We start from the raw sequence: 576,716 nt of genomic DNA, 5'->3' as shown, positions 1-576,716 counted from the left end.
TTTCTCAGTCAGTCAGTTCAGCCACTCAGTCGTGTCCGACTCCCTGGACTGCAGCACGCCAGGCTTCCCTGTCCATCACCAATTCCTGGAGCCTACTCAAAATCATGTCCATCACGTTGGTGATGCCATCCAATAATCTTATCCTCCGCCAACCCCTTCTCCTCCTGCCTTCAATCTTTCCCAGCACCAGGGTCTTTTCCAATGAGTCAGTTTTTTGCATCAGGTGGACAAAGTATTGGAGCTTCAGCTTCAGCATCAATCTTTCCAATAAATATTCAGGACTGATTTCCTTTAAGATTCACTGGTTGGATCTCCTCACAGTCCAAGGGACTGTCAAGAGTCCTCTTCAACACCACAGTTCAAAAGCATCAAATCTTCAGTGCTCAGCTTTCTTTATAGTTCAGCTCTCACATCCATATATGACTACAGGAAAAACAAGAGCTTTGACTAGACAGACCTTTGTTGGTAAAGTAATGTCTCTGCTCTTTAATACGCTGTCTAGGTTGGTCATAGCTTTTCTTCCAAGGAATAAACATCTTTTAATTTCATGGTTGCAGTCACCATCTGCAGTGATTTTGGAATCCAAAAAAATAAAGTCTCTCACTGTTTCCATTGTTTCCCCATCTATTAAACTAACTGAAATTATGATTTATTCCTATGTCGAGAATACAAAACTCCCTCTACATTAAAATATTTATGGCAGCTGACAGAATTTTGGGCAAAACAAACTGTCTGAAAGAATTATAAATTATAAAGAAATGTTCAGTTGGCTGTGCATGGAAAGGCAGAATAAACCAATTATTGATAAAAATAAAACAAAGATTATGTGAAGTACCAGTATTAGGTATTTGAAATGAACTCATTACTCCTGTTGGAAAACGAGCTTGACTATATATTGTTACTGCTGTTCAGTCACCAAGCCGTCTCTGACTCTGCAACCGCACGGGCTGCAGCACGCCAGGCCTCCTTGTCCCTCACCATCTCCTGGTATTTGCCCAAGTTCATGTCCATTGTGTCAGTGATGCCATCCAACCATTTCATCCTCTGTCACCCTCTTCTCCTTCTGCCTTCAGTCTTTCCCAGCATCATGGTCTTTTCTAATGAGTTGGTTGTTCCATAAGGTGGCCAAAGTATTGGAACTTCAGCTTCAGCATCAGTCCTTTCAATGAGTAGTAAGGGCTTATTTCCTTTAAGATTGACCAGTTTGACCTCCTTGTGGTCCAAGGGATTCTCAAGAGTCTTCTGTAGCACCATAGTTCAAAAGCATTAATTCTTCAGTGCCCAGCCTTCTTTATGGTCCAGCTCTCACAACAGTACATAATTACTGGATAGACCATTGCCTTGACTATATGAACCTAGACTATATATTACCTCATAATTAAGAGGGAGAAAACCATGCTAAGCTACATAATATTCATTTTTGTTTCAGACAAAAGAAGGCAGGTAAGTTTTTTTGATAGAAATTTTTGATGTTACTGAATCCTTTTTAAAAGTTCATGGGATATAGTGAAGAATAATGTTGTAGGAGGCACAGACTCCTGCAAGAATCATTTAACCAACCTTCCTGCCTTCAATCTTTCCCAGCATCAGGGTCTTTTCCAGTGAGAAGTCAGACATCTCCAAAAGTTTCCCAGTTTGTAAATGGTAGAGCTCAGATTTAGAAATGGTCGAACTGATTCCATAGCTTGGATTTTTAACTACTACTCTAAAATTAGTCTTCTTGCAAATAATCATTCCATATTTTTATTAGACTTAAACATCGGGATCAGAATGCATAGAGAAAAGCTTATGTGCTCCCAACTTCCTAGATCAAAATAACAAGTGTAAGAAAAAGGACAAAACTTTAGATACTACACTAAATAAGCTCTACTATTTATCAAGATAGAAAAAAGAAACAAGGAACTCTTGACAGTGGTATAGCTGAGACCAGAGTCCCTCTTCAGGTCCCAAATAATGAGAAATAGCTGTGACTTATGGGCAACTGATATTTCAGTACCAAGGACAGAGGCAGATATTCCTTCCAGTAGAGGGCAGAGTAATCATTACTTTTAGAGAGTGTTTAGAGCCAAACATGATTCTTCAAGAGGCAGAAAGCTAGCTCAATTTTCATAGTTTCACAGTGATTAGAGAGCGCGCCAAAAACCCTTAATTGCTCCAGATAATAAATGTAGATTTTTATTTATTTTAAGGATTAAAATTTAAGGATATTTTATTTATTTTAAGGATTTTTCTGCAGTGGACACCTCAGGGTTTATACTTGGTAGCCACAGTATCAAAGAGCAAAAAAACAAGTGCAAAATATCAAACAGCATAAGATAGTTTTGGACAATGTGGATCTGAAACTCCCTTCATAGCCCTTGTATTAATATTGACTGACTTCATATTTACCTATTGAACGACAGCAATAAATGTCCTTTTTAGGGTATGTTTGGAACTAGGATTATGTAGTCTATTAAAATATTAAGAAGGGGGGTTCTGGGAGGGACATATGAAAATAGTAAAAACATGGGCTTTAGATCTGGATTTAGACTTGACTCCATCACTTACCCTCTATGTAACTCTGGGTAAATGATAACATCTCTGCACCTTAATTTTATCAATTATGAAACAGGAAAAACGATAATACACATCTTAGAGAATGGTTATGATGACTGAGTCTGTAGGGCTGTGACTTAACATCTGGCACATAGTGCTCCAGAGATCGTGACCACTACAACGATGATGACGATTCTACACTGGGAAGGGACAGAGAGAAATGATGACCTCAATGCATGTCAACTTACGTTACTCAAAGTAGTTTATACATATCAAACAAATGTATACACAAGAAATGTATATAACCATTTGCCTGCTTATTTATTCATTCATCAAGCATTTATTAAACATCTACTCTCTGCCAGGCAAAGTGAATACAAATGCAGTCATTAAGACGTTTTACAAACACTCTGGCAGATGGTCACAAAAGATTTAGCCGATGAAATGAGAGCAGTGATGTGCAGCATTGCTACATCAAAGGTTCAGAAGCTACTGTGAGCTTTGCCATGCTTTTCTTCTCCCTGCCAAACCCCTCCCCAACCAGCACACAATGCTTCAGATCGTGTTTGCCCTGCCAGCCTGGCGCCCTGAATGAGAACAATGACAGTGTTGAGGAGAGACTCTAGCTAACCCATGATGGACAGAAAATGTACCCAAGAAATCAACTTTTTAAAAAAGTTATTAGATTTAGGATCATTTATTACCTCAGTATAATCCAGGTCTATCTTGAATGGTATACGTCGGTTGCTTTTAAAAGCACTTACATTATGGAATTCAGGACTGGGGGGAGAGAGATGCATATAGGTAAACCACCATATAAACTCTAGTGTAAAGCCTATAAGACATTTAAGAGCAAAGTGTGAAGCAGAAGTCAAAGCAATAAGTTTGTGATGTGATGTAGGGGAGAATTTGGCCAAAGAAGTGACATTTTATCAAACTTGCAAAAGTGACATCTTATTGAACTACACTATTCTAGCAACTATTTCTGTAAATTGGCATAAATTTATATCCCACACTTGGGTGCAAAAAACAAAAAACAAAACCCCCAAACCCACATTCCAATTCATTAAATCTGACTATGAACTCTAATCATTATATAGGTGTTTCTTGCACTGTATCAGGAGGCTGATGCAACCTACAGAACTTGGAAAAAGACCTCTGGCCTTGGTGTGCCGTGATGGTCACCAAATACTCCTGTCCAAACCTTTATAGTGATTTAAAGGTGAGTAACTCTGCTCCCTCAAGCATGCAAGCATGGAGACATCAGCAGCTGTTCACAAATATGTGGAACTTTGTGACCCTACCACTTCCTGGACACTCCAGAAACCCATTATTCCTTTTTCCTGCAGAAGCCATGTTCCAAGCTGGGACACTCAACCCTGTTCATCCTTGAATTTCTAGTGTGTGGCCATTTCCTCCAACTTTGAAGTAATCTAGTCTACTCTTCTTCAGGGACTAAAACACAAAAGCTATTTCCTTCACATCTGAGTTTGTGTTAAGTATGTTGTGTGTGTGTGCGTGCGTGTGTGTCTGTGTGTGTGTGAGAGAGAGAGAGGGAGGGAGACAAAGAGAGAGACAGACAGATAGAGACAGGAGAAAGACAGAGGGATGACTTAATTTTCTTGAAAACCCAACAATGCACTCTCATATCAGAGACAAGAAATTAAATGTCTTATTCCTTCCTGATAGTCTACAGTCTCCCCAAAGAAAAGACAGTAATTAGCGTTGAGGTCTCTGTGGCTGTTACTGTGGTTGTTATAATAACTCATCATGTTACCTTGTAAAAGTTAGAAGAACTTCATGCACCTAGGAGCTGGCAGGAACAGAGAAAAAGGAAATGGGAAAGAGGCATTAGCTCCTTTTAGAATATAATAGGAGCCTTCTAGTATGACTTTTTCATAAGAGGAGCTTAAATCTTCAAGAATTTAAATGCACTCCCACAGGCATTCAAATTGTGAGTAGGTTCTCTTTGCAATAATCTTGGGAGTGATAACCACTGATACAGTGACAGTCTTTAGAGGTAAAATGGGACAGGTGCTTTTGATGACTACACCACTCTCTGACAACACGTTGGGTTTTTTTTTTTGTTTGTTTTTTTTTTTGGTAGATATGACTAGGATTTCAGACCTTAAGCTGAGTAATGTATATGGCCATTTTAATAAACACAATGGACACTGCTTCCCTTTACATGACTGAAAAGAAGCCTTTTTAGGGGAAGAGATTTCTAGTATAGGGACTTGATTTTCCTCCTTTCATTTTCAACTAGTCAATCTCTTTTCTCTAAGCTCTGTAACACACAGATTGAATATGGACCCAAACAGTTAAATGTCTGAAAAGGGGGAACATGTATATGCCTGAATAAGGACAGTCAGTTCTTTTCATGAGACCAGGCTACTAATGAGCACAGCACAAAATTGATCTCTACCAGTTTTATCAATTTCCAGTTGCTTTATTACCTCTTTATCTTCCATCAATCTCCTGCTGACCACCTCCCTAAAAGCTTTCCAAGAGGTGACTTTATATTTCTGATTATCAATTAATATATTATCACTATCACCAAAAGAAAAAAAAAATCAAAACAAGACACTTAAACAGCAAATTCAGCTAAGGGTGGCATGGAACAGGGAGTAACTAAAACATTTTTTTTTGGGGGGGGAATAAGGTTATAATTAATTTACTCACTGGTACTGCAATTCATGCGATTCTGCAGAGTTACTTATGAACATAATGTGATTCCAGTTGTTATGGCAACATAGACCAAAAAAAAAGTGGAAAGAGTTCATGATGAAATTTTTTTGAAGTAATCCAAAATATTAACTGAAAGTATGAGGATTCTGTAGAAAATGTTATTTAAACTCTTTCTCAGAGCTGTGGCTGAGTTGCAAGGCATGTCTGCCTGCAGCTATTCAGGTGGTATAATCCCCTCTGAGATGAGGGCAAAACAGGATGAACATTTGAAGAAAAAAGAAGTCTTGCTTTGCCCTCAGGATATCTCTTTCTGACTCCCCCCTCTATTAATATGCAAGGTGTGAAACCTTAAATGTCACATCCATGTCATACTCTAACGCCTATGAACTGTGGAATCAAAGTGTAGAATTTTTTTGCCAACATGATTTGGGCTAAAAAAAATATCCCATTAACCAGAAGAAAAGGTCAAAAACATAATTCTTAGTTTTCCTTCAAATTTGCTACCAAAATGAGGACAAATTGGAGAAAAAAAATTTCCCAGGCTTTTGAGATATCATTTTCTTAGTTTTCCAGTGGAAAATAGGACTCTGAATGAAAAGGTCACAAAAACCCATCAAACTCCCTTTTATCATACTTGAATAAAAACCTATAGCTTCATCCAGGAAAGGAAACTCATAAAACCTTTTAGGGAGAGAGGCCACTGTTCTATCATCCTTTAAAATATTTTGTATTATTATTGTTTTTCAGAGGAGAGACCTGATATTTTTCTTGCCACTATGCACTTAACAATGGTGCTAAGAAAGAAAGTAAATCATCGATCATTATTTCCATTCCCAGCAGAACAGAACTCATTGTATCAATGATGGACCATCAGCTTCTCATTCTGCAACTCTCTCTCACAAGACTCCTGAATCTCTCTTGATGAGAATTCAATTCGGTTTAGTGACTGAGAGTTTGCATGAGAATTTGAACCAGGCTGATTTTACCAGTGACTTGCCAAAAGCTGTCTGCAACTGTCCACATTGCTCTGTACAGCAGCTAGGTGGGAGTAGTAGAGACTTCGTTACACTTCTCAGTAGACACAAGTTATCATGGTCACCCAAGAAACATTTCTATTCCAACAAGATTACTACGCAGGCTTTGGTATAAGTACTTAACTGATGCCAGAGTTGTAGGTGATGCTCTGGGCTAGCAGGAGATGTGAACACCCATATTTTACTTTGTTACAAAAGACACACCTTTCTGATTAGTGTTCCTCTAGTTTGCTACTCTGTAATTCATCCATTTGTCTCCTCTTCCCTTCTAATGTGAAAAGAATGCACTCTTCAAATTCCACACTAGTGATTTGTATCTCTTTGTGTATGCAACTGGATTTCATATACAAACATTTGAGCTACCCTCCTGATGTCAAAAATACAGTAAGGCACTGTTTTGTGGCTTCAGTAAATTTATCTGCAATGTTGGGTTTTTCTCATGGTCACCCTCAGAGCATATCTTTTAAGTCAAACTGTTTATTGCATTGTGTGACTGAGGAACTGGACTCTAGGAATGCAGTGGGGGCTGGGGGGGGGGAGGAGACAAAGGACTTGTCCTCATGGGCTTTATGCTCTGGTGACAGAGACAGACATTGAGCAGATAATCACACAAGCTGTTTAGCTACATGGTAATCAGTTTAATGTGGAGACTGAGAAAATCAAAGACAAAAAAGTTTAAACACTATTACGGATAAATATTTTCTCTCTTCTTTCTTTTTCTTTTTCAAAGAGCTGTGGGGATAGTGATCAGTATAGGCTGTTCACATTACCAGTCAGCAACCATTAAATGCCTGAACATCACCAGGTGTCAATTCCAGAATGCACAGCGGCTGTTATGAGAAACAGTGCATGCAAGAGCAGGCCTGGACTTTTAAACGTGTGGTGAACATCTCGGAGGATGTCGGGGAATTTTAGGACAAGGTGAGCAACGGGTGTTCCATCAGCCAGTGCCCTCTGGTAATTTCTTGTGGTTTCAAAATGCTCCCAGAGATGTTGCTTCTTCTCACAGCGTTTATCAATGCAGTGTATTCAGCAAAACCAGCATGGTGCCCTCATGACCACTGCATGCTGCTGATTTTCTTGGTAACAGAAAAACTGGAAGTTATACCTGAAGTCTCTGACACCATGAAAAGATCTGTGAACTTGAGGGAGAGGAAAAAACACATACACACACACACACACACACACACACAACTTTCAAGAGCCAGGCAAAAAGCACTGAACCAAGAATCAGGAGATGTGGTTCTCTTCCTGGCTCCATTACTATAAATTTGCTCTGAAAGGCTGGGAAGACTGTTTCACATCTCAGCTCTGACTCATAAGAAGATAAGTTGGACAGAGCAATTCTAAGAAAGAGAGTTTAACCATATGATTGATAGAATAGAGGAGAGCCAGGTGTGGATTTGCGTTGTTATTACTAGTAACTCACAAGGGTTACTTAGTCCTGCTAAACCTCAGTTTCTTCTTCTGTAAAATGGAGATGATCATAGGACCTACCTCATAGGGCTGTTGAAGAATAAAATTACATAAAAGAAATTAAATATTGATCACAGTGTCTAGCTAAGTGCTAGTTATTATTCACTATAGATTTAGGAAATGTATATACTTGATTTGTAATTAAGGCAATGAGTATTCATATAACTTTTCATTAAAGGCTAACCATAATAATTACACTATTTATATAATGAAATGTGAAACAATGAGCTATTTCAAACCCTAAAAGATGATGCTGTGAAACTGCTGCACTCAATATGCCAGCAAATTTGGAAAACTCAGCAGTGGCCACAGGATTGGAAAAGGTCAGTTTTCATTCCAATCCCAAAGAAAGGCAATGCCAAAGAATGTTCAAACTACTGCACAATTGGATTCATCTCACATGCTAGCAAAGTAATGCTCAAAATTCTCCAAGCTAGGCTTCAACAGTACATGGACCAGGAACTTCCAGATGTTCAAGCTGGATTTAGAAAAGGCAGAGGAGCCAGAGATCAAATTACCAACATCCATTGGATCATAGGAAAAGCAAGAGAATTCATAAAAACATTTATGAATCATCTGCTTCATTTACTATGCTAAAGCCTCTGACTGTGTGGATCACAGCAAACTGTGGAAAATTCTTTAAGAGGTGGCAATACCAGACCACCTGACCTGCCTCCTGAGAAATCTGTATGCAGGTCAAGAAGCAACAGTTAGAACTGGACATGGAACAACAGACTGGTTCTAAATCGGGAAAGGAGTATGTCAAGGTTGTATATTGTCACAACTTATATGCAGAGTACATCATGAGAAATGCTGGGTTGGATGAAGCACAAGTTGGAATCAAGATTGCCGGGAGAAATATCAATAACCTCAGCTATGCAGATGATACCACCCTTATGGCAGAAAGTGAAGAGGAACTAAAGAACCTTTTGATGAAAGTGAAAGAGGAGAGTGAAAAAGGTGGCTTAAAACTCAGCATTCAGAAAAGAGAAGATCATGGTATCCAGTCCCATCACTTCATGGCAAATAGATTGGGAAACAGTAAGAGATGTTATTTTCTTGGGCTCCAAAATCACTGCAGATGGTGAGTGCAACCATGAAATTAAAACATATTTGCTCCTTGGAAGAAAAGCTATGACAAACCTAGACAGCATATCAAAAAGCAGAGACATTACTTTGCCGACAAAGGTCCATTTAGTCAAAGCTATGGTTTTTCCAATAGTCATGTATGGACGTGAGAGTTCTTTGTAAGAAAGCTTGTGTGCTGAAGAACTGATGCTTTTGAACTGTGGACAAGACTCTTGAGAGTCCCTTGGACTGCAAGGAGATCCAACTAGTCCATCCTAGAAGAAATCAGTCCTGAATATTCATCGGAAGGACTGATGCTGAAGCTGAAGTTCCAATGCTTTGGCCAGCTGATGCGAAGAACTGACTCATTAGAAAAGACCGTGATGCTGGGAAAGACAGAAGGCAGGAGGAGAAGGGGACAAGAAAGGATGAGATGGTTGGATGGCATCAGCAACTCAATGGACACGAGTTCGAGCAAACTCCACCAGGTGAAGCAAACTCCAGCAGGTGAGCAAACTTCCAGCAGGTGAAGGACAGGGAAGCCTGGCATGCTGCAGTCTGTGGGGTTGCAAAGAGTTGGATACAACTGAGCAACTGAACTGAACTGAATAATGACTGAAAAATTCTATTGACTGTTTCTTTTTACCTGTTCAAGGTGTGCATGTGTGTGTTTGTATGTGTAAATATATGTATGGTTGGATAAAGACATTTATTTAATAAGTGTTTACACAGTTCTTAATATGAAAATAACACTCTACAAGTTTTGTTACTGTGGAGATACAATATAACTTTCACTGCTTAAAGTATACCTGGAGAGTGTAGAAGATAAACTGTCACAAAATAACTAAAAGTCTAAGGAAAAACAATCAGCCACAAAATCAGAGGAAAAAAGGCAAGTACTATAGTATATATAAAAAATACACTTCCCTATTATTTTCCTGGTTTTAGAATAAATTTGGACCAAAAATTTGGACTTTGTCTAAAAGGGTTAGACAGTTTGACTTGTCCATTAGACCTCTGATCATAATTTAAGGAACTCTCCTGACTGAGAGTAATGTTAAAGCCTTTTTTCAAAAAGTGTGCTATGTCATAAAAGGACAGAAAATGAACTACTAAATTTTGTTTCAAATTAGGTACATGGATTCATAACATCTATAGTTTGGGGGAGGGGCTTTTTTCAAATAAGACTGATCTGTTTCTGGTTTCATCAGTTGATTAATAAAACAAGTGCTTCTGAGAAGTGTGTTGGCCTATCTATGATGCAGAGATATTTATTACTGTTTGGAAATAGTCAGATGGTATTATTTCCTCCTAGTCTTGGTAAAGAAAATTGATTGATTCTATGTCCTTCTCTATTTGCTTTATAATTTTAATGATAAAAAGTTAGCATCTGGATTTGATTCCACCATAAACTGCAGTTTGGTTTATATCCACATATTATGGTGACTGATGTCATTCTCCCCCCAGTATGTTTCTCACAGACAAACACATTCAGGGCTGTCAGTCAATCAGGCCAGGACATACTGAAAAGGCCAGTGCCATCCTGTACAAAACTTCATGCTGTAAACCTAATGGACATCTTGATTCTACCACATCTTTCCACAAAATCCCAATAGGAAATCTCCAGGAATACTGCCTCAGGGAACCTTCATTCGTGGTAGGCCTGACTTTTCCAAAAGGTGTAGTTGTCATGTTTGTTTCATATGCCAACTTGTTGCAAGATTTTCTTTGTCATCCTACAGAGATGTGATTATATCAGTTGATAACTTTACCTCCCTCCTCTTCAAAAAATAACAGAAATAAAAGTCTTTCCCCGTTTTACTTTATTCGTGTGTTCTTTTAATTTTGCCCTCTTCAGGATAAGTGCCCAACTGATTCCCATATGTAGATGAACAGACAGGAGCTGAACTCAGGAAGAGACTATTCACCAAAGCTTAAGCACTTGTCAGCAATTCAGTAACTTCTGTGAGTATTTGTGGACACTTAGCATGTTTCAGGCACTGGGCTATGCCCTTTGCAAGGATTATTTTATTGAACTCCCACAAGGATCCAGGAGGTGGGCACTCTCATGACCCTGTTATTCTGATGGGGAATGAAGCTCAAAGAGATGAAGGACACTTGTCATGGGTACACAGCTAGGAAAGGGGGGAGGTGGGATAGAAATCCTGGGCACTGAAGTCCATGCTGTTGGTCACTCTGCTACAGGTTTTCTAATTCACAGTTACCCAAGCAGACCAGCACTGTATGATCACCCTGCATTGAAAAAATTTCCCAACTACTACATAGCTTATGGAGTAGTTGAACAGTGATTAAAAGAACTTCGGAGTCAGAGGTCCAGCTTCTAATTCTTACCCTACCACGTCCTATCTGTATGGCCTTGGGCAAGCTACCCAGCCTCTCTGACCTCAGTTTCTTTTGGTTCCAAAATGGGACAAATAAAGAGAATCTTCTGCCAAGGATGTTTGTGAGGATCAAACATGATAACACAGACCATGGACTGAGTACACTGTCATGTGCCAAGTGCTCAGTACCACTGATTATCTATTCTTATTTATTAAGAAAACAATTCAATAGTCAGTTGTCTAGTAATTACGCACGTGTTGGGTGAAGGCTGTAGAGAGGAAAGCAGGAGAGAGGGCAGTTTGTTGGAAAGAAAAAGGCAAAGTATTTGGAAGCAGGTGCTTGAAGCAGCAGTCTGGGCTGAACACATCACACAGCTTCCAGCCCTATGAAATTATTATGTTTTCCCTTTCCCATTAAGGATTCACATCTGGATATAAAGTTCAAGTGCAGGCTTTGTCACAACCAGGGTACATAGGAGCTGCGACACCTTGGCTGCTGTTACTGGTGTCTGGGTTTTATGTTTCTTGTTCTCCCCTGAATTATTTATCCAAAGCATCTGTGTTACATTATCTTTATGTAATGTCACAACAGAAATGGGAGAACGATGTTCCCTTCTCGCTCCCCCACGGACAGCGAGTCTGCATGCAGCGTCCAGGTGTCTTTCCTGCCTCTCCTCACTCACTTATCCAGTCACCTTCCTGTCGAGTGGGACACATGCCTTTCTCCTTGGGGGCTGAGGGAAGCCAGTCTCCAGCCAGCTCAGGGATGACAGACAGTCCCAGCTCCACTCAAACATAAGGCCAATCAATCTTTTCCAAGAGCTCCGTAGCAACCCTGAATGCGTAAGAAACCTGTACTGCAGACTGAATTTTGCTTTGCAGCCACCAAAATACAAATGTCCTCTGTACATTGGCTGGAATCCCATTGCCCAGGCTGAATCACAACTTCCTAGACATTATGACTATTTGGTAGGCATTTCAGAATCTAGAAACAGTGAAAAAAATAAAAAACAAAACAAAACCAAAAAAACAAAACTCAACAACTGCTAATGTTTTCAGAACCTAGAAACAGTAAAAACAACTCACAACTGCTAACATTTTTAGGTACTTAATATACACTAGGAACTAAGTTATATGTTTTACATTAACTCATTTAAACTTTGCCACAACCCTCTGAGATAGGTATCTTATCCTCATTATAAACAAATGGAAGAAAATTAGGTTCAGAGAAGCCAAGTGACTCACCCAAGTTCACCACCAAGAAGGCACAAGAGCTAAGATTCAAGGCCAAATCTTGGTCCATGCTCTTCCCTGCTACTTTTAGGTCAGTGTTTCCATGGTCATCTTTTGAAATTTAATTTGTCTGTGTTTTTTTATTTAAAGTGATTTTCTTTCAAGCAGCAAGAAGTTGAGTCGCATAAATTATCCAATTTAACAATCTCTGAGTTTTAATTACACTGTTTAGAGTATTTACATTTAATGTGATTATCAACATGTTTGGATTTAAATCTAGTTTTACTATTTATTTTCTATGTGGCTTTTCTGTTCTTTCTTTCTTTGTTTTACTATTTCCCTGCCTTCCTTTGAATTGACTATCATTTCCTATATCATTTTATCTCCACTATTAGCTTAGTTGACTCTTCCTCTTTATATTTTCAATTTTCTCTAGAATTCATAATAAATACTTATCACAGTCTACCTTCAAACAATATTATATCACTTCACATAATACATTAGAAGCATAAATACTTCCCTCTTATCATTTGTACTGATATTATTTATTTTATTTCTTCATACTCTATAAATGCCATGTTATTATTTTTTCTTTAAATAGTCAAATATCTTTTAAAGATCAGAAAAAATACTATATTTACCCACAGACTTACTATTGTGCTGTTTATTTCTTTGTACAGTTACACTTCTACCTGTTACTGATTGCCTTCTGCCTGATAAAAGAACTTAAGCGTTACTAGTAAAATACCTGGGTTTCCAGGGTCTGTTTGCAGTTGTTCCTATAAAGAAACTGAGTCCCAGTGTCATCACTAGGGGTCACTGACTTGTGGCTGGTGGACCATGTTGCAGCAGGTAGCTGAGCTACTTCTGCAGAGATGCACACCCACACAGTTACGCTGGAAACCTTGATCAGAATCAGGGATGGGGTCTTGGAGGAGAGCTATCCATCAGTAAGCTCAGTTAAGCATCTTCTGGGTCTTCCTGCTATTGCATATTCCTTGACTGAGATTGAACTCAGATTGCAATAACATTTCAGGAGTCCCTTCCTACCCTACCTACACCTTAAAGCCTTTCATGAGTAGATGATTGAAAAATGTGGACTTCACCAGCTAGCTGTGTCTTTAAATCAACCTGGGGTCCACAGAATGAGGAGGCATCTTCTGTAAAGGAGCTGCCTATCAGTCCTCCAAGGACCAGGAAGCAGCTCAGCCTTAGGAAATCTGTTCAGTGGTGATCACACTACACGGAGAACTGGGCTGGAACCAGGCACTGTCATGGCCTACCTCTAAGAGCTAGTGATGATTATGATGAATGATAATAGTTCTAAATCACACCAACTAATGATTTGATAAGGACCAAGTGCTAATCTGGGGCTTCCCTGGTGGCTCAGAGGTTAAAGTGTCTGCCCGCAATGCAGGAGACTTGGGTTCGATCCCTGGGTTGGGAAGATCCCCTGGAGAAGGAAATGGCAAACCACTCCAGTATTCTTGCCTGGAGAATCCCATGGACGGAGGAGCCTGGTGGGCTACACTCCACGGGGTTGCAAAGAGTCAGACATGACTGAGTGACTTAACTAACTTTCAAGCGCTAATCTAAGAGCTTTACAAACATGGATTCATTTAATCCTGGTAATAACACTGAGAAGTCGATCCTATTATTTGTGATTCTTCCTACTTCTAGGACATAGACAACTTAAATACCCTAACAGGTTAAATGGTTAATAAGGAGCAGACATGGAATTTTAACCATGGAAGTTTGGGTTTATGGTTCATATTTCTACACACCACTTTAGAATGCTTCTAGGCAACATGGAGTTTCCCACTTTGCCCAAAGCCAATTTTCTTCCTTTTTCCCAAACCCCAATATCTGGTATTTTTCTCCTTACTGATTTACAACGAACAATGACTCACTTAGTTCCACCTGGTCTGAAAGGATCTCATTCAATCAGAGAAACAGGAAGCCCGCTGAGGCTCAACGCTTCTGCATCTCAGTTCTGGCTTCTCCATGTAGGCCAAAACTTTTCAGACTTTCTCTGGAGACATACAGGGAAATGGGAAAGAATGCATATGGAGCCATGTTTCTTATGGTTTCCCCAGTAGCTAGACCAGGGTCTTCAGGCTGGAGGTTCTGGTCCAGCAAGGCCTCTAGCGTCCAGCAGCTGGGCCCTCTGGAGGATGCAGCCCGCAAAATAAGTGATCCTTGCATAGTAAGGTACACCAAAATAGGTGCAACTTGTAGAGCTGAGTTTCTGCAGAAAGCAGAAGTCACAAAAAGACACGGCCCTTATGGATCTGGGGGCTAGGTTAAAAAGGCCATAATTTTCAGTGGCATGACATTCTTAGAAGAGAGGCCTGAAGTATCATTCTTAGAAAGGAGGTATTTCCCTCATAGCAGCTTTGAACCATGAGATACAGAAAATGAAGTGTTAGGATGCTGATTACTTTCCAGCTAAAAGGGCAGAAATCCTATTCCTTGGAGAAATGAAGCTTGTAACTGTGACTCTACCAGGAGCTGGTCTTGGGAAAGTCTTAGAGTCTGAACCAGGGAAACTAGTACCAGCACTTGCTTCTGGACAGGCATGGGATGCCCTACATGAAAAGAAGAGAGGGGAAGATGGCGGAGGAATAGGACAGGGAGACCAGTTTCTCCCCTACAAATTCATCAAAAGAACATTTGAATGCTGAGCAAACTCCGCACAACTTCTGATCGCTAGCAGAGGACATCAGGCGCCCAGAAAAGCAGTCCAATGTCTTCGAAAAGAGTAATTAGCCTCCAACTAATAAAAATAATTGGAAAAATAAATAAATAAAAATAAAAAATTAAAAATAAATAAATAAAATTTAGAAAAGAAAAGAAGAGAGAGATGCTGGGATCCTATTTCCCACTGGTTGCTCAATCTTCTCTCTTCTTGGGGACTGCCTACAACTTAACTCAGTGATATCCCCAAATAAATCTCACCAGCCACGACACTCTGCCTGTAATGTCAGATGACAAGGTGATCCTTAAGGTAGCTGGGCTGCCATAAGGGATTCATGGGAAAGGAGAAGAGGTAAGGCATTTGGTAAGCTGTTAAAACGGATAATTTTGCTGCTCAACAGCCAGTGTCTTTATTGCAGAAACTCTGTCCCAGGTACTCAATTAGGATTCTGTCAAATTTTCCAGCAAACAGAGGAGACAGCATCTACAAATAAGCAGCTCTCTGATTATGGGTATGAGTTTCAGCAGGTGTTATCAACCAACCATCTCACTATCTGTGATTCATAAACCCTTCTGAAACAGTGGGTAAGGAGAAGGAGACATTGTTCAGTCATTAAGTTGTGTCCGACTCTTTGCGACCCCATGGACTGCAGCACACCAAGCTTCCCTGTCCATCACTATCTCCTGGAGTTTGCTCAGACTCGTGTCTACTGAGTCGATGATGCTATCTAACCATCTCAACCTCTGCCGAAGGAGACATACATGTGATTATATTTATTCTGCCATTTTCAGGCCCTCAAGACTATCTGTACCTTCCAAAGCAATTTTTCTGGTTGGAGTGTTGTGACACTAATATAATCTTTCCTGTATCACAACAACAACATTTTTAAAATGAATGATACATGATGCAGGATTTGAGTAATCATGATTGGTGATCAAGATCAATAAGAGACACCAGTATGGCCCCTGGACTTGGACAAGAAGGGCTCCAGCCCTGGAACCCTCATGTTAGAGGCCTTTTTTCTCAAAATGTATTTATTAAGAGAAATGTATTTATTAAAAAACATGGTGGGGGTGGGCTTCTGTCACTCAGGATCCAGCCCTCTGTATCACTACAGCATGATCCATAACCTTAATCATTCACTATCGTTACTGACCCTGTTCATGTCTAGGAAAAGACTTCTTTACACTCCCTATGTATTCAAAACAAATGTGTGGGTAGTTGCTATGGAATGTGGGGAGGTTTTGAGTGGTAGAAAAGCTTAGGTAAAAGATAACACAAATTAACTCCTACAAATCCTTCTCTCAGATTGTGAGAATGCAACAGATTTTTTGCACTGTGTACCACCATTTAAAAGGTACAAGAAAAGATGCCCACTAATCACCAGGGAAGAGGGTGTTTGCTGTGGCCAGTGTGTTCTCTTGGCAAAAATCTATTAGCCTTTGCCCTGCTTCATTCTGTAGTCCAAGGCCAAATTTGCCTGTTACTCCAGGTGTTTCTTGACTTCCTACTTTTGCATTCCAGTCCCCTATAATGAAAAGGACATCTTTTTTGGGTGTTAGTTCTAAAAGGTCTTGTAGGTCTTCATAAAACCTTTCAACTTCAGGTCCTTCAGCATTACTGGTTGGGGCATAGACTTGGATTACCATGATATTGAATGGTTTGCCATGGAAATGAACAGAGATCATTCTGTCATTTTTGAGATTGCATCCAAGTACTGCATTTCAGACTCTTTTGTTGACTATGAGGTCTACTCCATTTCTTCTAAGGGATTCCTGCGCACAGTAGATAAAATGGTCATCTGAGTTAAATTCACCCATTCCAATCCATTTTAGTTCTCTGATTCCTAGAATGTCGATGTTCACTCTTGCTGTCTCCTGTCTGACCACTTCCAATTTGCCTTGATTCATGGACCTAACATTCCAGGTTTCTATGCAATATTGCTCTTTACAGCATCGTACCTTGCTTCTATAGCCAGTCACATCCACAACTGGGTGTTGTTTTTGCTTTGGCTTCGTCGCTTCATTCTTTCTGTAGCTATTTCTCCACTAATCTCTAGTAGCATATTGGGCACCTACTGACCTAAGGAGTTCATCTTTCAGTGTCCTATCTTTTTGCCTTTCATATTGTTCATGGGGTTCTCAAGGCAAGAATACTGAAGTGGTTTGCCATTCCCTTCTCCAGTGGACCACATTTTGTCAGGATTCTCCACCATGACACATCTGTCTTTTATGAGATAAAAAACAGAGATATTACTTTGCCAACAAAGATCCATCCAGTCAAGGCTGTGGTTTTTCCAGTAGTCATGTATGGATATGAGAGTTGGACTATAAAGAAAGCTGAGTGCTGAAGAACCGATGCTTTTGAAACTGTGGTGTTAGAGAAGACTCTTGAGAGTCCCTTGGACTGCAAGGAGATCCAACCAGTCAATCCTAAAGGAGATCAGTCCTGAGTGTTCATTGGAAGGACTGATGCTGAAGCTGACACTCCAATACTTTGGCCACCTGATGCAAAGAGCTGACTCATTAGAAAAGACCCTGATGCTTGAAAGATTGAAGGCAGGAGGAGAAGGGTATGACAAAGGATGAGAGGGTCGGATGGCATCACCGACTCAATGGATATGAGTTTGGGTAAGCTCCGGGAGTTGGTGATGGACAGGGAGGCCTGGTGTGCTATAGTCCATGGGGTCGCAAAGAGTCGGACATGACGGAGTGACTGAACTGAGTTGAAATGAACTGAATCATCAGGGAAATGCAAACCAAAGCTACAATGAGAAACTACCTTACATCTGTTCAAAGCACTATTATCAAAAAGACAAGAAATAACTTATGTTGGTAAGGATCTGAAAAGAAGGGATCCTTCATGCACTGCTGGTAGGTTTGTAAACTGGTATAGCCACTATGGAAAACGGTATGCAGATTCCTAAAAAAATTAAAAATAGAACTACTGTATGATTCTGCAACTGCTATTCTGGGTATTTATCTGAAGGAAACAAAAATAGCAACTGGAAAAGGCATATGCAGCTTTATGTTCATTGCAGCATTATTTACAATGGCCAAAACATGAAAACAATGTAAGTGTCCATCAATGACTGAATGGAGAAAGAAAAATGTGGTGTGTATGTATGTATATACAATGGAACATAATTTGACCATAAAAAGGAAGGAAACCTTTCCATCTGCAAAACATGGATGAAGCTTAAAGCATGAAGTGAAGTAAGTCAGACAGAAAAAGACAAATACTATACAATCTCAGTTATATATGGAATCTAAAACAAACAAACAAACAAAAAATAAACTAAGAACTGATTTCAAAGTTACACAGAACAGTTTGGTGGTTGCCAGAGGCTAGGGGTGAAGGTTGACAAAATGGGTGAAGGTGATCAAAAGGTACAAACTTTTAGTTATAAATAAATAAGTAAAGTCTGCAGATATAATATACAACATAGTATCTACAGTTAACACTGCACTGTAGATTTGAAAGTTGCTAAGACAGTAGATCTTACAAGTTCTCATCACAGGAAAAAATTGTAACTATGTGTCATTGGATGTTAACTATTCTTATTGTGCTGATAATTTCACATTATACCCAAATATCAAGTCATTAAATTATACATCTGAAACTATCTGAAACTATTGTGCTATATGTCAATTATATCACAATTAAAAAATGAAAGGGAGAACTATAATTCTAACAAAAATTATCACCTTCCATTAGGGTTAAATGTCTGGATACCCTTGGTTTTCTAGTTTACAGTTCTGGAGACATATGCAAGTTAGCATGGTAGTCACAGAAATTGCATGTGAGCAACATTTTACAATGTTAAACATCCATTTTATTTCTAAATGTGCTTGTATGTTGATCTACTCTAGATGTATCATGCATGAACTGTGTCACTGATGCTTTATGTATGTAAGTAGTATGCAGATATGAAGTCTAGTACTGCAAGTACTAATATTTTCATAAATGTAACTTAAGTTATTAAGGATAACTTAATTGAAATAAAACATTATATGACTTTAGCTTAAAAATAATTTAGTTATAATTCATAATTATGATTAATATTTTGACTCAATTTTTATACATACTGCTAGATAATTAAGAAAACTAACTTTTTGAATGCATTTTAAAATGATTATAAGTTCAACTTTTTCATTTAATTTGTATTTCTGATGCAATATATTTAAAATTAAGCAAACTGTCACCTTTCATTTTTTTAATTCTTTAGCTTATTACTGTCACCAAAATGCAAAATAAGTGAAAATTAAATTATAACATTTTTTTGAAATGAAACCAGAAAAATAATTTTTGCAATAGATACATAATCCTTTAAGAATCTTGCCTATTACTCCACCAAATATCACTGTCTTAACAGAACAACCCAGAACAGTACTCAACAATAATTAAATCCAGCTGCTTCTGATATTCCACAAACTGTTCAACAAATGAAGAAGTTTCCTTTTCATGTATTTTTGATTTTGCATAATGAAGATTTATTTGCCCAGGTAGCAGGACCAATTGTTCTATTTAATATCTAGTCAGACTGATTTACAACTTTTAAACATTGAGAGCTATTGTATGTAGACTTCCATTTATTCTCTTGCTCCAGCCAGACTTCGCAAATGTTAGGCACTTAAATGAGGAAAACAACAATTTTTTCCCACAATTTGTGACATGTGTCTCTTGAGAAGTGACCATGACCACTCTCTGAAGGGACTATTTGCAGTGTTGATCTTGGACTCATCATCAGCCAAAAACTTCTACTTAACATAAACAGCTCCATTTTTACAGCTAAAAAGTTGTGAACCTTGATTCACTCTTCAATTAACCTTGGCAAACTTAAAGGATTTTAGGATTTCAAGAACTTAGGAAACTTTTTGTTCCTGTAAAATTTGACAGTGACTCTAGCTTATACCTCTTTCACTGAGCTTGCCAAGCCTCAGGGATCTGCTCCATTTCTGTCTTCCCCAGACCAGCCAGGGTCTCTACCCCTTTTCAGAGCCCTCTCTTCTCCCTTAATTCTCTACTCTGGGCCTTTCTCTTCTCTGACCTCCTCTCAGCACCAACACTAGCCTGCTCTGTTTGCATTCTTACTGGGCTTGCTCTGTGCTTGGCCTTAAGGCTTCCCTGGGCCTTGAGAGATCTCATTAAGTCTCTTGCTACAGCGAGGAGCAAGGTAGGAAAAGTAGACAGGGCTTGTCACGCTTCTTGGAGCTGAAAGATGCTAGGGACTCCAGACTCAAGAAAGGAAGTGCCCCAAGGCAAGAGGAGAGCTGTATAGGTATCAGCTTCTTTCACTGCAAAGATAAAGGTTGAAGGCAGACGTGCGGGGGATCCCAACTACGCGTACTTCCTTCAGCTAAGCTACTAGGCCACTATAACAGAGTAGTTTACAATTACAGAAGTGGCAGGATGATTTATTTATATATTAATTTGTATTTATTTTTGCTGCAGTTTTCCTTCTACCTATTCCAACCAAGTAGCCAGACTTTATGCATTCCTTGTGCGACGGAATTTTGCAGGGCCACATAGGTAATGGCAGGAAAGTGAAGCTTTTTGAGAAAGTTTGAGTTCAGGGAAAACAGGATGCTAGTTATTTCCAGGAAGTGGAAAGGAGAGGTAGTCGCCTTTGAGGACAGGGAGAAAAGAGAGCTTCTTTTTTTTTTTTTCCACCCAATTTTAGAATGGGAAGTGGAAGGAAATCAGGAGGCCCAGGTGTGGTTTCTTACAGATGGACTCAAAGCCTTAAGGGCATGACTTTCATGTACACTTAAGAAAAACAACCCTAGCTCTGGGATTTCCATTCTTGTCTGTTCTCCCCAAACAACAGAGTTGCTAGTTTTATGAGACCTTGTGGGTGTAGACAAAGATGACTTTAATACTAACTTCAGTAGGCAGAAAATCTGATGCCTTGTGGGTATAGGGAGCTCCAACAATGACAGGGACTGAATTTCCAGCCAGGCCAGTAGAATGAAGGCTAGAGTTGAGTTTTAATTTTGAAATACATTTTCATTTACAGAAAAACTGCCAAGAGAACAGAATTTCCATATATACCTCACCAATTGCCCTACCATCTTACCTTACCAAGGAACATTTGTCAAAACTAAGAAATGGACATTGGTACATCACTATTATCTAAGTTTTTATTTGGATTTCACTCATTTTTCCACTAATGTTCCAGGATCAGTCCAGGTATCATGTTGTGTTTAGTTGTCATGTCTCCCCACTCTTCGCTATTCTACGAATTTCTCATTTTCCCTTTATTTTTCATGATCTTGACAGTCTTGAGCAGTACTGGTCAGGTAGTTTGTAGAAAATCCCTCAGTGGAATTTTTCTGATGTCTTTCTCATAATTAAGATTGGGATTATGGGTTTTTGGAACAAATGCCAGGAAGTGAAGTTCCCTTCTCATCATATCAGAGGAGTAAAGTATTTTTTCATTTTTTTCTTGATAAAGAAAACTAATGATTCTTACACATCAGAATCTATAGATAAGATTCATTGCCTTTTATTAATATATATTCATATACAAAAAGGAGTTTAGACCACCACCTAAAAGAACACTGCTCTAATCATTACAACTGAACAATTCAACAGCTCTTGAAGTTTTAGTTTGGTAAATGCTTTTATCAAAACTCCTAACAGACCTTCATGGGGCTTCCTAAGTGGCTCAGTGGTAAATAATTCACTTGCAATACAGGAGATAAGGATTCAGTCCCTGGATCAGGAAGATCCCCTGGAGAAGGAAATGGTAACCCACTCCAGTATTCTTGCCTGTGAAACTCCATGGACAGAGAAGCTTGGCGGGCTATAGTCCATGGGATCAGAAAAGAGCTGGACATGACAGTGACTAAACAACAATGAACAGACCTTCTTAAGTGTTCAACATCCATTCAAAAATATTTAGATAAATATATCTTAAAAACCCTGTTGAAAGCTCATCAAAATTAGGAAGGAAGTAAAACCTTCCTTACTTTGTATACTATTAAGAGCTGTTTTGGCCAAATAAAATCAGCTTTCTTTGAGTCTTCAGAAAAAAGAAAATAAAGCACATAAACCCCTAACACTCTACATCTCAGGGGCTCAAAACAGCACTGTCTCATGGTTTTCAGGATACAGGAGCTCATTAATAATAACTTTTTTAGACTGGATTTTAATATTGTGGAATAAGTTTAGAATTCATGGTAAGAGCCACAAAAAGGATAATGATCAAAGTTATAAAAAATCAACTACTCCTTATCCCATTTTCACCACAATTTTTAGCTCTTGGCATCATCCAGGTCACCATGTAGGCATTAATCAAAATGTTTCCTCCAGCCATGCTGGAAATTCTGACCTATGGATAATGACTGATGGTTCCTTCCCAGGGACTGGAAAGCTGTCTCCCAGAGAAGCTGAACATCTGACCGGGGCAGAGAGCATGCACAGGGCTGAGCAACTGGTCAGCAACAGGATTGCATCTGTGCTGTCAAGTCGACACCCCTCCGTGCTTTGCCAGACTTCCTTAGTTTTAAAAAAAGAGTTCCTGCATGTTGATATACATCTTCACTGGGAATATAGAAATCTAGAGATTTGACAGAAAAGGGTTTGGCTAAATTATTATTATTATTTTAAATACAGAAGTATTCTCCTTGCCAGGGAATGCTAAGATGAATAGCCTTTAAACTGACAAGTTTTGGAGTATAATAATGGAGTCATTAGAGTAAGAGATAAAGTTCAAGAGGCTGCAGATACTCATAGTTCAGTGATGTCCCAGAAAGCAGTGACTCAGTTTACTATTGGTCTACTTGGGAGCAAGGGTACCATATTTTATTTTTCTCTTATACACCCTCCTGTCCTCTGTTCCATTAGGGGCTGGGAGTCTCTGCCATTAATATCTTTTCCAATGCTTGGCTTTTCACTTACAAAGAATAGTTGGATAATATTTTAAAGGAGAAAAAAATAAGGGATGTGTGCAGTGGTTAAAATATTAATGCGTGGATGTCAAAATGCAAATTTCACTGCAATGGGTGGGGTGTCAGTTCAATGTGAGTCAGGCAAGACCTAAACAGAGACACAAAGAGAACTTGTCTTAAGAATACAGAGGAGATAACTATATCAGTAAACCATGAATGCAGATCTAATGCTAAATGAAGCTGGCTCCCAATAATGGGCCTGCTAGGTGCAATTTAAGATGAATTACTAATACAAAAATAAGATGAAAATGCAGGCTTCATTTTGTTCTCCAAAGTAGCAGAAGGAACTGTCTGGTTCCTGTTCATGCACAAGTAATACCTGTCCATGATAGTATTTTGATTAACATGGCTCAGTGTAACTGAAATGTAAAATCTACAAAGCATCAGCAGTGTAGGCCAAAAACCTCCTGGAAGACAGGATCACTGTTTTCCTCCTCGCAAACTTTGCCCCGTGGAGGTTTTTGGGACTACTCCTTGCAAGCGAAGGAGACAGGAATGGTATCAAGACCACAGCCAGTTCTCTAAAGTTCTTCTCTTTTGTTAAAAACTTCTAATGTTTAAGAGCAAAATGACAAGCTGATCAGAGAAATATTTTTAGGGGAATTGATTGTTGGGGTAAATGTCTATTTTTAATCAAAAGCATGTAATACTTGCAGGTAACTTTACAAAATACTTACTATGACCAGTTTCTACTCTATTGGGCTGTACATGCATCATTTTTTAATCCTTTCAGCAAAGAATAAGAGGCATACTATGTAATACCCATTTTACAGACAATGAAACCAAGGTGTGGAGAGGTAGAATCACTTGCCCAAAGTCTCACAGTAAGTGGTGAAATCAGAAGTCAAATCCTGGCAGTGTGATTGACATTCATGGGCTTACTGTGCATCCTCTTCCCTTTTCTCTTCTGTCCTGAAGAAGACTGCTAAGCTAAAATGTTTGGGATTAAAACTAGATGGATATCACTGGTAGAAAAAAAAAAAAGAATCAATCCTTTCTAAGGTGATTTTAGGAAACTGGGCCATAAAGCCAGCACTGAGTAGTAACAGAATTCTTTTAGTCTACTTGACTTTACTTGTGAGTTGAAATAAATCATACTTGCAGATTTGCTCCCCATCTTCCTGCAATAATGTTACTTTCAGAGCAACTCTGCTAGGCTCTTAGGCCCAACTGTGGTTGATAGAAATACTAGGCCAATAACTTCAGATGCTATTGAAATTACAGCTAAGGCCGACAAGAAGAGAAATGACTTTAGCTCTTAGGCTGGCTTTTATCTGTATGGGCAGAATGAAAGAATGAATGGTGAGATGTGTACTGGTCTTTCTTTCACTTATCTCTCTCAGAATTTATTAATTCTCACCTATTCTCAAGAATCATGATTTCTCTGCATATTTTCTGGCTGGTACAGCCACATCACTTTCACCTTCTGCTTGGAGGTCAAAAGACTATTATGAAATGCCTCAGTTTCTATCCATTCATCCTTCCAATATTAAGTGACAGCAATCTCATTCAATCTCGTTATGTCATGGAGTGTTCAATCAGAAAATCTTCAACCCATACACAGAGTTTTATTCTTTTCCAAGTTCAGTTCGGTCTCTCAGTTGTGTCTGATGCTTTGTGACCCCATGGACTGCAGCATGCCAGGTCTCCCTGTCGATCACCAACTCCTGAAGTTTACTCAAACTCATCCATTGAGTTGGTGATGCCAACCAACCCTTTCATCCTCTGTCATCCCCTTCTCCTCCTGCCTTCAATTTTTCCCAGCATTAGGGTCTTTTCCAATGAGTCAGTTCTTCACATGAGGGGGCCAAAGTATTGGAGTGTCAGCTTCAGCATCAGTCCTTCCAATGAATGTTCAGGACTGATTTCCTTTAGGATTGATTGGCTGGATCCCCTTGCAGTTCAAGGGACTCTCAAGAGTCTTCTCCAACACCACAGTTCAAAAGCATTAGTTCTTTACAACTCAGCTTTCTTTAGAGTCCAACTCTCACATCCATACATGACTACTGGAAAAACCATAGCTTTGACTAGACGGACCTTTGTTGGCAAAGTAATGTCTCTGCTTTTTAATATGCTGTATAGGTTGGTCATAACTTTTTTTCCAAGGAGCAAGTGTCTTTTAATTTCATGGCTGCAGTCACCATCTGCAGTGATTTGGGAGCCCCCAAAATTAAAGTCTGTCACTGTTTCCACTGTTTCCCCACCTATCTGCCATGAAGTGATGGGGCCAGATGCCATGATCTTAGTTTTCTGAATGTTGAGTTTTAAGTCAACTTTTTCACTCTCCTCTTTCACTTTCATCAAGAGGCTCTTTAGTTCTGCTTCGCTTTCTGCCATAAGGGTGGTGTCATCTGTATATCTGAGGTTACTGAAATTTTTCTTGGCAATCTTGATTGCAGCTTGTGCTTCATCCAGCCCAGTGTTTCTCATGATATACTCTGCAAGTAAGTTAAATAAGTAGAGTGACAATATACAGCCTTGATGTACTCCTTTCCCGATTTGGAACCAGTCTGTTGTTCCATGTCCAGTTCTAACTGTTGCTTCTTGACCTGCATACAGATTTTCAGGAGGCAGGTCAGGTGGTCTGGTATTGCCATCTCTTGAAGAATTTTCCAGTTTGTTGTGATCCACACAATCAAAGGTTTTGGCATAGTCAATAAAGCAGAAGTAGATTTTTTCTGGCACTCTGTTGCTTTTTCAGTGATTCAAGGATGTTGGTAATTTGATCTTTGGTTCCTCTGCCTTTTCTAAATCTAGCTTAAGCATCTGGAATTTCACAGTTCATATACTGTTGAAGTCTGGTTTGGAGAATTTTGAGCATTACTTTGCTAGCGTGTGAGATGAGTACAGTTGTGCGGTAGTTTGATCATTCTTTGGCATTACCTTTCTTTGGGATTGGAATGAAAACTGACTTTTTCCAATCCTGTGCCCACTGCTGAGTTTTCCAAATTTGGTGGCATATAGCATACAGCACTTTCACAACATCATCTTTTAGGACTTGAAATAGCTCAACTAGGATTCCATCATCTCCACTAGCTTTGTTCTTAGTGATGCTTCTACAGCCCACTTGACTTCACATTCCAGGATGTCTGGCTCTAGGTGAGTGATCATATCAACGTGATTATTTGGGTCATGAAGATCTTTTTGTATAGTTCTTCTCTGTATTCTTGTCACCTCTTCTTAATATCTTCTGTTTCTGTCAGGTCCATACCATTTGTGTCCTTTATTGTGTCCATCTTGGTATGAAGTGTTCCCTTGGTATCTCTAATTTTCTTGAAGAGAAAATTTTCAAGTTAAGTGAGAGTAAATAGAAAAGTTTACTTGTCATATTTCCAGGGCCAATTTGTTGACAGAGTAAAGTACACTTTGAACACTGTGATGGCCATGGAGTGTACCACTTTGATCTCCTTTCTCTTGAAGAAGAGCTGAGATGCAGTTGGCTGAGAGCTTCTAACTGCTATCCTCACAGATGTATCATGACCTTCATGCATGTGTCCTGTGCTCCCAGAGCCACTCAGACAGTGTTTAGGGCACAGCAGGGGTTCTAGAGCTGGGCCATTCTCACCTGATGTGACTCTCTTACAATGGAAGGCCCACGCTTGCGGACTCCCACCAGTCTGGCTAAGACTTTTGCAGAACAGTGCTGCAGATGAAGGCTCTTCCCACCCCAAACCCCTTCCTTTCCTTTCTCATTTCTTAGGAATCAGACCTACACTGCGGAACTACACTGCAGTTTCCCTCTACCTCCTCCTGTTTCCTTCCCCACATATCCTTCCTGGGCCTCTCCCCCAATGAATCTCTTGTATGCTGAAATTTAATCTTGGCACCTGCCTCTCAGAGGATTTGCACAGAAACAAACACTGACTCCTCCATTCACACATATCACAACTATGTTTGTGTATGTGTGTTGGGCATGTTTCAAGCTGTACCCTACGATGATTTTGCAGGTGGTTCATTTACATATGTGACTCACAAATTTAAAATCTCATGTTTCAAGTTCCCTCTGAAATCTAAATGCCTATCCAACTGTTTAACTGACATCTTTGCTTGTCTCAGGTTCAACAACTATTTCCCTTGTTTACTTCAGATATATCAGTTTTCCTGCTGTTTCATAAAATGCCAGAAATATTTTTAACTTTTTTTTTAACATGTGTTGCTTTCACTGCTTGGAGCTGCCTTCCCTCACATATTCTTTTCATTCAGATTTCTGCCACCTCCTCCAAGAAGACTTCCCTAACCATCTTAGCTACAAGAGCACCCCTGATTTCTCAATTCCCTCTTTCCAATCTTGCTTGGTTTACTTCACAGTCTTATCACTGGTATTTTATTTAAAAAGGCATACGAGAGGACATATGTACACTTATGGCTGATTCATGTTGATGTTTGACAGAAAGCAACAAAATTCTGTAAAGTATTTATCCTTCAATTAAAAAATAAATAAACTTTAAAAAAGTAGTAGGAGGAAAAGGTATACAGAAGTCAAAGAAAGAAAAAGGAAGGAAAAGAAAAATAAAGGAAAAACTAAACTGTGTTCTTAACCTGATCATACCTATGTCGGCAGATTCAGTCAATTTAGATTCTTCCATGGATTGTTTGAATAAGTGATCTATTCACATCAACTAAAATTAAATATCTGGAAGATTTAGCAGATATTACCTGTCCATGTGTCTTCACAAAAGGGGTGAGAATAGTAATATTACCAGACTGAATATCTTAAGTATACCTGGCACTTTCAAAAATTATATGGATGTGATTTCCATGTAATTCCTAAGTAAACTGGTAAATTCCAAATTCAAGGTGAAAAATCAAAACAAATTCTTTTTTAAAAACTCTCTAATATAAATACAACTTGAGTCTATTTCCCGTAGTTCCTAACTAACTACATCAGTAAGGCCCTGGGGAAAGAAATGGACTTTTTCTTGCCCCTGACATTGTATCCACAGTCCATACAATAGATTGACAGTATAATGCCTATGGATGTGTGTAAGTTCTGGTCTAGTAATTCTATTTACTGGTCTCTGTCTCACAGAAATTGGCTCAAGCAGGTAAAGACATATGTACATGATATTCACTACCGTGCTGTTTGTAACAATAAAAAACTTGAAGCAACTTAAAATGTAAACTAATAGAGAACTTGGCTCAAAATATTATGGTATATCTACAAAACAAATTCTTTCCAGCAGTTAAAATTATATATTTCTCCTGTTCCCATTAGGGAGAAATATTTGTGATTTATTCCATGAAAAAAATGGATGTTAAAAATTTGCATATATACACATGAGTGTGTATATTTACATATATCTAATTATTTATTTATAAACACAGAAAAAAGGTTTGAAAATACATTACAGTCAATATTAAATCTGTGAATATGCACATTATGGGCTTTCAAAATCTTTTTTCATTTTTCCTAATTTTCAGCTATTTAAAATATAAGGATGCCTCAATTAAAAAAAACAGTTAAAAAAATTAAAGCAAACACAGAGTCGACATTACAGAATTACAGGTTAAGGCTATATTTGCTGACTTGGAGTTCAGAATTCATTAAAGAGTATCTAGTTCAAGAAACTCTTCCATTTTACAGAAGAAGAAACTAAGACCCAGAAGGAAAATTATCTGGTACTCAGATTTACGACGCACTTCCTCCTCCCATCGTGTTTACACCCTGGCAGCTGCTCAGCTCACTACGAGGTTGATGTAATTGGTTGTATTGATGTGGGGGAACCCGAGGGTGATCTCATTCCACTGTTGAACTGTGGTGGAAAATTTCACAGTGAGAACAGAAGGGGTTCAATTTTGCCCTCTGAACCAATTATGTAAGACTCTGATTTACATTGATCAGGACATCTTTTTGGATAGCAAAAGAGTTGATAGAAATTGCTAATGTAAGATTTCCTCTGACTGGGAATGTATTTAATGACTCCTACCCTCAGCAACCATTTGCAATGTTCACTGAGAGAAACGCTTGCCCTAAAAACATATTTTATTTAGACCTTGTTAATTATTTTATATGAATTCCATCTTGATGGAAGGACTAGAGCTAAAGTTGATTATAAAAATACCACACAGAACTGTCTTTTTTCTCCATACTTTTGTAGTGTAAAATAACGTGCGTCAGAAAGAAAGTATGCTAATAACAAAGAGTTTGAAAAATTGTTTTTTAAAAGGGCAAAAAATGCTCACAGCAAAAGCTCAGATTCCAGTTGTAAGTTCAGCACTGGGTTTGTGAAGCTAATCTTCGTTATCTTTTGATGATAGTGTCACCAAAAAGGAGGGGAATGTAGCCTTTCAAAAGAGTTTCAGGATTGTCAAAAGAATATTAAATTTTCAGTCTGAAATGGAGCATAACTCTTGCCTTTTTGCCCAATTTCCCTGTTCAGTGGTTCACCAAGAGATGATCATAACTCATGGCAATCATCACTAACCTCTTCTGTTATCTTGTGCTGGCCAAGAACCAAAAGTCACATGATCCTGTGCATCTTTATCAAAGAGTTAATGCAGAAACAAAAAAATATTACTTTTGTCTCAAAGTTCAATGGCACTGGACATTAATAGAGTGGTTTGCACATAATGAGGAAAAAAAATAATGATTGTGGGGGAGAAATAACTCTCTACTATCATCTTTCTTGACAACAGCTCACTGCCGGCAAAACTATTATTTGAGAAAGTTTTGTATTTATTAGGTAAATCAGAGCCAACCTAGGATGTGTTTGACAGGAGACATTCAATTTCCTCCTCAGTAGGACCTCTTATTCAATAGACAGTGGCTGAACCAATCTTTTATCCACTGCCCTCTGTGGAAAAGTGGTGTGAACTGTAAATTGATTGCATTAAGTCACCAGAGCACTGAACTCTGTTGTCCTGGGTTTGTTTTTCTTTCACTCCTTTCTTTTTTTAACCTTCTACAGAATGATTTATTTCCTCAGCAGTGTGACTCACATGTTCTGCCCTTTATCTTCACATTATTATCTACTTTGCACAAAATATTCCAGTATGAATACTGCTGGACTCAAAATATGGTTCAAACGTCATTGCTCTGTACATCTCATTCTCTTGAAATTATATGACTCTGGAATATATAAGTACACTGGCACTAATGACAGAAAGAACTGAATGAAAATTGTAATTTAAGAAGTTTTCTCTATATATTTTATTATATGCCAATAAATCTTTTCAATCAATGTAATTATGGGCTTCCCTGGTGGCTCAGATGGTAAAGAGTCCACTTGCAATACAGAAGACCCAGATTCAATCCCTGGGTCAGGAAGATTCACTGGAGAAGGTAAAGGATACCCACTCCAGTATTCTTCCGTGGAGAATTCCATGGACAAAGGAGCCTGGTGGGCTACAGTCCTTGGGGTTGCAAAGAGTCAGACAGGGCTGAGCAACTAACACTTTTTTTCAATTATGCAATATAGGATAAAGAACCTTGGAATGGAAGACAAAAGACCTGGGTTCTAGTTTCATCTGTGATTCAAAATAGCTGTGCACCTTTGAACAAGAGATTGAATATAGTTTTCTATGGTTCCTGTAACAAATTACCACAAGTTGAGTGGCCTAAAACAATACAAACTTGTTGTTTCATGATGTAGGTCTGAAGTCCAGTCAGCTTGACTGGTTTCTCTGCTCTGGGTTCCACAAGGCAGAAATCAAGGTGTTGGCCAGCCAGGACTCTTCCCTGGACACTCTGGGAAATACATGCTTCCAAGCTCATTTGTTCTTTATAGGTCATTTGCAGAATTTTGCTCCATTGTTGTAGTTATGAGGTTTCCTGCTAACTGTCAGCCTATGGGTATTCTCAGCTTCTGGAGGTCACCTACATTTCCTAACTCTGGGTTTCCTTTATTTTCAAAGCCAGAAACATGAGTTCTTCTCAGGTTTCAAATCTCTCCTGCCTCTTCTGTTCATCCAAGTCTTTGACTCTAGCCAGGGAAGGGTTTCTGCTTTTAAGCATTCTGATTAGATACAGCTCACCTAGGGAATTCAGGATAATCTCTCCATTGTTGTTCAGTCACTCAGTCATGCCTGACTCTTTGCAACCCCATGGACTGCAGAACACCAGGCTTCCCTGTCCTTCACCATCTCCTGGAGTTTGCTCAAACTCATATCCATTGAGTTGCTGATGCCATCCAACCATCTCATCCTTGCTCGTCCTCTTCTCCTCCTGCCTTCAATCTTTCCCAGCTTCAGGATCTTTCCCAATGAGTTGGCTCTTTGCATCAAGTGGCCTAAGTATTGGAGCTTCAGCTTCACCATCAGTCCTTCCAGTGAATATTCAGGGCTGATTTCCTTTAAGACTGACTGGCTTAATATTCTTACAGTCTAAGGGCCTCTCAAGAGTCTTCTCCAGAACCACAGTTTGAAAGCATCAGTTCTTCAATGCTCAGTCTTTTTAAGGTACATAAATCAAGGTAAACTGGAAGTGGTCAAACAGGAGATGACAAGAGTGAACAGTGACATGTTAGCAATCAGTAAACTAAAATGGATAGGAATGGGCGAATTTAATTCAGATGACCATTCTATCTACTACTGTGGGAAAGAATCCCTTAGAAGAAATGGAGTAACCATCATAGTCAACAAAAGAGTCCGAAATGCAGTACTTGGATGCAATCTCAAAAACGACAGAATGATCTCTGTTCATTTCCAAGGCAAACCATTCAGTATGACAGTAATCCAAGTCTATGCCCCAACCACTAAAGCCAAAGAAGGTGAAGTTGACTGGTTCTATGAAGATCTACAAGACCTTCTAGAACTAATATCAAAAAACAATGTCCATTTTATTATAGGGGACTGGAATGCAAAAGTAAGAAGTCAAGAGATACCTGGAGTGACAGGCAACTTTGACCTTCGAATACAAAATGACGCAGGACAAAGGCTAACAGAATCTCCCCATCTCAACATCCAAATTGAAATACACTTGCAAAGACTGTTCTACTGTATAAGGTAGCTAATTCACAGGTTCTAAGGATCAGAGTGTAGACATCTTTGGAGGGGTCAGCCATTATTCTGCCTACCTCTCATTTACCTCTCCTATAAAAGCTTCTTTACCTCTAAAAGAAGCAGGCTCAATTAAATCACTGTCTCTTCAGAGTGTGTGGAAGCCATCTTCTGGAAGACCACAATGTAAATGGGAATCAGTATCTGAATATAACATTAAGTCACAATGAATCAGTCTCTTTCAAGTCTTCATAGAAACAGGGAAAGAGTCTGTTTGGTGCTAATATTTCTTTTAGACTGCTCTAATATTTGCTTATCTCCTTCCTCATTAGGGTGGAGCTTAGAAATAAAGAGAATAGTGAATGGGACTCAATCTATCTAGTTAAATTTGATAACATGATTTTGCTTTCATTGTATTCATTTAACTGTTATCTTCTGTTTATGGCAAGTTTATATTGGCTTTCCATTGATAGTACTCATAGAAATTTAACTCTAAAATCAATATATAATATGTAAAGATAAAATGTGTCAATTTACAGAAAAATATCAAATAAATAACAGCAGGCATATAGATAAGTCATACTTTGAACATGGCGCAAGAACGAGAGAAGATGCAGACACACTACACTAGACAGATGAACGCTTATGTTCCTTCAAGTTCCTCAAAGAGTCCATTTTACCAAAGAAAATGGGCCAAACCTTGAATAAGTACTTTTAAAGAAGAGGCTATCCACATGGCCTATGAACATATGAAAAGGGGCTTAGCTGTATTAATAATCAGGAAAATGTAAACTAGAACCACAGTGAGACACCATTACATACCCATCAAACCGACCAAATTAGAAGGTCTGACACTACCAAGTGTGGTAAGTAGGTTATAGGCACTATTATCTATAAAATAGATAACTAACAAGAACCTGCCATATAGAGCACTGGGAATTGGACTCAAGACTCTGTAAGGGTCTGTAAGGGAAAAGATTCCAAAGAAAAAAGAGTGGATATATATATATATATATCCATATATATATATACATAAACACACACACACATATAGTTAACTGATTCAGTTTGTTGTACACCTGGAACTAACAACATTGTGAATCAATTATACTTCAAAAATATTTTTAAGAAAAGAATGTATGGGAACAGGAATTCACATGTACTGCTAAGGAGTGCAAAGTGATACTATAGGGAGAAATTGTGAAAGACCTTGATAAGGATCGTAAGATTACTAACTTTCCTATTTAGTGCCCCTGTCCAAGTTATTGCTGTCTTTCATTGTCTTTGAGGTATTTTATACTTCTGTAAACTGCATAAAACTGATGCAATATAAATTACTATTTTTCATAGAAATGCAAATTGTGTCCAGTTGGATGGCATTAATAGTTACTCAATGTATACTAACCTATTTTGCATCTATTTGTCAAATCTTTTCAGCATCTTTGATGACAATATATTTGCATGCTTTTTGGATTCTTCTTTGAACTGACTGTGACACTAACAGTTTCCTTCATCAATTAATAAATTAAATAAACTCTTTGACATGTATTAATTTTATATTTGTATGAAAATCAAATGGTTTTATATTTAAAAATACCCTTTAACAGTAAAAGCTAGAAAATAGCTGAATATTAACAGGTAAAGATAAGCATCACCCAGAAACTCCACTGTCCTGTATATCCTAGGAAAACTCTTCACTCATATAACAGAGGGCACATATAATACTATTGACGAAATATTATTTGGGGACTTCCTTTACAGTCCAGTGGTTAATACTCTGCACTCCTGATGCAGGGAACAAGGGTTTGATCCTTGGTCAGGGAACTAAGGAACTAAGCAGGGAACACCTGCTTGCTACATGGTGTGGCCAAAAAATAAAAGAAATACTATTTGTAAAAGCCTAAAAAATATAGAAAAGCCCAAATTTTTCTCCACAGAAGCAATTAATAAATTGATAAATTCATATGATTGAATAACATGTAATAAAAATGAATAAAGTACAAATATCTATAACATGAATGAATAAAGAACATGATATTTAGTAAGAGAATTCAGATACAAAAGAATACATATTTATAATCCACTTATGTAAGCTTCAAGAAGGAGTCTAGGGATGCACGCTTAGGTGGAAAAACTAAGCTGTCCTATTTAGTAGCCCCTTCTCCAAGTTACTGCTGTCTTTCACTGTCTTTGAGCTATTTTATAGCTCTGTAAACCTCATAAAACTGATAGCAGTACAAATTGTTTTTTTTCATAGATGCAAATTGTGTCCAGTTGGACATATGTATCCCTACAAGTGTCTAGGGATGCATGCTTAGTGGCAAAACTATAGAGAAAAGCAAGGTAGTGAGTATCACAGAGGTTAGAACAGTGGATGCCTCTTGGATGGGTTAATGTGGGGTTCTGGTAATGTTACATCTTGTAAGGCAGGTTGTGGGTACTTAAGAATTTGCTTCACTATTACTTTTTTAAATGTACATGTGTATTTTATACTTCCCTAAATATATCATGTATGGATGTAGGAGCTGGACCATAAAGAAAGCTGAACACAGAAGAACTGATGCTTTTGAACTGTGGTGTTCGAGAAGATCGAGAGTCCCTTGAACTACAAGGAGATCAAGTCAGTCAATCCTAAAGGAAAAAAAAAAAAAATCCTAAAGGAGATCAATCCTGAATATTCATTGAAAGGACTGATGTTGAAGCTGAAGCTACAATATTTGGCCACCTGATGCAAAGAACTAACTCATTAGAAAACATCCCGATGCTGACAAAAATTGAAGGCAGGAGAAGGGGATGACAAAAGATGAGAGGGTTGGATGGCATCACCAACTCAATGAACATGAGTTTGAGCAAACTCCAGGAGTTCATGCTGCAGGACAGGGAAATGCTATGGGGTTGCAGTCTATGGGGTTGCAAAGAGTTGGACACAACTGAACGACTGAACTGAATTGAACTGAACTGAACTGAAATATATGGCACATTCTTTACTAAAAAAGCCAAACTCGGTGTATCTATTAATCCAAGTATTTTGGATAAGTCAACAGATAATTGAAATATTAGGACAAATGACCTCAGAGACCATCCTGTGAACCCGGAATCTGGTATTTAAAAATCACTCCTTCCTGGCAATAATGTACATCATGAGGCCAACCATAAGCTTGGGATCAAAATAACCTGCAATGCAGAAGGTCTCATAAACACTATGATCCCTACTCTTCCATAGTAAAGTGTGGGATGAAGGACAGAGTTAACAGGAAGTGTGTTAGGAACAAGTAGTGGCTGCAGCTGTGCCAATTCTTGAGGGGGATGAAAGCATCTCAGCAAGTTCTTAATCAAGAAAGAATAGGGTCAGGCAGGTTGATTCCTCCAGTTCCATTCTTCTTTCTCAAGATTACTTTGGCTATTTGAGGTTTTTTTGTATTTCCATACAAATTGTGAAATTATTTGTTCTAGTTCTGTGAAAAATACCGTTGGTAGCTTGATAGGGATTGCATTGAATCTATAGATTGCTTTGGGTAGAATAGCCATTTTGACAATATTGATTCTTCCAATCCATGAACACGGTATGTTTCTCCATCTGTTTGTGTCCTCTTTGATTTCTTTCATCAGTGTTTTATAGTTTTCTATGTATAGGTCTTTTGTTTCTTTAGGTAGATATATTCCTAAGTATTTTATTCTTTTTGCTGCAATGGTGAATGGTATTGTTTCCTTAATTTCTCTTTCTGTTTTTTCATTGTTAGTGTATAGGAATGCAAGGGATTTCTGTGCGTTAATTTTATATCCTGCAACTTTACTATATTCATTAATTAGCTCTAATTTTCTGGAAGAGTCTTTAGGGTTTTCTATGTAGAGGATCATGTCATCTGCGAACAGCGAGAGTTTCACTTCTTCTTTTCCTATCTGGATTCCTTTTATGTCTTTTTCTGCTCTGATTGCTGTGGCCAAAACTTCCAACACTATGTTGAATAGTAGTGGTGAGAGTGGGCATCCTTGTCTTGTTCCTGATTTCAGAGGAAATGCTTTCAATTTTTCACCATTGAGGGTGATGCTTGCTGTGGGTTTGTCATATATAGCTTTTATTATGTTGAGGTATGTTCCTTCTATTCCTGCTTTCTGGAGAGTTTTCATCATAAATGAGTGTTGAATTTTGTCAAAGGCTTTCTCTGCATCTATTGAGATAATCATATGGTTTTTATCTTTCAATTTGTTAATGTGGTGTATTACGTTGATTGATTTGCGGATATTAAAGAATCCTTGCATTCCTGGGATAAAGCCCACTTGGTCATGGTGTATGATTTTTTTAATATGTTGTTGGATTCTGTTTGCTAGAATTTTGTTAAGGATTTTTGCATCTATGTTCATCAGTGATATTGGCCTGTAGTTTTCTTTTTTTGTGGCATCTTTGTCTGGTTTTGGAATTAGGGTGATGGTGGCCTCATAGAATGAGTTTGGAAGTTTACCTTCTTCTACAATTTTCTGGAAGAGTTTGAGTAAGATAGGTGTTAGCTCTTCTCTAAATTTTTGGTAGAATTCAGCTGTGAAGCCATCTGGTCCTGGGCTTTTGTTTGCTGGAAGATTTTTGATTACAGTTTCGATTTCCTTGCTTGTGATGGCTCTGTTAAGATCTTCTATTTCTTCCTGGTTCAGTTTTGGAAAGTTATGCTTTTCTAAGAATTTGTCCATTTCATCCAAGTTGTCCATTTTATTGGCATAGAGCTGCTGGTAGTAGTCTCTTATGATCCTTTGTATTTCAGTGTTGTCTGTTGTGATCTCACCCTTTTCATTTCTTATTTTGTTAATTTGGTTCTTCTCTCTTTGTTTCTTAATGAGTCTTGCTAATGGTTTGTCAATTTTGTTTATTTTTACAAAGCCACAGTCATCAAGACAGTATGGTACTGGCACAAAGACAGAAATATAGATCAATGGAACAGAATAGAAAGCCCAGAGATAAATCCACGAACCTATGGACACCTCATCTTTGACAAAGGAGGCAAGGATATACAATGGAAAAAAGACAATCTCTTTAACAAGTGGTGCTGGGAAAACTGGTCAACCACTTGTAAAAGAATGAAACTAGAACACTTCCTAACACCATACACAAAAATAAACTCAAAATGGATTAAAGATCTAAATGTAAGACCAGAAACTATAAAACTCCTAGAGGAGAACATAGGCAAAACACTCTCCGACATAAATCACAGCAAGATCTTCTACGACCCACCTCCCAGAATATTGGAAATAAAAGCAAAAATAAACAAATGGGACCTAATGAAAATTAAAAGCTTTTGCACAACAAAGGAAACTATAAGTAAGGTGAAAAGACAGCTCTCAGATTGGGAGAAAATAATAACAAATGAGGAAACAGACAAAGGATTAATCTCAAAAATATACAAGCAACTCCTGAAGCTCAATTCCAGAAAAATAAATGACCCAATTAAAAAATGGGCCAAAGAACTAAACAGACATTTCTCCAAAGAAGACATACAGATGGCTAACAAACACATGAAAAGATGCTCAACATCACTCATCATCAGAGAAATGCAAATCAAAACCACAATGAGGTACCATTACACGCCAGTCAGGATGGCTGCTATCCAAAAGTCTACAAGCAATAAATGCTGGAGAGGGTGTGGAGAAAAGGGAACCCTCTTCACTGTTGGTGGGAATGCAAACTAGTACAGCCACTATGGAAAACAGTGTGGAGATTTCTTAAAAAACTGGAAATAGAACTGCCATATGACCCAGCAATACCACTTCTGGGCATACACACTGAGGAATCCAGATCTGAAAGAGACACGTGCACCCCAATGTTCATCACAGCACTGTTTATAATAGCCAGGACATGGAAGCAACCCAGATGCCCATCAGCAGATGAATGGATAAGGAAGCTGTGGTACATATACACCATGGAATATTACTCAGCCATTAAAAAGAATTCATTTGAATCAGTTCTAATGAGATGGATGAAACTGGAGCCCATTATACAGAGTGAAGTAAGCCAGAAAGATAAAGAACATTACAGTATACTAACACATATATACGGAATTTAGATAGATGGTAGCGATAACCCTATATGCAAAACAGAAAAAGAGACACAGAAGTACAGAACAGACTTTTGAACTCTGGGGGAGAACGTGAGGGTGGGATGTTTTGAAAGAACAGCATGTATATTATCTATGGTGAAACAGACCACCAGCCCAGGTGGGATGCATGAGTCAAGTGCTCGGGCCTGGTGCCCTGGGAGGACCCTGAGGAGTCAGGTGGAGAGGGAGGTGGGAGGGGGGATCGGGATGGGGAATACGTGTAACTATATGGCTGATTCATGTCAATGTATGACAAAATCCACTGAAATGTTGTGAAGTGATTGGCCTCCAACTAATAAAATAATATTAAAAAAAAAAAAAAAAAAAGAAAGAAAGAAAGAATAGGGTAAATGGGGGAAGTGATAGAGGAAAAGGGAAGAGACACCTTGCCTTCCAGTTTGTTTTGGGGACCCAGATTTGGAACATATTCTACTGATTGAGATAATTAACTCGGTCTACAACAGTAAAGCATAAACTGGACTGTTCCATTTACTCTGCCTATTTCCTTTTCAATTCCAATTAGTTTTGGATATTATTTGCTGAAATATTAATAGATTTTTATCTTAGCGATGAATGCATTTTATAACCTGTATAATACAAATGGTGCAACACAGTACCGTGAATGTACTCGTTCAAATTGGCCAGCCCTCATTTGGGTAGCTATATGAAAGAAACGGTGCTTACTAATGAAGTTTGGGCAAACTTAGATTTTAAAAAAGCATCACAATTACCACCACACCTATATATTTATCATTGTTGTTGCTATTTATTCGCTAAGTCATGCCCAATTCTTTTGTGACCCCATGGACTACAGCCATGGGGCTATACAGGCTCCTCTGTTCATGGAATTTCTCAGGCAAGAATACTGAGTGGGTTGCTATTTCCTTCTCTAGGGGATCTTCCTGTCCCAGGCGTCAAACCCACATCTCTTGCATTGGCAGATAGGTTCTTTACCACTGAGCCACCAGTGAAGCCCTATATATTTATGGTGGTGATGGTTTAGTTGCTAAATATCCCTAAATGTGCACCTAGGTAGAAAATAATAAAGGATCTTTTAAACTTTAACATCTAAAGGCTAATCAAAATTGCTCTGAATGTTAATAACAAATCACACAGAGCAGAACTCTAGCTCTGTTTCAGCCCAACACTTCGGCTGAATTTGCAGAAGCTACAAATTTCCTACAATCTAGAATTTCTATTCTTTAGTTTTGACTATACTAGAAAAATTAATAATTAAGCAATCTGCAGGATAAATGAACAGCTCTACTTGAAAATCACAAAGTAGAATGTCACTATAATGAGATTATAGCTAGAACAAAAAATTATTTCTATAAATGACCATTTATCACTGCATAGAAATAACCTCCTACAAGAATAATCATCAAATTCTAAAACCACTTAATTATTCAGAACAACTTCTTAATTAGGGTGCCTAGAAACCTTTCTTTAGCTGTGTCATCTGCTACCATAATGAATATTAATACTATTGATCCCGTGACTAGATGGTTACTACTAGTAATTTGCAACAGCTTTCATTTGTCAAGTACTAACTGCATTTTAAGCTTAGATGTGAGGGTTTGATCAAAATAGATAAGCCACTTAAAGCAAACATCACCTCCTGGGCAGAGTTAGTTGCTGATGGTTGCATAAAATTTTTAAAAATTGTGGATGACTAAAATTACCCTTGAAATTCCTTTAAATCACCCATTTAACGTAGGTAATATTTTTGTCTACTAAACCATCTTAAAAAGTCAACAAAGGCAGTTTTCCCTACAGCATTGTAACTAATCACTCTCCTGTTAAATGAGATACTAGAATAATTTGGAGGGCCATGTGTCCAGGTGAAATGTGAACAGGGTGGGTTCTTTTTAACGTCCTATAGTGATAAATCTACCCTTTCTCTCTCTTCAGGCTGGATTCTCTCTGTATAATATTTGGAATCAATCAATTTACATTTCAGGGAATTTGTAAACTTAAATGTATGTGTTTGAAATGAAAGAGTATTTACATCTTTTGAGGAACCACTGGGTTTCTTTCGCAAGGTCTAATAACTTATTCATGACTCAAGTCAAGATCTCTGGCATTAATTTGGATGGCTGGAGACCCTGGGATTTAAACCAGTGATTAATGAGTCTTTAAACGACTGGTTGCCTATGTGTAACTCCCCAGCTCAGTACTGTCTTATTTATTTATTTTTAAACACACCTCAACAATACAATAAATCTTGCAGAGAAGGCTTTTGAAACAGAGAAATCACCATTTAGAATATTGATTGCCATTCCCATTGCCATGTTCTCATAATAATTATTTAGTGATTTTGAAAAGGTAAAAGATTAGGTATGCTTTGTAGACCATGACTTTGCATATGTTTCAGTCCAGGAAGAATCTCCAAGTTCTGTCTTACTCAAAACTAACAGGGGAGGAAAGCCTTGAGCTCTGGACATCAAAAAACAAACAAACAAAAAACCCTAAAAGTTTCCGCTCTAAGTTATTGGCTTTGCTTGCATGTCTTACCCTTAGTCTCAGTTTTGATCAGAGACTCCCTCCAAACTACCACCCTTTGAAGCACTCTCCTGTTGAGTGATATAACTTTTTCAAATGATTCTGCAGCAGCATCCATCTTACCCTCCCAACAGCCAAATAGGACTCTCCTTATTTTACCAAAGCAGAATATATTTAGATGAAGAGATCAAGTGCCATATTCACAGTATTAGATATTATATATCTGACAGGAATCAGAACCCAAATCTAGCTTCTAGTTCTGTGGTCCTTCAGTCAAGCTGAGCCCTAGAACAAACTGGTTGCCAAGTTCTTCTCTGAGTTTTTGAAGTTATCAAGAAAAATCTCCTGAGCGGTTTTGCTCTGTTCTAGATGCATATATCCAACAGCATACCTGAACTCTACTTGGTGAATAAACATCTCACTGTTGTTGCTCATTGTTCTTTACACTAAAGGGGAAGAAAAGCTTTTCCTCTGCCCTGTTAGGCTCAGTGCTGTCAGAATTGTGAATTTTAAAATGACAGATTAACAGGAGAAAAGGCATACACACTTATTAAATTTTGTTATGCACAGAGGCACCAGAGGAAGAAATGAGTACCCAAAGAATGGTGAGATTCAAGAGCTTTTATAGTCTCTTCACAGTTTTTTTGGTGGCTCAGATGATTAAGAATCTGCCTGTAACGCAGGAGACCCAGGTTTGATCCCTGGGTCAGGAAGATTCCCTGGAGAAGAGAACAGCAACCCACTCCAGTATTCTTGCCTGGAGAATTCCATGGACAGAGGAGCCTGGTGGGCTACAGTCCATGGGGTCACAAAGAGTTGGACATGATTGAGCAATTAATACTATATATACTCTCTTAATGGGTTTGTCAGGTAGCACTAGTGGTAAAGAACCTGCCTGCCAATGCAGGAGACATAAGAGACGTCGGTTCGATTCTTGAGTCAGGAAGATCCCCTGGAGGAGGGCATGGCAACCCATTCCAGCATTCTTGTCTGGGAAATCCCATGCTCAGAGGAGCCTGGCGGGCTACAGTACATGGGGTCACAAAGAGTCAGACATGACTGAAGCACTTAGCACTCATTCATGCAAACTCTCTTAATAGGGGAAAGCGAGGAACAGAAGGGCACTTCTGGTGGAACAAGTACTTTCTTAGAAGCGAAGGGAGAAAGGGGCCTTATGGAGACACAAATGACTTTTCTGTAAAGATAACGGGACCATCAGGAGAACAGATGGGATACAGGAGAGTGACAGTTCGTGACAATGTCTCTCTGGGTGTGATAATAACTTCTCTCCCAGACAGAAGATTAGAGTTGAGGAGGGCATTTATGACAACTGAGTTCTTTGGGGAGGCTCTGCTTTTAGGCAGATAAGGGATTTCAGAAGCTCAGATGCCTTTAGTACAAAATAATTCTTATGCCAAAGTGGCAAATTTTGGCCTGGCATATAATGATTCCCTTCACAGCTTTTTAAAATACAGGTTTATTGAGGCTGAACTGGTTCACTGCACATATTAAAAGCATGTAAGGTGTTGAATTTTAGCTTGTGTGTACATGTGTGAAACCAACACCACAAATGAGATAAGAAAACGAACTTATCTGTAACCCTCCAAAGGTTCCTTGTAACCTGTTATAATCCATTTCCTTTAGAATCAAGCAACAAAATGAATTGGTCAAAAACAAATCCAGTTAAGTCACTCGCTGAAACCCACTTGAAACCCTCCAATACCTTTTCACTGTCTTTGGAATAAAATACTTATTTGTCTGAAAGCCTTAGAAGGTTGGTGGTCATCAATGGCAACCAACCTGTCTGATGTCATCCCTTTCCCTCCACTGTTTTCTCCTGCCTCCATCTCCCTACTACCTCGCCCCCCGCCCCCCCCAACTCCACTCTAGTATCTCCAGTTTTCTCTCAGTTTCTAGAATAAGGAAAACATATTCCTGCCTCTGTGCCTTTCTACCTATTCCTGCCTCTGGCTGCAACACTCATTCTTCGATTTTATATGACTGGCTCTTCTTGTCAATCACATCTCAGCTCAAATGTTATCAAAGAACCATCTTAGACTTCAACATCCCTATTCCTCATCTCCAAGCCATCACTCATTCTATTTCTTTATAGCACCTCTGGGTTTGGAAGTCCTTATTTATATTTTTATAGGTTTATCGTCTGGCTCTTCCACTGGAATGCAAACACCTTAAGGGATATTGTTCACTCTACTCTTCTCCACTAGAACATTCTAAGTTTTCCATTCATTATCTCATTCCAAATCCATGACACCCCAATGAGAGAGGACCATTATCGTCATTGTATGAAATCAAAGAAACTGAGGCTCAGAGAGTTTAAGTAATTTTCTCATAATTGTACAGTTAAGAATTAGTAAACCCAAGTAGCCTGGGCTACAGAACCTTCACTTCAACCTCTCTGCCCATTGCCCAAACTAATTAATTTCTCGGCTCAGTCTTACATGTATTAGACAGTATTCATAACACCCTAATTGGGTAGTGCTGGACCACTTGTAGACTTAACTTGGTAATTTAATTTGGCTTTCTCATTTTAAAAATAGGAATCATGCAGAATGTAATTCAGAGGAAAATCATGAGGTTAAACACGGACAGGCTAACACAGGTTAAATACTAGTAGGTCTGTGTTTTTTCAAGTGCAATCTCTGGACCAACAAAACCAGTACCACCTAGGAGTCATAAAAAAATGCATTTTTGAGTCTCATCACAAACCTAATGAATCAGAAAGTTTAGGAGTGCGGCCCAGCAATCTGTGATGTAATCTTTCTTCAGGAGACTGTATGCACAGTAAGTGTGGAGAGTTATGGGTAGGGTGAGTTTTTTTTAGTTAGTGTCTGGCACAAAATAAGTGAAAATAATGGGGGCTGCTGTTAATACAGCCAGATAAATAGTCCAGTGGTGTTTCTCTAGGTACATTACTGATGTTTTAGCAGGATAGTTTCTTGTTACACGGGACTGTTCCTCACATGTCAATTTTCAGCATTCTTGGATCTTCGGTGCTAAACATCAGCTAAAAATACTCCAAATTTTGTGACAAACAAAATATGCCTTCCCTGCATGTCCCAAAACCACATTTTGCAGGTGAGGGACTCAGTTATCTCACCAGTTAAGGACCATAACTCAGTAATCAGAATGGTCCCCTGATATGCTTCCTTGTTCACATTATAAATGGACTTTCTGTGAAAGGGAGACGTTGGTACGCAATATAGGAAATTTGAGTGGCAAAGCAGCACTGACATTTTGGATCCTCTGAATTGCCTATTTATCAGACTCTGCAGGGAATATAAAGATGAATTAGAAATGATTTCTGACCTCAAGGAGTTTCAGCATAATTGGAGGAGTTAAATTGCAAAAATAATTATATCACATGGAATAGTGGAAGTCTCTAAGAAATGCCAACTGATATTGGAGTTCTGAAAGAGTAACCACTAACAGCACAGGGAGCTAGGATATATTGCTTGATGAAGTTAGTATTTGAAACAATAAATAAATGCCTTTGACTAAAAGGATTTAGATTTCCTCAGTTTAACGGGAAGTAAATAATGACACTATGTCAATCTTTATGGATAAGAAGAAACTTATATATGTGAATAAAAGAGTGAGAGATACAAAGACATGAGGTGATTATGAGTTAAAAAAATCCTTTCAGAACTAATAATCCACTGTTTCCCAAAACAAATCAACTAAGAAAGTTCTCAAAAATGCTAGCATCATCCTAGCACCTAGCATCTACCAACTCGCCACAAATTCTTATCAATAGAGATCTCCATTTCTGCTTCCCAATCAATGAGAGGTTCCAAAGCCTTTAATCAAATACTACCTCCTTCATCAGAGATGGAAGGAGATACTCCCAAAGAATTCTACAAGTTTACAGGGGAGCACAAATGTTTTCAGCTTTCAAAATTCTCATGCTGTTCCTAGTCTTGGTGTTACTAGAGAATTCCCAGGGAAGGTGCGGTGGGAGGAGGGGAATGAAGACAACCTGTGATGCTCATCTGGGACACAGGGGGTCTCCTTAAGGCTTGTATGGCAAAAATCATGAGCACCATGCTAATCAATTATTTTTTTTTTTGACAAAATGTTAATATTTATTCATTCTTTTTTATTTATTTATTTATTTATTTTTTCAGTGGATTTTGTCATACATTGATATGAATCAGCCACAGAGTTACACGTAATTTTTTTTTTTATTTTATTAATGGCGGCCTCGAAAGGACTGTGAGGCCACAGTTAGCAAGAAAGAATGCCATAAACAATTAACAATGTCTACCATGAAAAAGTGTTAACTTGTGATTAGAAACAAAGTTTGTCCCATATAATTTCTATGCAGTGGTAAAAAAAAAATGCCTTAAGCTATTTTGGATGGAATATTATTTACTCAACAGGATAAATGAATCTGCGTTAAATTGGGGGTACTTGATATTGGAATTCTGTTGAAGTATTTGATTTCTATTTAGACACACAGATCTCTGAAACATTGTCTTCCATCCTATAGCATGTCCTTTTCTCCATTTTGAATCAGACTAGCAGTAATAAGCTGTACTTTGTTAGTTCATTCATTCATTCAGACTGTCATTCACCTCTTGGTTACCTACTGCTGTGTAATAGATCTCTCCCAAACTTGGTCCGAATCAGCAATAATCATGTTATTACCTCTCCTAGTTTCTAAGGCTCAGGAATTTTGGAAAGGCTCTGATGGGTGGTTTTGGCTCAGGGTTTTCCTTTGGTTTCAAGTCAGATGGTGGCTGGAGGGAGGAGAGGATGGGGCTGGGGCAGCTGGGGGATGGATGGGTACCTCATTCTCTTCATACGGTTTCAGGGCCTCTTCAAGTGGGTTAATTGGGACTGCAAAGGCAAGATGTATCACCATGTATGACTTCGTCCCTGAAGTTACACAGCATCACTTCCACAGTATCCTATTGGATATAAGCTAAAAAAAAGTGCCCTCCACGCCTCCAAGATTGAAGATGTGGAGACTAATTCTCTACCTCTTGATGAAGATGTGACTAGGTTTTATTTAAAGAAAAACATGGAGGCTGGGAGATACTACTGTCATAATCTTTGGAAAATATGATCAGCTATAGTCACAAATATTTGCTGAGAACCTACGATGTGCCAGGCTACAAACATATTGAGAATATATGAAGAGGACAGACAAGGTCCTTCCTCCTGTGAGGTTTATGTCCTACTGAAGGTGAATGAAGAGATGAAAAAAAGTACACACACCAGGAAGCTCATTTGGGACAGTGATACGTGACATAAAGAATATTTAAAAATTAGAGTAATTGGGCTTAAGGAAGCTTTTTAGAGGAAGGTGGTTAGCATAGTGCTCTCTTAATCAGAGAACTTAATGATGAGAAGAAACCAGTTACATAAACATCTTGGGGGAAAGCAGATTCTAGATAGGTGGAAGAGCAAATGCAGAGCATGTGAAGTAGGAAGGAGTTTGGCATGCTTGAGAAACAGCAAAATGCAGAATTCGAGCAACAAGGAAGGTGACACAGAATGAGGTCTAAGAAGCAGACTGGGGACAGCTCAAGGAGAGCTTCAAGGGTAAGAGAAGAATGCATTTTTTTCAGTCCTCATGTAAGCTCTATGAGGGGAGGTACTTACTCTACTTATTCACTTGTTGGCACCACATGACCCAGAACTCTGACACAGCTGACACTCATCAGAGATCTGTTGGACTGAGAATGAATCAAGGGCATCAAAACTCACTGAGGGAATAGTTAGTGTCACACTCCCAACACAAGGCAAGCTCCATGTGGCAGGCACATTTTCCAAGGTGGCAGAGTGGTTGAGATATCATGTCAAATCTTTAACTTAAGACTGGCTAGGCTACTCAACTGCATCTATTACCACCTAAATGAAGATGCATAAGTGGGAATTAATTACAATGTGTCTTGCCCTGCTCCTGAATAATTAAATATTTTATTGTGATGTTACAATCTGAATTTATTATCCTTTGCTGGGGAACAAAATTAAACATAATGAGGGCTGTTAGTCTCCTCACAGTTCTGCTTGTATCCTGTATCTTATATCATTTTTACCACTTTGATTAATGAGTTTAATTTACTCTGACTGGAATATGTGGCACTCAGTGGGGTGGGGGGAGGTGAGACTATTAAAATCCTTTTAATTATACTAATAATGCCAAATCTGCATGTGTTAACAAGGGTGCACCATTAATTAGCTTTTGGAGGTGGTTTCTGGAAAGGTAGCAGAGTAGCTTTAAAATCGCCTCCGTGATACCAGGAGATCTATTAAGCTGACAAACAGAGTGTGACATTACATATTCCCTCACGATGAAGAGCCTTTGGTATCTCAAGGTGTAGAGAATCGCAAATGATAGATGGACACATCCTTAACTTGCTGTGTGGGATGACTTCTGCTTACCCCTCCAGGTCCACTGTTCCCCCTGCTCCCTCTGCTCTCTGTCCCAGGGCTGCCCTGCATGCAACAGATCAGTGGGACTTGCAGGCACTCTGCCTGTTGGTTGGATGTGGCTAATGGAAGCTCAGCAGGAGATGGGGGTATTTATTCCTTGGCTTTCCCTGGACCTACCCACTTAAGCTCAAGACAACTCTCCTTACTCATCTTTCTCCTTCTGGTTCTGCTAACATCTTTCTATTTTGGTCCCCTTTCAATCTAGAAGAGGCAATAGCATTCCCTCCACTCCTGGTCCAGGTCCTTACACCCCTCTATGACTCTCCCAGACCCTATCCCCATCTTTGTAAATAGTGCCTTTGAAAATGGACCCTCCCTGAAATAGCCTGCTTTGAGTGTACTGTTTCCTGTTGGAACTCTTAATTGCTGCCCTCTTGTTAATTCCAGTGTTTGATATATTATAATTCTGTAAAAGTTTCATTAAAATTGACTGCATCATTCAAACAGGTTTCCATATTCTGTTTTTAAGATGAGATAGGATTATATTTAAAGGATTATGCTTTTTCATATGGCCTTCCCAGGTGGCTCAGTGGTAAAGAATCCCCCTGCCAATGAGGAGATACAAGTTTGATCCCTGGGTTGGGAAGATCACCTGGAGGATTAAATGGTAACCTCATTTCTCTGTCAATATTTGTTTTGAGAAAAACCTAGAGTATTTTGGATGGCGGGTAGGTGGGAAACAATCTTTAACAGCTGAAACAAGTGCTTCTAAAAATAAACCATTTTTTAAAATTACATATTTCCAACATATATGAAATAAATATAATGTGGTCAACAAATTTTCTGCTGGGTCACTATTTTAAAACCAAACATCGGTTATTCTCTAAGAGATGAATTCACAGGCTTCAATGTTTATGTGAAGAAGTAAATATTAGAAATCTATATTCATACAAAAATCCATGTACAGTATACACCTGCACTTATTTAAAAAAATGTTCTTCTAGAATTCCAATTACTTGAGGAGAAATAGGTGATGAAGCTTCTTAGCACCAAATTCTAAAACTTAGTCACAAATTTCTTTTTATGCTTGCTAGAGAGAAGTTGACACGGCAATGTCTGCGAGGAGAGTCCTTAGGCCCTGGTCTCCTTTGCCTGACCTTCCACTCTCATGCTCACAACTTTCTTCTCCTCCAGGTAAGAGGTTTCAGTGCGTTCCTTGTGTCTCAGCTGCAGGGGTGGCGAAGCCTGCTAGTCCACCCAGCACTCTTTCTCCCCTTAACACTTGCTAACCGATTTTACTTGGATTGGAAATGAATCTGGCCCCATAATGAGTATTGGCCACTGAGATGTAAGCAGAAGTTATTGAGTAGGGTTTATGGAAAATATACTTTAAATGTATGTACCCTTGTCTTTCTACTTCCCACCTGGAAATTAAGTTTAATGGCTGGAACTACAAGAACCATTTTTAAAATGTTACCCTGCAAATAGATGCCATAGATAAAGTAGAAGGGGCAGGAAACATGCTAGCAACTCTCCTGTGGAACACACTGTTACTGTACCTTAATGAAACACCCAAATAACACCCAGAGGAAACCACCCTGGGTACCATTTGCGCCATCCTCAAGAGGAGACTGGCTTCTTTTATGATTAAGACAAACTTCTGAAATATAGGTTTAGACAAGCTTTCGCTCCTGAAGTGGGGTTAGAGTATAGACATAACCTTATTTTTGTACTAATCAGAACAGAAAATTTATCGGTTCTCAGAATCCCCCTGTAAATTTCTGTGTTTAGATCTTTCTCCAGGTTCTTGATATACTTTTTCACTCTAAGGTTTATTTCATGTGATTTGTAATTTTTCAATAGTCTTGCTAAGACGACATACTACGTTGGATTCTTTATAGACTAGTATGTATGATTCTACTTCTTTTTGAAGTAGAGGCTCACAACCTCCCCTGCTATACTGTGAATCCACGAGAGCATGGGCCATGTGTGTTCTTTTCCCCAAGTACCTGGTATCGCCACCTCAATAGACAAATGTTGAGACAGGGAATGAATAAAAGAAGAGGTCAATGAAAAAAAGAAAAGAAAAGAAGTTAGAATAGAGAGGCTTTTTAAAGGTTGAAGCAATGAGGGGAACTATAAAAGAAAACTTAATTTTGTCCAAGTGGGGGCTAGTAGGGAAGGAGCTACTAACTGAATCCCGTGTGTTGTGGAGTGAAGAAGTTAGGAGTTTGGGGACCGGGAGACAATGTCTATGAACTCTATTTTGTCTTGTTCCAGAAGCCAAACTGGAAAAGAAGCCAAGTGTTTAATAGTTTAAGTACTTTGGGGTGACAAAGACCTCAAGCGGGAGGAATGACCTCAAGAATCCCAAACAATCTCTAAATTCCGGTCAAGGGTATTTAAGCTCATCACAATCAGAACAACAAAACCATTTTTGGTCACTCTTGAGTTAACAAATAACTCCAATCAGTAGGCAGGAAGCGTGGGGAAACGTGCAGGGCAGGAACTCATTTCACAACTGTGCCCATGGCCTCAGCCCCTCTGGCCCCTCTGCTAAGGTGTGCAAATTCCCATCAACACGGTGCTCCCAAACCTAGCACCCGGGCACCCCTGGAGAGCGGCTCCTGGGTTTGACAGTTGTGCCTTTAAGCATTCTTGCCCTTCTGGTTCCTTGTTCCGCTGGCTCACTTATAACAAGTATTATGTAATCATTTGACCCTGAGTCAAGGATACAGGCCAGCGGAGGCCCCAGTTGATGTGGGAGCAAAGCTTTTAGCTTTGTGAGGCTGAGGGTGCTGGGCTAAGCAGTATCCTAGGGCTTACAGATGTTACTCCTGGGCAGTTATTCTGTTACATTCTTTTCCTAAGAGGTGGACAAGTCTTTGCAGATAAAGCAGTTACTTGTACTCCCCAGTTTCACATGGGCTTGTTTATAACATACCACCAAAATGTGTTTCCCATGGAATCCTGAGATTCACGGGGGGCTTACATGGTGATGGATGTGTTCCTCTTGTCTAGAGCTCTGAGCCACTCTGTGATTTGTATGAATTTGCTTTGCTCTCTGGTAATAAAATCAAATCTACAACTGGTCAGATTTTCTTTTCTTACAGGAGGAATGCTTATATTTATTATTCTGTGCCTGGTGCCAGGTAATGAGTAGACTGGCTCTAGCAGGTTGGCAGGAAGACAGACGGTGCAGTGTAAAGGACACTGAAATAAAAGCAAGGATACCTGCATTCTGGCACTTCCTCTACCATCACCAGGTTCTTGATGCTGAGATCATGCTCAAACAACTTCTCTTTGGAGAAAATCTCCCTGGCTTCACCGCATCCTCCCCTATCTCCAGGGGTTTCATCCTTCTCCTCTCTGCTCCTGTATTTCCTTGAGTTTTACCTGATGAAGCTTTGCTTCAGATAATAAAGCAAACAAAACAACAAAGGTCTGACCCTGAAACAATTTTAAAGTGCCTACACACTGGAAGGTGGAATGAGGATATAAACATTCCCCACCCCCCGCCCAAAAGGAGTATTTTCTCATCAGCTCCCGGTTAGAATATCACGTCTTCCATCAATACCACCCTATTTGGATAACTCTCTTTTTGTTGTTTAAGCCCACTTGTTTCTGCATTCCCCTATTCCTTGCCTTCCCTGGTTTGTGAAGGTCAGTCGTGATTAAGCTGCCATCTTAATACTGGGGGAAAGATGTTGAATATAATTCTGGCTATTGTCCATCCTCATTCTTTACTGGCCTCCATGGAGACGCCCCCTGTTCTGCTGGTCCCCGGCGACCCTAGACAGGTGTCTGCTGAGGTGCACCTGGCCCTGCCTGTTCTCTGAAGCTGGAGTCCACGACACCCTTCTGCAGCCCTCACGTGATGTTACTAGACTCAGAGCAGTAGATCAGAAGTGCATGTGATACCTATGACCATGGCAATGAATTTGGATACTCTTTCCTTCTAATATAAATATGTTCTTCCTATTCAAAAGATGGCTTCCTATATGTTTGGCCTCTTCAACGTCCATTAACAACTCTTACCAACAGATTCTGCTTATCTGCATAGCAACAAACTCAATTTGCTTATACCTGTGAATCATGAATCTGCTTATGAACAAGTATGTTTTGTTCACTTAAAATCTGACCCTTTATATCCACTAAGCCCTATATATGGAAGGAACAAGACTGGTAACTGTTCTTTAATAAAATGTTTAAATACTTAAACATGCTAATATTTTATTAGTAAACTTTAGAGTATATTCTACTCTAGGTGCAGATAATTATTATATCTATTATTGTTGTTTTTAAATAGACTAACTAGGACTTCAAAAGAAAACCTCAAGATACTTTAAGTCCTGTTTTTCAACTTGTTTTACAAAGAAAAATAGATTTCATTCGCATAATTTAGTAGTCATATTTAATTATACATATCTACATTTCAAAGAACATATTTGCCTTGAGCCAGGGAAAACAGAATCTCAACACAGTTCATATTGAATGTGTGCATCCTAGAACACCACATAGAAGCTGACATGTGCATTGGAATTATTCATACCACTTGTATACTTTAGGGGATGAACACCTTGAAGATAAACTCAGAATTTTATGAATAGTAAGTCAAATCTTGATTTTCTTTTTGCAATAACTGAAAGCAGAGGGGTAAATAATTCAAAACAGCAAATAATCTAAAAATAACTTAAACTTAATTATGAAATATGTTACACATCTAACCCATTCCAGATGCAGCTAATGATGTTTTACCCAAATTCATAGTGAAACTGATTTAGATACTTATTAGTGTGGGGCAAGCTACGGAATCAGGTTAAGAATGTCTGGAATAAGATACAAAGACAAAGTAGATTCAAAATTCAGATACAATTCCATTGCTTTTTAACTTCCCAGCAACCCTATTATTTTAAAGAATCATACTTTTCACATCATTTTCAGAGGACAGGTCTGTTTTGTTTGTCTCAGATGTAAGCAACTCAAATGCTAAAAGTCACAAAATGCAGTCAAACACTTGCATTTATTTTATCAGTCCATGTTCACAATTGGGCTTTCCCAAGTGGCTCAGTGGTAAAGAACCACTTGCCAATTCAGGAGACACAGGTTCAGTCCCTGGGTTGGGAAGATATCCTGGAGGAGGGCATGGCAACCTACTCACACTTCTCGCTTGGAGAATCCCATGGACAGACAGAGAAGCCTGGCAGGCTGCAGTCCACAGGGTCACAAAGTGTTGGACACGATGAAAGTGACATAGCACGCAGGCATGAATGCATGGATACACAATTAGCCCACCAGTATATCTCAACCAAATTTGACAATTTGGACTTGACCGAAATGACCTATAGTTTCCCAACTTTGTGTTACATGACTTTCTTTGCCAGACACACTTCCTCTGCTCTTGTCACAGAATTCAAATCAGGAGGGTATGACAGAAATGGTTTTTGAGGTTTGAAGTCTGACAGAAATTACAAAAAAAAGAAACAAACAACCCAGCAATAGCAACCAATAATAATTGAGCATGCCTTTCTCACTCCTCGGACATCTTGGAGGCTGCTCTTGGTTGGGGGTGTCCCTCACCTAAGGCAGGATGATGGTGGCCATAAAGAAAATGAAAAAGTCACTGGAGTCAATCAACCCTAGGCTCCAACTGCTTATGAAAAGTGGAAAGTATGTGCTGGGGTACAAGCAGACTGAGAATGAGCAGACAAGGCAAAGCGAAACTGGTTATACTCGCCGACAACTGCCCAGCCTTGAGGAAATCTGATATAGAGTATTACGCCATGTTGGCCAAAGCTGGTGTCCGTCACTACAGTAGCAATAATGTTGAACTGGGCACAGCATGTGGAAAATATTACAGAGTATGCACACTGGCTATCATTGATCCAGGTGATTCTGATATCATTAGGAGCATGCCAGAACAGACTGGTGAAAAGTAAATCATGTATAATTTTCCTTAATAAAACTGACTGGAGATTGTTTTTCAAAAAAATAATAATAATTGAGCCCTTCCTCTATGACAATAATCACAGCAAGGGTCCGACATGTGTCCTCCCGTGACACTTTGAATTGTGTTAAGGTTTGGAAACTGTCAGAAATATTTAAGGCCCTGCAGAGCAAAGACAAACTGAGCTTCTCTCAAAACACCAAAAAGTACACTACCCTCTTATGCTCTGGGAAATCAAAGACTCAGAGCAAGGCAGAAAGAGAAATAATGATGTTAACAAAAAGAGCTAAAGTAAATAAATAAGGTGCAATTTATAAGCTATCACTGTCTTCCACATTTGCCTTGTTTTGTGATATCATGCCAGTACTAAAGCCTGTTTTACAAACCTTACAGTCAACATAAGCATTGAAATTAAGAACAACACACTTCAGATGGATTAAGCTCAGTCTTGAGGCACAACAATTGACAATAAAGTCTTTGTTTCTTTATACTGGACATTGAAAAATACAACAAAAGGATCTGTAACTGATAAGCAAAGACAGAACACAGTCACTAAATTTTACTAGAGACCACTGCCACTTGTTCTACCTTTATTGTCATAGTGTTTTGCTTATTCTTTCTCCATGAATGTCTTTCTACATTGTAGGTATACTGTGCATGTTTGTCTTAATCTCTCTACTAAACTCTAACCAATTTAAACTAAGAGATGGATTTATTTCTCCCTGAGAAAAAATAATGCCAAAGAAGTTAGCCCAGTGCTCCCCACACTGTAGAATCTCAGTAACTACCTCTTGAAATGCACTTTGCCTGAAGATCAGAGCGACATGAAACATGTATCAGTTGTTTAAGAAATGGGATAGCCTAATGGTCCAGCAAACTGACTAGGTTCAAATCCTGGCTCTGACACTTAAAGCTGTTTAATCTTGTACAAATATCCCTTTGCCTCATTTTCTTCATAAGTAAAATTGCAATGATGCTACTGAATATTAAAAATGTCGATATATATATAATACTTCAAACATGCCTGGCATATATGTAATTATTACTATTATATTGTTCTTAATTTAGTTGTCCATGAAAATTATATTGGATTGAAGTTCCAAAGGAAGAGGAGACAATAAAAATGTTTCACGCATCATGAAGGCTATTGTTTGCAAGAGATTATAAACTTATAAATCTTCCTCTTTCTTCTGTTTAAGGTAAAATATGGGCAACCCACTATGGAAATGTCATCTCCTACTCTCTACACAGAGAGCTCCTAATTCATTCCCCTCTAAAATACTCATTAATTAAGCACATTAAACAGATAGAACTTGTGGAAAAAGGACAAAGTGTGTTTTGGTTCTCAAGATGACTGTTTTTGTTGGGCGTTTCTTTTGATTTCACTTCAGTTTGGGCTCCAAGAGCCAGGAAAGTTTTGTGGTTGGTGTCTGATAAATGACAGAAAATAAATACAGTGGATAATCTATCTCACCAGACAGCAGAGAACCAAGACAATTTAATAAGGCCTCAGCCTGGCTGATTAACAGTCTATAAATCACTATTTTGCTTCTTGTGCTGATGAGGAATAAGATGCTAGCGTCACTTTGGGAAGCCAGAGAATAGCAGGTGTTCCACAAATAGGTCAATGTGACTTTCTTCATCAAGACTTTCTTCCCTCGTCTATCCTTGTCTCTCCTAAGCTCCCATTTTACTGCACTTCTTAACATCTTTGAGGATCACTGAGGTATCCAAAGGACCAAGTTCATCCTTCTTCTCTAACTCCTCCTTGACTAAAGGCCTTGCTCAGCTTAAACAGTTAATTTACTGTAAATATTCCTTAGTGGAGCTCTTAACATACTGTGCTAAATCTTTAGCAGATCAAGAAGACCAAAAAAAAAAAAATAAGGATACAGAAGAAAAGAGAAACAATAAATAATTTTGGTTTTATAGCTATGCATTAAAATTTAGTCCCTAGAGAGACTACACATTTTTACAAGGCCACAAAGAAGAACATCTCAACAAAATCCTCAAATAAATTGTTCAAGTTTTTCAGATTAGCAGAGAGGAAAGTAGGTAACAGAGGCCAGGGTGATTAAATTTTGAAAGGGCCTGCCTATGTCAGGGTAGAGCAAAGTCCCCCAAAACAGTGCTTGGAAAGTGAGAATGAATGTACGATATAATCAGTAGTTCATGGAGGAGGACAACGGCAAGATGGCAACATCATTTGATTATCTTCCCTATGAGTCTTGGGGACAAAGATTAATGTTTCAGCTGCAAAGTTCCTGTTATTTTCTCTAGCATCTATTCATCTTAGTTTTAATAAACATTGTATCAATATATTACTTTAAAAACTGGCAAAATGTGCCACTTTAGGCAAGTTTACTCTAGTGGAACTCTTGGTCCACCAGCCCTTCCACTTCCAGCCATGAATCTGGGTCACTTCTAAAAATTCTGACAGAAGAGGAAGAAGGCAAAACACATCTAAGAGCTGGGCTGGCAGACTCATGGAAATGAAATATTGCTGAGTAGAGCTATTTGGTAATTACAGGCCATTCAAATACTTCCTCTCAGCCCTGGAAAAGTGACAATGATTAAGTCGGGGTTTGCCATCAGTGTGGTAGAAAAGAAAAGAGAAAGCAAAAACAAAAACAAAAAAACAAGGAAATACAATCTAATCCAGAAATAGTTATAGAAATAGTACAGGACCAGGAAGGGAATGCCAGTTAGTGGGGGAATAAGAGGCAGGGAAAGGGGTTATGAGGGATACAGAAAAGAGGCAACGTTTTAGCTGGTCCAGGGAGAGAAGGATAATAAGACGGTCCTGAGTGAGGGTGTTAAGTTATGCAAACAAGAAAGAGCACAGTCTATGGACAGCTTGGGGAACTCTAAGGACGTCCAAAGTGAGTAACTCAGCAATCAGTGATAGTATAGCATATTTTTTATTAAAAGAATATATATATACACATATATACAATGTTTATCCTAATGCTTCTATAATACCCAGAGGAAACAACCTAAACCCTTTGTCTTAACACATCTCAGCAAAAGCAATCTGCTTCTAAGATTGTTTTTTTTTTTTTCCCCAAACTCAGTGGTAGAAACATCACATACTTACCAAAACTCTTCAAGTTTATTTAGGAGAGGGAGCATTTGTTTTCCTCTCCTGTTTATCATAACATTCCTAGTTGTGTCCTTTTATCTCATGAAAGGAAACGTCTTGTGCTGGTAACAGTAATACATGTGCTGTGCTGTGCTCGGTTGCTTGGTCCTGCCCGACTCTCTGCGACCACATGGACTGCAGCCCACCAGCCTCCTCTGTCCATGGGATTCTCCAGGCAAGAATACTAGAGTGGGTTGCTATGTCCTCCTCCAGAGGATCTTCCCAACCCAGGGATCAATTCCAGGTCTCCCACATTGCAGGCAGATTCTTTACCATCTGTGCCACTAGGGAAGTGCAAAATAATTCGTAGTTTCTAGGAAAATATAGCAAAGAATAGAAAAAAAACAACAAAAAAACCTAGAGTCAGTCATGTCTTTATCACCCAAAGATAATCACTCTTAATATCATGGTATATATCATCAAATGCTATTTTCTGTATAAACTTAATGTATTTATTTTTAAAACTTAAAAATCATAAACATTAAACATACATATGTAAGAACCTTCTATGTCCTATCATCACTGCACTGTCTTCCACAATATTATTAATTTTGCATAGGGTTTTACAGCACAGGGCTCCCCTTGTGGCTCAGCTGGTAAAAAATCTGCCTGCAATGCAGGAGACCTGGGTTCGATTCCTGGTTTGAGAAGATCCCCTAGAGCAGGGAAAGGCTACCCACTCCAGTATTCTGTTTTCAGTATTCCATTAACCTGTTCATGACCATCTCAGAATGCTTCCGCCTTTCACTGCCTTTGACCACTTTTTGACAAATGAGAACTTCTGAGGCCTTCCTCTTCTTGGATGTAAAACCTCTCAGGGTTGACGAATGTAAGGCAGTCTGGGCCTCCTCTGTAGGGGACCTAAGAAATTAGTCTACTTAACTGACCCTGCGGAACGTGAATGTGGAGCATGGCACCTTTCGCTGCATGACAAGCAGTGTCTGTGAGCAAAGAGGCTGTAACTGGCATATGTGATCTACCAACAAGTGTCTTAAGGTGGGGAAAACCCCTCCCTATCAACCGATTCTTTCTTTCTTTACATACAAAAAAATATAGGCTCTCTGGCTGGGCATGGTGCTCCTTTGATCTGATTTTTATTACATGGCAGCTGCTGGCTTTTCTGAACTATAAATGCCTGTGACTCTTTCCCCAGCAGTGAGATAACCATTGTCCTCTGGGAAACTTTAAAAATAAATTCATATTATATGAAGAGCAGTGTGAAGCAATACTTGGCTATAAGAATCCTCTTACTAGCTAAAGCATTTCGGAAAATGCTAAGCTGAGTTAAAATAACCTGAGCAGAGTTAAATAAATAATGATAGCTATGAGAGAGACAGGCTAGAGGCATGTCATCTCAGCTCATTCAGAAAAGAGAGGAAATGTTGCTCATAGGAAAAAGACTCCTATATTAAGAAAATTTAAATTAAAGAAGAGAAAAATGTATGAAGTTGGAAGAGTCTGCTTGGAAAAGAGGATACATAATTTTAAACAATGTTACACAATGGGGTCTGATGAATGGGAGCAGATGCAATTGTGTAAGCAGCTCTGGGTTAGACCAGGGATCTGCAAACTCTTCCTTCTAAGAGCTAGATAGTAAGTATTTTAGGTTTGACAGGTCAGACAATCTCTCTCCCTGGACTACTCAACTCGTTGTTATAAGAAAAAATAGCTGTCTCCATGTTCCAATAAAGCTCTATTTATAAAATTTGATGGCAAGGTAGAGACTGCCCATGGGCCATAATTTTTAGACCTTTGGTTTAAATGATCAAAATGGTTGCAGCTCTCAACCTTCCTTTCCTTTCTCTTTGAAATGGAAATCATATTTTCTCAGTTTTGGTTGTTATAAGAGTTAATTGGGGCTTCCCAGGTGGTGCAGTGGTAAAGAATCCGCCTGCCAGTGCAGGAGACACAAGAGATGTGGGTTCAATCCCTGGGTTAGGAAGATCTCCTGGAGAAGGAAATGGCAACCTATTCTGGTGTTCTTGCCTGGAAAATTCCAAGGATAGAGGAGCCTGGTGGGCTGCAGTCTAGGAGCTCACAAAAAGCTGGATACAATTGAGTACACGCACGCACGCACACACATACACACACACATGGATGAATTGACAATCATGAGAGATCACAATCTAGCACCTGGCCCCAAATTTACACTCAAATGTTAACCAGCAGCCTCCCCACCCCCACACAGACCTTTTCCAAGTTAGTGATCATTATCCACAAGGGAGCACTGTCTCAGATAATTACGCATACAAATTAAAGATAGAAAAGCAAGGAGAACAGAGTGACATGATAAATAGAAGGCAGTTATTGATTTTGGTTGTGGTTTTTCTATACATACAACTCCAGACAAATCACTGAAAAGCACTGTCTTGCAAATTGAAGAAACAGAGCAAAGTGCAACTGCAAAAACAAGTTGAATCTAGTTGATATATAATTTCCATAAAAATAAGTCTGTTTCCTCCTTGTCTTTTTGAGCTTTTCTTTTATATATATATATATATATATATATATATATAATTAGAGAATAATCACAACAGTGTGGTGGTTTTGCCGTACATCACCATGAACTGGCATTAGGTATACGCCTGTCCCCTCCCTCTTGAACTTCCCTGCCACTGCCTTCTCTATCTTACCCCTCCAGGTTGTCACAGAGCACTAGCTTTGGGTTTCTTGTGTCCTACATCAAACTCCCACTGGCTAGCTATCTATTTTACATATGGTAATATATACATTTCAATGCAATTCTCTCATATTATCCCACCCTCTCTTTCCCGGACTGTGTCTAAAATGTCTCTGCCTCCTTTGCTGCCCTGCAGGTAGGATCATCAGTACCATCTTTCTAGACTCCATATATACATGCTAATATATGCTATTTGTCTTTCTCTTTCTGACTTACTTCACTCTGTACACAAACCTTTAAAAATACGCTCAAGAAATGGAATTTCTTGGTATGGAGGAAAAGTGTAAAATATTTTATTTAAGATTATTAATTTTAGTCAGAATAACACCTTTAATTTCAATCGGAAGTGGAGTCACAGTAGTTTTACTTTAGGAAGTTCCCGACTGCCTCTCTAGAGAGCACCACTACAGAGTTTTTGAAATGCTTTTAAATGAGATCATTTTATTTTACACGAGGTTCCTTGTAAAAATTATTGTCTTTCTGTACATCTAATTAAAATAAAGATGTAATAAAGAATTTACCATTTTAATTAAGGCATATTTTTTAAAGCAATTACTGTGTCATTAATAATTCTTTAACCGACTTTCTTGCACAAAATGAATAACATTTTTACACCATGAAGAATCAATACATATTACTCACTTACATTAACAAAGTTACACAACCCAAATGAGTCTTCACTAAATCATTTCTCCCGTAAACTAGAGGAGTTTGGAGAATCAAGAGCTATTAATAACCTAGTGGAACTTCATTTAAAAGGGAGAAATTTTATCCAGGACTATATGCTTGTATCAGATCATTTAAATGCAGAACTAAGTAATATCACATGGAAACAGATTAATAAATTCCATAAGAAGAACTGAGGAAAGACAGCTACCATCAAGGTTTTACAGTATAAATGATTCACTACTCTATTTGAAATGTTACCATCTTACATTTTTGTCATGAATTTGTGATTAAGGTTTTCCCACCACCACTCTGTTCCCTGTCCTGCTCCCTTCCCCAACACACACGTCTGGGTTGCCTTTCAGACAAATGGGCGTCCAGGGGACATGGAGACCAGTGACTTTACAATGCAATCATTAGGGCAATCTTAAGGGGTGTGTTTTCAGAGGTTAGTATTTTCTATAATTTCTTCTAATATTATTATTGTAGGAAAATCTAGAAAGGACAAAACTAAAAATACTCAAGAAAATTTTTTGGTATTTCTTTTTGTATTGTTTAGTTTTTTTAGTAAAAAGAAGAAGGTTATGCTGTAAAAAAAAAAATCATTAAGAGGGAAAAAATATATGGCACTTTTAATTTTATCCACTTTACCCCCAGTTGATAATGTAGAGGCTGATGTGGACCCCTCTATGTAATATCGAAAGGCCCAAGGTCACACAATATCCAGTCCCCCTGGGGAGGAACTGTGTAAGGGACTGAACGAGCAAATGCATAAGTGCAATAGTGACTTTGGGCCCTTTTTCTGTCTGAGTTGTTTTCTGAGCCCATCAAGGTAACAGATGTTAGAAAGGACATTAACCCAAGTTCTTATTGGGTCATTTGGTAAAGCCCTCAGTGAGCATGGTTAGTTTTGATGAATGGTAAGTTATGATGATGAAATTAAGACCAGTAGTAAAGCCAACAAATCATCAAGCCAGACTGTGAACTTATGGATAAGTGAGCTGGTCCTGGGGCCTTGTGACCAACTTGCTCCAGCAGTATTATAAGAATTTAGATAGTATTTGTGAATTGTGCACCAGATTTTCAAGAAAAATTATTAGCTGTCAGATCTGTGGTAAATTATCTCAATTCTCACAGCTAGGCCAGAAAGAAGCCTACTGGGGTGGAGGGGAGTGGACAGGTCCACAGCCACCTGGCCTTTTAAAGATTTACTGAAAATATAAATTATCCATAATTTTTCTCAGAACTATTTGGTTTTCTTTTTTAATATTTAAAATTTTTATCCATCTGAAATAAGTAGTATTGAGTTCTTGATAAAGCAGAGTACATGTATAATTTATAATAAAATTAACTTCAATGACCCTCAAGGAAACGTTTTTCAGTACCCCTCCCACCATGGCTACTACAATCAATTCTTTTGTTCTCAGAAGGCCATGAATTTATATTTCACAGAAGAAACACAAATAATTGACACAGTTATGGAAATATTTAGGTATTTATTATCAATGCAAAAAAAATTGCTTTGTTCATTAGTTAAAATAAAAAAACAACAGCAATGCTGATTTGGGTATGTTGAGACGGGTACTCTTATCCTGAATAGTGGGAATGTGAATTGTTTTCTGAAAAGCAATCTGGCAATATATTGCCAAAGCTTAGAAAAGCTAATAGTTTCTGATCTAGTAATTTCATTTTAGGAAATCTACCCTATGAACGGAGTGGTTTGGTATTAATATTTTGACAAAGAAGTTTGTGGATATTTATCTCAGTATTATTCTCGGTAGTAAAATATTACCAAAAATATCTCTCAACAGAAATTTGATTAAACTATCACATATTTACCCCTGGGATGTTACACAGCTACTCTGATGGTGTTTTTGAAGAATTTTTAATAACATGGGACAACTGTTTTAATATGATGATGAATAAAAAATAGCACATATACTTTCATTTTCAGTAGGCACAGAAAAATGACTTGAAGGAAATATACTATATTATCAATTATTTCTTGAGAGGTAAAATTATGGTTAATATTTATTTTCTGCTTTATATTTTTCTGCATTCATTTTTACCACAATGACAATGGACTTTTATTTTAATTATATGTATGCTGGTGTGCAGGTGTGTCCGACTCTTTACAACCCCATGGACTGTAGCCTTTCAGTCTCCTCTGTTCAAGGAATTTTCTTGGCAAGAATATTGGAGCAGGTTGCCATTTCCTACTCCAGAGGGTCTTTCCAACCCAGGGACCAAACTCCTGTCTTTTAAGTCTCCTGAATTGTCAGGCAGATTCTTTACCATTGTACCACCTGGGAAGCCCCATTTTAATTATAAGGAAGAACTACAATATAAAATATTCTGGGTCTCAAACTGAACAAAAAAAAGCAACGTTACTTACCAAAAAATCAGCTTAACCACAACTTTTCCTCTTTTGGTCTATTACATGTAACATTATTACTGTTTTGCTGCCAAACCCAGCATTATTTCTCTCATTAAAAACTTGATGAATATGAAATGAGTTATAAACTAATTATGTAAAACTCATTACTGCTTAACAGACATAAAAATAACATTAACTCAGAAAAGCATCTATTTTGCACTGACAACCCCGATGATCAAACTGCCTAGAAAAATGAAGGTCCCATCATTTAAATTTGCCAAATCTCACCAGAAACTTAGTCACTTCATCATCTAGCAATATGGTGTCTTGGTTGGTTAAGATCATTAAACTTATTGAGAAAAGATTGGTTTTACCTAAAGGGGTCTAGAAGTTCAAGCACACAAATATATTTATATTCTGATCATTCGGAATTGGACTGATGACCTCAGTAAAGAACGACAAACTCTGGAAAGCATAATCTATTTATATGGCTGAGTACAGAATAAAATAATGGTTTATTCTGATTAGTTCTAGATTTTAATTTGCTATGAAATCTTAGCAAATTTATTTGAAGTGACCCTTAAGTATGCCAGAGACTTACTGTAAAAAGTATTCCTTCTAGCAATATTTATACTGATGAAAATAGGAGAACATTTATCTAATAACTGATCTTTTAAAATATACATTATGATTTTATATAATGAAAACTTATGCAATCATTAAAAAAAGATGCTGAGTGAGTGAAATGCAAAAATGGAAGTAACATACACTAAGTAAAGATTGAAATCTTTATGCATATAATATACATATATGTATGCATAATTTTCCCATTCTTTTTTCTATCTATATAAATCCATATATATAGACAGATAAAGCAAAATTTTGCCCCAAATATCATCTCTAGATAATAGTATCATAGTTTTTCTTCCTTTTTATTTTCTCTTGTTTCCAATTTACTTGTGACAAAAAAAAATGACCCCCAAAACTTTGCAGTCTTCTCATCCATGAACCCATTAAATAAATTATATTAATAATAAAAACAGAAATTTAATATGAATCAAACAATTGTAAATGAGGCTAATTCTTGGTAATTTTGAAGTATTTATTTATACAACTGGTGACAAAAAGCTATTTTAAAACTCTTGGCAGTTTTTCTGTTAGTGTTAGAATATTGCTCTTCCATATAGAGGAAGGGGAGTATCAGCCCTTCAAAGAGACTTTTGATTAAGCAAAAGTGAAACCTTAATGGAGTGGCCAGGACCTAAAATGAGATCAGGAGGAATTAAAGTACTCTGCATGACCCTGCAAAAGTGTGTGCTCCTTCTGTGTCTTTTTGTACCTCTGAGATTCTGTTTTCCTGAGAGGTAAGCACAGAATGCACAGAAAGCGGTAGTGAGGGTGGAAAGTTTCTCTTTGCTAGTGGGATGGACAAGGCCATAGTGTGGTTATCGCAGAGGCTTCAGGATACCGAGGTTCCAAATACGCAGAACACAATCCGTGGGAGAGATGATCAGAAAATTTCCTATAAAGTCTTGGCTTTCCACTTTCCACAACTTGTAATCTATGCTGAAATGTAAGACATGTAATAACTCCTTGTCAAGGAATATTAATGAGCTAAATTTGCAGAGGCCTGATGTTATAGAAATAACCTGAAGGATTAAAAAATCACTTATATTTAGAGGGCAAGGCAGAAAAATATGCCTCTTTTATTCTTCATCATCTGATATTATCTCCTAAATAAGGTATTATAGAAACATGTTTAGCCACAAGTAATAGAAAACCCAATTAAGAGTGGCTTAGGCAGGACAGACACACAGTATTCCATGGAACGATAGGGCAGCTACTGACACTGGTCTCCGTATTCAATGAGGTGACAAGAAACTCTGTCTCTTCCTCTCTTTCCATTCTGTCATCCACAGCATGCTAGGGTTTTGGCCTTGAATTTGCTGCCTCATAATTATATTACAAGGTGGCTGCCAGATCCTGACATTATACTTGCATTCAAAGACAGAATAAAAGGGAAAGATACAAGAGCAAAAATTTCCCCAGAACTTCCATCCTTACCACCAGCGACTTTCTATCAGATCTGTCACACAGACACCCTTGGCTGAAAGAATGGCTGAGAAACTATTTCATTTTTTCCAATCCCTCAGGCAGGTGTGTCAAGGACAGTAGGCTTCAAAGTGACTCTTTATAGTCAAGCAAAGTCTCTCTCACTTCCTGTGGCTTTCACATTTACACAACAATTTTTCTGTCATTTCTTTGGTTGCTCCCCACAACTGTTATAGAACATCTCTATTTTTCCATTTTGTCTGAGAAGTCCAGGTATAACAACACATAAACTTCAGTTAACTTGGAATCTTTAAACACAATGACAAACTTACTGACGATTTTGTAAATCAGAAAGTGCAAAAGGGCAGACAAAGCCCCTGGATAAGATAACATCAAAAGCTTTCTTTCTGCCATGGCAATGGGAAGATTAGAGGATGGAGCACTGCCTAATTGCAACATCGGGCCAATATTATGTTTTATCGGTAACTCTTGTTCTATTTACCTAAGAGGACATCTGCTAGAGAAATGATTCCTGGTTTTGGAAACAACAAATACTCAAGGGTTAGTCTATAACCAGTGTTTTTAACTTCTTTTTCCTTATTGTCCTTCTGAGAACCTTTTTACATATCTATATTTTCTTAATTGCCTCCCCCATTAATTAATAGGCAAATGTACTGATTATCTGTTTATGTACTCTGTATATCTGTATGTTATACACAAAGAGAGTAAGATTTTTTTTTTAGCCCCCTCCAACTATGAACCAATTTTTGCTCCCCCGAGGATAATACTGTTCCCACAGAGAATGCATGTTTATATCATAAAGAATTCTATTTAGGAGATGTGAAAGGAGAGAATTAATAGAATCATCTGAACTGATTCTTGGAGGATGGAAAGAACTTGGTCCAAGTTTATGGTCCAACAGATGGGACAGTTGGATTATAAAGAAGGCTGAGTGCCAAAAAATTGATGCTTTTGATTTCTGGTGTTAGAGAAGACTCTCAAGAGTCTCCCAAGAGACTCTCAAGTCTCTTGGACAGCAAGGAGATCAAACCAGTCAATCCTAAAGAAAATCAACCCTGAATATACATGGGAAGGAGTGAAGCTGAAGTTCCAGTACTTTGGTCACCTGATGGGAAGAGTCAACTCATTGGAAAAGACCCTGATGCTGGGAAAGACAGAAGGCAAAAGGAGAAGGGGGCGGCAGAGGATGAGATGGTTGGATAGAATCACTGACTCACTGGACATGTACATGAGTTTGAGCAAACTTCAGAAGATAGTGAAGGACAAAGACTCCTGGAGTGCTGCAATCCATGGGGCCACCAAGAGTCAGGAGAGACTCAGCAACTGAACAGCAACAATCCTCAAAGATATGGAAACTCTCAGGTTGTATCCTCGGGAATCTCAATGTCAGGCTTCAGAGTATAAACTGTGACAAGTGACAAATTCACTAAAGGGAAGGGAAATCATCAAGTAGTGGTGATTTGGTTGATGATTTCCGGTTTGACTGGCCACCTTTAATTTTTTTCTTCTCAAAACACTCGCTTCCAAGTTAGAATAAAATTCTACCTTAATGATCCTTTCTAGTGCAGATAAGTATCACTCTTAGTCCCTACTAGACAAGAAGAATTTAACCTGTATGGATAAACAATGACTGGGTACCTACTGAAGCAGCACTTGAAGACCTAAGAGTGCTATAAAAAATGTCTGAGTTAGGAGAAGTCTATATGAATTATCAAATGGTAACCTCTCCCCTGAGCTTCTTACCTCAAAGAAAACACCTAGAAGCTTAGTCGTGAATAAAAGTTGCTTTGTATTGTACTTTTCTTTCTGGTCATAATTAATTTTGTTGACACAAATACACAAGAGGTTAAAAAGGAGGAAGGGCACCATACTGGTGAGAAGACCAATACATTTTTGCCTAATATACCAGAGAAATACACCCAAGCCATTTGGCCATGTGAAAGCAAATTTTCTAAACCTCCAAGGTCAGGAAGACTTCTGTTAAAAACAAACTAAAAAGCTATTTCATGAATGCAAATACAGCCGGATCACATTATACATTTAATTTAACTAAGCTTTCAGACAAAATTATGTAATAAAAATGAACGTGAAACTCATAAAGACCACTTTCGTTTGCTTTCTCTGGTATTATTTTATCCCCCTTAGAATAATTCCCACTTTGAGAAACACTCACAGAACAGGATAACTTCATGAGGTGTGCTTTAAAACTAAAAGTGCAATCTGTCTTGGGAGGGGTCAATTAACACATTACAGATAGATACATTTTTTTTGGTCTTTGGGGTGATAGATCAATAAACTTAAAAAGAGGAAATCTAGGCTGGTTTTCTTTTTCTCGTCCATTAAATATATGACTCTGGCTGTTTCAAATAAATTTAGAATTATCCTATTGTATTGATTGATCCTTTTTCCTCTTCTGAGGGAAACAAATCTGTGTAATGACTGTGCCATTCAAAACTCTGAAGCACCCAGCTCCTTCTTTCCAAACAAAAAGAGGAAACCATTAAATGAGATGCAATATCTTTTTACCAGAATTCAACATTTGCAAATAGGGATACAAGTTAAAATTTCTTAAGTCAAAAGGAGGATTTTCCTAAGTTCACTTTGATAACTTGGAGTGGATCCCAGGTGAAAGATATTAGCAGAAAAAGTGGTGAAATCCTAATTAAGCCTGTAGTTTAGCTAATATAAATGTAGCAAAGTTAACTTTAGATGGGTCAGATGTTACCATTTTAGAGGAACTGAATTAAAGCTATGTAGGAACCAGTGTATTATCCTCATGACTTTTCTGTAAAGCTTTTGAAAAATTATGCCCAAATAAAAAGTTTATCTAAAAAAGACTTTCCTCCAGTTTCCCAAACCAAGAGACTCTCCTTAATATTCCCTGGGGAGCACCATCTTTTCTGGTCACCTGAATACATCAGGAATTATTTTGCTCTTTTATCTTTTAGTACACAGAATCATTTAATAAATGCTTACTGCATTCGATTCTACAAATGGAACAGAAAAGTTGCTCTAGACTTAGAGGTGGGAATTCTGGATTTGGATTCCTCATGAGCTGTGAGATCCTGTGCATCTCTTGTAACCCCAGAGTGGCTCTTCCTGTCCACTTGAAATCTTCTCAGGGCAGGAACCCACCTATACTCGTATCTGGACCTTTAGTAACCCATCCCAGAGGGAAAAGGGTCAAGAGGGAGTTCTAGAGTCAAACTTAGTTTACATTTCCAGCTCATGCACTAACCAGGTGTGTGATTTTGGGGCGAAATGTTTAACATTTCTGAGTTTCCTTTTCCTCACTTGTGAAATGAACTGTTGAGATAATCGAATACGGTGATAACTGCAGAGCAAAGGTTAGCCTGCCTCTTCTGCAACACAGAACAATTTACAAGGATGTTGTTATTCTCAACTTTGAAATACTCTTCTCGCATGTATCATGTGTGAAATTCCCTTAAATGTATTTCAAATATTACTTATTTTATCAACCTGACAATTTTATGGGTTAAGTACTACTATTATTGTTATTATTAGTTATCATCATCCTATTCTACAGATGAGGAAAGAGAGGTGCAGAGACGTTAACCTACTTGCCAAGCTCATAAATAAACGAAGTGGAAGGACTGAGACTTGTACCCACATGGCTGGCTCCAGGGTGTCTAGTTCTCAAACACTAAGCTATCATAGAACAGTCTGAATGGAGACCCTTGGGATCAGGTACTGTCTGCCTTCACTGGGGCATCCTGAGACTGCCCAGGAGGTGCTCGAACACACAGTGACAGGCTGGGGGAAGCACAGCAGCCCCTCGAGAGACAGTCACCCATCTGTCTCTCAGCATCCTGACACTCACCAAGACCCTCCCACATCTTGGCCCACTGTGTTTCAAATGTTTGATTCTCATTCAAGTCTCAAAACCATCCTGTAAGTTGAACCAAAACACTTTCTTCTTCTGCCTGGAGAAATCAGAAGACACACAGAGAGAGTGCTTAACTTCTCAAAGTCACATAGCTAATCAGAAGTGCGGCCAGGATCAGAACCCCGGGACTCCCGCTTTCAAAAATCAGGATTTTTCCAGTATGCTTGCAGGTTCCCAAATGAGATCATTGTTGGGTCTGCATTTTGTCACAGAGTGGCTCCTTCTTTCACTTGTTAGATACCACTGTTAGATAATTTCACAGTGACTTTCCCTGACCTCCCCACATAAACTGTACCCCACTCACTTGTCATGCTGTTACTCTGCTTTATTCTTCACGTGTTAGTATTTGACATCATATTGCACTGGTTTTTTTACCTTCTGTCTTCCAACTGAACTGGTAGGTTCTAAGAGGCAAGGGTCACAGTGTACCCTAGGGCCTAGAATCATACCTGATGCAGAGAACAGACTCAGAAAAAAATATTGCTGAATAAATGAATAGACATGTAGGAGATTCCAGTGATAGTTTGTTATTAACCTTATTTTGACTAGTAATATCTCCTTTTATCAGCTAGGTAACTCAGTTAAGACAAAGGTTTATCTCCTAAGATAAAACTGACAGGAAATTGAGTGAACAATGTTGGTTTCAAACAGATCAAAGCACAATTCCAAGCAACACCATTAATAACCAGGAGACTACACACTTGGGACAAGGATGTCCTCCCAGCACAAAACAGCCAGCATCACTGAGTCACTAAACACAGCCCTGGTTTTCACAGTTTCTAAATCCTCCTAAGCTCACAAACAGCCCTCTGCTGCTCATCGTAAACGTGTAAATGCTCTTAATTCACCTCCCCTTTTTCCACCAGGAAACAACTGGCCTTGGTTTATTTTTTATCACTTTATTTACATATTCACTGAAAGACCGAAGCATTGATTTTCCTGAGATGATGACAATAGGATCGATAAACCACAACGAGAAGTATCAAAGTGCAGCTTCCTCACCCCTATAGCCTGAGGCAGCTGGTGCTGCAGGCGAACAGCCTTTGCGGATACCCACCTGGCCCCGGCTATTCTGAAGGTGGTAGGAGGCAACTTTGCTTATAAACTTGGAGTAAGCTCAGGCACTTTGATGACTCAGATAACATGCCGAACACAGACTAACTGAGAACTCTGTGGGGAGTCTGGAAGCCTAAAATAGTAAAGTCAGATTTGAGAGCTATCTCTAAATGAAGTCCACGCTAGGCACAGAATATGTGGGAGAGACAGCAAGGGGCAGGGGGCATGCAAAGGGTTAGCTCCTTTGCTGGAAACCTGTTCTGAGTGATGGGGGTGAAGTGGAACAAGCCATTTCCCAGGTGGGTCTTACCTTTTACCTGCTTTCAGAAGCTTCCAGTTCTATTGTGTCCAACGCATGCAGCGAAAGGGAGCCAGACAGCTCACTGCTGAATGGCAGCGCTCCTCAGGCCTTGCAGACGGGTTATTTGAACAACAGGAATGTGGTCTCATTTCCTGCTGTCTCCAGAGTCCAGTGCCACCCAGGTGAGCAGGCTTCCGCCCTGCAAACACACAGGCCACACGGTTCCTCACTTCAAACTACTATGGCATGTGTCCTAGTTACTACAATACGACGTGCTCAGTCTGACTGGAAAAATCAAGCAGGGACTCTCCTAAAAACACACACCTGGGAGCAATGGGCAGCCCTGCCCACCTGAGCTCCTAATCTCTCCACTCACCTGAGGTCCCAGCTCTAGACCTTCAGGTGATGGCCAAGGAGCTCTTGGAAACGAGATTGCCCCGTCTCACTTTACCTACTGGTGAAGAAACGGGGCCTGGAGAGCATTAGTTAGGGTTGGAGAATCCATACCTTTATACGCTCTCAATGGATTTTAAAAGGCCGCTCAGCTACTGCATATCTGAAAACCACTTTTTTCAAAATTCCAATGGTTCCCAAACATGGCTGCCCATCATCTGAGTTATCTGAGAAGTTTTAAATGGTATTGATGCCTGTCTCTTGCTCTAGGTTACGGTTTCTGTATGTGGGAGCCACCCTGGACTCCCCCTGGTGATATCCAAGCATTTTCCCCTCTCAAGGAAAAACGTCTCCAGACATTGCCAAGTGTCCTCTGAGAGACAAAACACATGCCTTCCCTCCCCTAAGTGGCAGTGACGAGTCATCTTCTGTTTTCCAGCTCATTTTCATGTGGAGTATTTTGTGACTTCATTTTCCTTACATCCATCCATGCCCTTTTACTCCCTGGTCACTCTGGTTGATACGTGTATCTTCAATATACACAGCACATGTGTTTTAGGAGAATACTGAGTCCAAACCCTGAGCTCTAGGCCAGCTGGCCTGTATATCTTATGTTACATGTTCATGGCCAAGACTTGTATTTGCATTGACTTAAAAAAACACTTCACAAAAGGGGATGGACAACTGATAATACATTACAAATGAGGTGAGATATTTTGAAAAAAAATCAAATTAAAAGGACCAGATGTGGCAAAATGAACTCACTCATTTAGTATCTCTGAGTGTCTACAATGTGCCAGGGAGGGAGGGACACAAAGATGGATGCCACGGTGCAGTTTATCTCCTGGAAAGGGAGAGACAAGCAACGTGCACAATTACACACCAAGTGAGATAATTTCACACAGCCCTGAGTGCCGTGAAGGAAGCAAGAGGGTGACATGGGCGGAGAATCTTGAACAGCAGGAGGTTACTGTAGGATGTCAGAGAAGGACACAGTGGCCCTGACATTTGAGCATAACACTGGTGCTGCCACGCTCTGCTGGTGACATGAAAATTGGTGTAGTCTTATAGGAAGGTGATTTGTCAGTATATGTCAGGGGTCATAACACTGTTGATTTCATTCAATCACTTAACAAATATGACATCTCTGAAGATATGCCCTGTCAACATCACCACGGGGACAGTATGCCAAGAAAATCTCCCAACACAGAAAATAACCCAATAATTCAAAAACTTCATAATATTTTATAAAACTAGAAGATACTTATTTGTCAACTAAAGGGGATGGTAGGATGAATTCTGATAGGTTTACTAAAACATGGAGAATGCTTATGACATAATGTAAAAAAAGTTATATAATATGTAGAGTAGTTAACATTAACAGTTAATAGTTAACATTTAATAGTTAACATTAAAATAACAAGTTATTTTGTTAATGGTTTAACAAAATAAACCAAGGTTAAATGTGTCTATACACATTAATTGTATATAAAACTAGATAGGTAAGAAAGATAAAAGAAAATTCAACAAAATAACAACAATGATTATGTAGGAAGTAGCATTTGTTAGGGACTTTTTTCCTGATTTTCCAAGTTTTTTGATACATTTTTCAAACAAATTTCTTAAATACTGCTTCCAACTTTTGATCCTGACTGTTCCTCCAATTTTTAACCTATATGACCCAAATCTGATTTCTCTTTTGAGAGTCACCTCAAATGCTACATACAAGTAGCCTTATGTGACTATCTTGACCCAGACATAATACACTGTTTTCTGTTCACTGCTCCAAAAAACCATTTTGCCTTCCTGTTATGGGTGAAATTTTGTTCCCTCCAAATTCCTGTGTTGAAGCCCCTAACCCCCAGTACCAGAATGTGACAGTGTTTGGAGACAGAGCCTTTGGAGAGGGCATTAAGTAAAAACAGTATTGTGAGGGCCAGCCCAAAGCCCGTCTGACTGCTGTCCTAGTAAGAGAAGGAAATTTGGACACACAGACAGACACCAGGGATGTGAGCACAGAGGAAAGACCACACGAGGACACTGAGAAGCGGCCTCTGTAAGCCCGAGAAAGAGGCCTCAGGGACAACCAAACCTGCCGACACCTTAGTCTTGGCCTTCAGCCCCCAGAGTTGTAAGAGAATAACTTTCTGTTGGCTTTAAACATCCAGTCTGTGCAATTTTGCCGCAGAAGCTCTAGCTGACCACTACTATTTTAGTGTAGTTCTAACAGAATTACCAGTGGCCGTGTGCTTATCTTTCTCTTCCACTTTCTAATTTGCTGATTCAGCATTGGACTCCTTGGGTAACTTTAGTGTCTTTTACAGTTCCTGGCCCATCCATGGCAGTCATTCAATAAATGTTGGCCAAAATGAATTAGCTGAACTTTTCTTCCTTAACTAATTTGGGGACATAATGTCTACAGAATTTTAATAAGCAGTCTGAAAGAACATGAACTTTCAGTTATACGGCGATTAAGTTCTGGGGATCTAATATACAACATGGTGATTATTGTTAATAACACTTTATTATAAACTTCAAAGTGTCTAAGAGGGTAGATCTTAAATGTTCTCACCACAACAAACAAAACAGCAATTATGTAAATTATGTAATGGAGGTTGTTGGCTCACATTGCAGCAGTGATCATTCTACAATATAGAAGTGTATCAAATAAACATGCTGCATACCTTAAATTAACACAATGTTATATGTCACCTGTACTTCAGTAAAGCTGATGGAGAAGCAATTTAAATAAGCAAAGCAAAAAAAAAAAAAAAACCCTAAGTAAGAAACAACTCAGCTCAAAAGAAAAATTGATATTTGTAATAACAATAACAAATAACCCATTGGTAGGCATTCTCTATAAAACATGTTCATGATCAGGAATTATTTCCACTCCAAAATAAGCACTTGTTATGCTTCAAAAGAGACTTCCCTGGTGGCTCAGATGGTAAAGCAGTAAAACCTACAATGTGGGAGACCTGGGTTCAATCCCTGGGTTGGGAAGATCTCCTGAAACAGGAAACGGCAACCCACTCCAGTATTCTTGCCTGGAAAATCCCATGGAGGAATAGCCTGGTAGGCTACAGTCCATGGGGTCGCAAAGAGTCAGACATGACTGAGTGACTTTCCACCATTCACCATGCTTCAAAAACTAAGCAGCTGTGAGGTCATTAAAAATTTTGTAGTGAGTTTCAGGAACATCAAATTCTCTTTCTAATGTCTATATTAGCACCACAAATGCTAAAGGGATAATTTGGCAAATAATCTACTCTTTAATACACTGAAATCTCACTTTTGAGTATGTTCTAAATTTTGTCATAAACTTTTGAATATTATGTGTACATGATACACTTATAAACATGTTCCTTTACATTTTTCAAGCATGAAGCTGAATTCAAAGAATCGTCTTTCATCTCAGTATTTTAAAATATTTTAGATCCTTGCATTTCGAATGTAAGTTCTATGAACCAACAGCCTTATCAGCAGGGCATTTGTTAGAATGCAGAATTTCAAACTCCTGATTTTAAGGAGTTCTCCAGATAACTGGTATGCTCATTAAATTTTGAGAAGCACTGCTCTAGAAGATGGGCTCTCAAGATTAAATGACATGTTCAACCTATCTTTTCTATTTACCTGATAGATTAAAGAAGTAGTATTTTCCATAGTTACAACCAAAGCTATTGTAAAATTCTTTACATTCTTTATTTCATATTTAGGCAAAGGTAAGGACAATCAGAGTCATTTTAAATTTAGGAAGTGTATCTAGCTTAGTCTTTCCAGATTTATCTGTAACTTGGAGACAGTGTCCTAGATAAGTGAATGGATGGTATAAAGAAATCCAATGTCCCTTAAATAAGTCACAAAGTCAATAAAGAAATAGGTGAAGTACAAATAAAAAACTCTTCAGAATCTTCCTGGAAAGACAAAGAGCCAACCTAAATAAGACAGTCCAATTTAAAAATAACAGGGAAGTCCTCAGATTCAAGGGTAACAGTGAAGGTGACTGCCAGAAGTCACTTTTCTTGAGTCTGAGATTAATAAAATGCATATTAAAGAGAGTGTTGTGCTCTAATAGTAATTGTAAATAAATGTTCAAATGGCTATGAACAAACATCACTATGATACAGAGACACAAAATATTCATTACTCCTTTTTCCCTACCTCCAGGCCCTGATTTCACAGAAGAATTCAACTGTATTTATGGCTCATGAACAAACATAATGGTAAAAATGTTTTGTGGGTATAAATACATTTTTCCCAGGGTTTCAAACTGCATTCTAGACATTATCTCATTAATTGCTCTGTTAAATCTTTCTCATTGATTTTTATATTTTTTGAACAGCAAGCTCACTATTGTGTGCATATGAAAGAAAGAGTTCACTTCAGTTAGAAACTGAGATCTTAAGCATTTTTGTAACTGTGATGTTATATCTCAACTGACAAGGAGTTATTGGAGTGGCTTTAAAAAAAAAGTGACCTAACACTATAATTTATTTATTTATGTATGAATTAGCCAAAAGTTCTGAGAATGTCTTGGGAAGATTGTATCAGGAATGTAAATATTTGACTAAGGTACCTTGGCTGTGTCAACCAGGAAAAATAGGTCTGAAGATTAGACATATGCAAATGTCTCATTTTGGAAAGGAAAAACAAAATGCTAGTATGCATTATTAAATAAGCTGTCTCACAAAATAATTCAGTGATCACTAGAGGCCAGTAAGGATTTGCTAAGCACAAGGTCATTCCAAACCAGCCATATCCCTGATTGTGACAAAATTACCAGTTTGGGTTTTTTTGTTTTTAAAAAAGTGCATAGATGCCAAAAAATTCAAGTAATAATATCTTTTCTTCACTGAGCACATCCCATGTGCCACAAACTGTGGGCAGCACTTTATAAACATCATATTTAATCTTTTGAAATCCACGAGAAAGTATTATAACTGACAATTTATGTATACGGAGGACTACTCCATAGTCATGAGGCTGTTCCCAAAGATAACCTTCCTATGGTACTACTTTCAGTAAATATGATTTGCTTCTGAAATCATAGGGTCAGTGGTCCTGCGTCTGAGTGATCTAACACTTTGTCCACAATTTCTGTTACTACAGTATTCCAGTTCAAGAAAAGATATTCCAAGTAAGATGATAAGACTAAGGTGTCACCACAGTGAGATACTGCCACACACCCAATAGGATGGCTATTATTAAACAAACAAACAAACAAACTGGAAGCAACAGGTGTTGGCAAGAATGTAAAGAAAATGATGAAAGGTTGTGTGAGACTCATTCGAGGAAAACAAGGCTGATGGAGAAGCTGAATCAGATCAGCTTTCTCTTCTCTCTGGGGAGGAAGGCTGCATGCTGCCTAGCCCTTGTCCTCATAGAGTGCTTCCCTCTTTAAAAGTGAAGGATTGCCCTTCTCCTCATATTGCTGTCTCTCTCTATAAGGAATAGCACTAGCAGGCTAGATTTTCTCCTTATAGATTTCTTTCTTTGATCCAGTTTCTTCAAAAAGTCACCAAAATGGAAAAATACCTTTAAAAGAGAGAGTGTTCTTAAATCACATAAATTTACAGGATCCTCTATGACCCACCTCCCAGAATATTGGAAATAAAAGCAAAAATAAACAAATGGGACCTAATGAAACTTAAAAGCTTTTGCACAACAAAGGAAACTATAAGCAAGGTGAAAAGACAGCCCTCAGATTGGGAGAAAATAATAGCAAACAAAGCAACAGACAAAGGATTAATCTCAAAAATATATAAGCAACTCCTGCAACTCAATTTCAGAAAAATAAATGGCCCAATCAAAAAATGGGCCAAAGAACTAAACAGACATTTCTTCAAAGAAGACATACAGATGGCCAACAAACACATGAAAAGATGCTCAACATCACTCATTATCAGAGAAATGCAAATCAAAACCGCAATGAGGTATCATTACACACCAATCAGGATGGCTGCTATCCAAAAGTCTACAAGCAGTAAATGCTGGAGAGGGTGTGGAGAAAAGGGAACCCTCTTCACTGTTGGTGGGAATGCAGACTGATACAGCTGCTATGGAGAACAGTGTGGAGATTTCTTAAAAAACTGGAAATAGAACTGCCATATGACCCAGCAATACCACTTCTGGGCATACACACCGAAGAAACCAGATCTGAAAGAGGCACATGCACCCCAATGTTCATCACAGCACTGTTTATAATAGCCAGGACATGGAAGCAACCTAGATGCCCATCAGCAGATGAATGGATAAGGACGCTGTGGTACATATACACCATGGAATATTACTCAGCCATTAAAAAGAATTCATTTGAACCAGTTCTAATGAGATGGATGAAACTGGAGCCCATTATACAGAGTGAAGTAAGCCAGAAAGATAAAGACCATTACAGTATACTAACACATACATATGGAATTTAGAAAGATGGTAATGATAACCCTATATGCAAAACAGAAAAAGAGACACAGATGTACAGAACAGACTTCTGGACTCTGTGGGAGAAGGCGAGGGTGGGATGTTTCGAGAGAACAGCATGTATATTATCTATAGTGAAACAGATCACCAGCCCAGGTTGGATGCATGAGACAAGTGCTTGGGGCTGGTACACTGGGAAGACCCAGAGGGATTGGGTAGAGAGGGAGGTGGGAGGGGGGATAGGGATGGGGAATACATGTAAATCCATGGCTGATTCATGTCAATGTATGACAAAAACCACTACAATATTGTAAAGTAATTAGCCTCCAACTAATAAAAATAAATGAAAAAAAGAAAAAGAATGTACAGTACCAAAGGTCAACCCTAATGTAAACTGTGGACTTTGAGCAATAATGATGTATCAATATGAGTCATCAATTAACAAATGTACTCCTATGAGGCAGCATGTTGATAATGCAGAAGGCACTGTGCATGTGTGAGGACAGGGTGTTTAGGGGAACCCTCTGTACTTTCTGTTCAGTTTTGCTGTGAACCTAAAATTGCTCTAAAAAATAAAATTTATTAGTTTAAAAAATACATGAAGCAAATATAATAATATTTGTTGATTCTGGAAAAAAAAAAGAGAGAGAGTGCTCAACAGTTAGAGAATAAGAAATGTAACAACACAAGGAAATCTGCTCACCTTGACTCTTGATTCAAATAAGACAGCAGTTAATATTTCCTAAAATGGGCTTCCCAGGTGGCTCAGTGGTAAAGAAGCCACCTGCATCCCCTGGAAGAGGAAATGGCAACACATTTCAGTATAGTTGCCTGGGAAATCCCACGGAAGGAGGAACCTGACGGGCTTGAGAACATGGGTCACAAAAAGACACGACTTAGCGACTAAAACAAAACAAACAGTATTTCTTAAACAAGTGGAAAAATTCAATGTTGACTAGTCCAAATGCTCCTAATGTTTGAACTCTAGGTACTTTGACAGGCTAATAGAGAAGATATCTTCAGGTGGAGTACGATCGGAACAATTATAGGTTCCCCAAATCTAGGATCTCTTTTCCTATTAAAATTTGAAGTTCTGTGGTCTTCAGAAGAACCACATTTTGAAACCAACCCCAGTGCCCTGACTAGACTGGAAGCTTCAAAAAGCACTGCCTCTCTTTCCTGGAAAGATTGACTTGTGTGGGCTTGCCAATATAAGAGACGCAGGAAACACAGGTTCGATCTCTCAGTCAGGAAGATTCCCTTGAAGAGGAAATGGAAACCCACTCCAGTATTCTTGCCTGGATAACCCCATGGACAGAAGAGCCTGGTGGGCTACCATACATGAGGTCATGAAAATAATCAGACATGACCATGACTCTGAGCAACTAAGCATGTACACACATTTCATGAAAGCAAACTTGGCCACCAAGAGGCCAGGCTGGAAATGTTTTCTTTATCTAATTGTTGATTCTGGAAAAGGTCTGCGCCTCACATATTGCTGTATTTTAAAAAATCAGTTAAGGACCAAAGAGTTGAACTGGAAAAATACCAATTTTCAACCTTCAAGTGAAATAACTGATTTGGATAACAATCATCCTTGGACAAAACTACTAGATGAAAGGCAGTGGATGAGACTACTAGGTGACTATTACTAAAGGTAGTAGATAAGACTACTCCTAAGGGTCAGGTTGCAGAAACTGTGAAGGGAAGGTGAACTGAGACCTGGAAAGAAGAGGAATACAGGGTGGGCTCAAGGCACTTGTTCATAGTTGTATGTGATGTATAGGGCAGTCAGTGTGGCTGTGTGTTACAGAATCTGTGCCTTATTTACAGAAATAGTAAGTGGGATGGAGCTTGCCACTTAGGGAAGACACCAAGAATTTGTTTTTGTCATGATACTCAAGGGATCTGAGTACTGTCTACGTTTCCAGAGAGAGGTAAAGATCCCTTTATCAAGTCAATTTTATTTACTGTGCAACAAAGGCACAGTATTCTGTTCTGCCATCTCCTTCGAGAGATGAAAATGGGAGGACCCCAAATAGTGATAGGGACACAAGAATGCATTCACTAATTTAGACCTAATAAAACCAAATTAAGACTGTTTTTCCGATTAAAATTAGGAATTTTTATTAATCATGCTGGTAATTTGGTGGAAGACAGCTCTCTCTAAGTATGTTTACTTTTAACATCATTACTTACCATTTGTGAAGGGAAAAATACATAAAAATTGTTGTGTCAATTAATTAAATGAAATAAGCTCCCAGAGGGGAAAAAATTACAGAATTTTGGAGAACAGCCTTTGTCTGTGTTGACATATATCAGTATCTTAAGTGTTGCATTAAAAATGAGCCATTTAGCCAAATTAGTAAAAATTTCTGAATCACTTTTTTAGTCTCAACATGTTTAAGATTTTAACTTTATAAAACCTTAAGTGTAATCTCACAGTTTGTAAACACTTCATCTTCAAGTTGAAATTCCCTTGGTCACTACCCTGGCTCTTGCTTAGATAATACTTAATTTAAGTGTTCCTGTGATAAAGCCAGTTGATGTGCTTGGTGGAAATTCCAGATTTTTGTTGAGACAAATGAAACTACTGTTTCATGGCACCAATGTGGACAGCTTAAACATACCTTACAGGAGAAGTTGAGCTATTTCATTCATATGAATAAAATCACTCATGTAATTTAATTTTAAGGAGTTCAACATTCATTTGGCTACAGTGGAAAGCTACCTATTCTACTGTTCAGGGCCTTCTACAACCAGGTTATGGGTTTTCAATACTTTTATCCACCTTCCTGCAGCAAACCCCATGAGGCCGCCCACTCTGTCTCCACACACGCCATGCTGGCTGAACTCTCTGCCCTCCTTCCTCTCCTCTATTTGTCATACTCAGGGCATCCTTCAATTCCAACTCAAATTCTTCCCCCAGAAATCTTCACGGATGACCCAAGTCCAAAGTGAGTATTGCCTCATAAGAATTCCTAAAGCATACACTCTTGCCATGGGCCGTTTGTCATCTAATGGCTATCACCTTTAAAGTTTTATTTTGTTTTCATTAAAAACTGTACATTTTAAATAATGCATACAATTTGGTGAGTTTGGACATATGCATGGTATTTGGGAATTAGGCAATGATGGTATCCATGTGGTGATACTATCACTACAGTCAAGATAATGTGTGTACCCATCACCTCTAACATTTCCCTGTGTCTTTGTGTGGGTGTGTGCATGTGTGTGTGGTTATACATATGTGCGCATGTGTGTAAGAACACTTAACAGGTTTATTTGCTTAAATTGTCAAGTTCACAGTACTGTGCTGTTAACTGTAGGCACAACGTCAAACATGCATGCTTAGTAGCTCAGTTGTCTCCCAACTCTTTGTGACCCCAAACTCTTCTGAGAGTGGTTTATTTCTCTTTAGCATAATGCTCTCCAGGTCCATCCATCTTGTTGCAAAGGGTAGGATTTCCTTCTTTCTAAGGCTGAATAATATTCCATTGTATGTGCAGGCACATCCAGTCACGTCTGACTATTTGCAACCCTGTTTACTATAGCCCGCCAGGCTCCTCTGTCCATGGAATTTTCCCAGCAACAATGTTGGAGTGGGTTGCCACTTCCTTCTCCAGGGGATCTTTCCTGCCCAGAGACTGAATCTAAGTTTCCTGAGTCTCCTTCACTGCAGGTGGACCCTTTACAGTTGAGCCGCTGGTGAAGCCCTGCACTGTATGTATATACACCACATTTTCATAATCTATTCTTCTGTTGATGGACATTTGGATTGTTTCCATATCTTGGCTATTATGAATAATACTGCAGTGAACCAGCGAGTGACTTTTGGCTTTTAAAGACATTGTTTCATCTCTAAGCTCCCAGAGGCAAGGGAAATCACTTTTAAAGTTGTATCCTCAGGATCTAGCATAATACTTACATCTTACAATCATTTTCTCAATAATTATTTGTTGTCAAGACAGTCAGGTGAATGAATAGGTCATCAAACCCAACAAGGCTGCAAGGGCCAAAAGTGATAATAAATACATAGTGATTGTGATGGTTAATTTTATACGAACTTGACTGGGTTAAGGGATGCTGGTGAAACATTATTTTGAGGAGTGTCTGTGATGGTGTTTCTGCAAGAGATTAACATTTGATTCAGTAGACTGAGTAAAGAGCGGTGCTCTCCCCAGTGTAAGCAGCCATCATCCAAACTTTTGAGTGCCTGGACAAAGCAGAAAGGCAAAGAAAGGACAAATTCCTTCCCTGTCTTCCTCAGTTGGGCATGAATCTTCTCCTGCTCGTAGACATCAGAGCTCCTTGTTCTTGGGCATTCGGATTCTGGGACTTACACCAGCAGTCCTCAGGCCTTTGACCTAGGATTGGGAATTATATCACTGTCACTGACTCACCTAGTTCTCAGGCCTGTGAACTTGGACTGAATTGCCCAATAGCTTTCCAAGTTCTCCAAGTTGCATATGGCATGCTGTGGGATTACTTGGCCTTTATAACTGTGTGAGCCAATGTTTATAATAAACCTCTTTTATACATCTTTTTGTGGCTTCCCTGGTGAATCAGATGGTAAAGAATCTGCCTGCAATGCAGGAGATGCAGGTTCAAACCCCGGGTCTGGAAGATTCCCCCAGAGAAGGGAATTGCAACCCACTCCAGTATTCTTGCCTAGAGAATCCCATGGACAGAGGAGCCTGTGGGGCTACAGTACATGGGGTTGCAAGGAGTCAGATACAACTGAGTGACTAACATTTATATACATCTTTATACACCTTATTGGTTTTGTTTCTCTGGAGAACCCTGGCTAACAGTGATTTAGATTAGTCTTGCACTTATTAAATGCTAGTGCCATTCATGATTTTAAAATTTTAAAAAATGAGTTAAAGATATGTACACTGGATGTCAGTGAAATGGGAATTTGAAACCAAAAGTCCAAGATTTAGATAATCTATACTGAAAAAAGATAATATAGAATAAGTGCTTTAAAAAGTGGTAATTAATCCAATATTTTGTTTACAGAGCATTTCAACTGAAAAATCATTAAAGAAACTATACTTCTCACAGCCAGCATGGTGTGAGAAGAATAATTTCATTTAAAAAAAATTCAAATCTACACCTGGGTGTTTCAGTGAAGTCGAGGTTTTGCTGTCATCATGACCAGAAGCTGAACAATCATTGCCTGTGTCAATCGAGCCATCAAGATAGTCTAGAAGGTCTCAAATGCTAGTTCAGCACTGCAGGAGTATAATTAGAGTGACTGTGGGTTATCGGCATTCAGGGACAGGTGTGGGATGCTCCAGTTACTGGGTTTTAAACCAGAGCCCAGCCAGAGTTTGGAGAGAACTAACTTAAAGGTAATACTAACAGAAGTTACGCTTTCCTGAATGTTGACCATGGCTAAGGCAGTGTGCTTAACATCTTAAAGACATTATCTCACTTAAGACCCCCTAAGACCTCTATGAGGTCAAGACCATTATTTTCCCCATTTACAAATGGGGCAACTGAGGCTCAGAGAAGTTAAATAATTTGCCCAAGGTCACACAGCTAGGAAGGGGCAAAATCAAAGCTTGGCTTCATGCCCAGATATCTGTCCCTGAAGCCTATCCTCCTTAACCACAAATATAGACTGGACTTAGCAAATAGTAATGATGTGCTTCATTTTGGCAGCACTTGCCTGCTCACTTTGGGTTCCTGTCTTTTTTCCATGGAAATCAGCAATAACCTTGTGAACTGGGTAAGGCATGGCTTGTGGTCACCTTTTGATATATTAAAGAACTAGTGCTAGAAAATATGGCATAGCCTGGTAGAGGGCTAGCAAGAGACTGGTTTGAGCTCAAATCACGGTGGTGTTACTTCTTGGTTATATGACCCTAAAAAATGTTGCTCAGGCTCTTTGAGTCTGAGTTTCCTTATAGTTAAGAGGATGAAATGTGACGGTGCATGCACAAACCCAGAACACTAACACCAACTGCTTAATAAATGTTAGATATTCATAGTATTTCCCCCAATTATCTGATAGCAAGTGTAGAGTCAAATAAATAGTTTTAACTCAATTTCATCCAATCCTATTGATTTCAGCTATTGATTATTGGACATCTGGCAGGGGATAGTATTCCAGGTCCATGTATTGTGATTTCTAGTTCTGTGTAAATTAATTACACTTCACTTATCCACCACTGAAACCCAATCTTGAGTTGAGATGAGCAGCCCATGACATTAACACCTCATGGGTGTTAATACCTCTGGGAGCCATTTACTATTGCCATTTGCAGTATACTTCTTCCTTTTTTTTTTTCCTCTCTACCACTGACCTCTTCTTAGATAATGTGGAACTTCCCACACTCTCTCCTTCCCTTTCCTTTGGATTCTATGACTTAGGGTACCACTAACACTCAGAAGTCCACAGTCCATTGCTCTGCCCTGTTCACAGCCCCTAAAACAAGAGACCAGTGACCCTAATAATTTCCATTTCATGGAGTGCAGCTTTTTGAAAGCTCCACGATAAAAGAGGTGGTAAGATGGCTATCCATGTGAGAATGGGAGCAGACTGCAACTAAGAAATGAGTCAGAGTCAGCACACAGTCTCCCACCTGACGTGAGCCATGAAACACAGCATTTGAAAACCATTGCTGGGCTCTTGAGTGGCCTCCTTCAGGCTAACAGGCTTTCACTTGAGTACTCTGGTTCATGCAAGTTTGTTTAAGATGAATAATTCATAAAGGGTCCCTAGCACCACCCCTGAATAACTTTTCACTCCCCACCTGCTCTCAAGCATTTGATGGACTGATTGAATGTCATAGGAAGATCACTCATGAAATCTGTCATTATCACACATTATGGCCAAGGATGGGCCACTAGCCACTCATCTGTTCATTCTCTCTACTCCTTGGCCGTCCCCTTCAGATGTCTGTAGAAGTATGTTTTCTTGGCAAATTCTTACCACCTGTGTGGAGTTTCAAACAGAGTCAAAGACAAGGAGAGCGTCTCTGCCTCAGCCACATTTCCATTCACCATCATCACGTCAGGAAGCAGGAACTAAGTTCCCCTGACTCCTTGTTTATTGCATTAGAAGAGGGAGAGGAGATTAGAAAGGTGAAGCATAAGTTCGGAACTGTTTCTAAGTCCTTTTTAGTTGATGTGAGCAAGAAAACAATCTCCTTGGAATCTAGGAGGTTGCCTCAGATTATTTGTCACTCCCGATGCCCAAGGATGACATAATGGTCAATTTAGAGGTGATTTATGGTGCTCCTGGTAAGACTGATAAGCAGTAGCTGCACAGGAGGGGTTATTTGGGGGAGGCATTTTTAGTGTTCTGACCTGCCCCAAATATCCTTTTCTTAGCACACTTTGATGATTTTTTTTTCCAGTATGACAATATGAGACCCTTTAAAACAATCTGTCAAAGTAGGCTGGAAGATAAACATAACTCATAACTTCATGCCCTGAAAAACTTTATGTTATGGGTCAGCCAACAGTCATTACTACTAATGGTTCCCTGACTGCAGTAGTTTTGCAGTTGGTCATTATATTTCAACCTAAATACAAGCCAGGTGTGTAAAGAGTAGGTGGTAGCAATAAAATGGTTATGTTAGCTATTGCTTACAATCAATGTTCATTTAGGAGGCTCAACAGACTGTGCATCTATACTGTTCCTTCCAATAACTCCAAATGGTCAATTCTCTTATTATTTCCATTTCACTCCAGTATCCTCATCTATAAGAAAATCTAAAATATAGTAGCAGTAGCAGAAATAGCATATCAATTAAAACAATAACAGTAATCACCTTTTACCAAGGATTTATGAGGGGCTGTACACTGAGACAGATCTCTCATTTCTCAACTCATTATTTCTTTAACCTTGCCAACCCTGAAGTAAGTGTTATCATTATCTTTATTTTTCAGACAAGAAGGTGAGGCGTTGGGGAGGTCAGGCACCGTGCTGAAGAGTTAAGCTAGTTAAATTGAAGAAAGGACCGCAATGCTGGTCTGAACAACCCTGTTGATTAAACCAGACACTTTGCTCTCAAGAAAAACTCATCAAAGAGCTGATGGCAGAAACAGCAAAGAAGATGCCACATCAAATGCAGATTTTAGTTACTAAAAAAAGACGACTGCTGATTAAATCCACTAAAATCCAAGGAGTTGTCAAGGTGAGTAGCTTAGCAGTTTGGCTACCCCATGGTCAGCACCCAAGTTAAGGGCAGTTTGACCTTTGCAGAAATGTGGGGGTTGGCAGCTGGGAAGGGCCTCAGCCTTAAAGGGTCACACACTGGGTGCTGATTTTGCCCTTTAAGGGAATTTTGTTGGCCCAAGTAGAATGAACTATGCCTTTTCTGTGTTGGACAAAAGACATTTTATTCTGGCTGGTTTGACTGCTTTCCTTCATGGAAAGCAGCCACTTCTTTTTTTATCTTTTATATTTTTTCCTACCTCCTTTCAAAGACAATGGGCTGCTTTTCTGGGTGCCTGATGTCCTCTGCTACCGATCAGAAGTTGTTTTGTGGAGTTTGCTCAGCGTTCAAATGATCTTTCGATGAATTTGTGGGGGAGAAAGTGGTCTCCCTGTCCTACTCCTCCGCCATCCTAGCTCCTCTTCCTACCCAAGCTGCCACTTCTTAACTACTTGCTAATTACCAATCACTGTACCTAGAAACCTATGTATATATGACCTCCATTGAGGCCCAAGACAGCTCGATGAGACAGATTTTATTACTCCCACATTTACCTATCTTTCAGGCCCCTCACCTGTTTTTCTACAGATTTTCAAACACTATAGAGGAAACTTTAAAAATTCTATTGCTTGCATGAGCTGAACACAGACTCTTTATTGCTCTCAGCCTCCCAGATGAGGTGGAGCTCTTGGAAAGGGTTCATTGAGCTCAGGCTGGTAACAGGAATAACTAGATAGGTAGCAGAGCTCCACTAGACTCTTCTTTTGACTAGTAATGAAGCTAAGAGTTGCTTTCACTGAATGAAATCACTTAGAGAACACTTGAAAAGTGAATTTGGTCAATCCCATTTGGGGGTATGGCTCCTATGTCAACCCTTCCTGATACAGTTTGATCTTTTTTCAGAATGCAGTGAGGACTTTGGGGTTGTGAGCCCTGATTTAAATGTCAGGTCAGCCCATGAAACCCTCTTACCCGCCTCATCCTCTTATCTTCAATTCCCTCATCTATGAAATGAGACTTACAGTCATGACAACAGACCTTTTTTTTGAGTGCTTATTAGGTACTAGATACTAGCCTAAATGCTTTACATTTATTATCTCATTTAAATGTCACAATCATCTAATGAAGGAAGAACTATTACTGCCCTGTATCATAAATGAAGAGACAGCAGTATGGTAATGAAATCACTAAGTTGACACAGCTAAAGAGATGTAGAATTGGGATTCCAAACCCAATGGACTGAATCCAAAGTTGAACTCATGCCCACTACCCCTGGGGTCCCAAACCCAATGGACTGAATCCAAAGTTGAACTCATGCCCACTACCCCTGGGGTCCTCCAACCTGAATGTGCATCACAGCATCTGGAGAACAGAGGTCCAGGTAACTGTACAGTGACCAGGCCAGGGTTCTGCATGCAGGGTCAGTGTTATAGGTGTGATGATGGCAATGGAGTTGAGAGTTTGTAATGAAGCACAGCAGTGTATCAGTCACAGAAATAAATGTGAATTCAGTTCAGAAAAGCAGACAGGTTAGTATTTAAAGTGGTGGCTTGCCCAATGCACGGAAATAGACCTGAATGCATTTCTCTTACTTACCAGTAAACTTGGGCTGAAATATATATATATTCATGAATCTGTTGGTCTAGAATATTTTATACTGAAAAAGCAAATCTTGTCTATGCCCAGTGGCCTCATATACAGAGCAGGCTTATTTTTGCCTTGAGGCAGAAATATGATTTTGGACACTAAGTTTCAACACTAATAACTGGGATATTAATTTAATTCTATTGGGATATTCTTTCAATGGAAATAGGGCCAGTGACAGATCATGTGTGAATTATAAGCATCTATGTACATTTCTATAAAGACCCCCCTCTCACTTCATCTTACTTGCAGACTAAAAAGCATATTTCCAACAAGAACACTTCCTACAGCTATGACCTGTATTAATATTATTCTAGCTTTCATGTACTGAGTACTTACTATGCACCAGGCACTATCTTAAGCACTTACATCTCATCTAATCCTAAGTATAACCCTAAGAAGTAGTTACTGTGATGATAAACCCTCAGTTTATGGGTCAGAAAATTGAGGCAGAGAGAAGTTAACACACATAGGTAATAAACGTCAGAACTTGAATGTGACTGAGGCTGAAAGTCTCTGGAACTCATTGTTTCTACCATTTCACTGACTCCCCAAAGTTTTCATTGCCCTCTTGATGAGAAATGCTATATTTTAATGAGAAAGGTTACATGAAAAGTGAATTAGTAACTGACAACAATGATAGATAACATTTATTGTACTCCTATACCCCTCCTGATGTGCCAGGCAGTTTATCAATTAATACTTAATCAAATTAATAATCCTATCTTACAGAGGAGAAATAAAAGGTTTCCAGTGATTAAATAGCTAAAAATTGGCAGAGCTGGCACTCAAATCCAGGTCTGCTTGAAGCAGAAAATAATTAATACAGAAAGCTTAGCTCCTAAGGTCACCCACTGGGGGGCCAGCATTCCTGTCCTATCTACACAGTACTACACATTGGAAATGGAATTGTTGGGGATGCAATGACAAGCAATGTATAGACTTCACATTTTCACTCCTTTTCCCGAGTGAAGGCACTTTAGAAAAAATTTTTTCAGTTTGCTGACCATAAGAACATTTTTCAGTTGAATGACTTTTGGTGTGGTATTAATGAATAGGGGCATATTTGCACTGCATACTTTATGCACAAACTTGCCCTCTTGGAACCAGACAGTATTTTTTCAAATGTCCAAATAGGTGATGACCAAATACAGAAAATCATAGTTTGCTAATTAAAAATTCTTTTTTCTTATCCTTCTCTGCTTCCAAGCTTGTGTAACACTCCTTTGGGGCTATGTCCAGGCCTCAGCCCTCTTCTTTGAGTGCCCCCAGAGGCATACGATCCAGCAGGTATGTGTTATCATCCCCTCCCCCAACCCAGTCTACTCACTACCTCTGATGACATATGACTCAAGGTGAACTAATCAGGGCTTTCTCCCTGGAATTCTGAATTGACTTTATGATAGAACAGGTAATAGGAAAATGCAAAAGTTTTGTCCATTGATACAGTGGGGTAGGACAAGCTAGTCTACAGAAAGAGAAGAAGCAGCTGTAAATGAATTAAAAATAAGAGAACCTGCAGCCCCAAGGGAAGAGCAAGACAGTCATTCACTTCCTAGTTCCAGTCTGTCCCTTTGCCTCAGGTGCATTTCTGGTCTTGAGAGACACAACATGGTCTTTAGAATAAAGCCCCTCACCCATCCTTTCAGAAATGTAATCTACCTTAAGTGGTTTTTGTATTCCTTAGAATGAAAAGGGTCCTGACTTGGACACAATATAAATAAATTTATGGGCAATTAGTTCCAAATTAAAGCAAGTAGAATTCCCTAACATTTGCTTGAGGGGCAAACAGTGTCTGCTCTTTTTCCTATGAAAGAGGATCTTCTTTAAGTTACAGTGCCTGGTTTTTGTAACATAAAAAGCTGAACAAAGATTCCTGGTTTGGGATTCCCCAGATCTAGACCCTGAGACATGGATTTGAGTGCAAATTATTTCCCTGAGAGGTGATTCTAGGAACCACTCTAGAGGGGGTGGAAGTGAGACAGGGAAGGGACAGAAGGCAATAAAGGGTATGTTGTCACACTGTTATCAGCCTGGGGAAGTGAAGCTAACCCTCTGGGAAAACTCTGGGGGTCAGTGTAGACTCTATGTCTCAGGGTCATCCCACCTGAGGATGCAGTGTTAGGGTATCCATACATTAACTCCCATCAGAAACTCATTGAGGACTTCTGGGAGGGAGAATGCATTCCCAGCCTGCTGTGTGGTGGGCAGAGAATTCCCACAGGGGAAGAAAATCAGGTGCAAGGAGTGGGAAGACCTGGAGGTAAGCATGCAAGTTGTACAAGCAAGTGAATATGGGTGGGACACCCAAGGCATCTACTGCTGGCTCCTGTGGAAAAATTACACGGCTAGGAAAGATTTTAAAATACATGCTCAGTTAGAAATTTGTTCTCATTGACTTACTGGAGGGGAATGATGAAGTATGACTACAATTTGGTATGGTTTTCAGCATTTTGTTCCCTGCCAGCTGTTTGCAAAGAATGATTTTTCCATTAACAAGTGGGACTGGGCAAGAGATATGGGCTGTGAGGTCCCATTTATATGGGTTCTGATGAAAACATTTCGGACTCACACTAGGGCTGGAGCAAATCTTTCCAAGTGTCTGCCTGCTTCACCGCTTCCTTCTGGCACCTCCCAGCTGATGGAAGGATGATCAATTGAGGAATTAATCCCCACAAATGGTAAAAATGTTTATTCAAAGAGATCACAGATAATGCTGCACATCTTGCTCTGTATATAGACTGAGTTGTTGTTTAGTCGTTAAGTCTAAACAACAACATATTCAACTAAGTCATGTTCAGCTAAGTCATATTCAACTCTTTTGTGACCCTATGGACTGTAGCCCACCAGGGTCCTCTTGTCCATGGAATTCTCCAGGAAAGAATACTGGAGTGGGGAGCCATTCCCTTCACCAGAGGGTCTTTCTGACCCAGAGACTGAACCCAAGTCTCCTACATCTCCTTCACTGGCAGGCAAATTCTTTGCCAGTAAGTCACAAGGAAGCCCACATATGATGAGTAGTAGAGGGTTTAGGAGGCTAGTGGTTGAAGGCAATGGTTGAAAGCCCAGGAATGGCACTTATTGTTTCCTAAATTTCCCCTTAAGGAAACATTGCAAAAAGTTCCTTACTTGGTACTTAAGGGGCTAAATAAGAAGGGGAAAGAGAGCATGCAGGGCTCAGTAATCATTGGGGAGAAAGGAAGGGGCATCTAATATAGACTGGATTTATCTTCTGAGCTGAGCTGAGTCATCAGTGGGTGTCAGGCCGCCTGAAAGAGTTGATACTCCTTGCTTTTCTCTGTTGCTCTGCGTCCTTAGCTCCTTTTAAATTCCATCAGAGTCCCATCTCTTCAGATCCCCTAGCCTCCCTGCCCCGAATTCTGGTCTCTGGTGGTTCTTATTCTGTGTGTGCTCACATAGCACCTGAGCTGAATGTTGTTCTCCATGTGGATTTTACTATGTGTATGCCTAGTCCCTCTGTTTGTGAACAGTTTGAGCAGGGGTGGAAGTTGGCACGGGTTGAAGTATAGAGGAGAGAAGGAAACAATGCATTATTGTTTTACTCACATTTCTCACTGTCTGTGGCTCAGTATTCTGCAGCAACAGTATTGTGTGGATCTGAAGTCAGACTGCCTAGACTTGCATGTCAGTTCTGCCCATGATGCATATAGCTGTTTGTTGTATAACCTATCTGGGCCTCACTGCCTCGTGAAGCTTGTGGTCAGTAAGTATTTACTGAATGGATAGAAGAATGAGTGACAGAATGAATGAAATGGAATATGATGTCCCCTAAGTGCTCAAGAGAATTCAAGGAGTATATATACATATAACATATATACATATAACATATATACATATAACATCTGTGAGGCCTAGAACAGGAGAACAATTGAAGGCATGACTCTATTCCACACTTTAATGGGACCTTTCATAAAGGAATTCAGAAACTCCAGGCCATATGTCCAAGCTTTGCTCACATCTTCAGTAAACAGCAATCCCTATACTACCAGCTAGGTCTAGAGGCATGTGGTCCTGGAAACAGACCTGGAAAAGAGGACCAAGAGGGGCCTGAAATGAGAGTGGACCAGAGGCGCATCCAGAGGGGGGTCAGAGCAGCGCCCTGTAAACAGGTGCCTTCACTTTGCAAACACTAGTCAGAATACACTCTTAGAATTAGTGCATTTTTTCCTCTACATCTTCTACTAAGACAAAATTTTAATGAAAGGTAAACAGGCATATAGACAGTAAAAGCAAATTGAAAATGTTAATGAGAGTGCAGTCTAAGTCTTTAATGTAGGCACCATCTTGTCTTTCAATTTCTCTATGTGCCTGGATTTTTTAACAATAAAAAACTGGAAAACTTGTCAGCAGTGCTATGAGACCTCATAACGGGGGATGGACTGAGGTAAGAGGTCAGGACACAGCCATGCCATCTGGAAATGTAATGTGCATCAGGAAAAGGCTCTGTCTCCAGCATATTTGCCCTGTGGACTTGCCATGTCACGAGTAAACTTGTAAGAATTGGGAAAAGGCAAGCCTTCTACCAGGGAGACCAGCTCATACCAGGAACCAGGATTGGGAAGGAGACACCCTAACAAATTCTATCATTGTAAACAGTGTCATCTGGGAAAGAACTTGATGAGAAATTAATTAGGTGAGGAGGAGGAAAAAGAACTTCCCAAGCAAGGGGACCAGCATGGAGAGAGGTCCTGAGGTGGGAGTGATCACCATCAGGGACTCTCTGCTCTCAAGAAAACTTGCAGGAGCTTGATGTGGAAAGACAGACAGGGAAGAGAAGAAGAGCTGTGAAGTGGAAGCAATGCAACTATCCAGTGCCAGGGAGATGGGTGAAATCCCTAACCCTAACGGGATCTGCGGTTGGCTAACTTTGATCTGGAGTTTAACCTGTTTAAGCCTCAGCTTCCTCATCTGTAAAATGAAAGCCATCTTACTTTATAGGATTAAATGAGATTTGGCAAGTACAGTATTTAGTAAGTGCTCATGTCATGTCTTCTTCACCTTTATCTCTTCTAGCATTTCCCATCATTATCATCATTATCACCACCATCACGTCACGGCAGCTCCAGATGAGGCATCAGGTAGTCATGTAAGCACTTCCTATGTACTAACTCATTCAGTCCTCACAACTGCCTTTATGATATAGGTTCTATTACTGTCCCCATTTTACAGATGAGGAAATTGAGGTGTGTGAAGTAATTTGACCAAGATCACAAAAAAAGTAGCTGTGTCAGGACTTTACTAGGCAGCCAGCCTTTAAAATCTGCATGTGTAAACCCTTGGCAGCATTGCTTCCTTCACAAATAAACAAGAGGGAATAATGCAGGTGTTTCAAAGGCCTGATACCCCCAAACTGTCCACTCTACATCTCACTAGCTCTAAGATACAGTCTTGGGGCACAAAATACTACCACACTTCTAGCTAAGTTTGCTATGAACACTTTTCTATTTATCCAAATCCCAGGGGTGAAGATGCTGCTTTGGATCTTTTTCTATTCATCCCAACAATTACCTCAACCTTGAAGCAAACCAGAGCTGGGAGAAAAATGAAATCTGCTCTTTGGAGTGACAGTATCAATTTTTAGCCACCTTTGTCGCGGAGAGGTAGAGTTGCAAAGCCTGGGACATGTGGATTAGTCATGGGCTCCTCATATGACATAGGGTTATGAAATTAGTTCAGGGTTTCAAAAAGTGAACCAAACTTTTTTTTTCTTTTTTCCTTCCAATTTGAAAGAGCCACTCAATGCATCTCACTGCTGGAGGCCAAATGAAACTGAAAGATGTTCTTAATTCTGGGCTCTCTCAAATAAGGGACCAGTTGAAGACAGAAAAATATCACTACCTAATTGAAAAGAAAAATTTTAATATAAAAACTTATAAACTAGGAGATATGACAAACAGATGGGGAAACAATGGAACAGTGACAGACTTTATCTTCTTGGTTTCCAAAATCACTGTGGATGGTGACTGCAGCCATGAAACTAAAAGAGCTTGCTCCTTGGAAGAAAAGCAATGACAAACCTAGGTAGCATATTAAAAAGCAGAGACATTACTTTGACTATAGAGATCTGTATAGTCAAAGCTGTGATTTTTCCAGTAGTCATGTATGGATGTGAAAGCTGGACAATAAAAAAGGCTGAGCACCAAAGAATTGGTATCTTTGAACTGTGGTGCTGGAGAAGACTCTTGGAAATCCCTTGCACAGTGAGGAGATCAAACCAGTCAGTCTTAAAGGAAGTCAACTCTGAATATTCACTGGAAGGACTGATGCTAAAGCTGAGGCTCCAATATTTTGGCCACCTGATGTGGAGAGCCAACTTTCCCAACTGATGCTGGGAAAGATTGAAGGTAGGAGGAGAAGGGGACGACAGAGGATGAGATGGTTGGATGTCATCACTGACTCAATGGACATGAGCCTGAGCAAACTCCAGGAGATGGTGAAGGACAGAGAAGCCTGGCGTGATACAATCCATGAGGTCACAAAGAGTCGAACATGACTCAGTGACTGAACAACAACCACCTCATCTGATAATGGTTGAAGGGTGCTTCTGGAACTAGTGATGCTCAAGCATTTCAAATTTGCCAAGGGTATTCACTTAGCCAAGCAGGGAAAAGAGATTTGTAGCTGTTTAAAGTAAGCAGCTTTCCACAGGTAAGGTGCATACTGAGAAGTTCAGCGAATACTGGGGAGAGGAGGAATGACAAAATTCTTTACCCTGTGAATGGACCCATTCAAGTTAGTGGCTCAGTGAGGCTAGCCTTGGAGGATGGAGGTATTTGGATTCAGAAAGGCTGATGAATCACAAAAAAACAACTTGGCCTCAGAGAGGGCCAGCCAGTAGCTGGCAGCATGGAGAAAAAGCAAATCGAGCTTTAAGTGAAAATGACATCTCATTTACCAAGTCATCCACTCTGATGGCCACCTACAGGTCCTTTGCAGAATCATTCAGGGACCACTGGCCTTGACCTTTGTTCTTACGTTGCTGCTACTTGCTTGTGAATGTTGCTCCAGACCTCATCTGGAATGTGTGCCTTTGTATGTGCACTGTTTGGGGGAGAGAGAGGTAAAATGGGCACTTTGGGGCCCCACAGGGCATTCAAGACACAGCCCACCAATAGACGGTAACTAAGTAGAGCTGAAAGATCAAAGTCGGCCAAGCTGTCCCCTCATTTCAACGTGGCAGTCTTCCCAGCTCAGGTCTTTGGTGGCAAATCAAATATTCTATTACATTATTTTCCAATTTCAGGCATTTCCCCAGCTGGACTCTCAAGTGGTATATTTTCCAAAAGTTCAGAAACAATGTCCTGCTTGCCATCTGCCTTGATGGTCTGACATATTGGACACTGACTCTGGGACCAAAACATGTGTGGTCCAAGGACACCATCCTGCCGCTGGCTTATGGCACCTGAGCGATAGTGGAAACACAAGCCTTCTGACAGCGTGACTGCAGGCGAACACGCTATCCAGCCTTGCTGGTATTTATCTAGCACGTGTTAGGTGAATATAGATTAGATCCACCCTCAAAAGTTCAATCTCCCTTTCTCCAATGAATAATAATGACAGTTTGACCTTTCCCGATATGGTTATACAGCATCTTTAAGATACCTAAGGCACTTATGTGCAATGTTGTAGCACCAATTTGACCTGACTAGGTGTGCTGTCAACAACTGGACCTTGAATCCTAAGCAGGTGATTTGCTCTTCACTCTTGCTGTGTCTCCAGCTCTCCTGTGAATCACTGCCTACATTTTAGGCTACCACATCTAAGGATAATTCATGTTCTTTAAAGGAAGCAAAGAGGAAGGGGCACAGCTGGAGCTGGAACTCTGCAGCTGTCTTAAGAGCTGGCCAGGAATAGCTGAAAGGAACTCGAGCCAAAAATTCTACACCCGTTAGCCAGTGTGATGAAAAGTGATTAGCATTTAGTACAACCATGGCAACCTCTAAATCCAAACAAGTCCCTGCTCCCAGCTCCCTGTAAACTCACTCAGCTCCAGCTCTTCATGATGTTGATGTCACTAACTGGTGACAACACTCATCTCCCTGAGTTCCCCACCTCTACTTCCTCCAGCCCCTGAAACTGACCCTGGAGGGATGGATCCATGCGTGCAGCTGGATGAAAACCAATGCAGATGAGAAAGGAGAGGGGAATGGGATGGTTAAATCCACTAAAATCCAAGGAGTTGTCAAGGTGAGTAGCTTAGCAGTTTGGCTACCCCATGGTCAGCACCCAAGTTAAGGGCAGTTTGACCTTTGCAGAAAGGTGGGGGTTGGCAACTGGGAAGGGCCTCTGTCTTGAAGGGTCACACACTGGGTGCTGATTTTGCTCTTTAAGGGATAGGTGTGCTGTTAGGTGAATATAGATTAGATCCATCCTCAAAAGTTTTAGCTAATCACCTTGAATCTTGAGGACATCTGGGGCACTCTGGACCTCTACTGGCCTGGGAATTGTGTGACAGAGTGCTCCTTTTGACAGATCAGTTGTCTTCAAAGGAAGTGCTTGTGTGTTAGCTGACACCACACCAGTGCTGTTTTTACCCTGATGAACAAGGCATGGGTATTCATCACTGAACCTAGGCATCCTGGAGTAAAAGTTTGGTCTGTTCTCCTCCTTAACACAGGAACCGCTGTTACCCAGCCAGGAGGCGGCGAGCCACCACTGCTGCTTTAGCAAGGGCAGCAGACTCAGCTGCCTGCAGGGGCAAGGAAGGTAAGATCAGTGAGTGGAAAGGAACTGACTCTAGAGTAACAGGGAGAAGTGGGGTCTAAGGAAAACTGAAAAGCATGCGTGCCATTGAATAGGAGGAGAAATATCACCTCCTAATATTATCGAAATGCAGAATGGTGGGTACTCTGTGTGTGTGTGTGTGTGTGTGTGTGTGTGAGAGAGAGAGAGAAGAGAGAGAGAGAGAGAGAGAAAGAGAGAAGGAGAGACAGGCAGAGAGACAGACAGAGGGAAAAAAACAGCACGATCATCTCAAAAAATTTTTAGAAACACGACTTAAAGAAAACACTAAATGGGCAAGTCATATTCATCCATATATAAGTGATGGTCCACAAGCCAATTGGTTTACAGCCCTGGCTTAAGTAGATAACAGAGATCTCATTTCACAAAGCAACCCATTGCATGTAACCCACTGCATTTTTTCAAGTATTTGTCTCTTTATAAATAGCTTGTACTCAACCTTTTTAACTCATTGAAAAAATCTGTATTAAGCACTTCCTATACTCTAGGGAGTGACAGCTGGACCATAAAGAAGGCAGAACACTGAAGAATTGATGGTTTCAAACTGTGGTGCTGGAGAAGACTCTCCAGAATCCCTTGGACAGCAAGGAGATCAAACCTGTCAATCCTAAAGGAAATCACCCCTGAATACTCACTAGAAGGACTGATGTTGAAGGTGAAGCTCCAATACTTTGGCCACCTGATGCAAAGAGCTGATTCACTGGAAAAGACCTGATACTGCGAAAAATAGAAGGCAGAAGGAGAAGAGGGCAACAGAGCAAGAGATGGTTGGATGGCATCATTGATTCAACGGACAAGAACTTGGACAAACTCAGAGAGATGGTAAGGGACAGGGAAGCCTGGCGTGCTGAAGTCCACAGGGTCTCGAAGAGTCTGACATGACTGAGCAACTGAACAAGAATACTCCAGGGACAGTCTTCTCAGCCAAGGGTTACAAGGAATCCCTGAGAGAACACCAGGGGCTAAGACAGGCTTTCTCATGGAGAGTTCATTGTATCTACCGGAGGATAACTTCCCCGTCCCGAAAGTTTTCTCTGTCTAGACCCAATAGCCCTTTTTCTCTTGTCCTTCCTAAAGTATTAGGGTTTTCTTTGCTTTTCAAGTACATTAATATCCTTCTACATGGCAAATTAGTGTAAAGTACTAGTTATGGAGCCCCATTCTGAATGTGTTACAATTCACAAATTTTCTTAAACACTTTGCTGAACATATGTGAATATACCGCTGTCCAGCATACCTCTCACCTGCTAGGGTTTATCCGAATTTTGCAGTGGGCACGCATCTTCATTTGTAGGGATCCTGAGACATAAAGTGCTCCATGGACATCTCTGCATGCAGAAACTATGTTCTGTGTTCATATTCTTCATAACTTAATGGAGCATAGGACACACACAGCCCAGCTTGTTTGCTTTCTTGTGTTTGTATTTCCAAAGGTCACAGATGTCATGCCAGAGTACCACATGAAGTAAGTATTTCCAGGAGCACTTGAAGAAAATAACATTAACTGCCTGAGACTTTAATTGGCTTTATGACATTGGCCAGGTCAGTGACTGGGAAAAGATACCCCAGAACAGCTGTCAAATACACAACCTGGCAGAAAGGCATCAAATGCCAAGAGCCCTTTGTGCATGAAACTGACATTCGAGAAGCCTGCACAGACCCAACAATCAGGAAAATCTTCCTCCATGTGATGGTTTCCAAATCTGCTTAATTTAAAATGGTTTCCAAGGAAAACTGCAAACATGCCACATTTCAGCTCCGTCTGGCAGTTAGCTACACTTGGAGGAGCGAAACCCCAAACCTACCAATCATTAGCTATGTGGTTAGGAATGTACACAGTGATTAGGCCACAGTTACATTATTTCTTTGGACTTTGCTAGGCACAGATTTTTGTAATTAGAGATGATTTGGGTAGGACCAAATGTAAATCAATGATCTCGATCTGCCAAGAATAAGATGCTTTAGCAATCATACAGACATCCTCAAACAACTGTCCTCTTTCTCTCCTATCTGCATATTCATCAGAGACGGGACACGAGCTCTGTGTCTTAACATAGTCTTCTACCTCTTGATTAGATATGAGATGAAAAAGAACAGGCCTGGAAGAACTTCGGGCTTCCCTGGTGGCTCAGCTGGCAAGGAATCCACCTGCTATGCGGGAGACCTGGGTTAGATCCCTGGGTTGGGAAGATCCCCTGGAGAAGGGAACGGCTACCCACTCCAGTATTCTGGCCTGGAGAATTCCAGGACTATACAGTCCATGGAAGAACTGTGAATATTGGGGGTTAGTCACTCCCCTTCAGGGTTTGTGTTGCTGGAGGAAAAGTGGATTGAAAACTGAGAGGGCAGGATATGAATCTTGACTTCTACGGCTTAATACCAACCAAATAGTTGAACCACCAAAATGATTTTCAGGGAGATTCAAATGTGCATATAGAAGTGAACTGAAAAATATGAAGCACTACACAAAAGTATTGAGCTGAATACTTTTTTGCACTTCTTGTTCCCAGAAACCTCAATTCTAAAACTGTAACAAATAGTGACAACAATATCCACCATGCTCTTTAAAAAAAGAAAAAAACACCAAACAGAATTACAAAGAAGAAATGCAATGCCAAGAATGTTCAAACTACCACACAACTATCCTCATTTCACATGCTAGCAAGGAAATGCTCAAAATCCTTCAAACAAGGCTTCAATGTTATGTGAACTGAAAAGTTCCATATGTACAAGCTGGGTTTAGAAAAAGCAGAGGAGCCAGAGATCAAATTGCCAACATCGGCTGGATCATAAAGAAAGCAAAGAAATTCCAGGAAAACATCTACATTGACTACACTAAAGCCTTTGACTGTGTGGACCAAAACAAACTGTGGAAAATTCTTAAAAAGAGATGGGAATATCAGACCACCTTACCTGTCTGCTGAAAAACTTGCATGTGGGTCAAGAAGCAACAGTTGGAACTGGACATGGAACAATGGACTGGTTCAAAATTGGGAAAGGAGTGTGACAAGGCTGTATATTGTCATCTCACTTAGTTAACTTACATGCAGAGTACATCATGTGAAATGCCAGGGTGGATAAAACACAAGCTGAAATTAAGATTGTTGGGAGAAATATCAACAACATCAGAAAGGCAGATGATACCACTCTAATGGCAGAAAGTGAGGAGGAAAAAACTAAAGAGCCTCTTAATGAGGGTGAAAGAGGAGAGTAAAAAAGATGGCTTAAAACTTAACATTCAAAAAACTAAGATCATGGCATCTGGTCCCATCACTTCATGGCAAACAGATGGGTAAAAAGTGGAAGCAGTGACAGATTTTCTTTTCTTGGGCTCCAGAATCACTGTGAGCAGTGACTGCTGCCATGAAATTAAAACACACTTGCTCTTTGGAAGGAAAACTGTGACAAACCTAGACAGGATATGAGAAAGCAGAGATATCACTTTGCCGAAAAAGGTCCATATAGTCAAGGCTATGGTTTTTCCAGTAGTCATGTATGGATGTGAGAGTTGGACCATAAAGAAGGCTGAGCACTGAAGAACTGATGCTTTCAAATTGTGGTGCTGGAGAAGACTCTTGAGAGTCCCTCAGATTGCAAGGAGATCAAACCACTCAGTCCTAAACGAAATCAACTTTGAATATACATCGAAGAGACTGATGCTGAAGCTGAATCACCAACACTTGGGCCACCTGATGTGACAAGCCGACTCACTGGAAAATACCCTGATGATGGGGAAGATTGAGGGCAAGAGGAGAAGCAGCCAACAGAGGATGAAACGGTTAGATAGCATCGCTGGCTCAATGGACATAAGTTTGAGCAAACTCCGGGAGATAGTGAAGGACGGGGAGCCTGTCAGTCTGCAGTCCATGTGGTTGCAAAGAGTCAGACACAACTTAGTGACTGAACAACAACAATTACAAAAAGATCAGTTATCTAAGTTCAACTTCATTCTCTTTCACAGGTTATAAACTATGGATACAAGGGCTAGATTTAGCCCACAGAGAAATTTAGACTTGCGGTGTTGTGTTTATTTTGCTTTTTAAATTGTCTTGCTTGTCAGCATTTTATATGTGGGATTTTTCAGATTTATATTTTCACTGGATTTTTTCATACGCAAGTTCAGATTTCCTAGTTCTACTGAAAACTGGGAAGATTTGGCAATACTGGCTTTGATTCCCTACAGCTATAATTGCTGGCGCTAAGCAGTGGCTGCCCAGAGGGCGTGTGCTCTCCACAGCCCTGTGTCTCCACCTGACCTGCTTGCCTCACTAGTCTTTTTGCTAAATCTCATAGACATTTGGATGTCAACTCCTAGTTTTCCCTTTATTTTCAGAGAAAAATAACTCTCTAAAGTATTAAAAGGGATTGAAACAAGAATGCAAAGAAGCACTGAGACTGAGCAACCAATATACTGGATATTAAAAAATATTAATAAACAAGAGCAGAGGTCACAGATAGCTGCTGTGAGAAGCAGGAGAGCAATGTGGTTAAAAGTTTGAATAAACTGCTGAAGCAATGTCAAATTGTGGCTTCTGCCCTAATTAGCTTAGGAGAGTTATTTAAACTCAGCTTGCTCATCTGTAATATGAGAATAATAACTATTATGTTTAAAATTCATTTAAATACCAAGGATTTACTAAGTACCTACTATGTTTCAGAGACTCATGCAGGTACTGATGATGCAACAATAATCCAAACAAACTTTGTACTCATGTGGTTTACATTTAATGAGTGAATCCATGTTAAGCATATAGAATAATGTCTGGCACAATAGTAACAAATTCTCAGTGCATGTTATCTATTATCCTCGTTATTATTCACTATGCTCTCTACTGTAAGTCATTACTTAAATTAGGAATGGCAAATCTGTTTAAGTTTGTGCTTTATTTCCTGATAGTAGTTACCAGAAATACAGTGTTAAGAGTGAGTCTGAGGCCTTGTCTAAGCTCAGCAGAAAGGGGTGGACTGACAATGTCTAAGCTCAGCAGAAAGGGGTGGACTGATTGACCCAATGTCTGACATGGGCTGGAGTAATGTGTGTGGAAGTTTGCCTGGAGGTTTTGTCACCCTGGTTGAAAGAAACTCTAGTTTCTATAAACTAAATTTCTGTAAAGAAGGCTATAAATTTCCGCCTCTCTTGACAGTTTTTCTGAGCCCTCTTGTTCAGAGAGAGACAAAAATCCAAGAAAACTTTTCCAAGTTTCCTCTTTCAGCAGGCAGCTCAGAAGGGCAAGGCCTGTTCTGCTCCTACAGATGCGCTGAGACCACGCAAAGCTCAAACGGCTGCCAGCCTGTGATTAGGGAGGGTTTGAAGATGTCTGTTCCAATAATCAACACTAAATGCAAACCCAACGCATGGGAACTGAAATACCGGCTTGGGTAGGATACCTTTCTCTTCAATAAAATATTTAAAAGGAAATAATGAAGGAAAAGAAGAACATTCCAACTGATCAAAGCACAAAACCCAAAAGTTAGCCCCTGGCTGGCCTAGAGGCTGAGTCCCTTTAAGGCAGCACCTCCGCCCTCACTGAAGGCCCAGGTGTGATTCCCCCACATATCTACTATCGTGAAATTCTGGACCAAACGGGTGAAAAGTCACTGCAGGTTTCCTCCGTCCCTTACAAACCCAAATATTCACTCTTTGCAAACTCCCCAGAGGCAAAAAAGAAATAAACTCTTTCCCAACAATATTAAATGTGAATCTACTGTACTCCCTGGAAGGTTGCACCTGCTGCTCTAGCCTAGGGCTCCTCTCCACCTTCAGTCAGAATCACACGTGGCAGCCAGGTTCACAAGGACAAAGAATTCAGTCATGAGAGAAGAGGCAGGAGAGGTCACTGCGTAGTGAAAGAGAGGGATTTCTGGGCCTCCAGGTTAAAGGTGAACAGACAAGGCACCTTCCGGTTATTAAGCAGACATGGGCAATGATGCTGGGAGGCAGCTTTGCATAGCGACTCAGCTGTGGTCTTCTGGATTAGCTCCCCTGGCATCGGGGATGTGGAATGTTTGACAACGATTCTTGAAAGGCTGCTCACACACACATCCAGTGTAATTTCAGAGGATCCATACTGTCCCTGTCAGGGTAACACAAAACCAGCATTATGCCAAGGTGGGGACACTGACTTTGTTCCAATACAACTTTATAGATGGTGGGCTGTATTTGGCCTGTAGGCCATAGTTTGTGTCCCCTGATATAGCACACAAATATTAGCAAAACTGCACTAAGTATAAAATAAGTACACTCATTTCCTTGTTACATCCCAATGAATACTAAAAACAACGGCAATGTACAGTGATTAGGAATCGGAACAGTGGGGAGGGAGCCGGGTACTAGAAGAGGGCCCATGCTCCACGGCTTGGGGGTGTTCCATTTCTTTGTCTGGATGCTGTTACACATTGAACGACTTCATGAAATTTCACTGGCCCATGCACTTTTACATGAGTATTTTCTGCATGCATGTTATACCCAGAAAAAAAAGTTTACAAGAAGTAAATATATAAGTAAAATAAATAAGGGCTAAAGAGAGAAAGTGAAGTGTCCCTGTCTGCTAGCTTTGACCTCCTGTAATGACAGCTGATAAAAAAAAATAATGCAACCCACTCCAGTACTCTTGCCTGGAAAATGCCATGGATGGAGGAGCCGAGTAGGCTACAGCCCATGGGGTCACAAAGAGTTGGACACGACTGAGTGACTTCACTTTCACCAATTCCGAGTATATACCTAGACAATCAGCCATTTCACTGGCAAACAGAAGCTAAAGTGTTGCTGTTTGGTCTGTTTGTCCTATAGATAAAGTGAGTGTCCTGATAATGAAATGACCTTTCAAACCAAACACCTCTAATTTCTCACCTCTAAAACAATCTTGTCTATCCCATAGCTCTGCTTTGAGGGTTAAACTCGATAATGGATATGAAATGCCTGGTATAGTTAATGCCCATGGTTAGTACTCAATGAATGGCAACTGAAATGAAAAAAGACCAAAGTGGAAAGAAGGTATTCTGGGTGTCTCTCATTTCCCCCTTCGTACCTTCTCCAGCCATCTCTGTACCCATCCTGAGGTCACCCAACTTGGACCATGCCAGTGGGTCCCCTTGCCTTTTCTGAGTTCCAGTGTGAGAGTGGAGGCATGAGAGAGAGGCAGGTCAGGCACTTGTTTCCCCCAGTTCCTCCCAGCATCATCCCTCAACTAAATGGGTATAAAGCACCCCTTTCTGCACAGCTGCTTCATCTTGAAATCTCCAGAAATGCTCCTCTCCTAGCTTCCTCAGGCCCCTGGGAAGGAACTGCTCCCTGCTGATGATAACTCTAGGATACTGGAGTATTCCTGTGGTTTCCCCTACACTGTTCCCATAATAGGAAAGTAGGAAAGTGAATTCAAATACAAGTGAGGCAGGAACATTTCTGAAAACAGTAAATTGTGCTTTCTTTTGGCGCACCTATGGGACTTGGAAAAACGAGGGCTATTTTTCTTTAGGCCCAGTGCACAGAGGTTATAAGGCTTTGCTAGCCAAATTTGGGTTTTCTTGCTGGAGGAGTTCATTAAGTCTGAGTTTGTTTTTCAGAAATGAAAACAGCATTCACTCCTAACAACAAGACTTCTGGGAAGCAGCTGTGGATGCCAAAATCCTGAGATTTCAGGCCCTGGGTTTTTGGAACCTTGTCAAAGAGCTCCCATGCCAGTCCTCTGGGGAAGAACCTGAGCTGCCGTCTTTAAGTGCACATGTGGGCCTGGACAACGAGTCCTATAGTAGTGACCATGATGCGCTGACAATTAGAGGCTACTCGGGTGAGAACTGTTGGGTCCGTGTAAGTCCCTTAGGATTTTTCTATAATCTCAAGGGAGAGGAAAGTGACTTCTAAACCACACCTGGATATACACAGGCTCTACTGGTGTTTCTGATTTTGTATGACTTGAACTGGGCCCCTACACTGCATCTCTAGCACATATTCAGGAATGCCTGTGTGAGCAGTCCACTGGGCACTGGGCGCTACTACATGCATCCCTGTTTTACAAAGGAGAAAATAGAGCTTTCACCAGCTCAAGATGTCTGGAGTCTAGGCTAATACTGGTTAAGCAAAAAGACTGATACAAATTGTGGTTTCTTATTCGTGTGAAGCACATTTATATTCACTTCATATTCACTTTAGAAGCTCAATGCTTATTTTATTCTGGGGAATTTTGCTCAAATACAGGTGTTTGCAAAATTTCAAGAACTGAGCAAAGTTCTACTTCTTCCCTCACACTCAAGCTAGTATAAACCTTTCCCCAAGTGCTTATTAGGTAAGATTGGTCTGGGGCAGTTAATCTATGAAGATGCTGAGCAAAACCAAGAAATGTTTTCCATATTGCTATTAAGCACCAAGCTTAGAAAATCAAGTAAAACAATCAACATGGCCACTCACAAAGTCAGCAAAAATGTTTACATAATTAATCTTCAGCATGGCAGTGCAGTCACAGTATTAGTGTCAATGTACCCAGAGAATAAATGTAAATTACAGGTACAAATCAGTTTATGTGTTCAGCACCAATTCCATTTACCACCACATACAAACCCCAGTTGCTTGAGGCTTATGAATAAATAGTTACTGGTGTTCAGAAAGATGCAAGTCTGCAAACTGAGATCCAAGAGAAAACAAAAATAAAACAGCACTGTCGCCACACCACAGGCATTGAGAAAGGCCCAGAGAAGCGAATGTTTCAGTCCTCTCTGGGGAAGAGAAGTACTAGCCTAGATGCTCACTTATTCTCTTGGCCTCTTTCTGTTGCTAACAGTCCCCTTGCCATTAAACTCTGGAGTCGCTGGAAGGGAGGAAGTTGGAGGGACCCCAGATAAAGAATGAAGCCAGACTCACTTTCAGTTCAAAGAAGTGAAGTTAAGTGAAAGTCGCTCAGTCGTGTCCAACTCTTTGCGACCCCATGGACTATACAGTCCACGGAACTCTTCAGGCCAGAATACTGGAGTGGGTAGCCTTTCCCTTCTCTAGGGGATCTTCCCAACCCAGAAATCGAACCCAGGTCTGCTGCATTGCAGGCGGATGCACAGTGGAAATGGATTCTCTTTCTGTCGCGAAATGTTACATATCCTAGGCATTTCCTTTTTGATGCCCTGAAGAAAATAGAAACATATTAAAAAGACCTGGAAATGCAAAGATCTTAGAGTCTCAGTCTTAGATCTTAAATGTCCAGAAAATTGTAACTAAGAAGAGTGTCCTCCACATAAGCCTGTATAATACAGGTACCTTTCCCCTCTTCCACAACCCCTAACTTTATTTTTCAATTCTCTTTGTGTATTTGGCTGCTCAAAGACAGAGGGGAGTAACTGGCTTTTTCTACTTTGAGCAGTGCTTACCTTAATTTTGACAACAGTTTCTTTTGAACCGTTAATAAAAGTCACAGGGACTTCTCTGGTGACCCAGTAGTTAAGAATCCGTCTTGCAATGCAGGGGATGTGGGTTCAATTCCTTGTTGAAGAACTAAGATCCCACATGCTGAAGAGCAACTAAGCCTGGGTGCTGCAACTACTGAGCCTGCGTGCTGTGGAGCCCCTGCAACCACAACCAGCGATTGTGTGTACCACAACAAGACAGCTGGCATGATGCAATGAAGATCCTGTGTGCTGCAACTAAGACCCAATGCAGCCAAATAAATAAAATAAAACATTTTTTAAAAATCACAGGCATTGATTAGGTTTAGTCTTTCCAACCTCCCTTTTCCATCACTCCTTTTGTCCCCCATATGAATGTATATTTTCAGTTTTCTCATGATGCTTATCTTTAAGTATCACTATGAGCTCAGTGGTAAAGAATCTCCCTCCTGACGCAAGAGACACAGGTTCAATCTCTGGGCCGGGAAGATCCCCTGGAGTAGGAAATGGCAACCCACTCCACTATTTTTGCCTGGAAAATTCTATGGACAGAGAAACCTGGTGGACTCCAGTCCGTGGGGTCACAAAACAGTCAGACGCGACTCAGCGTGTGCACGGACACACACATATGCACACACATGGACACATACACACAGTACTAACAGTCTCATTTAAATAAAATGGCTAAGGGTGTGAGGGGGAATTCTGGTTAATTGAGCACAAATAAAGAAAAATCTTTACTTTTTCAGTGCTCTTGGTTGAAAATCTTTCTCTTAAATGTTTTTCTCCCATCCATCTTTCATTTTACTCTAATTTCACAGATAAAAAAGAACATAACTATCAGCACACAAATATCTAAATTTATACATTAATAAATTAATATAAACAGTCACAGTTACAAAGGGGTGAGACTGCATCAGGTTTCAGATTCCTGAAACGATGACCAAATTCTGGATGAAGTTTAGCTATGAGTTCCCTGGTAGGCATAGCAAAATAAGAAATAGATCCCACTTCCTAATTAAAAGAAGCAAAGCACTTTATAGATCCCATTTTCTAATTAAAAGAAGCAAAGCAGGAAAGATAAACTCTTGACAGAACACGGGCACTAAAATCTAATAATAATGACCTACATGAAAGCTTTATCCCAACAATGATTTTCACAGGAGGAAATATTTTCCTCTATATTCCCACCTATCCCTTGCACATAGCATTTTACTTGATTTTGTTGACTCTTCTGACTAGAAATTGAACCTATGATGAGACTGTCTTGGTTTAAAAAGGTGGTCAATAGCAAGTCAGTGAGATCATGGTCCTACCTCTACCTTCTGTTAATTGCTATGCTTTATGAAAATAAACACCTTGGCTAGTTTGATAGCAATGTTTATATAACCCTCTTAAAAACGCTTCAAAGATCACTTGATTATTCCAATATTAGTCAGAGAGCCAAAGATGAGAGTCAAGAAGGAGAGTGCCATACTGGTCTGAGGAACTACAGCACTAACACAGCAAACTGCATTTTCTAGAAAACTTTAAGTGCCACAAACTGATTTTTCTGATTTTCAGATTATGTGTGCTGAAGGAGATCATAAATTATGTGATAGTAAGGACAAATGAATTCTTTTGAACTCAAATCCAAATCTCAAGTATTCAGTTTCATTTTCCCCATAACTATCAAACTGCCATAGAAATTCAGTATTTCAATTATCTAAACATTTTTCTTGCATGTACAAAAGCATAATAAACTTGGTCAGATTATACACACTGATTTTTAGTTTATAACTTGATGAATGTGTTCATATTCCATTAAGTATCCTTCATTTTTCTATGATACTAGCCCAGGAACTTTATATCTCAAATGTTCCTGTCTTAGTTTCTTTGCTTAAATTTCATCTACTGTATTTCCTTTAATTTCTGATTTCTGTCTTTAATACTTGGGGTTTCTAAATTCTATCTTTCAATCTTTAATCTTTGGTTTTCAAAATCTGTCTTTTGAGAGGCAGAATTTCTCATTTACTGTAAGTGAACAGTTTTCACATTTTAATTTGGAATCACTGGAAAACCAATTATATCCAATGAAAAAGGCACACTTTTTAAATTCCTGGTTCTCTCCTTTACAGCCCACTCATGAAATATACTCAAATTTCTTAGTATTTCTTTCTAAACCTATAAAATGGGTATAATAATAATGCTTCACCATCAAGATGGATATGAAGATTAAATATGCATATTTGAGAAAGTTTGTCAACCATAATTTATATTCACTTTTTATCCATTGTTACTATTAGGTCAGTGTTTTCTGAAGATAAACACAGAAACTCACAATGATAACAGGAAACATTACGGAATACTTACTGTGTATCATTCATTTTACCAACACTTTAAATATGTCAACTCATTTGAACCTCACAGTAACCCAAACGCACTATTATTAATATTATTTCCAGTTTTCAGATGAGGAACCTGAACTTCAAACTGAATAATAAACTTGTACAAGGTCACACAGTCAACAAATGACAGCTGGGTTTTAACCTAAGCATTAGTCTATGGGCTTTATGCTGAGGTTAAACAGAGGTTTTACAGCATGTCCTCAGCACACAGCTGTGGTTAAGTACTCTATATTGGGGATATTAATAAATGTTATATATGTAGAAAAAGGATTCCATCATCAAGAAAGTTTAGCAAACACTCCGTTAAAGAAAGAGGTTCCTTGACTGCATGATTCCTTAGATCTTTTAACATGCACTGAAAATCTCTAAGAAGGAACCATAGGGGGCAGCCCTTCGCTTCTTAAGACCAAAGTGAATCAAAGCTGTTCTTCATAAGCATCTCAAAGAACCAGTATTCCACAGAACCCATTTTGACAAATGCTGATTATAAGGTGTGATAAATAAGTAGAAATAACATACCACTCAAGTCTAGCAGATAATCCTTTAAAGTATACCACCTGACACATTAATTGAGTTATCCAAAGTAAAAAAGGAAAGAGTTGCAATCTTCTTCTAAAAATGCATGTGTAGAGGATGTTTTTGACTTACAAGAGTTACAAGGCATATATATATTTCCTCCTGAGGATGGTTCTCTGAGGCTGACATTTAAAAAAGAAAGAAGCACAAGAACAAGCTGAGCTTTCACACATCTTCTTGGCAGGAGACACTATAGATCACGCCAGGGCAGGACTGAGGGAGCTCCAGAAACCAGTTGTCTACAAGTGACTAATGACAGCAAGATGACCCATTCACCCTTCCTAGGCTCTTCTCTGCCAGGGCATCTGGAATTATCTTCAGGACATACAGAGAGGGAATGACACTGGTTCCAAATCACTTAGAATCTGTGATGCCTTCACAACAACCCTCCCCTCCCCACAATCCCTACTTCCCCAAAATGAATCTTTGCTTACTGAATTCTTCACTTTCTGTTACTACTGTCAACTTACCATCACTCTCAACTTCCTTTCCATCCCAACACACATACATGTTCTACTTCCCAATCAGGGAGGAATAACAGTTTAGCTGTTACCAGTTTAACACAGAAATGAAAATAAAATAGCTTAAAAATGCATGGATCCGGTCAGCTTCATTGAGTTCTGAACCAAAGGAAAAAGTGATGGTGAACAATAATATGACCCACTTTTTAAAACCCATGGGCTCTAATGAGCCACACTGGATGTGGCCCATCAGGCCATCAGCACCAACCATACACCATCACTCAATCCCATCCCATAATATGTGCCTACCCTGAATATTCACAGTAAGTCTAAGTTATTTTAGGACATACACTGAGGTGAGACTAATATTTCTAAAGTCTGGAAGTCCACATGCAGTGGATGCTGAGATCATACCTGTCTGCATTGTGGACACATGACGCCACTCCTCTGAATGACTCAGATAATTAAAGGTCAGATTTTACTGGTATTATCCTCATTTCTTCCTCCAGTATTCTCAGTCATCCAGGTATCTCTTGCCTGGAGTTGACTGCGCTTTATTCTTTGAAACCCTCCTTGTCCAAGCATGGTTTATGGACCCTCCCTCCTCTCACATTTTTAAGACCAGTAAAGGTACAACTAGAGATCAAACTCTCAAATGCTTTCCATTTAGCATTAAAATGGCTCAAAAATCTACTTCTCCCTACATGGATGCAGACTGGCACCTCTGGATGGAATCGATGAATCACTTCCTTGCAGTAGTTCAACAGCATCTATAACATAACATTTGTGCCCTGAGGCTATTGAGTTTACTCAGGCAAAATGCCTTGAGACTGAATAAGAGTTGTAAGAGTGCTATGAACCAATGGTTTCCTGAACCTACTGATGAAGCTACTGGACACATTACTTCACAGATTGAAATAAAAACTGACTCCAATGCTGAAATAAAATCTTTAATCCTTCTAGAAGGATTACAGAAGCAACATGGAGAGAAAGTAAAATAATTAGATTGGAATGGACACTTGTGGTTAACTCTGGAATCAGTTGGGTCCTTTGGAAAATAGATGATAAGAGTGAACTAGGAGAGCAGAAGGTTGATTGGAAAGTAACATTTGTGAAACTAAAAGGGAGGAAGCAGAATCAGCCAGGGTGGGTCCTGAGGCTGTATATAGATCTGGCAGCCCTACAAGACTGCAGACCATAGGCTGCTCTTTAGAGGCCACCACTGTGCAGAAAGGTCAAGCCCTGGTACCACTGTGCTACTCAGTCATTGGCTGGGACTACTCTGGAAAGAGCTTGATCTTGTTTCAAAGGTTAGGGTCAAATGATCGAGGTAATAGAAGCTATCAGCTAACCATACATCTTGCACTTAAGTCAGGAGTTCTTTCTGGATTTGGGATCTGAATGAGACCCCCTTCCAAAGCAGAAAATCTGCTCTGACTCAATGTGCATTCCATCTCTTCCTCATTGTGGAGCAGAGAAATGTTTTGAGAGACTACAGAAGAGCCTTTAATTATAGACTCTCAACATTGGAACTCTCTGATGCAGGCTGTTATAAATATGAGCAAAGACACACAACTGAACAAAAGCTCATTAAATATGACCACAAAAGGCATTAGTGATCTCTCTGACTTATGAATAGAATCTTTAAGAACTGAGCCTACTAGTAAGTAGGGGGGCTTTCTAGATACAGCCTACGGATTCCAACAACCTGTTAATTCATTATCAATCAATAATGATTCAGGGGAAACTAACAGAGATAACTGTCACCTTGGAGAGCCAAGATCTGGAAATGAGATACATAATGGAGGTACTGTATTGATGAGAAAAGAGGTTTTAGGCAGAAATTGACAAATACAGTCATAATTAAAAATTTCATCTCTTCTGTTTTAGTTACTAGTATATCAAGCAGACAAAATGATAAAAAAATATATAAAAGATCTGAGCATAATCTATACTGATATCTCTTACTAGACCCTAGCCTTACAAGAAGAGCTTTAAGAGCAAAGACCAGAGAAAAAGAGATGCAGAAATCTCTGAATTTTTCACCCTTCTCCTCCCTTTATGGTTTCCATCTGTCCTGTCCTCACGGGCTGGCTGCGGCCATAGCACACAGGTGCCTTATGGTCCACATGCCTTATGGTCCTCTCATCGTCTCCACACCGCACACATGTACACACATGTACTACACCAGTGCTCCTGTTCTTGAGCAGCTGTGACTGTGCCCATGTCACAGCCCTTGTGAGTGCTCCAGAGTCTTTGGAATGCAGATAAGTGTGAGTTTTCTGAAACCTGCAATTCTGAGGATCTGACTTAGGTGCACTGAGCTTGTAAGTGAACTGAACACATGGCCCAGGATGAATCTGTCCACTGGTCTTCTTTTCTCATTATCAGAGCTTAAAAGGTTTCTTTCTTTAGGAACCTGTGGGTGGGGTGTTGACTGATGTTTTTCAATCACATGTTACTACATTTTACAGAATAAAAATTATGTTCTAAGAATACTTCAAATTTGGGAATTTTCAAAAATTTCTCTTGGAAATGCCAGTGACTAGTTTTTTCTAAGTTTAATATGATGTTTTGTGTAGAACTTTGCCTCTTATATAAAGGATATGACTACTTTCTAAACATTTATGGACTAATTATAAAAATGGATCACATTCTAGCTTACAAATCACAAAAATGAGAATAAAGACAACTACAAAGAATATTACAATTATTATATCACAGACTACATGCTCTTAACGATGAAAATAGGTATCAATGATAAAATTTAAGTTAAAAAGTTACCCCCAAACATTAGTAAGAATATCAGTAAGCATCCCAACAGGAAACAGATGGTTCATTCAAATTAGGATAACCCAAGTGGGGCCTAATGAAGGAGATATTTAAAAGATGTGAGCAGATGTAGGGCAACCACAAGGAATAGTGCAGTGTCCTGGGTTTAATAAGAGTGGAATGATTACATATCCCGAGTCTGAGGAGGCAAGATGCAGGTAAGGCAGTCAGAGCTTAGAGGAGAAGAGTCCTCTGAAAGGGCCACCTTCAGAAAAGCAGTGCCCTTAGCTAGAGGATACAGCCATCCTGATGCACTACAGAGGTGGGAATATTGACTCTAACACCTAGAACATTTGCAGCCACTTCAACTGAGCTGCAACACACCATACATAGTGCTGGCCATTCAGTGGGCTGGAAGCCAGCGTGCCTCTTCACTGCTTTCTCAGAAGGTCCAACAAGACAACATAGAGGTGAACTTAAGCAGTTTGTCTCTTTTCAGGAGGAAGCAAAGCCCCTTCCATAGCAGCCATCTGGTGTGTCAGATAAGGACAGTCCAAGAAAACAGTGCCTGTATTAAGATGGTCACAAGTCTGTTGGCCAGCTGCCTTTGTAGTACCAGGTTTAGGGTAAATGCTTTGTTTTGGATTCTTTTCCACTGAGATTGGACAGGCCAAACTGTGATCTGAAAACTTTCTATTTTCATCCTAGGAAAATCTCTTCTAGGCCTTTCCTAGGGCATCATTAAACTCAAGCTATACCATCAAACTACCGGCTCCATTTTCAAACCTTTGGATACATCCAGGTTTGATTGAACCCTGACTTTTAGTTCTTTATATAGGCCATTCTGATGCCTACCACTGCCTTTCACCAGGAATACAGAACTTGCTTTAAAGTCATAATAAACTTTTGCAAAAAGTCATCAGCAAACATCCTTACAACACCACTGCTTCTACACCATGCAGTCATCAATTACATCCAGCAGCCACAGAGGCAGCCTCCCATAATTCCTGGAGTGTGGCAGCTTGGAACTTTCTGTACTAATTCATTTTGCATTAGTGCTTAGCAGCAAGAAATCCTGACTCCTGGCACAGAGAAGTAAATTATTTCTTAGAGTACTATACTTAGATGCTTTGAGTTTAATTACCTTGTAATTTCCCAGTCATGTTATTACCATGAAGTTACATGATTTTGCAAATTTATTTACAGCTTATAAAAAGAAAATTAGTTTCGAAATGAATGTTGCTAAGTTGGTCCCTTATAAGTAGCTCTTTTGTTGCTGTTTAAAAAAATAAAAAGCTTTCCTACCTGAAAATACAGGCTGCTCAAATGTCTACTCTCTTAAAAGTTCAAAATTCAAATCTTCAGTTCAAGATGTGAGGTAACTTAAAGAGGAGTAAGGGATCTTTAAATGAGATCATTAAATTAAAGGGGTCAGATACCAGAAGAATAACCATATCACGGCCAGGAGCTTGGTCAAAGTCTGACACATTGGTGATATTTAGGATCCCAAGTTTTGTTCAATGGAAATTTGCAAAGGTCTGGTATGACCTGAATATTGTCCACAGTATATTTATATAGCATAAGGGAATTAAGTGAGGCACTATTTGTCTCTAGGGAGAGGGGAGTCAAGATTGTTTTTTTTTTTTTTTTTTCCTTTCTTTCTTTCTTACACCACCCTGATTCCTACCTCCTTGGGATCAGTGGGAAGAAACTTGGCCTCCAAAAAAGGAAAAGAGTTGCTGAAACTTTAGCATACTGACGCTGACTTTCAGTGGCGATACACTTTCATGTCATATACACGGCCACACTTCTCTTTCTTCCTTGAACCCCGAGGAGATGGTAAGGGTCTGGGGCTATCGAACCTGGGATCTCCCTCTCTCCTCTGTTGTTGTGTGCAGTTGCTCAGCCATGTGCGACTCTTTGCAACCTCATGGACTGTAGCCTGCCAGGCTCCTCTGTCCATGGAATTCTCCAGGCAAGAATGCTGGAGTGGATAGCTGTTCCTTTCTACAGGGGATCTCCCCAACACAAGGATCGAACCCAGGTCTCCTGCATTGCAGGTGGATTCGTTACCATCTGAGCTACCAGGGAAGCCCAAGAACACTGCAGTGGGTAGCCTATCCCTTCTCCAGGGGATCTTCCCAACCCAGGAATCAAGCTGGGGTCTCCTGCACTGCAGGTGGATTCTTTACCAGCTGAGCTACCGGGTGTTCTCTTTCCTCCTGTTAGACAGCTTTGGAGGGAACATAAAGCTGCTTGGTCCTGCTCCATACCTGACTGTCAGTAGATATCAGACAAGTCGCAGCTCACGGTGATTGAACCAGAATCCTGGGTTCGATCATTTGGGATGTGTACGAGAATAAGAGCCATGCTTACAACCTGCTTTATCGGAGGCTGATTGGTCTTAACTGATTTTGGAAAAAAGAAACTTCAGTTTGTTAAAGTATCTAACTAGAACTATGCCTTGGTATTTAAGTTCAGTCATGATGGTACTAGGCACTCTGTCACTAAAAACTGTTCCAGGGCACCCATTTCTCATGAGGATCTGATGGGGAAAGTGAGCAGCTGACCCAAGGCAGAATTTATATGTTCCTGGGGCCCTTGGCTGTGGAGAGGCCATGTAGCAAACTAAATGTATCCCATAGTCCAACAGGCACTCATTGGTAGATAATGAATTGATTTGAAATATGAAGAAAAAATATGAAAAATATGCCCCCTTTTCTCAATTTCTATGGAACTTTTCCATCTTCCTTTGCCTCAAACACTGGCCTTTTCCTTGACTCTACTTATGCCCCTACTTCGTACACTACTTTTCTCTCAACCTACTGGTTAGTCCACCTTATTTCTCCTTTGTCACCCTTAACTTCCAGCCTCTACACAGCTGCTAATCATCCTGGAAGTTTCTTCCCAAGCAATATCAAGGACCACTCAAATTGAACATTTTACTGCCCATGTGTGAGCAAAGAAAAATGATGTGCTAATCTGTCAATGGTATGAGTCCACCATCAACCAACAATTGATTATGCTGACTGATGTTGACCATTCTCTGATTGAAATGTCTAAAAGGGGCATTTTCAAATTTTCAGGGACCTTTTAAGATTGCAAATCCTACTTTTAAATTACATTACACGCTTTAAAAAGTTCCTTAATGTTTTAAAAATGACATTCCAGGATTCAAATGTTGCCAAATAATAACTTAAAATAAATTAGTATTTTATACATGTTGTTCTATTTATTATTTGCTGGCTTCCAGAAACTGTAAGCAATCAGTAGACATATCAAATTCTGGAATGAAAAAGGGATGGTCTGTTTAGCTTCTTGATGTTTTATTAAAGTTAAACCAGTTGGTGGTGGTTGGTTAACTGAGGCTGTATCTCAGCTCACTAAAAAGTTTGTAGTATTGCGCTGCACTTGAGGCAAAATAGTCATCACGTGCATTTAGGCTACAGGCAGCGGTTAACTAATTCCTTTTGCTCTCCAGACTAGAATTTTATTTGAGGGACTAAGTTTTATACATGACTGACTATATAGATTTTTTAATTTCTGCATTTCTGAAAACTGATTCCAGTAAGAGTATATTCTGCTAAAAAATCACTGAATCTCTATTTTGCAGTAATTGTTGTTGCTAAGGACCCCAGATATGGATGCCAAAGACAAATCTAAATATGAAATGATAGAAAATATGATGAGATGGTGTCCATTAAGGACTAGAAGGCAACATCCAGACAGCCAGGAAAGCTACCATGATAGTGAACAAAGGATGGTCTCTGGCCCCTTCCCATGGGTATCTACATGTAAGCATTACACTATGTTACTTTGGTGTGCTTTGGTATAAAGTACTATGCGACAGGGGAGAAGCAACTAACATTGCCTACTCAGTTGAATGGCAGGCATGAGATGAAGTTAAAATGATTCATGAAAGGCCTCAGAGAGGAGCTGACATTTAGGCTAAGCCTTGAGATATGGACTGAGGAATGCCAGGTGAAAAGCAGGGAAAAGAAACATGTAACAGGTGTACCAAACAAGAGGACTAGACAAGGTCGTTCAAAATGTTGGAGTAGTCTATTATAAAAATCTATAAACATTCCCTGTTCATGGTCCCTTCTGGGAAGGCAGTCCTACACTCAGCCACTGCAAGGAAAGACCTTATTTACCAAGTGGTAGCAAACACTCAGTGAATACCAACTGGATCAAAGACAGACACCTTACCCAATACGTGGTTGTTAAGTAACCAATTAGATTGTCTTTAGAGAATGGGAACTAATAGACCAGAGATATTTCAGTTGGAAAGCTGAGACATGGGCAGTCATATTGTACCTTTAATAGACAGGGCAAAAAAACAGAGGTAGCAGATTTACACAGAAACAAGAATAAACAGACTCACAGAAAAAGGCAATAATGAAATAATTACATGTATTTTGTTTCCTGTTTTTTGATGTTGTATTAGTCAAAATATACCAGGTTATACTATATTAGGGAGGGGTAAACAATAGCCCTTGAAATAGTGCAACCTAGGGTCTGCTTTTGAACAACTTGAACTAAAAGCTTTTTTTTTTCCTTATAATTTTAAGGATCATAAAGGAAGAGGGAGATCAACTTCCTATGTGGTCCGCAAAGCTTTTATAGAAAATATTTGCTAATCTCTGTACCAAATCTTTGAAGCTTTTAACCAGAAAGTTTCATTCCTCACTCGTGCTAACACCTTGGAGCTTTGCCCAGAGTCCCTTTCCTTGGGATAGGAGGCTGAGAGAGCAGGCATCATGCTTAGTATGTCATCATGAACATGACATCATGCTGTCAAATGTTGCGGCAGTGGGAAAACACTTCAGAAAGTCTTCCAACAGCAATTAAATGCTTCAGTATGGACCCACATCACAAACTACGCAAAACACACTGGCCAGAACTAATCACAGAGACCCATACAACATACAGGGAAGTACAAGCCCACTGTGCATCACAAAGGAAGAGAACCAGCCTTGCTAAAGACTAAAACAGATGCCTGAAAACCGTTGTATCTGTGTCGGGACCACTTTTGAGTAAGGTTCCATTCCTTACAATGACAAGAAAACTTGAATAGAGGGAAGCTGCTAGAGAGGAGCTATACAAAGTTAGGCAAGAGTCAGATGAGGAAGGGTCTTGTACATCATGCTAAAGAGCTCATACTTTTTCCTGTTCAATGGGAAGTCTTGATAGACTTTAGTTAAAAGGAAGAAGGACCAATGTAGGTTCTAAAAAAGGAGTTACAAGATCAGACCAGGATTTTAGAAATATCACTATCTACCACATGGTAATATAGGTTGGAAGATGTACTGAATGGAGGCCAGCTAGGCAGCTGCTGTCACGGACGAGGTATGAGGAGGTGTGGATGTGATATAAAGCCATGTTCAGGAGTATGAGCAGACAGCAAGGCTGAAAAACAAAAGCATAACAAGTAGGATCTACAGTGAGGAAGCAGAAGTTCCTGCCTTGGACAACAAAATAAGAACTAAAACTAATAATTTATACAAAAAGTGGAGGAAAAAATAGTTTCCAGGCCCTGCCCATTATCTGTAGTCCCTGAAGACTCTGAGACCAACTTTTGATATTAGCAAATGACTACATTCCCCTCTCCTTAAACTTTTCTTTCTGGATAAGTGATGAATAAGCTTAAAATCTTCAATTCTGTTCAAACTTCAGATCCTCTGGAACTGCTTCTGGTTCTAGATTCTTCAAGTGCCAGACGGATAGTATTTCTAGATTTCTACATCACATATACCATTTTGAGATGAATCATGGCACATTACAGAGTTTATACACAACTTACTTCTTCAACTCATGCTGACCACTGTGCCCTCAGTTGCTTGTCATGAAACTGGGTGTGAGACCATGGAAAAGTTTGCTGAGCTTAGCTCAGATTTTCTCTCTGGAATAAACTGGAGATGGCATTTAATGCTCAACAGTAGGTAATTAAGGCAGATGGAAACATAGATGGTTGTTTTAAAAATAGACTGAACAAAATTCATCTGGAACATGCTGAAAATTCAGGCTTACGCTGCTGCTGCTGCTAAGTCGCTTCAGTCCTGTCCGACTCTGTGCAACCCCATAGACTGCAGCCCACCAGGCTCCCCCGTCCCTGGATTCTCCAGGCAAGAACACTGGAGTGGGTTGCCATTTCCTTCTCCAATGCATGAAAGGGAAAAGTGAAAGTGAAGTCGCTCAGTCATGTCTGACTCTTCGCGACCCCATGGACTGCAGCCTACCAGGCTCCTCTGTCCACGTGATTTTCCAGGCAAGAGTACTGGAGTGGGTTGCCACTGCCTTCTCCGCAGGCTTATGCAATGAAAATCAAATCAAGGGAGACAACGGATCTCAGATTCCTAGGTAAGGACTGACAGAAATGCATTCATATACCGTTACTGAGGCAATTTTCATACTTCATTGAACTGTGAGCTACTAACGAGGGTGAAAACTTTGAACATATTTCTTGTCATTGAACACAGGAACTTTAAGGCGATATCAGTGTGCTATACATATTCTTTTGTTTCCAGACTTTTTGGCCCCTCTGTTTGTAAGTTGTAGCAATCTTGATGCCACTCAGATATCATTTCCCTTTAGTGTCTGTACTGATTATTTGTCTAGTTGTTCTCAGATCCATTCCTATACTTTCTCTAGTCTGCTCTGCATCACAGAAAGTGGAACTCTGAAAACTACAATTCCCAGTTCCTTTGCTAAGTGGTGTCTAGCTTCATCCAATGGGAGGTGATGTTGAAAGACTGCAGGGCAGAAGGAAAGGAGCAGCCAGGATATTTCTCTCCCCTTCTCTGCTTTAGGTGGCATCTCATTTGAGGCTGTGCCTCCTCGGTTTTTACTACCTGTTCTCTCTGTGCTCCTTGTTCCCTCTGGGAAACCCCTGCTTTAGCCCAATTTCCCACTGATTTCTCCAGAGTTCTAGCTTTCACCTGACAGTTCCAGCCACCAAGTCCCCAGGTCCATCTCCTCCTCCAGGTTTCCAGCTCCCTCCAGCGTCCCTGACTCCTGGACTCTGACAACAGCATCTGCTGCCCTAAGTCCCTCCAGTTCTAGCTGAACTAGCGCCTTCTTATAGTTGTTAAACTGGGTTGGCTCACCTTTCCCTGTTTACTCTTGGCTCTTCCAAACTTCTGCAGCTAGATCTCTATACATTTTTCTCAGCTTTATTATTAAGCTATAGCTGACAGATAAAACTGTTCTGTATTTACAACCTGATGATGTGACGTATTGTGGAGGATCCCCACAATACAGTTTACTAACACTAGATCTCTATACTAACCTTCTTGTATTTTGTACCCAGCAAGTGTTCTCTACATAGTCCATGAAGATGGGCCAGAGCATGAAAGACAGCTTCCAGGAGATACACCCAGAGTTAGGAAGCTAAGTCAGAGACATTAAAAATCAGGAATCTGAGGCCAAACTGTGATGGGAAGGAAAGCCTACATTTCAGAGGGTCTTTGTGGATATTTCTGAAGAAAGATAAAAAAGGCCTGGGGTGGGCTCATATTCCTCTTCATGCCCAAGCCCCTCCCCATTCTCAAGGTGCAAAGTCTCAAGCAATAATGGAAAAAACCATTAACACACTATTCTTGATATCCTCACACTAAAGCACATGCAGAAAGAAAACTTGGCTGCTTTCTCTGAGAATAAAATAGAGAAAAGAGAGGCACTAATAGATTAATAAACTATTGAGAGTTAAATCAGCCTATAAACAGCATCCTTTAAAAGCAATCTTTTGATGACTTTTGTAAGACTGAAAAAGGAGCTTACCTAACTTCAGTTAAGTTGCCTTACTCTAGATATGTTTGATTTTTTTTTTTTATATATAAGAGAGAGCAACACATTTTGCTAGAATCAAAGTGTTTAACAAATTCAGGCATCATGAAAGCAGAACATGGGCAGAGGCAGCAGGGTCCAAAGCCAGCCTTATAGGCTCATGAATTCAACAGTTCTGGGTTTGAATCCTAGCTCTTCTGCCTACTGGCTGTGCCTCAGTTTTCTTAATTGCAAAATGGGAATAATAGCACCTCCCTCTTTGTACAGTTGTGAAGATTAAATGAGATAAATTTTGTGAAGTATTTTCAAAGTATGGCAACACATCCCATTTGGCTACAAACAATAAGGAACAACCCCAGTGACTACTTTTAATAGCAACAGTCAAACTTCTCATTTATTTTCAAGATCACCATATGGTCCCACATGATAAATGCTCTGGTGATAATGGAGTGAGTACTATGGTGAAGGTGCACACATGTTTGGAAATTCAATATCAGTTTAAGTGGATACAAATACTAGAAAGCATTTGCTTTATTTAAAGGTTTGATATGTTGTTTTGTTTGCTTCAACTGGCAACATTTGTTAAAACTGTAGAACTTGGGCATTTCAAACTCTAGATATTTTGGAAAGACTCTCTTATAAAGCAAGAAGGCTTACAAGAATAAAAAGAAAAGTCACAGATGGAGAAAATATTAGCAAAACACATATGTGATAAAGGACTTGTAGATGCAGTATACAAAGAACTCATAAAACTCAACAATAAGAAAACAAATGACTTGATTTAAAGATGGACAAAAGGGATGAACATATATGTCACCAAAAATATGTGAACAGCAAATAATTATGTGAAAAAATGTTTATTATCATACATCATCAGGGGATTGCAGATTAAAACAATATTTAAATACCTTTGTGTACCTACAGAATGGCTAAAAAACAAACAAAAAAAAACACCAAAACTAAAAACACCAATTCCAGCAAGGTTGTGGAACAACAGGAATTCTCACCCACTGCCAGTAGAAATTGAAACAATATAATTATTCTGGAAAATAGTTTGGCAGTTTCTTATAAAACTACACAGAGCTTTATCATATGATCTAGCAATCACACTCTAAGGTATTCACCCAAATGAGCTGAAAACATGTCCATATAAAAAAATCTTGAATGTTTTCAAACATATGAATGTTTGAAGCAGCTTTATTCATTATTGTCAAAACCCAGAAGAAACAAGTATGTCTTTCAGCAGATGAATGTATACAAAGACTATGGTATATCCATACAGAGGAATATTATTCAAGAGTGAAAAAAATGACTATCAAGTCACAAAAAGACAAGGAACATCCTTAAACACATATTCTAAGTGAAAGAAACTAGTCTAAAAAGGCTACATGCTGCTTGATTCCAATTATATGACATTTGGAAAAGACAAAAAACTATATAAAGACAAAAAACTATCAGCAGTTGGCAGCGACTCAGGAGTTGGTGGGAGGAGCAAGAATAAATAGGTAGAGTAGGAAGATTTTTACCTCAGTGAAATTATCTTGTATGATACTGTAATAGTGAATACATGACAATGTACTTGACAAAATGTACAGAATGGTACAACATGGAACTCTGGTGCAAACTGATTTCTCATTAATAACGGGTTAATATTAGTTTATCGATTACAACAAATGAAGCATAGGAATGCGAAATGTTAACAGTAGACAAACTGGGCAGGGGCGTGCTAGTGATTAAATTGAAAAAGTAAATGAAATATTTGCATGTTTTGAGGGAAATCATACTTTTGGAATTAGGAATCCTATTTCTACAACTTTGCAGGCTGTAAGATCTTAGACAGGATAATTAATCATGCTGGGTTTATATTTTTATATCTCTAAGTTGGAGCTAATAATATGAGACTCAAGAGAGTTGTCATAAAAATTAGATCATGTATGAAAATTTCTAAGCCTTAACGACTGTCTTAAAACATGGCTGAGATGATGATGGTCATTTACCTAAAGAGAAGAAGGAAAAAAGAGTAGAGAGGAAAGAAATAAGTAATTTGAGGATTTAAGAGGGCTTCAGATTATTGAAGGCTTTTCATATTCAATTAGTATCATTATGACCATTATCACGTGAGTCTAGGTTCAAGCATAGCAAAAAATGAAGGGAAAAAGCAGACTCTTTAAAAATAATTTCAAATTGTGTATGAATCACATTGAAATTCCTTTTTATAGCAAAGGGGAAAAATTCCATTTAACTTCCAGTAACATTTAAGCCTTAAAAAAAAGGGGAGGGGGGAAATGAATATTTTTCCAAACTAAACTATTAAGTGTGGGGTTTCCCCCCACACTTTGCCTCAGTTTCCACTTTGATACTTTGCCTCAGTTCCCACCTTTCCTTTCACTTTACATATCTTTGAAAAATAGTTAAAACCTAATCAGTACCTATAAAGAGAGTTTGGGTTTTGTTTGGTTTGGTTTAAGAATTCTACTTGATTCTTTAACAATTTATTTTTTGTCCCTATGTGATGACATGTCAAGTAGAAGCCAAGGAGTCAGGCGGAATGTCCCAGTTTCCACAGAAGGCTGAAAATCTTTAATTGCCTTGGATGAGGAGTCCTGTGCCCTGGATTTTCTGGAGAACCTCTATTTTAAGCTACTTCTCTTATTATTCTGTTTCAGGGACTCTATTTTTCAAAGCCCTGATTTTGCCTGGATGCCAAACTATAAGAAGTCATATGATTTGGGGCTGTATCAGGTCTAATATTTTAAAATGCTAGAGGAGACTTAGTATTTTAATAGAGAAGACTTAGAAATGCATAACCTCATTTGACTGGGGATAAAACTGAGGTCCAGTGAAGGTGGATAATTTGTCCCAAGCCCCATAGCTAGTACTCCATAAGCCAAATTATACACTTAGATCTGTGTGACTTTGGAGCTGGTATTTTTTGTTTATTTTTAATTGGAGGATAATTGCTTTACAATGTTGTGTTGACTTCTACAACAACATGAATCAGTCATAATGGTGTGTATACATATATGTATATATACACACACTTTCCGCCTTCCTCTTGAACCTCTCTCCCACTCCCACCCCTCCAATCCTACCTCTCTAGGTCATTGCTGGGCCGAGCTCCCTGTGCTACACAGCACCTTGCCCCTAGCTAGCTATTTTACACATGGGAATGTATATATTTCAATGCTACTCTTTTAATCCCACATTAAATTTCTTGGTTCTTGAACCCTGACACCCACGTGGTTCAGTCTTTAGGAGGAAAGTGTTAGTTGCTCAGTCGTGTCCAACTCTTTGCGATCCCATGGACTGTAGCCTGCCAGGCTCCTCTGTCCATGGAATTTTCTAGGCAAGAATACTGGAGTGGGTTGCCATTTCCTTCTCCAGGGGATCTTCCCAGTCCAGGGATTTGAACCTGGGTCTCCTGCATTGCAGGCAGATTCTTTACTGTCTGAGCCACCAAATCCCACTCTAAAAGCACAATTCATTGGGCAAAACTAATTTTAAAAGAATTCCATTTGTTGCTCAGATCCATCAAGAATAATAATGGAAAGCAAGCACTCAGTCCAAACACGTGAAATTCTCATTCCTCTTCCACCTCACAGCCAACAACTGTCCTGTAGTAATCTACAAAGTACACTCCCAACTGCTTCTTTACCCTAGGCCAAAAAGTGTCCTTTTCTTCTCACTCCCTTTGGTCCGTAGAGTCTCCGGTTGCTGGTCCAGTTGTATTGCAAGAGACAATCCTACTTTCTAACATCATACATTCAGGCCTTTGTGGTAAGGCGTTGTACACTCAGAAATTTACCAAACTCTTATTTCCAACTGTTACCCTTAGGAAGCTTATTAAATTTTTATCAGGCATTAAGGCAGATTATATTCTCCCAAAATGGCTGCATTGATACATAGCTCATCCCATACACAATTCTTACAAAGTGACACTCCCCCATTAGGAGTTAGGGTTGGTGTTCTCTCTCCTAGAACCTGGAGAGATTTTTGTAAGTGCCTCAACCTACAGAGGGCTTCCCTGGTGGCTCAGAGGTTAAAGCGTCTGCCTTCAATGAGGGAGACCCGGGTTCGATCCCTGGGTCGGGAAGATCCCCTGGAGAAGGAAATGATAACCCACTGCAGTATTCTTGCCTGGAGAATCCCATGGATGGAGGAGCCTGGTGGGCTACAGTCCAAGAGGTCGCAAAGAGTCGGACACGACTGGGCGACTTCACTTTCACTTTCATTTTCAACCTACAGAATACCGTGGAACTGGCGTGGCTTCCAAGGCTGGTACAGAGAAGGCATTATCGTTTCCACCTTCCTCTTGGATCGCTCACAGTGGGGAAGCGAGCTGCCATGCACCGAGGATACTGAAGGCATTCTGTGGAGAGGAACTGAAGCCCCAAACCCACAGCCAGCACTAAACTGCCAGGCATGTGAATGAGTCATCCCGGAAGCAAACATTTCAGCCCCAGTCAGGACTTCAGATGACTGTAGTCCCAGCTAGCACAGAACTGAAAATTACCAGCATTTAACTGAAAACACATCAGAACCTCTAATGAGAACCACCCACCTGATAGATATTCCAACATCTGGTGAATAGAAGCTGGCAGAGATAATGTATCATTATTACCTTTGAAGTCATTAAATTTAGGGTTGATTTTATGTAGCAAAAAATAAACGAAGCAACCATTAATGCCTAATATTAAATTTGTCCCAGCACTGAGTAAGTCAGTCCAGGATAATTTTAATGTAGCTTTAAGAAAAGGAAAGAGTTCCAAAAGAGATAAGGCTGGGGAGGGTGGTAGATTCTCTTTTAGCTCCAAGGAAACAAGGGGGACTTGGAAAAGAAAAGGATGCCTTAAGAAGATGAATGAGCTCAGAAAATAGACTACTTCTCAGCCTTAGTTAAGAGACTGTCTGAGTTGATAATAGTCATTGTGGCCAAACCCTAATTCTCTGGATGAGGAAGAGCATTTGATTATCAAAGTAAGAACTGAAGTCTTTCTCATAAGAGCCTTGAATTGAATCTTAATGGGGATCATAACATCCACACTGTGACTTCTTTTTTGTAAAACAAACAAACAAACAAAAAAACCCATCCATTATGTACAGGCAAATAGGAGTTTCTGGAAGACTACGTTAAAGAATACTGGGAGCACTGCTATAACCTGATGATGACTTCAAGGAGGCACTGCTGCTATTTTGGGAGACACAGGCTGGGCCAGCAACTATCAGGAGACATAAGTCTCACCATGGCAGGCGGGATGTGGCTTGCTGTCCATAAGATTCCAACAGGTTATGAGGAAATGCAAGATTTTCCAAATAAGCCATTTGCTCAGCAGGAAGAAAAGAAAAAAAAAAATACCCTTTGTTTGTGGAAATATAATTTTTACTTTCCCTATTTTCCTCCTTTCTCCTGAGAGCCCACCTGTCCTTTCTGTCCTTGGCTTAGGTTCACACTCTGTATTGCCCAGAATGTCTCACAGGAGAGGAAGCCTGCCAGATCCCATTAGAAAGAAAGCATTGGGACTGGTAATTCGTTTTCTGAGGTACTAACTTCAGTGTGAAACTGGGTAATTCCCCCTTTGACTTGAAACAACAGACAACTGATTGAGGGAGACTCATTTTGAAATGTCTTTCTGAGTCAGTTTGGCCCCTCTTAGCTTCAAGGAGTAAAGGATCACTCAGCTTTCCTCAAGCCATGGGTGATATTATAAAAAATAAGGATGGAAACAAGCAAGATAGATGAGTAGACATGACTTTGCCTCTTAACACACAGACATATCACATCCCTTACTCTTTCCAAATTGAATCAAATCTAGTATCACTTTTGCCCCTTACCCATGAACACATTGGTAAAAAAAACCTTAATCTTTTTGGAGAAATGTGTAAATGCCCTGGAATCTATGGAAGTCTTGTAAGTTTGAGAAAAAAGTCTCTGATGTTCATATGCACTATGAGTAGCAGCTAGGATGTTTCTTGATTAAACTCCTACAATTCATTCAGAGATGTGCATGCCTTGTGCTCCCTTTAGGATTTTAACTCCCCGGGCCACAGCATATAGTGCTCACTCAATAGACACACACGTGCCAACTTTATTAATAAGTCTGCCTCTCCTAGGTGCTCTGTGGGAGAAGATGGTCCTTTCCTTATCATCCCAAGGAAGTGGAGCTCATCTCTTGCTCATCAACTTCACCCTCAATCCCTGGAAGCCCCTCCTTTTGACAATGGCATACCAAAGGTGGCCAGAGCTAGTACCGTCACAACACAGGTAATAAGAGGGTGTCCTGTCCATAAAAACTGTGAAAGCAATCATAAAATCCACATTTTTTTCTTTTTTATGGTCACCCTGCAGGCAACTTAAGAATACTCATCTCTGCCCAGGGGCAGACCTCTCCTACTTCTTATTCTTGGATGTCTCTGCCCTTTTGAACAATCAAGCGTTATGTTCCCTTAGGCATAGGTTTGGAAAACAAGCTCTCTTAACTCTCCTGCTACAATAGAGATTTCAACATTTGAACACGAAAAGCCCTATAAGCTAATGTCATGGGAAGAACAGGAACTACAGTACATCTGGCCTCAGGGGATGAGAATTGCAACAGTCCACTTAATCCTCATTATTCTTGTTGCATGGTACTTTCAACTGGGCTGTCTTTGAGTCAGGTACTTGAAGCAGAATTATAAGAAACCCCAATGTTGATGCCTCAAATGAGGAAAGTTAAGGAAACTAAATGAGGCATGGTAGCTATTGTGAGATATAGCCTATACAGAAAAATTTCAATTTGCTGTGGCCTTTCAAGGTGGAAGTGGCATGCAGGTCAGGGAAAGTGAGGAGGGCATGCTAGAATGGTGTAACCAGGAGCTTACTGAATTGCCTTCATGTGAGGTTCAGAGAGCTGAACAAGACATGTGAGGCCAGTATCCAGATCCAAATACCTGCTACTGCCTTGTGGAGAAATCCCTTTCTGTCTCTTAATTTCCCTACCTGGAAAGGAGAGATAACACCATCAAGAGAAGACCCAAAGGCTATCTGAAGAGATAATTAAAAAGGAATAAGTGAATATAAGAATAGAAGATACTTATCTATTTCACAGCTTAAGATACATTGTTTATTTCATAGCTGTTACTAGCTTAGTGTTCCATTTTGTAAGGAGGAAAGAATGAATTTAAATCAGTGTGACTTAAAGTGTGGTCCATGAGCCAGCACTGTCAGCATCAAACGGGGATTTGTTAGAAACGACCTTCGTTGTTTTAACTAAATGAGAACTAGGAGCTATTTATTACTGAAACATATCTAGACCAATCTGACCCACATAACCACAAATCAAGACTTGTGAAATGGACCAAAACTACTACTTCAAGAAAATGTGTAGCTCTAGATGCTTACGTAATAAAAGAAGAAGCTGAAAATTAGTGAACTAAGCAATTAAAGGTCCTAGAGAAACAACAGCCACATAGATTTATGGGAAAGAGGAGGAAAACTTTAAATGAAATAAAAACAGAACATTTAAATAGAAATGATCTGTTAAGTCAAAGTCAGTTCTTTGAGAAAATAATAAAGTCAACAAACCTCTAGTGATCAAGAGATACTGGCACAAATCTGAAAAAAAAAAAAAAAAAGTTGTCCTGAATGGAAAGAAGCTTACTGATGAGGATATTTAAAACCGGCTGCCAAAAAACTTAATCTAAAAACATTCTTGTCACAGTCCACTGCAGGTCAACTTGTTCACTTCCCAATGGTGATAAAGATTACAGAACTGTCCCCACTGACACCAAAAAGGAACCGGCAACCATCACCAGGAGCAGTCAGGACCAGAGTGGATTTGAACCATGCAGCTGGACTTCCAGAATCCTAGCCCATGAGCTTTTCAGGTTTTTGTTAATTCCATTAATCTGGAAGAAATACGATACTTCATTTTGTGTAGCTGAATTTTTTGACAGCATGTATTGGTTATGATGGAGTTGTGTTGTATGAGTGAAAAAATTAAGTCACAGAACTACTTACAATGTGCTATCATTTATAGTACTTGAAAATAACAAAAATGAAATATTAATGATATATTGCCTAGAAATACATACAGAGGTACTACTTGGTAAAAAGCAGAGGAATAATAAACACAAAATTTAGGATAGTAGTTAGCTCTGGGGATATCCAGAGGTAAATTCGATGGTTTAATACTGTTCTAACACTTTTGTTATTGTATTTTATGTCTTGCTGGGTCACATGTATTCTTTGGTATGTATTAAATATGCCCTCTAAATTACTCTCAATTTTTACCTGAATTTTTAGATGTTACATTTTCAGTTCTTCAGCTTTTCTATCTATGAAACGGGCTGGTTTCTACTTCCCTCATTGAACGTATGAAAGTGAAGTCGCTCAGTCGTGTCTGACTCTTTGCAACCCCAAGGACTGTAGCCCACCAGGCTCCTCCATCCATGGGATTCTCCAGGTAAGAATACTGGAGTGGGTTGCCATTTCCTTCTCCAGGGGATCTTCCCGGCCCAGGGATCAAACCCGGGTATCCCGCATTGTGGGCAGACGCTTTAACCTTTGAGCCATTAGGTGAATATAAATGAATAGATCTTCCTGCGAAAGTTTCTATCCATTCTAATTTCCTTGACTTCTCCAAGAAAGCAGACTTAGGACAGTGGAGAGAGGGCAAAGGAAACTTCAGGGATGACTGGATGTGGCTCCTTAGTTAAGGAACTTAGAACTCTCATGAAGAACAGGCCTTCTATTCTCTGGTTACCTTTTGTGGAGGTGGGACACCCTGCACCTGGTCACATGTGAAAATTCACTAAATAAGTTTCTTGTATTCACATGACAACGGACGTGTGGGACAAGATAAAAAGGAAAGAAGCAGGGCGGAGACAGAAGGGAGGTCTCGGCCCAGGATGAAAACAAGAGGGAGACCAAGTGAATTCAACAGCTACCTTTCTCCTAGGAGTAACAAGGGGCTTGTGAAAAGCTGAAGCACACTCACTTTCTAACTTGACTTGCCCACTCAAGAACTAGTGATTCCTTTAAGTGACAAATGGGTTCTCTGTAGCAATGAACTGAGGTCATGGACTTCTGTCCAAAGATCTGTCTCTTCACCCCCAAGAATAAACTTTAGGGATCCCAGAGAAAAAAATTATTTTTTTTTAATATTAATACACAAAACAGGAAACAAACCTAGTGTGTATTTTCTGGCTAATTCTAGCACAGAGAGTTAAAGAGCAATAATAGTTATAGTAAGCTAGAGCAGTTGGAGCAATATTTATTCATCTGAAGCAGCCTAAGAAATGTAAATGATAAAGCAAAAGGCAGTGCAGAATGGGGAAAATAAACTAGCAGCCAGTGAGGCTGAGTGCAGATTTTCAAAGAAGCCACGAAGTGCACCCTAATGCATAGGAGGAAAATGAAAGATCAAAAGGAAATTATCATATTCAAGCAGTTCTGTCAAACACAGACTCACCTTTCCCGGACTTGGAGGGGAAAGCAGTCAGTGGTAATAATTAAGAAAGCCTGCACTTGTTTTTTTAAATAAATATTTCATGATATGTCATCTGCTTCCAAGAGAAGCCATAACACACCACAGCCACTGCATACTTAGCAGTTGTGGAATGACAAAAATTGAGCTAATTATGCTAAGATCATACGAATTTAGAATTGAAGGCAGTGAAAGCTGACAGGCCATGTCAAGGGCTATGAATTTGGAACTCCAGGAGTTAGCATTGTCAGCCTGCTATGCGCCAGGCATCCCAGCGGGTCTTATTCACAGGAGCATCTTTGTTCACAGTCCTAAAAAAACACTTCTTTGGCAAGAAGAGCACTTCAGGGGCTTTCAGAAATGAGTGAACCAGAGTCAGTGGGGGCCTGAATTCTGCCTGCCTTTCCCCATCTCTGAGAGAACTGAACTCTCTGAGTGCCTGTTTAGACCTTTTTGAGTGTGGACAATTTCTTAATCTTCCTGAGATTAAAATTTAGTTTCCCTATTCACTGATTCCAAATATATGTACTGGACACCTAAGTGTCATGGCCAGTTCTGGACACTGGGGGACCCGTATACTCTTGTGGAGTTTTCATCCTAGAGGGAAAGATCTACTATAAACAAAGTACATAATATTTTAGGCAATGATGGGTGTTAGGGAAAATATCGGTCAGGGAAGGGGGTTGGAATGGGGAGGGGTGTTTTAGAGTTGGTGTTCTAGAAAGGGGGATCAGGACAGACTTTGCTGAGAAGGCATGAGACGAGCCTGAAGAAAGTGAGTAAAGGAGCCACGCAGGTATCTGGGAGCAGGGAATTCAGGCAGGGGGAGCCATGAGCACAAAGGCTCTGAGGAAAAAATGTGCCTGGTGTGTTGGAGAAACATCAAGGTCATAAGAAGACTGGTGAAGGACCCAGGAGGGGAAAGCTGGTGGAGGATGGAGCCCTGGGCCAAGTGGAGGTAGCAGTCATGTTGGGCCTCACATCACATGAGGACTCAGAGCTTACTCTGATGAGATGGGCAGCCATCAGCGGGTGCAGAGCCCAGGGAACACATCTTCTAACCACCTTACAGCAGCATCTCCCTGGCTGCTGTGTTGAGAACAGACCATCATGACTCAAGGTTGGAAGCAGGGAGACCAGTCAGGAGGCTCCTGAAATAAATCCAGGTAAGAGATGATGGTGGCTGGGACAGAAGTTGAAGAAGAAGCCCAGACGAGAGGGGTCTAGAGGTAGAGTTGACGAGATTTTTTTGAAAGGCTGAATGTGGCAGGCCAGATTAAGGATTTGTGGATGACTCCAAGGTTTTTGAGTTGAGCAGTTGAAAGAACAGAGTTACTCATTGAGAAGGTATAATTGGAAAAAAGTACATTTAGGAGGAATACCAGGGGCTCACCCTAGGTCAAATTCAGATACCTATTAGATATTGAGGGGGCAGCTGGGTATGTGGGTCCCAAGTTCAGGGGAGTGGTTTGGGCTTGATATATTAAGTTGGAAGTCCTTAGCATCCCGGTGATATTTAAAGCCACAAGGGCAGATGAGGATACCCAGGGAGAAAATTTACATAGAAAAAGGCTGAGAACAACCAGTAACTGAGCCTGGAGCTGTTTCTGCAAGATGGTCAATGACTGTATTTGCCCAATGGAATAATACTGCACCTCACTGAGTCTTCATGAGTAAATACATATAAGGTATGAAGTATACACTTTTCATCATACAATGTAAATATTAAGTAAACTTGAAAAGAAAAAAAAAAAGCCTGAATTATCTCATTAGAGGCTACAATATTCAGTAACAGAAAATAAGGCTCAGGGGTTTAAGACCTTTCTGCTTTATAGACTATGCGAAAGCCTTTGACTGTGTGGATCACAACAAACTGTGGAAAATTCTTCGAGATGGGAATACCAGACCACCTGACCTGCCTCCTGAGAGATCTGGATGCAGGTTAAGAAGCAACAGCTAGAAGTGGACATGGAACAACAGACTGATTCCAAATAGGAAAAGTATGTCAAGGTTATATATTGTCACCCTGCTTATTTAACTTATATGCAGAGTACATCATAAGAAACGCTGGGCTGGAAGAAGCACAAGCTGGAATCAAGACTGCCGGGACAAATATCAATAACCTCAGATATGCAGATGACACCACCCTTATGGCAGAAAGTGAAGAAGAACCAAAGAGCCTCTTGATGAAAGTGAAAGAGGAGAGTGAAAAAGTTGGCTTAAAGCTCAACATTCAGAAAACTAAGATCATGGCATCTGGCCCCATCACTTCATGGCAAATAGATGGGGAAACAGTGGCTGACTTTATTTTTTTGGGCTCCCAAATCACTGCAGATGGTGATTGCAGCCATGAAATTAAAAGACACTTACTCTTTGGAAGGCAAGTTATAACCAACCTAGACAGCATATTAAAAAGCAGAGACATCACTTTGTCTACAAAGGTCCGTCTAGTCAAGGCTATGGTTTTTTCAGTAGTCATGTATGGATGTGAGAGTTGGTCTATAAAGAAAGCTGAGTGCCGAAGAATTGATGTTTTGAACTGTGGTGTTGGAGAAGACTCTTGAGAGTTCCTTGGACTGCAAGGAGATCCAATCAGTCCATCCTAAAGGAGATCAGTCCTGGATGGACTGATGTTGAAGCTGAAACTCCTAATGTTTGGCCACCTGATGCAAAGAGCTGAATTTTTTGAAAAAAGACCCTGATGCTGGGGAAGATTGAGGGCAGGAGGAGAAGGGGACGACAGAGGATGAGATGGTTGGATGGCATCATCGACTCAATGGACAGGAGTTTGAGTAAACTCAGGGAGTTGTTGATGGACAGGGAGGCCTGGCATGCTGCAGTCCATGGGGTCGAAAAGAGTCAGACATAACTGAGCAACTGAACTGAACTGACTGCCTAAAGTGATACAGATAATAAATTTGGAGAACCTCACTGCTTGGAGGTGAGATTTGCACTTGATTTTTCCAATTCCAAATCACGGATTTTATCCTCAATTGCCACGTGTTTTCTTCCTAATGACCAAGTCACATGCCTCTCTTCAAGGAACTCATAACTTTAGTAGTGGAAGATATAAAACTAAAGTGTGTAAATTAGAAAGATTTAAGTGACCATAGGAAATGGGGGAAGGTGTTCTTAGAACCCATGTCCTGGGCGCTCTGGTTGTAGGACGCTTTGGCCTCTTTTTCATGTCAGGGCTGTGGGGCTGGCCTAGTCAAAGTTGCTTTCTTGGTAAGGACGTCATGGTTATTCATGGAGAGAGTGTTATGGGGAAGAATTCCTTTCCCTAGCCCTTAGGCCAAATGGAACACTGGCCAAGGCCTGATTCACTGCACTATGTCACAAGCCAAGACCTACTGCTGTGACCACAAACAACCTCTCCTCCTGCAACAGAGTGTCCGACCCCATCAAGCCTTCATCTGCAAACCCTTTAACATTTCTGAACACTTCCTTGCCACTCTGGTGGGGTGTTGGTTGGCAAACTGGCCCCCTATGCAGAGGACATAGGGACCAAAGAAAGAGGCAGATTACTCCAGATTAGTAGGTGGCAGCTTTCAACAAGCAAGGGAACTTACTTCTGAGGCTTGTCTTGAGTGACCACAAGACAAGGAGATCTCTGTAACCACCTGCCAAATCTTTAAAATTTATATGAGACCTTAAAGCTGGATTCAGTTACATATTCAGTCCAGATGGTTTCAACAATACCTTAGTCTCCTGAGGATATTTCCCACTGTGGGGAAAATAGGGATTCCAAGGGTCTAGGCAGGTGTGTGGAGCCTCTGTCTGTCCAGGTTCAGTTCACAGGTCAACTGGTGGTCACGTCTTCTGCAAGATTTCCTCCAACAGAGCTCACTGCCTACAGACAAAACTCTTCCTTTTGCCCTAGGGACAGCATTAGCCTGGCTTTGTGTGAGTAACAATAATACCAGAAAACAACTCACTATTAGATAATACATTTCTAAGTTCTTAAATCTCTCTTGATCAAAACTAGAACCACAGAGCAACACCAATTTGGGGTCTCTACCAGCATTTAATACTGTAATTACATTTTCTCCATCAGGCTTTTATATCTTTCTTGTTTCATTCTTATGACAACACGGTAGAGATTGTAAGGCTTGTATTCATTATCAGTATCCTCATTTTATGGGGTTTCCCTGGTGGCTCAGGGGTAAAGAATCCACCCGCAAAGCAGCAGATGCAAGAGATACAGGTTCAATCCCTGGGTTGGGACGATCCCCTGAAGGAGGACATGGCAACCCACTCCAGTATTCTTACTTGGAGAATCCCATGGGCTGAGGAGCCTGGTGGGCTATAGTCCATGGGGTCACAAAGAGTCAGACCCAACTGAAGCCAGCTGAGGACAGCACAACACACAGCACAACCACCTCATGTTACAGAAGATGAGACTGAAGTTCAGAAAAGTTCTCTGATTTGCTTGCAGTCACAAAGCTAAAAAGTGAGGGAGCAAGGATTTGAACCCCAAATTTCTGTTCCTACATTACTATCACTTACTATCACTGACATGTAATTGCTTATGATTTTGCATTTTTTCTGTGGTTGCATAGCAACATAGTAATGAATCTAAACCATCATACCTCTTTCTGTCTACGTGACTTAGTCATCCAGTCTCTCGAGAGTTAACATAATTTTTAAGAAAAGCCTTAAATTATTTCTCTAACTAACCTTCCTGGGGTGGAATTTAAGATGGACTCACAGGATTCTGAAATTTTTCCTACAGCAAAAAAACAAAACAAAAAGAAAAACAAAAAAACACCATAAATTTGAAGTTCTAACATTTAAAAAAGGTTGGTTTTCAGTGACCATATATATTACTTAACACCTCAAAATACTTCTTTATACGATCTATGATCTTTCTCAAAAGGACTGATCAACTTATGGATTTTTTTCCACTATATTGAATTGGTTATTGACTTGGCATTACTAAGTGCCAATTAAAATGCCAACATGTATAATTTTTCATCTGTAATCCACCCCAGATAAAAGTTCTCAAATGTCAGTAGTCACCCACATGCTACTCAAAACCCCAAAATCCACACTGGTCCCACATTTTCGTGACTGCCTCCCTCACTCCCTATGAAAACACTCATTGTTTTCTAAATGTCCTTGTTATGACAGCCAAAAATAAGTCTCCACTCACAGCAACCCACTCAAGCAAAGTTTCCCTTCAATTTTCTTCCAAATGTCCAAAAGGAGAAGAAACTGTGGTTAACAAAAAAAATATAAGCATTGTGCTAACTATGAAAACCCAGGCAACCTAACCCAGGCCAAGATTAGTATATCCCAGTATATCTCAAGTACAATTTGTTCTGTGAAGAAAGAGTATGCCTAGGCACTGTGGAATTTGATTTTGGGGGAGGAAGTATAGAAACTGATGGAGGATTTGCATCATGGGGTCAACTGCCACATAATACTGATTACTTTCTGTATACTTTTAATATACAATGAGTACAGGCAGGGAAACCAGGATTCTCTCAACTAGTTCTTTCCTAGACACAGTCTATCATTTAAAAAACGGGCCAGGAAGTGGCTCTGGACTGAAAAGGCTGGAGCTCTAAAAGACCTAACTGCATTGTCCAATACCGCCAACTAATTTATAAGCCTTGGCATATCCATCTAATGAGACAGAGAAAAAACATGGCACTGAAGAAGCTGTTCAACTTGCTGGTAAATAGCCTTCCTCCTCATTTGCAGTAGAAAATGAGAACCACTGAAATGATCTCTCTAGAGCCTTTTGTCCGCAGAAAAGTGGATTTAGAGGCTCAAGAAGAACTAGTTTTCCCGTTGCCTGCCAAACTCCCACCACATCAGCGAATCAAGCACTCCTGACATCAGTGCTACAGCCATTGTTACCACCTAAGACTACTTCCACTCTTCCTTACCCTTTATCTTGCCTTTCTTCTTCCTTCCCTGTATTTTTGAGCAAATTTAGCAATTAACATCATCCACCTATTAAAGTTCTCACTTTATGCTTTAAGATTATTTATGGAATGGGGGAAAATTTTTAACTGACCATTTGTGAAAACAGGTTTCAAAATGCTAGGCGTGCATGATTCCAGTTTTATAATGGAAAAATAAAAAAATATATATCTAAAAGAATACCAAATCACTCACAGTGATGATATTAGATACCATCTAATCAAAATTGATTTCAATATACTTCTTTTTTGATTCAAGTAAATCCTTCTCAACTCTGTTAAAGAAAACTGTTACTTAGAGAAGGATATCACTTTGCATGGCACGCCATGTCTCCTTAGCCTCCTCTTGGTTATGACAGTTTCTCTGACTTCCCTTGTTTTTTATGACCTTGACAGTTTCAAGGAGTTAGGTAGTTTATAGACTGTCACTCAAATGGGATTTGTCTGATTTTTCCTCGTGATGAGTCTGAAGTTATGGCTTTTTTTTTAGGAGGAAGATGACAGAGGTAAAGTACCATTTGCACCATATTGTGTCAATGGTACATCACTCAGCAAGACTTACCGTCATTGATGTTAAACTTGATTAGCTTGCTGGCTGAGGAACTATTTGTCAGACTTCTTTCCTGTTAAATGATTCTCTTCCTCCCTGTGCATACTGTAAATACTTCTGGAAAGAAGTCACTGTGCACAGGCCACACTTAAAGAATGAGGAGTTAGGTTCTCCCTCCTTGAGAGGCAAGTATAACTGCAGATTGTTTGGAATTCTTCTGCATGGGAGAGTTCTCTCATTTCTTTCTTCTACCCATTTATCTCTTTATTGAGTTGTTTATGTATGCCAGTATGAACTCATTCATGGATATTTATACTCTGAGTTATAATCCAGTACTACTTAACTTTCTTGCACTAATTGTCTTAGTCTTGGCCCCTGGAAGCTTTTTCAGTACCACTTTGACATACCCTCATCATTGTGGGATTTTGGGGTGTTCCAATTTTCGTGTATTTCCAGACTTTTTGACAGTACAAGATGATCCAGGCTCATCTTGTATATTTCCTGCCCCAATTATAACATCGGCCATTTCTTTAAGGATTACTGGTTCCTTTTACTGCAAAATGGAATTAGACACCAAGATCTGGGTCTAGATGTACTCTTTGCTACTAGGGTTTCATTGCTTCTATAAATATTTCCTCTCAGCTGGCAGAGCAAGGAGATATATGTGAATATATATACATCTATCTATCTACGTGTAACTATCTGTGAATGCTAAGTCATTTCAGTTGTGTCCAACTCTGCAACCCTACAGATTATAGCCCACCAGGCTCATCTGTCCATGGGATTCTCCAGGAAAGAATTCTGGAGTGGGTTGCCATTCCCTCCTCCAGGGGATATTTCCGACCCAGGGATCAAGACTGTGTCTCTTAGATCTTCTGCACTGGCAGGCTGGTTCTTTACCACTAGAGCCACGAGAGAAGGCCCATAACTATCTGTATCTGTAGTAAACCAAACATGAATTCGTACCTATGTATCTGAGTCTGACTGATTACCACATGGATCATTCTAGTTTACTTCTCTATCTTATTTGTACAACTCCAATAGTAAAGAACCAATAAAATCAGACTTTCTGCACATAGGTCTAAAGGCATTGACATAATTTAATGCTCCCCACTTCCTCTCTCTGTCCTCCACTCTTCCAGTGATTCTAACATGCTGCTGGGGTTGAGAACCACTGCGCTGGTCAGATTATTCTAGTTATCAACTCCTGAATCCCTAGTACTTAATGTCCAGTTCACAAAAACATACTTGCTGTTTACATGAAACTGGAGGCTTCCAAGATGGTGCTAGTTGTAAAGAACCTCCCTGCCAATTCAGGAGATGCAACAGACTCGGGTTCAATTTCTAGGTCAGGAAGATCCCCTGGAGGAGGACATGACAACCCATTCTAGTATTCCTGCCTGGAGAATCTCACGGACAGAGTAGCCTGGAAGGCTACACTCCATAGTGTCGCAAAGAGTTGGACAACACTGAAGTGACTTAGCACACATACATGAAGCTGAGACTCAGGTTTGAAGGGATATGGACATGCTGTGGGTGTGGGAAGGAAGGAAGGGGTGAATCTGAGGATTAAGGCAGGAGATACTGCCTGAAAGATAAGGGACAATTGGAAAAGTTGGAGGACAGAACATAGTGGAAGCAACTGTTCTCACATACATGAGTGAAATACATGTCAAGGCCTGTGTTCTGTGTTCTTGTCTAAACAGAGGCAACAGGAGAGAAAGCAGCCCAAATTTCCAGCAAAGATGCTTAGCTGTAAGGAAGAATGTCTTCACTGTAAAAATGTAAAAATAGAGAACAGACTGTGAAACACTAGCCCCTGTGAATCTATTAAAAACTCCTGGAGACAGTGCTACTGAATTAGGTCAGCTGAGAAAAGCAGCTTGAAAAAGGAGTTAGAACTCTTCAGAAAAAGTCTTTCAGCCTTTCTCCTGTCAGGAAACAATTTCTTACTGATCAAGCACTCCCACCCCAGGCCATCACTGAGGTCACTCACGATGGGTTGCATTTGTAGGCAAAGATGCGCAAATTTTACCAAATCCCCTGTCAAGTTTCTCCACTCTCCCTCCCACTCATCTGACACATGCCTGTGAGCCCTACAGTCTCATCCTGTGAGAACACAGAATATTGCCCGACACGGGGACCGGCCCACTCTAACACCTGGATGCTGCCCATCTCGACGGCAGCTCCTTGATTCACCCCCTGCACCCCGTGTCTGCCCCTAATTCACACTGATTTTCTTCCCTCTTCAAATATCTCATGCTCCTGCACACCATGAGGCCCTGCCACAGCTCTTTCTTGCTTCACCTTCACCCAGTTAGCTCCTTTCAATCTCAGCTCAAGCATCACTTCAGGGAAACCCTCTCTGGCTGTACAGCCTAAGTCAGAACTCCTAGTTTGACAGTCTCACAGATGTTTTTATCCTGCAGAGCAATGATCTCATCATATAGATATAGGTTGCCAGCTTGAGGCTTTGACTAGTCTCTGTTAACCTCTTTCAGACTGTAAGGGCATTGCCCCAGCTATCTACTGCTGTAGAACAAGCTAGCCCAAAATGTAGGAACTCAAAACAACAGTGATAATTTGGGTAGGAGCTCAAAGGAACAGTTCAGCCCTGTTCTATGTAGTGTCAGTTCTATTGGTACTGAAGGATATACTTCTGAGATGGCATCCTCACATGGCTGGCAGGTAACTGTGGCTATGATTTCATCTGCACAGGGCCTCTCCATGGTGGGAAGGTGACTAGGTTTCAAGAGCAAGCATGGAGGTAGGGAATGGAGGTTGCAAATTCCTTAACATCTGGGACTAGAAACTGACACAGCATCATTTCTGCCATAGGTTATTTGTCAACATTCAATAGAGCCCAGATTCAAGGAGAGGAGACATAAATTCCTCCTCCCTCTCAATGGATGGCATGTCAAAGAATTCAGGAATCATACAGTAAAAATTCTACAAGCATGATTTTTGTCTGTCTCCTTTCCTTTGTTTCCTGAGCAACTAGCACAAAGTCTGGCACAGAAAATGCATTCAGATGAAATAAGGAAATTCATTTTTTGTATACTTTGTCTGTGGACCAGGGAGCCTGTGCTTGGCCACAGCATCTCTGAGCTGATTCCTAGCTCTATGATTGTCTGAACTTTGCCTACAAGCCAGCGTGTGGCGCCAAATTGATACCTCAGTTTCTCACACAGGAGGAAGTCAATTCATTCAAGCCCATTCCTTGATTCTCAACTCACATTCTTAAGAGTTGTGAGAGAAGATGGCAAACAAGTCATTCTCACAATTAGCAAAAATGGCAATTACCGACATTTGCCTGAAAACAGAGTGTGCCTGAAATTAGTTACAGATGACTAAGGCAAGTAATACCCACCTACAGTTGACATTCAACACCACCCACGGCAGAGCTCACAGATGCTGATCTGAAACCACTGGGGAATTCAGCCTGTGCAAAGAGATTGCTTGGGAAATCTACCCAGTTATAAATCTTGCATGTATCTACATTCACTCATTCATTCATTCACTCATTCCAATCCAGTTTGCTCTTCCATTCACAGGTCTGATTAGAAACAGAGAACCCTTACAGGACACATACTAAGTAGCAGGCACTTTTTCTGTATTAATCCCCACAACATGTTTAATTAATCCCCACAATTCGTTTAATCCCCACAACAACCCACAAAACCACTGCTATTGCCAGCATCCCTCTTGTGGAGGACAGGCAGTAAGATGGCAGCCATATTTATACATTTCTGTGATTCCCTTCCCCTCAACGGTGGGCAGGACCTTTGACTGGGCTTCCAACCAGTGTTACACGGCAAAGGGGATGGGACATGTTGATCACACTGCAGTGTAATCTTACTGAAGTCTGTTTCTTTCTCTGTATTGTTGACTTTGAGGAAGAAGTGAACTGCCACAAGTCCCACAGCCATGGGAAATGAGTTCTGCCACCAGCCTCTATGAGAGTGAACTCGCACAGAGCTAAGCCAGTACTCAGTGAAGAAATCTCATGGAACAAAAGCTGAGAAGACTGTGATTATACGGCCTCTGTCATCCTGAATGTCATCAGGAAGGGGCTTCAAAGCCTGAGTAAAGCAAGAACTTGGAGACAGCATCTTCATCAGGGATACATGTGTGCACACGCGTGTTTGCTAGACCTGAGACAGAGGGTGAATTAGACCTCCTGTAAGTTCAACTGCCTCTCCTCCCTGTAGGCTCAGCCTTATGCATCTAAGTCTAGAGCAATTCTGCAGGTAAACTACAAAGTTCTGATAAATTTGTCTCCCAGTCAGGAGCACCTTGTCAGCCATGCATGTATGAAATAGACAGTGTAACACTGAAGCAAAGCACAGTACACTCAGACTTGCAAGGATGGTTTTAGGCCAGCTCTAAGGTGGAACATGCCATCATCCTATTGTCTGGCCCATTTCAAAAACACTGCAGGGAAGCTGAAGAGAGAAAGCCAAGTAAAAATGGGGATTAGGGGTTAAATATCTCAATTTAGCTTGACCTAGATTCTGTTTTGACAATGTAACAGGCTCTGTGGCCAAAGACAAACAAGACAAGACTACCTAGTCCCTGGCCTCAAAGGACTCAGAAAGTAGCAAACAGTCAGAACACTGGAAGGCTGATGTAAGCTATGGCCAAGGTCCATACCAAATACAATAGCAAACATTAAAGCAGGAAAGAATGATTTCCAAATGCAAAACCAAAGGATTTGTGGAAGGTGGCCTTTGGCATGATCGTGGAAAAAGTCTAGGTCCCAAATAGGTAGAAATAAGAGATAGTTTTTCCAGAAAGAGGAAGTATTGTCTTCAAGGATATAGAGGTGAGAAGTACAAAGTATATAAGAGAAAAGCAACGAACAAATTGAACTAGAGTGTGAGAGGCAAAGAAAGCTCCATCAGTTCAGTTCAGTTCAGTCCAGTCGCTCAGTCGTGTCTGATTCTTTGCGACCCCATGAATCACAGCACGTCAGGCCTCCCTGTCTATACTAACTCCCTAAGTTTACTCAAACTCATGACCATCGAGTCAGTGTGTGAGAGGCAAAGAAAGCTCCATAATGGGTCATAAAGGGAGACAATACAAGACTAGATCATCTGTGATTTTTGAATGTAAATAAAGGCATTGATCATTATTCTATGACAAATGGAGACAACAGAGAACTCTAAAAAAATTTTAAAAGGCAAATATTTAAATCTGCCTGATTCTTAAAAGTATCAGGACTTGTTATCCAGGACTCTTTTATACAAGAGAGTCTTGTATAAAAGTGCATTACTCCTTACAGTATCGAAAGGAACACTGGCCACATGCTAGTTTCCATAAAATAAAGATCTCTGTGGTAAAATAAATATCAGAAATGCATATATTCCTGTCTTAAAGATCTGAAATGCATATTAGGATATCCAAAGACCTGAGAAGTCCTGCAGGATGAAAAGCTACTTAATCCTGTATCAGTCTGTATTTTCCCAAGTATTTCATTATGGATTTTTCTCTTTGACAGATACTACTTACAACTACAAGATGTACTATTGCTGAGGGTGCATGGTCTGTGTTCTTCACTTTTTATGCCAAAAAAAGAGCTTTGTCAGGAAATGTACAGGTCCTTATTACTCTTACAAGAGAGTTGAGAGGCCGATTTCTCTTCTGTGTTTAATGAGAGAGGCTGGTTAAAAGCGATGAGCTGAAGATGACTCTATAAGGTGGGCCGTCATCTCAGAAAATACTTTACAGAGTCTGTCTTTTCCATTTCAAGGTATTCACTGTTGTCTCAGCTTTTTAAGGCCCCAAGCGGACTCGTCTCGATACAAGTATCAGAGCATTCCACATTAGTTATAAGTGTCTATTGGAAGGCCCAGGAGTGGTTGTACAGGCAAATAAATGGGGCCAGAACAGATCTGTAAAAGTGCACAATCTACTGTAAAATCAGACCTAAACTTCCAGGGGATCTTTCTTGTGATAATAAACATAATTCATCCATAAAATGATTCATAGCTGCTCCTTCTCTTTCTTTCCACATAAACATTCCTTGCCTTGTGGAAAGATTCTTTCCCATCTATTCCGGGCAACAGACTCAAAGATACCGCACAGAAAAGGAGTATAATTTGGCTATAAAAATATTGTAATAAGTGGTTTTATATAACTGAAATGCCAGTTCCTTTACTATATCCTCCCACTCATTTTACAAGCAGTTAATATTTTTCTGAACTGTTGTGTTGTATTCCACTCAGCCACCTCTGCAATCTTTTTTGCCTATTTTTCTGCCGGAGCCATAAGAATAAAGCTGTCAGATGGTCTGCAAAGCCATTTTTCTTGTCTGGCAAATTGTCTAGAGGCAACCATAACCTCCTACCTGCTCCACTATATAACAGAAGTAGCCTGTCTTAACAAAACAGAATTTAAATATTCTTTCGATCTATGTTATCTACAGGCATCTAGGATGAAATGAGTAAATATATTTCTCTGACATTGTTTGACCTTGTTCCAATGGGATTGGGGTAGATATTCCTATTAAGCATGCCCTCATAGTGACGTGCTTAGAAAGATGTTATATAGTATCTCCAGGAGGGATACTGCCAGGTGTTTGAACTGTAATAATAAATGTGGTTGCTCCAAGAGGAAGGATACAGCAAGAAAGTGCCCCAGAAGAAGAAGATTAAGAACCGTGGTGAGCTAATGGTATACAGTGGTTGGGCTTTGAATGTGATAAGGATTTATGATTTCAATTAGTGCTGGAGAGCAATTTTAGAAAGTTATTAGCAGGCGACTGGCATTCTCAAAGATGGCTCATTTGTGTATTGCTCAAGATTAGTTGGGTCTTTTAGTTGTTTACAAACACACATGGTGGCTTGCACTGAATGTGCAGAAGTGACTGCAATATTGTACATCCAGAGCTCTTTAGCAGAGTTGAAGTCTGCTGCTTTGGTTTCTTAGTGCTCCTGTGTGGGCAAAGCAAAACTCAATTTTGCAACATTTTCTTCATTAAAAAAAGAAAGTTGAGTTTCCCCACCTGTTCTAAACTCTGATATACTATTTCAAATGAACAGCTTCCTCATTCAGCACACTCCCTCATATTTAAAATTCTTAAATGCCTCAAATATTCCATATTGTGCTGCCTCGAATACAAATTAATTTTTAAAATCTCCCCACTGGAATGTTTTGCACTGAAACCCATAGATTTTTGTGTCGAGGTGCACATGTTTTTCTCCTTGAAAGCCTTGGGGCATTATTCACATGGAGCAAAAATTTCTCAAATAAGTTAGAGTCCCGGCTGAAGCTCTGCAAACACAACAAAAAAGATTCAGTCCTAGGATGTGGACAACTGTGCACGTCCTTGAAAAACTGTACATCACCTTGAACTAGCCAACCTTGACCTCAACATCCCACAGAGCCATGATACAGTTTACCCAGCCTGTTCGTACATGGAATACCAGGTAACTCTTCCCACACATGGTCCCGTCAGGATTGTTCATGAACAAGCCCTAGGTCCAAGGAAGACGCTCTCACTGCAAATCTCACTCCTGCTTTCCACGAGCCTGTTCTACATGGGCACCACAGGTGTGACTCTTTGATCCCAATTTTCAGCTGGGTAAGGAATACCCATTTTCTATTTTCCCTACTTACTTTTGTCCTCACTATTTGAAAATTATACATTTTAAATTAAAAATATATGCTCCTAAATCAGATTAAGGTACTCAAACCTTTATTCTTTCAGCTGAGGGAAACTACTGTGTGTGACTTGAATTCTGATAGACTTATCTGATGGAAAATAGAGGCAAGGTATGCTGTCATCAACCTGCCCCATTTCAGTGTGGATCCCCAAAGGTGAGGCATCCTTCTACTTCTCTGCCAAGAGACACACTGCTCTCCTTGTTCCTTGACCCTCATATATGAATACAGTGAATTCAGGTATTAACACAAGATAACAGGAGCAGAAATTCCAAGATTTTGTTTTCAATCCTGCAAAAATTCAAAGGCAAAAAGAGACCAAGGGTCTGGCTCTCTGTTTGGGACTGAATTGAGGATAAGAGATCTTAAACATGCAACTCTGTCTAAAAAGTTATCCTGCCTTCAGTCTATTGCAGGTATAAGGAGACAAGAGTTCTACTCTTCACCTTTCCTTTCCAGGAAAAAACATGCTCCTCTAAGCTTTGATTATGGTGAGCCGTGTCTGGGGGAAGCAGGAATATTCTCTGAACATGTGGGATTAAATTCTGAGTCACAGAGAGACTCATCTGGAGTCTGGAGACTTGGTTCTGATGGCCGGTATAAGCATATAGTCAGGCTGCTAATTCCAACTGTAAGTATGGCATGCACACTGGTCAAGCAGAATGGACAACCATAAAATTAGTGCTGGCTATAGAAATGGTATGACTGTACTGGTAAATACTTGCTGAATATTAGCTCTGGAGTTATATAAATATTGGGTGATTTTATTGAACTAATTAGAAGAATGTTCTATGACTGAGCCAGGAAAGGTACTAATAAATTCCTCCCCCACCTAAGTCAGAGATATATAACAACATAAAACAATATAAAAATATTATGAATAATATAAAAGTAGTATGAACTACACATGGGTTTGTATGAATATATTATGCATATCCATTCAGGTATACATGGATTCATACAACACATATAAATGCGTACCCACATCTACATGTCCACGTGAAGGTAAAAAGCCATAGAAAAAAAGAATCAAATTTTTCCACTTGCAACAACAGGATGGACCTGGAGGGCATTATCTTAAGGAAAATAAATCAGAAAAGAATGAAGTGATATCATATCACTTCTAAGTGGAAGCTAAAAAATACAACAAACTTGTGAATACAACAAAACAGAAACAGACTTACAGAGAACAAATTACGGGTTACCAATCCTGGGGAGGGGAAGGGGCAACACAGGCATTGGGTTAAGAAATGCAAGTTAGTATGTTTAAAATAAACTAGTTACAAGGATATATTGTACAATACAAGGAATACAGCCAATATTTTATACTAACTATAAAGGGAATATAACCTTAAAAATCATGAATAACTATGTTGTGCACCTTAACATATAGCATTGTACACCATCTTTATTACAATTTTAAAAATAAAAAGTGAGAAAAGTAGGGAAAAGTGAGTCCTCTTAGAATCTCAGGTGTTAGTATATCAGGAATAGGGAAGAGTAGATATCAGGCGGAAAAAAATAAACTCAAACAAAATGGTTCAGGGATGTTATAAGTACTGAAATACAAATACAGTTTTCTCAATGCCATTCAGTCATGAGTGTGAATTCACTTGGAACACATGACTATCTGAGTCTCTAAAACACCAATGGTGAGTGTCATAAATTTATCTAAACTTCCCCTGACATAATTACTTTTTGCTACCAGAGATCAAACTGCCAACATTCACTGGATCATTGAAAAAGCAAGAGAGTTTCAGAAAAACTGTACTTCTGCTTTATTGGCAATGCCAAAGCCTTTGACTGTGTGTATCACAACAAACTGTGGAAAATTCTGAAAGAGATGGGAATACAAGACCACCTGACCTTCCTCCTGAGAAATCTGTATGCAGGTCAAGAAACAACAGTTAGAACCGGACATGGAACAACAGGCTGATTCCAAATCGGGAAAGGAGTATGTCAGGGCTGTATACTGTCACCCTGCTTATTTAACTTACACGCAGAGTACATCACGTGAAATGCCAGGCTGGATGAAGCACAGGCTGGAATCAAGATTGATGGGAAAATATCAATAACCTTAGATGTGCAGATGACACCACCCTTACGGCATGAAGCAAAGAAGAACTAAAGAGCCTCTTGATGTAAGTGAAAGAGGACAGTGAAAAAGTTGGCTTAAAGCTCAACATCCAGAAAACTAAGATCATGGCATCTGGTCCCATCAGTTTGGTTTAATCACTCAATTGTGTCTGACTCTTTGTGACCCCATGGACTGCAGCACGCCAGCCTTCCCTGTGCATCACCAACTCCCAGAGCTTATTAACACTCATGTCCATCAAGTCGGTGATGCCATCCAACCATCTCATCCTCTGTCATCCCCTTCTCCTCCCACCCTCAATCTTTCCCAGCATCAGGGTCTTTCCAAAATAGTCAGTTCTTGACATCAGGTGGCCAAAGTATTGGCATTTCAGAAGTGATCCAGTCCCATCATTTCATGGCAAATAGATATGGAAACAGTGACTTTATATTTGGTGGTCCCAAAATCATTGCATATGGTGACTGCATCCATGAAATTGAAAGACACTTGCTCTGTGGAAGAAAAGCTATGATCAACCTAGACAGCATATTAAAAAGCAGAGACATTACTTTTCTGACAAAGGTCCATCTAGTCAAAGCTATGGTTTTTCCAGTATTCAAATATGGATGTGAGAGTTGGACTATAAACAAAGCCGAGCGCTGAATAACTGATACTTTCGGACTGTGGTGTTGGAGAAGATTCTTGAGAGTCCCTTGGACTGCAAGGAGATCCAACCAGTCAATCCTGGAGGAAACCGGTACTGAATATTCATTGGAAGGACTGATACTGAAGCTAAAACTCAAATACTTTGGCCACCTGATGCAAAGAACTGACTCTTTTGATAAGACCCTGAAGCTGGGAAATATTGAAGGTGGGGGGAGAAGGGGACAACAGAGGATGAGATGGTTGGATGGCATCACTGACGTGATGGATGTGAGTTTGAATAAGCTCTGGGAGTTGGTGATGTACAGGGAAGCCTGGCGTGCTGCAGTCCTTGGGGTCGCAAAGAATCAGACACGACTGAGCGACTGAAATGATAGGTTTTTATTATATAGGTTGAGAGGCCTTGTACAAAAGAAATTTAGGTACGAGAGAATCAAGAAATAAACCACAGAGGCAAATGCCAGCCTTATTCTTTCACATCACAAAAGGGAGGAGAAATTTAGGAAATAATTCAGTTGGTCAATAAGCAATGTAAGATGCCCTGTATTTAAGATTGTCTGCTCTGTACTTTTCAATAGAAAGACCAAACCAATTATAGATGTGATTTCCATAAAGAAGCAAAAATAAGGAGAGAGTTCTAGAACTAATGACTGTTAGCACTGAAAGACATATTAATCAGCATAGCATTGTTTCAGTTCCACACCCGATCAATCACAGAATTGGGTATTTCGCTTAAAGTTCTTTGTGAGACTTGTATAATTATAAACTAAGAGTAATACAAACTATGTTTGCATATTAAAGGAAAACTATATTTTTATCAGGGCTTCCCTGGTAGCTCAGCTGGTAAAGAATCCAACTGCAAGAGGGAGACCTGGGTTCAACCCCTGGGTTGGGAAGATTCCCTGGAGAAGGGCATGGCAACCCACTTCAGTATTCTTGCCTGGAGAATCCCCATGGACAGAGGAGCGTGGTGGGCTACAGTCCATGGGATCGCAAAGAGTGGGACACGACTGAGTGACTAAGCATAGTACAGCAGAGTATTTTTATTGAAGCAAGAATCTCCCTTCCCAATAGTTCAGATAAAAAGTATTGACCTTCAGAAGCTCTGATTAGCACAAATATTTACTTCTGAACCAACCAGAGTGACCAGGGCCCAAGAGCTCTTTGCAAATGAAGACCTCTAATTTCTAGGACACTTAGAGAAACTTCAGTCAAGTTATAAGCATCACAATGAAGTTGAACTAATACTCCCAAGCTTGCTTTGGTATATGCTTGCCTGGTTTTGCTTATATGTGGGGTGGGGGTGGGTAAAAATGTTTTCTAACTTAAAAAAATTACATATGTTCTTAATATATTTATCAGAGCTTCCCTGATGGCTCAGTTGGTAAGGAATCCGCCTGCAATGCAGGAGACCCCAGTTCGATTCCTGAGTTGGGAAGAGCCCCTGGAGAAGGGATAGGCTTCCCATTCCGGTATCCTTGGGCTTCCCTTGTGGCTCAGCTGGTAAAGAATCCACCTGTAGTGAGGAAGACCTGGGTTCGATCCCTGGGTTAGGAAGATCCCCTGGAGAAGGGAAAGGCTATCCACTTCAGTACTCTGGCCTGGAGAATTCCATGGACTATATAGTCCATGGGGTTGCAAAGAGTCGGACACGATTGAGCAACTTGCACTTATTACATTTGTCACTGATAGATGGTACTTCCTGATGGAGACAGCGTTACTAGTCTGTGAGATTTTGTGTCGCTGGGTGATACATGTAGAGAAATACACCTCACATGGATTTCACATGAGTATACTGGATTCAAGGGCACTGTAATATTTTGTGAGATCTGCATAGAAGCTAAACAAAACTGAGATCTACTTTGTGTACTCTGAATTTTAATGTGCAGGGAACAGCAGGCTGCCTACCCATACAAATTGGCTTTAAAAACCAAGCAGTTAATCTCAAGGCAAATAATCTCTTATTTTAATAATTAATTCAAATTCCTTAAAAAGATGGTTAAGAAGCCAGTTACCAAGAGGTTTAAAATACAGTTATTCTATTGCTTTCAACTTTCAATTGAAGTTTAATGCTTAAATGTAGACAAGTGAGGATATAAATGTTTTAATAATAGGTTTAGATTATTTTGGCAATGAATTCAAAGGGCCATTACTGATAAGTTTGCAGCAACTGTTAAAATCAAGGTCAAAAGAAGATTCAGAATGGTAGATGCAGAGGGCATTAGGGGAAAATGAAGAAGGAGTAACATGGAAATGAACTGATCAAGAAACAACATTTATTTTACTTGGTTTTATATCAGTTTCATTTTATTTTTGTTACCATGAGAGTGCCCTGAAGCATGTAAAGAGAATTTAACAAAACAAATTTCTCAGTAAACTTTTGTGAGAGAACTCTTTTGTTAAAAAAAAAAAAAAAGAAAGAAAGAAAGTTTAAAACAGAACAGGTAGAGAATACCAATGCCAGAGGGAGGGGACTAGGTAGAGTCACAAAGTCTAGGTTCCAGAGTGAGTTCTGAAAAGCTATAGATAACTTTGGACAAGTCTTAACCCCACCGTATCCCACTTTTTTTCTTTTCTTCTTTCTTGGAAATGAGGGTGACAAACTAGACAATCCCAAATATCCTACTGAGTCCTAAATTATGTGACTCTATATAGTACTTTTTAAAAAAGTTAATGCATTAGAATTGCAACAGAAATCCTAAAATAGAGATCAGTAGCAGCTGTGAATATTGAAATGTACTCATATGAGAAATAAAAGCAAGTTGCAAACATAATTGAACATTCTCTCAGGCTAGTTTCATATTCTCCAACAGGCTACACAGTGCTACTTGAGTGATGTTACTGAATAGAAATTAAAAGGCAATCACAAACATTTTTAAGAGTCATATTATTTCCTTTGATAAACGTGATATGTCCTTGGAGGGAAGAAAATAAATTTCAATTCTACTTTCTTTCTTCATTTTTTCTTCTTTTAAAGTCTATCGGTTTTCCTTTGCCTTTCTCGGTAATCTAAAAGAAATGAAATCATGTCTATTTCACATTAAGAATCTCCTTTTTATAGCACTCTTTGCCCATGTACTGGTGCCATCCCTGCAGGTTAACAGATCAGGGAACTGTATCTATTTACTTCCAGGTGCTACACTGGTTCAGACACAAAGTACTTTATTAAAGAATCTTACCATACTATATTAAAAAGATTACTATACTACAGTATATAAAAAAATCTTTGCTTTTCTTTTATAGTCCTGTCTTCATAGACATAAGGCAACCCAGGACTACATTCAGAATGCTTTAGCTCTATACTGAGAAGAATAAAGTCACTGAAGATTGGAAAAGCGACATTTAGGTTTCTGGTTTGTTCATATAAATGGTGATGTGAAATTCATGAACTGGAGAACATAGAAAAGCACCAGATGTTGGGGGAAAGACGATGATTTTGGTATGTATGTGTGCATTTAAGGTGCCTTGGAGAAGGACAAATAGAGATGTTCTCAGAGCACAGAACATATGAACTGAGAGTTTAGTAAAGGGGTCTGGGCTGAAGCCATCAATGTTGAAGCCACTGGCATGCCCTTATAGTTAACTAAAGCAATCAGTTCAGTTCAGTTCAGTTGCTCAGTCGTGTCCGACTCTGCGACCCCATGAATCGCAGCATGCCAGGCCTCCTTGTCCATTACAAACGCCTGGAGTTTACCCAAAAACATGTCCATTGAGACGGTGATGCCATCCAGCCATCTCATCCTCTGTCATCCTCTTCTCCTTCTGCCCCCCAATTCCTCCCAGCATCAGGGTCTTTTCCAATGAGTCAACTCTTTGCATGAGGTAGCCAAAGTAATGGAGTTTCAGCTTCAGCATCAGTCCTTAGAATGAGCACCCAGGACTGATCTGTTTTAGGATGGACTGGTTGGATGTCCTTTCAGTCCAAGGGACTCTCAAGAGTTTTCTCCAACACCACAGTTTAAAAGCATCAATTCTTCGGCACTCAGCTTTCTTCACAGTCCAACTCTCACATCCATACATGACCACTGGAAAAACCATAGTCTTGACCTGACGGACTTTTGTTGGCAAGGTAATGTCTCTGCTTTTTAATATGCTATCTAGATTGGTCATAACTTTCCTTCCAAGGAGTAAGTGTCTTTTAATTTCATGGCTGCAATCACCATCTGCATTAAAGCAATAGGTCCATGAAAAAAAGTCTCTGAGGAGAAAGCACCATCATACAGATCTCTCCCACACCTCAGCTCATGGGTAAATATTACAAACCTCATTTTACAGATAAGGAAATTGAGGCTCCCAGACAAGCAAATGAGAACTTATACCATGATGAAACATTCCTTTTTGGTTTCATCTTTTACTTTTTCTTAGATCAAAAGGATTAAATGTGGCTGTTCCCTCCCCAGCCTCCATCTTAATCATAATAAGGACTGATGAAAATGGCAGTTACTGATGGGAATTAGTCAAGAGGAAAATTTTGCCTGTGGTTTCTCAGTGAAGACCTGTGTGATTTCTACTTTAAAGGATGGATTGTATGAGATAATGATCAGATACCAAATTTAAGGGAAGAAAAGCTACAAGCTATCCTACTCGAATAATCAGCCATACTGTGAGAAAAGTTGGATATTTGCATTATTATTTCTAATTCTTATTTTAGTCTTGCTACCTTAAGAGTTTAATTTTCCTGAGATTCTTTTTCTATTAATATCTTTCCATTTTTATTAGGTGCTTGTCACTGGACTTCCCTGTGGTCAGAATTCTAATGCTTCGTGTAGTTTTCAATGCCAGCTCAGACTTCAGAATTATTCAGCCACCGTATGTTTTTTCCTTATTGACCTGTGCAGCTCTTTTTTTCCTGGCATGTCAACCTTGACACTGGAAGGCTGGAAGCCCGTCACAGACACATACACAAGCATTTATTTCTGAAAATGTAGGGTGGGATGTTGGAGCCAGCTGAGATTGAGAAGCTATGCAAGTCAGATAACTGTATAGTGAATGCTGTAATAACTTGAAGTTTGTGCTAACAAACATTTCCCAGACCCAGACAGTCCCCATGGAAACAGGCCTTTTCTTCTGCAGTTATATCAGAGTTCTCCTCAGTAAATAATCAGTGATAACACATACTTATTTTTTCCTCATTGTCCTTTTGACAATGGTGAATCCTCTACTGGAAATAGAGAACAAAAGGTGGAGGGATGCCATTGTTTCCTGAATGATAGGGTGAAATGTCTTCTAGAGAACTCCAACAACAAGGAAGAAGGGCAGCAATGAGAGTTTAAGCCTGATGGGTTTTTAAAAAACAGGCAATAATGGGTAAGCACGTTTCTCTCCAGGCTGACCAACTTGCTGACGGATAAATATTTATTGTGTCCCAATATCAAGGCTTTATCCTAGGTCCTGACCAGAGACGCAAATCTAAACTCTGTAGAGCCTGAAGCTCATTCAATAACAGAGAGGAAGCAGGGAGGTGGGAAGGGGCTTCGACACAGTAATGTAAAATCTTGAATACAGAAAGGTATGGGTCACTGGAAGGGCCCCAAGCAAAATGAGGGGCTCTGAAGTTTAAGCTTCACTGGTTTCTTGGTAAATCTGTATCTGATTCTAGAAGCAGAGGAATAAAAAATGATAAGCACAATAGCAACAATAACAGCAGCCTCAGCAGCTACTCCATACTGAGTTACAAGCACTGCATGAAGCACTTTAAATGCATTATCTCATTCAATCATACCACAGCTACATGACTTTGATACCAAATTTAAAGATAAGGAAATGAAGGCTCAATAACTTTCTAGTGGACAGAATGGTAAAACTGAATTCAAAATCGAAGATTCTGACTCTAATAAGCTCTTTATCACCAAAGTATAAGGTTCTCATGTGTGTGTGCATGCTCAGTCATGTCCCACAGACCCCACAGACTGTAGCCCACCAGGGTCCTCTGCCCATGGAATTTCCAGAGAAGAATACTGGAGTGTGTTGCCATGTCCTCTTCTAGGGGATCTTCCTGACGGAGAGATTGAAGCCAAATCTCTTACGTCTCCTCCATGGGCAAGTGGGTTCTTTACCATGGTATCACTTGGGAAGCCCATAAGGTTCTCAAGAAATCTCAATAGTTTTATGGCAACATGAAGAGAGTTACCTAAGACAGTCTTGGAAAATTCAGAAACAGTTTCTTTTTCTGGAGGAATGAATATATAAAGAAGCATGTCTCAACCCGTGGCATGGCTGACATTTAGGGCTAGATGATTCTTTGTTGTAGGAAGCTGTTCTGTGAATTACAGAATGTTTAGCAACATCCCTGACCTCTACACACTAGATACAGAAGCATCTTCTTGTCAGTAGGGATGGCTGTAAGTATCTTTAGATAGTCCCTAATGTTCCCTGACTGGGAATGGGAGAGATCACTGAATTGAGAACCAATGACTTAAAGAGACAGCAAGAGGTAGGCAGGTGAGGATGTGGGGGGAGGGTAACTCCTGAAAGAGGTCATAGCAAAAACAAAGGCAGAATAACGGAAAACAGCCTGATACATATGAGGACAGGAAGGAAATTTCATGCTATTTGAGGCTAAAACGGCAAGGCTGAGGACTAGTTGGTGGTAAGACAGGAAGAGGTCAAATTACAGAGGTCATTAAATGTCATGCCAAGTATTATTTCCTACCAGGGAGGAAGGGATGCAAAAACTATCATGACATTTGGTAATGTCATGATCAGGGATACATTTTCAACAGTCACTCTGGTGTCTTAGTGAATAATAGATCCGATGAGAACAATTTCAGTTATTCAGTAATTCAGTTAACTTTGCCTTTTTCTATTTTCTATTTTCGACATCTGTCATGCCCTCTAAGATATCTAGAAATGACCAAAAAGTTCCAGAGAATTAGAGTATGGATGCTTACTGAAAATTCACATCCATCTCTGGAAGACAGAAATCTCAATAAAACCCTAGCAGGCAGTAGGCTGACAAAGCCACCCATTGTGTTGGAGAATACAATGTCCTGGGGAAGTCCTGCTAAGCAACAAGTGCATCAGTTTTATAAGGGAAAGAGGCCACGAAAGAGATGAAAGCAACCAGGTATGATCTATACAAAACGCCAGCTCTCTCTTTGACTTTGATTGCAATAAAGAAGGAAAAGTAAAGAATTACAAAGATGTGTCCATGAGCATAAGCTGCATGGATAACTTCCAGATTGAACCATTTGAATGACATGAGTAGTATTTTTATAGTATGGTAGATATTGTTAACTGCCTGTTGAACATCCATTTTCCCCTTGTCCTTATTAACTACATGCTGATTTTGTGCAAGCAACAATTTTGTGTTCCCAGATAAAGTTAACTTACTTCCTCAAACTCCAGTGAAGCTGCTGCTACTAAGTCGCTTCAGTCGTGTCCGACTCTGTGCGACCCCATAGACGGTAGCCCACCAGGCTCCCCCATCCCTGGAATGCTCCAGACAAGAACACTGGAGTGGGTTGCCATTTCCTTCTCCAATGCATGAAAGGGAAAAGTGAAAGTGAAGTTGCTCAGTCGTGTCCGACTTGTAGCAACCCCATGGACTGCAGCCTACCAGGCTCCTCCGTCCAAGGGATTGTCCAGGCAAGAGTACTGGAGTGGGGTGCCATTGCCAGTGAAGCTAGAGGTGGCCAAATGGTCCAGGAAACTAAGATGAAGGAAAGCGTTTTGGAGTAGCCCCGCCCCCTACTGAGACTCACTGGTAAAAGGTAAATATATAGTAAAATTCAGAATGGAGGGGAAGTGCTAAACAAAACTATAATTATAATAATTTATTACTGGATAGATAGGGTAAAAGGATGTGAATTGTGACATTAAAACCATAAAGAATTTCATGGGGGGAGTATAAAAATGTCGATCATTTTTATGCCTTCAAAGTTAAGCTGCTATTAGATGAAAATATACTGTTATAACTATAAGAAGTTTTATGTAAGCTTCACAGTAATCATAAAGCAAAAATATACTGTAAATATAAAAGATAAATTAAAAAAACCCAAAACATCCTATTACAGGAAATCATCAACTCAATAAGGAAGTGAGCAAGAGAGGAAGAAAGAAACAAAGGAACTATAAAATAGCCAGAAAACCACTTTAAAATGGCAACAGAAAGTCCATATTTATTAATAGTCACTTTAAATGTAAATGAATTAGTTTCTCTAATTAAAGACAGAATAGATTAAAAAAATAAGATCCGACTACATTCTGCCTACAAGAGCCTCATGCCAGTTTTAAGTGCTCACACAGGCTTGAAAAGAAATTAGAAATCAACTGCAAGAAAAAAGCTGGGCAATTCAAAATTATGGGGAGATTAAACAAAATGCCCCTGAGCAACCAAAGGGTCAAAAAAAAAAATGAAAAATAAAATTTAAAAAATAATTTGAGACAGATAAAAATGTAACTACATCATACCAAAATGTGTGGGATGAAGCAAAAGAAGTTCTAAGAAAATCATTTATAGTAATAAGTACCCACACTAAGAAAAAAGAGATATTTGAAATAGATAGCTCAATTTTTACACCTCAAAGAACTAGTCACAAAAGGATACGAACCCCAAAGTCAGTAGAAGGAAGGAAATAACAAAAATTAGGGCATAAATAAATAAAATAGACTGAAAAGACAGCTTAAAATACCAGTGAGACTAAGAGCTGATTTTTTGAAATACTAAAAAGAATTGACAAACCTTTAGCTAGACTAAGAAAAAGGAGAGAAGACTGAAATACATAAAATCAGAATTGAAAAAGGAAATAATACAGCTGGTAACACAAATAATGGATCATAGGAAACTGTTATGAATGATTATATGCCACATAATTTCATATATGAATTCATAAAATATGCCAGATAATTTCTCTCACTAGAAAGTAGGCTTTATGAGTAGCAGGGTCTTCATTATCTAGTTGGCACTGAATCTGCAAAATATGTCCTTATTTTGTGCTAGGGTTGTGGAAATATTCCCAGGCCTCCCTGGCAACTGAGAGATGACAAGAGGGTTTCTTGGGCTCAAGTGGAATGGATTATAAAAGTAATAGTTCTCTTTACGTTGTTATTGAACAGAAGAATATTTGCAATAATTCACATACCACATACTCACCCTTCCCCTCCCGAAAAATTCTGTAATTATAAGCTCTATTAAGACTACTATTCAGGTTAAAAGTATATTAGCTATCTATGTAGCTTGTGTTTAACCAGAGCTATAATTAGGCTCATGGTATGAAAAGTTATATCAGTTTATACAGATACTTGATTGCTCAGTTAATCATTAACAAATGTCTATAAAGATGAACTAGAAGCTGGGAGCATATTTTTTACTCACTCTCTTGTTTAATTAGATTTATGGAGAGAGGAATTAGTCGTACATATTATTCACAGTTTAAAAGTTGCTATTTAACAATATTTACCAATGAATATCACCAGCGAAAAGGAAAGGAAAAACCCATCAATAGGCTTTCATTAAGTGTGCATATAAAGAAATATAAGTGCATATTTACATATAAAATATATAAAGTTACTTTATTTATACACAAATGTATGTTTATATTTAATATATTTATATTATTTATAGTTATGTAAATATATATATTCATATAAAGACCAATTTTCCTGATTCACTAAGTACAAAAAGCCCAAAGTAATAACTGTTCTTGTAAAACTAGATATCATTTATCAATCATTATAAACAGATACTACATTACAAATATACCTCTTTGTTATCTCACAGGTAGTTGTCATGTTTAAATTGAGTGGAATTCTTATAACTCATATGGAAATGAAGCCTGCAGCCTTGAAGGGACAACTCAAATTGAAGTCTTAATCTCTTCTTATGTTCCCTGTGCTTGTGTGTTTGATGTCTTAACACCCTCAGATATTTTTACACTTTAAAAAATAAATTATACCTCTCCTCTAAGGTTGAGAAGACATTTGCTATTTAGAAAAGGTCAAGAAATATTCTTTCCTGAAAAGTACTCTTACTGTCCTGATGATTACTCTATCCCAACTCATTTACTTTATGCTTTCAATTTGAGGAGTATATATGACAGAGCATTTTAGTTTTTGTAAATACCCTGTTGCAACTGCTGACTAACATCAGAATAGAAGAGAAAAGATGAAAGTGGCTATTGATTAATTAAAACACATTTCTTCCCAGGGAAAGTCTTTGGAATTAAAAAAAAAAAAAAAAAAGGCTTCCGCCCAGTTAGACTTTAAGAACAGTGCATATAACAATAACAGCCTGACACAATTCACAGACACTTTCCTGAAGGGCCTCACCTTGATTAGAGCAGTGCAAAGCCGCAGCGACCAAAAGTGAGCAACCTTAAGAACCTTTTAGAGACCTAGGTTCGACTGCTTAGCCATACATACTGAAAGTGTGGGTAACAAGATAGAACATAAAAGAAAATCCTAAAAAATCACCTCCAAGGTAAGCAATGACACACAGTAGCTGAATTTGATCCTCTGCACTGACAAGGGCTAGCGTGATCACCTCCTACCATCAATTCTTCAGGGTCACCTGGGCAAGGAGAACGGGCTGATAAACCTTTCCATAGCCTGACCTGATAGTCCCTATGCCTTGGGGTAAAAAGGCCTGGGATTCCAAGATAAGCTTCCCAGCATCTCATGTTTTCCCAAGTGACTGCTGAGATGTTGACGAGAACAAAAAAAGTGATGATGACCACTCTGCTGCTCCTTTCAAAGCACAGATGACACTCTCCCAAAGATTCAAGACCACTGTTCAAAACTCTCCTTTCTATTCAAACCCACTCTATTCATTTTTATTGAGTAACCAAGCATTTCCTCATTTGCATAGTTCTAGGCACTTTGTTGGAAAATCATCTCAGTTGTGAAATAACATTCATGACATGGTTCAGAAATTAAACTAGAAATTTTGCAGGATCACAAGAAACTGCAAACTGCTTCTGCCTTTCCAAGGCTCCATTTTCCAGTTATTCCAACAGGTGGTGTTTCAGAATATTCTGAAGGGTTATGCTGACTCTCATTCATATTTATCTGCTCCTCTGTATAAACATAAGTATGGGTGAAATATGTAAATATATTGAACAAGAGGAATGAACCACATCAATTTCCCAACATTCTTTCCAATCCATGTGGATGCTTTTGCTGCAGCCGGCACTGCGGTCGAGAAAGTCCTTTTGTTTGTTTACTGAAACATAAATCTGCCAGGAGAGCTGAACTCTAAATTACTGTTGCGTTTCTGATGGAAAGGTGCCACATAATTTAAATTTCAACAGCTCTACAGTTTTCCACATTTCTTATTTGTGACTCTACACCTCACAGACAAAGGGCATTTTACTATCATTTTAATAAATAGTTTTTGAGTGAAGGTTGTTTTTCTTTGTGTCCAATTTCCATCTGTTTCTTTCTTTTTAGTGACAAGATTCTGAGATCCAATAAAGGGCTTTGAAAAGTCATTTCATTTCAAAGGTAGCCATTATGTTTCAACAGCCAATAAACCAAATGACCAAGTAGAACCACCGTGTCTTCAAACTGATAAAGAGGTGGTGACAGTACTGGTTTGTCTATTCATCTGAACGGAAAGGATATTGTTGATTCCTCTTGTTCAGCCACTTAGTTGTGAGTAAACAATATTTTTTAGAAAATCACTTTTTGTGGGGTTTTCTCATCAACAAAGCATTTTTCCCATAACAGGAGATAATTATCTGGTATATCTGGAAAAATGGAGTCCATCTTCACGATAGAGACGGTCGTTAGATACGCATTGAGTCCAATTGGATTCACTGTCCAAGCTATAAAGAAATGGATATCAAGTGACTTTTAATCTTGTATGAAACAAAAAGATTAAACTGTCAATATTACGATGAACTGCCGTGACGAGACCTATGATAGAACCACACTCGCAGAGCTGTTTCTAATGATATGTATGCAAGGAATAGATTTTTCCTGATAACGCATGTAATTAGAGTACAGAACAAAATGTTCTGTTCAAATTCATGACATGCCCAACTAATAAAGGAATAGAGGATAAGGCCCTTGCTATTTATTTGCATGAAAAAGCTTTAATATAGGATATACTTTAGAGAAATTAGTTTTTAATCTAGGTGACTAGATGAGATTTTGACCCTGAACTGTTTTTTGAGTTGACCTGCGAGAATTTATGCAGAAATAAGACTGTGATGCTTACAAACCAGACAGGCATTGCTTTTTTCATTAATTCCTGAATGTCTCATATAGTCAAGAGAAGCAGAAAATTGGTCCTTTTAAAAGCCCACCATACGAGAATTTGCTTTTATGAAACATAATCAGTGAAAGTTGATAGGAATCTTAGCAGGAATGTATTCTTTTTAAATTCAGACATTCAAGAAGTTAGATACATTGATTCAGCAGTGATGATTCTCCATTGACCTGTATAAAACAGAAATCTAGGGTGGTATATTGTTATGAATACATTTGAGAGGCCCACGGTACTAGTTCTCCAGGGTGAATTATGGATCACACAATGGGCACTTGGAAAAAAGCTTTACATCAACTCTTGTGCTTATTTTTCCATGATAAAGGTTAGTGTCACATCCACTCGATACATGCAAGAAATAGCTTTTAAGAGTAGGAATCTTTCTCTTATTTATAAAAACAATTGATATGAACATTATCCATATAATGTGTCATGCAACTGCAGAAATCTATATCTATGATGCAAAAAAAAAATTGCTAATTGTGAAATAAAAGTTAAATGTCCCACGTTGCATGCTTAACATCACTGAAGTAAGGAAAACTGCTGCATTCCTTGTGCAGACATGAAATCTGGCCATTTCCAGTAAAAGGCAGCAAGATCCACTCAAACACTCAAGCCAGAAACAGAGGAGTCCTCTGCTTTCTCCCTTTACCTCTCCTCCTGCTTCTAATCCATGAACAACTTCCGTCAATTCTCCATTCCAACATACATCACAAAGTTTTTTTCTAGCTCCATCCTGGCTCACACCATTATTCTTGGATGCCTAGTCTTCTAAAAAAGTTTTTGTTTTTAAAGTTCTCTCTCTATCCTTGGCCTCCCCTAATGCATCTTCCACAAACTAGGCAGGATAATAAGATTATGTTGACCCTGGTTAAAATCTTCAATGGCTTCCCCTTGCACTTAGAATAAATCTGAAGGCATAGAGCTTCTGGAACCCCTTCTCTGCCTAACTGTGTTTCCCATGGAGCCAAAAACATTATACCCCCATCTCTTGGCCATTCTAAAGTTCTTTCCTGCTTCAAGGCTTGCTGTTCTTCCTGGATCACTTGTGACCCTATCTGTTTCCTCCTATATCAGCTAAAATAGTCTCTCCCTAAAGAGACTTTTCTTCATTGCTATAACTGGAGTAGGTTTTATCCCATCAAACAATTTCTTTCATTGCACTTATCAAAATTTGCAATGATTTTGCTTGTTGATCATTTTCTTTGTCTATTCCCCCATGAAAACATCATGTCACGAAGGCAAGGACAATGTCTATCTTAGTCACTGTTATATCCTCCCTCAGTGTTTGCTGAATAAATACACAAACTTATCACAACTCTGCTTTCATAGATAGAGGCTGCAAAAAGGCAGATCAATTTCAGGGGAAAAACTGTCCTTGGTTTGTTTTCATGTTCAGGGAACACAAGTTTTCTTTTTTCCCCCATTCTAAAATAAATGTTCATTAAATCTAATTTTCACAAGGGGAAAATAAAGGGAAGGATATTCTCATATATTGCAATCATAAAAGCTTACTCAAAGTGTCTATATATTTTTTTATTTGTGAGTGGGTGAGCCAGATTTCTCTTTGGAAGTGAGCTAACCTCTTTTGGAAGCTTTACTATCTCTTCTGGGCCACTTCAGTAACAGGAAGATATGAGAGTTGTTAACACATCCCTGAGTGTCTCATTTATTGCTAAAGAATATGTAGGCTGATTATAGATTATATCCACTTGTGTGTATTCACTGTATAAAACAAGTATAACAGTCTGTAAAAAGTGAAAAAGTTCTTGGCTGACACTGCTGAAATCTCTTACAAATCAAGCTACAATGAGAGAGCTGAAGAGTCTATTTTATAGCAACATATGAGGAAAAAAAAGATTTTCTGGACAAATATATGTTTTATGTGGACAAAATATTTTATAATGCATTTCTATTTTAAATTGAAGTACTGTTTCCTTATTATTCATTACTCAAAGAAAAACTGGAAAACAAGGAAAAACTAGTTAATGAACAAATTACTATTATGAAACTGGCATAGTTGCTAAATTTTCTTCCATGTAATTTGCAACTTAAAAACAATAAAAATGAACATAGTAACAGACAGAATAGAAATTTCATGCAAATTCTAGATAGAAAATGATTGATTTTGAATAAATGTGTCTAACACCAATAGCTAGGAGTAGTCTTTTCCGCAATTAGGGATAACTTAATGGCAATTTTTTACAAGAATGACTAATGTGAGTAAATGGAATGTTCTTTCCTGTAAACCAGGGAGAACTGTCAAATATAATTCATTCAGTCAAACAGGCAAGAGTAAGGCACTAGGAAGACTCTGGCCTCGTCAGGTAGAAGGGGTTATCACATCAAAAAACACTGCCCATCCTCCCCTGAAGGGAGTCTAACTCCCCAGATGCAGTGGCACATAGTTTGGCATAAAGGCACTGGGATGGTTTCTATGGTTCATCCACTGGCACTTCCCTGGCTTTGACATAGTTATGCAGACATATGAGCCTGTAAACTTGTGGATGTAAACACATGTGCATGTGAACACATTTTGCCATAATCAACGTGCAGGACAGAGTCACAGAGTAATAATGCAAGGTTCTAAGCTTTTATAGGAAATGGGAGGAAGGTATTACCAAGTTTATGTTTCTAGAATCAGAAAGAGTTTTACAGCTTGGACTTAATCAGCATGTCTCTCCAAGGGAAAGAAAGAGGTTTGAAAGTCAACCTGTGCCTGAAACTCAAGCAGAACAGATAAAAAGATTTATGCAGGAGAGATCTATAGGATGATGCAATTAGGAGGAGAAACCCTTCTGCAGAGGAATCACAAAGGCACCCTCCTTTAAATGTGAGGGTGAAGATCACCCTATCTAAAGCTGATCTGTATGTGAAGCTAGAGTTCTGGTGAAGTAACAAGACTTCTGCTCTGAGGAAGTGGCTCCCTGAGTGTACCCCAGGATGGGACAAGAATGACAGACATTTAAAGGAGAAGACTGGAACACCTGGCCAAAGATCTTCAGCAGCTGTAAAGAGAGGAAAAATGAAGTACCAGAGCCTCATTTTAACTATACACACACACACACACAAACGTATGTGTACACACATACCCCACACAAGCACAAATACATGTCCACAACCCTGCACATATTCACATGCATATGCAAACACATGTGATATGTGGGAGCATTTTCATTTGGTTAATTTCTGCGCTTATATTTATTATTTTCTTCCTTGTGCTTTCTTTGGGTATAATTTGATCTTATTTTTCTAGTTTCTTAAGAAGATATGAGGCTTTTCATCTTTTCTAATCTCCTTGGTTATTCAGAAGTACATTATTTAGTTTCCAAGTGTTTGGAGAGTTTCCTGTGATCTTTCTGTTTTTCATTTTCAACTTGAGGGTACCATCTGTATGACTTCAAGTCTTTAAAATCTGGTGAGGTTTGGTTTATGGCCCAGTTACGGTCTATGTTTATGTTGGCATATATTCTGTGAATGCTCGAACAGAATGTATATTTTGTTGTAGTAGGGAGGAGTGTTCGTATGTTTTGATTAGATCCTGTTGGCTGACAGTGTTGATAATATATCCTTGCTGATTCTTTGTATAGCTATTGTTCTATCAATTACTGAGAGGAATGTTGAAGCTTTTGATCATAATTGTGATTTTTCCTATTTCTCCTTTTAGCTTGACCAGTTTTTGATTTTCATATTTTGGTTACTGGTAGCATACACACTTAGGATAGCTATGCTATTCTTAGTGAAGTGACAATTTCATCAGATGTATTGTCTCTGTCTCTGGTAATTTTCTTAGGTCCAAAGTCTACTTTATTTTACACTGTATTAACATAACTATACCAACTTAGTTTTTTCTTTTTACTTTATAAATAACAGTCTTACTGGTATAAATATGTACATTACTGGCAAATAATTCAGATACCAAATTCACACTTTTACAGTGTACAAATTCAGTGGTTTTTAGCATGATTACAGAGTGATATAACCTTTTACTTTCAATTTCCTTGCACTTGAAGAAGTATGGAATCATTTTTGAAAAGAACATGGCTATATCTTTATTATTCAAATGGTATTTTATATGCAATTTTCAAATGCTTTGAGATACAGGAAGGATTTAAAATCTCTCTAACTGTAGTGCATTTTTTATCACCAAAAAAAAATCTTTCAGCCATTCCTCCTTCATTCAGCAGACATTCAACAGAATTTTTGAGAATCAACTCTTGAAATTGATAAAAATACTCAGGTCAATAGTAATTTGAATAAATAGAAAGATATAATATGAACAAAAATTAACACATATGAAATACTGATGATGTCTCTATAACCAAAACATGATGTAACCTGGATCAGGGTTTCAAATTACTCTCTGATGAACTGGGAAGTTAATCACGATTTTCAGGAAGAAACTACTGAATAACTTTCCTAATATTCCAATTTCTCCTCTGTAGTTTCTAGAAATATAGTTTCTGGAACCTAACACCTATTCCATAATCACCTCTTAGTACAGAAAAGGTTGAAAAAGAAGGCGACACATGACTGCTTTTGTATTCATATTTACTGACAAATTTCACCTGAGCAATTGAGGGTATGCATTCAACCACATTAACGTTAGAAAAGTGTTACTTTCTTATACACTGCACAATTGGGAGATTCTTTTTATTTTCCATTTCCTTGCACTTGCAGAAGTATGGAGGCACTTTTGAAAGCAACATGGCTACATCTTTACTACTCAAATGGTATTTTATATACAATTTTCAAATGCTCTGAGATACAGAAAGGATTTCAAATTCTGTGACCCATGACTGATATTAATGCCAATATCTTCCTATGGAGCAGGGGGACACAGAGCAAATATGAAATGGCAAAAGGAGATGCATTGGTGATTACAAAGAACGGCAACAGACCAGTGAAATCCTGAGGAGGCAACAAAGCCACCATACTTCATGAGATAATGGGTTCCAAAGTGGAAAGGGGGTAGGACAATGAGGAGAGACAACAGCCCAGGGCATTGACATTAAAGGAAATGAAACTTCCAGAGATAGAGAGTCAGGGGGATGCCATTCAATCCCATCTGTCACCATGAAGACAATGGAGAGGGAGTAGAGAAAAGGAACAATCTTTTGGAAGGGTTATGAACAACCTGTTGAGAAACTTCAATCAGCTACTAAAAATTACTGATTTTGAGAGAATTTTGTATTTTACTGAGGAGGATATAGAAACTATCAATGTCTTTTAGTAGATATGAGACCATACTGTAGCATATTATATAACCATTGCCAGTAATTAACTCTGGTTAAATTATTTTATTTCTAGTGTTAGATTTTTCTCATCAGAGTAATTGTTTTAAGTAAGAAAAGGCAGATGGTACATCACTCTTAAATTCACTTATTCTAGTTATTGGTATTAATTTGTTTCTTTACTGGTGAATGAAATATACTACTGTATGTTTTTTATGGAAATAAACACTTTTTAATGAGACATAGAAGTGGAAATTCCTGAAGATTCTATGGTTTCCCATGCATTTGTGGTTCTTCTAACAACGAGTGGTAGAAGACTGTGGTGAAATGTCAAACAAATTAATCTGGGGCCTTCCCTAACATTGAAATATGTATAATATGTCAATATTGACATACTGACATATGTCAATAAGAAGGTTTTATGCTAGGAATTCTTTTTTCATCTCATCAAGTGGGAAGCTACATCAAGTGACAAACACCAAAGGGTTTAGGACTGTAAATTACAACGTGAAGGAGCCCCTGAAACTACTATGTGCTGTGCTGGGCTGAGTCACTCAGTCGTGTCCAGCTCTTTGCGACCCCATGGAGTGAAGCCTGCCGGGCTCCTCTGCCCATGGGAATTCTCCAAGCAAGAAAACTGGAGTGAGTTGCCATTCCCTTCTCCAGGAGATCTTCCTGACCAGGTGATAGAACCCAGGTCTCCTGCATTGCAGGCAGATTCTTTACAGTCTGAGCTACAGGGGAATATGTATATAAAAATTTTCTTTGTAATGACATTTCATATGAAAGGGAAAATAAAATAATTTCCCCTCAAAATTTGCTTCCAAGTTTGTAAAGACAGTTCACTTTCAGCTTCATGGTGAAACTTACCATTTGCAGAAAGAAATGAGGTTTTGTAAGTAATTCCTCAAGATGACATGTAGTACAGTCAGGATATCTTCAGTTCAGAGGCGACCTAATTACTAGGTAGTTTCAGGTTTACAGCCTGTAGTAGCAAGATGGCTGGAAAACATATGCCTTGGGATCTGTGACCTTCTTACACAGCATACATCTTCCCTTGGAAAACACCACTGGTGACAAGCCACACAGCCTTTCCAAGGGGAAGAGCTTGAAAGATGCCAGGACACCTATTCCTGGATGAAAGACATTTGAGGTCTATAGCATTTGACGCTACCAGTTGAAATACATTTCTTCATTCTAAGTAGCAGCAGAATGGGGGGAAATAATATGCAGCTTTTGAAAACACAAAGGCAAAAAGGGGCCTAAGTTCTGCACGTCGCTTCAGAAAAACTGTGGTTTCATGTGGTGAGAATACTCTCATTCCTAACAGAAAACACAATGGATTGAGTAAAGAGCTCAAATCTATCCCTTTTCAGGAGGGTATTAAAAATATGTGCAATGTTTCTGAAAGTATACTGTATACTGTTGAGAGAGCTTCCATGGTAGCCTTATTTGTTCCATGGTATATTCTTCTCTCAATTTTCCCTTCCATTTCCTGTCTTCAGCGCTTGTGCTATGCAGCACTTTTTAGTAACTGCGTACTGAGTGGCCAAAAGAGAAACAGAGCTTGAAATAAATAAGGAATTCCACAGAAACATGTTTTCTTTTGGTGTAAGCTGTCTTCAAGTAAAATTTTATGTTCATTAAGAAATCACTTGCCATTAGAAAAATGACACTACTAGTTTTAATTAGTGCATTTTCTCTAACTAATTACTGAAAAAGAAAGGTAAGTCAATGTCTACAAATTCATATTTTTAGTAGGAATAGATCTTGCTCAATAGGTCTTGTATTCTACTTAATTGTTTCTTTAAATTGTTCCCTTCACTTGATGATTAAGTGAAAGCTAGGGTAGACCATTAATTGATTACAAATAAATATAAGTTAAACTCAGACATTAATAATATCATTAGAATAAAACATCTTGGGCCACATGCTAAACAAAGAAACTCTGATGTAAAATTTTACCTTCTTTGAAGCTGAATATACCAAGAATTAAAACACAATATTTCTGTTGGACTGCACAGTATTTTCAAACAAGTTGGAATGCGTGATCAACATTTGAAAATTGTGAGATTTTACATTAGATCAAGGTAACAGTTAAGTTCAGTTAAAACACAGAAAGTTCCAGCAACATTAGACTCATGCCACTTCTTGGAAGTACCAAGCCTGTGATTTGCAGTGACTTTTTTTTAACACCTATCCCTTTAAGCAGGTATGAGGTATATAATTTGTTACATTTCCCATACAGTCCAATTCACTCATTCATTCAGATATTCATTCATGGATTAATTCAATAAATACTTCTTGAATTCCTACTACATGCCAGATGATACTGTGCTAGATTCTGCCCTCCAAGAATGTACAGTCTAAGCAAAATGGACAGTAAAGAGTTCTATAAAATTGACAATTTAGAAAAGTGCTAGAAGCAACAATGCAGAGTGCTATGGAGGCATTTGCCATGGGATTCTGCAGTATTCTGGAGTAGAAGAGGAAGGATCACAGAAGTCTTTCAGGAGACGTAGATCTTCAAACTGAGATATAAAGATCTGGAGAGGTTAACAAGGCTAGTGTGGTCTAGGGAGAGGGAACAGGTTGGGGTGAGGTGAAGAGGGGATGGATTATTCAAGGATCTGACAGATGTGCACAAGGGGATGGCTGGCACAGCATGAGGCTGGGGCAGGTGTGCACATGATCAGATTAAGAATCTTGTGGGTAATGCTAAATGACTGGCCTTTGGTTTTAAGAGCGGTGGATAGACACACTCAGCAAGTATGCAGCAGGAAAAGAAATGTGCTTTAAAAATAACATTCTGCTTACTAGGTGGAAAAGGGTTTGTAGGAGTCAAGAATGGAAGCAATTGAGGATGACATGTACGAGAGTTGACATGGAAAAAGGCTTCAGAACTTGACATGGATGTTGAAAACTTGAAGAGCACGGGAAATGGCACAAGGCCATAAAGGGAGACCTTTGACTTGCTTCTCCAGATCTCCTCTATCCTTCTATGTACCCAGGAGGCTGACCTACCCAGAATTCATCCACAGGTTCCCTCACCCACTGTATTCTGTGTTCAGCTGATGGGTGTCATCCGGAGGTGATCAAAGGATGGCAGAAGAGTAAGGTTAAGGCATTTACTGACCTCTCCTTCTAGATTGTTAGTGGTTGAGTTCCTCCTCCAAAGGGCCTAGCTCTTGTCAGACTTTACCCTCTCCACTTTCCTTGATCTCTCCCTCTCCTTGCCCTTCAAGCTTAGGGGCTGTGACAGATTTCCACTGTTGCCCAAATGAGGTGTCATCACTCATTGTTAGTTTCCCTTAACTTTGACCACACATTTCTAAATAGTCCCTTCATTAATCTCTTCTTGGTTAAGCCCACTTGAGTGTGCCATTTGTTTCCTGCCAGGATCCTTGGCCTCACCCAAATTGTTACCATAATGGAAACTGGTCCAGCTAGGTGCTTTTTAAAACTCCTAATCCTAGTATCTTTAAAGGTAGAGACAAAAGAAATGATACTAGAATCACAATGACAAATCCAAAAGAAAAGCATTCACTAGGAATCATTATGCCTGCCATATACAGCTGATTCATTTTGGTGTACAGTAGAAACTAACACAGCATTGTTAAGAAACTGTACTCCAGTAATAACAAAAGCATCAGGAACACAGATGCACACAGGAGAGGGACAGAGAGGCAATTGTAGTGGGTGCTGTTTTGCGAGGGGTGCTGTGGTGTGTTGCACAGACACCCTCTTCAGGCCTGCCCTCAGTTCTCATTCTCAGTTGCTGGAGTGTTGGTGGCTGATGGGTTTCAGCTGAGCTGCACCCCAGGCCCTGCCTTTCATCAGAGAAGGCCTGCAGGTGACAACTGATTGCTGAGGCCATGGAAAGGCCTAGGTTGGTCAACGTGAATGGGCGCCCCGGCTTCTGGCTGAGGTTCTGTTGCAGCTGCAGCATCCTTTCCTTTATCAACTCTGCTTCCCAACAGCCTCACAGATGTTGATCCCAGGGAACCTATCCAATAAGCTTCCCGCACGCTTGTCTCTATTTCAGAGTCTGCTTCTTGAGTAACCAGGCTTAAGACAGGTATTATGAACCATTCTCTGACACAAATGAAGTATAAACTTCAAATGTCAGAACTTTAAGCTGAAGCATGATAATCAAAAAATACTATGAGTTTTATTAAAGTCTGCACAGTTTTATACTCTTAATACAGATTTCTATGTAGGAACTGGAGGTAGGTAACTTGTCTTTTTACAGAGCTTGCTGCTGCTGCTAAGTCGCTTCAGCCGTGTCTGACTCTGTGCGACCCCATAGATGGCAGCCCACCAGGCTCCCCAGTCCCTGAGATTCTCCAGGCAAGCTTATTGACACACAAATCCTGTGGTAAAGTACAATATGCATATCATTTTGGAACGTGGTATCATTTTAAGGCTAAGACAATCTTTTGAGAACTGTGTCCAAGGATGTAGATCTACTGCACTAGACCGGGGCAAAGGGCAAACAAAGGCGTCTGGCCTGGTATACTTCTCCTTCAGGACATTTGTAGGTTGGGCTACTGTCTTCTCAGCTTCGAGTAGGTACCACTTCGCACTCAGTTTCTCATGTGTGCTGGCTTAGGCAGTCCTCAAAATAAGCACTTGCTATAGATGATCTTATTATCCCCACAAGTGCAGGAGAAGAGGATCAAGTTCAAAAGTAAGATACTGTGTGTTCATGTCACTGAATCTCTCTAGACATCTGCTTCCTTGGTTGAAAATGGGTACAAGAATGACCTACTGATGGGCAGTGGGGACAAAACGAGATGTAACAGGCTGATGGAAATGCTTTCCAAGGTAGACTATCATGCAAATATTACAAATGGCAAGCAATGTAGTTTATGTGGGTGTGAACTAGTGAGGGAGTGTGTGTGTGTGTTAAAGAGAAAGACAGAATTAATATTCAACAGACCAGAACACTGGCACTTTCATTTTATCTGTGAGCAACTGTGATATGTATGAAATAAAATTTCTATTTCAAATAATTCATTTGACATGAACAAGATTATCACATGCCATTAGGAAGAAAAAGGTGAGGTATCAAAAAGAAGATAGATTTGAAAGGCATTTTAAACACAGAACATGCTTTCTGCTGCCCCCTTTTCCTTTCTAAAAACAGTGTTGATTACTGCTGCTATTATTCAAGGTAGAACATGAAAATTCCTGTAGTCTACTGAGTGAACTGGTCCCTCTGCTCCTCGAACTCTTGATAATACTCTGCCCACCCTCTTTAAAACGTAACCTGATTAGAGGACTTTTAAGTTTTGCCAGTTCTCTTTGGAGTGATAAAACACCAGTCCCAAAGGCAAGTGAGGTTTCTGAGCTGAATGTCATGGTGACTGGTGCGATTCATGTCAGAGCTTTGTAAGAAATACAATAAATTTCATTTCTATCATCTGCAGTGCTGGTTCACTGGGAAACATTTATAACTAAAGCTGTTGTTCATATGCAGGCTATGGAAGAAGAATGCAGCTCCAAATGGGAAATATGATGAAAACCTACCTGCATAAATTTAACTTAATATTACTAACTTGGGTGGATAGATCATTGTTCATAGGCCTGGGTGAGAAGAACTTGTGTAGTAGAGTCTGAATTATAGGGAGAGAAACACTGGTTGTTAAGACAGGCTTCCAATGCAAATGTAACAAAGGAATTTCCATAGATTCTGTTCTGATACAAAAAGAGAGGTTTTTGAGAGCCTTGGAGAAGGCAGTACACGAAGTGCTGACCTATTGTGAAGCCTGTACTTCATATAATGAAAGCAAGAAAGACAATCTCAAGAATAAGTTTTTAGGAAATTCAGGAGTGTTTAAAAATTGTAGCATAGTAAGCTACATAATATTGCCTATAACTAGACCCAAAAAAGTAGAAGGAGAACTTTCTAGTGATCTGGGAATGACTTAAAAGCCTCATTCATTCATTAATCCATTCAAAATACAATTTCTGAACATCTGCTGTATTCCAGGTACTGTACATAGGTTGAATACTGAACAAAAGGAGTAATGGATAATCTTTTACCCACACAGTTCTCACAGATTTAGAAATCATGATGTAACGATAAGTAAGTCCCATCACTTTATGGCAAATAGATGTGTAAACAATGGAAACAGTGAGAGACTTCATTTTTGGGGGCTCCAAAATCACTGCAGATGGTGACTGTAGCCATGAAATTAAAAGATGCTTACTCCTTGGAAGAAAAGTTATGACTTACCTAGACAGCATATTAAAAAGCAGAGACATTACTTTGCCAACAAAGGTCCATCTAGCCAAAGGTTTGTTTTTTTCCGTAATTATGTATGGATGTGAGAGTTGGACTATAAAGAAAGCTGAGTGCTGAAGAATTGATGCTTTTGAACTGTGGTGTTGGAGAAGACTCTTGAGAGTCCCTTGGACAGCTAGGGACTCCAACCTGTCCATTCTAAAGGAAATCAGTCCTGAATATTCATTGGAAGGACTGATACTGAAGTTGAAACTCCAATACTTTGGCCACCTGATGCGAAGAACTGACTCACTGGAAAAGACCCTGATGCTAGGCAAGATTGAAGGCAGGAGGAGAAGGGGACGCCAGAGGATGAGATACACTGACTCAATGGACATGAGTTTGAGTAAGCTGGGAGTTGGTGATGGACAGGGAGGACTGGCGTGCTGTAGTCCATGGGGTCGCAGAGTTGGACACGACTGAGCGACTGAACTAAACTGAACTGAACTAGCTGAGGTTGGATCCACATTCACTGACCTTTGATGAATTTCAACACATAGGTATATAACAAGTATCATGGCCCAAATAGCTGTATCTCTGAGATCAGGCCCAATATCCAATTATTCAGCATGGTAATGTACACCAAATCTTGAGCTGACAAATAACCAGATAAACAAAAAATGTTCAACATCATAAGTCATTAGGAAAATTTAAATTAAAACCTCAGTGTGATATCACTATACATATTAGAATGGCTTAAATTTTTAAAAATCTGATAATACCAATTGCCGATGAGGATGCAGAACAATTATTATTTTCATATGTTGCTGGTGGGAATGCAATATGACACAGCTGCTTTAGAAAGCAACCTGACATTTTCTTATTAAGTTACACAAACATTTACCATATAACCAACAGTCCACTCACCCGAATATCCTTCAGTTAATGAACTTTCTTTAAAAAAGTTGTAGTAAAAAATAATAAATCCTGGAGAGGGTGTGGAAAAAAAGGAACACTCCTACATTGTTGATGGAGATGTAAAGTGGTGTGCCACTATGGAGAACATATGGATGTTCCTTAAAAAACTAAGCACAGAGTCACCACATGATCCAGCAAACTCACTCCTGGGCATATATCCAGACAAAACTTTAATTTGAAAAGATACATGCACCCCAATGTTCACAGTAGCACTATTTACAACATCCAAGACACTGGAAACAACTTAAGTGTCCATCAAGAGATGAGTGGATAAAGAAGATGTGGTACATACATACACAACAGAATATTAGTCATAAAAGTAATGAAATAATGCCTTTGAAGTAACAGAGATAATCATACTAAGTGAAATCAGACAAAGACAAATATCGAAGGTTACCACTTAAGTGTGGAATCTAAAAAAAATTATATAAATGAAATTATTTACAAAACAGACTTAACAACATAGAAAACAAACTATGGTTATCAGAGTTGGGGTGCAGATGGGGGAGATAAATTAGTGGTTTGGAATTAAAATATATACATACTACTATGCATAAAATAGATAAATAAGAAGGACTCATTTTATAGCACAGAGAACTATATTCAAAGCCTTGTGATAATCTATAATAGAAAAGAACCTCAAAAAGAATACACACACACACACACACACACACATATATGGAACATAATCACTTTGCTGTATATCTGAAACTAACACAGTGTTTTAAGTTAATTATGTGTGCTAGCGTACTAAGCTGTTTCAGTCATGCTCAACTCTGTGTGACCCTATGAACTGTAGCCTGCCAGGCTCCTCTGTCCATGGGATTCTCCAGACAAGAATGGTGGACTGGGATGCCAAGCCCTCTTCCAGGGGATCTTCCCACCCAGGGGTTGAACCCGCATCTCTTAACTCTCCTGCATTGGCAGGTGGGTTCTTCACCACTAGTGCCACCTTGGAAGCCCAAACCTTAATTATACTTCAATTGTAAAAATGTTTACAAATTGTAGTACATCTAGGCAATAAAATATCAGTCAGCAATAAAAAGAAATGAACTACTGACTCACATAATAACACAGATGACTATCAAATGAATTATACTAAGTAAATTAAGCCAAACTCAAAAGGCTAAGTACCACATAATTCCATTTACGTGACATTATTACAAAGATGAACAATAGAGACAGAAAACAGACAGTGATTTTCTGAGTTTGGAGGTAGAGGGAAGGGTTGATGACAAAGAATAAGGGGGGGATTTGGGGATGCTGTAACTGTTCTGTATATTAATTATAGTGGTGACTAGAGCACTATATTTGTTGGTAAAAACCCATGAGATTTACAATAAAATAATTTCATTTTACTCTATACAAATCATACTTCAATAAATGAGACTTAAATATAGAGATTAAGTAGTAATCATCAAAAATGTTCTGAGCATTTCATTTATATTTAATTTTATCTGAGTTCCAAAAACATGGTTACTGTCTTTGCACACAGTACAGAAGTTTACTTTCTTTTAGATATAAACATAGAGGTCACCAGTAAATACACCAATAATTACATCCTGTGGAGAGCAGTAAATATCATTGAATGGAAAGAAAAAATAAGTCAATGTGAGGATAAACTATATTAAGTTAGCAAGTTGAGAAAGCTAATAGTAAGTTGCCTTATTTTTCTTACTGAAGAGGTATTGTATGAGAAGGAGTGAATTAAAAGGTAGGAAAAAATACACAGGACAACTGATGAAGAAAGGGGGAAATGGCATTAGTTAGGAACGAATACAGTTCTAAAAGAAGATCTAGCAAGAATAATCTAGATATGGTAGCAAAAACTGGAAAAGAAAATGGCAGCCCACTCCAGTAATCTTGCCTGGAAAATTCCATGGATGGAGGAACCTGGCAGGTACAGTCCATGGGGTCACAAAGAGTCAGACATGACTGACTTCACTTTCACTTATGGCAGCAAAAATTATAGGCAGAAGCTAATACATACAATGCAAAGAAACAGGAAAACAATAAAATGGGAAAGACTAGAGATGTCTTAAAGAAAACGAGATACCAAAGGAATATTTCATGCAAAGATGGGCATAATAAGGGACAGAAATAGCAGGGACCTAACAGAAGCAGCAGAAATGAAATAGAGGTGGCACGAATACACAGAAGAACTATTAAAAAAGGTCTTAATGACCCGCATAACCACAATGGTGTGGCCACACACCTAGAGCCAGAATCCTGGAATGTGATATCAAGTGGACCTTAGGAAACATTACTACAAATAAAGCTAACAGAGGTGACTGGATTACAACTGAGCTATTTTAAATCCTAAAAGATGATGCTGTTAAAGTGCTACACTCAGAATGCCAGTAAATTTCCAAAACCCAGCAGTGGCCACAGGACAAGAAAGGGTCAGTTTTCATTCTTGTCCTAAAGAAGGGCAATGCCAAAGAATGTTCAAACTACCATAGAACTGCAATCATTTCACATGCCAGCAAGGTCATGCTCAAAATTCTTCAAGCTAAGCTTCAACAGTATGTGAACTGAGAACTTACACATGTACAAGCTGGATTTAGAAAAGGCAGAGGAGTCTATAGTAATACCACCCTGAACATGCTCAATCTTGTCTGATCTCAGAAGCCAAGCAGGATTGGGCCTGGTTAGTGCATGGATGGGATAAAAGGCAGAGGAACCAGATATTGAATTGCCAACATTTGTTGGATCACAGAAAAAGGAAGGAAATGACCAAAGAATCTGCTTCACTGACTGCACTGAAGCCTTTGACTGTGTGGATCACAAAAAAACATGGAAAATTCTTCAAGAGATGAGAATACCGGACCACCTTATGTGTCTCCTGAGAAACCTGTATGCAGAACAAGAAGCAACAGTAGAATCTGACATAGAACAATGGACTGGGTCAAACTTGGGAAAGGAGTATGTCAAGGCTGTATATTGTCACCCTGCTTATTTAACTTCTACACAGAGTACATTATGCAAAATGCCAGGCTGGATGGCTCACAAGCTGGAATCAAGATAGCCAGGAGAAATATCAACCACCTCAGATAGGCAGATGATACCACTCTAATGGCAGAAAACGAAAAGGAAATAAAGAGCCTTTTAATGAGGGTGAAAGAGAAGCGTGAATAAGCTGGCTTAAAACTCAACATTAAAAAAACTAAGATTATCACTTTATGGCAAAATAAATGGGGAAACAATGGAAACAGAGAGAGACTTTATTTTGTTGGCCTCCAAAATCACTGCAGATGGTGACTGCAGTCATAAAATTAAAAGATGCTTACTCTTTGGAAGAAAGGCTATGAGAAAGTTAGATAGCATAGAAAGCAGAGACATCACTTTGCCAACAAAGGTCCATAGAGTCAAAAATATTGTTTTTCTAGTAGTCATGTACAGATGTGAGAGTTGAACCATATGGAAGGCTGAGCAACAAAAAACTGATGCTTTTGGACTGTGGTGCTGGAGAAGACACTTCAGAGCGTGTTGCACAGCAATGAGATCAAACCAGGTAATCCTAAGGAAATCAACCATGAATATTCATTGAAAGGACTGATGCTGAAGCTAAAGACTGAATACTTTGGCCACCTGATGTAAAGAGTTGACTCATTGGAAAAGACCCTGATGCTAGGAAAGTTTGAGGAGGAGAAGGGGGCAACAGAAGATGAGATGGTTGGATGGCATAACGGACTCAATGGACAGGAATTTGAGCAAACTCCAGTAAACAGTGAAGGACAGGGAAGCCTGGTGTGCTGCAGTTCATGGGGTCACAAAGAGTCTGACACAACTTAGTAACTGAACTACAACAACAATACATACAAGCCAAAAACATTCTTTTAATTCCGGCTCCTCTGAGTATAAGGTTAGGTAAAACTATTGTGTGCCCTGTATCTTCTCCCTTTGTAGCTCGAGCTTTTAAAGCCAAAGAAGAACCTCCCTATTGTTTTCCATAGTGGTTGTAACAATTTACATTCCCACCAACAGTGATCAAAGTTTCTATGTCTCTACATCCTTGCCAACATTTATCTCTTGTGTTTCTGATTACAGCCATTCTAACAGGTATGAGGTGACACCCTGTAATATGTAAGTGTATCAAACTAACATGCTGTTCACCTTACACTTTCAACATGCACGATGTTACATGTCAATTATATCTTACCAAAGCTGGGAAAAACTAAAGCCTAAGAAGAACTCAGATTAGTCTTAACAGTGATGTTAAGGATGTTTTTTGTAAGGCTATACCAGCAGCAGTATCATTCTATCGATGTACCTGCAACAACTCAGAAAGGCTGCTTTTGCCAAGGTCTCTAAGTGACAATGGCTAGGATGGTCATTTCCAGGAAGCAAGTACTTGCTTGAAATATATAAATATGAATATAAATGTTTGTGTGTGTCTGTTGCACACATTGAAAACACCGTTCTGTCATCAAGTTGCTCTTTAGAAACAGCAGTTCTAAAATCCTCTTAGTAGAATAGAAAAAGGATAATGGTAAGGCCAAATCTCACTCAGAGAGAACAGAATGAATGTGACTGATATAACAATTCTTAAGATAACACACAAAAGCATTTAGCAGGATTCAATACATAAACTGAAAGAAGACTTCAACTACATAGCTATACTCTGTTCCAATTAAATGACACAATTTCCTCGGTTAGCTGAATAGAAAATTCAACTATAAGTAAATGGAAACTAGAATTATCATTTTAGTAATAGGTAATCCATGTAGCTACAGGAATAACTGCCCACTATGAAGAAACACTAGAGACCACTATGGGAAAGACTAGGGATCTCTTTAAGAAAATTAGAGACACCAAGAGAACATTTCATGCAAAATGGGCACAATAAAGGACAGAAATGGTTTGGACCTAACAGAAGCAGAAGATATTAAGAAGAGGTGGCAAGAATACACAGAAGTATGCAAAAAAGATCTTCATGACCCAGATAACTGTGATGGTGTGATCACTCTCCTAGAACCAGACACCCTGGAATGCGAAATTGAGTGGCCCTTAGGAGGCATTACTATGAGCAAAGCTAGTGGAGCTGATGGAATTCCAGTTGAGCTATTTCAAATCCTAAAAGATGATGCTGTGAAAGTGCTGCACTCAATATGCTAGCAAATTTGGAAAACTCAGCAGTGGCCACAGGATTGGACAAGGTCAGTTTACATTTCAATCCCAAAGAAAGGGAATGCCAAAGAATGCTTGAACTACTGCACAATTGCACTCATCTCACATGCTAGCCAAGTAATGTTCAAAATTCTCCAAGCCAGGCTTCAACAGTATGTGAACAGTGAACTTCCAGATGTGCAAGCTGGATTTAGAAAAGGCATAAGAACCAGAAATCAAATTGCCAATATTCGTTGGATCATCAAAAAAGTAAAAGAGTTCCAGAAAAACATCTATTTCTGCTTTATTGACTATGCCAAAGCCTTTGACTGTGGATCACAACAAACTGTGGAAATTCTGAAAGAGATGGGATATCAGACCACCTTATCTGCCTCCTGAGAAATCTGTATACAGGTCAAGAGGCAACAGTTAGAACTGGACTTGGAACAACAGACTGATTTCAAATTGGGAAAGGAGTACATCAAGGTGTATATTGTCACCCCGTTTATTTAACTTACATGCAGAGTACATCATGAGAAACACTGGGCTGGATGAAGCACAAGCTGGAATCAAGACTGCATGGAGAAATATCAATAACCTCAGATATGCAGATGACACCACCCTTATGGCAGAAAGCGAAGAGGAACTAAAGAGCCTCTTGAAGAAAGTGAAAGAGGAGAGTGAAAAAGTTGACTTAAAACTCAACATTCAGAAAACTAAGATCATGGCATCCAGTTTCATCACTTCATGGCAAATGCAAGGGGAAACAATGGAAACAGTGACAGACTTTATTTTGGGGGGGCTCCAAAGTCACTGCTGGAGAAGGAAATGGCAACCCACTCCAGTATTCTTGCCTGGAGAATGCCATGGACAAAGGAGCCTGGAGGACTACAGTCCATGGAGTCACGGAGTCGGACACAACTAAGCAACTAACACACACACACAAAGTCACTGCAGATGGTAACTGCAGCCATGAAATTAAAAGACACTTGTTCCTTGGAAGAAAAGTTATGACCAACCTAGACAGCACATTAAAAAGCAGAGACATTACTTTGCCAACAACTGTCCGTCTAGTCAAAGGTTTGGTTCTTCCAATAGTCATGTATGGATGTGAGAGTTGGACTATAAAGAAAGCTGAGCACTAAAGAATTGATGCTTTTGAACTGTGGTGTTGGAGAAGACTCTTGAGAGTCCCTTGGATTGCAAGGAGATCCAAACAATACATCCTAAAAGAAATCAGTCCTGAATATTCATTGGAAGGACTGATGCTGAAGCCGAAACTCCAATATTTTGACCACCAGATGTGAAGAACTGACTCATTTGAAAAGACCCTGATGCTGGGAAAGATTGAAGGTGGGAGGATAAGGGGATGACAGAGGATGAGATGGTTGGATGGCATCACTGACTCAATGGACATGAATTTGAGTACACTCCAGATGTTGGTGATGGACAGGGAAGCCTGGCATGCAGCAGTCCTTGGGGTTGCAGAGTCAGACACGACTGAGCAACTGAAGTGAACTGAGTTGAATGAAGAGTGATTTAAAATAGTATTTCTGCATGAGGCAGGTGCTCAGGGCTGGTGCACTGGGAAGACCCAGAGGGATCAGGTGGATAGGGGGGTGGGAGGGGGGATCGGGATGGGGAATACATGTAAATCCATGGCTGATTCATGTCAATGTATGGCAAAAACCACTACAATATTGTAAAGTAATTAGCCTCCAACTAATAAAAATAAATGGAAAAAAATAATAAAATAGTATTCCTAGAAAAAAAGGTGAGTTTTAATACTTGTAGAGAATGAAAGATACAGAGAAGAAAGTAATGGCTATAATCTATTAATATTCAAGTACAGCTTTTAAATTTACTTTAAAAACAAAGTGCTGAAAAAAATAAAAATAAAAAAATTTAAAAAATAAAAACAAAGTGCTGCTTTGTTTAAGAAAATATCCACCATTGTTCTTCAGTATCATAATAGTAGTAATTTTATTTTCAATTTGAAAACAAATAATTGACAATTTAAAATTACAGCTAAAAATTTTCCTACAAAGAAAACTACAGTCTTCACTAGTGAATTTTAATAAGTATTTATAAAAAAAACAATAATTCAGATGACTCAGTCAGTAAATGCAAAAGAAAAAAACACATTTCAATTCAGTTTATAAGGCCTTTATAACCCTGATATTAGGGCTTCTCTGGTGGTAAAGAATCCGCCTGCAAAACAGGTGACCCAGGTTCGATCCCTGGGTTGTGAAGATCCCTGGAGAAGGAAAAGGCATCCTATCTAGTATTCTGGCCTAGGAAATCCCATGGACAGCAGTTTGGCAGGCTTCAGTCCATGGGGTTGCAAAAGAGTCAAATGTGACATCCCTGATGAGCATAGCTGAAAGAATCCTTAACAAAATATTAGTGAATTAAGTCTGGCAAGTCATAAAAAAGATAAATTATAACCGATTTCATGTGAGATCATAGGTAGGTACAGTTGGTTTAATATTCAAAAATAAATGTAATCTATTGCATTAATAGACTGAAAAAAAGAAAATATTATATGGCCCTCTCAATAGATGCAGAAAAAGTATTTGACAAAATCAACATGCTGTCAAGATAAGAATTCTCAATTAGGAACAGTAAAGAATCTTCCTTAACTTGATAAAAGGCATCTAAAAGAAAGTCTTCACTTTATATTCATGTCTATTATGTTTTCCCTAAAACTGGATTCAAGAAAGTCTCCTCTCAATATGTTTGTTTAATACTAGAAGATCCAACCAGTCCATCCTAAAGGAGATCAGCCCTGGGTGTTCATTGGAAGGACTGATGTTGAAGCTGAAACTCCCCAATACTTTGGCCACCTCATGCGAAGAGTTGACTCATTGGAAAAGACCCTAATGCTGGGAAGGATTGGGGGCAGGAGGAGAAGGGGACAACAGAGGATGAGACGGCTGGATGGTATCACCAACTCGATGGACATGGGTTTGGGTAGACTTCAGGAGTTGGTGATGGATAGGGAGGTCTGGCATGCTGCAATTCATGGGGTAGCAAAGAGTTAGACATGACTGAGCGAATGAACTGAGCTGACAAGAAAGTCTTCACTTTATATTCATGTCTATTTTGTTTTCCCTAAAACTGGGAACAATTCAAGGATTTCCCCTCTCAATATGTTTGTTTAATAATAAGTTATATTTCATTGTAGCTAATACAATAAGGCAAAAAAAAAGAACAATAAAATCATACAGACTGGAAGGGAAAAAGCAAACTCTAATTTGCAGATGACAAGATGGTCCTTGTAGAATATCCTAAGAAATCCACAAAAACTCTACAAGAACATATAAACAAGAAATTCCTAGAAACAAAAATAAGAAAAAAATATTTGTAGCATGCTCTGTAACAACTAAGCTCATGCACCATAACTACTGAAGTCCACACACCGAAGCCCATGTTCCGCAACAAGAGAAGCCACAATAATAACAAACACGTGCACCCCAATGAAGACTAGCCCCTGCTCGCTGCAACTAGAGAAAGGCTGTGTGCAGCAATGAAGACCCAGCACAGTCAAAACTAAATAAATAAATACACAAATAAAAATTAAAAAAAACAAATTATATTCAACATCATCATTAATTTGGGAAATTAAAATTAAATCCTCAATTAGATACCAGTACATCCACTAGAGTGGTTAAATTAAAATGACTAACAATACCAAGTTTTTAAAAGTTGTTGAGCTGAAATCTCATATATTTACTAGTAGAAATGCAAATGATACAGACTCTGGAAAAAGAGATCAGCAGTATCTCATAAAATTAAAAATACACACATCCTATGATCCAGGAATCCTTCTTTTGTGTATTTTCCCAAGAGAAACAAAAGTATACTTCCATACAAAATCTTGTATGCAAATACTAGCATCAGGAGTATTCATAATACTCAGTAACTTGATACAAACTAAATACACCTCAGTTAGATAGTGAATAAACAAATCACGGCATCTATACAATTATTCAGCATTAAAAGTAGAACTATTATAAATGCAGCACCATGGACGAATCCCAAAGCATTACACCAATGTAGGAAGCCAGAAACAAAAAATACTTATTTCTAATATAGTCAGTATGCTAGGCCATATAACAAACCTCAACAAATTTGAAAGGATAGAAATAATACATGGTATGATCTTCAACTGTAAAGAGATAAAATTAGAAATCAATAGCAGAAAAAATTTCTAAATATGTGGAAATAAAAGAATATACTCATAAATAACCAATGGATCAAAGAAGAAATCAAAAGGGAAAACAAAAAATAATTTGAGATGAAAGATAATAAAGACACAACAAAACATGTGATACTGCTAAAGCAGTGCTAAGAGGAAAATTTATGGTTATAAATTTCTTTATTAAGACACAAAAGAAGCACAATCTCAAATCAATAGCCTAAGAAATGCAAGCCATTCCAGTATTCCTGCCTTGAAAATTCCATGGACAGAGGAACGTGATGGGCTACAGTCCGTGGGGCTGCCAACAGCTGGACATGAGTGAATAACTCAGCACTAACGTACACCACCCTAAAACATCTGGAAAAGAAGAGAACCCTAAATACAAAGCAAGCAGAAGGAAAGAAATAACAAAGATTAGAGCATAAATTGGTAAAATAGAGAATATAAAAATAGTAGAAAAACAAAAACCTGGTTGTTGAAAAGATATACAAAACTTGCAAGGCTTATTATTTGTAAGGCTTAGCTAGATTAACCAAGGATAAGAGAGAAGAAAGGCAAATTACTAGAGTCAGAAATAAGGGATATTATCATTGAACTTACAGAAATAAAACTGATTATAAAGAAATGCTACAAAAAATTCTATGCCAACAAATTAAATAATTTCAATGAAAACTATAAATTCCTATAAAGATACAAACTACCAAAACTGACTCAAGGTTCAACAGACCATTTTAATACTCCTCTCTAACAAGTGACGAGACTGAACTAGTCACCAAACACTACCCACTAAGATGGTTAGAAAAAGAAGTCATATGTTAGAAAAAGAAGTCATATGTTAGAAAAAGAAGTCATATAATAGAAAAAGATGTCATATAATAACAAGTGTTGAAAGAATATGGAGAAAATATAATCCTCATCTACTGAAGGCTAGAACATAAAATGATACAGATGCTTTGGAAAACAATCTGGAATTTTCTCAAATAACTAAACACAGAGTTATCCTATGATCCAGCCATTTACTACACTCAGGGAAACTGAAAACATATGTGCACACAAAAATTTGGTACATGAATGTTCATAGTAGTATATTTATAACAGCCTAAGGAAGACAATCCAAATATCTCTCAGTTGGTAAATGCATAAGCAAAATGTGGCACATTTGCGTGATGGAAGGTTAGTCAGTCACAGAAACAGATGAAGTACTGACAGATGCTACAGCATGGATGAACCTTGAAAACATTATGCTAAGTGAAAGAACACAGCCACAAAAAGACTATATATTACATGATTACATTAGCATGAAATGTCAAGAACAGGGAAATCTTTCTGTTGACAGAAAATAGATAAACAGTTGCTTAGGACTGGAGTGATATCTAAAGGGTGCAGAGTTTCTTTTAAAGATGATGAAAATTTTCTAAAATTGACGGTGGTGATTGTTGCACATACCTCTGAACATATTAAAGCAAACACTGAACTATATATTTTAAATGGGTGAATTCTATGGTATATGAATTATAGCTCATTAAACCTATTAATTTTTTTAAAGGAGCATTTTTCTATTTGCATGAAATTCTAGAAAAGACAAAAATTACAGTGACAATAAGTAGATCAGGCATCATCAAGGATCAGAAGTGGGAGGAGGGGACTATCTGTAATGGGACCCAAAGGAAATTTCTATGTGATGGAAATGTTCTGTAATATGTTTGTTATGGTGCTTAACATTATATATTTGTCAAAACTCATCATTTGAACTTTTAAAATAGAAAACTTTTAATGTATGAATTTAGTGTATAAATTACACTGCGAATTTGATTTTAAATGTTAAAAAATGCCAAGTTATTTAAGGTTTTACTAGACCCTAATTCCTCTAGATTAGAATATCAATGCAAAGTGATAGTACAAATATTTCAATAACTTTGGTGAACACTAATACTTTATCTGTTTCTTTTATTTATTTTTTCCCATTTATTTTTATTAGTTGTAGGCTAATTACTTTACAATATTGTAGTGGTTTCTGCCATACATTGACATGAATCAGCCATGGATTTACATGTATTCCCCATCCCGATCCCCCCTCCCACCCCCCTATCCATCTGATCCCTCTGGGTCTTCCAAGTGTACCAGCCCCGAGCACTTGTCTCATGCATCCAACCTGGGCTGGTGATCTGTTTCACCCTAGATAATATACATGTTTCGATGATGTTCTCTCTAAAGATCCCATCCTCGCCTTCTCCCACAGAGTCCAAAAGTCTGTTCTGTACATCTGTGTCTCTTTTTCTGTTTTGCATATAGGGTTATGGCTACCATCTTTCTAAATTCCACATATATATTACTCAGCCATTAAAAATAATTCATTTGAATCAGTTCTAATGAGATGGATGAAACTGGAACCCATTATACAGAGTGAAGTAAGCCAGAAAGATAAAGACCAATACAGTATATCTGTTTCTTTTAAATAATGGACTTTACATATCATTGCAAAGCATTCCTCTATTAGGTAGGCAAAAGACATCGACACATTTAGGCATAAATGTGGACTCCCAAATCAATAGTATATAAAAATTTTATCTGGATGCAGGAGTCTTCTTCCTTAGAATAGTTTCTTAGAAACAGGAAATTTCCTCGCAGTCGAGTCTTTATATGTTGTCTCACTACAAGGTGCTTTCTCAAATGCTTTGCTTTAAACCTGATAAAACTGTTTCTTTTTAAAAAAAGAAGAAAGAAGAAAAAGAAATTTGACATAAATCTGGTGCTTTTGAATTTTTCCTGGAAGAATGACCTCATTGTAGCTAGACTGGATATCTTTGTAAACAAGCCTTTTAAAAAGCAATCGAGAAAGCGATTACATTGTGGAGATCAGGACTATAAACCTATAGGACAGATGATGACCCTCATTTACTTGTATGCTCTAGCAAAATTAATATATCCAAGTTGAATGGGGTTGAATTTTAATAATCTAACATTTGGGGTTCATGTGCAGCAATCATAGTTTTCATTGTTACTAAGCAAATGTACAGTCATGCTCGCAGAGCCTAACATCCTGGTTCTCACTCTGTCTCGGGAGAGAGACAGACCAATGGGTATGCCAGAAGTTAATAGGAAGCTACATCTGGCTTTGCATCTCTGACTTGGGACCAAGACATCTGCTCATCACAATTGCTGCCAATTTCACTGTTAGTGGATGTGCAATTTTCACCAGGGACACTCTGAAAAGTAAAAAACCAGACCATTAGGTTCCCAGATAAAGAGCAACAATAATAGCACAATTTGAAGAGTGGTGGTTTTACACAGTGAAAGAGCTATTTTCCACAACAGTGACCAACTAGACTAACAGTTGTGAAGCCAGACCACAGCCAGACTACATGGCTTAGCATCTTGTTTTCACCACTTGTGTGTACGTGTACTGTGCAAAGCCGTTTCAGTCGTGTCCAACTCTTTGCCACCCTATAGGCTGTAGCCCTCCAGGCTCCTCTGTCCATGGAATTTTTCAGGCAAGAATGCTGGAGCGGATTGCCATTTTCTCCTTCAGGGATCTTCCCACCCAGGGCCTGAACCTGCCTCTCCTGTCTCCTGCATTAGCAGGTGAGCTCTTTACCACTAGCGCCACCGCTTAGAAATCATTAACCATCTCTCTGCATCTCATGCTTTTTTCCTGTAAAATGAGAAAATCAGTAGTATCTATCTAGAGAGTTGCTGAGGGGGTTAAATGAGTTAGTAAATGCAAGGTGCTTAGTACAGTGCCAGGCATCATGGAAGTGTCATTTATCACCTGAGACAGGCAGCGCAGCTGTCATTATCCACATTGTGCAGATGGGGAAACTGAGGCTTAGAAAGACTCAATGACCCACACAGCAAGTCAGGGGCTGAATTAGAACTAAGCTCTCCAAAATCTTACTCTAGTGTCGCACACTTTCTATCACATATAGTTAAATTTAGAATAAGGAAAGATGGGTTTGTTTCATTCAATTATAAGAAAAGCAGTAATCAAGGATCTGTTCACTCTCCGACTTTTACACTAAAAACAGCAAGAACTTGCTTAGGCTATAAGAACAGTATTTTCAAAATGCCAGTACTAACCCATTAGTGAGTTGAATATTCAATTTAGTAAGCTGCAATCAGTATTTAAAAAAAACCCAATAGAATAGGAAATATCAGAATGTATCAAACATGCTAAGGGTGATAACTACTTCATGCCGTTTTGGCTCAGTTATATATGTACTCATACATGCACACATAGGAAGTGGGCTGCATTGTTTCCCTCAGTATTTCCCTCCTCCCCTCTCTTACTTTCCTTCTTGAAGGACCCTTCATCCTTCCTCCTTACCAGCTGACTTGCAGGACTCCTGCGAGAGTGGAGTGCTTCCTCACTGCACTGATGTTTGGGAGGGGCTGAGGGACTCACTAGAGTCAACAGAACACAGTGTCCCTGACTTACGGCAGTCTGACTTATGGTTTTTTGACTTTAGGATGGTGTAAGAGCAGTACACATTCAACAGAAACTGTACTTCAAATTCTGAATTTTGATCTTCTGCCAGGCTACTGACATGCAGTAGCTTCTCCTTAGAGACGCTGGGCAGCATCAGCCCCCGCAGCTCCCTGGCAACCTTGAAACAACCAGGGTGAACAACCTGGTAACCATGAACCATGAACAACAACTTATAACTATGCTGTACCAAATCATCCTGTATTTAACTTTTGGTACAGTATTCAATAAATTACATAACATACACAAAACTTTATTATAAAAAGAGATCTCGTGTTAGATGCTTTTGCCCAACTGTAGGCCAATGTAAGTGTTTATAGCACATTTAAGTAGGCTAGGCTGAGTTATGATGTTCTCATTAGTTAGGTGTATTAAAAAGACTTCCACTTAGGATGGCTTTATGAGGGCTTGACCTCACCATAAGTACAGGAACATCTGCATAAGCATGTGAGATACTGCCAAGTGTCAGAGAAGCTCTGGGAGCAATTATGTAGCTTGGCTCAGGCCTTGACCCTTTCTCATGGCAGAGAAATTGCTCTCAGGATAGGGCTGCTCCTTTATCCTGAGTCCTGGAATGGTGAGCTACTTGGAGCAACATCATAGCCTCCCTACAGCCTAGAGAGAGCTACAAAGTACAGCAGAGCAGCTGGGGATGCATAGACTACACATAAAATAATGAGAAAGAAATCAGAGATTCTGAGTTGCTTGTTACCATAGCATAACCTGGCCAAAGAAGACTAAAAAAGATGTACATGTGTATTAGATGGATTATTTCTTACTGAGGGTGATGATCAAAGACTTTAAAAATTGTTTCATGGAATGAGCATTTTGAGACTTGATTCTTTAAAATGTTAGTTTAGCTCCCTTGACAGATTAGTTGTTTCCTTGGACTTCCTATATGATTTGCACTTCACTTTATTTTTGTCTGCTTTTCACTGGAAAGACTCATTGCATCACTTATGATGTGAACCAATATTTGTCAAAGTTTGGCATTTATAGAACAAATAATAATAGATTTTTCAGACATTCACATCACCATGATTAGTAAATTAAAATGTGTAAAAATGCAACAATATTTACTATTTAATTATAATAAAAAGTTAAATATCAGTGGGAGAGATGGTTTTATAATACATTAATAATAAAGCTGGGTTCAATAAAGGACAGAAATGGTATGGACCTAACAGAAGCAGAAGCTATTAAGAAGAGGTGGCAAGAATACACAGAAGAACTGTACAGAAAAGATCTTCACGACCCAGATAATCACAATTGTGTGATCACTCACCTAGAGCCAGACATCTTGGAATGCGAAGTCAAGTGGGCCTTAGGAAGCATCACTACGAACAAAGCTAGTGGAGGTGATGGAATCCCAGTTGAGCTATTTCAAATCCTAAAAGATATGCTGTGAAAATGCTGCACTCAATATGCTAGCAAATTTGGAAAACTCAGCAGTGGCCACAGGACTGGAAAAGGTCAGTTTTCATTCCAATCCCAATGAAAGGCAATGTCAAAGAATGCTCTAACTACCACACAATTGTACTCATCTCACACCCTAGCAAAGTAATGCTCAAAATTCTCCAAGCCAAGCTTCAGCAATGCGTGAACTGTGAACTTCCAGATGTTCAAGCTGGTTTTAGAAAAGGCAGAGGAACCAGAAATAAAATTGCCAACATCCACTGGATCATCGGAAAAGCAACAGAGTTCCAGAAAAACATCTATTTCTGCTTTATTGACTATGCCAAAGCCTTTGTGTGTGGATCACAATAAACTGTGGAAAATTCTGAAAGAGACTGTTCGATAGCCTCACCTACAGGGTCTATGATTCGCATTTACCCGATAAAACAAACTCTGAGAAGTCAAGAGGGAATGGAATGTACACAACTTCCACTTGCAAGATACTTCCAAACGTCCCCTCCAGGAGGTGCCCTGGTCAGATGGGAATACCAGACCACCTTGCCTTCCTCCTGAGAAATCTGTATGCAGGAAAAGAAGCAACAGTTAGAACTGGACATGGAACAACACACAGGTTCCAAACAGGAAAAGGAGTATGTCAAGGCTGTATATTGTCACCCTGCTTATTTAACTTACATGCAGAGTACATCATGAAAAACACTGAGCTGGATGAAGCACAAGCTGGAATCAAGATTGCAGGGAAAAATATCAATAACCTCAGAAATGCAGATGACACCACCCTTATGGCAGAAAGTGAAGAACAAAGAACCTCTTGATGAAGGTTAAAGAGGAGAGTGAAAAAGTTGGCTTAAAGCTCAACATTCAGAAAACTAAGATCATGGCATCTGGTCCTATCAGTTCATGGCAAATAGATAGGGAAACAGTGGAAACAGTTATGACCAACTTAGATAGCATATTAAAAAGCAGAGACAATACACTGCCAACAAAGGTCCATCTTGTCAAGACTATGGTTTTTCCAGTAGTCATGAATGGATGTGAGGGTTGGATCATAAAGAAAGCTGAACGCTGAAGAACTGATGCTTTTGAACTGTGGTGTTGGAGAAGACTCTTGAGAGTCTCTTGGACTACAAGCAGATCCAACCAGTCCATCTTAAAGGAGATTAGTCCTGAGTGTTCATTGGAAGGACTGAAATTGAAGCTGAAACTCCAATACTTTGGCCACCTGATGTGAAGACCTGACTCACAGGAAAAGACCCTGATGCTGGGAAAGACTGAAGGCAGGAGGAGAAGGGGACAACAGAAGATGAAGTGGTTGGATGGCATCACCGACTCAACGGACATGAGTTTAGGTAAACTCCGGGAGTTGGTGATGGCCAGGGAGGCCTGTCGTGCTGCAGTCCATGGGGTCACAAAGAGTTGGACATGACTGAGTGACTGAACTGAACTGAACTGAATAACAATGTTAATATCATAGCCAAGTAAGTATATATAACCACTTGCATAAGTAGCATTAGCTGTAGGGTATGTACTTCATCCACTCAGTTTATTTTTATATCCTTTATTTCTATAAAATGATATCCAGGCCAAATACAGACATGGATTATGGGGAAAATTCCCCACTGAAGACCATGCCAGCCCACAACATGATGCTAAAATAACAATACCACATAACACATTCAAAGGGTGGAAGACTAAATGTTTACCTTGAAGGATCCCAGACAATGGAATGCCAATGCACTCTGGTTGTTTTCAGCCCTATAAAGTTCATTTCCTTTTCCTATAGCAGCTTTTGAATGGGGTTTTAAACGTACCCAGTAATATGTTAGGGCTTCTCTGGTGGCTCAGACAGTAAAGAATCCGCCTACAGTGCGGGAGATATGGGTTTGATCTGTGGGTCAGAAATTTCCCCTGGAGAACAGAATAGTTACCCATTCCAGGGTTGTTGCCTGGGAAATCCCATGGACAGAGGAGCCTGGTGGGCTTCAGTTCATGTGGTTGCAGAGTTGGACATGACTGAGCATTTTAACTGAGCAACTAACGCTTTCCCTTTCTTTCAATAACATGTCAAGACTTCCTTCATAGATAAGTTGGGGGGGGGGGGGGGTTGTCCACAAAGCATTTGAAAAGAACACAATTTGCAAAGACTGAGGTGTTTGCCCCACACTGCTGCTAAGAAATTTTGATGTCTTATCTTCAGCAGTAAAAGATAATGACACTATTTCCTTGAAGTGATAGATACATGCATTCAAGATTCTGGATAAATCAACAAAATCTGCCACTGGAGAAACTGTCTGAAGTCACAGAAGCAATCTTTATTGGAATCATCAGTGTAATGAAGAAATGTGCTTTTAAATCTCACTTCCTGTTTTAAAGTTCATCTAGCATCTTTTTTCCTCAAAAAAGTAAACAAGGCAAAAAAAAAAAAAAAAAGTAAGAAAAAAAGCACTATAGAAAAGTAAAACACTGAAATTGCTACACGTGCCTAATACTCTGTAAGGAGTTAAAACAAATTGCTGTTATTTCATAGTCTTTGTATTTTAAAAGAAGTACTATATATAAAATATTGAAGAAGGAAATGGCAACCCACTCAAGTACTCTTGCCTGGGAAATCCCATGGACAGAGGAGCCTGGCGAGCTAGTCCACGGGGTCACAAGAGTCAGACATGACCTAGTGACTAAAACTACCAACACCACATACAAAATATATGCAAAATTTTATGTTCATTTATAACAGATCACATATCAATATATGTTATTTTACTTATATATTGATGTGATATATTACACATTCAATATTACAGTTTTTATTTATATATAAATATAAAATAAAAATACATATGTTTACTATTTCTTCAATACCAGATCAGGATCCAGAGACATATTATTGACCACCATTACTCTCTGTAAATAAAGTAGTTTTGAATTGATAATCAGGTGTAATCCTTTTAATTTAAAGTCCTTCACTGTAACTCACATGTAATTGGTGCTCTTTCAGTATTGATTACAGCATACATTTTCTATTCCACTTCATATCTTTCAAATGACTATAAATGAAATAAAATATCTCTTCCATACAATGGATGCTAATTGGTAAACAAAAAAGAAAATCATTAAGCACTTCTCTCTCGTAGCACATATCATGCACACACTAAGAAACTTAGCCTGGAATCCAATTGTAATGCAAAGCACCTGTCAACTCAAACACCAGTGCTTTGTATTCCCCAGTGTACACTGCATACTTTATATAATGGCCATCAGTGTCACTTGATGAAAGAATCACGCTGAAAGTTCACTCAGTTCTCTCTCCCAAGTGTATATGCCATTAACTCTGCTGCTTTGTGTGTGTGTGTATGGTATCTTTTCTCTTGTTTTTCAAATTTTTATTTTTATTGGAGTACAGATGATTTACAATATTGTATTAGTTTAAGGTGTACGGCAAAGTGAATCAGTTATATACGTACATATATCCACTCTTTTTTAGGTTCTTTTCCCATATAGGCTATCACAGAGTACTGAATAGAGTTCCCTATACAGTCAGTTCTATACAGTCACTTCTTATTAGTTATCTATTTTATATATGGTAGTATAAAAATGTCAATCACAATCTTTCAGTTTATCCTTCCCTCCACCCTTACCTCCGGTAGTGAAAGTTGCTCAGTTGTGTCCAACTCTGTGACTTCATGGACTATTCAGTCCATGGAATTCTCCAGGCTAGAATACTGGAGTGGGTAGCCTTTCCTTCTCCAGGGGATCTTGGCAACCCAGGATCAAACACAGGTCTCCCACATTGCAGGCAATTCTTCACCAGCTGAGTCACCAGGGAAGCCCATGAATACTGGAGTGGGTAGCCTGTCCCTTCTTCACGGGATCTTCCCGACCTGGGAATTGAACTGGGGTCTACTGCACTGCAGGCGGATTCTTTACCAGCTAAACTACCAGGGAAGCCCTGGTAACCATTAGTTTATTTTCTATCTGTATCTCTATTTCTGTTTTGTAGATAAGTTCATTTGCATCTTTTTTTAGATTCCAAACATAAGTGATATCATATGATATTTTGGATGGACCTAGAAATTGTCATACTGAGTGAAATAAATCAGACAGAGAAAGACAAATAACCCTGCTGCTTTTTACCACGAGAATACAACTCTGTATGGTGCCTCTGTAGTCATGCCCTTCTCTGACTTTACCAACATAATTCTTAATTTTTGTACTGTCAAATTTTTTTTTTTGCATTTCTCTTTCTGAGAAAACACAATTAGTTTACCTGCATATTACTTGAAAGAGATAAAAGGCATGAGATACATTATGGTATTATTATAAAAATTCATAAAGGAGTGGTCCAATTAAATCCAACTTTCAGATATTCCTCACTGTAATTCTTAGACACATTTTGCTGGTTTGGCTGCCTGAGTTATCTCACACCTATAACTTTGCTTATCCCAGCAAACACAGATTCAGAGCCTATATTTAGTACATGGGCTTCCAACTGCATCTTAAGCTATAAAAAATAATGAAAAGCAAACAATTTTACTTTTTCTTTCACTACTTTTAAAGTTGAACTATTTCTATTTACTCATTTCAATAAATCAGCAGAATAATGCAATAACAACAAAAATGAACTCTTAATTATAAACAAAAACAATAAAGTCAAAAATTTACTTTATCATGGAAGAAATAAGTTTTGTTATCTACTTGGAAAAGTGTTTTTTAAAATGCTTTTTTAATGAGGCTATTAAATGAAAACATATGATTGGCTAATCTCTGAATAGTGGGGCTCTTGACTACTATACTCATTTTTCTCAAGTTTCTTCCATTTCTCTATTATAGTCCTCCCTTGAAAAGTCACCCAAGGGTCCTTCATGCAGTCCAATATTAATACGCTCATGTTATCATTCTACTGATTCAAAAAATTGATAGGCACTAAAATATAAATTTTTCCCTATCAAAAGGGATAGCTTTTAATTTTCTTCATAATGGTTTATGTATTTAATGTCTTACAATCAACATTTTTTAAAAGTTTTTGATGAGATACTCTGAACACTGTAATTTTTATTATCTGTAAAGAGGTAATTTTATAAAATGAATGAACCATAAAAGGCTATCTTTGCATTTTCGACATTATAGAAAACTGGATACATTGTTTTTAGAGAAAAAAATTTTAAACCAATGTTGACAAAAATTCCATACAGAGATTTCTAATGCCTGGGGCAGGTATTTATCATGCCAGCTACAATCTTTCTAATAAGGACCATTTTAGTTTAATCCTTCGCAACTTTTAACAGATGATGACAAGGCCAAATGGCATTAACTAATGAAATTTAACATTTGTATAAAATATTTTATCCATAGAATACTGTTGTGTGAGAAGCTTTAGTTTGCTACTGAAATCTTACACTTGTTGATATTTTTAGTATTTTCATAGCTACTTGACTCATTTAATAGTATATAACTTAAAATACTTATCATTGCTAAAAATACAATGGGTTAAAACTTAGCCTTTCATGTCAGACTGGATTAGGTTTAAAATTCTGAGTTTTTGCATATGGTGTGATCTTGATTAAGTAGCTCAACTTTTCTAAATCTCAATTCAATTTCCATGTAAGAGTAAGGATATAATCTACTGACCTCATAATTTTATCCCCCATGTTAAATATACTAGCTGGTACCTGATAGGTACTTAACAAATATTCAATGACTAAAACAAGTACATTTGATGATGGGGCCAATCATGTACTTTCCTCATGGGGTAGATAAGAAAAGGAAATATGGTTAAACATGTAAATGCTGAGCACAGATCTGGAATATGCACATTAATAACAGTTTTTACTAAGGTGATATATAGTATCACATTCTGGACACTTTTGAGAGTGACAGTAGATACTAACAATACATAGGAACAAAGTTGTAAATTCATTTCAGTTCAGTTCAGTTCAGTCGCTCAGTCGTGTCCGATTCTTTGCAACCCCATGAATCGCAGCATGCCAGGCCTCCCTGTGTCCGTCACCAACTCCCGGAGTTTACTCAAACTCATGCCCATTGAGTCGGTGATGGCATCCAGCCATCTCATCCTCTGTCGTCCCCTTCTCCTCCTGCCCCCAATCCCTCCCAGCATCAGGGTCTTTTCCAATGAGTCAACTCTGTTTGAGGTGGCCAAAGTATTGGAGTTTCAGCTTCAGCATCAGTCCTTCCAATGAACACCCAGGACTGATCTTTAGGATGGACTGGTTGGATCTCCTTGCAGTCCAAGGGACTCTCAAGAGTCTTCTCTAACACCACAGGGATATCTAAACCAAAACAGATCCTCTGGAGAAGGAAATGGCAACCCTCTCCAATACCCTTGCCTGGAAAGTCCCATGGACAGAGGAGCCTGGTAGGCAACGGTCCATGGGATTGCAAAGAATTAGACACGACTGGATGACTTCACTTTCACTTTCCAAACCAAAACAAGGTATGCAGTCACCCTGGCTCTTGTTATCACTAGGCATTATAGAAAACCAAGAGTAGAGGAAAATATATAATAGCTCTTCTTTGAAAACACTTGAAATGGATAAACATAGGGCCAGAAGAACAGGGTATAATCTTACACAAAGTGCCTTGATCTACTTCCCTGAGGCATTAGCAAGGAGAAACAGTTGAAAAATAAATTTTCCTGGATCCAAATGGTTACATTTGTTGTTATGGGTTCCTTTAATCTACCATATCGAATTACATTAAAAATTATTTTTCCAGGTCCTTTTCAAATCTTTTACAGTGATTGTTTTCCATGTTTCCCCTACTCTAGGCCCTGCCTTTTCTGAGCAGAAAACCTCACTTTCCAATTTAATAAGAACTTACATAGCAGCCTAGACTTCTGAGTCAACAATGCATCTTCTTTAAGATCTTTCTGTAATATCACTTTCCATTTCCCTACCTTTCCTGTCTCCACAAAGACTCATTATTCCTTTAGACCATGACCCAATCCCTCCCACGGGCTACTCATCTCACAGGCTCTGTGGTGTTGCTCCATCAATTATTCACTGCTATCTTATCTGCATCTTCAATAGCTTCTTCTTGTCAAGATCTAGAACTTTAAATCTAACACCCCAAGATAAAAAAAAAATTAAGATTTATATTTTGGCTTATCAATGTACTATTTGTGTGCTCTTGAGAAAACTGCTTAACATCATCAAGCTTCAGTTTCTCCATAGATAAAATGGTATTAATAATATTCACTTCAAAGCACGGTATTGAGAATTAAAGGTCTAGGGGACCACTGGGCAAAATGGCACCCAAGATTTAAGCACTGGTATATTTTCTCTGCTCTAAGGAAATAACAATGTCAGGCAGAATATGAAAAATAAAAAAGCAATAAGATATGCTGCAGCTCAAAAATAAGATAAGCGTAACTTGAACTAAAAACAGAACAGAAATACAAAGTAATAAATAGAGCTGAAAGTGCAAGCCTGTTGGACTCACTGTGGACAGTGGTTGCTGAAGGCTAGCCTCATGTTAAAACACTGACCAAAGAGATGCACAAAAGTTAGGCAGTTGGAGTCAGGTTCATCACAGCATTTCCAAGGCAAACCATTAAACATCACAGTAATCCAAGTCTATGCTACAACCAGTAATGCTGAAGAAGCTGAAATTGAACAGTTCCATGAAGACCTACAAGACCTTCCAAAACTAACACCCAAAAAAGATGTCCTTTTCATCATAGGGGACTGGAATGTACAAGTAGGAAGTCAAGAGATACCTGGCGTAATAGGCAAATTTGGCCTTGGAGTACAAACTGAAGCAGAGCAAAGGCTAAGAGAGTCATGCCAAGAGAATGCACTGGTCATAGTAAACACCTCTTCTGACAACACAAGAGAAGAGTCTACACGTGGACATCACCAGATGGTCAATACTGAAATCAAATTGATCATATTCTCTGCAGCCAAAGATGGAGAAGCTCTATACAGTCAGCAAAAATAAGACCGGGAGCTGACTGTGGCTACAGATCATGAACTCCTTACTGCAAAATTCAGACTTAAAGTGAAGAAAGTAGGGAAAACAACCAGACCATTCAGTTATGACCTAAATCAAATCCCTTATGATTATACAGTGGAAGTGACAAATAGATTCAAGGTATGAGATCTGATAGAGTGCCTGAAGAACTATGGACGGAGGTTCATGACACTGTACAGGACGCAGTGACCAAGACCATCCCCCAAAAAAAGAAATGCAAAAAGGCAAAATGGTTGTCTGAGGAGGCCTTACAAATAGCTGAGAAAAGAAGAGAAGTAAAAGGCAAAGAAGAAAAGGAAAGATATACCCATTTGAATACAGAATTCCATCAAGAGATGGAAATACCAGACCACCTTGCCTTCTTCCTGAGAAATTTGTATGCAGGAAAAGAAGCAACAGTTAGAACTGGACATGGAACAACACACTGGTTCCAAATAGGAAAGGCAGTATGTCAAGGCTGTGTATTGGCACCATGATTATTTAACTTACATGTAGAGTACATCATGAGAAATGCTGGGGTGGATGAAGCACAAGCTGGAATCAAGATTGCAGGGAAAAATATCAACAACCTCAGATGTGCAGATGACACCACCCTTATGGCAGAAAGTGAAGAGGAACTGAAGAGCCTCATGATGAAACTGAAAGAATGAAAAAGTTGGCTTAAAACTCAACATTCAAAAAACTAACACCACGGCATCCGGTCTCATCACTTCATGGCAAATACATGGGAAAACAATGGAAACAAGTGACAGACTTTATTTTTGGGGGCTCCAAAGTCACTGCAGATGGCAACTCCAGCCATGAAATTAAAAGACTCTTGCTCCTTAGAAAAAAAGTTATGACCAATCTAGACAGCATATTAAAAAGCAGAAACATTACGTTGCCAACAAAGGTCTGTCTAGTCAAAGCTATGGTTTTTCCAGTGGTCATGTATGGATGTAAGAGTTAGACTATAAAGAAAGCTAAGCACCGAAGAATTGATGCTTTTGAACTGTGGTATTGGAAAAGACTCTTGAGAGTCGGTTGGACTCTCAAGGAGATCCAACCAGTCCATCCTAAAGGAAATCAGTCCTGATTATTCACTGGAAGGACTGATGCTGAAGCTGAAATGCCAATACTTTGGCCACCTGATGTGAAGTGACTCATTTGAAAAGACCCTGATGCTGGGAAAGATTGAAGGTGGGAGGATAAGGGGGCAACAGAGGATGAAATGGTTGGATGGCATCACCAACTCGATGGACATGAATTTCAGTATGCTTTGGGAGTGGTGATGGACAGGGAAGCCTAGCGTGCTGCAGTCCTTGGGGTCGCAAAGAGTCGGAAATGACTGAACGACTGAACAAAACTGAGATGGGGGGAATGTTGTATACCATTACATGGGACTAAAGTTTCATCAACCAGGGCCAGAAGCTTACAGTTTTAGGGGCTCCCCTGGTGGCTCAGGTGGTAAAGAATCCCCCTGCAATGTGAGAGGCCCGGGTTCAATCCCTAGGTTAGGAAGATCCCCTGGAGAAGGAAACGGAAACCCACTCTACTATTCTTTCCTGGAGAATTCCATGGACTGAGGAGCCTCTCGGGCTACCACCCATGGGTCACAAAGAATGGACATGACTGAGTGACTAATGCTTTCATTTTCACTTTCATGGCCCAGGAGGCAAGAGGACCAAAACAGATCTGGATGAGTAGAAACTGAGCCAATATCCTTGATATCACAGTGAGGAATGAGCCTCAAAGTGACTTAAAGACTAAGGGTCCAGCTGCTGAATATCAGCAAGTAAAGAGGGAGAGAGGGAAGAGGAAAGTAGAGAAGTCAAAATAAGAGAAAAAACAAAACTATGGTACTAGGATTTTTATTGATAACATTCACCTCTTGAAGATATTTATTTTATAGAAGAGTACAAGGACTTTAAAATAGATGTTTAGAATATCTAAAGACAAAAATATATATGTGTTAGTATACTGTATTGGTCTTTATCTTTCTGGCTTACTTCACTCTGTATAATGGGCTCCAGTTTCATCCATCTCATTACAACTGATTCAAATGCATTCTTTTTAACGGCTGAGTAATATTCCATGGTGTATATGTACCATAGCTTTCTTATCCATTCGTCTGCTGATGGGTATCTAGGTTGCCTCCATGTCCTGGCTATTATAAACAGTGCTATGATGAACATTGGGGTGCATGTGTCTCTTTCAGATCTGGTTTCCTCGGTGTGTATGCCCAGGAGTGGGATTGCTGGGTCATATGGCAGTTCTATTTCCAGTTTTTTAAGGATTCTCCACAATGTTCTCCATAGTGGCTGTACTAGTTTGCATTCCCACCAACAGTGTAAGAGGGTTCCCTTTTCTCCACACCCTCTCCAGCATTTATTGCTTGTAGACTTTTGGACAGCAGCCATCCTGACTGGCGTGTAATGGTACCTCATTGTGGTTTTGATTTGCATTTCTCTGATAATGAGCGATGGTGAGTATCTTTTCATGTGTTTGTTAGCCATCTGTATGTCTTCTCTGGAGAAATGTCTGTTTAGTTCTTTGGCCCATTTTTTGATTGGGTCATTCATTTTTCTGGAATTGAGCTTCAGGAGTTGCTTGTGTATTTTTGAGATTAATCCTTTGTTTATGCAAAACAGAAAAAGAGACACAGATGTACAGAACAGACTTTGGGACTCTGTGGGAGAAGGTGAGGGTGGGATGTTCTGAGAGAACAACATTGAAACAAGTATACTATCAAAGGTGAAACAGATCACCAGCCCAGGTTGGATGCATGGGACAAGTGCTCAGGGCTGGTGCACTGGGAAGACCCAGAGGGATGGGATGGGGAGGGAGGTGGGAAGGGGGTTCAGGATGTAAACCCATGGCTGATTCATGTCAATGTATGGCAAAACCACTACAATATTGTAAAGTAATTAGCCTCCAACTAATAAAAATAAATGAAAAAACAAAGCAAAACAAAACAAAAATAAAGGAATAAAAGCCATAAAATAACTGAGCATGACATATACACTAAGGAGACAAGAAACAAGGATGACTAAAGAAACTGATGAAATTATCAGTAAAGTATTGACTATTTGGGGTGTGTGTTAAACAGCACTGTGTTAGACAAAAACAATATATGGGGAATAGAGAAGTTTGGTTTGTTAAGTTGTGATAAAAATGAAAATAGACATAAAACTAAAAAAAAACTTCACATTTGTAAAGGATAGTAATAGTTAAATATATTTGTGGGAAAAAAATCAAGGGTTGCTACTATAGCTAAAGAGTACAATGGATATTCTCAACTGTTGTATAATAAATTATCACAAATTTAGCTGCTTGAAACAAATACCTTCAGTATCTCAGAGTTTCTGTGGGTAAGGAGTCTGGTTACAGATTAGCTGGGTTCTCTCTGCTCAGAGTCTCAGAAGTTTACAAAGTTCTGGCTGAGTTGCACCCTCATCGGGCATTCAATAAGGACAATTCACTTCCGGTCTCACTCGGCTGCTGGCAAAATTCATGTTCTTGTATTTGTACGACTGAAACCCTGGTCTCGCAAGCTGTTGGCAGAAGACTGGTCTTAGGTCCTAGGTGTCCTCAGGTCCTTGCCATGTAGTTACCTCCATAGTCAGTTCACACTGAGACTACATGCTTTCTCGAGGCCAGTAGGAGAATATCTCTGATTTGTTTTTGATCTTTAGACCTTCATGTGAGGCACTCACCTGATAAGTCTGAACCAGGATAACCTCCCTCTTGATTAGCTTTAAGTCAGCTGATTAGAGAACATGATTGTATATGTTTGTCTGTAACGTAACTTTGTCTGTAACGTAACTTAATCACTGGAAAGCTGTCCTGGCCCATCTTTTTCTCTAGTCTTGTCCATTCTTGATAGGAGAAGATTAAATGGGGTGGGAATTCCCAGAAGATATGACTCTTAGGGACTGCCTTAGAATTCTGCCTACCACATTTTGCCCTCTGATTCCCAATAGCTCACATCCTTCCAAATGCAACATTCATTTACCTTTCTAAAGTTCCCACAGGTCTCATGCTGCTATAGCATCAGCTATCATCCAGCAATAGGGTGTTTAAAGAATGAAATACAGCAAACTCTACCTACTCTGCCAATTGGAAAGGAGAAATAAAAAACAACAAAAAAATTGGTTTAACAGAAGACAAAAAATAAAACTATCAAAAGAGACATAAGTAAATCCAGTTATCATGATAAAAAAATAAATTAATTTTTAAAAACAAAGATTTTTTAAATGGGTAAAAAACACAAAATCTAGCTATATTTTTTACAATGGATAAACTAAAAACATGAAAAAATTGAAAGTAAGGAAATTAAAAAAAAAAAAGCCAGTAAAATTATGACCCTCCAAATTCTGGGTTCCTAATACAATAACAAACAAAACAGAAGCTAAGTCCAAAGTATTAACAATACTAACAATTATAATGCAAGGACTAACTCTCTTAAAGATATAATTATTCATTTATACCACATCTGACAATATTACCTAATGTATATATAAAAACAAAATTAAACTGGGAAATTTCAACATAAGTCTATTAAAGATGGAGAGTACCACCTAATAAAATTTGATAAGGATACGGAACATTTGAAAACAGAATTACTATGTTTGATTTCGTAGCAAAATATTGAATTCTATACTAATAAATTCTTCTCAAATATAAATGTTATCACCTATAGTAATTAACTATGTCATAAAGAAATGTCAAAAAACTTCAAAATTTAACTATCATACAGACTATGTTCTCAACAGACTTAAAAGTTTCACTGTCACTGCAAACTACAGTAATAAAAATTGAACTATATATCAAGAATTAAAAAACAGCTATTTCATGTCAATGTATGACAAAACCCACTGAAATGTTGTGAAGTAATTAGCCTCCAACCAAAAAAAAAAAAAAAAGATAAAAAAAAATAAATGTTACTTAATTTGGAGGAAAAAAAAACAGCTAAAAAGATTACACATTTAGAATCTTACAAAAATCACTGCTATATAATTCATGTTCCAAAAGGAAATGAGAGAATTATGACATTTACAGTGAGAGAATTATAAAATACTTAGGATAGAGCACCAATAAAAGATAACATAAACTAAAGAGATGTAGCTGAAAAAAGAGGTAAGTTTAAATACACATGTTCAATATCAAGAAAGACCAAATATAAATGAGTAAATATTTAAACCAAAGAACTAGAAAAATGTTTTTGAAAAGTAAACCCAAAAAGCAGAAGAAAACATAATAAACATTATTAAGAAACCAATAAAACAAAAATACAACAGGCAGGATTAACAAACCAAAAATTGGCTCTCTAAAAAAAAAATTTCTAGAAAGACTAATTTTTTAAAAAAGAGATGGCATAAATAAACAATAAGGGGAACAAAAAGGAAACAGACACACCACAGATACCAAAAATTTATTAAACTGAGAATCAACTTAATTTTATTTCCCTTGCTAGTGATCAAGATAGGAAAGGTTATATGACAATTGTTGAGAAAAGAACAAGACACAATGGGAAAATTTCTTACAACTCTTTCATGAACTTTTATTTTTTCTGTTTTCATGCTAAAGCCACGTCACAAGACAAAGAAAAGCCCTTCCTGTGTGACTGCTGTCTGAAGAAGTGATGCCTGGTGCTGCAGCCATAATGGATGACAGCAGCGAATTCAGAGAAACTAACAAGGATACAGCTGAGCCCTCTGAATAACCAAACAAAACTATCATACCTTCAGATTCTTGTTATGTGAGATAATACATTCTCTTTTGTCTAATTAGCTCTTATAAAATTATTCTATGAGTTGGAGCCAAAGCATCCTATTGGACATAGTATGCTGTGCTATTTTAAATTTAAAAATTGGAATTTTAAAATTTTATTTAAAAATATAGATTCAATGCAAAATTCACAGCGTTTTTTGTTGTTGTTTTTCTTTTTTTAAAATTTATTATTTATTTATTTATTTTTATTAGTTGGAGGCTAATTACTTCACAACATTTCAGTGGGTTTTGTCATACATTGACATGAATCAGCCATGGAGTTACATGTATTCCCCATCCCGATCCCCCCTCCCACCTCCCTCTCCACCCGATTCCTCTGGGTCTTCCCAGCCCACCAGGCCCGAGCACTTGTCTCATGCAACCAACCTGGGCTGGTGACCTGTTTCATCATAGATAATATACATGCTGTTCTTTCGAAACATCCCACCCTCACCTTCTCCCACAGAGTTCAAAAGTCTGTTCTGTACTTCTGTGTCTCTTTTTCTGTTTTGCATATAGGGTTATCATTACCATCTTTCTAAATTCCATATATATGTGTTAGTATGCTGTAATGATCTTTATCTTTCTGGCTTACTTCACTCTGTATGATGGGCTCCAGTTTCATCTAATCCATCTCATTAGAACTGATTCAAATGAATTCTTTTTAATGGCTGAGTAATATTCCACGGTGTATATGTACCACAGCTTCCTTATCCATTTGTCTGCTGATGGGCATCTAGGTTGCTTCCATGTCCTGGCTATTATAAACAGTGCTGCGATGAACATTGGGGTGCATGTGTCTCTTTCAGATCTGGTTTCCTCAGTGTGTATGCCCAGGAGTGGTATTGCTGGGTCACATGGCAGTTCTATTTCCAGTTTTTTAAGAAATCTCCACACTGTTTTCCATAGTGGCTATACTAGTTTGCATTCCCACCAACAGTGTAAGAGGGTTCCCTTTTCTCCACACCCTCTCCAGCATTTAAATTCACAGCTTTTATTTCCAAACAAAATGGAACAATCTGAGTAGCTTTCTTTCTCTTTTAACAAACGTCACTCTAGGAGCCAGGAATGGAGAGATGCTGTTCGAGGACGACAGCTGTTGAACCTTCTGAACTCTCTGCTTCCTTCTCATCAAAGTATTGAACAAGGAGCAGAATTCAAAATCATGTTACATAAGATGTCTGGAGAGGACCCATAGCCAATTTTCCATCTAATTAAGAGGCCAAGACTTAGAAATCTGATCATAGTCCTTGATTACACATTCTTTTCTTTCCAATAGCTTTCAAATGCCAGAGCTGAAGTACACTTCTTCCACAAAGTTTCTAGACACAGAATACCTAGATACAATCCCAAAATATTCTTGTGGAATTGGGCACATATTCTCTTCAATTTTCTAATTACATTACTGGGTAGCTGAGATTTAATATAAAAAAATAATTCTGACAATATTCATTAATTTGTGAAGGTAATTTTGGCAAAAGTATTATAGCAAAATTAACCTTTAACACACAAAAGATGCCAGTGGGACACTTGTTTAGATTTTTCTGGATGACATACTCTTGGAGATCAGTTATACATCCATTTGAGTTTTCTGGCTTTTTGGTTTTAGTACATACAACTTTCTTGCTTTTCATAAGAGGGTTAAAACTGAAATCAGATTCTTGTAATGATTTTTTCTTTGCAATACATTTAAACATACAAGATTATGGATCTGTAATGCCCTGTTATTCCCATTCATTGATGGAACATAATGTAGTACTAGTTCTTCTCTCGCTGGAGGATTATGCTATGAGGACCACACTTCCCCCCAACCTCCGCCCCTGTCCCTCATCTTTTAGGAAAACAATTCTGTGGTCCCCTCAGATTGCTGACATTTGGATAAGGCAGCATAAAACTGATGAGTTTTCTTATCTCCCTATAGAGATTAAAACTACACACAGAATTTTCTTCTAAAACAGAGAATAGAGTGACTATAATATAATCTAGATTAGAAGTCAAGACTCACATGGCCAATTGTTCAGTCTTTTACTTTTGAGATACTGGGTGGAAAACTACTCAAGAATCTCATGGCACTTCTCTGGGCTACACCTATAAATGGTAATTATACTTTTCTATTATGGAGCTCTGGAGAAGGAAATGGCAACCCACTCCAGTATTCTTGCCTGGAGAATTTCATGGACAGAGGAATCTGGCAGGCTACAGTCCAAAGAGTCGGACACAACTGAGCGACTAACACACATATGCACACACACACATTATGGAGCTCTCTACCGTCTACTTTGATATGCTACCATCTCAAAGGAATAGCTGGCAGCTTAGTTAAAAGGATGGAGTATACATCACTTTGAGCTTCTCACAGGAATGCAAAAATGCACATTAAATATAAAGTCTAGAATTACAAGAAGAGAAATAAAAGCTGTGATTCATCAACACAGCATGAACAGGATAGGGGTTATGAAGAATACAACTGCAGCCTGTAGATGAAAAAGGAAAATGATGCAAGTGATGAAATGGGTTAATTTCTAAGGAAGGGCTGAGTAGATAGATGAGGTAGATTTTTGCCACAAACTTGCAAATGGGCAGTTGTGCAGTCAGGGCACCTTAGGTAGAGCTTAAAGTCCAAAATGGTCTGGGCCCCGCTCACCTCTTTGTTATGAGATTGATTACATCAATGGCCCAATTCTTCATCCTTTCCTGTATTCATGACTTTTGGCATGCGATTTTAAGTAACACTCACCAAAAAGCAGAGAATACTTAATAATATCTTGATTCTAAATTTGGCCATGTAACTTGCTTTGGCCAAAAGAATGTTCATGGTTATGATGCAAACAGATGTCTAAAAAAGTGCTTACATGTTTTGGGTTTTGCTCTTGTTCTTCTCTGATTGCGAGAACATGCCTTGGCTAGGATGTTGAAGGATGAGACGCACACAATAGAGCCAAGTTGTCCAGGTGCCCCAGCCAAAGTCAACCTAAAACAAACATCAGCTAGCTGGCTCACAGACATGTGAATGAGCCAAATCATAAAGAACCCAGCCTAAATCACTAATTCAGACTCAGGAGCAAAATAAATGCTTATTGTTTTAAAACACTGAGTTTTGAGATATTTTATTATACAGCATTCATGGTGGCAATTGTCTGGATATGCTAACACTTTCCCCCTTGCTTTCAGTACTCAAACAACATTAGACATACCAATTTAAGAGAATGTGCCATGCACCCCACCACAGGATCCTTGCACATGCCATTCCTCCTCCACTTGGAACTGTCTCTTAGGCTTCTCTCCCTCATCCCTTATTAGCCAGTTCCTTAATTCAGTACATGTATTCATCAGTTCTTAGCTCAAAAGCAGTTTCCTTTACCTAAGGAAAGGACTTTCTTTCCATCGCGGGGTAAGACAAATTTCTTTATTAGAGATTCATGTTACATTATGCTAGAACAGTTTTTTTTTTTTTTTTCAGATGTCTCTGCTATTAATTATACTCTGATGTATGTGACATTGGTGTTAAAGTCTGACCTATACACTAGATCAAAAAGCCCAAGAGTTTAGTGAAAACAACTGCTATCTGGGTCTCCACTGTGCCCAAATGAAGTGGCAATGCCTAATACAGGGACTACGACCAGCTTTTACTGAATAAAGAAGCTGTGGCAGAAGTACCAGTCCTCCACCTCCAGTTGGTGATGACATTCCATAACTTACATCTATAGCATTCTCCAGAGTTGTGAACAACCTTGAGTGACAGGAGCTGCCTCATTCAGAAATACCTGAGAAGTTACCCAAACCAACCCTCTCCTCCATGCAGAATACAATGACCAAGGATAATGGAGGTATTGAATAGTCCAGCCTGCTCTCCACTGGATGAAACAACTTTTGTGGTGCAATTTATGCTCAAAAGCTCCCATAGGATGTAGCTTAGGCTAGACAGCCTCCTGCAACTGCATATTTATCTAGTTTCTTATTCTGGACTATGACTTTCCCCTCATCTCTTTCATGCTTTTTGAAAGAAAAGTGGGTTGCTATTTTCTGCTGCAGGGGGTCTTCCTGACTCAGGGATCCAACCCATGTCCTTAGGTCTCCTGCGTTGGCAGGTGCGTTCTTTATTACTAGCATCACTTGGGAAGCCCTTTTCCAAAGAACTTGACCTCAATAAATTATTTGCAGAAGAATTTTTCTTTCAAGTTCTGCTTCCAATCAAACCAAACTAAAGACATGAGTTCAGGTTGAGAATTTCTCACTTACCCAAGAAAACTTAGAACCCTGAAATAGTATCCTTTGGGATAACTCTTTGGATAGATTAAGAGCTCACTTTTCTCAAAGGGTCCAGAAATTCGCAAATATCTAATAATTTCAGGATTGGTTACAGCCTCCATAATTATTAATACTAACTCTTTCAAATTTAAGATTTTAAGTGGGTTATTAAAATGTAGGAGCATACAGCAGTTTTATTTCTTCCTGGAAATGTGGGTTTCCATATTTGTACCACTGCATAATACTGCAATTCTCAAGAGAACTGACCAGGTGAAAAGCATGTTTGATATCTGACTACCAGGATTTTCATCTCATCTATAGATGTGGGTTGCTGCTTTCAGAAGGTAACTAAAGAAGAGGTGATGGCAGCTGCAAAAATGTCCATAATGAAGTGTTAAGACAGAAATGACACAAATCTGCACATAGTAGAATCCTAAATAGTAAAACAAAAAAACAAAAAAACAAAACTATCCATCTACTTATCTCTCTATCAAAGCATTAAAAGACAAATGAAGCATACCAAGATGTAAACAGTAGCAGTAGGGTCATGAAAGATTTTAATTCCCTTTTGCATATTTTCCTAATGTCAAAAAACCTTACAAATTGCATGACTGCAATTTTTTAAATGGTAAAAAATAAACGAAAACTCCCAAGAAACAACCAAAATGAGCAAATCAGCAAAAAGATTGTAGACAACAATGGCATTCTCCTAACTGAATTCGGTTTAAAATCTATGAAGGGGATCTTCCACTTTGGGGAAGGAGTAGATGCACTTTTCTCTTTTCCTTTCAAAAATTACAACTAAAAATATTGCACATTATGTATTAAACAAACATAAGATGCCTCTGAAAGGTGAAGAAAAGATTTCCTAGGCACCTGAGGAAACCAGGAATAAGGTGGTGAGATTCCTGGGGTTTCCTTTTGTCCCATATGTTCCAGACTTGGAATTACAGAACTTGGCAACCTGGAAATGCCAATGGGTACAGACCAGAAAAGCACCAACGAAAGCCTGTTCTTTGTAGTTGAAGGGTAAGAAAAGGAAAACAATATGGAAAACATTTAGACCATCTTTTCACTACTTCACTGAGAAACCATAAAAATAATCTGCTACCTACCTCACCGAAGCCAACAAGTCTAGTGGCGGAGCCTAGATTTCCACTTTGACCAGGCTGCAAAGAGGTGTTCCACCCTCCTCTGTCCAGGCCAAAGTGACTAGCTTTCAACACTGCAGCTAGCCCAGGAAGATTGAGATTTAAGTAAAGAAATATTTAAGACATGAAAATGTTCAATACTTTGGTGTAAAATATGGTATTCTGTGCACTTGTCATGTGTAAGAAATATTTAGATTAACAAGTAAGCATCATGTTTCCAATCTAGCATGTGTATATGAGCTTGAAAAAGACTTGGGTTTTAAACTGAAATCTTACTAAGCACATAAACAATATCAGCACATTTAAGATCATTTAAGATGACTATTTTAACTTTAATTTATTAGATTTGTAAGGACTCCTTAAATTCTTGGGATGGCTTGTCATAAAACTGAGAACACTCAAGAAGAAAATGGAACATATTAAATCTGTATGACAGTTTGAGTGTTTAAGCTCAAGTTAAATTCACTAACTTTAACACAGCTTTAAGTTCACTAAGCTTAAAAACAGACCAAAACATGAATCGAAGGCCCCTTAAAAGTGATTTGATAGAATCAGATAGATGTACAAATAGAAAAAGATCATCTATAAATTTAGAAAATAAGTTTAAAATTTATAACAATCAATGATTAACTTTTAAACCAATTTGAATCTCTGAAAGATCTTTTTAATGCATGAAAGTTGCTCCCAAAGACATAAAATCCCTCACATTGGCATACACATTACATGAACACATGGTATGATTATCATCTGTGGAAAATTTTTCTCAGGTGTTTCTAACATTTCATTTTCCATCACTTTCCTAAGTTCTGTCAAGTGTCAGGGAGTAGTTCTAAGCACATCTGGATGATCCACTCCTTGAGTACAGGGTGTGTCTTTATTGGCTCAGACAGTAAAAATCTGCCTGCAATGCAAGATTCCTGGGTTCAATCCCTGAGTCTAGGAGATTCCCTGGAGAAGGAAATGGCAACCCACTCCAGTATTCTTGCCTGGAGAATTCCAAGGAGTGTGGAGCCTGAGGGCTATCGTCCATGGGGCCGCAAAAAGTCAGACATGACTGAACACTTTCACTTTCACTGTGTTCTCCCAGCAGCTGCCATGTTGCTGGGGAAGAGCAGATGTTAGATAAACATTTGTTTGAATTAACCTTAATTAGCTACATTTTTCAAGCTCTAATTTTAAAATGACATTTGCTGGGGATGCTGAAGAGTTTTTGTGCTCATGGCACACTTTCAAGTACTAGAATTTCAGATGTGCTTCCACGGACAAAAAGACTCTGTAGACCCTGCAAAATACCAGCCATATTTGCAACCTGAGCACTTCAGTGATGATACGTTTAAGCAGCACGTGGGCCTCTCCAGCACTCTGCGGCTGGTTGGGGAAAACTGTCGAATAGCTCAAACACAATTTCTACATACTCAGGAGGCAAAGTCTGCCATGTTCCCTTTAACCACTCATGTTTTCTGCAATGCTGGCTTGTCCTTACACTATGCTTCTACCTAAAAAACAAGTTTTATCTCCACTAAAGTCATCAACATAGATCCACATACTATTTGATATATATCACTTGAACTCAGTGGGGCATAATTTCATGTATTAGAATATTAGACACCCACACTTAAAGGTTTAAGGTACTCCAAACAATAGAACACTCCTAATATCTCATAACTCATACTGTAGAAGAAAATAATTCCTATGTATTGAACAATATTGGGGGATATACCAATGAAATATATACCAGTTGAGAATCACAAATTATTCCAATCCTAGGCCCAAGATTAAATTATCATGTATTCTGAGATATACAGTATAAAGTGAATGAGGAGATCTTAAAATGTTATTTAAATATAGCAGTTTAGAGTATATACTTTTACTTGGATCTGTGTTGACCGTATTTTCTTTTCTAATTTGGTCTTTATCTCCCAACGTAGAACATTATTTAAAAGAACAGTATGCTTTACTAAGTTTTCACTTAGTGGAGATATGCATTGCAAATTAAGTCAAGACCCCTAACAAAGGACTGTATGTAAAAATGAATTTATATCTTTTTGACTTGAACACATTCATCCACTAAGCAAAATCTACTCGAGTTTCACTTGATACAGCATTTCTGGGTAACTTTATTTTTATTATATCAGTAACTCTTATTTACTATAGCAAATTAGTAAATACAATTAAGTCAGGTTTTCTCAATCTCAGCCCTATTGATTTGGGCAGGAGGATTCTTCCTTGTGGAAGGCTGTCCTGTGTGTGAGGATATTTAGCTGTATTTTCAGAGCTACTAGAAGTGAGCTGCATTTTCCCAGTTGTAACAAACAAAAATCTCAGATATTGCCAGATACCTCTGGGGGAGAAAAACTGTCCCCAGTTGAGAACCAATAAATTAAATTAAAAGAAAACAAAATTAATTTATATCCTTATCATAAATTTTCTACACACACAGATACAAACGTATGAACAAATTCTTTAAAATATTATCTCACATATTGTTACCATTCTTCTGCAGCATATATTATGAGTACTTTTTACATTAAACTATAGTTGATTTGCAATATTATATGAGTTTAAGGTGTACAAAATAGATTCAATGTTTTTATAGATTATAATCCATCTAAAGTTATCATACTGATTATATTCCCTATGCTGTACACTACATTCTTACACCTTATTTATTTTATGAACAGCAATTTGCTTATACATTTTGGGTATTAACCCCTGTCAGACACACTGCTTGCAAACGCTTTCTCCCATTCCATAGGCTGTCTTTTTCCTTTGCTGGTGGTTATTTTTTTGAACATGGTATGGAATCAATTTTGCACATCATTTAATTTACCTTGCTAATATTTTGTTGGTCATTTTTGCACTTATATTCATCCCAGTTATTACTCCGTAATTTTCTTTTTTTGTTTTGTCTTTGTCTGGTTTTGGCATCAGGGTAATGGTGGCCAGACTGAATGAATCTGGGAAGTCTTCCTTCCTCTTCAGTTTTTTGGAATAGGTTGATAAGGACAGGTGTTAGCTCTTCTTTATGTGTTTGGGAGATTTCCTCTGTGAAGCCATCTGGTCCTGGACTTTGTTGGGAATTTTTTGATTACTGATTCAATTTCAATTGCAGTGACAGGTCTCTTCAGATTATCTACTTCTTCTTGATTTAGTTTTAGAAGACTGTATGTTTCTAGGAATTTATTCATGCTTTCTAGATTGACCAGTTTGTTGGTATATAACTGTTTGCAGTATTCTCTTATGATTGCTTAGATCTCTGAAATATCAGTTGTAATTTCTCCTCTTTCGTTTCTTTGTGTTTGTGTGTGTACACTTGAGTAATCTTTTTTTTTCCACCCTAATGATCCTGGCTGAACGTTCCTCAATTTTGATTATCTTTTCAAAAAACCAGTTCTTGGTTTCATTGATCTTTTCAGCTAGCTTTTTTTTGGCGGGGCGGGGGGGTTCCACTTTATTCCTTTATACTCTGATCTTTAGTTTTTCCTTTTTCTGACTTTGTGCTTTGCTTGTTCTTCTTTATCTAATTCTGTTAGAAAGTAGGTTGTTTGAGAATTTTTTGTTCTTTTTTTCTTGAGATAGTCCTGTATCACTACAAACTTGCGAGAATTGCTTTTGCTATATCCCACAGACTTTTGGATGGTTATGTTTTTATTTGCATTTGTCTTATTTTCTGATTTCCTTTTTGAGTTCCACACTGACCCAGGGTTTTTTAATTAGCACGCTATTTAGTCTACATGTGTTTGTCTTTATTTCTGTAATTGATTTCTCACTTCATACCTTGGTGGTCACAAATGATATAATTTCTATCCTCTTAAATTTGTTGAAATTTCTTTTATGACCTAGAAAATGAACTGTCCTGGAAAATATACCACGTGCACTTGAAAAGAATGTGTATTCTGATGCTTTTGGATGAAATGTCCTGTAGGTATCTATTAAGTCCAATTACTATAAAGTGTATCAGAAACACTTTTTCACAAATAAGCCCATATCCACTTCATCATTCCTAATGGTTACATAGTATTCCACCAGTTAGACATTATATAGTTTATTTGCTCAATTACCTGTACTTAGATTTTGAAGTTATTCCTAATATTTTCACAGACAGTAACATGACAAAAGTGCTCACTTAGTTGGCTAAGATATTTTTGGGTGACACTTTCTTTCCCTAAGAATTTTACAGATTTTGTTTCATGTCTTTTGATATTAAAAGTTGGTTAGAGAGAGAAATGTAAGTCCAGTATGATTGCTTTTCTCTTGTATATTCTCATTTGTATGTTTAGGCAGTGAAAGACTGTCTGCTCTCAAAGTTGAGAAATTTGGGCTTTAAAATGTAAATTTTTGTTACTGATATTTCCTGGAGTATGGCACAATTCTACATTCTTTTCAATGAGATTTTCTTCTATCAATATCTTTAAATTAACTTTCATTTTCAGTTGCTGGTATCCCTTCTTCACTGCCACCAATTTTCCTTATATTGTATTATCCCTGGCTTTGTTATTTTCTCCTAAGTGCTCTAATTTCTTTATTTTTCCCTTTGCCTTCATTGTGAATCATGCAATCCTTCATTTAAATCAGTGTTTCAGCTTTTCTCCACTTTAGTATTTTTTCTTTTGGTATCTTTATTTTAATGACAGAAATAACCCATATTTACCATAGTTATGTTAACAAATGCAGCTAAATGAGGGTTTCTCAACTTTGACTCTAACAACATTTGGGCTGGAAAACTCTTCATTGTGGGGTGTGGGGTCTCCTGTACACTGCAATATATTTAAGATTTACTGAGCTTTGTGACTTATTTATTAGTTCTTGAATAGTGTTGTTCTGGTCCTCTTCTGGTGTCCTTAGCTCCTTTTTCTTTCTCTGTAAGTCATTATGAACATGTTTTTGTTTATTAACTGAATATTCTTCTTAAGGTCTTCCATACCATGAAGCTCTTATCAAGAATTTGTTTTCTGTATCTTGAGTAACATGTTTTATGTTTTTCCAAAAGAGGTCAATCGGCAGTTATAATAGGACAGATACTATGTTCTTCATTTTCTTGCTCATGATTGACATAGTTGATCTCTTTGTTATTATCTTTGTTATGAAATAGTATGTGCCAATCCTCTTTGACTCACTGCCCACCTTATCAGAGATCAGCTGCCTATCTGTCTGAGTCCTAGAAGGTGATATTCAACTCCTTTCCTTAGTCTGTGTGCCAGTGGTGAAAATTCTAGGGGAGCAGATGGAAACTGTTCCACTGGGCCAGGGTCATCTTGATATAATTGGTAGTGTGTGCTGTTACCATTCACATTTCTTCAGTGGTGGTGAGGAAAAATATCCTTTGGCATCAAATCATTCCTGCTTTTAGCACAGAGCTTCCAGCCATTGCTTCAGTCCAATCAAGCCAGTTTTCCCTTTCTGATTCACATGTTGACACAGAGCAGTCATTCCCAAACTCTGAAGAGGTAAAATTATGAGCATTAAAAAATATTTTTATATTTGACAGTTTCAGTTTTACTGATACAACTGAATGCAGCACTATGTAAATTTAAGGTGTACAGCATAATGATTTTAGTAACATGCATCATAAAATGACTGCTGTAAGGAATTTAGTGAATATTTATCACCTCACATAGATACAAAGTAAATAGAAAAAATAGTGCTTTCTTGTGATGAAAACCTTTGGAATTCACTCTTTAACAAGTTTCATGTATAATACTCCAGGATTAATTATACTAGTTATGTTTTATGTTGTATACTACATTCCTAATATTTATCTTGTGACTGGAAATTTGTACCTTTTGACTATCTTCATCCAATTTCTCCTACCTCTAACCCTTGCCTCTAATAACCACAAACCTAATCTCTTTTTCTATGAATTTATTTTACTGTTTTTGAAGTATAATTGACTTACAACATTATGTTAAATTTTTGGTGCACAACATTGTGATTCCATATTTCTAAACATTTCAAAATGAGCATGATGATAAATCTAGGTGTCATTTGTCACCAAATGACGATATTACACAATCATTGAGTATATTCATCACATATTTTATTTCACACCTATGACTCATTTTCTAACTTAAAGTTTGTACCTCTTAATCTCTCTCACTTGCTTCTCTCCTCCAATCACCCCATCCTTCTGACAATCAAGTGTATCTATGACTGTTGTGTTTGTTTTTTAGATTCCACATATAAATTATATGGTATTTGTCTTTCTTTGCCTGACTTATTTTAATAAGCACAATACTGTCTAGGTCCATCCATGTTGCTGTAAATGGCAGTATTTCATTCTCTTTTAATGGCTGAATACTATTCCATTGTGTGTGGATGTGTGTGTATAACATCTTTATTTGTTCATCTATTGATGTGCACATATGCTGCTTCTGTATCTTGGCTACTGTAAATAATGCTCCACTGAATATAAGGGTGCATGTCTCTTTTCAATTTGTGTTTAAAAATATCCAGAAGTATATGCTCTAGGAGTGTGGGCTGTGTAGGCCCTTCTGTTATGATGGGGCTGACTACTGTGGGCACTCTGATAGGTGTGGCTGGTCCCTGACCCAGGTGGCTGCCCTCTCCAGCCTAGGGTGAATGTTGCTGGCCACTGGTAGATGATGCCAGGTAGTGGCATGGCTGGCTGCATGACTCAGAAGTCCCAGTCCTGGTGCTGTCCTGCTAGTGAGTGGAGCCAGGTCTTGGAGTGGCTGTCTGCAGATCTGTGGATCCTGGAGGTAGTATTGGCTTGATAGTGGGCAGAGCTGGGGCCCAGGAGTTCCAAGTTTGATGACAGCCCTTTCATGAGTGGGCTGGGTTGCGATCTAATTGGCTACAGTGCTGCAGGGATCCTGAAGCTGATGTCATCCCAGTGGTGGTTGGAGCTGGGACCCCACACAGGTGGCTGCTTATCTTGGGGAAGCTCCAGTTGACTGGCTAGTGAGGGATATCAGATCTCAGTGCTAATAAGCCAGAGGGAGTGTTCCAAAATGCAACTCACACAGCATCAGTGTTCTCATGGTAGAATGAGCTCCTCAAAATGGCCATGACCAGCATCTATGTCCTCAGGATGAGTCCCAGTTGCCTCCTCCCTCTCCGAGAATGTCCAAGATCAGCAAGTGCATCTGACCTGGTTCTATCAAATTACTGCTTCCTGTCCTGGGTCTCAAACACTGTGAGATTCTGTGTGCAAACTTTAAGAGCAGATTCTGTTTCCTATAGTCCTCTAGCTCTCCTGAAAGTAAGCCGCATTTGTCTTCAAAGCAAGGTGTTCTGGGGGCTCTTCTGGTATAGAATTCCTGGGCTGGAGAGCCTAACATGGGGCTTGGACCCATTGTTACTTAGGGAGAATCTCTACAGTTGTGATTATCATCCTCTTTGGGAGTTCCTTACCTGAGGTGTGAGTTTTGACCAAGACTCCGCCCCTCCTACCCAACTCACTGTGGTTATTTCTTTATATTTTTACTTGTGAAGGATTTTTTCTGCCAGTCTTCAGGTCGTTCTTATCAATAGTTACTCTGTAAATAGTTATAATTCGGGTGGGCATGTGGGAGGAAGCCAGCTCAGGTTCTTCCTACTCCATCATGCTGGCCACCTGCCCCTTAACTATGAACACTTTTAAGGCAGTTGAGCCATACTAAAAAACTGCCCTGCAGAAAGGTTTTACTGATCACAAAGCAATTGCCCCATGAAAGGAGTGTATCCACCTCCCTATATTCTTGCCAACCTTGTTTACTTGCTTTCTTGTTAATATAATTGGAATTTTGTAAAAAAATTAAAACTATAAAAATGCATTTTAATATATTTCAAATGTATTCAAAGAATTTATGATTATTTTTTGAAATTCACAAGTGATAGCTGAAAGCTTATAAATGTCATGTACACACAAACTGTACAATAGTCTAAAAACTTAACAGAAATGTAAAGGATTCTTATTAATGTGTAAAAAGGCATCTTTAAAAGGCAATTCTTAAAGCAATTATATAAAACTGGGGGCAATTTATAAAATAGACTTAAATGTTTAAGACACAGTGTTGAAGGTAGGAGAAAAATGACTTTTAAAGTAAAGGATGAAATGTTTTTCAGAAAGTAATAGCTGTTTCTTTGAAATCCAGAAAGAAAGGTTATCAACTATTCTTCCCATGAACACATGTACAAAATGATCACTATCTCTAAGGTCACCTGATTGTATCCGTGAGATAATATAAATGAAGAGCAGGAAATAAAACCCAACCTATGTCTTTATTAACACATGCAACTACTAATACAAGTCCTCCTACCTATATATGTGTCTGTCCATCCTGAATCTAGAATAGCTTTACTGAGAAGTAATTCATATAGTATAAAATCTATCACTGAAAAGTACAGTTTAGTGGTATTTAGTAAATTCAAATTGTGTAACCATCACAACTATCTCATTTCACAACATTTTTGCCATCCCAAATGAAAACCCATTAGGAGTCACTCCCTATCCTCCTCTCCTCTCTAGTCCTGGCAAATACTAATCTATAACCTATTTCTTTACATTTATGTACTGTGGACATTCCCTAAAAGTGGGATCACATGTTATGTGGCCTTTGTGACTGTATTCCTTCATTTGGTTTAATGAAGGTTCACTAAATTTTTTGAGGTTTCTAGTTAATCCATACTGTAGCATTCTTGTACTTCATTCTTTTAATTGATGAAAATGGATATACACCATTTCATTTATCCAGTCATAAGCTGATAGACATTTGGGTTGTTACTACTCTCTGGAAAAACTTTCTGCAAACAGTTTATTTTATTATAATATATTCAACTTGTATTTGTTTGCAGATTGTACTCTTAATACAAAGTCAAAAATTATTTTTTTGAGGAAAAATAATTATAAGGATTTAGAGTACATGAATATTCAACATTAAGATATAATTTAAACTCCAAATAAGAACCTCCAAATCTTGTAGTCCATACAAGTCTCTGTCTGATCTCTGAGAACAGATCTCTAAATGACTGCTAGATAATGATTCTATTTCATTTCTTTCTCCTCTGGCTAGAAAGGGGCTAGAAGCGCTCCCAGTTTAAAACAAAAAAAATGCCTCCACATACTTCCTGTGCACATAATGGAGGAACAAGAAAATAATGCATTTTCCCACAGTCAACATATAAAATCTAATTAATTTTGGATTTGTGGAATTTGGCATAATGTACATGAGAACTGCTGCTGGCCTATTTTGAATATCAGGACTTGAGACAAGAGTTATGGATCTAAATTGTCCAGAAGAATAATGATACATTTAACTAAATTTTCCCCAACTGCTATGGTAACACTGTCTCAGCTTTCACCCTCTGCCTTTTGTCTTGTTTTGTCATCGTTCTGTGTATTAGAGAAGGCAGTGAATTAATAAGAAGGCACTTGGAATTAAGTCCCCAAGAAGTGGCCCCTATCTTAGACTTTACTGTGTGGGTATGGAAACGTGCCATTCCCATTACAGTCTATACAACTGGTCCAACTGCAGAGGGCAATCTTTCAGCTTTTAAATTTTCCTTCCCAGGCCAAGAGGTACACTAAAAGGCAAAACGCTCAAGTACTCAGCTTGCTAAATATCTTTGCCTCCAACATTCTTTCCAATTATACATCACTATCAGCAGCAAAACTGTATTGAATTTAGGTTCCGACAGATTTAAGCAAAAAAGCACTAGCTTTGGACTCAGAAGATCAGAGTTGAATCCTGACCGGTCACATATTAGTTTTGTGTTCTTGGTCGTGTTATACCTTCCCTGAGATATGTATCACCTGTAAAACATTTCATCTGTAACAGAGGAATGAGAGATTCACAGAGATGCTAAGAAGATTAATTAAGGCAACATCTGTAAAGTTCCTGGAACACAGTAAGCACTTAATCAGTGTAAGTTCCTCTGATGTCAAAGTAATGCATAAAAACCCACCAGATTGAGACTGAAGGGCTATGCTGTCCAAAATGGTAGCTACCAGCGACAAGTGGCTAAATTTTTTTTGTTTTTTTTTTTTTGGTCATACCATGTGGCATGTCGGATTTTAGTTCCCAGTCAGGGATCCAACCACCACTCCCCAGCATTGGAAGTATGGAGTCTTAACCACTGGAAGGCTAGGGAAGTTCCAGGGGCCTACTGAGACTGGTATCGAAACTAAGTAATCTTTAAAATTAAGTTTTCAGTGCTTAATAGCCTCATGTGGCTAGTGGCCATATACTGGATAGCACCAACACTTACCATCACCATCATCACAGAAGTTCTACTGAACTAGAGGCACTAGAAGTGATAGAATTCAACGAAAACCAGAAGCCTAGAAGCCTAAATTCTTGCCACTATGTAATTTTAGCAGAGTAACTTTATCTCACTATGCTACTGTTCCTCAAGATAGAATGTAATAATGCCTTTACAGCAACGTTGCAGAGATGAGGTGCATTGAAATAATTTTTCTTTGCTTTCTTACCATCTTCCCAGGACCCCAAGATTAAATTATGCACAAAAATTAGCAAGGACCACTTTGAGTATGACAGCAGATACAGCTCTTTGGGAGCTCAATATTCAGAGCCATGACTTGAAGTTATTCCAACACACCTGTAAGTAGTTAAGAATAGCCTATTTCAGAAGCACACCTAGCTATGTGCAGGCACTTCTTGGGGTGATGGAAAGAAACAAAGTAACACAGTTAAAAAGGTGTTCATTGGCAAATGTCCTTTCGTAGACAAATCAATCTTCACTGGGTTTAAATTGCAAAGGTCAGAGATCCTATTTTCTACTTATTTGTTTGTTTCACTTTAATGCCTTAATCTGCCTTTCCCAGATTTAGAAACAATAATCTAGGCTGTCATTGTGAGGATAATACTGTAAATTTTTTTTTTTTTTAATACAGAGAAGGTGTTGACAATTTTTTCTGTAAAGGTCCAGAGTAAATGGTCTAGGGCCATAAATTTTCTATCATACTTACTTAATTCTGTTGGTGTAGCATGAAAACCACCACAGAATGTAAATAAATGGCATGGTTGTGTCAATAAAACTATCTAGTCCCTCAGGCCTACATTTGCCAACTTCATATGTAGAAGGACATGGAAGAACATATCTTTTCCTGCTCTTCTTCACAGTATTTTTTACATAATTATATGAATTTTTCATTTATTTTATTTGAACATACACTGTATCCTACAAATAATCAGTTTTAAATGTTTAATTTAGAAATGTCAAAACATTTTTTCTTCTCATTTTTATTAAGACATTGAATATAAATAATATAATTCTTTATGACGATACCTTTATTTTCATGCTGATAGCAAACTGAGAAGGATGGTCATAGTATATAAACTGTAAAATAACAAATTAAGTGATTCACAGATCTAATAAGGTCATTCAAAGTTTCCTACCTATTTTACTAATTCATGAGTTGAATTAAAACTTAAATAGAAAACCAAAATTGAGCTAAGAGCCTCAATGCCATTACTTCTTAAGTTCACATTACTGTTCTACACAAATAAATCAAGGTCAAATATTCAGATGACTCAAGCAGCATCTATTCAAAAAACCTGGTAACTTGTATGCATAGGTTAAGAATGGACTGCCAAGAAATGATGAGAAATTAATAAAATAAAATCATGACATTTCAGAGTTGGAAGAGTCCTTATAGAACAACTTGTTCAACATCATTGTTCTATGGATGATGAGTGTGGTAATCTTTTAATTTTCCTTTCCAGAATACACTGTTTCTTCTCATTAGATCCCCAGGTTTCTTATGGAAACTTCCTTTTCTTACTCTCAGCTCTGGAAGTTTGAATGAGGGTGGTCTTGTCATCAGGCCAACAAGTGGGAATTTAACCCAGAGAGGATTCATCAGAACCCTATAAACTCTTGACCAGAGGACTGTTCAGAGGTAAGTTTCTGACCTAAAATCATCATCTAAATTCTGGGGTGTTTCTTAGAATTGCCAGGAGAGAAAAAACCTTCCTTCTTTCCTTCCCTTTTCCTTCTCCCTCCCTCTTCCCTTCCCTTCCTTTCATCCTTTACTCTTTCTTGCCCCTGACCCATTCTTTCTCTCTTACAGATGCAAACTTTTGAGAATACCTACCTGGGATGGCCAGCAGCCCTTTTTGCCACCTTGTGGAAATGGCCCACCAGAGAATGAACCCAACACAGAGACTAGCATCTCTGAGATGCAGAGTTCACATTCCGAGGCTCTGAGTTTCTGGATCTAGCCTTAACTGTAGTTGAAAATGTCTGCCTTTTGTAATTATAAGAACAAAACCATCCTCCCCCTCTCAGCCTTTTTTCTTAAGCTTGAGTTGGTTTTTTGCCACTGCAAAAGAGCTTATACAAATACAAGAGGTTGTTCAGTCCGAAGAAGTGAATGTTGCTAAGTGGGAAGGTCAGGACTTCAATTCCCTCTAAATCTGATGCTGGTTCTACGAGACTGACAGGGTAGACTAGCAAACCCATTAAAATCTTACATGCAAAGCAGTTTGGGTAAAAGGTGTGTATTACTCTTTAAGCTTCTTTGAGTGCTGTATTTAGACTCTCACTTCCTTTCATAGATACTCTTGTTTAGGATAAGGCCGTGTATAACAAATACTGATCAGATTTAAAGGAAATTACTTTTCACCCTTACATACAGTACAGCTGAAAGACTTGAAGGGGACATCAGAAGGTCAGAAATACAGCACACACTGGAGTAGGTAATATACAGGCTTCAGATCCACACCACCAACTGTCCCCAACTCTCCTGTGTCCCCTCAGTCTGTGTGGCTGTACTTTAACACACACCAGTGATTCAGTCCATAAAAATCCATGGAAACTGTACTGTGTTTAGCACCAGGGTTACTATGCGAACCACATAAACTCAATACATTGAGGTTCTACCAAAATATAGCTTCCCATGTCTTTGAAAACAAAGGGCTGTTTGTTATTATTTAACAAAATAATCACAAGAATGATTTCATTTCTTTACCCCCTCCTCCAAACTGTATTGATTAGAAATACCCATATATACAGCCAGATGAACACAAGCCTTAACAAAGGGTAAAGGATTCAAATATGTAGTTTTTGCTAATTGACAGAGTATACATTATTTATTTTACAATACTGACTACTACAAAAAACACTTAAAAAGACACTGTTAATATTTTTTATGTACTGTGTAACAATAATGGATGTAAGACCGATCTATCAAATGAGTTCTTCCTCCACGATAAACACAGATCTATAAAACAATGGTGTTTTAACTTCCGTCCAGATATGAAGTTTTGGAGAACAACGTACAAACTGGTTAAAAAAAAGTATGGTGTGACACATTTGTATGTTGAGAGGAAAATGGCTAATGTTGGAACCTGAGCCGCATAAGTGGGAGGAGATTATGTCTGAATATTTCCTACAGTGCTAAGCAAACTAAGGCCATGTTTTGACTGTCAGATATTTGTGGCACTTACCTGGGTTTCCAGGGTGTATAAAATTTTCATCCTTTGATTAAGTAATCTCCTAATGGAAACAGTCACTGAAAAAGTTGAGTAGAACTGGAATAATCCTGGGACAACCCAAATTTTCTATCTTTGGCTATATTGCCTAAGACACTAGTATCTTAGTAAATGAAAAAAAATGATAAAATGTATTAAAATGAGAAATACACAGATCTTAAGAGTTTATAAAAGAGGATTTTATTTGAATTTACATACAGATAAAAATTTACCAAAATTTTAACACAAACCTAAATCACATTCTTTCCCACCACAAAAATGGACACGATGCAAAAAAGCCATATTCTCAATTACATTTTCCCAGGTGGTAGACTCAGGGGGAAACAGGAACAGAGAGAAGACAGTGACACTCACAGCATAATTTGATTTCAGTGTTGTCTCATCTTGAAATGACTCAATCAGAGATTTCCATAAGAATCAACCTTCAGTTTTGATGTTAAAAGAGAAACTTCTACTCCAAAATCACAAATAAGGCTTCTGGCTTCATTTTGAGTATGAGGTAAATGTACTCAATATTAAGGCAAATGGTAGGATACATGTATATGGTATTAATTATGAATCTTACATTGTAAAATACATTTCTAAAATAAACATGTTGGAATTCAAAATAGTAAAAACTCTTGCAGTTTATAACAGCTACTTGTTTTAGTGTCTTAGCTGCACCTTTTTGATGGCAAATCTGTTGAATGCAATCTTGTCTAACTTTTTTTTTTTTTTTTTTTTTTAACACAGTACAAATATTCACCAAAATTGCTCCAAATGAACCAGGGTCTGATCTCAAATGCTGTATACACACACACTGTTCGGCCTTGTAGATTGCTCCCCCAAACTGGCAAAACAATGGTGAACTGACTCACTATGACAGAACATTATGAGAATGCAGGACATTAAATTAATAAAGGCTATAAGGGAAATTAAGCTGTCCAGGTATCTTATTCAAAAAAATACAGATTTAAATTTTTTAAACAAAAAACTTGTAATTCTTGCTTTTCCCCTTCTCCACGCCCCCCCCCCCCTTCTCCCCAATGGAATAACCATTTTCTTCACAGTGGTGAAAGAACCATCCCTTTTCATGGGTAAGTGCACTTCTTCCAGGGGATCAGGGCAAGGCATCACTTCTTAGCTACGCTGGCCACAGCTTTCTTGGCTGCATCCTCCAGGTCAACAGCTGAAGTGATGGGGAGTCCGCTGTTACTGAGAATGTTCTGGGCCTCGTGGACATTGGTTCCTGGAAGGGAGTGGGGGGATGTTGTACAGTCACTGAGATGGAATTGAAGGTGGTGCCCCAGGAAGTTTCATACAACCTGAAGTCATGAGATGCCTGAGTCTCCTGTATATGCATGCATGCTAAGTTGCTTTAGTTGTGTCTGACTCTTTGCGACCCCATGGACTGTAGCCTTCCAGGCTCCTCTGTCCATGGGATTCTCCAGGCAAGAACACTGGAGTGGGTTGCCATGTCCTCCTCCAGGGGATCTTCTTGACTCAGGGATCAAACCTGCATCTCTTGCATTTCTTGCACTGGTAAGTGGGTGCTTTACCACCTGGGAAAACCACCTAAATCTTCTAACACCATTTAATTACAATTCAGGTCAACTTTTTATGATCCAGATCTGGCTATTCTGATATATTTAGATGGAAAATTTATTTTTTTCCTCTTTTTAATTCAAATGCCTGGCATTAAAAAGATATTACTTATATTTTCCCTGGCATTAAAAAAACTGAAATAATGAGGCTCTTAGAAGATTGTAAACAAAGATTAACAACCACTTGTTCAACTAGTTTGAAAGAGGAAAATCTTCTGAAATAGATGTATCCTTTGACTGGATAGTCAGAATATGTAATATAAAGAAAAAAACTTTGTGCACACACAAAAAGAGCAAGAGAATGATAAGTCAGGGTGTTAGAACTATATGGAGTATGGCAGTAACACAGGAAGATGCTCAGGATGAATCTACTTGGAGCTTTTCACCAGGAAGAAAATTAAAACACAGATTCTAACCAATGCCACAGATAGGAAAGATGATGTGACAAAATCTGTATCAAGTGATAGTCCAGCTACAAAAAAAGATGAAAGACAGGATTTGCAAGAGACTAATGGACATTTTTTTCCTGATAAAAGCTAAAATTGCTGCTGGTAATCCACACACTCAACTGAATTTAGTGTAGTTTTGGCTCATTCCAGAAGTCCTTTGTCTTAATCTCTTGAAACAAAAGGTCTGAGTCATGAGCTAATTGGAGATCTGAAGTTAGAGAATCTGCTCACTGGCTCGAATTCATTGCCTGGAGACAGTGACAGTATTCAATGTGTCCCTTTATGCTTCATCCTCATTCTACCTAACAAAAATGGCAGATTCCATGAAAATGAGCACTGTAACCTCTGATGACATCTCTTGGCCATTTCTGGTGGATCTGTAGAATATGCAGGCCAAACCACCCCACCTCATTGTGTTCTTCGGTGACTATTTAACATGCAAAACATCACTCTGTTCTCTTCAATGTGAACAAGCCCCTGGGAGAAATGTGATAAAATTTAAGTGTCTAATGAAATATCTCATCTTACATCATCTCCAGTGCTTTTATCTAGTTAGCAAGACAGAGCCTATTTATAAACAAAAGACCTTGAAATATAGGCCTTGGAGGACCTCAGAGTACAAATAAAAAGATGCTTGGTCAGCATGTTTCATACCAAAGGCAAGGGCAAGAATTAAGGAGGAACAACTGAGGTGAGAAGGCGGTATAGTACTGATTCTCCTGGCATGCTGGGTCCACCAAACCGTGCTGAAGCAGACACTGGACACTGTCTTTGGCTCAAGGCTCACTCGGGGCTGCCTTACACAGGAATCTGATGAATGGACTCCATGACAAGCAAGAACTTAAAACATAGGGAAGTTGTTACTTAAAATCCCTAGACTCCCATCCTGACTCTGTCATGTATTAGTTGTGTAGTTTCAGATAAATCATTTAAATCCTTTGAGCATCAACTTCTTTATCCTCAGACATAATACTGTGATCATCTTCCTCACAATGAATATTGATTAAGCATATGTCAGGTACAGTGCTAAGGGATTTACATGTGATACATGAAAACTTTACAATGAATTTGGATAGGTTTGTTTGTACCTATTTCACAGATGAGATAACTGAGGCACAGAGAGATTAAAGAACTTCTCCATAGTCACACCAGTTGTAAGAGGCAGAGACGGTACTTGAATCCTGTTCTAATTATGTCCTAAAGGCATACTAGTCTGTTTTCCTATCTTTAAAATGAGGATAATAATGCTGGTAGCATAGGTCGCCATGAGAACCAAATGAAATAAGAGGTGTGAAAGCATTCTGTAAATGGCAGTCTCTGTGGCAGTCGTGGCTGGCTGTCTACCAAAGTTCCATGCTCCTCTGCTACAGTGGGGACCTACTGCTGGGAAAGAGCTGCCAAACAGGAACTGCATTTCCCAGGCCCCCGTTCCAGGTGAGGGAGGGGGGCCGTGTGACTGAGTCCTGGCCAATACACTGTGAGTAGCAATGAAACACACACCCGTGAAGTTTCTTCCACTGTTACTCTCTGTATTCCCTCTGCTTTCCTTGTCTACCTTCTGAAATGTTGCCAGCCAGAAAAATATTTTTTTCAGGTGACAATGATTCCCTTAGCATCCATGCCTGGGTAAGCCTGCAGAGCCAAGCACTCGGCTCACTCACCCTCTCTGACTTCGTATGAAGCAGAACAAAACCCCTACTATATTGCCTCTGAACATATCTGTTGTTATAGGAGTGAGCATTACATTTTTTATAAAAAAAATCATTTATTTTCATTTAAGGGTAATTTCTTTACAATATTGTGTTGATTTCTGCCATGCATCAACAGGAATCAGCCATAGGTATACATATGTCACAAGCATTACTTTAATTAACACACTATTGTGTTAAGTGTGGGTGGCAGCTTCTAAAATGGTTCTCAGATGACTGACTGCTACCTCTTGGTGTTCATGCCCCTTGAGTACAGGCTGGAACAGTGGCCTGCCTCTAAAGGAGAAGAATATAACAAAAGTGATGGAAAGTCACTTCTGAGACTAAGTCTATCACTGCGGTCTTACTTCCTCTGATTTTCTGTTTGTTCACTCTAATGATACCAACTGCCATGCTATGGGTTATGGGCTGCCCCATGGGGAAACTCACAATGCAAAGGACTCAGGGCAGCCTCCAGCCAGCAGGCACCAAGGAACTGAGGCCTTCATTCCAACAACCATAAAGAGCTGCACCCCACCAACAACTGTGTGAGTGTGCCTATAGGCAACAACCCCCACTCCCGCCACCCCTGCCAGGCAAGCTGCAACAGGACCCCAGTCCTGGCCAACACAATGATTGGACTTGAGAGAGATCTTGAGCCAGAGGAAGCAGCTGAGCCAGCCCTAGATTCCCCACTAAAAAAACTGTAACATGGTCAAATGTTTCTTGTGCTAAGCAGCAGCTAAATTTTGGGGCAGTTTGTTTCATACTAGAACTTAACTAATGCAGATGAAGAGATCTACTATTTCATTAAGAACAACCTCAATGTGCATTTTGATTCATTTGGTAAAGTTTCAGCCAAGGTCCCAGAGGCTGAAAAGCAGGACAGGGGATCAGACTGTGGTAGGTGTTGGTACCAGGCTAAGGGATTCCAACCTTAATCTGCAGGCTTATGTATAATAGTAGTGGTACAACGTGAATCAGTCTTGATAGACACAGAATCGAATCAGTCTTTGGACTAGGAGGTCAATGAAAGTTAAAGGTGGAAATTTTTATCTCCTTCAACAGAGATATAGACTTAGAGCGCTCTCTCCACCTGGGCTCCAATTCACCAGAGAAGAAAAATCTACATTATGCTACAAAAGACTCAGAATTCTTCTTTCTTTCTCAACACACAGCTCCCCAGGTCCCCATGCATCACCCCAAGAGGCAGTCTTCTCTGTGCGAACATCCCTCATTTTCTAATCTACTTCTCGATATGACTCCTCCTGTGGGTACAGGTCTCACCCACGTACACCAAGCTCTGTGTAACTGGGCTGAGAGAGTTCTGCTAGGAGTGGGGCTGACAGCAATAAAAGGAGAGAGCAGCTTCCGCTTCACACAGGTCACACACTGCTCTGGGGTTCTAACTATATTAGCTCCCCTGTTCCTCAGTAGAAACCCTGAGATAGCTGCTATTACCTTACTTTTACAGAGGAGAGGACTGGGGCACAAATAAATTAAAGGCTAGTCCAGTAAGTATGGCTAGTAATAGGAAGCAGTGGAATGAACATTCAAATAATGCTTGACATACCCATTCTGATACCTGAATAAGTCCTTCTTATGATTTTGTAAATATATGTCATCATCATCCTTATAACAACAACAATAAAAAGTCTGGTTTACAAAGTCCTCCCACATTACTTTATTTGACTCTTACAAGGAACTTGTGAATTAGATGTTTCTAAATAAACACATGAGTTCAGTGTTTATACATCAGTTCTTTTTCTTTTTTATTTAAGCCAAGAGCACTGAGGCTTAGTAACTGATTGGCAGAATTCAGTTTCAAAATCCTTTGCTTTCTGGACTCTATTTTGATTTCCCAGTGACTCCTGTTTGACATTTAAAACATGGAGCTCTTTCCCATGCATGAGATCATCGGAACCTCAATGAGGCTATAAATTATTCAAGAACAAGGATCATATACAACTAGGATGTCTGCTCTTCTGGCTAAACCTTCTGTCCCCACAGTCCCTGCTCTATGAGGGACCATGGCATATTCTCTGCCCCAAGGCAGACCTTGACTGCTTCCAAGACACTGACTGCACCTGACCCAAGGGTGATCCAAATACAGACCATGGTCACCAGTCCAACTAGATTTGCTCCATAGAGAATCTCAACCGGTGGTTTCCATGAAAGAGAAAGTGGTAGCATGAACAGGACTTCCAGTCATAAGTAGGCAGATAAGAGAAAGACCGTGCAAATACACAGAGGGTGGAGAAGTCAAGTGAAGAGACCAACGGCTGGAATGATGTTCCTGAGGTCTGCCTCCAACTCAGACCCTGCTCTTCCTTGTGGGCCAGTTTTATTATGGCCCCCACCCACTGAGAGAACTGTTGGTTCACCTTCCTTTCCGTGAGTATGCATGAAATAACCTCCTGATAAATGGGTTGTTCTTCCTTATAACCAACTAGCCAGTTCCTGTCTTAGTACCCTTTTCAGTATACAACTTAGCACCAGATATACCCAAGGGGGAAAATGACTGACAGAGAAATCTGTGAACCTGCAGACAAGCCTGCTATGCCCTCCACCCTGAGCTCTGCTGCCCTCTCTGCTTGGAAGACACCATATGTCCGTGAACTATCTTTTAAAATGACATTTCTTTGGGGATGCTTTCTTGTCACCACATCTCAACCCCCAACCTAGAGCAGCGGACTGGAAAATGAGCTTCCCAAATACTTTGTACATCTAAAATCCCAGCACTCTTATGATTGCTTACTGACACTGCTCTCGTCCCCACTAAACATACGCTTTGGAAGGGCTGCCGCCATTGCTCAGGTTTGCTCACCGTGTACCTCCAGGCACAGCGTCCCCCACAAAGGATGTGCCTGTGCATGGACTGAATAACCATGGACAGGCTCACCCATACAAAGTGAGCTTCAGGCAGCAAGTGTGGGTGACTCCTCTTCTGAGCACCTTGCTGGCCCAACACTTCAAGATAACTCTTTTTATAAGCTTGAAATAAAAAACCCAAATGGCCTCAGGGAAAATGAAAAGGGTTGTTGCTGAGCTTTCTGAGTCCTTAGATGCTTTCACTGGTTCCTCTCTCTAAGAAGGGCCACACAGCAGCTGGCCGTGTTGAGTGTCCTTGAGGGAGGCCCCAGGCTCCTGCCACGTCTAGCTGTCCAGGCATACGAGGTCACTGTGCTCAAGGTTAACAGCCAGAAGTGGTGGCCAGGGTAACAGAGTGGATAGGGCAGCTCCACACTAACACAGGGTCCTTCTCTCCTTCCAGCTGTTCCTGCAGGGCCATATCAAAATGCCTAATTTCTTCATAATTCCAGGGTCCACTAAAGTGAATTTAATTATACTTGCAGTTACATTTCAATTACAGTCTTAATTATTAAGCACATACTAGGCATGCTCAGAGCCAAGCAGTTTTGGAAGAGAACCTCACAGTAAAATAGAAAGCTCAGGCATAGGACTACGAGGAGAAAGGGGAAATATACAGAGGGGCCTTGGTCAAATGAAAATCTCTCACACAAGGTTGGCGGAGGGGGGTGGGTGGAGGCTGGCGTCAGAAACAGGTTAAGAAAGAGAGAAACACATAGAACAGATGAGATGGGGGGCGTGGCAGAGCCAGAGGCAGGAGAGTCAAAAAGAGACAGAAAGAGAGACCGAGGGAGAGACAGAGGGACAAGATAAACAGAGAGAGAGAAGAGGAAAGAGACCAACAAACAAACAAGGAGAAGAAGGGACAGAATGGATCAAAGAGGAGATGACTAAGAGAATGAAGGACAAAGAGGGATGAAGAGTCAAACAGAGAGAATGAGGGGGAAAGAAGTGAGGGAGTTTCCTCTACAGCAGCCCTGCCCTGCCCCTGCCAGTATCTCCCTGTCAGCACCTCTCGATTTCTCCTTGGCTGGCAGGGCAAGGGACAGGCCAGGAGAAGCAAAGCCCAGGGACCCTGCCTGGGAGAGGAATTACAAATCACCTCCTCATTCTGGTTCTGAGAGCAGCTGGAAGGGGAAGTGGGGATGCGAAGACGATGGTGACAAAGAACAGCCATCACTGAAATGAGGTCACTGGAAATGATGAGGGGAACGGAGGGAGTCTTCAACAAACACTAGCCAGTCTGCAGAGTCTTTTTGTTAATGACATCATGTGAGTATTTCAGCTTAGTTTCTTCTTGATTCACCAAGTGGCTGACACCTACTCCACATTCCCTTCCCATCCTTCTTTGTAAATAGAAACCATCATGGCTGCTAAACGATGACACGGAATCAAGAGTTTCAAACAGACTGTTTATGCCTATCCACACAAATACCAAGAAAACTGATCCCTTTCCCACATTTAAATTGTGCTGCTGACATTTTCTAATATTTATTAAAGGCTGGGTTGCTTTTTAATGAGGCTGCAGGACAACACTTTTAATAACCACCTATACAGATAACCGATCAACTCGTGCTGGTCGAAAGCACGAGTCAGGCACTTCCTGTTGAAAGCCACTCAGCTAAATGGTTACCTACCACTGCAGGCTTTAAAAACAGCTATAGAGAGTCACAGGGGACTGAGTTTAAAATGAAATCTTGCTCTATTGGTAGAGGATATTATAAAAAGAACAATAATAATTATTAAAATTAAAAAAAAATTCTCGTCTCTTCCACATGATTTACCACTTACTTCCTGCCACTGGGTGGAGTGAGAGAGCTGTATACAGAGATGCAAGGTTAATTTATCAAAATTTGTTCCTTTCCATTACATGGGAAAGAAGATAACAGTAGTGGACACTAATTACAGGGCTTTGTTCAAAAGGTGCAGTCCCTCCCCGCCACTTAGGCCAGCTTTTTATCACAGGGCTATGAAGAAAACTACGTTCTAGTTTTAAAAAGTATTATTTCAATAGGAATTCAGCTTTTTCTAAAAAAACAAAAACAAAAACCAGTTACCACAATTAATACAAGTTATTTATAATACAATAGCACTTAGTGTATATTAGGTATAATAAATGTTCATTGGACACATCAGTAGAGGGGGTCACAGGTATCCTATTAGTTGAATCTTCACAGCAACCCTAAAGTTGACATCATTGCCATCCCCACTCTACAAACGAGGCAACTGAGGCACTGGGGGGCTTAGGAACTTGCCCAACGTCCCTCAGCAAATCCCAGGCTAGAACCTGTGTTTGTCTGACTATAAAACCACATGACAACCACGCAGTCTTGGCCTTTTAGTGCAGGAAGGAATCTCAGGGCTCCTTTAGGATCAGTCTCTTGTTCTCACTAGAGGAAACTGAGGTCCAGAGAGGAGAGATAATGTACCCAGACAACCAGCAAACCATGACAGGTCTGTGTCTCAGGCTGGTGCAATGGCCTGGGGGACAAACTCAGGCTGCTTCCTCTTTTTGTACCACCTGTGAGCTGAGAATGGTTTTACATCTTTTAGACAGTTGAGAAAAAATCAGAATAATATTTTGTGATACATGAAAATTACATGAAATTCAAATTTCAGTGCCCATAAATAAAGTTTCAGTGGAACACAGCCAAAGTGATTCATTTACAGATCGTCAATGGCTGCTTCTGTGCTCCAGTGGTGGAGCTGAGGACTTGTGACAGAAACAGCATGGCTCATAAATCCTAAAATACTTCGACCCCTGCTTTGAATAATTGAGTCTTTTTTCCTTTTCCCCAGGATAGGAGAGGTCAGTGGAAACAAACCAAATTCTATAAAGCAGCAGCTTCCTCCTCAAATGTTCACTGTCCCTGTGCCCTTGATCCTTCTTCATTATTCTTCCGAGTGACAATCAGATAGAGGAGGTTCATTTTCTTGGTGACACATAAATTTAGAAAGCTTATCACACCTCTTGTGTCTTGTGACTGTATTGTTAGAAATGGAATAATTCATTGAGGATCAGAGGCAAAGCTCCTGCTGCATCCGTGGCCCCTCATTCGCCTGAGATGATGGGCATCTTACAGCTAGCACCTTGCAGGAGTCCATCCATATGGAATCACTTGAATTGTGCATAAAACCTCAGATAAAAATGAGAGCTGACAATCACTGAGACAGGGATCATTCTAGGTTATTTTAGAATTCATCTGTTCCTTAGAATATCCCTGTGAGGCTGCTATATTTTTATTCCCGTTTCATAGACGAGGAAGTTGAGATTTAAACTTCATTTTGGTACTGACTAGCTGAGCATCCTGGGAAAGTCACTGTAGCTGGATGAGTATCTTACTGAATACTGTGTATCCCTCATGTTTTATAAAAATTGAAGATGACATAAGATAGCCTGTGGGGCTGTATCATACATACCTACTGGCTTCAATGATTTCTTCTCACTTGGTAAGAAAAAAACCAAATGCCAAGGCTGTGAGCATGACTAGAATTCCTATGATGACAGCCGGAGGTGGCAGGAAGCTGACTGCCATATTCTTTACAAAGTTTCCTTGAATGGTGTGTATGTGTTTATGATCACGCAAGCAGGTTTAGGATCAAACCTAACATAATGGTTGAGGGCTTAGGACAGGTGCCTATGTTCTTGCTTTCAACTGGATGAACTCTCAGACAAGTAATATAGATATTACTGTAAACCAAAGGCTCAGGAGACTTAATATTAAACTAGAATGGGAGGAGCCCTCCGGCAAGTAGGAAACATTACAGTCTGCACCTGCTCAGGTAAGAATGTTCTAACAAAGAAGGAATGCTCCTTCACCTGAACATCTACCTGCATGTGGACTTTCCTTTCATGCCTTCCTTCAGTACATCTCATGACTCAATCCCTGTATTGCTATATTCTAACTTACAGTGATCGCAGGGGTTTTCACAGGTAACTTCGGTGGTGTGAGACTTCTGTCTGATATGTTGTCTTTGGAACCCCGCTGCTGCCTAAGAAGTGACGTGACATGACTGCATCACTGCACATACTCTGAACATACCTGGGGGAAATCTCTGAGTAGACATCATTGTTAACATTTTCCTGAGAAGAAGTTAGATTTGGGGAGCTTAATATTGCCTGTCAAATGCTTTGTTGGGTCTAGAGAGATTTAGACACAGGTACCATGCGGAGTTTCCAGAGTTCTTGGTCTTGATGCTAGCCTCTTCTCTACACCAAGCAACAAACTATGGCTCACCGTTTGCTTCTGTAAAATAAGATTTACTGTGGCATAACCATGCCCATTCCTTTCTATTGTCTATGCTGCTTCAGCAAAATGACGGTAGAGCTGAGTCATTGCGACAGGGAATACATGGCTCACAAAGCCTAAAAAAAATTCTGTTGTTTATAGAAAAAGTCTGCAGATTTTGGTGGTGCACAATCCAAAATTTTGGCCTTGTGGCCCAGTCTTGTTTGGTGCTTCTCCAGCTTTAAGTTCCCACTTCCTACTTCTGGTGCACGGACTGTGATATTTCTAGGGATGAAGATTCCTCCTATGCTCTCTTTGAATCAACAATGGCCAGTACTTGGCTCAAGTGCCTTCACTCTCCTTACCCACATCAGTAATGATCACAGAACTCTTTCCTGCTGACTGGGACTACAGCCTCGGAATCTTCCTTGGCATAGCACTCCTGGCAGCTACTGCCAATAAATATATAAGAGGTGGCATGACATAAAAGCTATTTGTCATTCCTGTCCTAAAACATTCCATGAGAAAGTTAGTCTCTCGGCGTGGGCAGCTCTGCCTCTGGACATCCTCAAGGTGCCGCACTCTGGGAGAGGCTTATACACAGAGCATGCCTGTCATCTGTAAAACAGAACAGACTGAATCTGCTGTCTTTTCCGTCATACCTATGTGTTTTTTCTCTCTCTCTCTATGATGGCTGATAGAATACGACTTTCAGATGTTACATGAGGAATTGACTGGTCACAGAGAAAATACTCAGGGAGCAGAGGGCAGTACTGTGAGGTCGTAAGCAGGACTCAGGATATGCTAGTCCCCACTGCTCCTTATTAAAGTGCCCCACCCCCAGCTTCTGCTCAGGAAATCGACTTGTTTCTGAAGAGATGTCCACTGCCTAGACTGGGGTGGGCATCTGACCAAAAGGCAGTCCACTCCTCAGGCAGACGAATGACCTGTGATGTACCTGGCAGGGGCATTTTCCTCCCATGCAGGGTGCAGTCACTGGCATTATATACCCCATCTCGTCTCTGACTGACTCCACAGTGGTAGTGGAGGGCTGTATCTGACCAAATGTATGAAAGGACAAAGTTGGCATGGATGGCCCAGCCCCATCCTCTGGCCTTCCTTCTGCCATGATGCTCACAGTCAGCCCAGGTCAACCTCTGCCACTCAGCATTCTGCTCTGGTGTAGGGGAGGGAGGCCCACCCAAGACCAGCGGTACCCATGGCTGGCTGTGGACAGCTGCCTAACTTGGGGGTTAGGCAGAGTAACAGCTCATTTTTAGTATATAGTTAAGTTATCTACTTCAACTTCTCTACCAGGAATGAAGGTGATATTTTTCCTTTGTCCTTTTTCTTATTTCTCACTATCAAAACCCAGATGGGGAAAAATCTGTTTGGTCCCCTCAAAGATCCCAATAACATGGTCTGGCTCGATGGGCTGTGGACAATAGGAGGGATGGTTTTCATGGAAGCTTAGAAGATTGACAATCTGTGGGATCTGGACTTCTAGGGAACTGAGGAAGCAGGCTGGCCCTAGTGAGAGGCTGAGAGGGTAGAGGCACCAAGAAAGAAAAACAGGGAGTGAGAAGGTCAGAGTAGGGAGGTTTCCAAGTGCAATGCCATTAAAACCTTACACTAAACATCTGATTTATTGAGGTGGTCAGAGAATTTAAAGTTGCCACATCCATAAAACTGAAAAAAAAAAAAAAAAGTTGCACAATACAGAGGCCATCTTCCTTAAAGGAGCCCTAGTCCTGTAATCACACTGACTGCTTCCTTGAAGTGTAGGAGGCTTTCACTTGTGCAAGGCAGCAGGTGTCCAACATGATATAAATTTCAGTGAGTCACACGAACTACTGAGGGGTAAAATGAGAGTTCAAATTCCCAAATACAGTAGACTCTTTGTCTGGAAACTTAAATTTAGATCGCAAAAAGCTTTAACTAGTCTAATACTTTAGGTAGGTCCTGTGAGACTTGGTCTAAGGTTTAAGAGTGGCAAAGTTTAAGCATTTAGAAGTGTTTATCGATTGAGACAATGAGAGGATTTAAGTCTTGTTGACAGAACAGGATTGTCTCCAATGGCTCATTTTGTTTAACCTGGTGATGATGAATTAAACATGATGGAGGAGACACAGGGAGAAGATGCTAGTGATAAAAAGCAGGAGAGGAGACAGATGTCAACGTGAAGTGAAAATGGTCCCAGTAAAGAAGCACCCACAGGTGACACTGAAGGAGGGAGGAGATGAAAAGAGTGAGGCAGAAAGTCAGGTGAGGCAGAAAGTCAGGTGAGGAATGGGGTGTGCAGAAAAAGGAAACTGGAAGAGTAGGGACAGAAGAAAAATGAGAATCAAACAGAGAGGAAGAGAGACATGCCCTGACAGAAAACATCAGAACCCTCATCCAGGAGCCATGCTCCCAATGACAGCCACATGAGAACTGAAATGTGGAAAGAAGGGAAGATGTACTTGGGGAGGCTGGGGTGCATGTGAGGACCAGGTCCATCTCATCTTGCAGGGAGCAGGAACTGAGAAAGGAAGAGAAGAAAAAAACTTGGTAGAGAGCACAGTAGGAAAATGCAAAAAGGCAGACAGGCCAGCAGTGCTATCAAACACAGAGCCAGACGCCAGTCCTCCTGGGCATCTGCACTTATTCGGCCCAGGATGGTGCCACCACGCTGCTGGGCATCCCTTAGTCTCTGCAGTCTGAGTATAAACAGCAAGCCTAGAGCACAAACCTGAATGAAAACTTTTCCAAGCCAGTCGCTCATAGCCAATCTGCCATAGCTGACTTTCTGATGGGAGTCACAAAGACAATCACACTCTCCTCTCCAGGTCTCATATCCTAGCATAAATGAAGCCCTGATGAATGGACGGCTGCCAAGTAGATGGACAGAGCTGAAGGCTCGTGGCTGTCTCTTAATGCTTCAATGCTCAGGGTTTTTTTTTTCCCCTTAAGCAGACCAAAGCATTGCACAGCAATTTTCCGGTGTCCATGCTAAGAAGGACACTTGATGTGCATACCTCTGACTGTGGGTCCAATCTGTCAGTATTTCAGGAAGGCTTCTCAAGAAAGTGTTAATAATAGAAACAGAAGACAAAGTTTCTGACTCAGGGATGTTTACATTCTCAGTAACTTTAGAAAGCTTAGGGAACATTAGTGAGATTGGAAGGATAAGGAGGGACACCACAAGGGATGCCTGTTTCTAAAGACATGTGGCAAAAGAAAAGTAAGATGCTTATGTTGCTGAAACAAAATTTTGGTATTGGGTAGAAAAATCAAATTGAGATTTGGCTATGAGAAACAGAATCCAATCTAAAGATTGTCTAGACTCATTATTACTTCTTTATGAACTTTGAATTATAATGAACACCTGAGAGAAAAGTAAATTCTTCTTCAGGCATACCTGAGACATACCTGAGAAGTTAGCTGCAGATTGAAGTGGGATAGTAAGAAAGAAAAATGAATTCTGAAAAAGAAAACTCCTCTGAAGGTTTTAGCAGATTCTGATCCAGCACCATAAAACTTCCCATGTGAAATACAGAGCCTTGGCAAAAAAACGTCTGCACGCTGAACACACCAAGTTGTCAATAAATGTCTGTACACTTCTCAGTAGGATCACAGGTTGGGCTAAACTAACTATCTAGGTAATTTCTGTGCCAAGTCTGTATACATTTCAAAAAGGAAAGAAAAAATAAAACTAATTTCATTTGTTCTTCATTCATGTCAGGAACAAAGTGTCTATAAAAGCTAAACTCCCCACAAAAGTGTGCTTGTTCCATTAACCCGAGTGTCTTTTACATAAAAATAATCCTGTATCTCAGCTGGTAAAGTCTATTCTGATAAGGCAGGTAAATACATGTAACTATAAAGTCACCAAGTTTTCAGAGAGTAATCCTTTCCTTATCCACTGGTAAAAGAGCCTGTAATTATTATACAGCTGAGAACAAAGATTTGTCCACAAAATCCCACTAAATAAAACCTGATTTGATTGAATAAAACTTTTCACATCTGGACATTTCTAATACACCATGTGTGGCAACACAGTCTTTAAAAGGTGGACCCACAAGCTGGTCAGACTTACAGCAAGGAACTCTTCTGAATAGTCACATAACAGCCAAGAGAGGCCACCTTCTCTGTTTATAGGAAATAAGATACTAAACTAATAATGAATCACATTATCAGGCTTTTGAAATATCTCTAATCTGAATCATTAAAAACCTCACATTTGTTCAGACTCTACAGCTATGTGTCAAAGTATCTTAGAAAGCAGCTAATAAATATTAGCAACAATTTTTTATTATTGTAATTCAGACTCTGATAAGGTTTCTCTATCACACTTAACTTTCATGTGTCATCGCTTGGCTTTTCATAAGATGCTGGGATGGTGGACACCCATTTCTCATCTCACTTTTACTAACTAGGCAGACAATGGTGGGTGTTCTGAGAATGTGAACCAATTTTAGGACTAATACAAAAAACATTATTTTTGAAGTTTATCTCAGCTAAAACAAAGTATGGTGTCAAGTTAAACAGAAACTATCACTAGACTTCTTCAAAATGTTTCTGCTTCTTTGTACCACTTTGCCTTTCTCTGTTGCCAGAGATAAAGAAGAGTTTGCTCTGTTTAGAAAAACAGAAGGATCCAATGATACTCTAAGGTTAGGTAATATATAACTGAATGCAGAGATTTGTGAGGTACAGAATTTACGTTCTGACCAATAGGAAAGCAAATGAAAACATTTATACTGAGTCTAAGAGAAATTCCTGAGAGGGCCCTGTGGTTAGCAACTTCTTCCCCACTAAAAGTACTGAGAACAAGACTTTCCGTGACAAGGGATTTGGGGTTTTGACTGGTTTCTCATTTGAACAGAGCTGTGCTACTGAGGAATAATTTCCAATGCCCTGAGTCCTGAGTATGGTTTATCTTCAAAATGGAGGTGACTTGTCCACTTGTCTATCATACTTCGCCTTGGATCTTACCCCGTATTACATCTCTGGCACCACAAAGATTCCATCTGATATTGCAGCTTCATCTCAAATAAAGGATGTTCAGTTCAGTACAGTTGCTCAGTCGTGTCCAACTCTTTGTGATCCCATGGACTGCAGCATGCCAGGCCTCCCTGTCCATCAACAACTCCCAGAGTTTACTGAAACTCATGTCCATTGAGTCAGTGATGCCATCCAACCACCTCATCATCTGCCATCCCCTTCTCCTCCCACCTTCAATCATTCTCAGCATCAGGGTCTTTTCAAATGAGTCAGTTCTTCACATCAGGTGGCCAAAGTATTAGAGTTTCAGTTTCAGCATCAGACCTACCAATGAATATTCAGTAATGATTTCCTTTAGAATGGACTGGTTGGATCTCCTTGCTGTCTAAGGGACTCTCAAGAGTCTTCTCCAAGCATCAATTCTTTGACATTCAGCTTTCTTTATAGTCCAACTCTCACAACCATACATGACTACTAGACAAACCATAGCTTTCACTAGATGGACCTTTGTTGGCAAACTAATGTCTCTGCTTTTTAATATGCTGTCTAGGTTGGTCATAACTTTTCTTCCAAGGAGCAAGTGTCTTTTAATTTCTTGGCTGCAGTCACCATCTGCAGTAATTCTGGACCCCCCAAAAATAAATTCTCTCTGTTTCCACTGTTTCCCCATCTATTTCCCATGAACTGATGGGACCAGATGCCATCATCTTAGTTTTCTGAATGTTGAGTCTTAAGTCAGCTTTTTCACTCTCCTCTTTCAATTTCATTAAGAGGCTCTTTAGTTCTTCTTCATTTTCTGCCATAAGGATGGTGTCATCTGCATATCTGAGGTTATTGATATTTCTCCCGGCAATCCTGATTCCAGCTTGTGCTTCCTCCAGCCCAGCATTTCTCATGATGTAGTCTGCATATAAGTTAAATAAGCAGGGTGACAATATACAGCCTTGACGTACTCCTTTTCTTATTTGGAACCAGTCTGTTGCTCCATGCCCACTTCTAAGTGTTGCTTCTTGACCTGCATACAGATTTCTCAGGAGACAGGTCAGGCGGGTTAGTATTCCTATCTTTTTAGGAATTTTCTGGTTTGTTGTGATCCACACAAAGACTTTAGCATAGTCAATGAAGCAGATTTTTTTTTTTTTTTTAATTCTCTTGCTTTTTCAATGATCCAAGAGATGTTGGCAATTTGATCTCTGGTTCCTCTGCCTTTTCTAAATCCAGGTTGAACATACTGTTCAACATACTGTTCATGGTTCACATACTGTTAAAGCCTGGCTTAGAGAATTTTGAGCGTTACTTTGCTAGCATGTGAGATGAGTGCCATTGTGCAGTACTTTGAGCAAATAAAGGATGACTACACCCTAATGTCATCCTCTCCCAGTCTTTCTATCTAGTTTCCACTTCTGACTTTCCCAAGTCTATTAACTGTGCCATTGTTCTTCTGGTCATAGATTTAAATCTTAGGGCCCCGCTTTCTCTCATCTCTTTTTCTAGCTCTGTTCGTATTCAATTTTACCTCTATCTGGCAAATTTGCCTGGGTTTTAGATTTTACCTAACACTGTAAATTCTGGCTACTAACTTAATTGTCCCACTCAGTTCTTTTCATTCATAACATGCTGCTACAAAGACACTGCTTTCTCCAGGAGAGCCTACTGATCTGCTTGGGTTCTGGCTTTCAGTTTCTGCCTCTGTTATGATCCCAGTACCAACTCCCAAATATGTAACAGATCTGACAGCTTGCTTCTGGTCCTTTACAAATTTCCTCCTTCTTCCTTCTTTTCAAAGATTCAAAGCTTAGTTATTTCCATGTTCAGCTTGGAAATCCTCCTTTTATAGCACGTCACTGCTAATTTATATCTGTAAATGTACTATAATTATAGTAGTCAATATTGAGTAAGTTTTTTTAAAAAAGGATATGCTGTATTCAATATTCTGTGATAAACCATAATGGAAAAGAATATGAAAAAGTACATATATATGGTAAAAATTAACACAACATTCTAAATCAACTATACTTCAAAAAACAAAATACAAGGTATGAAAATGAATGTGGGCTGAAGCTACAATAGGCACAACTTAAAGAACACATGCTTCAGTCCCTTAGCATAAAGAGCACAAAGTTTGGTTTGTATCTGGTTGTCTTTATGGATACTACGGTTGCCAAATTTCTGTATTTTGTTATCAAATATCACAGCCAAGACAGCAAACTATGACGATGAAATGAGGGGACTGGCAGAAAAACATCACCCTCCACATTTGTAGGCTACATACATTTGGGGCCCAGTATCCACTTGAAGTTCATCTTCAGTCCCCCATGATACGGTGGACATTCTTAAGTGTTAGTCACTCAGTCGTATCCAACTGTTTGTGCCCCATGTACTGTAGCCCACTCTTCAGGATCCTCTGTCCACGGGATTTTCAAGGCAATTATACTGGAGTGGGTTGCCGTTAGGTATAAACATTTCCAAAAGCCAGGCTGGTGATTTTGTGAGATGCCCCAAAAGCTATTGCTACTAATATAGAAGCAGATTTTCTTAGGGCAAACAATGGTTTACATTTTATATATATATATTAGCTTGCACTGTTAATTTTACTTTTTATTTCCCCAGTTATCTAGTAACTGACATGACTTCTTATAGGTCTAAGCACACTCCTTAATGTCTAAAGCTCAATGGCTTACACATAGTACTTATAATATCACTTAAATAATTAAAAAACCCACAAGCATGTACCTTGGTAATGTTTTAATTTAAAAGATACAAATCTAAAAAAGAAAAAGAAAAAAATGCAAATCCAATAGTCTAATAGACTTAAGACATTTCAAACCCTGAATTGCTCATGGAGACCTGCTCCCCTTTAAGAACACACGAAGAGCTGACTTCTAGAATCTGATTATTTTGACCCTGGAAGCAGTCTGAGATCAATATTTTAATTAGAGTTATAAATACACTGATGAACACACTAATTACCCGATGAATTTTCATTGCAGCCTTGCCAATCATTTCAATCATTATCCTTTCATTGAAATTATTTTTATTGGGATCAATTATGTCACATTTACATTTGCAAGAACTTTTAATTCAATTATATGTTTTAAGGTCCATATTAAACTTTGCCAACTGGAACCCCTGCTATTTTCATTTTTCCTTTGTGATCATTATTTCTGTCAAGTCCATATGGTGTACGTCTAAGTCTGTGAAGTAGAGAATCTCAAGGAGGTAGAGGGTAAGAGAAGAAAGAGACACAAAGAAAGAAGCAAGCAGAGGAAAATGGACTGCAGCTGCTCTGGAGGTTAGACTTCAAAAGAATACAGTGCTACACAGTTAGTGTCAAAATATCACTGGACTTTATCTTAAGAAGAAGAAGGTCTCTAAGGAATTATAGCACCAGCATGGTGAATGGACAAATTAAACTGTCCCCAAAATGATACTCTTGAAGTCTGCTTGATCACTGTAACGTGAATTTGTTGACGATGTGGATGGGTCTTTTACATAGTTTTCACATCAAACTATCTGTTTCCGCTTCTCCGTTACAGTGCTCCTCAAAGTGTACAGACCCTGGGCAAGGTCTGTGATGTAAGAACTATTTTTAAAGTAGTAATAATGATAATAACACTTCTCTGCTGGCATCTGCCCTGATGAAGCAACTGTGGATAAAACTGCTGGCAGGTTAGTAAGGATCAAGCAGCACTGATGTGTACTAGTATTCATTTTATTTTTCACCACCTCACATTCACAACGAAAAGTTTTCACTTTCAAGTAAGAATGTCCTTAATGAAAAAAAAATAGTAATTTAATTAACTTTCAACCCTTGAGTACACATCTTTCTAATACTCTGTGTGATCACACGGGCAGTATAAAAAAAGCACTCGGCTGTATACCGAACTATGATGAAAAGCACGTTATAACTGTTGGAGTAGCAAGCTAAAATCCCCACTCTTCCATGGAATACTATTTTTTTCTTGGAAGAACAAAGAACATACTACGCTTGTTCAGTCTTAGATATCTGGTAGACACTGTCCCCAAAATGGGTGAATTAAGACTGTTACTGCAAGGAAAACAGTTTACCATCCTGTGGATACTGAGAAAAATTAGTATTTTCAAATGAAAATTAGAATTCTGGAAAATTTGCATCTACCACCTTGACAACTTCTCAATACTTAGAAGCTTTTCTCATAATGGTGTGATATTAACAGATGTGAAGTTTTTGATACTGTATGTTGAAATGTGCTAACCTTTGGAAGATCTGAACAATACAAAATTTTCCAAATGATCAATAAATCACACATGTGTAAAATCCACTTACTGTCTAAGACAGACCAATGGATTTTAATATAACAGAGTATAAAAAGTTCATTGAAATAGTTTCAGATTCTTCATTAAAACTAATCTTTAATAAAGAAATTATTACTTATAGGTTTTAGTGTAGTAACAAGGATTAATGTTCAGAATTATACAAAATGATTATTAAAAACTGTTCACTTTTCCAGGTATATGACTCTATAAGGCCAGATTTTATTCATATACTTCTACCAAAACAACATATTGCAAAAGTTCTGATGTAGAAGAAATTATTAAACTAGATATTAAAGGGATCTGTAAAACCATAAAGCAATGCTGCTATTATTACTAAAATTTAAGAGTTATTCTTCATAACTATATACTATATATATTTACATATAAAATGTATAATATAAAAATTAAATTATTACTTAAAAATAAGTATTTAAAATTTTCCAAGTCATTATTTTTATTACCAAATTAATTTATTAATAAATTAAGTAAATTAATAAATATTGACAGATATAACCCAAAATAAATAAGAGGTCTTTGGGTTTCTCAATTTTAATAAGTAAGGATGCCAGATGAAAAAGTTTGAGAACCTCTGCTGTTGCATGTTGAAAAATTCTTGGAGCAGCATTTCTCAGAGTGTTTTTCCCAGAACATCAAACTCATGATATGATTCATAGTAAAAGGGTTCCACTCTGGAATATGCTTGGAAAAGTTGGAGACTTATAACATATGCTATTCTTAGAGAGTTGCAAACCAGATTAGAAGTTCAGAGAGGTACTGCTGTACTGCATTTGTGACATCTTATGTAACCCAGTGTTTCTCTATGTTGTCTCAGGAAGTCTGTGAATGCAAAACATGCTGGTCACCTGATCTTGAAGAAGGAGGCACTGGCACTGTGGACATCTGTGGTAACTTACCTTCAAGTCGGACCACCAGTGGCACCTTGAGTTCCAGCTCCCGGCAGGCTTTGGTGATCCCGTTGGCAATGATGGCACAGTTGACAATTCCACCAAAAATATTGACTAGGATGGCTTCAACCTGAAATCAAAATAGGAAGGTGCTCATCAAAATGCTGACAGTCAACATTCCCTCAAGTAACTGGCTAAATAACAAAGATAATCAAAATAATGCTCTCTTTAAAAAAAAAAAACACAATATAAAGACCAAGATGTTAAGAAAGTTAAAATTTAGTACTTAATAAATATCACTAAATAACATTACCATATTAACCCAAATTATCTTATCAATCAGTTCTCCAAATTCAAAATGAATAAGCCTCTTATTTCTTTTTTTTTTTTTCCCACTTATTTCTTATATACTGTCTTCTGCTTTGTCTTATATTACTGTCTGGTACTGTTATTTTATAAGTAGTGTCATTTAAAATTTCATGTACTTACATCTTTTCTCTTTATGGTTTATACTTATTTTTTACCTGTCATGGTACCTCTTAAAATATTTCAAAACTAGTGACATTATTTGTTTTATGTTAATAGGTAAAAATTAAAATTTTTCTATGCCTCCTTAATACTTCTTTGATATGCCAGAGGTACATATTAATACTTAAAATTCAGAGGTAGCTTAATAATCTTAGATAATGACTTTTTTAATTAAAAAAATACCCTCCCAATAAAGAGATACAAGTTTACACTACAAGTAAAGATATAAGAAAAGTCATGCTACTGACTAGAATTTTTCTGAAAAGTAAATTTAAACCCATCATGTTAACCTGTTTGTACATATTCCATATTCAAAGGCATGTGGGCCAAAAAAACAAAATTGTACTTGCCCTGACTTGATAAACAGGTTTAAGAAAATCCTGTATGATTAACATGAAGAACGAGATAATGAAGAGAATTCATTAACTAGATTAATTGATAACACCCACAGATAATGGCTATTCATCAAGCTGGAGGTATCAAAATTCCAACAATGGAGTGACAATTAAATTCTGCCACACTAATTGCAAAGCATATATGTGTGTGCTGCATGACATTTTTAAATTCCATTTATTCCAATATGTTAAATTAACTATACAAAACATATGAGAAAAGAACACCTTACATTTGTTCAGCACTTAACTGCTTTAAAAGTGCCATTACATGAACTCTCATTTTTAATTTTGATACTCACAGTATACAGTAAATACAGTGAGGATTAACCCTCTATACCAGATAAAGCCATTCAGAAAACCCACACAATGTGTCCCAATGTTACACAGCTAACAAGCAGCAGAGGTGAAGCTCCAAGTCAGCTTCTAGATGGCCTGCAGATACTCCATTCATGCCAGATCCTAGAGCTAGAATCTTGGGTAAGGGACATACACTATCTTGAATACGGCTTTCTCACCTATGAAATGGGAATAATAGTACCTAGTCCATAAAGTTATTGAAAGGCCTAAATGAGATAAGACACATGACATGCTTATTACATGCCTATAAGGTACTTTATGGGACTTCCCTGGTGGCTCAGTGGTAAAAAAAAATCCACCTGTGGTACTAGAAACACAGAAGACCCAGGTTCAGTCCCTGGGTCGGGAAGATCCCCTGGAAGAGGGCACAACAACCCACTCCACTATTATTGCCTGGAGAATCCCATGGACAGAGGAGCCTGGTGGGTTACAGTCTATAGGATTGCAATGAGTTGGACATGAAGCAACTGGGCATGCAAGGTACTTTACGGATATTTATACATGCGTTTACTGACGTAAGCAATGGTGAAAGTGGACAGGTTACCTAGACAGCATATATAAGAAGGAAACCTTTCAGCAGACTGCAGCTATGTTGAATCTGAATGTAATAGAAAAATGAACTTATTAAAGTTCAGCAAAAAGGTAATGTTTTAAGAATAAAATAAATGAGCAATATTTTTCAAACCAATTAAGAGATTGGGGCTACTCCCAAAAAAGAAATCTCCCATTACTATTCACAGCAGGCCGACTGGTAAGCAGAAGTTTGCTTTCTAATGATGGCTATTAAATGCTGTTAGTATTGAGGCTTGGTACAGCAGTAGTTTCCAAATAGCTGTGGGATGGAGAGAAGTTTGCCAGAACAATGGAAGAAAAATACACTTAAGAGCAATAATGACTCCACAGGGTCCAAGAGAGAAACTCAGGAACAGCTGAGGCTTACTCAGTTTCTGTAGAAGAACTAAGCTTTCTAGTAAAATACACTGGCCCATGTACATCTCTGCCATGATCCAACTTGTACATTCTTTAAGGATGAGTTCAGATGTCAACAAATTCTCAGTGAAGCTTTCCTGTGTCATCAAGTTACAGTGAATTATTCTGTCTAATCCATTTAAGACCATAAAATCATTCTAGAGAGTAGTCACACCACATACCACGAACATACGTGAAGTCATTCACAGTGGCAGGAGTGGGAGACCAGAGGCAGGAAGATGCCTCTGGCCCTGTGATTCAGTTCAACTCAGTAGATGTATACCCTGGAGTCAGTATCAGATATGAGCTGTGATACTGGTATTGCCTTATACAGTATAAGTACCTATGAATCTTTCACGTCAGTCTCTCATTGTGTTTAATCAGCATCTGACAAATAAAAACAGATACTCTTCATACAACAACTTGTACCTAAAAGTGAGTCAACCACTTCAACCGGTACTGAACGCTCAGAAAAGTCCTCTTTTCGAAAGGTGGGGGAATAGGTGACTTTGTTAGGTGTGCTGAGAGAAGAACAGCTGTTCTCCAGTGTAGTATATTTACCCCCCATCTCCATGCCCTAGGCACAACACTCAGGGCGGGCCGCCTCTGTAGTCCTCTACAACAGGAGTTTTTAGTTTGTTTGCTTGTTTTAATAAGGAGCTAATGCAATTCATGACATAGTGCAATCACCTAATAAATAATAGTTTAAAGACTGGAATAAATTAATTTCAATAGACACTTAATGGTCATCTCCCTTATATTAGACACAACAGAGTTAAGTCCTTGGGATATGGAGATGAGTAAGGTGTCATCACTGTACTCAAAGAACAAAGATGAGTTTTAGAGTCAGACTAGTAACTGTCAACTGCAGTCCTGGCTCCATAACCTCGTGGAGCTAAGACAAGAGCACCACAAGTGGTGCAGACTATTGTAGCAAGAGGGGCCTTTTGGAAGACGTGATGCTCCAGGTGACAAACAGAAAGAGAGAGGAGGAACTCAGGTAATAGAGGGCAGCGCGGATGAAGGCAGAGCTGTTACCCAACTTGGTTCACTCAGGACCTACAGGCTGAACAGGGAAATAATCTGAGAAAATGCAGGTGAGGTAAACTGGAAGTCACCAGCAGCCAGGGATGGGAACTTGGTTCTTTTGGCTTATTCCTTTCTTTCCCAGAGCTGGGTGAAGGCAAGCCTTGCAAGTCTCCCTTGGGGTGGAAAGGGGAGTGATGGGAAAGAGTGAGTACATGAGCAAATGTAAGATGAAAAATACAGAGCAACCATGTGAGAGCATGAGAGACACTAAGAAAGACCACCAGTGAGAGAGAGAGCATGACAGAATGTGTATGTGAGAGAAAGAGAAGGAGAGAAAGGAGTGTGAGTGATACTAACAAAGCAGTTAAGATGTTTACAAGAAGAACAGCAAGACACAGAAGTGAACAGGCCGCTTAGCTCAGGGACATGGGGTTGTTTGGGAAACATGGTGTACCACGGGCACCACGATGAAATCACCACAAGGGTGATGGAAAGACCCCACACCACCAGAGATGATGTGGTTATCTCCTCCTACAAACTAATTTTCTGTAGTCAAGCACTTAAATGGAAATCTGATTTAAGCTTTCACTTTGGGCTAATTTCTATAATTAACTACTATAATCTGCAATCTCAAACTGAGAATGAAATTAAGACAGTTTGAAAATGAAAGCCTTGTGATATCATCATTATTATTATTTGGCATTTATAAAGCATGTCAAATATGCAATGTGTGCTTCACGTGATCATTTATTATTATAACCCCTAACTGCTGCTCCATGACAATACCAACACAAACTTTTAATAATCTTTTTTCTCCTCTGGCAAAGGGAATGTTTTTAAAAGTTGGCACTGGGCCTATTCACGAATTCGAAACTCTCCCAAAGATTCCTAAGTGCTTTCAGGAGTAGGCTTTTCTAAATTCTCGAGTGAGGATTACAAGGGTTGCTATTTACTGTTTCACAAAAGTAAAGATCATCTAGCGAGGAGGTTATGGTGTCAGATCCACTGCACAGGTCCCTGGACCACGGACAGCCACTGCCAAGGAGGGGTCTGTAGCAGCTGTTGGCTGCTCTGCAGGTGGCCGGGCAGTGCAACTGCAGGTTTTTCAAATGTTTGTGTGTGTTTGGCTTTGTAAAATATACTCCAGCTGCAGATTTTCATCCACAATTAAAGGTAAAGAATGAACTTCAAAAGAAGAAAAGCTACAGCTTTGGTATTTAACACGTTCCTCTCAACTGGAAAACAAACAAAAATCACAACTAAAACCCTTTTGGGGGGATGTAATCATTTTGAGAATTGAACACTGGGGCTTCACTGGTGGCTCAGTGGTGAAGAACCCGCATGCCAACATAGGATATGCAGGTTCAATCCCTGGGTCAGGAAGATCCCCTGGAGAAGGAAATGGCAACCCAGTGCAGTATTTTTGCCTGAGAAATCCCATAGACAGAGAAGCCTGATGGGCTACCATCCATGGGGTTGTGGAAGGGTGGGACACAACTTGGCGACTAAATAACAATGAACACTAGGGAACCTCAGTCAGATAAGTTCACACACACAGAAATTCTTTGACATAATTTTAGGTAAGTCCTATCCTTTAGAATTTGGCCTCAAAGGCAGATAACAGCAAAAGGTATTTACAGTATATACAGATCAGTTCAGTTCAGTTGCTCAGTCTTGTCTGACTCTTTGTGACCCCATGCACTGCAGCACACCAGGCTTCCCTGTCCATCACCAAATCCCACAGCTTGATCAAACTCATGTCCATCAAGTCGATGAGTCGGTGATGCCATCCAATTATCTCATCCTCTGTGGTCCCCTTCTCCTCCTGCCTCCAATCTTTCCTAGCATCAGGGTCTTTTCCAATGAGTCAGTTCTTCACATCAGGTGGCCAAAGTACTGGAGTTTCAGCTTCAGCATCAGTCCTTCCAATGAATATTCAGGCCTGATTCCTTTAGGATTGACTGCTTGACAGCATAGTGTAAATTTCAGAGGAATTGTGAACTCTTTGCAACTATTTATAAAATTTTGTTAGAATGTACACTTTCCCCCGGAAAGTGTTCAAAATCTTTAAGAATAAAAATATTAATAATAATCTCAAATACAGCAATAGCTAGTGTTTACTAAGTATTTAAGGGCCTCCTTGGTGGCTCAGTGCAAAGAATCCAGCTGCCAATGCAGGAGATGCAGGTTTGATCCTTGGCTTGGGAAGATCCCCTGGAGAAGGAAATGTCAACCTACTCCAGTATTCTTGCCTGGGAAATCCCATGCACAGTGGAGTGTGGTGGGCTATAGTCCATGGGGTCTTGAAAGAGTCAGACATGATTTAGCAACCAAAGCAGCAATTAGGCATTTAGCAGGTCACAGTAGGCAGTATTCTATTTTACATATATTAACACACTAAACACCTAAGTAGTATACGAGATGGATACAGTTTTTGTCCTCATTCTACAGATAAAAAAACTGAGAGTACCAAAGTTCTGGAGAATCACTGGAGCTGCACCTTTACTGTCAAATGTCTTTTGGAGCCAGTAAACCTACTGAGGTCCCACAACATATACTATGGTTAGTATTGTCTCATTCATTATCAGATCTGATTCTGCCATAAACATATGAGGTAAATATTATCTATCACATTTTACATATGAGAAAAGTGAGGCTCAGAGAGATAAAGTGACTTGTATCAAATTATGCACCCACTATGTCATCAGAATCAAAACTTCAGTTGTATTTTCTTTAAGATTATCCTGGCTCCTTTTAATGAAAGGTAAGTATTCACAGACTGCTGAATGAAAAGTATATTCTTGAGAGCCTGTTCTGTGCTAGGCACTCTTTTAATCATAAAGTGTGATAGGTAGCTAGTTCGACAAGAAAGATTTTTATACAACAGACCAGAAATATTCTACATGTATATATTAAATTATAAACGCTGATTACCAGTCATGAAGGCGAGGCAGACTGGGTACTCTGAGATCACAGGACAGGTTCCTGGTACACTGCGTGTTGAGGGAGGGCCTCATGCAGGCGGTGAGATTTAGCACAGTATCTGAAGGACACTCTAGAAGAGGCCAGGTAAATTACGAGAGTAAGTACTTCAAGACCAGAGAACGCTATGGGCAAAGGTCAAGGGGGCAGGACAGAACTTGATGCCTTTGAAAAACTGAACAAAACCTGGAGGAGTATCAGGAGGCTGGGACTTCCAATGTGAACTGCTGGGAAACGAGATGGACTACAGCAGCAGGAACCAAATCAGAATCTTACAGAGCAAATATCATGAGTTTTGAAAAGCCTTCCATCTCCATATATCTATGCAGACTTCAGGGAGGTTAGGAAGGGAACTATCCTTATTCAGGATCCACAGTGCACTCACATTAAGTTTATAAGATGGGTTTAGAACCTCTATTTCATGGATAGACTGAGGTTGAGAGTTTAGGGTTTCTTAACTACTAAGAAGTCACAGTATCAATGAGGCTCTTTCTCACATCACATGCAGAGCTGTCTGCAACAGCTGGGTGATCGTAGCGGCACTGCTGACATACACCAGGGGTTAGCACGCCTGTTCTTGAAAGGACTAGTATGGTGTGTGTGCTCAGCTGTGTCTGACTCTATGCGACCCCATGGACTACATACAGCCCACCAGGCTCCTCTGTCCATGGGATTTCCAGGAAAGAATATTGGAGTGAGCTGCCATTTTGTTATCCAGGGGATCTTCCCAAGTCAGGGATCAAACCTGTCTCCGGCACTGGCAGGTGGATTCTTTACATACACTATGGACGCCTGGGATAAGGGCTGCTGCTGCTGCTGCTAAGTCACTTCAGTCGTGTCCTACTCTGTGCGACCCCACAGATGGCAGCCCACCATCCCTGGGGTTCTCCAGGCAAGAACCCTGGAGTGGGTTGCCATTGCCTTCTCCAGGATAAGGACTAGTTAGTAAATATCTGAGGCTTTGAGGGCCAGGCTCTGTCTCAGTTACTCAAGCCTGCTGTTGAAGCACTGAAGCAGTCATAGACAACATGTAAATAAATAAGCTAATATGTTTCCATAAAACTTAATTCACAAAAAACAAATCTGGGAGGCCAGATTTGGCCCATGGCTCATAGTTTGCCACCCCTTGACACAGACACAATTTGACTGATGGTTATTCTCAGATTCACTGCAACCACCTCTCCTTTTTTTTTTTTTTAAATCCTATTGTATTTCTCTGAGAGTGATTTTTCAGTGTTTAACATCTCTTCCTTTGTTGAACCATTTTCTTGTTCTCATCAACAGCATTAATGCACCTAGGCTGTAGCAATGGATAATTAAATAAATGTATCCACTTCAACATCAGTATCAGTCATCTGAAACAAACTTCTACCTTTAACAAGTTCATAAAATGAACTGAATGCCTTTGTTCTTTTTCTCTTCCTAACACTGGCTGGAAGCAACAAACAGAAAGACTTAGGCAATAAGCCATCCATTTCGCAATGATTACTGCAGACAGTTAAATACTATACTGCATTCAGAACACACTGCAGTGTATACATTAAGCATAGTGAGCACCACTGCTGGGTTCCGTCTGCCTCTCCCAGTGCACACTGCTAATTCAGTCCCAGTGCAGTAAGCATGCTGATAAAAATCAAGCAAGCGTGTTTACATTAGAGAAGATAAGGACTTTCTTTTAATCACAACTTATTTTAATTCTGAATGTTGTTGCTCTTGTTTAAGCATCTGTTTTTCTCAAACTGTTTTTCTCTCTTTTTCTTGCTGTTTTTATTTTCCTGCTGAATTCTAATCATGTCTTCTAATCCACTGGCAGCCAAAGAAGGAAAATAAATGATGAAGGAAATTAGATGCAGCTTGGATAATTGATGTTTGTATGCCTGGCTTTAATAAAAACACTCTGCTAAATTAGAGAGGAGTCTAAATGGATTCAGTCAATAGGGAAGTGATTCAGGTGAGGCATTCAATCCTGGGATTTGTTGTAATCTTACAAATAAGCCAACAGATCAGTTCAATTGGGACCAGATCTGCCTTTTGCTCAAATCTGAGTGAGCTTCCACAGCTTGCTGTTTTACTTTTGATTTGTTCCTTAAGTTTGATATTATTTTCTCTTGTACAAAATCAAGCTCCAGGATCCTTGGGTTAAAGTAAATAATGTCCAAACTTATACATGACATGAGAACACCAGTATTTCTTGAAAAACGCCCATCCACTCTGCCCTTTTAGTTTCTTCTAAAAGAGAAATACTATGAGTGAGTAAACAATCGGCCTGAAGAGCTCAGAATTTAAAGTAAACATTTTAATCCCAAACAACATTTCAGCATTTTTAAGTGATCAAGATAAATATCTGACCATTCTCCCCTCCAATTTTGGAGTATCCATCCGATATCCCAAAACTGATAGCATGGAAATGACATCTGATAGAGGAGTAATGCTTGGTTGGAAAGCGAAGTTTCCCTTAAGCTTTACCTCTAAGATCACCCAGGATGAAAGAAGGAAAATGTGTCTAAATCATCCTGTTCCATTTACTTATTCCTGAATTCTTCACCACACGTGTATCTTGTGAGCTGCTCCTCACTAGGATAAGTAAAATGGTATGGAGGCTCAGCATTTATTGCATGTTAATTTTCCCAGGTACTAAAAGAGATGCACTACAACCTTCCCTGGCATATAAGTTGAGACTCAAGGAGCTTAAATAAGTTGTCCAAGGGCACATGGCATTTAAGCATTGGAGTAAGGATTTGGACCAAGTCAGTCTTACTTCAAAGTCCATGGTGTTTCCACTCCTTTCAACAGTCTTTCTATAACCAGTCACTTTCATGATTAATCAAGAATCCCAGTTCTATTTTTATCTTATTCCCAAGTTTCAAGGACAGTCTTGAGTTCTAAATTCTGATGGCCAACTATTCCTTGCTTTCAAATCTCACTTAATCTCAATTAAAATGGATCAGAGTAAGATATCTTTTATAGTTTCACAGACCAGAGGTTTTGGTTCTTCACAACCCAACATGTTCCCTGCTTACTGATAAAAGAGTTGTCCAGAGTTTGTGGTTTGCAGTCCCTACTTAGGACTGCAGAGGGGTCATAATGTTATAGAATGAGTTCAAAACCCACAGTCCCTCCTGAACTGAGGTAGATATCCCTACAAGACTCACCTCTGTAGACTGGTAAGCCATCCTTTTCCCCTTTCTGATGCACTGAAATTCATCCCTTTGCTAACAGTATTATTTCTATTTTTATGACCAAGAATATTCTAAGAGAGACACATGCCATTAGAGACATCACTGTGGACACAGATTTTAAGTGGTAACTACATTTGAGGGACTATTCAAAGTGCTGCATTGAGACTAATGATGGAGCCGCGTCCTGGTTTAGAGAGATCTGTGACCTATTCAGAGATTTCTGCTATGGCAGTGGGGGAAAGAGGCACAATAAGTGTGTTAGAGATATGTCTCCCTAACTTTACAGTTAGTTACCTAATGCATATTTTGATAATTAGCACTTAAAGATTTAGTCTGTCAAAATGTTCTCTTTTAATGGCTTTTACTCAATACAAAGAAAATAATCAGACAATCAAAAAACCCAATTCAGATTCAGCATGATCACTCACAATCTCATTAACTGTGCCTGTTTAGATACATTAATTTAAAAAAAATTTGAATATGGACTTCCAGCACTAGAGAGGACCCAAGGCACCTTCCATTATGAATACTGGTTTAACAAGTTAAAAGATACTCTGCATACTGAACCTATATAAACTATAAAGCCATTCTTGCTCCCAGGGCAAGTACCTTAAGTCAAAGTGCTCTAGTGTGGTCTATGAAGCATTAGGCTTATGTAATGCTTCATGAAAAAACAATGATCTGGTCAAATAGTATGGATTCACTCTTAGGAAAGCTTTAGCAGAGAATGTGTGTTCTCACTTAGAATACCCAACTTCAGTCATTTATTGCGCAAGTGTCACAGGGTTGAAAATTTGATCCCCAGAAAACTGTCAAAGAAAGTATTCAGGAGCTGGTATATTGGGGTGTTAGGTGGCATAGGAATTTAGGGTCCTTCTCCCCAAAGATGCTAATCATTGCACTACTTAGATCATATTTGCATGAATCTGCAAAACTGGAAGGTTTTTATAATTAAGAACAGCAACCATGATTACTTTGGCCAGTCCAAGGGTGGGACACAAATGCTTTCCCAGTTGCCAGTAAACATAGTGGTGGTAGTGAAGTCAACTATTAACAGGATTTTCAGGAGAAGGAAAAATCTAAAGATGGAAATACTGGTTGTCATTATGAGCAGGCACAGGAGACAAGTTAAAAGGACCGAAGAACACAGAGATTCGAGGGAATAGCACAGACAGACGTTTTTTATCTTTTACAGAGACATTTTACAAATCCTTTTGAACTGAGAATCAGAACCATCACCAGGATAACAAAAACCACTTGAACATTTAGAATGGCAAATGTAAGGTTCTTTTTCAGAGTCCTGCATTTAAAATAGCTCTTGCAAAAACTACTATGTGTAATTTGGCCACAAAGCCATTTGAAACTAAAAGGAAAAAAAAAAAAAAAACAGATCAATGAGATTTTGGTCCTATGATTTTACCAATGAAGCTTCAAAAGACTTAAGGGAAGAGAGTGAGTGAGCTCACTTAAGAAATACGCTATTAAAATTGACTGTTAAGAAATATTTTGGTTACAAAACTGCCTTCCCAGCTTAACAGATAATTGCTTTCGAGGCAGGATGCTCACTGCTCATAATGCAATATCTATTTTTAATTTGTAATGGAAGCTACATTGATGCAGATTAAGAATATTTATTGGCACATTCTTTCTGAGCAGTATTTTGCCAATCATCTCAAACTTATGTCATATTGATAAATGTGAATATGTACACTCCATCATCATTAGTTGGAGAGTTAATATAGAGAACACCCATAAAATTGGCAACTTGGTGAAGGACTCATTTATTAATCTATAAGCAGGATGTCTCTCCATCTACTGTTGCAACATAATCATCTCCACAGGGTAACTATTCCTACAGAAAAGGGAAAAAAATGCTTCTATGGGTGATTTCTTTGCTTTTATTCATGACTGACATAATTAAAGAAAAAAAAGTTAGCTATGCAGACAGAGCCAAAACTTAGGACCACACAGATTCGCACTTCACACCACAGAGAAATGAAGATAAATTTAGTTAATAGCAAAACCCACTGTTTCTGTAAATAACAAGTCTATGTAAGATGAAGGTGGCATATAATGATTCTGTGATGCCTCATACATCTGTTCAAACCTACTTGATCATTTAGTTTTCTGGAAAAACAAAGAGCTGACAAACATTCTTATCAAAAACCCTTAATGGAAAAATAGGTGACTAGGAAAAGTAGTAACGTAAGTTTCCAGTTAAGATCTCAATAAGTGACCAGCTGTTTATTATACACTAAAATTCATGTTTAAATTGTTTTAAATAATATAATTTTAAAAACATATACATATGTTTCTTTTTATAACAGATTTCATCAGTATATTTGTGAAAATCAGTTTACTGCCAAGTTTCTTTGTAAGAACGAGTTTCCAATTCATTTCCTAAAATCCTACCCTTTATTCATCCAGTAAAATGGCCTCCAACACCAAATCTTACACTCACAATTTTAATCTCCAAAACTGTCACTGAAGATAATATACTTTGGCATCAAAAACTTTAATTTCAGGTCAATCAATTCGGGTGAAACATAAGTCAACAAAAACTCCAAAAAAGGTACCAATTAAAACATTTGTAATTATTAAAAATCAATATCCCATTTGAAATAGGGCTCTTCTGAAATGTCTGGGTAGGACGGGTGCCTAGTAATATTTAAACTCAGGAAAAGAGGAAAATCTATAGAATTCAATCTATGTCAACTAGCAGCATCAGCTGTCACTGTCATCAAAAATTATGCTCTGCTGTAGACCATATTTTAAAATTGCTGATTTCACTGTCTGACCTCACTGTAATCTGTTGTGTGGAAGCCTGATTTGTTTATTTAGCTGTTCAGCAAATGTCAGAATACCATGTCCGGAGCAAATTAGACACTACACTGGCAAAGCACTCCCCACAGCCTGAAAAGAAAGAAATTTAATCAAACTCTTTGTATCTCAATGTCTAAATCACTGATTTGCCACACCCTCTCCCATCTCTGGTTAACCTTTTGTAGACCTCAGATTTCTCCAGCTGTTGACAAAAGGATTCAGAATATTCTACCTGAAGCACATACTCAACAGTCAAAGGACGTCCCTTGGGATATATCCAGCCTGTAAATCTGCACTCCCACCCTGCTCCTCTGGGTCCTAGAAGGCTGACTCCAAGGGCTAAATCAATGGACTCCTTTCTCCGTTGTCACTGGGAAGTCTTGGCAGGAGGAGAGGGTAGTCAAGGTGTTTCTATTCATTCAGGCCCCTCCCAGAGAGGCTGTCTTGAGTGGCTGGGTCCCTCCACAAAAGGTCTCTGATCATGTCAAGAAAGTCTTCATCTCAGACTTGCCCCAGGTTCTTATACTCTCTCTTACAGTTTTCGTACCCTCTATCCACACTCTTTCTCAATGTCTCTGTAAATAAACTGTGAGTCATTAATTCCTAGCAAGACTTATAAGAACATCTTATTTTGACCAACTCAGTTTGAATTTGAGAAAATCCTTTTGAGGCTGAAACTTCTAAAACTGGAAGCTTAATTTTTGTATAGTTTTCCTCTATAACATCTTCTATGGACATGACTTAAACAATAAAATAATAGAAAAATATCTGAACACTCTCAGTTTAAGCCATTTAATGAATATTTTCAAATGATTTTTTTCTCTTGCTCTTCCTGGGAGATGGCTAACACCTAAAAATCTGAGATTACTGCTCATTAACTGTCTGAATCTACACTCAAGGTAAAGGCAGGAAAAGGAAAACAAGCCAAAAGCTTTGTTATCTTGGGTCCCGTCCATTATAAATGACAAATGATAGCCTGCAGTTGAAAACGAACTTCTCAGCACTGAAATGGCTTCATCTGGTTTATTGGCTGCAAACAAAAACTAAGGAAGACACATCTAGAAGGTGACTTGCAATTTTTATTTTCAGCATAATGAAAGATAGGTTCAGTAAGTCTGAATCCCCATGCACCCTCCCAGTCTGTCTAAAGGAACGTAAGTGGCAGGGAGACAAACCAGAAAAGATGGTTAAAAAGTAAAAATGTAGGTCTGCAGCCTTAGCCAAAAGATAATGTTTAACCTCCACGAAACTCCAATGACCCAACTGCAAGTAGTAGTGGCTTCACATTTATCCCCAAAGTTACTTTATTCTTTTTTTATCAAGTAAATAAACTGTGCCATTGGGCAATTAATAGTCTACAATAAAATGCACCCCAAGGGAGTAGGTATAGGATAGCTTTACAAAAAAGAAAAAATACATAGGGAAGGAACAGTAGTTCTCAAATCACACAAGATCCATGTAGCTTTTCAGGAAGTGAACAGCACCTGGAAAGGCCAGACATGCATGCTTATTAGCCAAATCCACACAATTTAGATAAGCATTTGCTTTCCTGAGAGTGCTTGCTTTTCTCTACCCTAAACCTGTAACTACTCTCTATTTTCTGAAACATCTGAACAAAAGTCCCTTTGTTTGTGAAAGCCCACCTCACTCATCTCACACAGTCCCTCGGCACATTTATTTCTTGAAGTGTTATTTTCCTACGTGCTAGATCTAAAGGGTAGTCTTAAATCTGGTTAACAACTATTAAAATGCTGTATCCAAGTGGAAGCAGCTCCTTGGATAGGCAGATACACTTTTTTTTTTAATGCCTTGAAGTACCTCTTTTAAAATTTCTTTTTATTTTTAAGATTACCTTAAAACAAAAAAATCACATCCCAGTGTTCAGTCCAGAAACCCTGAGACAGTCTTCCGAGTAGCTCAAGACTAGTTAAGGTCATCTCCCACTTCTCGTGTGCCCACAGTAAGCTAACACTTCTGCCTCACAGTGTGATCTGGAGGTTTCCTTTCACACCATGTCATCTAGTTCTCCAAAGTTATTATCAGCAAGTTGGGACAACCACAATGTCTGCCAGGCAGGTGTGAGATCAGGAATTCCAGGTCCTGTGTGTGAGAACAGGCAGGTATGAGAACAGGAGTTTTATGCTGTAGTTCCAAATGGCTGTCTTCATAGATGCACAAGGTACATAAAGTTCAATCAATTTCATGATGAAATCTACTTCAAACCCCTGATAAATCTGACTGTGCTGCTTAACAGACTCTCAAAAAGTATTATAATATATGGTATAGTGTTACAATAAGTTAAAGCAAGAGCAGTATGAAATATAATTGTGACAGGTAACCACTAGAGGCCAGTGTAATTCAACATGGAGAAGGAATTTATAATCAATCCCTGTGGAAAAACTAACATTATTTCTCCCACTTAAAAGTGGAGCTCTTGTGAATTGAAGAGAAAAACGATGAATAAAGCTTTTTCAAATTCTCTGAAGAGGAAATTTCAAAGGATAAAATAGTAAAGAAAAGATGACTCATGAATAATTAGGCAAAGAGAATTCCTGTCTCCAGAAAAAAAAATAGTATTTCTATTTAATGTCTGATGTTTCACAATGTATGCACAAATTTTCAACCTACTTGGCTTAATTGTAAGCTTTTCCATAAATGTTTCATTTGGCACTGGCATTAGAAATAATTAAAGATCTGGAATACCTAGAAAGTGCCATGGTAATCTCATTTTGAGGGCAATCATCATGCTAGCTGCCCAGACGAAGCCAAGGGTTTTGAGAAGGGGTGGAAAAACTGTACATCTGCAATTTCCTTCCCTTAAAGAATTTTATTCAGAACAAGTACCTAAAGGTTCCTTCTCAGACATGGAATAATTCACATAAATTCATCTAGCACTCCATTCATACAGAATAATACATTTCTTAATAATGGTGCTACATGATGCTTACAATACTCTTTTAGCAAGGAACTGAACTAGGCTCTCAAAACTAAAATTAGGAGTAGAAACGAGAATCTGATTGTTTAATAAAGCTTAGACAATAACAGATGGTAGGATCCTATGTAGGAGATTCTACTTTTTAAGAGAGAAGATGAAACAGTCTAACACACAATCCACAGACAAGTACTGTTCCCCTCTCCTCCAGCAGGAAAAGGCACCTTACAGAATGTGAACATGCCAAGGAGATTAATGAACCATAAAACCTCAGAGGCGGATAGGACCTGAGAGGTCAGCCAACAGCAGCTTGAACATTTTCAAAGACAGGGAGCTTCTACTTTCGCAAGGTGGCCCATTCTACTGTCTTGGCTGTAAATGTTTGAAAATAATTCCTTAATCTTCACACTGAGAGAACTCATCCAACACACAACAACAGCTTTGGTTCCTGAGGTCAAAAAGAGGAGGCAAGATACAAAGATGAACAACATATGATCCTGACTTCAAGATGCTGTAAAATTCCACCCATGAGGTTCTGATCCTCACTTCTGACCCATAAGTACTGGCTCTATCAGTTACAAGCTATGTGAATTAGTTTACTTTAATTGGACATCAGTTTTCTCAACTGTAAAATGAGGATGATAATAATAGTCGCTCTGCAGGGTTGATGCCAGGATTAAGTGAGATAATTCAAGTAAAACACAAAGCCTAATGTCTTGAAAATAGGTACCCAGTAATTGCCACCACTGCTACGTAGTCGACAAATAAGTCATTCAGCCTTTACCAAACTCCCATGAGGGATGACTTATTACCCTTATTTTTAGAGATAGAAGAACTGGGGATCAGGAGAATGGTGACTAGCTTGCAACACTCAGCAGCTAGTCGGATAGGGTTTCAACATGCGCTGATCTTACTATGAGAGTTTTCACTGCTACACAGAGCTGCTTCCATGAAAAAAATGCTGTCATCACAAATACAGAAGAACATTTGGGGAAATGTGATGGGGTAAAAAAAGGAAAATGGAATTGGATTTAGTTCAAAAAGACTTACAGCCCAATTAAAGTCAGGCATTAATGTAACTGGGGTACTCTGTCTACAAAGCATGCAAAACCATGGACTGATCTTACAGAAATGATCTTCTTTTCAAACACTGCATTGTGCCATAAATGGCAGTAAATGAAGAAGATAACAATCTACAACAATGTTTTCCAAAATAAGTTAGACTGTCCATAGGCAAATTATCTAAAGTTTTCACCTCTGGCTTCAGGAGAAGTGATAGAATTAAAAAAGAAGCTGGGAGAGATATTATTAAGCATGAGTGCAGAACAGGATAGGAAATAGTAAAATATTTTCCTGTTATTGACTTAAATCCATGCACCACAAAGTAAAATTACTGACCTTTCTTAGTAAACGTCTTCATAAGGGGAACCTCAAGAGTACCCCACCCAATGCACTACTGTGCTACAACATGACATACATACATGCTAAAGATTTCTTTCTAGGTTAAAAAATCCTACTATGGGCATGTTGATTTAGTAAAAATTAAACTAGCAAACACATACACACATATATACGTTTGCTGTGTGTTCCAGCTAGAGGTTAATGAGAAAAATGGTTATCATTTTGTCCTGGGACAAATATCAATAACCTCAGATATGCAGATGGCACCACCCTTACGGCAGAAAGTGAAGAAGAACTAAAGAGCCTCTTGATGAAATTGAAAGAGGAGAGTGAAAAAGCTGGCTTAAAGCTTAACATTCAGAAAACTAAGATCATGGAATCTGGTCCCTTCACTTCATGGCAAATAGATGGCTGACTTTATTTTTCTGGGCTCCAAAATCACTGCAGATGGTGATTGCAGCCATGAAATTAAAAGATACTTATTAACTCCTTCGAAGGGAAGTTATGACCAACCTAGACAGTATATTAAAAAGCAGAGACATTCCTTTGCCAACAAAGGTTCATCTAGTCCGGCTATGGTTTTTCCAGTAATGTATGGATGTGAGAGCTGGACTATAAAGAAGGCTGATTGCCAAAGAATTGATGCTTTTGAACTGTGGTGTTGGAGAAGACTCTTGAGAGTCCCTTGGACTGCAAGGAGATCCAACCAGTCCATCCTAAAGGAGATCAGTCCTGGGTGTTCATTGGAGGACTGATATTGAAGCTGAAATTCCAATACTTTGGCCACCTCACACAAAGAGCTGACTCATTTGAAAAGACCCTGATGCTGGGAAAGACTGTGAACAGGAGGAGAAGCGGACAACAGAGGATGAGATGGTTGGATGGCATCACCGACTCAATGGACATGGGTTTGGGTAGACTCTGGCAGTTGGTGATGGACAGGGAGGCCTGGTGTGCTGTGGTTCATGGGGTCACAAAGAGTCAGACATGACTGAGCGACTGAACTGAACTGAACTGAACCTGACCATAAGCCCTAAACTATTATTCAGCATGGCGCACAATCTATCACATTCAGAGATCCACTGTCCTGCCACCTGGAGAGTACACTGAACTTCTCTACCATAGTGCAATATGACCCCAGAAACATGCTAAAAGAAAGTCTTTTTATATATCCTTATGTTATCCTTCTTCAGTAAAAAACAAACAAGCAAAGAAGCAAACATATAAAACATTCCACTACTAGTCAGGTGGGAGGCTTGGGTCTTTATTCTGCCCTAAATTAAGTATGGGGTCTTGGAAACATCTCTTTATCTTTCATGACCTCAACTGCATCATCCTTTCAGGAAATCCTGGAGAAAAATCCCTGCACGAAAGTACTGAATGTATGATCAAGCCCATGTGCCAGTCATGGTGAACACACCCAGCACAAGGCTGTTTTGCTTTCACTGCTGTGATAGGTTTATGAAACTTTTAATACTACAAAAGGAGAGGTGATAAAGCAATATTCACTGGGAGAACAGGGATTAGAAACTCAATGTGCTGTTATCTATTATTACATACCTAGGTCAAATTTGGTGTTTATGGATAAATGAAGATTGATAAAAAGAAATGCAAATTTAGAGTTTAATTAGAGTACAGAGACACTGTCAGAACTCAATCGCATCTTTTGGCATAAACTGGACCGGAAAATAATTAAAATGAGTTATGTTGAGAGCTGAATATTTCAATGAGAAGTATTTCTAATTCTGAGAATTAAAAGCACTCAAGATTTGTACATTAATCAGTCTAAATGTATGAAATTTTCTTCAAGGTAGGAAATTTACTAAAAGGAGGCAAGTAAATGCAAAACAAAGTTTTGTCAGTTCCACCTGACTCTCAGAGACTAAGCTTCAGAATTCATTTTTCCCCCTAGACAGCCTTGGGGAACATTAAAAAATGACAGGGATATTAAAAGAAAGAACATTCAACAAAAATTTGCTAAAATTCTACAATGTTGAGATGTGGGGACAGAGCAAGTTGGTGACCAAAAAAGTCATAGTCTTCGCCTTTACTGATTTTATTTTTTCAGAGGGCAAAAAGAGATTTCAAAGGCACAGCTCAGGGACTGGGGGCAGGAGGAGAAGGGGACGACAGAGGATGAGATGGCTGGATGGCATCACCGACTCGGTAGGAATGAGTCTGAGTAAACTCTGGGAGTTGGTGATGGACAAGGAGGCCTGGCGTGCTGCGATTCATGGGCTCGCAAAGAGTCGGACACGACTGAGCTACTGAACTGAACTGAAAGGCACAGCTCAACTAATAATATCTCCTTATTCACGACTAAGCTCCCATTTAATGGCTATTCACCCCCTACTGAGGATGATGTCTACAAGGAGGTGACCATCTACTTTTTATCCTACATTCACACTGAATAACCTCCTTCATCTACACTAAGAGGGATGGTCAGCAGTCAGAAGTTTACAAAGACACCCATCGCCTTAGGCTGAAGCCTTCAGATCTGAAAATAGGAAGTGGGACAATGTGGTCAGTACCTTTAGAGGTAGATCTATTAGACTAAAGAAGGTAGATTTCCTTGGACTGGGCTGCTAAAGTTGATTTAGTCTTATTTCATGATAGTTAATGGGTGAGGCCTTAAGGAATGATCTAACATAGCCTTCATCAGATATTATGCCAAACTGATCAGAGTATCCAAGTCTAGACACTAGAAGTCCCTCCTTCTGATACCCACTAATGTCATTCTGATCTTTTCTATGTCTGGCCATTGAATTTGTCTTCCTAATTCTTCTTTTATTTCTTAGAGACAAAACAGCCACAAATCATACTGCATTCTCCCAAATTTGCCTGTTTGTTTTTTTTCTCTTTCTCTCTTTTTATTGCCCTACAAGATTTTGTATAGACTGGGGCAGAACTTCTTTCTTTATCCTCTACTCTAAGATAAAAGCCTTTAGACATTTTAACACTTCTGACAGCAGAATCCAAATTAGATCAGATGTCTGCCTTTACTGAATGTGGGTTTTTGGCATATCTTAGAATAGTTTAGTATTCTTGAAAAGAAGGAACACTGCATGTTTGTTGTTTAGATGCTGACCAAAAACAGGACTAACTCCAATGTTATCCAGACACCAACCTCTCCTCCTCTTCATCTGCTTCATGAAGTCTCCAAAGGACCCCATGTGTGTGACTCAGAATCAGCTGCAGAAATTTATAGGTGCTCGGATTTTGTTTTCTGTGTACTCAATCTTCAAGAATTGCTTTGGTGCCATATAAAAGCAAATGACTACTCATTCAAAAAAGACCAATGAATGACAACTCTTAAGAACTCCTCTGTCACTGGCAAAACTAGTCCCATCAAAATAATCCTGTGATTCACTGAAACATTTCTCCCTAATTCCTCAATCTCTAGAATACATAACGGTGAGGGAATTCAGCCCACCAAGACTGAAGAAGAGAATAAAGGGAGATATATGGCCAACTTCATCACTTTGTCTCACAAACCAGATTTTCTTCTTGATGTCTCTTTTCAGTTCACAGGGATTCCAGGATTCTTTATCATCCCACTAGGCCTCCTTTGGATGGACTGCAGCTATCAATGTCCCTTTTAAAAATGTAGGATCATGCTTCTGAACTGCTGTTTGCTAATATTTATTATACCTAAGTGACTGAGAAATGCTAAAGAAGGTAGACTTTGGTGTAAAATTACCTGGGTTCAAATTTAGGCTCTATAACATACTAGCTCTGTGGTTTTGGGTAAGTAAAGAATCTCTATTAAGCCTTCTTTTCTTGGCTATAAAATAGATAATAATAATGTCTTCAAGTACAATCCACAAAAAATACAAGAGACTGGTACACAATAAGAACTCAAAAAACTGTTGACCATTAAAAACACCACCATTGCCATCACCACTACCACCACCTTTATCACTACTCTCGTGGCATGATGGATAACTCCAAATGGACACTGCTTTGGTGCAACAACGGGTACAGAAGTGACAACAGCTTTCCGGGGCCTGTATGACCCGGTCCCTTCTTACCTAACTGAATTTCTTAACGATCCCTTCACTTTTTCCCAAAGTGAACAACCTCTTTACTGGCTTTTCCTGCTTAAGCATCCAGTCTCAAAGGCCTTGCTGGTTCTCCTCCACTCTTTCAACACTTCTCTTGCCTCCATGAATCTGCACATTGTGCTTACCTGATGTCTTCTACTCATAATTATCTCCTCTTCCTCACCTTTATTCAGATAATGATTTCAAATCTGACTAAGTGCTCTGTTAGTTTTAAATTCAATGCCATAGAGAATTACTATGATTTATGGCTTTCTAATTGACTCATGAATTAAACTTGTCTTTAAATAACTACAGGGTAAAGAGTTTCCTATTCTTATATAGTATTGCTTTTGTGCACTTAGCATCACTCTGGGGATGAAGAATAATACCCAGACAGTATCAGTGGACTGATTCACATGTTTTAAGTGTGCTGGTTATCTGTAGAATTAATATCAGGAACCTTGAAAAGTGAAGTAAATCTTCACTGGACAATATGTTGTTGCTTAACATTAGGGCCATAAAGGATTCCAGCAATCTAAAATAAAGGAGATTTAGTCTTAAACATGTGTGCGTACTCAGTTGCTTAGTTGAGTCTGACTCTCTGCGACCCTATGAACTATAGCTTTCTAGGCTCCTCCATCCAAGGGATGCTCCAGGCAAGAATGCTGGAGTGGGCTGTCATTTCCTCTTCTGGGGGATTTTCCCATACCAGGGATTGAACCCAAGTCTCCTGCATCTTCCTGCATTGGCAGGCAGATTCTTTACCACTGAGCCACCTGGGAAACCCCTTAGTCTTAAGTTGAGACATGTAAAATGTTAACATATTCTCAAAAGCAGTTTTAATGGACAGTAAGAAAGGAATTTGAGCTCAGAGAGACCCTAACTTCCTATAATCTAAAATACAATATATTTATCAATTGACCTACTTAAAGTAAATAGGACACAATTCCTGTGTGAAAGACTGTGTGAGAGAGAAATGCAGAATGTTAAGGAGTTCTGCTCCAGGAAGTTAGGCAAGAATAGAGGATTGTCAAATCTTAGTATTTTATAGTACATTTTCCCGAGCTAAAAATACAAACAAAATAAGCAAGGAAACAAATAACAACAGAATGTCATCATCACTATTATTTCACTACTTATAAAACCAAGTGTTATATTAGCACCTGGGGTAGTAAAGCCTGGTTTATACAATTAAAAAAAAAAAAAGTCAGCAAGCAAACAGAGATACAAGGAAGGATATGATGGCTGATAGATCACTCTGATTACTTCTCCAAATATGTATGTCTCCACACAAACAGGTGTAATTCTGCATTTCAAATTCCATTTGTTCAGAATGTAGATGTGGACTTATATAAAATTTACTTTTGTATCATCTAAGAAAAAGGATTTGCTGAGTAAAAAAATACTTAAATAAGATTATGAAGTATATATTTAACATATTTAAAGAAACAAACATTTTGCCACCATCAAATGTCTCACCATCAAATTTATAAATACTTGATTCCTTAATAAAAAGACAATCCTTTTGGCTAATTTAAATTGGTAGCAAAAGACATCTACCTGATCAAGGATTGTTTGCCTACTTTAATCATTCAAAACAGTAAATGGCATTAAGAATATAATTCACAATAGGATCTATTCCTGCTTATTAGCCTTATTATAGTAAGACTGGAAAAAGGTTTTGCATATTATCATAGAGACAGGATAGTTTTTCTCTAAATAAAATTCTGATCACAGAAACGTATTTTATGCTTGTGTTGTTCTCTCTTTTTAACAAAAAAAAAATATTTTCCTTTCAAAATAGCCCACCAATTCACATGGGAAACTGAAGCTGTTTCTATGAGATGTTTTAAAATAACTCCAAGGAGGAGAGGCCCTTGAAAGGAGAGTAACAATAGAAACCAGGTCACCAACTCAAGACCTGGACTTTCTTTATTGTTCATGGACACAAATGCTTGGTTTCAGAAGTACATTGTTATCAAGGAAGCAGTTGGTCGTCACTATTTCTTTGGGCTATTATATCCCTGAAATTAATCTGGTCAACTGACTAGTTTGCAACTAGGGAAGAAAAGTCAGTTCAACCTTCAAACTGAAATTAAGCATAAACAAATAATAATCACTTAGGGGTCAGCAACTGGTGGCTTGGTTGGGCACTGAAGGCCGTTTGCTCTCCCTGGATGTTACACTGAGGCCAAGTGACCTTAAGAAGAGCAGGAAGGAATGATGGATGGTGTGCTCAGACTCCCTCTGTCCCAGCTGCATTTTTCAGCTGCCAAAGGTGCACTTGCAGGGGCCAGATTCAACAATGAGAAACCACCTGGGGGCGTGATTACTAACTGGCTATACCCTTGGCAGCTGACAACAGCAACTTTACTGCAAAAACTAGCAACTTGGTAGCTCAGAGGGTAAAAGCATCCGCCTGCAATGCGGGAGACCTGGGTTCGATCCCTGGGTCAGGAAGATCCCCTGGAGAAAGAAAAGGCAACCCACTCTGGTACTCTTGCCTGGAAAATCCCATGGACGGAGAAGCCTGGTAGGCTACAGTCCATGGGGTCGCAAAGAATTGGACATGACTGAGCAATTTTACTTTCACTTTTCAGATTGCTAACCACCATTTTGCTGGTTAAACCTGCTTCAATAAACAAGCAACCAGCAACTGACCGAGAGTTTCTGTTTTCTCTTTTAAAGAACTTTTTATTTTATATTGGGGTGTAAGTGTGTATAAGGCTTCTCTGGTCGCTAAGTTGGTGAAGAATCCACCTGCAACGTAGGAGACCCCGGTTCAAATTCCTGGGTCAGGAAGATCCCCTGGAGAAGGGACAGATAGGCTACCCACTCCAGAATTCTTGCCTGGAGAACTCCATGGATAGAGGACCCTGGCAGGCTACAGTCCATGGGGTCGCAAAGAGTCAGACACCACTGCGCAACTTCCACTTTACCTAAGTGTGACTCTTTGCCACTCAGTCGTATCTGACTCTTTTGCGACCCCGTGGACTATAGTCTGCCAGACTCCTCTGTCCATGGGATTCTCCAGGCAAGAATACTGGAGTGGAGAACCACTGCCTTCTCCAGGGGATCTTCCCAACCCAGGGATCAAGCCCAGGTCTCCTGCACTGCAGGCACATTCACAGATTCTTTACCATCTGACCCACAAGGGAAGCCCAACTGGGAAAAAACAATGTTGTGAAAGTTTCAGGTGAGTAGCAAGGGACTCAGCCACACACATACATCTGTCCCTGTCCTCCAAGCCGGCCGCCCATCCAGGCCACCGGGCAACACTGAGCAGAGCTCCCCGCGTGGCACGGTAGCCCCTGTTTGCTACCCATTTTAAATACAGCGGTATGCACATGGGGCTCAAGGCTTCTTAACGGACAGCAACTGGTCTTAGTAAAAGCTGCATCTCAGGAGCATAGGACCACGGTATAGGTGATAATATAAATTTTATGATCACGAAGGCCAAACAGCTCACATGCAATAGTAAAATGCAGAGAAAACAGCTGTGAAAGACACTGTCGTTAGCTATGGATATTCCAGATACACACATGAGTCCCTATTCTAAATTTGTCTGAGGAAGAAATGGAACCTTACTTACTTCCATAACCCTTCCACTTTGCAGCCCTTTCCTACAACATCAGTTAGAGTTTAAAAATGACCAACAGCTCAGTATACATTTATTAAGTTGACTTAAATTGCAAGGAATGCTGATATCATCTGAATTTTCTTCTTAAAATCCTTTGAGTAGACAGCCCTCTAAAGTAGGGAACACTGCAGCATCTGTCTATTTTCTGTCCTTTTCACTGTATTATTACTTCTGGGGGAAAGCTGGTGCTAGCCAGCCAGTGAAGTTGCTCAGTCGTGTCTGACTCTTTGTGACCCCATGGACTATAGCCTACCAGGCTCCTACATCCATGGAATTTTCCAGGCAAGAGTACTGGAATGCATTGCCATTTCTTCCTCCAGGAAGATCTTCCCAACCCAGAGATCGAACCCAGGTCTCCCAGATTGCAGGCAGATGCTTCACCGTCTGAGCCACAACAGAAGCCGTGCTAACCATAACCTCCAATAAAAGTTCAAAATAGCATTTCTATAAGTTATTCACAGAAAACATTACTTGATAACCATATTAAAAATCCTAAAGTGATGGGGAGGGAGGTGGGAGGGGGCTTCAGGATGGGGAACACATGTAAATCCATGGCTGATTCATGTCAATGTATGGCAAAAACCACTACAATATTGTAAAGTAATTAGCCTCCAACTAACAAAAATAAATGGAAAAAAAATCCTAAAGTGGACCTTGAAGAGAAACCACTTCATATATAGTTTCCCCATACACTTGTTTGATAAGATTGAAAATATTTAGCTGAAATGTTACTTGAAGTTTATTTTCTCATTCCATTTATCAGTTGTGACCTAATCAGCAGTCAAAACTGGCTAAAAATGATACATTTTATTCACTTAAAAGACATTTCAGTTAGGTGTGATGCTTTATCAACAACAACAACAAAAAGTTGATGGGTAGAGGGCAGGCGCTGAGGGAGAAAAAAAATCTTTCTTGGTTAAGAGAGAAGACAGTGGCCCAGGAACAAGTCATTGGGTGACTTCTCTCTTCTTTGGTGACTGTGTGGGGAAGAAGAGTTTATTTCTTACTAAAGAAAACTGAGAGTGGGATAGAAACTTAGCAGTGACGCAGAATGAGCCTAGTACTTAAGATGACTGGAGTAGTGAGGCAGAGTGAGCTTACTACTTTAGCTGATCGATCAAATCGCTAAAACACTCAGAACTGATAGTTCCCAAGGGAATTATTATTAAATCCAGAGATTGGATAAATTAAACTTAAGGTCTGAACACTAAACCAGGGTCACAGTAGCCAGGAATTGTGAAGTTCAGGATTTACAGTAAAGGGAACTAATTTGCAGTGAGATGTTTGGTTAAGTTTGGCTCCATAAAAACATCTACAACATGTGTCTTTAAACTATCTACTTGCTGGTTTAACAGTAGGTTTAATTTTTGTTCCTAGAAAAAATTGTAAAGAAAAAGTTTTCTATACTGACGGGAAGCCCATCTAATTGAGCAATAAGAGTAAATCCAATACACCACCACAAATCTAGAGGTTGACGAAACACTCGGGAAGACACAGTAGCAGGAGTGCGGATTTTGCATCCCCAAACCATTAACATGAGCACAACTGCCACCCAGGCAAACTGATCAAAGGAATTAGTCAGTTTAAAATCCCCCTGAAAAGCAAAAAAGTACACACAAGCACACACACAGACATACATGCAAAGGATGATGATCAGTACTGTTTTATTATGAATTATGAAATGGGATACAGCTAAAATAAACTCAATCTAAAACTGCATAGAGGATGAGATGGTTGGATGGCATCACTGACTCAATGGACATGCGTTTGAGTAAACTCCAGGATTTGGCGATGGACAGGGAGGCCTGGCATGCTGCAGTCCATAGGGTCGCAAAGAGTCGGACAAGACTGAGCGACTGAACTGAACTGAAAACTGCATATAGGATACTAAAACAGAAAGATGTATCAAAATTATTTTCAACACTGAGATGGGAGATGGGAAGGGTAGCACTGAAATTTTACACTGGCTGGGGAGAGGGAATATGGAGGTCAAATATGAATACAAAACAAACACTTCACTTAAAAAGTGAATTTCCTTTTTTATTAATTTTTAAATACTTGTGAATATGCATGCTATGTGGCAGAATGAGCTTCAAACTCTTCATTTATTTCCTCTTTCCATTCAAACAAATAAGCAAGAGAACTTTGTCCAAGAAGGGCTGTTGCTGCTGTTTAGTTGCTAAGTCATGTCCAACTCTTTTGTGACCATGGACTGTAGCCTGCCAGGCTCCTCTGTCCATGGAATTCCCAGGCAAGAATACTGGAGCGGGCTGCCATTTCCTCCTCCAGAGGATCTTCCCAACCCAGGGATCAAACCCACATCTGCACAGAAGGTGGCTTTTTTACCACTGAGTAACCTGGGAAGGCCCCAGGAAGGCCAAGCCTAATTTCACACATTCCACTATTCTTAAGTATGCTTTCTTCATATGTTCGTTCCATCAGTCAGTTCAGTCACTCAGTTATGTCCAAACTCTTTGCGACCTCATGGACTGTAGCATGTAGGCCTCCCTGTCCATCACCAACCCCCAGAGTTTATTCAAACGCATGTCCATTGAGTCAGTGATGCCATCCAACCATCTCATCCTCTGGCATCCCCTTCTCCTCCCACCTTCAATCTTTCCCAGCATCAGGGTCTTTTCTAATGAGTCAGTTCTTTGCATCAGTGTCCAAAGTACTGGAGTTTCAGCTTCAGCATCAGTCCTTCCAATAAATATTCAGGACTGATTTCCTTTAGGATGCACTGGTTGGATCTCCTTGTAATCCAAGGGACTCTCAAGAGTCTTCTTTAACACCACAGTTCAAAAGAATCAATTCTTCGGCGCTCAGCAAACCCATCACGAGCAACTGATCATGGCTGAATATGTAAATCTACGAATGATCTATTTGGGTTTTTCAAGGCAGCAGAAAGGCCTCAAGGTCAACCTTATACTGTTTTTTCTCTCACTTGCATCTCTATAGATTTGCTTGGTTGAGAAACTAAAGCAATCTCTCTCCTCCACCTGGTGGTGTGGCTTATAATTGATGAAGGCTCAGGAACCACTACTCTATATAATTCTCAGCAAATCACAAGTACACTTGCATGAGTGCAGTTTGCTCCCCTGTAGTAGTAACTGAGGTCCAAACAATTCATTTTCAAGATCTTTCAATAATTATTTTCCTTTTGAAAAAAAACCTGAGAGAATAAATTTGAAAAACTATATACCTCAATTCTTCGCTTCAAATGCAAGCTGCTCTGCGATGAAGCAGAAAACATGCATTATTAACACCAGCAGTTGTTAATGGTGGTAGTGATAATACGTTATCTCTACCACATGGCGATGATGGGCTTTTTATTATTAAAATAAGTTGCAGCCTTTATTTATAGACATCAGTTAAATCAGACAAAAGGAAAATGCAAAATTATTGCACAGTTCAAGCTGAAGCAGCTCTTAAGACTCAGTATGGAGAATGTATATGCATCATCTTATAGATTAAAAAGAATACACATAATTGTAGTCCATTATTATGTCCACATATATTGTGGCTGGAAGACTGCAGAAATAGAAAAGCTAGTCAAAACAAAAATATTCTTTTATGATGTATTTTTAAAGGAAACTACATTCTAAAATGAATTATTTTTTTTAAACTAAACAAGTACTGACTAGAGAACATTATATGCTCTTCTAAAGTATGAATTTTTTCCCCTGAAATAACTTCACTTAGGAACAAATATGCATGCAGCTAAATGAAATTTACATTGACCATTTAAAACAGTTTAATGTTTCCTTCCTCTTACATTTTGGAGGTGAAGTTCTATAAATTGTCTGAAACAGTAGTGTATGAAAAATGGTTATCACCCAAAAGTGGCTTCTGAAATTATATTTGCTGTCAGAGAGATGCATATGTTCTAGATGAATTTTTTAAAACTTGGAATTCTAGTAAATTTGGTACTTGGGAAATTATTTCATTTGGTTTGACCACTTTAGAAAATAAAATAAAATACGAAGAATGAACATTACCTGTGAGTATCACAGAAATACATGCAATGAACTCCAATCTTAGCAAAGTAGTTCAGGCAATTTTAACAAAGGGCTCAAAAGTGGAAAAATACGATTTCTTTGTCCAAACACAATGCCCTTCTAATCAAAAGAAACAAAACCTTGCTTTGTTTCAGTTCCTGCTTGAGAAAAGGTAAGGGCATCCAAGCAATCTGAAGCAAATTAACATTTCTGTTCACCAGCTCTTGGCTAGATACCCACATTGTAGTCACCTGTAGCCAACTCCAAAGGAGACAGAATCAGCCATCATGGAAGTCATTTGTGCCAAGTCTCCCATCAGTAAACCAAGACACATACCTAACCTGTTAGCTGTTAAAAAGAAGCTATTAAATCAGAAGTGGCAAGAATATACAGAATTATACAAAGAAGGTCTTAATGACCCAGATAACCATTATGGTATGGTCACTCACCTAGGACCAGACATCCTAGAGTGTGAAGTCAGGTGGGCCCTAGGACAAAGCAAAGTGGAGGTGACGGAAATCTGACTGAGCTATTTAAAATTCTAAAAGATGATGCTGTTAAAGTGCTGCCCTCAATATGTCAGCAAACTTGGAAAACTCAGTAGCGACCACAGGACTGGAAAAGGTCAATTTTCATTCCAATCTCAAAGAAGGGCAATGCCAAAGAATGATGAAACAACCATACAATTGCATTCATTTCACATGCTAGCTGGTTATGCTCAAAATCCTTCAAGCTAAGCATCAGCAGTATATGAACTGAGAATGTCCAAATGTACCCAGAAACCCAGCTTGTGGGTTTAGAATAGCAGGGGAACCAGAAATTAAACTGTCAACATTTATTGTATTATACAGAAAGCAAGGGAATTCCAGAAAAACAACTACTTCTGCTTCATTGACCTCACTAGTCTTTGACTGTGTGGATCACAACAAACTGTAGAAAATTCTTAAAAATATGGGAATACCAGACCATCTTACCTGTCTCCTGAGAAACCTGTACACAGTTTAAGCAACAGTTAGAACTGGACATGGAACAATGGACTGGTTCAAAATCGGCAAAGAAGTACATCAAGGCTGTATACTGTCACTCTGCTTATTTAACTTCTATGCAGAATACATCATGCAAAATGCTGGACTGGATAAATCATAAGCTGGAATCAAGTCTGCTGGGAGAAGTATCAACAACCTCAGATACGCAGATGATACCACTCTAATAGCAGAAAGCAAAGAGGAACTAAAGAGCCTTTTTAGTTGATGAGGGTGAAAGAGGACAGTAAAAAAAACTGGCATGGGCCAAAGAACTAAACAGACATTTCTCCAAAGAAGACATACAGATGGCCAACAAACACATGAAAAGATGCTCAACATCACTCATTATCAGAGAAATGCAAATCAAAACCATAATGAGGTACCATTACACACCAGTCAGGATGGCTGCTATCCAAAAGTCTACAAGCAATAAATGCTGGAGAGGGTGTGGAGAAAAGGGAACCCTCTTACACTGTTGGTGGGAATGCAAACTAGTACAGCTGCTATGGAGAACAGTGTGGAGATTTCGTAAAAAACTGGGAATAGAACTGCCATATGACTCAGCAATACCACTTCTGGGCATACACACCGAGGAAACTAGATCTGAAACAGACACGTGCACCCCAATGTTCATCGCAGCACTGTTTATAATAGCCAGGACATGGAAGCAACCTAGATGCCCATCAGCAGACGAATGGATAAGGAAGCCGTGGTACATATACACCATGGAATATTACTCAGCCGTTAAAAAGAATTCATTTGTATCAGTTCTAATGAGATGGATGAAACTGGAACCCATTATACAGAGTGAGGTAAGCCAGAAAGATAAAGACCATTACAGTATACTAACACATATATATGGAATTTAGAAAGATGGTAATGATAACCCTATATGCAAAACAGAAAAAGAGACACAGATGCACAAAACAGACTTTTGGACTCTGTGGGAGAAGGCGAGGGTGGGATGTTTTGAGAGAACAGCATCGAATCATGTATATTATCTAGGGTGAAGCAGATCACCAGCCTAGGTTGGATGCATGAGACAAGTGCTCAGGCCTGGTGCACTGGGAAGACCCAGAGGGATCGGGTAGACAGGGAGGTAGGAGGGGGGATCGGGATGGGGAATACATGTAAATCCATGGCTGATTCATGTCAATGTATGACAAAAACCACTACAATACTGTAAAGTAATTAGCCTCCAACTAATAAAAATAAATGGAAAAAAAAAACTAAAAAAAAAAACAAAAAAAACTTATGACACACAGTACCATCACTTCATGGCAAATAAAATGGAAAAAGTGAAAATGTGACAGATTTTATTTTTTGGGCTCCAAAATCACTGCAGACAGTGACTGCATCCATGAAATTAAAAGATGCTTGCCCCTTGGAAGGAAAGCTATGACAAACCCAGACATCATATTAAAAAGCAGAGATACCACCTTGCCGACAAAGGTCTGTATGGTCAAAGCTATGTTCCAGTAGTCATGTACGGATGAAAGAGTTGGACCATAAAGAAGACTGACTGCTGAAGAATTTATGCTTTCAAACTATGATGCTGGAAAACTCTCGAGAGTCCCCTGGACAGCAAAAATATCAAACCAGTCAATCCTAAAGGAAATCAACCCTGAATATTCACTGGAAGGACTGACGCTGAAGCTGAAGCTCCAATATTTTGGCCACTGGTGTGAAGAGTTGACTCACTGCAAAAGACTCTGATGCTGGGAAAGACTGTGGGCAGAAGGGGATGACAGAGCATGAGATGGTTGGATAGCATCAGCGACTCAATGGACATGAGTTTGAGCCAACTTGGAGAGACAGTGAAGGACAGGGAAGCCTGGTATTCATCAGTTCTTGGGGTCACAGAGTCAGGCATGACTTAGTGACTGAACAATAAAAACAGTCATTTAGTTCAGCCTCTCCCCAAAATGTAGGCTTAATCAATCAGTCGGAAATTCTGTGATCAGTACTAGTAAGGTCATTCATCCACCTGACAGACTCCTTCCGCTGCCACCTTCCAGCCCTCAGACAAGAAAGATGAGAAAATCTGCTTTTCCCCTGTTCCTGTACCATTCTGTCTATAAAAGCTTTGCATTTTTTACAGTTCCTTGGAGGTTCTTTTCATTTGTGAGATAGGATGCTATCTAATTCAAAAATCACTGAATAAAAGCCAAGTTGATTTTTAAATTTTCTCAGCTGAATTTCATTATTTAACAAATTTGGTGGCCACACTGGGCTTTAAAGCAAACTTCTGATAGTAATCAAAAGTGAGAAACACAGGTGTGGCACCCCACAAGCCAACTGAGTTCACTGTCTTTCTCCCTGTTTCTGAGGGTTGTAGTAAGTTAATCCTCTTTCTGAGTTCTTCTCTCTGCATTGAGCTCCCAATCTAACTGGCTTTTCACAGTATCCCATCTGACTGGAAACCTGCAGCCCTTAATTCTGTCTTCAGTTCTATGTGGGAGTTGTTAGTGGCAGTCTGCAGTTCCCCATTTATGCAGAGCTCCCAGCATGCAGTCCCCATTTGTTGAGGTCTACTCTTCAATCTTTTTACCAATCCCCAGACTACACACTGGAAACTGCTAGTGACTACTGGCCAGAGTCAAAGTGGGTCCAACTTAAAAACCAGACTGAGCTTGGGATGGAACCTGGGCCAGTTTAACCTGGGCTGAGTCGCGCGCAAAGCCTTGGGTGAATAAAATTTTGCTTTAAGTTTATTGCTAATGGAAATCTTTGAATCAAATAACAAAAAAAACCCCAAAACTGGTAGACATGCGTTGAGTATTTCAAAGCTGTTGGAATGCCTGCCACCTAACCTAAAGACTCCCGTGTCAGGCAAAGTTCATCATGGAATGGGTTAGATTGGCAGTAAGTCATCTCTCAATCTCAAGAAAATTTTCTTTGCAAAACATCATACAATTCTCAACCTAGAAGCACATTCCTTTATGTATTACTCTGGCTCTAAGAGACCCAAAGGTTTAGCTAATAATAGGATCTTGAAAATATCAAGGGTTAAGTGGGATACCTTCTGGCACACCTGCTTATTTTATGTCTTAGCGTTATGGTCCTGAAAGCTATATATATCTATAGAAAACAACCTAGAATTACAAGGGCCATTATGAGAAACATTTCAATTAGATAAGATCAGTTAAGATCAAGAGACTGAAAGCAGGAGCTGCCAAATTAATAAACAGAACAGGGTACCTACTTTACCTGGCATGCAAAAGCCTCAAAAAGGCATCAATATCCCAAAATAGTTTCATTGAAAGATTTGTTGCAAAAGGCTAATTAAAAATTAAGATGTAAGAGGTATCTAAAACAAAACATTAAGTCTGAAGTAACTCCTACTGCTACTTTACTTGAGTACTCATTCAAGTAATAACCTGTCTGAATTGTTTCTCCAGGCTGAAAAAGCTACACAACCACAAACAAAAGTCCACTGAGTTACTGGCCTAATAGACAATCTGATTCTTCCTTCAAAGAAGAGTCTCTGTACAGACTCCTCCCAGAGTTGACAAAACTGAGGGATATACAGGTAAACTGCTGCATTATTCCTTTAAACAGCCAAGAATGACTAAAATTAATGAAAAATCTTGACACTGGGATCCATTGAGGAGATTCTAGGAAAACTGGCACCAGCAGGCCAAGGGTGAAAATTCTAGCCAGAGTCAGCTCCCTAGACCTCGAACTCTATCGCACAGTCGAGAGAGGATAATACAATTTCTTGCTGTTCCTTCTTTTCCATCTCCAGACCCATAGGTTATTGATCTTTTTTCTCCTAGGAATAAATATTGCCTTCACACTTGTGGTGTTTTGTGTTCTAAGAAGTTAGTTTGGCTTTCCACCTGCCTGGCATACATGCAGGCTGGCAGTTCTTTCTTTTGGCTATTGTTGAGAGTGACTCTGGAGCTTGGGAAGAAAATAAACTCTGCATCCTCTTTGAGGACACCTCGTGGGTCCATGGGGCTGTTTAATACTGTTGTAAATATTTACTGTCTGTCTTATCTGAAACCTGACAATATATCTAAAAGAATTTAACAACTCTATGGTCAGAAATTTGAACAAACTAGAAGCTGACATTCACAGCCTAACACGAAAAATTTTAAGGCCTTTTCCTCTAAGCTAAATGTACCCAGAGGAAAAGAAAACATTACACCAAAGGTGGAAGGGTACGCCAGTCCTTTATCAGCCAGGCTATAACCCAATTTGGGAACTGAGGTTGAACTGAGGGACAACTGTCTTAACCTTACACATCTTTGCAAAACTGGAAATACAGCTCTAGATAAAGTTTAAATTTCACCTATTCCTTTATAGCAATCCTGAAACCACCCCTATTTATATCAAAAGCCTTGCAAGCATTATAAAAATTCTAGCCCTAGGAAACCAAAAACCCTTCTTGGAAGAACTACATTAAGATTACTTGTCAAGGATAAATATACAAATCTTAAGTATCTTCTAAAAAGCTTTAAACATCTGAGTAGATAAATTTAAACTTATCCCAACTGTTCTTTTATAAGCCAGTGAGTTTTGCATTATCTTACCCATCTCACGACTTTTAGAACAAAACTATAAGGTCTCTGTGTGTCTATTTATGTATGTCTATATATATGTGGTGTAGATGGATGATATTTTCTACCTCTGCATGGTGTTGCTAAAATTAAAAGAGCTTTTTAAAATTGGCTTAAATAAATTAGGCACTTATGTAAATTAATTTCTCAGAAATAACAGAATTTCTCAGAAACTAACAGAAATGAATTTCAGGCCCTTGTGATTTAAGAAAGTATTTGGTGGCCCTATATGCAGGGCAGAAGAAGAGACGCAGAAGTACAGAACAGACTTTTGAACTCTGTGGGAGGTGAGGGTGGGATGTTTCGAAAGAACAACATGTATATTATCTGTGGTGAAACAGACCACCAGCCCAGGTGGGAGGCATGAGTCAAGTGCTCAGGCCTGGTGGGTTGGGAAGACCCAAAGGAATCGGGTGGAGAGGGAGGTGGGATGGGGGACCGGGATGGGGAATACGTGTAACTCTATGGCTGATTCATATCAATGTATGACAAAACCCACTGAATAATAAAAAATTAAAAAAATAAAATAAAATAAAATAAAAGGCAGTTTAAGGTTGCTGACTTCCTTAAGATAGGCATGTCTTTATACTAATAGTTATCAGCATTAAATATAAAACTTTTATTCAATCTGGGCTTATTAATCAAGTAAGTTCAAGAATCTGTTATAAAATTCATCAGCCAAAAACAAAACAAAACAAAACAAAACTTAGGGTGATATCATCTAATCTCTAATGAAGCTTTTGTGAAGACTGTTTGCTACAAACAAGCAAATTAAATAGATGTAATCAGGATGAACAATTTTAGGTGAACTTTTCAAATAGTTTCCCCAAATCTTTTTAGTAACCTGAAACCTTAAAGTTTTGCAAAGCTAAATTAAATGATGAGTTAAGTTAAATTTACTGAATATCTGAACCTTGGAAAGTGTCAAGTGATAATAAATGTTTTTTTAAGCTACTAAATTTGGAGTATTTTGTTACAGATAGCTAACTAATAAACGAAGTAACTTGTTATACAGCTAGAAGTGGTAGAGGTCAAGCTCTCAACCACATCAATACACTTGCTGTTAGGAAGTTGAAGGCATGAACGGAACTAAAACTGTTTTCAGAATGTTTCCCCTGCTCCTGATGAAATGAAGAGAAATGGAGAGGGAACCATAGTGTTTGCCTCTGCTTTTCCTTACAAATCTTCTATAAAAACACTTTTGCCATTTGATTACTCAGTAGTATCTTATTGGAGGAGGAAATAGCAACCCACTCCAGTGTTCTTGCCTGGAGAATCCCAGGGACGGGGGAGTCTGGTGGGCTGCCTTCTATGGGGTTGAACAGAGTTAGACACGACTGAAGCGACTTAGCAGCAGCAGCAGCAGCAGTATCTTATTTGGACACATCTGAAATACCTGCCAAATGGAAGACTCTTAAAAAAGTTTGCTTTTAAAAAAATCATTAGAGAAGTTCAATAAACTTGTCTACTTTCAAATCACAATAGAATTTCCTAGTAGAGTGGTTCCCAAAGTATGGTCCAAGGATCAGCATCTTGAGGATAGGCCTAGAGTTCCTTAGAAGATCCCATCCCCGAATACTGAACCAGCATCTGTAAAGTGGGGCTCAAGGATCTATGTTCTAACAAGTTTTCCAAGTGATTTTTATGCACAACTGAGTATGAAAAGCATTGCTTTATTTAAGACTCCTGTGAAAGTGACCATGGCTGTCCTACAGCTTTGTGCCTTAATATAGCTGAAAGTGTTTTCAAAATGAGAGCAAAGGCTTTGGGTGGCCTTCACTCTAATTAAAATGTTTAAAGAGATTTAATTACTAAATGCCAAGCCACACAAATGTAAAGATCTTTCCTACAGAGAGACTATGTGATGCATTGAAGGCATTTTTTAATCAAATGCTTGGCAAGCAGTATGAGTTTTCCTGCTTGTAAACAGTTATACTAATGCTAAACATATTTATTCACAACTTGACAAGAAATACTGCCCTACAATTAATCATTTCCCAATCCTAATTCAGACAAAATACAAAGACACAATGTGTACCCCATTCTCGCTATAAAAAGTCACATACATAGATAATAATTAGATCTATCTGGTATGTAAATATGTGCACATCTTTTTAGGCAAAACAATGCCAGATACTGAAAGTATGTTGGCTATCAAAAGGACATTTCACTTCACACATACACATACCTACATACGTATATAAAATCACTATACATTTAACTATTTGAAATTATGAGTTATTAAAATCAGGTTATCTCTTCACTACAGGTTTCTATTAATACTTTTCAAATAAAATGCAAATTTTTAAATAGTCATCTATATTCAAGGAAGAAAATAATTAAAATCTAAAGATCAACATTCATTTTTGATATGTTTAAAAAAAATCATGAGTAGCAATTAGCTCATGAAAATACACTGTACTTTTATTTACCAGACTTATTTAGTGTGTATTATCAAGATGCATATGTTAACAGGAATCACTCTCAACTGGTAACATGCTAAAATTCAAGGTCTATAAAACTGACTTAATTTTTTAAGAAATGTTTTATTTACTCCCTTCTAGGATTTCTACCTCATTTCCCAAATGTAAGAATACTAGAAGTACCATAAAATACTGCAATTAAATACAAAATTCACTATAAACTTGAACTCTAATGAGAAGAAATGTTACCAAGTCATTACAGGAAAGGAACTGTCTGAATATAAAAAATATTATGATTTTATAAGGGAGTAGGAGTGGAGTATTTTTCCCATTGTCTTCTAAATATTCTTCAGGCAATTATTATATGGCAGATACTGAGACAGATGGAATAAACTACAAATATCAGTCCTTCTGTTTTGAATGTGCTCATAATCTATGGGTGGAATGGTTGGAAGGAATGTGGAGTGTAGGAAGGGAATGGATACAGATTACAACAAAATGTGCAAACAGAGCAAACTTGAGCAAAATACTAAGAAGAAACTTTGACATCCACCATAGGGTTATTAGATCACCAATAAAATATACTCTAAATCAACATATTTGCTAATGGAGAAAAAAGTTCATAAATATTTGACAGTTTAAAAAAACAGCTGAAGTTAAAATATTCATACACTGTTTTAGCAATTTTATTTCTGACAATTTATCGAAAATATACACATATGCTCACAAAGACACATATTAATGATGGTCACAGGGGAAAAAATTAAAAAGCTATGAATAACCTAATATCCAACATGACAGAACTTGGTATTAAGTTATAAAATATCAAACCTTCATACTATAGAATGCTGTGCAGTCATGAAAACAAATGAAGAAAGGTCATGTATAATAACATAAAAAACTCTCTAAGATCTATGGCTAGGTGAAATATTCAAGTCACAGAAGAATCTTTATAAGATGGGTCCATTTATTTAGAGAACAAATTAGAATCATGTGTTTGTATGAATGTATATGTACATTCATACCAACACCTCAAAGTGTTGAGTGAGAAAACTTATATCTAAATTCTGACTGAAATTGGTCCTGGAAAACAATATACTTTTAAATTGTTTAAACAGTGCATGAGAATTCTTGTGTGGCATTCTTGTGTCATGTGTGGAAAAGGGGGGAAAAAAAAGCTTTCCCTTTCAGTGGGTAAACTCCAGTTATTCTGACTGGCTGTGTTCTTATTGATTCTGGTAGTGCAAAAAAAATCTTAAATTCCATTGAGATAGTAATGAACATAAAACCCTATCAGTAGAGAGACAGAAGTAATATCAAAACACTACCTTGAATATCTCTTGCTTTTTCGCCTTTACCGAAACACATTATTGTATATTTATTTTGTAGAAACGATGTAATGTGTGATGTTTTTAAAATTCTATTAAGAGAAAATTCTATCAATAAAAAGTAACACTGATAGACTATATCTGGTTCAGGCCCTACTTGGCAAATCAGTCAAATTAAACGGCTCTTTGCTATTTAAAGAAAACATACATACATACACATTTCCCCCAGGAAATATGCCAATGTTCCACAGAACACACAAAGGATGCCATGTTATAAGCACTAGAAAATTGGTAAGATTTGGGGCTTAGCTTTCATAATGTTTTGAGGAAATGTGAACACAGGCACCCTTCACCACATATAGAAACTTAACAGTGACCAGCGGAAACCAAAAAACTCTTCATTCGCCCAAGCCAAAGTATAGTGTTAATGCCTTATTGCACCCAGAAACTGAGATTTTCAACAAGTGGAAGAGAACTAAAGAGTGAACAAACTTTCTAATTTTTTTTACAACTGTGATATATTTCAAGCATATAGAGAAGGTTTAAAAAAGAAAACCTAACAGAGACCATCCATGTACTCATCATCAGTTCAGTTCAGTTCAGTTGCTCAGTAGTGTCTGACTCTTTGCAACCCCATGAATTGCAGCACACCAGGCTTCCCTGTCCATCACCAATTCCCGGAGTTTACTCAAAATCATGTCCATCAAGTTGGTGATGCCATTCAACCATCTCATTCTCTATCGTCCCCTTCTCCTCCTGTCCCCAGTCCCTCCCAGCATCAGGGTCTTTTCTAATGAGTCAACTCATAGCATGAGGTGGCTAAAGTATTGGAGTTTCAGCTTCAGCATCAGTCCTTCCAATGAACACCCAGGACTGATCTCCTTTCAATGGACTGGTTGGATCTCCTTGCAGTCCAAGGGACTCTCAAGAGTCTTCTCCAACACGATGATTCAAAAGCATCAATTCTTCGGCGCTCAGCTTTTCTTCACAGTCCAACTCTCACATCCATACATGACCACTGGAAAAACCATAGCCTTGACTAGACGGACCTTTGTTGGCAAAGCAATGTCTCTGCTTTTTAATATGCTATCTAGATTGGTAATAACTTTCCTTCCAAGGAGTAGTGACTTAATTTCATGGCTGCAGTCACCATCTGCAGTGATTTTGGAGCCCCCCAAAATTAATTTTGCCACTTTTTCCACTGTTTCCCCATCTATTTGCCATGAAGTGATGGGACCAGATGCCATGATCTTAGTTTTCTGAATGTTAAGCTTTAAGCCAACTTTTTTACTCTCCTCTTTCACTTTCATCAAGAGGCTCTTTAGTTGTTCTTCGCTTTCTGCCGTAACGGTGATGTCATCTGCCTATCTGAGGTTACTGATATTTCTCTTGGCAATCTGGATTCCAGCTTGTGCTTCATCCAGCCCAGCGTTTCTCATGATGTACTGTGCATATAACATAAATAAGAAGGGTGACAATATACAGCCTTGATGTACTCCTTTTCCTATTTGGAACCTGTCTATTGTTCCAAGTCCAGTTCTAACTGTTGCTTCCTGATCTGCATACAGATTTCTCAAGAAGCAGGTCAGGTGGCCTGGTATTCCCATTCGTGCCACATGCAGCCATGAATCATAACTACTGAAGTATTTTTTAAGATTTTGGCCCTGCTTTTACAATACTGAGACTGACTTGCAATTAGTGCACTGATTTTATTTAAATGAGTGCTTCTGTGTTGCTTAACAAACTGGCAATGTTCTCTTGAACAGTTCACTTAACAAATTAAAATATTTTTCCTTCTATTAGTTTATCCAACTCTTTCTAAAACAGAGAAGAGAGGTTACTTTCAGTAAGTCTCTAAATTATCACAAGTTCCTTACCAAGTTAACTAGATAATTCCACATCCATCCTGGCCTCCTTGCCCTCCCACGCCCCTTCCCTCCTCCTTGTTTTCTTTTCTTTCATCCCTCCATTCAAATATTTATAGAGGCTACTAAATCCAAACCAAGACGTTCCTACATCTCAGAGATATCTAATAAATTCATCTATTGTCATTCAGCAGCTGAAACTCTATTCAGATATATATTCTAAAATTATCTGATAAAATTATATATTCTAAAATAATCTGGTGGATACGTGAAAGAGTCTTCTTGCCAAATCAGTTGCATTTCCAAATGCTTGAAAGGAAGCCTTTAGTATTATTTCCTTTTCAAAGGGAATCACAGATGAAGGTCCACAGTAGACCTGTCTTTAAATTCCTTAAAATAAGTAGAATCCTGAAATTCTTCATTTATTTTTTTCTGTATTGCCTTTCACTCTCAATATATACCTCTCTCTTTACCTTGGAGCTGATGTGCAAGGACTGCAACACTGGATTTCAAATGCTATGATGTTTGAGTCATATGGACATTTTCTTCTTCAAAGGAATAATGCAAAGAAAATATTTAGAGTGACAGTGGTTTTTGTTTTTGTTTTTTCCTTTCTGGTTACCTGGATAAAAATTAGAAAGTAGGAAAAAACATGTTTCAACACAGCTATTTTCAGATAGTGGGAAACTCTTAATATTCTCTGATGGAGGATCCATATCAGCCCATGGCTTTTAAGAAGGCCCTGCCTCCTGGAAACTTGGGTCAGTGGTCACATGAACACTGGTTACAAATGACATTATCATCCTGTTAAAACATAACTCTAATGGCAAATATTTGCAAGTGAAACAGTGTTAAAGTCATTCAGTCATGTCAGACTCTTTAACTATTGTCAGACCCCTTTAACTATAGCCAGCCAGCTCCTCTGTCCATGGGATTCTCCAGGCAAGAATATTGGAGTAGGCTGCCATTCCTTTCTCCAGGGGATCTTCCTGACCCGGGGATCGAATCTGGGTCTCCTACATTGCAGGCAGATTCTTTACTGTTTGAGCCACCAGGGAAGCCTGCAAATGTTGGAAATACATCCAAATTTGTCCAGAAAGTCACCAGGAACTTGTGCAAACCCCTAAGGTTATCAATGGCACATTTATATGTTCAAACACCTTAAAAATATTCATTATTGCCTATTGTTGTTACACAAAACTTATCCAAAAAATATGATGTTACAGGTCTGACTGGCAACAATCTTGGAGTAATATACACTGCTTTAAAAAATGCTTAGGTATAAGCAGATTAAACATTTAATTCCCAAGATTTTATAGAAATTTGGCTTAGAACTATTAATAAATAAAAGAAGCAAAAGAAACATACTAAATTATTAGCTCTTGAAGAGAAAATTTCTTACTAATTTTTATCTCTAGCACTTGGAAGAGTACCTGGCATGTATAGCAGATGTTTAATAAATGATAATCGAACACCATCTGGGGAACTGGAGAATACGATGAGCAACAGGTTGTGCTTGTACTAGTGTTTACTAAGCAATGCTTTTTTACCTTTTGAAGGGCAAATAACATTAAATATCTAGAAAAATATAGACAAGCCGAAATAATTGCAGATAACACTGCTTTGTCCTCTACCTACATTTAATAGTTTTTAATATCTTGCCATATTTGCTTTATCTGTGTCTCCATGTAAAGATGATGCTGAGCCATTCAAAGTAACTTACCTTCTTAATGACTCTGCCCCAAATACCTTGGGATGCATTTCCTAACATAAGGACATTCTGTCACCCAATCATAGTATTATTATAACTTATAATAATTCCCTATTATTATCTAATATGTAGTCCACAGTGAAATTTTCCCAATCATCACCAAAATGTGTTATAGACACAGATACACAAACAGGATCTACTGAAGTTCACACATTGTATGTGGTTCTTTGGACCTATGGTCAGTCTTTAAGATTCACTCATATCAAATTTTTTATCTTTTATATATTTTATTCCATTTGTGTCTGACTTACATCAGGTATTTTTAAACCTGTAACTTGAAACTGAGCTCTATGAATTACCGTTAAAAGGACATTATGGAGACCTCTGGTTCATGCGTCCCATCCTCTCAGTAAGCAGAGGTCATGTGGGTTAGGAATAATTTTGCACTTGACATACACTTGGGATCTGGGGTATAAACCACTACAAGCATCTTTTATGACTGCTTAACCAATTCATTTTAAAACCTTTGACTAAAACGGGAGGCTGTTTTCTAGAATCAAACTGAAGGAAAATAGGGAATATTTAATTTCTTCCTGCATGGAATGCTTTAGAGTGATACAAACTGGAAATGTAAAATACTTTTGATACAGTATGATGAAATTAATTTTCTAACTTAAACAGCTTCTATTTTATAATTCTTAATGTTAGCATTATCACTCTAATCAAAAAACACTATTATGTGCTCCAAGTACAGGGTGGGGGAAAATACTTGATAATGCAGAGATCTTATTAGGAAATGTGGCAGAGAAAGTGAAAACATGAAGACTGAAGGTTTTCAAATATGGGCACCAAAAAGGGTGAGTCTTTCTTTCCATTTCTGTCTTCTTACTTAGCGTTCCAATCCCAAGGAGAACAGCACAAAGTCCCCAGTCCTCACATGGCACTCTCGCTCTGTCCTAGGGATATCTGGTATAAGGGGTACTGTTTTACCCAGTGCTTTTTAAATTTAAAGTATTATTACCACTGTTATCATCTTTAGGTATGCCATCAAGCCACTAGAAGTAATAATACCTCCATCAGCGATCCTTCACTGTCAAGACACTAACTGGTATAAGGCAGGGGTCCTGGGGTAACACCACTGATTGTTTACTTTTCCCGTAGCTGCAGAATCTCAAAAGTATACCAATTCTATGATATTTTTCACCCTCCTTTTCAACTTGGAACCAAGTCAATATTTTCTGGGTAGTGAAATATAACCCAAAGCACAGTGTGGGACACCTGGTATCCAGTCTGGTCATTATGTCACTCTCCACCCCAATATATGAATATCTTAAATAAAACTACACAGGATTCATCACCCTTATTACCCATCAAAATAAAAATTAATTGAGTGAAAAATATATGACCCATTGCATGCAAAGGTCATAATACAGGCAGGTCTTATAGAGGGAATAACAGAGAAACCAAAGGAAAACAGGATCCTCTATGGAGGAAACCAATGCTCCTCCAATGTTACTAAACAAGAGTTTGCTCAGTCCCAGTATAAACTCTCATTCAAAGGTTTTCTGGAACACTGGATTGAATGTAGACAGCAGGGGAAGGTGTAGCTGATAACGGGAACAGAGAGCTGTTATGCTATCCATGGTAGGTGAGGGCACAGAAAAAACATGCTTACCTCAACTAGAGTGTAGTAATCTCAGGCTTCATTGGGAACACAGAGAAGTGAAATCAGTGTAAGCCAGAAGGAAAGAATCAAAATCAGGAAGGAAAGAAAACTTAATTTCAAGCTTCTAAGGAGAAATTATAAATAAAGTGAAATTTAAAATGTATTAGCAAAAAGAGATTATCTCTTTCTCTCAAGCAAAATGACTAAACTTGAAAGTTTCTTGAAGATTTTCAGTTGTGAATATTTAAAAGAAAATTCACATAATTTCCAGACAGGAACAAGTGTTAGGGGAGGGAAGGGATATTAAAATGAAAAGTCTGGGATAATACATACCAAAATATTAATACTAACATGTATATCTCCAGTTTATCAATTTATTTTCCTTTCTTTATACCCTTATGCAAGCTTTAATAATTTTAAATGGTGTGTGAATAATTTTTAAATTAAGACAAACAGCTTTGCAAAAAGCATTCAAGCAGTTACATAATAATGTAGTATAAACATTAGACACAGAAGGCTCATCAAATCCAAATATTCCCCAAATATCCTCTACAAAACAGTAACTTGCTCTTAATGAAAGAATGGAGCCTCCTAAAGATACTCATTTTTAGATGCTGCTAATAGTGAAGGCCTTTTTATACTATTCAAGGGATTCTTGAAGTAAGAATACTGGAGTGGTTTGCTATTCCCTTCTGAATATTCACTGGAAGGACTGATGCTGAAGCTCCAATATTTTGGATGCAAAGAGTCAACTCATTGGAAAAGAAAGGTGAAAGACTGAGGGCAGGAAGAGAAAGGGGTGACAGAGGATAAGATGGTCGGATGGAATTAATGGACTTAAGTTAGAGCAAATTCCAGAAGACACTGAAGAACAGGGAAGCCTGGCATGCTGTAGTCCATGGAGTTGCAAAGAGTTGCACATGACTTAGAGACTGAACAACAGTAACAGTAAAGGCCAGGATCTCTGAGTCCCAGACTAGAGCTTTGCTTCTCCAAGTATGGCTCTCTACATCAACAGCAGGAAAATGATCTGAAAAAAGGTGAAGGATCACACTGGAGGAAAAGAGAAGAGTTTTAATTTCTTGCTGCTCCTAAATATGTAATGCTCTAAAGTGAGATATATATATCTCTCTCTATATATGTCTACATATAAACTATAAAATACAGATGAGAAATTACAGAGATTAACTTTTTAGCTTGAACAACTTTAATTGTATAATTCTCAATGTCACACTGATCAGAAATGCAGACTCTCTGGCCACAACTCACATCTACTTAAATTAGAGAACTGAGAAATTTATTGGAGAATTACTGAGTTAGGAAATTTATTCTATGCCTACTGCAAATAATATGTTTCCGTTTGGAGTTTCACAGTAAAACTCTGGATACTAAAAGATGTCAGAAATAAAGATTTTTTGCCATCTTTCAAAACTTCTACCTGAACTGTTTTCCACCTATGGCTACTTACAACAGTAACAACAACAAACAATAAAGACAACTCTCAGTACTACAACTACATCAAAAGAGAGCAGTTAACATTTATTGTGTCTTTGGCATGCACCAGGCTCAGAGGTGGGTCCTTGTCATGATCTGCTGTACTGGTTCCTACACGGAGCCATGTCACTGCTAACTAATATATGATCTCGTATAATGCTTTCCTCATGAATCTTGGCTGAGCCTGTGACTTGCCTTAACTGCTAGAAATGTGACCAAAAAAGCTGTTCCACTAGTTCTAGGCTTATGCCTGAAAAAGGCCTGGCAGTCTCAGATAGAGACCCTGAGGTGCCATGCAATAAGTGTGTTTACTCTGCTGGGAAGGCCATAAGAAGGCAGCATGTGGAGAGATCATGTGGAGAAGTAGAGGCCTCAATGTGGGGATGAGCAAAGAGCCCAATGGCCCTCGCATCACAGCTGAGCCCCAACACTAGCCAACCTGCAAGCTGAATGCGGCCAAGAGAGTGAACATTGAGAAGGGTAGAAGTGGCCACCTGATCCCAACCCAGATTGCTGAATTATAAGGAAACAAAATGATTAATGTTTTAAGCCACTAAATTTTGGAATGGTCTGCTACACAGCAGTTAACAACCAAAACAGTACTATATAGACATCTGTCTCATTTCAATCTCACAAAAACTCTAAAATTAGGTACTAAAAATATCCTCTTTCTATAGGAGGGTTTATCCAATTTGAATACAACCACACACCAGTATATGCAGGAGGCAGGGCTAAGGCTTTGTGTATAAGAATGATTCTGTACATTATGCTACATCCAGTACCTTTCTTCCTGATCTGAGGACATAACATCTCCTCTTACTGGCCTGTGTTGCCTCTCATCTATAAAGCAAGTGAACCCATGGCTGTCTAAGATCTTTGCCAGCTCTATAATTTCATGACTGTCTGAAGTAATAACTATTTGTTGCTTAGATAGCATGGCCTTCATCACAGCACATCCCATGCACAAACATGTGGCCTTGATTGAGCAAAGGTCAGAAGGGTAAAAAGAACCCCCAAAACATCAGAGCTTAATTGCCCCAGCGATTGGAATCACAGTAACAACCCCACCACGCTGGAAGGGAAGGTTCAATACAAATGAAAACACCCTAACCACACTGCCCTTCTAGAAAGTCTTTAAACAACTCGGTCTGTCATACAGTCCTTTGCGGCCTTTAATTAAAACAGAAATGACACATCGACATATTACCATTCCTTTCTAGTGATTAGGAAAGTCTTCCAACAACAAAAAAAACACACAGTTAAATCACCTTTGAGACTCAACACAACGAAGTAGCTGAGAAGGAGAAAGGGACTTTTTATGACTTAAATTGTTATGTGGTCAATCAACTCTAATCTATTCTAATTTATTCACATGGAAGGTCAATTATCCAAATGCTCTTAATTCAGCGGGCACCTGATCTCGGTGGCCAGTGAACCATTCAAAGGGCAGCTGTGGGGTGTGTGTGTGTGCGTGTGTGTTTTAATAAGAATTGCTTACCACATTTGAACAGCTTTCTCTTCTTCTACTATTTAAACTAGCATGCCCTACTTGACAAAGTACATTTAAGAAGAGAGAACAAATACTAAATGTTCTTTGTTTTCTGGAACAAAAACATATTCTCCATGGCCTTTCTCTAGTCAATGTATACAAAGAACTCACCAGATTCATGCTACAACTATCTATCTGAAGGAAAACATCATAACAGCTTTACAGAAATACTGGTACCACCTTTAGAACACCAGATCACATGCCACGCATTTCCACTGGCACTGAAGTAGCATCAACTACCAGATGACCAACTGGACTGGGACCCCACATACAGACAAAATGCAGGCAGCAGACCCAAGCACTGCTTTCTCTAAAAACTATTTCATCTTCCAAATAAGCCTAAAATGCATGTCAAGGAACAGCGTACATTTGTCTTTGCACTTCCTATGGAAGTTTTTGTTTGTTCATTTGCTCAAAGGTCCAGTTTAAACTGGAGTTAACTTATCTATCTGCTTTATACTGGAAGAGAAATTTACCAGGGAAGATCGAAAACACTGGAAGTATTCCATGATAAATAAGAGGAAATATGCCAAAGAGCTCAGCAGCAAAACTGGATCAGTCAAGAACAAAGAAATACATGAACTTAAAACATGTAAGTATTTATTCTTTTATATAAAAGAAGACTGGTGGTGGGTACCCAGGACTGGTTTGACACTACCTAAAGTCAATCAGAGACCCAAGTGAATGAGTGAAAGTCACTCAGTCGTGTCCGACTCTTTGAGACCTCATAGACTATACCATCCACGGAATTCTATAGGCCAGAATACTGGAGCGGGTAGCCTTTCCCTTCTCCACGGGATCTTCTCAACCCAGGGTTCGAACCCAGGTCTCCTGCATTGCAGGCGGATTCTTTACCAGCTGAGCCACAAGGAAAGCTCAAGAATACTGGAGTGGGTGGCCGATCCCTTCTTCAGTAGATCTTCGCGACCCAGGAATCGAACCAGGGTCTCCTGCATTGCAGGCGGATTCTTTACCAACTGAGCTATCAAGGAAACCCATCAGACACTCAGACCCCCTTGATCTTTCACTGTCACCATGCAGAACTACATACTAAGTTTATTTCTTAGTCCAAGAATACTGCTAGAGCTCCAGCCATAACCAAGGCATTCTAAGCAGCAGGGAAGAACAGGGGAAAAGCAAAAGGGCTTCTTTTCCAACTGCTTCAGCTTATTAAAAACAGCCTTGACAGAAGTTCCATACTACATTTTGGTTTATATCTCAGTGACCAGAAAGCAGTCACATAATTCTACTTAGCTGAAAGAGAGGCTAAAAAAAAGTTCACAGAATTGACTGACATTCTGTTGAGATACTGCTACTAAAGAAGAACTAATGAACTGAAACTTGATATCACAGAACAAAGAGTCTCTGCTTTATACCAATAAATGTCTTGAGAGTAAATTACTCCTGATTGAGGTCTTATAATTTCCAATGATAGACATATAGCTAAAAATAATGAGTGTTAATGATAAATTAAGTCTAAAAAAAATTCCAAGTGAAAGTTATAATTTGGTTCACATAATGCATTATAGTAACAATAAAAATGACAATAATATTAATAATTATTTCTAATATCAGAAAGTAGTGCAGTATATACAAATTATTGAACACTATGCTTTATGTTAACTGATGCAATACCTTATTTTAACCAATTTTCATAACAGCTTTGCAAGGATTTGAATAACTCCATTTTGCAGAGAAGACACTGACTTCAGAGTTGGGAAGTGACTTTTCTAAGGTTATACGTCATTCGGAAGAGACAAAGCTATAATGCCACCAGTGCCCTCCTGATCATACTGGTGCTATTCATTATCTTGATAAGGTCATTAATACTCTCAGTTTATAGTTCATAAAACTAAGGTTTAAATAATCAAGAGTGCTTCGACTTACTACAGTTATAATTTACTATAATTTCAAACTAATAGTAGAATTTTATTCATAAAAAATTATTTTTTTACTCACTGAATCCTAATGGGCCCAGAGAAGGAGTTAAGAAATCTGGTTTCTCATCCTGACTATGTATTAATAGTAATTCCAACTTGATTGTCAAAACAATACATGTCCATTGAGAAGGAAAAATCAGTACAATGCAGAAAAGAAGTAAAAATCACCCCCACAACGCACCAATCAAAGATACTACTACCAACGTGAACATTTTGGTAAGCACTCTCTTGGAGTTTTTTGATCAAGATTTATAGATAGGGAAGGGAACATGGAGAGAGACAGATTAAGTAATTTGCCTCAAGTTTCTAAGCCAGGAGGACAGGACTCAAGTCCACACTGCCCAAGGTTCCTGTGTATTCAGTGCCCCAGCACATTCATAAGTCTTAACCTTCCTTCTATAAGACACCCCATGTATGTGCATGCCTGGAAATTTTTGTAACAGAGAGATCGCCCTTTCTTTTACTGTGCTCTTAAGAAAATGCATTTATATGTTTTTCTTTCAAGGAGCAAGATAAAGAAAACTGAAATGTGACTATTAACAGATTACCATGCTGTGCACGACTTTAACACCCCAAACAAAACTCCGGGTTTGAACATTCGCAATGCACTGAAGCCAACTCATTTCTCATTTTCTTTTGCCAATTCCATAAGTCTGCTTGAAATCTTAAGTGTAGATTATATGTTTAAGTGACTCTGGTATTTTGGCAAGCAAAAACATAAAATGTAATTAGATTTCTATATAACTATAATGGAAGTTGGTGTTCTGGGAAGGAAGGAGTATGTATATCAATTTCAAGATGCTTTTAATCACATACTATGCATCAAACACTGAGAAGACAGTGATAAATCAAACAAGAGGACCTTACATCTAGTACAAGTTTTCTCAACCTGATTACTATTGTCATTTTGGGCTGTATAAATCTTTGCAGGACTATTGGCAGGATGTTTAGAAGCACCCCTGGCCTCTTCTCACTAGATGCCAGTAACACAACTACCCAAGTCACTGGGACAATGACTCCAGATGCTGCCAAGTGTCCCATGGGCCAGGGAGGGCTGCGGGGGAACATGACCTCTAGTTGAGGTCCAATGATGTTAGATGCCCTCCAGTTCACTCAATGTGGGAAGATATGCAAGGCAGTAGTGCTAACTGAAGCAGGAAACGTAGGGAGGGAGACGCAGAACCTTCTTAGACAAGGGTACTTAGAATAGATGGTAGAGTATGCCAGCAATGGAAGGTAAGGGTCTCTGCCTGATGACACAAGCTTCTGAATCTGACTCAAAGAGTTTAGAATTCCGTCTGCAGAAAATGAGGATCAACTCAGGTTTGTGAGCAGTGACAAAAAGCCAGTCCTAAGAGGTGAACTAGAGGGCATGCTGCTGTGGCTTCTGCCTTCTATTGCTTTCAGTAAAGTCAACTGGGAGATGAAGAAATGACAATGCCCCCTCCTCCTTAAACTGTCTACTTAACAAAGCAGCTAAACACCACTGAAATTTTTCTGATTTTTAAAACAGAGATATTTCAACACATAGAAAGCATTTTACACTTTGCCTCAAACACAAAGTACTCCAAGCAATGTTAATTCTTCCTTGTTATCACTACTGCTGCTGTGATTATTAAAAGAAGACAGGGTAATGATCGCTGACGTCAGCATTTCTCAGCTCTGTTCCAATAAACTCTGGAATCTGGGAAGTGTTAAAAATATCCATATAAACATGCAGATGGGCATAGTGAATTACTTTCCTTCCGAAACTTATTTTTTTAAAAAGGAAATTATTTATAACAAAGGATAAAAAACAAGAGGTATTTATCTTTGTCTCCATGTATTTTGTTATAAATGCTTAAGTTCCCTAACTTGTATTTTCATATAAACGGAGAAAACATAAACTAATTTTTTTTTACCTTTTCTTGAGGCAATTAGTTTGGTCCATGAGGCCACTCTTTTCTTGTCCTCTGAGTACATGTTCATGTCCCCCTAGACTTGAGACAGTGTAAGTTTTGAAAACACTGCCCTGATCAAGTACCTGGGACTGTCTGGAAAAAATCCCCGGCTTTGGGATTCTGATGTTATGCAAGGGCCAGCCCTCTTGAACTGAGGGGAAGGGGTCAACCCGACAAAAAGGTCAAGGAGAAAACTGCCTTGCCAGCTGTCTGCACTACATTCCAAGGCAAACAACGGACAGAGAGAGAAATAACCTCAAGCAGGTATTGAAACAGCAGCAGTGTTGGAAGAAGGCCAGGGAGACACATCTGCAAACACCCAGACAACTGGGCATTGTTGTTCTGGAGTTAGAGGGCCATCCTACCCTGCACACTGGAGGCAATTTTCTCCCATGACAGACCGTATTTTGTCTTCCTGAACACTTAACCTCCGGATGTGGACAGCAGAGACCTGGCCATTCCTTTACAGAGTGCTCAAACAGTTACTGAAAGTGACACGTTTCTAATTATTCTGTCAAGAATCAATCTTAGAAGTCCCTAGTTCCTTGGTGCTCTGATTGACAAGGCAATCAGCACTTTACTTAAAGCCTAAGCACCAACTTCTCCTGGTCTGCGAGAGCTCCCCAACTGCTTAAAGAACAGAAAAATTCACAAATGAAAAAGGTGAGAAGTCCTCATAGGAGTGAAATTTTACAAGCCTGTGAGCACACACCCTTCTAGGTAACAGTGCTTTCCCAGGCGGCACCCCTCTGAAATGGAGATATCCCCATTCCCAGAGGTATGTTTCCAAATTGCAAGCACTGTGGCTAGGATTTACTTCATGCTCACTGTGGCTGCTCAAAACACAATGAGAAGGCACAGGAAAGAAAAGTCAATGTCAAAGACTTCGCTAGGTCCAAGCAGACCAAAGTGCCCAGGGGTGGAATAGGAGTCAACACCACCACCCACCTCCAAAACAAATCACACATTTCAATCAAATCAAATATTTGATTAATTAATATTTAATAATTGATTAATGTTTCATATTAATCAAATTTAGCCAAATGCCACTCATTTGTTTTCCTCTAAAGGTTGCCTCCATATATTAACCAATGCCCTGCTTCAATTTTGGGAGTGGTAATGCAGGTAATTTCTCAGACCATACACAGAAAGATAAATGAGATGGGAGAATCAGTATCTCAGCTGGTTTGGATGTGATGGTCAGTGCTTGTGGGGAAAAAAAAGATGAGGCTAACTGTTATCACCTGGTGTTAAAAACCAAAGGTGTACAGAGTAGGGAAAGAGATTACATGTGAAATGAGAACCACTGGAATGAACTGGAAGTCAGTCAGTTCAGTCACTCAGTCGTGTCCGACTCTTTGTGACACCAGGGACTGCAGCACGCTACACTTCCCTGTCCATCACCAACTCCCAGAGCTTACTCAAACTCATGTCTATCGAGTTGGTGATACCATCCAACCATCTCATCCTCTGTCGTCCCCTTCTCCTCCCGCCTTCAATCTTTCACAGCACCAGGGTCTATTCTAATGAGTCAGTTCTTCACATCAGGTAGCCAAAGTACTGCAGCTTCAGCTTCAGCATCAGTCCCTTCAATGAATATTCAGGACTGATTTCCTTTAAGATGGACCGGTGGGATCTCCTTGCATTTCAAGGGACTTTGAAGGGTCTTCTCCAACACCAGTTCAAAAGCATCATTTCTTCAGCACTCAGCTTTCTTTATAGGCCAACTCTCACATCCATACATGACCACTAGAAAAACCAGAGCTTTGACTAAATGGAACTTTGCTGGCAAAGTAATATCTCTGCTTTTTAATATGCCATCTAGGTTGTCATATCTTTTCTCCCAAGGAACAAGTGTCTTTTAATGTCATGGCTGCGGTCACCATCTAGAGTGATTTTGGAGCCCCAAAAAATAAAGTCTGTCACTGTTTCCATTGTTTCCCCATCTATCTGCCATGAAGTGATGGACCAGATGCCATGATCTTAGTTTTCTGAATGTTGAGTTTTAAGCCAACTTTTTCACTCTCCTCTTTCACTTTCATCAAGAGGCTCTTTAGTTCTTCTTCGCTTTATGCCATAAGGGTGGTGTCATCTGCATATCTGAGGTTATTGATATTTCTCCCGGCAATCCTGATTCCAGCTTGTGCTTCATCCAGCCCGGCATTTTGCATGATCTACTCTGCATATAAGTTAAATAATCAGGGTGACAATATACAGCCTTGACGTACTCCTTTCCTGACTTGGAACCAGTCTGTTGTTCCACATCCAGTTGTAACTGTTGCTTCTTGACCTGCATATACATTTCTCAGGAGGCAGGTCAGGTGGTCTGGTATTCCCATCTGGAAGAATTTTCCACAGTTTGTTGTGATCCACAAAGTCAAAGGCTTTGGCACAGTCAATAAAGCAAAAGCAGATGCTTTTCTGGAACTCTCTTGCTTTATCGATGACCCAATGGATGTTGGCAGTTTGATCTCTGGTTCCTCTGCCTTTTTTAAATCCAGCTTGAATATCTGGAAGTTCATGGTTCACGTACTGTCGAAGCCTGGCTTGGAGGTTTTTGAGCATTACTTTGCTAGCATGTGAGATGAGTGCAATTGTACAGTAATTTGAACACTCTTTGGAACTGCGGGTGGACAAAAAGACAGCCTGAAATACATTATTGAAGACAGGTGGGGAAAAAACAGGGACCGGCAACTGTTTTCCCTAAATACCAGCAAACTACTCACTACATTTTCAGAATCCTAAAGGCATAGAGAAAAAAAGGGGTGATTCAAAGGTATAATTTTCAATAAAGAAACACTATTCAAAAGATAGTTTGGGGTTGCCTAGACTAATGCTAACTAAAGTCCTAACTTATTTCTGCTCTTTCTACCCTTTCCATGACACAAACCTCCAGCTCTTTCTCAGATGTCATCATTTTGGTGCTTAAAGACTTGGAGGGGCTTCCTATCTTATTTAGAATAAAATTTAAACTTCCCACTTGGGCCTACAAGCAATTCCTGAACTGGCCACAGACTCTCTCTCACTTTCCACTCAGTTCTCCTAACTTGCTCTGCCCTTGAAGTGTCCAGAGGTGTTTTTTGTCTTTCAGCCTCTACACTTGCTACCCTGGATCTTTCCTTAAGCCCCAGGTCAACCCAGGTTCCTTGCTGTCTTTCAGGTCTCAGCACATACATCTAAGGGAGAAGCCCCCTGTGGTCACTCCATCTCAAATAACTACTCACTGGGTGAATGTACCTTGGATCTGCAACTTGAGAGCCATGCTTCCCTGCTCCCAGCCAACAACTGGGTCTGGAGAGACACGAGGCCTGACTCATCCCTGGGAGAGGGTGGACTTCAGTATCAGGTGACTGTGGCTCCAGGACACCCCTACAGCCTTGCCAAGTGTTCCTCACTTTGCCTGTCAGCTTGGGACACTTCTCCCACTCCTCCTTCCCCTTCTCCCTCACTCACAGACAGATCTCCATCACAGTCTGGTGGCCCTCCCAGCCTCTCCTGGCCTCCTCTTCATTTTCCACCGAAAGCAATTCCCCAAACAAAAGCCTTGCATATGAATCCTGGTCTGGTGGTATCTGGGACCCTGATCTACAAGTTCAGCAACACCTCAACCTGTTTTATTGTCTTCTTAGCACTGACCACTAAAGATGATCTAAAATGGAATCCACATTCTGTATTTTGCCAAGCCCTTGAGGTGGTTCTGGGACATACTCAAGTTTGAGAAACAAAGACGTAATAATACACAGATAATTACAGTCAGTGTAAGAATCAGGACTCAACCTTATAAAATCCCAGTGCATTTCTCAGGAACCAACACATTTAATAAACACACAACCCTTAAAACTGTATACTTGCTTAAGTACTCTGATTTAACAAATGAATTTAAACACTGGTCAGTGTTTCACATCTATTTTTTTAAATATGGATTTAATAAATTAACATTAACAGGTAACTCAAAAGAATTTCTAAAACATTGACTTGAACATGGCTGACTGCCTCCATATATCCAACTGACTTTATAGCTTTTAGGCAATAAAAATTAACTTCTCAGTTTATATCACTCTCTTGTGAGGGAATCTTAATCTGATGTTCTGCTATTACTATAACATTGAAAAGCAGTGGTGCTATCAAGATGGCATCTGGCAGGATGAAATGGCTCTGAAGTTTGCACCTATCGACTTCTGTGTGGCAAAACCTGTGCCTTGTTCTCCTGTTTTTCCTTTAAGATTAGACAGCATGATCTCCTTGAAGAAATGCTAAGGTTTTGGTGAATAGTGGTGGCTGAGTCATAGTACAAGCAAGAATGATAACGACAGAATGGAATGATTACAATCAAGAAACTTACAGATGGTCAGGTATGAAATACTACCTGGTGGAACAGCCAAGATACAGAAATATATTGTAACATGCTTTACTGCTTACAAAAGGCAGGCAGCAGAAAGTCTCCTTTCTAATGTAAATCCTTAAATATCTTTCCTTGAGGGAAGATGTATTAAATCTAGCCTATTATAACTTAAGATAGGAGTCAGGATTCTGAAAAGTAAGAATACTTAACTTGTTTTTAAGAATAGAGAAAGGGAACATCCACAATGATATGAATTCAGAAACAAGGACCTTTCTTACTAATTAATGACCTCTGGCCTGCAAAGCCATCCGTAGAACTTCATATGTTGTCCAAAACTTTTTTCTCTTAAATCTTGACATCAGTGATATAAATACACTTACCTACATAATTACCGTGCTGAAATCTAAGTTTTGCCATTCTAGTCAGAATCTCTTAAATTCTGCAAATCAAAATAATAGCTCTGCTATATTTTTTCTAATCACAGCACAGAAGCATATGAAGTTTTTCAGTTTCTCACAATTTTCTTACCAAATGCAAAGGGTTGAGTCAAAGCGTGTATTATACTTATGTAAGCTCTTGAGGGAACAACTTTGACAAATGAAGTGAGGAAAAATCCAGCCTTACTGCCCTCTTATAATATGAAAACAAACAAACAAACAAAGGCAAGGCCTGGAATGACAGCTTTTTCAAAACGAGTCTTAGTAGAAGGATTATGTCTTGAAACCTAAACTGTAATTTTACCTTGAATGGGTACAGGGTAACATGTCTTAGAGGGAACTATTCAAAAGTTCTAATATGTTTATTTACTAACAAATCTTTTCAGATTAACAGAATATGGCAAAACTGACAGTACTAGTCCTGCCCTGGTAGCGTCCATTTCCTGCCTCCTGGAAGCCAGTCGTCAACAAAATCATACTGAGACCACTGTGAAAAGACAGACCACATGAAAAGATGAGGAGGGATATGGAGAAAAAGAAAAGAGAGGGACCAAGGAGCAGTGACGTGCCAGACAGGTGAGAAAGCGACTGAGAACTTCCAGCCTTGAGTAATCTTAGGATGGCTCCAGCCCCAGCCACCACTGTGTGCAGCTTCATGACACATTCCAAGCAAGATCACCCAGCTGAGCCCAGGTACCCCACAGAACCAGAAAAAATAAGAATAAGCTGCTATTTAAAGCCACTACACTGGGTGGTGGGGGAGGTGGTGGTGGTTTGTTAGGAAGCAGTGGATAACTGTAACAGAACTGAATACAAATCACCAACACAACTCCATAATTAAAAAGTAGTAGAGTATGATTTAAGAAATCATAACCAGTAATACCCTTGGCTTCAACGAGGTCTGAGGGGTTTGTGGAAAGCTTTCTGCATAACAACATTTAGGATGAGACATAAGAAGTGACTAGAACAAAGAAAAACATGAAAGGGAAAGAGCTTGGGGCACAAAGAACAGCCCAGGCAAAGTCCCAAAGATGGAGATGTGCTCATATATTCCGGAAAGAGAGAGGAGGACAGTGACCAAATTAAACCAAATAGATAAAAGGACAGGAGTTGGCCTGGAGAGCTGGGTCACATGGAGCCTTGTAAGTCACAGTGGGTGCTGGGAACTATATCCTGAGAGCAATGGGAGCCAAACAAGAGACATGACAGATCTGTGGTCGCTGTCGTCACCATAAGCAGGGTCTCAAGGAGAGTCAATGGGGAATCCACGTGGACATGAGATCTTAAGAGATCCAAATGCAGGATGACCTGAAATGAAAACCAGCCTTTACTTAGGCCTCAGATGTCCAGAAGCATCTTGGTTTTAAAAAATATATATATATGGTGTCCAGGGAATTAACTTACTCAATTCAAACTTTACCACTGACACAAGTTTAAGTACAGAGTCCAAATGTAAATCTGACATAATCTGGGGAGTGGAATGTGGCTAAATTCAATAAAGAAAACAAAACAAAAAGAATGACATGGTTTGAATAAGAAATTCAATGAATTCTTTCACATTTCACAAGGTTTTCTCAGGCCCAAGTTAATTAAAGATGTGGATATGATGAGTTTCTTGTACTTGAGCTTCTGCCTCAGCTTTCTGCTTCTGTTGGGTCTATAACTGTATTTACTTATTTCGTTGACATGCTTTTCTCTAAAACACCCAGGTATTTTTAATGACTATCATTTGATATCTGTACACAGGCCCAATGCCATCCCTACCTGACAACTACAGATTGGAGCGCTCCTCCCAAGCACAGCTGTTTCAGATCTGAAATACTTCACTCCTTTGTCACACAGAGGCCTACAGACTGGGAGGGTGTTGGGTTGTGTCAAAAGGGAGGCCAGGACATTGTTCTCTGGAGAACGAATCATTCTGGTAAGAAAAACTTGAGAAAATCCAACATGATCCTAACAGTTTTGGGATCTGGGTGGTCTTCATCTGTTTTGCATGTTTGCTTTTGTGTATTTTCTAAAATAAGAACTTGTTCTAGCAATAATTATTAAAAATCATAGTGCCAGTGTGCTATTTTAGGTATAGAAATGACATTTGGCCAGAGCACCCATTGAAGTCTGAAGTCTCTCAGCCTTGAGTCTGCGGTGACCACACAAGACCAATGATGGGACAGTATGCCAACAAAGGAAGGAAAAGCAATGTGAGCTCTGGTATTAGCTGCGGTAAGAGCGTCCAAGTCTTATGGACGATTGTGTTGTGGGCTTCTTTATCCCGATTAGGTCAATGACATTAGAATATTATCATAGCTCTCTCCTCCCTCGTACGCCATTCCAAAGCACTAAATCCAAGTTTCTTAAGTTACTACTCCACTGAAGGCAGAAACTTCACTGTTCCACAGTCAAACGAAAGGTAGACAGAGAACACATGGCATTTACTCTGCAAATGGTCTGTTCTACATTGGTCCTGCCTTCTCTGGGGCTGAATACAGAAGACGAGGTCTGGATAGAAATGATGATGATGAATAAGACAAGAAAGAAAGCTAATATACAGCTTTGAGGGAGAATCTTGGCCTCTTGTTATTCTCAGGCAGGACCTTCAAAAGGGACCATAGTAAGTCTGGGTTCTCAAATCTTTTAACTGGATACTGTGATTCCATCCACCAAGACACTGACAAACCAAATGTATGTTAATGAAACAAATCTGATTCATGGCTTTCTTCCTCCTTAGAGCAGTTAGGAGGAAAAAGTACATGTAAGTAACTTGTTCCTCCAGAGGTAATAATGTGATTAAAGAAAATAGTAAAAACACAGACACACCCACACATGGATACTTACAAAATCATCATAATGCTACCAATTAAAAAAAAAAAAATTTCCATGTCTTTACAGTACCTGAGGGCCTTGGTTTAAAATATACAAAATAAGTGAAAATAATTCAATGCTACATTATAAATTAATAGTATCACTGAAAAAAACCAAGCTGAGTTTCATTTCAATTACCTACTTTGTCCCTGAAAATTTGTAAAATGAGTCCAATAAGAACATAGCAAAAAAGCTGTTTCCTAGACTCTAATTTGATGCAATTTGAACTCAGTAGTATTCATCTCTTCAATATATGGGAAAGGTAAAATCTAGAAAACTCCCATGTTCATATTCTACTATTATAGTTTAAGAAAATAATTATTTTTAGAAAGGATTATGTTTCTTTTCTTATTGGAGGCAGTCTGTCACAATCACAAAGTATCATATATTTACTATCAGATCTAAAATCAGATAACCACATATTTATTACAAGATAGACAAGATTTTTATGCGACTTTTAACACACATTCTGTTTATTGGATTGTCTTACAATGAAATGCCCTTGATAATAATTTGTTTTTACCAACTGTCACTATCAGGGTAAGATTTATTTCCTCTAATTATATGCAGACCTCCTGAAGACATCTGTTAGTATCTAAGCATCTATTTGTTAATCAGTTTTCATTTAACATGTGGGATCATTTAGTAAAACACTTCATTCAGTGAACAATGAAAGCCAACCAAACTCAATTAACGAACTTCTCAGAGTATCATTTTAAGGAGGGACAACAAAATTAATTTCATATTTAGGTGTAGAATTTTTTAAAAAGAAACATTTAGGGGCTTCTCTGGTGGCTCACGGGTAAAGAATCCGCCTGCCAGTGTTGGGAGACATGGGTTTTATCCCTGTTCTGGAAAAATCCCACATGGCCAGAAGCAACTAAGCCCATGCGCCAAAATACTGAAGTTCAGTGTACCCTGGAGCCTGTGCTCAGCAACAAGGGAAGCCATCACAATGAGAAGCCTGTGTATCACAACTACAGAGTTGGTCCCTGCTTATCACAACTAGTGAAAAGTCAGCACAGCAACAAAGACCCAGCACAAACATAAATAAATAATTTTTAAAAGAAATATTTAATATAGTCCCACGTCTATGAAGGGGAAGAAAAGGTCACTATAATTCCAATTCCATGGATAAAACAATACCACAAAAATATAAAAGATGATCACATTATGGTGACATCAAAAAATAGGAAACTGGTTAAATGTACTAGTAGGGAAAGGTCTAAAAATATAAGGATGTATTCACACAATGGAATATAACACACATGTTAAAATTCTTATTGTAGGAAAAAATTTAATGATGTGGTAAAATGATTTCAGTATATTGTTATGTGGAAAAAGCAGTATGATTCCAATTTAATTTAAAACATAGATGTATTTATACAAGAAGTAAAAAGAAAACACTGGAAGCAGACAGGTCAAATTTAAATAATACCTATCTCTGAGCTAAGGTATCATGAGTGATTTTATTTTATTTTGTGTGCTTTTCTGTATTCCAAATACTCTGTACTGACCACAGATTAAATTACGGAACAGTTATTTAGAAAATGAAATAAATCTCCCAGACACTTAATTCAAATGTTTTTAAAAAGTATTAGTGACATGTAAATTAATTTATGACTCCAAAAAGAATGACTGATAAAAGGTATGTTTAAGCATTGTTTAAAAAAAGAAAAAGCCTTCTGCACCAAGTTCCCAGGTGCTCATTAAGCACCTTAACTACAAAGCACAAACTGTGTAAGAACAGACATTACACACTTTATTTGGGGGTGAGTTTTGAGTTTTGACCCAACTTTATTTTAAAAAGATTTTTTGGGGGAAAGACATAAGGCTGTTTTCTATAGAATATTTCTGAGTAGCGGTGGGACCAGTCTGGACTTGCTAAGCACAACACTAAAGTTGGGAATAGCGTTTAATTATAATCATTTGCAATTGGAACAAATGACAAAGTAAATGGAACAAGAGTCCACAGTGACTGTCAGGCCTGTATGCTCTTCTCTAAAGGGGGGTCCTGCTGACATCCTTAATGACAGAAAATGGCAAAAAGGCACGGGCATCTTTGTGCAGTCATTACATTTTAAGACTACATGGCCCATAGAAATTATGAGAGATTTGGGAAGTGTTGAAAACTAAAATTTTTAGAATTTATATTTTCTATACACTGAAGACAGGAATGTTGTATTGAAATATCTCAAAACAATGCCCAAACAGGCAGCTTATTTGCTATGGTTTTACTGGTCTCATTCTATTGATTTCTAAAACTAAGATAATTTCTAACCAAGATTGATTTCTAACTAAGCTAACAAAGATGAAGTAAGACTTGATTTGCTGGGTAACTATAACAGGTTTGGCCCCCTTTCAGGAAAACATGCCAAATCATCCTATACTTGCTCAAATTTAACTCGCCTTAAGATACTGCTTTTATCATATTTAGAAGGTCTCACCCAATTCTAAAATACTGTTACATAGAAGTTTTAAAACAGATTTTTAAAGAAAAGTCTCTTAAAATCAAAATTTAGACACAAGATTTACTGGCTTAATGTAGATGTCCTTTAATTTACCTTTACTGTATGTCTGTTTCTTTGTTTTGATGCCCTCATGCAAGCATCCAGGTCATTCGCAGTTCTTGGGTCCTTTTCCACTTGAGAGATTTCTCCCTCAGAAAAGCCCCACCCCAGGCCTAGGAAGCGTAAGAGACAGGGGCTCGTAGATTGGAACTTCATCTCTTTAGAGCTCTGTGTTCCTTAAAACTCACACATAATTATCTCTGCCTTCCCTGTCCTCAGACTTGCTCACCCTTGACAGTAACAAGGCAAGCACATCCAGTGTCAAACACCATTTCCTTTTCTGTTCTGAAAAGATGAGAGCTGGCAAAGGAGGAAGTGTGCCACCAAGCAGTGAATAAAAACACAAGTACTAAAGTCCTAATACCCATGCTGTTTTTATTAGTACTATGGAAGTAAATGGGATGCATAATGGACAAAACGTCATCGAGATTATTACCTTAAGCGCCAAAGTCTCGGGTTGGAAATGAACCCCTGATAGAGCATGAGAATTTAGTTAAGTCTACTATATATTAGTCAAAGAAAGAAGAAAAATGATACCGACAATAGCTAACTTCAGACATTAAGAACTCACCAATGAAAATGTTCTTTCATATGTAAACATAAAAACTGAGTTATTTTTCATCCTTTTAACATTGGGAAGAGAAACATTCTTTGAGTTTCTCTCCTATGTAACAGAAGCTTTGGACTTGCGAGTTCTGATCAAGGTGAATCTGCCGCAATTCAGAAAGCACTGTCCCCCAGAGAACAGTTCAAGAGAATGACCAACAGAAAGCAGTGGGAACCATTCCCTTGGAACAATTGTTCCCTTGGAACAATTCCAAGGAGGTCCTGGAACTTGCCAGCTCACTGCAATTTGTCCTATTATAAATTTGCAATGAAAAGACAGGCCTCTGGTCCAAAAACATTGCATCAAATGATTTGCTAGGCATGAAATAGTCCAAGTCCATCACCAACTTTGATATGCTGTACAAACGCACTGCTTCCATCTGTTGCTGTTTTGTTGTTGTTTAAGTCTCTTGTGTCCAGCTCTTTCAGGAGCACATGGACTGAAGTCCACCAGGCTCCAATGTCCATGTGATTTCCCAGGCAAGAATACTGGAGTGCATTGCCATTTCCTTCTCCAGGGGATCTTCCTGACCCAAGAATGGAATCTACATCTTCTGCATTGGTAGGCAGATTCTTCACCACTGAGCCACAAGGAAAGCCTTATTCCAGGTCCATCAGCAACTCTGACGTGTCGTGCGCATGCACTGCCTTCATCTACTCCTTTATAATACACTCTTTTTCCACTTGAAAGTCCACATAGCTACGAAACTGAAATACTGTCTGGGAGGATAACTTCAATGATTATGGTATAGAAAAATCTCCCTCAGAACTATAAAATTTGAATATATATTTTCTCCCTCTGTCTCAGTGCAAAGGTCATTTTGCCCATTTACTTGATTTCAATGGGGTTCGATTTATGTGTCTTTATACATAATTTAGAAACCCAATTTTAACCCCAAATGTTTTGTTGATTCTAAGAGATCAAGAGTCATGTCCACATTCACGTAAGGGACCAGGTTTGCCTCATAATTTTCTTCTAAGCAATGTAGCCATCAAGCTAGACTATTCACCTAACCTGATGACTTCAGATGGTATGAGCCAGTATGTTTGGAAGCCTTAGCAATGGAAGCAAAAAGAGAGAAAACTGAAACTCATGGCTATTTTTATTGGGGGGTTATTATAAATAATACTAAGCTCAGAAAATCCGGGTAGCTGGTACTAGCTCTGAATCTAGTCTTACGGAATAGTCAAGGGCATTTTCTTGGGATTAACTCAAAGAGGCTTCTAAGATCAGAACTTCTTATAATGTTCCTGAATGATTCCTGAATCTGAAAATGCATGCAAACTCCCTTGTATCTGCTAGTTAGCTCACATTCCCACAATAGTGCCTTCTCCATCATTCTTTCTGACATTGGATGCACTGTGGACTCACGAGGAGAACCTAGAAATTCCTGCAGTCTCAGTCCATCTCCATTCCAAGTGATTCTGATGGAATTCATATATATAATAGGGGCCAACTACCCCATTGATGACCATTACAGCAACCACTGCCTGAGGATAACCACCACTGGCACTGCCCTCATGGAATGACTGCCTAAAGTTCCAGGCTAAAAGTACTTGATGTGTTATTTCATCTAGTACCACAGATTATCAACTCCACTTTACGGATTAAATGGCAGGCACAGAAAGGTGAATCAATTTGTCCAAGGTCACACAGCTGGGAACTGACAGAACTGAATCTCAGTTGAACTCTGTCTGCTGATCAAGTAAAAGTTCTTAATGACCACATAGATGACCGTTCTAGTTGGGTTTAACATGCTCGACAAGAACACCCTGAAGCAACTTCTTGGGTCCTGTTTTTCACTGCTCTCTTCATACCTTCCCTAGTTTGTTTAATCTAATCTCATACACCAAAAAGTCACATTTTTGTGTCTCCACAAAATAAAAAGTCACCAAAAATAAACACATTTAATTTATATGAATCTGCCTTTACAGGCATGGGGATAGAGTAAGTAAGTGAGAAAGAGTTGAAATCCATGAGTAAAATCTAGTGGGTGACCTCACTGCCATTTCATTCAAAGGACCTCAGTCCCTGAGGAAGATGGGAGGGATTGAGAGTCACTGCTCACTCCCAAATGCTCAATGGATGGGCATCTCACCACACTATAGGGACTCTAGTGCTTAAAGATATTAAGATATATGGGTAACTTAAAGGACTTTCAAAGCTAATTTTGATTGTATTTTTTGTCTTATGAACTGTCCTTAGAGCCTCACCGGCACATGGATTGTGACTCCACCATGTAGTGCCTGCAGTGAGCTAGAGATACACGGGAGTGACAAAGAGGAATAAAAATTAGCTCATCACCCTGATGGTGGTGGTTTAGTCAGTATGTCATGTCTGACTTTTGCGACCTCATGGACTGTAGTCTACCAGGTTCCTCCTCTGTCCATGGAATTTCCCAGGCCAGAACACTAGAGTGGGTTGCCATTTCTTTCTCCAGGGGATCTTTCAGACCCAGGGATCCAACCCAGGTCTCCTGAATGGCAGACCATGTTGCAGGCAGTCTCCTGAATGACAGCTGTATTCTTCAGCGACTGAACCACCAGGGAAGCCCATTTCTTGTCTAAGGAAGCCCCCTTCTTACTCCATTTCTTGCCTAGTCCATTCTCTAAGAGAAACATGAACACTCAATATCATAAGCACTCATGGTGACAACCTCATGGGTAAAAGAATCAGCAACAAGGTCTCACCATGAAATTGAACATACAAATTAAAAGAAAAGCAGGTAAATTTCAATTCTCCAAAGATGGTTGACATAAAGATGGTTTATCCAATGATAAGGAAAAGTTATATGCTTATTCTCTGATCAAAGAATTTTTGTAAAAGGAGTCTTCACAAAGAGACATCAAGATAAAGAAACATTATATTGTATTTTTAAGTGATTTTTTTCATCCCCCATGTAAACCAAAAGAAAACTCAGTAAAGACCTTCCTCATGTCACATACCATTATGGATCCATTTTCTTTCTTTCTTTTTTTTTTGACGGATCCATTTTCTTGACTAAACATAAAACTTGATTCAACATCTCCCTCTTGAAACACTCTACATTACAATTTTTGTCAAATACTGAAGGATCTGACCACTTCCCTTTTCCCCAAAGAGCACTAGGAACCGAGATAGTAAATGAAGGTTGTATTTTGTAACAAGAATAGACAGGAGACTGAATCACAGCAAAACACTTACAAATCAAGAGCGAAGAAGAAAAGTACCAAGACAGATTAAAGCCACAGAGAACAATAATAGGAAAGGAAATCTCTTGTGAAAAGAAGTAGATGATGGTAACTTAATCAGGACAAAAATGAATTAGATTTTCTTCAATGACTGAGCTCAAGATTAGGTGATTTCATAAAGTTTAAAGAAAGTCACTTGAAAATCACACAACTTGTTGCTGTATTCTATGCTTAGAGAGAAGAGAAATAAAAATTCTCCACAAGGGAGTTGGTCTTCAGAAAAATGCATTTACAATCCCAGTTGATGAATTTTACCTTGATAGGAGATTATCCTTAATTCTCATTTGGATAGAAAAATCACTTTAGGATTGAAAAAATTTCTCTGAGTTTCACAGAGATTCTGACATAAAAATAAGAGGCTAAAAAGTTAAAATACATGGGGGTGTAGAGTGCATGGGGAAAGAACTAAATAGAAGTGTTAACAGATGTGGGCCCAGGGTCAGTATACAGCACAAGAGAATGCTGGGACAAGTTCTCAAGTCTGGTGAGAATTTTAAAGGTATGGTATATTAAGCAGACCTGCTGGGTTGTCAGTGTCATACAATGAAATCTAATTCAAAGGGGGAAAAAATGATTTGGCCCATAGCTAGGAAAGGGAGAGCAGCTCAAAGAAGTAAAGAGAAGCTGCAGAACCATAATAGTCATCATTCTCAAATTTAGGCAAATGTGAAATCACCAGAAAGACTTGTTAAAACACAGTACTGGGCCCCACCCCAGAGTTTTTGATACAACAGGCTTGAATGGGACCAAGAATTTACAATTCAAAAAAGGTTCTAGGTGAGACTACTTCTGCTGGGTCAACCACTTCGAGAATCACTGACTTAGAGAAAACAGGCTATATAGGAATGAGGTCCTAAGGCCAAGGGAGTCTCCATCATGAAGGTTTGCTCCTGAATCTTACTCAGACTTCTACCAGGTAGGAGGGCACCTCCTCAGCCACATTGTTTTCATTCATGATCCCAGAGACAGACGACCTTTTCCATGAGTTTTAGGAGGAAAGCTGATTAGACTGAGGGGCCTGTGCTAGGATATCACTTGTGAAAGCATTCTGCTTTCAGGGATGCAGTAAAGCAAGTGGCCTACTCCTAGTTAAGGATACCCCATGGGCAGGAGTGGGGAACAGAGGATCCAAGCAGAGACACAGAGCATCAGAGGAGACACTGAATTTGATGGTATTCCCAAGATCACAGGGAAGAGGAGAAGTATCCTTAAAGGAACAAGAAAAACAATCATGAGAAAACATGATGGGCAAGGAATAATATCACAATATGATTCTCATAGCCTACAACAAAGTTTACTTTGGCATCAAAATGTACCAGGTGCAATCAAATTCACTTATGATACTGATTTTATGCACATATTATCTATCTTTATTCACAGAGTAGTGCTTTTCACATAAAACATGGTGAAAGATTTTCTTTTATGATGATGAGGCTCTAATTTCTGTCCAGTTATCCTTCTTAAGATATTATGCATTGTCTGATAAACTGATACACCTTTCAATAGGTAGTGTTTTAATGTTGTACCTGGAGATAAAACATGGAATGACTGAATCTATTCTTTCAGTAAAACATCTTTTCATGTTTCTTGGCTTTTGTATTTTTTACCTTTGCTTCTTTTACTCTCCTCATTTGAGTATCAAACATCTCTTCTTTGGAACTTGCTTAACACTGTGAGCATTTGGATTAACTATCTGGAAATTCATCTTCATGAAGAAGCTCCCTTTATAAAGTAAAACAACTAATTACAGATTGCAAAACACAGAAAAATATCTGAAATCATCTAAATACAGTATGAGCTGGACATTTCTCTGCCAAACTGCTACCCAAGTGCCAATATTCTTGGACCACACTGACATGGTGAAGACTCTAAATCACTTAAGTCTCCTTCTCAGAGAAATACACTGCTTGGGATTAACGAGCAAATGAATCTAGAAGGTCATGGGTTAAAGCTCCAAATGGATTTTCTGTTCACTGTTTATGGTCCTAAGGCCTCTGAGCAGACACCTAAATGTGTGCTCAAAAATATTCTACTGGAGCTCTAATTGAGAAAAAAGGGATGTGTCCAGAATGCTTACATATAACAACTAATGAAAGAACTCACAGATAAGCTGAAAGAAAAATAATTAACTAGGATTTGTGCCAGCTGTCCATTGGGAATGTTAACGAATACATGTGTTCTAAGTGCTCTGTTTCATAAGACCTCAAAGGTTTAGGTAAAAAGAGCATCCCAGGAGAGGGTCTTTGACATGTAGATAAAATATCAATCAATGTTCACAAAGGACCTCTAATTGCAAGAGAGTTGCCACCCAAATTATTAAAGTTGCAGCATAAACTATTCAAGTGAACAAAATCTTGTTTTAGATCCATAATAAAGCAAGAAATGTTGAATAGAACACTTTGGCAAAGAAATAGTGAGTAAAGACAAAGGAAAGGAGGGCAACTCCAATGGATGTAGATGTGGAAGAGCCTCCCTCAATAGCGGCAAATACATCATCACAAACCTAGATCACAATGCATGTAACAGCTACAGCATTTTGTTCTCCAAGGTAAATTTATCTAGAGGCTTTCTTCGACAAACCTATGAATCTATTAAAAAAAAAATTCCTGGCATTTTCAGGAGTTTTCAATTTTATTTTTCAAATTAGTTGAATATCATCACATAATATATAAGGTATTTGTCCTATATTATGGATTTATTCATTCACTGGACTGTGAATTCACTCATTTATCTATTTATCACCTCTAAAATGGCAGCTCCAAGAGAGTAAGACTCTATTTCAATCACTGCTTTATCTTTAGTGTCCAGAGGAATGCCTGGCATATAGACATAATATATTCCCTTTTTTTCTGTTTTAACCTGAAATAATTTTGCTGAAATGTGAATTGCTTTTGATGGGACACTTGCTTTAAACCACAAGATATCTCCATCTGGATTATCAGAGTACAAAATCCCTTCTCGTGTCCACCCCCAATGTAGACATGGTATATTCCTGTTTGGCTGACATTTCTAAACAGTCCAGCTTAGTCATTCTGTGGTCTCAGGAACAAGTCTTGACTTCAGAAGGGATCTTTGAAGACCTGCTTCCAACAGGCTAGGGATATCTCCCACTTCAACAAAGTCATTCTTACTGTTGAATGAGCCTTTGCCAACCTCATGGCTGACATTCTGACTTGTAATTTTAGCTGAGTTCCTGCCTCAGCTATGTGCCTGGTAGGCTAGTCTCCCTACAACCAAGCTTCTATTTACAAGGTACCATGCATGAATGGCGTCTGATCCCTGCACTATGGCCTGTGAACTGTGGAAATGGCTACCTGTTAATAGAACACCCTAAATACTACTTACGAATTGCCTATGTTTGTACTCTTGTTGTTTTCTAACATGTTGCTTTTGGGTAAGATCTGCTACCCACCCTCACAATCCTCCCTGTAAAACCAACTATTCTCCTGCATCTGGCAGCTGGATAAGGCCTCATTCCACCCTCTAAAGTGAGGTCCTTCCTTCCATCATTTACTTGACCTTGTAGGACAAAGTCTAGTTATAGATTATGGTCCTTACCAGGCAGCCCTTTCTGATTAAAGTCTCGCCAAACACATGACACTAGCATCCAGTTTAGGAAATAAATTGTTTCAGAAAGACAATTCATTGATTCATTATGCTCTTCTTTTAGACTGAGAACATTTAGCTAGATGATGCATATGGAAACAAACATGAATTGTCAATATGAACTTGCTCTGAAAATACATTTTTGGAGAACTTATTATGTTCTACACATGAGATGGGTGGCTACAAATAATGAAAATATAATAATAGTTAAACAAAACTATGGACTGATAAAAAAACAACTCAAGGAAAGACTGTATTTTTAGCTATTTATAAAGAATATGGGGCAAATGGAAAGTTTACTGAAAAATCAGTAAGAAGTGGGAGGGGGAAAAAGAATAGCTCAAGGTAATTTTATGAGACTTAAGAGAAATGAATAAAAAAAGGAGATTATTGAGTGGTGAGAACTATAAACTGTAAATATCATATAGAAAAGGGAAATTGGGACAAATTATCACCAAGGTGGCATCTGATGAAGATGATAAAGATTTAAAAAAAAAAACACCTATTTTAGAAGTTTGCCTGAGGTGTCTTACTCCTTTACAGAGAATGCAAATAGAAATCAATGGATTCTCATGAAGTTCTTAAACAAAATAATTCATTAGAGAATCCTGGCCCTGCCCCAAAAAGCATCCAAAAATAAAGGTGAGTTTATTTTCCTACTTCTAGCAAGTCTCATTCTTAACTCCCTTTCATCTTATTAAACTGTATATAACAGGAAGATATCAGGAAGCTAAAAAGAGTCATTGTAAGGTGCAGTGGTAAAGAATTCACCTGCTAATGCGGGAGACAGGAGACACAAGAGATGTGGGTTCAATCCCTGGGTCAGGAAAAACCCTTGAAGTATGAAATGGTAACCCACTCCAGTATTTTTGTCTGGAAAATTCCCTCAACAGAGGAGCCTAGCAGGCTACAGTCCATGGGGTGCACCCATGCAAGCAGATCAGGAAGATATTGAACTAAGTAAACAGGAAGGGGCATTAGGACACCTCTAGGATTTTTAGGTTATTTCAAGTCCAGGCAATTCAGAATGACTTTATCAAATATTAATGAACAATTCACTATTAATTCTGAGATAATTAAACTCAAATCAGCAGTGCATGAAAGTAGTAATTGCACAGAACACTGAACAGGTATCCAATGCAGTTTTGGATTATACTAATTCTCATTTTTGATGTTATAAAAATTTGTTTTGTACCATAAAGCTTTTTATGCTTGTTACTACTGCATTTACAATGATATTTTACTCTGATTTAGCAAATCTGATTTACAAAGTTCATATAGTTTCTGAAAAAGATTTTAAATAGAATGCTTCTTTAAATTATCTTTAAAGTAAAAAGAAGCGTTAATAAGCTGATTATTAATATTGCTAGTAAAATTCATGGGCAGAGAGACCAACTAATAACATGAGAATATGTCTATCATGTAATATTGAACTAACTTTAAAAAAAACCATCAAAAGGAAGAACATTCTAGTTATAACCTTATAAAGCAGATAGGCATAGATAATGCTGGAAGAAAATATAACAAACTGTAACAGCAGTTCTGTTACAGAAATAAAGTTGGGGCAATTTATTTTATTTTATTTTATACTTTGAGTAGGAAAGGTAAATTTATAAAAGTGAAAAATGATCAATTTTGTAAATGTAAAGAAAACTTTCAAAAAGCATAAAGTGAAGGAATTTAAATGGGTAAGGAAATCACCTTAACTGAAACATGAAAACTAAATTAAAATGTTCTCAAGGTTTATTCACTTAATCCATAGGTATAAAGCTGCTATGTCTCAAAAGTCATTTACGACACATTTCAAAGTTTCTCATAATCAAATACTTCCCTTAGGAGACATATAAATGTAAATTACAAAAAGTTTTTGTTTTTTATTTTACTTTATAGTAGGAGTTCCTAAATGTCCTTTCTTAGAAAGATAAAATGGAGGGTCTCTAGTAAATAATTCTGAAGAGCTGTCCTAATTATCTAAAACTTTATAAAGGCAATTCACATTATTCAGAGCAATATGGTCTATAAGTTGCAGTGAACACTGAATTAGTGAATACTGAACCATTGCTCCTAGGGGAAATACAGGGTTAGGTTCCTGAGAGCCTTTGGTCACATTTTTGTCACCCTATCAATATATAACCTTGTTTTTTGTGTAATTGTGGCCAACAACATTGTAAATCATGGCTCAAGAAACCTTATCTAAGATGTATTTTCTCTATAAAGCAGGTCACACTAGACAGTACTTTAGCACTACATGTGGGTCCATTTTAAACAACACAATTACACACCAAAAAGGATAAAAACATGAAAAATGGGGCACTAAATACATTATGAAAATGACACTTGTTTACTGTAGGAGCACTGAAATAAGAAAGGAAAATGCTGCCTTGTTTGACATTCACTGAGAACAGTGTACCACGTAACTAAAATTTTTCCAATTCTATGTACTTTTGCAAACAATTGTTAAAGCACCGAGTATTGATTATAGGATCACAAATAAAGTTTAGCACATAGGCAAATTTGCAAATATCGAACCTGCAAATAGTGTGATCAACCATACTAAGAATCCTGGTTGAAAAAAATGCACATTAGGTTACAATGAAATTCCTTCAATACTTTGAAAAACATTACTTGAAAATAACTAAACTGGAGAACTATGTCATTTTAATCACAACATTCATCTTGTCTTAAGTCACATTTGGAGGGGTTTTGAGTACCATGCTTCCACTTACAAAAAACAGTTGTAATGCACCTTAATATGGTGATTCATGAAGCAACAAATTTAAAAAGTTTTACTAAAAGTTTTATGAAAAACTAAGTAAATAACAGCCAAAAAAAAAAAAAATACATGCATTAAGTGGTCTCACTTCATATTATTTCAGGAGGACATACATATAATGAAATAATAAAAATTTACATAGACCAATTCAAAGACATGAGACAGCATGGAAAAAAAGTGTGGCAAGATATATAAAAGAGCCCATTCCTTTGATTTCCAAAACCGCATACATGCCTGTATCTTAAATATGAAAAAGAGTGACATCACAATGGAAAACTGGGCAAAATACATTAATAGGCAGATCATAATAAAAGTGATAAAAATGCTCAATAAAAGAAAAACAATTTAAAATGTTACTTCTCATGACAGTAAAGAGTCACAGTAACAATGGCCAGGATGCAAGAAAACTTACTTGATGAAAACCCTCTATGTTCCTTCAACTAATACTGAGATAATTTGGCACTAAGTGTGAAAAACTTAACCTCTGCATTCATCTTTACCCTCATACTTCTATAAGTTCATCTTATGTAAATAAATCTGACCTGTTTCTGAAGTTATGGATATAAGGGGGTTCACAGCAGCATTATATTAAGTTGGAAACACCCTGAATACCAAACAGAGGACTGGTTAAGTAAACATACATCTATACAAGTGTATACTGTTTAGCCACTAAAAATGTTGAGTACTGTACTAAGACAGGCAAAAGGCACATAAAAAGTGAAAAGATTATATAATAGTCAGTTATATTATCAAAAATAGTTTTGTCAAAGATGCTATATTATTCAGCAACACTTACATATATAAAATTTAGTGTAATTCTGTACTTTTCTGTTTTATGTTTCCCTAATTCAATAATTAGGGGGAAAGGCATACACATAGAAATCCACTCCAAGTCAAGCCAATTTCTTCAGCAAGTCCACGTGGACATGCTACTCATTTAGGAAGTAGACAATGAGACAGTAACTCCTAATTCTCTGGCAGCAGGGGCAGGGTGGAGGGGCACGGCATGGCAGGAAGAAGAAAGAGGATTCAGTGTCTTCAATCTCCTGAACCCACTGGGGCTCATCCCACCAGACCACAGTTCACTTCTGCAGAGCAGAGGAACCAGAGGTATTCACAGTTTTTAACCTTGTTCTCCAGAATAATTTTACTCAGTTCACTCTCCACATCCAGTGGTTTCCTCTACCAGGCAATTTGGACTCTAAATGTGACAATCACTGAGTAGTGTCTCTGCGACCCCATCGACTGTAACCTGTCAGGTTCCTCTGTCTCTACAACTTTTCAGGCAATACTGGAGTGGGTAGCCATTCTCTTCTCCAGGGGATCTGCCTGACCAGGGATCAAACCTGGGTCTTCTGCATTGCAGATGGATTCTTTACTGTCTGAGCCAATAGGGTAGACCTTGGATTCTAAAACAATACCTCAAAAATAACACTAGTAAATCCTTCAGATGCCTTGATCACTCAACCATCCTAAGACTATTCTTAAGATTCAGAGGTGCCTGACATTAATCTCAGCCATTATTTGTTCAACTTGTTAGGATATACACTATTTTCTTTATTTTCTAATTGCTGAGGTCAACTACTTCCTTTCTCAATGCAATAACATTAAGAATAAAAAAATTTCTAACATTTAGTAAGTAGATATTATTTCCAACCTATATGATATTACAACTTGATTAGTGGTCCATTTCTCTTTAACAGTCTACAAAGGCCTCTCCACATAAGATTCATAATAAATTATTGAGCATGCTGAGATTAATCATAAAATTTACTAAAATATCCCCAAATCTGTTAAATTCTTTAAATTACTTACAACAAAACCAAGTCAGGTATGTTAAAATCTGAATATTGAGAAGTGGAGCAAAGGGTACAAATCTTATTTTTTAATTTCTGACAGTATGTCAGCAAGGAGCATGAAAATAGATTTAGAGTGTTATATTACAGATGCTTTGAAAATGTGGTACCTATCAGACACACTGATCATGTGTTAGATTCAGAAACAACTGTCTTTGCCAGGACTTGGCTCTTATTGGGAAGATTGGCAGGTTAAGTTGGGCATGGAGAGCCAGACAGTCTTGGAAATTTGGGTCAAATGGCCATTGGGAAAAGAAAAGCAAATGTCAGCATTTATGAATTCACGACAGTAGGAAAATCCCTGCGAGGAGAAATGAGCACAGGGAGGACGGTTTTCCATGCTCCAATGTAAGCACAATGGTTACGTGAAACAAGGGGCGAAACCAAATGACAGGTTGTAGATCCAGAAGCACAAAGCCATTTTTACTCTCTTCAGACTAGGCTATCAGGTAGGTGATCACCATAAAGAATGGCTGCTTCTCAACTCTATATGAAAGTAAAATTAGTTTTCAAACTGGTCTGTAAGAATAGAAATGCACAGTAATCATTTCAAAAAATAATGTTCATGTTTAAAAAGTATTGGATCTTATATCTGAAAACAAATCCCTAAAAGAATTCTATTAATTCCAAAAAGAAATATTCCCTTGCAGATAAGGCATTTCAGCAAATACATGTGGTATATGATAAAATGAGTTTTGTTTCATGCCTCTGATATAAGCATGTATTTAAGGGAAAAAGAGGATTTTCTGTTTTGCTTTTAAATAAACTCTAATTGTATGATAATTAACAATATATGAGGCATTTAGTATGTTATTAATTACAAAATATACTTATTACAACTCATGGCATTTGCATAAACCCCTTATCAAAAATATAGCACAGAGTTTTACGTCCTCGGCCTCAAATTCTAAAGACTTTTCAAGTACTTACCACAGAGTTAAACCAGCCGGCCTCTCCTCAAATTTAAAACAAATTGTATATTGTGGTTCTCCCAAATATGAATTTAATCCTCCCTTTATTAAACTGTGTTTCCTTGGCTGTCTGGAGGGAGAACCACTACACACTACTGAAACTGCTTACACATTTCATCAATTTCAAAACAACCCAGGCAGTAACACTGGTATCAGTGAACTGCTTCAGACAGCTCCCATTTCTGCAGACAACCATTTATTCCCCACTGTTTCAATAATTCTAAATCTAAGCCTTTAAATGATAATCAAAATGAACACTCAAGAAAACAGCACACAAACTAAAGTTCTCATCATGCTTTAGAAAGGTTTGCCAAGTACTTTACATGTATCTTAAATGATAATAAAACAATGCATTGGGGTATTATTTTCATGTCTACTTTATTCATGAGGTGACAGAAATTGAAAGAGTATATTCCATTGCTAATAAACACATGAAAAGGTGTTCATCCTGATTAGTTATGAGGGAATGGCATTAAACCACAATAAATACTACCACATGTCTACCAGAATAACAAAAATATTCGTGAGGGTGTGGAAAAACTGGGCTTCCCACACATGTCCATCAAAATGTAAATTGGCATATTTAGAAAACTGTTTGGTAGTATCACTCAAACTGAGTATATACATTACCCTATTGCCCACAAATTCTACATCCAAGCATATACACCACAAAAATATGCTCCAAATGGCATGTATGTTTATGTTCATGGCAACATTATTCATAGTAGTAAAAAATGAGAATCACACAAATGTCTATCAATAGAAGATGACATAAAAAAGCTCTTGTCAAGTTATACAATAGAATACTATACAGCAATAAGGGTTAAGTGAACTGTTGCTACATAAAATATGGTTGAATCTGAGATAAAAAGTCAAATGAAAGATGACAAATACAAAAGTATATACATTGTATGATTCCACTTGTATTATGCTCAAAACGAGGCAATACAAATCTTTGATAGAAGAAGTTAGGAGAGTATTAGCTTTGGGAAGAAAGCAGGGTTGAGGGAGATAGTGCAGAGGCATAAAGCAACGCTGGGACGGTGACTGTCCTAGGGCATTCAAACTGCTGTGACCAACTACCACAGACTGGGTAGTTTACACTTGATCTTAGCCAAAAGGCCGAGAAGCGATGACTGGGTAGTTTAAAAAGCATTCATTTCTCCCATTTCTGGAAGCTGGCAAGTCCAAGATCAACTCACCAGCACATTCAGTGGCCGCTAATTAGTACACAGGTGACCATCTTCCAGCAATGTCCTCACACCATGGAAGGGGTGGGAAAGCTCTCTGGGAATCTCTTTCATAAGGGCACTAATCCCACCCATGAAGGGTCTACTCTCATGATATAATTACAACCCAAAGGCCTCACCTCCTCACACCATCACACTGAGGGGTAGGATTTTAACATATAAATTATGAGAAAACATACTCAGTCCATAACACTGGGAATGTCCTATATCTTGATGTGATCAGAGGATCCACAAATATGTTCACTTTGTCATAATTCACTGAACTATATACTTACAATTTGTACAGTGTTCTTTATGGAAGCTATATTTTAATAAAAGTTTATTAAAATTTTTAGACAGTACTGTCAGGTGAAATCATTGCCCTTTAAATGGGAAGTATATGTATCTCAATTCATACAATGAAGTAACTCTCTGAGGTAATAAGTACTATTACTATCTCCATTTTATAAAATAGGAAACGAAGACACATAAAAGTTACATGACATGCCCAAGGTGCCACAGTCAACACATGTTAAAGACAGAATTGGAACCCAGGCTGCCTGGTACCTGAGCCCCACTAAGAATCTCTTCCAAGTATTTGGTGCTTATATAGCACATTTCCTTCCTAAAAGGCTTTGAAAATTGGACTCTACTTTGGACCTAAACCAGAAAGCACAGTCAAATCAAGAGAACGGACTTCTCAAGTCATAAGCTACTGCTTTTCAAAATCAGGCCTCCAGAGGGCAATAGACTGGCTTAACCTTGGACAACAGAGCAGAGTTACTGTTGAGATTCATATCAACCATCTTTTCCTTTAATTCATTTATGCAATATGTTCTACATACCCCACATGATGTTGTACTCATTTTCTATACCTTTGGAATTCTAAGTTCAAAATTAAAAACAAAAGTCAAAAGCACAACTCAGGAAAATAAAAACATAATGCTAACATTCTTGATAGTAGTACTTCTCCTTTCAATGTGCTCAAATTCTTTATAGATAGACTGGCACAGAATTACTTCTACTTTCTAAAACAATTTTACTCCCTATGATTTTAAGAACACCTGTGTTTAGAATCTTATAAGTTAAAATGATGAGGGTGAGATCGTATCTATTCCACCACCAGCAGAACAAACTCTATTACCTTTCTCTCATCTCAAGCCCAGCTGGAAAATTAAGAGAATTATAAAATATTTAATGATACTTTTCATGGGAATCCAGTTTAGAAAGTGTGCTATCTTGGAAAAATTCTTGTTTTAAACAGTTTGGCACAGGAACTTCACTCTACATATACTACAAACAAATAAGGGACACATTAGTTAAAAGGTACTTGTGTTAGGTCCCAAAGAAAACCAGCATTTGGACTAAAAGTCAGTGAAATAAATGTTAAGTCTCAGCTCCATGGCAGACATCATGAGTGGAAATATATGTCAATGCATAATATTTTTCTTGAATGAGCATGCTTATTACTTGATCAATAGAATTAGCTTGTACACATAACAAGCAGTTGCTACTATCACTTGATTTAAGTTTAACAACAATGGGCCTTCTGTTATTTTTAGTTTCAGTGTATTCAACTGACTAATCCTTATATCTAACAAGAAAATCAATACCTTTGAAATAATTAGCTTTGGGCTCTGGGGAATCTCTAGTTGTGAGCAACTGGATGGGGTTCTACTTGAAATAATTACTGCCAGAATTACAACCAGTTTCCTTGCAAGATCCAATCAATTCAACTATACTATTTTTTAGCCTCTGTTCCCTGAAATCTGTGAAACAACGCCAGGATTGAAAATACCCATTACATTTCTATGCTTTTTAACTGACTTTGAAATTTCAAGATTTGGAAAATGTACTGTGAGATGAGCCAAGCATTCATTTTCCTGATATAGCATGAGAAAAATAAAATAACTCCCACATACCTTTATCTACCCAAGATGACAGCCAATCTCAAAAAAGTTTAAATACTCCCAGCACTTGAAAATAGGAAGAGTCAACATTTTTTAAGAGATTGTTTAAAAAAAAAAAAAAAAAAAAAAAAGACTTTCCAAGTGATTTTCATTCCCTTCCTGTACTTTAAGAAAATTAAAATTCAGGATCAGCCACCAAGAAAAGATTCTCCAAAGAAAATGCAATATGATTGTCCTGGTAGATCTAATCCTTCCTGGCTCTCTTTAATGCTCAGCACTGAATTTCAGTCAACACTAAACGTGCAGTATTTTATTACAGTTTCTTGTCCTCTGGGTATTTTGTGGTTCAAGCAGTTGAAAGAGCTGTGTATTATGTACATGGTATTTACGGATTTCAATTGCTTTGAAAATCTCTGGGATAAAAATGATTCTTCCCTTAGAAAGGAGTAGAAAAGAGGGATAAATGAATTCATAAATGATTAGGGAGCCTCTGATAATGTCCCTACTTAACCAATGAAAACAAGCCGCTTCTGTTAACAGAAAAATCACCTGTGGACAATTCATGGCTGAGTGACTCTGGACTTCAGTCACTTTGCTATTTCTGAACAGCAATGCAGAAATGAAGATAAGTTGCTGATAATGTTTAACCATTTTATGTGTGTGTGTGTTAACTATAAGAAAAAGATTTAGCAAAAATGTAAGGTTACCAACTAAGTCATAATGAAAACAGACAAGCATACCACCAACCTAAGACAAAACTGCATACACAGGAGGCCCAAAATGCCAGTCTACTTATGAATGGGAAGTTTCCATATTAAGTTCAGACAACATTTGAATACATATTTGAAAATTACTAGTCTTTCTATATAATGATATCTACCTAAATCTTATCATAGACAACTAAATATCTACAATGGATGCAAATCATACTGGTCTTTAAACTGATTAAGTATTTACCAAATACCTACTATGTGCCTAGCATGACAGCTACATTCTAGTTAAGAAGAAAAGATACCCATGGAATAACACTATATGTACCTAGAGCATATGATATAAGCTGTAACACATGTAATCATTAGAGATGAAAGTTAAGAAGCATACAGAAGGATGTGAAGTCATCATTTTCCAGTAATACATACTATGATAACACTGTAACTTTCTTGTCTTAATCTTATTAGTGTCTCAGCAGCTCTGAGGAAGGAATCTGAGACTCAGTCCTCTCTAACTCATGTGAGCACAGAATTAATCACTTCACTGTTAAGTACACACAAAAAATAGTTCATGCCAACCAATAGTTCTTTATTTGCATGACACTGTTTAAAAAAATTTCCTTCCACTTCTCAGAACTTTATAAGCACAGGCCCTGAAGTAAGATCTTAGGGGTACTTATAAGCCTTTTACCCAGATGATTTAAGCCATCATGAATTCCAGTGTGATATAAGGCAGTATTTGTACCTGGGGCTGGAAAGTATTATACATGTGCTGGCTTATTAATCCTCAGCAGCAGGTACAAGGCAGATTGTTATGGTGAGAAATCATTACATCATGCAACCTCTCCTACAAAAAGAGAAGTTACCTTAGGATCGGCTGTGAGTAATTTGAATGCTTGATATACTTGAGATTCCTTTACACCACCACCAAGATCCAAGAAGTTGGCTGGCTTCCCACCATTCAGGAAAATGATGTCACAGGTAGCCATGGCGAGTCCAGCACCATTAACTGTGAAATGCAAATGGTACACAAGACAGGATAAATACAGCAACATCAAAGGGTGCATAGACTTTGGCCCTTCTCCATATTACTGAAAGAGAAACCTGACATTAATAAGCCAGTTTCCAGCCTACTTGACATTCTATTCAACCAGATAAATTCATAGACCTCAAAAATAAAGAAACAGAAAATGAACAAAGAATAAACAAAAAATACCCAGGAATAGGGAGAAGGATTTATTGAGAAGTTAAATCAATCTGGGAAAGACAAAGAAGCGAAGAGCTTCATTCAGTAAGCAATAAATTTGGACTATTAGTAGAGGGAAGAGTTTTAGGTTCTAGACAGTATAAAGTTTAAGAGACTTGGGAGAGAGGGAAAAGGCTATAAAAAGTTGCTAGAGCCTCTGAATTACATCATTTTTAATATTCTTTAAGAGATTTGAGTAAAGAATGTGATTTTTTTCCATTTTTTGCTTGCTGTGAAGATGTCCCTTTGAATGTGGTATCACTCAGGGGACTGAACCACAGGGGTTCCAACGTCAATAGGACTGAAACACTTTTTTACACTCAGTGCAACTATGCATGTTTATTTGTTCTCTGGAGAAACAAAGAAAACAAATGAACAAATGACAGCATCAAAATAATATTCCTAACCCCTGTTACTATTTCAAATTAATGTAAGAAATGTTTACTAGCAACCTGATCATTAAAAGTAGAACTAAAATAAGCCAACATCCTAGAAAGCTTTCTTTAAAAAAACAAGTTTTAACATCAAAATTCTTATTTTCTAGAGCTAACTTTTATTGATCAATTGCACTTCTTTTGCTTCCTATGTCTAATTATAGGAAATTATTTTCCTTAGTTAGATAGTCCTTCCCACACACACACACACAAAAAAAAACAAACAAAAAAAAACCTCCTGAACATTACAGAAACTCTTCAGGTAAAGTACCTTTCACATTTTCTGACTCTGTATTCCTCAGATAATGCCTATGAACTGTGACTAAGCAAACCTGGGACAACTAATATAAAAATAATTTATATATGATCTTAAAACAATGTGAAATGTGTTAATCCTACCTTTTGAGACTGCCACCTTGGCCAAATCATGCATACTCCTACAGAGGCTACAAAGAATATGTGTTTAATTTGCTCTAAACACACCATTAAATCTTTTCCCTTTCTAAATGCCTACAAATATTGACAGCGTATTAGCTTATCAAGATAAGAATGATGTGAGTGATCTAGTACATAAGAGTTTTTGCTCCAATATAAAGAAAGAGCTTTTGGTATCACTTGTAATTGGATGTCATTTTCTATTGTATGAACAGCAAACTACTAGATGAGGTCTGTTCAGTTCTGAATATAATGATACTGTTGGTTTAATGAGCTACAAATCTTTTTTATTTTAATTCCATTAAGATTAAGACCTCTGTTTCAAGTGCAATGAATTGGTTCCACCAGAAACATAGAAGCGCATAAATCTCAGTATTACACACTGTGGACAATAACAGAAATTGTATTGCCTCTTTACACCCATTCTTATCTCTGCTAATAAGCCAGTGTCACAAATTTAGATGACTATGATAAAGTCAACTGTCTTATTAATAAGCTGACATAATGGAGTAAACATTTGATCATTTGGTTTTCACAGAAACTCAAACTTTAGTATAATGATTAAAGCATGCATTCTCTTCAACTTCCTCTAAGAAAGCAATATATTTTAAATAAAATTTCGGCAAAGGTTCTGACTTTTACTAGTCAAAGTTTAACTGAGATGCTTTAAAATACTGGTCCTGAACTAGGGTGACTGCTTACCAGAAGGTAATGTCTGGAGACATTTTTGATTGTCACAACTGGTGACAATGCAGCAAAGGAAAGAGCCTGACAGCAAAGAATTATCCCACCCAAAATGTCCATAGGGCAAGAAGTGAGAAACCCTGCTTTAAACCAGTGACCACAGGCCAAAATGAACTTTTGAAAGAAATTTTGGGGTTTTTTTTTTTTAAGAGTTTTTGGCTACAAAAATCTCACATGTTCACTTGCAATTGGGAAATAACATTTTAGAAACCAGGGGTCTCTAAACTCTGCAAAAATTCACAAATTATTATTTTGATATAATGCTTTCTTACCAAAACAGGCAATGTTCCCGTCCAGTCCTATGTATTTTAGATCATATCTGGCAGCTTCATTTTCAATGGGCTCATTCTCTGATTTGTCATCCATAGCAAATATATCCTTTTGTCGGAATTCTGCGTTGTCATCAAAGTTTATCTTGGCATCAAAACAGACAACTAATAAAGAAAACACAAACATACATAAATATCTCCTAAAGATCTATAAATTATTGGGTTGGCCAAAAAGTTCATTCAAGTTTTTCTGTCAGATGTAACAGAAAGGCTCAAATGAAATTTTTGGCCAATCCAATGAGTTCTCCAGGCTGAAAAATATAGGAGAAATAAAATCGAATACTGTCATTTTTTTCTCAAGCTTCAGACAGGAGATGCTGTTAAGGCTTTGTCTTTAAACTTTAAAGCTACAAAGACAAATATGACACGATCCCTGTTTTCAAGGGACTTATATTTTAATAAAAAGCATAATAATTTTTATCTGTTGGTTTCTATGAAATGACAATATAAGTTGCCATCACTCTTTAAAACTACATACTGGCATAGCTAAATATAGCTTTTATTTGCAATTTTTATTACAGTTCCTGTTTTTAGTAGTTAACCTTTCCTGTCAATGCAAAGAGAGACTAGACAATAATGCTTACTATTGCTGTCCTCCTACAGCCTTCTTCTGATGTTGCAAAATGAAGTTTTTATTTAGTCACTATGCTCACTAATATGTCTAGAAGATTTAGTGGAAAAAATACCAAGTCAGAATCATTAGATTTTTTAACTTATCTGACCCTTAACTAACTCTGTAACCTTGATAAAAATAACCTACTTTCTTGCTGGACCTCAGTTTTCTTATTTGAAAAGTGGAGAAAGACATTCCCCAGACTGCTGATATACTTACTCTGGGGTCTGCTAAAAGTACACCATGATCTTGATGTGAGCAGGACCATCTTATGATTCTTGTGATTCAAGCTACAAAACATTAAGTGGCCAAGACTGGTCTGTTACAATGGAAGGCTGCCAGGCATTATTAGCACCACCGTCTCCACCCACTGGTGCCGGCAGGAATCTCTAAGTCTCCTACTGGCGAGGAGACCAGGACACAGTGATAGGAATGGACCACAGATAGTTTTCCTTGACTTGTAGATCTTCCACATGTGCAATCAGGGAGCTAATGCGGTGGGGAGTGGTGGTATTCTGGTGTCTTGGATCTGATCTCTTTTATTACATCCTTTAGAGCAGAAATTATTGTCTAGGGTGATACTCCATAATAATCTTCTACTTCACTTGGGATATCAACAGGCAGGGATCTATGACCATGAATTTAGATATTATTCATTCTCCATCAGCATTGCTCATAGGCACCTAAGTCTTTTCAGCAAAACAATCATCTATGTGCATTTCACTGGAAAAAAATGACCATGGTTTGTTAATACAACTTGCTTCTTATGAAAAGAAAATATTATTACCTTGTAGGATCCTGGAGTTAAAGACCCCAGAGAGAGGTTTTTTTTTTTTTTTTTTAAGTCTCTTTACGATAAAAAGTGACAATTTTGGTACAAATCTGTGCAGAGCTGGCATATTAACATCGGAGAATTCTTAGCATAAATAAAAGTCCAAACCACAAAGTACTTAAGGTAGAAGTGACTGACAAGGGACAATCTTATATGTAATTTAATGTCTGCCTGAGTCCTTTGTCTTCCCACAAAATGTCCAACCACTTTACCCACATACTACGAATATACAGAGCAAATGAGTAATTACTTTCCAGAAATCTTAATGACAGGATCCGAGTTAGCAAAGGCCAATGTTCTCTGCTTGCTACAGTAGCACTATCTCAGCAATTAATGACCTGTATAACAATCAGTAGGAAAGCAATGTCACTGTTGGCTTTCCACTGGGTTTATAAACATACTTTAATTAATTTATTAGCAATTTTAGCTCCTCCATTACTCACTGTCAAGATTACTTGGAACCAACATGTTCAGAATGAATGGGTAAATGCTATGAAATTCACTTCCTAAGTGAAGAGTTTCAAATAACAGAATTCTTGGTCAAGATCAATAAATCAGTGTATCAAAACAGGTCCAAGCTGATCTTTGCTCCTTGCAAAGACTACAAGTTACTTGAGAAACATTATAATTAATAGGTACGTATGCAAATCTCAGAAAGCAGTCTCAGCTAAATGCCTGCAAAGTCAGGTTTTCAAAAGTCTCTTTTTCCTGTAGTATGGCATGTATGCCTAGTACAGAAATGAGTTCACTGTTTGGGGACCACCTTGAGAGAACTTTAGAGTTAACCAAGGACTTAAAGATAGTGATAGCAGATGATAGGGTTATCTGTAGGTTAAAAAAAACAAGGTGTATCTACAATGGGCCCTTGCCAAACATTCTCTGTAGAGAAAAGTAAACAACATAATTAGGTCAAATGTATATATGTCCAAGTGCTTTTAGAAGGTAAAAACACTACACAAACAGGAAGCAAATAAAGCAGCTTAAGAGTAAAGAAAGATAAGCAAAACTGAACTGCCATCATTAATACCTAAATTTTTTCTGGGGAGGGTGGTGGCAGAGGGGAAATAAGGCCTTTGAGGTACATGGAGTCTGTTAGACACATATTTGTTAAACCTGCTCAGTATTTTTAAAACAGTCCCAAACATACATAGTGCTTTCCAGCCTAACAATCTCTGTTTATAATGCTACCTCATTTGAAAGTTCTCCCTTGAACTTGACCACTTAATGTAGACTCTGGTATCAAAAACACTTGGGGAGAAATTACAACCATCATAACTTCCTAACCAGGAAGCCACTGTCTCTCTTAAGCCCAGTGGTCTTGTCAATCAAGTGGGACCAGAGCATTTTCTATTGCCTTGTGCTGCTGGAAGGGCAGGATGCATGCAAGCACTTAGCCTCACTAACAGTCGGCACTTCCCGGTGATTTCTATTATTACCACTGCCATCTTCTACAGGCACAGTGCTTTCTTAGGGCTTCAGAAACAGGACAGGTCCTTAGGGCCCAGGATATAGGATTCTCTTCTCCTCCTATCACTGAAAATGACCTGTACTTGTTCCTCTCCCTTATAATCCTAGATTTCTGTTCAGAGTAAATCTAAACTAATGCCTACTGGAGTTTACACATGTACACATTTACCCTTTTCCCACAGGAAGGATTTTAATGGTTGGCATTCCAGGCTTTGGAACTGACAGAGAAGGAGATTTTTCTTAAAGGGCGATGTTGAAAGAGATGACTTGGTGATGCTTGAATCACACCACACTTTTGCATAAGGTCAGGGTGGTTATAGATGGGTATAAAAAAGCTCCAAGTGAGACTATAAGGCAGACGGGGGCAGAGTATAGCCCTTAGGCCAGCTCACTGCCTGTTTTTGTAACCACAGTTTTACTGTTATTCAGTCACCACCATTCATTTACATACCTCTCTGGTTGCTGTCCCAAAACAACAGCAGAGATGAGTGGCTGCAATAGAGACTATAAAGTCTCCAAACCCCCTAATATTTACTAACTGTCACTTTATAGAAACAGGTTGCCACTCCCAGCTAAGCTCCAGTTCACATCACATCCATATCCTACTTAAACAACTAAAAAAATAGACACAGGTATCATATATGTATTGGTGAGAGAGAAACTTAGAAAAGTGCATCACAGTAATATGAAAACAAAAAAGTGTAACAAACAAACTAAACCAAAACCTGCAGCTTGCACAAAAGGAATAGATCAATCCCTGAACACTGATTGACTCTTATATGCTAATTTCCCCCTGTAAGACCCCCTCCAAGAACACTTTCAGAATTGGTGGATTAAAAATGGATTGTTTATGTCAATAAGAGCACAATAAAATAAACTTCCTTGCTCAGACCTTGGCTTTTTCATTTAATAAAACAATACACTATGGTAAAATATATTTTTGGAAGTGCTGAGCTTGGTTCACACATTAAGATTTTCAATGTCACATTAATGACACTTCAATTCTATAGAAAATTCAACTTGAACAAAGGCCATTCTATGTACAAAGTGGGCGAAAAAACACACCTATTAATATTTATAAAACAATTTTCACCATCAAAAGCACATGGTTACATGCTTGATAGATTATACAAATGAATTTTCCTTCTGAACAAATATCAAAGAAAGCTGCGGTACTTATATTCATAGGGTGTTTTTGTCATTTTGTTTAATGGTGTGAGATCCTGTGAGCTGCTAATTCAACAACCTCAATGAACAACGTGATTGGCAGTTATTGGCCTCTGACCCTAGAGTTTTAACAGAAGAATGTGCCACAGAATTAAACAAAATAAAAATACATTTCAGAGGTGAAGATTCACACATAAAAGAAACATAAACACAACAGGAAATAAGACTGTCATAATTAGTCTGAAAAATAACTTGTCTTCAGCAATGTACTGAATCTGATTTATGATAAATAACCATAATGTGCTACAGAAAAGCACTTTGCCAAGATGGCCTTAAAACGCTGATACTTCCCAATTAGTCCCACGTTCTGTTAAACGTTATTGTTTGAGGAGTTGTAAACTTTTTGAGAACTTTTCTTTAGTTGCTGTGAAAGGAGAAAAATAGATACTAGGCGGGAGGGAACTGAAGAGGGAGGTAAAGAACTGAGAATATTCTCGAAAATAGAGTTTTATGTATAAAGAGAGAAATACAGAGAAACACCCACCAACAACATGGGCACAGAGCAACAGGGTAGTTATTTAGGGAAATTAATCTGAAGAAAGAAAGGAATTTGATATGCCATTTAACTTTGGATCACCCAGCCTTAATTCCCATGGAATCTTAACCACAGAATCTCGGTTTTTAAATTGGGTTTAATTTCTTTAGCTCAGGGAATGAATTTGGTGTCCAACTGATGAAAATGCCTTAGAGCAGGAATTCTTAATCTCAGGACTACTGACATATTAAGTGAGATCATTTTCTGATGAAGGAGACAGCACTGTGCACTGTATGATGTTTAGTACCATCCCTGGCCTCTATCCTCTAGAAGCAAGTAACATCACACATCCCAAGTTGTAACAAGCAAAAATGGATGCTAACTAGATTTACTGTGGTCATCATTTGGCTAAAGAGATACAGACACAGACATATATCATATCATTATGGTATATACTTGAAACTAACATAAGGTTATATGTCAATTATATTTTAGTAAAAAAAAAAAAATGTGTCTAGATGTTGCCAAAGAGTCCCTGGGGAACAAGATGCCCATTCTTGCCACTGAGAAACATTGTTTTAAAGATATCAAAGAAAAGTGTCTATGTGTAGGCAGATCTGACTGAAAGTGAGGCGAAAAGAAATAGGACATAAACTTGCACAGTGTCTTACAAAATAAGTAAATTAATGAAGATAGGTAAATATTTTTTTTAAAACCCTGTTTTTTACCTGGCTACAGATTTAATGAATAAAATCTGGCACTGCAATTAGACAGTAAGGAAAATAGTCCATTTCTCTCTACTTAATTGATAGCTTGCTTTCAGTTCAAGAAAAGTTAGGTCATTCTTATAAGGCATGTTTTGACTCAATGTTCCTTTTTCCACAGAGAAACTGCCTTTTTCTGACACCATGTGATTCCAGCAGGACCCATGCAGGACCAATCAGTATCATCTGAAAGGACTGTTAAAGGCTGCTGAAGGAGGAGGATGGGAACTGGGAACCATCTTCACTGACAGCTCAAGATGCTGGCTGACAAAGATGCAGAGTTAGAAGCAAGCAGCCATGGACAAGCAAAGAATCCCTGATCCCCTTCATTCCTTTAGCCAGTTCACTCCTAAACTTCTCTGTAAAAGAAGTAAAATGAGAACTCTCGTCCTCAGGGGGCTTTTTAACAAAAATCAGGCTGATGCGGGACTCTGTCACTAACAACCATTATAATCCTAACTAGCAGACACTAAACTACATTACAGTCAGTAGTGTCAACTTAGATGTTTGAACCAGACTATTAATCACACTGGAAAAAAATCATTCTTTGAGTGTACTTCTTACCAAAAATTCCCCATGGGAGACTGAACAGTATAGATATTATTGGGCCAAAGTTATTTATCCCATTGTGTACCATTCATAGGACCAGTCTCCTGGATTTTTAAAAACTATTCAACAAGTAAGCGAAGACTGAAGAAAGGTTTTGCAAAGTATCTATACAATAAGTAAGTTTAAAATAAAATTTTTAAAGTAAAAAGCTTGGTATAATGCCAACTTTCTTAAACTAAATTAAAAGAGAAACTGTTACACAAAGTTTTAATGGGAAAGGTAATATATTTTGCTTGTTGTTGAGTCACTCAGTCATGTCCAACTCTTTGTGACCCCACGAACTGCAGCACGTCAGGCTTCCCTGTTCTTCACCATCTCCCAGAGCTTGCTCAAATACATCCATTGAGTCAGTGATGATATCCAAGCATCTCATCCATCCTCTGTCATCCCCTTCTCCTCCTGCCTTCAATCCTTCCCAGCATCAGGGTATTTTCCAGTGAATCAGCTCTTCACATCAGGTGGCCAAGTACTAGAGCTTCCGCTTCACCATTAGTCCTTCTAATGGATACTCAGAATTGATTTCCTTTAGGATTCACTGGCTTTATCTCATCGCAATCCAAGGAACTCTTAAGAGTCTTCTCCAACACAGCTCAAAGGCATTAATTCTTTGCCACTCAGCCATCTTTTCAGCCCAACTCTCACATCCATACATGACGACTGGAAAAACCATAGCTTTGACTAGACAGACCTGTTGCAGCAAAGTAATGTCTCTGCTTTTTAATATGTTGTCTAGATTGGTCATAGTTTTCCTTCCAAAGAACAAGTGTTTTTTAATTTCATGACTGCTTTCACCATCTGCAGTGATTTTGGAGCCAAAGAAAATAAAGTCTCTCACTGTTTCCATTATTTCCCCATCTATTTGCCATAAAGGGATGGGAACAGGGATGCCATTATCTTAACTTTTTGAATGTTGAGTTTTAGGCCAGCTCTTTCACTCTTCTTTCACCCTCATCAAGAGGCTCTTTAGTTCCTCTTCACTTTCTGCCATAAGGGTGGTGTCATCTGCATAGCTGAGGTTATTGATATTTCTCCTTGGCAATCTTGATTCCAGCTTGTGCTTCATCCAGCCTACCATTTCGCATAATGTATTCTGCATACTTAAATAACCAGGGTGACAATATACTGCCTTGACGTATTCCTTTCCCAATTTGGAACCAGGCCATGTCCATGTCTGCTTTTAACTATTGCTTCTTGACCTGCATACAGGTTTCTCAGGAGGCAGGTAGTGGCCTGGTATTTCCATCTCTTGAAGAATTTTCCACAGTTTTTTTGTGATCCACACAGTCAAAGGCTTAAGCATAGTCAATGAAGCAGAAGTAGATGTTTTTCTGGAACTCTCTTGCTTTTTCTATGACCCAGTGGAAGTTGGCAATTTGATCTCTGGTTCCTCTACCTCTTCTAAACCCAGCATGTACATTTGAAAGTTCTTGGTTCACATAATGTTTAATCCTCACTTGAAGGATTTTGAGCATGACCTTGCTAGCATGTGAATGAGTGTAACTGTTTGAACATTCTTTGGCACTGTCCTTCTTTGGGACTGTAATGAAAACTGATCTTTCCCAGTCCTGTGGCTACTGCTGAGTTTTCCAAATTTGCTGGCATCTTGAGTGCAGCACTTTCACAGCATCATCTTTCAGGATTTGAAATAGCTCAGCAGGAATTCCATCAGCTCCACTAGTTTTGTTCATTGTGATGCTTCCTAAGGCCCACTTGACTCCGTATTCCAGTATGTCTGGCTCTAGGTGAGTGATCACACCACTGTAATTATCGGGGTCATGAAGATCTTTTTTGCATAGTTCTTTTGGGTATTTTTACCACCTCTTCTTAATGTCTTCTGCTTCTTTTAGGTCTATACCACTTCTGTCCTTCATTGTGCCCATTTTTGCATGAAATGTTCCCCTGGTATCTCTAATTTTATTGAAGAGATCTCTCATGCTTATGCTCAGTCACTTCAGTCATGACTGACTCTGTGGGACCCCATGGACTACAGCCTGCCAGGTTCCTCTGTCCATAGGATTCTCCAAGGTAAGAATACCGGAATGGCTTGCCATTACCCTCCTCCAGGGAATCTTCCCAATTCAGGTATCGAACCCATGGCATTTTCTGTGTCTTCTGCATTGCAGGCGGATTCTTTACAGTAACTGAGTCACCTGGGAAGCCCTGAAGAGATCTCCAGTCTTTCTCATTCTACTGTTTTCCTCTATTTCTTTACATTGTTTACTTAGGAAGTGTTTCTTATCTCTCCTTGCTATTCTTTGGAACTCGGCACTGAGATGAGTATATCTTTCCTTTCCTTTTTGCCTTTTGCTTCTCTTCTTTTCTCAGTTATTTGTAATGCCTCCTCAAGCAACCATTTTGCCATTTTGCGTTTCTTTTTCTTGGGGATGGTTTTGGTCACTATCTCCTGTACAATGTTAAGAACCTCCATCCACAGTTCTTCAAGCACTCTGTCTATCAGATCTAATTTCCTTAATCTATTTCTCACTTTCACTGTATAATCATAAGGGATTTGATTTAGGTCATACCTGAATGGCCTAGTGGTTTTCCCTACTTCTTCAATTTAAGTCTGAATTTTGCACTCAGAAGTTCACAATCTTAGTCACAGTCAGCTCCCCGTCATGTTTTTGCTGATTGTATAGAGCCTCTCCAACTTTGGCTGCAATATAATCAATCTGTTTTTAGTAATGCCCATCAGGTGATGTCCATGTGTAGAGTCATCTCTTGTGTTGCTGGAAGAGGGTGTTTGCTATGATCAGTGTGTTCTCTTGGCAAGCTGTTAGCTTTTGACCTGCTTCATTTTGTACTCCAAGACCAAACTTGCCTGTTACTTCAATTATCTTGACTTCCTACTTTTGCATTCCAGTCCCATATGATGAAAAGGACATCTTTTTTTTTTTAGTTCTAGGAGATCCTGTAGGTTCACAGACCATTCAGCTTCTTCAGCATTAGTGGTTGCTATATATTTTCCTATTATTGATCTAAAAGGAAAAACTTTAAATATTCTGATTATAAATATTGTCAATATTACTAAAATATATATGACTGCTTTTATAGCTCCTAAATAAAGGAAAGTTTTAGGGAACTGTGACAATGATGAAGTTAATTTGTACATCTGGTCAGTAATCAATGTTTCCTAATTGGGTTTAATTTGACTACTGCTCATTAGCGTTATAAACCAACATATTCATTTAATTGTGATTATAATTCAATAGCTGAAACTTTATGGTACAATGAACAAATTAATAGCTAATCTTCCCTGTTAAAAATATCATATAAGACTTATGTTTTAATGAACTATATACATGGAATGTATTTTATGGGGACTCCTTCAAAAAAGCTCAATAATTATACTTTCTTTTAATAAATAAAAAGAAAACTTCAGATTTCATGAGATTTTACAAACATTCTTTAGGAAAAGGTTCTCATATCCCTCTTCCATGCTGCAAACCATTTTGTGACTGACAGCTTCCAAAAAGGGTTAAATGAAAATGCCATTTTTATTCTATTCTATGGCTCAATTCCCATTTTTTGTTACTATGACCAGGTTGCTTATGCATATTGGCTTAAAAAGCAATATATGTATGACCTCTAAGAACTTACAGTGAACTTCCTCTCTTGGATTTAATTATCAGCCACTCAATGCAGAATGAATTTTAACTGATGCTCTCAAACTAGAGACTATTTCTAGATCACTCTGATTAAAACAAATTAATAGCCTAAGAAGGAAAAAACAGAAAAGAAAGGAAGCAGGTCACCATAAGTTAGTCTGGCGTATCAGAATCCACATGCATACCAGACTATGAAAGACGAGGGTTTGAATCCCAGCTCCAGTATCTAGCTCCCCTTGGGGGAAACAAATCCATTTTTTGGTATTCTATAAAATGGGATAACAACTCCTCGCTCTGCAGGATTATGTTAAATGATAAAAAAGAAGACATGCACGTTTATCACAGCACTGGATGTATGAGATTAAGAAATGATTTTCTTCCCCTCTCTCTAGAAAATACTGATTATTTTACAGTCAAAAGCAATTTCTAAAATATTTAATTATACAGGTAGTTTGCTTATAAACCACCAGCCACAAAATTTTATCTAGTGGTCACTTTTGTAAGTCATGAAACATTAATTTCAAGAGCTTCTTAAACATGAGCTCTTTGCCTGTCCTAATTTGAAAACTTCAAAAATATACAAACAAAACAAATAGACAAAAATGTAAAATCTATACCTTTCCTGGACTATTTTTACACTACTTGAGAAGAACAACTATATTTTATGAATGGGTGGGACTAGCCTATTTTGTGTCTGACACTGGATGCTTATTACACAATCATCAGTCACCTCACTTTGAAAACTGCCCTACAAGATAGGTTACCATGTTTTTACTCATTGTTTTGGATTTACAAACAAAAACAAAAAATCCCTGAGGCACAGCCCATGTACGTGGCTGGAACATGGTAATCCCAGGCCTCTCTAGGTTTCAGGGACATGATAGTTTTCTGACTCTGACTATATAGTCTCTGAAATATACTAGAGAAAAAGCATTGTACCATCCACACTGGTCTACAATTTATTTGTATTTGCACATAATGGGTATTTATTAGTCCAGTGATAAATCCTTATTTACTGGTGGCCCACAATATGCTAAGCAAAAAGCAAGAAATGGGGTTGAGATATACTTTAAAAAGGCAAGGCTCCTGGAATTTACCAGCACATTTTGGTAACACAATCCTACTCCCTTGATATTCTACCTCCTACCCTAAACATGCATATCTTTAAGCTTTTGCTCTCAAGACCTTACTGAATACTTGCTGTATGCAAGACAGTGCAAGTGTGGTAGGTGCTGAGATGTAAGAGAGCTGCTGATTGACTACAAGTACCCAGTGAAAAGATAAAACCTTCCCCACAAAAAAGTCTCCTTCTCCCACCTGAAGCAAAAGCTGCTAACCTAGGGGTGAAAGAGACCGATGATGGGGCATTAGGGATTCTACCATGATGACATAACTTCAGTAGGAGACACAATGTGAAATTATATGCAGATTTAGAGAAACTAAAAACTGAAACTAAAAAGTTCCAGTTCCATAAAAGCAGGTATATTCATCACACACAAGCACTGTGGCTCCTGTTCACACCTAAATCTTTACCATCATAGCAATAAGGAGGGACCTGAAAACTAGGGGATGATGGTAGACGGATGTTTCTAAATAAAATAGGAGATAACTTCCTGTGAGGCTTGGCATTTGGCTACAAACTCAAGTGCTAAAATGTTCAATTGCATCATGGGAGCACTTGAAACTATGGCAGGAAGTAAATTACTGAAAGAAATTAATGCAAGGTTGCTCTATAGTCTTTTGTATAATTTATAGTTTGCATAAATAATTACATTCATTCATTTTCTCTCTCTTTTTCTCTTACCTTGTCCTTCTGGAGTTTCACCAAACGGGTTCACTTCCACCTGAGTAGCATCAATTTTCAGGAAGAGATTGTACAGCTTCTTAATTTGATCTGCAGCCTAAATATGATCAAGTGAAATGAAATTTCATAAAAGTAGAAAAAAATTATTTTGCTACATTAATGAAACCTTAAAAATAACAAGCTATTTTCAGTTAGGTTTTCTGAAGGGAAAAAAAGAGAAGCATAACTATTTTAATTTCTACTGCTATTCATTAGAAGAAATTGCTCAACTTTCCTCCAGACCCTAGAAAAGACCATCATCAGGAAACAAAATATTTTCAGTATGGCCCAAAAGTGTTGTGAATCTTTTTGAAAATCATCATGTCCCTATTAGCTGAGCTATACTGCAATATGAGCTAGAATTACTAATACAAAAAAACTCCATTTAAGTAAAAGGTAAACATGATTTTGAGAGTTTTTAATGATGAGGTTTTATGCTGGAATAAAACTGTTATTATATTCATCAATCCAAACCTATAATCTGTGAAACAACAATTACTGAGTATCTATTGGAAATGGCTGCAAAACAAGAAGATGCAAGACCTAAACAGTACACTTACTGAATAGCACAATTCAAACTGCAAACAGTTTGTCCCGAAGGCATAAGCCACAAAGAACCAGAATATTCAACAGTTTCCCTAGTGTTGTACCCTAACTTCATTTTTCTCACTCTGCTTGAAATTCACTCGCTCATTCATTCTTTTCAACCAACATTTATTAATTGCTCATGTCACAGCAGGCTGGCACTTTGTGATCTAGGGCTAGGGGGAGGATCACAAATGAGGTGTGACAGCACCCAGGAAAGCTCGCACCTGCAGTAAACACAGCCTGTTCACCATTAACACAGCAAAGTGAGACTGTGTAATTGTGCAATCAAGGGTGAATGTTGGGGTTTAGTCTTATTCTTAGCTCCAACTTATTTCCCAGCCATGCTTTCCCCATTTCCACATTTTTTTTCATGGTTCCCATCCTGCATTATTTGCCCTCAGATTCCTTTCCAGTTTTTCCCCATCTCTTCTCTATTTATCAGGGGAGCTGACACTTGTACACTGGGTTTTCAAGGCTCCTGGGCCAGCTGGCTTCAGTTCAGCCAGTGGGAAGCAGCAGTGAGAGACAGGAGCTGGGAAGAAGGAAAAAGAGTGGATATTTTTACTCCTCTCTTTCTGCATCCTCTCACTTTAATTCCCATCAGGGTACCAACTTCTGTATCTCAAAGTCCAGTAACACTACCACTTTATTTTGCTCCTTGAGCACATAGGTGGCAACAACTTTCCATTGCTGTTTAGCTCTCTGTGTTGCCTCGCTGTTCACTCAGAAACTTCTCAGTTCTCACAGCACCTACTTAACCAATTACCTAGAATAAAGTCCCACTGTGGTCAATACTGGGGTTTCCCAGGTGGCACTAGTGGTAAGAATCTGCCTGCCAATGCAGAAGACATAGAGACGAGGGTTCAATCCCTAGGTTGGGAAGATCCCCTAGAGGAGGGTATGGCTACCCACTCCAGAATTCTCACTTGGAGAATTCCTTGGACAGAGGAGCATGCTGGGCTACAGTCCACAGGGTCACAAAGAGTTGGACACAACTGAAGCAACTTAGCACACATGCATGTGGTAAATTCTAGGAGTGATTTCTCTGTTCTGGTATTAACTAAAGAACTCTTGGAGATGCAAGTAATTCATTTTACCTTATTTTGTTTGATGTACATGTGTAAACATCCTTAAATCTTAATTTGAAAGTCAGTGGATATAACCAAATATATATAATGAGTTAGACTGAATATTTATAATATTAATTTTTTGTGGCTATATAGTACATGTACATAATACAAAATCCCCAAGGTCCACAAGGTTCCCCCTCAGGATCTTCACCAGACTCCCCAGCGACAGAGCCCGCAGTCGGAGCCACTCTATTGGTTCATCAAGGGATATAGCTATACAAATGCAAGTGTACACAGTTTTCCATTCATCTTTTTAAAATAACAAACTTGGTTCTACACTTTGTTTCTTTACTGATAGATTTCAGAGAGCCTTCAGCAGCAAAACAGAACAATCTTATAACCACATAATATCTTATTGTATGGATATATCATAATTCATTTAACCTGTCTCTTAAATAATGGCCATTTGGTTTCCAGTAGCTTGACATTACTTCAAATGCTGCCTTATCTGTGTGTGTATCTATCTATCTATCTATCTATCCTTATATCCTACAGTGATTAAACATCTACAGGATAAATTCTCTGAAGTGGGGAACAGGGGGTGGGCATTTTACATAATAAAAGATTATCTTAAATTGTACTTGTTCTTATCTTAAATTGAAGCTTTCACTAATGTCCCCTCCCACAAACCAGCATTATAGAGATTTTTATTTTTTTAACTCACAACCATCAGCTATTTGGGTATCTCATTTATGGTTTTAATTTGAATCGCTCTAATTATGAATAGACCTGAGCATTCTATGAGAGTGAGACATCTGTATTTCCTATGATGTGAACTCTGCATAGGAAAAATCCACATATTTTTGGTGTTTCTCATATTAATGTAAAGGAGGCATTTTTACAGGAAGGAATTTAGCTCTTTATGTCATAGAAATAGCAATATTTTTGTCCTTTAACATTTGTTTTTTGCCCATGTTTTTGTTACTTCTGCCACATGGAAATCTAATAACATTAATAATAATGTCACTCTTTTCTTTTACAGCTTCTGGCTTTGTGCCAGACTTGGGAAAGGTTGGTTCCCAACCTAACAATTCTATCATTATTTTTTCAAAAACTTAAGATTTCCTTTATTTAATGTTTACTTTTTTTTTTTCTTTTTGGGTGTAATCCAAGTGGATTTTATTTGAATTACAGTGTAAAGCAGGTAAGTGACTCACTGTTCAAACTTTTTTATATTTTTAGAGATTTCCCAGGTTGTCAAACAAATGTGCTATGTGAGCTGCATGACAAAAGCATGACGTCTATCCTGGACATCATAGCATCACTACACCTACACAGCGTCTGTACACAGTCAATACAATAAACGATGGTAGAAAAAATCATTAATGTAATAATATGGAGAGACTTCACAACAGAAATAAATTCTGAATGCATACAAGTATAAGATCTTATCCTAGCTACTTCAAAAAGTTTTTCGTTTTGTTTTTAAGTACACATAACATAAATTTCAGGTCTTCTCTGGCGGCTCTTTCAGGTCTTTCCCTGGGAAAGAACTCACCTGCCAATATAGGAGACATGAGTTCGATCCCTGAGTTGGGAAGATCCCCTGGAGAATGGAATGGTTACCCACTCCAGTATTCTTGCCTGGAGAATTCCATGGTCAGAGGAGCAGGCTATGGTCCATAGGGTCACAAAGAGTCAGACATGACTGACTAAGTGTGCACGCACACATACACACACAACTTCACTTAGCACAATGTTCTCAAGACTCAACCACAATGCAGCATGTGTCAGGACCTCCCTCTTTTTCAAGGCCAAACAACCTTCCATTGTATGTATATACTATATTCCGTTTATCCATTTACTTGTCTATGAACACCTCGGTAGCTTCAAAACCTCTAAAGCCTACATTAACCTCGCTTAGCACGAAGCCTGAGTTTTCTCAGGCTACGGCCACTGTGGTTATACACTAACACAGCACTGGAGGGCACCCATTACTACAACTGTCTGTCACTGTGCAAAGGCGACTATAAACATTTTTTGAAGCAAGACTAAATCTGTGCTGTAAGATCTGCAAGGGGTGAACGTTATATAAAATCTGTGTTGTAATATCCACAAGGGAGAACCAGCCTGGCTTGTAGACAGAATGTGCCTTATTCCAGAGGCTATACATCAAATGACTATAAAGGCCATCCAGGCAAAACATGTCAGTCTGCCCAGGTGTAATAGCAGGAAATGGCAGGGCCTATGGCAAGCTGAGGTTGGCTCTTCTACTTTCTAAATGTGTTCAAATTTAAAAAACAGATTAAACACCAGTCAAAGGAAACATTCTGCTAGTTAATGTGCTGTGAGTCAGTTTGTTACTGCCACTTATTTCCTCAGGATCCATGCTGTCCAAATATTTATTTTTTGCCACAATTAATGTTATTTCAAGGTTATATACTAAGCAATTAAAAAATCAAGCCTAAAATCAAACATCTTTGGAGCCGTGCACATGAAACTGACAAATTTACCAATGTCTTCAAAAATGTTTAAACAGGTTAAAAAAAAATTGGAAAAAACTTTATTGCATCCCAGGAACTAATACTTGCACTATTCAAATATGGTTCTTAAAGCTAACCAGAGATATAAACCATACCTAAAAGGGTTAGTGAGCTGGTATTAACTTGACTGATCAGATACTTTCATCAGTTTAAATACTGGAAGCACATGTTGACAACTCATGGAGTCTACGTTTTTAGAAATGAATAGTATAGATGATAATTAAGACATTCTTGAGAAATTTATGGATTAGAGTCATACTGAGTTTTCTCATGGCTTTATTCTTTTCAGCCAATTCTTGCTGAAATATATTTTCACCAGGAACATTATTCTGTAGATTTTTATGCAAGGTGATGTTTATTTTTTGTTAAATCTAATATTAATACATTATATTTTAGAGACATCAGGCATGAGTCACAGGAAAGATATTAATTTTACAAGAGGATCATTTTATATGCTGTTCATCCACAAGTGAGGCACTTCCAAAGGACCAAACCACATCCTAGCTGAAAATGAAGTCACTTTCAAAGTCACATTGAATTGAGAGGCCTTTAAGATACCACTTGTTTATCAAAAGCTCACCAATGGTTGATTATTTAAAAAAACGTTTTCTCCTCTCAGGCACCCCCTGTGCGCACCGCACAATGCCGCTCCTGTATGGAGGAAGCAGTGTAAAACAGAGACTCCCGGGTCTATAGCACTCCTGTGCTCCTGGGTCATGCACTGCATGTTCTGCTGCTCAAATACAAATGGATGTCCCCAGATGAACAAATTCTGACACAACTGCAGCTGAGATCACCGTCTCTCCTCCCCCCGCCACCGCTCCATTTTCACTCCTCCACATCCCCTCTTCCTGTGTTCACTGTCAGCAGGCGGACCACCGCCCTGTGAGCCCCTGGAGAACAATGGCTGCTCTCATCATCTCTGTTCAACAGGGTTCAGCAAATGAGCTTGGTTCAACCTGCTGAGGAAATGAAGATTTAAAGTCTTTCATATAATTGGCAATGATAATAGGAAAAACGTGAATTAAAACTTATACACCTTCCTAGATAAATAAAATCAAAAATATAATGACAATATAGCTACTACCAATCCCTGAGAACTTGCAGGTTTATCTTCCTTCCATAGACAACTCACTTAAAACCTAGAGTATTTAAGGTACTCAGAAAACAAGATTTAGTCATTTAAGAGCTATAAATAACTGCTAATTGTCTCTTACATTACTTTTTTGGGGGGTACTTGTGATGTGCATAATACTGTTACTGCCTTCTCTAGAACTTTAAGGTATATTTACCTCTTGAGCTTTCAAACCACACAGTGAGTAGATTTTTACCCACTCCAGATTTATTCTCTTGCCACTTACAACTGCTCATTCCTGACTCCCCAGGAATTTCTTCTAAGTAGACACCTCAGATGTGTTATTTCACTTATTCATGCATATGATAGATATTTCTTGGACATCTAATATATTTGTCAAACACTTTGTTGGCAACACAGTAGTGAGCAAGACCAACCAAGTCCCTACCGTGATGCAGATGAAGATCCAGCAAACGAGACTACAAATGTCCAAGAGAAATACAGATGTGCAAGGTATAGAGGATACAAACAAAGTTACAAGGCATATTGCAGAGCTGAGTGCAGGACAGTATGGTTAGAACACAGTGACTATAGCTCTCTGTGACCACCACCAATACACAAGAAGTTATTTAATAAATGTCAAATGATCAGTTAATATAGTCTGTAGCTAATATACTTCATGGCCTCATTCTCAGGAAGTGAAACCAACCACTGCAACCCTTACCCATGAATCCTCCAGTATCTCTCTTTTAGCAGGTCACTAACCTGGCATTTCTTCACCAGTCTCAAAATGATGACTAATTCCTCTAACCATCCACTGAATCCTGGCTCTTTCTATCTCCTACTGAGGCTTAGTCCCGGATGATCCTGTTTCCTACTACCATGTTGAACCTTCTGCTTTCCACTGGAGGTTTTCCTCCAATCTTCAAGTAAGTGTCGTCCTCTCTTAATTTAAACAAATATATTTTAAAGTCTTATTGTGCTTCACCTTTCCATAACTTGCCTTCATGTTACCCTTAAGCTTTTAAAGTTAGACTCAATCAAAAGAAAAGGTAAAGAGAGAAAATAAAGAGTGTACAACTGACTGTTTTACTAGGGGGATGCTGCCCAACTAAATTAAAGGAAACTACAAGAATCCCAGAACCCTAGGACAACATACAAACACAGACATACAGTGAAGGGTTGAGGTGGCTTCCCTTAGTAACAGACGAGGAAAACAACAGCCAGGAAGTTTTTCTGATTTAACTATGAGACAAGGAAGCATGCCTGCATAGACATGAAATCAGGCTCCATGGCAGGACCAAGGGCAGTGCAGGACTGTGATGCTCAAGACAGACTCTCTCCCTTAATAGCTTAAAGAACAATTTTCCTGTCTTTGAAACCAAAAGATATAATTACTAAATTAGCATAATTCAAGCTGTTTTCAGTCAAGTATCACCTCTGTGTAATTAGTATTCATCTCAAATGCCCATTAGCTATAAAAGAACAGTAACTAATTAGGTAATGTATATTATTATTAATAATAAGAATTGACCTTTCTGGAGTACTGAATATGTATTTTCACACATCAGGTTACTCAATCCTCATAATAACCCTCTCAGCTGTGATTTTATCACCCCATTTTACAGACTCTGAAAGTGATTTTCAGATGGTCTGAATCACACATGTACTGGGTAGCAGTGCAGGATTCAAACTCAGTTTGCCTAACTCTACAGCCTGTGATTCTAACCACTATACTGCATCTTATAACTGATTTCATTGAGATGCACTGCTATAGAAAAAAACAAAGAAACTAACATACTTAACAAGCTGTATGTGTGTCTACAGGCAACATATTCTTATTACACACACACACACAAATATATATATATATTAACACATGCATCATAAACATTCTCTTTGGAACACCAGGGAAGTATTCTTTCACTATAAACAACTGCAGGAAAAAAAAGAGAAAATAATAAATTGCCTTATTTCCTGATAATCACAAACATTAGACAATATTAGGCAAAGTTCCCAAACACTTTCTGAAACATGTTAGACAAACCACCTCCAACTGCTCAAGTACCTGGTTTTTCAAAGGCCCGAGGAAGCCTAGATTTTCCGCCATCCGCTGAGCTTGGCTGTCCTTTATCCCTTCAATAATGTCAATTTGCTCCTAGTAAAAATGAATCAGATGAACAAAATTCAGACAATCAAATGAAAAGATTTACAACCTCAAAAGAAAATGCTTAGTATTTATGTGCAAATGAGTAATTAAAAGTGTGGCATCTTTCCAAAGATCTCTGAGTTGGGCCACCACAGCTGCCTATGGGGTATATTTTAATTAGCACACCATCTATAAAACAGCCTTTTCAAAACTATATAATTCTTCAGGGTGGCATGCTGACAAGATGATCGGATGCCAGTTTTCACTTTTAATTACTATACAGATGGCAGTGACGAATATTTAGTCAGTTAATTTTTATGACATGTTTTTGGAAGGCTTCCAAAGTAAGTTTTTCCTGCCTAATACTGCTGTTAAGTTCAGAGTTTATCTTATATAGGTTAAATATTACCTTACGATTTAAATACTCAGCTGCTGATAATTATTAATAATACCCAAGCTCTACAAAGGGCTATTCCCTCCAAGATAATGAGCGTTGTTTAGATATATTATTTCATGTACCCTCTTAACAAATGTAATAACTTGTTTAAAAATGTTAGTTTAAAAAAAAAAAAAAAAGTAGGTGTTATTGGTAAGCCAGCAAGTAAAGTCTCAATTTAACTTCCAAACTAGTTAACTTAAATATGCAACACTGGTGAAAATATTTTAAAACCAGTCTTCAAAGTATTAGTACCTTATAAATGAAGAGTTTCAAGAAATAAAATTCTCACTTTTTAGAAGGAAAAAAAAATCACTTTCTAAAAGAAATAATAAAGGTTTCTAGTAGAAATTTTTTGTGTGATTTTTTTGACACTGAGAACTCGGAATTAAAAGCTAGGGTTATAGTTCTAAAGATCTTAGGATTTTCTTCTCATAGTTGAGGTAGGTTGAAAAGCATTTTGCATATATTATCTAATTTAATCTTCACAATTCTATAGGGAGGGCATTATCCCCATTTTCATTTACTGATTCAAAAAACTGAGAAACTTACTGGCTAGTTAGGATTTGACCCCAGGTCTCTTTGACTAGAAACTAATCTTAACATCTTAAAAAAAAAAAAAGAAAAAAAGGACAACCCCAACAGCAACAACAAACTACACACACAAGATTTAAAGGATTGAAACAAACAGAATCCGGGCCTTAGAAAGATTCTCCTTTACACTGTGCTAAGTCACTTTATTACCAGTACTGAAAGACATCGAGGCAGTTTCTAGTTCACATCTGATTTCTAGGAGACAATTTCTGGGTCATATTTATGAATGAGGTAGAATTAACCAGGAAGAAATGGAAATTTCACATTCCTCTCCCATTGGTTAATTCTTGTGGCAAGTTGGATGCAAAGAAACTAGAGAGGAAGAAAAGGCTAGAAGGAGGAAAGAATGAAGGGAGAAGAAAAGCTCTTGAAAAGCACATATTTTGATCTACCCAACCTTTTCTTACTGGATATCCAATACGAAAAAGGACTCAATATCTTCATGCCTTAAGTCCCAGAAACAGTACACCAGGCTCAGAAATCAGGCTCACACTCAGTCTTTAACAGTTTGTACAGAAACAATCAATGAACAGAACATAGTCAGGAATCTAAACATACCTTAAAAATAAGTTCTGGATTCGAAGCTGCCACCTCTTCAATGTCAACGCCCCCCTGAGGGCTGCCCACCAGCACGGGGCCATTGCAGGACCGGTCCATCAGAATGGCCAAGTAGGTTTCCCTGGAAATGTCCAGGGCTTCAGCAACCATCACCTACCACATTAGTGGGAAAGTCAATTAAGTCAGCATCGAGCTGATTTCCACTTGGAAATCTATACAAACTTGCTACACAAATCAAACAGCTTCATTTTCAGGCTCTTTAAACCCAGTGAGATTTGAGAGTTCTACCTTCATGGTGCACAGTGCCCATTTTCACCTCCTTAATTGATCCTGTTAACTTTTCAAGTGACAGGTATTCAGTTTGCCTCAAGGAACCTTCCCACTTTAATCTTCCTTTTCTTCTTCAGAAACCCTGACACTTGAGAAAAACTCCAGGGAAGCAGCTGTTATTTTAATTTGAGACATTAGCAGTACATATATATTACTACACTGATTCTTCTCAGATTGCACTGGTGGGAAACCAAGTTTGCTTGCCAAAGAAGGATTCTTTTTATGGTGCGTCTGATGCTTCCTATGTTTGGATACTTCTGTCTCTTGGATCACTGTATTTTTATTTCAATTTATACTTTCTCTTAAATTACAAACATAATATTTGCTTGTTCGAAAATAAATGCTGACGATACTAAAAGTATATAGAGGGGACAGTTAAAGCTGTCCCCTCCTGCACAAACACACCCCTTGGGCCCCGCAGTCAGGATGTTCATGAGTCCCTATAGAACCTTTATGATGACCAGAAAAAAACATTCCTTTCTCTATGAGGATGTAGTCACATTCCAGGGCCATGACTGGGCAGGAGGCAAACTGGATAAATGGATTTCCTTCTCCACACATGCTCCAGCCAGGTCCTTTTTGCTCTGCACAACTTTAACAAAGGCATGAAGCAGCCCTACCAGGAAAATCCACTAATTTTTACCTCTTCACTATGCATCGGTAAGCATTACCAACATGGAATCATCTTGCACACGGATAAATATTACACATGCTTGAATGCCTCTCTTTCTTCCTTTTTGTTTATTATCTCAATACTATAACTTAGATTGTACAAGGTCTTCTCTCTGCATTGTGACTACATAGTACTTATATGTCAATATTTATTTGACCTTGTCCTGGCTGACAGACATTTATGTGCACTTGTGTTTCTAAAAATGCTACCTCAGTGATTATTTCTGTATGTGTAGCTTTGCTCCATTGTTTTAGTAACCCCCTGGTCAAGGGACATAAAGATAAAATGGCTAGGTTTTACAATAGATTCTTCATATTTAAAATTTTGATAAGTACTATCAAATTTCCTTGGAGAGAGATGCTGGACCAACTTACACTACCAAAAAAAATAGTAAAAAATGTCTTGGATGCTTTTTAAAAGAAAATAAGAACATCTATAAGGAATCAGCACTTGAAGTAAAAATAATAAAATCACATACATTGCTTTTCCTAAAAAGAAATTCAGTAATATGTTTCACCAAAAATGTTACTGATTAAATAATAATAGAGTTTAGCTCCCTAGAAGCCATAAAAGCACTAATTTTTAAGTCACATGAAGCGGGATAAATATATGATGACCTAGAAAGCTATAATGTAATGAATACAATTAACTCCTTCTTTTCAAACCTCTATAGAATTTATGACTGGTTAAAAATAGAGTACCTCAGAAGGGGCTTCATAGTGATTCTTCTATCATAAATGGTAGCTCATGAGTTTGTAAGAAATATTTCTTGGCACATGGTGTTAGGATTTTCATAGAACCATTTTTATTTCAAGCTCACTTTCGAATCCACAGCTAGTCTAGAGAACCAGATTTAACAACTTTCAGTAGTTACTGTAACAAACAACGCAGTGTTATAACTTTTTAGGATAAGTGTCATTCAAGTGTCCTATTCTTAATTTTCTCAAGTGTTGACAGATGTGCTCTGTATTCTATCAAATTTCTATTTGTAAAGACCAGCTGCTGTCTCAAACAGCTCTTGCTTGGTAGAAATAGCCCATCACTCTTTAAGAAAACATTCCCAAGAAAATGATGATTTTCAATAGATAATTCATGGACTTTTATATACAGACAAATTTTCTGACATTGAGATGCCCTTTATATGACCCAGGATGTTGAAATCCTCTAGGAATTGTGACAGAGAGAACATAAATGGACTCCGTGAACTCTCATGTCATGCAAAGCTCAGTTAAACACATTTCAACCATCTTTATCCGTGACGGATAGAAACTGTATCAACACAGCCTTTTCATGGAGGCTTCCAGTATGGAGAACCTTTTTAAAGTCCTTTACCCTTGAGCAATGAATCTGTTTTTCATGTTTCTGTCTGTTCATTTTGTTTTATTTTTTATATATCATGCTATTAAGACTACAGTATGTGGATGAGAGCTGGTGCACAAACTATTTGTAACAGAACAGCAATTAGCTAAGATTAACAGGGTACTCAGTTACTCTCTGGGGAACAGGAACCATTACTGGCAGTGGCCCATGGAGCACATGTGTAGTAGCGCTGTCTCACCGCCCCTATTACTATCCCAAGGAAAACACTACAAACACAGACTTAGGAAAAAGCCCCAGTGTGAACAGATGTAGGTAATGTCCTTAAATAGCTTCTTAAACAAACTAAGACCTAAAGTTTCTATCACCTGGGAACTTCTGACTGATGTCCAGGATTCCATATTTTAAAATGTATGAAAAAAATTAATTAATTAATTAATTAAATAAAAATGCATGGAGAATGAAATGGCAACCCACTCCAATATTCTTGGCTGGGAAAGCCCATGGACAGAGGAGCCTGTGGGCTCAGTCCACAGTGTAGCAAGAGTTAGACACAACTGAGCAACTAAACCTACACTGCTGGTGGGAATGCAAAATGGCATGGTCACTTTGGAAGACATTTTGATGGTTCCAGAAAAACTTAAGCATAGAATTACCATTTAATCCAGGAATTTTACCCCCAAAGCTCTACTCAGGAAGAATGAAAACACAAATGAATATTCACACAAAAATGCATACACAAAAGTTCATGCTTGCTGAAAAGTGGTAATAATACAATTAATTGTTCATCAACTGATGAATGAATAAGCCAAATGTGTTACAGTCATATAAAGCAGTATTATTCAACCATAAAAATGTATGAAGTACTGATACATGCTACAACATGGATGAACCTTGAAAAAAAGCTAAGTGAAGGAAGCCAGACAAAAAAGATTTGAAAGATTCCATTGACATGAAATATCCAGAATAGGCAGATCCATGACTATAGAAACAGGTTCATAGTTTCCAAGGGGTGGAAAGACAATGGAGAATGACTTCCAATGGGTATGGGTTTCTTTTTAAGGGTGATCAAAGTGTTCTGGTTTTGGATAGTGATGATGGTTGCACAACCCAAGAATATACTAAAAACTACTTAACTGCACATTTTAAATGGATGAATTGTATGGTATGTGGATTATATCATATTAAAAAGAAAATCAATACAGACACACTGGATTAGTGTTTCCCCAGGCTGGGACTAGGTATAGAAACTGTCTGCAAATGGATGGGAGACTTTTGGGTTGGTTGATGGAAATGTTCAAAAATTAGATTGTGGTAATAGCTGTCAACTCCATAAACTTATTAAAACTACTGAAGTTGTGCATTTTAAATGAGTGAATTTTATGGTATGCAAATTATACCTCAATAAAAATATTTTTTAAAAAGTTAAAAAAAATGCAGGTTCCTTAAAGGATATGTAACGTTACTGCTTCAAGTATGTGGTAATACATATTTTACACAGGAAAAGGACAAAAACAATATTTAACAATTATTTCTAGAAGGTGAGAATAAAAAATTTTACTCTCTAATCTTTATATTTCTGTACTATTGGAATTTTTCTCATGTTAATCATTTTTGCAAACAGGGAAAAAACTACTTAAAACTATACCACTCTGGTCATTTCTTGGCAATGATTCTATTTACAAGAATGCACTTATCCCCAGGATTTCAGGAACCTATCTACAAACTAATTTTATGCATATATATATATATATATATATATATATAGTATGTGTGTGTGTGTGAGAGAGAGAATCTTCTTGTGTGTATTTTATATGCTTTTTAAAGATATCACAAACTCTATTCTCAAACTCCATGTGTCCATAAAAAATAATAAATTCCTACAAACAAAACCACTAATCATATCCCCTGTAAACAAATTTTGAACAAGTTATACAGGTAGAGGCTCATAACCAGTTTAAAGGGGAAAATAAAAGTATGGTGCTGAGCTGAACAAAAATTCTTCTTCAAAACCACTCTAAGATGTAAACAGTTCTTGTATCTAGCTGCGAGACACTGGGAAAGGGAAACAACCAGAGCCAGTTTTGTCTGTACACTTCCTCAACCTTCAGAAAGTCTCTGTGTTCTTAGAGGGAAGGCGCTAACGACCCACCAGTATCTCCATCTCCCTCCAGCTCAGTGTCCTTTTCAGGACCAAGGCAGTGTGCTTGGTAAGCTAAGTATGCTAAGAAGATCCAGCTGATGATTTTGGGGCGGGCCGTCATATCAAAAATTTTCCAGATAACTCCCTCTGAAATGTAAAAATGGAATGCACTGCCTCAGCTGCCTGAAGAATGGCACTCTGGAAGAGATTATCATGTGATAATCCACATGTGATGCTATGTCTGTGGAGCAGACAGTTGCCTCCCCAAAATGCTGGGCCCTAACCTGCTGTTACAATGTCATGCCGGGGCCTTCTAGTCATCTGTACCGCACAGGCCTACAGTGAGTGAGCTGTGCAGTCACCCAGGCCTGCATGCCAGAGGGTCCCATTCCTGGTCTCTGATTTGATGTTCTGCTGCAGCCAACTTGAAATCTGAACAAGAATCTCACATTTTCATTTTGCACTGGATCCTGCAAATCAGGCAGTCAATTCTGGTGCCTTGATACATAATAGGGAGTTCAGCAAAGCTAATCAGACTGATAGGAGGGCAAGTTAGGCTCTGTTAGATCTACCAGTCATAGTTTCATGGTTGAGATAAGCCACTTTGCTTTAGACTTTATTTTCTGTGTGTGTGTACAAGTATGTGCCCTGTATACACTTGGGTGTCCCAGCAGATCCCACTAATATAACATACTACCAGTAATAACAGTGAGTCAAAATGGTAATAACCTCAAAGTAAGTTACAGGGGAACACAGAAAAACCACCAAAACAAGCACAGTAATTCTGATATACTGGATGAGGGTGGGGCTGTGAGGAAGCACAGAATGTCCCTCACTGATTCTAGAAACTGTCATGTTAAGTCCTTTTTGACTTTAAACAAAATGTGTGTTCTAAAACAAAAAATTATTATTTCAGTCATTACCCATCGTTACTCAATCCTGATGATAATAAACAGTATTACTAATTTAGAATTCTTTTTTATCTCTCCTCAAAGTCATACTACACCAAAAACTACATGAGGTTCAAAAAAATGACACATAGACAAAGTGTACTGCTTCATTAGATTCTGTCAAAACTGAAGTATAATTTTTTTTTTTTTAACACATACACAGAAGATGGCCAAAAGCATTCACATTACCTTTTTAACTTTCACACCTTCTTTCGGAGTTTGTTTTGTTGCTAGATTATATCCAATCATCTGTTTAGCCAGCTGTCCCACAACTTTAGGGCTAAGAGAGAAGAGAAAAAAAAGAGAGAAGAAAGAAAAGAAAGTCAATGTTTATACTGAACACAATTTTAAGACACAGTCCATATTACACTCCCACATCCACCCTGCCTTGGGCCCACCTTCCACCTTCACAGAATGCATGGTACTTTTTGTTTATATACCAGGTGCCTAGCAGTGTACCAGATGCTCCCCGAGTGCAAAATACATATGAATGAGTGAATGGGGGTGGAAGGAAGGAAGAGGAGGGGAGGAAAACGAAAATAAGTTTGCTTAAGTTTGTTCTTCCCTCCCCCCAAATAAGTTACAGTCATAGTAGAGAGACAATGCTGAAATGCACAGCAGACTATGTAAGATAGTGGGCAACTTGGGAAGTAATGCCCAAAGATGGGGATAAAGGGAAGGGGAAGGATCAAAGAAAACAATTGAAAGGAATGTGACAGGAGAGGAGAGGGAAGTGTTTTCACTGGTTGTCTAGAACAGAAGGGGTGTCAAGTTTTCACCAATTAGTGAACAAAAATCCTTTTACAGGAGAAGGAAAACTGGGACACTGCAGAGCCCTCTACCTGTTATCTACGTCACTTATTTGTGACCTTCTGCTCCTACCCCCACCCCGGCCCGACTTTCTCAGTGCTCCTTTCGATCATGAGCAGCATTTTCCATAATTGCTTTGCCCAAAGATAAGGAATTAAAACCTCCACGCTTACTCTTTTGTTAAATGAACGCCTCCTTTCAAACCGCTGCTGAAGACACCTTTTCCTCTTCCGCCAGCTAAGATCTGGGCTTTTAAAACAATTTCTTTTGCATCTGCAAAAGAAAATTCAGAGTTAGTAGCTGATTTAAAATTCTTTTTTTTTTTAGCAACCAGCAAGTGGTAATGACATAACTTCCAAAAGTGACTGGCAAAAGCTCTCTCAAAACAACTTTGAAAATGAAGGCAATAAAGAACTTCAAAAAACATCGATACACCTAAATACAAAGTCTGTTTACTGAAGACATTCAAATATTTCCTGCCAGTTTAATCTAATTCTCAACCATCCCAAGGGAGAACAAGGCATGTGTTACCTTGTTCTTCTAAGTGCCAGAAGATACTAAATAAATCCAGGCTGGAACTATTAATTCTACTGTGTAACAACACTCCCATGTGACAGAGACACCAACCTGCCAGTCAGAGGAGCTAACTACCTGTCAGCCATCTGAGATGTCAAAGGGAAGACTGGTTTACTTGGAGGAAAGTTTTAAAGAAAAGTTGCAAAGGGAGTATTTAATAGCTGTTTTCTTGGAAACCAACAGTTTTTTGACCAGTTGTTCTATGTATCAGCAGGGTTCAGTAAGGGAGGAAGAAATGGATTAAAACTAAAAGGAAGCAGTATTCTATCAGTGTTGGCAGGGTAACAGAATATCCCAGAGCAAAGTGGCTGTGGAATCTCTCTTCGTCAAAACACTCAAGGAAAGAGTGAATGGTCCGCTCTGGACATTTGAGACCAGTCATAAACTCAAACACGTTTATGGGCCTGGTGGGAAAGCTGAGTGTGTGAAGAAGCCCAGTGATAGAGAAAGGATTATCAGCCAATAGGAATACTCCCTTATCCAATCAACAAAATGAAAAAAAAGGCAACCCACAAATTAAATGTGTTTAATAAACCAAATAGTACATATCCTCCAGCCACAATTATCATTCTCTGTATGTGATTTAGTTTTATCTAAAATTAGAGAATGAAATCAGACAATCTCCGATATGGTTCTAACAGTTTTCTTGTTTGGCACACCAGGTCTAAAATTGCAGACCCAGGTTTAAATCGAGGCTTCCGCCTTTGCCCAGCTGTGTGACAATGGACAAGTTACTTAATGTCTTTAAGACTCAATTTACTCAATTATGAAACAACAATCATGGTTGTTTCAAGAATTAAATTAGAAAATATATGTGACTATCCTAACAGACTAAAAACTCAAATGAGCAATGAAAAATTATCGCCATGATCAATTAGTTCATTTTATTATCTTTATATATTGTGAAAAACCAAAACGATTATTTCCATTCAAGCAGAAATGATAAAAAGTAATGGAATCTCCCACCATTCATGCCAGGTCTATAAATGTTGGCTATTTTAGCCAGTACTACCATCGTTACTATTACTCATAAGCAAGGAGGCAAAGGTTCAAAGAGAAGGAGCCACAGGTATTTTCAAGAAGGAAATGGGAGAGCTATGGAAGGATTTGACACAATGAAGGCACTGGGTAAAACAGTCACCCTAGCTGATGTAATCAGATTGTTAAGGTGCATAATCTTATTGGTTGGTCTTCCTTTATATATTTGCTCACACTCAAAAAAATCAAGGTTCACTTTCTCTCAGAAGCAAACACAGCCCCTTCTTTGCTGCCCTCTATAACCTCTGACAACAGTTTCTGCCCTGGATACGAATCATCACAACATCAGTCAAACAATGTCTTAGAATAAACTAGTTCCCATCAAATTAAGTAGAAGCCAAGTTATCGCTACTGCTCATTATCAAACCCTTACTAGGAATGGAACCAAGTAAAATGAAGTTATTGTGCATTTAGGTACTGCATGTAGGAGTAGTAGTAAGATAAGAACTTTGGTGTAAAACAGAGTTAAAATCTCCAACTCTGCCTATACCTTTATTTATTGAGAAGAGAATGAGATTCAGAAAGGTAAAAGTAACATGTCCAACTATAAAATAGTCATAACAATTTACAGTGTTAGAATGATGTGAAAATAAACGAACAGAGTAGGTAAAATACTCATCTCAAAGTCTGGCACATTTAAAACAAAGAGTCAAAATATTATAGCTATTACAGTATCATAATTATTTTCAGCAATTCAGCAAAAGTAGAATTTAGAAAGAAATTTCCAATTTCCCTTTGAAGATATTAAGTGGAAAAAACACTTCTGCTGTTTACTCAATTTTTAATTGCATTTTCTTCAAATTCTTTAAAAATAGCCAGCATTCCATTGCCATTATCACTTTTCATAACCTCATGAATCTGAAAAAAAAGATGCTTTCCTCTCCAAGTTTTCCAGTAGCAAAACTTCAAAGTCATGCAGACAACCTAAATGGGCAATGTTAACTGACATTACATGGGCTTGATTAGTTAAGTTTTAGGCACTAACCATCAAGACAGACAAACAGTTGTAAGCTCAATAAAAGTGTTGTCAATTATTCACATCACTATTGATCACTTATCAAAGGACTTCATGCCACCCAGCTGGTAGATCAAGCAACCAATTTGGAGACTGAAGACACATATTGGGGCATGGAGAAAGAGGGAAAGAAAGAGACTCTGTCAAATCTAGGTATATCTTCTGCAATTTATCAGTTCAGTTCAGTCGCTCAGTCGTGTCGGACTCTTTGCGACCCCATGAATCGCAGCACATCAGGCCTCCCTGTCCATCACCAACTCCCAGAGTTTACTCAAACTCATGTCCATCGAGTCAGTGATGCCATCCAGCCATCTCTCATCCTCTGTTGTCCCCTTCTCCTCGTGCCCTCAATCCCTCCCAGCATCAGGGTCTTTTCCAATGAGTCAACTCTTCGCATGAGGTGGCCAATGTATTGGAGTTTCAGCTTCAGCATCAGTCCTTCTAATGAACACCCAAGACTGATCTCCTTTAGGATGGACTGGTTGGATCTCCTTGCTGTCCAAGGGACTCTCAAGAGTCTTCTCCAACACCACAGTTCAAAAGCATCATTTCTTCGGAGCTCAGCTTTCTTCATAGTCTAACTCTCACATCCATACATGACCACTGGGAAAACCATAGCCTTGACTAGACGGATCTTTGTTGGCAAAGTAATGTCTCTGCTTTCTAATATGCTATCTAGGTTGGTCATAATTTTCCTTCCAAGGAGTGTCTTTTAATTTCATCACAGGCTAAAAGTAAGTTCACTACTATCACCTCTTCTGGTTAGTTCTCCAATGCTAATAAAGCAATACAGTATGTAAGAAGCCAAAGTAAAATAAGTTTGTCCTGTCTTGCAGGAAACTCACATAAAGTAATTTAATTCATGTGATTATTTACTCAAACTATTGAAAATTAAGTGACCAGATTCTACTGAATAGGAACTGGCTTTTTCATTTAGTATTTACCAAGTGGTTTCATACTTAATGTCACTGTTTCCATTTTATTTAAAAATCTAACTTCTCCAAAAACTCATACAAATTTCCATTTTTTTTAACATTACCTCCTGCTTCCAAAGAGAATTACAAAAGAATATTCCAGGGACTTTCCTGGTGGTCCAGTGGTTAAGAATCCACTTGCCAATGCAGGGCACATGGATTTGATTCCACATGCCACAGAGCAACTAAGCCCACGTACCACAATTACTGAAGCCCACAAGCTACAAAGAGAGAGTAGTCCCTACTCACTGCAACTAGAGAACGCCTGCATGCAGCAACAAAGGCCCAGCACAGCCGGAAATAAATAAATAAATAAATGATATCTCAATGAGGAAATTCAATTTTTGCATGAATACACAAGATGATCCAACTGCATTATAGGATATAAAGCTAAAAAGAGACAAGAGGAGGGTGAAACTCTCCACCAATAGATTTTGTACAGATACGGATTTCATCTATACATTAAATAACCATATTACTGGTAAGACCAAAGTCTATTTAACTCCAAATTTCTGACTCTTAAATGACAGTCTTACATAAAGTAGCCTAAATATACAATACATCTACTTTATTCTGTTTCTTTCCTGGTGAGTTTTCTGATAATGAGCAGTGCTTAGGGGAAGGTTTCTACTGGGTTTGATGGAAACCAGTTTACTGTAATTCATATACATATATTTTAGGAGAAAAAAGCACTATAAGAGACATATTTGATAAACTTAATAAATATGTAATACTTCCAAATACCATATCACTTAAGAGAACAAAATTTATAGCCATTAAGAAAACCTAAAGGAAACTCTCTAAGCCACAGTTATATTTCATTATATTAGCTATATTAAAATAATGCTTTCTCACTGTTTTCCTCTCATTCTCCATCACAATGAGTGTTATTATAATTACAATACAGTTTTTTGTAATTGTATAATTACAATACAGTCCTAAAGAACTGATTTCCTTTAGGACTGATTTCCTTTTTCTGGTAGTCACATATGAATGTGAGATTTGGACCATAAGAAGGCTGAGAGCTGAAAAATTTCCTTTAGGACTGATTTCCTTTTTCTAGTAGTCACATACAAATGTGAGATTTGGACTGTAAGAAGGCTGAGCGCTGAAGAATTGATGGAATGAACTGTGGAGCTGGAGAAGGCTCTTGAGAGTCCCTTGGACTGCAAGGAGATCAAACCAGTCAATCCTAAAGGAAATCAACCCATATTTATTGGAAAGACTGATGCAAAAGCTGAAGCTCCAATACTTTGGCCACCTGATGCAAAGAGCCAACTCATTAGAAGAGACCCTGACACTGACAAAGATTGAGAGCAGGAGGTGAAGGAGGCAACGAAGGATGAGATATTTGGATGGCATCATTAACTCCATGGAATGAGTCTGAGCAAACTTCAGGAGATAGTAAAGGACAGGGAAGCCTGGCATGCTGCAGTCCATAGGGTGGCAAAGAGCGGGATACGACTTAAGTGATTAAACAGCAACAACAAAGCCTAAATAGAATAAATAATAAATATTTTAATTCGAAAAACTTTGTAGAACTAGTTCACTTTGTTTTTCAGAGATAGAATTCTGAAAATATATCAATGCAAAATAATGTTTACAAGATATACTTCTGAACCAGAACACAAATGGGCCACAGCAAACGTCTGAAATGTTAGCCAAGAATATCAGTAAGAGTAAGCTATTTTCAGCTATCCTTTTTTAAACAGTTTGGTATTGAACCAAATATCTGTATTACTGAACTGGTTTTTATTCAGCATTGCTCTTTCAAAATATAATACTTTCTAAACACAAAATGTATTACTCTACATGCCAATACTACAGCGAGATGACTACTGCCATGATCATCTATTTTGAATCAATAACACTGGAGCTTTGGGGGGAAATATGATTTCTATGATTCACTGACAAGCAATATTGGAATATTTAGTTTTCAGCACAACTGCATTGCGTAATTTTGAGCATAGTGATCACCTTTCACGAGGTTTGATAGAATTCTTAACAGAAGAAAGTAAATGTATTTCAGATTTACCTATTACAAATGGAAGGCATGGAGAAAGGGGAGGGGGAGGTAAGAGAAGAGCTGAAAGATACTATGAAAAGATGAATCTTAATGAAGAACATACAATTATAGGGTGATAATGGAGACTCAAGTGGCAATTTCCCAAAGGAAATGAGCTAACATCCCTGTTTTCATTACAACTCCAGAACCCGAACCTGAAGATGGTGAATTACTCATCTTCAATCATGACTGTAATATCTCCTACAGACTGACTTACCTATTTCCTTTGATTGTGACTAGGTCACTCACTGTGAAGAAGACTGATTCTGAGATCAAACAACGATTTCAACTTTCAATAACTCTGACAAGGGCTCACAAACACTGAGATAGAGAATTTTAAACATATGAGGTGTCGGAGTAAGTCATTTCACCATTGGTCACATCCCTACACTGAAACAGAATTGGAGATACTTGACTCTGTATCAGTATGCTACTTAGAGACTTAAAGACTTAAATTATATCAAAGACTTAAATTACACATGATTTACAGATAGAAGTGATTTACAAATAGAAGCTTGGATTAAAGATCTAAATGTAAGACCAGAAACTATAAAACTCCTAGAGGAGAACATAGGCAAAACACTCTCCGACATAAATCACAGCAAGATCTTCTATGACCCACCTCCCAGAATATTGGAAATAAAAGGAAAAATAAACAAATGGGACCTAATGAAAATTAAAAGCTTTTGCACAACAAAGGAAACTATAAGTAAGGTGAAAAGACAGCCCTCAGATTGGGAGAAAATAATAACAAATGAGGAAACAGACAAAGGATTAATCTCAAAAATATACAAGCAACTCCTGAAGCTCAATTCCAGAAAAATAAACGACCCAATCAAAAAATGGGCCAAAGAACTAAACAGACATTTCTCCAAAGAAGACATACAGATGGCTAACAAACACATGAAAAGATGCTCAACATCACTCATCATCAGAGAAATGCAAATCAAAACCACAATGAGGTACCATTACACGCCAGTCAGGATGGCTGCTATCCAAAAGTCTACAAGCAATAAATGCTGGAGAGGGTGTGGAGAAAAGGGAACCCTCTTACACTGTTGGTGGGAATGCAAACTAGTACAGCCACTATGGAAAACAGTGTGGAGATTTCTTAAAAAACTGGAAATAGAACTGCCATATGACCCAGCAATACCACTTCTGGGCATACACACTGAGGAATCCAGATCTGAAAGAGACACGTGCACCCCAATGTTCATCGCAGCACTGTTTATAATAGCCAGGACATGGAAGCAACCTAGATGCCCATCAGCAGATGAATGGATAAGGAAGCTGTGGTACATATACACCATGGAATATTACTCAGCCGTTAAAAAGAATTCATTTGAATCAGTTCTAATGAGATGGATGAAACTGGAGCCCATTATACAGAGTGAAGTAAGTCAGAAAGATAAAGAACATTACAGTATACTAACACATATATACGGAATTTAGATAGATGGTGGCGATAACCCTATATGCAAAACAGAAAAAGAGACACAGAAATACAGAACAGACTTTTGAACTCTGGGGGAGAACGTGAGGGTGGGATGTTTTGAAAGAACAGCATGTATATTATCTATGGTGAAACGGACCACCAGCCCAGGTGGGATACATGAGTCAGGTGCTCGGGCCTGGTGCACTGGGAGGACCCTGAGGAGTCGGGTGGGGAGGGAGGTGGGAGGGGGGATCGGGATGGGGAATACATGTAACTGTATGGCTGATTCATGTCAATGTATGACAAAACCCACTGAAATGTTGTGAAGTGATTGGCCTCCAACTAATAAAATAATATTAAAAAAAAAAAAAAAAAAAAAAAACATAAACCTCAAAAAAAAAAAAAAAAAAAAAAAAAAAAGGGCCAAAGAACTAAACAGACATTTCTCCAAAGAAGACATACAGATGGCTAACAAACACATGAAAAGATGCTCAACATCACTCATCATCAGAGAAATGCAAATCAAAACCACAATGAGGTACCATTACACGCCAGTCAGGATGGCTGCTATCCAAAAGTCTACAAGCAATAAATGCTGGAGAGGGTGTGGAGAAAAGGGAACCCTCTTACACTGTTGGTGGGAATGCAAACTAGTACAGCCACTATGGAAAACAGTGTGGAGATTTCTTAAAAAACTGGAAATAGAACTGCCATATGACCCAGCAATACCACTTCTGGGCATACACACTGAGGAATCCAGATCTGAAAGAGACACGTGCACCCCAATGTTCATCGCAGCACTGTTTATAATAGCCAGGACATGGAAGCAACCCAGATGCCCATCGGCAGATGAATGGATAAGGAAGCTGTGGTACATATACACCATGGAATATTATTCAGCCGTTAAAAAGAATTCATTTGAATCAGTTCTAATGAGATGGATGAAACTGGAGCCCATTATACAGAGTGAAGTAAGCCAGAAAGATAAAGAACATTACAGCATACTAACACATATATACGGAATTTAGATAGATGGTAGCGATAACCCTATATGCAAAACAGAAAAAGAGACACAGAAGTACAGAACAGACTTTTGAACTCTGGGGGAGAACGTGAGGGTGGGATGTTTTGAAAGAACAGCATGTATATTATCTATGGTGAAACAGACCACCAGCCCAGGTGGGATGCATGAGTCAAGTGCTCGGGCCTGGTGCACTGGGAGGACCCTGAGGAGTCGGGTGGAGAGGGAGGTGGGAGGGGGGATCGGGATGGGGAATACGTGTAACTATATGGCTGATTCATGTCAAAGTATGACAAAACCCACTGAAATGTTGTGAAGTGATTGGCCTCCAACTAATAAAATAATATTAAAAAAAAAAAAAAAAAAAGAAGCAAAAGATGAAAATAAGACTCTCCAGTACAGGGGTTTTACGATACAAACATGAAGTTGTCCAGGGAGAGATTATTTTACATTAAAATATTCTTCACTGATAAGGCTTTTTTCTGTAAGTTCTAAATCTTAATTTCCCACTGAATATGATAGTCAATTAACTTCACATTATCTAAAATAATTCCTTCATTTGGACACTGGGGAGGCATGATAATGCTCACTTGAACAGTTTATTGATTATAAAGGAGATAATAATATTATCTTAACATGAAACAGTTTTACTTTCAAGGGAATCATTTTAACTTGAGTTCCTATAAAACTGGGTTTCCCAGGTGGCACAGTGGTAAAAGAATCCACCTGGAGATGCAAGAGACACAGGTATGATCCCCAAGTCTACTTGAGTTCCTATAAAACTGGGTTTCCCAGGTGGCACAGTGGTAAAAGAATCCACCTGGAGATGCAAGAGACACAGGTATGATCCCCAAGTCTGCAAGATTCCCTGGAGGAGGAAACAGCTACCTACTCCTGTATTCTTGCTTGGAGAAGTCCATGGAGAGAGGAGCCTGGCGGGCTACAGTCCATGGAGTTGCAAAGAGTCGGAAACAATTGAGCATGCGCGCGCGCGCACACACACACACACACACACACACACACACACACACACACACACACACACACACACACACACACAATTCCTAAATTAGTTTGATAAAAAAAAAATACTGTATATGTAACACTACGTTATAGGCTTCATTAAAATCTATAATGATAAATTAGCTTATTCTTCTGACCTTGTCACTGGTGCTATTAATTATTTTAATAACCATTAATACACACTCCATTTATGATAAAAATTTCAAAGCTAGATAAAAATTACCTCCAGAAAGGCTTTATTCAGTTGTAATATCTTACCTTTTCTATCCTTTAACACTTATAAACCAATCTTTCATTTTGCCTACTAGATTAAAAGATATGTTTCTGAAAGAAAGGTTAAGGATAGAACTTCCTGTCACTGATGGCAAAATTAACATGATCTTATTTAAGCACATGTAGCAAAAAAAAAAAAAAAAAAAATGTCTAATACTCTAAGACTGAAACCACAGGGCATTAAACAAACCTTCTGCAAATGAAACCACTTGGGAAAAAAGAGACAATCTTTCAGAACAAACAAGTTTCTTCAGAAAAAGAAATCTCCAGAAGAAATCTCTATGCAGATTATGGTAGGAATTAATGATATACACTAGTAATAAAAATACCTGTGTAACATTTGTAACATCAACATATCCTGGAAATAGTCACAGATGATGAAAAGCATTTATGAATACCAACAGCATTTCTACAGTGTTTTGTGGTACACTTGAAAGGAAAGAATGATAAAAGAAAACTAGCTATTAAAAAAATCATTTTTTTCCCTGACTTTTAAGGCAAAGATGTGTTCAGTCAAGGTTCAATTAGGGAAGCAGAACTACCATGAGTTATGGATAAGAGACTTATTACAGGAATTAAAGCTGAACTTGTAAAAGATACTGAGGAAGGGAAGATGTGAAAGTGGAAGTTGAAGAATCGCAAGAGTCACCAACCAGCCAATCAGAGAAGCCAGCATATCCAGACTCACGGAGAAGGGTATGGGACTTGTGGCCAAGTGGGTTTGTGTTCATGGTGATCAGCAAGGTCAGCAATTGAGGAAAATTGTTGCACATGGAGCACAGAACAGCAAAGACAGGTTGAACCCTCTTGCCAGCATGTCTACATTTGCCCATCACTGTATCACAGAGTAACAGCTGCATTCCAAATTCTGTGCAATCCCATATCTAGCCAATTCTAACGTGAATTATACAGGGAAGGAGATTCTGCGAGACAGAGTTTCACCTTAACCAAGCTGACGCAGTATAAATCACCAGAGCTAATAATAAAGGCATCAAAAGGCAAAGACCATGACTGCTGGCAGGTTCAGAACTAACATTTTTGACAGTTTCCAGAGAACATATCCTGGGCAAGAGTATATCCCAGCTTCAGAGGCAGACAACTGGAAGCTACTTGATAATACAAAAGTACAAGGGGATCAATCTCTTGTTGATCTGAACCAGTGATGAACAAGGAGGAAAAGGTGGCGATTCCTGGAATTGATATGGGAAGATAAACTCACAAAGGTTTTATTTTCAGAGCCAAGTGGAAAGATTATAACATTTAAAACGTATATAACATATACATTGCCTGGTTGCATCCACATTAAAAGATGTTTCCTTCACTTTCAGAGCAACACTACTAGTATTCTGAGATTTTTCACTTTCATGATTAGAAATTTTGTCTGTTCACTATCTTGTCTTATTTAAATCCATCCTCTATCTGGCTCTCCACTTGGTGAGAGATGGTCTCAAGCACTACTGTCCCCACCGCCTGTTTGCTGTTCTCCTTCTGCTGCCATGGTCTACTGGCCACACTGCCACCAGTTTCCCCTACTCAAGAAAGACTCCAAACTTCTCACAGGTGGGTCCCCTCTGGGGAACTTCTCAAGCAAGTGGGACTGTGTCCTCTGGGACGCAGTCTCCAGGGGAGACCAGGATCAATCAAACCTGACAATCCTGTGCCCTGGGAGCTGTAGCTCCTGCTGGTCAGCCGTCCCCTTTCCTTACAGAGATCTCACAAGAACCCTGCATTTTTCTAAGCCACTCTGCTCTTTAGGGACCCTTTATCCAGACAGGCCCTGATTTTCCAATTGCAGAATACATTCAAAATCCTTCTCACAGACTCTCGAGTCCAATGCAAATCAAGGAATAGTACTGGGCATCTGTTCTATGCTTCTGAAAAATTCATGATGGTTAAGAAACCTGGAATGTTCTAAGACAATTAGGAGGTCCATCTGTCCAATATGCACAGAACACCCTTTGATAGAGCAATCCTAATTCTGTGAAAATCGACCACAGAAATAAGAATTTTCACTGCAATGTAACTATAAGAGGGAAACAGTGAAAACAACCAAAATGTCCATCAGTATTTGAACATGTGGGATTGGAAAAACAAATTGTACATACCGGTATGATGAAATAATACAAATACTATATATATTTATTAGGGTCCCTGGGGGCTCAGTGGTAAAGAATCCACCTGCCAAGCAGCAGTTGTGGGTTCGATCCCTGGGTTGGGAAAATCCCCTGGAGTAGGAAATGACAACCCTCTCCAGTGTTCTTGCCTGGAGAATTCCACGGTCAGAGGAACTTGGCAGGCTATAGACCATGGAGTCACAAAGAGTCAGACATGACTTAGTGACTAAACAACATGATTTAAGTAAATATTTATGCAAAAACATGGGGAAATATCCACAGACACTATAAGCTTTTAAACTGAGCTAACAATATTTAAAAATAAATATTCACTTTTGTGAATAGTTATACAGTCATAATGAAATCTAACTGGACAGTAATCAAATTATTAACTAAGATTATCTTAAGGAGGTAACGAGGAGTATTATTGGTACCTTTCAGTACTGATGCAAATTTTTGGCAATTATCATGGGCTGTCATAAAAAAATAAAACTGAGACTTTAAAAATGTGAGATAAATATAGGCAGTTATTTATAGTGGTTTGTCTTGAATATTTAAATGTTCCTTTCTGCATGAGTCTTTATAGGTTTTCTCTGTGGGGTCAGGGATGTCTATATTTGAGCAGGCCTCCAGAAAACACCTTCAAGAAACATGGCTCATAATCTTACAATGTGACCTCCTAAAGTGTCAGGCAAGAAAACTGACAGCAAAAGAAAAATGTTTTGCCTTTTTAAGACATCTATTGAGCACCTAAGGGAATACAAAAATTTTAAAAAGCCATAGTCACTGCCTTTCAGAAACCTAAAATCTACTGAAGGAAAGAGATACAAACAAAGAATTACTGAAAAATATGAATGCTTTCATAAATGGCAAGAATTAAGGACAGTGAGAAGGGAGAACAGTGTCAAGTTAAACAGGGCAGAAGAGAGAACAGAAGAACCATGGAGAGAAGAGCTGTGAGTTTTCTAGGTAGATAAAGCCAGGGAGTGAATATACCAATGGGTAAATAGCTAAGAAAGGCTACTCTGCTATACTTACTTGGCTGTTGCAGTTACCTATTTAAATTAGAAACCACTATAGCACTGCTTCAAATAAACCAGTCAAGCATGCCAAGGATTCAGCACTCAAATTTCTGATTTCAGATCTTTAGAAAAACTCTACATATTAAAGTTTATTTCTCCATACTCAAGAAAAGCATATAACTGAAAAAAACACATATATTATCTTTGTTAAATTTAGTTGTTTTGTCCTAAGTGCTTTTAAGATCTCTAATAATTTTATCACGGTGGTTTTTAAAAAGCCCCCAATCAGGCACACTTTCAAAGAGGGTTGTGAAAGCTTCCAAGGGGTCAGTGAGATTCAACTAAGCAGCTGTTTAATGATAGCAAGGGTTAAGTATATGTCCACCCCCTCCTAACCTACAAATAAACACATATTCCAGACTTAATATTAGAACCATCCTAATGCCTGAGATATAAAATTCCAAACACCGGGTTGGTGATGTTGCTATAAAAAGGAACTCAGGGGGGTTTTATTTTCCATTTTAAAGTGCTGAAGTACTGGATGACACTCCGGAGCAGTGTCAGGGGATGACAGAAACAGGGGATGACCCACACCCAAGAGAGATGAAAAACCTCAGAATCACTTTCCCATGATACATACATCTACTGTGCTCCAGCATAATTTATTATGTAGCTTTCAAATTGCACTGAGTTTTAAACTGCAATGTCTTACTCTTTTATTGCCTGTCTTGATCCATTCATTGTGTCTGAAGTCTTAAGTCTATTGCTTGAATGTTAGAATGTTAAACACAGGGAAGACTTATCCTATGGGATGAAATCAAGCAATTACCCTGAACTGGGAAGAGTTTATATTTGGCTGACTTTTGAGGCCTGAGAAATAATTACTTCTTCCTTTTCCTGCAATGCCAGCTTTCTTCGGTTTTCTTCCTTCCTTTCTGTGTTTCCTTCTTCTTCCCCATCCTTCCTTCCTCCTTTGATCTTTCCCTGTATTATTTCCAATTTTTGTTAAGTGCAAGTTCAATTATATCTAAAGATAACTAACTTCAGTTTCAACAGTTCATTTCAACAGCCAGAAGATAAGGACTAACTTTAAATTTCACCTCCCATCACACCTTCCTCAGAACCACTCCCCAAAAAGGTTTAATGCACTTAAATTCCTCAGAATTGTTGTACTCATCACTAACATGATCTATACCTGACCTCAGAAGTCACAGAGCCAGAAACTACTTTCTTAGACTGTCTTCAGAATAACCTTTCTGATGATCTTTGAAGCATTCAAATTAGGATGGTCTCTTCTGGAACTTCCTGAATCATTAAAAAAAAAATGCCTGGTTTGAGTAAGAATTCATACCATAATGATCCAGGCCAAGTATTACAAACAAGACATTAAAGAGGGATGGAATGTGGGGGATGTCTCAAAAGGGAAAGATATATATATACACACACACAACTGAAGTGACTTAGCAGCAATATATTTATATATATGTCTCATTATGACTGATTTGCATTGATGGGCAGCAAAGACTACAACAAGCTGTAAAGCAATTATCCTCCAATTTCAAAAAGAAGAAAGTAAAGAATTAACAAGCTAATGTGCACTTTACCTCTTGGGGGAAAGAGCTAACACAGTCTTTTGAGTTGAGTTTGGAACTGTAAAGCCCAAAACAGTAAAACACCAGCATCAGTATGTGGTAAAAGAGTTGGGATCAAGATGCAGTAAAAGAAAATTCTGGCAGGTTTTAAGTAGTTCTCCAATTGTATTAGTCTGCCAGACAAATCAAATCCTGTTTCACACTTGACCCACCAAGCAGTCCTATATAAGGATACCCTCTGGAATCCCAATCATTAGGAGACATTTAGACTCAAGATTCAGATTTCATTATGGCAGCTGGAAAGTCAGCAGAATAAATCTATTCCTCCTGCCCACCAATCTCTCCTTCAAAATGTAGCCAGCATTTGTTCTATTCTCCCACTCTCCCTCACCATCGCAGTTTTTGGGCGTTTTTTTTTGTTTGTTTGTTTTTGTTTTTACTGTTTTTTACCTTAATTTTCAGGAGTATGATATTAGACACTTGGAAGTAAACAGCACATCCACAGAATTACCTGAAATATTCCTTTCATCCCCCCACTGCTGGTGGTCCTAAATCCAGCTGCAGCTTTTTCCAGGTCCCTGACCCTTTCTCTTTGCCTCACAGTAGGAGTTTGGAACAGGCTGTCACAATGCATAAACATGATTTCACTGTGGGGACGAAAGGAGATCGTGCCACCCTAGACGAATTTCCCAGGTATCTGTCCATAAAGTTAAAACATGACAACCTCAAAATACAATGCCTTGGCCGTACACAAAGGGAACAATTTTTGTGATGAATTAAGTCAACGTCAACCCGAGAATACTACAAAGTCTAACAAAGCAGATGCTACCCTTCCTCTGAAGAGCCCTCTAGTTCAAAGCAGACACCACACCGAAGGGGAGCCACAGAGCTGGGGAGGAGCTCTGTCACCCTGAGTGAAGCCACGCTCGGCTTGCCCACTCACGCTCCTCACACCTTCTCTAGTGGCTACACACACCATGATACAGAATGAGACGGCCTCATTCCTCTGGAAACGACCAAGAGAGAGTGCCAGACACATAGTGGGCCCTCAGCATAAGGTCATTCATTTATAATCACCACTTCTTCTGCACTGTGGAATTACCATCACAGTATTTATCAGGTGTTTACTGTGGGGTAAGATTTGTGCTAAGTGTATTCATTACTCACACTGAAAAACTTCACCAAGGCTGAAATATCTGGAGTCACACAGCTAGCAAGAAGCAGAGTCAGAATGTTTCAGCAAGAAAAATAATTCTATAGACTGTGCTTTAGCTCTTCCACATAGAGCCCTGTTATTGGGTTTTCCCCTCCAAACATTTTGTTATTAAAATTACCAACCACATTTTAAAATAAAGTTGAACTACAAGTAAACATCTACATACTCACCACTTGAATTCTTTAGCTGCTAACATTTAACTACATTTGCTTTATTCCAAATCTCTCCATCCATCACAGTTCATCTTATTTTTTCAAGCATTTCAAAGTAAGTTGCAGGCGTCAGTGCAGTTCCCCTCAGCACTCCCATCAGTAACTAAAGCCAATACTTGTTTACAGTTCCTTTTTGGCAAGAGAGAAAATTTCCATACAGTCAAATGCCCAACTCTGAAATGTACTATTCCATAGATTTTGACAAATGCATCTACTTCTGTGACTCATTCAGAAAATATACTGTTTTCCAATCAGGAAATATACTGTTATTTATGACAGCATATTACAAGAGTGTCCTTGGGACAAAATATCAAAATAGAGCAGCACTGACAATGGGGATGTTGTCTCTTACTGAATTTTCATTGAAACATAACAAAATGTTAAAATTCTTAGACCAACAGCACAAAGATCCATGCCTGGCCTATAACAGGCCACCAACAGTCCAACAGCTATTGGACTATTCACGGGAGTATAAAAAGCAATCAGTTCCCCACTACCCACCCCACCACCTGCAAATCAGAATTCTACTTGAAACATTCCTAGTCAGAGTTAGTAGCATGCAAAGCGCTGATTTCAAGAGCGTTTTTTTTTTTTTTTTTTTAACCACAAGCATAAAGAACTTTTTGAAAACAATTAATTATTTTAAAATATGAACTTTTCCAGCACTGATATTTCGGAAGTTCAGGGACGCTTCCAACAATAGCTGCACCAAATGTGTTTGCCTGCACCATGCGTGTCCTGGTATTTTGGACTGGTTATTTCATTTTGAAAAGGGAAGTGAATTCTCCTGGGTATTCTTGCAACCTCCAGAAAAGCCAGGATGATGTTTCAAGCCTTGGTCTGATGCTTAAGTGATGAAGTGATGAAAAGGACTATCTTCAACCCAAAGCTTTTCTAGGCCATCAATGTCACTGTCACTGTCACTGCCTGAAGCTTAACATATTGGGATTCGAGACTTTCCCTAAGCAGCCAAGGTTTCTGAAAGAAAACCACTAGAAAGTATTTAGAAGAGAAAAGGCAAAACACATCTATGTTAAAACCTAGAGCACATTATTCATTTGTAAACTGTGAAAAATACAGATAAAAATGCTTTTATCCAAAAAAAGTCTGAAATGACAAAAAGTCTGTATCAACAGTTACCTCTGTGGGGTCAAGTTTCAAATGATTTTTACTTTCTTCTTTACAGCCATGATATTACTTATCCTTTTAACAATGACTGCTTATGCCTTTTATAATCAGAGGAAAATTATTCTCAGATTTAAATAAAAGATATATTTATGTTCCCTAGTAAGAACAATAACATTATTGCTAAGTAGGGTGGGGTGGTAAGAGCAGTAAAGCTTTTGCAATAAATATATATATACCTATATATATATATAGGTAATATACCAAACTATTAACTGATTATTTGGAGAGGGAGAGATTACCAGTAATTTTTTTCTTCATTTTGACTACAGATATGCTACAAAGAACATGTATAATTTCTGTAAATGGGGGAAATAATAGTTCATTTTCTAAACACATTTATCACACATTGATTACACTGGTGCCTGAGATGTACACAGAATGCTGCCATTCAGCTTTACTGGGCTTGGCACCCCTTCTTCACTTCATAAGCAGTATGGCTTGGAATTGAGGATGAAGGCAAGACTCAGCCTCTTCTCAATGCAGCAACTAATCTTCCAGTTCAAAGTCAGCCATGGTGTTCCTTGGGGCCTGGAGACTCACACATCTGTGCTTTCCAGAATTAACTGTATCGGATCCATGCAAGAAACATAAAGATTCATCCCTGTGACATTCAGAATAAGTCACTGGGTCTTAAGTCACCAATTTCCTTACGGGCTACATACAGGGGTCAAGTGCCCTCTTCAAGTGCCCTTCAGATGTATGTGCGGAAAACTAGAGCATCTTCTTTCTATGTACTTAATCTATCATCTGTCTTAAGCCCCATTCAAAGAAGAAAACATGTTGGAGATGATCAGAGTACATGGGTAAGTTAATGAGCCACTGGTCAGATGGCCTTGGATCACAAATCGGGCCTTTTTCCTCACCAGCCAACTGAGTGATCTTGGCTGAAGAAAGCAGAACCTCAATGTTCTCATCTATGAAATGAAGTTCATAAATGTAGCCCTTACCTTTGAAAGTTTCTATGAGTATTAAATGCTAGGAAGTTGGCATTGTGTGGGAGCAGGGGGTGGGGGGAGTATATAAGGTATGTTAAGTTACTTATTTAACACAATATCTGGCTTACATTCTCACTTACATTCACATCTTAAGTTTCAAATAAAAAATAGATAGTAGATGGTGATGATAAAGATGAATATGCTGTACACTGGGCAAAAATGTTTCATAGTAAGAAATCTAGTCTTACCAATTTTTATAAGTCTTAAGATATCAATGTCTTTTTTTCCCAATCATTCAGAAATGATCAATAAAACGTACTCATGGTTGATGAGAACATAGTAGTTCAAATCAAGCTTTAAAACGTCAGATACAAGAGAAGCTCACATTTACAGACACTTAGCACTTCCCTGTCCCCTCCCAGATGGACTACAGCTGTTGTAAGAAAACCGTCTCTGGATCCCAGATAGGATTTCCCTGCCACACATGCACGCTGTTTTTATTTACATTTGGATAGTTTAGTTCCAACGCCTGCATGTTTCCTTACTTTTTGCTTTTTGATATCCATGACTGTAGCCTGGAATGAGTGGCCCTGGCCCATCTACCACATTTCCTGGCAGAGAACATGTCGCTTGACTCCATCTGGAGTTGCTCAACTTCAGGCCTCATTAGCAGGCTGAGGCTTGTACCAGCACAACACATCCCTCCCCCAGCATTGATGCTGGGTCCGTTCCAACCCTGTGGCAGCCTGCAGGGGAGGGAAAATGAGCTGGGAAGCAAACTAGACACGGAGTCTGGCTGGCATTTTGGACACTGGGGGCAGGACACATGGCTCTCTGTCCTTCAGTGTCATCACTGCTGTTGTCATTATTGTTACTATGGTGGTTGAGCTGTTGTACATGTCATAAAGACATCACATTCTCAGCACTGACTGTCTACCAAGAATTATTCAAAGGACTTTATACACTTCATCTCATTTAATCTTCACATTAGTTCTCTGCATAAGATACTAGTCCAGGATATCAGGACACTGAAACTCAGAGAAATAAAATCCCTTGTCTAAGATCACACAGCTGTAAATTCCAGAGCACAGGCTCAGGCCAGAGGAGAAGATCCACCAACACCACCTGAGCATGACCTGCTACTACTACCCTTGCCCATTCACACTGCGGGAGTGAATGAGCTTGTGAGGGTGTGATATCATAATGGTCACAGAGAAGGCAAGTCAAGCACTTCCAATGTGACCAGAATCCCTGACCATGAGTTATGGGGTCTGTCAAGTACAGAGAAGAAAACGTGATGACCCAATAAGAGCAACAATAAGAAATACTGCCCATTTTGAGTCAAAGGAAAGGCTATGCCCATCAAGTAGCTCACAAGTATTAACAGTTTCATGGACAATCCTTTCGACTGTCTACACACTCAAATCTTTTTGTGATGTATTATACCTTTCCAAATAGGGAAAGGAGTATGACAAGGCTCTATACTGTCACCCTACTTATTTAACTTATATGCAGAGTACATCATGAGAAACGCTGGGCTGGATGAAGCACAAGCTGGAATCAAGATTGCTGGGAGAAATTATTAATAACCTCAGATATGCAGATGACACCACCCTTATGGCAGAAAGTGAAGAACTAAAGAGCCTCTTGATAAAAGTGAAAGAGGAGAGTGAAAAAGGTGACTTAAAGCTCAACATTCAGAAAACTAAGATCATGGCATCTGGTCCCATCACTTCATGGCAAATAGATGGGAAAACAGTGGAAACAGTGACAGACTTTATTTTCTTGAGTTCCAAAATCACTGCAGATGATGACTGCAGCCATGAAATTAAAAGACACTTACTCCTTAAAAGAAAAGTTATGACCAACCTCAACAGCATATTAAAAAGCAGAAACATTACTTTGGCAACAAACATCCATCTAGTCAAGGCTATGGTTTTTCCTGTAGTCACATATGGATGTGAGAGTTGGACTATTAAGAAAGGTGGTAACAATAACCCTGTATGCGAGACAGCAAGAGAGACACAGATGTACTGAACAGTCTTTTGGACTCTGTGGGAGAGGGTGAGGGTGGGATGGTATGGGAGAATGGCATTGAAACATGTAAATTATCACATGTGAGACGAATTGCAAGTCCAAGTTCGATGCATGATGCAGGATGCTTGGGGCTGGTGCACTGGGATAACCCAGAGGGATGGGGTGGGGAGGGAGGTGGGTGGGGAACTCAGGATGGGGAACACATGTACACCCATGGTGGATTCAAGTCAATGTATGGCAAAACCAATACAGTGTTGTAAAGTAAAATAAATAAATAATTTAAATAAAAAGAAAAAAGCAAAGAAAGCTGAGCACCGAAGGATTGATACTTTTGAACTGTGGTGTTGGAGAAGACTCTTGAGAGTCCCTTGGACTACAAGGAGATCCAACCAGGCGATCCTAAAGGAAATCAGTCCTGAATATCCATTGGAAGGACTGTCGCTGAAGCTCAAATTCCAATACTTTGGCCCCCTGATGCAAAGAACTGACTCATTTGAAAAGACCCTGATGCTGGTAAAGACTGAAGTCGGCAGAAGGGGATGACAGAGGATGAGATGGCTGGATGGCATCACCGACTCAATGGACATGAGTTTGAGTAAACTCCGGGAGTTGGTGATGGACAGGGAGGCTTGGTGTGCTGCAGTCCATGGGGTCACAAAGAGTCGGACACGACTGAGTGACTGAACTGAGCTGATATCTGATCATCTTGCAATAAAACAAAGTCTACTCTATCAGTGTATTTTTCTGTATTTTTCTTATCATCATTATTATTTTTTTAAAGACAGTAGTCTGGGTTGTTGGGGTGCAAAAGTCAAGACATAAATTCTATAAGGTCAAAAGCAACACTGGTCCTTCCTTCTCTGAGGCCACTGCTACTGGAGACAGAGATGCACACAACACAGAAAGGCCATCATGTGCATCAGGGTTCACTCCCCAGCATTCGCTACGGATCAACTCCTTTACTTAGCTGTACATAATCTTAAAAGTTACTTAACTTCTCTAAACTTCCCTTTGTAAAACAGAGAAGATATCAGTCAATCTCTTGGGTTAATTCAAACGTGCAATCCATGTGATTGCACGTTTAAACAACACTGGGCAATATAACAGGTGACTAAAGCATGTGACCTACTATAGGTTTGATGACATACATCCTCTGATTTGGTCTCACACATTCCCTAAATAAATGAATTAGCCTTCACGTTTTCCTCTACCAAATGTCACGGTTGTTTGAGCCTCTGCGAGGCAGCAAGCAATATAATGGGTGCTTTGCATCTACTATCTTTAATCCTTCCAATAATTCCAAAATTTAAAAATAGCTGTCCCCATTCTACAGAAGAAAACAGTGAATGGAGTTCAAAAGTTTTAAGTGATGTGTTATGGAGTATGACCTCCAGTCCATGCGTTTCCTCTTACAGTTTTCCATTCCAAGCAAGAAGGGGATGTGACTGTTATTTTGCTGCCCAGGACAGCTGCCCATTTTCTGAAGTCTGACAGTCCCCTATCTTTCCATGGCCCAGGGGGTATCGCCAGAAATCAGCTTTGGCAACCAGGCTCTGCCAGGACCACAGTCCTGTCCACCACAGATCTTTAGTTACAGCCACTGCAGGGGGAAAGGCTCCTCATGTCAGTGTGTTTGGAAGACCAAGGGTGGCTTTGCTGCAAAGAGTCCACCTGTGATTTTAAATGAAACATTTGCTTTGCTAAATAACAGGTTTTGTTTTTTTTAACTCATTTTTTATAAGCCTTTGAGTTCAACTTCTAGTTCTTAACATTCTACTACTTTAAAAATTTAACATTTACTTTCATGGTGGCTTTGATTAAGGTTCAAACAACTCAAGTTGGACATACTAAATTGCTCCTCAGCAATCAGTATCATTTACACATTTAATTTTTCTTAAACATTTTAAACTAAATTTATAAACTGAATGTATCCATTTTCTTTTCTCAAGCACTTCAACTGTCTGACTCAATGAGTAAAACCTTCTCAAGTACTAAACTGCACCAGTAATTCCCTAACAAATTAAAAGATTCAGTGGATCTTAAAACCATTGCAATACTATTTATAATCTTTGTCAAAAGCCTTATCTTTCAACATAAAATTTATAAGCAATTTCAATTACTAAATTAAACTTATAGAATTAATGTTTACACTGTTACTTGAATATGTCAAATTCTCTTAAACATTATGAACACAAAAACTAAAACAATATATACAGATAATGAATAACTGATTAGGATTAATCATATGAATTTTAGAAATTTCATCATCTGTTTGCTAAGGTATCTATCTACCTGGCTTAAAAGGACCATAACAACTAAGGAAATATTTTTCATAGTCTTTGTCGAAGATGAGATAACAAACGAGAGGAATGGAAGTTACATTCTTAGTCAGGGTGGGAGTGATTTTTCATATACTCCTGATGGTCAGTATAGAACTATTTTTAATAACTGCCAAGAGAAATGTGGACCCCAAGCAGGGTGGTCTCGTGGACTATATATGTAACCCAGAACCACTCAGGTAATACCACCAATCTAATTCTGCTGAATTCCATCTGATTTCAGCAGACAGAAGTTGGGCACCTTCTGTAGGGCTTTAACTATTATTTTCACTGACTACATATATGGTTTTGTGTTTTACATTTCTGGATTTTTTAAAAGCTTTTTAGGAATTTCAGTTGTCTTTTTATTGTTTGAGGATTTTAACACCATTCCATAAGATCCTTTATATTCTACTATAATTCCTTTAAATGTCTATAATGTTGTCACTTGATTCAAGGAGACTAAATTCAGCAATCACTGGACCTCTGTCAATTTGGTACTGGTCTCCTCTACACAATTCTTTACTGCCTCATGAATTCAGACTTTCTTTTTTTCTTTCTTGCCTAGCAGAGGTAGTATTAGATTTAGGCTTAGCCGTTCAGGGACCAAAAAATGTTAAACAATAATTTTGAAATTTTCAATAAGATAGTTTATTTTTCTTTCACAGAAAGTCCCAAAGAGAGTTGTCAAGAACTGGTATCACAATTCCCTCAACATACCATTTTGACTTCATGGTCAAATTGGTAGCCACTGGCTATAACCAAATCATAAGCCTATGTAGTTAGTTTTGCCAGAGATTGGGAAACACGGTCTCTGCTCCAGGTAGCCATGTGCTTATTAGTGAAACACTAATAGCCCCCACGTACCCGAAAACAAGGGGCGCTGAGGGGAGAAGAGGACTGTCAGGAAGGTACTGGCACACCCCTGCTGGAGCATGAGAATAGTTACTGAAGGAGGGGAAGAGATGCCTCAAACAGACAGGTCAACAGGATACCTGACAGCACCCCAGGACTATAAAGACATCGGAAGGTGGCAGGCAGTGCTCAGACAGTAGAGTTCCATCCGGTCATATCCATAGGTTACAATCAACTGTGGACACAAATTTATAATTGAATTAAATATTTTTATTTAATTATATTAATTATATTAAATATAATTAAAGATAATGAGAGCCACATTTCTCTCTGTTGAAGAAGGGTATTTCCAAATATGGAAAGGGGAGGCTAGAAAGATTCAAGGTTTGGATTAGAATTACTGACATAAACACAAGGTTTTTTGTAACATACACAGACAAAGAAATGGTTATTGATATATGAGTGTTTGTAAATGTGTGTAGCATATAGAGCAGAATGAATATATAATTTTACATATCTATATATTTGTACATGTGTACATGCACACATATGTGTATGTGCATATATGTAGTCAATTGTCTCTTAAGATGACCTAAAAGCAATGACACCTCAATAATAATGAGTACAGCCACATGCCAAGTGGTTTTCAAATACCACCTCTACTAAAAATAACCGGGACTTCCTGATTTGGCGGGTGGAATGGTGATGATATGGGAAGTACACACTAAAATGTTTAGTGTGAAGAGGCATTGTGTCTGCAACTTGCTCTCAAATGTTAACAGTCGGTGAACTGGGGTGAAAGCATATGGGAGTTAGAATTCGCCACAAGTTTGAAATTATTTCAAAATACTGTATTAAAAAAAAAAAAAAAAAACAACCTCAAGGTCTGTTGTTCAGGAAGGAGAATCCTGACAGTGAGAGACAGCTAGCGGTCCCTGTTGGTCAGGCTTCACATCAGGCTGCTGTATCTGCATACCCTCCTTGTCTCTGTTCAGCTCTACAGTCATAATCCTTCTTCCCATGGTCGTGCTCTAGCTGTTTGCTTTAGCAACATCATACCTTTTCCTCTGGTTCATCAGTAAGATTCCAACCCACCTTATTTCCAAACCGGTCACGGTTACCACAGGCAATAACATTTTCAGGCAGATGAAAAGGTGTTTTCAACATCATAGTATCTGCACAGCAAAGAGCTTCCTGACACAAATCTGCTCTGAGGCAGAAACTGAGCAGGAGCAGAAGAATGGAAGCAACACGCCAAGAAAACTGGAGAACAACTCAGGCAAGGTGGGGAGCATGTGACAGCACAAAATATAGATGACAAAACAGAAGGGAGAGCAAGTTTTCAGAGCTACAGCCTTGGTGGACCTGTACAACAAGCACAGAGATCCACCACGAGCACAAACGACCTACCTGGACTTTGTATTTTTCCAGAAAGTCTAATCAATGAGTCTCTCAACTAGAATTCTAGATACTGCTCGTATCAATGTAACTTAGGTTTGCAGACCTAGCACTTACAGAAAAAAAAATAAAGACAATGGAAGAAAACATAATTCCTAGTTTCAAATCTACAGATTCTCTCCTCAATGACCTAAAGAAGGCTGGGCACTTAAATACTAATATCACAAACTGTGCTGTCATTTATAACATCTGTTCATGTCAGTTTATGATGAATAGCAATTGTGTCCAATGTTTATTATGAAGAAAGCATGCAGCTATTAATTCTAAAAATGAACACTTTGCCTCTTTCCACATTCAAATTCACAGTCCATAAACATATTCTGAATTCGTACCACTCTGAGCCTTGAACATCAAGATGACTAAAATAACAGTGCCCTCACTGAGTCCACAGGCTTGGGAAGGACAATGTAAACTAATAAAAAAAAAAACACCTATGATAAAAAATTGCTCACCATTTCTAGGTCTCCAAATGAAGTACCGAATCTCAGGTTATGTTTTTACTTATTTTACTGTGTTCTAAAGTTAGGAACCAAATAGGGAAACTGAACGCATGATAACTATGGGCTTCATCATTTATATATATCAAGCCATGTGTGATGGCTTATCACTTCAGTAAGTGGTTTCCAAGGCCTATGTCTGAGGTATATCAGAATACTTATGGCAATCTTAAATCAGAAATCCAGAACTAACTAATCAAAATCCCAAGAATCAGACCCAGAGTTCATTTAACAGTTTTTCAGTGGATTCTGATACACAGGTAAATTTGGGAACTTTTGACTTCAACAACCATCACTAATTCTACCAAGAGTGACCTTAGTCACTAAAACACTAGCTGGCAAGATAAAAATAAGTCCCTTGGCTGTGAAATTCACAAGATTGCTGATTAATTCATTTGAATATAATTAAACTGCTTCCTTGTACCCTGGGTTTGTGGACAGTGAGGAACCAAGATGTTTGCTGCAGCATCCATTATTGATGCCATTCCTTTCCAAAGGCTGTCCCTTTGACCTCTGTTTATCCCTCCTGGTCTCCTCTATGAGTTTATCGTTACTTGTTGTTATGTGCAATTACATCATGCTGAGTATGAGGACACCCCACAAGCTGTTAGCTATATTAACTTAATAATAGATTTCAGGGTGTGATTTCCAATTAATTTCATTTTCCATATGCACATGCAGCTCCATGGGAAGCCAGAATTATAGAGTAGCCATATGGTGCCTCATAAGTAACAATTAAAACTAATTTTCTATTCTTTGACACTAAAAAAAAAAAAGAAAATCATACGGTCTAAATGCCACAGAGAAAATTGAAACTGCAACAGCATCTGTAGCTCTCTAGAAAGAAGATGCCCCACTTTCCACAATTATGTCCCGACATTTCAGCTTCTAGCTTGGCAGTGGCTAGGTGAGGGCTGAGGTCCCGCCTGGCTTTCTGCCTGTTTGCTTCCTCACTGCTCTTCCCCTGGTGCAGTGTCTCACGGAAGCTGTGAGAAAGTGCTGGGCTGTCCATTTCACATCAGTGAGCTGGGCTGAAAGAACTGTTTCCTTTTGAAACAAGAGATTTCTGGTAGTAGAACTTTTCTACTGACCCATTTCTAAAAGGTGATGTCTGAAACAACGCTGCCATCTGCCCAAGCCAGGAGGAGAATACACAGTCCCACTGAAAGCAGGTGATTTTTTTCAAGCAGTGAAAATAATTGTTCTAGGCTGAGGAGGGCTGGGGAAAGAAATGATCCCTCTGGAAACTAAGGGGATGGCCCTTTTATACTTAGCATAGGGTATAACTTTGTCAATTCCTAAGGGTCCAAATTTGGCAGAATCGTCAGCTGGGAGGTTAAAACATAAAGCAAAACACAGCAAGACTGTTGAAGATAAACACTGTGACAGAAAACAAAAATCCTCAATTTTATTAGTCTTTCACTATTTTTGACTCTAAACTCATCAAATTTTTATGTGAGAACAACTTTGTCATAACAGCATCCTCCTCCTAGTTATATGTGAGGGCAATGCATGTGACTGCACTAGGCCCCCACACTTCTCATCACCACCTTCACCCCCGAGAGTAAGCCAGCCTCCACCACTAAAGGATAACCCCCAGTGACTTTCCAGCATCTCTTCTCAGTAACCCCAACATTCCTGAATTGTCATGCCCAGCTCTCTTCTCACGTCCCTGGAATAACAAACTCTTCTCTTCTTTCGAGTTACTAAATAGCAAAACCTCCATATTCCAGTCTTTGTGAACAGCCTTGAGATGTCCTAGGTGGCAGTGATAACTATTAATATTAGAAAAGGCAGTTTCCCCCACCTGGCCCCACTTTTTTCCCTTCCGCCCTCAGCTAAGCTCCTGGAGTGAATATAAAAACAGCACCACAAACATAAAATCAGCAAATTAATATTAACACAGTTGTATACTTTGCTCATCTAGGATGGGAGGCTTCTGACCCTGCCAGATGCTTGGAGAATATTTTTAAAATTCTCTTTGATAGCTAACCTTTTTTTTCTTTCCTACAAGGAATGATACAACCTTCTCAGTCATTTAGTATAATATTCAGCTTGTCTTATTCCCAGAGGCTATTTGCATCTTTTTTTAACGTCTCCTACAAATATAATGAGCAAAAATAATAAGCACCATGCCTTTTATTTTTTGTTATAAGAAGTTAATAACCACTAAACACAACTGTCATTCACCTGCCTGCTTGTGGACACTGATGAACACCAACAAGATGAAGCCAGTTCCTTGGTATATTTTGTTTCCTTGCATTAATTTCAGTTTAAACCCTGTCAATGTTAAGACAATATTTTATGTGGTATTTCACACTAAGCAAATATTAAGTTCTTGACAACTATTTTTCAAAACTCTTGTTGGCCAACAAAAAAAATAGCACAAAGCTTAACAGGTGCAGCACCCAACCTGCTCTGCTAACCATATAAACCAAAATGAGTTTGACAGATTAAGTGTATCTTCATATTCAAGCAAAAATAAATATTAAAAAAAAACAAATTTGATCAAACACCTCCCCCTTCAATATTCAATGATCTGTCATTTCCTCTGCTTCCCTTTTTTTTCTACTCTATTCCCACCACTTCCATGAAAACAACTCAAGAAATTCTTAGAGAATAACTATGTTTATCATGTGCATCCTGGGTTTCTATACTCCTCTTTTTATCATTTAAAATGCAGACAAATACACACGATACATACTTGGGCAAATAAACCCAGTGGTTGATAGTCTCTTATCACATTATAAGGGTTCCAAAACTCGATTTTTCCACTTTTTGAAGGTCACTCCTCTAATTATTGGGCTTCCCAGGTGGTGCAAAGGTACAGAATCCGCCTTCCAATGCAAGAGACACAAGAGGGACTTGGGTTCAACCCCTCGTGGGGAAGATCCTCTGGAGTACAAAACGGCAACCCTTTCCAGTATCCTTGCCTGGAAAATTACATGGACAGAGGAGCCTGGCAGGCGACAGTCCATGGGGTTGCAAAGAGTTGGACACGACTGAGTGTATACACACACTATTTATCAGTTATACACACACACAAACACACCGTATTTATCAGTCACCCAGGAGACTCACACACACGCACACACACACACACATCCATCCCCTATTTTCCAGTCATCCAGGAGACTCACACTCACTCACACACACACACACACACACACACACACACACCCTATTTATCAGTCATCCAGGACACACACACACACACACACACACCCTATTTATCAGTCATCCAGGACACACACACACACACACACACACACACACACACACACCCTATTTATCAGTCATCCAGGACACACACACACACACACCCTATTTATCAGTCATCCAGGAGACTCAGATCACACACACACACACACACACACACACACACACACACACACCCTATTTATCACACACACACCCTATTTATCAGTCATCCAGGAGACTCAGATCACACACACACACACACACACACACACACACACACACCCTATTTATCAGTCATCCAGGAGACTCAGATCACAGTTAGGCCTCAGGACTCGGTGAGACCAACATGTGGTTTCCACCAAGGTTTTAGTCCTGTTCCTACTCCCTGCCTCCATTGCCCTTTTCATTTTCTGTGGTAAGAAGAACATGTGAGTAAGAGGATGAGAAGCCATTGCTCATTAAATCCACCCTATCCCTTCAGTACCCTCCCTTTCAGCTGATGAGCAGAGCACAGACATTTTCACTGTAAACACCTCGCTGCATAATCTTCAGTACTGGAGATTTTCCTCCATGCTTGTCCTTTAAAGTGCACCCAAGGAACCCAAGTACCTCAATTACATGTAAAAAGGAAGCAGTACGATACTAATGGTCAAGAGCATAGCAAATTACACAAATGTTTTCAACATCAATTTCCTTGCTTGTAAGATGAAGGCAATATCTTTCACCTTATAAGGTGGCTGAAGAATTAAAATGTTCTGAGTTGGGAATTCCATGGTGGTCCACAGTTGAGAACCCACACTTCCACTGTAGGGAACACAGGATCAACTCCTGGTAGGGAACATATTAATAGCATCTCTCATGCCCAGCCACTGGTCAAAAACAAAAAAGGAAAACCAACTGACTTTTATAAACTGTTTCAATGTTCCAAGACAAGACCTGGCACAAACTAAGTGCTCAGCAGGTGGTGGCTCCTGCTACTGCTGTGAATATTACTCTCATTAGGCTAAGACGCGTGGTTTAGTAAAAGTGGTCCTCCCACGAACTGGAATACTACAAACTGGCAGAAAGGAATAAAGAAGCTCCTTACATAATGATCCTCAAGGCAGAAGATTGTTCCAGGAAAAATGGCAAAGTGCAGAACAGAATGTGTAATACTCTAACTTTCAGGCTGACCAGGCCTGGCAGAAGTACCTTCACAACCCGCATTTTCAAATACTAGCAGATGCTAGAAAAGTACTTCAGTTCAGTTCAGTCGCTCAGTCCTGTCCAATTCTTTGTGACCCCATGAATCGCAGCACGCCAGGCCGCCCTGTCCATCACAAACTCCCGGAGTTTACTCAAACTCATGTCCATTGAGTCGGTGATGCCATCCAGCCATCTCATGCTGTCATTCCCTTCTCCTCCTGCCCCCAATCCCTCCCAGCATCAGGGTCTTTTACAATGTGTCAGCTCTTCACATCAGGTGCCCAAAGTACTGGAAGTTGAGCTTCAGCATCAGTCGTTCCAATGAACACCCAGAACTGATCTCCTTTAGGATGGACTGACTGGACATCCTAGCAGTCCAAGGGACTCTCAAGAGTCTTCTCCAACACCACAGTTCAAAAGCATCAATTTTTCGGCACTCAGCTTTCTTCACAGTCCAACTCTCACATCCACACATGACCACTGGAAAAACCATAGCCTTGACTAGACGAACCTTTGTTGGCAAAGTAACGTCTCTGCTTTCTAATATGCTATCTAGGTTGGTCATAACTTTCCTTCCAAGGAGTAAGTGTCTTTTAATTTCATGGCTGCAATCACCATCTGCAGTGATTTTGGAGCCCCCAAAAATAAAGTCAGTCACTATTTCCACTGTTTCCCCATCTATTTACCATGAAGTGATGGGACAAGATGCCATGATCTTAGTTTTCTGAATGTTGAGCTTTAAGCCAACTTTTTCACTCTCCTCTTTCACTTTCATCAAGAGGCTTTTTAGTTCCTCTTCACTTTCTGCCATAAGGGTGGTGTCATCTGCATATCTGAGATTATTGATATTTCTCCCGGCAATCTTGATTCCAGTTTGTGTTTCTTCCAGCCCAGCATTTCTTATGATGTACTCTGCATATAAGTTAAATAAGCAGGGTGACAATATACAGCCTTGACGTACTCCTTTTCCTATCTGGAACCAGTCTGTTGTTCCATGTCCAGTTCTAACTGTTGCTTCCTGACCTGCATACAGGTTTCTCAAGAGGCAAGTCAGATGGTCTGGTATGCCCATCTCTTTCAGAATTTTACACAGTTAATTGTGATCCACACAGTCAAAGGCTTTGGCATAGTCAATAAAGCAGAAATTATGTTTTTCTGGAACTCTCTTGCTTTTTCAATGATCCAGCAGATGTTGGTAATTTGATCTCTGGTTCCTCTGCCTTTTCTAAAACCAGCTTGAACAGATGGAATTTCACAGTTCATGTATTGCTGAAGCCTAGCTTGGAGACTTTTCAGTATCACTTTACTATTCTGTGAAATGTGTGCAGTTGTGTCATAGTTTGAGCATTCTTTGGCATTGCCTTTCTTTAGGATTGGAATGAAAACTGACCTTTTCCAGTCCTGTAGCCACTGCTGAGTTTTCCAAATTTGCTGGCATATTGAGTGCAGCACTTTCACAGCATCATCTTTCAGGATTTGAAAGAGCTCAACTGGAATTCCATCACCTCCACTAGCTTTGTTCGTAGTGATGCTTCCTAAGGCCCACTTGACTTCACATTCCAGGATGTCTGGCTCTAGGTGAGTGTGAGTGATCACACCATCGTGATTATCTGGGTCATGAAGATCTTTTTTGTACAGTTCTTCTGTGTATCCTTGCCACCTCTTCTTAACATCTTCTGCTTCTGTTAGGTCCATACCATTTCTGTCCTTTATCGAACCCATCTTTGCATGAAATGTTCCCTTGGTATCTCTAATTTTCTTGAAGAGATCTCTAGTCTTTCCCATTCTGTTGTTTTCCTCTATTTCTTTGCATTGATCGCTGAGAAAGGCTTTCTTATCTCTCCTGGCTATTCTTTGGAACTCTGCATTCAGATGGGAATATCTTTCCTTTTCTCCTTTCCTTTTTGCTTCTCTTCTTTTCACAGCTATTTGTAAGGCATCCACAGACAACCATTTTGCCTTTTGCATTTCTTTTCCATGGGGATGGTCTTGATCCCTGTCTCCTGTACAATGTCATGAACCTGCATCCATAGTTCATCAGGCACTCTGTCTATCAGATCTAGTCTCTTAAATCTATTTCTCACTTCCACTATATAGTCACAAGGGATTTGATTAGGTCATACCTGAATGGTCTAGTGGTCTTCCCTACTTTCTTCAGTTTAAGTCTGAATTTGGCAATAAGGAGTTCATGATCTGAGGCACAGTCAGCTCCCAGTCTTGCTTTTGCTGACTGTATAGAGCTTTTTTCCATCTTTGGCTGCAAAGAATATAATCAATCTGATTCGCGGTGTTGACCACCTGGTGATGTCCATGTGTAGAGTCTTCTCTTGTGTTGTTGGAAGAGGGTGTTTGCTATGACCAGTGCATTCTCTTGGCACTCTATTAGCCTTTGCCTTGCTTCATTCCGTACTCCAAGATCAAATTTGCCTGTTACTCCAGGTGTTTCTTGACTTCCTACTTTTGCATTCCAGTCCTCTATAATGAAAAGGACATATTTGTTGGGTGTTAGTTCTAAAAGGTCTTGTAGGTCTTCATAGAACCATTCAACTTCAGCTTCTTCAGTGTTACTGGTTGGGGCATAGGCTTGGATTACCGTGATACTGAATGGTTTGCTTTGGAAATGAACAGAGATCATTCTGTCATTTTTGAGATTGCACCCAAATACTGCATTTTGGACTCTTTATTGACCATGATGGCTACTCCATTTCTTCTAAGGGACTCCTGCCCACAGTAGTAGATATAATGGCCAGGGGTGGCAGCCGAGAGGAGCAACCCCACATCTAAGGAGCGGCAGCTACTCCAGGCGGAGGAGGGCCGAGAGAAGCTACTCCACGTTCAAGGTCAGGAGGGGCGGCTCTGAGGAGATACCACTCATCCAAGGTAAGGAATAGCGGCTGGGCTTTGCTGGAGCAGCTGTAAAGAGACACCCCATGGCCAAGGTAAGAGAAACCCAAGTAATACGGTAGGTGCTGTGAGAGGGCATCAGAGGGCAGAAACACTGAAACCATAATCACAGAAAACCAGCCATCTGATCACATGGACCATGGTCTTGTCTAACTCAATGAAACTAAGCCATGCCATGTGGGGCCACCCAAGACGGATGGGTCATGGTGGAGAGAGCTGACAGAAAAGTACTAGTTGTCCCTGAAGTTTTCTTATGTGTGAAGGGATAAAGGGAAGAATAAGAAGGTGAAAACTTTAAGATTATAAATATATTTCCTACTAGAAAAACAGCATATCTGTAATGGCAATGTAATCTGACCAACCTCACATGTTTTTCCTTTGTGTAAACAGAGCACACTGCCAGCATCAGTCTCTGGACAGATTTCTTCTCCTTGGAACATTATATCTGAAGGTTGAGATTCCAGCATAGACACCATGTTGAGTTGATTTAAAGGGCTCACTGGGTTGTTTTTTTTATTTTCTGCTAGCATTCACTCCAGTATATATTTCATATTGGAACTTGATTTAGAGTTTCTGCAACCTACAAAGAAGTTTGCCAAAATAAGGAAGGAGTAAGTTGGCATGGCAGGTTATATTAGTGAAACTGGGAAGAAACCAACCACCACAGTCATAAACTCTATATTCACCATAATGAATAGCAGTTCCTAAATGAAATCTTCTCTTGTGGGTCCTTTACATTTCTGTCTCAACTATCAGGTTCAGAATCTGCACAGAACAGTCAGAGCTTGAAATCTTGGTACTCCAGTAGGAAAGTGTAACAACTTTTAAAAAAATAATCATTGACAGAAACACATACTGCTATTTGTAACCTTAGAGGAACATTTTTCCTTTGTAAACTATACCTTGCATTATAGTACTTCTTCCCACAGGATTTTTTTTTTAAAATAATGAACATGCATTAGATTTTCAAACTGTGGCCTAGGAAAATCAAAATAATGGAACCTAATGGAATCAGTCAAAATTATCTTAAATAGAAAGTGACATTACTGCCTTATTAAATATTTGTTATGTGCCAGGCACTATGCTGGGTGCTGGGGATAGTGAAGTAAATATAATAAACAAGGTCCTCGCTTTCACTGGGCTCATGTCCTAACTCCAATGGTGGGGGGTGGTTCATTCCACAAATAATTTCACAAACTATTTGATAAAGACATAGACATTCTTTAATAATTCCTGATTTTATGAAGAGTTAGCAATAAAAATTCTACTGAATATAGTATAGTTTTCTTTTTAATAGTCATTAAAATACAAATGCGCCATGTTTCTAAAAATATGACATGTATCACTGGTCACTGGCTCAAGTTCAAACCATTTAAGACCGGTATACAAAAAAATACCTCTCATAATTCATCAGCATAAGAAATCCCACTCCCCCAGAGAAGTCTTTCCAATTGATAGTTAAGGTTTGTAATCCTCCACCTTCCTACAATAACTTATCCATACTTCTACTATGGACTTATCTCACTGTACTAAAGTTATATCACCTTCTGTAACCTGGGAGCTCCTTGGGTGCAGACACTATGCTTCATTCGTGGTGTGTCACCAGAACCTTCCCCAGTGCCTGGCATGCTTCAGTCACTCAATACAGGGCTGCTGAATGCACGTGTGACAGAGGGTGAATGAAACCCTACAAGGCAGCTGTCACTCAATGTTCTCCATGGTTCCACAAAGCATATTCACTGCTTAAACCGGAAATGCTGAAAAATTTGTGTCCATCTCAGCTGTCGATCATATCTGAAAACCATTCCTTTCTCTTATCTTTGCTTTACTGAGGTGTACTCTATTCCAATTACTGTGGTGACAACCTTGGCTCCTTCAGTCAGAGAGAGAACAGCCTGCTAGAAGGAACCATACACCTGTCCACGCACGACAAGATTTCCAACTTAAAACAAGCATTTGTAGGGAGATGCTCCAGCGTCAAGCAGCTGATGAGCCTCTTTAATGAATTCTTTGATTCTCTGAAAATGGTGAACATTCCAATGTTCCCTGACCTTATAAAGTCATGTCTTTACCCCTCAGACTGTAAATTGAGAGTCAATTTAGAGAAATCAATCTGGAAATGCTACAGGAGGAAAATGGTTTAAAAAATTCTAATTCATCAACTGATGGACTTTATTATAATTATTATAATTACATTCGGGGAAACTGTTTTAAGAGGCATTTATCGTATACCATGTTAATATACAGGACTTCCCTGGTGGCTCAGATGGTAAAGCATCTGCCTACCATGTGGGAGACCCAGGTTCAAACCCTGGTTAGGGAAGATCCTCTGGAGAAGGAAATGGCAACCCACTCTAGTACTCTTGCCTGGAAAATCCCATGGACGAAGGAGTGTGGTAGGCTACAGTTCACGGGGTCACAGAGAGTCGGACACGGCTGAGCGACTTCACTTTCACTTTCATGTTAATATACAGACTACAATTTACATAAACTATGATCAAATTTTCTGAAACAAGGCTATATGAAAATAGTTACTATATGTACATACTTGCATACAGAAAAACAAAAAAGGCCAACTAAATTATTATCTCTCAGTGCACAAGAAAAATAAGTTAAGTCCTACTTCCTTCCTCATAATTCTCTCTGGTTTCAAATTTTTTCTACCAGGACCAAGCATTACTTATAGAAATTCTGAAAATAATGTACTTTTTTAAATTAAAAAGTGCATGTCCCTAACAGATAATTATACTAGATTTCTGCAAAGTAACATTTTTTCCACAATCATTCACTATTATACTTTTTCTACTTTTAATTGAATTGTATTCATTAAAAACACATATACAAATGAGCCACTATGATTCTCTTCATAGCAAATACAATGAATTTTTAAGAAATTTGAAAGATACAATTATCTAGGATTTTAAAGATTAATGGTTACATTTATAATTATGAATTTCTTACATTCTTCATTTTTAATGCCGCATAGCTACAATATATTTAACATCTTTTGGATAGGAGGAAGAAATATCAATGAAATTATACTTTTAAATATAAGGTAGTACTGCATTTAACTAAGACAGAACTATGCTTCTTTTGTTAAGAGTGTCAAGACTGAAAGAGTAATCCAAAAACATTTTGACAATCTTTGGGTTCATATCACTCTTTATTCCCACTCCCAGAGAAGGAAATTCTAGTCTCTTTTTAATTTATTCCATTTGGAAAGAGTTCACTTAAAGTCCACCAAGAGAGATGGGACCCAAATGCAGCATCCCAGCTTGCCCTCTGTTGAGACTGTCAGTTTTTTCTTTTGATCTTTCTTTGCACTTGAAGAACCTAAAATTGATTTTTTCCCAGTTGAACCAAAGTAGGGGAGGGGCAATGTCTTATTAAAAGATTCTTTATTCCCCTAGCATAAACCATCTTCTTTATTTATACACAAAGAAAATCTGTCTTTCTGTTCTTGAGAACATGCTTTCAGAAACTATTCCTCGGGAAAGTTAACTCAATTGACTTAACACCAAAAAGTGAAAGGGAGAAATGAAAAGATGATAATGACAACACGACTAGCCGCCTCAGCACAGAAGAAAGACGAGTGTTGATTAGCTCTCTCAAGAATAGTTGGCACAAATGAAACTCCATCAAAACGTAAAGCATGGGCACCTTAGAGGTCAGCCTTCCGTGACTATTGTACCTGAGATGGAGACTATGGCCAAAAAAGAACCTGCATCTGTCTCTGAACATTTTTTAACTTGAGGGAAAAAAAATCACTGCTGGGCTTAAATATGTTAAAGAAAATGGTATTCATGTTAACACAAAGGCAACAGATTAAGGAGAATCCAAAGGGATCCCTCAAACGAGAAAAAAGGGTGGGACGCAGTTTTCCAACAAATGGTGGAACACAGCCAGCTACAACTCTGAAGGAAAATCAAATAAAATTTAAAGTAGTAAAGAATGAAAAATAAAGTCTAAAAATCAATATGATTCTTTGCTCCTAATGTAAGCCTGAGATTCCACAGCCACAAAAAAAGAGGCAAATGAGAGAAAATGTGAGGAAATGTAAGGAAAACATTTTGGTCTTACAGAAAGCTTAAGTGACTTCTTTCTCTTCTCTCTCTTTTTTTAACTATATTTTATTTTTTTAGAGCAGTTTTAGGTTCACAGTAAAACTGACCAGAAGGTACAGAGATTTCCCATATACGTCCTGTCCTTACACGTACACAGCCTCAGTGTTATCAACATTCCCCAACCAGAGTACTACTACCTTTGTTAAAACTGATATACCCTACCAACTGATGAACCCAATCAAGAGAAACATCATAATCACCCCAAGTCCATAGTTTACATTAGAGTTTATTGTTGGTGTTGGATATATCCTGTGGATTCGGACAAATGTTTCCATCATCATACTATCATACAAAATAGTTTCATTACCCTAAAAAATCCTTTGTATTCCATCTGATCATGTTTTCCTCCCTGCTAGATGCTGGCAACCACTAATCTTTTGTTTCAAAAATTGTGCCTTTCCCATAATGTCATACAGTTGGAGTCACATAGTATATAGCCTTTTCAGACTGACTTCTTCTATTTAGTATTATGCATTTAAGTTTCCTCCATGTCTTTTCATGGCTTAATAGCTCATTTCCTTTTAGGGCTAAAAAATATTCTGCTGTCTGAATATTCTACAGTTTATTTATCCATTCATCTACTGAAGAATACCCTGGCTGCTCCCAAGTTTTGGCAATTATGAATAAGGTGCTATAAACATCCATGGGTAAGTTTTTGAAAGGACAAGTGACTTCTTTTTTAAGGAAATATCACAAATATTTTCTGAATGCAAAGTGTGAATCCTTAAAATTATCTGGCCTCTTTCTTCCAAGAGCAGCAAGCTTTTAAAAATAAATACTGAAAGCACTCAGATCAAACTTAGACCTATTTAGGGAAAACATTTCTAAATCTGAACAAAGATTATGGAAGCTAAAATTATATTAGAAGCATATTTAGGAATGATGACCAGACTGTCAAATTTTTCCAATTATGATCCCTAAACCTACATGGGATCCAGAAATTATCAAAGTTACTAAAGCAAATGCATTAATTCTCTCCTTTCATGATTCATTAGTTGAATCATTTAAGAAATGAGGTTAATAAAAATCTCAAAATATTCCTAAGGATATCCTAGATGAGAATTTTTTAACTCTTAATACAAAATCTCTCTGGTGCTCATGGAACTTCCTATTAATTTGTTACAACTGTCTATTAAGATGCCTACCTACCCATCTTGACTGCAGCTTTTAAGCATATAAGCATCAAAGAAAACTCAGTATTTTTCATATCTAATCATATTTACTTTAGCCAGGAGTTGTGGGGGCAAAGCTGTTGCCCATCAATGAGAGAGCAACAAGGCTGCCCCCGTAAATTCAGAAGGCAGGGTTGCCACTCGAGTGGGCTCAGAGGACAGGGCATCATCAAAACAAGGAAGATTATTCTTGACCATTAAAATCTAACAGAATTTGCCCTGTTAGGTTTTGAATCTGATTGGAACCCATGATCCCTTTCTTCATCCCAACTTCTCCCTTTGGAATGGGAACTTCTAGCCTATGCCTGTCCTACCATAGTGTTTTGGAAGAAGATAACTTGCCTGGTTTCAAAGGTTCATAGTCAGGAATTTTGCCTCAAGATAAATCATACTGAAGAGTCTCACTCATGGCTGATACAGATACTTAAATGAACTCTTGGTCTTAGAGTTTATGTTAGAATGATACATTTGGGGTTGATGGGATGTATCTTTTACATAAAAGAAGGCCATGAATTTGGGGATGTGGAAGACTAGAGGACAGAAAGTCAGAGGCTGAATTGTGTCCCTGGCAAAATTTATACGCTAAAGTCCCAACCTCAGTCCCACAGAAAATAACTGTTTTAGAAATAAGGCCTTTCAAGAGGTGATTAAGTTAAAATGAAGCCATGAGAGTAGAGCCCTAATTCATTACAATTAGTATCCTTATAAAAAGGAGACACCATGGATGGGTGGGCACAGAGACAAGACTGCGCGAGAATATAGTAAGAAGGTGACCTGTAAGCTTCAGAGAGAAGCCTCAGAATGAAATCAACCTTGTCAACACTTCACTCTTACTTACATTTCCAGCCTCCAAAATCATGAAAAATAAACTGCTTTTCTTTAAGCCACCCAGTCAACAGCATTTTATTGTGGCAGACCTACTAAACCAAAATACCTGCCATTTATTCCATCCGAAAATTGCTCCTGGCTGAGAATACATGCCCTCCGACAACAAGAGTACATGCCATCATTTTCTCAGGGGTTGTGTTGTTCAGTTTGGCTTTACCCAAAGAGTGGTCTGTGTTTTGTCTTCAGCTTCCAGGAAGTAATCTATGTCATATCTGATGGAGTGTCTCTGTTCAGGAGGCGGGTTGTTAGGATTGTCTTAGGGTAAGGGCTGGCCATGCCAGGAAAAACCAACAATATGATTCAGTGTGGGAGATTTGAGTCACACAGAGGCTGAGACCAATCATACGGGCAACCACACAACTACTTAATTAAGCCTACACAACAGAGCTTCAATAAAAACGCTGACCACCAAACTGAAGCCATCATCACGGACTGGCAATACTTTGTGTCATGTCACACATTAACGCTGGGATGGTAGTGTGTGCTGACTCTATAGGGAAATGACAAAGGAATTTCATGTATGGAACCTTCCCAAACTCTGCTTTATTCATGTCTTCCTTTGCCTGCTTTATATCCATATCCTTTCCCTGTATGCCTAACACCTTTTAGTGAGATCTGTGTGTCCTCTTAGCAAACCAACAAATCTGAGAGTAGTTTCTGGAAACCCTCAAACTTGGAAGTTGGTGTCAGAATTAAAGACACTCATGGAGACTGTACCCTCTAATTCTGCACTTTGGCTAACTCCAGGTAGAAATGAAGCTTCAGATATTACCACTGCAGTAACAATTTTTTCTAAGTGCCCAAAACCATTAATTATGATTTCCTTCAGTATATACCACAGCAAAATGTAAGCTAATAGTTACAGTGGTTCTGAACTCAGGGTGATTCTGTCCCTCAGAGGATATCTGACAATGTCTGGACACATTTTTGGTGGTCTCAACTTAGGGATGCTACTAAATTCTAGGAGTAGAGGCTAGGGATGTTACTAAACATCTTACAAAGCACAGCAACACCCCCCCACAACAAAAGATTACCCAATCCAAAGTGTCAATGGTCTCAATTTTGAAAACCCCTGCTTTAGACCCTTGAGAGTGTCAGGATGAAACCCCAGATCTGAGATGACAATTCTAGAAATAGTGAGGAGACAGCACCTAAATTCCAAGGGTCAGTGTTCAAATGCCCATTCCATATAAACCACCATGATTTGACATTGGGCAAACTTCTAAGCCTTTGGCCCTCAATTTCCTAATTTGTAAAATGAAATTAGTGATTACAGTTTATCCCTTATAATTATTTACAGAAGATATAAAGTCATATATTAAAATAATTTAGCAAAGTTTTTAGACCAAAGTAAGCACTGGTTTAATGTTCACTCTATGTCACTTAATCTTCCTTGTATGATGAAACCATTAAAAAAAATTTTAATGACTAGAACACTGGGAAAATCAGGTTTATAAATCAGCTTCTTCTTAATTTGTTGCAGAACAGATAGATGGCTTCTTGGTGTCATAAATATGAGCTGCCAAAAAATTATTTTTCTATGTAAAATCTGTCTTCTCTGTCCATGACCCTTTTTTCCTCTCTTTGCTTTCATTACCATCACACATAGTAGATTTTCCTGGTGCCCATTTTATATCAAGAAACAAAGTTTATATCACACATGAGAAATACTCTAGAAGCAATGACAAAGAAAATAAACCAAGCAATTCAATAATGACACTGATGGGCAGTCAGTTGAACATAAGCACCTGTTAAATTCAACCAACAGTTAAGCAACTCCCTACTATAAGACAATCTCCCAGAAAATTACAAATTGATCAATACTTGAAATGATTAAGGGCACAGACCTGTGCATGTTATGTCTGAGAACTAAAAAGGTTTCATTTGTTTGCTTTTGGCTCTGTCTCTCCCACCACCCTCTATGATAAAGTGAACTCCTCAGACAAGAAGCATAACTTCTCCCTCTCAAGCCCAAAAACCTAACACCACACCTGGCATGCTGGATGTGTTAACTCATATGTTTTGGATGGATAAGAGAACAAATGTAAAGATGGCCAAATAGATGTATAAAAGCAAATGGAGGAACACACAGAAGAATGAATAAATGAATAATTAAAAGGAAAATGTGTTCCCTTGCTATTTTGACACCAAAGTGGTATGTGGATGTGACCCTAACTATAAATAACCTGATTATTTACCAATCAACAGAATGGCAGAGAGCAAAACTCAACAAAATCACAGATCAAGTTTTGTTTTCATGACAGATTCACTGAATTTAGAGAGACACTGTTCATTCATAACCCAGAGACTCTCTTTGAAGGAAGAAACAGACTATGCTAGGATACAGTTTGTACAAAGCAAAACACCAAAGTATTTCATGTTGTTATTCAGCCACTCAGTCATATTCGACTCTTTGCAACTCTGTGGACTATAGCCTGTCAGGCTCCAAGGATTTCCCAGGCAATAATATTGGAGTGGGTGTGTACTACTAAATAATCTGTAAATTTTTCAGAGAAAAAAGGTAGACAGGAAATTTTCCTGATTCTGGAATCGAACAGAGTTTTAAGAAGTGTTTCCCATTCACAAGTATGTTGAAACATTCTCCTCTTTAAATAGTAAATAGATGGATTTAGATAAACACATTTAAATTCCCAGAGCAATCTTGAGGAGTTGCGACAGTTTGGGAAAATGTCAAGAACATCCTCTGCTTGAGAAAACTGCTCTGCTATGTACAATGGAGATTACCTCAAGGAAAATAGAAACCTTCTCAAAGAACCTTACTGAGTGTCTCATTTTTCCCAACTGTTGATTTTAGAGAATTTCAGTTGAGAGTTACTTCTCCCTGCCAACTAAAAATAAATATCTCATACCAACTGGGTTGGGGGTACAGCATACAGGTTGAGAAGACAGAAAACACTTAATCCATTCTAAGGATTAATAACCAAATTGATCAAATGAACTTTTATTAACAATACCGTAACAGTGATTTTAAAAAGAGACAAAAACTCACCATGGATGTCACCTGAGTGACCCAACCCAGGTGGATGGTAAAGAATTAAGTTAACTACAGCAGTAAAGAGTAAAGTTCACTTTGTGCTAAAAATAAGCTGTTAACAAGAGAGTTTACACTGGAGAAAATTAAAGAACAGTTGAAAAAGAGCCCATGTTGAACATAACATAAACAAAAATAAAACAAGTAGTATACTTTGAGATATCCAACGTCAAAAATAAAGACTTTTACAAGAACAAGTTATACTCTTCATTACAAAAGAATTAGGACTCAGAACAATTTGGTTATTAATTTTAAGTAGAATTAAGACCTAGACAAAGTTAGATTGAGTTTAAGTAAAAGAACACATGGGAAATAAATGACATGTGAGAAGAAAATCTAACTTCAACATTAACTTTTCATAGCTACTAAATGTTAACTAAAAGACATTATTATTATAGAGCAGAGACTCAAAATCTGGCGGCATTAAAATCAATGATACCTAAAATAACTTCTTTTGATGCTCAGGGCAAAAATCTGACAGGCAAGAAGCTGCACCAAAGCTTCTGGTTTGACTGGATCTTTCCCTTCTAGTAATAGCAGGAATGGGAAGAGAGAGAATTATGCAATCAGGGTGGCCAGACACAGCTCTGCTCTAGAGGGCAAGCCACATTACAGTCTAACCAGCCATTATGCTAGATATTTTACATACACTTTCTCTGTTCTACCTTAAGTAATAGAATCAAATCTCCATTTTCCCAAAGAACCAAAGGCCAAAATTAAAGGTAGTCCTTTATTTTAAGAACAACTGGAGGAAGGGAAAGGAGAATGACCCATCAAATGTGATTTTTAAAAAAATAAATAGATCATCAACCAACTGAACAAAACTTGGTGACAGTGAATGGAGGAAGGAAAGACCAGTGGGTTATTATTTTTTACTCTTCCTTTCTCTTTGTGCTTTTCTTTCTGATATAGTCATAAAATAACATTATTAGGTTGCACCACTTCAAAATCACAAGTCTACTTTTCATTAAGATGATTAATATATATATTGCTATACAATTATTTATGCAATTAATATACACTACTTGTAATGAATAGTACAAAATCAATAATACAATCAACACACATAATATAAATTTCATGCATATATAATTTTAAAAGCTATTTTTGTACACAAGAGGTAAAAAATTGAGTCACCTCATCAAGAATAAGAGCTTGCGTCTGTAGAAATTACCTAGTAACAATAAATATTTACACAAAATAATGGTGGCATTTTATGCTTTCAAGACATCTTAGATGGGCTTCTCTAAAAAACAAGAGCAAAAATAAACAAATGGGACCTAATTAAACTTCAAAGCTTTTGCGCAACAAAGGAAACTATAAGCAAGGTGAAAAGACAGCCCTCAGATTGGGAAAAAATAGTAGTAAATGAAGCAACAGACAAAGGATTAATCTCAAAAATATACAAGCAACTCCTGCAGCTCAAGTCCAGAAAAATAAATGACCCAATCAAAAAATGGGCCAAAGAACTAAACAGACATTTCTCCAAAGAAGACATACAGATGGCTAACAAACACTTGAAAAGATGCTCAACATCACTCATTATCAGAGAAATGCAAATCAAAACCACAATGAGGTACCATTACACGTCAGTCAGGATGGCTGCTATCCAAAAGTCTACAAGCAATAAATGCTGGAGAGGGTGTGGAGAAAAGGGAACCCTCTTACACTGTTGGTGGGAATGCAAACTAACACAGCCACTATGGAAAACAGTGTGGAGATTTCTTAAAAAACTGGAATTAGAACTGCCATATGACCCAGCAGTCCCACTTCTGGGCATACACACCGATGAATCCAGATCTGAAAGAGACATGTGCACCCCAATGTTCATCGCAGCACTGTTTATAATAGCCAGGACATGGAAGCAACCTAGATGCCCATCAGCAGACGAATGGATAAGGAAGCTATGGTACATATACACCATGGAATATTACTCAGCCATTAAAAAGAATTCATTTGAATCAGTTCTAATGAAATGGATGAAACTGGAGCCCATCATACAGAGTGAAGTAATCCAGAAAGATAAAGACCAATATAGTATATACGGATATAGTATATAGTATACAGTATATATAGTATATAGCATATATATGGAATTTAGAAAGATGGTAACGATAACCCTATACACAAAACAGAAAGAGACACAGATGTACAGAACAGACTTTTGGACTCTGTGAGAGAAGGCGAGGGTGGGATGTTTCGAGAGAACAGTATCGAAACATGTATATTATCTAGGGTGAAACAGATCACCAGCCCAGGCTGGATGCATGAGACAAGTGCTCAGGCCTGGTGCACTGGGAAGACCCAGAGGAATCGGGTGGAGAGGGAGGTGGGAGGGGGGATCGGGATGGGGAATACATGTAAATCCATGGTTGATTCATGTCAATGTATGACAAAAACCACTACAATATTGTAAAGTAATTAGCCTCCAACTAATAAATGGAAAAAAAATAGAAAAAATAAATAAAAATAAAAAACTAGAGCATATTTTTAAAAACATATGCAAAGTGAATTTTGTATTTGAAGGTAGAATATCAGGGTAGCCAGGGTGAGAAGAACTGGGCAGCAAGTTAGGCATGCAGGAAAGGAATCCAAAGTGGCAGCTGCCAAGGTGGCCAGTGCTTCTGCTGGATGGCTGGCCATGGAGAATAGATGTCTCCAGAGAGACCACAGGTATCACTGTGTCTGGGAATAGGCCATGCGGGAGGAGGAAGGGATGAGACGGGGCAGAAAAGCAGAGCAAGGGATTTATCTGCAGGCTTCCTTGGTCTTCCATCTCCTTTCTTTTACTGGTTAAAGTTTGCCAAAAGTTGGTGGGAGGAGCCTGAGCCTCAGAAGGTCTGGTGTGATTCAGCTTGGGCCTCGGAGGAGACAAGCATTCACTCAGGCCCACAGCATGAGGAGGTACAGGGGAGGCTGAGCCTCTGTGAAAATGTCTGAGAATTCCTGCCCTTGCATAAAATCCTGAGGTTCGTCCACGGTACTTTCTAAAATTTGATGTTCTCCAAAGACTAAAACTCAAATCATGAAATCCTAAAATGTTCTTTAAAAGAAGTAATTAAAAGTTTCAGTTGTATGTAACATCCAAATGTATATTAAAGCTGAACATAAAATAAAATTATTGCTTCTCATTAACAGATCCTTTTACAATTGAGTTTTCAGTAGAATAAAGGATCCAAGTTCACAATTTATAAATCAGGGCAAAATCAGGCAATTACAAGATTAAGAGTAGAAGAATTTAGAATGTCAAGTGGCATTAATTTAAGTGAGGAATATGTTCTCTACACCTAACTTAATTAATGACAAGAGCTCAGAGAACTTTGTTTTTCTGAGATGAAACCTGAAATTGGATGAGACTGACACAGTAATCACTGCTTAATACCTCACCATTTAGAACAAAAGGCTTTATTTCTCATCACTTAGAAAAAAAAAAACCTTATCATTCATACTGTATGTAATATAAAGTTAAGGGGAAAAAAATCTGAATAGATTTTAATAAATTTATTGTGGCTAAATCCCAAACCAAGACACCTTCAAAGGGGATCCCTGGTACATTTTACAGGCAGTAAGGATCGTACACTTAGAAACAAGCAGTTCCACTCCTGCAGCAATTAACACCTGAGTGAACATGGATCCACAGACTAAGGGTGTTCACAGCAGGGGTGTTCATAAAAGAGGAACACAGGCATCCTAAATGCCTAAGAAACAGGATTGGTTAGATAAGGTAAAGTGTAGCTAATAATGATTTTGTATATATTTATAGTGTAGAGCGTTACTCCCTCATCATGGATACCTATCATGACTTAAGTGAAATGAAAAGTTAGGTACATTATAAGCCACATTTTGTGGCTAAGTATATGCACTTACACATTCATACCTCATTCTGGAAGGCCATAAATCAAACTGACAACAGTGGAAAGTTCCGGGGGGCATAATTCCACTTGATCTTTTTTTTTAATTGAGGGGAAAAAGGGCTAAATAAATTAATTTAAAGATAATGAAAGATATAAAGTAGCTATATTTATTATTTAACTCAAAATTTGCTGAGTGCTCCTCAGAGGACACTAAGAGACACATACAGACTAGCCAAAGTACTGAGTCCAGAAATGAAGCCTAAGATACCAGACCACTAGCAGAGACACCCTTTCGATTAACAATTAAGATTAGCTCCACTTGTAGGGTCACAATGCATGGATTACAAAATCTGAAACTGATTCATCTTTTATAAACTTACCATTGGTCAGTTGTGAACACAACTGAGCTGAGTATTACAGAGTGCCAATCATGATTTTGCAACTGAGTTGTCAGAAAGGAAAAAAAAATGTCTGCTGTACTTGGAAATGCCAAGTGTAACCCAATAAATGTCAAATAAAATTGAATTGCTTGTGGAAACTTATAGGTGCATGAACAGGAAACCTGGGCAAGACCCTCTGAAAATGAGATCCCATGTATTTGGTTGAGTGTGTGCTCCTGAAACCAAAGCTTTCCCCCCTCCACCGTATCTTGCACAGTAAACCCTGTTAACTGCCTCTAAAGAGTATTTTATCCTTTAAATACATGGTTGCCCAGCCCCTTTCTAATAAACACATTTCTCATACATATATCCCTGTGCACTGACACAGGGGAGTTAGTAAGGCATTTAACCAATGTTGCTTAACACCATCTTTAGATGTCCCCACAGCAGTTTTCAAGAGCAAACTCCAAATATTCAACTAAACTAGTAAGGCACAAGACCAAAAGTACTTAGTGCACAGCTGTCTCCTCCTAAAAAGGATCGTGGCAACCACACGTGGCACAAAATAGACTGGGTTCAACTTAATATACTCTCCCATATTTCTTTGTCAAAAGGATTGGGAGGTCTGTCAATCACAAGTGACTTGCCCAAAACACTTTTTCTTTAAGAGAATAAATGTTAAGTATGTTTCTAAAAGAGACGGGCATGCAATAAATTAATAACTCTGATTCTGCTTGCATCCTCATTTGGTCCCTCTAAAGGCCTAATTCAGCATTACCAGAGGATCCTTGCAAAATATCATGTTATTGCTCCATTCAAAACCACTGCAAAGTTTCTTAAAGTAGGAACTTACCATTTGACCCAGCAATTCCATCCTAGGAACCTACTCTCTTAAGTTTTCTATTGCTGTTGTAACAGATACAATAAACATAATATTTTAAAAGAGCATTCATTTATTATCTCACAGTGTTTGTGGGTCTGAGGTCAAGCACAGTGTGGAAGGATCTCATCTGGCTAAAACCAAGATATTAGCCAGGACTGTGATACTCATTGGGCTTCCCAGGTGGCACTAGTGGTAAAGAACCCACCTGCCAATGCAGGAGACCCAAGAGACATGAGTTCAATCCCTGGGTAAGGAAGATCCCCTGAGGAGGATATGGCAACCCACTCCACTATTCCTGCCTGGAGAATCCCATGGACAGAGAAGCCTGGTAGAATACAGTCCATAGGGTCTCAAAGCATTGAACATGACTGAAGCGACTTTGCACACACACATGCATGATACTGATTCAAGGATCGGGGTCAATTTCCAAGTTCACTGGTTATTGGCAGAACTGGGTGCCTTACATTCATTCATTGGATGAGGTCTTCATTTCCTTGACATATGATCCTTAATCCTCAAGCCGACAATACTGCATCAAATCCTTCTGATTGTTCCAATCTTTGAATTCCTCTAATTTCCTCTTTGGCTTTTAAGGGTTCATGTGACCACATGGGGGCGGAAGCCTCACTACAAACAAAGCTAGTGGAGGTGATGGAATTCCAGTTGAGCTATTTCAAATCCTGAAAGATGATGCTGTCAAAATGCTATACTCAATGTGCCTGCAAATTTGGAAAACTCAGCAGTGGCCACAGGACTGGAAAAGGTCAGTTTTCATCCCAATCCCAAAGAAAGGCAATGCCAAAGAACGCTCAAACTACCACACAATTGCACTCATCTCACACACTAGTAAAGTAATGCTCAAAATTCTCCAAGCCAGGCTTCAGCAATACGTGAACCGTGAACTTCCAGATGTTCAAGCTGGTTTTAGAAAAGGCAGAGGAACCAGAGATCAAATTGCCAATATCTGCTGGATCATCGAAAAAGCAAGAGAATTCCAGAAAAACACCTATTTCTGCCACTGACTAGGCCAAAGCCTTTGACTGTGTGGATCACAATAAACAGCGGAAAATTCTTAAAGAGATGGAACACCAGACCATCCGACCTGCCTCTTGAGAAACCTGTATGCAGGTCAGGAAGCAACAGTAAGAACTGGACATGGAACAACAGACTGATTCCAGATAGGAAAAGGAGTACATCAAGGCTGTATATTGTCACCCTGCTTATTTAACTTATATGCAGAGTACATCATGAGAAATGCTGGGATGGAAGAAACACAAGCTAGAATGAAGATTGCCAGGAGAAATATCAATAATCTCAGATATGCAGATGATACCACCCTTATGGCAGAAAATCAAGAAGAACTAAAAAGCCTCTTGATGAAAGTGAAAGAAGAGAGTAAAAATTTGGCTTAAAGCTCTACATTCAGAAAACTAAGATCAAGGCATCCGGTCCATCACTTCATGGCAAATAAACGGGGAAATAGTAGAAACAGCACCTGACTTTATTTTTTTGGGCTCCAAAATCACTGCAGATGGTGACTGCAGTCATGAAATTAAAAGACGCTTATTCCTTAGAAGGAAAATTATGACCAACCTAGACAGCATATTAAAAAGCAGAGACATTACTTTGCCAACAAAGGTCCGTCTAGTCAAGGCTATGGTTTTTCCAGTAGACATGTATGGATGTCAGAGTTGGACTATATAAGAGCACCAAGGAATTGATGCTTTTGAACTGTGGTGTTGAAGAAGATTCTTGAGAGTCCCTCAGACAGCAAGGAGATCCAACCATTGTATCCTAAAGGAGATGAGTCCTGAGTGTCCATTGGAAGGACTGATGCTGAAGCTGAAACTCCAATACTTCGGCCACCTCATGGGGAGAGCTGACTCACTGGAAAAGACCCTGATGCTGGGAAAGATTGAGGGCAAGAGAAGAAGGGGACGACAGAGGATGAGATGGTTGGATGGCATCACTGGCTCAATGGACATGAGTTTGGGTAAACTCCAGGAGTTGGTGATGGACAGGGAGGCCTGGCGTGCTGCAGTCCATGGAGTCACATAGAGTCGGACATGACTGAGCATCTGAATTGAACTGAACTGATCACACAGAGTTCACCAGGATAATCTCTCTATATTAAGGTCAACTAATCAGTAACCTTAATTATAACCATAAAATGCCTTTGGCCACTGCAAGTCCCATACCCATGGGTACAACACCAGGGGTGAAGGTCATGGGGCCAGAATTCTGCCCGTCACACTACCCAAGAAAAACAGACAAATTCCAAACAAGATCTGCACACAAATATTCAAAGCACAACTAATCAGAACAGCCAATAATTCAAAACAACCTAAATGTGCATCTACTAGCAAGTGAATAGATAAAATGTGCTATATCCATATAGTGGGTATTAATTCAAAAAATATTCAGAAATACAAAAAAGAAACTACTAATGCATTTAATGACATAAATGAACTTCAAAAAAAATCACATTATGTGACAGAAACCAGAAACAAGACTACATGTTATATGATTACATTTACAGAAAAGGCAAATCTTATAGGAAAAGAAAGTAGAATAATGGTTGCCTACAAATGGAGTTAACAGTAAAAAGGCATGAGGAGTCATACTGGAGGATGAAAATTTTCTAAACAGCACTATGTTGATGGTAAACCTATTAGCAAAAGTCATTAAACTGTGCTCCTGATGTGAGTAAATGAAATGATATGTAAAACATGATTCAATAAACTTCTGAAAAGTTACAAATAAACAACACCATTGCAAAGTGATCTCTTTTTATGCAGATTTAAAGTCAACACTCTTCTGCCTGCTTACAAGGTCCTAAACAATTTGAATTCCCAGTATCCCAATATGACCTCATTTCCTACTGTGCTCTCTTTCCCATTAGCCTGTTTCTGCTATCTTGACCTCCTTATTATTTCCTGCTATCTTGACCTCCTTATTATTTCCTGCCTAGTCCCTACATATTCAAGCCTCAGGGCACTTTTAATTTATCCTACCAACTCAGCCCTCTGAACGAGACTATCACTGCTTTGGATCCAGCTCTCTCTTGAATCAGTTCTGAATCAACATGGTGCTGACCATAGTAACAGGAAGAGGACACTCAGGGCTTCCTTTCTGCTCTCCTAGGAGGGTAAGGAAAGGTGTAAGGAAAAAATGATCATACTGATAACAATGATAAAGGTTGAGCACTGTGACACTTAGACAGGAGGCAAAGAACATTCTTTGAAACCTGGCCACTATATCATCCTTCTCCAGCTACCAATGCCAGTAAGCTTCTAGAATCACTACCTGACTACACCAGGAATGCACATATCACTGCCAAAATGCTTTCTCCTTGCTGCTGCTCTCACTCCCCTGTCTGAGTCCCTGGTTATTTCAATTATTTCTGTGATGGATTTTCTTCAACATTTGCAAAATGATGCCAACATCAACCAACTTCAATCTTCAAGTAACAAAAAATCGCCCCCACTTTATCAGAACCACTTGTGCAGTGAAATAAATTGCAGTGTAATTTAAAAAAGCTTTTATTTCCACTTTTTAATCAGACTCTTTATTATTCCTTTCTGTTACAAAGACAGAGTATCTTTATCACTGTGTCACCCAGGAAGTTTATAAGATACAGGCCTGTCAATGCAGGAGGTAGAAGAGATGCGGGTTTGATCCCTAGGTTGGCAAGATACCCTGGAGTAGGAAATGGCAACCTATTCCAGTATTCTAGCTTGGAAAATTCCATGGACAAAGGAGCCTGGTGGTTTACAATCCACGGGGTTGCAAAGAGTCAGACACGACCGACCAGGCTCACACACAGACTGAGTATGTTACTTATAAATCTCAATGACTTCCTGAGAGACTGTAGCTACTGACAATCTAGAGAGGCTCTTTCCTAGCTATGGCCAAAACTGCATTACCAGATTCACAGGACAGAAACTTCCAAGTTAAGATAACAGTACCAGTTAACCTCAGAGATTTCATTTATCAGTGTGTGTGCGAGAGTGCTCAGTCGTATCTGACTCTTTAGGATCCCATGGACTGCAGCCCGCTAGGCTCCTCTGTCCCTGGGATTCTACAGGCAAGAATACTGCAGTGGGTTGCCATTTCCTCCTCCAGGGGACCTTCCTAACCCAGGGATCCAACCCAAGTCAAATAATTTACCAATTTACCAAGGCAAATTCTTTATCAGTTCACCACCTGAGGAAGTTATCTCTAAACAAGTCCCCAGAACAACCTACAATGCATGGGAGAATAATCTCTTTTTGCAAAGGAAGTGCTTTACTCAAAAAAAAAAAAAAAAAGAACTATTCATAATAGCAAGATTCATTGATTGTGAGAGAGCAGAAATAAGCAATCTTTGTAGCAGAGTTCCAATATGCCAATTTCAGTCAATCTACCTGCTTCAGTCTATGAGCGTATGAAGTAAAGTGAAATTTTAGCCATTCAGCCACGGCAAACTCTTTGAAACCCCATGGACTGTAGTCTGCTAGGCTACTTTGTCCATGGAATTTTCCAGGCGAGAATACTGGAGTGGATAGCTACTCCCTTTTCCAGGGGATCTTCCTGACCCAGGGATCCAATCCAGGTCTCCTGCATTGCATGCAGATTCTTTACTATCTGAGCCACCAGGGATGCCTATGACATACTGTTTAAATTTTAAGGAGTATTTTAGAGAATATAAAAATGTCTCTGGTTTCTCCCATTTTTAAACTGTCAGATGATGTTTTCAAATGCTCTAGAACATGTTCCAGGGCTTTTCTGTTTTTGTTTTGAAGGCAACATTATACAGAAGTTAGGACTCAAGCCAAGGCAAATGCAGGTCCTAATCCAAAAACTGACTTATTAGGTTCAGAGATTTAAGTAATTTGCCCAAGGTCACACTAGCAAATCAGTTTAGTTCAGTCGTTCAGTCGTGTCTGACTCTTTGTGATCCCATGAACCGCAGTATGCCAGGCCTCCCTGTCCATCACCAACTCCCGGAGTCCACACAAACCCATGTCCACTGAGTCTGTGATGCCATCCAACCATCTCAACCTCTGTCGTCCCCTTCTCCTCCTGCCCTCAATCTTTCCCAGCATCAGGGTCTTTTCCAATGAGTCAGCTCTTTTCATCAGGTGGCCAAAATACTGTAGTTTCAACTTCAACATCAGTCCTTCCAATGAACACCCAGGGCTGACCTCATTTCAATGGACTGGTTGGATCTCCTAGCAGTCCAAGGGACTCTCAAGAGTCTTCTCCAACAGCACAGTTCAAAAGCATCAATTCTTTAGTGATCAGCCTTCTTTATAGTCCAACTCTCACATCCATACATGACCACTGGAAAAACCATAGCCTTGACGTAAAGGACCTTTGTTGGCAATGTAATGTCTCTGCTTTTTAATATGCTGTTGAGGTTGGTCATTAACTTTCCTTCCAAGGAGTAAGCGTCTTTTAATTTCATGGCTGCAATCACCATCTGCAGTGATTTTGGAGCCCCCAAAAATAAAGCCTGACACCGTTTCCACTGTTTTTCCATCTATTTCCCATGAGGTGATGGGACCAGATGCCCTGATCTTAGTTTTCTGAATGTTGAGCTTTAAGCCAACTTTTTCACTCTCCTCTTTCAATTTCATCAAGAGGCTCTTTAGTTCCTCTTCACCTTCTGTCATAAGGGTAGTGTCATCTGCATATCTGAGGTTATTGATATTTCTCCCGGCAATCTTCATTCCAGCTTGTGCTTCTTCCAGCCCAGCGTTTCTCATGATGTATTCTACATGTAAGTTAAATAAGCAGGATGACAATATACAGCCTTGACATACTCCTTTTCCTATCTGGAAGCAGTCTGTTATTCCATGTCCAGTTCTAACTGTTGCTTCCTGACCTGAATACAGGTTTCCCAAGAGGCAGGTCAGGTGGTCTGGTATGCCCACCTCTTTCCAAATTTTCCACAGTTTATTTTGATCCACACAGTCAAAGGCTTTGGCATAGTCAATAAAGCAGAAATAGATGTTTTTCTGGAACTCTCTTGCTTTTTTGATGATCCAGCGGATGTTGGCAACTTAATGTCTGGTTCCTCTGCCTTTTCTAAAACCAGCTTGAACATCTGGAAGTTCACGGTTCACGTATTGCTGAAGCCTGGCTTGGAGAATTTTGAGCATTACTTTACTAGCGTGTGAGATGAGTGCAATTGTGCGGTAGTTTGAGCATTCTTTGGCATTGCCTTCCTTTGAGATTGGAATGAAAACTGACCTTTTCCAGTCCTGTGGCCACTGCCGAGTTTTCCAAATTTGCAGGCACATTGAGTATAGCATTTTGACAGCATCATCTTTCAGGATTTGAAATAGCTCAACTGGAATTCCATCACCTCCACTAACTTTGTTCGTAGTGATGCTTCTTAAGGCCCACTTGACTTCACATTCCAGGATGTCTGGCTCTAGGTGAGTGATCATACCATCATGATTATCTGGGTCGTAAAGATCTTTTTTGTACAGTGCTTCTCTGTATTCTTGCCACCTCTTCTTAATATCTTCTGCTTCTGTTAGGTCCACTTTACTGAGCCCATATTTGCATGAAATGTTCCCTTGGCATCTCTAATTTTCTTGAAGAGATCTCTAGTCTTTCCCATTCCATTGTTTCCCTCTATTTCTTTGCACTGATAGCTAAGGAAGGCTTTCTTATATCTCCTTGCCATTCTTTGGAACTCTGCCTTCAAATGGGTATGTCTTTCATTTTCTCCTTTGCTTTTCACTTCTCTTCTTTTCACAGTTATTTGTAAGGTCCTCAGACAGTCATTTTGCTTTTATGCTTTTTTTTTTTTCCTTGGGGATGGTCTTCATTCCTATTTCCTATACAATGTCACAACTAGTAAATAACAGGGATTTAAACCAAGATAGTTTGATTCCAAGGTCCATGAGCTTGGTCACTAGTCTAAGATGCTTGCCATTTACAATAATCACTCTTATTCTTATACCAATACCACCATCATCACTATCCTCATCCCCACTATCAGAGAGCAGTATTACAGACAATAATCTGAACTGTTTTGTTTACCTGATCACATCTTGAAGTCTGAAAAGACAGAGTAGGCAAAAGTTTTCCAAAAAACAGTCACCACATTCAATTCATTTTTCTAATGCTATCCCAGTGAAGTAGACAAGAAGATGTCATTAACCTCACTACGCAGATTGTGGAATTAAGCTAAAGATGATTAAGTTCTAGAGTTAGTTGGTGACTGAGGCAGAGAGAGAACTGATGAAGCTTGACTCTATTCATCCACCATGGGGAATAATCTTAAAAATATTTCAGCTTCCCAAATAAAAATAGGTAGGACAGTTTCCAGCCATTTCATCTACCTGGAGAGAAACAAGGCCAGGCTGGCTTGCTAAGCACACTGGAATAAATAAAGTATAAAGACATGAGTAAGGACCCATCATAAAGAATTCCCACATGCGTTTGCACTCAGCATAATAACTATGGCGTTTCATAGCATTTTGCATTCAGTCTGGGTAATTCAGTGACACCTTAAAGGCGACAGATGAATATGAAAAAGAGCTGACATCTCCTGCAAAATGTGAGGCAATGCCAGGAGGACCCTAACAAAGTGCAGTGACAGCTAGAATAGAGGATGACACAGTTGTAAAAGTTAACTTGCCACTTATTTTTTTACTTTAATTTTTCTGCTAAAAAGAACATATACATGAAAGAAAAATTAAATAAACTCTCTATTTTTTTAAATAAACTATTTCTTAATGGAACAGGTCGTATTCCTAAAATCAGCCAAAAGCAAAATGAAAGACGTAAATGTGTCGCTGATGCCTGTATTCCCTATTCTATCATTCTTTGGCAAATATTTTTATCTACTCAAAACATATAGGAAAAAAAGATTTTAAACATTCTACCAGACCTTTAGAATGGCCCTTAAAAACTCCAGAGCTTTACAGTATTTCCTAAAAATCTGCTACAAGCACATTTGCCAACATTTCACTAAAACAAACCTCTTAAAATTAATAAATTACCTGTCAAGTTCCATAAAAACAGATGGTCACTTGGAGACAGGAGAAGATGTTTTCATTCTGTTTTACACAGCTGTTCAGACTATGAAAAGATCATTTCATTTTCCAAACATACAATAAACCTTGTCTAAGATTTCCAATATTATGCATAAAAATGAAAATTTAATGCAGCTGCTTCTATGTTACACATCTGGTTATTGTTGAGAAAACATCTTTAGTGGTTAAAAAAAAAATCATTATAATAAAACCCAAAACTGCTCTTTGTTCTCTTTTAACAAGCATCAAAATACTTCTCAGTGCCTTGATATCAAAAGATTTTAAATTGCTGCATGTCCCTACACTGAAGTACACTAATAAGTTATTAAACACAATTAAGAATTGATTAGCAATCTCCTAACAATAAGGAAGTACATACAGCAGAATATATGGTACCACAATTGTTTTCTGTTACTCCTTTCAAGAAGGTATTTTAGGAGATGCATCAGAAATCTAACACATGAAACAATAAGTCAACACACAACATTTGTGTCACATTTCTGAAATGAGATTTTGATTTGTTAGTCTCCAACACATTACTTACATTACTATAAATCGCACAAAGATGAAGACATTTGGCACCTAAGAATAGTTATGAAATAACCAACACCAAGAGCATGCCTATATTTATGCTCAGAACTCTTTGGTTTTATATTTTTAGCAAAAGACATGAAACTTGATAGCTAAATATATGGCCATCTTTTTTTCACATTACTTGCCAGGAGCACCGATGTTTAAGTCTTCAAAATGTCCACAAAATATATCTATGACATTCAACCACTGTAAGAGAGGAGGGATTCTGTATGGCAGGGGGCTTCCTTTAAAATTGGAAAATTAATTAAAATTTTGACAGGTCACTTTGAGGTAACTGTAAGGTAGTGAATTGTATCTGGAAGTTTTACTGTCACTCCCCTGTTTAATATCATTCAAAAGTTCCTACCAGAAAAAATCCAAATCTCTTACAGGGCAGACAACACCCTACTAACCTCCTAGAACCTCTTTTTCTCTGCAGCCTCAACTGTCTCCTCTCCCCGATCAACTACACCCAAGATTCCATGATGGTCTTTCTGTCCCCCTGAAGCTTCCAATCTCATGGCCAAGACCCATGTTATTCCACCAGCTGGAAACACTCCTCCCTTAGATCTTCTTGCAGCTGTTCAGCATTCACATCGCAAATGTCGCTTCTTCAGAGAAGGGTTCCTTGACCATTGCCCCCTTACCCTCCCCTCCCCTTAGATCACTAACTCACTATCCTCTTATTTTCTTCATGGCACTGATAATCTTCAGACATTATTTTACAATTACTTACATGTTTATTTTTCTATATCCTCCCACTAGAATATAAAACTCTTCCAAAGAAATGTCTTACTCATAGCTACATCTCTAGTCCCAAGTACCTGCACATGATAAATGCACAGTGAATGAAGGAACAAACTTTGTTTTCCTCTAAACTTACTAATAATGTGACTGAAGTGGACAAACAATCCTTGTGAATCCAACTTGTATACTGGATACTCCACTACTAGCCTCATCATCAGACTTCATGATAGGATGGGATAAAGAGTCCATTAAAAAAAGGAGACATGCCCAGAGTCTATCTCCTTAAAATCTGTGCCCAAATGATCCAGTGTGGGTCTCTTCTCAAGACCTGGCCTTCTAAGGGAAGAATATGGTGCCTCTATGTATACTCTTAGGCCTGTGGGGTGGCTATGTGCAAGAGAGGAGGATGGATATGGGCATGAATGTACGTGAGACATCTTACAAGACTGCATGGAGCTGGTGTGAAAAGAGAAACCACAGGCCAGGGTGTGGTAATCCCTATGCTGTACATTCTTATATGAAAGTCCAGGAATATGTGGAATTCCCTTACGGTCCAGTGGTTGGGCCACTGCACTTTCCCTGCCGAGGTCAAAGAATAAGATCAGCCCGGTCAAGCAACAAAATTCCACAAGTCATACAGTGTGGCCAGGGGAAAAAAAACAAAAACAGAACTCAGAAATATAAGATTCAAGACAAACCTACCAGGTCATTATGAAAGCATGCTTGTCTAGGTAAGACACTTTATTCCATTTTGGGGTATATGTTAGTTGATCTGATAACTGTTGCGTGCTTGTGCTTAGTCGCTCAGTCATGTCCAACACTTTGTCCCACTCTTTGCGATAAATTGTTAGCTTGATTTATAACTGTATTTTGAACATATGGGATGTGGGTTTCTATCCAGTCCTACAAATGTTAGGGGTAGGCCTATCTGCCAGTTTGACCAAATTTGCCACTTTGACCAAATTTCTTGAGCTCTATGAACCTGTTTTGTCATCGGAGAGAAAGAAATAATTCCTATCTTGCCCCACATATTATATAAAGAATAACTGAGACTGTACATAACTACCTATAAAAAGTATAATGTAGTGATACTGCATTCCTTTCAATATGCCTCCATACATATTTCAGTCAAGTGAAGACCATGACAATTTCTACTGCCAATCTCAAAGCTACTGTGGCCTTGATAAACTTTTTAGCTAGACAGAGTTTTAGTGTTCATTTCATTTGTTTGAAGTGTTAAATAGTCATAAAATTATTTCTCTATCCTTCAAGGTTTCACATCCTTCCAAAAGGAAAAAGATACCAGACTGCCCATGAGTTTAAACATTAAAACAGAATTTTATTTTTTAAGAAAAAAATCTTCCAGAATTAGCTGTAGTTATTTATAGTTACAAAGGCATGCCAACTGAAAAATGCCTCTTATACTATTTAGCCCACTGAATACAGATCTGTTTTCCAGGAAAAGCACATAATATACACTAGCACTGTGCATTTATTGATCTCTAATCAGTTACTGGAGTGAACTGAACATGAAGTACACCCTGGAGGCTGTGTTAGATTTCCCAGGCTGTCTGTCGAAAAGACTCTGCTCCCATCCCAAAGAAAGGATGATCCTAGAGATTTAATAAATCAAGAGCACAAACAGAACACATAAAGAAGCTAGGACAAAGAAAGAAAAACTCAAATACTTAAGAGCAGAGAGTTGGCCAAAGTGCAGTAAAAGCTAAAACAGATTCTGGCCAATACACAAGAGAAAACAAAGTAAGGTTTCAGTGGGCTGAGATTCAAAAACACTGCATTTGATATGATCAAAACCACTTTGCACAATACAATAAATTCATCAAATGGGGTTCACTAACCACTAGAAAAACTACAAATCACCAAAAAATAAATACTGAAAATTTATTCTGAAGTACCCCTTAGAGTTCATAACAACAGGGACTGCATTTTTGTATCAATATATAACCAGATACTTCTATCCCACTCAGGTCTACAAATCAAGTAAATTTAGCAGGAAACTTATGTGCAAAAAGTAACAGCACTAATAATAAAGGAGGTAACACTCACTGAACAGTTACAATTTTCATCCACTGTTCTACTGGAAACACAATACATTATTACAATTATTAATAACATGAAGAAGAGACAAAAAGTCTCTGAAGTAAGAAATATTACTAATCCTTTAGAGGGGAAAACTAAGGCACATGGAGGTTAAGTACCTTTCCAAGATCTAATGTAAAAAAATTATAGAAGAATTCAGGAGATTTAGCTTCACAAAGGCAGCCAAGAGGTAAGTAGAAGAATCAAGAACTAATAGAAAGGAGATATTTTCTCTGCCATGCCTTCCAAAAAATACGTTTTCATCACCACTACATGGATGGGTAGTGGTAGAGTGGATAAAAAAAAAAAGGAAGCCAATATGAATTCAGGCCTGGAAATTGATTGTCCTGATGGAAAAGAGCATAATATTGATAGGACCTCACAGAGCACCTTCACATACAATCTCTCATGGGATCCTCACAACATCCTTAAATTGTGGTTCCCAGGTCACAGAGGACTTACAGAGTCCAAATATGCCAAGTCAGTCATTGAGATCACAAAAGTATTTAGTGGCACTACCCTCATGAAAACTGGTATTAACTCAATGTTAATTCACATAGCATCCCTGAATGTTCTGGGGAAATGGTTCTCCTAATGACTCAAGATAGCAAACTAAACAGGTGGGGAAAAGGAATTGGCAGTGCCTAATCACAGTTCCATGTAATGTCCCCATCCCTGCAAAAAAAAAAAAGAAAGAGAAAATGGTGAATATGAAAGCCACAACTCAAATTCACACCTTTTGAATCCTGTTCTAACCTGATTTCTACCACATCAGGCACACTATCACCCAAGATAGTGTTACAATGTCAAAGTAAACTATAAATCATGAGGGGATGAGCCACTGACAAATCAAAATGAAGAGAACACACACATTCTCCAACAACCATGGCTTGCTTCCTCACTATTATAATGCAAAGTGCCGTGTTGAGCTTGGGAAGCCAGTGAATGTTATTAGGAAGACGATCTTTGTTCAGTTCAGTTCAGTTCAGTCCAGTCCCTCAGTCATGTCCGACTCTTTGCAACCCCATGAACCACAGCAGGCCAGGCCTCCCTGTCCATCACCAACTCCTGGAGTCCACCCAAACCCATGTCCATTGTGTCAGTGATGTCATCCAACGAACCATCTCATCCTCTGTCTTCCCCTTCTCCTCCTGCCCTCAATCTTTCCCAGCATCAGGGTCTTTTCCAATGAGTCAGCTCTTTTCATCAGGTGGCCAAAGTGTTGAAGTTCCACCTTAAACATCAGTCCCTCCAATGAACACCCAGGACTGATCTCCTTTAGGATGGACTGGTTGGATCTCCTTGCAGTCCAAGGGACCCTCAAGAGTCTTCTCCAACACCACAGTTCAAAAGGATTAATTCTTCTGCACTTAGTTTTCTTTATACTCCAACTCTCACATCCATACATTCTACTGGAAAAACCACGGCCTTGACTAGATGGACCTTTGTTGACAAAGTAATGTCTCTGCTTTTTAATATGCTGTCTAGGTTGGTCATAACTTCCCTTCCAAGGAGCAAGCGTCTTTTAATTTCATGGCTGTAATCACCATCTGCAGTGATTTTGGAGCCCAAAATAATAAAAGTCAGCCACTGTTTCCACTGTTTCTCCATCTATTTCCCATGAAGTGATGGGACCAGATGCCATGATCTTAGTTTTCTGAATGTTGAGCTTGAAGCCAACTATTTCACTCTCTTCATTCACTTTCATCAAGAGGCTCTTTAGTTCCTCTTCACTTTCTGCCATATGGGTGGTGTCATTTGCATATCTGAGGTTATTGGTATTTCTCCCAACAATCCTGATTCAAGCTTGTGCTTCCTCCAGCCCAGCGTTTCTCATGATGTACTCTGCATTAAGTTAAATAAGCAGGGTGACAATGTCCAGCCCTGACGTACTCCTTTTCCTATCTGGAACCAGTCTGTTGTTCCATGTCCAGTTCTAACTGTTGCTTCCTGATCTGCATACAAGTTTCTCAAGAGGCATGTCAGGTGGTCTGGTATTCCCATCTCTTTCAGAATTTTCCACAGTTTATTGTGATCCACACAGTCAAAGGCTTTGGCATAGTCAGTGGCAGAAATAGATGTTTTTCTGGAACTCTCTCGCTTTTTCGATGATCCAGCGGATGATGGCAATTTGATGTCTGGTTCCTCTGCCTTTACCAAAACCAGCGTGAACATCTGGAAGTTCACGGTTCATATATCACATATCACGTCCAAGGTAAGGAGCGGCGGCTGGACTTTGCTGGAGCGGTCGTGAAGAGATACCTCATGTCCAAGGTAAGAGAAACCCAAGTAAGACAGTAGGCGCTGAGAGAGGGCATCAGAGGGCAGACAGACTGAAACCACAATCACAGACAACTAGCCAATCTGATCACACAGACCACAGCCTTTTCTAACTCAATGAAACTAAGCCATGTCGTGTGGGTCCACCCAAGAGGGATGGGTCATGGTGGAGAGGTCTGACAGAATGTGGCCCACTGGAGAAGGGAATGGCAAACCACTTCAGTATGCTTGCCTCGAGAACCCCATGAACAGTATGCTCTTTGTTAGCAGCAATCTTTTTTTTCTGATACAACTTGTTTTCATTAGTTTAGGACTGGATCTAGATATAGCAACTTCCCCATTTATTCCACTAATTTCCAGAGAAATACCATATTGTGTGACTTCAATATAGAATGCACTTGCAAGTACTAGCTTATTATCATATTCTTACAATTACTAAAATTTGTGATACTGCTTTTTAGCTTAGATCATCATACTTGAGCAAACAGTATATTCAATTGGTCTAACTCATCCTCAACACCTTTCTTCATTCACCACATTCCACATATCAGCAAGATCCATGAGCTCTATCTCCAAAATACATCCCTAAGACATTCAATTCTTCTTAGCTCTTCTGCCATCCTCACCATCCAACCACTATCTTCTCTCACTTGGATGATCATATCAGTCTACCTCTTCCCTACTCTTTCTGCAGCCCTGCTAATCAACTCACCACAGCACAATCCACATAGGGTAACCAACTCATTCTAGTTTGCCTGAGACTTTCTCACTTTTAGCACTGAAAGATCTGTAGCCCAGGAAGTTACTCACTGCTGGGCAAGCAAGATAGTCAGTCACCCTAGTTCAACTGTGAACTTTTTACAAAACAGATAAAATCAGTGGTCAAATAAATCACTGGCCCCGTTTTGAATTCACACCCATTGCCATGTGCCCCTGCAGTTCACTCCACCAGAGATCTGGGTCTTCTGTTCTTGGGCTCAACCAGCATGATGTTAGCAGATAATAGTGCAAAGAGGCTTGATATATGCTAGTTGTTGGGCTTGCTCTCTTGCATTTGGGACATCTCCCTGTGAAGGTCTGCCCCAGTTAGCCCAATGGTCCAAAGAGGATGAAAGACACATGGAACAGACCTGGCCCCAAATAGTAGCTTACAGACAAACTCAGTGAAACCTCTATACAGCAGCCAATATGCAGATGTCTGAGAAAGAACAAATGACTCACTGAAGCTTGGAGATGGTTTGGCATCTAGCATTGCTGAAGTAATCTCTAGCTCAGGTATGTTTTTATCAAAATCTTTCAATAGCTTCACATTACACCTCGAATAAAACCCAAAATATTGGGACTTTCCTGGTGGTCCACTGGTTAAAAATCCACACTTTCAAATGCAGGGGGTATGAGTTTGATCCTGGTTGGGGATCTAAGATCCTACACCACATACTGCATGGCATGGCCGAAAGAAAAATAGATCCAAAATGACTTATCTGGCTCACAAAACTCTGTGTGGGAAAAAAAAAAAAAAAACAACTCTGCGTGATCTGGGCTCTCACCTCCCTCTTATTGCACTGTCTTTAAGTCTCCCTGGTCTCCTATGATCTCTGACCCACCTGCTGCCTCTGCCTAGAACATCTTGCTTCGAGTTTTTTCTTATGACTGGCTCCTTTTTATCCTTGCACGTCAACATAAAATCACCTCCTCAAAGACTTTCTTGATCACTCAGTCTTCTATGATTTACCACTTGTTTATGTCTGTCACCGCACTTCTTGCATTCTGTAAATAATTTTTTAATTTGTTCATACTCTGTATCTCAACCAAGCTGAAATATTCAATATTTTGTAAGTTACTCAGTATCAGTTGAATGGTACCCAGTGGTCCAGAAAATCTGCTAATCTGAAATCATCCTGGTCTGAAGTGTAAAAGATTTTTATTATTGACAGCAGAAAGTAAAAACTGCTATGATAGTAGTGCTACAGACTGTTTATCCATTGAAAAGTTCAAAGGGATTTAATGAGGGGGGAGTGTTAGCTGGATATAAGCTTACTAAAAACCAGACAGAATTATACTTTAGTTGCATCACTTTTTCCAAATGAAAGACAACCTCATTATCAAAACCTTGTAACAATCCTCCACCACTACTAAAACTACTTTGTTTAAACTGAAGGAAGCTGAACAAGTAAAAATTGTTTGACCTTTTAGCTACAGAAGTTAAAACAGAAGCAATGAAAGAATCATTCTCCATCACTATAGTTCCATACTATTGGCCTAGAGGTAAACCTTAGCTGTCCACCTTCTTCAGGGATTTCAATGTTCACAAAAGATCCCTTTAAATTTCAACTCCTGTGAAGTTAAAAGGCACTGGACCATGGTTGTGGATGTATTTCTATATTGAGAATATCACTGTAATGTAAAATACAACAGACTCAGTTCCTTGTTCAGCTAATGGGTGTTGCTTACAGTATTCATGAAGGGAAGGGGGAGATACCAGGACTCCTGGGAGCTTTGACTAATAAAATCAACCCAGGAGATGGGTGGTCAGGTTGGTCTCAAGCAGGAAGGGAGGGCTCTGGTGGGGGCTTGCCCAGTCTAAGGCGTTTTACATTAAGCTTTAGAGAGGAAGAAGGTATGAAAAGATGAATTAGAGTTCCTGGGTGAAGGCAAACAACTTTATGAATAGCGCTCAGGAGACTAGAGGTCCTAGTCCCTTGACTTTGACCTCAGAAGTAAAGGGTCCTTGACTTTGCTTTTCTATCACTCAGAGGTTCGTCATGTAGTCTGAAATTTGTAAAGTCCACTTAGTTCAAGGTACAAGTCTAGCCTACATGGACAACTTAGGGCCTCTTAGAGGCTGCAGCTACTGCTGCTGCTTGCTGGCCTCTTAGAGGATTCTTCTATAAACTAGAAATAAGGACGATGACATATCTTAGAAATGTCTTATGAAGATTCAACAAGAAAATTCAGGCAAAGCATTTAACAGTAGTTATTAAACATACATGGAGTTCTCGAGACTATGTTAGCTGTTGTATTTTCCACCACCTAGTGCATTTACTCTGGAGAAGGCAATGCCACCCCACTCCAGTACTCTTGCCTGGAAAATCCTATGGACTGAGGAGCCTGGTAGGCTGCCGTCTATGGGGTCACACAGAGTCGGATACAACTGAAGCAATTTAGCAGCAGCAGCAGCAGTGCATTTACCCAATAAATATCTACTGAGTACATGAGTAAATGAAAGTCTCAGCTCTGCTGACATGTAGTCTTCTGCTTAAAAAGGGAGAAAAAAAAAACCTGTGCAAAGGTAAAACAAAGCAACCCCTTCTAAGACAGGGGTCCCCAATCTTCCGGGTCTAATGCCTGATGATCTCAGGTGGAGGTGATGTAAAAGTAATAGAAATAAAGTGCACAATAAATGTAACCAGCACCCTCCCAGTCTGGTTCACAGAAAGAGTGTCTTCCACAAAACCAGTCCCTGGTACCAAAAAGGTTGTGGACCACTGTTCTAAGACATCAAACAGGATGGCAGATATGAACATTCCAATCTAACAGAAACATTCCGTTCTGGGTTTTGGTTCATGCATCATTCTCATAAGTCTGGTTTGTGAGTGTTCAGTCTCTTCAGTCTGATAAATTCTGACTAGGTTCCCAAAAGTTTACAACCTACAAAGGCAAGCAGAGGCCTGAGGTTTACTCAAAGAAGTATCCCTTGGTGCACTATCCACAGAATCACATCTCGGAAGGCAGCACACTTCCCTCAGGCAGCACACTTCTCTCTTTCCTACCTTGACACACAAATAGCAAAATTATCTAAGTTATGACTTATCTCCTCAGAGTTAGTATTGCCAATACTTCACCAATCATTTTGAGACATCATTTCCATTAGAACCAAAGAGAGACCAAAAAAAAAGTAAAGAAGGCCAAAGTTTCTATTCTAGTGTCAGAATAAACTCTGTTTATTACATATATTAGATTTAATAGAGTCAGAAAAAGAAATGTAATTTTCACCTCTTCTAGGAAGTCTTCCCTGATTGTTCAGCATCCACAATGGGATAGGTACCCATTTCCCCTCTGTGTGCCCATACCATTAAGCCATGCTTCCAACATTACCGCATTCCTAGGTGTTTATACATCAGTCTCTCTACAAGGCAGTGAAGATCTTGGAAGCAGCAACTATTCTTGGATCATCCATGTGCCCAACCAAATTCAGTGCTTAAATGATTTCAGACACCCAATCACTGTTAAATGAATTAACATCACATAGAAAAGATTACTTAAATTACAGGTGTTTTTCAGCCTTCCCTTTGTTTCCTTATAGTCCATTCTCTTATTTTGTCCATGAGTAGTATGGCAAGGATGGAAAGCTACTAGCTAATACCATGCAATATTTATTTTTGTTTCCATCGGTAGGCAGATGAAGTGACAAAAACTGGCATTGAAATGAAGCATTCTTGAGGTACCTTTCAATTGAAAATGAAAAAATATCCACTGATGCTCTAACTGAAAGCAGAAGTGGGTGATGTAAATAGGGACTACCATTACCATGAGCTCAGAGAGAACCTGAGAGAAAGTGAAGCTGACACTAAGGAGACTCGTTCCTGGCAATATCAGAAGGACCTGACGAACCCCACATACTAACCAGGGCTGTTTTGTGGCAATATAGGACCAGCTTGAAGAAAATCCTAAACTAACTTCTGCCAGAAAACTGGCAAAGGATGAAGCCGTTAGGTTAACATCCCCCATCATGACCTCCTACCTTATCAACATGGACCATGGAACTGCTGCTCCCTTAGTTTTGCCTTCTTCCTAAGCCAAGCTTAAAGATATGACCCAGTGGCATGAGAGAAAACCCACTGGGTGTGTACATGACAGAAGTCCTGCTTGGCAATTGTGAAACTAGATGGAAAGTTCATTAGAAGGTTTGTTCTCTTACTAGTTTTTTCATTTGGTAACCACTTACTGAACCCATACTGTGTTCTGGATGCCAGGAAAGCAATGATGAGTGGGAAACAGCTTTGGCCTTGGAACAAAGAATCAAGCTTTGTCCTACGCAACTGTTTTTAAACTCTGGCTCCCTGTCGCCATCCCTAAGAGTATCAGGGCGGCCCTTCCATCTCCTCTTCATCCTTCATTCAAAAGCTACATGAATTAATATGGCAATACTTAAGGCCGTCATATTCCATTCATAAAACAGGCTTCATATCAAAGACCACTGAAGTCAAGGAGTCATTCTTAAAGTTAAGTTTAAGAATTCTTAAGTTCTTAAGTCATTCTTCAAGGTGATCATGTACTTTATTGTTTAAATGAAGACAGTGTGAGAGTGAATGTGATTACTACTAATCATAGTTCTGGAACAACAGATATACAAAGTCTATCTAAAGAAGCCAACAGTGATGGTCATCTATGCTTAAAGACCCTTAAGAAAATGGTAAATTCCACATGACTCTTGAAACCTGTCCTGGTTTGCAGGAGCACGTATAATCTCTTCTTTATATGAATAGTATTGTGTGGAAAGGTCAGCCCATAACTGTCTCATAAGTAATGTGCCTTCTCTTTCTGAAAAAGAAGACACCACAAGTCACATGACAGCTTCTACCAACACTCCTGAGACGCACAGCACATCACTGACCACAAACAGCAAAACCACAGCAACAAGATGACAACATCTGCACTGCTGGTGGGTATGCAAATTGGAGCAGCCACTATGAAAAACAGTATGAAAGCCCATCAAACAGTTAAAAATAGAACCACTATATGATCCAGCAATTCCATTTTGGGGTATTTATCCACAGAAAATGAAAACACTAACTTGGAAAGATATACGCACTCCCGTGTTCAGTGCAGCACTATTTACAACAGCTGAGACACGGGCACCACCTAACTGCCCATCAGTGGGTGAAAAGACAAAGGATATGCGAATACTATTCAGCCATAAAAAAGAAGGAAACACTATCATTTACAACAACACGCATGGACCTTGAGGTTCTTACGCTAAGTAGTCAGACAGAAAAAGACAAATACCATATAAGCTCACTTACACGTGGAATCTTAAAAAACAAACATACTCAAAAATACAGAGAACAGATTGGTGGTTGTCAGAGGGGGTGAGGCGAATATGGGAGGCCAGGGGGGAGGAGGGTACCTTTTTTATTTTTTTCATTTTACACAGCCAACATGATCCTAATAGCAAAGCCAGAGACATATATTACAAAAACAAGTAAACAATATACCAACAGCCCTCAGAAATATAGACACAAAAATTCTAAACAAAATATTATATTACACAATTCAATGATAAATAAAAGATAATACACCTTAACTAAGCAGGTTCATTCTAAGAATGCAAGTCTGGTTCAAACTTCAAAAATCAATCAACATAATTCACTACATTAATAACTCATAAAGAAAAAAATATGAATTAAGACTTCTTCAGTGGCTCAGTGGTAAAGAATCCACCTGCCATGCAGGAGATTTGCAGGAGACACAAGTTCAATCCCTGGCTCGGGAAGATTCCCTGGAGGAGGAAATGGTAACTCACTAGTATTCTTGCCTGGAAAATCCTATGGACAAAGTAGCTTACTGGGCTACAGTTCATGGGGTCGCAAAGAGCTGGACATGCTGAGCATGCACACAAGCCACAATACACAGATTAATAGGATAATATTATAGGTGATGTTCTACACAGGTGCAGAAAATGCATGACAGTATTCAGTATCAATTAATGATTTAAAAAAAAAACACTCAGTAAACAAGGAAATGAAGGGAACTTCTGGTTATTGTGAACCCACAAACAGGAAAGAGTAGTAAGGGATTCTGAGTAAGGTTACCTATAAAGATAATATATGTTTATATAAAGCTGTTTTTTAGTTTATATAAAGCTGTTTTACATCTCACACCTGAATATTTTGGGAACAGTTTGACTTTTGCAAATCAAATACTTCTAGCATTATTATTTTTCCCCTATTATGGATATCCCATCTGCTGCTTCTTCCTCCATACTGACGTGACTGGTATATTTGCTCAAAGAAAAGCTTAAAGACAAAAAAATTATAATACTTGCCCCACACTTAATTTGAGAAAAATAATGGACTCACAAATCCATTAGCTTGTTCCACACAGAATGAAAAGGAAAAAAAGATACATAATTGAGGTAGCTCATTTACTCATCTGGTTTGTATCCTAAGGTAGATCAAGAAATATATATTTTTTTAAGTTTTTTCAATTCCATTCCTGACCTTTTTTTAAGTAACCGAGAAAACTCAAGTGGAGTCTTAGTACTATTTATGAACAGCTGTTAAACACTGTCAATTCCTGTAACAACCACCTTGGGGAATAGAGTAGCATCTTAAAAGCATAATGCCTTAAGTAATATTTATTCTGCTGCAATGTAAAGAAGGAATATCTTTCATTTTCTTTTAAAATTATGCACTTTTGACTTCACATACTTTCATCTCCCTAGAAAATATCAACCAACAGTATACAAGTAATAGATTCATTACCAAGTCATCTGATGAGCTGTGCAATAAGTACAGGTAAACACTCTGGTGTTACTGCAAAGGCAGTGATCACTGTTATTTTTTTATCTGATGTTGATGCTTTTAATAGCTGTTATTATATGCCTTTTATGATGGCTTGAAACATTCACTCAGTTCAGATAAAAAAAAAAAAAAAGGAAGGAAAGAAGGTAAATTGGTGAGTAAATGAGGTATGTGCTACGTTTGTCTTTTTATTTTTTAATTCAAACCATTCCTTAACACATGTATTATTAGCCTCAATTTTATAATCAAGCAAACTGTGACTTAGGTAATTAAAGTAGCCCTGGGATGATGTCCTGACTGTACAGTTCATGCTGTTTCTAAGTCAAGAAGCAAAGAAACAAATTTCCCCAAAATTCTAAAAGCTCCAGAAGCCACTACCATGATCACCAAACCCATCTCCTCTTCTTCCTTTACACACATTAGGACTATATTTCCCAGCCTCTCCTGCAGTTCATTGTGACCATGTGATGAATTTCAGTCAACAGAATGTGATACAGTCCCTGCAATCTCCACACACAACACTCCAAGCTCTTTTTCTCTCTTATGTGGCTGGAACAGACACAATCCTCAGGTCCTCTTTGAGAGACATGTGTTGAAGAGGCCAGAGTGAAATGATGAAGGAGTCTTAATCTGTGAGTCACCAATTAGAGGCAAACCAGGAACACAATACTGAACCCATACGTGACTAAAAACTCCTTACTATATTAATCTATCAAGAATTGGGCAGTTATAAGTTAGCATTTCCTAACATGCAAACATAGAAAAAACAATCTAAGTAAGTCACAATAGGAAGCAATCAATTGAGGGATTACAACTATTACAGTAATATTTATGAAAAACATTATTTAATATTTAGGTAATGCTTGTTATTATGTGGACTTTTAAATGTAGGACACAAAACTATATGCATAGTGTTTTCCTAAAGTAAAAAACAAACATTCTGTGTCAATTATATTTATGTAAATTTGTGCACAGAAACTAATGTTGTTGACTGAATGAATGCAGAAGAAAAATGGAGAGAAATAAGTTGATATTAAAGCAGGTTCTCTCTGGGTAATGAGACTATAGGAGGTCTTTGTGCTTTTTCATAGTTTCAAAATCAAAATATTCCTTTGATAGAAGAGATTTATCTGTTTATGTTTCAGTTCAGTTCAGTTGCTAAGTCATGTCGACTCTTTGCAACCCCACGCACTGCGGTATACCAAGCTTCCCTGTCCTTCACTATCTCCCGGAGTTTGCTCAACCTCATGTCCATTGAGTCGATGATGCCAGCCAACCATCTAATCCTCTGTTGTCCCCTTCCCCTCCTGCCTTCAATCTTTCCCAGCATCAAGGTCTTTTCCAGCAAGTCAGTTGTTCACATCAGGTGGCCAAAGTACTGGAGCTTCAGCTTCAGCATCAGTCCTTTCAATGAATATTGAGGGTTGATTTCTTTCAGGATTCACTGGTTTGATCTCCTTTGATCTTCCCACTGCCAATGAAGGCAGTGATGTCTCTGCTTTTTAATATGCTATCTAGGTTTATCACAGCTGTTCTTTCAAGTATCAAGTGTCTTTTAATTTCATGACTGCAGTCTCCACTGCAGTGATTTTGTTTATGTTTAAGGTTTCTTTTAAAAGACCAGTATGTCCAGATAGAAGGATAAGAAGGATAAGGATAGATAGATAAGAAGGATAAGGATAGAAGGATAAGAAGCTAGCTTTTATGCCAACATACCCTAGGCAAAGCTATTCTAGATTTACAACCCCCTACAAAGTACCCTCTGGATATTTAGAATTCATAACATACCCTGGGGTGAGTCAAAGACCCCAGGAACAAATTATTCATAGGAAAGACATGCAAAATGAGATAATGCACATAACTTCTTTGTTCATTCACAACGAGGTAGCTTTAAAAAACAAATTAATAAGTAACTCCATTAAAAACACATTGAAAAGACTGAATGAAATTGATGGTCACTGTGGATACACAGTCACTGACACACAGGATCCAGTAACATTTGGAACCAGTTCCTAAAAGAAAGCCTTCCCTTTGGTTTAAATGAGGACATGATACTGCACTTGCAAAATGCTCACCATGATACCAGGAACATGGCAAGAGGCCAAAGGTTAAATCCCACCAATATTATTTTTATTGGTTAAAATGTGAGAAGAATTAATCCTTACCTTATTACATAGACAAAAATCAAGTTGAGGCACTGATTTTCAAAGCTCTGTTCTCATTTGTTTCTCTAAGGAAACTGACAGGAAGCTTCATGTTCACTCCCAATAAACCCTGCCTGCCCACAACCTGTCCTGATCTTACCCTTCACTCCATGGCTCTCCTGCCACTTTTATTTACTGAACAGCACAAAATAACTAGGAAAAGATATTCTAGCAAAGAGGAGTTCTAAGGAGATGACCAGACAAGCCCATTTATATGTACAGTCTCAGGAAAAAGAGAAAAGAACAGTTTATAAAAGTGGGGGATCTCTTCACAAAGTATATTCAGTAGGAAATAATACTAAAGGCTCTACTTTTTTGAATGGGATAAACATAGTCTTAATAAACATAGTCAGGGACAGTTTTTATTATCAATTCAGATGCTCCTTTAGGGAGCATTTCTAAGTAAACATGGGCAAATGAAAATTTTGTGAGCAACAATAATATTTATTGTTGAACATTCACTATGCCTCAGAACCTACCATAAACACCTTCTATCTGGATGACTCACCACCATGATTCCCAGAAAACAGACACTGCTTTAACCTCCAAATGGCCTGTATTTGCCATCACCCTTGCAATTGCATTCCCAACTGCAGATTCAAAATAATGGACAGATGATACAGTGGTAAACAGATTTACTACAGAGCATCCAGTGTTATCCTCACCTGTCATTACAACAGCATAATGACCACCATCTCGACACAAAGGTTGTTTAAGATCTTTGTGCAAGATCCTCAACACATAATCGGATATGACAAAGCAACAAGGAGGCTTATGATGTATTTAATTGCCTACAGGATAAACAGTACATGTCAATCTATAGTCAAGAGACAGCAGTTCCCTTTTTATATAAAATACAATCCCTTAATGGTATAAGTAACTCACCAGGCTTTAGGATGTGATTATATAAAAGGGGGGAAGAGCTTCTTTGGTGGCTCACAGGGCTTCTGCCAGTGTAGGAGACATGGGTTCTGTCTGGGAAGATCCCACACACTGCAGAGCAACCAAGCCCACGCACCACAACTCCGGAGCCCACGCCCTGAAGCCTGTGAGCTGCAGCTGCTGAAGCCCACGTGCCCTGCAGCCTGCACTCCGCAACAAGAGAAGCCACCACAATGAGGAGCCCATGCACAGCAACTGGAGAGAAGCCCCCACTTGCTGCAACTAGAGAAAAAGCCTGCGCAGCAACAAAGACCCAGCATAGCCAAAAACAAAACAAATAAATAAATAAAAGTATTTTTTAAAAAAAGCAGCAACTGTGGAGATTCCAAAAACTAACAAGTGGTGGTCTGAAGTAAGTTTCACCTATTCTTTTATAAACATCTCCTTTAAGACAGGCCTTCAGAGTTGAGAGTTATGTGAGAGATGAATGCCCTCATTTTTAAAGTGAACTGAAAGACAACACAGAAGTTAGTCATGCACACTGTAGGTATTCTGTAATTATTTGCTGACTGTATACATTAAATGCAATCCATACAGGAGCAATTTGTATAATTAATAAGTCTCCTGAGAAAATTACACACAAGGGAAACAAGTCCTTTCTGAAAGCATGATTACAAAAGGTAGCTCATAAAAAATGCTGCAGAATGGAATATTATCCATATATTAAAAATTTAATTCCCTAAACCAAATTTACTCTCTTAATCAGACACAAGTCCATTTTCTGTGCAAGAAAATGAAGGTCTCACTCAATATCTTATCATCATTAATTGTTTCAGAAACAAAAGGTTTGTATTACCCATTTGAAACAAATGTTCAAATTAACAAGATTTCCATCACTCTACAGCAAAAAGTTGTCTTTCCAAAATAGATACAACAAAATGCATCATTAAGAAAATATCTGAAGATTATAGAGTTTCTATAAATTGTCTGAGAACCTGCCACATCTAGTTTTAATTCAATCCTCTAATTTTATTAATATGCATTTCCTATCTTAAAAATGCTGACCCATCTATTAAAATCTCCTCAAGAACAACATCATCAAGTTAGCAAAGAGCAAAAATGTTTGAGGAGGAAATTAAATCTAATCTGCCTGGGTAGAAATCCCATCTTTGTCAATCATTGACTGTTTTTAACCTTTTCTTACCTGTTTAATTGCTTTAGCAAAATAACAAAGCTCTGCTAAAGATAGCAGGCTTTGGCAAATGCATGAATATGACAGACATGAGAAGCATTAAAGAGGACACAGGGGTATCTCAGCAGGGTAAGTAGGAAGAGCTAAGTGGGAGAAAGTGTTCAGAGCAACCAAGAGACGACAAGCTCCATGTGAGACCACCATAAGTGGATGGCAAACAGAAAACCAGCAGTGTGAGTTTAAACACAAAGAGATTTGTGAGCTGATCCACACAGAGATTACAATGGAAATCACAGACATGGCTAATATCAATATTTGTCTTCAAAATATTAATATTTTGTAAAAATAATAATATTTTACAAAATGTCTTTTATTTCAAAACATACCCAAATATCAATAAAGCAGAAAGGTAAGTTAATACATTTCAGTCGCTTACAAACTTTGCAAACTATAATATGAACTCTCTGAACATACAATTAATAAAATACTCCTTATCACAGGTCTCTGATTTGTCTGCGACCTTACCTCATGACAGTACTGAACCACTTAGGATTACATGACTCTGCTGTCACCTATGATGGCAACAGTAATATCTCATAGAGTGCTTATTGCATGTTACACACATTATTTTTCTACATAATTTTTCCCCATTAAAATACTATAATTATAAGGCAGAGGTCCCATTTTCAGAACAATCGGGAACATATACGTGTGATCCAGCTTTAACTTCAAATTTATTTGGTGAATCTCTCAATTGTGCTGTTGATGCTTATCAATTTACACTGATAAGAACATAAACACTATGGAACTTTGCCAGATTCTTCTTGTTTTGCTCTCTCCAAAGTATCTCAGTTATGTGCATACTTCCTTTCATATTCACTATTAACTGCTTTCATTTTTATCAACTAGACTTGGTTCCACCTCCTCCTCCAATACTATAAATTACTGTTCTGATCAAATGCATCTATTAAACAACAAAAATCAGAGCTCTTCCTTCCACCAAAACTATTCACTGAGTAAGAAGAGGATTACTCATTCGTGTAGCAAATGAGATGCTCTGTTAGTTCTCTAAATTCCCTTTTACCTCTAAGCAGATCACAGGGAGGCCTTCCTGCAGCCACCTCATCTAAGGATTATCATGGGTATGCACTGGCCAAGGCACACATACAGCCACATCATTCTCAATTCAGTTTCAATTTCTTTAAAAACCACTCTTCAAGTACCACAATGCCTTTTTTAAAAGGTGATATTCATTTTTGAACTTTAGTTTTCTTTTATTTAAGCTTGCTTCACTGTTCATTTCTTTCCCTCCCTTAGCATGTGAAATCACCTTGTTAATTCCTCCAGAGCAAAAATCCTGTCTGACACAGTATACAAGCCCCAACCACAAAGTGGTGGCTAAATAAATGCTTATAAAACAAATCCATGGTTAAGGAGCCAATTAGTTAACTCCACATCTCTGAAAATCTGAAAGGTAAGTCCTCTTAGCTGTGCTCCACTTAAAGGGGTGGGAGGTAATCAGCTGGCTTCCCGAATTCCCTTAAGAAAGATTCTTCGACCTGGAGTATGGGGAGTCAGCACATTTGAGGAAATGATGGGGGAAATGAAGAGCAAAGACCAACCTGAACTTTACATATCTTGCTCTCATTACCCAATCCCCAAACCACAGGAGTATAAAACAAAAATGACCCTTTCATGTAAAGATGTTGCAATACTAACTTTACTGAGGCTATTACCAGAGTTCACTGGGGCACTCTCAACCAGGTGTAGGTCTAATGTTTTTTCCACCATAAAAACCAGTTTTGATAGTTCTTGAAAATAAAACCAATTTTCGTTTCTTAAAATATAAACTGCTCTCAGTTTCTACATTTAGCATCTGAAAAGTACAAATCCATTCCTTTCTAGAATGCAACTTCAAAGGAGAAAAGGGGCTCACTCATCCTCCACAGCTGCATCCACTGTGCCTAAAACATTTGGGTGACAATAAATATTTGTTGAAAGAAAGAATACATATATATTTCAATTGACATAATAAAGGAGCTGCATTTAAGCACCTGGGGGAACTCTGAAAGGGAGGTAAAACAACAAGTACTAGCTGAAGTACCTCACTGCTTACTCTTAAAAGAGCAAAGAAAATTAAAAAACTGAAATACAGAGCCTGCCTCTGTTTTGTACTCTCAAACTCTGCTACAGCTGCCTGGGCAATGCCAGTGAGCAGATGCTCTATTCTTTATTCTTTAATGGGAAACAACTGCTCTCCAAGGTTGCAAGCAAAGAATGCACAGACACGTCTTCCTAGTGTCCAGGTTTGTACTCTCCAACAGAGTAGCCACAACATGTGTCATTCGAGCACCTGAAATGTGGTCAGTGTGAAATGAGATGTCCTGGGGGGTAATATAAAAACCAGATTTGTGAGCATTAGCAACATTTATTTCTGCTTCATTGGCTATGCCAAAGCCTTTGACTGTGTGGATCACAATAAATGTGGAAAATTTTGAAAGAGATAGGAATACCAGACCACCTGACCTGCCTCTTGAGAAACCTGTATGCAGGCCAGGAAGCAACAGTTAGAACTGCACATGGAACAACAGACTGGTTCCAAATAGGAAAAGGAGCACGTCAAGGCTGTATATTGTCACCATGCCTATTTAACTTACATGCAGAGTACATCATGAGAAACGCTGGGCTGGAGGAAGCACAAGCTGGAATCAAGATTGCTGGGAAAAATACCAATAACCTCACATATGCAGATGACACCACCCTTATGGCAGAAAGTGAAGAGGAACTAAAGAACCTCTTGAGGAAAGTTAAAGAGGAGAGTGAAAAAAAGCTTAAAGCTCAACATTCAGAAAATCAGGGCATCTGGTCCCATTACTTCATGGCAAATAGATGGGGAAACAGTGGAAATAGTGACTAACTTTATTTTGGGGGGCTCCAAAATCACTGCAGATGGTGACTGCAGCCATGAAATTAAAAGACGCTTGCTCCTTTGAAGGAAAGTTATGACCAACCTAGACAGCATATTAAAAAGCAGAGACATTACTTTGTCAACAAAGGTCCATCTAGTCAAGGCTATGGTTTATCCAGTGATCGTGTATGCATGTGAGAGTTGGACTATAAAGAAAGCTGAGTGCGGAAGAATTGATGCTTTTGAACTGTGCTGTTGGAGAAGACTCTTGAGGGTCCCTTGGACTGCAAGGAGATCCAACCAGTCCATCCTAAAGGAGATCAGTCCTGGGTGTTCCTTGGAAGGACTGATGTTGAAGCTGAAACTCCAATACTTTGGCCACCTGATGTGAAGAGCTGACTCATAGGAAAAGACCCTGATGCTGGGAAAGACTGAGGGCAGGAGGAGAAGGGGATTGAGGATGAGATGGTTGGATGGCATCACTGACTCAGTGGACATGGATTTGGGTGGACTCCGGGAGTTGGTGATGGACAGGGAGGTCTGGCGTGCTGCAGTTCTTGGGGTCACAAAGAGTTGGACACGACTGAGCGACTGAACTGAACTGACCTAAGCACAAGAAAAGAATATAAAATGACCCCTTGAAAACTGTTTTATATTAATTACATTTTGAAATGATAGTATATTGGATATACTGGGGTAAACAAAATATATTATTAAAATTTGTTTCATCTATTTATTTTTACCTTTACTAAGGTGACTTAGAAAATTTAACAATATTTGTGTGGCTCACATTTCTAATGGATGGTGGTTATCCAAACTGACAAGAAAGTCTACATGGCACTAAAGGAATGTTCACTGAAAAACAGCAACGTCTGAGTCCTCATTTCTCAATCCATAACTAGGGAAACGAACTAGATTTTCTACCATGTACTAGTGTGCCGTCTCTCTTGTTGTTTAACTGGTTAAGTCGTGTCTGACCATTGTGTAACCCCACAGACTGTAGCCTGCCAGGCTCCTCTGTCCATGAGATCTCCCAGGTGAGAATACTGGAATGAACTGCCATTTCCTATTTCAGGGCATCTTCCCAATCCAGGGACCAAACCTGGAGAGAACTGCCATTTCCTACTCCAGGGCATCTTCCCAATCCAGGAACCAAACCCACTTCTCCTGTGTCTCCTGCACTGGCTGAGTGGATTGTTTACCACTCAGACACCAGGGAAGCTCCATGCAGTCTCCCTTAAAGGCTCCCTTAAAGGCTCTAAATAGCCTTGGGAGGTAAACATACTAGCCTTGATTTACAGACAAACAAAATGAGGCCCAGAAAAGAAAAGGTCTTATGCAAAGATACAGAGCTGATAAATCAAAGGGCAAAACACTGAACCAAAGTCAGCAGGATTTCAAAATGCACACTCTTCCCTTTCTCTCCTCCAGTCACTAAGAGGGAACTTTCTCCTTGTTCTCAGAGGCTTAAAGAAGGATGCCAACTGTCTTTCCTGACTCATCGTGCAACAGGCTTCTCTTTGACACTTTATCCCCTTCAACCAATTTTCTCACAGCCACTAAACCACAGATAAGAGAACTAGGTGAAATGGTGGCTGAGAAACATGGAAAAATTACTATAGAGTGGTACCACATATGCTTCCGTCTCATGTAGAAGAATAAAGCTTTCTTAATTGGGCATTTTGCCCTTACAGCTCAAAGTTCTCCACTGTACCTGTCACTGTTACTATAACCTGCAACTGAGAAATTTAACTAGTGGGAAACCACTACCTGTGAATTCACTAATTTGGCCAAGTATATTTCACCCATTATGAATTAGCTTACTTAGTCTCTTAGCAGCCTCGAGAGCTTCATTGGCAGTGTCTGCAACAAAGAATCTTTGAACTTTCACTCCGTTGTCAGACATTAATTTCTTACTCTGGTATTCCTGCAGGTTCAGCCATCTTCTGGAGGTTAATTGAACCACCTAGAGAAATTGGGGAAGAGAGATAAGACGACTTAAAACAGAAAGAAAAGTAACAGTCAACAGGTAGGGCCAGTCTTATAGGTACCCTCAAACATCAATTAGGAACAGAAATCTTAGAGGCAAAATATACACATATATAATGAATTCCCCATGCTTAATTGTTTTTCTAAGCAAAACTGTTAAGGACAACTGCACATACACCCAAATGAATAAGGTCTAAATTTAGTTAATAGGGGGGCTTCAGTCGTAGCTCAGTCAAGGCCAATTTCCTAATTTTGATATTGGAGTTAAACTATGTAAGATGTCAACACCAGGGGACCCTAGGTGATGAGGACATGGGACTGCTGCACTAGTTGGCAGCTCCCTGTGAGTCTGCAAGGATGTCAATAAAAAATTACTTTTAAAACTGTTAAGGACTCTGTTGTGCAGCATATGATTTCCCCTGTCTCCACTCCAAACAAATAAAGTTCACAGCATTATTTAAATAACTGTATATACATCATTAAACATTAACGTAACTCAGGAAATTTGTTTTAACTCTTTGAAGTCAATGGGCCACAGACTAATCCATTTCTTTATTGTGGTTTTTAATGGATTCCATTACATGTTTAATGAGATTATCTCCAACTCACCAAAGCTGAGTATAGTAACCTGAAATACTCACCATTAATTAAGTTACTAATTCCTAAAAACTGCAATTTGTATATTAAAGTAACTGCTTAAGAATCATGTGAAAGTGGTCTTCCATTACGCATTGATCAGTAAGCTTTCATTTGTACTGAAAGAAAATGATCAAAGGATAGCATGACATGAAAAAACTCTTCTCATTCTATCCTATAAGATCAATAACATTATCTATTAAATTCATGAAAGTGAAGTGAAAGTTGAAGTCACTCAGTCATGTCTGACTCTTTGCAACCCCATGGGCTATACAATCCTTGGAATTTTCCAGGCCAGAATCCTGGAGTGGGTAGCCTTTTCCTTCTCCAAGGGATCTTCCCAAACCAGAGAAAGAACCCAGGTCTCCGACATTGCAGGCAGATTCTTTACCAGCTGAGCCACAAGGGAAACCCAAGAACACTGGCATGGGTAGCCTATTCCTTCTCCAGTGGATCTTCCCAATCCAGGAATTAAACCAGGGTCTCCCACATTGCAGGCGGATTCTTTACCAACTGAGCTATCAGGGAAGCCCATTAAATTCATAAGCCTTGTTTTTTAAAAGAAAAGAAAAAATAAACATACTTAGTTTCATTTCTATCCATGGGCTATGATACAAAGGAACCACTGCTCACAGGAGGTAAGATAACAATGCCATTAATACACAAACCAACCAAAAAATCAATCACACAATTGGATCACAAGACTGGTCGTGGAAGATCACCTGACACACTTCCTAAAAACTTCAGGCAAGGGCCTTGGTGAGTGACTGAGTAATATCACACGGACCATAAACTGAGGTCCACAGGGCTTTACCACGTGGAGCTATGAGCTTCCAAGACCTCTAATGTGTCCTTAAAACGGCATGTTCTTCTGGCACCTCCAAGCTACAGTGCACTCATGAAGCTCTTCTGGGCGGGAGGCATCCCGAAACGGCTCCAGAACCTCACTGCAAGGCTGGTTCTGCTCAGCGGCAGAGTGTCTTCAGCTTCTTTGCATCTGTGTGAGGCACCTGATGGTGCTTGGCATACAGAAGAAACTGCAAAGCTACCAGTAAGAGAGCCAAATGAATAAATTCTGCCTCTTGTCTTTTTGTGCCCTGATACAGATAATTTTCATTTCCAGAAACTGACTTGCTCTAAAAAAAGTAAAACTCCTTCAGATCTAAAATAAGCATAACATAATTTATACACACTTGTAAAAAAATTCACATTTCAACATGATCAAGCCTCAAGCTGTCTCTTTGTTCCAACCTTATAAATATTGGTAATGATGTTATTAAAACTGAAGTTGCCTGCACTTCTTCTTTAGAAACAGAAAATGCTAACATAAAAGTAAACTACTATCACATTTACTGTATATAATTTGTTAATTACCTATAATTTGTTAATCTTACTTCTGAATTTTTAAATTTTGATGAAACATTAGTAATTTGAAAAACACAATTCAAAAATTAATGTACTTGTTGACTTAGCAGTCTTAACAGTACCTCATGTAACATGACAAAAAACAAAAAAACATTCAAGCTTAAGGCATTTAGTAAAAGTCCCCTAAAGAGAGAAACGACTGAACATTAGTAATGTGCCATATTCTGGGACCACTTTTAAAAGGCAAATTAGGGAAGGGTCAATACATTAAGTCTAAGTTGACATACCAATTTAAAGCCATTAACAAAAGAAAAAAAAAAAATACTGTTTGAAAAGAACGTTTGAGAAAGACTAAAAACAGCCATAGTGTGGTTGTGGTCAATTTCTTTTCATCAGAACATTCGCTGTATTAATTTTAGATATGTTAAAGAAATCTGCTGCAAACTAATTGCAATTGATCCAGAGACAAGCTTCATAGACATATAATACATATTGACTGTTTCTGCACTGACTCAAAATGAAAAGCTCCTTGGCTCTTAAATTGAAAACCAACACAGTGAACATAGTTCTTAAGCCACTGCTGATATTCAAGCCATCACTTCACAAACTGATCATCTTACAGAATAATGACCTGTATCTGTCAGCTCTAAACTAGGGCCCCTGTCTTGCTCTAAAACTTCATTAACTCAACTTCATTAAGAATCTGTGATATGTCTAGAGACAAATAAGTTAAGTCTACTTTAGCATTTTCATGAGAAGAAAAAAGAAGAGAAACTTTCTAAGTAGAAGGATGTTGTAAAGAATGCTGGAAATGTAATCAACTGTTAAATAATAACAATAATAATGATAGTGGTTCTACCTATTATTGACTGAGCATGTTCTATGGGTTAGGCATTATAAGTATTCATATTATCTAATGGCCAAAAAATCATGAAAAGTCAAGTATTACTATCTATCTCTGTAGTTACCATTAATGCTAACTAACAAATATTCCAAACTGTCCTCCTACCAGGCACTTCCTTGCTTTAGCTGAAGTTAGGTGAGGCCATGTAACTAGTTCCAGGTGATAAGGCATGAGAACATATGGTACATGACACATTAGGTCCAGCATCTGATTGTCAACCCTTCTACCCATCCAGGTTCTCTCTCATGACCTGGAGATTGTCAGTATTCAAGATGGTAGTTCATCTATGAGCTAGGGGTTAGAGAAAGGACTGACCATCCCCAGGTGGATCACAATCAACGTGCAGTGAAAAATAAACCTTTGTGGACTTTTAGCCATTGACATTTAGTTATTTGCTGTTGCTGCAGAATTTAGCCCATCTATAGCACCTAACTTTTCCTAATAAAAACCATCTTACCAGTTAGGAAACCCAGGCTGCAGGGTTGACCACTGCCCCAATATGATTATAACACAGATGACTATAACACAGCAAAGCTCCTCTGATCAACAGCACTGACTGACCATATAATACTGTTGATGCCCTGTGACTATATTCTGGCCCCACATTCCCAGAAGTCTCTTCGTAATAAAGACTGAGACTGGTATGAGCAGGATCATATTCCTGTCTTCAAAAAGCCAAAAATCTACCAGAAATAAGATCCTCGTGAAATGCTGGCACAGTGCATGTAAGGAAAAATGTAGCTGCTCCAGGTTTTGGGAATACGGGAAGAGAAGGCATGAGTGGATGCTGACCTAAGACTCTAAAACGGTGTAAGTAGTTATTCTGTCTCCTAACAGGAATGTCCTGTTAAAACCCTATACTATTATCTTCACTGAAGAAGTCAAGAATCTCCCAGGGAATCGATGAACTCTGGAATGTAACAGAAGAGAGTTTAAAGATCATGGGACCCCATGCCTTTTAGTTGTTTCTGCCTGCTTGCCTTCACATTTGCCTGCTGGCCTTTGAATCACTTCCTGTGCTCTTTGCAACTGTGTCTGTGTGCGCACTCAGTCGTGTCCAACTCTCTGCAACCCCATGGACTGCAGCCCAATAGTCTCCTTTGTCCATGAAATTTAAAAGGCAAGAACGCTAGACTGGGTTGCCATTTCTTTCTCCAGTGGATCTTTCCAACCGAGGGATGGAACCTGTGTCTCCTGCATTGGCAAGGTGGATTCCTCAACCGCTGAGCCACTAGAGAAGCCACTAGAGTCAGCCTCCTCATTTTGTATTCAAAAACTTGAGACCTAAAGATAGGAAGTAATGTGCCCAGAGACCCTACTGTGAAAGGGACTAACTTCAGTGTTCTTTCCTTCTTTCATACAGATTTTGGCAACGTGACCACATCAGGGACAGCATCATATTCTCAAAACAGCTGGAGTGGGTGGGCACCTGGGTTTGCTTTCCTTCCAGATTTCTGTTGCTCCCTTCCCTTCCACATTTCTTTGACAAAGCAAGTATTTCTAAGCTTGGAGGGGAAAGGGAAAATACAACTTAAAAGAAAAACACCACATAAAGATTTAAGGGCCTATGGGAATAAGGGAGCAGAGGCAGAAGAAAAAGAATGAAAAATGAGGGAAAGGACAAAGAGAACCAAGAGATAAAAAGACAATGACTAAGCAGGCAAAAATTCATGAGAAAACTCAAAGCACATAATTAGACAGCTACACAGAAGAAGAAAAAAATGACACGACAAAGAAAGCATCCTTCCCCGTGGTTTTAAAATTAGAGGTGTAGAGACTACTGAAATAACACCAAGGGAGAAAAAAAAAAAAAAACAATAAAGGGGGTATAGAAAGAAATGTCACTGAGCTAGGTGCCCCCATCCTCAAAGAGAGAACACACGAGCCACATCTGCCCACCGGCTCTCCACACGCCCTGTCTTTCTTCAGCCTGATCATCCACAGTCCTGCTTCACTCAGGAAGGCAGCACAACAGAGAGTGAGAAAAAGCCAAAAACTCACTACTAGCCAAGAAAATAGAATTTACAACAAAAATGAGAAGTCATTTTGCCAAAAGTAACAAAGATGCCATTTGATAGGGGAAAACAATGAAGGTCTGATAATGTCATTGGTGATCAAACACCAGAGGAACCAACTCCAAAAACAATGCTGACAGCACTGATGGCAGTAACCAAAACACCCACAATCTCTGAACTGGGAAGTCTACTTCTTGAGTGTTTAAACTAGCAGAATACTCACATGTGTACCTGAGATACATACAAGGCTCTTCTATGTAGCGGTGTACATAATAAAGAGTTTAGTTGAAAGTGATCTAAATGCTCATCCAATAGGAGACTAGTTGATTAAACCACAATATATTCAAGCTATATTAAGCACTGAAAACTCCTGTGGCAACACACGACCACCAGTGTCCACGTGCTCCCTCCATTCTCAGCTCTCTTACAGCTACTGTGCCAAAACTCTGCAGCACCACGTGCAACCCTTCAGTGCCCTTTTCTGGTGGCTACAAGACTTGGCAGCCGCATGTGGAGACAGCGGAATCCGAGGGTTGAAAGAGCATGGATCACTGAGTTGCTACATGGAGGACCCTTGCCTCAGAGTCACACATTTGCATGAACAAGAAATAAACCTTTGATGTGGTGACCACCGAGATCTCGAGAATAACTTTCTCACTGACCAGTCTAGCCTCATAAGTATGGAGGCCTAACACTGTTTTCCAACACACGTTGGAAGAAAATGGCAAAGTAGAATAACATATATATTTCAGACACACGTGTGCACACACAAAGAAGTATTTTGTATCTTTCAAGGATAAACATGTGAGTAAGTAGGTATGTAAGAAAAGGGCCAGAAGAAGTTCACCAAACTTGAAATGCCAGTGAATCTGAGGGGGGCAGACCAGGAACATGGTGATCAAAGAAAGATTTAACCTAATCTATAACTTAAAACAAACAAAATATTTATTATTCGTGGAATGAAAATCAATTTACTCAAAAACACTGAGAGGAAGTCATTAAGCCTAGGCTTTAACCCAAATGCATAACCTCAAGTCTATTAACTTGCCTAGACAATGAAGGGTTTGCTCACTTACTTAAATGTAATGAGGTTTCTTCAAGTGAGGTGTGAAACTGAGGTGGGAGAGCAAAGGCTTGCTTTCTCTGTGACACAGAACTACCACCTCTAACACGAACTCCTGCTATTAGGCAGGAAGAGGCTCTTAAACCTCATTTTGAGCTCTCACAAGCATTGACAAGAGTAGAATACAAACACGAAATTAGCTGTAAACGTGAAAGAAAATACATTTCCCTCTCATTACAGGCAAGGAAAGCAGATGCTCGGTGGGCTATGGCAGGCCAAGAGTTAGTATCGTTTGCTATATTTTTGTTTTTGCCATTGTTATTCTGTATGCAAATTAGGACCCATAAATACCTTAGTCACGTTACCTAGCAAATACTAGGCTTCAAATAAACATGTTGGTGCAAATGAAAAGACAGATATAACTTGATGTGTCTCAGTATGAGTACCATAAAGAAAAAGTCTGCTTGCTTAAAACAGACTCTGATGAAGCAGCAACTTCACTGATGCCCTGGAAAAGAGATTAAGTGGAATCCTGTTTATAACATAATATAATCATAACATAATCATAACAATAATAATAATAGCGCTTTTCTATTTAGCCCTTTCTGTGATAATGCCAGCAGGTCAACTCCTGCTTCACAAAGAAAACATGCTAAAGAAACAGATAAAGAAGAGCAGCATCATGATTTGAAGCCTAAGCCAATGGGAAGGAAATAATAATGTCGCAAGAAAGAGCAGGAAAGTGGGTACCAACACTGTTATATTTACTGTGTGTTCAAGCTAAAGTGTGGGGCCTTTGTGTGGGTAACCTTTGAAAATATAGCATCCTTTCTGTCCAGAACTGGCCACGTGCCATTCATGTTATTCCCATTTTGCACACTGTAAGGAAGTTAATTAACCAGTTAATGAGTCCCCTATGGCTGAGTCCCTAAACTCTAACAGGGGTACAGAGGAAAGCCACCCTCTATGGATGAGAGAAATGGCAGTTGAAATGAGGTTCCTCATTTACAAGGGAGAAAATGAACAGGCCCAAGGTGGCTGTAGGGACTAAATACAAATCAATTAGAACAATGTCCAGTCTATCATAAGCACCAAAAAGAGGTTAGCTATGATTATTTAATGTAGCAAAACAAATCAGGAGAACAGGGTGACAAGGAGACAGTGGGGACTCATTAGAATAAAAACAATAGGTGATCATGTAAACAATAAGATGAGGAACGTATGTGCCTGAAGGAGGGTCCTGGAGCAACAATACCCCATTGCTTCTGGGGGAGGAGGAGATTACCAGTTAGAGGGGAATGGACATCAGGTGGGCTCTTTAGTTATCACGGAAACCAGAGAGGGGCATGCTCCTTACTACCCCTTTGATAAGAACAATCAGTAGCTGGGACATGGGGCAAGTTCACAGGAAGGTCAGTGGAGTGAGTAGGATGTAAGTGAAGCAGGCACTGGTCAGACAGTGGATGGACAGAAAGCAAGAGAACAGCCATCTTGAGTGGCCTGGCCATACAGTGATCAAGAGAAGTAATAGTTGAATTCTTCTTTACAATAAACTATTAGATGAGGATCAGACTAGGAGCCTGAGGCTATTCACGCCTCACTTACAATGCATCTCTGATAGTACATCTTCTCTAAGGCCCACAGTAAGGGGGGCAGCAACTGTTACAAAAATAAAATAATCTGTCCTACCAGGAAAGAACTGAAAGCTGCCCTTTCAGACTCTCCAGACACTGGATCATAGCCGGTTGCTATTTAGATTTAATTCTTCTTTGAGTACCTCCGCAAAGTCTTCTATTTTAAGACTACACCAAATACTAGCTGGCAATTGTTAAGTGCCACGAAGCTGCAGAAACTGTATTAGTTACTAGAAAAGTACTTTGTCAATTAATTCTCAAAACCACTCTACAAGGAAACAAACTAGCACAAGCCCATTTTATACATGAGCAAGTAAAGGCTCAGGAAAGCTAAGTGGTTACAGGCAGAGCCGCATTCCAGTCCAGGACTGTGTGTGCCAGACTCCAGAGTTTGTGCTCTTCAGTAAGGCAGAAATCCTGAATGGCCTCTTAGCCCACAAAAGTGGGTCCTGGGCAGTGAAATAAACTGGGGCAAGGGGATAAGTGGGAGGTTCTGTTTTGTGGATTTCACTGTAGGACAGTACTGAGCTGAACCGGAAAGGAGGTTCAAGGGAAAAATGAGAAGCTCTGAATAAGAGAGGTTCCAGAATGGATTTCACTAAGTCAAAAGAATTAAGATGCTCAAAGATACTGCTTCATTCTTTTTATCCTAGGTTCAGCAGAAAAGCAGCACTTTTTTTAAGGAGCAAAGAAATGTAGAACTCTTTGTAGTAAGGACAGATGCCCAAAGGAGGCTTCACTCCATAACTCCAGACTGCTGCTCTGCCAGCAGCAAGAAAGAAAGGGAAAGAAAAAATACAACCTCCAAAAACATTAGCATATTAACACAACAGCAGAAACAAATGTATAAAAGGCTCTAAAAATTCTGAGAAACAGTGTTTCAAAGTGCCTGCCTGTTCCCTGGTGAAGAGTATGCCAGCTTGATTATGTTTTGAAGGAAAATCACCTTAAGTTTACACTGTGAACAGAAGTGGGCAAGATTTATTTATATAGAGAAAGAAAACAAATTAGGTAACATAAATATATGCGTGCATTTTAACTACCACCAAAGAATTAGGCAGAAGCTATACCTTGTTCATTCAATCAACAATTTTCCACTGGACTTTATAATGTGGCGGCCACTATGCTTGGCAACCAAGATCAACAGTACAGGCATGTTTTTTGCGATCACAGAGTTTGCATCCTAAGAGAGGAAGCAAGGAAGACAGACATGAGCACATAAATGAAAAGTATAATTACAAAGAAGCTTGTGAAGGAAATAAAATATGCATAATGAATGATGGAGGCCAACTGCAGATTGAGCAGTCACCTCTGAGGAAATGTCATCCAGGCAAAAAGCTAAAGTCAGAAAACAGGGAGACGTGTGAAGTAACCACAAGAACTCAAGCAGACTCATCTGCCATAAAGGCTCCGTGTGACCAGAGCGAGGGGGATCCTCAAAGGGTTGCGGGTGGGACGGTGAGCAGGGACCAGGCCACGCAAGTGCTTTGAAGCTACAGAGAGGAGTTGAGGTTTTATTCACTCACAGTGAGGATGAGAAGATCAAACTCACATTTTAGAAAAGTCACTGTGTCTTCTGTTTAACAGAATGAAACCAATTAAAAGAGCAATATTAAACCAGAATAGAGCCTGCAACCTTTTTCTGTAAATAGCCAAATAGTAAATATTATAGGCTTTGAGGCTACATAGTCTCAGTTGCAACTATTTAACTCTGCTTTTGTAGCACAAGCACGCTTAGTTAATACATAAATAAATGGGCAGGACTGTGTTCCAATAAATCTTTATTTACAAAAACAATGTGGCTAGTAGGCCACAGTTTGTAGACTCCTCAACTAGACCACAGAGAAGGTGGTGGAGATGGAAACAGAAACAGACGGCAGAATTTGGTAATTAAGCAAAGCTTCCTCATGGATTAGATGCGGGGAATAAAGTAAAAAGAAATCTAGTATTATACACACACATGCACCCAACACACACACACTTTACAAGGTTCATCATTAAGCCTGGTGAGTTTTATGTACCTGCTAGTCATAAAAAAGCATTTCTTTAGAAACAGTCTTAAGTTTGAACTTTTTGATCCAAACTGGCCTTTGCATTACACTTAATTATTGACACTTCTGTACATTATTTCACAACATCAGAGCTGCTGGGTCTTTGATCTTATAACCTTCTTCCATTATTTAATATAGATCCCAGTGGGCAACAAGCAAACGGCCCTCCTATAGCACTCTCCTGCTACAGTGGCCCATCTGCAGCTTCTCTCCAAGGAGAAAACAGAAGCCCTCCCTTGATTAAAGAGATAGCAAGCAGAAATAGTAAAAAAAAAAGATTAATAAATAAATAAAGAAGAAATAAAACCTAAGGATTAATAAAATGTGGCATATCCAATGGAATTTCTTAAAATGTTTCAAATGAATAAGCCAGCTCTTGAAATAGATCAACACAAATTTTCAAAGCAAAACAGAGAGGAAAAGAAAGCAAGTGACAGACAAGAGGGGGACATATAAGAGTATGCATACTTAAACTGGAAAAACAATAATATTAAACAATCATATGGAGATAAATAAAGGGGTTCAGAGCATGCTACCCCAAAATATGCCATTCAGGCACAAGGATTATTCTGAGCTAAAAGTAAACAAAAAGAAACAGACACAAGAAAAACTCTGCTCCCAACTTCCTCTCTCTCCCCCTGTCCTAGACACACACATGCACAAACAAGGAAGGACAGGATGATCCTTCTTTCAACTTTTTTTAATTTTATATGAAGTACAGCCAACTAACAATGTTGTGATAGTTTCAGGGGAACAGCAAAGGGAGACAGCAAAAGTCTTCCATATACTTGTATCCATACTCCCCCAAACTCCCCTCCCAAGAGTACGATGATTCTTAATCACGGGAGATAAATCTCACCACAGAAACAGCATCAGAGGGATCAACTTAAGGAACCTACTAACTAGTCCTTACCTTCCATCAGTATCCCCCACCTATTTAACCTCCCACAATTTGCTCCCCCTAGAAGTCCTTTTCCTTCATCCTATCACTCCCCTACAAATTTATTGTTCTGTTAAGATGCCATAAAAGCCTGAGTTCTGATCACCCTTTTAAGTTACTCATCACTGAGGGCTGCCATATGTGTGCACACTGCACCTGTTAATAAAACTCTGTTTTTCTCTTTTTTTCCTCAGCCTAATTTGAAGGAACCCACACAATGAACCTAAGATGGGTAGAGGGAAAGTTTTTCCCTCTGCAACAATGTGAGTTAACATATCAAATCAGTTTAAAAAATGACATGCCAAGTTTAGAACAGTGACTAGGTCAGTCAGAGAGAGACATGAGTTTGGAAAAGGGACACCAAGAGACTTCAACAGTATCAAGTACACTTTATGATCTTTATTTAAACATTGCATGCGTATGTGCTCAATTGTGTCCAACTCTTTGCGACACCATGGACTGTGGCCCTCCAGGTTCCTCTGTACGCAAAAATTTTCCTGGCAAGAATACTGGAGTGGGTTGCCACTTCCTTCTCCAGAGGATCTTCCTGACCCAGGGATCAAACCTGTGTCTCCTGCCTTCGCAGGCAGACTCTTTACTTCAGTGCCACCTGGGAAGCCCATTTAAACATTATCTGAGCAAATATAAAAAGAAAGCAGCATTTGAAACTTCTTCATATTGGACACACATATGACTTGATAGTAATCTCACCATCACCCATTTTTAAAATAGTTATGTACTTAACACAATAAATTTAATAACTATGCCTAATTCCATGAATTAAGATGGATTTATTAATCAATAAAATACAAGAGAGCAAGCCAAAAATAATCTTCATCAGGAGAAGTAAAAAGTCAGATCTAAAAGAAATCTGGGATCACGCTGTGCCAATAGGTTGCACTGTACCTGAGTAACTGAGCTCTGGAGGACTTCCGACCCCTGCTGCCAAGCTGTCACAGCCTTATCAAGCCAGCGTGAGGCATCCGCTGCGTGCTCAGGCCCTTCCAGCACACCAGCACTACAGCTGTGCAGAGCAGGTGAGCTCAGGAAGCAGGGAGGATGCAGCTTTTCATCCATGAACTGACACAGGGCTGTGCAAAGTGGCTTGCTTTTATGTCAGGTTCACGTTCATAAAACTTGTGTCTCTGCTCACTTCTAGAGCATGAGTGAGCAACTCTACAAGTAATTTCCTGAAAATCAGGTTACTGTTTCACCTCATAAAAAGTGTGTGTGTTTGTGTGTGTGTGAGAGAGAGAAAGAGAGATACTTCACTCATGCAAGTGAGTCTCTGTGGTAGTCTCTGTGGCTTTGGGGTTCCAAGAATAGTCTTCATGCAAAGTGCTCACTGGAAAACAAATTTAGAACAGTGGAATAATATAACAGCCAGTGCTCAACTTTGTATTCTGGGGCCATTAATTGCTCACCAATCCCAGCCACTTTATGCATTTACACATGCCACCAGAGGAGATTACATGTAATACTCAGAGAAGAGAAAATGCTAGATACTTTTCTTCAGCAACCTTGCCCAAAGGTGTGAGAAGTCTGCTTTCAAGAACTTCACCTCAAATGAGCTTGTGACACTGAGTATGTAAAGCAGAGATATTAGTGAAGCAGAACACCAAACCTTCCAGGGTTGCTGGGAGGATATAAACACAGAAGGTCTATGAAGGTGTTTTGTTACATGTGTTCAGCATGGCCATTACCATGAGTCACATGCGTCAACTCAGTGCATCCGATTCAGCTCCCCAATAGAGCCCTGCCACCTACCCCACTCCATTCCCTTCATTTCCCAATTTGTCAGCTCTCCTTAAATTACTCCCTGAAGTCCCTTCCAATAAATTCAGTTGAAAGCTTGCAAGGGGCCAACTTTATTTCAATCAGCCCACTTGTGCTCCTTCTAACAATCTAATAGCACTTAACAGTTTAGGATACATTTGAGTTTAATGGGATTTACCTGATAGAAAGAGACTTCTCATGGCTTCTTTATGGCAGCAGCTTTGAGTGGCCTAGCTAACTCAATCTCACAGGATCACCCGTCACCCTGGCACACTGAAGAAATGACTCGGAGAGTAGTAAATGATCGATCTTTGCTGGGGAAATTCCTGAGACCATCTGACATTTTGAAGGTTTGCTGTACAGAATGATAATTGGTGTCTGCAAGGTTCCAAGTGCATTATTTGTGTTTAGAAGGAGACTTCATTCTTGTTGATGAATGAAATACTACTACTCTGGGGAGTGAGATCTTAGAATTGTCTATTAAGAAAGTTATCAACATATAGAGTGTCCCTTTCTTCATGTTTCCACTGTCAGAATTCCTACTTAGAGGAGAAATTACAGTCTCAAGTGTTAAATCTGACGGCCCAATATCCCATAGAAAGGTCCTACTTAGAAAAATAGACACCAGACCTTTTGATTTATATTAGTCATCTCTTCTCTTGCAATAATCTGAGTTTCTTTAGTCAGAGTTGGAAAGGCAGAGATTGCTAAATTTTACATATATCTGTATAAATAACCCATAGGAGTGAATCTTCAAGGCAAGTTTTCAGAAAATTAGATAACATGAAAATGAAACTTCAAAATAATTCCTGAAAAGAGAATTTATCCCACAGCATAGGATAGATACATGACATTCACTTTGTTCCAGGAAACTTTTGAAAGAAATACTGTCATTCATTTGAAAAGTATGTTGTGATGACAGAAAAACCTGAAAAGCACACACAGACGAAAGGACCTGCAAAATAGACAATGTGACACTCAATATCTGAGCAGCAAAGAAAATAATATTCTAATCATTTTATATCCTCCTAAAATTGAAAGATTCAAAAGAACCTAAGAAATCTCAAGAAAGTTTAATTCTAATTATTTTTCTTTCAAGAACCTAGAGTGAAATGTTATACAATATTACTACAAATAAAACACCTGGTCCAAACTAAGTTAACAGAGAAAATGAGAAATAAAACTACAAAATATGATGTACTGTTTGGTAATGTTGTGATAAAGGATTCAGGAGTTGACAGTGAGAAATGGGCTTAAAAGGGTGAAGCTGAAGATCTGGTGGTCCATCTTTGCCCTATCGTTCATTGGTAGATGACCTTTTACCTTCTTTACTTAAGTTAAATGAAATTATCAACCATTACAACCTTACAGGGCTGTAGAAAAAAAAAAAAAGAATGTCTATGATGTTTTTCAATCTGATCTGGGATCAAGAAACAACACAGAAAGGCAAGAAATGAGAAGATGGTGCTCCATTACTTTCCATGTGGCCGGATTCAGCCAGCATCCAATGGCTATCCCAAGATAAACAGCCTACATAACTCACCTTGGGATTTCGCTGGTGGTCCAATGGCTAAGACTTCGAGCTCCCAATGCAGGAGGCCCAGGTTCAATCCTTGGTCTCAGAAGTAGATCCTATATACTGCAACTAAGACCCAGTACATCCCAATAAATAAATATCAAAAAAAGATAATAATAACTACTTTCCCCTGTTGGCTGCCAAGCTCTTTTCTGGAGGACTTCCTCCTTTGTCTCTAGTGGAGGACACTCCCCTCAGATCTGTAGATATCTGTGATTTCCACAGATCCTGCCATCTTTGAGGCACCTGACCTTCCCAAGGCAGAGGAAACACCCAAAGGAAATACTGCCAAAATGATGGCTGGAGAAGTGACCTGCCACCTTGAGACCAAGTCCCCTCCCAAAAGCAATCTGACTAGTAAGCATCACATACTCTACAAGGTTAGAATAAAAGCTAAGCAGAGTAGGGACACAGAAAGGAAGAACACAAGATTGGGCCAAAATGTCTAAACAAAACAGTCATAGCAGCACTGGAGAAAATAATAGTGAAGAAGGGAGCACACTTGGTAGACCAGAAGTTGAGAAAAATCCCAGAAGAATGTCAGGCAAATAGGAACTAGACTGAAATAGAATCCCACATCTAAAACAACTAGGACAGGAATTGTACCAGAAGTGAAAGTAACTGATTATACTTTAAACTTGAAGGCTGGCACACAGGGAGCTAAGGAAGGGCCAAGGCAACCATTAGGGTAACTTAACTGATGTCAGGCAGCACCAGACATGTGAAACAAAAAGTGGTGTTTTGGGGCACCTGGGCCCAAGGGCTGACACAGTGAGCCAGGTGCCCCCTGACATCTTGGGACAAGACTGGTTACTGACACCTTCCAAGGGACCACATGCTTGGCCCCTCCCTCACAGTCACTGACAGCAGGATGCTGTGAGAACAGAGTCACTAATAAACAGGGGAAGCCCACCAACATCATGAAAGAGAAACAAAGAAAAGAACTAATATCTGAGACAAAAAAGCTCATGTAGAACAAAGCACAAAACTGTGCCTTAAAAAATATAACACATCAGACACGTCACAGAATAATGTAGCAATTAAAAAATTTATCTAAAGATCTTGAAAATTTTTAATTGATCAGTGGAAAAAAACAGGCAAGAAGAGATCCGTTCAAAGTAAAGGAAGGCGAGGGTGGAATGTTTCGAGAGAACAGCATCAAAACATGTATATTATCTAGGGTGAAACAGATCACCAGCCCAGGCTGGATGCATGAGACAAGTGCTCGGGCCTGGTGCACTGGGAAGACCCAGAGGGATCGGGTGGAGAGGGAGGTGGGAGGGGGGATCGGGATAGGGAATACTTGTAACTCCATGGCTGATTCATGTCAATGTATGACAAGACCCACTACAATACTGTAAAGTAATTAGCTTCCAACTAATAAAAATAAATTAAAAAAAAAGAAAGTAAAGGAAATATTTTCAGAAGATAAATTAGTGAACTAGAAACTGGAGGAGAGAAGTTCATGGTCAAATATCTACCAAATATACCATTTTACTTCATTACGTACAAATTCTCAACACACATTATCTTATTAAAGGTTCTGAGAAGTCCAATCATTTAAAAAATATGCATATTTAGATATATTTCACAGTTTTCTCCAAACCAATTTTCACTTGACATTTGCTTTAGATCCCATGGAACTAGTTATTCCCTTACGAAATACCATAGATTGCAAACAACTTCAAGTACACAACTAACCATAATATCAGATGAAAGGAAACAGGAATTGTTTACCTTTGTGTGAAAGTACATATTTGTTTTCTCGGGTATTTCCACTTATCTTATTGTTCTGCACAACCTCTTTGGGATTCAATGCAGAACGAGGGCCCACACTTCAGCCTTATCACTATGTGCCAGTTATTAACCTATTTTTCATCAGTTCTGAAACCTCCCACCTAGAGGCCCACCACTCTGCTAACTGAAACCCTGCAAATCACCTTCTCCTTTGCCAGCCGGCTTCCTGTTACGTTCTGCCAATACATGGCACCATTGCAAGACTAGAAGACTGGAGGATGGAGAAAGTATCTGCTCCTTTCAGTGTATGATATTCCCTCATGAGAGCTCCGAGCCACAGCTCTTAACCCTGGCAGTATCAGTTGGTTCCAAAAGCACCTGCTTTCAGTTTAAAAGGTTCTGCCTATATTCCTAGATTAGCCTCAGAGCCATTGGAACCCAGCCAGGCAGTGCCTCTTCCTGAATGGTCTGGGTCCCAGCATTGCAGGATTCTTCCTCCCCATTTCCAAGTTCTTGGAGAGTTTATTCCAGGGGTGGTAGCTGCTTCCTACAGTTACAACCTCTGCTTTAGTCAGGGTTCTCTTTTTGTCCCTGCAGTCCTCCTGTTAGGGGAAGCACACTGGCTGAAACCGCCCACCCTGGCCAGGCACCACAGTAACCATTTGCATGAGCTGTTTTAAGACAGGAGGTCCTGGTAAGGAACAGGGAACTAATAAGCCTCCACCAACCAGCAGAGCTCGGGAAAGGTCAAAAGGAGACACCACCTGTCCGACCGCCTCCCAAAATCCTTCTCTCTGGCGTCCATCTTGGCTGAACAAGGCGAGCACCACCAGGAAGGACTCTGAGTCAAAATGATTGGCTAAGCACAACCCGGAAACTAATCCCATCACCATAAAACCCGAGACTGCAAGCCATGTGGCAGAGCTGTTCTCCTGGGTTCCCTTACCCTCCTGCTCTCCACCCAGGTGCCCTTTCCCAATAAAATCTCTTGCTTTGTCAGCAGATGTGTCTCCTCGGACAATTCATTTCCGAATGTTAGACAAGAGCCCAGTATCGGGCCCTGGAAGGGGTCCCCTTTCCTGCAACGCTCCCAACATTTCTTTAACCAACTTGCTACATTAAATTATTCTTGTTAAAATAACTAGTGCAGTTGACTGAGCTCCAAATGAAAAAAGCAGGAATGGCAAGTGTGAATACAGAGAAATTTAGACAATGCTGTTCCCGTTTGATGACTCCTTATCTGTGCTGCTGCTGCTGCTGCTAAGTCGCTTCAATCGTGGCTGACTCTGTGTGACCCCATAGACGGTAGCCCACCAGGCTCCCCCATCCCTGAGGTTCTCCAGGCAAGAACACTGGAGTGGGTTGTCATTTCCTTCTCCGTATCTGTAACTAATATTATATGTTTATAGAGCTAGAATGTCAAGTCCATCAGGCCCAAACTTGTTTGTTCACAGATGAATGCCCAGTGCTTAGAACACTGTATGGTACACAGCAAGTACTCAATTCAGTTTTTTATGGAATGAACGCCATGTGTGAACATTCAAGATGGACAAAGGTACATCAACTCCCAAAATCTCTCAGGAGGACTGATATATAGTTGGAAGCAATATTTTGACAAGGTGTTTGGGGTGAACTTTCTTGTTTATATATTGTCTGCGACTGCTTTCTCACTACAGCTGCAGAGTTGAGTAGCCACAACAGAGACTACACGGCTACAAAACTTAAAATACCTACTATGTGGTCTTTGAAGAAACAACTTGATGACTCCTGTCCGCAATATGAGATGGGGACAGGCTACTTGAAAGTCCAGAGAAGGAAACTGCAACCTCATACCCTCCTTCATCAGTACTGGGAGTCCCACAGGAGAGTTTTTTCACCTCACTAGCTACGTGAAAACATACAAGAGGCTTTCAGGGCAGATACAGTAAGAAGCTACTTCATTAAGTAAAGTCAAGCTATAGATTTTGATAAGTCTCTCTGACTGAGAGACTCTCTGACAGGGCATCAGAAACATCTTGCTAGCCCAAATGTCCTTTCTCACCAGTCCAGATCATGGGAGAAGAGGTCTATTTGTAGAGGGACAGGGCAAAAGAAAAGGGACGGGAATTCTGGGTATGCTGTTTTATTTCCCAATTGAGAAAATGCAAAACAGCCAGGAATTAACTCAGCATGTGATTCCATTACAGGGAATAAGATGAAAATTCTCACCCAGGAGCTATCAAATCCAAGTTTTGAGCACATTTTCTGCAGAGTACCACACATAGTCAGTTTCCTTGAGAACAGTTCCTTCTCTAATACTGCATAAGTAGAAGGAGCATGAGACGTTCCAGACTGTAAATCTCATTTTGCTAAGCCTTTCTACAGCAATTCCAGAGGTGCTCCTTCTCCTCCCACTAATATCATGTTATGATCAGAAAGTCTCAAGAGCAGACACTAATTTTCACAAATCCATATCTGTATTAAGAACTGAAAGACTGTGTCCCATTATTGATGAAAAAAGAAGACTAACGATGAGCAGAGTTCCCTAGCCTCATCTCATCACTGGACAGCAGCAGATCCAGCAGTAGCACCAGCTTTTTCTTCACAAAACGTGCCTAACTCAGCTTATTCAATAAACCACCTCTAAATAGTTTATTTACATTTATTGGTGTAGCTTATAAAGTGAACTTTATACATAGAACGCTACACCCCAAACTAGCAAGGGTGCTCTTTTCCGAGGAAGGGCACAGGGTGTGTGAGATTTTATTTTTATTATAACACCCAATGATTTTAATTCTGTACCAAAGGGATAAACTACTTTTTCAAATAAATAATTTTCTCCAGAAAACCTTTCCTGATTTCCTAAATCAGGATTCAGCAGACTACAGTCCATTGGACATATCTACCCACCAGCCAATTTTTGTAAATAAAGTTTTACTGGAATACAGCCACATCTATCCTTTTACAAATGTCAACGCTGCTTTCACTTTACAGCTGATAAGCGCTGAGTGGTTCCAATCAAGAATGTAAGGAGCAGGAGTCTAAAATATTTACTATATGGTCCTGAAGAGAAAGTATCTGCTAACCTAAAATCTACATCAGCATTCCACTCCTAGCTTAATCTTTATCACTGAAGTCCATCATTTTTCCTCACAGCATCTCTCAAAGTGCGACTGATGACTTATCTGTGTGATCTGTCAATGTCTGGGCATCCCAAGAAACCATAATGGCCTCAAAGGCACATACCAGGCCTGATGGCTTCACCAATGCATCCTTTATGACTGGTCAGTCCTGGTGTGTACAAAGCACTTTATAAGTATTGGCAGAGTGATAACAGTTTATTAGATATAAAGACCACAGATAAAATGATCTCAACCTAAAACTAGGGCCACCAAACTGCCTTCCTCGGAGACAACAATAGTTCTTGTGACGCTAAATTAGACAAGGTCAGGCACCTTCTGAGCTAAGCCATTTCCTTCTCCAAGCAGTTCAGTAGTCATGTTGTTAGAGTGATCCAATTTTCAGTTTACATGCCCACCATTTATCTCTAAGACTACAATGGTGAAAAGTTTCTTTCTACATTTTGCCATGTATTACCTACAAATGGCAATTCAAACAAACACAGACTCTACAAGGAAGATGTACCTCAGAGTACATTGATTTAACACCTACTATGGGTCAGGCATGCTTAGACATAGAGGAAGGTGACTAAAATCAAGGACTTTGCAAAGACCTGCTTTTGAGCCCTTGCCCTACCATGCTGATGACCATGACCACTAACAGGAAGTGACCACAGGAGATAACTGTCCCAGTACATAAATTTAGAAACAGCAAGGTAGGAAGAGGCTTATCCCCAACTTCAGGTGAAAACCTGAAGCACAGAAGACTAGACATGTTTCCAAGGTCTCAAGAATTCTAACCAAATTTTTGGAGCTCATGAGGTTAATCACTATCCTGTCAGGTTATCATCTGTCATCAATGAGATCCTCCCCTTGAACTATGAATCATAGTGCCTAACACAAAGAAGACATTCAATAAATGCTTTTACTATTATAACTATTATATTGCCATAAACATCAACAGTCAATAAAAGAATCTGTTTGGTTCTCCATAGATGTAATGGATGTGTACAAAAATGCTTCATAATTCTTCACAAATACAAATTTGAGTTGTATAGTTTTGCTTTTCCATTGCTGTCATTCCTAGAACCCATAAGTGTAAAGAGATGAATGTACAGGTACCACATTCTTTAATTAATAAGCTTAAGCCAGACACCAAAAAGCAAGAACAAATTAATAATGAAAAGTTAAATGTTTTTAAGGTTATTCAAAAGGACATGATTATGTTTTTCTGGTTGTTTTACAGGCTGATTCAGGTAAAATTTCTCTAATTCCATGCTAGATGGAGTACTGACTACCAAGATGTATCCATTAAATATTTATTATATCAATATTCAAAAACACTGCAATACACTGCAATCAATTTCTGAAGTGAAGTCATTTACACAGAGGTCAAACCTTTAAAATACAGAAACAGCAAATGAATTTTGCATGTTTTCATAAAGCAAGTTCTAAACCAAAATCCATATGACTCCTTCACTATATATTTGATTTCCTCATGTCCTGTAACCTATGGAACAGTGTAAATCCCCAAGTATACATGAAATTAAGGACATATTCCATAATGAAATGCCAGGAAAACATTTAGTTGTAATAGTGAAAGTTGTAATCAGTATCAGTTAAAAAACAATGCTTCCTATCAGTGTCAACAACTTTTCCTGGCAATAGTAAAGCCTAAACTTGTCTAGGGCTTCCCTGGTAGCTCAGTTAGTAAAGAAATCACCTGCAATGTGGGAGACCTGGGTTTGATCCCTGGGTTGGGAAGATTCACTGAAGGAGGGCATGGCAACCCACTCCAGTATTCTTGCCTGGAGAATCCCCATGAACAGAGGAGCCTGGCGGGCTACAGGACATGGGGTCGTAAAGAGTTGGACACAACTGAGCACTAAGCATGGCACAGCACAAACCTGTCTAGGCAAATACACAAAAATAAGACGTCAATAGATGTTTAACACTCTAGGTAGAATGGGAGGAGCCTTCAAAGGAAATGCTGTATAAATGTGGTTCTTACTCATTGCGCTTCCCTTCCTTAAAGGATGGAATTCTCTCCAGTATCTACCTCACTTTGTCGATAACATCATCAAATATTTTAATATTTTTTTATTTTTTTCATATTTTGTCAAGAAATTATCATTGTTTTACATTTTATCTGTTAGTCCAATACTAGCTACTCCATTACTGGATGAAGTGTCTATTCTATAACCATGGTGTTCAGAAGAGGACAAAGTTTCAGACGTGGTCTGAACAATATGGAACAGAGAAGAAACCCCACATCTCCATCCTGGACATCCTGGACATCCTAAATTATGTAAGCCTTCTTTTGTATCCAGAGAGACCCTGAGTCATCTCATCAGTCAATTTTGGTGCTCAGTGTATCATTAAAAGCTCTTTGGTACGTTTTTCAATTCTTGACTTCAGGACCACTATCATCATCAAGGTTCTGTAGGCCTGTGAGCAGATGTCAAAAACTCTAGCCTAAACAAAATGAACTATTATTTCTCTTAGTTTCTTCTCTTCTTTTCATTCTAACTGACTATACTCAATAATTTGCTCCTCAATATGAATAAAAATTTCAGTGGTATTTTAGTCACAAGAGTCAAAAAACAGTTGCCTAGATAGAATCTAACTCAACTGAGACAGGCTAACTACTCGCTGGCTAATTATCCCTGTAACTAAATTAGGCTTCAATCTTTGGGTTAACACAAGTAATTTCTTAATCTTACCCCTACCAACATCATGCCAGTAAACTTGACAGGACACAGTGGCAGGAAAATGGTATTTGTCACATCTGCTTTGCTCAGGAGTCTACTGGAACTCAGCCCAGACGATACCCACGTCCCAATTCAAACCAAACTTCTCTGAGAGTGTGTACATGTGTATATACCATACCAACCTATCTTCCTCTTCACTTGGTTCCTGGCTTTACCACTTTATATATATCCAACTGCTGGGGCTTCCCTGGTGGTTCCATGGTGAAGAATCCACCTAACAGTGCACGAGACATGTTTGATCCATGGGTCGGGAAAATCCCCTAGAGAAGGAAATGGCAACCCACTCCAGTATTCTTGTCTAGGAAATTTCGTGGACAGATGGGCCTGGCAGCCTACAGTCCACGGGGTCATAAAGAGTCAGACATGACTTAGTGACTAAACAACAATTCAACCTCTAAGCCTTTATTTACTCAACCATAAAACAGGAATAATAAAAAAGGATTAACAAGAGAATAAAATTAGTTACTATATAAAGTGCTTAGAACAGTGCCTGTTGTGTAATGAGAGCTCAGAAAATATTAGCTGTTACCACTTATTATTACTGAGATTTTTGTAACATAGGCAACACTGCTACCAACACCATGCTGAAGAGCCAACAAAGGAGGTAACCATGGCATTAGTACACATGGGGGCAACCTTCACAACACACCAGTAACTGTGCAAAAGAAGTGGGAATTGTGGCAGAACCATCATTCTTAAAAATCTCATATCAAACTCCTGCCTTGGATAGGCTTTGCACCAATTCTAAATGTATTAGACCTCTTTCCTGCCTCTTAAGCCCAAAAACTGTGAACTGTGAATGAAGCATACAAAACTCAAAGACAGGCAACTGAGCAGTGGGAAAAGGAGCATATTTACATTGTGTGTATCAGACACAAGTTAAAAAAAAAAAAAAAAGCTGAGTTCTCAGAGAAGAGTGATTCACTGGTGACACACATTCAGACTCAGACTACAAACTCTCTCTTGGCAGTTGCTCAAATCTTAGTTCAGTTCTTTTTCACTTTAGCTGGGCCACCTGCACTCAGCCTCCTACATGTATCCTTCAGGGGGAACCTTCTGATTTGGACAGTTTATGCACAGGATCCAGGACTCACCCCTTGTCTCTCTCCTATTCAGGATACCTCATCCCCAACTTTCTAGATGCTATGGTTATCCCTAACTCTGTTCTCTGCTTCTTCAGAGCAGAAAGACTAGAGGTTTTCTATTGGGAGTTTTACATATCACTGTGACCTGCTACGGGGCTTCCCTGGTGGCTCAGATGGTAAAGAATCCACCAGCAATGAGGGAGGACCTGGGTTTGACCCCTGAATTGGAGTGACCTGTTATGAAGAAAAATCTTGGAAGTAAAAACTGGGAATATAGTATGCTTGTCCCTTCCAATTTCAATTCTCTTCTGGGATCCCCCTGCTTTTCTTCACTCTCCAGAACATTCAAGTTCTTTGTTTTTGCATTTTTTCCAGAATATATAGTCAGTTGCTATGGAAAGTTCAGTCTGTTAAGAGCTTTGTTTTTGTTGTTCAGTCAGCTGCGTCCAACTCTTTGTGACCCCAGAGACTGCAGCACACAAGACTTCCATATTCTTCACTATCTCCTGGAATTTGCTCAACTTACGTCCGTAGAGTTGATGTTGCCAGCCAACCATCTCATCCTCTGTTGCCCCCTTCTCCTCCTGCCCTTCATCTTTCCCAGCATCAGGGTCTTTTCCAATGAGTTGGCTCTTTGCATCAGGTGGCCAAAGCTAGGAGCTTACATGGCCATGCTATAAGTAGAGACTGTCTGATACATATGCAGGAGGAATTCAAGCAGAGATAGTGTTTATGAGTTCATGTTATTAAAACAGGAAAGAGTCCTCATCTTAAGAAAGGAGTCACTTCTAAAAACAAACTCCAAAGAAGTGAACAAAGACTAATCAAGGAGTAAGTCCAGTACCTTGTTCTGAGGTGCACACACGGAGAAGTGGACGGCCTGAGTGATCTGAGCACACAAAGGAAGCAATGTAATACAGAGAGCTAACAGCAAAGGGAAAGATCGTCATCCAAATAGGGAGAAAAATGACACTGCGAGGCAGAAACTGAGGAAAAAAGAAAAAAAACCAATCAGCTGATAGGGCAACTTACTCAATAGGTCATAAAGAAGGATACACACATTTAGACCTAAGATAACCAATATCAGGACCAGGAATGGCAAAGGGCCTGCTAACTGGCCAAAGAGAGATATCTGCTTGGTATGCTATGTGAAAAAAGCCCCAAGGGCTTTGTCTGGACCCACCAGAATAATGTCATGATTGATTACTGATGTTTGCCACAGGAAGAAAAGGGAAGCAATACAGTCACACGTATTCACAAACCAAGATCAAGAATAAGGTTATGGAACTTGAGAAGAGTAAGATGGGACAGATTCGTCAACATCATCATTATTAATAACACTGAGTATCTTCAATATGCCCACATGATGCTTAGAGTAATTCAAATTTAAGTGAAATTAAAAAGGGATATCAGACAGGCTAAAATAAAAAAGTGCCTTGAATCTTAATAAGCCTACAGTACATGAACTGCCTCTAATTAGATTCAGGAATATGACTCCTTTTGAAACCAACCAAGAAAAAAAACACTTATTCAGAAGATTTCAATGAAAAATTAATAACCACTTGGTTCCACTTTATCATGCACAGACCTCAATGGTAGATTTTAAAAAATGCAAGTACAGTCTGTCTTAGAGAAATTATACTCATGAGTCCTTCAAGAGTTAGGACATTTTAATCAATAAGGTGCAAGGGCAATTTACTGACTTACATAGTGAACAAAATACTTACTATTCAAAATGAGTGAAGTATACCACCGAATTGTTAAGGGTTTCTATAACCAATAATACTAAATTAACAAACAAAAGAGCAAGCAAAACCTGCACTCCAACTTGGTTTTCAAGTTCTAGTTAACCAACTCTTTATCTGGATAATGGTTATTAGAAGTTATTTGGCCTTACATCTGCCCTTTTGAAGACGTGACTTGGCTGATAAATAATTAATTAATGTAAATATAATTACTAAAGGGGCACATCAACGCCTCTGATTTCTGGTCCATTTAGCTTCCCCTCACGCCATTTTATGACTTGCTGTGCTGTACTTAGTAGCTCAGATGTGTCCAACTCTTGTGTGACCCCAGGGACTGTAGCCCACCACGCTCCTCTGTCCATGGGGATTCTCCAGCCAAGAACACTAGAGTGGGTTGCCACTACCTTATCCGGGGAGCTTCCCAACCCAGGGATTGAACCCAGGTCTCCCACATTGCAGGAGGATTCTTTACCGTCTGAGCCCCCAGGGAAGACCAAGAATACTGGAGTGGGTAGCCTATCCCTTCTCCAGGGGAACTTCTGACCGAGGAATCAAACCGGGATCTCCTGCATAACAGGCGGATTCTTTAACAGCCGAGCTACCAGGGACACTCTAAGACTGCTAAGGAGGAAGATGAAGCAGAGTAATTAAGAGTATAAGTCTCACAACTGAAAGAGTACCAGAAAAATAAGTAGTATGGAAACTGATCGGCAGAAACAGTGAGATGAGGATTTTCTAGGGTATTGATAACCTTCTATTTTGGTCCAGGGAGTGATATTCACTTTATAATTACAAATTAAACTACACATATACTGTACAGATTTGTTTTCAGTATTTTATGCTATATTTCACAACTGTAAAAATCTTTTAAATAAAAGTGAATTCAAATCTAGACTCTTTACCATTTACACGTTGGGTGAATTTAGGCAAACTAACCCATCGAAGTTTCAGTTTTCTCTTTTGTAAAATAAGGATAATGGCAGATAATGATAATGATAGTACATACTTCATGATATTGCTGTGTCAAGTAGAAAACACAATTAGAGTGCTTAACCTGGCACTTAGTGGGCCCTATAAAGGCTGGGCTATCTCTGCAAAGGCTCAGAAACTGCCTCCCGCATCACTGCTTATTGCTAGGCTGACAAACATCAATATATTTCCAGTTGGTAGTAACACTTGACCTTTTCCCTCTCAGTGGACAGTACACAGCTTTTCACATTGTCTTGGGGTAGCAGAGAGCTGAAAGTAAATGTAACCCTTTTACTGTGGCTATGAGCTCCAGCAACTGGAGATGCCCTCACAGCCTAGGAATGGGAAGGCTTGGAAATGGATACTTGAAACATAACTCGGGATCAAGAAGAACCACGAACACTTTGCAGTCTGACAGATAAAGAGGGTTCACATCCTAACTCAGCCACTCACCAGCAGTCTGGCCATAGCAGACACTGTAAGTGACTTCCAGTACCTTTTCTAAATCATTCAGTAGTCCCAGCCAGAGATGGGAATCCCACCTCTACAGCTTCAGCAATGAGTATGTAACCCAATTCTCCCCATAAACATATGAAACCTGAAACATATGAAACATATGAAGCCTGATGGGAGGGTTACGTAAAGAATGTCCTCCCTTCAGAAAAATGACAAAAAGAGAACATCTCTATACTTTCTCTGGAAAAATCTCTCTCTCCCAGAAATGCGAAAGTCACCTTGCTTTCAAAAGGTAAAACCAGTGCCAACACCCTCACAGCAGAGAAAAGCAAAGATCCTGGAGTCTCAATAACATACATAAGACACTGAAATCCACAAACCTGAGGCACAACCTACTGTGGAGTTCCTGATAATTGCGATAAAAAATTATTACTTAGGTCAGTTTGAGTCAAGACTTTTTTACATGCAGCCAAAAGTATTCTAACTTCAGATTTAGGAATTTCAGTTTCCTCATCTAGAAATTGGGTTATTAATGCTGAGTTTGCCCAGTTGTGGAAAGCTTAAGGGAAAAAAAATAAAAAAGAGATCAAAAGCAATTAGGACAATGCCTGGTAATTATTAAATATCCAATAAATGATCCTTTTTTTTTCAAGACACACTATCAAAATGAATTCTTATGAAAGGTATTAAGATATTTATTTTCCTTTATTCAAATATTCATAAAACAGACCAAAGAGTGTTTTCTTTCCTATACAGGGCTAAAATAGACTCTACAAATCTCCAGATCACTAATTCTCAAACATTAATGAGATAAACATTAATACATTGCAGATTTTTGAATTTTAACTATAGATTATATACATGAGGACCCAGGAATCAGCATTCTAAACAAGTATCCCAGGTGATCCTGATACAAATGATCTAAGAATCACACTTGAACCTTTCCACTTGACTCTTCAAACAGCCTCCTAACTCAGGACTATCTCTATACCTTTTTGGCTGCAGTTTACTCTCCATCCAATAGTCAACGTGATACTTCAAAAACTGAAATCTAATCACCTTGCACCACAACCTTCATTTGTGAAACTCAATTAAAACACTGACCCGAGCTACACGACATGCAATAACCTTCACTCCCTCCCTCTTCCCAATTATTTATAATACAGTAAGACCCTGAGATATATCCATCCAGTTACAAGAATTCAACTTAATGAGGAGTTTCATATAATAAATCTGGTTCAACTGACATGGCATTTATTTCTAAGGATCATTTTTGGTACCTCATCCTTGTGAGCAGCCAAAAGCTGAAACATCATGCAAGTAGCCTTCTATCCGTACACCTGATATAAGTGTGCTCATGGGTGGTGGTTCGTAATACATACTAATGATCTCATGTATCACTTGCGTTGTTTTCATTGACTTTTGTCTGTATGCTTTATGATTTTCTTGAATGGAGCTTGCATTAAACTTTCAATTACATAAACACTGAGTATCAATGAATACTTGCTAAAAAGAATATTAAGTGCACATCGCTTCATGGCAAATAGATGGGGAAACAATGCAAACAGTGAGAGGCTGTTTTCTTGGGATCCAAAATCACCACAGACGTTGACTGCAAACATGAAAAGACAGGGAAGCCGGGCGTGCTGCAATCCATGGGGTTGCAAAGAGTTGGACATGACTGAGTGACTGAACAACAACAAATATACAGGTAAACAAAGGCTGAAGGTGTTCAGAGAACAGATGCATCACAGAGCAAACAGTGAAAGGACACCCTCGTGCTATGTCGTGTCATCATTAGTTCAGTTGCTCAGTTGTGTGTGACTCTTTGCGACCCCATGGACTGCAGCACGCCAGGCTCTGCTGTCCATCACCAACTCCCAGAGCTTGCTCAAACTCATATTCATTGAGTTGATCATACCATCCAACCATCTCACCCTCTACTGTCCCCTTCTCCTTCAGCCTTCAATCGTTCCCAGCATCAGGGTCTTTTCCAATGAGTCAGTTCTTCCTATCAGGTGACCAAAGTATTAGAGCTTCAGCTTCAACATCAGTCCTTCCAATGAATAGTCAAAATTGATTTCCTTTAGGATAGACTGGTTTGATCTCCTTGCTGTCCAAGGAATTCTCAAGAGTCTTCTCCAACATCACAGTTCAAAAGCATCAATTCTTCAATGTTCAGCTTTCTTTATGCTCCAACTCTCACATCCATACATGACTACTGGAAAAACCATAGCTTTGCACAGATGGACCTTTGTTGGTAAAGTAATATCTCTGCTTTTTAACATGCTGTCTAAGTTAGTCATAGCTTTTCTTACAAGGAGCAAGCATCTTTTAATTTCATGGCTGCAGTCACCATTTGCAGTGATTTTGGAGCTCAAGAAAATAAAATCTATCACTGTTCCCACTGTTTTCCCACCTATTTGCATTGAAGTGATGGGACGGGATGCCAAGATCTTAATTTTTTGAATGCTGAGTTTTAAGTCAGCTTTTTCACTCCCCTTTCACTTTTATCAAGAGGCTCTCTAGTTCCTCTTCACTTTCTGCAATAAGGGTGGTGTCATCTGCATGTCTGAGGTTACTGATATTTCTCCCTGCAATCTTGATTCCAGCTTGTGCTTCATCCAGCTCGGCATTTCGCATGATGTAACTTTGCATATAAATTAAATAAGCAAAGTGATAATATACAGCCTTGACGTGCTCCTTTCCCAATTTGGAACCAGTCTGTTGTTCCATGTCCGGTTCTAATTGTTGCTTCTTGACCTGCATACATATTTCTCAGGTGGCAGGTCACGGGGTCTTGTATTCCCATCTCTTGAGGAGTTTTCCACAGTTTGTTATGATCCACACAGTCAAAGGTTTTAGCGTAGTTAATGAAGCAGATGTTTTCCTGGAATTCTCTTGCTTTTTCTATGATGCAACAGATGTTGGCAATTTGATCTCTGGTCCCTCTGCCTTTTCTAAATCCAGCTTGAACATCTGGAAGTTCTCAGTTCATGTACTGTTGAAGCCCTGCTTGGAGAATTTTGAGCATTAGTTTGCTAGCGTGTGAGATGAGTGCAACTGTGCAATAGTTTGAACATTCTTTGGCATTGCCTTTCTTTGGGATTGGAATAAAAACTGAACTTTTCCAGTTGAGTGGCCACTACTGACTTTAATTCCTAAAGAAACTGTGTCCATTTTAACAGGGCTTAGTATTGTTTAGCATAAAATAGTATTAATTTTATAAGTCAAGGATGCACTCAAAACTTTTCCTATTGAAATCAGGAGTCAAAAACTATATTCTTGACTCATAAGAATTTAAAACTTGTCTTAGGTCATTTTCAGAAAAAAATTTCTTCCTAAGACAGAGGAAGATCATAGTGTTTATTTTAGGGAAGATGAAAAAGATGTACAATCTCTGTAGTATCAAACAGCCTGAAACAATGAGAAGTTATTTCCCATCTATTAAAAAAATCTAATTAACATATTTGATGTTGGTCAAGCAATTAAAAAACCATACATTCACATATATTCTATGTTGGTTTTCTTATTCTGAAAGGAGGCTAGTATTTTGTTAAGAATAAATTAGGTAATTCACACAAAGTGCTTAGACTAGGATGTAGCATATAACATACAATAAAGTGCCAATAAATAGGAGCCACTATTATTGCTGTTATTACTAATCACCACAGAAAGGGTGTAAATTTGTAAAGCATTTCTGGAGGACAATTTGATAAAACATCTTAAGAATTTATTTGATTAATAAACAGAAATTTATGTTTAAGAATATTCATCACAACATTAAAAGAGTGGAACATCAAAAATAACATCAATGCCCACGAATAAGCAAATAGCAAACTAGATGAGGAAATCTATGTGAACACAACTTCTTTTTCTCCAAAACCTCTGGCATCAGAAATAACATCTGCAAAAATTCTTGATACATAGGTTAGTACCTGTGATTTTATGCAAAATGGGAGAGAAATTACAAAACAAAATTATCTAACCAGTATGACTCTAACTTTGTTTAGAAGATTCATGTATGTACATAAGGCATATGGGTACAAAAATAATGAAAAGGTACCCACTACTGCTCACAATGGCTTTCTCTAGGGCATAGTTAATTGCAGGGATCTTTATGGCCTTTCAACATTTTTCTGTGGCTTCCCAAGATTTTTTTTAGAAAAAGTGGCAACTGAAATTTTCTTATGCAGAAATAATATTTAAAATATCTGATATAAAAAAAATTGATATATATAGGTTTTCTCCAAGCCTATGCTTTATATCAATCATTTCATGTCAGCAACTTGATACCTTCAAAATATTACTTAACTGTCAAAAAAGTTTTCTTTAAATCTTCTCAGATTCCTAGCAGAACTGAAGTTTGATATGAAGCCAACTGTTAGCTGTCAAGCTAGAAGACATCTAATTTTGAGATGGTTAATAAGAACCTGAATAGACTAGTCACAGAATAAACCAGAAGTGTTGGGCAAAGAGGCACAAAATATCCAGATGACAAAATAATAATAATAAAAAAAAAAAGATTTCCCTGAAATAATTTTCATACCTAAACAAATGACATATTTTTGAAAAGACAAGATTTTTGGCTCTACTATTCCCCTCAAATAGTTTCTTATCTTGTTGTCATTCACTCCTTCATTTTATGCCACAAAATAAATTAAAATGTGAGTAACACATAAATTTTGGACACTATATACAAAGCTAAGATTCTAACAACCACCACCACCACCAAAAGCAGAATCAAATATTTTGTCCTCTGTAAAGCTGACCTCACATTAGAACCAAAAACTTTTCCAACTATGCCCACATTTATGTACAATATTGCCATTTAATACAATAAATTTTAATGTACTGAAAAACACACTAATAAATATGAATAATATTAAAGCATTCAACTACGGGTATAGCACCAAGCTTCCAAGCCTTGAAAATTAAGATCAGATATTAAACTATCAACTTCTCCATTACAATCTATTCCAAATCACATTGATTAAAGAGTTCCTCAGGTAAAAGAGTGAAGTAATTGGTTTTCCACATGTGGAGAGGGAAGGGGAGAATGGCTGGAAGCAATATCTGATTATTCTCTCAATTAAATTTTTATTGGTTATTCATGGGCACTTTTTTATTAACTAAGGAACAGAATTAGTCTCTCAAGTTTCCAAGTTCTGATGATGATTTCCAGACACCCACACTTTCTCCTGGACAATTTAAAGTGACTAATTATTCATCAGAAGCAGAAAACTCCTTCCTTTCAAGTAAGTGTAAGCTTCTGTTAACCAGAAATGGGACACATTCATTCTTAAGAACTTCCGTGTGCTAGACGCTGAAAATACGAAGATTAAAGAGGCTCGGCCACTGGAGGTGGGTGGGAGAAAAGTTAACAGTGAGAAACAGAAAACATAACAAGAAGTAACATTGGGCTAAATGTTAAAAGACAATAGAGATGTTAGGAAATGGCATTTCCAGCACAGCAAACATTATACATAAAAATATGAGGACATCCAGGTCTAATGTTTGACGGGACCTCACAGTTCAGTGTCATATGAACATGAGCTTGGGTTTGTATGTGAGTCCACATACAGGAGGAGAAAGAGGATGAGGCTCATGGTGAGTCAGGAGAGGAAACGAGAATGTGGCCCATACATACCATGGGACCAAGATTACTTTCTACAACAGGCTTCTGGTGATTCAGAGATCAACAGAATGATCAACAGAATGGATTCTTACTTTCCAAACTGGTCAGTTACAGCATTTATCTTAAGTTATTTAGCTTGCTACTTTAAGAAAGTATACTATATAATCAAACCTTATAACATCCTTATATGTAAAATGATATATTAAGAAAATGTTCAACTTATTAAACTTTTAAAAACAAAATGCATTATTTTTATAATTCATAACAGAACAACTAGTACTACTAATACCATCACCATCATTTACTGAGCACTCACTATTGTACTCTTAAGTCTTAACCTTTTAAGTGTTTATAACCTCCTTGTTCTATTTCCTCAGTAGACACAAAAGGAAAATAAAGTTCTGAAAGTTCAAACTACCTGCCTAAGAACACACAGTTAGTTAGGCCAGGGTTAGAAGTCTACCTGTAGCTGCTGTTGTTGTTCAGCTGCTAAGTCATGTTCCACTCTTTGCAACCCCATGGACTGCAGTATGCCAGGCTTCCCTGTCCTTCACTATCTCCTGGAGTTGGCTCAAACTCATTTCCATTGAGTTGGTGATGTTATCCAACCATCTCATCCTCTGTCGCACCCTTCTCCTCCTGCCTTCAATCTTTCCCAGCATCAAAGTCTTTGACCATCAGGTGGCCAAAATACTGGAGCTTCAGCTTCAGCATCAATCCTTCCAGTGAATATTCAGAGTTGATTTCCTTTAAGATTGACAGGTCTGATCTCCTTGTAGTTGAAGGGACTCTCAAGACTCTTCTCTAGCACCACAATTCAAAAGCATCAATTCTTTGGCACTCACTCTTCTTTATGGTCCAACTCTCATACCCATATATGACTTCTGTTTATTTGCCTTTCTATTACTTAATTTTTATTTTTTCCCCTACTTTACTGAGGTCTAACTGATGAATAAAATTGCAAGATACTTAAGTATATGATAATCTGATGTATGCATACTTTCTGAAAGGATTAACATCAAGTTAATTAACATACCCATGTCAATCTCCTTATATATTTACTATCCTCTTCTATTTTTTGGTAAGAAAATTTAAGTTCTACTCTCTCAGCAAATTTCAAACATACAGTAGGGTTATCAATTATGGTCACGGGGTTATAATTAGATATTCAGATTATATTCATGTTAAAACTGAAAGTTTGTACCCTTTTACCAACCTCTTCCTATTTCCCCCACACTCAGCCTCAAGCTATGGCTTAACCCACCAAACTATGAATACTTTCTTAGAGTCTTTAGTTACAGTACTTGCTACTGAAAATGAATAAAAACAAAGGCTTTAAAATACCAATTTGATTTCATATAACAGTCATATTCTCAGAGAAGGCAATGGCACCCCATTCCAGTACTCTTGCCTGGAAAATCCCATGGATGGAGGAGCCTGGTAGGCTGCGGTCCTTGGGGTCACCAAGACTTGGACACGACTGAGCGACTTCACTTTCACTTTTCACTTTCACGCATTTGAGAAGGAAACGGCAACCCACTCCAGTGTTCATGCCTGGAGAATCCCAGGGGCGGGGTAGCCTGGTGGGCTGACGTCTATGGGGTCGCACAGAGTCGGACATGACTGAAGTGACTTAGCAGCAACAGTCACATCCTAGTGTAAAAGAAAAAAAAAAAAAACAGATTTCTGTTCTTGGTGACCATAAACAAGCTTTCATTGCTCATATAAAATGGCAATGGCTTCAGATCAGTTCAGTTGCTCAGTGTGTTCATACTCCATTAAGTATCCTTCATTTTTCTATGATACTAGCCCAGGAACTTCACACCTCAAAATGTTCTTGTCTTACTTTCTTTGCTTAAATTTCATCTACTGTTCAGTTCAGTCACTCAGTCGTGTCCAACTCTTTGCAACCCCATGAAGTGCAGCACACCAGGCTTCCTTGTCCATCACCAACTCCCTGAGCTTACTCAAACTCACGTCCTCAAGTCAGTGATGCCATCCAACCATCTCATCCTCTGCCGTCCCCTTCTCCTCCTGCTTTCAATGTTTCCCAGCATCAGGGTCTTCTCCAATGAGTCAGTTCTTCCCATCAAGTGGCCAAAGTACTGAAGCTTCTGCATCAGTCCTTCCAATGATTATTCAGGACTGACTGCTTTGATCTCCCTGCAGTCCAAGGGACTCTCAAGTCTTCTCCAACACCACAGTTCAAAGCATCAATTTTTCGGCACTCAGTTTTCTTTATGAGCTAACTCTAGTTACATGTATCCATACATGACTACTGGAAAAGCATCGGTTTGACTATATGGACCTTTGCTGGCAACGTCCAGCAACGTCCAGCTGGTAATGTCTCTCCTTTTTAAAATGTTTTCTAGGTTGGTCATAGCTTTTCTTCCAAGGAGTAAGCGTCTTTTAATTTCATGGCTTCAGTCACCATCTGCACTGATTTTGAAGCCCAAGAAAATAAAGTCTCTTGCTATTTCCACTGCTTCCCCATCTATTTACCATGAAGTGAAGGGACTGGATGCCATGATTTTCTGTACTAGAACTGAATCATTTTCAAGGTTCCTACAGTCCTAAGATTCTGTAAAACACTGTCGAAGTAGAATTACAAGATTGTGTGGGGTTCTATAAAGAGTCAATGAAAACTGGAGTTTCCAGCAATATTTTCCCTAAGAGAACCAGGGAAAGGAAGTTGAAACAAATCTGTTGTCATCACACCACCTGAACCCATTTCAATGATTTTTATTTGATCAACAGGTTATAAATGTTACCAAGACCATCACTAATGGATACATTCTCCAGGTTCCGGTGGTCTATCACACTACAAAACTATAGGAAGAAAGCTTCTAAACAGAAAATATATAAACTGACTTCACCAAAATACCAAGTTTTTAAGGTAACATCTTTTTAATGCAGGTGGATAGATGAGCACCGCCAGGGTTCTTTAGCCCAGAGCTCATGGGAATATTAAGCACAAACGTAAAACATTTCTTTCCAGCATCTCAAATGGTCTTAAACTAAACAATGTCATCTAAAGACACAAACAACTGACTTTACATCATAAACAAAATTTATCCAAACACCTAAATACATTTACTTCACTGGCATTAGAAACTGTAAGTGCCCTGGAATGGGAGTCATAAGACAAGGGTTCAAGTTCCCACTTTGAGCAAGGCAGTGTAACTGGTCTCCCACATTTAACTTCTATGCAATTCAGCTGCTTTATCAACTGCAAGAGATATCAAAAATACCTAAGTTCCAAATTCCAGAAAAAATTACAGAGATAGGAAACAGATTTCAGGATGCCAGGAATTAGGCATCATAGAGTGGGGGGTGGGAGGGTTAAGGAAGATTATAAAAGATTTGGACAAGGAAGATCTCTGTGAGGATGACACAGTTCTGTGTCTTGATTGTGGTAGTGGTTACAAAAACTTACCATGTGATATAATGCCATGCAGCTACACACAAGCTTTATATCAGTATCAAATTCCTGGTTTTAGGAGCAAACTTCTAATTAAAGAAGATGTAATATCATAGATGTATTAACACTATGGGATCTCTATGTATTGTCTTTGCAATTTCTTGTGAATCTATACTTACTTTAAAACAAAATGTTTAAGAAAGAAGACTTCTAAGAAACTTTTCAGTATTGAGTAAAATTGGTAACTAAAATCCATCTTGCCAATTAGGCAAGAAGGGTTAAGTCATCCTTCAATCTTCTTTTCAAAATGTTTCCAGAATCCTACCACTCCTTATCATCTATATCCAACACTCTGGGGGTCCAAGTCATCTTCATTTCTCTGAATTATTTTCTGGTCTCCCTGCTCACAGGCTTCCCTTGTAGCTCAGCTGATACAGAATCCACCTGCAATGTGGGAGACCTGGGTATGATCCCTACTCACACACAGTATATGCTTTTCACAGAAAAAGGACCTTCTTTAGGTCTCCTGAAAAGCTAAGTCTAACCTTTAAAAGATTTCACTTATGAGTAAAAACTAAAGTCTTAAACACTCCCTAAAAGTCCTTCCAGACATGTAATACTCTTGACTCTGCCTGTAACGGCTTGAATAGTGGTCCCATCTGCAACATCCACATCCAAGAACCTCTGAATATGACCTTCTTTGGAAAAAGGATCTTTGCAGATTTGATTACAACACAGATTTGCAGAAGAAATTATCCTGGATTACCCAGGTGAGTCATAATTCAAATGATGAGTTTCCTTGTAAGAGAAAAAAGCTAAGATGGTAGTCAGGAGAAGAGGAAAAAGCCCCATGAAGATGGTGGGGAAGACTGAAACTACACAGATATAAGTCAAGGAATGCCTGGAGTCATCAGCAGCTAGAAGGGGCAAGAAATGATTCTCCTCTAGAACCCTTAGAGAGAGCAAATTCTGCCAACACCTAGATTCAGAACTTCTGAACTTCTGACCTCCAGAAATCTAAAGAGGAAAAAAAAAAATTTCTGAACTCAGAAACTACCTCATTGGTGGTAGTTTATGACAGTTCTGTCCATCTCACCAAGCTCCTCTCTCTCCCAAGATAAACTGGCTACTTGTTACTCAAACATGCTAGGAACATGACCCCATCTGAGGGTCTCTGCACCTGCCCCTTCCCTACCTGGAACACTCTCCTCCCGGACTTCTCCACAGCTCTCCCACCTTCAGATCTTTGCTCAACTACCACCTTATCAATGACGACCTCACTGACAGTCCTAACTAAGGGTGCAACACCATTACCCACACTCAGTCTCTTCTCTGCCCTATTTTTCTCAATAGCACATGCTGTCATCTAGCTCGCCATACATGTTCTTTGTTTAATGTATCTCTTTCTCCACTAGAAAGGCGGCAGAGATTTTTCATCTGTTCTGTTCTGTTATATCCCTGGTCACTAAAATTGTTCCTAAATGATAGCAGGTACTTGAATATTACTTGCTCAATGAATAAACTAAAGACAGATGAACTAAAAATGACATGTTGTTCTCTGTCATTATAGTACCTTGCAAACCCAACTTCCTTGATTTTTGCTACAGCTCATTACCAGAAGTATACTTGTTTTTTTAAGCCTACTATCTATGTAGGCTTTACGCAAATACTTGAACTTCACCTCAAGCAATTATATAAAAGTACATGTTTAGAATGAGAGATACATTTTTCAATTATAAATTGCATTTATAATTGAGCATTTAGAATGTTCACCAAAGTATCCCAAGTATCAGCCTTGGTGTCACCAACTGTCTGTATATCACATCAAGGCAAATGTTGGCCTTTCCTCTGGACCCCCCTACCCCCGTTCACCACACCCAGTGTAATTCGGGGGTCACAAGGAATGAGGAGCCCTGTCAATATGCTTAAGTTTGAGAGAAATCTCAGAAGTGAGAGTAGCAGCCAAGGAACACTGCCCTCTGTTCCCTCCTCTTCATAGGCACAAAGTGAAAGATCACAATAAGCCCTTTCTGTGTGCAGCTCTTCACCATCCACCAACACTCGCCATTTCCATTTTGACTTTCACAACTGCCCTTGAAGTCAGACTAACTATCCCAATTTTATAAATGAGGTAAACTGATTTGCCCAAGGTCCTATGTGGGATTTTAGCTAATATTTTTTGAGCTCTGTACTAGTTCAGGTTCACGAACTTAAGCTAACAAATACATACAAACACAGTGTGCTTCAACACAACAAAAGAGTCCTCTTTGCTAAAGTCAGTTCTGGGAGGGCAAACAGATAGGGAGGGAATTCTTAGCCACAAGAGCTCAGAAACCTAGGTGACAGAGGTCCTGCCATCTTGACCACAGGGCTTCCAAATTACAACATCACCATTTCAGTCAACAGGAAGGCACAAGAGCATAAAGGAACCATACAAGAATTCATCATAAACTAGACTGGCTCACACCTCTAGGCATATTCCACTGGTCTAGAGTTCAGTCACAGGACTATGTCCAGCTGCAAGGCAGGCTGAGAAACACAGTACAGCCATGCATCTGGAGAAAAGGAGAGATAGCTTCAGTTAAGAGATAATAATTCTGACATGAGTGTTTTTTCTGCATCAAGACTCTCCTCTGTGTGCTTGTTAACATGTTAGAAAAGAAATATATGTCAATTACTTATGAAGCCCATAATTTCAAGGGTATTACTGCTTAAGGTGCAGCTTAACTGTGGATTTAATTAAAAAAAAAAAAACAATAAACAGATTTACCAGAAAAATAGTAAATCCATATACTGTTATTTAAACATCATGAAAACCCCAGAGACAAGTTCAACTGTTATACTAGCCAACATGAGGAAATCAAGACACAAAGGCTTAAACCAAATGTAAAAGACACAAGGTCACTGTTTCACAGGTCACTTACATACTATTGGTGCCCCACCCATGGCTTCAGATTCCTCCACCATTTCTGCACACAGACTCTGTGTGCTCACTTCCAGCAGTCAAACCCTGTGGTCCTCTGCCATGGGGTACTGAAGCCAACTTGCCAATGGACCTGAAGACCCAGAAATGCCTGGGAATTTGCATCCTGATGGGAGGGATAAGGGTGTGTAAATACTCCAGCTCTTCTTCCCCTAATGGTAACAACTCTGAGGTTGTCATGTACTTTCTCCACAGTTGCCTTGTAGAAATAAAGAAGTTATCTTCTGGTGACTCAGCTGAGTAACACCCTTCTCAGCTTTCTCCTCTTACTGGTTCATCTTCCCCAATTCTTCCAGATTGCCCTAGGAATACCTTCCCCCAAAATCACTATCACATGAATCCTTTTCTCAGAATCTGTTACCAAGAAACACAAACTAAGAGAAATCCATGGGTTACACTGATTCAGAGTTCCCCAAATGACAATCACTCATACACAATCCTTGCCATAGTCACAGAACACTAATACTATTATCAATTTCTTTATGTGGCTAGTTTTAAGATAAAGAACTTTATTTTAAAAGGTCACTGTATATCACTATCTACTCTGCTTGTATTATAAGAAGGTGATGCCAGTACAATTTAAAAATAAAAGAAATTCAATTCTGGTCAGTTTAGGCAGAAAGTCTTTAGCTGAAGATCTTAAAAAAACACACTGGCACAGAACTAAATAATTCTCCTTGACAAAATCTTAAGGTTTCAAAGATATTTAAAAGAAAGTAATTTCCTCACTATGTGACTCATTGGTATCTGACAACAGGATGTCCCCAAGTTACTTGGTCTTGTGTAGTGCCAGCGGTATGCACCTATATCTAGAGAAGTGTTGCTTTAGTAGCCACTTTGCAAACTGTGTATGTATCCAGCACATACCATAAGTCATGGTACATGATCAATATATAAAAATATTAAACAGCTTTATGAGTAAACTGAGTCTTAAGGAAGCTGAATGTCTTACCTAAAGTCACACACTTGATCAATGGGCCAGAAACAGACACAATTAACCTTTCCTTTCCATGCCATCTGCCAGCAACTACAATCAAGAAATTCATTCCTAAAAACCCACTGTTGATGTTTCCTAGATGACTTCATCAATGGCAGTAAATCAATACAAGTATATAGATTTTCACTCTCTTATAATGTCTGTTTCCCCCATTCTTCCCAAAACTCTTTGAGATGTTTGTGGAACATATTTGCAGGCTGATTTTCATCCACTATCTTCCTTTCAGCATAATGATACTGACTTTTCATTACTCTCCTATTATGAATACTGCTATTATTCCTTTTTTTCTTTCATTGTAACCCTCAGAACTGATTTCACTTTTAAGTTCATTACTGTTCATTTATAATCAGCATTTGATTACATGCTGATTATTCTCAGATTTCAACTTTATACTAGTGAAGAGAAACAGTACTTGGCGTTATGCTTCTGATTACAAAATCAGTTGGATTAAGGTATGTAACTGTTTTTTAAAACGTCTGTAACACAAGTTTTAAAATGTAGTTTTTTTGTTTAACCTTGGATGAGCTATCTCAATAAAAAGAATATTTAAAAACTGGGTGAGCTCAAAAAATAATGAGCTTTATTGTTATTTTATTTTAACCAAAATGAAAAATACCAGAATTGACACATCTGAGTAAGTAAGGCTGTGCATTTATTCCAATTTCTTGCTACTATTCAAGGTATTTCTAGAACTTTTATTTGGAATGTGGTATCAAAGCCTGTGCCCCATACCTAAAACATTCTTTTCTTCTTCCTTTAAATTGACTTCACTTTCAGAAATAATCAGAGCTTCTCAAACCCAACACCAGTGAATAGAACAGTGGGAAGCAGTATTTTGGTACTGTTAGGGGAAGCACACTGGCTGAAACCGCCCACCCTGGCCAGGCACCACAGTAACCATTTGCATGAGCTGTTTTAGGACAGGAGGTCCTGGTAAGGAACAGGGAACTAATAAGCCTCCACCAACAAGAAGAGCTCGGGAAAGGTTAAAAGGAGACACCACCTGTCTGACCGCCTCCCAGAATCCTTCTCTCTGGCATTAATCTTGGCTGAACAAGGGGTGCACCACCAGGAAGGACTCTGAGTCAGAATGATTGGCTAAGCACAACCCGGAAACTAATCCCATCACCATAAAACCCGAGACTGCAAGTCATGTGACAGAGCTGTTCTCCTGGGTTCCCTTACCCTCCTGCTCTCCACCCGGGTGCCCTTTCCCAATAAAATCTCTTGCTTTGTCAGCAGATGTGTCTCCTCAGACAATTCATTTCCAAGTGTTAGACAAGACCCAGTTTTGGGCCCTGAAAGGGATCCCCTTTCCTGCAATAGTACCACAACAAGCATATGAAACCTATTAAAGCAAGACAATTTATGGCCGTAGTTTATGGACTAGCTTCCCAACCAGCAATAAAAGAAGATGTACCCCTCTAGGATAAGCTCAGAGATTCCAAAAATGTCTAGGTGAAAAAGTTTAAGATGAGCCAAGCAGCAATGTACACCACATAATACCAAGAGGCACAGTATTCCCTTCGTAGAGTTGCCATAACAAAGCACCACGGCCTGGGTGGCTTAAACAAGAAAAATGCATTGTCTCACAGTTCTGGAAACCATAAGTCTGACATCAAGCGTTGATTTCAGTGTTGGTTCCGTCTGACACTATGGGGGAGAATCTCTAACTATGCCTCTCAGCTGGGTTATATTGATTAGCTAGTAATCTCTGGTGTTCCTCAGCTTGTAGAAGCATCACCCTTTTCTCTTTTTTTGTATTCAGATAGTAATGTCCCTGTCTGCATTTGTGAGTCTAAAAGGCCCCTTTTTATAAGGACACTAGTCCTGATTAGGACCCACCCTAATGACCTCCTTTCAACTTATTTATCTCCAGAAACAACCTTTTTCCAAATAAAGTCACATTCTGAAGTACTAGTAGTGAGGCCTTCAAGGTATGAATTTTGGAGAAGACACAATTCAATGAATAACAGGCACAACTGAAGAGACCCAATGTGAGTGGCATAGCAAGCAGCTGTGCAGAACAAAAGCTATGACTACAGGGAAGCTGTTTAAAAACTCTGAACCAAGGTTTGTTGCATTTTAAAGTGGGCTTAGTGAAGGCAGTAAGAGTGCCGACCTCCTAGGGGGCTGTGAGGACTCAAGGAGATGACTCTCTTCATGAGCATACCACCAGGCCGGGCCTAAGGAATGTGCTCGAGAAATGGCAAGTGTCTATATCTACCTGGGCTAACTTCAGATCATCCAGCAGACGCCATCCACAGCCACCATGTAGCTGAGTCCAAGAGAAGCAGGACAGCTGTGTAGCCAGAGAGACTTGGGGAGTGCTTGTAACACCAAACATCTCTCACTCTAATTGTCCACGTACCACTGATCTCCACCACGTGAGTCTATATGTTTCTTAAAGATGGTAGCAGTTTCATATGCTCAAGCTTCCTACCAACCTACTATCTTCTGGGCCTAACAATGTATCTATTAGGAATTAAATAAATACCTGACATAAGGATAAATGACTATGAAAATTTAATGAAATATCAACCTTAACAGACATTTTGCCCAGATATGGGAAGATGGAAATAACCCAAGTGTCTGTTGATGAAGCAATATAAACAAAATGTTATTCATACACACACTGTAAGTATACTGTGGAGCATGGTACCAAGTTCAAAGGACAAAAATCTCTGGAACTGACTGAGCCCCAGAGCAACTGTTGCCATGAGCCTCCAGATCTTAACTGGACAGTTTCCCGACCCAATGTTAGGTAAAATATCCATCCTATTATCCACCCTAGAGCATCCTAACCAATCACCTAATGCCAGCCTTCCAGTAGAAATTTTCTGTCTTGAGGCTGTAAAAATTGGCTACCAGCCCACAAAAGGAGCCGGCTCTTCCATGAGCCAGCCCACTGTTATAACAGTGCCTCCCACTCTAATAAAATATTCTCCTCTTATTCTGCCTCATGTTTGGAAATTCTTTTCCAATCCACACACAGACCATGACATACACATACATACAGAAGCAACCCAAGTGCCCACTGATGAAGCAACATAAACAAAATGTCATATATACATATACACATATATTAACCACCCTTAAAAAGGAAGAAAAATGACACACGTCATTGAACCCAAGTTTGTGTGACCAATGCACAACGAGGCGAAACAAACCAAAACATTGGAGTTCAAAGTAAAGAAAGGTTTATGGCAAGGGTCAAGCAAGAAGGATGAGTGGCTTATACTCAAAAGATCTAAATTCCTCAATGGTTTTCAGGGAAGTAATTTTAAAGGCTACATTTGAGGTGATGGCTTCAGGGTGTATCTTTTTGACTGGTTAGTGGTGTGGTAAGAACAGTATTCCAGGAATCTCATTCATCAACCTTCTGGTTTCAACCAGTCTAGGGTCTCAGTACATATCTGCCCCCCTCCACCTAAGTTTATATGTTCGTTGTTCAGTCATTCAGTAGTGTCTGGCTCTTTGCGACCCCATGGACTGCAGCATGCCAGGCTTCCCTGTCCTTCACCATCTCCCGGAGCTTGCTCAAACTCACATCCATTGAGTCGGTGATGCCATTCCATCATCTTGTCCTCTGTTGTCCCCTTTGCCCCCTGCCTTCAATCTTTCCTAGAATAAGGGTCTTTTCTAATAAGTCATCTCTTTACATCAGGTGGCCAAAGTAGTGGAGCTTCAGCTTCAATATCAGTCCTTCCAATGAATATTCAAGACTGATTTTCTTTAGGAAGGACTGGTTGGATCTCCTTGCAGTCCAAGGGACTCTCAAGAGTCTTCTCCAACAGCACAGTTCAAAAGCATCAATTCTTCAGTGCTCAGCTTTCTTTACAGTTCAACTCTCACATCCATACATGACTACTGGAAAGACCATAGCCTTGACTAGACAGACCTTTATTGGCAAAGTAATGTCTCTGCTTTTTAATATGCTGTCTAGGTTGGTCATAACTTTCCTTCCTGCCTGCCTTTCTTTAGGATTGGAATAGAAACTGACCTTTTCCAGTCCTATGGCCACTGCTGAGTTTTCAAATTTGCTTACATATTGAGTGCAGCACTTTCACAGCATCATCTTTCAGGATTTGAAGTAGCTCAACTGGAATTCCATCACCTCCACTAGCTTTGTTCGTAGTGATGCTTCCTAAGGCCCACTTGACCTTACATTCTAGGATGTCTGGCTCTAGGTGAGTGATCACACCATCGTGATTATCTGTGTCATGAAGATCTTTTTTGTACAGTTCTTCTGTGTATTCTTGCCACCTCTTCTCAGTATCTTCTGCTTCTGTTAGGTCCATACCATTTCTGTCTTTTACTGAGCCCATCTTTGCATGAAATGTTCCCTTGGTATCTCTAATTTTCTTGAAGAGATCTCTGGTCTTTCCCATTCTATTGTTTTCCTCTATTTCTTTGCACTGATCAGTGAGGAAGGCTTTCTTATCTCTCCTTGCTATTTCTTGGAACTCTGCATTCAAATGGATATATCTTTCCTTTTCTCCTTTGCTTTTCACTTCTCTTCTTTTCACAGCTACTCGTAAGGCCTCCTCAGACAGCCATTTTGCTTTTTTGCATTTCTTTTTCTTGGAATGCAAAATGGAATGGAATATTACTCGGCTGTTAAAAAGAATGCCTTTGAATCAGTTCAAATGAGGTGGATAAAACTGGAGCCTATATACAGAGTGAAGTAAGTCAGAAAGAAAAACACCAATACAGTATATTAACACATATATATGGAATTTAGAAAAATGGTAATGATGACCTTATATGTGAGACAGCAAAAGAGACAAAAATATAAAGAACAGACTTTTGGACTCTGTGAGAGAAGGCGAGGATGGGATGATTTGAGAGAACAGCACTGAAACATGTATATTACCATATGTGAAAGAGATGACCAGTCTAAGTTCGATACATGAAACAGGACACTTAAAGCCAGTGCACTGGGACAACTCAGAGGGATGGGATGGGGAGGGAGGTGGGAGGGGCGTCTGGGATGGAGGACACATGTACACCTGTGGCTGATTCATGTCAATGTATGGCAAAACCCACCCCAATATTATAAACCCATTAGCCTTCAATTAAAATTCAAAAAAAAATTTTTTTAAGTGTCTTTGTTAAGTAAGTGAGACAATTTTTGAAAAGCTACTAGGTAAGGCAAATAGATGGAGAAACAATGGAAACAGTGACAGACTTTATTTTCTTGGGCACCAAAATCACTACAAATGGTGACTGCAGCCATGAAATTAAAAGATGCTTGTTCCTTGGAAGAAAAGCTATGACAAACCTAGAGAGCACATTAAAAAGCTGAGACATTACTCTGCCAACAAAGGTTCGTCTAGTTAAAGCTATGGTTTTTCCAGTGGTCACGTATAGATGTGAGTTTTGAACCATAAAGAAAGCTGAGCGCCAAAGAATTGATGGTTTTGAACTGTGGAGAGTCTTACACCACATAAGACTCCTGAGAGTCCCTTGGACTGCAAGGAGATCCAACCAGTCATCCTAAAGGAAATCAGTCTTGAATATTCATCAGAAGGACTGACTCGGAGACTGACGTTTCAGTACTTTGGCCACTTGATGCAAAGAACTGACTCATTGGAAAAGACCCTGATGATGAGAAAGACTGAAGGCAGGAGAAGTGGACAAAAGAGGATCAGATGGTTCTATGGCATCATCGACTCGATGGACATAAGTTTGAGCAATCTCCAGGAGTTGGTGATAGACAGGGAAGCCTGGTATGAAACAGTCCATGGGGTCCCAAAGCGGCAGACAGGACTGAGCAACTGAACTTAACTGAACTGATCCTAAGAATAGGGCTTATCTGATGGCTCAGTAAATAATCTGCCTGCAAGGCAGGAGAACTCAGCTTCGACTCCTGGCTTGGGAAGATACCCTGGAAAAGGAAATGGCAACCCACTCCAGTATTCTTGCCTTGAAAATCTCATGGACAGATACCGTCCATGGGGTTGCAAATAGTCTGACAGGACTGACCAACTAACACTTCCACTTCCAACCTAAGGATGGGGGTTGGTTGCCAGGGGAACCAACCTAGTGATTAGAGTGTTAGAATTTTCAGTCTCACCCTTCCACCCCAGGCAGGGGAGAGGGGCTAGAGATTAAGTTCAATCACTGAAGGCCAAAGATTTAATCAATCCTGGTTCTGTAATAAAAATCCATGTACCAGAAGATTGGAGAGCAGAAGTGTGATCAACATGTGGAGATTGAGGGAGAGTGTTTCACTCCATAAGCCTCCCTGCACACTTTGCCTATGGCATCTCTTCAATCTGGCTGTTCCTTGGTTATAGCCTTTTATAATAAACTGGTAATCTAATGAGTAAAATGTTTCTCTACATGCTGTGAGCCATTCTAGCAAATTAATGAAACCTGAGGAGGGGGTCATGGGAACCTCCAATCTATAACCAGTGGATCAGTAGTACATGTGACATCCTAGATTTGATATTGGTCTCTGAAGTGGGATGGCGGCAGTCCTATTGGACTGTGCCCTTAACTTGTGGAATCTAATGCTATTTTCACATCAACAGTGTCAGACTAGTTACACTGTAGGACACCCAGCTGCTTGAGAATTGCTTGGTGGTATTTAAAAACTCATACAATGGAACTGATGTTAGAATCTATGCCCTCAGGCTCAGCATTCCCCCAAACCAGTCACAAGACTTTTGCTTCCATTTCAAACTTACCTCTTCCACACTCAGCCATTCAGTCCTTCATCACTGTTTTCATCATTTTTAAATTAGTGAGGAAAATCTGTTTATAATTTCACTATCTCAAAATTTAGTTTTTCTAACCAACCAAATAGCAGATTTATTTTTTCATACTAATTATAAAAAGGTTAAAAACTGAAGTCTTTTCTCTCTCTGTATTGTTGGTTTTCAACTTTAATGATACATCACTTTAAAAAAGTTCTGAATCTTAACAAACACTCACCATTAATAGTTTATACACTTAATCAAAAATAATAACTCTCAGCTTTCTTTATATTACTTATTAAAGACCTATGTAAGTAAGCCCTAAGGCTGCTATATGATTGCATATTAAACATGGTTTTCCTGCCCTTCATTTCAAAGTTATGTTAACCCAAATATATCCCTCAAAGTCCAGGTGGTCATCTGGACAGCAATTAGGAGAACACTAGAATAGATGGTAACATCAAACAAAAAATAAAGATCGTTTCCTTATAAAAATGTAATGAGATCTCCATATATAAGCTGAAACCTGTAACATTTTCTGATTATAAATGGCTCGAGAATGTCTATCATCAAAAAATCCATAAAGAATAAATGCTGAAAAGGGTATGTAGAGAAGGAAACTCTCCCACACTGTTGGTGGGAAGGTAAAATGGTACAGCCCCTATGGAAAACAGGAGCTTCCCAGGTGACACTAGTGGTAAACAGCCTGCCTGCCAATCCAGGAGATGTAAGAGATACAGGTTCGATTTATCATTTGGGAAGATCCCCTGGGGGAGGAAATGGCAACCAACGCCAGTATTCTTGCCTGGGAAATCCCACAGACAGAAGAGCCTGGCAGGCTCCTAAGCATCAGGGTCTTTTCAAATGAGTCAGTTCTTCCCATCAGGTGGCCAAAGTATTGGAGTTTCAGTATCAGTCCTTCCAACGAATATTCAGGACTGATTTCCTTTAGGATGGAGTGGTTGGATCTCCTCGCAGTCCAAGGGTTTTGAACACCACAGTTCAAAACCATTAATTCTTCGGTGCTCAGCTTTCTGTACAGTCCAACTCTCACATCCATACATGACTACTGGAAAAACCACAGCTTTGATTAGATGGACCTTTATTGGCAAAGCAACGCCTCTGCTTTTTAATATGTTGTCTAGGTTGGTCGTAACTTTTCTTCCAAGGAGCAAGTGTCTTTTAATTTCATGGCTGCAGTCACCATCTGCAGTGATTTTAACTGACCATCATCAATTTGCTTTAATCACATTTTAATTGATAGCTTATTTAATATATTTATTTAGATAACATATTTAATGAACACATTTAAGTTAAATGAAATTTAATCACATTATATAATAGGATTTAAGTAACTATGATTTAAATGTAATTTATTAAAGTCAGTGGTAATAATACAAAAACCAATAACTAAAATTTATTGATCATCTATGGCATGGTGCTAAGAGGGTATACAGGGCCTCAGTTAATCCTCAGTATAACTTTGGGAGGTGAATACTGTAACTGTCTACATTTTATAGATGAGAAAATCAAAAACAGAGAAATTTCATCAAGTTTCAAGAATGAGCAACTTTTTTGCACCACTTTAATGCACCACTAGGAAAAACCTGCCAATCAATCTATGACACAAGGATAAAACACATCTATATTTCAGAGATGCTGAAATGTGAAAAACATAAAGTATCTTATAAGAAAATATGTAATTTTCACAAGATCACAAATCTACTAAGATCACAAGTGAGACTGAATACAGACAGCCTGGTTCCAGTCCTGATTTATGTCTGTTGTGGTCATTTAGTCACTAAGTTGTGTCTGACTCTTTTGGGACCCCATGGACTACGACCAACGAGGTTCCACTGTCCATGTGATTTCCCAGGCAAGAATACTGGAGTGGGTTGCCATTTCTGTCTCCAAATTATGCCCATTAAGTAAGTAAAAGTTGCTTAGTTTTGTCCTGATTCTTTGCTACTCTATGGACTGTAGCCCATCAGGCTCCTCGGTTCATGGAATTCTCCAGGCAAGAATAATAGAATGGATAGCCATTCCCTTCTCCAGTTCATCTTCCTGACCCAGGGATCATACCCGGGTCTCCTGCATAGCAAGCAGATTTTGTACTGTTTGGGCTACCTGGGAAGCCTATTATCCTGGCAAAATTATTAACAGTGCTCCCTTTAACTATCAAAAGTACCCCAGTTTCAAGGATAAAACATAGTTTTCCTACTCATGGTTTAAATGAAATAAATCCTGTGCCCTGAGTGTCACGTGAGGGCACCAGGGGTTAATGTAGGAGCCAGCACCCTCTGCAGATAGCTTCAAGGAAGTCCTGCCCAATATGGCAGGTTTTTATTGAGTGATGGCAAAAGAACCCAAACAAATCCTCTTAGGGAAGTGTAAAGTGGAGATGAACCCAAGAGAAGTTGGGTTACTTCAACTCAGATTATTGCTCCAAACAAAGCTGAGAAGTATTCCAGGGCCACATAAAGCCTGTTTTCTACATTTGTCTTGAAAACACTCACTTGACTATTTGGATGATTGCCATGATAACCCTTTTCCCACTTAATAATTTTTTCCAAAGAATTATTTTCATTGTGATCATAAGAAAATGATCTAAAGCAAAGCCCACTACATCACCTTGTTGTTCAGTTGCTAAGTCGTGTCTGATTCTTTGTGACTCCATGGACTGCAACATGCCAGGCTTCCCTGTCCTTCACCATCTCCCAGAGTTTGCTTCAATTCACATCTTTTGAGTCGGTGATGCTATCCAACTGTCCCAACCTCACCTTAAACTCTGATAAATTAGCCTAAGACCAGCCAACTGAAAAGTGAGATAATCTTCAGAAATTTGAGAATGCAAAAAAGGAAACAAAGCACAAGTGAACATGTGAACTTGGAGAAAAAGATGGACAAGTTAGTAGCAGTTCATAAAGGAACTCTAAATAGATCAGGCCACCCCACCAACACTGCACCCAGAGACCTCCTATTCAAGGGGCTATGATGCTGCTCCTCTCCAAGACCTCCCTATCTCAACCACAAATGGAAGGGTGGAGATGTGTACTTTACAAAGAAGCATCAGGTCTTGCAGCTGGCCAGTGACTTGAACATTAGAGCAAAATGATGAGCTAGATCAATAAGATGTTCTTATTATTAAAACTGTAACATTCTGGGAGACAGAGATGGATGATGTGGTAGGGTTAGGAAGCTGGAGTGGACCAAAGAATGGACCAAGTTATAGGCAGGTGGAAGTTATAGAGAAATGGTACCCCTAGTAGCAACCAGTTAACACAAACGAAGATGCACGGAGGAGCCAACATCAAGGAAGATTAATCTTGAGTTCTGTTATGTGTCCCTTTCAATAAACCTTTCTCTTTTTTTACCCCCTCGAGATAAGTCCAAAGACATCTTTCAACCAAGGAAGACATAACAATCAACTGCATCATCCATACAAGAGTGAGAGCACAAAAGGAAATAACTAAGCCAGACGGCATGATTCCACAGGGCCCAGAATACTGTGAATACTGGATAAGGTAGGCTTGGGGCTTGGGAAAGCTCTTCACTGTGCTCAAGTTTAGAAACCTGCACTTTGCAAGCCTGGCAAATTTAAGGATCTTTATATTTCTCTTCTTTTATTCACCTGTTCTTGTTCTGTAGGCCGTAACAACATGTCCCGAGAACTCCTGAGCATAAGGACAGAGCACATGGTTCCATGACAGAGATAAGCAAGGAGCTTTTATAACTACAGCAACTCACACCTTCTCTGCTAAGGGACGGTAAACAGCCTTTTATCACCTTTTTGGTACACAGCAATGGAGAGAAGCCAGCAATGGAGACCCAGCAGGGAAAACATGAATCTTGTTCGGCCTCTTTCCTTAATAATGCCAATCTTTCTCTTCTATCCTGACTGCCAACATTCAGTCCATTGTAGTTAGAAGGACCATATATCAGTTTTCCGGTCACAGCTTGGGTTTCTCTTATATGTGTTGGTATAATTATTCACAGTGCTCACATTCACTCTGAAAAGTATCCTGATTTGACAATAAATTATGTGGTCACCCTGATTTTGATCTAAAACCCTCATCTTCTTTCACTTTCACCACTCAAGGGAAAAACAAAAAACTGTCCCTCAATCTGTGACACAAGTCTACAAACACATCCAGTTTTCAGAGATGCTGAAATGTGAAAAAGAAAAAAAAATGAATTGTAATAAATTATGTAAGTAATTTTCACACATCACAAAGATAACCAGTGTTGAGGGCAAGACTTAAACCCACGCAGCGTGAGTCCAGTCCTGGTCTGTGTCTATTATCCTGGGCATAATTACTACCAGCACTCAAACAGTACAACAATCTCCTGAATGATTTCCATACTTACATCCCTCCAACCCTCTCCACAGAAGGAATACTCTAAAGCATAAAGTGGCCCCTGCCACCCCACTGTCTAAAACACCTCAATGGCTCCCCTTGTCCTCAAGAACTAATTTTAACTGCATTACCAAACTCACAGGATTAGCAAAATTTTCCTGCTTATGTCTCCAACCTCATCTCTCACTGCTCCCTGACCTCTAACTTCACAAGCCACCTTATCCAACTCCTCAGGATCCTTGAGTCACAACCCTGGATCAAACACAATCTAGAAATGGAAATGGGATAAGCTCATGGAGAAGTGAGGGTAGAAAAAGAGATATCAGACTCTCATTCCACCCCAATTCTTATGCCCAAACTTACACAAACCTATTCCTTAAGCTTTGCCATGTCTCAAATATCAACTCAAACATTTTATCAAACTCCTTCATTTTAAAATGAAAATAAATTTTAGAGGTACATGTTAGAAATTTATTCTTCTGTGACTGGTATTCACGTGCTGTATTATTGGCTCATTTCTAGAAAGGGACTAAAGCTGGCAACATAATCAGCACGTTTGATCAAAGTCTGAACTCAGAATACTAGAAAACTCCATCCTCTATCACCATTCCCCAAAACTCACTCTCTAAAGCCAGTTTCACAATTTGTTCAGTATTCCTGAAACATTAAAGGCAGTGCTGTGTGCTGGGCAGACAGTGAAGGGTATGTGCCAGTTGCCCTTGGGTACATTTTAAGCACTATAATCTAGTGTTTGGGTGTCCGCCCACCTCAAACCTTTGACGCACATGAGGTCCAGAAACCATAGCTACTAAGTCAACACTTAGATGTGCAAACATTTCTGGAATGAAGCAACATCTAGGATGGTGCAACTGAGCTCCCCGTGTGACCTTCCCTACTGCCACCTTAAGCCTCACCAGACCTTCACCCCATCTTTGCAATGAGAACTGGGGCCCAGGAGACAGGCCTTCAACTCTCTGAGCCTCGAGATCCCCAGATGTAAACTGAGAATAATCACCTGTTTCAAGTGGTTGCTACAGGATTAAGTGAAATAAAACATTTGGAAATGCCAACGCAGAACCTAACCCTGATATGGCAGCAAATGATAAATGGTTACCAAATCTGGGAAAGGAAAACTATTCTGACCTAATAAAGCCTAAATTTATAAAGCAACTAAATTTAGTTTCAAAAATTCACTGCAAGAAAAATAATGACTCTAGCCTACTATCTAACGAGAACGTCAGATGTCATGCATATCATCTCACTCAATCTTTGTAACCATCTGTAACAAGTATTTCCTTTTAGAGAACAAGAAATTGAGGGTGAGTCAAGTTCAGTAATTTGTAGAGCTAGAATTTGGCAGACCTAGAATTTGAATTTAGTCCTGTTTTAATACAGAAATCATACCCTTTTCTTCTGCTTCTCAGACCCTGGAGCCTAGGAAGGAGGGTGTCAGATAAAAGCCTGATAAGAATCAGATGGATGATATCACCCACTCAATGGATATGAGTTTGAGCAAGCTCTGGGAGATGGTGAAGCACAGGGAAGCCTGGCATGCTGTAGTCCATGGGGTCGCGAAGAGTCAGACATGCCTGGGCGATTAAAGAACAACAAAAGAGCCAGATGAGAAAACAATCATGAAAAGTTGATTAGTCCATCTACGTTAAAGAGCCTCTTGATCAGGGTCAAAGAGGAAAGCAAAAAGGCTGACTTAAAACTCAACATCTAAAAAAGTAAGATCATGGCCTCTTGTCCCATCATTTCATGGCAAATAGAAAGGGAAAAGGAGGAAACAGTGACAGACTTTATTTTCTTGGGCTCCAGAATCACTGTAGACAGTGACTGCAACCATAAAATTAAAAAACACTTGCTCCTTGGAAGGAAAAGCTATGACCAACCTAGGCAGCATATTAAAAAGCAGACACATCGCTTTGCCAGCAAATGTACATCTAGCCAAAGCTTTGATTTTCCTAGTAGTCATGTACAAATGTGAGACTTGGACCATAATGAAGGCTGAGTGCTGAAGAATTGACGCTTTCAAATTGTGATACTGGAGAAGATTCTTGAGAGTCCCTTGGACAGCAAGGAGATCAAACCAGTCAATCCTAAAGGAAATCAACCCTGAATATCCATTGGAAGGACTGATGCTAAAGGTGAATATCCAATACTTTGGCTACCTGACGCGAAGAGCCAGTTCACTAGAAAAGATTCTGACACTGGGAAAGATTGAGGAAGGAACAGAAGGGGCCAAAAGAGGATGAGATGGTTGGATGGCATCACCAACTCAGTGGACGTGACTTTGAGCAAACTCCGGGAAATGGTGAAGGACAGGGAAGCCTGGTGTGCTACACAGTCCATGGGGTCACAAAGAGTCGGATACAACTTAGTGACTGAACAACAATAAATTAGCATAAGCTCAAACACCAAGGTATCCATCCCTTAGGGACAAAAAGATGTGGAAAGGTAAGCAATCAGCATAATTAAACAGTTCAGGTCAAACAGGACCATCTGGCAACATAACTTACTGTTTTAACAGGTATCATCATGAGGCAGGTGACTCCCAGGCCCTGTGATTTTAAGCAGGTTATTACATGACTGGTCTATGCCTCTACTCTGTTACATGTGATATGAAGACAGTACAATCTGCCTGCAGTAGCATGGTTTAAGGAAATCATGCACAGAAGTCACTTTGCACAGAGTCTGTCACATATGAATGCACAGCACTATTATTATGAAAGCCCTTTCACCACTAGACTTTTCCTTTCTCACTTGCCTAAATTCTGTGCGTGTGTGCAAGCTCAGTCACTTCAGTCATGTCCAACTCTTTTGCAGCCCCATGGACTGTAGCCCGCCAAGCTCCTCTGTCCATGGAATTCTCCAAGCAAGAATACTAGACTGGGATGCCATGCCCTCCTCCAGGTGATCTTCCAAACCCAGGGATCAAACTGATGTCTCCTACACCTCCTACACTGCAGGTGGATTCTTTACCCACTGAGTCATGTGGGCATCAATCCTCAACTTCTCTGTTACTTACCTGTCTCTTGTTCTCTGCACTCCATGAATTCATCTAAACCACAAAAGCTTACTGGATACCTGGTCAGGCAGATTGGTAAATAGGAGTGCATAAGAACAGTCTTTACCCTCACAGACTTTACAGTCTTACATTCGTGGGAAAGGAAGAAAGACAGATAATAAAACAAACAAATAAAAACACGTAGTAAACTACCAAATAAAGTGGTAAAGAATCCACCTGCAATGTGGGAGACCTGGATTCGATCCCTGGGTTGGGAAGATCCTCTGGAGGAGGGCATGGCAACTCAATCCAATATTCTTGCCTGGAGAATGCCCATGGACAGAGTAGCTTGGCAGGTGACAGTCCATGGGCTCGCAAAGAGTCGGACACAACTGAGCGACAAAGCACAGCACAAAGAGTTAAAAAGCAGGTGAGAAGCAGAATACAGTCTCAGGGGAGAGGGTTAGTCAGATAATATCTTATATAGCGCAAGCCCTGTTGGAAGACTGGTTAGAATCAGAAAGTTGAATGACAAGCTGAATGATGAGAGAGGAGAACAAGGTCTGAGATCAGAGGGAACAGCGTTTCAGGAAGAGGAAAAAGCAAGTGCCTCTAACAGTGCCTTAGAGGACTAAAAACATAACTCTACTGGCCTCACAATGCTGCAGTATGATTGCCGGTTTACACACCAGTTTTGCCACTAGATTATGTGCCTCCTGAGGGCAGGGCGATATGTCCTCTTCCTGCACTCCCTCACTCATGGGACATTCTCTAAAGCACTAGATTTATGGGGAAGATAGTCTTTCCTATAAATCGTCTCTACCTTCAGGGAGCTTACAACAAACAGCATTGGGCAAAGACTAAGCATACAGAAAATATTCACTAAGTGAACAATATGTGCTTGATGTTCAGTTATGTAGTTGAATATCATGGCAAAGTCTGGCCTTTCTACAGCCCTTCTTTCCTTCCTCATTTGCCTAAAAGATCTCCACCAGCCTTTCAAGTCTTCTGCAATGACTCCTCTAATCTCCCCATCTCTCTCTCCTCTGCCTTGGCCCATAATCCACTCCACCTGGCATGCCTTCTCCTATATCCTCTTTAACAGACTAATTCTAATGTTATTTCCCAAAATTTCATCAATATACTGACTTTCTGCACTGCTTCCCAGGTGTTGCAGCAGTAAAGAATCCGCCTGCCAATTCAGGAGATGCAAGAGACGTGGGTTCGATGCCTGGGTTGGGAAGATGCCCTAGAGGAGGAAATGGCAATTCTCTCTAGTTTTCTCACCTGGAAAAGCCCATGGACTGAGGAGCCTGGCAGGCTACAGTCCTAGGGGTTGCAAATGAGTCATACCCTACTGAGCACACCCAGCACACACACATACTGATTTTATTATTTGCCCAAATGAATAGAAGTCGATCAAATTCTTCAGGCAAACGTTTTCATCAAGTAACAGAGAATGATGGATGTAGCTAGCAAAGGACAATACCAGATTGAGTGAATAGTAAAACGAGTTGAAAGACAAATGATCTGAAGTTGCATTTATAACTGCTTTTCCTCCCCCAAATACAAGATATGTCAGTGAGTTTCTGGGCATTGTGCCTATAGAATTGCGGCAGGATACAAGGGCAGCAAGATTCTCATGACTGTGGGTCTGTTTACTCCATCTCTCATCCATGAAAGAAATGCTTCCTTCTCAGTAAACAAAACCAACTTGGGATGAGCTATCACTTAAAGATCTTCCCCACACAGAAATCAGTAGTTTAGCATCTAATTTGACATGAATTTCCTTTTCTAAGGACACTGCAGTTGTACTTCATTTTTAAAAATAAAAAAGTCAGATATTTATTCTTCTAGGCAAGAAGGCAGATAAAGGTCAGTCACAACTTCCAACACAGCATCCACAGCCATATTTAGCTGATTAAAAATGTCCACGTAAGCTTCAGCCTTCACTTCTAAAAGTCAAGCATCTCTCTTTCTTTTCCCACTTCTGGAAAGAGCGGAAAATCAAGCTGGAGTCATCTACTGTAAGGTATATAACAGCAGGGGCATGGTTTCCATTTCCCTCAACAAGGCACATTCCTCCCTGAGTTCCTGGACAGAAGCTGTGGGCTTTATAGAGAAATACATACCAAGGACCGTACAGCTAGGGGTCTTAGGGACAGTCTTTCCCACAATGTCTCTGCTTCTCCTACAACAGAACAGCTCTGTGAACTTCACCCAACCATTATGAGAGGGTAAACATACTAAAAAGCTAAATACCATGATTAGATTACCATTAAACATTTAAACACAGTGCCCTCAATCAGGACTTCTTCTAAGACATGACTAACGTAATGGGCTCATTTCAGTGCCCAATAAGGCTGTGCCTCGCTCTATCGTGCTATTTTTAATAGTGCACTATAACTACATGCCTGGCCTTTGGCAGCCAGACTGGGATTCAGCTATTTTTTACTAGCTGAAAAACTGTGGGTAAGTCATGCAAGAACTGTAAGTTTTTAAAAACTCCTTACCAGGCCCTGCAAGGCCCCATTTGATTCAGGCCCTGCCTACCTTACACACCATGACTAGTACTATCACATTCCACCTCTTTAATGGTCTGGATATGTTGAGTTCAGGCCATACCTAAGGGCCTTTGCATTTGCTGTCCTCTCTTCCCCAGAATGTCAAGTCACCTGGTTGGCTACTTTTCATTACTCAGGCCTCAGTTCAAACGTGAAAATGCCACCTCCAGTATCTCATGATGTTGATCACATGAGTGCATATAATTCCATTTACTTAAAGTACAAAACAAAAGCAATGTGTGGTGACTTAACTCAGGAGACCAGTTACTCTTTTCTCAGTAGTAGTTCTATAACCGCACAAGGATGTCCTCTGAGTTGCAGGTACATGATTAATTTCTTGATACCGTTCTGCTCACCTGGACACGCTCAGTTTGTGAAAACTCAAACTGTTCACTTATAATATGCACATTTTTAGTGTATGTGTTACATTGCAATAAAAAAATTAAACCAAAACAATAAAAAGAACAAGTTGTCAAATTGGTTTTCCTTGATAAACTAATCTATGACACACCATCTGGGCTAGACTATTCATTTTCTACCCCAAGACCTTGTTTTACTTTCTTCATAGCATCTGTCACTGACTGAAATCATCTTCATTACTGTTTATGTAAGTACAGTCTAGCCATTTCCCACCCCTATTAAAATGCAGTATCATGTGGCCAAGATCTCTACCTGTCTTGTTTACCATCCCCAAATATCAGCACTTCAAACAGCCTTTTTCCAGGTAGAAAATGAATAGGAAAAAAAACATGTAAAATAAATGGCAAAAGGGTGGCCCTTTAAGGATGATCTAACATCAAATAAAAGTCATTATTTAAGTGTTAGAAAAAAAAACCAAGAACTGTGGTGCAAACTATGTGAGGCCCAACAACAGAGAAGACAAAATGTCAACAACATTTGTTGTTGTTCAGTTGCTCAGCTGTGTCCGAGTCTTTGTGACCCCAAGGGTTGGAGCTCACCAGGCTTCCCTGTCCTTTACTACCTCCAGTTTGTCAATGACATTAAGCATCAGGAAAGTGAAAGTGAAAGTCACTCAGTTGTGTCCGACTCTTTGCCATCCCATGGACTGTATATCCATGGAATTCTCCAGGCCAGAATACTGAAGTGGGTAGCCTTTCCCTTCTCCAGGGGATTTTCACACCCCAGAGATCAAACCCAGGTCTCCCACATTGCAGGCAGATTCTTTACCAGCTGAGCCACAAGGGAAGCCCTAAAAATATGTGGCAAATTTAACTATGAGGAGGGGATAGATAATGTCATTCTACGGCACTCTGTGAGAGTGGCTGAAGTTACTTCTCACAGCAGAAACTGGGTCTTTTTTTTTTAAGAGTGTAATTCTTTACAATGTTATGTTAGTTTCTGCTATACAACAAAGTGAATCAGTTCTAAGTACACATATATCCCCTTCCTCTTAGATTTCCCTACCCCCACCCATCCCACCCATCTAGGTCATCACTACAGTCTGTCATACAGAGTACAGTAAGTCAGAAAAACATGTATCGTATATTGATGCATATGTGAGAAACTGGGTCTTTTATCTCTGTACACACAAAAGTTTTGCACAAGGCATGGCACAAAGTAGGTATGAGCCAAGAATAGCAACTGATTTCTGAGTCACTTTGGGAAGATTCTAAAGTCTCCTGGAAAAACAGGGTCCTATTCAAGTGTAATGTCTGCCCTGGGCAAGGGAGTAAGTAAACACAACATAAATGCATACACAGGTGGAGCAGATACAAAGAAACACCCAATAATATGAAAAGGGCTTCTTACATAACATGTATTTTTTTCTAAGATGTTTACAAAGAAGAAAATTAAAATGGATCAGTAGTATTGGTCATGGTTACTTTGTGCTCTGCAGACTAACTTACATGCTGGTATAATGTATTTTCATTAAGAAACTTATATCAGAAACTGGTATAATGGAAACTGAAAAGAAAACCTTTAACCTGGAACCAGCTCTGCCACAAACTCTCTTTATAACCTTGAACAAGTCCTTGAACTTCTTTAATGCTCCATTTTTCGACCTGTGAAATGAGTTTTTTGGATCGGATACTTGCTAATGCCCATTTCCAGTTCTTGAACACTGTGTACTATTCTTGACTTAAAAAAAAAAAAAAGAATTCTCATCTCCTAAGTGTGTGTTCACAGGACAATACTTCATCTACAAATACGTAAATCAAAGTTTTCAGACAGAGTGAGGTAGAAGATTCTTTTACCCAATCTTTTTGCCAAACCAAGGGTATCCCCCACCCAGATTTTCTAAAATGTTGTATTCAGGCTCCCATTTCTTGCTAAGGCAAGAAGCCCTATCATACTTCAGCTAAACACTTGAATTTTTCTACACAATTACTTCTTTTCCTCGAATTTTCACTGCCTTAGGCCTCATGTTTCTCATCAATTCAAAGCTACTCTCAGAGTTAGCACCACAGCTCTTGGTTTTTTCCTAACATTTAATGAATGGAACTTGATCACCTGGAGATATTCCCCTTACTCTATTACAACGGTTATTAGTTATTTTAATTAGACAAAAGCCACCATTCCCTTTGCTATCTTACCATACTGTCAAGTGCCTGTTAAAGATATTACAGTAATGTTATTAGCACCTGTTAAATTTGCATTAACAAAAACATACAAATGAGAAGTCAGGAAAAGAAAAGAAAAAAAAAAAAAAAAAACTCAGATGTCATAATTAACCAAAGTTTAGAGTAACTCAAAAAATCATCAGTAGCTACCTTTCAATTAAAAAAAAAAACAACATACTATGCACATCCTAGATAAAACTGCAAGAATGATCATTTGTCTCTCATCAATTAAAAATGGGGACAAGGACAAGGACAAGGCTGTGCTGTGGCCAAGCCCCATATTGTTTTCTTCAAAAGGGAAGAGATATTTCTAATGGAGAATAAAAAGTTGAGTAGTTCAGTCATTTCTCCAAGAGTCATCACCAACTCATAAATCCCCAAAGGCCTTCTGGCTACTATGTATGGCTCTTGCCACCTACAGAAAGTAAAATCTCCTAGAGGCCAAGCTCTAATAGCTATTCAGTGTCCATCACTGGCCCTCCTAGGATTTTGTTCTCTAGAAACAAGGAGAAAGAGGACAAGGGCAATACTCAAATGTGTTCCATTGACAGGACTGAATTTTCACTAAATTGAGGAAGGACATTTCCCATCATTCTCCTTGACCCCCTCATTTCACCAACTCAGCACCCCACACCCACACCCAACCCTGCCAGTCTGCAAACGCAGGCAGCTCACTCTAGGAAATGAGTTACTAAACCAGCAAGGCTGGGGTGGGTTTCTAGGTACCTTCATCACAAGGACATTTGTTAAATGGGTTCAAAAGCAGGACTGGCAACTGAGGACTGGCAGTTACCTCAGAACAGATAACTGAGGACAAGAAAAAAAATGTTTCCTGCCATTTCAGTAAGCGGTAATGTTGCCTACCATCAAATCAGCAGCCACTGCAGGGGCCCGATACAGTGCACCCTGAGGGGAATTGAGGATTCCACAAGGTTTGGTTTTTGTCTTCCAGCAAAAACTCCTATAAATCCTGGCTCCTCCCCTACCTCTTTCCAACAATTTCTCGGAGCTATCCAAAAACTTCCTCAGGATACAGTCCTCAATAAATGCCTCAAAAAAATTTTATTTCTCAACTTTTAGGTTGTGTTTTGGTTGTGTGTGTGTGTGTGTGTGTGTGTGTGTGTGTGTGACTTCAAACCGTGTGTGTGTGTGTGTGTGTGAGACTTCAAACCCCGTGTGTGTGTGTGTGTGTGTGTGTGTGTGTGTGTTGGCAACACAATAACACCTCGGGTCTTTGTGTGTGTGTGTGTCTGTGTGTGTGTCTGTGTGTGTGTTGGCAACACAATAACACCTCGGGACTTCAAACCCCGTTTCCAGGAACTTTTCCTAAAGTTGACTGTGCAGCTCCTGGTATTGGGCCCGGCGCCCTCCCCCGCGCTGTGGGAATCCATGTCAGCGACAACTGAGTTGGGTGGCTCTCACTCTGAGGTGGCCCCGGCTGTCATTAACCCCTCAGCCCAGGACCCACCCCCCACACCTGAAGGAGAGGGTGCTGGGGTCCCTCGTGCGCCCCAAACGCCGCACCGCGCGTCCTCTCCACAGGTGTGGCGCCGCGGCGACCGCGCACCCGGGACCAGGAAGAGGAGGACAGAAGGGGACGGAAGGGGACCAACGGCTGCTCGAGGCCCCCACCAAGGGGTCCGCTCACCTGGGACCTGGCCGCCAGGAGCGGGGGCCGGAGCGCCAAGTCTCTCAGAAGTTTCCGGGCCTGCGCTCCCACGGGGGCCGCCATCTTATCCAGGAAACCAGCGAGGGGATCCTGACTGGGTGCCGACAGGGCGGGAGGGGGCTGGAAGAGGAAGGGAGGGGAAAGGGGCGGGGCCGGCCGCCGCGTGCCGCCCGCCCCGCCCCCTCCGCCCGGGCGCGCCTGGTGACCCTGGGACGCGGCCACACTCCTGAGGGAACACCTGTCGAAGCCCTGCGTCCCCCACGACGACGGCCACCTCGGCCCCAAATTCACTTTCAGCATTTGGAGCCTCCTCTCCGCGCTACCGCGGGTCACAATGTGAGCGAAAACCCACCCCGAGCCCAGCGGTCGTGGACTTAAAGTGCACTGGAGCGAGAGGCCAGTGCCTGTTGCCGGTTCCAGGGAGTGCTCTGAGGAGCGGCCCGTATGGGATGCCAAGTGAGGGATAGGCCTCTGCTCTGGTCCTGGGGCTACAGGCGCTTCTGTAGGGAAGCGGTGTTTGAGGTGAACCTTGAGGGAGTAAGGGAGAAGCAAGCAGGTCTGAAGAGGTCAGTGGAGGTCCTCTACGCTTTAGTGAGACTTTGTCTCTTTGTGAAGATTTAGACAAAGATATTGAAGGATTTTAAACGTGTAGTCGCCAGAGGAAGACCAAGAGTTTACTTGGAGTTTACATGACTCTAAGCACTGTCCGTGGAATAAAAATAGCTAGCAAATATGCTTAATATGTGGCAGTCACTTTACAAATAAGGATTCATTTAGTGTTCATAGCAAGCTTTCCAGTAGGCACCAATGAAAAAAATCCCCATTTGGCAGAAGGAAAAAACTGAGACACAAAGAGGTTTCCTTGCTTATTGAGGATCACAGATCTGATAAGGATTGAAAATGAGTTTCAAACTCATGCTTTCTTCTCCCAACCCTATAAAGTGTCATTTTAGAATTTTTAACCTTACTTTATTCTTGAGCCTATGATCATGAGAAAAGGTACAAATTTAACAGAACTGAGCAGCTATTTCTGCTAGTTTTCTTTGAAAGTGACAGTCGCACAGTTGTGTTCCACTTGTTGTGACCCCGCGGACTATTCTGTCCATGGAATTCTCTAGGCCAGACTATTGGGATGGGTAGCCCTTTCCTTCTCCAGGTGATCTTCCCGACTCAGGAATCCAGCTGGGGTCTCCTGCATTGCAGGCAGATTCTTTACCAACTGAGCTATCCTTTTTTTTTTTTTTTAATCTACAGAAAAGTTGCAAGAATATTATCCCAAAACCCCTAAATATCCTTCACCCAGATTTATTGATAGCACTTGTTTACATTTTGCCTCAATCCCCCTTTTTTTAATAGATATAGATAAGTAGCTTTATATCCCATTCTTAATCATAGTTTTACTGGCTAGATTTCATATCCATTGATGATTATTTCTTAAATCAGTTTTTACTGTGGTGGTTGCAAAAATCATGATTGTCTAATTCCATTCCTTTCTACATTTCTATAGTTTATGTTCTACTCAGAAGAGCTTTACTGTCCCCCAAGTTTGTTTATTCTTTTTTTGAAATATTAATTTTTGGCTCTGTCGGATGTTAGTTGCCACACTTGAGATCTTCGTTGCGGCATACAAGATCTTTTCTTTGTGGAGGGTAGGCTCCAGAACTCGTGATCTTGCTGATTGGGGCTTAGTTGCCCCACTGGAAGGCAGATTCCCAACCACTATTTTGTCAGGGAAATCCCTCTTTCTTTATTCTTGTTTTCACTTGTATCAGTATCAACTCACAGGTCCCTTTTTTTCACTGTCAAACCTATGTTCATTCCTTTACATGTACTTAGTTCAGCTGCCTCTGAATATGGGTCATTTAATCCTCACAGGAACCCTGTAAAGGATGATGCTGTTATTCTCATTTTTCCAGAGGGGTAACTGCATGAAAGAAATGTAACTTGCCCAGGGTCACAGCTTGGGAGCAGACCCCAAAGCTGGGAATCTGACCATACCCTCCTCTTGACATGGGTCGATCTGAGTTTCCACTTCATCCTCATTACTCGTATTGGGTTCTGCCATCTAGTCAATACGGAGAAAAGACTTATTAATGTTTGCAGACTGAATGTTTAAACTTGGTGAGAGCTTTGAACATGTTGACAGAAGGAAGCAGACCACCTGTAGAATTCATCAAAGTCTGCTTATTCAGACAGTACTATGCTGCAAGGGAGTTGGCTACTATCACTTTCTTTCCAGCCGAGACTTGAAAGGGTTTGAAAAAAAGAGTACATTTTATAAAGAGGAAGGTGAACCTATTTAGACAGTCTTTGAGGAGTATTCTATTAGGATGGAGTTTTTTTCTATAGGGGTAGAGTTTTTGGAAGTGAAGTGGGCAGAAGCTTTCTGATTACCATTCAAGTACATGTGGCAATCTTTACTTCATTATCTACTAGTGACTATTTGGGTTGGGTAGCATCATATGAGTTTTCCTATTTCAATTGGAAGACAGGCTAGTCATCAGCTTTGGAGCTCAAGTCTTGCATCTGCAATTCTTCAGTGTCTTCATTCCAGATTCTCTCATTCTGCCATCTCTGCAGCCCAGAGTTTGGGGAATATAGAGCATAAGGGCCTTCATATGGTATCTCCATTGCTTAGCATTAGGCCAGGATTAGAGAAAGTTTGAAATAAACACATGTAGGATGACTTACACTTTGGAGTTCTTCCTAAGACTTCTCCCTATCTTCTATCCTTTTTATTTCCCAAATAGGAAGCTCTTTGAGGTCAAGAATTCCACCAGAGTTATACACTGTGCTTTACTGAGATGAGCACCGGGTTTTCTGTGAAACTGGATTGGGTTCAAGCCCATATCTGTCTTCTATGAATCTGTGACCTGAGGATCTACCTGCATCACACAGTGATAGTAAGTATTCAATAAGATGTGTATAAAGACCTTGCACATAGTAGGGTCTTAATAAATGTTACATGTCTCAAAGCAGTATCTTTGTCATGTGTCAGGAGTGGTTTACTTTCCTCAACATGCTCAGAGCATTGGGCTGCCTGGACCTGGCAGGGACTCTGGTTCCAGGGAAAGGCTGCCCCCACTCTCAACAAAGATCAAGGATCAGTGTGTGTGTGTGTGTGTGTGTGTGTGTGTGTGTGTGTGTAACCAAGGCCCATGGACACCTTTGGCAGCCTGGTGAAAAGCCCATGACCCCTTTTCAGAATAATGCTTTTGAATATATAAAATAAAGTGCCTGGAATGATAAAAGAAACCAGTTACATTTAAAATAGTTATCAAAATGTTAAAAAACACAATGTTAATGTGGTAAATGTCCTTCTTTATTAATGCATTAAATAATAAAGTCTAGCCTCATGTTTAAAACTAAAAATAAAAAAAGACGTTACGTTTCTTCCTCTAAGTTCTTAATAAATATTTATTTGATATCTAATGTGAAACACCAGAGCCAATCTGAGATATAGGTTATAAGACCCCTGACACTTTATAACTTATGTTGATAGCATTGGACAAGGGTAGAGGTGTGTACATGCCAGATGAAACTTTTAAAAGAGTCTAAAGTGGTTGCCTCCTGGAAGAGGGTGGAAGATAGGAGTCAGGGAACCTCTACATTTCTAGAGCTTTGAAAATACAGATTCCTAGGCACCACTCTAGACCTACTGAATCATTTAGGATAGAGTCTGAGATCTGCATTGTAAATAATTTTCTCAAAGGGTTCTTTGGTTCAGAAAATGAAACAAAAACAAACAAAAAAACCCAGCAAACAAATCAAACCATAGTGGTAAATGCTCAAGTCAACTTTCCCAGTGAATCAAGAGGCAGCTTAACCTGCCTTCTTCGAGTTCCTAGTGTAGAAGGAAAATCCTATGAATTGTAGATGGAGGTGATGACTAAATGCTGACACGTGGATGCAAGACCTATCTTCTACCAGGGGACTAGGTCAGCCTTGATGCATGGAAGCATTGGCTAAGGGTGAATAAACAGTGATTCTATGCTTTTTTCGATCAATTTTGCAATTGTGAACTGCTTGAGTAGTAACTGTGGCCATAGGCAGTAGCATTACCAAAAGCATTCCGTGCTGTCTGGTATCAGATTGAAGCACAGAGGTAGACATTAGACAAGCTGAGTTCAGCTTTTGTCTCTGTGATTTAAAAGTTCTGACCTGGGGGCAGTTATTTCAAGCTTCAATCCTTTATATGTGAAAAAGGGGTTATAATAGTATGTATTTTGCCAGTGTGTTACTGAGTCCAAGCTTGTACTGCTCACCACACAAACACAACAGGCCAATAAATCGAGAGACAAACTATCGGGGCAAGGAATAGTGACTTTATTTGGAAAGCCAGCAAACTGACAGTATGATGAACTCAAGCCTCAAAGAATCATCTTGTGCAAGTTAGAATTCAGGCTTCTTTTTACTAAAAGGGGAAGAAGTAATGTCAAGCATTCCCTGGTTCTAGTCAGCTTCCAGAGGGGATTTGTTAATTTCTTCCTCCCTGCCGTCATTTTACCGGTTGAACCTGGTCAGGATGTTTCCTGAGCTGAACAAAGGTATTTTAGCTTGATGCTCATTACTTGGGAGGCAGTGTTCCCAGTTATTGGTCATTATATATAACTTAAGCTTATATACAACATCCCTTTAGTAACTAACTCAGAATATTGATAAAATACAGAAGTTCTTCCCTATTACAAGTGCATTGTCAAGCACTGGAGTTCCCAGTGGGTGTTAGCCCAGGCTTTCTTTACTTGACTAAAATGCTTTTTCATGTTTGTTAGTTAACTATTTACTTCTGTGAGCCTGTTTCCCCTTTAGGAAAATGAAGGCCAAGTATGACAGCATCTTATTTGAACAATGTAGCACTTCTCATAAACTTTGCATGCACTAGAAATATTAAGTTGCAAAACTCATAGATCAAACTTTGGATTTAGAACAAATGGCCTACACTTTTTCTTATTGAGTTAATTGTTCCAGGAAGGCAAATAAAAACATCAGTAAGCCCACACACCCTCTCTTTCATCTAAGCAGTGCATGTTAACAGTGAAATAATGTGCTCATTTTCGTATCCACAGTGATTACTCGCGGGGTGGGGCCCCGATTTGCCAAAGAGGCACGTCAGGAACCCTCACACAGGGATCATGCATCCAGCAGTCCCAGTGGTTGTTTATCATTACCTTTTCATTTAAGCATAAAAACCACTTGACAAATACAAACTTGTTATAACCAGTAGAACTGAATAGAATTTCCATGAATAATATGTTTGAGTTCATGCTGCTCCCTGTCAGGAATGAAAATCACTATTACGATGATGAAACAAAGGGCGTTTGTGGATTTTGTTTGGTTATTTCTTCTTTAATGGATAACAGATTTCTTGAATTCACAGACAAAGAAACTTTGGCCTTTCATTATGTACATAGGTAATATCTCTGTTGCTGTTCGTGACAGCCGTTTTAACCAATGCTTCGATTTTGTTATTTGCCAATGGCACAGAAAGAAGTGCCATTGTGCTGAAGTTATTTTTTTCCCTCTTCAATAATGCATTAAAATGATTAATTTTGATGGCATTTCTGAGCAGCTTATTTAAATGATAAGATGCACAGAAGAAAAGGGATTTGAAACTAAATGTGTCTTCTTTGACAAAACTGCAATGAACTGAAGAAAAATTCTCACTGTATCCTAGAGAGAATTTGGGGGAGGCAAGGTTGAGCTATAGTAACAGATCAAAGTTAAGATGAAAAAGAAGGAAGAGTAAGGACTATCAGAAACCCAGAGAGGGAGCATTCAGGGAGAAGGTCACTTGAAAAGCTGAAAGTGGAGAATAAGATATAAGGATAGAAACAAAGGCGATGTCATTCTGCTGGTCAGGAAATTAGGAAATGGATGAAGTGAGGAACATTTATACAAAGGATAGTGAAGAAACATGTACTGAAAGAGAAAAATTCTCTTCAGAAACAAAATCTGCATTTCCATTTCAATTGGGAGCTATGGAATTTAGCACTTTCACTATTATCAAGACATCCTTTATTTAAATAACAAAATTAAAATTAAAGACATTCCATTTCAAACGCCCTGCTTTGTTGGGAAATAAGCAGTCACAGCAGAGTTCTTAATAGAATCCCATTTTTTTTTTTAATATCCTTGGGACCATATCCTCCATATGTTCTGATTCAGTAAGCCCTTCTGTATTTTTATAAGTACCTTTCCCACCCCACCATCTTTATTGTTGGTGATCCAGTTACCATGACTGGAGAAGCACTGACCCAGAAAGTGGGACTTGAGTAGGCTAGAGAAAAAAAGCAGTCATCCAATTTTCTTTCTCTCTCATTTTCTTTTCCATTTCTTACCCCACTTCTAGTATGTTCCTTAACCTTTCCCTACCTCTCTGAAATCTAATTTACTACATGAGATCAAACAGTATGGAATGAAACTCCAAGAGAAGGTTCCATGCTGTTCCCTTTGCCAGAAACAACTCTTCCCTGTTGCCCACCATACTCTGACTATCTCATCCCTCCTCTCTCAGTCACCATCCCCTTCAGGAAGCTTCCCTGAAGGCAAGGCTGGGAGTCATCTTGGTGGTTATCACTAGGCAATTACCCCAATGGTTTCTTGTCTGCTTCTTTCTTTCTTTATATTGGAGTATAATTGTTGTACAATGTTGTGTTAGTTTCTGCTATAAATCTAAAAATCCACAATGACAGGGATTGTGTCTTCCTTGCTCTTACGACCCTGCAACCAGTACAGTGCCTGGAAGACAGGAGGTACTCAACCAATCCTGGCTAGATGGATAACAAAATGAAGATGAAACCAGTGCAAAAATCACCCTAAAAAGAAAATTCGAAGATTCAAAAATATCTAGAAATCTGCCAGTACCTTCTAACAAGAATGGAAGTTGAGGCCCATGAAAAGAAAGAACCTGCCCAGTGTCACACAGAACACTAGTAGTTTTCTTCACTGTTCTTCAGAGTTCTTAGATGCCTTCAAGATCCACCTCTCCCCAACCTCTCTCTCTTGTTCTCAACTTTTATTGAATAGGTATGTGCTTTCTCCAAGCTTTACAGAACTTAGTCCCCACCACAGCCTTATTTTACAGATTTGCAAACTGAGTCTCATGGAAGAGAGTAAGTTGCCTTAGGTAATGATTAGGAGGAGGCCAATCTCATTCAATCTGGGACTGAATCTATGCCAGCACTATCCAATAGATCTTTTTGCAGTGAGGGAAAAGTTCTTTATCTGGGCTGTCTGGTATTATAGCCATCAGTCATGTATGGCTTTTGAGCACTTAAAATGTTACTAGTGGAACTAAGAAAATAAATTTTTTATTTAAATGTGTTTTAATTAATTTATATTTAATTTTATAGCTAATGGCTGCCCTATTGACTACTCCAGGTCTATACTATCTAACTGGGATTTTCCCAGCAAGAATACTGGAGTGCGTTGCTGTGCCCTCCTCCAGGGTACCTTTCTGACCCAGGGATCAAACCCGAACCTCTTACGTCTCCTGCATTGCAGGTGGATTTTTTACAGCTTAGCCACTCGGGAAGCCTGTATATAACCATAAATAATTTGAAATCTAGAAAGTAGCATTGGGGTGGTTTTTCTTTATTGTTATCTAAATTTATCATAATTAATGCATATTATAATAAAAAAAACTAAATATATTTTTAAAGGACCCAAAAGATCCTTTTCATCTTGTCATTTATATGTCCTATTTTAAATCATTTGATACTTCCCATCACTATAAATTAAATCTAAATTCTTCCAGTTAGTGCTTAAGGCTATTGAACCACTGGTTTAAATACCTGTTTCTAACTGTCTCCGTAGTGGCTTCCCTCATGAGGGGTTTGTTCAGCCAGAGTTGGATATTAACTCTTTGTCCTCAGGAAAGGCCTTGTAAATTCTGCCTTGGCACACTTAGTCATAGCTTTTGTCCTGTCCAGAATGCCATCCTTCACCTGAAGCACCCAGCTCTTCCCAGTTGCATTCCTAAGTCCTTCCAACAGCATCATCTTCCCACAGCATCTACTGTCATGGGTGGAAAACCTGGTTTCCTTTAGAAGACAAAGCAAGAAAGCCTAAATGAGTCAGTGATGCCACCCAACCATCTGATCCTCTGATGCTAAAGCTGAAACTCCAATACTTCAGCTACCTGATGCAAAGAACTAACTCCTTGGAAAAGACCCTGATGCTAGGAAAGATTGAAGACAGGAGGAGAAGGGGATGACAGAGGATTAGATGGTTGGATGGCATCACAGACTCGATGGACTTGAGTTTGAGCAAGCTCCAGGAGTTGGTGATGGGGAGGGAAGCCTGGTGTGCTGTAGTCCATGGGGTTGCAGAGTTGGACACGACTGAGTGACTGAACTTAACTGAACTGAGGTTCAAAATAGGGAGGGAGTTAGGTTGAAAACGACAGATGGACAAGATGTTTCAGACTTAGGGAGAAGGGAGAGAATAGTCCATTCTTCAATCCTAAAAACATTTAGGATTGAAGACTGGACTAAGGGTGTCTGGGTAGAAGTTATGCAGTAATTTTTAAAATGAAATTCTAGTGTCTTATATTTTAGGTTATATCAGAATATCTCTAGTGCCAAAATGGCTTCATCAAAACAGACCAAACAAAATATCTTGCTTCACCCCCCCATACCCCTATCCAAATTCTTCTCATAGTAATAAAAACAACAATAGTTAGGTTGAGTTGGATCTATAATATGTGCAATCAGTGTGTTAAGCACATTTACTAAGAGTGTCTACCTGAGTCAGTTCTCAAAATAGCTCTGTGAGATGAATGCTATTCCTCTATTACAGATTAGAAAATAAAGACACAAGGACAGGTTATATGGATCTGCCTCAGGTTATATGGCTAGAAGGGGGCAGGGCTGACTTTGGTGTGTGTTTTTTTTTTCCATTTATTTTTATTAGTTGGAGGCTAATTACTTTACAGTATTCTAGTGGTTTTTGCCATACACTAACGTGAATCAGCCATGGATTTACATGTGTTCCCCATCCCGATCCCTGCTCCCGCTTCCCTCTCCATCCCATCCCTCTGTGTCTTCCCAGTGCACCAACCCTGAGCACTTGTCTCATGCATCCAACCTGGGTTGGTGATCTGTTTCACCCTTGATAGTATACTTGTTTCAGTGCTATTCTCTCAGAACATCCCACCCTCGCCTTCTCCCACAGAGTCCAAAAGTCTGTTCTGTACATCTGTGTCTCTTTTTCTGTTTTGCATATAGGGTTATCGTTACCATCTTTTTAAATTCCATATATATGCGTTAGTATACTATATTGGTCTTTATCTTTCTGGCTTACTTCACTCTGTATAATGGACTCCAGTTTCATCCATCTCATTAGAACTGATTCAAATGAATTCCTTTTAATGGCTGAGTAATATTCCATTGTGTATATGTACCATGAACACAGATCGTCTCCAAGCATTAACCACTTAACCACTGCAGTGTACAGCTCAGAAGCGGTGAAAGAAAGAATGTTTGGTAGCAAGCGTATAAATTAGAGGATATTAACCTCAATACTATTAACATTTTTAGGATGTGCATTGTAGAATATTTATTAGCAAGATTAGCCTCTACTCGCTAGATGCCAGAAGCAAATGACCTGAATCGTGACAATCAAAACTGTTACTGTATATTGCAAAATGTCCTTGAGATGAGTGGGGTATTAGTGGAGGAGGAGAGGGAGCAAAATCTCCTGTAGTATAAATATTTGTACCACTGATAGAAATACTTATTCCTAGAGCAGAAATGCAATACTTAATATTGTCATTTCCCCTATGGACGTTCATAATCCTAGATACATCTCTTCTTCCACCAATTTTCCAACTATCAAACTGAGAGCAACAGAGGTTATTGCACAAAATGTTCATTTTATAAATCTAATCATTTCATAGATTAATTTCATTAAAAAGCCATAGCAAGAGGAAAGCAAAAACTTTTTAAGTCATCAAGCAATCATTAAATGAATTAAAATAGTAACTCTCAAGTCATTAGTCTGATTTTAGCCAAGCCAAGTAAGTACTATTCCAATATTCTGCACAAAATAGAAAACTACAATTTGAAAGTTCTCCAAGCAGTTGATGGTCCTGTTATTCATTCGATTAGTAAAGGTTCAGAGCATTTGTGAGCTAAACTTTCCCAGGAAGTCATTTTTATACTATTACTGTTAGTCTGTGCAATTAGGATCATTTTTTTTTCCTCCCTTGGTGAATGGATTTTTATGTTATCATTTTGTGTCTCAGGGAAAAGTATAATTTTTAATGGAACAAACCTAAAATCAGCCTCCACATTCCCCCTTAGTGACTTTATAGCATCAGTCTGTGGAAAGGGAGAATTTTGCATTCTAAAGAGAATCAGTTTGAATTATTAAAAACAACTGACATACAGTATGAAAAATATTGTCAAAGTGTTTGATTATACCTCAGAATACAAGTTGTATTTCTTTGCCAGAGGGGGAAAAATGTGAAATCTATTTGAACTCTAATTCTGAAAGGCAAAATTTTGAACACTGGATATTGGTTATTGCCTATGGCCTTACTGGATAAGAGTAGTTCACCTGTTTGATCCAGTTTGTTCTAACCTGTGCATTTCACATGGCAAGGGCAGAAAGCCCTAGTTCCATTGCTTAACCAGAAATTTTGATCAAGACTTCTTCTATTACAAATGACAAAAACTTAAACCAGACTCATTTATTGGCCAACATAAAACACTCCAGAAAGAAAGAGTATCTATTCTGAAATATAACTGTTTGGACCTAAATATCATGAGAATGGGCTTCCTAGGTAAGGCTAGTGGTAAAGAACCCACCTGCCAATGCAGGAGACCTGAGAGATGCAGGTCGGGAAGATCCCCTGGAGAAGGGCATGGCAACCCATTCTAGTATTGTTGCTGGGAAAATTCCCTGGACAGAGGAACCTGGCAGGCTATGGTCCATGGGGTTGCAAAGAGTCAAACACAGCTGAAGCAATTTAGCACAGCATCATCATCATCATGGTTTGAGTTTCTCTTACTTTGGCTTTTAAAATCATTTTTCACAAGATGAAGAAGTGGGTAGCAGGAGCTTCCATATCACATCCTCGTTCCCTAACTCAAGTTCTAAAAGAATATCTAAAAGATTCTGATGAGGCCATCTGGGGTCCCAGTTCCATTTCTTGGCATCTCTGTGGCCAGAAAGGGTTGCCATGATATTTTAGATTGGATTCCAGTACAAGTGGTTTTATCCAGGAAATTCTCCCTGTGGAAAATGATAAGCAAATGGAGGAAACAGGGTAAAGAAAGGAAAAGAGTCTGCCAAAGCTGCAATATCAGATAAAGTGCCAGCCTCCTTCTGATCCAACAGGGGGCTCTGGACCATAAATTGCCATGTCAAAGTTTTTCCCTGTGTGGAAGCAGGGAAGCTGGGCTTGTCACCTGTGCACTGGTAAGTTAGCTACTGGTTGCCCTAAGAGGGTATAATCTCCTTGGCACTTTCAGCTCTGGCTCTCTGGAGGTGAGGCAGCTCTAGCAGCCCAAATGCAAACCTCTGAGGAAGGTTGCAGGTACCAGCCTTTTGCAGCATAGCCCAGGGAAGTTGGGGGCTGAGCACACAGCACTGGTGTTTGCTGCACAAGCTATTCCCTGAGTGGCCAAGGTACTGGTTCTCTATGATTGATAACCTCTATCCATGGAATTCTCTAGGCAAGAATATTGGAGTGGGTTGCTCTTCCCTTCTCCAGGAGATCTTCCCCACCCAGGGATTGAAGCCAGGTCTCCTGCACCACAGACAGATTCTTTACTGACTGAACTATGCTGAAAGCCCAAACACACATTTAGAGAAGGAAAATTACATTTACTGAGAATCTTCTGTGTCACTAATAGTTTTTGTTAACAGCTTCATTGAAGTATAATTATAAAACAATAAAGGACATATATTTAAAGTATAACTTTGAGAAATGTTGGCATTTGTATAAATCCATTTAACAATTATAGCAATCAAGATGAAGAACATCTTCATCACTACAGAAGTTTTTCTTTCTTACCCATCACTTTCTCCCTTTTCTGGTTCCTCTGTCCTCGAGCAATTGCTCAAGTGCTTTCTGTCACTATAGATTACTTTGCGTTTTCTAGAATGCTATATAAATGAAATCCTTCAATAGATAATCTGTTTTTTGACTTAGCTTGAGATTAATCCATGTTGTTTTGTGCATCACTCACTAGTTCATTCATTTTTATTGCTGAGTAACTCCCTGTTGTATAAAGTGAAAGTGAAATCACTGTCGTGTCTGACTCTTTGCAACCCCATGGACTGTAGCCCACCAAGGCTCCTCGGTCCATGGAAATCTCCAGACAAGAATACTGGAGTGGGTTGCCATTTCCTTCTCCAGGGAATCTTCCCAACCCAGGGATTGAACCCGGGTCTCCTGTATTGTAGGCAGACGCTTTACCATCTGAGCTACCAGGGAAGCCCTATTGTGTAGGAATACTGCAATTTTTCTATCTGCTCACCAGCTGATGGATTTTAGCACTTTTATGTATCATATTATATTTATATTTCATATTCTTTTCACCATATTGTGGGGTAAGTCTTACTGTACTCTTATTACGAAAGAGATATTTAGGCTCAGAGAGATGAACCTGATCACTTAGCTCATAAGTAGTGGAGCTTAGATCTCAGAATTTTCCCTCAGCAAACTCTGTGCTGTTTTCATCCTGCCCATCTTTCTAAGAACACAAATTTGACACTCAGTAATTGATTGTTATTCACTTTAATTAGCAAAATTTGCATATTCAAAAGATGTTTTCCAATTTTAAACTCTCACTTTAAAGTCTCGCCCCCAGCTTTGATGCGTTCTTTATACCGCAATTGGGAAATAACCCATTTCCTGCTCTTTTTCCTCTTAAAAATAATGGAACAGAATAATTCTGTTTCCCAGCACATGTTCAATCTTTGGCCATTTTTACTCTGTTGCACAAAATCATGTATCATTTCACTACTGAGCTACGCAGGTGATAGTTTAAGAAGTCAGCACTAAGTGTGTGCCCTATTTAGACCCCTTGAAGTTTCAAAGTGAAATGGGAAGTGATACTAGATGAAAGCATTAGGAATTTCAGCAGCTTTGCCAGTGACAAAACCTCACATCTCACTTAGAAAACTATACCGCACCTACTGTCTACTTTGGTACCTTAAATTTCTAAATTTACATTTTTTACTTGTGTGTGTCCAATCTCTCCAATAGTAAATTCTGTGAGAGTCTACCAAACCAACCCTGTTATAAAATCTGGTTGTCCAAGTTCAAATTTCTATGTCCATTCAACCAGAGGGTTGACACTCTAATCTTGCCAGCCTATAGTTTCCAGATGAGCAGATGCCTAAGAATATAGTTTGAAAGATTTTACCTGTATTATAATAACATAATAAAGTAGGATCATCATAAAGGAGTTAAGGAGATTAATAAAGTCTGGGTTAAGGAGAATTCAGCAGAACTTGCTGGAGCTCTGCCCATATCCGTGTGTGCACTTTTGTACTCGAAAGGCCAGTTACTGAAATCCCTTTGATTCTTTCTGCCTGTGGTCATTTCTTTTTTTTTGGGAACAGATTGGTCTAGCAATCAGGCCAGGCCAGAAGGGCAAGAAGGTTAATGTCTCCAAAAACAATTCTCAACCAATAATAGGATAAATACCCTAGCTTTCTCACCTCTTAGGTGGGGATAATACTGAAGTTGTTCTGCTTTGATCTCTTACAGTTCCCCTGAGGAATTGAACCCCAGTTACCCCTACCAGCCACTTGGTCAATATATCACCTGCTAATGTCTTCCCCACTCCAGTACTCTTGCCTGAAGAATCCCAGGGACGGGGGACCCTTGTGGGCTGCCGTCTATGGGGTCGCACAGAGTCGGACACGACTGACATGACTTAGCAGCAGTGGCAATATCTTCCTTCCCTTCTCTGTCTCCCTTCCCAACTCTTCTCCCCCTGTGCTTTCTGTGATTTCTTAAATAAATTTCTTGCACCCAAATCCTTGTCTAAGAGGCTGCTGTTGGGAAAGCCAAAGACAGACATTAACTAGAAAAGTTGTAATAACAACCACTGCTGCACATCTGCAACATACTGGGTGAAGTTTCCTATACATTAACCTATTCAATTCCCATAATTAATGTAAGAGGTAGGTATTTTTATTCCCATTTGACTAATAAAGAAATTCAGTCTTTGAAAAGTGAAGAAATGTCCCAACTTCATACATTAAGTGGCAAAGTCAGTTTCCACCCAACTCTGAGTAACTCTCAATTCTTTGTTTTATACTCTATTGCAACTCTGAAGCCAGGCCCCTTTGGTGGGGTTGTGTGCACAATTAATACAAGCTTACCTAGTGGACCTGGGCAATGCCAGCATCTTTTTCTTTTATCTTTGCTAATACCTGGAAAAGACAACTCCAGGAAAAACTAGTTAAATTGCAAGGATTTTTTTTCCTTTATTTTTTGTGATTCTTTTGAAGCATTGACATGCAGTTTTAAATGACATTAGCTCTCCTAGTTGTGTTTGCAGAAGTAATATCCAAATGATACCCTATTGACATCTATTTCAACTATCCACTCTGGCCTCACTGATGGTGTGCCAATGAAACTGTTGTAAGTGACATTTCCATCCTTGCCACTCATTCCTGGGGAAGGAAATTCAAGGAGTTCCCAATATATTTTATTTTTTAATACTATAGCAAACATACACTACATTCCTTGTTCTTAAATGTATGCAATTTATCTATCAGTATCAGAGAGGGTTTCATTTCTTATTCATTTGCTTTTCTTTCTTTTCCATCCATATGCCAGAGAGAAGGAATTTTAATCTCTAAAGGAGCATTTGTGTAATAGAAGTGATGTCTGTAATTCCTTCAGTGAAGAGCATGAATAAATGATCTGTAGGTTTTTAATGCATTGCTCCAAATACAGGTTTCACTTTGCACAGAAGTTTCAATAAATTGTTTTGTGTCCCTAAAGATCTGCAGATGCCTCATGGGATATGTTGCAGAGAATTCCTTTTAGAAAGAATTTTGTTTATGAGTAATATATTCTCTGCATTTTCCTCCCTCCTATTAATGACTAATGACATTGAATAATATAAGCATGCTGTTTTTCTTTTCCTTTTAATAAGAGGTACAACATGAACTTCAATCTGAAGTTTTCTGGGTGTTTCAGAATTCAGCCCCATGTTTTCACTCAAGGACTTAAAAGCACAACACAACAAGAGTTGAGATCAAATGATAATTTAAGCTTATACAATAATTAACTTCATACTGAAGTGACACACACTACTCTATTTTTATCTATTTTATCTTAGGTCGCTTCAGTCATGTCCAACTCTATGTGACCCTATGGACTGTAGCCCGCCAGGCTTCTCTGGCCATGGGATTCTCTAGGCAAGAATTCTGGCATGGATTGCCATTCTCTTCTTCAGGGGATCTTTCCAACTCGGGGACCAAACTAATGTCTCTTAAGCCTAACCTGCATTGGCAGACGGGTTCTTTGCCACCAGTGCCACCTAGGAAGCCTTTGATGATGATGATAAAAGTCGCTCAGTAGTGTCCAACACTTTGTGGCCCCATGGACTGTATAGTCTATGGAATTCTCCAGGCCAGAATAGCGGAGTGGTAGCCTTTCCTTTCTCCAGGGGATCTTCCCAACCCAGGGATCAAACCCAGGTCTCCTGCATTGCAGGTGGATTCTTTACCAGCTGAGCCACAAGGGAAGCCCTTATAATATGTCTATGATACAGATACTATTATTATACCCGTTTTTTAGATAAATACACTGAGACTTAGAAAGGATAAACATTTGGCTAAAGGGCACACCATCATTATAGTATTTGTATTTTACCCACAAGCTTTATCAGTTTGTTCCTTAATAATTAATCCTATTTAATCTTGCATACAGACCCTGCCCTGCAAGCTAGCCTAAATGTCAAATATTTTGTCTCTAAAACTTAGCAGTTGGAGAAGGAAACAGCAACCCACTCCAGTATTCTTGTCTGGGAAAAACCATAGAGGAGCCTGGTGGGCTACAGTCCATGGTGTCACAAAAGAGTGGGACACAACTTAATGACTAAACAACAACAACAAGGCACTAGCCACATATAACTATTGAGCATTTGAAATAAGCTAAGGTGTGCTACAAGCAAAGAAATGCACACTGGATTTTCAAGACAGTTTGAAAAAAAAAAGTGTGTAAAACACATAATAATCTTTATATTGACTATATGTTAAAAACTGTTTGGTGTATATTGGGCTAAATAGAATGTTATTAAATTTTTTTAAAAAAGAAAAAGGATGGATAACTAATGAGAACCTACTATATGGCAAAGGGAACTCTATACCCAGTGCTCTGCAGTAACCTAAATGGGAAGGAAATCAAAAAAAAAAAAAAGGATATATGTATACATATAGCTGATGCACTTTGCTGTACAGTAGGAACTAACACAATATTGTAAAGCAACTAGACTCCAATAAAATTTTTTTTAAAAGAAGTGGGCTTTGCAAGCATGAAGACAGGAACACCTTTTGTGGGAGCCCCAAACTTTATGTGTCTCAGAGAAAATAGCAGGATGGCAGAGAACAGCTCTCAGCCTTCTTGTTGTTGTTCAGTCACTCAGTCATGTCCAACTCTTTGTGATCCCATGGACTGCAGCACACCAGGCTTCTATGTCTTTCACCATCTCTCAGAGCTTGCTCAAACTCATGTCCGTTGAGTCTGTGATGCCCTCCAATTATCTCATCCTTTGTTGCCCCCTTCTCATCCCACCTTCTATCTTTCCAAGCATCTGGGTCTTTTCTAATGAGCTGACTCTTTGCATCAGGTGGCCAAAGTATTGGAACTTTAGTTTCAGCATCAGTCCTGCCAATGAATATCACTAGTCCTTCCAATGAATTAGCTCTCAACCTAATTTTGCCTAATTGGCAATGGTGGCTAATCTGTCTTAAGAAAAATTGTTCAGCCTTGTGAGACTGAGGGCTTCCCTGATAGCTCAGTTGGTAAAGAATCTACCATTAATGCAGGAGACCCTGGTTCGATTCCTGGGTTCAGAAGATCCACTGGAGAAGGAACAGGCTACCCACTGCAGTATTCTTGGGCTTCCTTTGTAACTCAGCTGGTAAAGAATCCATCTGCAATGCTGGAGAGCTGGTTTTGATCTCTGGGCTGGGAAGATCCCCTGGAGAAGGAAAAGGCTACCCACTCTAGTATTTTGGCCTGGAAAATTTCATGGACTGTATAGTCCATGGGGTCGCAAAGAGTTGGACACGACTGAGTGACATTCACTTCACTTCACTTGTGAGACTGAGCTTTCGACCTCAATGCCAGAATCTTCTATGATCCCTATGCTAACCTTGACGAAGGGGTAATTGGCATGACAACTTTCAGTGCTTCTAGAAATAGCATGTGCTAAGTCCCCTTTTCCCAGGGAATGTGTCACATAATCTTCAGCACTGTTGTTTGCTTTCTCCTAAGACCTAGCCAGAAGTCATAACTGCTGTGGAGTTTAGAATCTAGTGGTAGATAAGCCATACAGGGGCTAAGTGGGAAATATAATTGATATATTTCTTGTTCTCATGCATATCTTGTTATTTTTTCTGATGTTCAAAAGTTAAGGGTTAAAGGTATAAATTCTGTTTTTCTATTGTCTCAAATTTTAAGCCTTAACACTTAGTAAAGTTAACTCTGGTAAATGTTGTTTTACTTAGAAATCCTAAAGTAGATTTGACTGTATCTTACAGAAAAAAAGAAACTTTAAAACAGTTAATAAAGTACATAGATTAAAAAAAAAAAAACCATAATGCGTACAAAAACATTGAGAAGTAGAGTGTTTGGAGGTTGTGGAAAACTAGAATTTATGTGTCTGTTCTGAAGGGCATACACAAATTTCATGTGACTATGGCTCTGTGGGTTAAAGGTATATAGAAATTCTCAGGACCTACAGCTCTCTTTCTCCTGTGACCAAGGTCAGTCTCAGAACAAATAATCTAAAGGTTTCCTGGATTCCTGTATCTTCCTGGGCTGTTGACATTATGGCCATCACTGCACAAGCAGGAAGCCTAGGGCAGAGAAGAAAGAGTCTCTGTAGTCTTGGGTGAGTTTTGTGACCCAGCCAGTGTTTAGCTGGTCGGGGTCTTAATTTTCTCCACCTTTTGCTGCTTCTGCAGCAGATTTCACCCTACCAAGACATGCAAAGTGGGAGATGGTTGAGTCGATAATTAGATTGGTTGATTTTCTCGAAGAACTGGGAGATCCAGATTTTTATGTAGGCCCATTTTATCTCTTAACATCTTTATTGATTTATAATTGGAATAGAATAAACAGCACTTACTTAAACTGTGGGGCTTCCCAGGTAGCTCAGTGGTAAAGAATCTGCCTGCCAAGCAGGAGATGCAGGTTCGATCCCTGAGTTGAGATGATCTCCTAGAGAAGGAAATAGCAACCCACTCCAGTATTCTTGCCTGGGAAATCGCGTGGACAAAGAGGAGCCTGGTATGCTACAGTCCATGAGGTTGTAAGAGTTGGACATAACTTAGCAACTAAACAACAATAACACTTAAATTGTACAATGTGCTAAATTTTGACATAGGTATGTACCTAGCGGTAATGCATATATTTTTACCCCCAAAAGTTTTCTCATGCCCCTTAATGATCTCTTCCTCTTGTCCTTCCCTAATCTACATGCAACTATCGATTTGTGTTATTTCATAACACATTAGTTTACATTTTCTAGAATTTTTTATAAGTGTAACACTGTATGAGCTTTTTTTACCTTCTGTCAGTAAGCATAATTGTTTTGAGATTATTTACTGTTAGGAATATCAATAAGTTATACCTTTTTGTTGCTGAGTAATATTTCCCTGTGTATGCATGGTATACAGTTGTTTATCCACCAATTGTTAATGAACATTTAGGTCATTTACAGTTTCTGTCTATTAAAAATAAAACTTATTTGAAGCAAAGAAGCAAACAAACTAAAAACCTGGCACCATTCCAAAGGCATTAGGTAGTTTATACTTTACACTGTATGGTTGAAAGCTTTCCATATTAGTTTGCTTGATAAAAGGAGTAGTACTTGACATTTTTTTTGACATCTCCATCAATTTTAACCTATTCAACTTTGACAATAACCCCAAAGTTTTCATATTTTTGTTATTTTCATAGTTAAGAATAATACAAAAACTACCTACATGTGCTAATAATTCATTTTTTGATTTATTATAATCTGATGGTATTGATGAAAGACTTTAAAATTATCGTGGGCAGAACAAAAAAATATTCTTCCTCTCAAGTTTTAGTTTTAGATTTTTTTAGCTTAAGGATGTTGCAGACCTTCAAGTCTGAGATCTGAAAACTTATAGGGTATCACTTTTGTAATAGTTAATAAAATCTCATGTATGAAAGGAGAGGGAGGGGTCAACAGGATTTTTTTTAACCTATTGAATCTCTAACTTGTGCTATGCATCTCCCACAGTGTTATTTACTTTCATTCCATTGTCTTCAGCCTTGAAAAGCAGGTACACTGCTCTTCTGCAGCCATTTTACAAGTCACTGTGAGTTCAGGGAACAAGTCCAAGCTGGAAACACAGGGAAGTGACAGGATGGAAATTTGAATCCTGGACTAACTGTGGTCCAGTTTTTTTGTTTTTGTTTTTCCTGTTCAGTATATCCCAAGACATAGATAAAACAGAACACTAATTTCAAGGACAATGATGGTGTTATGTGAAAATAAAGTTTTCATTGAGGCCAAATGAATCTGGCGAATAGGTGGGAAAAAGGTCAACCAGATTTCTATCCTCTAGGGTTTCTCAGAGATCATGACATGCTAATTCACAAACTGGATCTGGGCTGTCAAAAGAAGAATTCTAAGGTCATCCCCAAGATTCCAACCCCTGAGTATTTGAGTTCAGTGTAATCTTGTCCCCTTGAGTGAAAGTCAGATTGGTGAAGTTGATGGAATATCATGTCTATGTTTTGGCTACATTACATGGCAAATGATTCTCTGTGTGTGTGTGTTCTCACTCATGTCTGACTCTCTGTGACCCCATGGGCCCACCAGGTTCCTCTGTCCATGGAATTTTCCCAGCAAGAATATTGGAATGAGTTGCCATTTCCTCCTCCAGGAGATCTTCCTGACCTAGGGGTTGACCCATTTCTCCTGTATTGGTGGGTGGATTCTTTACCAGTGTCACCAACTGGGAAGTACGCGGGTTCTCAAAACAGTTGACTTCGAGTTAATGAAAAATAGGGTGATCCCAGATGAACCTGACTTAACCAGGAGAAGGTCCTTAAAAGGGACTGAAGTTGTCCTGCTGACCTTGAGAAAGAAGCAGCCATGTGTGATTGCCCATGGAGAGACGCTGTCTTTTGTTGCTGAGGGCAGTCTCCAAGAGGAACTGAATTCTGTCTCATACTTCATAAACTTGGAGGAGAACCTGAGCTCCAGAAAAGAACACAGCTCAGTCAATACCATGATGAATCCCCATGAGAATCTGAGCAGAGAGCCCAGTTAGGACTTGCTTGGACTCCTAACCCACATAAACAGTGAGATAATACATGACTATTGACTTAAGCTGCTAAGTTTATGGTAGTATGTTATATAACATAGAAAACTAATAGAAGAATATGGCATTTGATTGTCAAGAAATCCTTTTGTTTTTTTTCCCAGTGTATCTTATGGGACTGGCATTCCATAAAATTAACTTCCATAAATGCTTCATTTTTAATAACTTTTTTTCCATTTTGGAGAAAGGCTAATGGTCCTATCACAACATTTTGCTTCCAGGAATAGACAGATCTTGCTCTGATCAGGAAAAGAAGGGGTGTGTGCTTATTTAGTAGACCCAGACTTGGTGTGGCATGAAGGTAGAAGTCAATGAATTAGCAAGGCAATGCCAGGTAAGAAGAAAAATGTCAAAATTTAACTCATGTGCTGGTTAATTTTATTTGTCAACTTGACTGGACCAAGGGATTTTTAGAGTTTGATTAAACATGCCATGTGGGGCCACCCAAGACAGACGGGTCATGGTGGAGAGGTCTGACAGAATGTGGTCCACTGGAGAAGGGAATGGCAAACCACTTCAGTATTCTTGCCTTAAGAACCCCATGAACAGCATGAAAAGGCAAAATGATAGGACACTGAAAGAGAAATTGCCCAGACTGGTAGGTGCCCGATATGCTGCTGGAGATCAGTGGAGAAATAACTCCAGAAAGAATGAAGGGATGGAGCCAAAGCAAAAACAATACCTAGTTGTGGATGTGACTGGTGATAGAAGCAAGGTCCGATGCTGTAAAGAGCAATATTGCATAGGAACCTGGAATGTTAGGTCCATGAATCAAGGCAAATTGGAAGTGGTCACACAGGAGATGGCAAGAGTGAATGACAACATTCTAGGAATCAGCGAACTAAAATGGACTGGAATGGGTGAATTTAACTCAGATGACCATTGTATCTACTACTGTGGGCAGGAATCCCTTAGAAGAAATGGAGTAGCCATCATGGTCAACAAGAGTCTGAAATGCAGTACTTGGGTGCAATCTCAAAAACAACAGAATGATCTCTGTTTGTTTCCAAGGCAAACTATTCAATATCACGGTAATCCAAGCCTATGCCCCAACCAGTAATGCTGAAGAAGCTGAAGTTGAACGGTTCTATGAAGACGTACAAAAACTTTTAGAACTAACACCCAAAAAATGTCCTTTTCATTATAGGGGACTGGAATGCAAAAGTAGGAAGTCAAGAAACACCTGGAGTAAAAGGCAAATTTGGCCTTGGAGTACGGAATGAGCAGGGCAGAGGCTAATAGAGTTTTGCCAAGAGAACGCACTGGTCATAGCAAACACCCTCTTCCAACAACACAAGAGAAGACTCTACACATGGACATCACCAGATGGTCAACACTGAAATCAGATTGATTATATTCTTTGTGGCCAAAGATGGAGAAGCTCTACACAGTCAGCAAAAACAAGACCGGGAGCTGACTGTGGCTCAGATCATGTACTCCTTATTGCCAAATTCGTACTTAAATTGAAGAAAGTACGGAAAACCACTAAACCATTCAGGTATGATCTAAATCAAATTCCTTACAGTGGAAGTGAGAAATAGATTTAAGAGACTAGATCTGATAGACGGAGTGCCTGATGAACTTTGGATGGAGGTTCGTGACATTGTACAGGAGACAGGGATCAAGACCACCCCCATGAAAAAGAAATGCAAAAAAACAAAATGACTGTCTGAGGAGGCCTTACAAATAGTGAAATGAAGAGAAGCGAAAAGGAAGGGAGAAAAGGAAAGATACACCCATTTGAAGGCAGAGTTCCAAAGAATAGCAAGGAGAGATAAGAAAGCCTTCCTCAGTGGTCAGTGCAAAGAAATAGAGGAAAACAATAGAATGGGAAAGACTAGAGATATCTTCAAGAAAATTAGAGATACCAAGGGAACATTCCGTGCAAAGATGGGCTCAATAAAGGACAGAAATGGTATAGACCTAACAGAAGCAGAAGATATAAAGAAGAGGTGGCAAGAATACACAGAAGAACTGTACAAAAAAGATCTTCATGACCCAGATAATCACGATGGTGTGATCACTCACCTAGAGCCAGACATCCTGGAATGTGAAGTCAAGTGGGCCTTAGGAAGCATCACTACGAACATAGCTAGTGGAGGTGATGAAATTCCAGTTGACCTATTTCAAATCTTGAAAGATGATGCTGTGAAAGTACTTCATTCAATATGCCAGCTAATTTGGAAAACTCAGCAGTGGCCACAGGACTGGAAAAAGTCAGTTTTCTTTCCAATCCCAAAGAAAGGCAATGCCAAAGAATGCTCAAATTACCACACAATTGCACTCATCTCACATGCTAGGAAAGTAATGCTCAAAATTCTCCAAGCCAGGCTTCAGCAATACGTGAACCGAGAACTTCCAGATGTTCAAGCTGGTTTTAGAAAAGGCAGAGGAACCAGACATCAAATTGCCAACATCCGCTGGATCATCGAAAAAGCAAGAGAGTTCCAGAAAAACATCTACTTCTGTTTTATTGACTATGCCAAAGCCTTTGACTGTGTGGATCACAATGAAATGTGGAAAATTTTGAAAGAGATGGGAATACCAGGCCACCTGACCTGCCTTTTGAGAAATCTGTATTCAAGTCAGGAAGCAACAGTTAGGACTGGACATGGAACAACAGACTGCTTCCAGATAGGAAAAGGAGTACTTCAAGGCTGTATATTGTCACCTTGCTTGTCTAACTTATATGTAGAGTACATCATGAGAAACGCTGGGCTGGAAGAAGCACAAGTTGAAATCAAGATTGCCGGGAGAAATATCAATAACCTCAGATATGCAGATGACACCACCCTTATGGCAGAAAGTGAAGAGGAACTAAAAAGCCTCCTGATGAAAGTGAAAGAGGAGAGTGAAAAAGTTGGCTTAAAGCTCAACATTCAGAAAACTAAGATTATGGCATCTGGTCCCATCACTTCATGGGAAATAGATGGAGAAACAGTGGAAACAGTGACATAGTTTATTTTTTTGGGCTCCAAAATCACTGCAGATGGTGACTGCAGCCAAGAAATTAAAAGACGCTTACTCCTTGGAAGGAAAGCTATGACCAACCTAGACAGCATATTAAAAAGCAGAGACATTCCATTGCCAACAAAGGTCCTTCTAGTCAAGGCTATGGTTTTTCTAGTGATCATGTATGGATGTGAGAGTTGGACTGTGAAGAAAGCTGAGCGCCGAAGAATTGATGCTTTTGAACTGTGATGTTGGAGAAGACTCTTGAGAGTCCCTTGGACTGCAAAGAGATCCAACCAGTCCATCCTAAAGGAGATCAGTCCTGGGTGTTCACTGAAAGGACTGATGCTGAAACTGAAACTCCAATACTTTGGCCACCTCATGTGAAGAGTTGACTCTTGGAAAGACCCTGATACTGAGAGGGATTGGGGGCAGGAGGAGAAGGGGACGACAGAAGATGAGATGGCTGGATAGCATCACCAACTCGATGGACATGAGTTTGAGTAAACTCCAGGAGTTGGTGATGGGCAGGGAGGCCTGGTGTGCTGCGATTCATGGGGTCACAGAGAGTCGGACACGACTGAGCAACTGAACTGAACTGACTGAAACATTATTTCTTGGTGTGTCTCTGAGGGTATTTCTAGATGAGATTAACATTTGAATCCATAGACTGAGTAAAGCAGATCGCCCTCCCCAGTGTGGGTGGACCTCATGCAATTCACTGAACAAATGGCTAAGAAATTACAACAACAAAAAAGGTAGCCAAGTAGAACAAAAGGCTAAGTGAGAAAGAATTGTCTCTGCCTGACTGTCCTCAAGCTGAGACATCAGTGTTTTTTGAACTTCAGGTTTGGACTGAGACTCTAACTGGAAGTTGTATCATTGGTTTGCGTGATGCCCTTCTCAGCCTGACCAGTTTTGAAATTCAAGCTATCACTGGCCCAGAGTTGATGAGTGATGTTTTGCAAAAGTATACTGATGAAGGAAATTCAAATGCCAACAATTTACACTGCAGTAGTTGGAAAAGACCATTTTGAGTTGGCCTGATCAGGTCATCGCTACTTGTAAAAAAAACTTGCATTTTTGATGGTTTACATATGGAGATTAAGAGAGAAGGGCAGATCCTGGAGGGTTCCTAGGTTTCTGGTTGCTAACAGCATGGTTGGTTGGGGGCAACTTTCATTCGCTGAAAAAACAGCTCAGGTTTAGTAGAGAAAGATCAATAGTTAAGTTGATTTGAAGATGCCTTTGAAATATTTAAAAAAGATATATCAAAAAGGCAATTAAATATGTGGTCACTACTGGACTAGCAATATACATGTGTGGGTCATCTGCAAAATAGCTATAATTGGAGCTGTGGTCATGGGTGAGATTTTTGTGCTGGGGGAAGTTTTGGGATCAGAGGAGTGGATCTAGAATTCTTGAAGAATTTTATAGCTATAATTCTATAGCTAATAGACTGATAGAGGAAGCTACACTTGAAAAGGTGACAAGAACCTTTTGTAAAAGCATAGGAAAGTAGAGTTTGAGCTCCTACTTAAAGGATAATTAAGCTTCTGACTAGAAATCAGTAAAAAGGACATTTGGAGATGGAGGAAACATAATGAGCTGAAAAGGGAGAAGATATAGAGAAGAGTACGTTATGCAGTTTGATTGTTAGGCTGAGAGGGAGCTGGGATGAAAAAAGGAGCTGGTTGTCATATGATGATCAGGCCAGAACATTGTCATAAAGATTTACATTAGTTCAGCAGACTTGGGGTTTTTCAACTTAGGATGCTGTGTGTCAGGGCTCTGGACATCCCACGTGCCCCTCAGCTGCTTTGTCTTTCCATATCTGGCTAAGACAGTATTTGGAGATACGAATCTGTTATCTTCCCTCTCTGTATTTCGCTCCATTCAAATGGAAGTTTGCTCTATGCTCACTGTCTGCTCTGTTTCTCCAGTGGGAGACACGTGTTGGAAGCTTAAACTGCCTAGAAAGAGCAGACAGTTGGTGGGAACAGATCAAGTGGATTGGGTGCAGAAGAACCAATGAGTGATGAGGTTTGTGGAAAAGTGGGAAGCACTTTTCTCCTTTAAAGAATTTAAATTTAACCTTGAACAAAAACACATAAGGGAGCCACACAAGGATTATCTGCAGGCTGTTTCTCAGTTCCTGTGAACTAAACTTTGGAAGAATTGGGTGAAGAAGGTGGCAGAAAAATTTTAAAATGCAAATATCTGGGAAGCATAAGATGGCAGAGGAGTAAGTGGACATGGAGTACATCTCTCTCCATGGGTCCATCAGGAAATACACCTTCAGACACAGAAGTGCATGCAGAACACCAGCTGAGAGCGAACAGGAGTACCTGACCAGCAGAAAAGAATATATAGAATCACGCAAAACTCGGTAGGAGGAAGCAACTAGTGGGAAAAACAGGAGTTTTAGTAAGTCAGGTGGGGGAACTGAAGCAGGAGTTCAATCCCCACATCGGGGCAATTGTCTGAGTCAGAGGAGAAACATTTAAGGCTGAGAGTGAAACAGCTGATCTGTGGCAGCCTAAATGGAATGAGAATCAGACAGTCCTTGCTGAAGCCATACATACCCTGGACAGGGACGCACGTTCCCAGGAAGGCACAGCAGCTGGGAGCTGGAGTTTAGGGATTGTGGAACAATCCCAGGGTGAGGGCTGCTGTTGGCTTTGGAGACACGGATCAAGGGGATCTGAGGGAGGAGATTGTGGTGGGAAATGCCTGTGGAGGAAAGCTGGGCAGCCATGGAAGCAAGGCAGTATGGCTGAGTCACAAGTAGGGGGTGGAGCCCTCACCATAGCCTCTCTCTGCCCACAGGCCAGCATCCGCAGTTGAACAATAGAGAGACTGGCGCGTCAAATGCCTGACGCACTGAACTACAGAGTAGGACCCCACCCAAGGTGCTCCTTTAAGTTCCTGACACGCTGAACAACAGAGAAGGGCCCCAGACAAGGGAACCCTCTAAGTGCCCGAATGGGTGGAGTTATGGAGAAAGACTGGCCAAAGAGGCCATCTGATCGCTGGCTATAAGAGGCTCAAAAAAAAAAAGACTCTGATGGGGCCATAACTCCTGCAGTGAAGGCAGTCCATGTCCTTGCACACTTGGTGCCACCAGGGTCCCTGCAAGCCAAGCAGCTATGAGACTTTCACACTCAACTCTCACTGGGGCAGAGCTGCCACAGGCAAAAAAAATCTTGCATCTGTGCATACAAAGTCATTTTGGTAGTGTCCAGCTCTTTGTGACCCTATAGTCTGTGACCTGCCAGGCTTCTCTGTCAGGGCGGGTCTCCAGGCCAGAATACTGGAGTGTATTGGCCGATACTGGTTGCCACACCCTTCTAGATATATAGAGAGCACTATATATATAATATAGAGCACTATATTTCCTGCTGCCCTAGCTGCCAACTCCTCTGAATACCTGGTGCTGCCAGAATCCCTGCAACCCAAGCAGCTGCACCACCTCCACATGTGGCCCTCACAGGGGCAAACCCAAGTCCTACAGGGCACCCTCGAGAGCAAACCCCAGTGGACGACCCACATGCAGAGGTGGAAATAAAGCCACAACTGAAACCCAGGGCCAGTGTGGCTAAGGAAAAAGACCGAAAACCTTCCCACCAGCTGTACAAGCTGCAGGTTAAATCCACACTGTCAGCTAGGCAGACTGTCTGTCTATGGAATATATAAAAGAACACTGAAAGTGCCCACAAAAGAAAACACAGTAGTTCTGATAGCTGTGGACATTGGAGGCAACAACACACAGGAGTAGGACCTACCTGGTTAGAATCTGAGATGCCACCACAGCAGGTCCAGAGATCAGCACAGTGTTGAGGGCATCCTAGGGAAGTGAGGTGGACTGTGACTCCCAGCGAGGGAAAGGACTCTGACAGCAGTGACTCAAGAAAAACACTTATTATTCTTGTGTTTTGACTTGTTCTGTAGATTCTTTTGGATTTGCTTTCTCCCCCCTGCCCTGTTATAGTTGTCAATTTTATTGGCACTATTAAATCTAATTAAGTTTTTGAACTTTTTTTTTCTCAGTCACATTTTTTATTGTTGTTATAAACCTCTGCATCTATGTTGGGCTTTTGCAATTCTGTGGAGTTTTCTTTTTTTTCTTTCTTTTCTCTTTTTTTTTTCTTTTATCTATTGTTAATTTTAATTTTTAATATTTTAAACCTATTATTATTTTTTCTGTATTTATTCCTTTGTTTCCTTTTCCTGATGTTCTTTTCCCCTTGCAGTTAATCTTCAATGTATATAAATCTTCTTCATCTACCTCTATCTAACTTTATGTATCTATTATTTCTTTATTTTCTTTCTTTCCTTTCCTCTCTGCATATTTGTTAGCTTTGTTTACAGTGCTTTGTTTCCCACTTGGTCCTTGGTTTGGTTTGGCTTTTCAGTTTGTGCTTTAGTTAGTTTTGTTCTTAAACGGTAAATATAATTTTTGATTTCCTTTGTTGGGTCAATCTACTGTACTTTACTTTTTTTTCTTTGGACTGTTTTGACTTTGCTTATGGGTGTATATGTGTGTGTGTATAGTCCATTATTTTAATTATTATTTGCCTGATTTTGTACCTGCCACTTGTCTGGGGTTCATCTTTGATTTCTCGTTTTTGGGTATTTGATTTCATCTCACTTAATGCCATAAAAAACCACATGTGGAATCTTTGTTCCTGACCAGAGATCAAACCCTGAGCCTTTGGAGTGGGAGCACTGACTCCTAGAACCTAGACTACCAGAAAACTAACCCTGCTGCTGCTGCTAAGTCGCTTCAGTCGTGTCCTACTCTTAGCGACCCCATGGACTGCAGCCCACCAGACTCCCCCGTCCCTGGGATTCTCCAGGCAAGAACACTGCAGTGGGTTGCCATTTCCTTCTCCAATGCATGAAGGTGAAAAGTGAAAGTGAAGTTGTTTAGTCGTGTCCGACTCTTAGCAATCCCATGAACTGCAGCCTACCAGGCTTCTTTGTCCATAGGATTTTTTTTTCTTTTTTTTTTCATTTATTTTTATTGGTTGGAGGCTAATTGCTTTAAAATATTGTAGTGGTCTTTGTCATACATTGACATGAATCAGCCATGGATTTACATGTATTCCCCATCCCGATCCCCCCTCCCACCTCCCTCTCCACCCGATCCCTCTGAGTCTTCCCAGTGCACCAGGCCCGAGTACTTGTCTCATGCATCCAGCCTGGGCTGGTGATCTGTTTCACCCTAGATAATATACATGTTTTGATGCTGTTCTCTCGAAATATCCCACCCTCGCCTTCTCCCTCAGAGTCCAAAATTCTGTTCTGTACATCCGTGTCTCTTTTTCTGTTTTGCATATAGGGCTATCGTTACCATCTTTTTAAATTCCATATATATGCATTAGTATACTATATTGGTCTTTATCTTTCTGGCTTACTTCACTCTGTATGATGGGCTCCAGTTTCATCCATCTCATTAGAACTGGTTCAAACGAATTCTTTTTAATGGCTGAGTAATATTCCATGGTGTATATGTACCACAGCTTCCTTATCCATTTGTCTGCTGATGGGCATCTAGGCTGCTTCCATGTCCTGGCTATTATAAACAGTGCTGCGATGAACATTGGGGTGCACGTGTCTCTTTCAGATCTGGTTTCCTCGGTGTGTATGCCCAGGAGTGGGATTGCTGGGTCATATGGCAGTTCTGTTTCCAGGTTTTTAAGAAATCTCCACACTGTTCTCCATAGCGGCTGTATCAGTCTGCATTCCCACCAACAGTGTAAGAGGGTTCCCTTTTCTCCACACCCTCTCCAGCATTTATTGCTTGTAAAGTTTTGGATAGCAGCCATCCTGACTGGCGTGTAATGGTACCTCATAGTGGTTTTGATTTGCATTTCTCTGATAATGAGTGATGTTGAGCATCTTTTCATGTGTTTGTTAGCCATCTGTATGTCTTCTTTGGAGAAATGTCTGTTTAGTTCTTTGGCCCATTTTTTGATTGGGTCATTTATTTTTCTGAACTTGAGCTGCAGGAGTTGCTTGTATATTTTTGAGATTAATCCTTTGTCTGTTGCTTCATTTGCTATTATTTTCTCCCAATCTGAGGGCTGTCTTTTCACCTTGCTTATAGTTTCCTTTATTGTGTAAAAGCTTTGAAGTTTAATTAGGTCCCATTTGTTTATTTTTGCTTTTATTTCCAATATTCTGGGAGGTGGGTCATAGAGGATCCTGCTGTGATTTATGTCAGAGAGTGTTTTATAGTCTCTAGGAGTTTTATAGTCTCTGGTCTTATATTTAGATCTTTAATCCATTTTGAGTTTATTTTTGTGTATGGTGTTAGAAAGTGTTCTAGTTTCATTCTTTTACAAGTGGTTGACCAGTTTTCCCAGCACCACTTGTTAAAGAGGTTGTCTTTTTTCCATTGTATATCCTTGCCTCCTTTGTTTAAGATAAGGTGTCCACAGGTTCGTGAATTTATCTCTGGGCTTTCTATTCTGTTCCATTGATCTATATTTCTGTCTTTGTGCCAGTACCATACTGTCTTGATGACTGTGGCTTTGTAGTATAGTCTGAAGTCAGGCAGGTTGATTCCTCCAGTTCCATTCTTGTTTCTCAAGATTACTTTGGCTATTTGAGGTATCCATGGGATTTTCCAGGCAAGAGTACTGGAGTGGGATGCCATTGCCTTCTCTGAGAACTAACCCTAAGGATTATCAAATAGTGAAAACTCACACAAAGAAAACTACTTGAATACAAGACCCAGCATCACCCAACCACCAGTAGCACCCTGTGCAGGACACCCCATCTAAACAACATCCAAAATGAAAATACAAACACAATCATCAGCAGACAGTATTGTCACCTCACTCAACCTTGCCCATTGAGGAAAAACAAACAAACAAACAAGACACTCAGCACAAATATCACCCTATACTTATTTACACACATCACTGGACCAACCTTAGGAGGACAGAAACCAAAAGGAAGAAAGAATTCAACCTTGAAGCCTGGGAAAAGGAGACCTCAAGCACAATAAGTTAAAGAAAATAATGGAAAGGCAGAGAAATACTACACAAATAAAAGAACGATCTAGAAACACAGAAGTCCAAATAAATGAAGAGGAAATAAGCAAGCCACCTGAAAAAGAATTCAGAATAATAGTAAATATTTAAAAAACCTTGTAATGTAAATGTAACGTAAATATGTAAAATAGTAAAAAAAAAAAAAACCTTGGAAACAAAAAGGAGAAGATGCAAAAATCAATTAACAAAGACCTAGAAGAATTAAAGAATAAACATACAGAGACAAATGACACAATTACTGAAATTAAAAATACTCTTGAAGGAATCAATAGCAGAATATCTGAAGCAGAAAAACATATCAGTAAGCTGGATTATAAAATGGTGGAAATAACTTCTGAAGAGCAGAATAAAGTAAAAAGAATGAAAAGAACTGAGGGTAGTCTCAGAGACTTCTGGGACAATATCAAACATACCAACATTCGAATTATAGGGGTCCCAGAAGAAGAACAGATAAAGAAAGGATATGAGAAAATTTTTGAAGAGAATATAGTTGAAAATTTCCTCAACATGGAAAAGGAAAGAGTCAATCAAGTCCAAGAGTCACAAAGAGTTCCATATAGGTTAAACTGAAGACACATTAGTATGCAAGACACATACTATTCAAACTAACAAAGACTAAACACAAAGAAAGAATATTAAGAGCAGCAAGGGAAAAGCAACAAGTAACATGCAAGGGAAACCCCATACACTTAATAGCTGATCTTTCAGTAGAAACTGCAGGCCAAAAGGGGATGGCAGAATATATTTAAAGTACTGAAAGAGAAAGCTCTACAACCAGGATTACTGTACCTGGCAAGGATCTCATTAAAAGTTGATGGAGAAATAAAAAGCTTTTCAAACAAGCAAAAGTTAAGATAATTCAGTACCACCAAACCAACTTTACAACAAATGTTGAAAGGACTTATATAGTCAAGAAATACAAGAGAAGAAAAAAGATCTGCAAAATCAACTCCAAACAATTAAGAAAATGGCAATAAGAACATATATATCAATAATTACTTTAAATGTAAATGGATTAAATGCTCCAACCAAAAGACACAGACTGGCTGAATGAACACAAAAACAAGACTTAAAGATACATATAGAATGAAAGTGAGAGGATGGAAAAATATATTCCATGCAAATGGGAAACAAAGAAAGCTGGAGTAGCAATCCTAATATCAGACAAAATAGACCTTAAAATTAAATAATATTACAAGAGATAAGGAAGGACACTACGTAATGATCAAGGGATCAATTCAAGAGGAAGACATAACAACTGTAAATATCTATTCGCCCAACATAGGAGCACCTCAGTACATAAGACAAACACTAATAGACATAAAAGGAGAAATTGACAGTAACACAATAATAGTAGGAGAATTTAACACCCCTCTCACACTAATGGGCAGATCATCAAAACAGAAAATTAATAAGGAAACACAAGTCTTAAATGATAAATTAGATGAGAAGGATCTCATTGATATCTTCAGGACATTCCATCCAAATGCAGAAGAATACACCTTCTTCTAAAGAGCACATGGAACATTCTCTAGGATAGACCACATCTTGGGTCACAAAGCAAATCTCAGTAAATTTAAGAAAATTCAAATCATATTTAAATCCAACCACAATGCTATGAGACTAGATATCAATTACAAGAAAAATATCTGTAAGAAACACAAACACATGAAGATTAAACAACACATTTCTAAATAACCACCAGATTACTGAAGAAATAAAAGAGGAAATAAAAAATTTCTAGAAACAAATGAGTGAAAACACAACAACTCAAAACCTGTGAGATGCAGCAAAAGCAGTTCTAAGAGGGAAGTTTATAGCAATACAATCCTACCTCAAGAAATAAGAAAAACATTGACTAGACAATCTAACTTTATACCTAAAACAACTGGAAAAAGAAGAAAAGAAACACCAAAATTAGTAGAAGGAAAGAAATAATAAAGATCCAAGCAGAAATAAAAAGAAATGAAAGAAACAATAGTAAAGATTAATAAAACTAGAAGGTTGTTCTTTGAGAAGATAAACAAAATTGACAAACCTTTAGCCAGACTAATCAAGAAAAAAAAGAGAAAAGAACCTAATCAACAAAATTAGAAATGAAAAAGGAGAGGTTACAACAGACAGTGCAGAAACACAAAGGATTATAAGAGACTATTATGAACAGCTATATGGCATAGAATGGATAACCTGGAAGAAATGGACAGATTCTTAGAAAAGTTCAATCTTCTGAGATTGAACCAGGAAGAAATATGTTATGAACAACTCAATTGCAAGCACTGAAACTGAAGCTGTGATAAAAAAATCTCCCAAAACACAAAGGCTCAGGACCATATGGCTTCACAGAATTCTATCAAACATTTAGAGAAGAGCTAATGCCTATCCTTATAAAACTCTTTCAAATAATTGCAGAGGATGGAACACTTCCAAACTCATTCTCTGAGGCCACCATCACCCTGATACCAAAACCAGAAAAAGACAACACAGAAAAAGAAAACTATAGGCCAATATCACTGATGAACATAGATGCAAAAATCCTCAACAAAATTTTAGCAAACCGAATTCAGCAACACATCAAAAAGCTCATACACCATGATCAAGTTTGGTTTATTCCAGGGATGCAAGGATTTCTTCAATATATGCAAATCAATTATTGTGATACACCATATTAACAAAGTGAAAGATAAAAGCCATATGATAATCTCAATAGATGGAGAAAAAGTTTTTGACAAAATTCAGCATCCATTTATGATTAAAACTCTTCCAAAAATGGGCATAGAAGGAACCTACCTCAACAGAACAAAGGCCACATATGATAAGCCTACAGCAAGCGTTATTCTCAATGGCAAAGCACTGAAAGCATCCCCCCTAAGGTCAGGAACAAACAAGGGTGTCCACTTTCACCACTGTTATTCAACACAGTTCTGGAAGTCCTAGCTACAGCAATCAGAGAAGAAAAAGAAATAAAAGAAATACATATCAGAAAAGAAGAAGTAAAGCTCTCACTATTTGCAGGTGACATGATACTGTACCTAGAAAACCCTAAAGATAGTGTCAGAAAATTGCTAGAGCTAATCAGTGAATTTAGCAAAGTTGCAGGATACAAAATCAACACACAGAAATCAATTGCATTTCTATATACTAACAATGAAAAATCAGAAAGAGCATTTAAGGAAGCAATCCCATTCACCATTGCAACAAAAAGGATTAAATATCTAGGAATAAACTTACCTAAGGATACAAAAGAACTGTACACAGAAAATTATGACACTGATGAAAGAAATCAAAGATGACATAAACAGATGGAGAGATATTCCATGTTAGAGAGATATTTCATGTTCCTGTGTAGAAAGAATCAATGTTGTGAAAATGACTATACTACCAAATGCAATCTGCAGATTCAATGTGATCCCAATCAAATAACTAACGACATTTTTCACAGAACTAGAACAATAAGTTTCACAATTCATATGCAAACACAAAAGACCCTGAATAGCCAAGTAGTCTTGAGAAAGAAGAATGGAACTGAAAGAATCAACCTTCCTGACTTCAGATTATGCTACAAAGCTACAGTCATCAAAACAGTATGGTACTGGCACAAAAACAGAAATATAAATCAATGCAACAAGATAGAAAACCCAAACATAAACCCATGCACCTATGGGTACCTTGTTTTTGACAAAGAAGGCAAGAATATACAATGGGGCAAAGACAGTCTCTTCAATAAACGGTGCTGGGAAAACTAGACAGCTAAATGTAAAAGAATGAAGTTAGAATACTTCCTAACACAATACACAAAGATAAACCCAAAATGGATTAAAGACCTAAATGTAAGACCAGAAAATATCAAACTCTTAGAGGAAAACATAGGCAGAACACTTGATGACATAAATCAAAGCAAGATCTTCTATGATCCACCTCCTAGAGTAATGGAAATAAAAATAAAAGTAAACAAGTGGAACCTAATTAAACTTAAAAGCTTTTGCACAGCAAAGGAAACTATAAGCAAGGTGAAAAGACAACTCTCAGCATGGGAGAAAATAATAGCAAGTGAAACAATGGACAAAGGATTAATTTCCAAAATATTCAAGCAGCTCATACAACTCAATACCAGAAAAACAAACAACCCAATCAAAAAGTGGGAAAAAGATCTGAATAGACATTTTCCAAAGAAGGAATACAGATGGCTAAAAACACATGAAAAGATGCTCAACATAGCTCATTATTAGAAAAATGCAAGTCAAAACTACAATTAGATATCACCTCACACCAGTCAGAATGGCCCTCATCAAAAAGTCTACAAATAATACGTGCTGGAGAGGGTGTGGAGAAAAGGGACCGCTCTTGCACTGTTGTTGGGAATGTAAATTGATACAGCCACTGTGGAAGATGTTATAGAGATTCCTTAATAAACTAGGAATAAAACCAACATATGACCCAGTAATACCACTCCTAGGCATACACCCTAAGGAAACCAAAATTGAAAAAGACACACATATCCCATTGTTCATTGCAGCACTATTTACAATAGCTAGAACATGGAAGCAACCTAGATGTCCATCGACAGATAAATGACTAAAGAAGTAGTGGTACAAATACACAATGGAATACTACTCAGCCATAAAAGGAACACATTTGAGTCAGTTCTGATGAGGTGGATGAACCTAGAATACAGAGTGAAGTGAGTCAGAAAGAGAAAGATAAATATCATATTCTAACACACATATACTGAATCTAGAGAAGTGGTACTGAAGAATTTATCTACAGGGCAGCAGCAGAGAAAGACATAGAGAATAGACTTAGGGACATGGCAGAGGGGAGGAGAGGGTGAGATGTATGGAAAAAGTAACATGCAAACTTACATCACCATATGTAAAATAGATAGCCAAAGGGAATTTGCTGTTTGGCTCAGGAAACTTAAACAGGGGCTCTGTATCAACCTAGAGCGGTGGGATGGGGAAGGAGATGGGAGGGAGGTTCAAAAGGGAGGGGATATATGTATACCTATGGCTGATTCATGTTGAGGGTTGACAGAAAACAATAAAATTCTGTAAAGCAATTATCCTTCAATTAAAAAAAATTTTTTTTAAGTGCAAAAATCTACAGGTATACTAAAAGGTGCTAAAGAAGCAAGGGGACAACTTCCCCTTTTCTACCCCCTAAGTTGGGGAAATTCCTCCCAATTGCAGTGAGAAGGGACCAAAAGCAGGGCCTGTGAAGCCCCTAAACTCCCTCCATCCAGGTTGCCTCTGCTACTCCTGGGTCATGTCTGCCTTTGCTCTGAGGCCCTTCTTCCTCGGAGCAAAGGCAGATATGACCCAGAAGCAGCAGAGGTTTCAGCACTGGAAGGGGCCTCAGGCCCAGGGACATTGAAGAACTCAGCAGCTGCTTCCTGAGCACCACACTTGACTGAGGGCCAGGAAAGACCCTTTACCCCTCACCTGGGGCTCTGCTTAGAATCCCAGCACTGAGGCTGTCTGTGGAGGCGAGGTCATAGGTTAGACTAAGATTTTTCTTTCCTTCTAAAAAATGAAGTGCAGTCAGAAAGTTGAAGTCAGAACTTAGGCTAAATTATTTTTAAAATAACAAAAATAAGCAGTTATGACAAATTTCACCATCTGTCTTTGAACCAAAGATTCATATCTGTTGTATACATTCTGGAGTTCCACAGCATTGTCTGAAAATAAACGGGGCTCCCTGCTATGGGTCACTCATCATGCTGGTTTGCCTGGGCCAGGGCCTTCTTCAGTCTTTCAGTACTAAATTGTTAAAACTGGGAAAGTTTTGAACAAAACGGGAAGAACTGGTTACTCTTGCTGCCAGTGAAACAGTTATAAAATATGACTCAGAATAAGAACAAGTTTTTGAAAAGGAGAATATCTAACCAGAGCTGTGTTTGGGGAAGATCCATCTCCTTACTGTATGTAGGGTGAGCTGGGAACAAGAGGCTGGAGCCTAGCTCTAGAGGAACAGTGGCTCTAGTGAGGGGAGAGAATGCTTGAAATAGGAAAGAGACTACAGGAATACAGAGGAGGGGCAGGATTCAAAAGACCCTGTAGTGGTAAGTGACCACACCACCAAACTGTTCTATGTGGAGTCAGGTTTGATGACTAATAGAACCTTAACTGTGCAGGCTAATTTAGGCAATGGCTCGTTAACACATAAGAATTAGAAACCCTACCTTAGGTGATAGAATATTTTCTATCTTTAGTTCTGTCAGTTTATACCTGCCTATTTATAAAGACTTGGGAACACATTCCCCATCAGGCTAGGCTAGTGGTTTTCAACCAAGGAAGACTTTGCACCCTCCCCATAACCCCAGGGAGCATTTGGTAATGTCAGGAGACGTTGCTGGTTATCACAACTGGGGTTTCTACTGGCATCTTGTGGGTAGATGCCAATGATGTGTCTAAACATTCAACAATGTGAAGGGTAGCTCCCCACAACAAAGTATTAACCAGCACTGACTGTCAATTGTTTCAAGATCGAGAAACCCTGGGCAATGTGAAGGAGCTTGAGAAAACATGGCCATCACTGTAGAGAGCATGTAGTCTAAGCCTGGGTAATGATGGATGCTTTCATCAAAAATATTTGCGAGTAAGTAAACTTTTTCAAGTCAGGTGTTTTTTACCTCTGAATTTCCGGGATCTTGAGTGTAGTAGCTGTTCAATAATTGCTTAATGGACAAAAATTAAAACAATAGTTATCTTTTATTAAGCTTTTTACTATGTGTCAGGCATTTCTTTAAAATATTGCTTACTGTTCATAAGAACCGTTGGAGTTAGATACTATTTTTGTAATTCCATTTTGCAGATGAAAAAATATGAAGAACAGATAGTTAAGTCACTTTCTAGTAAGAAAAGGAGCCAATAATGGAGTCCTTGTTTATCTGACTCTAATGTTTATTTTATTAATCATCACATGGCACCATCTCTGTTTTAACATGGACCCAAATAGGGTCAGGAATAATCAAATTTCCAATTACCGAAATGTTGGAATAAATGCCTTTATAAGCTTCATAAACTATCCTCCCTTCTTTTTTGTTTTGTTTTGTTTATTGCCACTTTCTAAACTTGCTATTGCTGTATGCACATTGAATTTATAAAGTACCATATTACTCAGGAACATTCTATTTTTTTTACAGCACAAACATTTCCAGATGTATTCCTGCAATTTATGCATTAATATCACCAGTTGGATGGTGTGTTTGATATTACTTCAGTAGATAAGAAATCCTTGAAAGGAGGCTTGATGATAGCAGTAAGCAAAAATTGCCACTCCTCTTCCCATTAAAAAAAAACAACTCATTCTATTATTTTGGGGTGAAATATAAACCAGCCCATTTTCATCTTATTCCCTGCTTTTATTATTCTCTCAGTAACTTTAAGAGGGAAAAAACGGTTAACTGAGATGGGGAGAATTCAACAGCAGTGTATGGTAGGCTCAAAGAATATATGCTGCTGCTTACAACCGTTTGGCTGTCTGATGGTTGATTGCTTTCTGGAAACTCAAAAAACAGGAGATCAATATGTTGCAAGAGAAGTCTGCTTTAGCATTGTGGGAATCTTTCTACACTTTAGTGCTATCAGCAGGTGGTTAGAATAGACTGATGCTACAAATAATTCATAAAAAGCCTTCCACACTTTTCGCCATCTGGCCCCAGCTTATCTTTCCCATCTCATCTTCCATCCTCACCTACACTCCTGCCTCCGAAGTCAAATATCATTGACTGAAAGTGCCTTAGATGTTCACCTTCCAGGACATTCAGATGTTTGGTGTCAAGTATCCCACTGTCCAAGGTGAAGAACAATTTGTTCTTCTAAACCAATTTCGAACATCATGTCCGATGAGAGGCTTCTCCTGCCCTAGTTCTCTCTGATCAGAAATCCTTCACTCACTCCCTCATTCACCAAGGTTTTATGGAGCCCTCTGTTGGCTACTACTGAGAAAATGGCGAATAAGAGATTTGGTTGCATCCCTCATGGAATTTACAGCCTAGATAAATCCAGAAAAATTAAGGACTGCCTTCCTTGGTTCCCACACTGTTGCTTTTTTTGTTTCTATGTCTTTATTTTTTTTTATTGTGGGCCCACCTCTGAGCTTCATGAGCGATTCAGTGTTTTATTCATCACTGTATCCCCATAGTCCAGCCCAGTCTCTTATACACAGTAGATGTTGTTACAGATTTGGCAAAAAATAAGTAGGGTGGTCCAGTCAGAGTCATTTGGTTTCTTCCATTTTTAACTATCCCAGGATTTGCACTCAGTTTATTCTAGGTCTCTGCTATCCAATACATATGGCTAGTTAGCGCCTGAAATGCATCTAGTCTGAAATGAGATGTGCTGTAAATGAAATCCTGTGAGATTATATACTGACTTTCAGAGATGTAAAATACATGATTAATAATTTCATATTGAATAGTTACCAAAATGACAATGTTTTGATTGTGTCAGAGTAAATAAGCTATATTATTAAAATTAATTTACCTGTTTATTTTTACTTTTTACAATGTGGTTATCCGAAAATTTTTAGTTGTATATGTGCTTTCCTGTTTATTTCTGTTGGACAGCACTGTACTGGGTTCTTGCCTTCCACTTCTCTGACTTCTCTTCCTGGAGCAAGCCCTTTTGTGGCTCTCCTATAACATTCTGGTGTCTGAGGTGAAAGTCCTTAATTCTGGCTTTGTCTGTATATAGCATGTTTTATCTATTTTGTCTGTGTATATAGCATGTTGGCACCCTAAGGTTATCTACCAGACATGACTGGGAAAACACAAGGATATGAATTCTTGCCTTTTTTTTTTTTGGTCTTCCACAAGACTCCTCCTGTCCACTCTGCCAAAGCTTCCTAGTTTTCCTCTTTGAAAGATCTGGTCTCTCTTTCCCTGAACTAAATTGCCTCAACTTCTTGGCCTAATTATCATGGCAGAAGGGCTGTGGATGGGGGAAACCATTTTTCTTCAGAGAAGCAAAATACAGTTTAATATTTAAAACTTTCGTTCCCTCCATATTTGTTTACTGATTGTATGAAACATTCAGAACTCAAGCCTTAGCTGGAGTTCATCTTCTGTGAAATGAAACTTAACTTTATTCTCCTTTTTAGGCCCCAAAGTTTGGGAAGAAAGCATCTTTTGTCATTGTTTCTTTCACTTGTAACACTAGAAGATTTTTTAGAGAGGGAATGTGGCAGTAAGCCTCACAAGGACATAGGCTTTCTAGAAACCCACTCAAAGGGTAAATATTGGTTTTGCAAACCCAGAGTGACTTACCAAGTAAACTGAACCATTTATAATTTCCCCAGGATTTAAAATTTTAAACCATGAGAATTTGAGTTTCCTCCTATGGAAGGATGTAATTGAAAGATTTCCTCTAGGATTACTGGTTCCATGTCTTTCATATTACTCAAGGCTTCAGTTCATATTCCTAACAGTTCAGTATAAAATAATTCCTTCTTTCAAAACTGCACCCATAATTAGGCTCTAGCTACACTAAGGGTATCAATATCAAAGTTTCTTGGATCTTGAATCTCTTTGAAAAGGTTGCTAAGCAAAGCCTCCATGTTATTTCACAGAATGTCAAATGATTGCCCCTAGATGTTTGTCCTGCCTTTTTAATTCCTAATCTATAGTACTATCAGCAAGCTGGTACTCCCATTCTGAATCGTGCATCCCATTTTTGCACATGGCAAATGTGAGTGTTGTTATTTTCCTCAAATAAGCTAAATTGTGAATTACATCAATTCATCACAGCCAAACCTCTTTTTAATTGCAGATTAATCTCAAATGTCCCCCCTCCAAATTAAAATGAAACACAAAATACTGCCAACTGTTTCTCCAACTCTTCCAATGTGGAGTATATCCAAAATGCTATGAAGTATTCTGATAGATTGAGCCACAGTAAGACACATAAACATTTAAAATCACTTACATCTTCTTTGCTGTTTGGAAAAAATGTTAACGTTTGAGTCATGAAGGTTGCTGGTAAGTATGAGAGTCTGTCTGTTGATTACTTTCTGCTTTCCTCTGAAGAATGAGTTTTGCCAATTTTCAGTTGGCTTTCTGCCATTTGTGATCAAGTGTCTGAGGCGGCATTGTTTATGAGGAAGGACAGAGCTGTCAGGGACAGCCATTAAAAACGTTAATAGTTAATGTTTTAGAGTAGTTTTTTTTTTTAACTGAAACTTTCATTTGCCACTCCTTTTTTGAAATTTAAGTATAGTTGATTTACACCACTGTGTTAGTTTCATGCATATAACAAAGTGATTCTGTTACACATATATTTTTTCAGATTATTTTCCATTAAAAGTTATTGTGAAATATTGACTATAATTTCCTATGCTATATAGCAAATCTTTGTTGCTTGTCTGTTTTATGTAAAGTAGCTTGTTTCTGTTAATCCTATAATCCTAATTCATTCTTCCCTCTCTTCCTTTCCCCTTTGGTAACCATAAGCTTGTTTTCTATGTCTGTAAGTCTATTTCCGTTTTTTATGTAGGTCTATTTGTATTATTTTTTATATTCCACATTTACGTGATATATTTAATAGTTGACTTACTTCTATAAATATAATATTCTCTAGATCCATCCATGCTACCACGAATAGCAATAGTTCACTCTTTACTATGGCTGAGCAATATTCCACTGCACACATATACCACATCTTAAACCAGCAGTCTGTGACGAGCACTTAGGTTGGTTCCACATCTTGGCTATTGTAAATAGTACAACTATGAACATTGGGGAGCATGTATCTTTTTGAATTAGAGTTTTTATCTTTATATACTCAGTTTTTATTTTTATATACTCAGGTATATACCTGGCAGTGCAATTGCTGGATCATATGGTAGCTCTAGTCAAAGCTATGGTTTTCCCAGTAGTCATGTATGGATGTGAGAGTTGACCCATAAAGAAGGCTGAGAGTCAAAGAATTGATGCTTTTGAACTGTGGTGTTTGTGAAGACTCTTGAGAGTCCCTTGGACTGCAAGGAGACCAAACCAGTCAATCCTAAAGGAAATCCATCCTGAATATTCATTGGAGGGACTGATGCTGAAGCTGAAACTCCAATACTTTGGCCACCTGATGCGAAGAGCCAACACATTTGAAAAGACCTGGAGTGGCACCCCACTCCAGTACTCTTGCCTGGAAAATCCCATGGATGGAGGAGCTTGGTAGGCTGCGGTCCATGGGGTCGCTAAGAGTCGGACATGCCTGAGCGACTTCACTTTCACTTTTCACTATCACACATTGGAGAAGGAAATGTCAACCCATTCCAGTGTCATTGCCTGGAGAATTTCAGGGCTAGGAAGCCTGGTGGGCTGCCGTCTATGGGATCACACAGAGTCGGACACGACTGAAGTGACTTAGCAGCAGCTGCAGCAGCAGGATGTTGGGAAGATTAAAGGCAGGAGGAGACAGGGATGACAGAGGATGAGATGGTTTCATGGCATCACCAACTCAATGGACATGAGTTTGAGCAAGCTTTAGGAGATGGTGAAGGATAGAGAAACCTGGTGTGCTGCAGTCCATGGGGTCGCAAAGAGTTGGACATGACTGAACAACTGAACACAACAATGGTAGTTCTGTCTTTAGATTTTTAAAGGAAACTCCATATAGTTCTCCATAGTGGCTGCACCAATTTACATTCCCACCAACACATTTACATTCCCTTTTCTTCACGCCCTTTCTAGAATTTGTAGACCTTTTGATGATAAGCCATTCTGACCAGTGTAAGGTTATACCTCATTGGGATTTGATCTTCATTTCTCTAATGATTAGCAATGTTGAACATCTTTTCATATGCTTGTTGGCCAACTCTATGTCTTCTTTGAAGAAATGCCTATTTAGGTCTTCTGTCCATTTTTTATTGGCTTGTGTGTATTTTCAGTATTGAATTACATGAACTAGAGTGGTTTTATTAACAGCACAGTTGAAGGGAAGGTACAGATTTCCCACATACCCACTCCCACCACACATGCATAGCTCACCCACAATCAACATCCCCACCAAAGTGGCACATTTGTTACATAACGATGATGAAACTACCTTGACACATCATAGTCTCCCAAAGTTCATAATTTACTTGAGAGTTTCCTCTTGATGTTGTGCAGTCTATGGATTTCAATGAATATGTAGTGATATGTATCTCTCATTATAAACAGAGAAGTTTCATTGCACTAAAAATCCTCTGTTCACCACCTATTCATTCCCGACACTCCCAACCCTGGCACCCATTAACCTTTTCGTTTTTTCTCTGTAGTTTTGCCTTTTCATAATGCCTTATAGGTGGAGTCAAACAGGATATAGTCTTTTCAGATTGGCTGCTTTCACTTAGTCATATGCATTTGAGTTTTCTTCACGACTTTTCACGTCTTGGTAACTCATTTCTTTTTAGCATTGAAAAATAGTCCGTTGTCTGGATTGCTCCAGTTTATCTATTCACCTACTGAAGGATATTTTGTTTACTTCCTGGTTTTGGCAATTAGAAATAAATAAAACTGCTGTAAACATTTATATGCAGGTTTTTGTGTATATGTAGGTTTTCAAATTCTTTGGTTAAACACCAAGGAATGCAATTGCTAGATCTTATGGTAAGAATATGTTTAGTATTGAAAGAAACAGCCAAACTGTACTGCAAAGTGGCTGTAGTATTTTTCATTCTCAACAGGGAATAAGATTTTCTTTTGCTCTACATCCTCACAAGCATTTGGTGCTGTCAGTTTTCTGGATTTTGTCCATTATAGTAGGTGTGTAGTGATTTCTCATTGTTTTTTTCATTTGCATTTCCCTGATGTTATATGAGGTGTTATATGAGCTACATTTTAATAGCTGTTTATCTTAAGTTTATCCCTTGATTTCTACAAACTTCAGCATCCTCATTTGTAAACTATAAATGGCGATACATGTCTTGCATGATTTGATTCAGGGGACAATTACAAATAACAAATGTAACTTTATGATTCAAACAGGCCTTCAACAATGAAGTTGTGAGAATTCACAAGGTGATAATGTCCAAGTGTGAGACAAGTCAGCCCCCCCTTAGCATTTTGGATTTGAACTAAGATAATTTTTTTTTTTGACAGAGCTGATAGAAAGTTGACAAGCTTTACTTTTATCTTGTTAAAACACTAAAGAAGAAAGTCAATTCAACTATCATTTACTCTCATTATTTTATCTAAAAGAAAGGAATTTTTGCAACAATGACAAAAGAAAGGAAATACATAATCCAAGAAAATAATACTGTCATTTAAATTTGATAAATACACCTTGTAAAATAAGTTCTTACTTTTTTTCACTTTGCTATGAATGGTAAAAACAATTCATCTGAACCAGGCATTGGTTGGACTGATGAATTTTCAGGAAGGCCTGGAACCCTTTCTTTGTTGATGTGTTTGTCTAAAACCATGTTTCTCTCCTTGGCTGGGCGCCTCTTGTTTTCTGAATGGTCAACATGTCACAGTCATATCTTACCAGGGAAGTAGAATGGTGTTGAGTCTTTTTTTTTTCCCCATTGAGACTGATTTTAAATTCTGCTGTTTCAAATGCATCCTTGTAAGGCTCTACAGCTTTCTGGTCTATTTTCAGTGGCTCTCCATCTGACCTGACAACATGCATATGGGTGCTTGTTCACTGATGTTCCCATCTGTACATATCTGCTCACATTCTCAGGTTTAGCGTGCCTTATTTTGCCTTCCCATTTTCAGAATACTACAGGTGAACTCCCTGAAAATCTTGTCATCCATGGCTTTGTTTACAAGCTTTTAAGAAGATATTCCTTTATACTGTACATTTGGCATTGATTCTTACCTTAAAATTTAAGGTTGTACATCCTACAAAGTTGGGTATTTGGTTTAACATATGTATCAACAGAAGAAGTGTGTAGTCTATAACCACAGAAAAACACATGGGATTGTCTCTATAAGAGTGAAAAACTTGGAGGAAGAATGTCAAGTTGATACAGAATTAGAATTTTGAGTTCAAATTTAGGCCTCTTGATAATATATAGACTAAGACCCTTATTTTCAGATGGAAGAAATTAGCATACCAGAAGGGGAAAAATCTGCCAGTGGTCACATGGGAGGTTAGATCTTGGATAGATAATTATAAAATCAAGTTGCAAAAGATACTGTATTGGTGATGGAGCTGTTAAAGAAAGTCTACTATTCTAGAATTACTTCACTAGTATTGCACTTAGGATTTTGGATTATGACCCCCCCTATAACTTAAGTGTGATTGTCCTAAGACTTAAGTATATTAATTGCCCTGAAACTAAGATCACAATCATAGAAGAGGCAAGAACAGAAATAGCCAATATAAATATTGCATTTGTACCCTAAACCAAACTTCTGGTTACACATTCAGTGCATAGGGAGGCAGTTCTCAGTAACTGGTTTGGTGTCAGAAAAAATATTTTGACCTTTGGCTCTGAAACTCATTATTTGTATGAACTTCAATAATTTATTTAATTTCTTTCAGATTTAGTTTTTAACCTCTAAAATAATAATATTAGCTTCAGGGATTTTTTTGGTCAGTAGTTTACAGTACTGAGATAGTAAATAAATAGGGTATTCTTTCATTGGGGAAAGGCTGTATCTTAAAGGTTACTGCTCTGAACACTTTTGCATCATTAGTACAGTTAGGAGGGCCAAATTTAAATGATCAGATACAACAAGATTATAAGAAGAATTGTGTAAAAAATATGAACAGGATGAAATATATAATGAAACCATACAGGATGGTTCATGGCATCATATGTAACAGTATATGGTATGTTATGCTGTATAATATGGGTAGGCAAATCATTGGCCTGCTGCCTGCTTTTGTAAACAAAATTTTATTGGAACATAGCAATGCTCATTCATTTATATATCTTCTATAGATATGCTGCTTTTGTGCTACAATAGCATGGTTGAATAGTTGGGACAGAGACCATATGCCTATGAAGCCTAAAATATCTCTATCTGGACCTTTACAGAAAATGTTTGCTGATCCCTGGTATATATGTATGTTGATACTATGGGTTTGTTTCCTTTTTCACTGGAAGACAGCAAGGCAGCCTGTATTTCCTGAACACTCACTATAGTGCCTAGCTCATTGTTCTGCACATGTTCAGCCATCTATGCATTCAGTAGCTTACTTTTACTATGTTCTATAATTTTAGTAAAAATAAATAATTAACATAAGGTGGCCCAAGTACCTTCTGACATTAGCACTGTAAAGGACTAAATACTTTCCTAAAACCTGGTTCATAAAACCACTATCCCAGCACAAACCTTGCTGGTTTCAGCTTAGTAGTTCTAAAACTTAAGCTTGCATCAGAATCACCTGGAGGGCTGGCAAAAGCACACATGGCTAGCACCATCCAGATTTCTGATTCAAGAGGTCTACTCTAGAGCCCCAGAATATGATTTTTGTTTGTTTGTTTTGTTTTTTTGGCTAAGTCGCATGGCTTGCAGGATCTCATTTCCCCAACCAGGGATGGAACTAGGGCTCCTGCAGTCAAAGCACTGAATCCTAACTATTGGACTGTCAGGGAGTTTCCCAGAATTTGTAATTCTAACAAGTTTGGAGGTAATGCTGATGCTTCTGGATCACAGACTACCTTTGAGCATCACAGACATCTGGACTCTGCACAGGACGATTGAACTGCAATCTCCGTAAGGTCCCACATTTACGCATTTCATTCATTTAAGCATATCCAGTCTCTATTACAGGGCCTGGCACGTCTTTACTGGGCACTGAGCACATGTTTGTCAAATGGGTGAATAAAAATCCACTACCAGCTAGAGAATAGAGTCTCCTGGATCCTGAGAAAAGACATCTGAGCCCATTCTGAAAGAGAAAGCTTGGTGAGGCCTTCTCAGGACACAAGATTCCACCTTCATCACATCTAGACATTCGTATGGCATATATTCCCAAGTCCATGATAACCATATTTAAAAAGTCTACTGTAAGTAAAAATGGGCACTCTTTTTCAACCTTTCTGGTCCACGAATGCTGCTTTGTGAGCTAGCTGCTGCTGCTGCTAAGTCACTTCAGTCGTGTCCAGCTCTGTGCAACCCCATAGATGGCAGCCCACAAGGCTCCCCGATCCCTGGGATTCTCCAGGCAAGAACAGTGGAGTGGGTTGCCATTTCCTTCTCCAGTGCATAAAAGTGAAAGTGAAGTCACTCAGTCATGTCTGACTTTTAGCAACCCCATGGACTGAAGCCTACCAGGCTCCTCCATCCATAGGATTTTCCAGGCAAGAGTACTGGAGTGGGTTGCCATTGCCTTCTCTGTTGTAAGCTAGACCAGGGGTCAAAAAACTTATTCTTGAAGGCCCAGTTTATAACTACTTCAGACTTTGCAGGTAAAGAGGTAAGATAAAGGTAATTCTACAGAAACTTTTATAATCATTTAAAGTGTCATAACTTAAAATTATTTTTCATTTGAAGACTATGAAAAGATAGGCAGCTGACTGAATTTGGCCTATTGGCTGTGCTTTGCCAACCCCTGAGTTAGATGTGAAAGAAAATAGAAGGGAGATCAGAAAGAGTAAAGAGTAGGTTTAAATATAAATGCTGAGGGGGAGGAAAAAGAAGTTAGGAAGGTGAAACCTAAGTAGAAACCCATTTTATTCTTCTACATGGGCCTGCCCTGAGACATTGATATCTTGTTGAAAGCTGTGATGGACATAACATTATGAGCCACTTTTTAGTTTAACTCTGGGCCCATGATCCTCTCTGTAACCAGGCAAAGCAAACAGCTTTGCTTCAGTGTGTGTATGAATAAGCTGCACCCTTCATTTTATTCTAACAAATATAACTAGTCTAGTCATTTGCAGCTGTGTGTTAGAAGAGGCAGAGGAACCAGAGATCAAATTGCCAACATCTTCTGGATCACTGAAAAAGCAAGAGAGTTCCAGAAAAATGTCTATTTCTGCTATATTGACTATGCCAAAGCCTTTGACTTTGTGGATCACCACAAACTGTGGACAGTTCTAAAAGAGGTGGGAATACCAGAACACCTGACTGGCCTCTTGAAAAATCTGTATGCAGTTCAGGAAGCAACAGTTAGAACTGGACACAAAACAGCAGACTGGTTCCAAATAGGAAAAGGAGTAAGTCAGGGCTGTATATTTTCACCTTGCTTGTTTAACTTATATGCAGAGTACACCATGAGAAACGCGGGGCTGGATGAAGCACAAACTGGAATCAAGATTGCTGGGAGAAATATCACTAACCTCAGATACGCAGATGACACCACCCTTATGGCAAAAAGTGAAGAACTAAAGAGGCTCTTGATGAAAATGAAAGAGGAGAGTGAAAAAGTTGGCTTAAAACTCCACATTCAGAAAACTAAGATGATGGCATCTGGTCCCATCACTTCATGGCAAATAGATGGGTAAACAGTGGAAACAGTGACATACTTTATTTTGGGGAGCTCCAAAATCACTGCAGATGGTGACTACAGCCATGAAATTAAAAGACACTTGCTCCTTGGAAGGACAGTTATGACCAACATAGATGGCATATTAAAAAGCCGAGACATTACTTTGCCAACAAAGGTCCATCTAGTCAAGGCTATAGTTTTTCCAGTAGTCACGTATGCATGTGAGAGTTGGATGATAAAGCAAGCTGAACACTGAAGAATTGATGCTTTTGAACTGTGGTGTTGGAGAAGACTCTTGAGAGTCCCTTGGACTGCAAGGAGATCCAATCAGTCCATCCTAAAGGAAATCAGTTCTGAATATTCATTGGAAGGACTGATGCTGAAGTTGAAACTCCAATATTTTGGCCACTTGATGTGAAGAACTGACTCATTTGAAAAGACTCTGATGCTGGGAAAGATTGAAGGTGGGAAGAGAAGGGGACGACAGAGGATGAGATGGCTGGATGGCATCACCAACTCAATGGACATGATTTTGAGTAAACTCCAGGAGTTGGCGATGGACAGGGAGGCATGGTGTGTTGCAGCCCATGGGGTCACAAAGAGTCGGACACGACTGAGCAACTGAACTGAACTGAACTCAGTTTCTAATTGGTAAATATTATATATTAATATATACACACAAATTACATATAATTAATTAATTTGTTTCATTCAGGGTTCAAGTAAGATCCATAAATTGCAATCAGTTGGTGTTTCTTAAATCTCTTTTGGCCTGTAGGTTGTCTTTCATTTCCTTTATTTCTTGAAATTCATTCACTGAAATAAACCTAGTAGACTTTTGTCCTGAAGAGCTTCCTCACAATAAAAATATCCTTTGTGATTATGAAAGTAATAAATGTACACTGCAGATAATTTAGAAAATATGGAAAATTATAAAGAAGAAAACCTTTTTATTGGAATATGATCAATTTATGACATTGTGTTAATTTCTGATGTATAACATCATGAAATCAGCCACGTGTGTGTATGTGTGTATGTATGTCCTCTCCCCTTTGAGCCTTCCTCCCACCCTCCCATTCCACCTCTCTAAATCATCACAGAGCACCAAGCTGAGTTCCCAGTGCTATAGAGCACCTTCCCACTAGCTAGCTACTTTACACGTGGTAGTGTATGTAGTAGTATATATATGTCAGTGATAACCTCTCAGCTCATCCCACCCTCCCTCCCCTACTGTGTCCACAAGTCTGCTCTCTAGGTATGTGCCTCTGTTCCTCTCCCACTATTGGGTTCATCAGGACCACTTTGCTACATTCCGTAGATATACATTAATATACAATATTTGTTTTTCTGACTTATTTCTCTCTGTATAACAGGCTCTAGAAAAGCTTTGAAATTTCTTGAAACCTCTTCAGTAGATTGGCAATGCAAATATGTTTGCATCATTTTGCATCACACAGCATCATTCCTAAAGTCTGTCCTGCTGGACATTAATTTCATGATATGTCCCTCCAAGATAGGATCCATTATGGTATTAATTTTCTATTACTGCTGTAAGAAACTGCCACAAACTTTACAGTTTAAAGCAACGCCTGCTTATTATTTCACAGCTGTGGTCCAAAGTCCTTCTGGTCAGAAGCCCAGAAGCTTAGCTGAGTACTCTGCTTAGGAGCTCACAAAGTTGAAATTTAGGTGTTGACTAACCTGGACTCTTAGCTGGAGTCTTGGGAAAGTCTGAATGAGTAGGTTGAAAATCTAATTCTTGACTTAGATTATTGAGAGAATTCAGTCCCACGTGGTTAAAGAACAGAAGACCCATGTCCTTGCTGGCTATCAGCCAGGGATCATTCTCAGCCTTTAGAGATAATCTCCATTCCTTGTCTTGTGATACACTTAATCTTCAAAGGAAACATCAAGTACCCTCTTGCTTTGAATGTCTTTGGCTTCTCCTTATGTCTCACTGCTCTGACCTCAGGCTGAAGAAAGTACTTGCTCTTAAAGTTTATGTGATTAGATGGTAGCTGCCCAGATAATCGGAAGTGTTACTATTGTTGTTCAGTAGCTAAGTGGTCTCTGACTGTTTGCAACCCCATAGACTGTACCAAACCAGGCTTCCCTGTCCTTCACTATCTCCTGGAGTTTGCTCAAATTCATGGACATTGAGTTGGTGATGCTATCTCTCATCTTCTGCTGCCGCCTTCTCCTCCTGCCTTCAATCTTTCCCAGCATCAGGGTCTTTCCTAATGAGTTGAATCTTCTTATCAGGTGACCAAAGTATTGGAGCTTCAGGGTCAGCATATTAATGAATATTCAGTGTTGATTTCCTTTAGGGTTGACAGGTTTGATCATCTGCAGTCTAAGGGACTCTCAAGAGTTTTCTTCAGCACCACAATTTGAAAGCATTAAATCTGTGGTCCAACTGTCACATCCATACATGACTACTGGAAAAACCATAGCTTTGACAATACAAACCTTTGTCAGCAAAGTGATGTCTATACATTTTAATAAACTGTCTAGGTTTGTCATAGTTTTCCTTCCAAGGAGCAAGCGTCTTTTAATTTCATGGCTGCAATCACCATCTGCAGTGATTTTGGAGCCAAAGAAAATAAAGTTTGTCACTGTTTCCACTCTTTCTCTTTCCATTTGCCATGAAGTGATGGGACTGGATGCCATGATCTTAGTTTTTTAAAGATTGAGTTTCAAGCCAGCTTTTTCACTCTCCTCTTTCACCTTCATCAAGAGGCTCTTTAGTTCCTCTTTACTTTCTGCCATTAGAGTGGTATCATCTGCATATTTGAGGTTACTGATATTTCTCCCGGCAATCCTGATTCCGGCTTGTGATTCATCCAGCCTGGCAGTTTGCCTGGTGTACTCTGCATATAAGATAAATAAACAGGGTGACAGTATACAACCTTGATGTACTCTTTTCCCAAATTTGAACCCATTGATTATTCCATGTACAGTTTTAACTGTTGCTTCTTGACCCGCATACAGGTTTCTCAGGAGAAAGGTAAGATGGTCTGGTATTCCTGTGTCTTTAAGAATTTTCCACAGTTTGTTGTGATCCACACAGTCAAAAACTTTAGTGTAGTCAATGAAGCAGAAGTAGATGTTTTTCTTGAACTCCTTCACTTTCTCCATGATTCAATGAATGTTGGCAATTTGATCTCTGGTTCCTTTCCCTTTTCTAAATATGACTTGTGCATCTGGAAGTTCTTGGTTCATGAATTACTGAAGCCTAGCTTGAAGGATTTTGAGCATGACCTTGCTAGCATGTGAAATGAGTGTAATTGTGCAGTAGTGTGAAATTCTTTGACAATGTCCTTCTTTGGAACTGGAATGAAAACTGACCTTTTCCAGTCCTGTGGCCACTGCTGAGTTTTCCAAATTTGAGGGCATATTGAGGGCAGCACTTTCACAGCATCATCTTTTAGGATTTGAAATAGCTGAGGTGAAATTTTATCACCTCCACTAGCTTTGTTCCTAGTTATTCTAGGAACAGTTATCCTAGTAATGCTTTTCAAGGCCCACTTGACTTCACACTCCAGTTAGTCTGGCTTTAGGTGAGTGACCACACCATTATGGTAATCCAGGTCATTAAGTCCTTTTTTGTATAGCTCCTCTGTGTATTCTTGCCACCTCTTCTTAATCGCTTTTGCTTCTGTTTTGTCCTTGCCATGTCTGCCCTTTATTGTGCCTATCTTTGCATGAAGTGTTCCCTTGGTATGTCTAATTTTCTTGAAGGGATCTCTAGTCTTTTCCATTCTATTGTTTTCCTCTATTTCTTTGCATTGTTCACTTAAGAAGCCTTTCTTATTTTTTCTTGCTATTCCCTGAAAGTCTGCATTCAGTTCAGTATATCTTTCCCTTTCTCCCTTGCCTTTTGCTCCAGAGCACATGCTAAGGGATTCTGGCCACATAGTCTTAGTTGCTCCACAGTATGTGTGATTTTCCCGGATCACGGATCGAACCCATGTCTCTTGAATTGGCAGGAGGATTCTCTACCATTGAGCCACCAGGGAAGCCCTGTTGTAATTTAATCTTCAGTAGACTGACCCAAATGTGGATGATGCCAGGAGCTGATTCTTTCTAACTAAGGCCTGTGGGGAATCCTATCTTTAATTGTTGCTTTGCAGGCCCCTGGAGCTGTTTCAGTTCTTATACCCTTTATGGCCTGTGTTTTTAACTTCTCCTTTGATTCTTTGAGCTACATCAAACATATTTATTTTTGCTTTAAAGAGTTTGTTTTTATTTGTTACTTGCACATGCACGCGCGCACACACACACACACACAAACATTCTGACACAGAGATTTCTAAAAATACATATTTCTAGGCCTCATCCCCATCCCACCAAATGAGAATATATGAGAATAAGATTCTAGGAATCAGGAGCTTGACTGAGTCTTTAGGTAATACTGATTCAGTTTGGCAACCCTGGACTAAATGCCACTTTAGACACTCTTGCCCGTGAAACTCTGTGCCTCCTGGCTGATGATTTGGAGTGGGGCTGTGCAGCGTGGAGTCTGGTTCACTCCTATTCTCCTGTAAAGTAGTGATCCTCCTCTCTTGAACCTCGTTAAGTTGTGAAAACTCGAGTCAAGTGGACAAACCATCCAAGAACTCTGCATAGATAAGGTGCAAAAGGTATAAGACTATAGCAAAAGGAACATTTGCTATAGTCTTACCCTGCTTGGGTCTAGCTCTGTGAGCTTGGTAATTCACTTGTCTTGGTACAGCTGTGTGCTCATGGAGAGGGTACATTTTGGGGGCAGGAAGTCCTAAGCTTTCTAAAACTTGAGCTCTTATGTTATGTATGGATATGTTTACTATTTATTTTTAGCTCATTTTATGCGCTCCCTCTCTCCTAATACAAGCTCTATGGGGACCTTTTGGTTTTGTTTATTTCTGTGTCCCCAGTTTTTAGAATAGTCCCTGACACTTAGTAGTCTCCCAGTACTTTTAGAATAAATTCTATATTTATTTTCCTTTTTTAGACTGAATTAATTTTTGAAAAACATATTGGACATTAACTGAAGTTTTACCAAAGGTTTTGCTATCAACTATCAACTTGAAAACCTAGCAACTATAGCAGTATTTCCAAGCCTAAGGCTAAGATGGGCTATGTCAGAACTACTTGAAAAACTTGAAGTAGAGATTCCTAGGCTTGTTCCTGAAGCTGTTGATTCAGTTATCCTAGGGCTTTGTATGATGTATTATTACTATTTTTATTATTGTTCTTGTTATTATTTTAGTGGTAGCTGTTCTGAATTGCATTCTTTAAGCACTTGACTAGATGATTGTTAAAGTCCCTTCCCACTTTGACATCCTAGAAGATGGTTCTGATGAGAAAAATAATGCCCCAAACTTCACCAAAACATCTCTGAGATCCATTCCCTTTAAAGTTCGGTCCTCTTCCCAAGGAGGTGCTGATGTTGCCTCAGAAGATTTTACTTCCTTGCTTTAAGTAAGGGCTTGGAAAAAATCCCCATAGAGTAATTTCATTGCTTTGTGACCAAGGGCAAGCAGAAATGATAGGGGGAGAGCTCCACAGTCCTCTTGGAGCTCTGGGGTTTCTCAAGATAGTAGAAGGTCTTGTTTATTAAAATATCTTAGGTGTGCTCCTTCCCTGTGGCAGGCAGGATGGATTAGGCAGTGAAGAAGGTTGACATATTTTTCTGTTTGTGCAGTTTTAAACTCTAGCAGGGGAGATAGATATTAAACAATGACACAAGTAAGAATTTAAATTACTGTCATGAAAAGTGAAACATGGAGGGTTTTTAGAGCAGTGAAACTATTCTATATGATACTATAATGGTGGATACTTGTCATTATATATATGTCCAAATCCATAGAATGTACACCAAGAGTGAACCCTAATATAAACTATGGACTTCGGGAGATGTGTTATTGTAGTTTCATTGATTGCAGCAAATTGCAGCCACTCTGGTGGGGGAGGTTGATAGTGGGATAGTGAGAGAAGGAGGTATATGCAAAATCCCTATACTTTCTGCTCAGTTCTGCTGTGGACCTAAAACTGCTCTTTAAAAGTCTTATGCACATGTTCCCCAATGTTTACTGGGGCACTGTTTACAATAGCTAGAACATGGAAGCAACCTAGATGTCCATCGATAGATGAACGGATAAAGAAGCTGTGGTGCATATACACAGTGGACTACTACCCAGCCATAAAAAGGAACACATTTGAATCTGTTCTAATGAGGTGGACAAAATATGGCCTATTATACAGAGCGAAGGAAGTCAGAAGGAGAAACATTGTATACTGACACATATATATGGAATCTGAAGAGATGTCACTAATGAATTTATTTTCAGGGAAGCAATGGAGAAACAGAACTAGAGAACAGATCTATGGACATGGTGGGAGGAGAGGAGGGAGAAAGGGAGATGTATGGAAACAGTAACATAGAAACTTACAATACCATATGTAAAATAGATAGCCAATGGGAATTTGCTGTATGGTTCAGGGAACTCAAAGAGGGGCTCTGCCACAGGGTCTGTGAAGGGTGGGATGTGGAGGGAGATGGGAGGGAGGTCTGGGAGGGAGGCGATATGGGCTTACCTTATGGCTGATTTCTGTTGACATATGACAGAAAACTACAAAATTCCATAAAGCAATTATTCTTCAATTAAAAAACTAAAGAAAAAAAATCTAAATAAAATGCAGTTGCTAAGAAAAGAAAGAGTCTTGCAATGAAAAAAATTATTATCACGACCATTTCCTTAATTGGGGAATAGCAATTAAAACAGAAGAATTAAGTATTTATCTTTAGTGTTTCTTGTATGAACAGCATTTTAGGATAAGCAAAGAGCCCAAGCTGGTAAGGGAATATTCTTTTTTTGGGGGGGAGAATATTCTTTATAAAAGGGCTTTTACTAATAAAGGGGAAAAGAATAAGGGAATTCACAAAGCACCATTTTATTACTCTTAAATAATAATGTAGATCACACTCATCAATGAATGGAACCATTAGAAGGAAAGTTCCTGGGGAACTTGGTGATGGAGGGATCAGGCTGATACATTCGTTTGCTCACCTGAAATGTACTGTCTCAGAATTCTAGAGGATAGAAATCTGAAATCCAGTACTGCTGCATTCCCTTCAGGGCCTCTGGAGAAATCATTCCTTGTCTCTTCCAGCTTCTGGTTGCTGGGTTTTCAGTCACATCACTCCAGTCTGTGACTGCAACTTCGCACAGGCTCTCTGCGGCTGTCCCAAATGTCCTCTGCCGGTCTTTAATGGGAATACATGTGATTGCATTTACAGTCCACTCAAATGATCTAGGATAAGTTCATTTTTTTACAGTCCTTAAATTAATCACATTTCCCCCCATATAACATAATATTCACAGTTTCTGGGGATTACAATGTAGAATTACATTGTGAAAAATACCTTTTGGGGGACCACAGTCTTCCCACTACATGTGTCTGCTGTTGGGGTGTGCTATGAAGCACATGGCATCACTTGTCATATTTTACTGCCACAAAAGTTTTATCTGAGCTGAATAAAGCCTGTAGAGTTATGATCCTTCCTGAAAATATCGGGGATAGAGAATTAAGTGAAATGACTCTCTAATGTGTCAAAACCAAAGCAGAACCATCTATAGAACAACTAACATTTTTTCTTTTTGTATAATGGCATAAAAAATGGCAAGGGAGGACTAGTCTAGAATAAAAGAGATATGACCCAACAGGTCCACTCTTGGGTATATATCCAAAGCAACAACAACAACAGCAACACACTAATTTAAAAAAACACATGCTCCCCATTATTCATAACAGCATTATTTACAATTACCAAGAGATGGAAACTACCTAAGTATCCATCAACAGATGAAAGGATAAAGAAGATGTGGTATAAACACACACACACACACTGGAATACTGCTAAGTCATAAAAAAGGATGAATATTTGCAATTTGCAACAGGATGGATCATGCTAAGTGAAATCAGTCAGATAAAGACAAACAGTGTATGATAGCACTTGTATGTGGAATCTAAAAAACAACAGAAAGTAGTGAATATAACAAAAAGATAAACAGACTCACAGATACAGAGAACAAGCTAGTGGTGTCCAGTGGGAAGAGGAAAGTGAGGAGGGTCAACATAGGGGTAAGAAATTAAGAGGTTCAAACTATTTTGTATAAAATAAGCTATAAGAATATATTGTACAATACAGGAAACAGAGTCAGTATTTTGTAATAACTATAAATGGAGTATAGCTTTTGCAATTGTGAAGCAACTATATTGTATACCTATAACTTATTTAATGTTGTACATTAACAGTACTTCAATAAAGAAAAATAAAGATTACACCAACATAAAAGAAGAAAGAGAAGGAAAGGGGTAGATGAAGCAACGTAGTAAATTACAACAGTTGTTGAATCTGAGTGTTGACTATATTAGAGAACATTCTTGAGTATTTTTTAATTTGTTGTAACAAAAATGCAAAAAGTTAAAATTTCTATAAAAGCTTTGAGGTAAATGAACAGAGTTCTCTTGATAATGTATACAGAGGACCTAGTATAGCCTGAAGATTAAAAGACTTCTGATGAAGTGGCTTTTAAACAGTGGCTTAAAGAACAAAATGGACTTTTCAGATCCCTTTTCTCAAGGCACTGTGGTACCTTGGTGTATCGTCCCACAGTTTCAGGATCACTTCTGGAATCTTGCTTAGAATGCCAGATAAACAGCCTGCCACTCATGTCCTTCTAGGACGTTTGTTTGTTTGTTTTTAGCACTTACTGCTTCCAAATATCCCATTTCCCCCTGTGTTGAATGTTTCTGCTGTAGGTGATAAAGCATTTTGAGTGAAATATAATTAATTCACCTGTAGTGATATCTCCAAGTGACTCTTTGAACCTGGATTGTTTCTTTTCTTTGTTGTGAATGGTAGAGAGGAAATAGGAGGATTATTTTAGGGTGGTCCAGTGCTGTATGAACTGCCTGGTAAATGTCATGAAATAGTCTTTTTGGGCTGTTTGCGACATTGGAATGCTTAGATCTATTTGATGCCAGTGGATTCAAGCCAGGTTCTCTGTGCTGTCATTTTGTGCTGTGAATGAAGCGGCAGGAGGAGTCTTCCCCAGTTAAAGCATTCATCCTCTACACACAGAGGAGAAAGGAAGATTTCTGTGTTGCTGACTGGGTTATGAGAGTGCATTTTGCCAATAATTTCAGAAAATAACCAGTCAAGTCATTCTTTTTAATTTACTTGGTTTTATAGTGTCTTATTTACTGTTGTTTTCTCCATTGGTATTGGCATTTTATTCCCAAGGCTTATTGACAGATACCAGTACTATTCTGTGACTGTCCCTTGCACATTTGCTTTCTCTATCTCAAAGTACTTTTACAATTATATCTCATTTAGACCTCAACACAACCCTGGGATATTTTCTCTCTTCCTTTTTGTTCTTCTTCTTTTTTCCCTCCTCCTAGTTCCCTACTTTAACGTGTGGGATCTACACTAACTCCAGTTAGTGTCAGCATTGAAGTGAATTGTAGGACATCTAGCTGGTATTTTAAAGAGTTGCTTGGTGTAGGGGAATGCCCCTTTCCCCCATTCGTGGTCAAAGTTTATGAGTGTAATAGATGAGAATTTTATTTCCTAGACAGAATCCCATGTTTGTGTTGATGCTGTCTTTACACTATAGAAATGAAGATTCACACAGGTCAGTCACTAGTTGCCTAAACTTTCTAAGCACTCATCTAGTATAGCATACCAGTTAAGAATGGGGAGTTTAGAGCCACCAAGACACATTCTTTATCCTTTACTAGCTGTGCAACCTTTTGATGCCTCTGTTTATCATCTGTAAAATTAACAATGGTAATGATTTCATTGGAGAAGGAAATGGCAACCCACTCCAGTGTTCTCGCCTGGAGAATCCCAGGGATGGAGGAGCCTGGTGGGCTGCTGACTATGGGGTCACACAGAGTCAGACGCGGCTGAAGTGACTTAGCAGCAGCAGCAGCAGCAATGATTTCATGGTGCTATTGTGAAGTCTTAATGACCACATATGCGGAAAACAATCTACATAGAGTTTAGTATCTAGGAAGAGGTTATCACTGCTCTTCATTTGGTTGTTAAATGTGTTTTGAATACCTAGTATATACTGGACATAGGCCAAATGCTAAAGATGCAAAGGTGAGCCCTGTTTAATTGAGGGCTCCTTGAGGAGTTCACAAAGTGTTCTGAAATTATTTTTATATAGCAAAGCAGAACTATGGTAAAAACTGATTAATACTTAAAGCCTTCCAATTCACAGAGTTGCAATGATATGCATCAATTGTATAGTATGACAAGGCAATTAATTTGGCCCTATGTATGACCATAACTGATTTTCAGTCTGACAGTTTCCTTTTGCAGCATCAATGCCTGATGCTGCCATTCATTCCAAAGAAACATCTTTAAAGCAACACTCCTCAAAAATTGTTGTTAGAACACTATCAGATAATGTAATGCAATTAGAGCCACACATTGCTGATGTGATCACTTTCAAAACCCCTAGTTTGAATATAACACAGGATGATTTATAGTTAAACTCCACTGAATTTTTCAAGTTAGGAAAGGAACATAGACTGACAGCTATGTTTGATGTTTGAAATTTCATAGAAACTGGGTGGTCAGATTGTTATACCATGTAATGTCAAATCATTACTAATCATTAACTGGGTTGGTTAATTATTACAAACTTTTACAGCTGTGCAGAGGTCAAACAGGGAAGAAAACAAAAGATGGCAATAAGCCAAAGACTCAGGTGTTTGCGGTTTTACTGAAAAATATTTTCTGGCTTCAGGGCAAAGCAATGAGTGCCCCAGGATTAACAGCGTCTTTACCTCTCCTCAGGGCTGACAGAAAAGTCACACAGTTTGAGTTTCTTTATTTGCAGATGAAAAATATTGGAAAATTATCCTGTACCTTGAATTTAAGAATTTAAACCAAAATGACTTGACCAATCTGGGTTGATGCTTCAATTTCATTTTAGTGAAAACATAGTTTAAGTGAAATACAACATGAGACATTTCAAAATCTATTTATCTGATTAAGTAATTCAAAGCCATGTCTTAAGGAATGGAAGCCATATGATAGTGAAAATTTCCTGTTTTCCGAGATGAACAAGTGCATTTTCCCCCAGTGTGGCTTTGCCTAATTCTCCTTGCTTTCTAACATTACTTTAGGCACCCAAATCTTTTCTCCTGTCTTAAATGAATAGATCTATCTGTATCTATTAGCCTGCTAATATGAGTTGTCTATTGCCAATGTACATTTCCCAGCTAATTTTCCAGCTATTTCCATCCCCTCAATCTTTTCCCCGTCTTTCTAGGGTTGTTTGACTTCCCCTGGTTATGTCTTACTGTGATCACGCATTGGCATTTACTATTCACTCTCTGTTTGTGTTTGTCTGTTAGTTTTTTCTACGTGATAAAGTCCTATTCACCTTCAAGTCCTCATTTCCAATATCACCTCCTCCATGAGGTCTTGGCTATATTTCTCACTTGACTCTTGCCCTCGCTGTTTGCATTTCTTAACTTATTCCTTTGGTTTGGGTCTGCCTAAGCAGACACAACTGAGTGACTTAACTGAACTGAACTGAAGTGGACTCTGGACTTCCAGAGGGGCAAGACTATATCTCATTCATCTTTGTACGTTCAGAGCCCAGTCCAGGCCTGGCACATGGTAGGTCCTTCATAGACATTTGCTGGATGCAGGGTTTCTTTATATGATTATTGGCATCATATACAAAAACATCTAGCTAAGGGGCAGTGCACTGAAATCTAACTTGCCATGGTGTGTACCCTGATGTAGATCTGTAGTAGACCTAAGGAAGGGCAGCTATTTTGTAATTTATTTACCACGGAGGACACCTTTTTACAACTTCCATAGAGGCTATTGTACCTGGTAATAGCAGACCTGGTTGGATGGGTGGATAAACAAACAAGTGAATGAAGTTCCCCATAATTCCTAGGACTCTTAAAAGACAAAAAAGTTAAAGAAGCTTTTTCACTGGCCTAAAAGTACTATCTAGTCTAGATATCAAAACGAATCAGATTCAACAAGTAATTGCTCATCTCTTTATTCTAGTTGATCTCTGACAAATGCTGTGAAGGATAAACTCTGACATCTGTATCTTAGATTGTATTACTCCATTGTCAATGACATCTGAATGGTATTTGAATGCAAGGATTTCTTATGATAATTCTGTGTGTACCATTCATCTTTCTCTCCTATAGAGTAATGCCAACTCTTAAACATTATAAGTGATACTGAAGGTGTCAATAAAGAGTCTATCAGATGTTATATAAACATGTATATACTCAGTAAAAGAGGATGGCCCCAAGGTCTAACTGTGTAAGAACCATTACAAAAAGAAAAAAAGGAAAAAACTCTCAAAAATTTCTAGGCAAAAGGCAAGCTGTTTAATTGATTTAAAGTAAATATTTTTGTTAGAGTGGATTTTTTCCAGCATACTGAAAATGCTAACTCCTATATTGTAAAACCCCATTTCCTATACTGGAAGAGAATGTTGGATATAATCTCATTCCTTCATTCACTCATTAACTTACTGAAAAAATATTTACATGTCTTCAGTGCCTACTGTAATGCTTAACATATGGTAGATACTCAGTGAGTATATTGAATTTATTTACATGTTCATTCTTCCATTAATATTTATGGGAAAGCTACCACAGACCAGATACTGCTAGGGATATGTTGCTGATCAATGAAGAGAGTCTCTTCCCTCATGGTGCTTAAAATAACTGATCTATGTTACAGTTTTCATTCTGAATGAGTAGATTCTATTCTTAAATATTCTAATAAATGAGATATTTAATGAATAGTTTTCAATTCTGGCTACACTTTAGAACCTAAGATGCTTGTTTATAATACTGATGCCTGGGCTCCTAACCCAGACCAATTAAATCAAAGAAAATGAAAATGGGAACCAGGCAGAGCTATTTTTTTCAAAGCTTGCCAGGAGATGATGAGACATGACCAAGACTGAGAATACTAAGTCATTTGTTACCCTTTTGGATTATCACTGTTAGGAGTTGAATTGTGTCTCTCCCCCAAAATCCATATACTGGAGTCCTAACCCTTAGTATCTCAGAGTATGACCTTATTTGGAAATAGAGTCCTTACAGAGATAATCAAGTTAAGATGAGATCCTTAATGGGGCTCTGATTCAGTGTGACTGATAATCCCTATAGAAAGTGTATATTTGGAGACAGACACCCACATATGGGATGACAGAGATTGGATTGATGCTTTTACAAACCACAGAATGAAGCCCCTGAACCTGGGTGACATGCTATCTCTTTGCTCTTTCTAAGACGCATTATTTCTATTGAGGCAAAGTGTTGAAATGTAAATGACCATCCCACCTGGAGCTGGAGTCTGATAGCCTGACTCCATGATGAATAATCAATGCACAATAATTCCACTTGCCAAGCAAAGCTCAGGGTTAACAGAAGCTGCTTCTGGCAGATCAATAAAGTACTCGAAGACACTTGTTTCAGTGGTTCTTTAAATTCCACATCATTTGCTGTGCTCCAACAACATTCAAGTCTTGCCTCTTTAAGTTATTGTTTTAGCAAATTCAATTTACAATTACTTTCAATATGAAAAGCTTAAGAGATTCAGTTTAATGCCTTATTAGCTATAAAATCAACCACTGTTTCAACTGCACAGTGCGAGGCGCCCTGAAAAGGCTTTTGTTGCTTGGCTCAGCTTTCCTTCTGAGTTTCTGACTGAGTGACAGCTTCTTCAGTTTCAGAACTGTCCTCACAATACTTGCTTTCTGAACTCCTAATCGTTGAACCCAAATTTGAATTACATTCCTTCCAATGTCAGGGATTCCTGGGGTAAAAACAAGCTACTTTAAAGACATGAATCCCAGCGGTGACTTTTTGCTTATCAAATGTGAATCCATGCAACAAACAATTTCTAAAGCTCATACTGATGCAGATTTTATTATAATTTTTTTGGTTGTGCCAGATGGCACACAGGATCTTAGTTTTCCAACCAAGGATTCAACCTGCATCCCCTGCAGTTAAAGAATGGAGTCTTAACCATTGGACCTTCAGGATAGTCCCAGATTTTATTTTTAAATCAAGGGACAAGATGGCCATTACAATAGGCGGGCGTTATTACAGGTTAAGAGGAGAGTCTCTTGCTGTGTTGGTTGAATCATTTCTAGCAATGGATATTTGTGTCTCTATATAACTAAATGTTAAAAGTGAAGAAAAATCTCACTATATCAAATATAACAGACCTTCTTACTGTGGTGCACCAGGTTCCACGAGATCATTTTAGCACCTGTTTCTTAGCACTCAACTTCAGCCACCCTCCAGAAGTAATTGCCCTCTTGCCCCCAACCTTGATGTCCCCAAGGCATGGAAACCTGATCTCATGTGTGTTTATAGATAGTGTTTATTGATAGAAAGCTGTTCCCTCACAATTTTTTGCCTGGCTTATTTCTTCTCAACATTCAGGTTTCTAATTAAACATCAAAAAACAGAGAAAGTCTTCTTTGTCCCTGCCCACCTCAGTCACTCTCCCTTTATCCTGCTTTGTTTTCCTCAAAGCTGTTACCTCTTTGTATGTAAAGTTATTATTCATTTTATCATATTTAAATCATCGGTCTTTCCCTTCCCTACCCTCAAGCAGTAGATGTAAAGGCCTTGTAAAAAGGGACCATTGTTGATGTCCACCTGTTTGTCCAGTGCTGCTGACTGGCATATAGTTTGCACTCCATACATAAATATTTGTTAGATAGATAAATAGCTGAAGTGGTACTTTACTTATTGCTGCCTAACAAACTACCCCAAAATGAAGTAGCTGAAATTGAAACCCTTGTATTCTGTGTCTGGCTTGGTGGGTGGTCAGGTAATTCTGCTGTTCTCTCTGGGTGATCTGGCCGGGCTCCCAAGTGACGGCCAGGGTGCCTGAGCTTCTTTCTGTACACATTCTTTCATCTCACATTTTTTTTTTCTTTCATCTCATATTCTTTAATTTTGTCAGGCACAGTGATCTCAGGGCTTCAGAGAGTGAAAGCAGAAGCCGTAAGGCCTTTTAAAAGGCAGACTAGAACATGTGCAAAGTCACATTGCCAGATTCTACTGGTAAAGAAAGTTAAAAGACTTGCCAAAATTCAACGGAGTAACTAAATAGACTCGGCCTCACGACAGGAGTGACAATGGAACATGGGCACAGGGAATGTGACTCCTTCAGGTCAGTTCAGTTCAGTTCAGTTCAGTTCAGTTGCTCATCATGTCCGACTCTTTGCAACCCCATGGACTGCAGCATGCCAGGCGTCCCTGTCCATCAACAATTCCCAGAGTTTACTCAGACTCATGTGCACTGAATCGGTGATGCCATCCAGCCATCTCATCTGTCGTCGCCTTCTCCTCCCACCTTCAATCTTTCCCAGCATCAGGATCTTTTCAAATGAGTCAGCTCTTTGCATTAGGTGGCCAAAGTACTGGAGTTTCAGCTTCAGCATCAGTCCTTCCAGTGAACACCCAGGACTGATCTCCTTTAGGATGGACTGGTTGGATCTCTTTGCAGTCCAAGGGACTCTCAAGAGTCTTCTCCAACACCACGGTTCAAATGCATCAATTCTTCAGTGCTCAGCTTTCTTCATAGTCCAGCTCTCACATCCATACATGACCACTGGAAAAACCATAGCCTTGACTAGATGGACCTTTGTTGGCAAAGTAATGTCTTTTCTTTTTAACATGCTGTCTAGGTTGGTCATAACTTTTCTTCCAAGGAGCAAATGTCTTTTTATTTCATGGCTGCAATCACCATCTACAGTGATTTGGGAGCCCCCCAAAATGAAGTCTGCCACTGTTTCACTGTTTCTCCATCTATTTGCCATGAAGTGATGCAACTGGATGCCATGATCTTTGTTTTCTGAATGTTGAGCTTTAAGCCAACATTTTCACTCTCCTCTTTTACCTTCATTAAGAGGCTCTTTAGTTCTTCTCCACTTTCTGCCATAAGGGTAGTGTCATCTGCATATCTGAGATTATTGATATTTCTCCCAGCAATCTTGATTCCAGCTTGTGCTTCCTCCAGCCCAGCATTCCTCACTATGTACTCTGCATATAAGTTACATAAGCATGGTGACAATATACAGCCTTGACGTACTCCTTTTCCTATTTGGAACCAGTCTGTTGTTCCATGTCCAGTTCTTTTTTTTTATGGTCTAAGCACTATTATAATTTATTAGACTGATTTGAATTTTAAAAATGATTTGGAATATGTCTTACATTTACATTTTCTTTTACTTATTTATTTATTTATTTTCCATTTATTTTTATTAGTTGGAGGCTAATTACTTTACAATATTGTAGTGGTCTTTGTCATACATTGACATGAATCAGCCATGGATTTACATGTATTCTCCATCCCGATCCCCCCTCCCACCTCCCTCTCCACCCAATCCCTCTGAGTCTTCCCAGTGCACCAGGCCTGAGCACTTGTCTCATGTATCCAACCTGGGCTGGTGACCTGTTTCCATGTCCAGTTCTAACTGTTGCTTCCTGACCTGCATACAGGTTTCCCAAGAGGCAGGCCAGGTGATCTGGTATTCCCATCTCTTTCAGAATTTTCCACAGTTTGTGGTAATCCACATAGTCAAAGGCTTTGGCATAGTCAATAAAGCAGAAATAGATGTTTTTCTGGACCTCTCTTTTTCGATGATCCAGCGGATGTTGGCAATTTGATCTCTGGTTTCTCTGCATTTTCTCAAATGAGCTTGAACATCTGGAAGTTCATGGTTCATGTATTGTTGAAGCCTGGCTTGGAGAATTTTGAGCAATACTTTGCTAGTGTGTGAGATGAGTGCAATTGTGTGGTAGTTTAAACATTCTTTGGCATTGCCTTTCTCTGGGATTGGAAAGAAAACTGACCTTTTCCAGTCCTGTGGCCACTGCTGAGTTTTCCAAATTTGCTGGCATATTGAGTGCAGCACTTTCACAGCATCATCTTTTAGGATTTGAAATAGTTTGACTGGAATTTCATTACCTCCACTAGCTTTGTTCATAGTGATGCTTCCTAAGGCCCACTTGACTTCACATTCCAGGATGTCTGGCTCTAGGTGAGCGATCACACCATCGTGATTAACTGGGTTGTGAAGATCTTTTTTGTATAGTTCTTCTGTGTATTCTTGCCACCTCTTCTTAATATCTTCAGCTTCTGTTAGGCCCATACCATTTGTGTCCTTTATTGAGCACTCATTATGGGATTATAATAGATCTGCCCTAAATGACATATTTTTGTGCAAACAGCCCATCTGACCTCTACAGGAGCATAAGCTTTTGTGGCACAGGATTCATGTCTTACACATTTATATCACGGACATTTGCATTTCTATTGCCTCTCAAAATACCCCACATACCACAGACCATATACATCTCATTGTTTTTTGCTGCCACTGTTGTATTTGAAAGTGAAGTGAAAGTGAAAGTCACTCAGTCCTGTCCGACTCTTTGTGACCCAATGGACTGTACAGTCCATGGAATTCTCCAGGCCAGAATACTGAAGTGGGTTTCCTTTCCCTTCTCCAAGGGATCTTCCCAACCCAGGGATCGAACCCAGGTCTCCCGCATTGCGGGTTAATTCTTTACCAGCTAAGCCACAAGGGAAGCCCAAGAATTCTGGAGTGGGTAGCCTATCCCTTCTCCAGCAGAGCTTCCTGACCCAGGAATCGAACCGGAGCCTCCTCCATTACAGGCAGAGTCTTTACCAACTGATCTATCAGGAAGCCTATTGCATTGCTCTATTTAGGATACACTTTATTTTTATGCTCACATCAGTGGACATGGAGGTACATGTCCAAAGAACTTGATGAGGCTGATGCTGATGCTCAGTCATGTCCGACTCTTTGCGATCTCATGCGCTGTAGCCCACCAGGCTCCTCTGTCCTTGGGGATTATCCAGGCAAGAATACTGGAGTGGGTTGCCATGTCCAAAGACCTTAGATACATCATTTGAAGAAAATGGGAGTGGGTTCTGGAATAAGTTATATTGACTGTAATTCAGACATTAAATTTTTTTTATTCCTTTTGCAGTTTGAGAATTGATCTCAACAAGGCAGGCGAAGCAAAAATAGATTGGTTTTATTGAATTCGTGGCTACCTGATTAAAAAACATAGTCATTATGAGAAAAATAATTTTCCTTCCTATTTCATTACAGACTCTTTTTCCTTCAAAAATGTATTGGCTTAATATAGTAAATAAAGAAGATGAATTTTACTTAGAGTTGTGCAGAATTATTTGGAGGCAGTTAGGAAGCATGTTTCTTAGAATATATCTTTGAATCATCATGTGTTCGGGTGATTGCAAAGCTTGTTTGGATCAAAAAGTTGCCTCTGTGTGATGCTTTTAATGTTGAAGGAGCAACAAACTGATGGTCAGTGATACAATTCACATTGAGCTGAGTTAGATCTTTTCTTCTTAAAGAAATTTTGAAAAGTGAGTCACTTTGTGAAATCATTCCTTGGAAAATGAAACACTCGAGTTCGATTTAGAAAATTTCTAGAAGATAGCGGTAATAGAGAAGTAAGTAAAAATGACCTCATCTCCTGAAATCTCATCTTCAGTGTGTATGATTAAGATGTAACTTCCAGTATTTAATTAAATTTTGAGTGCTCCTATTTGAACCCAGGAGACATTTCCTGATAATTTCACACTAACCAAACTGCTGCTACCAAATAGATTTTAGATAACTTAGAATGCCTTGTTATAGGAAATTTCTGTGTAAACTCCCCCTAACAGAAATCAGATTTGGATAGCAAGGTGTCCTTTTATATGTTATCTATGCTTTTTAGAGAAATTGGTATCCTACTGATCCTGTGATCTATACTGTTTGTAAGTTAATTTTTTTTTCCCCTGAAAAATGTATTGTGAAGATAAGATTCCAGCTGGGGACATGATTTGTCAATCTGTCTAAAGCTCCACACAAAAACAGAATAACTAGACAGCAAAAAGGAAGCCTTCAGGGAATATCTGGCATAAGGCCATGACACAGCATCTCTTCACAAACTCCACATGCAGTCCACAGGGAGAAATGTGTTTACACAAGTAACAAACATGGTGCAATAAATGCTCTGTTCTGAGCATTAGTGGGGCGAGGCCAAAGTACCGGGAGTTTGTATAAAATCTTCACAAAGCATCGCAGAATATTTATGAGGAAAAAGGCCATGTTGTTTACTTAGGGGTAAGCCTCACACACAGTGTTGCTCATAACCTTCTTCCTCATTCAGACTTTTTTTTCTTGCATGGTACTAGCTGATATTCTGAAATTCTAAGAGTTGCTTTCTCGTTTTGCAAAATCAGTTATAGACTGTTTCAAGGAAATAGGTCTTGTCATTTGGGAGGATGACTACTCAGTTCAGTCCTTAATTAGAGTTAGACTCATTGTTTGCCTGCTCCCCAGCAGCAGCAATATTTTATTTTTTCTAGCTTTATTGAGATATAATTGACATATAACATTGTGTACATTTAAATGAACAACACTGATTTGATACAGCTGTATTAACGTATTGCAGAATGACTGCCACCATAGTTGATACCTCTATCATGTCACGTAATTGCCATTTTCTTTTTGTGGTGGTGTGAACATTAAGATCTACCCTCTTGGCAACTTTATGTATGTAATACAGTATAATTAACTACAATCACTGTACTATACATTAGATTCCCAGAACTTATTAGTATTGTAACTGAAACTTTGTACCATTTAGCAGCTATTTTTGTTATTAGTGTTTTTCAACAAAGGGCACTATACACAAATAGTTGCCAGTTCTAGGTGTTAAAATGTAAATATAGAAGGTTGTTAAATTCATTATTTCTATGCTTTGACCTTTGATATGTTCCAACTTACAGTAAATAGAGTTTGATTATTAAACAATTACTGAAGCTTGGTTCACTTTTTTATAAGTGATGCATGTCAATTTCAGAAATATTATGAAAGATTTTTTAGGAAAGGAATAAAAGATTATCTATGTTTCCAGTTTGGGGAAAATTTGCTGTTTAATGTTTGAGCTTTGTATTCTTTCAGAATTTTTTCTATTCAAGTAAATTGTTTTCTCTAAATGAGATAATGACATATTCTGTTGGCAATCTGATTTTCTTTTCACAATTTCCTTAAATAATACAAAAATGTATCTGTTTGAAACTCTTTCTCACTTCTATCCCAGCCACTTGACTACTTTCCCTAAAGGTTGTCAAGTTTGTTTAATCTTTTTAACCTTTTCAGGAATATTTTCATGCATCTAAAATAAATAAAGAAAAATAAATTCGTTTAAAAAAGTAGAGAAGGCTGAGTGCCGAAAAATTGCTGCTTTCAATTTTGATTCTGGAAAAGACTCTTGAGAGTCCCTTCGACTGCAAGGAGATCAAACCAGTCAGTCTTTAAAGGAAACCAATCCTGAATATTCAATGTAAAGATTGATGCTGAAGCTGGAGCTCCAATACTTCGGCCACCTGATGCGAAGAGCTGACTCACTGGAAAAGACCCTGATGCTGAGAAAGATTGAGGGCAGGAAGAGAAGGGGGTAGCAGAAGTTGAGATGGTTAGATAGCATCACCGACTCAATGGGCATGAGTTTGAGCAAAGTTCAGGAGACAGTGAAGGGCAGGGGAGCCTGGCGTGCTGCAGTCCCTGGTGTGGCAAAGAGTCAGACACAACCTAGAGATTGAATGAAAAAAAAGATAAATAAAAATGGACACATACTTTACACAGTGTTGTATACCTTGCTTTTTTTCATTTGAGAATATATTTGAGACCTGTCCATATTTATACTTAAAAGTTTCCTGACTTGTTGCTTGTGGCCTCAGAGAATTTTATTACATGGATGAGTCTTTTATTGGTCTTGTAGTAATGCATATTAAACTTTTTCTTAATCTTTTGCTGAAAATGCTGCATAAATATATAAATGTGTATTTTCAAAATGAGTTTTAAAATGTCTGAAAGTTTAAGAAACAAATAAGGTTGACTACCACCATGGCTTGAAGAAAGTAGGGAAAACCACTAGGCCATTCAGGTATGACCTAAATCAAATCCCTTATGATTATATAGTGGAAGTGACAAATAGATTCAAGGGATTAGATCTTATAGACAGAGTGCCTGAAAAACTCTGGACAGAGGTTTGTAACTTTAGACAGAAGGCAGTGATCAAAACCATCCCCAAGAAAAAGAAATGTGAAAAGGCAAAATGGTTGTCTGAGGAGGTCTTACAAATAGTTGAGAAAAGAAAAGCAGCAAAAGGCAAAAGAGAAAAGGAAAGATACAGGCATCTGAATGCAGAGTTCCAAAGAATAGCAAGGAGAGATTAAAAAAAAAACAACAAACCTTCCTAAGTGAACACTGCAAAGAAATAGAGGAAAACAATAGAATGGAAAAGGTCTTTTCAAGAAAATTGGAGATACCAGGGAACATTTCATGCAAAGATGAGTAAAATAAAGGACAGAAACAGCAAGGACCTAAAAGAAGTAGAAGAAATTAAGAAGAGGTGGCAAGAATATGCACAAGAACTATACAAAAAAAGATCTTAATGACCCGAATAACCACGATGGTGTGATCACTCAGCTAGAGTCAGACATCCTGGAGTGCAAAGTCAAATGGGCCTTAGCAAGCATCACTATGAACAAAGCTAGTGGAGGTGATGGAATTCCAGCTGAGGTATTTCAAATCCTAAAAGATGATGCTGTGAAAGTACTGAGCTCAATGTGCCAGCAAATTTGGAAAACTTAGCAGTGGCGACAAGACTAGAAAAGGTCAGCTTTCATTCCAACCCCAAAGAAGGGCAATGTCAAAGACATATCACATGCTAGCAAGGTAAGCTAGGCTTCAGTAGTACATGAACTGAGAACTTCCAAATGTTCAAGCTGGATTTAGAAAAGGCAGAAGAACCAGAGATCAAATTGCTAACATCCGTTGGATTATAGAAAAGCAAGAGAGTTCCAGAAAAACATCTATTTCTGCTTCATTGATTATGCCAAAATCTTTGACTGTGTGGATCACAACAAACTGTGGAAAATTCTTAAAGAGATGGAAATAGCAGACCACCTGACCTGCCTCCTGAGAAACCTGTATGCAGGTCAAGAAGCAACAGTTAGAACTGGACATGGAACAATGGACTGGTTCCAGATTGGAAAAGGATTATGTCAAGGTTGTATATTGTCACCCTGCCTTTTTTACCCTCTATGAGGTAAAAAATGCAAAATGCTGGACTGCATGAAACACTAGCTGGAATCAAGGTTGCAGGGAGAAATATCAATAGCCTCAGATATTCAGATGATACCACCTTTTAGGAGAAAGAGAAGAGGAACTAAAGAGTCTCTTGATGAAGGTGAAAGAGGAGGTGAAATAGCTGGCTTAAAACTCCACATTCAGAAAATGAAGATCTTGGCATCTGGTCCTGTCACTTCATGACAAATAAATGGGTGAAACAGTGAAAACAGTGACATACTTTATTTTTGGGGGTTCCAAAGTCACAGCAGATGGTGACTGCAGCCATGAAATTAAAAGACGCTTACTCCTTGGAAGGAAAGTTATGACCAGCCTAGATAGCATATTAAAAAGCAGAGAGATTACTTTGACGACAAAGGTCCATATAGTCAAAGCTATGGTTTTTACAGTAGTCATGTATGGATGTGAGAGTTGAACCATAAAGAAGGCTGAGTGCCGCAGAATTGATGCTTTTAATTGTGGTGTTGGAGAAGACTCTTGAGAGTCCCTCGAACTGCAAGGAGATCAAACCAGTCAAATTCTAAAGGAAATCCATCGTGAATATTCACTGGAAGGACTGATGCTGAAGCTGAAGCTCCAATACTTTGGCCACCTGATGCAAAGAGTCAACTCTGAAAAAGTTTTCCTGATGCTGGGAAAGATTGAAGGTGGGAGGAGAAGGGGAAGACAGATGATGAGATGGTTGGCTGGCCCCAGTGACTCAAAGGACATGAGTCTGAGCAGACTCCAGGAGATGGTGTAGGACAGGGAAGCCTGGCATGCTGCAGTCCATGGGTCACAAAGAGTTGGACACAACTGAGTGACTGAACAACCACCACCATGGAAAGAGAGAGGAGAAAAGAGTGTGCTAAGGGAGGATTTTATATCTTACAACATGAACGTTTTTTACTTTCCTTTTTTTTTTTTAATCAAAGTTTGACTGCTTTGAATTTTAAAATCATTTGGTTATCAGTTCTCCAGGGTACATCCCAACCCAGGGATTAAATCCAGGTCTCCTGCATTGCAGGAAGATTCTTTACTATCTGAGCCACCAGGAAAGCCCTAGATTATGAATGGTGATTTAGATTCACAATTATGGTTTGGACAGATAAGTACATTTGGGAAGTTGGCACTGGAAAGAAGTTATAATGAAAAGTTAGATATTTCTAAACCAATCCCTTCTAATCCTGTTAGTGGTGATTAGGCAGATACATACCAGTTCACAGAGGAAAAAAGAAGAGTTTTTGTCCTTTACAGAACGTCAGTTCTAGAAAGAAATAGGCTTAGAACTTGACTTTTTTCTTTAGACTAACAGATTCCTCAGATGAAAGTCAGGATGACTAAAGGCTGGTGGGGAAAGTTTTCTGTAGGTGAAGGAATTATACATATGCAGACATTAAATATCTATGTAACTCTCTGTCTAGAGGCACATTTGTAAATTACCAGTGATTCATGTTAAAATAAAGATTTATACTTTTAAAATGATTTATGCTGTTACATGTTGACACCAGACTTTTCAGTGAATCTTAATATTTCACATTGTAATGCTTGATTAGATTGAATATTGAACATGAGAATGAGTACCAACATTTATAAAAAATGATATAATTTATTTTGTGAAACCAATTCCAAATACATGAAAACATGGGACTTGAATTAATTCATCAAGAATATCAATAAACTGATAGATCTGGGGCATTTTAATTTCAATCATAATCTTTAAGCTATAGTCACAGAAAAATTACTTACAAAGCAGCCATATGTGTGATTAATAGGTTGGTAGTGGTACTAATTACTCATTAGAATGCAAGGACTAAAATATCCTAGGACTTGAGAAAATAGTGATTTTCACTACAAGTGTAGGCTGGGTCCCAAATTCTCAGTGAGATTGTATTCTGAGTTTTACATGCACGGTTTTGATCTAAAATGAGAGGGAACTTATCTTAGGAATGTCTCAGGTTATTCTAACATAATAAGACCTTTCTTTAGTATATGTTTATTTAATCGAAAGTCCCTACCTTGAGATAAAGAACCAGGTTTCTGTCTGCATATATTTTAAAAGTTAAAAATTTTAAATATGTAATTTTTTGTAATCTATTGAATTCTTGATCATTTACTGATAAGGTAATTGTTCCTCCACTCCCCATGCCTAATTGCATGGGTGGTCTCTGTGTCTGTTTAAACAGTAAAACCAAACTTTAAGATTCATAAATTCAATTGGACATCAGATTAGCAGCATTAATCATCATTAGAAGACAAATAGTGCATGTAAGGATGACTTTCTTATATATTAAAAATATTTTCTCCATCATTACCACTGAACACTGCAGCTCAGAGTGGAGGAAAACCTGCTGTTAGGTAAAGATGAATATCCTAAAGTGTTACTTTTTGCACTTTTTCTGTGCTTCAGATTAGTTGAAACACTTCAGCTGTTTAGTAGTGACAAGGACTCAGTGAAGCTGGGATCGTGTCTTATTTTATATTCAGGATATATAGTAGGCATTCAGTAATGCCTAATGAATGAAAAAGGCAGGGATCTGATTTTCCTGTGGGCTCCTCACCTTCTTGCTCTTCCATCACTACGAACTACAGCGCTCTCTGATGCACGGAAGAGGACACTTAATTATGTGCCGCCCAAGAATTTAGGGAAAATGTATCATTGGGAAAGACCCTGATGCTGGGTCAGATTGAAGGCAAAAGGAGAAGCGGGTGGCAGACAATGAGGTGGCTAGATAACATCCGTGACACAATGAACATGAATTTGAGTCAACTCGGGGAGATAGTGAAGGACAGGGAAGCCTGGCATGCAGCCAGAGGTTGCATGGGGTTGCAAAGAGTCTGACACGACTTAGTTGCTAAACAACAACAATCAATACAAATCCACTAGTGCCACTGAAAGAATACATTTGCCAATAGGAAATCAGCATCATCGTCATTCACTGGAAAGACTTTGAATTTGAATTCAAATATAGAATTTGAATTCTATTATTTCTGTAATTCCACCTTACAAATAAATCTAAGTAAATTGATAAGGTTAAAAATGATGAATATCCTGAAAGAAATCTTAATATAAGATGCAGTCTGAAGGACCTCAGATTACTTTATATTTTGGACTACACAATCATGTTAGACTTCTAAGTAGGAACTATAATTTTCACATGAGTAACAGTATTAATTTTCAGAGGCTAACAGCAACAACAAAACACCCCACCCCTCAAAACACCTTCACTTTAATTAAGCACCTTAGAGATAAGTGCTGTGAATCACAGGGGTGTTTGCTCTTACCACTGGATATAGAATAGAGATCTTGATGCTTTAATTATAATTTTTTAAAAGTCAGGGAGGATTCTAAATATATCAGTATTACAAATAGCTTAAAAACATTGAAATACCAAGTTAATATTTTGCTATGTGAGAGAATTTTATTTTGTGAATGATGAATCTTGTCAAATTTTTGCCTGTGTGGTAAAGTCAAAGTTCAGCAGTCCTTCCCTGTTCATGGGCAGCAAAATCCCCAATACCATAAAGAATTAAGAAAGAACAAATGATGAGAAGAAAATATGGACATTAATTTGGATCTTTTTCTATCTATAAAGTATCCAGTGTATTCTTCTAGTAAGATGATCTAGCTTTAATAAATGAATATGTAGTAGGCCATAGTACCTTTTCTTGAAGAAGTAAATTATAATTCTACTTCCCTCTTCTTTCAGGAGACATTTGACTAAAATGACTTGCCATTCTGCAGTGACAGGGGGCCAACATTTCAGGGATATTGGGAAACTGAAACAATTGTACTTATACTTGAAATTTTGACTCCTGACATCTCGGAAGACCCTCAGAAACAACTGTGTTGGTTATGCAAAGCTCTTCCTAAACCTGCTGAATTTAGACAGATGACCACCTTTGTAAAGTCTCAGTGCTATCTGAAAATGTGAAATTAGGGGAGGACATTTATAGCATTTTAGGGTACAGGTTGGGTGATTTTATGGGCAGTCTTCCAAGGTAGGAAACTGTGATTGGGCAGAGTCTGTGACCTGATAGCTCTGGACTAGTGAACAGAGCGACATGAGGGTCCTCAAGATATCTTGATGAGCAAGATGTTAGTCTTGCTGAGTAAACTATCTTAGTTTACACTCTTACCTTCCAAGATCAGGTGTTTCTTGGAGTAAGCCTCTAGGTAATATTTGTTTGTTCTAAGTATTTTTTATTGTAGAGGAAACATATCCCACTCAAGATTATGTAATATGGGGAGAAGGAATTATATTGTGTGACAGGCAGCCTCTAAAATGGCTCCAATAATTCCTGCCTGTGAGTATTCATACCCTTATATAATTCGCTGCCTTTGAGCCTGGTTAGTCTAAATGGTTTCTATGAATAGCATAGGGGAAAAAAAACAAGATGGATTGTTACCTCAGATTGGATTATAAAACATTGTGATTTCCATATTGCTATTCCCTCTTTTGCTTCTTGTAGCTCTTGCTCTGGGGAAAATAAGCTACTGTTATTATGAGTAATCCCTTGGAGAGGTCCAAGTGGCAAGGAATTTGTGTGTCCAGCCAACAAACATCAAGGCCATGAGGCCTGCCAACAGTGTGAGTAGCTTGGTCTCAGATCCTCCTCTAGTTAGAGTGTGAGAAGCCTGTAGACCCAGCTGAGGCGCCTTGTGAGGCCTTGATGCCTGCTGACCTGTGCCCAGATTCATGACCGTCAGACACCATGAAATAATACATCCTTGTTATTTTAATTTACTGTTTTGGGATAATTTCTTAGGCACCATTAGATAGCTAACACAGGTTGGTTTCACTTCTCAGGATGCATGCGTATGCTTTCTACTGAGATGTCTGCTTTTTCAAAATAAGGTGAATTTATTGGCTGAACTACTGGTTATATTTACTAACTCTATTAGCATGATAATGAGACATGACAGCAATGCATCACGTTATGTTCATTTTTATTTATTTATTTTTTCTTTTGAGAAATTATTTGTTGGCTGTCCTGGGTCTTAGTTGTAGGTGCAGGATCTTTACTGGCAGAATGGGAATTCTTCAAGTGCGGCATGTGGGATCCATTTTCCAGATCAGGGGTTGAACTCAGGCCCCCTGCATTGGGAGCATGGAGATTTAGCCACTGGACCACCAGGGAAGTCCCCATCATGTTATGTTTATTAGGAACATTTATTCCTTCTGCTCTGTAGAACGTGGCCACGTTTGAAGCAGACAGTAACTACTCTATGAAGGAACAGCTAAAGGAACTGATGTGAAGTTAATGCTTCCTTCATGAACATCCTCAATTAGTGCCGTGAAAAGAGTTTCTCTCTACCTTGGAGCATTTTCCTTCAGCTTTGTCTCTTTATCACTTGGTGGGCCAGAAGTTTGCTTGAGAAGAGTAAATGTATGCCTGAGACATGCTTCAGAAGCAGGATTTCCCACCCTTAGCCTCAAAGGAGCATTGCCAAAGGCTTCTTGGCAGTGAATCCTGACCCTCCCATTGTCTGTGATCCCCTCCACACCATCCACCTAACAGCTGCTTGAAGGAAAAAATTTCCCTCTCTCATCACCAGCCCAGGCAAATCCACTTCTTGGGAGGCAGATGTTTCTCAGAACTTTATCATTTTTTAAACGTAAAAGAAAAAGTGTCAAGAGGGTTATTCTGACAAAATTTTAAAAAAGATACACAGTCACTGAATGGGACTAGGAAACCTAGAGTGTACACCCTATAAGAAATGGCTTCTAGGGTAATTCTTAAACAGACAGTTGCCGATATTGTTCTGAAAATTTTCAAGATAGCAACTTCCTCCAAGCCACTGTTAACAAGCTAATGAGTTCAGCTGCACTTGCTGGGGATATGAGACAGGCAAGAACAGTCAGAATGTATTTGGGTTCCATGGGTCTCCCAGTCAGCTTTGGTCTCAAATGTGGATTCAGACAGAGTGGGGCTAAATTCCATTTGTTTCACATATGCAACTTATTTTGGGCCGTACCCATTGACTTTGATTGTTTGCTTTTGGATTCAAGGAATTTATTAGCTCTTTGCATCTTTATTTTTCATTTCTCTATCTACCAACTTTTGTGCCCATCTGTTACCCATGTATCTCTGGTTATGCAATGACTGTACAGATATTGAACAAGAAAAAAGAAACTAATGGCCCAGGTGATGTCTGTTGACTGTCCATGGACAAATGTGCATAGAGCAGGCACTATGCAAATTGTACATGCCTTTGTCCATCTGTCCTCACAATAGCAATGTCCTTCTGGAGAATGTGATCTCAGTGGCAGTCCTCACACTAGCTGTGTGGCTTTGCTTGTTCTGCTGTCAGTGACTCATTTTTATTATGTGCAGTCTACTCTGCCAATGTGAAGAACTTAACTCATACACAATTCATACTGAGAGTCTTTGCAAGCCGTTTCTGAGGTTATTTAGGAAAGTCAGTGGCTTACGTCTTGGGGATTCTGTTCATATTTTCTAATTTGCTATATTCCTTTATTCAGGTGTGCTGTTTCTAACTCTGATATGAAGTTGGTTTCCATCTGTAAAGCTTCAGGGCCTCCAGATATCTTTATTTTCTATAGTGTTCTGGGGCTGAGGCATTCAAGACCACAGTTTGAATCATTACATCAGAGAAGAAAGGTATTGAGCCTTCATTAGCCTAAACCCTAGGGTAGAAGAGTCTCTTGGGTAATCAAGAAATTCTAACTAGTTTCTCAGGCTAGGTTCAGGATGAGGGCATTCAACGAAGCAGGGTGTACTTAGACCTTGAAGGTGGAAGAGGCAGAGCTTTGGGGTGAAGGTTGGTAATGGGATGCTCCTGGAGGGCTAGAGTTTTAATCAAAAGGTTAGTTAATAGTAAAGTGATTCCCAAATGGGCAGTACATTAGAATGCACATGTGATCATTTAAAACATACTGAAACTGGTTTCTCTTCCAAACATCCTAATTCCATTATGTGCAGTGTTACCCAGCATGAAGATTAAAAAAAAAAAAAACACCATCAATTTTAATGTACAGCAAAGGCTGAAAACCACTGGAGTAATGGTCAAAGGCTTAAGCTTTAAAATCAGATCTTAGTTCAAATTCCAACTTTACCACTAGACTACATTACTCTGATCTAGTTTTTCAACATCTGTAAACTTAGGTGTTCTTTTTTTCTCTTTCCTTTTCTTTCTTTTTTCTTCCCTCCCACCCTCTCTTCCTACCTTCCTTTTTCTTTTGTAAACTGTAGAAAATAATAATATCTGGTATATGTGGTTACTAATATTAACGTACATAACATAAATGTATGTTTATTAGTGTCCAGCACATAGTAAGTTCTCAGAAGTCATTAGCTAGTGTGCTACTGCCAGAGTTTCGTTGTTAGGAAAGGGCCTCATGGTGGCTAAGGCAAAGCGTACTTAAGACAGCGTAGCATGGAGGAAAACGAGGCTTCCTTCCTACTCTGGCTTCTCCCTCTGGCCGCTTCCAGGAATCAGTCAGGGGGAGTATTTGACAAAATCGCTGTCTGTTATTCCCCAAGTGTTCCACCTTACAGGGTCTCATCAATCAACCCATTTGACTTGTTAGCACATGTGTGATTCTGAGGTTTGTGTCAAAGGAACACGTTTGTCACGGTTGCTCTAATTGTGGGGAAATCAGATGATGTATATTATACAAGTGTTTTTATGGCGAGTCATTTAGAAAATATGCTCTGTTACTGATAATTTAACAAAAGAGAGAAGTGGTCAAAAGTTTAATTAAACCATTTTAAGTGCATGTTGGACTTATAATTTGTGGATTCAGATGTTTCAAATTTGTGTTGAAAACAGCTGAGAATATACTCAGGGCTGTCAGTATTTAATTTGTAGAAAGATATGTGTATTTTAGATCCACATTGTCCTTCATTTCACTTTTAACTCGAGCTAAGTGTACATTTTGTAGACACTCCTATCATTGTTAGCAGATGGCTGATTCATACTAATGAACAGTGTCTTTTTTTAATTAAACTTTTCAATTTGAGATGATTATGATTACATAAAAAAGTAGATTCATATGCAGTTGCAAGAAATTAAACGAACTGTTTCCCCAGTTTCCCCCAATGATAAAAGATCACAACGCTATAGTACAATATCACACCAGTATATTTTTTTAAATTAAATTTTAAAATTTATATTGGAGTATAGTTGACTTGGGGCTTCCCAGGTGGCTCAGTGGTAAAGAATCTGCTTGCCAGTGCAGGTTAAATTCCTGAGTTGGGAAGATCTGCTGGAAGAGGAAATGGCATCCCAGTCTGGTATTCTTTCCTGGAGAATCCCATGGACAGAGGCGTCTAGCAGGCTACAGTCTAAGGGGTTGAGAAGAGCTGGACACAACCAAGCGACTGAGCCCACCTGCATGACGGACTTAGTTCTGTGTCAGTTCCGGGTATACAGCAGAGCAACTCAGTTACGTATGTTTATTCTCTTTTAGCTTCTTTCCCCATATTCTTTAGTACAGAATATTGAGTAGAGTTCCCTGTGCTATAGAGTAGGTTCTTGTTGATTATGTAGTTTAAATAGATTACAGTGTATAAGACCATCTCAAGCTCTAATTTATCCCTCCTTGCATCCCACTTTAACCCTTTGGAAGCTGTAAGTTTGTTTTCTAAGTCTGTGATTTTGTTTCTGTTTTGTAAATGAGTTCATTTACATCATTTTTTTACTCCATGCATAAGTGATATCACTGGATATTTGTCCTTTTCTGTCTGACTTTTTTCACTTGGTATGATCATGTCCAGGTTCATCCACATTGCTGGTAAAGGTGTTATTTCATTCTTTTTTTTTTTAAGTTACTGAGTAATACTCCATTGCAAATATGTACCACATCTTCCTTATTCATCCAACTGTCAATAGATATTTTCCTTGCTTTCATCTTTTGCTATTGTCAATAGTGCATGAAATTTGGGGTGGATGTGTCTTTGACATTATACCTTTTCTCCTCATACAGGCCTAGGAGTGGGATTGGCACATCATCTAGTAGCTCTATATTTAGTTTTTTTTTTTTTTTTTTTTTTAAAGGAATCTCCACACTATTTTCCATTTGGCTGTTACCAATTTCCACTCCCTAAAACAATGCATAGAACTGTTGCCTTTTATCCATACCCTCTCCTGCATTTATTGTTTGTAGATTTTTGATGATAGCCATTCTGACTGGTGGAAGGTGATACCTTGTTGTAGTTTTGATTTGCATTTCTCTGTTAATGAGCCATGTGGATCATCTTTTCATTTATTTTATATATATATATATGACATATATATATGTGACTGGTGTCCATTTAATTTAACTGTTGAGATTGGCTTCTTGACGGTCTGCTTGTTTTGAACATTTTTTCGATAACCTACCCAGGGACATTTCTCAAGGGCAGATATGCTTTACAGCCCCACAGGCTTTGGAAATATGAGTGACCAGAAGCAATGGTTTGAAAGTTGTTGTTCCAGGAAATGTCCATAAGGTGGCAGCACTTCTCAATGCCCCTCTTGGATTCCTGGGGCAACCAGTGGGCTGTGCTTAGTCGCTCAGTTGTGTCCGACTCTTTATGATCCCGTGGACAGTAGCCCACCAGGCTCCTCTGTCCATGGGGATTCTCCAGGCAAGAATACTGGAGTGAGTTGCCATGCCCTCCTCCAGGGGATCTTCCCAACCCAGGGATGGAAGCCAGGTGTTACGTTGTTACGGGCGGATTCTTTACCAGATGATCCATGAGGGAAGCCCTAGAGAAAGTCGTGTTCCTGAGTTGTGGATTAGAGTGGAATGTGTCAGAAGAAACAGTCCAGAGCTAGTGTCTCTTTGCTTCGTCCCCCTTACTCTTCACTCCCCAGACAAATCCAGCCCAGATCGTCCACCATCCTTTGGGAACAACTAGGCTTGGTTGAACAGTAGAGGAGGGCCCCCTGGGATGTGGAGATTGGGGTCCCATGCACAGGGGACCAGGCATTCCAGGTCCAGGGCGTCTGATTTGCTGGCACATCCATTCCAGCTCCCTCAGCTCCCTCCATCCCAGTCCTGCCTTGGGGCCAAGTCTGCTCAGGCTCCAGTGATACAACACCAACCCAGGTCAGCCAGGCCTGAGGGGAATACCACGGGCATTTTTCTTTTTAAATTTGATTTTTATTTTATATTGATAGTTGATTTAAAAATTTTTTTTTCATTGTAAGGGAATCCTGATTCACTTACACATACAGATGCCACACTATTCCTTTGGATTATTTTTTCCCCAAACATGTTATTACAATGTGTTCAGTAGAGTTTCCTATACTCTATAGCAGGTCCTTATTGATTACCTTGTTTAAATGTATTGCTCTGTAAATGCTCATCCCAACCTCCTCATTTACTCCTCATCCCTTAGAACTGTCTTCTTTGGTAGCCATAAGTTAGTTTTCTAAGTCTGTGAGTCTATTGGTGTTTTGTAAATGAGTTTACATCTCTAATAAGTGGTATAATAGGCTATTTATCCTTCTCTGTCTGACTTCCTTCACTTAGTATGATCATGCCCAGGTCCATCCACATTGCTGGAAAAGGCATTATTGCATTCTTTTTAATGGCCGAGTTATATTCCATTGTATAAGTGTATACCACATCTTCTTTACCCATCCATCAATGGACATTTTGCTTGCTTCCATGTCTTGGCTATTTCAATAGTGCTGCAGTGAACGTTGGGGTGCATGTGTCTTTTTTAATTATATTTTTTCTTGGCATATAGGCCTGGGAGTGGGATTGCTGGATCATGCAGTAGCTCTACTTTTAGTTTTTTAAATGAATCTCTTTTCTGTCATGGATGTTACCATTTTATAATTGCAAAAACAGCCTAAGAGGGTTCCCTTTTCTCCATGCACTCCCCCACATTTATTGTTTGTAGACTTCTTGATGCTGGCCATTCTGACTCATTCCAGATGATAACTTGTTGGAGTTTTGATTTGCATTTCTCTAATAATGAGCCATGTGGAGCATTTTTCATGGACTTAAAACAAGGCAAAACAAAACAGTGTGCTTTAATTTATCTCTTGAAATTGGTTTCTTGAAGGTCTGCCCTGTTTGAAACTGTTTTCCAATTACCTACTCCAGGACATTTCTTGAGGGCAGGTGTGATTTACTGACCTGCAGGCCTTAGAAATAATGAAGTGCTCAGAAACACCAGTTTGAAAGTTGTTGTTACAGAAAACGTCCACAAGGCAGCATTTCTTGATGCCCCATGCAGGTTGCCTGGACAAGGAAAGCTAAAGACAAAGTCCTGTTACTGGGTTGTAGATTCGGGTGGAATATGCTAGAAGAAACAGCCCGGACTCATGACTTATACTTTGTCCCCCTTACCCTTCACTCCCCAAATTCCAAGCATTTCGCCGAGACCACTGTGTTGAGGGTGCCGTTGTACTCAGGGGAGGCGACTCCCAGGAAGGAGCCTGCCAGGGGGAACTCCAGCAACAGGAGACTTGAAGAGCAGGGGACTTTTCAAAGCTCTTCTAGCCCCAAGAATCCACTGTCCTTTGAATGCACTAAGTTTGGTTGAGCTGTTGGAGAGCCTGCCTGTTTCTAGAAACTGGGGTTCCATCCACAGGGGACCAGACTCTCCAGGTCCAAAGGGAGATAATTTGCTGGCAGGTACTGTCGTTTCCTCTCAGTTCCACCCCAGTACTGCCTTGGGAACTAAGGCTGCTCAGGCTCTGAAATGTGATATCAGCTCAGTCCCTCCATTCCTTAGAGGGGTATTATTGTGGTTTCTTTTCTCTTTAAATTATTTAATGGTGTTGGAATGCTTCCTGAGCTCCATTGCTGCTGCTGAGAAATCCATTATCATCCAAATTGTTTTCCCTAGAAGTGTCATTTCTCTGTTGCTGTCTTGAGGAATTTTTTGTCTGTAATTTTCAAAAGTTTTGTTGCGATGAATGTTTCTTTGTGCTACAGAATGAAATGTTGCTCCCAAATTTGTATGTTTAAACTCTAACCCACAATGTTACCATATTTTATGATATGGTCTTTAAGGAGGTTGTTGTTGTTGTTCAGTGCTAAGCTGTGTCTGACTCCTTGCAACCCCATGTACTGAAGCACACCAGGCTTCCCTGTACTTCATTATCTCCTGGAGTTTGCTCAAATTCATGTCTCTTGAGTTAGTGAAAACCATCTCATCTGCTGCCCTCTTCTCCTTTTGCCTTCCATCTTTCTCAGCATTATGGTCTTTTCCATGAGTTGGCTCTTCACATCAGGTGACCAAAATATTGGAGCTTCAGCTTCAGCATCAGTCCTTCCAATGAATATTCAGAGTTGATTTCCTTTAGGATTGATTGGTTTTATCTCCTTGCTGTTGAAGGGACTCTCAAGAGTCTTCCCCATCACCACAATACTTCAGCACTCAGCCATCTTTATGGTCCAACCCTCACATCCATGCATGACTACTGGAAAAACCATAGCTTTGACTAGACTGACCCTCGTTGGCAAAGTGATGTCTTTGCTTTATAATACGCTGTCTAGGTTTGTCATGGCTTTTCTTCCAAGGGGCAAGAGTCTTTTAATTTCATGGCTGCAGTCACTGCAGTGATTTTGGAGCCCAAGAAAATAAAATCTGTCACTGCTTCTACTTTTCCCTCATCTATTTTCTATGAAATGACGGGACCAGATGCCATGATCTTAGTCTTTTGAGTGCTAAGTTTTAAGGTAGCTTTTCCACTCTCCTCTTTCACCTTCATCACAGGCTCTTTAGTTCCTCTTCACTTGCTGCTATTAGAGTGATATCATCTACATATCAGATTGTTAATATTTCTCCCGCCATCTTGATTCCTGCTTGTGATCCATCCAGCATGTCATTTCACATGATGTACTCTGCATTGACATTAAATAAGCAGGGTGACAATATGCAGCCTTGTCATACTCCTTTCCCAATTTTGAATCTGTCAGTTCATATATTCACTCCTTTTAGGAGATATTATGTGTCAATTGAGACTATAGTGTGAGGTGCTAATCTGATAAAGCTCATATCATTATTAGAAGAGGAAGAGACTTGAGATCTCTCTCTCTTGTTCCCTCTCTTTCTCTTCCCTACTCTCATCCACACCCCCTCTGCCATGCACACACAGAGGAAAGGACATGAGAAGACATCCTAAGGAGATAGCTGTTCTACAAGCCAAGAAGTAAGGCTTCACCAGAAAATCACTCTGCTAGCACTTTGATCTTAGAGTTCTAACATGTAAAACTGTGACAAAATTAAGTTTTGTTATTAGAGTCACCCAGTGTGTGATATTCTGTAACAGTAGCCTCAGCAGATAAATATATTTGTTGTGGATTAAAGGAAAAATTACACCCTTTGGGATTTGCTCGAGTCTCTCAATCTGTACGTTTATCAGTTCAGTTGCTCAGTTGTGTTGGACTCTTTGTGACCCCATGGACTGCAGCACACCAGGCTTCCCTGTCCATCACCAACTCTTGGAGCTTGTTCAAACTCATGTCCATGGAGTCGGTGATTCCATCCAACCATTATGTCCTCTGCTGTCCCCTCCTCCTCCTGCCTTCAATCTTGCCCAGCATCAGGGTCTTTTCCAATGAGTGAGCTCTTTGCATCAGGAAGAACTATAGATTTGACTATATGGACCTTTGTCATCAAAGTAATGTCTCTGCTTTTTTAATATGCTGTCTAGGTTTGTCATAGCTTTTTTTTTCTTTTTTTTTTCCCAGCAGCTGAAATGGTCTTTTATTTTTACTTATTTTTTTTACCATCTCAATTTATTTTTATTAGTTGGAGGCTAATTACTTTACAATATTGTAGTGGTTTTTGTCATACATTGACATGAATCAGCCATGGATTTACATGTATTCCCCATCCCGATCCCCCCTCCCACCTCCCTCTCCACCCGATCCCTCTGGGTCTTCCCAGTGCACCAGGCCCAAGCACTTGTCTCATGCACCCAGCCTCGGCTGAAGATCTGTTTCACCCTAGATAATATACATGTTTCGATGCTGTTCTCTTGAAACATCCCACCCTCGCCTTCTCCCACAGAGTCCAAAAGTCTGTTCTGTACATCTGTGCCTCTTTTTCTGTTTTGCATATAGGGTTATCATTACCATCTTTCTAAATTCCATATATATGTTTTAGTATACTGTAATGGTCTTTATCTTTCTGGCTTACTTCACTCTATATAATGGGCTCCAGTTTCACCCATCTCATTAGAACTGATTCAAATGAATTCTTTTTAATGACTAAGTAATATTCCATGGTGTATATGTACCACAGCTCAGATTGGGAGAAAATAATAGCAAACAAAGCAACAGACAAAGGATTAATCTCAAAAATATACAAGCAACTCCTACAGCTCAATTCCAGAAAAATAAATGACCCAATCAAAAAATGGGCCAAAGAACTAAACAGACATTTCTCCAGAGAAGACATACAGATGGCCAACAAACACATGAAAAGATGCTCAACATCACTCATTATCAGAGAAATGCAAATCAAAACCTCAATGAGGTACCATTTCACACCAGTCAGAATGGCTGCTATCCAAAAGTCTACAAGCAATAAATGCTGGAGAGGGTGTGGAGAAAGGGAACCCTCTTATACTGTTGGTGGCAATGCAAACTAGTATAGCCGCTATGGAGAACAGTGTGGAGATTTCTTAAAAAACTGGAATTAGAACTGCCATATGACCCAGCAATCCCACTTCTGGGCATACACACTGAGGAAACCAGATCTGAAAGAGACACATGCACCCCAATGTTCATTGTCATAGCTTTTCATCCAAGGAGCAAGTGTCTTTTAATTTCATGGCTGCTGTCATCATCTGCAGTGATTTTAGAGTCCAAGAAAATAAAGTCTGTCACTGTTTTCATTGTTTCCCCATCTATTTGCCATGAAGTGTTGGACTGGATGCCATGATCTTCATTTTTTGAATGTGAAATTTTAAGCCAGCTCTTTCACTCTCCTCTTTCACCTTTATCAGGAGGCTTTTTAGTTCTTCTTCACTTTCTGCCATAAGGGTGGTGTCATCTGCATATCTGAGGTTATTGATATTTCTCCCAGCAATCTTGATTTCAGCTTATGCTTCATTCACCCCTGCATTTTGCGTTATATACTCTGCATATAAGTTAAATAAGCATGGTGACAATATACAGCCTTGGTGTACCCCTTTTCCAATTTTGAACCAGTCTGTTGTTCCATGTCTGGTTCTAACTATTGCTTCTTGACCTTGATACAGGTTTGTCAGGAGGCAGGTCAGGTGGTCTGGTAGTCCCATCTCTTTCAGAATTTTCCACAGTTTGTTGTGATCCACACAGTCAAAAGCTTTAATGTAGTCAATGAAGCAGATGTTTTTCTGGACTTCTTTTGCTTTTTCTATGATCCAATAGATGTTGGCAATTTGATCTCTGGTTCCTCTGCCTTTTCTAAATCCAACTTGTACATCTGGAAGTTCTCAGTTCATATACCATTGAAACCTAGCTTGAAGGATTTTGAGCATTACCTCGCTAGCATGTGAAATGAGTGCATACAAACCCAGGGAATTTACCACTGTGTTGTTCCTTGACTTCCAAAGCCCCCAGATCATTTGTCTTCCTTTTCTACTTTTTCCAATCTCTGTATGTTTCTGTCATATGTAATGCCAAGAGTTTTTAGTTGTAGTTGACACAAGGAATAGGAAAAAGTATGTTTATCCATCTTCCCTGACATGAAAGTCCCTCAAACTCTGCCACTTTAATGGCTAATGCTTTTTAATTTATTACAATGTGCATCTTGGCTTCTCTAGATTAGAGAAAACAAACACAAGGGTTCTTTTCATTTGTTTGTTTCCTGAGTCAAGAGAACGCCCTAGAACAGGTCAAGCAGCCTTTGGTGACAAAGTTAGCATCACAGTCTCCCAAAAGGAAATGTTGACAAATACATTATATATACAATTCAGGGTTGACCTTTTACAGCTGCCTTTGAATTTGTGCATATTATGACGTTTTTTGTTTTTTAAATCTTGAGTATATTGTTAGCATACTGCCAGCAACATATTCTGTTTGGAATTAAAACCTATCTCTGGACATTAATGTTGTAGAAAGGGCAGAAATCAGCACTGTAAAATTGTCCTATTTTATAATCAAATGTCAACTAATTACTCCAGTAAGTTAAAAAGGCTTGCTCATTTTTAACCAGGATTATATTCGTTTTCAGAGGAATAAAATTCTTCTCTCATAAAATATCTCTCCTCCTCTCCCACCTCCTTATTATAAAAAGTTAAGTGTTATTTTATCTGGGTTTTATTATAGGGGTGATATAAATGACCAGACATATTAAGCATAGACTGCTTGGATGCATTCATGGAAGAGGAACTTACAGCCATTTGTCTATGGAGCAATTTTAACTGCAGCACCTTGTGCTTGGAAGACTGATGGTCTGCTCCGTGGGGTTCCATGGGGAATCATTTGATTCAGTGTTTCCTCCCAAGCACTGTCTTACCTTTCACTGGGATTGTGTCCAGGGAATACCCAGTTTTCCCATCCTTCATTGCTCTCAGCTCGGTTCATCTCAGGAAATCACTTTCTTACTGGTTCCCAGGTTTTTTTAATTGGCTATTGAGATAGATTTTACATACTATAAGATTCACCTCTTTAAAGTGAACTTTTTGAAAAGTATAGTTGATCTACCATATTTAATTTCAGGTGTACCACAAAGTGTAATCTTTGCCCTTACAGATTATTGTAGATATTGGATGTACTTTCCTGTTTAACAGTAGGTCCTTCTTGTTTATTTTATATCTCGTAGTGTGTATTTGTTAATCCCAAACTCCTAGTGTATCCCCCCTTTCCCCTTTGGTAACCATCCTTTTGTTTTTTATGTCTGTGGGTCTACTTCTGTTTGGTAAATAATTTCATTTGTATTACTTTTTTTTTTAGATTCCACGTGTAAGTGATAGCATATGATATTTATTTTTCTCTATATGTCTTACTTAGTATGATAATCTCCAGATTCATCCATGTTCCTGCAAATGGCATTATTTCATTATTTTTTATGGTTAAGTAATATTCCATGTGTCTATGTATATATGTATATGTGTACATATATATATATATATATATAAATATATATGTACATTCATCAAGCTAGCCCTGGTGGCTCAGGTGGTAAAAAATCTTCCTGCAATGTGGGAGGCCTGGGTTCGATCTCTGGGCTGTGACGATCCCCTGGAGACGGAAATGGCAACCCACTCCAACATCTTTCCTGGAGAATGCCATGGACAGAGGAGCCTGGCAGGGTGCAGTCCATGGGGTCACGGAGAGTTTGACACGACTGAGTGACTAAGCACACATGCATGTACATTCGTCTGCTGATGGCCATCTAGCTTGATTCCATGTTTTGGCTTTCTAAATCGTGCCGCTGTGAACACTGAGCTGTATGTATCTTTTCAAATTAGAGCCTTTGTCTTTCCTGGATATGTGTGCAAGAGCAGGATTGCCCATGCCTTTGTTTTGACTCTGGTTCACAATTCTTTTCCCTCACAACTTCAGTTACTTTTAGAAATCTCAAAATCACATTCTCTTCTTAAACCAATACAGGAACAAAGACCTGGGGAGATTAAAGTGGTTTTGTTAAGATATGCATATTGACAGTGAAAAGAGAGAAGAACTCCAATTCTCTAACCAAAGAAAAATTCTTATTATATTTCTATGACTTCTTCTTTCTCTTTTTGTTACATTTCTATAATCTCCCTTGGAACAGAGAAGGAAAGAACAAAACATTACTAACAATGGGCAGAGGAACCAGAGATCAAATTGCCAACATCCATTGAATCATCAGTAAAGCAAGAGAGTTCCAGAAAAACATCTACCTCTGCTTTATTGACTATGCCAAAGCCTTTGACTGTGTGGATCACAACAAACTCTGGAAAATTCTTAAAGAGATGGGAATACCAGACTACCTGACCTGCCTCCTGAGAAATCTGTAGGCAGGTCAGGAAGCAACAGTTAGAACTGGACATGGAACAACAGACTACTTCCAAATAGGAAAAGGAGTACGTCAAGGCTGGATATTGTCACCCTGCTTATTTAACTTATATGCAGAGTATGTCATGAGAAATGCTGGGCTGGATGGAGCACAAGTTGGAATCAAGATTGCTGGGAGGAATATCAATAACCTCAGATATACAGATGACACCACCCTTATGGCAGAAAGTGAAGAAGAACTAAAGAACCTCTTAATGAAGGTGAAAGAGGAGAGTGAAAAAGTTGGCTTAAAACTCCACATTCAGAAAACTAAGATCATGGCATCTAGTCCCATCACTTCATGGCAAATAGATGGGAAAACAATAGAAACAGTGGCAGACTTTATTTTCTTGGGCTCCAACATCACTGCAGATGGTGATTGCAGCCATGAAATTAAAAGACACTTGCTCCTTGGAAGAAAAGCTTTGACCAACCTAGAAAGCATATTAACAAGCAGAGACATTACTTTTGCCTAGTCAAAGCTATGGTTTTTCCGGTAGTCATGTGTGGATGTGAGAGTTGGACTATAAAGAAAGCTGAATGCCGAAGAATTAATGCTTTTGAGCTGTGGTGTTGGAGAAGACTCTTGAGAGTCCCTTGAACTGCAAGGAGATCCAACCAGTCCATCCTAAAGGAGATCAGTCCTGAATATTCATTGGAAGGGCTGATGCTGAAGCTGAAACTCCAATACTTTGGCTACCTGATGCGAAAAACAGACTCATTTGAAAAGACCCTGATGCTGGGAAAGATTGAAGGCGGGAGAAGAAGGGGATGACAGAGGATGAGATGGTTGGATGGCAGCATCAACTCAATGGACATGAGCTTGAGTAAACTCTGGGAGTTGGCTATGGACAGGGAAGCCTGGCATGCTGCAGTCCATGGGATCACAAAGAGTCGGACATGACTGAGCGACTAAACTGAACTGAACTGAACAATGGGTGATCAATGGTAGTAATAGACCCAAATCGAGAAACATGAACAAAATAATCAGTGACCTCTAATTCAAATTTTGGAAATCTCTGGAACCAGCCCACCCGATATCAGAATCTGGAAACAGCTTGTGTGGGTCTTCTTTGATATCCTCACAGAAGCATTCTAAAACATAAACTATAACTTGACATTTGTTGTAAGATAAATCAGTTCTTTTGATTGAAAGTGACAGAAAGCCAACTAAAAATGCCTGAAATATACAGGACAAATCATTGGCTCATGTATTTAAGGAACAGGCTTGAGACACAGGTGCTTAAAATGTGTAGTCAGAAGTTTAATTTTCTATGTTCCTTGACTCTACCTTCCTGTGTTGGCTTAATTTCCAAGTAGGCTCAGTGGTTGCTTTTTGTTGTTGTTGTCTTATAAGCAGCATCAGGCTTGCAAATTACAAGCTTAGAAACTCTAGGGGAATGAAGGTCTTTTTCCTTAGAGTCTAAGTAAAGTCATGCACCTTGGTCCCGACTAGAACTCCTAAGATCACGTGCTCAACTCTGGACCAGTCTGTAAGGTGAAGGCCGAAATGCTCTGATTAACCAAATCAGGACTGAATTCCCTGCATACTTTTAACTTCAGAGATGGAGTCAGTAAACTTCATAAACTGAATTTTTTTCTGTGAAGGAATATTGAGATGCTATCACCCGATTAAGGGGGAAGGGATGCCAGGAGGATAGATTGACATGTATCTGTTACCTATGGAGGAGGTGGTAATGTAGAGAATGAGGTCAGGGAAGAATTATTCCCATGAATGCCAAGGCTATCATTACTGCTGTTGCTGGGTTAAGTATCTTTTCTGAGTTGGGGATGGGATTCTACAGGTTCAGATTTTTCACAAAATTTGTTTCAGAATCTTTCTAAAAGTTTTCATCTGTCTCATCCATTTTATTTAAAACTGTCTTTGTCAAAATATGAGCCTTCAAGAGACATTTAAAAGTAGAAACTTATTTTTTAATTTTCTTTTTCTTCTTTATTTAACAATAAACACCAAGGCTATATGAACATCCTTGTGAATATATGTTATTCTAGCAAAATTACAGGCTAAATAAGTTTGGGGGCTAAGCTGGAAAAGTAACTATCTTTAATAAAAACTTTTTTAATGGAAAAATGAATTTCATGTTCCACACAACTGGTTTACAAATGGACCATTGAAATACAATCCATTCACAAGCCCACACTGCTAAGCAATCTGGCAGATGTGTCAATGAACTTTAATTACATGGAACCATTTTGATAAATTTAGTCTTCTTCCTCTACTCAATAACTAAGGATCTACCTGGAGCAAAGTCAGAGCAGATATGATCATACATATAAGAGTTGGGTCACCCGTGTTTATGTGTACAGATGATATAGACAGGACCATGCTAAGCAGAACTCACTATCCTTCCTGGTGAGCATAGAGGAGCGATTAAGGAAGTTTTCGTATGTCCAGGGAATTATCAGGACATCTTATTTTCATAAAGATAAAAAGATCTTAATGACTCTTAAGATAGGCAGACTGTTTGAGCTGATGGCTTGGGAGAAGTCCCTTAAAAGAATATGATTCCCAAGAGAGAACTTCCTAGGGGTGTGGACAAGCAGTCCTGATTGCCCTTGTCTGCTACCTTTGATTTCCTGACTTGTAAGACTAATGGCCATGAAGCTAAACACAGTTCAGTCTTTCAAGGATTTCATCCACTCATTCATTCATCCTTTCATTCACTGAGACACACAGGTCCAAGACTCTGAAAGGTGGGGACAGCCAGCCTCCAAGCCCCAAGCTTACATAAACCTTAAATTCTGACATCTGCTCAAGCCCCAATGTGCAGGAAAGTATCATGAGGCCTCATCACAGATGTTGAATCCACCTGAAATCTGAGAAATCCAAGAATAACCAAAGAGTTAGACTGAAAGAATGTCCTCAACTGAATCAAAAAGTTGTTTAATTCCAAGATAATCTCTCAGAAAGCGTTTGTGATGTTGTGCTGGGAAAACAGAGAAACAAATAAGGAAAGATTTTGAATTTACATTCTAATGGAAGAGATTGATGTGTAGAAGTTCATTATAATACAAGGCAGAGAGAAACAGTTGCCATGCTGGCCGTATAAGCTTTGGGCCAAGGGAGGACTCAGGACAGCTCCAGCCCCACGTTCTTGACCTTGTCTGTAAGCTTCTGTCTGACAGCCTTTGGCTCCTACCATTTCTGCCTTCACCTCTGAGGTGAATATCTTACTCCTTGTAGTTCCAGATAAGAAGAATCCCCTGACCCAGAGATTCACAAACTTTCTTGGTTCGTAATACCTGTAGGCCAAAAGAAATGCCTAACAGTTTTGTTTGTTAAGTAGATTAAAATATATAATGAACTTATGCTAACAACTTAGTAGCCATTTGAAAAAAATACATATACTTCAGTGAAAAAAACATTCCTTCCATTCTTTCATAACCACAGTTTCTTTCTGATGGATGTGTGTGCCCATTGAGCACTGCACAGCCTTTCAAATCTTGGCATCAGGTTGAACATTGACATCCTTATTTTCAGTTCTACAGCGATTTTTGCAGGGCCCTGCCTATTTTAGTGCCTAGCATCCTGCAGTCCATGAGGTCGCAAAGTGTCGGACATGACTGGGCAACTGAATAACAATAACAGCTTTTGATCACAGAAACCTCTGAAAATCCAGCTTTGAGAAGGTAGGGTGTCCTCAAAGGAGCTGGACGTAATGTTGAAGCTGTGGAATACTGCAAGCTAGTAATCCATGCAGTGTGGATGGATCTGGAGTATCGCTGTGTTTCTCTTACAGGTTTAAAATCCCCTGTAGCACTCTTATGTTTGTTGCAGTGCCCTGTGCAAAGTCTGGGAAGCAGGACCTTAGCGGTCTTTTCCCTGTTCACTTTGGCACAAGAACCTTCTCCTAGTGTTATCCATGGCCTCTGTCCCAAAGTCCTGTTTTCAGGTTTGAATAGGGAATGAAGGATTTTGCAGAGTCAGGATGTGGACACTATTGCCAGTAAGCTGAATCAAGGTCAGGTGCATTGAACTAGACTACATCCATGGAGATGAAGTATTCAATCTGGAGAGGATAACGGAATACACTTATTACTTGAGTGCAGAGTCAACATGGCTTGATCTATTTGTTTTTTCATGATTTGGAAGCACTTCTAAGTCTTGAGGTCCTCACCACAATTATTTACTAACATGGTTCTACTTCATGAGTTCACTGAGGCCCAGTTTATAGATTTATGTTGTCAGAATGCCGATTTTATCTTCACTGTACTGTACAATATATTATTTTTTAATTAGACTAATATGAAATTGGTCTAGAGCTTCAGATGACTTCGTTATGCCTCTGTTTTCTGAAAGCAATGAGGAGAATGAGACATAAGTTTGTGAGAATAAGAAATCCTACTGAAAATGGGAACCTAAATAGACTTACCAAAGTTGTTTTTCAGGACAGAAAATAGGACCTGTGTAAAGGGGTTAATGTTTCTGAGATATATAATAAGTCCATTTTTTATTTAAGTGAATTGTATCACTCTGTGATTCCCCGGATCAACGGAATCCATAGCATTCATTGGCTTAAGGGAAAAGACAGGTATCACTCAGGGCAAAGAAATCATTGTTGGACTCTGAGCCTCAGAGAGAATATCCTGGACTCCCCACAGCACTGATTCTTCAATTTTAGCGAGCATAGGAATCACCTGGAGTGTTTGCTAAGTGATAGAATGCTGGGCCTTATTCCAAAATCTCACCCAGAGTTTCTGATTCAGAAGATCTGGGGTGGGACCCAGGAATTTGCATTTCTGATAATTTCCCAGGTGACACTGATGCTGCTGATTTTGAGAACCACTGCCCCCCTCCCAGAGGACAATAATTCCTCAAGATCAAGTGTACAAAGAGAGAAAGAGATTTATAAATTTCAGAGTTCCTATTTCCATATCAAAAGTGAAGCCTGGGGTTCTAAAACTGGGTTTTTACTGTAAATAAATGTAGTAGGCATCACCAGACAAGATCTGAAGTCACCTCTGCTGCTAGAGAGAGGTGACAGAGAGGTGGGAAAGGAAAAAAAGTGACAAAAGAGAGACCTGCTGCCTCTCCCTACAACCTTAGAGTCTAATTTAAATGGCAAGAAGTAACAATCCTTAGTAAATGCCAGGGAACCAAATATTATCCAAAGCCAGTGCCCATTTTCTTGCCTTGAAAGGTTTTGTCATGAAAACTTTCCTGCTATGGTGTTTCAGTACTTCTTCCTATTGCTATTAGGTTTTCTCCTATGCATAAAGAATTATTCTTACTTCAATATCCAAGATCTAGCTTCATGAAAGTTTCACATATTTGAGCACTGAATTCACTGATGGTTTAAAATAAGACATCAATCACTCTATTGCCCAATGAATCCGGGTTTTGCAAAGTATCAAATATCTCCCATTTTTGTATGAACAGAAGGTTCATTCAGGGCTTTTAATAGTTAAGAAGCTTCCTTCTGTTTCCCACTGAGGACAAAAGTTATATTCTTTCTGCAATGGGCATTATTTTCCTATTTGGATATGAGAGATACCCTCTCAGGAACTAAAGTCATTTCTGCACAATGTACTTGAGGTTTGGAGAAGTAAACCACAGTTTATCTCCTTTTAAATAGCACTCCCCAGTTCAGAGCATAAGGCAGATAACCTCAATGTGAACTTTGCCTATGGATGTTTATCTACAGCCTCCAAGTTATATGGATTTATTCCCATAATATACAGACCATTTTGCAGATAATGTCGAGAGCAAACATTTTATTACTGATTTCTTGTAAATTACACATGGCTGTGTTTTAATGGATTTTCCTTCCAAGCCTCAGTCTCACAACATGAGCAGTTACACAGATTTTTATTATGATCTTGAATATTGACTTTTAATTATGCACTGGTTAACAAAACAAATAAGGCTGTCATTTCCATCAGGGGAATGTTAAAGATGGAGGGTATCTTTTGACATCCCACCTGCTTTCCCATCCCAGTACTGTTTTTTAAACATCACCCACACCAGGCATAAAAATGTTAAAATCTCACATAACTTTAAGAAGACCCTGGAGCAGTTTTTAATTATGTTTATCGCAAAGGATACATGGCTTACAGTAATGATAGTTGAAGGGCACTTTAACAATCATATTCAGCAGTAAGAAGGACTGTTCAAAGAGGCATAGGATGCATTGTATCCAGCTCAGTAAAAGACAGACTAGAAAATATACTTTAAATTGAAGCCAAAAAACGTAGACAGTCCAATGAACTTCCTGACCACAAGGATATCAGGGGAAACAAGTCATTAAAAAATCCAAGGACTAACCTCCACTCTTTCTGGTATGTTTCAGTTCTTAAGATGGCCTTGTAGAAACTCAGCATCTGATAGCAAAGGCCCAAGAGTCCTGAAAATCTGAAGTCAGCATCCGGAAATGGTGACCTCCCCAACACCACTCTCATTCGAAGGCCCAGTGATCTCATCTTTGAAGATAAAATGTGGTAAGGAACTTCTATAGGGTGTTGATATTTTTAGATTCTGTTTCTGAGTTTGAGGAGGGTTAAAGCCTTTTGAAATTTCTTCCTGGCCATTCAGGCAGGAAAATAGGTCAAGAGCTCAGTAAGACCAAGGAGATCAGCGGTTTATTTCTGTATGCCAGTTGCCATTCTTTTTAACTCTTTGTCCCCAAAATACCCTGTCCTATAGTATGTCCTGTTTGGAAGTGTTAGAGGAAAAGACAAGTTCAAGATATTTGAGTTCTCAATGAATGTTGGTTTAATAAATCTTGGCAGGAGATACAAATGAGCGAATGAACAGATGAAACTTTGACAATGACACAAATGGTATAAATAGGTTTAATGTATTTTATTTAGAACTACAGAAAATTGGAGTTCATTCAAGAAATGAATCTAATCCAGTTTTTAAAACTCAGTTTTTAAACTCATGGAGCAACAAAATAATTACCCCCCCCCCCCAGAATAATATTATCGGAACTGGGGACTGAAGGTATGAAGCTAGTTCAATGATATTGTCCTTACATTTTACTCTTCTGGGATGCCAGTTCTCTCTGCACTTTGTCTTGTGGAAAAACCTGGAAATTTTCTGTTTGTTTGTTTTAAATTCCTATACACAACAAAAAAAACAACAATGGAAAAATCCCCCAAACCAGTTATTTGGCTCAATCAGGGAACAACAGAAACTACTCTCATGTCCTGCATGGTATTACAATTCTTTATTCGCTTCTTGGTCTACCATGCCAACTTTGCAAACCAAAGAACAGAAATAAGATAGTGTTAATTACTACAAGAAACCATCACTACACAAAACAGTAGTTTTGTCACTATCATAAAATTTTACAGGTCCTAGCCAAACAGTGAGAAAAGTTGTTGCTAGAAAATATCAACTACTTTAGGAGTCAATGGACTCCTTCACGTCTTCTCAATTGATTGATCCCTGACTTACTGGTTAAAACAGAATGTAATCCAGGGAGTCTACGGAAAAAGGTCACTTTGAATAGCTGTATTTTGA

General features: G+C 39.0%; 1 protein-coding gene, 1 non-coding gene and 1 pseudogene across 2 annotated transcripts; 2 read left to right on the top strand and 1 right to left on the bottom strand.

Moving 5' to 3' along the window:
• The first annotated feature begins 52,546 nt into the window (after window positions 1–52,546).
• On the top strand, window positions 52,547–52,892 carry LOC136167776 (large ribosomal subunit protein eL30 pseudogene; annotated as a pseudogene).
• Window positions 52,893–216,797: 163,905 nt separating this feature from the next.
• Window positions 216,798–481,313, bottom strand: SUCLG2 (succinate-CoA ligase GDP-forming subunit beta). Its single transcript, XM_065933317.1, has 11 exons — window positions 481,059–481,313; window positions 421,168–421,309; window positions 344,565–344,664; window positions 343,771–343,861; window positions 338,169–338,321; window positions 336,500–336,589; window positions 329,117–329,213; window positions 317,661–317,822; window positions 315,396–315,538; window positions 237,657–237,777; window positions 216,798–217,868 (listed from the first exon to the last, which is right to left on the bottom strand). Exons 1-11 carry the CDS (start codon window positions 481,140–481,142, stop codon window positions 217,753–217,755), a joined length of 1,299 nt encoding a protein of 432 aa, XP_065789389.1. The 5' UTR covers window positions 481,143–481,313; the 3' UTR covers window positions 216,798–217,752.
• Window positions 378,797–378,868, top strand: TRNAG-ACC (transfer RNA glycine (anticodon ACC)). Its single transcript has one exon. It is a non-coding gene; the product is annotated as a tRNA-Gly (tRNA).
• Window positions 481,314–576,716: the final 95,403 nt, after the last annotated feature.

Source organism: Muntiacus reevesi, chromosome 4, assembly GCF_963930625.1.
Source record: "Muntiacus reevesi chromosome 4, mMunRee1.1, whole genome shotgun sequence".
Lineage (NCBI taxonomy): Eukaryota > Metazoa > Chordata > Mammalia > Artiodactyla > Cervidae > Muntiacus > Muntiacus reevesi.
Note: the sequence above shows the minus strand (reverse complement) of the source record. Positions and strands in the feature narration are given on the sequence as shown.

What these genes read in the sequence shown, in the direction of transcription:
- SUCLG2 (XM_065933317.1), bottom strand. Translation starts at nt 481,142, where the DNA reads ATGGCGGCCCCCGTGGGAGCGCAGGCCCGGAAACTTCTGAGAGACTTG. An exon ending in CGAGGCTGCTAAGAGACTAA is followed by an intron (nt 344,665 to 421,167) that starts GTAAGCTAATTC and finishes TTTCTTTTGCAG; the next exon opens with ATGCAAAAGAAATTGTTTTA. An exon ending in ACTGGTGGTCCGACTTGAAG is followed by an intron (nt 217,869 to 237,656) that starts GTAAGTTACCAC and finishes ACTCCCTTCCAG; the next exon opens with GAACCAATGTCCACGAGGCC.